The following is a 472,398-nucleotide window of genomic DNA, read 5'->3' as shown; positions in this document are numbered from 1 at the left end:
TCTGAACAAGTGCCGGATTGTGGTGACTATGGGAATTTCACAGTAACTTAATTGCAGTATTAATGTAAGCCTTACTTGCGACTAATAAATAAACTTTACCTTTAACTTTACCTTATCATCCCAGACAGATTGGAAACAAATGGTTAAAGTCCCGTGAATGTTATATTACATCCGGAGTAAAGCTGGGCTTCGGGAATGTTATATTACACCGGGAATAAAGCTGGGCTTTGGGAATGTTATATTACACTGGGAGTAAAACTGGGCTTTGGGAATGTTATGTTACACCGGGAATAAAACTGGGCTTTGGGAATGTTATATTACACCGGGAGTAAAGCTGGGCTTTGGGAATGTTATATTACACCGGGAGTAAAGCTGGGCTTTGGGAATGTTATATTACACGGGGAGTAAAACTGGGCTTTGGGAATGTTATATTACACCGGGAGTAAAGCTGGGCTTTGGGAATGTTATATTACACTAGGAGTAAAGCTGGGCTTTGGGAATGTTATATTACACCGGGAGTAATGTTGAGATTTGGGAATGTTATATTACACCGGGAGTAAAGCTGTTACTTTGGGAATGTTATATTACACCACGAGTAAAGCTGGGCTTTGGGAATGTTATATTACACCGGGAGTAAAACTGGGCTTTGGGAATGTTATATTACACCGGGAGTAAAACTGGGCTTTGGGAATGTTATATTACACCGGGAGTAAAGCAGTTACTTTGGGAATGTTACATTACACCGGGAGTAATGTTGGGATTTGGGAATGTTATATTACACCGGGAGTAAAGCTGTTACTTTGGGAATGTTATATTACACCGGGAGTAAAGCAGTTACTTTGGGAATGTTGTATTACACCGGGAGTAAAGCTGGGTTTTGGGAATGTTATATTACACCGGGAGTAAAGCTGGGCTTTGGGAATGTTATATTACACCGGGAGTAATGTTGGGATTTGGGAATGTTATATTACACTGGGAATAAAGCTGGGCTTTGGGAATGTTATATTACACCGGGAATAAAGCTGGGCTTTGGGAATGTTATATTACACTGGGATTAAAGCTCGGTTTGGGAATTATATATTAGACCGGGAATAAAGCTGGGCTTTGGGAATGTTATATTACACCCGGAGTAAAGCTGGGCTTTGGTAATGTTATATTACACCAGGAGTAAAGCTCGGTTTGGGAATGTCATATTAGACCGGGAGTGAAGCTGGACTTTGGGAATGTTATATTACACTGGGAGTAAAGCTCGGTTTGGGAATTATATATTAGACCGGGAATAAAGCTGGGCTTTGGGAATGTTATATTACACCGGGAGTAAAACTGGGCTTTGGGAATGTTATATTACACGGGAGTAAAGCTGGGCTTTGGGAATGTTATATTACACCGGGAGTAATACTGGGATTTGGGAATGTTATATTACACTGGGAGCAAAGCTGGGCTTTGGGAATGTTATATTACACCGGCAGTAATGTTGGGATTTGGGAATGTTATATTACACCGGGAGTAATACTGGGATTTGGGAATGTTATATTACACTGGGAGCAAAGCTGGGCTTTGGGAATGTTATATTACACCGGGAGTAAAGCTGGGCTTTGGGAATGTTATATTACACCGGGAGTAAAGCTGGGCTTTGGGAATGTTATATTACACCGGGAGTGAAGCTGGGCTTTGGGAATGTTATATTATACTGGGAGAAAAACTGGGCTTTGGGAATGTTATATTATACTGGGAGAAAAACTGGGCTTTGGGAATGTTATGTTACACTGGGAGTAAAGCTCGGTTTGGGAATGTTATATTACACCGGGAATAAAACTGGGCTTTGGGAATGTTATATTACATCGGGAGTAAAGCTGGGCTTTGGGAATGTTATATTTCATCGGGAGTAAAGCTGGGCTTTGGGAATGTTATATTACACCGGGAGTAAAGCTCGGTTTGGGAGTGTTATATTACACCGGGAATAAAACTGGGCTTTGGGAATGTTATATTACATCGGGAGTAAAGCTGGGCTTTGGGAATGTTATATTACACCAGGAGAGAAGCTGGGCTTTGGGAATGTTATATTACACCGGGAGTAAAGCTGGGCTTTGGGAATGTTATATTTCATCGGGAGTAAAGCTGGGCTTTGGGAATGTTATATTACACCGGGAGTAAAGCTGGGCTTTGGGAATGTTATATTACACTGGGAGTAAAGCTGGGCTTTGGGAATGTTATATTTCATCGGGAGTAAAGCTGGGCTTTGGGAATGTTATATTACACCGGGAGTAAAGCTGGGCTTTGGGAATGTTATATTACACCAGGAGTAAAGCTGGGCTTTGGGAATGTTATATTACACCGGGAGTAAAGCTGGGCTTTGGGAATGTTATATTACACCAGGAATACTGTTTGCCAAGAATGAAGCACCCATTGGTTCAGCATCACTGAAATCTGTGCTTGTTCTGCTCTTTCTGGTTCTTCAGTGTGATTCTCAATTTGAATTCACAGATTGGAATTGTATTCGCTGTTAAAATAACGATCCCTCCCTTTCTAAATGTTGCTTCAGTTCGATTTAAATTTTCAACTAAATAAATGTTCAGAGATCACATTAGCGGTGTTGGAGAAGGTGTTTAAACTCCATATGGAACGAGAAAGAGCTCTGGTCCATTCATTAGCGCTGTCGGAAGTTTCCTCCTGTTCTTCTTCGGGATAAATGTTTAATGGAATGAGTCCAGAATCGCCTGTTGTCATGTTGGGAAGGGCGGTAGGGGAGCATCATTCTGCCAGCGGTTAGACACAAGCTCTGATGGACAGTGTGTGTGAGAGAGATAGCTTCAAGCATTGAATCCTCACAATATCCCTCAATCCCACACAGTGATGGGAATCAGCAGAGCGGCAGAATCAAAACACTGATGAAGCTGAAGTATTTCCCAAACTCCAAAAGCCATGTTTCTCCTCAGCCGCGGGCAGCTGTTTCTTTATAAACTGTTAACCCTGAAGACTTGATTCAGCACAACCTGGTGTTAACATCGCTAAGTATTTGAACTAATGTTGTGTCTTCAATATAAAGAGTGATGTTAACCTGAAACTGGAGGCTGGATTAAACAAACTGATTTGACAATGCAGTTTGGAATGATTTTCCAATGTCTGGATCAGTTTATTCGGTATGTGGGATTTCACTCCAATTGTCCAATTGTTTACTGATCCTCTTAGAATCTTTATTCCTGGCAATTTGTGCTAATCGCCCTTTTGGACATGAATCAACATTGCCCATATTCCCACACAAGGTATGTTGAAACAGATGCTCTGCAGTGCTGTCAGGGAGAGGGAAGCGGATGAGACTCTCTCTGCTCCGCTCCCAGTTTCCCAGCGAGGAACGGCGCTGGGAGGAGAGCTGGGGACGCGCTTCCCCCCACCTGCTACCTACCACCTGTTCAAGCCCAGCCCGGGGCTATAAAACAGCGGCAGTCTGACAGCCTCCTCCCCACACTCACCCCGGCAGCAAAGCAGCCAGAACAACAGGAGCTGCTGCTGAAACCTGCTCCCCCTCAGCAAGCAAGACAGGAGCCTGCCCCTCTCCCAACGTCCCCAGGCAGGTGAAGAGGTGAGGAAGGTGCTGACTGGGTACAGCCTGTTCGGCAGCGTTCTGCAAGAAACTGCGGGTTCTGCAGACAGGCACACTGCACAGGAGTCTGTCCAGGGGTCTGCCCAGGAGTGTCCCCATTCTGACCAGGGGTCTGTCCAGGAGTGTCCCCATTCTGTCCAGGGGTCTGTCCAGGAGTGTCCCCATTCTGTCCAGGGGTCTGTCCAGGAGTGTCCCCATTCTGTCCAGGATTTGGATTCAGACCCGCAGCATTTTCCACTCTCTGGGAATTGTTCAACATTGACTGTTCCTGTTTTGTCAGAACTTTGTCGGATGAGATATGTCCAGCAGCTGCTGAGAATCCAACACTACACTGTGGCCAGGTGTAAAGGAGGCAGGTTGAAGGAGAAAGACTTTTGCCCTCCAGACTGATCTCCCAAAGCAGCAACAGGAAAGCTGCCTCAGCATCAGGAGCAATGAAATCCAGTCTAGCCACTTCCAGTTCGGGAGCAGAGCTGCTTTCTGGAGCTGGCTCGGGTTCAGATGCCAAGGTGTGCCCTGTGGAGAGGGTGCAGAGCTGTGCCCGCAGGAGAATGGCAGCCAATGCCCGGGAGAGGAGACGGATGCAGGGACTCAACACCGCCTTTGACCGCCTGCGCAAAGTGGTACCGCAGTGGGGCCAGGACAAGAAGCTTTCCAAGTATGAGACTTTGCAGATGGCCCTGAGCTATATCATGGCTCTGACCCGCATCCTGACTGAAGCTGATGGCTATCATACTGACAGGCGCTGGATTCACATCCAGTGCGGACACATCCAGAGCAGCGACAACATCCAGGCATACCTGGGACAGGCAGGGGGCAAAGAGGAATGTTACACAGACACAATCTTCCCCTTCAACCAGGAGCGCTGCCAAATCATCACTTAAATAACACACCGCCTTTCAACCAATTGCCAGCTTTCAAAACACTCTGCAAACCTTATTCACCACAAAACTGACTCTCAAATCCGTTATCCTTCCGACTGAACGTTCCAGGATAATTTTATCCACTTAACTGAAAACAGTTTTGCTAGAATTGAATTTTCTGGAACCCACCATAAGGCTGAAGTAAATAGGAATCATTGTTAAACTGATCTTTATGACGCTTACCATACTGATGTTCCAGTAATATTTCAATTTCAGATGTAGATAGATGGATTCTGCCGAATTAAACATCCTGTAAAGTTAGAAAAAATTTATTATTTGCATGTAGATAACGCATGTTTAGTGTACAAATGTTAAAAATATTCTATGTTTTTTAAAGTTCTGGTTCTTTTATTTAAAAATGATCTGTGTGGAATGAGTTTTAAAATCCCACCTCAGAAACGTGTTCATTCCAATCCCTGTTGCTAATTTTTTGGATGTAATTAAATCCTTTACCTACGTTTATGCTTATGTTTCTGGAGTCTAGTCAGTACCTCACTACACTAACTAGTTACAGAGACTGGAGTCTAGTCAGTACCTCACTACACTAACTAGTTACAGAGACTGGGAATAGTGAATATCTTACTGCACTAACTAGTTACAGTAATTCCACCACTCACTTGCACCCAAAGAGCACAGACATGTGTGTATTTAGCAGACAGCTGTATTCCCAGTCAGATGTGGTTGGACTGTGTTAACACAATGAGATCCTGTCCTCTGAGAACCTGCTCACTGCTCCAGGGACATTCTGGATATTAAACCTTCTCTTCACCACCAACCATCTCCATATAAAGCTCTTCCCCCACTGCACCATCCCCCTTCACTACAACCAAGACTGAGGTGCTCCCGTTCATTGTCTTTAAGATTGAGACTTTTCACTCAGATGCCTCTGCCAGTTACCTCCCTTCCCCATCTACACTTTGTACTGTTTTCATTTAGATCTCTTGGTGCTCTAAGGTCATCTTGTCTACAGCCTTATTCCACCACTCTGCTAATCACTACCTCCCCACTCTGCCCCCTCCCCCCCGCCCCCCACCCCCCAATCCCCATCCTCGGGTTTGAATAGCTCCCTCTCTTCTTTTACAATGCCTCCTCCATTAAAACCTGCCATCACCCTGTCCCCCATAACCCACCCTCCTCCCAATACCCACCCTGCCCCCATACCCCACCCTGCCTCAATACTCCACCTGGCCCCAATACCCCACCCTGTCCCCTATAACCCACCTTCCTCCCAATACCCACCCTACCCCCATACCCCACCCTGCCTCAATACTCCACCCTGCCCAATACCCCACCCTGCCCCCAATACCTCACCCTGCCTCAATGTCCCACCCTATTCCCCATGGCTCACCCTCCCCAATACCCCTCTCTGCCCCACAATACCTCCCCTCCCCCAATAACCGATCATGCCCCCAATATCCCACCCTGCCCCAATAACCCACCATGCCCCCAATACACTACTCTGCCCCCAATACACCACCCTACCCAATACACCATTCTATCTCCATAACCCATCCTCCCCCAATAACCCACCCTACCCCCAGTAGCCCACCTTCCCTCCAATAATCCACCCTCCCCCAATAACCCACCCTGATCCCAATATGCCACCTTCCCCCCATAGCCCACCCCAATAACCCACCCTCCCCAATACGCCATCCTCCCCCAATATGCCATCCTCCCCCAATATGCCATCCTCTCCCCAAAATTTACCCTCCCCCAATAATCCACCCTACTCCCAATAACCCACCCTCCCCCAATAACCCATTCTCCCCCCAATAACCCACCCTGTGTCCTTGCAGACCCTGCTGCGTCATTTCCAACACACCTTTCCTTTCCATTCATAGAATGTCAATCATAGAATCTCTACAGTGCAGAAGGAGGCCATTCCACTCATCGAGTTTGCACCGACCACAATCCCACCCAGGCCCTATCCCCCTAACTCCACATATATACTTTGCTAATCCCCCTGACACTGAGAGTTAATTTAGCATGGCCAATCCACCTGACCTGCACATCTTTGGAATGTGGAAGGAAACCCATGCAGACACGGGGAGAACGTGCAAACTCCACACAGACAGTGACCCGAGGCTGGAATTGAACCCGGGTCCCTGGTGCTGTGGGGCAACAGTGCTAACCACTGTGCCACCATGCCGCCCAAGGCCATCGTTTCTAGGATTCTCTGTTATAAATCCTATTCCTGCAGATGACACCCTATGTGATTGTGACCATGGGAAATTAAGCCTCCTTATCTTTTCCAACCTGACTAGCTGAGTGGAACATTCCCCTCCATCAGCCCTCAGTTGTCCAGGTGAGTGGGACCACCCTCTCATGGTTCCATTCTTATCCCCCCCGGTCAGAACTCTGGATTCTCCTGCAATGCCTTCTTTCCCACTCCTGCACTCTCCCATCCCGAATTCCCCAAGGCTCGTCATCATGCTTCTCCCAGCAACTTCATCTCAAACCATTATGTTAGATTTCACATGGAACTAATGACGTTCACCATCTGTACCTCACCACCACATTCCTGAGCCTTCTAATCTTTATAATTTGTCATTATGCTTGTCCAATATCCAGTATTGGCTGAGTAGGAATCTCCTCCCATTGGATATTGAATCATAGAATCCTTACAGAGCAGAAGGAGGCCACTTGGCCCATTGAGTCTGCACCGACTACAATCCTATCCAGGTCCTATCCCCATAACCCCACATATTTACCCTGCTAATCCCCCTGACATTAAGGAGCAATTTATCATGGTCAATAAACCTAACCCACACATCTTTGGACTGTGGGAGGAAACTGGAGCACCCGGAGGAAACCCACGCAGACACAGGGAGAACATGCAAACTCCGCACAGACAGTCACCCGAGGCCAGAATCGAACCCGGGTCCCTGGCGCTGTGATGCAGCAGTGCTAACCACTGTGTCACTGTGCCACCCTCCACTGTGGGAAGATCAGAGCCATTGGGTTTGATACTTGTTTGTTATCTCCAGATTTGATTTCTTCAACTTCCCCCTTGGCCAAACTTTCTTCTTTCACCCTTTATAAACTTGCTCTGCTGCTCCAATCCTAACTTACACCGAGTCCTCTTCATGTGTTACCCTGTGCTCAATGACCTGTGTTTGCTTCCATTGGACCAACAATGCCTCAAATTTAAAACCTTCATCCTTTTCCTCAAATCCCTCCATGGCCTTTGTCTTCCAATCCTATTATCCTCCAAGAACTCAGGGCGGGATTTTCCAGATGCACTCGCCCCAAGGCTGGAAAATTCCACTCAAGGTCAACAGATCTTTGTGTGGTCTGCGTGCTACCCATTACGCTTCCCGTGGTGGGTGGGATGGGAAAGTTCCCTCTGTGTTCCTCTAGTCCCGGTACTGTGTATCCCCATTTACTGTTACTCAACCATTGGGTGGCTGTGCCTCCCCTTGTCTGTGCTCGGGAATATCTTCCCTAAAGCTCCCCATCTTTCTCTCTTCCTTTAAGATTCACCTTAAAACCTACCACTTTGATCAAGCTGATCATAGAATCCATTGAATCCCTACAGTGTGGGAGGAGGCCATTCAGCCCATCGAGTCTGTGCCAAATCTCCAAAAAGAGCATCTTACTCAGGCCCACTCCTCTACCCTATCCCTTTAAGCCCGCACATTTACTCTGGCTAATCCACCTAACCAGTACATTGCTGGACACTAAGGGACAGTTTAGCATGGCCATTTCACCTAACCTGTATGTCTTTTGGACTTTGGGGGGAAATCGGAACACCCGGAGGAAACCCACGCAAACACAGGGAGAATGTCAGCTACGACTCTCACCAACTTTTACAGATGCACCATTCTTTCAACCATTCTTTCTGGTTGTATCACAGCTTGGTATGGTTCCTGCTCTGCCCAAGACCGCAAGGAACTACAAAAGGTCATGAATGTAGCCCAATCCATCACGTAAACCAGCCTCCCATCCATTGATTCTGTCTACACTTCCCGCTGCCTCGGCAAAGCAGCCAGCATAATTAAGGACACCACGCACTCTGGACATTCTCTCTTCCACCTTCTTCCTTCGGGAAAAAGATACAAAAGTCTGAGGTCACGTACCAACCGACTCAAGAACAGCTTCTTCCCTGCTGCTGTCAGACTTTTGAATGGACCTACCTTGCATTAAGTTGATCTTTCTCTACACCCTAGCTATGACTGTAACACTGCATTCTGCACTCTCTCCTTTCCTTCTCTATGAACGGTATGCTTTGTATAGCACGCAAGAAACAATACTTTTCACTCTATGTTAATACGTGACAATAATAAATCAAATCAAATCAAATCAATGTGCAGACTCCACACAGACAGTGACCCAAGCCGGGAATCGAACCCGCGTCCCTGGTGCTGTGAGGCAGCAGTGCTAACCAATGTGCCACCATGCCACCCATAGATTAGTCACCTGTCCTAAAATCTCTTTTATGTGACTTTGTGTCACATATGCCGGAATTTTAGCGCCTTGCCCACCCGAAGCTAGTGAGATCCCGCCCGAGGCTAACGGAGAATGCTGTTCTGCAAGCCTCGCCCGCCCTGATTCTGGAGCGGACATGCCGGTAAAATTCCGGCCCATATGGTGTCTGATATTACACCTGCAGAGCATCTTGCAATGTTTTACTATGTTAAAGACAATACATAAATGCAGTTTGTTACATGCTATGGTATGTGTATCCTATTAACATGATTGAATGAAGAATGGGGGGATTTAACCATCACAAATCTGTTTCCATCGCGAGTGTAATTTTTGTTATTAATGTCGGGGATGTTAGGGAGGATTCAGCCACCTCTCTATAGGGAGTTGAGCTAAAATGTGGGCTATTTAACTACAGTAGAACAAATCCCTGCAGCCCAACAATTCGTTGACAGAGAGTGTCAGCTGGTGGTTAATTTCCTCATTTGTTGGACTGAATATGCTTAACTTGTGTTTTTCCTGAAGGAATGAGTTGTCCCAGTTCCTTGGAGTTTTTGGCATGACTAACAATGTCAACACTTACTGTACATTTGTTGTGTTTGTAAATAGAAATAGCCAGCACAAAATAAATTCAGGGTGACACTTCCTTCCAACACAGTATATCTTTCTTTTCCCGAAGGACAGAGCTAGCTAACTGTTCAGCAGCATCTTTTAAAATCTTTACAGAGATTGATTCCTTGTAAATAGAAGAATATTTGCTGCAGAATTATATTGCTGGAGTGTGAGATAGGAAACAGGGTTTCCTTGCCCATCAGCACAAGTTTAAAAAAAATTTTTTATACAAATGATCTTTCTTTCAATCTTTCATCTTTCTCTACTCCCTAGCTGTGACTGTAACACTACATTCTGCACTCTCTCCTTTCCTTCTCTATGAACGGTATGCTTTGTATAGCGTGCAAAAAACAATATTTTTCACTGAATGTTAATACATGTGACAATAATGAATCAAATCAAATCAAATCAATGAATGCCACAAACCTACATGAAGTCAGGATTTAGGTTTCAAACTGAGTCTTTGAAACTCTTCCTGAAAAGGCAGGGGAAGCAGAACCTCAGAATATTTTTATAGCAGAGCTGGATCGATTCTTGGTAAGCAAAGGGGTGATTGGTTATTGGGTATAGGCGGAATGTAGATTTGAGATTACTATCTGATCAACCATGATCTTATTAAATGGCGGAGTGGGTTCAAGTGGCCGCATTGGCCTATTCCCGATCCTTATTTTTATGTTTGTAAATGAATATAGTTACCAAAGTGTGAATTCTGAAGTCTGAATCCCCCGCTATCAACATCCTGGTGGGGAGGACTTCTATTGACCAGAAACTTAACTGGACCAGCCACAATAATAACACGATGCCACAGGAATAGGTCAGATGGTGGGAATTCTGCAGTGAGTAACTCACCTCCTGACTCCCAGTTAGAGTGTGATGTTGGAACATAGAACATAGAAAAACCACAACACAAACAGGCCCTTCGGCCCACAAGTTGTGCCGAACACATCCCTACCTTCTAGACCTACCTACAACCCTCCATCCTATTAAGCTCCATGTACTCATCCAGGAGTCTCTTAAAAGACCCTATTGAGTTCACCTCCACCACCCCTGACAGCAGCCGATTCCACTCGCCCACCACCCTCTGTGTGAAAAACTTACCCCTAACATCTCCCCTGTACCTACCCCCCAGCACCTTAAACCTGTGTCCTCTTGTAGCAGACATTTCCACCCTGGGAAAAAGCCTCTGAGAGTCCACCCGATCTATGCCTCTCAACATCTTATACACCTCTATTAGGTCTCCTCTCATCCTTCGTCTCTCCAAGGAGAAAAGACGAGCTCCCTCAGCCTATCCTCATAAGGCACGTCACTCAATCCAGGCAACATCCTTGTAAATCTCCTCTGCACCCTTTCAATCTTTTCCACATCCTTCCTATAGTGAGGCGACCAGAACTGAGCACAGTACTCCAAGTGGGGTCTGACAAGGGTCTTATATAGCTGCATCATTATCCCCAGACTCCTAAACTCAATCCCTCGATTGATAAAGGCCAGCACACCATACGCCTTCTTAACCACCTCCTCCACCTGCGGGGCCGATTTCAGAGTCCTATGGACCCGGACCCCAAGGTCCTTCTGATCCTCTACCGTACTAAGAGTCTTTCCCTTTATATTGTACTCCTTCATCCCATTTGTCCTACCAAAATGGACCACTATGCATTTATCTGGGTTGAAGTCCATCTGCCACTTGTCCGCCCAGTCTTGCATCCTATCTATGTCCCTCTGTAACTTCTGACATCCCTCCAGACTATCCACAATCCCACCAACCTTCGTGTCGTCGGCAAACTTCCCAACCCATCCCTCCGCTTCCTCATCCAGGTCATTTATGAAAATGACAAACAGCAAGGGTCCCAGAACAAATCCCTGGGGCACACCACTGGTGACCGACCTCCATTTAGAAAAAGACCCATCTATACACACTCTCTGCCTCCTTTGGGCAAGCCAGTTCTGGATCCACTGGGCAGCAGCCCCTTGGATCTCATGCCCTCTCACTTTTTCTAGAAGCCTTGCATGGGGGACCTTATCGAACGCCTTGCTAAAATCCATATAAACCACATCTACCGCCTTCCCTTCATCAATGTGTTTAGTCACATTTTCGAAGAACTCCACCAGACTCGTAAGGCACGATCTGCCCTTGACAAAGCCATGCTGAGTATTCTTGAGCATATTAAACCTCTCTAAATGCTCATATATCCTGTCCCTCAGGATCTTCTCCATCAGCTTACCAACCACTGAGGTTAGACTCACTGGTCGGTAATTACCTGGGCTATCCCTATTCCCCTTCTTGAAAATAGGAACCACATCCGCAATCCTCCAATCCTCCGGCACCTCTCCCGTCTCCATCGACGATGCAAAGATCATCGCCAGAGGCTCTGCAATCTCCTCCCTCGCCTCCCACAGTAACCTGGGGTACATCCCATCCAGACCCGGTGACTTATCTATCTTGATGCCATTCAAAGATTCCAGCACAACCTCTTTGTTAAAGTCCACATACTCAATCTTTCAGTCCACCGCACGCCCGCAGTACATCCACCCAGGTCCTCCTCTGTGAAAACCGAGGCAAAATACTCATTGAACACCTCTGCCATTTCTATTGGTTCCGTACAGACTTTCCCGCCTTCACCTTTTATAGGCCCTATTCCTTCACGTCTCATCCTTTTACTCTTCACATATTTATAGAACGCCTTAGGGTTCTCCTTAATCCTACCTGCCAGGGCCTTCTCGTGACCCCTTCTGGCTCTCCTAATTTCCTTCTTTAGTCCCTTCCTACAAGCCGTATACTCATCTAGATCCCTATCTTCGCCAAGCTCTCTGAGCCTTTTGTACACTTTCTTTTTCTTCTCGACTAGGTCCCGCACAGCTTTCGTGCATCACGGTTCCTTTAACCGACCAACACCTCCCTGTCTGCTCGGAACGTTGTCCTGTAGAACTCTAGACAGATATTCCTTGAAAAACTGCCACCTCTCTTCAGTACATTTCCCCAAGAATACCTCCTTCCAATTTACTCCTGTAATTTGCTGTCTAATGTCTTCATATTTCCCCTTACTCCATATAAACGCTTTCCTAGCTTGCCTGATCCTCTCTTTTTCCAATGCAAGCCTAAAGGAGATAGAGTTATGATCGCTATCCCCAAGATGCTCTCCCACTGAGAGATCTGACACCTGTCCAGGTTCATTGGTCATTGGTTATCTTCTCCCCTGGATGAGTGCAGCTCCGGTGAAACTCAAGAAGCTCGGCACCATCGAGGACAAAGCTGTCCACTTCGTTGACAGCCCATCCACATTTAAACATTCACTCCCTTCACCACATTGGCAGCAGTGTGTACAAGCTACAAGATGCACTGCAGAAACTCACCAAGGCTTCTTCGACAGCACCTTCCAAACTCGTCACCTCTACCATTTAGAAGGACAAGGGCAGATACATGGGTACACCACCACCTGAAAGTTTCACTTCAAGTAACATATCTCCATTCCTTCACTTTCGCTGGGTCAAAATCCTGGAATGCCCTCCCTAACAGCACTGTGGGAGTACCTACACCTCATAGACTGCAACAGTTCAAAACATGGCAGATGACCACCTTCTAAAGGGCAATAAATGCTGACCCAGCCAGTAATGCCTGCATCCCACCATCAAATAACAAAGACAACATTACAAACAGAATATTCACAATTCTAGACTCGATTAACTTATCAGATTTCAGACACAATTACTAATTTCATATTTCCAAGGCCCTGATTGTGTTTCTCGCAAACGGTTCACAGATACAGGATTCAGCTCAATTCAATTCCTTCCTTTCCCGCATTTGTTTGTGATTTGATGGGGGAGGGGGTGTTGTTGGGAAGTGGGTGTTGTTGGGGAGGGGGTGTTGTTGGGGGAGGGGGTGTTGTTGGGGAGGTGTTGTTGGGGGAGGGGGTGTTGTTGGGGAGGGGGTGTTGTTCGGGAGGGGGTGTTGTTGGGGAGGGGGTGTTGTTCGGGAGGGGGTGCTGTTCGGGAGGGGGTGTTGTTGGGGAGGGGGTGTTGTTCGGGAGGGGGTGTTGTTCGGGAGGGGGTGTTGTTGGGGAGGGGGTGTTGTTGGGGAGGGTGTTGTTGGGGAGGTGTTGTTGGGGAGGGGATGTTGTTGGGGAGGGGGTGCTGTTGGGGAGAGGGTGTTGTTGGGGAAGGGGTGTTGTTCGGGAGGGGGTGTTGTTAGGGAGGGGGTGTTGTTGGGGAGGGGATGTTGTTGGGGGAGGGGATGTTGTTGGGGAGGGGGTTGTTGGGGAGGTGTTGTTGGGGGAGGGGGTGTTGTTGGGGAGGGGGTGTTGTTGGGGAGGGGGTGTTGTTCAGGAGGGGGTGTTGTTCGGGAGGGGGTGTTGTTCGGGAGGGGGTGTTGTTGGGGAAGGGGTGTTGTTCGGGAGGGGGTGTTGTTCGGGAGGGGGTGTTGTTGGGGAGGGGGTGTTGTTGGGGAGGGATGTTGTTGTTGGGGAGAGGGTGTTGCTGGGGAGGGGGTGTTGTTGGGGAGGGATGTTGTTGTTGGGGAGGGGTGTTGTTGGGGAGGGGGTGTTGTTGGGGAGGGTGTGTTGTTGGGGAGGGGGTGTTGTTGGAGAGGTGTTGTTGGGGAGGGAATGTTGTTGGGGAGGGGATGTTGTTGTTGAGGAGGGGGTGTTGTTGGGGAGGGGGTGTTGTTGGGGAGGGTGTGTTGTTGGGGAGGGGGTGTTGTTGTTGGGGAGGGGGTGTTGTTGGGGAGGGGGTGTTGTTGGGGAGGGGGTGTTGTTGTTGTGGAGGGGGTGTTGTTGGGGAGGGGGTGTTGTTGGGGAGGGGATGTTGTTGTTGGGGAGGGGGTGTTGTTGGGGAGGGGGTGTTGTTGTTGGGGAGGGGGTGCTATTGGGGAGGGGTGTTGTTGGGGAGGGGGCGCTGTTGGGGAGGGGTGTTGTTGGGGAGGGGTGTTGTTGGGAGGGGGTGTTGTTGGGGAGGGTGTTGTTGGGGAGGGGGTGTTGTTGTTGGGGAGGGGGTGTTGTTGGGGAGGGGTGTTGTTGCGGAGGGGGTGTTGTTGTTGGGGAGGGGGTGTTGTTGTTGGGGAGGGGGTGTTGTTGGGGAGGGGGTGCTGTTGGGGAGGGGTGTTGTTGGGGAGGGGGTGTTGTTGGGGAGGGGGTGTTGTTGTTGGGGAGGGGGTGTTGTTGGGGAGGGGGTGCTGTTGGGGAGGGGTGTTGTTGGGGAGGGGGTGTTGTTGGGGAGGGGATGTTGTTGTTGGGGAGGGGGTGTTGTTGGGGAGGGGGTGTTGTTGGGGAGGGGGTTTTGTTGTTGGGGAGGGGGTGTTGTTGGGGAGGGGTGCTGTTGGGGAGGGGTGTTGTTGGGGAGGGGGTGTTGTTGGGGAGGGGCTGTTGTTGTTGGGGAGGGGTGCTGTTGGGGAGGGGTGTTGTTGGGGAGGGGGTGCTGTTGGGGAGGGGTGTTGTTGGGGAGGGGTGTTGTTGGGGAGGGGGTGTTGTTGGGGAGGGTGTTGTTGGGGAGGGGGTGTTGTTGGGGGAGGGGGTGTTGTTGGGGGAGGGTGTGTTGTTGGGGCAGGGGATGTTGTTGGGGAGGGGATGTTGTTGTTGGGGAGGGATGTTGTTGTTGGGGAGGGGTGTTGTTGTTGGGGAGGGGTGTTGTTGGGGAGGGTGTTGTTGGGGAGGTGTTGTTGGGGTAGGGGGTGTTGTTGGGGAGGGTGTTGTTGGGGAGGGGATGTTGTTGGGGAGGGGATGTTGTTGTTGGGGAGGGATGTTGTTGTTGGGGAGGGGTGTTGTTGTTGGGGAGGGGTGTTGTTGTTGGGGAGGGGGTGTTGTTGGGGAGGGGGTGTTGTTGGGGAGGGTGTTGTTGGGGAGGGTGTTGTTGGGGTGGGAGTGTTACAGGGGGTGATGTCGGTGGGGGTGTTGTTGGGAAAGTTGTTTGGGAGGGGGTGTTGTTGGGGAAGGGGTGTTGTCGGTGGGTGTGTTGTAGGGGGTGTTGTCGGTGGGGGTGTTGTAGGGGGTGTTGTCGGTGGGGGTGTTGTAGGGGGTGTTGTCGATGGGGGTGTTGTAGGGGTTGTTGTAGGGGGTGTTGTCGGTGGGGGTGTTGTAAGCGTGTTGTCGGTGGGTGTTGTAGGGGGTGTTCTCGGTGGGGGTGTTGTAGGGGGTGTTGTCGGTGGGGGTGTTGTAGGAGGTGATGTCGGTGGGGGTGTTGTCGGTGGGGGTATTGTAGGGGGTGATGTCGGTGGGGGTGTTGTCGGTGGGGGTATTGTAGGGGGTGATGTCGGTGGAGGTGTTGTCGGTGGGAGTGTTGTTGGGGGTGTTGTCGGTGGGGGTGTTGTCGGTGGGGGTGTTGTCGGGGGTGTTGTTGTCGGTGGGGGTGTTGTCGGGGGTGTTGTTGTCGGTGGGGGTGTTGTTGGGCGTGTTGTCGGGGTTGTTGTCGGTGGGGGTGTTGTCGGTGTGGGTGTTGTCGGTGGGGGTGTTGTCGGGCGTGTTGTCGGGGTTGTTGTCGGTGGGGGTGTTGTCGGTGAGGTGTTGTCGGGCGTGTTGTCGGGGTGTCAGTGAGGGTAGTGATTGTGTTGCTGCCTGGGGTTGGCGACAGGGTTGAATGTGCTGTTTGACACCAGGTGAACCATGCTGACATTGCGGCTGCCCTGGCAACGCAACTCCCAAATTTATTCTCCTCTTCCTCCTGTGCAATATTCTGCTCAACCTCCTCCGGGTGCTCCGGTTTCCTCCCACAGTCCAAAGATGTGTGGGTTAGGCGGATTGGCCATGCTAAATTGCCCCTTCGGGTCAGGGGGACGAACTAGGGTCAATATGTGGGATTACGTAATAGGGCCTGGGTGGGATTGTGGTCAGTGCAGACTGGATGGGCCAAATAGCCTCCTTCTGCACTGTCAGATTCCATGATCTATGATCTGGAGCTCAGTGATTAAACCCCTGTGTCCTTTTCCACATTTAAACCTTCTTGTCGTTCCCAGTCCTGTGTTGATGTTGATCCTTCAGTGTGAAGGCCTTTGTGCTGTCAATCACATCTCCATTGCTGATCTACCAGTCCAAAGTCCTCAAATATCAGAATGCTGCATTAGGAGCAGTTTGCACAGCCAGGCGTTTCCCAGAAAGATCTGAGGCAGCAGTTATAATAAGTGACATTTTATTCAGGGAGGACAAGGACGTGTTTAAACACCCCCTGATCCATTGCTCAAACTCACATCTCTATCCCTGGTCAGCTATATAAACAAGACCAACCGCAACATCAAACCAGCAGACAAAGGAGGGGCCATCATCAAACTGAACAGAACGGATTACTGCAAAGAAGTGTACCAACAACTGAACAACGAGGAACACTACAGACAGTTACCCGCAGATCCGACCAAAGAATACACCCGTGAACTCAACAGACTGATCACTGATCCGGACCTTCAGAGCACCCTCTGTGCTCTCATCCCGCGTTGGAGATCTCTCCTGCCTCCCGAAGATACACAAGGCAAACACACCCGGCCATCCCATTGAATTGGGCAATGGGACCCTGTGCAAGAACCTCTCCGGTAACGTCGAGGGCCTCCTGAAACCCATTGTACAAAGAACCCCCAGCTTTTGTCGCGACACTACGGACTTCCTACAGAAACTCAGCACACATGGAGCAGTTGAACCAGGAGCACTCCTCGTCACAATGGATGTCTCGGCACTCTACACCAGCATCCCCCACGATGATGGCATTGCTGCAACTGCCTCAGTACTCAACGCCAACAACTGCCAGTTTCCAGATGCAATTTTACAACTCATCCGCTTCATCCTGGACCACAATGTCTTCACCTTCAACAACCAGTTCTTCATCCAGACACACGGAACAGCCATGGGGACCAAATTTGCACCTCAATATGCCAACATCTTCATGCACAGGTTCGAACAAGACCTCTTCACCGCACAGGACCTTCAACCGATGCTATACACTAGATATATCGATGACATTTTCTTCCTTTGGACTCATGGCGAACAATCACTGAAACAACTATATGATGACATCAACAAGTTCCATCCCACCATCAGACTCACCATGGACTACTTTCCGGAATCGGTTGCATTCTTGGATACACGCATCTCCATTAAGGACGGTCACCTCAGCTCTTCACTGTACCGCAAACCCACGGATAACCTCACAATGCTCCACTTCTCCAGCTTCCACCCTAAACACGTTAAAGAAGCCATCCCCTACGGACAAGCCCTCCGTATACACAGGATCTGCTCAGATGAGGAGGATCGCAACAGACACCTCCAGACGCTGAAAGATGCCCTCATAAGAACAGGATATGGCACTCGACTCATCGATCGACAGTTCCGATGTGCCACAGCGAAAAACCGCACCGACCTCCTCAGAAGACAAACACGGGACACAGTGGACAGAGTGCCCTTCGTCGTCCAGTACTTCCCCGGAGCGGAGAAGCTATGACATCTTCTCCGGAGCCTTCAGCATGTCATTGATGAAGACGAACATCTCGCCGAGGCCATCCCCACACCCCCACTTTTTGCCTTCAAACAACCGCACAACCTCAAACAGATGATTGTCCACAGCAAACTACCCAGCCTTCAGGAGAACAGTGACCACGACACCACACAACCCTGCCACAGCAACCTCTGCAAGACATGCCGGATCATCGACACGGGTGCCATCATCTCACATGAGAACACCATCCACCAGGTACACGATACATACTCTTGCAACTCGGCCAACGTTGTCTACCTGATACGCTGCAGGAAAGGATGTCCCGAGGCATGGTACATTGGGGAGACAATGCAGACGCTACGACAACGGATGAATGAGCACCACTCGACAATCACCAGGCAAGACTGTTCTCTTCCTGTCGGGGAACACTTCAGCAGTCACGGGCATTCAGCCTCTGATCTTCGGGTAAGCGTTCTCCAAGGCGGCCTTCACGACACACGACAATGCAGAGTCGCTGAGCAGAAACTGATAGCCAAGTTCCGCACACATGAGGATGGTTTCAACCGGGATCTTGGGTTCATGTCACACTATCCGTAACCCCCACGACTTGCCTGGGCTTGCAAAATCTCACTAACTGTCCTGTCTGGAGACTATACACACCTCTTTAACCTGTGCTCAATGCTCTCTCCACTCACATTGTCTGTACCTTTAAGTCTTGATTACCTGTAAAGACTCGCATTCCAACCATTATTCTGTAAATTGAGTTTGTGTCTTTATATGCCCTGTTTGTGAACAGAACTCCCACTCACCTGACGAAGGGGCAGCGCTCTGAAAGCTTGTGTGGCTTTTGCTACCAAATAAACCTGTTGGACTTTAACCTGGTGTTGTGAGACTTCTTACAGCTATATAAACCAAGGCTAATCCTTTCTGCTGAAATAACATTCACAGTCAAATTGAAAGCAATTTAAAAATGTCTCATGCTGTCCCCTTAGAGTGTTAATAACTAAACATTAGTCGCCTGTATCCAACCTGACTTTGGTGAGCAGCCAAATGCACTGCTGCTAAAACTCAAAGTGGATACCTGGGAGACAGATTGTGCTCAAACTCTGAAAATCCATCAGTTGTATCCCACACCCCCTGTGTTCAAATGCCCAGACCAGGAAACATCAGAATATTGAACTCATTTTCACATCATGCAGAAACTGGGAAAAACAGAACGAAGGAAGATAGGAAACGATGGGATTAAGAGGGAGTTAAGAGACAGAAAGAAAAGGAGAAAATAGATTTAAAAAAATAATGATTGAAATCTGAAGAAATGTGACTCCCTGCTTCTCAAAGTTAATTTTCAGTGCCAGAGAGATTGTTCAGCAGTAATTAGCACTTAATGCGCCTTCTAAATTCACTAACACTTGAATCAATAACTTTCAATTTCTCTGGTTAGAGTATGTGGTATTCAATGGGGAAGTGCCGTATCCTCAAGCCCTTCGAGTTCTTTGAGGTCTCTGGGTGAGTTTAAAGTTTATTTATTAGTGTCACAAGTAGGCTTACATTAACACTGCAATGAAGTTACTGTGAAAATCCCCTAGTCGCCACACTCCAGTGCCTGTTCGGGTTACACTGAGGGAGAATTTAGCATGGCCAATGCACCTAACCAGCACGTCTTTTGGACTGTGGAGGAAACTGGAGCACCTGGAGGAAACCCATGCAGACATGGGGAGAACATGCTGACTCCGCACAGACAGTGACCCAAGCCAGGAATGGAACCCAGGTCCCTGATGCTGTGAGGCAGCAGTGCTAACCACTGTGCCACCCTTCGGTACCAGTGTAATGCAGTCTCTGGAGAAGCAACGTAAGTCAGAGAGCAACTTCCTGAGTTCCATGTTTACCTATGGTTTGCAGAAAAATTTGATGGGAAATTATGAGAGGATGGAATAGGCTTAACAGAAAATTATTTTTTCCAGTAGGTGAGGGGTAGAGACTGAGGGACCATAGACACAGGATTCTATGCCAGTGTTGTGCCTTTCTGACAGGTCACCCTTTGTAAACCTATAATAAAAACGGTACTAATATTTCTGGAGCACATTGGAAAATATCTCCCAGTGTTTCAGGGAGGCTGTGTAGAACTTATCCTCATGTTTCAGAGAGTTGTTAAACAATTGAATCAAGTGCATTAAATGTCAAATACACATAGCCTTTGAATTACACACACAGACAATTCATGTTACTGTGGGTGTTAACACAGGAGATGTCTGTCATCTCACATATTTAGGATGTGCTACAACTGCAGGGAATGAAGGTAAAGAAAACAACAAAATGTGCCAAAGTACAAAGGGCAAACCTTGCCCTTCTCCTTTTCAATGTTGGAATATACTGCTGAATTGTAAAGTTAGATGATGATTGAGATGTTTTGTGATTGTTCCTTCCCCTACACCAAGCAGAAGTTAAAATCTCACCCAGAAACTGAGTGACAGTGAGCCAGAGTGAGAGGTATAACCAGCAGGGGGCGATACCAGCCGTTTGCTTCATTGTGACTGATAACAAGCTTCAATATCTCTGATTCTGACAGTACTGATGCAGATGAGGCATCGCATGATCAAATTCCCTTTGTCTCTGATAGCTCCTGTACATCCAGGTATTTTATTCTCGACAATTTCTCCACCTATAACCATGAATACAAAGCTAATGTACACAAACAGTCAAACTAATTTCTAACTTTCATACAATCCTTACAGTGCAGAAGGAGGCCATTCGGCCCATTGAGTCTGCACCAATCACAATCCCACCCAGGTCCTATCCCTGTAGCCCCATGCATTTACCCTAGCTAGTCTCCCGGGACACTAAGGGTCAATTTATCATGGCCAATCCACCTAACCTGCACATCTTTGGACTCTGGGAGGAAACCAGAGCACCCGAAGGAAACCCATGCAGACATGGGAAGAATGTGCAGATTCCACACAGTGACCCAGGCGAGGAATCGAACCTGGATGCCCGACACTGCAAGACAGCAGTGTTAACCACAGTGTCACGGTACTGAACTTTATTTTTATCTGGAGCTGGCATGTCACCCTTATCTTTCCAAGAGATGCTTGGATCCTTACTGGATATGGGCCACAAGCCCATCTCTCCATCTCCACAGGATCTGTACCAATCCACCCCTGCCAACTGGGCTGCCGCACCTCAAAGCATTTCAAGTGAGGCCGGCCCCTTCACTTAAATCTCAGCACATAATGTTCACCATTCGACGTGGTGCTGCGATTGGAGATGTGTTAAACAATCCTGAATGTGTTAAGAATTACACTGACAACAAATTTAAGATTATCAGTCAGGATCACCGTGTGGCTCACCTCTGCTTGTTAGACATCACAAATATTCACGTACAGAGACCTGTCCTCTGCAGACAAAAGGCAATGCACCTTTATTTGGATTAAACAATTGTTCTCTGGTGCATTCTCCATGGCAAAGCCTTGGCCAACTGAAGTCAACCTTCCAACTAATCAGCACCATGTTGAAAGTTATTTTCATGGGATGTGAGTGCCACTGACCTGGCCGGCATTTCATGTTGATCCCTAACTGCCCTTGAGAAGGTGGAGGTGGGTCTTGCACTGTTACTGTCCCCCTGGCTATTGCACATTTACAGTGCCGTCAAGAAGAGAGTTCCAGGATTTATGCAATAATAAATGAACAACATCAGGGTGCCCCGATCTCATTTGCCAGTGAGGAGGGAGAATTTGGCGCTCAGCCAAACCCCATTCACTGCAGCGGGACTGGAGAATCCCAACCATGAGCAAGATCAGGGAATTTCAGAGCTGATGTTGCTCCCGTCTCTGCTCCTGTTCCTCACTCTCTTCAAAAAACAACAACTTGCAACTATATAGCGCCTTTAACTTGGTAAAACATCCCAAAGCATTTCATAGAAATGTTACCAAACAAAATGTGGCACTGTGCCACTGGGGAGGTGTTAGGGCAGGTGGTCAAAAGCTTGTCCAAAAGGTAGGCTTTAAGTAGCAGGAGGATAGAAAGGTGAAGAGGTTCAGGTTGGGAATTCCAGAGCTTAGAGTTTTCAGCTCATCCAGTACTGGATGGCAGATGAAGAGTCAGAATTCGGGACAGTGGGGGGAGTCGAGGGAGGTGATGATGAGGTGGAGCTGGGTGCTTCAGTGTACATGAGAAAACTAATGTCATGTTTTCTGATGATGTCATTGGTGCAGCTTGTGGATGAGAAACAGGAGGGACAGTGGATAGAGCAGGGACGAGCAGAGACCATTGCAGCCGATTATCTGGCTACAATTGGAAAGATATTGGAACCAGATGAGGAAAGTGCCACTCAGTGGACAAGAGATGGGGTGCTGGAGGAGGAGAATCTGTTCAATCACGTCCAAGGCTGCAGAGAGTAGAGAAAATGAGGAGAGATATTTTGCCACCATCACTGTCAGATAGAATGTCATTTGTGACTTTGATAAGGGTGATTCTGTTGCAGGAAAGGAAACCTGATCGGAGAAGATCAAACATGAGGTGACATCACTGCCTAAGACTCTGGAGAGAAAAGGGAGGTTGGAGATGGAGCATCATTTGCACCAACAGAGGGATCAAGGTTTGGCTCTTTGGGCAGTGGAGTGATGCTGGTAGATTGAATGAGAGGGGGACAGACCATGAGCAGAAGGACCAGATAATAATATCAGCTAACATGGCCACCAGGAAGGAAAGTTGTGTGGTCAGCAGTTTGGTGGGAATAGGTTTGAAGGAGCAGATGGGGGCTCCTGAGCGAGATGAGATGAGAGAACATGAGGGGAGATGTGAGAGAAGTCGGAGGAAGATGCATGTTGAAGGCTAGGGCAGGGGGAAAGCATGGGGCAGTTTGGTTTGGTGGTCTAGGACTGGAGGCCAGCAGCAGAGACAGCTCAGTGATTGGTCTCAATCTTAGTGGCAGAGAGGTTTATGGTGCTCCTCACACTGTGACAGTGGCAACTCCCATAATTAACTTATCCCTTGACAACTTTAGAATCTTCACATCACGAGCTGAAGCCAAGGACTGCTGTCAGGCATTGGTCCACAAGATTACAGCAGCTTTCATGTGGAAAATTACAAATCTCAATAAAAATGAGAACCAGAGAATCCCTGCGGTGTAGACGGAGGGCATCCGGCCTATCAAGCCTGCACCAACTCTCTGAAAGAGCACCCTGCCCTCTCCCTCGAACCCTGTGCATTTACCATGGGCTAATCCACCTAACTTACAAATCACTACGGCTCAAATTTGGCATGGCCAACCAGCTAACATCTTTGGAGTGTGGGAGGAAACCGGAGCCCCGGAGGAAACCCACATAGACACGGGGAGAATGTGTCAAACTCCACACAGAGTCACCCGGGTCCCTGGTGCTGAGGCAGCAGTGTTAACCACTGCGCCACCATGCTGCCATTCTGAATATTCTGCCACATCCATTGCTGGTATCTTGGCAATCTGTGACAAACCCTTGCTGCACATAAAATTCATTTTATGGTACATGTGGTGACACAAAATAGAATCTGCTAGCTTCAGTGAAAATTGCTTCAGGTCAAATTATTTTAACGCCATACTGACCCTTTGCTTCCTGTTGAAGGTTAATATAGAGGCCATAGTCTTTGGTGATTGACCTCAGAAAGGGGGATTGATGACCTTGAGATAGAATGCAGAATATTAGGTGCTCTTCCTCCTGTTCAGCATCTAGTGAAGTGAAAGTGGACGTGTGGAAAATAGATGTGAACACGATCTTGCACCGCCGTGATGTTCCCAAGGTGGACGATCATGCAAAGAGTTGTGGTGACCTATGGCCCAGAAGCAGTAACAGTGTCGAAAATTTGTAATTTCTTGGGGGAATTGTAATTGTTTTAACAAATGTTTGAAATGGCTTTGAAGAGTTTTGCATCAATTGTAAAGGGATCAACTGCAACCTTTTTGGATAATAAGAAATACTCATCAAGATGACCTGCTCACTTTGACCTGCAAGTAGCACCAAAGGAAGGTTCTCCCCGGGTGGGATTCTATGATTGGTTGAGCACTACAATGAGGGAGTTAACATAGAACAGTACATAGAACATAGAACAGTGCAGCACAGAACAAGCCCTTCGGCCCACGATGTTGTGCCCAGCTTTATCTGAAACCAAGATCAAGCTATCCCACTCCCTATCATCCTGGTGTGCTCCATGTGCCTATCCAATAACCGCTTAAATGTTCCTAAAGTGTCTGACTCCACTATCACTGCAGGCAGTCCATTCCACACCCCAACCACTCTCTGCGTAAAGAACCTACCTCTGATATCCTTCCTATATCTCCCACCATGAACCCTATAGTTATGCCCCCTTGTAATAGCTCCGTCCACCCGAGGAAATAGTCTTTGAACGTTCACTCTATCTATCCCCTTCATCATTTTATAAACCTCTATTAAGTCTCCCCTCAGCCTCCTGCGCTCCGCTTAAAATGTGTTATCATACGTTACCCATCTGATTTGCTGCTTCATGAATATGAAGTCTGAGCCAAATTGCCCAGTAAGTAACGAGCCGGAAGTGCCTGTCAGCAAGCAGTGGTTTATAAGAATGGTTCCGGGAATGAGAGTCTTCAGTTATGAGGGTGGATTGGAGAGGTTGGGACTGTTCTTCTTGGAGAGGAGGAGTCTAAGAGGAGATTTGAGAGAGATGTTCAAAATCATGAGGGGGCTGGACAGAGTCGATAGGGAGAAACTGTTTCCGCTCGGAAAAGGATCAAGAACGAGAAGGCACAGATTTAAAGTGATTTGCGAAAGAAGCAAATGTGATGTGAAAAAAATGTTTTTCATAAAACAAAAGTTGGGGTCTGGAATGCATTGCCTGGAAGTGTGGTGGAGGCAGGTTCAATTGAGGCATTCAAGAGGGCATTAGATGATTATTTGAATAGAAACAATGGGCAGGGCTACGGGGGAAAAGGCAGGGGAATGGCACTAAGTCATGTTGTTTGTTTGGAGAGCCGGTGCAGACACGATGGGCTGAATGGCCTCCTTCTGAACTGTAACAATTCTGTGATACTGAATAGGCTCAAGTACTTTATGGCAACTCTGCTTCATTATTACCTCACTGGCAGATATCCCCCAAGCAAGTTCACAACTTGAACATTTATTGGAATAAATAAAACTTTATTCACAAGATAAACAATCCATTATTTCTTTACAAGTGCAAGTTTATATTAAAACACTTGGCTTAAGCTACCTGGCACTTCATGTAATATTGCAGCCTGTATACACTGAATTAGGAAAGGTACTGTAAACTGCTAAACAACCTGAAGCAGCTTTCCAAAAATCTAAAAGGCTATTTCACATGAATTAGTTGTCAAAAATATCTGTAAAATGAAAATAAATAGCTAAATATTGTGGAGCAGTTCCTATATTTTTCAATGGATATATAGTTAGATATGTGTGGCATTTTAACAAGTAACTTGTTAGCTAGCATGATAGGTAAAAAAAACGTATACAGGTGAGTATTTATTGACTGATTTATTAAAAGCTCCACTCTGTCTGCATCCAGAACATTGGTGCAATTGTCCTGCGTTTACTTCGAAAGGAGAAAGGGTAAAGTTCCAGCCATCATACACAGTAGTCATGGGGTCAACTTATTACCAACCAGATGGAGTTACTGGCTCAGGTTTTGCAGGCAGGGAGATGGTGGCATTATGATAATCTCAGTAGACTAGTCCTCCAGAGGCCCAGGTTAATGCTCTGCGGCATGGGTTCAAATCAAAATTCAACTAATAAACTGGAATCATAAAATTAGTCTCAGTAATAGTGGCCAGGAGAACTATTATTGTTGGAAAAACCCATTTGGTTCACTCATGTCCTTTAGGGAAGGAAATCTGCCGTCCCTACCCGGACTGGCCTACATGTGACTCCAGACCCATCTCAATGGAGTTGACTCTTATCCAGCTCCTGAAATGGCCCAGCAGGGCAATCAGGGATGGGCAACCATGCCCACATTCCACAAAAGAATGAAATAAAAACTTGCTACCGACCTCAGTGAAGGCTGTGCACAAAAGATCTGGCAAATGCTGGGCTGTGTATTTCACCAGGCTCCTGAAGTTAATATCATTCTGGCATCAACTGAAGGGGATCTCCGGCAATATAGCAATGTTAAAGCCATCAAGCAAGCTCAACAGCCAATCACATTGAAGAATTCTCACAGGGAGAAAACCAGGAAGTAATGAGCATGTTTCATCATTCACTTTGTTTTTGTAACTTTACAGAAAGCAAAATAAAGATTGTGACATACACGTGGGATTAGTGTAGAAGCTGATACATCATAAACTTTATTCAAGATTTATGTTTTTGAAAGCCTACAAAACAGAGAAATGACACTACCTTGATCCTGGGTTCGATTGGGGGAGACAGGAAGGTTGTTGACCTGCAGTAATTGCGAACACCCTTCAATTAGTGTACTGTTAAAATCCAACTCCAAGACCAATTGTGTAGAAAGTGGAAGTCTATCGAGTTTCTTTTCCAAGGATTTTAACAGTACAAACTGTGGACCACAGGGAATTATCAGTAGCAGCTTCTGAATTTCCACATTTAACTGAACATTTGAGCCCTTTAGAAGTAGGTGGATTGACTATGCTAAATTGCCCCAGGGGAACTAGCTAGGGTAAAAGCATGCGGTTATGGGGATAGGGCCTGGGTGGGACTGTTGTCAATGCAGACTCGATGGGCCGAATGGCCTCCTTCTGCACTGTAGGACTTAATGAATCTGTTTCAGTTTCACAGGAGAACGGCAGTAAACATTGGCAGTTTTCTCAGTTTCAAAGCTGTAACATGCTGGCCACTGTAAGTATGAAGTCGATTTAGGAACCCTCTCATTGAGTTATCTGATTGCGATTAGCTGCTTCATGCTTAACAGTGTAAACTGCTGACAAAGTAGTTCTGAGGGTAAGAACATTAACCACTTTAATAAACAATCAAAAGATTCACTTGTATTGTTATAAATAAGCACAGAAACGCTTGAGTAACAAATGTCCACCGCAGTCAATGGATTTAACTGGTACAAACTGCATGAGACCAGTTAGGATTATAATAAACACAGGTTATTCAATATACTAAGATTTTGCAGAGTATATCTGAGCTGTTGCAAGCTACATTCGAGTGAAAAAACATCCTTTTGCAGACAAGAATCAAATGCTTCATATTGTGCTAATGACCACCTTCCTTTTCCCGATGCTTTCGAAAACCTCCACAAACACAGAAATAACAGACATTCAAATAAACAAGATATTCTTTGGTGATTTGCCATGATTATTAGACAGTTGTCATCTTATTCTAACTGGGCATTGCTGACATCTATATTCATTAATTTGAATTTTCCAATCGTATTAACGAGACGATACATAAATCATCATATTGCTTCTATATAGTATCTGCACTCCGTTTCAAATCACCATTTCAACTGTGTCGCTTGCAACATTCAAAAAGCACCAAGGTCATAGAAACAAACAACTTCATGTAAACCTTGAATCACTTGGCCTCTCTTATCTTCACAGTTCTAAGTCCTGCAAAAGCAAACATAATGAAATAACTTCACAGTTCATCGCTCTCCATCACTTGGTGTTTGGCTGGGAATTGCGAGTTGTCTATTGATGGGAAGGCAGCTTTAAAGTCAAGTCCTTGTCCAGTCAGAGCTGCGTATCGACTGCTCGAAGGCCGCACTTTTTTTATTGGCTGTGTGATGTGCTGGTGCCACTGCGCTGTAACAACAAAGCAGGCCAATCAGAGGCTCGATGTTGCAATGGACAACTTTACGATAAGACGGCCTTCTAAATGGTGCTTGTTTACAACATGAGAGCTATGTTTTCATTCGCCATCAACACTGCTTAATGCAGAAATGAACAGAATATATTTGTGCAGTAACTTGTACCATTCAATTAAGTGCATCATTTGGCAGTAATTATAATAGGACTTCAATTATATTATTCTCCAGGTAGCTCCTAAGAAATTACTACAGTCAAATAATGCAATATTAGTCTCATCTCAGCTCCAGAAACAGTGTGATTTAATGCAATTGTATTTACTAGATAAGGAAAATCATGCCTCAATTTCACCATAGATGTGGCTCTCAGGAGAAGCACCCTGGCGGGCAGTCATAGAATGGGTCCAGTAATTTGGACATTATTCTGTGAGCTGTAGGGATAATAAGATTTGGAAGGAATGCATCTGGCTGCTGAAGGGTTTGTGAGAAACACTGAAACACTCCATTTTGATGGAGTCAAGTTTTCCAGGAGCAAGATGTCCAGGATTTCCAGGAGCAGATGCAAGATGTTTTACATATTGTGGCAGATCTCCAACAATTAATCACAATGAGTTTATAATGAGAATGGCACTATGTCATCTAGTTCACAATGTATTACTCTGAAGTGGAAGCTTTCTTCAATGTGCCTTTTCACTCCAAGGACCCAAAACCTGATATTGCTGAAGATAAGGATTTCCTGTGGTCTACTGTAAATCTGTGATCAGCTGGTGTTCCTGGTTGTAGATCAGGAGAAATTAGAATCTGTATCTTTAAAAGATGTTTCCACATTTTGCATTGTTAATATCTAAGATAGGGTAAATTCGAGTTTTATTTGTGTAGATATTGATAGTGAACCTCAGGGGAATGCTCAAGAATGAAAGTGTCGACATGATTTAAATAGATAAGTGATCACAACTCAATGCGAGTAGATGAACATTTGTTCTAACTGTTTATCGATCTGGATAGTGAGTCACCAGCCCAATTTAATATTTTTCTCCATTTATAATTGTATTGAAAATGAGACACACTTTCAATGTCTTGCAATGTGCAGTCAACAGCGAAGCGATGTGATCACTGCTGACTTCAAGGAATACAGCAGCAAGAATGTTGAAGGCAGGGTTTCCAAAACCATGGGTTGCAAAGGGTTAACTGTTTGGGGTCATGAGCAGCAATGGCAATTGTCGAGTGGAGACTTCAGGTGGGACGTGACATGTTTTCCCAACGGTTCGTCAATGGTACAGCTTTCCGCTGCTCTGATTGGTTGTTCTTTCAGTACCCTAACTGGCTATTAAGTTCCGCACTCCAATTGGCTGCACTGTGGTTGCACCAATTATCAAGCATAAAAATGTGGTCACAGTGGGGAAAACGTTTGGGAAGTACTGGTTTAAGGTATCGCAAAAGCGAATCCCAACATACAAATATTTTGGTGTAGATACTCCAGTGGATTCCCTCCCCCCTCCCATTACGCCCTCACTAAAATGAGCACATCAATGGTGAGTGTGGATAAAAAGTGGTTCAAGATCATTCAGTGCTGATTTTCCAGCCACAGATCGATCCAGCAATCTTTCTGCAGACCTGGGACCAGTTTTGTGAAACGGGGGTCTGCTAAAAACAAAAGGAAGAAGATAGAGAGGTTTACAGCATGGAAACAGACCCTTTGGCCCAACTTGTCCATGCCGCCCCTTTTTTTAACCCCTAAGCTAATCCCAATTGCCCGCGTTTGGCCCACATCCCTCTATACCCATCTTACCCATGTAACTGTCTGAACGCTTTTTAAAAGACAAACTTGTACCCGCCCCTACTACTACCTCTGGCAGCTTATTCCAGACACTCAACACCCTCTGTGTGAAAAAATTGCCCCTTTGGACCCTTTTGTTTCTCTCCCCTCTCACCTTAAACCTATGCCCTCTAGTTTTAGACTCCCCTACCTTTGGGAAAAGATATTGACTATCTAGCTGATCTATGCCCCTCATTATTTTATAGACCTCTATAAGATCATCCTTAAGCCTCCTATGCTCCACAGAAAAAAGTCCTTGTCTATCCATCCTCTCCTTAAAACTCAAACCATCAAGCCCCAGTAGCATCCTAGTAAATCTTTTCTGCACTCTTTCTAGTTTAATAATATCCTTTCTATAATAGGGTGACCAGAATTGCACACAGTATTCCAAGTGTGGCTTTACCAATGTCTTGTACAACTTCAACAAGACGTCCCAACTCCTTATTCCATGTTCTGACCAATGAAACCAAGCATGCCGAATGCCTTCTTCACCACTCTGTCCAACTGTGACTCCACTTTCGAGGAGCTATGAACATGTACCCCTAGATCTCTTTGTTCTGTAACTCTCCCCAACGCTCTACCATTAACTGAGTAAGTCCTGCTCTGGTTCAATCTACCAAAATGCATCACCTCACATTTCTCTAAATTAAACTCTATTCATCAGCCCACGGGCCCAATTGATCAAGATCCCTTCTTCATTGTCCACTATGCCACCAATCTTGGTGTCATCTACGAACTTATTAACCATGCCTCTTAAATTCCCATCCAAATCATTAATATAAATGACAAATAACAGTGGATCCAGCACCAATCCCTGAGGCATACCACTGGTCACAGGCCTCCAGTTTGAAAAACAATTCTCTACAATCATTCTCTGGCTTCTGTCATCAAGCCAATTTTGTATCCATTTAGCTACCTCACCCTGGATCCGGTGAGATTTAAAAGTGAGGGAGGGATGATAGGGTGCTGTCATCCATCCTATTTTTAATTATCTTGCTTCTTTGCAAATGGAAGGGCCTGTTGAAATGGGAGCTGGCCTCGTTTCTCAGGGTTTAATTTTAAGTTTCAGTTTGACACTGCAAATTTAAATATCTGTTTAAGTGAGGCGCTGGGTGGATTTTATTCTAAGAAGAGGATTTCTTTGAGCACATATTATATTGCTGTTTTTATTGTTTAAGGTGTTCCATGCTGAGGTTCAATACAACTGCAGGTTGAAGCTTTGACTTAATGGTGGGCTGCTTTCAAATAGATTCTGCAGCATTTCTAAAAGGGAAACTCCCCTTGGAGAGCCAGAGCTCATAACATAACCTCTGGGTACCCCTGTACATTTGGCTTTCCTTGATGAGGAGAAGAAATGCCACAGCACTGCTGCCTCACAGCACCAGGCACCCTGGTTCAATTCCGGCCTTGGGTGATTGTCTATGTGGAGTTTGCATGTTCTGCCCGTGTCTGCATGGGTTTCTTCCGGGTGCTCTGGTTTCCTCTCACAGTCCAAAGATGTGCAGGCTAGCTGGATTGGCCATGCTAAATTGTCCCTTGGTGCCACAGGATAGATACGTGGGGTTATGGGGATAGGTTCTGGGTGAGACTGTTGTCGGAGCAGGCTCGATGGGCTGAATGACCTCCTTCTGCACTGTAGGGATTCTGTGAAGACTTTGCACAGGTAAAGGTCCCACATTATATGCACTATGAGCCTTTCAGTCTAGCACAGAGATCTGTATAATTACTTTAATATCTTGCAATCAGCAGTTAACCATTACAGCAAGTAGGTGACCAATGCACTGTTGACTAGAGGGTGGCAGTTCATTTAATTTTCCAAACCTACAAAATGAGGATCTGGGATTCTTTCAGATTGGTAATTTTCTCAAGGGTGTAATGGGCTGTGCGTTACACTCATGGTCATTAAAGTATTGGCAGAATGAGCAGGGGTTTCAACTGATAAAAACAGACAACATTTCTTAAAGATGCAGCTGCAACTTCTGAGCAATGTTTCAGCAGCAGCGTGCTCTTGTTCTGTGTTAAACACCACTCATGCATGGCTACACAAGACAATCTATAGATACTGTGCATTGGAGAAGCTACTGTGCACAACAACATTTTAAGGGGAACATTGAATCATAGAAACCCTACAGTGCAGAAAGAGGCCATTTGGCCCATCGAGTCTGTACCGACCACAATCCCACCCAGGTCCTACCCCCATATTCCTCCATATTTACCCACTAATCCCTCTAACCTGTGCATCTCAGGACACTAAGGGGCAATTTTAGCACAGCCAATCAACCTAACCCGCACATCTTTGGACTGTGGGAGGAAACCGGAGCACCCGGAGGAAACCCACGCAGACACGAGGAGAATGTGCAAACTCCACACAGACAGTGACCCAAGCCGGGAATCGAACCCAGGTCCCTGGAGCTGTGAAGCAGCAGTGCTAACCACTGTGCTACCGTGCCGCCCCAACTTCTGACCAACAACAACAATTTGTAATGAACCACCTCAGGCACTTCCTGGGGCCATTCTAAAATAAAGAGTGACACTGGACCACATAAGAACACATTCACTCAGATGGAGATTTTAAAGAATATCTTAAAGGAGGAAAGTGAGATATACAGGCAGAGAGATGTCCCAGAGTTCAGGCAGCTGAAGCCACGGCCACCAATACCGGAATGAAGAAAAATGACCAGAATTAGAGTACGCATATCTCAGAGGCTTGTGGGGTAGAAGGAGATAGTGAGGGATGACCCTGTGGAATTCTTTGCTGCATAAAGCTGTCGAAGCTGGGTTGTTAAGTATGTTCAAAGACAGATTTTTAATCAGAAAGGGAATCAATGGTTATGGCGATAAGGTGGGAATGTGGAGTTGAGGATTATATCAGATCAGTCATGGTCTCATTGAATGGCAAAGCAGATTTGATGGGCTGAATGGCTTATTCATTTATTCAGGGCAACACGGTGGCACAGTGGTTAGCACTGCTGCCTCACAGCGCGAGGGACCTGGATTTGATTCCCGGCTTGGGTCACTGTCTGTGCAGAGTCTGCACGTTCTCCCCATGTCTGCGTGGGTTTCCTCTGGGTGATCTTGTTTCCTCCCACAGTCTGAAAGATGTGCTGGTTTGGTGCATCGGCCACGCTAAATTCTCCCTCAGTGTACCCGAACAGGTGCTAGAGTGTGACGACTAGGGGATTTTCACAGTAACTTCATGTAAACCTACTTGTGACACTAATATTTAAATGTAAAGGCATTGGCAGCATTCTGCAAACAAGCCAATCACTCACCCTCTTAACAGTAGCATGTTTATCGTAGGACCTCATTTTGTCATGAGGTGGAGATGCCGGCGTTGGACTGGGGTGGGCACAGTAAGAAGCCTCACAACACCAGGTTAATGTCCAACAGGTTTATTTGGAATCACGAGTTTTCAGAGCACTGCTCCTTCATTAGGTGAGTGATAAAGGAGCAGTGCTCCGAAAGCTCATGATTCCAAATAAACCTGTTGGACTTTAACCTTCTGACTGTGCCCATTTTATCAATGGAAGATGAAGGAGTGATCTAATTCAGGCGATTCAAAGATTGGATGGCAGGTATAGAGAAGAACTATTTCTTCCGATGGGGGATCCAGAATAAGGGGCATAACCTTCAAATCAGAGCTTGGCTATTCAGCAAGAAAACACTTATTAGCATAAAGTTTGTGGAAACCTGAAACCCTCGCCCTTAAAAAAAAGCAGAGATCTGGGAGGGTCAAATGAAATTTTTAAACCCGAGATTGGGTTTTATTGGGTAAGGACATTTAAGATTACTAAGCTGAAGAAGGACAGGGGTGATGGTGGAGTTAAGGTACAGATAAGCTTTGATCTAATTGAATGGTGAAACAGGCTGAAGAGGTTGAATGGCTTCTTCCTGCTCCTACATTCCTATGTATATTAAAGGTTTCTACTGCCTGATTCTGGTGGTCCTGTGGTAAGTCCTGCTGAGGTTTGTATTGATGGATAAGGTGCAGGTTGGTAAAGTATGCCCGTCATTTTAGGGCATTATTGCCCTGCCTGCACCATTGGCAATGCCAAATAAAACCTACTCCAATAATTGTTAAGCAGGGAACATTCAAATACACACTAACCATATAAATCGAGTCTGGCTGTACAAGACACTATTCCGGCTTCATTCTTGGCAGACACGGTATACCAACCAGCATCTTCCTTCTTCGTTGGCTGAATCAGGAGACAGACATATCCTGTGGTATCTTGATGCATGCTAGGGAAGATAATGCCATAAATTCCGTTAAAAACACACACAGACTGGAAGTCTAATTGGTTATCCATATTATTATACTGGAGCATCTACTACAGAATAAACAACACAAGTCATCACTTAAGTAGGTAATTTAAGTTTCTTTTAACTTATATTGTAACTTCAAATTTATTGTATTTTAGAAAAATAATCAAACGAAAAGTCAATTAAGCTCATACTTAATGGGACTTTGCAACTAGTTTTACCAAGACTGAATTAGAATGTTTTCCGGTGAAACAAGGCAGTGTAACTAACTAATACAACAATTGAAATAAAGTGATATCCAAAAACAGGACACTGCCTCAAACATATTCCAGTTAGAAAGACATTTTCAGATATAATTTAGCTTAGGGTGATACAAGAACATCCTGCCTATAATTATAGTGCAGTGTGAAAATCCAAATGATTTTTACAGTCTTCAAATAGATTTACGCTGTAAAATTAGTATTGCAGTTCACTTGGCTCCTCCACGATCATCCTCAATACCAGTGCTCCACAAGGCTGTCTTCCCAGCCCCTTACTATACTCCTCATACACCTATGACTGTGCGGCCAAATTCCCCTCCATCTCAATTTTCAAGTTTGCCGATGACACCACTGTAGTGGGTCGGATCTCAAACAATGATCAGACAGAGTACAGAAATGGGATAGAGAATCTGGGAAACTGGAGCGGCGACAATAATCTCTCCCTCAATGTCAACAAAATGAAGGAGATTGTCATTGACTTCAGGAAGCGTAGAGGAGAACATGCCCCTGTCTACATCAATGGGGACACACGTTTTTATGTGTGCAGATCACCAACAGCCTGTCCTGGTACCCCCATGCTGACACTATAGTTAAGAAAGCCCACCAATGTCTCGACTTTCTCAGAAGACTAAGTTAATTTGGCATGTCACCTACGACTCTCACCAACTTTTACAGATACACCACAGAAAACATTCTTTCTGGTTGTATCACAACTTGGTATGGCTTCTGCTCTGCCCAAGACTGCAAGAAACTACAAAAGGTCGTGAATGTAGCCCAATCCATCACACAATCCAGCCTCCCATCCATTGACTCTGTCTACACATCCCGCTGCCTCGGAAAAGCAGCCAGCATAATTAAGGACCCCACGCACCCCGGACATTCTCTCTTCCACCTTCTTCCATTGAGAAAATGATACAAAAATCTGAGGTTATGTACCAACCGACTCAAGAACAGCTTCTTCCCTGCTGCCATCAGACTTTTGAATGGACCTACCTCGCATTGAATTGATCTTTCTCTACACCCTAACTATAACTGTAACACTACATTCTGCACCCTCTCCTTTCCTTCTCTATGTACGGTATGCTTTGTCTGTATAGAGTGCAAGAAACAATACTTTTCACTGTATACTAATACATGTGACAATAATAAATCAAATCAAATCGCAAAGAAAGTCCTGGAGGGGAAAAGCTCCCACTCCTTCAGATTGTATTCAGAATGTATTGAGCATACAACCATGAGATCCAAACTGCCAGGGGCTCCTTTGAATCTCCCTGGACACTATTAAAAACCATCTTACCTACATTTGGAGATTTAATGGCAGGGACATGCCCCAGTTGCATTCTCTAGCCATTTCACTTTCTGTTTGGAGATTGCTCTGTCTGAGCTTCCAGGCAGATGTGAGCCAAGCATTTTAAGTAAGGTTCTGTTTGCTTTTACCCTGAACTGCAGCTACCCAGTTTCAGATTGGCTCCTTAGCCAGGTGCAATAGCGATAAAGTGCTGAATTCAGCCACCTAATGGCAAACCTTGCCCACTGGGAGCTCATCAGAAATTCAGGTGCGACCAAAGTAGTCATGAAATCATGTGCTACTTATGCCCAAATTTCCAAAATACAGTCCCGTCAGATATGGTTCGTCATGGGAGCAGGAAGTCATTTTTTTTTAAACCAGCAGCTATAGTCACACTATGCACTGAAGCCTGGACACACCTTATCCTATCTCTGTTGGGAGAGACCGTCTCATTGTCTTTCTTCCAGAAGATCATGGGAGGAGGCATGCCTACCACTCTGCACTCTATTCTGACCGGGTGGCCCTCTGGCACCCCTGTGTTCCGCAGCTTCTCAATAAAGAAAGGTGCCTTTGTAATTTCCTTTGCTACAAAACAAACAAATGGAAAGAGAAGAAGAAAACAAACATTTTAGAACATTAGCTTTGACATTTCTGTAAGTTTTATATTTGCTGACTTTACTGTACAGACACTCATTTCTATTGCAGTGATTCTTCCTCTAATGGAGTAATGCTGTGAATTTTCAGTGGTGTTACACTAATGGAAAGGGATTCAGCACTGCACAACAGAAGGAATGCATGGGGACAGGGGTGACAAGCTACCAACCTTCTGAAATGGAAAATAATCATAGAATGTTTCAAGGGACACCCTAAAAGCCAACTGGGAGCAGGCGATGTGTGAATACACATGGCAAAAACTTTTACATTTGCAGAATCTGACTGATTTAGTGATTGACCCATGAGATTTTCTGTAGCTGGGAAGGAAATGGATATATTGCATTGCGATGCAAAACGCTAATCAACATAGACATATTCTAAACTCCAGAATTTTGTGCCGTGATTTGTTTTCATGAAGTGGGGGATGCATCGAACTAATAAATTTAAAGGTTATTCAGAAGTAGGTTTATGTTAACACTGCAATGAAGTTACTGTGAAAATCTCCAAGTCGCCACACTATATAAAGTAATATTAAATATATCATATAACACATATAAACCTATATTAGATGTAGAGGCCTTGATTTTCTGGCTGCACTGCTCCCGGTGCAGATTTTCAAAACATAATGATTTGCAAAAGAGAAAGTGAAACCACAGGCTGTCAATCAGGTTTACACTCTGTCAACATTGTGGTTAGGATCAACTGAGATCCATTCAACTGTGAAGGGAAATTAAAATAAACACAGGTGGCTAGAGGAGGATAGAAATCTATTGAACTGTCAATGGAAGCCTCTTTCAAAACACTGCACGTTGAAATTGAAAGGGATCAAAGGCGCCCATTGGAATGGAGAGGGTTTCAAAGAATTCAACTTGCTAGGAAGCCGTAAAGACTTCAAATCAAAACTGTGTGCATACATTGGGACTGAGTGCACAGCTAGGCAAAATGGAAACCTCCCCCCCTCACCCATCCACCAGATGATATTGACACTTCCTCTCTGTCAGAGGACTTCACACCTGCAGCTTTTGACAGGGAGAAAGGGAAATCTCTGCTGCAGAATGGAGTGCTGCAGTGATTTAAAAGCCTGCCAGGTGACTGGGGTGTTGGTGGGGGGTGGGGCGCATGGAGATTAAAGTGACCTGGCCACTTCAGAATTTGACAGGGCAGGAAAGCAGATATTGATCACAGGGCTGTCTGAAATCACCATGTCAGGGGTGATCTTCAGGTCTGCCAGGGCTAGTAGGGGCAGTCCAGCCAAAAAACCCCCATCCTGATGAAGGGTCAGAGAGTTTTAGAGGTTTACAGCATGGAAACAGGTCCTTCAGCCCAACTTGTCCATGCCGCCCCTTTATTTTTCAAACAACTAAGCTAGACCAAATTCTTAGAAAGAAATCTTAGAAACCCTACAGCACAGAAAGAGGCCATTCGGCCCATCAAGTCTGCACCGACCACAATCCCACCCAGGCCCTATCCCCATATCCTGACATATTTACCCACTAATCCCTCTAACCTACGCATCCCAGGACACCAAGGGCAATTTTAGCATGGCCAATCAACCTAACCCGCACATCTTTGGACTGTGGGAGGAAACCGGAGCACCCGGAGGAAACCCACGCAGACACGAGGAGAATGTGCAAACTCCACACAGACAGTGACCCAAGCTGAGAATCGATCCCTGGCGCTGTGAAGCAGCAGTGCTAACCACTATGCTACCGTGCCCGCGATTGGCCCATATCCCTCTATACCAATCTTACCCATGTAACTGTCTCAATGCTTTTTAAAAGACAAAATTGTACCCGCCTCTACTACTACTTCTGGCAGGTCGTTCCAGACACTCACCACCCTCTGAGTGAAAGAATTGCCCCTCTGGATCCTTTTGTATCTTTCCCCTCTTACCTTAGACATATGCCCTCTAGTTTTAAATTCCCCTACCTTTGGGAAAAGATGTTGACTATCTAGCTGATCTATGCCCCTCATTATTTTGTCGACTTCTATAAGATCACCCCTAAGTCTCCCACACTCCAGGGAAAAAAGTCCCAGCTTATCCAGCCTCTCCTTATAACACAAACCATCAAAAGTGGCAAGGTCAACCCTTCTACGCAGCCCAAGTCCACCCAACCCCAGGGCTTTTGAGGGACCCATCCTCCACTGCCTGGCAGCAGCAGAGGGGCAAATGGCCACTGGAGCTAGTTCCTGGAGCTCCGCCGGGACCCAAGGTGCCAGGCCAGGATATCAATGCCGGAGTTGGAACACTGTTGACACTGCCAAAGCCTATGGCCTGAAGGGAAGATAAGAGAGGGGTCTGAGGGGGAAGGAGGGTGTTATGTGAGGGGTATTGAGGGTTATGGGGACTGTGTGGAGGTCTAAGGAGGAAGGGGGGCTATGTGGGGAGTCTGAGGGGGGAAGAGGGCCGAGTGGGCGATCGGGTCAGATAAACCTGATATCTGCTTGCTGTGGGGTTGGAAGGGGAGGGTGCCTCTCATTGCAGAGGGGTTGGTGGCGTTCCTCCAACCCTCGGGGTCCAACACACCAGGTCCTCGCTTGTGAGGACCTGTGCAAAAGCCCGCTCGGTGCGACCCCATTGAGAAGGTGCGTGAATAGTGGGAGTTATTTGAATTGGGCTTCAATCCTGCTAATTATATTATATGCATTACAAATGTGTAGTAGAGGCAGTAAACTTCTGAAACATGCAGCGCATGGTTATCCATCAGAAATACCATGATCTATGGGGCTATTGCCAAGGGCTGAAGAATGAATCCCTTTCAGCCAGCAGACATCTGATGGGCTGATTGGCCATCTCCTCTGCTACTATATTCTATAGATCTATAGCCAATCTCCTAGCACTGCTGCCTCACAGCACCAGGTTCGATTCCCGGCTTGGGTCACTGTCTGTGTGGAGTCTGCACGTTCTCCCTGTGTCTGTGTGGGTTTCCTCTGGGTGCTCCGGTTTCCTCCCACAGTCTGAAGGACGTGCTGGTTAGGTGCATTGGCCGTGCTAAATTCTCCCTCAGTGTAACCCGAACAGGCGCCGGAGTGTGGCGACTAGGGGATTTTCACAGTAACTTCATTGCAGTGTTAATGTAAGCCTACTTGGGACACTAACAAATAAACTAAACTTTTCGCTCCATCCAACGTGAACCTTAGAAGAATGATTCATATCAGTTAAATAAGGCATCAAAATAATTCTGCCATTGACATATGAGATGAGGATGCAGAATCTTGTCCTTTTGATCACTGGTTCGTAAAAGTTTCACAAGTCTGACTTTTGTTGTGGCTCCCTTGGATTTGAGATTGACCTTAGAGTTATGACAATACCACACTTAACTAGCATGTCAGATCCTACATGTGAGAACTGTGAAGGAAAGTACCAGAAACTGGTTGAATCCCACCTCAGTAGCGCTCCCAGTGCCAAAGGGAAACACATCAATTTTCCTCCTGGCAGCAGCACTTAGAATCGCAGCCCAAATTGCACCACTGAAAAAAACGCCCTCAAATTTGCTAGGATACACCACGCTCGATGAAATCTTCAATTGATGCAGAGCAGAGCTGGGCTGAGCTACATCAAGGGTTCACATTCAATGCAAAACCATATCTAAACTTAAATATTACCAGAATTCTGAAAGGATAGGTGTAGGGCATTATGGGTAAATTAACCTTCTAAATACAGAGGGCACATTTTTTGGCATAAAGCTCTCTGTCCAATAGAAAGTAATTGAGTTATACTCCATTGAAATTATTACTGTATGAGCAAGTGAGAGCTAACTATCCACTAACATTAACACTGTACCAATCTGAGCGAGGGATTGAAGAGAGCAATTTGTTTCTGAAACATGGTTGTCGCAATAATTTTATTGACTTTGAAGAAGTGTTTGTGAGGGGGGGGTGATGGTGCCTTGTCTACAGGGTAGCACCAAGTTATAAGTTGTAAGCACAAAACCGATTTCTCCCACAATCTACCAGTACTCTCGCTGTTACTTGCTGCTGAAATGATGCAGCCTACAGTGCCAGGGACCTGAGTTTTATTCCGACCTCGGGTGACTATCTGTGTGGAGTGTGCGCATTCTCCCATATCTGTGTGAGTTTCCTCCGGGTGCTCTGATTTCCTCCCACACTCCAAGAGATGTGCAGGTTAAGTAGATTGGCCATGGTAGATTGCCCCTTAGTGTCCAGATGTGTAGATTAGGGGGATTAATGGGATAAATACATTGGGGTAGGGAGAAAGGGTTGGAGGGGGGAGGTAGATGCCTAGGTAGATGCTCTGTTGGAGAGTTGGTGTAGACTGGATGGGTTAAATGGTCTCCTTCTGCACGGTGGGAATTCTATGATACATCTGGGAGGTTTCTAGCTGCTCGAGGCTGCCCTCAAAAGAGGCCTTCCACCACCCATGTTGTTGTCACTGGGGAAGTTCAGTTTCCATCTGATCGTCATTAAGTAATTGCTTGCAGGAACATCTTTGCATGAATTACAGATAAACTTTCCTTTTGGTATGAACTATACTTTACCTACAACAGACAGCTCCAAACTAAAGGAACTTTGTCCTGCTTTGTTTGTTGCAATACATGTGTAAGTTCCCATGTCCTTGGCTGTTAGGTGATCAATCAGGAGGGAATGAATTCCATTTTCACGCACGAGCATCTTGTGGGTAACATCTGGTAAAATAGGTTTTCCATTCAGTAGCCAGAAAAGATCAGGGTTTGGTAGCCCACTCACCTGAAGAAAATGGGAATATGTTTATTTGAATGATGAAGTGTCTTTTTGTTATTCATTCATGCAATTCATTCATTCATTCATTCATTCATTCATGGGCATCACTGGCTGGGCCAGCACTTATTGCCCATTCCTGAGCGCATTTAAGAGTCAACCACATTACTGTGGCTCTGGAGTCACATGTAGGCCAGACCAGGTAAGGATGGCAGATTTCCTTCCCTGAAGGAACAGTCAACAATAGTTTCATGGTCATCATTAGACCTTTAATTCCACACTTTTATTGAACCCAAGTCCTAGAGCATTACCCTGCATCTCTGGATTATTGGTCCAGCGATATTACCACTATGTAAATACCTTCCTCTGATATTGTGTCTGTATAATGTGCAGTGAAAACTCTTCCCAATTTTCTGACAAACTGCAGCTTTCCAAATTGATATCTTTGTGATACACAATTGAACTCTGCGAATGTACATTAGGAGCTCATGTTCCCTCAGTGGAATCAGCTAAAACACATTACCATCTTTGAGAATTTCAATGTTAAGTCCCTGAGAATCTATGTCCGTCAATAGGGTTTGGATTTTCGCAAATGGAGAGCACACTCACTTTGTAGGGACACAGTCCACTTACTCATGTCATCTCTACCCTCTTAAATTCAAGAGACACAGACTTAGGGCCCGGTTTTACCATTTTGAGTCTAAGTGCCGAATCTGGGCGTAATACAGATCCGAGCCTGGAATCCGCTTTCCAGCGCGCCCATACGCTTTTTGCCGGCTCCAGTCCGATCCGCGCAGTGGGCGGGGCTTAGCGCTGCCAGAACGATCGGAGATCTGAACTGCGCATGCGCAGTTCGAAAAAAATCTGAAAAAGCGCGCCCGTGTCAGGTCGCAGATCTGAGGAGTAGAAATGATGCCTTGACTTAAGATCATACCTGCGAGTAAATTTCTCACTCAGAATGACAATTATTTGTTAGTTTAAAAATATAACCTGTTCCTGTGCAAACCACTGAGAAGCAATAAACGCAGCTGCATGTATTTAACTGGATAGAGCAGGGGCAGGAATGGATGCTGCAGGTCCCGGGGTTCAAATGTTTTAGTCGAAGTAGGGAAGGAGGTAGAAGAGGGGGAGGGGTAGCATTATTGGTCAGAGATTGTATCACAGTGTCAGAGAGGAGGTTTGATGAGGACTTATCTGTTGAGGTAGTATGGGCGGAGATTAGAAATAGGAGAGGAGAGGTCACCCTGTTGGGAGTCTTTTATAGACCTCCTAAAAGTTCTAGAGAGGTTGAGGAAAGGATTGCGGAGTCAATCCTGCTTAGGAGTGAAAGTAATAGGGCAATTGTTATGGGGGATTTTAACTTGACTAATATTGACTGGAATTGTTATAGCTCTAGCTCGTTAGAGGGGTCAGTTTTTGTTCAAAGCGTGCAGGAAGGTTTTTTGACTCAGTATGTAGACAGGCCAACTAGAGGTGAGGCTATATTGGATCTGGTGCTGGGAAATGAGCCAGACCAGGTGCTAGACTTGGAAGTTGGTGTGCATTTTGGTGATAGTGACCACAATTCGGTTACGTTCACCTTAGTGATGGAAAGGGATAGGCATGAACCTCGGGCCAGTGGTTTTAGCTGGGGGAAGGGTAATTATGAGGCTATTAGGAGAGAATTAGGAAATATAGGTTGGACTAGGAGATTACAGGGACTGGGAACGTCCGACATGTGGAGTTTTTTCAAGGAGCAGCTACTGCGAGTCTGTGATAGGTATGTCCCTGTCAGGCAAGGAGGAATTGGTAGGGCTAGGGAACCGTGGTGCACCAAAAAAGTTTCTTTGTTGGTTAAAAAGAAAAAGGAGGCTTATGTTCGGATGAGACGTAAGCACTCGGGTAGTGCACTAGAAAGCTTTAGATTGGCTAAGAGGGAGTTGAAGAGCGAGCTTAGAAGGGCTAAAAGGGGACATGAGAAGACTTTGGCGGATAGGGTTAAAGTGAATCCTAAGGCGTTCTATAGGTATGTCAAGAACAGAAGGTTGGTTAGGGCAAGTTTAGGGCCAGTTATAGATGGCAGAGGGAAGTTATGTGTGGAACCGGAGGAGATTGGTGAAGCATTGAACCAATATTTCTCTTCGGTGTTCACGCAAGGGGACATGAATATAGCTGAGGAGGACACTGGGTTGCAAGGGAGTAGAATAGACAGTATTACAGTTGATAAGGAGGATGTGCAGGATATTCTGGAGGGTCTGAAAATAGATAAATCCCCTGGTCCGGATGGGATTTATCCAAGGATTCTCTGGGAGGCAAGAGAAGTGATTGCAGAGCCTCTGGCTCTGATCTTCAGGTCGTCGTTGGCCTCTGGTATAGTACCAGAAGATTGGAGGTTAGCGAATGTTGTCCCATTGTTTAAGAAGGGGAACAGAGACTTCCCCGGGAATTATAGACCGGTGAGTCTCACTTCTGTTGTCGGCAAGATGTTGGAAAAAATTATAAGGGATAGGATTTATAGTTATTTGGAGAGTAATGAATTGATAGGTGATAGTCAGCATGGTTTTGTGGCAGGTAGGTCGTGCCTTACTAACCTTATTGAGTTTTTTGAGAAAGTGACCAAGGAGGTGGATGGGGGCAAGGCAGTGGACGTGGTATATATGGATTTTAGTAAGGCGTTTGATAAGGTTCACCATGGTAGGCTTCTGCAGAAAATGCAGATGTATGGGATTGGGGGTGATCTAGGAAATTGGATCAGGAATTGGCTAGCGGATAGGAAACAGAGGGTGGTGGTTGATAGTAAATATTCATCATGGAGTGCGGTTACAAGTGGTGTACCTCAGGGATCTGTTTTGGGGCCACTGCTGTTTGTAATATTTATTAATGATCTGGATGAGGGTATAGTTGGGTGGATTAGCAAATTTGCTGATGACACCAAAGTCGGTGGTGTGGTAGACAGTGAGGAAGGGTGTCGTAGTTTGCAGGAAGACTTAGACAGGTTGCAAAGTTGGGCCGAGAGGTGGCGGATGGAGTTTAATGCGGAGAAGTGTGAGGTAATTCACTTTGGTAGGAATAACAGATGTGTTGAGTATAGGGCTAACGGGAGGACTTTGAATAGTGTGGAGGAGCAGAGGGATCTAGGTGTATGTGTGCATAGATCCCTGAAAGTTGGGAATCAAGTAGATAAGGTTGTTAAGAAGGCATATGGTGTCTTGGCGTTTATTGGTAGGGGGATTGAATTTAGGAGTCGTAGCGTTATGTTGCAACTGTACACAACTCTGGTGCGGCCGCACTTGGAGTACTGTGTGCAGTTCTGGTCCCCACATTACAGGAAGGATGTGGAGGCTTTGGAGAGGGTGCAGAGGAGGTTTACCAGGATGTTGCCTGGTATGGAGGGGAGATCCTATGAGGAGAGGCTGAGGGATTTGGGATTGTTTTCGCTGGAAAGGCGGCGGCTAAGAGGGGATCTTATTGAAACATATAAGATGATTAGAGGTTTAGATAGGGTGGATAGTGATAGCCTTTTTCCTCTGATGGAGAAATCCAGCACGAGGGGGCATGGCTTTAAATTGAGGGGGGGTAGTTATAGAACCGATGTCAGGGGTAGGTTCTTTACCCAGAGGGTGGTGAGGGATTGGAATGCCCTGCCAGCATCAGTAGTAAATGCGCCTAGTTTGGGGGCGTTTAAGAGATCCGTAGATAGGTTCATGGACGAAAAGAAATTGGTTTAGGTTGGAGGGTCACAGTTTTTTTTTAACTGGTCGGTGCAACATCGTGGGCCGAAGGGCCTGTTCTGCGCTGTAATGTTCTATGTTCTATGTTCTAACTACATTTGCAATTTGCATCATTCTTGCTGATCAGAAGTAACTGTTAAAATTTCCATGATGCCACAAATCTGTGTTGTTAAACACAGATAATGAGTGGGTGCCGAAAGATTTCCATGGACTAGTCTGTCAGTCAGTGCTCCCACTGATCCATCCTGTACCAATATCTCTGTCCAGCTGCCTGGAAATCGCCGAGTCTCATCTGGAACAACTGAATTTGGTCAATAAATTATCTTTTTTCCCTTTGATGCTGAAATAAAAATCTCACCATTCACCGGACTCTGAAATGTCTTGCTGCACTTTACACTGGAGGCTGTCAGCTCTCTTCCAACTGGTCCTATGTTGGCCACTCCAGTCATTACTGCAGTTGAAGAAAAGTCTACGGTGACTGTATATTTCATCTAAAAGAATGCTGGCTTTTCACGCTGTGATATATGTGCGTTCAGTCTTTTGAGTTATGCCCCCTATTCCAGACATTAGATAAACATCCCTTCTGTTGTTTTTGTGGAGAAGCAAGGTCACATGACCCAGGACACCTACCTTTTGGCCAGTTTAATAATACAGACCCCCCCTGGGAGGCAGGCCCCCCCTCGGCAGACGCCCCCCCCCCCCCTCAACCAGAGATCCATCTGAGCCCCCAACCCCCCCAACCAGAGATCCATCTGAGCCCCCTCCTCACCCCCCCCAACCAGAGATCCATCTGAGCCCCCTCCTCCCCTCCCCAACCAGAGATCCATCTGAGCCTCCTCCTCCCCCCTCAACCAGAGATCCATCTGAGCCCCCTCCTCCCCTCCCCAACCAGAGATCCATCTGAGCCTCCTCCTCCCCCCTCAACCAGAGATCCATCTGAGCCCCCTCCTCCCCCCTCAACCCGAGATCCATCTGAGCCCCCTCCTCCCCCCCCAACCAGAGATCCATCTAAGCCCCCTCCTCCCCTCCCCAACCAGAGATCCATCTGAGCCTCCTCCTCCCCCCTCAACCAGAGATCCATCTGAGCCCCCACCCCCCCCAACCAGAGATCCATCTGAGCCCCCTCCTCCCCCCCGCAACCAGAGATCCATCTGAGCCCGCCCCCCTCCTCCCCCCCAACCAGAGATCCATCTGAGCCCGCCCCCCACCTCCCCCCCCAACCAGAGATCCATCTGAGCCCGCCCCCTCCTCCCCCCCACAACCAGAGATCCATCTGAGCCCGCCCCCCTCCTCCCCCCCCAACCAGAGATCCATCTGAGCCCGTCCCCCTCCTCCCCCCCCAACCAGAGATCCATCTGAGCCCGTCCCCCTCCTCCCCCCCCAACCAGAGATCCATCTGAGCCGCCCCCCTCCTCCGGCGGACGCCAGCGGAACGGTGTGAAGCCTGGTCACTTTAGCCGTGGCTCCAAGTCTGTGGCCAGGAAGGTGCTGCAGGCTCTCGAAGGACTGAAGATGGTCGAGAAGGATGGAGGAGGGAGACCAGCGATCGAGGCAGGTTGGGGGTGTGGTCTGCCGAGGGGAGCCTGCCTCCCAGGGGGGTCTGATCCCGGGGGGGGGGGGGGGGGTGTGGGTCAGCAGGGGGTGGGGTGCTCTGCCGGGGGGGGGGGGGTCTGCCTCCCGTCGGGGGGAACTGCCTCCAGGGGAGGGGGGTTGGTCTGCCGGGGTGGTTAGTGGGGGGGTCTGCTAGGGTGAGGGGGTGGAGGGATTGCCACTGCTGGGGGGCGCGGGCTGGATATCGGGGCGCTCTGAGAAGGATGGTCGAGAAGGATGGTGGCCGCAGACTGACTTCACAAGGGCAGCGAGAGCTTCAGAGGTTCCCCTGCAGAATAGAAATCCGCTTTGCATTTTTATTTTGCAGGTCGCTTACAGCGCGGATCCAGAACAGACCAGAAGACGGTAAAGTGGGATTTGATGGTAGAGTTGGGCGCACGGTTCATTAAATTGATTTAAATGCATGCAAATGCATTTAAATCGTTGGGCTGCCCGATTCGGGCGCGGACCGGATCCGCACCCGAATCGGGTGTTGGTAAAGTCGCGATCTGCTCGGATTCAGGTCCAGATCGCATTAAAGGCCCGACGCCCGAATTTACCGCGATTTTACGCCCGGAAATGGGCGCAAATTGTTGGTAAAATCGGGCCCTTAGAGTCATAAAAGTTTACAGCATTGAAAGAGACCCTTCGGCCCAACTTATCCATAACGCCCTTTTTTTTCAAACCGCTAAGCTAATCCCAATTGCCCGCATTTGGCCCATATCCCTCTACACCCATCTTACCCATGTAACTATCTAAATGCTTTTTAAAAGACAACATTGTAGCCACCTCTACTACTACCTCTGGCAGCTTGTTCCAGACACTCACCACCCTCTGTGTGAAAATATTGCCCCTCTGGACACTTTTGTATCTCTCCCCTCTCACCTTAAACATATGCCCTCCAGTTTTAGACTCCCCTACTTTTGGGAAAGGATATTGACTATCTAGCTGATCTGTGCCCCTCATTATTTTATAGACCTCTATAAGATCACCCCTCAGCCTCCAATGCTCCAGAGAAAAAAGTCCCAGTCTATCCAGCCTCTCCTTATAACCCAAACCATCAAGTCTCGGTAGCATCCAAGTAAATCTTTTCTGCACTCTTTCTAGTTTAATAATATCCTTTCTATAATAGGGTGACCAGAATTGCACACAGTATTCCAAGTGTGGCCTTACCAATGTCTTGTACAATTCAACAAGACGTCCCAACTCCTGTATTCAATGTTCTGACCGATGAAACCAAGCATGCCGAATGCCTTCTTCACCACTCTGTCCACCTGTGACTCCACTTTCAAGGAGCTATGAATATGTACCCCAGATCTCTTTGTTCTGTAACTCTCCCCAGTGCCCTACCATTAACTGAGTAAATCCTGCCCTGGTTCAATCTACCAAAATGCATCACCTCGCATTTGTCTAAATTAAACTCCATCTGCCATTTGTCAGCCCACTGGCCCAATTGATCAAGATCCCGTTGCAATCGATGATAACTTTCTTCACTGTCCACTATGCATCAATCTTGGTGTCATCTGCAACCTTACTAACCATGCCTCCTATATTCTCATCCAAATCATTAATATAAATGACAAATAACAGTGGACCCAGCACCGATCCCTGAGGCACAACGCTGGTCACAGGCCTCCAGTTTGAAAAACAACCCTCTACAACCACCCTCTGGCTTCTGGCAAGAAGCCAATTATCCCGTGAGATTTAACCTTATGCAACAACCTACCATGCGGTACCTTGTCAAAGGCCTTGCTAAAGTCCATGTGGACAACATCAACTGCACTGCCCTCATCTACCTTCTTGGTTACCCCTTCAAAAAACTCAATCAAATTTGTGAAACATGATTTTCCACTCACAAGGCCATGCTGACTGTCCCTAATCAGTCCTTGCATCTCTAAATGCCTATAGATCCTGTCTCTCAAAATACCTTCCAACAACTTACCCAACACAGCTGTGAGGCTCACTGGCCTGTAGTTCCCAGGCTTTTCCCTGCAGCCCTTTTTAAACAAAGGCACAACATTTGCCACTCTCCAATCTTCAGGCACCTCACCCGTGACTATCGATGACTCAAATATCTCGGCTATCCCTAGCCTCCCACAATGTCCTGGATACACTTCATCAGGTCCTGGGGATTTATCTACCTTGATGTGCTTTAAGACTTCCAGCAACTCCTTCTCTGTAATATGTACACTCCTCAAGACATCACTATTTATTTCCCCAAGTTCCCTAACATCCATGCTTTTCCCAAAAGTAAATACTGATGAGAAATATTCATTTAGGATCTCACTCATTTCTTGTGGATCCGCATATAGATGACCTTGTTGATCCTTAAGAGGCCCTACTCTCTCCCTTGTTACTCTTTTGCCCTTTATGTGTTTGTAGAAGCTCTTTGGATTCTCCTTTGCCTTATCTGCCAAAACAATCTTGTGTCCCCTTTTTGCCCTCCTGATTTCTCTCTTAACTCTACTCCTACACTCCCTATACTCTTCAAGGGATTCACTTGATCCCAGCTGCCTATGCATGTCATGTGCTTCTTTCTTCTTCTTGACCAGGGCCTCAATATCCCGAGTCATCCAGGGTTCCCTACTTCTGCCAGCCTTGCCCTTCACTCGAAGAGGAATGTGTTTACCCTGAACCCTGGTTAACACACTTTTGAAAGCCTGCCACTTACCAGACGTCCCTTTGCCTTCCCACAGACTCCCCCAATTAACTTTTGAAAGTTCCTGCCTGATACCATCAAAATTGGCCTTGCCCCAATTTAGAATTTTAACTTTTGGGCCAGACCTATCGTTCTCCATAGCTATCTTAAAACTAATAGAATTATGGTCACTGGTTCCAAAGTGATCCCTCACTAACACTTCTGTCACCTGCCCTTCCTTATTTCCCAAGAGGAGGTCAAGTTTTGCCCCCTCTCTAGTCGGGCCATCCACATACTGAATGAGAAATTCCTCCTGAATACACTCAACAAATTTCTCTCCATCCAACCCTCTAATACTATGGCTGTCCCAGTCAATGTTGGGAAAGTTAAAATCTCCGACTATTACCACGCTATTTTTCTTGGAGCTGTCTGTAATCTCCTTACATATTTGCTCCTCAATTTCCCGCCAACTATTTGGGGGCCTATAGTCCAACCCTATCAAAGTGATTTCCCCCTTCTTATTTCTCAGTTCTACCCGTATAGACTCAGTGGCCGAACGCTCGGATATATCCCCTCTCAGTACGGCCATGATGTGTTCCCTAATCAAAAGTGCAACTCCCCCTCCTCTCTTACCTCCTGTTCTATCTTTCTTATAGCATCTGTACCCTGGAACATTGAGCTGCCAGTCCTGCCCCTCCTTTAGCCATGTTTCAGTAATTGCTATCATATCCCAGTCCCACGTACTCATCCATGCCCTGAGTTCATCTGCCTTGCCCGTCAGGCCTCTTGCATTGAAATAAATGCAGTTTAATCTGGACTTCCCTTGCTCTCTGAATCATAGAAACTCTACAATGTAGAAGGAGGCCATTCGGCCCATCAAGTCTACACCGACCACAATCCCACCCAGGCCCTACCCCCACATCCCTACATATTTACCCGCTAATCCCTCTAACCTATCCATCTCAAGACACTAAGGGGCAATTTTAGCACGGCCAATCAACCTAACCCGCACATCTTTGGACTCTGCTTTTGCCTGATCAGCCTGGTACTAGGATTACTGACACTGCCTTTACTACTTAATGTGCTCTCTTTAACTTCTGTGCCGTTCTCAAACTTCTCTTCTGTTTCCCTACTGCTTTGGATCCCACCCCCCTGCCAAGCTAGTTTAAACCCTCCCGAGTGGCTCGAGCAAATCTCCCTGCCAGGATGTTAGTCCCCCTCCAGTTCAGGTGTAACCCGTCCCTCTTGAACAGGTCACCCCTTCCCCAGAAAAGATCCCGATGATCCAAAAAGCTAAATCCCTGCCCCCTGCACCAGCTCTCAAGCCATGCATTCATCTGCCTAATCTTCCTATTCCTACTCTCACTAGCACGTGGCACCGGTACTAGTCCAGAAATTACTACCTTCGAGGTCCTGCACTTTGGCCTTCTGCCTAACTCTCTATATTCACTCTTCAGGACCTCATCCTTTTCCCTACCTATGTCGTTGGTACCAATATGTACAATGACCTCTGGCTGCTCACCCTCTCCCTGAAGAATGTCCTGCAATCTCTCAGAGGCGCCCTTGACCCCAGCACCAGGGAGGCAACACACCATCCTGGAGTCTCGATTGCGGCCACAGAAATGCCTGTCTGTGCCTCTAACTAGCGAGTCACCTATTACTACTGCTCGCTTGCTCTTTGCCCGACCCTGTCCCACAGCAGAACCAGATGCGGTGCCACAGGCCTGGCTGCTGCTGGTATCTCCCCCTGACAGGCTATCCCCCTCAACAGTATCCAAAACGGTATACCTGTTTGAAAGGGGAATAGCCGCAGGAGACTTCCGCACTACCTGCCTGTCTCTCTTGGCGGTCACCCATCTACCTGTCTGAACCTGTGGTGTGACAACCTCCCTGTAACTAGTGTCTATCACACTCTCTGCCTGAAAGGATATGGTGGCCAACTGGTTTAGCCATTCAATGCCCGGTCTGACTGGACACCGGCTCTTTTCTGCTACAACTGTTCACTATTCCAGGATCATCCTGGAATGCGAAGATAACCCCTGACTTCTATTCACTACTGCGACCCGTCTTCATAAACTGCTCACCTCTGTCTCCTCCATCCTCACCTTCAGCAATAAAGTTGAGGATCACATGGACCCTCTTTGTCAGAGATCGAGTTGAGTCTAGTAGCTGACCTTATTTCTTCCTTCTCTTCCACTAGCCAAACGGGCCAAGCTTCCTCTAAAGTTCACACCTGACCTTGCCTTATGTCCGATATCTTTTTCTTCTTTCTCTCCTATCTTCGCTCATGCCCTCTGCAAGCTCATTTTATCCACAAGATCCAGATTCTTCAGATTCCACTCTATTTCCATGTTAGCTGATATTGTTAACACTTATCTCTCATTAGCTGCTATCCTGCTCTCCTTAGCAGCTATCCCTCTCTCCATTTAATCTGACCAATCAGACACTGTGGCCTCCATCTGACCAATCAGGCACTGTGGCCTCCCATCTGACCAATCAGACACTATGGCCTCAATCTGATCCATTTTTAATCTCTTATAGGAGCTGCTTTCTCACAAGTGGAAGAGGCAGATGATTGGATGACTAAGAATCCCTAGAACCACAGAAAATTACAGTTCAGAAACAGGCCTTTTGGCCCTTCTTGTCTGTGCCGAACCATTTTATGCCTAGTCCCACTGACCTGCACTTGGACCATATCCCTCTACACCCCTCTCATCCATGAACCCATCCAAGTTTGTCTTAAATGTTAAAAGTGACCCCGCATTTACCACTTTATCCGGCAGCACATTCCACACTCCCACCACTGTCCGCGTGAAGAAGCCCCCCCTAATATTCCCTTTAAACTTTTCTCCTTTCACCCTTAACCCATGCCCTCTGGTTTTTTTCTCCCCTAGCCTCAGCGGAAAAAGCCTGCTTGCATTCACTCTATCTATACCCATCAAAATCTTATGCACAAATCTTATACCCTCTAGCTATTAAAGAGATAAAAAGTTAAAAAACTACTAATGTCAGTAGTTTGAAATGTCAGAAAATTTAGTACCTAAAAAGAGAATAGGGCCTGTAGCCAGATCATGTATTAACAATTTCTCTTCTCATATTTTATAAGGAGTTGCTTTGACATATAGCGCCCTATTTTATCATTTTGATTCTAAGTGCTGGACGGACTTGAAACTGGGAGTGTTTCAGATCCAACTTTTAGAGCCGTTCTCAGGCGCCCACATATGCACTCTGCTTCCAAAAATATCAGACATCCAAATCATGCTGCTGAAGCCTGTATGTGGAGCTTAACGTGCCCGAAATCCTGCAACTCCGATCAGCGCTGAAAGAAAATGATAGAATGGCTGCTCCCGTGCCACATCCCTCCCAGGCTAGATAATGCCTCCTCCTGGCCCCCACAGACATTGCTTCACTCCTACACCATTACTGACCCGCTAATCCCCCCACCCCCTCTGCCACCCAGACCGATCACTGGCCCCTCCCCCTACCCCCCACTGATCACAGGCATAGTGGTAGTGGACCCCCCCTTACTCCTCACTGATCTCAGGCAGAGTGCCAGCGGACTCACCGACCCTCCCCCCCGCTTCCTCCCCACCGCCTCTCCCACCCCCCCGCCACCAATTGATCTCAAGCAGAGAGCCGTCAGATGCTCGGCACTTACCTCCTCACTAACCTTCACTGATGGAGCGCCCGAATCGGACTTATATGGAGCATGTCTGTTTCACGCCGATTCCGGATGGGCGAACGTGATGGTAAAGGGGAAAGTGCTGGTAAAGTTGGCCTTGCAGTCCATTAAGTCAATTTAAATGCATGCAAATGTGGTCCCAATTGCAGCCATTTTCGGGCCTTGGTAAAGGGGGAGGCGGCGCAGAGGCGGGTGCAGATCGTGCTACTCGCCTCACGCTCGACTTTGCCAAGTTTGTGCACCCGAAAACGGGCACAACACAATGGTAAAATCGGGCCCATAATGTCTATAAAAATCTTTTACAATTTCCTCAAAGCCCTCAACCTCAGCAGCCTTATATCTGGGATGATCTCCTTTCCAGAACAATCACTATTCATCACCAGAAAATGTTACCTGCTCTACAATTCTCAGCATACCGCAGTTATCAGTATTCACATCACTGAGAATCTCTCAGGGTGATTCTCTCAAACAGTCACGCACTCAAGCAACTACAGAACAACTCAAAGGATAGCTTTCCTTAGGTATAAGTAGTAAATTTTACCAAATAATCTCAGAACAAGTTAGAGCATAAACTGCAGAAACTCTAATTGAGGTTTCGGAACTATGAAAAGAGAAATTGTTAATTCATCATCTGTCTATAGGCTCTTTGCCAGAATATTTTTTCTCTTTTTAGATGCTAAGTATGACCATGATTGTCTATCGTTAATTCAAATTCTAACTTTAGAAGTTTTTAGAAACATTTTATTTCTATGATAGCGGTGTATTGATGTGCACAGTGATGTAATAGGATACATTTCCCATTTCTAACACACAACCTCACTATCAAAAAAGAACATTATTAGTGAAATAACTCCTCAGAGGCCGGTGCCACCAGATTCCCTTTATTTACAAACATTATTCCACTCCTAGAGTGTTTCAGGTATAGAGTCAGAATCAGGAGTCCCAGTAGACCTGACACTTCCATATTTACCGACAGGTGAGATTCCCTGATTGGGCAAGCAATTATGACCTCAATCAGGGAGCTCATACTCCAAGAGGCCAGCCTCATGGGCCCTCACTGAATCATTACAATCAGTAAATATTGCACAAAGAGCAACTAATGATTGATCTGCTCTTAAAATCAAAGTTCACCTGCACACAGACAAAGGACAAAGTAATGTGAGAAAACTGATCAGCAGTTTCATAGTAACTCAGTGTGATTTCTTCACAGTATGAACCAATGGTCTTCCACAATTCGGCATCAAGGACTGGAAAGCGTGCCCAATAATAAATGGTTAAGTGTTCCGATTGTGAAATGTCAGCAATCCAGTTTCTAACTCATAATAAATCTCAGATGATTGTCAATGATTACAGCTTTAATGCCTTCTGTTCTGCTGTTTCGTCCTCTTCAGGATCTGGGACCACGTTGAGCCCCAGAGTATACCTTTGCTTCTTTAATATTTCGGTGGTCATGAGCCTTGTTACTATATTTTGGTTTCTACTTGAATCACACAATAGGTTGTGCAGTACCAACACTCTGCTTGAGTTGATACTGAGGACTGCTGCAGTAAAATGCAATGCATATATTGGGTTGATTTTTATGGAGTGTGCCAGAGTGGGATAGAAAGTTTGGGGATGTCGGGGGGGAGAATTCAGGAGGAAAGATGTGGTGTTGGGGGCATGAACTATCAGATGTCATCCCGTCACCTCGATATTCTGCTCAAAGGCCAACTGAGTCACTTAAGCGGTCAATTAAGGGGCATTTGCAGCCACCCCTGGCATTTTGCCAGTAGCAGGTAAAATCCCCGTGTATGGGATTACCACATGGAGAACCCTGCTGGCCTCCCTCTGGGCTTGTGGGGGAGAGGAACCCTTCTAATAGGGCACTTTGTGGACAATGGAGAGCCCCCACCCCTCTGGCAGCAATGGCTGCCCTGTGACAACACCCAACCTGCCCTCACCAACCCTATCCCCCACCTTAGCTAGGCCCTGACTGGCCCTGGTGAGACCTGACCCCCACTTACCAAGCAGTGACTGTCAGCAGCTCTTGTGGGCAAGTTCTCAGCCTCAAATTTACAGGAACCCTGGCAGTAGCTCAATGGCTGCAAGATAGGAATGAAATCCAGCCAGAGGTGCCCAAACTGAGGGCAGAGGCTGCATTGTCCCCTGGTTTTCCGGCCTACCTTCAGACTCACTGCTGCACTGACACAATCGAGCTCTTCGACTTTCTCTACTTTTTAACATCAATCTTTCAATCTCAGACGAGCTCCTAAATTTTATAAGATGACTGAGAAATAGTTTTCCAAAAATAAGGAGCAAAACAAATTTAAGTATGTGTCCATTAAACATGAAGAAAGCTGCTAATAACAAGTACAAAACCTCTAAGATACTTGTGTTGTGCTTTTTTTCTTGCGAACAATAAACATTGGTTATTTATTCAAAACTGGGCTTTTTTTCCCCCTCAATTAACTGGGGTTTGTAACTTCTTACTTGCTGTGACAGGGAAGGAAATCAAAACCACAATACATTGTCGATAACAATTCTCCGGGTTTGTCACACTGTTCACTATGAACATAAGAACTAGGAGCAGGAGTAGGCCATCTGGCCCCTCGCGCCTGCTCCGCCATTCAATAAGATCATGGCTAATCTGTTCGTGGACTCAGCTCCACTTACCCGCCCGCTCACCATAACCCTTAATTCCTTTACTGTTCAAAAACATATCTATCTTTGCCTTAAAAACATTCAATGAGGTAGCCTCAACTGCTTCACTGGGCAGGGAATTCCACAGATTCACAACCATTTGGCTTCTATCTTATTATTCCCTTCAGAATCTTATATGTTTCTATAAGATCGCCCCTCATTCTTCTAAATTCCAATGAGTATAGTCCAAGTCTCTCCTCATAAGCCAACCCTCTCAACTCCGGAATCAACCTAGTGAATCGCCTCTGCACCCCCTCCAGTGCCAGTATATCCTTTCTCAAGTAACCAGCACCTTATACAGCTGCAACCTAACCTCCCTGTTTAAAAACAGGGAGGTTTTAAATCTCTCTAGCAATGAAGGACAAAATTCCACTTGTCTTCTTAATTACCTGCTGCAGCTGCAAACCAACTTTTTGTGATTCATGCACAAGGATGCCCAGGTCCCTCTGCACAGCAGCATGCTGCAATTTCTTTACCATTTCAATAATAGTTGTTCCTACCCAAATGGATGACCTCACATTTACTAACATTGTACTCCATCTGCCAGACCCTCGCCCACTCACTTAAACTATCTATATCCAACTGCAGACTTTCAATGTCTTCTGCACACTCATTTTAGTGTCATCTGCGAATTTTGACACACTACACTTGGTCCCCAACTCCAAATCATCTCTGTAAATCGTAAACAATTGTGGCCCCAACACTGATCCCTGAGGCACACCACTAGTCACTGATCACCAACCAGAAAAACACCCATTTATCCCTGTGGTTGGAGCTGTAATTTGTAGTTCTTACCTTACAATCCAATCGGCAAATTTGTCCTTCATGAGCAATCATGTCACCAGGAGCCTGGAGAAAATGAGGGCAGAAAAATCGCTCCTGTACAGGTTCTTCACCTTGTAACACCCGAGACCGTGTCCTGTTATTTAATACATGGCAAATTGTATTATTGTGGACAAGTAGACATTATTCCTTTGATTTCTTTCTCAATAAAATGCAGGCAATGAAATGTGCTGTCAAATTCAATAAGAACAATGGTCTATGAGCGATATTCCCTGGTCTTGTCTGTGCTGGAACCCGTCACAATGAGAATTTGGCGTTCCAGCCAAAACTTCATTCACTTGCAGCGGCACCAGAGAATTTCAGCTGCCAAAGAGGACAGAAGATTTCGGTCGATATCTAAGAATTATAGTTATAAATTGTGATTTTAGAATTGCTAGGCCAGTGTAAAATGTATTCAGTAACAAAAATTATCAGAGGAGTTACCTATTTTTACTTGCTATGTAGAGGACATCACCTCTGATTCCTTTCCTGAATTATGTATTGCAGGTTCTAATTCTAGCCAGCTCTCCATTTTCTTTCTCAGCACTGTCTTCCAGTTTTTTTTTTCCTTTTTACTTCTCATCAAGGTAATTGCCCATATTCCAATGGCAAAGAAGTTTCATTGAGATAAATAGTCAAAAGTAGAATCATAGAATGGTTACAGCAGAGCAAGAGGCCATTCAACTCATCATGTTCTCTGCAAGAACAATTCACCCAATACATTCCCCTGAAATTTCTTTTCCTCTTCAAATAATGATCCAATTCTCTTTTGAAAGCCAGAACTAAATCTGCCTTCATCACACTCTTAGGCAGCGCATGCCAGATCCTAACCACTCTGTGTAAAATATAGTTTTCCTCATGTTGTTGTTGCTTCTTTTGTCAATCACCTTAAATATGTGTCCTCTGATTCTTGATTCTTTGTCCAATGGGAACAAAAAATTATTAAATATTTGAGACTGAAGATAAAGGATTTATATTTTGACCAAGCCTTATATTCACATATAAGGTTCAGCATATTGACCAAGTGAAAGCATTTTCAACTGATATAAGACAGGATAGATTGTTACCATATTATTCCCACTTGTGTGTGATTAATTACACTTGAGGATGGTAGGGAACAAAGTCAATTGATGCTATTTGTCTGATCTGTATGATATAGGACAGATACTTGCAGTTCTATCAGAACTGGGTAAATATGTGGGGATAGGGCCTGGGTGGGATTGTGGTCGGTGCAGACTCGATGGGCTGAATGGCCTCCTTCTGCACTGTAGGGTTTCTATGAAAAAAAAGAATTCTATGAAACAGCTTTTGAAACCAAGTGGACACACTTACTTGGCCCAAAATATTCACTCTTTACCCTCATGGTAATTAGCCAGACTCAATAACAAAAATAATAAAGATCTTATTGTGACCTTTAGTGCAGAAAGTATAGAAGTTCGCACAGGCCTCAGTGTTTAGGCCAAGGTAAGGTCTTTTAAGTGAAACAGCAGACTTTCCTTCAGGCAAACTATCCCTACCGGAAAATGTTCACATTTGCACTCAGCAGGCATCATATGTGCCTGTTTGCAAATATCCACGCTCAAACATCATCATTTAGCTATCATTTGACATCCCAAGTTATCAAATAGTGATCAGCTGACATAATTAGCTATCAACTGAAATCACACAGTGCTCACAACATTTAAACCTTCAGAAGCTTTTAACTGACATCACTGCTGATCAGCTAACATCAAATGAAATCATACTGCGTGCAAGCAACATCATTTGTGATCATTTAGCATCCTTTAATTGCCTTCAAAGCACTCAGAAGTATTCAGCTGACATCAAATATGATCACAATATATTTATAAGAACAAAGACCAAGTTTTTGTGATCACTACAAAATTTGACTAAGCTTCAGCCACCAGATGACATCAACCATATCATGCCCTGGATATTTCCCAAGTCCCAGATGATGCAGTATGTTACGCATTCATTGTGTAGGCTGCCAGAGCCCACTGACACATTGCAACTTCCAGAGGGAGTGGCAGCTTTCGCACATTCGGGTAAGGTGACAAAATCTAGATAGGGGAGAGGGTGGAGATAAAAGAGGTATGAGTGATTGAGTGTAGGTTGACTGAGTGAATATGGTTGAGTGGGATGGGAAGAATGGTGCAAGTGAATGGGGGTTGTGTGGGAAAGGATGGTGTGAATGAGTAGAGATTATGTGGGGAGAGGTAGTGTGAGTGAGTAGGGATTGTATGGGGGGGGGTGGTTAGTGTGAATGAGTGGGGGTTGTATGGGAGGGATGGTGTGACTGAGTAGGGATTGTATTGGGGGGTGGTGTGAGTGAGTGGGGGTGTGGGGAGGGATGGTGTCAGTGAGTGGGGTTGTATGGGGGATGGTGTGAGTGAGTAGGGATTGTCTGGGGAGGGATGGTGTGAGTGAGTGGGGGTTGTGTGGGGAGGGGTGATGTGAATGAGTGAGGATTGAGGGAAGGCGTGAGTGAGTGGGGCTGAATGAGGATGGATGGAAGGTGTGAGTGGGAAAAGGGTGCAGGCTATATGAGCACTTTTGATGTCAAATGATGTTCCTAAGAATTTTGAGTGCAGTGCATTTGAACACAAATGATATCTAAAATTTCAGTTAGGGATGGCCAGAGTTCTCCACCTTTATTTATGTATCTTCTATTCATTGGACTGCTATAAAAGGATGATACAAAGAACAAAGAAAATTACAGCACAGGAACGGGCCCTTCGGCCCTCCAAGCCTGCACCGACCATGCTGCCCGACTCAACTAAAACCGTCTACTCTTCTGGGGACCATATCTCTCCATTCCCACCCTGTTCATGTATTTGTCCAGACGCCCCTTAAAACTCACTATGGTATCCGCTTCCACTACCTTCCCCGATAGCGACTCTTTGCGTAAAAAATCTGCCTCGTACATCTCCTTTAAACATTGCCCCTTGCACCTTAAACCTGTGCCCCCCAATAATTGATTCTTCCACCCTGGAAAAAAGCCTCTGGCTATCCATTCTGTCCATGCCTCTCATAATCTTGTAGACTTCTATCAGGTTGCCCCTCAACCTCCGTCGTTCCAGTGGGAACAAACCAAGTTTCTCCAACCTCTCCTCATTGCTAATGCCCTCCATACCAGGCAACATCCTGGTAAATCTTTTCTGTATCCTCTCCAAAACCTCCACATCCTTCTGGTAGTGTGGCGACCAGAATTGAACACTATATTCCAAGTGCGGCCTAACTAAGATTCTATAAAGCTGCAGCATGACTTGACAATTTTTTAACTCAGTGCCCCGGTCGATGAAGGCAAGCATGTCGTATGCCTTCTTGACTACCTTCTCCACCTGTGTTGCCACTTTCAGTGACCTGTGTACCGTACACCCAGATCCCTGATGACTGACATGATGACAAAAAAAGAATTTGTCATATTATCTGATCAGTTTGCTTAGTTATGTGGAATGTTTGAAATCAAAGCTACTGGACCCATCAGTAGCTTTGACAAGTCACTAACACCTGCGGTTAACAAAAGTTAAATTCGCAGGTTGTGTAGAACAAACGTATATTCTCTTGAATACCTGTATAGAAGATTAATGTGTGATCTAATTGAGGTGTTTAAGATGATTGAAGGATTTGATAGGGTAGTTAGCGAGAAATGATTTTCTCTGACTGCGAAAGTCCAGAACAACTCCTTTCAATTAAAACTAAGTCAATCGAGGTGATGACAGGAAGAATGTTTTTTTATATAGAATGTTTTGGAACTCTCTCCCACAAAACCTGTTGAAACTGAGTCAATCGAAGATTTCAAAAGTAAGATTTTTGTTTTGTAAGGGTAATCAATGTTGCAAACATCGAGTTCATAATTCATAGGTTTTAGAATGTAACTTTTAACTTTAGCAATTAAAGTTTTAACTGTAGAAAATAGGAACATTAGGTTAAGAAACTGATGAGCAGCCTTGAAGTAAATACAATTTAATCAAGCTTGGGATTAAAACATCGGGGGCGTTTCGACTTAGGAAATTAACAGCTAGAAAGGTAAAGTTATAAAATGGCATTTTGGTCTCCTTATTTGAAATAAGATAAAATTGGATTCGAAGCAGTTCAGAGAAGGTTCACTCAACCCATTCCTGGGGTTAAGGGCTTATTTTATGAAGAAAGGTTGAACATGTTGGGCCTGTAGCCATTGGAGTTCTGGGAGTAATCAGCTTATTATTGTTTTAATCCATTAGAGCGGGTTATTGGAAACCAAGAGTATTTTCTGATGTTTTAACTCACAGCGTAAGAACCACAGGGAGGCCGGTACTGGATCCGTGGAATCCCGAGTGGTGAGGTTGCTAAAGGAATCGCCAGGTCACTTAGCCAAAAGCTAATGGAGGGACCGCAATTAAATCTTGTAGCTTGGCAAACAGCTGGAACACTGAAGATAAATCAGACTGCATTCCAGAGAGCTGTGATATACTTTTAGTTTGATTCCAGAGAAGAAAAGTGAATTAACCATTCAAAAATTTGTAAGATAACTTCATGGGGAGGAAGTGAAGTGTAGAACTGAGTTTGTAGCATAAGTCTTTATGAGTTTGTAAGTTAGTGGTGCTTGCTTAATTCCTTTTCTTTTTTGGTATACAATAAAATTGTTTTTGTTAAAAAAAAAGCACGAAATATTGTGCTGTAGTTCTATCAGCTAATTACTGGGTGTTTGCATTTCTACTCTAAATGTTAACGGTCCAAAGAGGATTGTAACATGAAGGATTTGGAACAATGCAAGTGGATGTGTTTAAGATACAAATCAACCATGAAAAGTATAGCGGAACAGGCTCAAGGAGGTTGAATGGCCTCACCTTGCCTCCTTGAGCCTTTTCCTATGTTTCAACACGTGTGTCTGTATTTATGCATCAAACTGTAGAGCGGCTGAAGTTAACTAGATCCACCTACATGGAAATTTATTGCACACTAGTCGACCCATACTGAAAGCTGTGGGGCAGTATCCGCACTGACTGAATTTGTCATTGCATGTAGCTTTCAGAATCCAGATGTTGGTGGATTATTGACAAGTTACTAACACACAAAATGTCTCCTACTTTATGTGTCAGAAAATATACACTCCAAAGAATGGAAAATAATAGGCTTTTTGACATGACTCCAAGGTAAACCTACCTTTGGCTCTGAACTGATGGTACTGCACGGCCACGTAATGGAGTACTCTGTACCATGAGATGACCAGAGGAACTGTTTCTTCCCTATGTAAAATAGAGCATGTTAATACACTCAAAATAATATCCTCATATTATTTGACTTACGGACTTACTGCAGTATGACTGTAAATTTCCTGTGCCTTCCCACTGTAACATTGCTGGTAACCTTGGAGAAATAGCCCAGATAGCTGATCTGAGTCATTTTTCAGTGGGGTTCAACAAATCTCCACTGGAGGAACCACAGAGAGGTTTTGGGCTCACATGTCATTTGTCATGGGCTGTTATCTCACTCTTGGGAACAAAGGAACAGGAGTAGGCCATTTAGCCCCTCAAAATGACAGATGTGGCAAGGTACAAGATACTATGTACATGTTAAGGCATTTGCAGCTAATATGGTTATCTTCACAGTTAGGCATCTCCAGGTTGACTCTCAGGCTATTGCAAAGTCACATTTGTGAATGGAAGGCAATGGAGCAGCTCCTGGGCCTCACACCAGCTGGGGATTTCACAAAATGACCCCGCAATGCTGGACCTCCAGGAGATTATTGGGTCATTTGAATACATTTCTTCTAATGCTAAAAAACAGGAGAGTATTTTAGAAAATAGATGTACTCTCAAACATTTACACCCCTTTGAAACTTACTCCAGAAGCTAAAGGGGAAAAGTATAGGTAAGCCTGCCTGCTACTGTTGAGGCAATGTCTAAATGATTTATCCACTCTCCTTAGTATTTGGAAATGCCTTGAAGACTTATGGAGAGGAGTTTCACCTCAGCAACAAATTGTTGGCAAATGTTTGATATATTAAGAAGTGAGAGAGGGAAAATGGAAATGAAAGATTAACCCAAGATATTAGCAAATGTCGGGCAATATGGAGCTAGGCTGCAGATTAGTCACAATCTCACTGAATGCCAGAACAGTCTTGGGAAACTAAATGGCCGCAGAGTATAACGATATAATGGCCGGAATTATTCATCCCCTACCCCCTTGGTGGAGGCTGTTCTCAATTGGCTGCCGATGGGAACTTCCGGTCCCGCCGAGGTCTGTAGTGTTTTATGTGGCTCACCTGCCCTGCCGCAGGGGAATAACCATGGGGGAGGAGGCTCCTTCATCGGAATTGAAAGATCCTGCCGGTGTAAAGATCTGGAAAATCCTGCCCAATATGTTCATGATGATGAGGGAAGAGAAAAATAGGACAGCCTTCCCTCACATGGGGTTTACTATTTGATCAATCAAAACAAAATGTGCATTGTACAATTCTGGAAGATCCGGATCGCAATACAAAGAGAAGATAGAACATAGAACAGTACAGCACAGAACAGGCCCTTCGGCCCACGTTGTTGTGCCGAGCTTTGTCTGAAACCAAGATCAAGCTATTTCCTCCCTATCATCCCAAAGTACTCCATGTGCCTATCCAATAGCTTCTTAAATGTTCCTAAAGCTTCTGACTCCACTATCACTGCAGGCAGTCCATTCCACACCCCAACCACTCTCTGAGTAAAAAACCTACCTCGGACATCCTTCCTATATCTCCCACCATGAACCCTATAGTTATGCCCCCTAGTTACCACTCCATTCACCCGAGGAAATAGTCTTTGAACGTTCACTCTATCTATCCCCCTCATCATCTTATAAACCTCTATCAAGTCTCCTCTCAACTTCCTCCGCTCCAAAGCGAAAAGCCCAAGTTCCCTCAACCTTTCCTCATAAGACCTACCCTCCAAACCAGGCAGCATCCTGGTAAATCTCCTTTGCACTCTTTCCAGTGTCTCCTCATCCTTCTTATAGTGAGGTGACCAGAACTGCACACAATATTCCAAATGTGGTCTCACCAAGGTCCTGTACAGTTGCAGCATAACCCCATGGCTCTTAAACTCAAACCCCCTGTTAATGAACGCCAACACACTACAGGCCTTCTTCACGGCTCTATCCACTTGAGTGGCAACCTTCAGAGATCTATGGATATGAACCCCAAGATCTCTCTGTTCCTCCACATTCTTCAGAACCCTACCTTTGACCCTGTAATCCACATTTAAATTTGTCCTACCAAAATGAATCACCTCGCATTTGTCAGGGTTAAACTCCATTTGCCATTTTTCAGCCCAACTCTGCATCCTATCTATATCTCTTTGCAGCCTACAACAGCCCTCCACCTCATCCACTACTCCACCAATCTTGGTGTCATCAGCAAATTTACTGATCCACCCTTCAGCCCCCTCCTCCAAGTCATTTATAAAAATGACAAATAGCAGAGGACCAAGCACTGATCCCTGTGGCACTCCGCTGGTAACCGGTTTCCAGTGCGAAAATTTTCCATCCACCACCACCCTCTGTCTTCTGTTAGATAGCCAGTTACCTATCCAATCGGCCAAACTTCCCTCTATCCCACACATCCTTACTTTCTTCATAAGCCGATCATGGGGGACTTTATCAAACGCCTTACTAAAATCCATGTATATGACATCAACTGCACGACCTTCATCTACATACTTAGTTACCTCCTCAAAAAATTCTATCAAATTTGTGAGGCAAGACTTGCCCTTCACAAATCCGTGCTGACTATCCCGGATTAAGCTGCATCTTTCTAAATGGTCGTAAATCCTATCCCCGAGGACCTTTTCCATCAACTTACCGACCACCGAAGTAAGACTAACCGGCCTATAATTACCAGGGTCATTTCTATTCCCTTTCTTAAACAGAGGAACCACATTCGCCACTCTCCAGTCCTCTGGCACCACCCCCGTGGACAGTGAGGACGCAAAGATCAATGCCAAAGGCTCTGCTATCTCATCCCTTGCCTCCCAAAGACTCCTCGGATATATTTCATCAGGCCCAGGGGACTTATCAACTTTCAGTTTATTCAAAATTGCTAGTACATCTTCCCTTCGAACATCTACTTCCTCCAGCCTATCAGCCTGTGACACCCTCTCTTCCTCAAAAACATGGCCCCTCTCCTTGGTGAACACCGAAGAAAAGTATTCATTCATCACCTCTCCTATCTCTTCTGACTCCATGCACAAATTCCCACTGCCGTCCTTGACCGGCCCCAACCTCACCCTGGTCATTCTTTTATTCCTCACATAAGAGTAAAAAGCCTTGGGGTTTTCCTTGATCCGACCCGCCAAGGACTTCTCATGCCCCCTCCTAGCTCTCCTAAGCCCCTTTTTCAGCTCATTTCTTGCTAACTTGTAACCCTCCATCGAGCCAACTGAACCTTGTTTTCTCAACCTTACATATGCTTCCTTCTTCCTCTTGACAAGACATTCCACCTCTTTTGTGAACCATGGTTCCCTCACTCGGCCATTTCCTCTCTGCCTGACAGGGACATACCTATCAAGGACACGCAGTATTTGTTCCTTGAAAAAGTTCCACTTATCATTAGTGCCTTTCCCTGACAATTTTTGTTCCCATCCTATGCTTCCTAATTCCTGCCTGATTGCATCATAATTACCTCTCCCCCAATTGTAAACCTTGCCCTGCCGCATGGCCCTCTCTCTCTCCATTGCAATAACAAAAGACACCGAATTGTGGTCACTATCTCCAAAGTGCTCTCCCACAACCAAATCCAACACTTGGCCCGGTTCATTTCCCATTACCAAATCAATGTGGCCCCACCTCTTGTCGGCTTATCCACATATTGTGTCAGGAACCCCTCCTGCACACACTACACAAAAACTGCCCCATCCGAACTATTCGACCTATAAAGGCTCCAATCAATATTTGGAAAGTTAAAGTCCCCCATGACAACTACCCTGTGATCCCCACACCTATCCATAATCTGCTTAGCAAATTCTTGCTCCACATCTCTATTACTATTTGGGGGCCTATAGTAAACTCCTAACAACGTGACCGCTCCTTTCCTATTCCTAACCTCAGCCCATATTACCTCTGTAGGCAGATCCCCTTCGAAATGCCTTTCTGCAGCCGTTACACTCTCCTTGATTAAGAAGGAGAGTGTAAGAGTGTAACAAGAAGATGAGCTAAGAAATCACACATTCCAGTTAAAGACTCACCTGGGGATTTACTGCCATAACTGTGTAGTTTCCGTCATCATCATTAGTGGCTGATTCAATATACAATGAACATACACCATCACCATCGCGCTTCATCTTAAAATGTTCATTCTTCTTGGAGATCTGTTCACTATCTTTAAACCAGTATACCTTGGGTTGTGAAGTACGAGAACTGGTTACTTTACATTGATGCGATTGGCTGTTTTGCAGCAAGTACACATAGAATAAATGACATATTTCGATAATAATAATTAACTACAGCAGGCATTGTGGAGAAGGATCCCACAATAGTGTTGGTAAATTTTAATATCACTGATAGCACAAAGCTTACTTTTGGCACCGGTATCCCCACAAGTTTGCAGCTCATTGTTACTGGTGATCCTTCAACCACTCGGAAATGTTTGAGTTTTGTGTCAAAGATTGGAGCGATGCACTTCCCTGTAGGAATATCCTCGTGTTGTATTTCATCATCAGATTCATCCACAGGAGTTCTCTCCAAGCGAAATTCAATTTCATTCAGAAGTCTTTGTTCAAAGCTGGACACCTTGTATTCCTAGAAGCAGAGATGTCCCATACACATTAACATCCTAAAACACTTATCTTATACATGGTTGTAGTTGAGGTAGAAGGCAGAATTTTTGAAAGGAAGAACGGCAGTAAAGTCCAGGCTGTTGAGAGAAAAGCAACAAGATTTATAGCTGAGACACCAGAGCCAAGTTGCATGCTAAGTGCTGAGGAGGCAACAGGGTAATAAACTAACCACCACTTCAAAGGTGTAGGATGGGACTATAAGCAACAGAGAGCCCAGAATAGCTGCTAGAGCAGAAATCATTTCCCAAAACACAACTGCTTTCGCAGACCTGACCACTCCAGATATATGTTATCTGTCAAAAGTGTATGAATGATTAAACAATTCATTAGTTCTTGATTTATTTAAGGTCAGTGATCATGTATCTTGCAGTTTTGCATTTTCAGTTATATGTAAAAAATGAAATAAGACATTGGCATTAACTGGCAAACTGAGTTTAGAATTGCCATGGATCTTGGTTGGTTGCTCTATCTTTTTATGTTACATATAAAAGGATTGAAATTGAGAAGACCAAGGCACTGAATGAACAACAGACAACAAAACTCCCATCAAACTGGAGATAATGAAACTTAAAGCCCGGTGTGTATATTGTATCATCTCTGTCAAGATGTTTACAAAGAAGCATAAACTATTGACTGAAATGGATTGACTCTGTTATCCTTTGCCAAAACCATAAACCTGGCGATTTGAAGTCATGTGTCTGACTTTAATGGGTTCATATATGCTGGACAACTTGGCGAAATTAGTTTTAGTGTTTGAATAGAAACATTTGGAAACTAGCCATTATAAAGAACCGTGTCACCATGCCTCTTCTCTGTGTAGGAGGTCTGAGGTTAAGTTACATCATTTCAGGTACTACCCTCAGTTAATATTAAAGAGTTGAATCTTAAAATAAGTTCATAAATCGGCTTACATGGCAAATGCAAATATACCTTTCTTTCAAGTTTACAGCAGTTTACAATTACAGTTCTTTTCCCTGAAGTATTTTCTTTTTTCCTGCAGCACTATGAGCTTACTGCAAATCAATGTTAAGGATTTCTGTAAGGAAAACAGATCCCCAAATCTTACTCTCAAACAGGTCAGGAGAATACATTAGTGAAAATATTATTCACTCTTTGCTCATCCTACCTCAATGTCATAGGATCAGGGAGATGATGGATTCGAGTGTGGGTGGAGGGTTTAAATGGTTAAAAGGTGCCAGTGAGTCAAAAATCTGACATGATCCTATCCACTTCCAGGTTTTGTCTGAGCACATTCCCAGGTGAGTGGAAAATTCCTATTTAAATATGGGGGAGGCAGTGGCATTGTCGCTGCACTCATAATCCAGAGACCCAGGGTAATGCACTGGCTACCAGTATTTGAAAGATGGTGAAACGTGAATTCAATAAAAATCTGGAATTAAAAGTTTAATGATGACCATGAAACTGTTGTCGTGAAAACCCGTCTGGTTCACTAACGTCCATTATCTGGTCTGATCTACATGTGACTCCAGATCACAAAAGCCATTAGGGATGGACAATGAACGTTGGCCCACATCCCATGAATTAAAAAAAATGCAAGCAAGCAAAATTAAGTGCCTTTAGTTCAGGATTCTGCTGTTAACAGCCAGCAGGCAGGTTTCTACCTGTGTAGAGGTCACTACAATTAACAAGGCAAAGATACAATAGTTGGATGAGATTACACTCCCTCAATGTTCAGCAGGTGTGTGACCACCAGAGGGTTAACAAGCGATGCCTGCGCAAGATATGCTGGAAGCTGCCATCATTTCATCATTCTATGATAGTCAGGCCACCCACAAAGTGAGTGAGTGGCTTCTTGGAGACTCCTTTGAGATGGAGTGATGACAGCTGTGAGGAACCCTAACAATGATGCAGCTTAGTGACCACAAGGACAAGATATGATGCACGTCCCTCAACAAACCTGAAGACATCCTTCAATGGTCTTATAACGATCCCCTGTGCCTGCATAACAACACGTGCCAGAGAGGAATAGAGCTGTAGGATTAACGCAGCTTTAATGGTAGTTATTGTTATGCAGACTCGGTGAGCCGAAAAGCCTTTTCTGCACGGTTCGACTCTATGATGCTACGAAGAAGGTGCAGACCAATTGAGATCCTCCTACTTCAAAGAGCTGGATATGGCCAGGGTGCCTCCAGCCATTCACCGAGCTGAAATCAGAAATCCTGTGCCCCAACCCCCTCAGTCAGAAATCCAACAATTCTATTCACCTCAAACTCTTGGAGGTGTTCAGAGATGAGAAGTGGGAGTGCCATGAGAACAATGCCCACTTCATATCCTATTTCCATCTTCCACCTGGGACCCACTCCCACTGTAGCCGCTTTTCTCACGGAGGTGGAAATCAATGTAAATACTTGAGACATCATGGGACACTCAAAGCAGAAATGGACCCCTCCCCCATCTCTCTCCATGCTCTCTGGAAATACTAACATACTACTCCCAAACAGAACTACTTACAAGCCAAACGGCAAAAACAGCAAGTGATAGACAGAGCCAAGCGAGCCCACAACCAATGTATCAGATCTAAGCTCTGCAGTCCTTCCATATTCAGTCGAGAATGGTGGTGGACAATTAAACAACTCACTGGAGGAGGAGGCTTCACAAATATCCCCATCCCCAATGATGGAGGAGCCCAGCACATCAGTGCAAAAGATAAGGCTGAAGCACTCGCAACAATCTTCAGCTAGAAGTGCCGAATGGATGATCCATCTCGGCCTCCTCCAGTGGTCCCCAGCATCTCAGATGGCAGTTTCCAGCCAATTCGATTCACTCCACGTGATATCAAGAAACGGCTGGAGGCACTGGATACTGCAAAAGCAATGGGACTTGATAACATTCCGGCAATAGTACTGAAGACTTCTGCTCCAGAACTTTCCGCTCCCCAAGCCAAGCTGTTCCAGTACAGTTACAACACTGGCATCTACCCAACAATGTGGAAAATTGCCCAGGTATGTCCTGTCCACGAAATGTGGAGATTTCGCATTCCAACCATTATCTTGTAAATTGAGTTTGTATCTATATATGCCCTGTTTATGAACAGAACTCCCACTCACCTGATGAAGGGGCAGTGCTTCGAAAGCTTGTGGCTTGTGCTACCAAATAAACCTTTTGGACTTTAACCTGGTGTTGTGAGACTCCTTACTGTGCTGTCCACAAAAAGCAGGACAAATCCAATCTGGCCAATTACCGCCCAATCAGTCTACTCTCGATCATCAGTAAAGTGATGGAAGCGGTCATCAACAGTGCTATCAAGCAGCACCTGCTCTGTGATGCCCAGTTTGGGTTTCGCCTGGTCACTCAGCTCCTGACCTAATTCCAGCCTTGGTTCAAACATGAACAAAAGAGCTGAATTCCAGAGGTGAGGTGGGAGTGACAGCCCTTGACATCAAGACTGCATTTGACCGAGTGAGGCATCAAGGAGCCTTCGTGAAACTGGAATCAATGGGTATTGGGGGCAAACTCTCCGCTGGTTGGAGTCAGACCTGGTACATAGGAAGATGGTTGTGGTTGTGGAGGGTCAGTCAACTCAGCTCCAGGACATCTCTGCAGGAGTCCCTCAGGGTAGTGTCCCAGGCCCAACCATCTTCAGCTGCTTCATCAATGACCTTCCCTCCATCATAAGGTCAGAGGTGGGAATGTTCGCCGATGATTGCACAATGTTCAGCACCATTCACTACTCCCCAGATACTGAAGCAGTCCATCTTCAAATGCAACAAGATCTGGACAGTATCCAGGCTTGGGCTGACAAGTGGCAAGTAACATTCGTGCCACACAAACGCCAAGCAACAACCATCACCAATAAGAGACAATCTAACCACCACCCCTTGACATTCAATGGTGTAACCATCACTGAATCCCCCACTGTCAACATCCTGGGGTTACCAGTGACCAGAAACTCAACTGGACTCACCACATTAACACAGTGGATACAACAGCAGGTCAGAGGCTCGGAATACTGTGGCAAGTAACTCGTCTCCTGACTCCCCAAAGTCTATTCACCATCTACAAGGCACAAATCAGGAGTGTGATGGAATACTCCCCACTTGCCTGGATGGGTGCAGCTCCAACAACACTCAAGAAGCTAGACATGATCCAGGATAAAGCAGCCCCACTTGATTGGCACCACATCTACAAACATCCACTCCCTCCACCATCGATGCTCAGTAGCAGCAGTGTGAGCTACCTACAAGATGCACTGCAGCAATTCACCAAAGATCCTTAGACCGCACCTTCCAAACCACGACCACTTCCATCTAGAAGGACAAGGGCGGCAGATAAATGGGTGGACCACCATCTGCAAGTTCCCCTCCAAGCCACTCACGATCCTGACTTGAAAATATATCGCTGTTCCTTTGCAGTCGCTGGAATTCCCTCCCTAACGGCACTGTGGGTCAACCCACAGCACGTGGACTGCAGCGATTCAAGACGGCAGCTCACCACCACCTTCTCAGATGTGGAATGTCTTCCGCCCTCCTTAGGGATTTTGTATGGATGTCTCCGGCATCTGCTCCTGCTCACATGTACATCTCAACATGACACAGGTGAGCTATCTCTCCTGCAGTCACCACTGAGATGTATGTGTCCGTGCTGGTGGAAGATGTGCAGGAGTCGGGTGATGGCGCACCTCAGAGTGCTCGCCCTCCTCTGAGGACTCCTCAGTCTCCTCCCACTGCTGTTCCTATTGCCCTTGAAGGACCTGTGGGAGATGAAAGACATGATTCCTTCCTAACATGGAGAAAGAGGTCAAACTCTACATGATAACATTTCAGTTAATGGTAACATCAGTTCAGTAAAAGTGACCGTTATATCCTAGTGGCAGTGTGATAGTTAATACTATCACATCAGATATGTGGGAGATGACCAGCTCTCCATGGCCTTGCCCATGGACCTGGCCATCCTGCTGATGCGTAAAGCCTGTTCATCCACAGTATGGTCAGTACAATATGACAAGTGGTCAATGTGGCTGCATTGTAAGTTTTCGCTACCTGGAGTTGTGTGCTCTATTCTCATCAATGAGAAAAAACAGAGTTAGGAGTGTGTTGAAGTGGAAAGTGAGAAGCGGACCGAACTGAACATTTGTGAGGGATGGCGGAAGATATCAGTAAGATGAAGCTGAATGTGAGGGTCAGCTGATCAGATGTGACTGTGAAGAGATGGCTGGATGGAAGAAGAATGGGTAGAACAACATTTTTTTGATTTGATTGTGATTTGATTTATTATTGTCACGTGTATTAGTTTACAGTGAAAAGTATTGTTTCTTGCGCGCTATACACAAAGCATACCATTCATAGAGAAGGAAACAAGATAGTGCAGAATGTAGTGTTACAGTCATTGCTAGGGTGTAGAGAAAGATCAACTTAATGCCAGGTAGGTTCATTCAAAAGTCTTTTGGCAGCAGGGAAGAAGCTGTTCTTGAGTCGGTTGGTACGTGTCCTCAGACTTTTGTATCTTTTTCCCGACGGAAGAAGATGGAAGAGAGAATGTCCGGGATGCGTGGGGTCCTTAATTATGCTGGCTGCTTTTCCGAGGCAGCAGGAAGTGTAGACAGAGTCAATGGATGGGAGGCTGGTTTGCGTGATGGATTAGGCTACATTCACAACCTTTTGTAGATTCTTGTGGTCTTGGGTAGAGTAGGAGACATACCGAGCTGTGATACAACCAGAAAGAATGCTTTTTATGGTGCATTTATAAAAGTTGGTGAGAGTCGTAGCTGACATGTCAAATTTCCTTAGTCTTCTGAGAAAGTAGAGGTGTTGGAGGGCTTTCTTAACTATAGTGTCAGCATGGGGGGGACCAGGACAGGTTATTGGTGATCTGGACATCTAAAAACTTGAAGCTCTTCATCATTTCTACTTCATCCCCAGTGATGTAGACAGGGGCATGTTCTCCTTTACGCTTCCTGAAGTCGATGACAATCTCCTTTGTTTTGTTGACATTGAGGGAGAGATTATTGTTGCCGCACCAGTTCACCAGATTCTCCATCTCATTCCTGTTGTTCTGAAAAGGCTGGGGAGGTCAGTGTACAATTGGTGGGCTATGCACTTATCTTTTCTGCCCTGATGAGTGCAAAACAAAAAGTTTTGAGAGCACGTCACTTTTTTCAGTAACTTCAAAGATGCTCTGAAACTCTCTTTGAAGTGTGGTGGCATTTACCTTAATAACTGGAAGTAGCTTGCTATCAGAATGGCAACAATTGTCCATCAATCTACATCGTACTTGGAATCCTAACACCTTAATGATGAGGCAGAGTAGCAGCAGAGAAGGTGAGCAAAGGAAACAAGTCCCACACTTCAGGTCCCACCTTGTGAGGTGTCCTATCCCATGTGCCTAAGGAACTGTGGGTTGGCCTGCTCAGTTACATGAAGATCCATGGCAGAAACCCGCAACCCCACGTAGGCATCATGCTTGAATCGAAGGACAGACAACAAGGTATATTCCACATGGGGAAAAGGGAGAGAAACCAAAGTCAGATCTCCGTGTGTGCTGAAAGAGTTTCTACTGTTTAACACAGTAATCGATAGTATCATGCTGATTGATGCAAATTTGAACATATGAAAACATACAGTAAGAAATGATCATTTTCTGCTTCTGGCCCATTCTCTGTCCACCATATCTTGGAGTCCACCTCACTCATTTAATCTACTGAAGGAAAGTTCTGTGCATTGATAAACAAGTAAAATCACAAAATATATTTGCCTTACCACATTTTCACTATTCAACCAAAAAGAATCTTGTTTCGGAAAGAAAGTAATACAAGAAAATGCATGTTCTTTGGAATAGAACATCTCAAACATTGTCCTTTTCTCCACATCTGTTTATTCTTCTTTCTTTCCCAACCATTCTAAAGGGTTTACTTGTCTTTCAGTTTTCAGTTCTGACAACAGGACTTACTTAAACAACAATCTGTCTTTTCCCTTTGGATATCTGTTGTGCTTTTTCTCTCCAGAGATTCCAATCCTGTTCTCAGACAGATAGTTATCCAGCTCCACTTTTGAAGGGATTAAAATATAGTTTATCCATTGACTGTTCTATGTGTAAGGTATTCCACATAGCCCAATAATCTCATTCCACAATCTAATCTAAGATCTTGCTCTGCTTGTTAAACTTCAGCAGTATACTCAAGTTGCCCAAGGTACTTTGTAAAGCAATGGGGGGCAATCTGTGGCTGGGAGTCCACATGTGGTCTATCTGGGTTCTCAGTGCGGCACCCGAGAAATGTAGTTGACTGTTGCCCACATGCAGGTTTGCCACAATCGTCTGATTTCCATTCACGTAGGGGAAGTCCTGGTCCCTTCATTTCTCTAACTCTGGTGCAGTTAGAAAATGAAGGGACTGGGATGGGATAAAAGTCTGTAGGAAGTATTGGAGGTAGGGTGGCGCAGGACTATGGAGGGATTCGTAAATAAAGATGAAGATTTTGAAAATGCTGCTTTCGCTGGATAGAGATCAAATGTAGACAAGAAGAGCTTGAGATAGGAGTGATAGCTAACTACTGTACAGAGTTGCTGCACTTGAGAATGTTGTAGTTAGGTTTAAACTTCCAAGCCTCAGCTTGAACCAAAAGATTTTTTTCAAAAAAATGTTCAAGAGATAGCCATCTTAATTTAGCAGTGGCAAAGAAAAGAAACAGCAAGACGGGCATGCAACATTTGCCTACTGAATGATGAAGGAGCTCAGGCCAAGCAATGCTGCAATCTCAGGGTTGAAGGTTTTCCAAAGAATTCATGTCTTAAAGGCTGATTTACTATGAACAGATGCTTTATAGAGCTGGCACATTGACTCCTCATGCAGTTGACTACAATATGCTCGAGTAGCACATCTAGTATTGTGAAACTGAAAAGAATGATAAGAAATGGCTCTGAAGTAAAGAAGAAATAGTAAAACATTGCTTTCGACTTAACCTGTTGCTGACCCAGGCTGTTGCGAGTTGATTCTATCAGATATTTAAAGTCCTGTAGGCATAAAAAAAATTTAATAAACATCTGCTTCTAAATGGTATCGCTGTAAGTTGCCAACTCTTGGATAATGGGGAACCTTCATTGGTAATCTGTAGGTGAGAAAGATAGAGGGATGGAAAGATGTAAGGGATGATGGTAGATGGATGGATTGGATTGAGTTGACAAATCAATAAATGGATTAAGTAGATAAATGGTTAAATGAATGTATTGGTGCATGCATGCAAGGATAGATGGCTGGATAGCTGGATGGACTAATTAGATGGTTACACTGGTAGATGAGATAGAATTGGTGGGTAAATAGATTATTGGATGACTTGGATTCATGCATGGATTGCATGGATGTATTAGATAGAAATATGGATTACATAGTGGTTAGCACTGCTGCCTCACAGCGCCAGGGACCTGGGTTCGATTCCAGCCTTGGGTCACTGTCCGTGTGGAGTTTGCACATTCTCTCTGTGTCTGGGTGGGTTTCCTCCGGGTGCTCTCACACTCCAAAGATGTGCAGTCACAGTTGATTGGCCATGTTAAATTGCCCCTTAGGATCATGGGGACGAGCAGGGTAAATGTGTGGAGTTATGGGGATAGGGCCTGGGTGGGATTATTGTCGTAGCAGGCTTACTGGGCTGAATGGCCTCCTTCTGCACTGTAGGGATTCTATGATATGGAGAGATGGATGGAAGGAGAGAAGGTGGGAGGGACGGATTGATGGATCAAATTCATGGAGGGCAGGCATGGAAGGATGAATTAGCATGATGGATTGGATGGACAGATTGGACAGAATAATGGATGGATAGCATGCACAGTTAGGTGACTGGATGGACTGGATTGATGAACTGAATGGATGGATCAATGCACTCCTTGGGTGAATGGATAGATTAAACAGATCAAAGGATTAATGGTGTTTTAAATAGGTAGACTGGTCAATGGAGCTGAAGGACAGATTTTGGATGGAAGGATTATTTCGGTATCTTGAACAGCTGAATTAATTTATTGAATTAATAAATGAACAGATGGCCATCATTTCATAACATCCTATCATTCTGTTTTGTTCCAGATTAATAACCAAAATTGAAACATTAAACTCAATCTGTTTTACAAATAGATTCCAACATTGCACAAGCAGCTTTCTGTGAATTTGGCAATGCACTGATGCCTGATGGTTTCATACAAGCAGCAAGTAGTATTTTGCAATCTCTGAGCACACCACATGGTGAGTACAATGCATTAATGGCGCTTAATTTCATATGGGGAAGATTAGGTCTGTATGCAATGAAGCGATGTTAAATATTTTAATAAACATATGCACAGGTAATGAATTCAATATTTTGCTGATGAATTGTTAAATGTTAATTGAGTAGTTTCAAATAGGATTGATTCAAATGGTATTGATCAGCACAGAGAACTGAAGAAAGATGATCTTGTACCTGTGGTGGTGCAATTTCCTCTACCTCATCACAATTAAATTTTGAAAGAGAATTTGGTCCAAGAAATCTGCGGGCCATTTTATCCTCATTAATTATCCTCTATTGAAGGGAAGCAGGTGATTAGACAATAGTGCTATAGCAATACACAGATGGCAGAATATTTCAACAGAATAAATGGGATGTGGGCATCACTGGCTGGGCCAACATTTACTGCCCATCTCTAATTGGCCTTGAGAAGGTGGTGGTGAGTCGCCTTTTTGAATCACTGCAGTCCATGTGGTGTAGGTACACCCATGGTGTTGTTAGGGAGGAATTTAATGGATTTTGGTCTCATGATGATCCTCTTAAGTGACAACCACAAACAGGGGAAGCAACAAAATCCTCGGTTGTAACTATTAGCTCCTGGCATTGGGCCTGTAATATTACTCTTGCACTACTTCCTAATCCTTTGGGATAAATTCAGTGATGCTGAATTTCTCAACTAGACTCATTTGGGGTGGGCTTCAGGATGCAGAATGGGTCACATAATGGGGCTCACACTGCCACGGAGCAAGATTTTGTACCAGGAATGTCATATTGCTGAATTTATCCATCTTTTAAAATCAAAAAGGCGCTCCACTATGTTCATGTTTTAGGATACAAACAGGGAGGGAAAAGATTTACATTTGTCAATATTCTTGGATAACTTTGAAGGGAACATTTGACAAATATTGCTGAGATTGGAATTTAAAATATATTTTCAGTGGAAATGTAGCAAGAATATTCTTTGATTTCCGCTGTGTCAAAAGCTCTTACCTGTTGTCGAGGTTGGAAAGCCTCATCTTTGAAACGCAACTTTCTGTCTAAGTCATATATCACAGCGCCCTTGCTCTCACGTATTTCATCATCGGAGAATGCTTGAGGGAATTTGAACACTTTCTTCATGATACCTTGTGGAGGGCTGTATTATTAAATAAAATGTTTCACTTTATAGCAAATGTACACAGCTAATAAATTATGTTGTTTAATTTATAAAATACTTAAATATAATATATTCCAAGATAAATCACTAATCTGGCACTAGTTGGCTAACATGTTGCCTTTGGATCAACTGTTAGAACTCATGTAAAATGAGTTTGGGTGACTTTTAAGTGGTTCCCAGTGTATGCTGCCCCACTTTAGAAAACTGCCCACAATCAGCAAAGATTAACAATCTTACTCAAAGTCCATAGGTGATGTTTGGCATTGGATGCAGAAAAAGTCAACACAGGCCCAGTAGGTGCTACTTCCTTTCAGTTGAGACACAGTGGCTCAGATTATCCAATCTCTGGATAGTCAGAGATCAGATATACCCTGGTGAGTTCAGCTCTTTAGTCCATGTTTGGACAAAGGCTGTAATGAGGTCAGGAGCTGGGTGGCCCTGGTGAAATTCAAACTGAGCGTCAGTGAGATTCTGTTGCTTGACAGCACAGTCGATGAAACCTTCAGTCACAACCTGCCTTTTTAACTGTCTTCAGTCGTTTCTTGATATCACGTGGAGTGAATCAAATTGGCTGAAGACTGGCATCTGTGATGCAGGGGGGAGGTTGAGATGGATCATCCACTCCACACTTCTGACTGAAACACTTCAGCCTTATCTTTTGAACTGATGTCGAGCTTCTTCCTCCTGTTGGTTGTTTAACTGTCCATCACCATCCACAACTGAATGTGGAAAGACTGCAGAGCTTTGATTAGATCCACTGTTTGTGGCATTGCTTCACTCTGTTTATTACATGCTGCTTTCGCTCTTTGGCACGTAAGTAATCCTGAGGTGTAACTTCACCATGTTGACACTTCATTTTCAGATAAGCTTGGTGCTGCTTCTGACATGAACCAGGGTTTAACCCATTGTTTGATGGTAGAGTGGGATATATGTCCACAGCATCTCATGGTTGCTAAGTTTTGAGTTGCTAGATCTGTTCTCAATCTATTCCATTTCATGGACACACAACACAATGGAGAGTATCCTCAGTGTTAAGATTGGACATTGTCTTTACAAGGATGGGGAGGGGGGAACGGTGTTGGTCACTCCTAACAATCTGGCCATGGGCAGATGCTTCTGGGACAGGTAAATCAATGAGGATGATGTCAAGTACGTTTTGCTTCCTGTTGGTTATCATACCAACTCCTGCAGGCCCAGTCTTGCAACAATGTTCTTCAGGACTTGGCCAGCTGGTTCAGTAGTGGTTTTATTGACCTACCCTGGGTGATGGACATTGGAAATCCCCCACAGGGTACACTATGTGCCCTTAGTGCTTTTTCCACATAGTGTTCAACATGGAGGAATACTGATTTGTCAGTTAAGGACGGGCAGTGGGTGGTAATCAGCAGGTTTCCTTGATCATGGTTGACCTGATACCATGAGACTTCATTATGTCCAGAGTTAATGTTTAGGACTCTCAGGACCATACTGTGTGGAGTTTGCGCATTCTCCCCGTGTCTGCGTGAGTTTCTTCCAGGTGCTCCGATTTCCTCCCACAGTCCAAAGATATGCAGGTTGGGTGAATTGGCCATGCTAAATTGTCCCTTAGGATGTGTAGGTTTGGGGGATTATCAGCGTAAATATGTGGGGTTAGGGATGGGCTTGGGTGGAATGCTCTGTGGAAGAGTTGGTGCAGACCCGATGGGCCGAATGGCCCCCTTTTGCACCTTATAGATTCTATTCTATACTCATCCAACTGTATACCATTGTGCCACCCCTTCAGGTGAGTCTGTCATGTGGTGGGATAGAGATTGTGATAGACAAACAATCGCTGCAAGGCATGATTCTGCAAATATGACGATGTCAGGTTGTTGCTTGACTAGTCTGTGCATCAGCACTCCCAGTGGCACAAGTCTCCAGATGTTAGTGAGGAGGACTTTGCTGGTTCTCCTATAAGGAGTGTGTTCCTTTGTAATTACCACATCTAGTCCAATGCCAGCATGGTCCATCCAGTTTTACTCTTGTTATGACTTTTCTTCAGCAGTTGGTAACAGTTGAGTGACTAACTTTGCCATTTCAGAGAGCAGTAAAGAGTCAATCACATTGCTTTGGGTCTGCAGCCAGACTGGGTAAGGATGGCAGATTTCCTTCACTGAATGCCATTAGTAAACTAGATGTATTTTTAACAACAACCAATTGTTTTGTGATTCACTTTTTAATCTCGGCATTCATCTGGGTGTCTGGATTACTAGTCCAGTAACATTACCACTGTGCTACCGGGAAAATAGAACACTCTTCTCATTTCACACTGTCAGGTCAGGTATAGCTTGACCAAGTGCTGAGTAATTGTCTTTTCTGTCCTAAACTGGCTATTAAGCATCATCCAACTAAAGCCACTCCGACTGCACGAATATTCCACACCTGTAGTCACTCCAACAATAACTGCCAATTAAAGCTAGTTCAGTGACAATTTGATTCAATTGAAAAGGCTTAAAATTATTTAACACTGGAAACTGCAGAGTCAGCAGAAGCCAAGCCCATCCCATCAGTCTGGGCTGGGTTTGAACGTAGAAGTGAAGGATTATGCTGGATTTTGCAATGGGTTCACCTTTGTTGGGTTAGAATGTATCTTTGACTCTGGTTATTGTGACTGGGGTCATTTAATTACAGGAGATTACAATGAGTCCACTTGGCAACAAATCAGCACCATTTTCTCATAGAATATAGGGTTGCTGTTTCCCCTGATATTGGTATTCTTGCAATTGTCCTGTTGAATACAAGATGAAAAGCTTTGGCAAAATGTCTTTTTCAGTCATGCTCAGGTTCTGTACTATCAAACAACTATAGGGAGAAATTGTTCCCATTGGCAGAAGGACTGAAAAACAGAGGGCACAGATTTAAGGTGTTTAGCAAAAGAACCAGAGGCAATATTGTGAAACACTTTTTAATGCGGGAGTATGTTCTGCAATGTACTCCTTGAAAGTGTGGCTTTCGAAAGGGAATTGGATAATGATCTGAAGATAAATAAATTTGCAGGGCCATGGGGAAATGGCAGGGAGGAGGAATGGTTGGTAGCTCTTACAAAGAGCTGGCATAGATACGACAGGCCAAATGGCCTCCTCCTGCGCTGTTACTCACCTGCTGAGATAGGCTGGTACACAAGAGAAAAACTTAGCACATCCTCAACCAAATAATTTCCACATCTCGTCCTGCCCAAATCCACAAAACTAATCAGGGTGATGGATGGAGAATCTAGCCTCAAGTGTGTAACCCATTGTGCCACCCAGTTCACTGACATACTATATTAGAGCATCAAGCTTTACTGACCGATGTCAAAAACTCCCCATACCTACTAGCACAGTACTGATCCATTTTTTGTACCTGACACTTACACTGCTGGAGCACTCTTGGGCAGACCCATGGCATTGGTAGAGGGTGCAGAAGGCAATGATGGCAATACAGAGCTGAGGAACGCCACTGGGTTCTGAACTGGACTAGGGCAGTTAGCAGCATTAATGGAGGTTGGTGATATGATCCGAGGTTGAGAGCTTAGCAGAGGAGGAACAGGGGAAGAAGTTGCTTGCCCGGCTCCGCGTGAGAATGGGGAAGGCAAACTTGTACTGGGATATATAACAGGATCCTGAAACACTGGTGTGAGTGGAAATCCAAAATAATTTTCTTCATACTGCTTCTCGGTCTTTCCAGATCCTGTGTTCAGCAGAGGAGAAAGTGAGGGGGAATAACTCCGGACAGCTGCTGGCATTGTATTCTGAGTAGTTATAAACTGCTTTGGCCGGGCGTAATTAAATGCCTGAGACAGGGTGGTTTTTGGTGTTGGTGGCCTGGTGGACGGGGGTGGTTGCATAGATGGAAGAGGAGTAGAATTGACAGTATTCATGGTGGACAGAAACGCAGCTGGAAGTGAGGAGGATGATGCTGAGGACTGCGACGGCTGATGTACGGTGGCTTCTTGCTGCTGTTCAAGGAGAACCTGGTTGTGTAGTTGTTGTAACTGGACAGGATCTCTGCACATAAAAAAGAGAAAAGACAAGCCAGTGAGTTAAATCAAAACTCAAACAGCTGCCATAGATGTAGATGTGTAGACAAATGCAAATCTTTCAAAATTTTGATCAAATTGACTTACTGGATGTAACATGAACACCTTGTGCCAGAGCCACATGTCGAACATGTGACCCTTTTGAGAGCCATAATGTGGAGATGCCGGCATTGGACTGGGGTGGGCACAGTAAGAAGTCTCACAACACCAAGTTATAGTCCAACAGGCTTATTTGGAATCACGAGCTTTCGGAGCGCTGCTCCTTCATCAGGTGAGTCCTTAACTTTAACCTTGGACTTTAACCAGGTGTTGTGAGACTTCTTACTGTGCCTTTTGAGAGATTATTGCTATATTACAACAACAATGCAATTTCAAATACTTTATTGGCGTCACAGGTCACAGCTCACAAATCAGGTCATGGCTTGGGACATCTTGAGTTCTTGAAAAAGTTGCTATACAAAAGGGTGGAATTTTCCAGCCCTTCCTGCTGGTGGGATCTTCCAGTCCCGCTGAAGGCAAACTCCCATGGTGAGATGGGTGAGCCATACAAAATGCCATAGACATGGGCGGGACCTTAGGATCCTTCCGGCAGCCAATGACGAGCCACTTTCGTGCTAGAATACATGCCGCGGGGGGAAGTGGAAAACCTAACCTAATTCTTTCTTTCTTGCTAAAAGATAAATCAAACAGCAACCTCCCAGGATTAATTATACTTCCAACAAGCCTCATTAGCTCCCCCATAAACCACCTTTACATCACCTAAAAACAAACTTCAAATCCAGGTACTCCTGCTGGCATCAATCCTGTGATTCTGGAGTGGTTCAGGAATGTACTAAGCAGAGCTCGTATATAGAACAGAAACAGATGCTCTCACGTCATACAGAGGATCCAGATGTAACTCCAGTGATCCACCGAGCAGGGTGAGCCATTTGTCCAACTGAACCTATGATCTTTAAAGGATTCTTCATCCCTCTGCTTCGAAATTGTTCTAAAAGAAGCGCTCCCACTGATTTCAGTGTGGCTAAGACCAGTACCAATCCTTCATCCAACCCAAAATAGTATTGTAGCCAAATGGTCAACAGCAACAACAGCAATATTATATTTGAATCATCGACAGCCACAGGTGTGAGGTGCCTGAAGATTGGAGGATGGGAAATGTTGTGCCTTTGTTTAAGAAGGGCTGCAGGGAAAAGTCTGGGACCTACAGGCCGGTGAGCCTCACATCTGTGGCGGGTAAGTTGATGGAAGGTATTTTGAGAGACAGGATCTACAGGCATTTAGAGAGGCAAGGACTGATTAGGGCTTTGTGAGTGGAAAATCATGTCTCACAAATTTGATTGAGTTTTTTGAAGGGGTAACCAAGAAGGTAGTTGATGTTGTCTACATGGACTTTAGCAAGGCCTTTGACAAGGTACCGCATGGTAGGTTGTTGCATAAGGTTAAATCTCACAGGATCCAGGATGAGGTAGCAAATTGGATACAAAATTGGCATGATGACAGAAGACAGAGGATGGTTGTAGAGGGTTGTTTTTTCAAACTGGGAGGTCTGTGACCAGTGGTGTGCCTCAGGTATTGGTGCTGGGTTATTTGTCATTTATATTAATGATTTGGACGAGAATATAGGAGGCACGGTTAGTAAGTTTGCAGATGACACTAAGAATGGTGGCATAGTGGACAGTGAAGATTATCTAGGATTGTAACGCGATCTTGGTCAATTCGGCCAGTGGGCTGACGAATGGCAAATGGAGTCTAATTTAGACAAATGCGAGGTGATGCATTTTGTTAGATCGAACCAAGGCAGGACTTACTCAGTTAACGGTAGGGCATTGGGGAGAGTTACAGAACAAAGAGATCTAGTGGTACATGTTCATAGCTCCTTGAAAGTGGAGTCACAGGTGGACAGGGTGGTGAAGAAGGCATTTGACATGTTTGGTTTCTTTGGTCAGAACATTGAATACAGGAGTTGGGACGTCTTGTTGAAGTTGTACAAGACATTGATAAGGCCACACTTGGAATACTGTGTTCCGTTCTGGTCACCCAGAACTTTATATTGATCACATCAAATGAAAGGACAATCCCAGAATCATTTCTTCAATCAATTACATCAACTGTATAGCAACATGATGGCAAGAATCTTACCACTGTTCATGCCAATGGGATTTTCCCATCCTATCGCAGTGGGAGTGTGGCGTGAACGGCAGGTGAGATCGTGCCTTATGACTGCACACAGCCTCAAAATGAAGCAGGTATTTTCAACTGGAATTCAGTCCAAATATCCTGGAGCGTACAATCTGCACTGAAATCTTACAATCAGTTATTTCATTTTTAGGTCAACTTCCAAAAAATTGTTTTTCGAGTTACTGTACTTTATCTTTTGAACTTAATTATTTTATTCTTCAACATATATTTAATTACGCCTTAGGAGATAGAAGAAAGCAAAAACATAAGTTCCCCTAAACCACCTGTGAAGCAACAGCAGAAGTCAATATCAACTCGTATCAATGTGGTTGTGTAGAAATTCACCCAGTGCAGGGTGAGACCTGAGAAGCTCCTGATATTGGGCTTTTGGTCCTATTTCAATGGAGCCAGTGAGATGCACACAGTGAGATACAAATCATTAAGATTGGCCACTGCTTATGGCAAAGGAGGTGGGTGAGGGTGAGGAGAAGATGCTAGATCTCAGGCCAGGGGCAGGGGGGGCGGGGTCACTGTTTCATGTGTGGAAGGAGGTAGAATTGGTGGGAAAGATTGAGTGTTCATTGGCCGACAGGGAGGGTTAACCACTGACAGGAGTGAAGTCGATGTGGGTAAGAAAGGTAGTGGTGAGTGAAGTGGAATAGCTGGGAGAGGTAGCGGTGGCTGGAGTGGGAGAATGAGGGTGAGGAGGTAAAGTATAACAGTGGAAGAGTGAAACTACGAATGGGAGACATAGTGTTGCGTAGACAAGGGCAAGTAGTGATGGTTAAGTTGGGGGTAGGGTAAGAAAGGTAGCAATAGGGCTGGGTTTCTGTGCATGGAGGGTAAAGTTAAACTGGGCTTGGGGAGAGGGTAAGAGGGAGGTAAGCATAGGGGTCTTTATTGATCTGACTAAAGCCTTTGACAATGTTAGTTGTGATGGGCTATGGAAGATCATGGCTGTCCAGAAAAATTCATCCTAACTGTACAGCAACTCCATGACTGCACAATGGCTTGTGTTCTGGATGATAGAGGGCTTTCTTTCTATTCACAAACAGATTGAAGCAAGGTGCTACCTTTATCAGCGTGATGTTCTCAAACATGCTTTCTGAAGCATTATGTTGGCAAAACTTAGATTCACATCAGATATTGAACAGAAGACAAAGTCTTCAATTTGAGAAGACTACACATTGAAACCAATGTGTATGAAGCTATGGTTCCTGGCTTTATTTTCACTGATGACTGTGCCCTAGTTGCCTGCTCAGAACACACCATGGACCGTTTCTTATCTGCATTTGAGAACTTTGCTCTCACGATCTGCACCAAGGAGACTGAAGTCATGTACCAATCTGCCCCACAAAAACAGTATGCGAAGCCAAATATTACAGTCAACAGTCAAAAGCTTGAAGTAGTCGACAAATTCCCCAATCTCAGCAGCGCTGTCTCAGGAGGAGCTCACACCGACATTGAAGTCAACGCAGGAATAGCTAAGGCCAGCACTGCCTTTGACAAGTTACGAACAACTGTCTGCGAGTAAAGAGGAATTAGTCTCTCAACAAACGTGTAGCTTCAGAAGGTGGTTGCCCTTCTTATTCTCTTCTATGCCTGTGAGTTGTGGACCATTTACTCCAGATACACAAATAAGATGCAATATTTTCACATGGCTACTCGAGATTATTTGGCAAGGCAAGATTCCTAAAATTGAGATTCTCTCTCTGACCAATGTGCCAGCATTCACACTGTGCTGCAAGAGATGGGAGGGACAGGTTGCCTGAGAACCTGATGAGCATTTGCCAAAAACGTGAGCTTACTGAGGGGAAATGTTCACATTGAGGCCTAAAGAAGCATTTCAAGGACACCCTGAAGGTCTCACTGCAGAGTTTCAACATCACTCCAGGACACAGGAGGAGCCTCACATAGGATCAACCCATATGGTGCAGTCTCATCAGCAAAGTCTTCACCTCCTATAAACAGAGGAGTCATATTGGCCAACAGACATCTCTTCCATACCATGTGTCTAATATGCAACAGATCTTCTCACACTGACATTGGACTGATCAGTCATCTTCGAACATGTCACATGTTGAAACTTAACTCAATGAATTCTAAATTGATGTCCTGACCATCTTCGAATCTGAAGTGTGAGCACAAGTTTGGGTACCTTCCTGCCAGTTAGCATCATGTTGTGTTAGGAAAGTGCAGCACGTGACGAGTGCTGAAGTATTGAAAAGTTGAAAAAGTTGTTTTCTGGAAATAAGGAATGGGGACAAATTGTCAAACTTCAAATATGAGGCAGTCAGTCTGATACCTGGTGAGTGCACAGAAAATAGGCATGTGCAGTCAAATTTACCAGATCGTGATTTTAAGGTAGAAAAGAATTACAACTAGGGGGGTTTTCCCACCCCTTTGTGACGTGTTTTGCAGTAGCGGAGGCGGCCAACCATTGGCTGGCGCAGGGTAAGATGTATCTGTGAAAAATCAAGCAAAGATAAACAAAGGTGTGGGCAAGGATCAGCATTTGTAGACAAGCACATAGCTGCTGTTTAAAGGCAGGTAAAGTGGAGCTTGATCTGCAACAAGTGGGTACAAGAGGATCATCCTGTTCTGCATTACCGGACACTTTCTCACAGGACAGCTGGTCCGGCTCAAAGCTCAGAACACTATCTGAAGACCCAAGCACAGATGCAAGATTAGGTTGTTAGCGGGTTAGGTTGATTGGCCAGGTTAAAAATTGCCCCTTCGAGTCCTGGGATGCGTAGGTTAGAGGGATTAGCGGGTAAATATGTGGGGGTAGGGCCTGGGTGGGATTGTGGTCGGTGCAGACTCGATGGGCCAAATGGCCTCCTTCTGCACTGTAGGGATTCTATGATTCTAAGATAGAGTAAAATATGATTTAACAGTTGATGGCACATGTTTGAGGGCCACAAAATGCTTCCTGCTCCATATTTAATAAGGTCCTTATGTTGAGTCGTCACATAAATTCACCAATCTTTCATCGTTTCTATTGAATGTTACTGCAACAGGACACAAATTCAAGTTGCAATTCACAACTGAACATTTTTGTTGATAGTGGTTGCATGGCTATTTCTAGCCCACAAGAAATGCTGCATGTTAGACACATGTCTTACTGTGCATGCACTCCTTCAACCTGCAACACCTAAAGACTGCTCTGCCTGCACAAGGCCATATCATTAATTTTAGCAGATTGGAGATCGCTGGCTGCCTATCCACATTGCCGAAAGAATCCCCTCTTGGAATATCAGATTGTGTCATTACCTCTATAATCCACTGAAACTGTTAACGACTCAGGTTTAATAAGGTCCGGATTCCCATCATGATATCAACAATAACCTGAATTTATATAGCCCCTTCAGGAACTTCCCAAGGGCATTGTCAAACAAAATTTGACACCAGGCCAGCATAATGATATATTAGAGCAGGTGGCCTGGTCAAAGAAGTAGTTATTAGCAAATGCAGAGGCTTTATGGAAGATCTTTCCAGAGCTTTGGGCCCAGGCAGCTGAAGGGACAGCTACCATCCATTATGGATGGGTTAAAATTGGGGATGTGCTAAAGGAGAATTAGAGGAACAATGAGATTGTGGATAGTTATGGCACTGGAATCTTATTCAAAAACACAAAGTGAATAGGAAATGTTCAGTTCCATGTCTTCCCTAAGCTAACATTTGCCAATTATTATGTCTGCTTCACCGTGCAGCCATTGAAACTCCACACACAATTAGCATTTTGAGGAGCAAGCTCTGTTTAAAGGTGTAATTTGGAGTCATTGTAGGCCTATCAACAGTACCATAGACCCAGAACAAGGCAACACTCCCAACCCTCCTCATATATTTTGGCATCGTTTTTGCTTTCCTATGTACCCAATGCTCTCAATTACAATTGAAATGCAGTTGATATCAAATTTGATAACATTCTCAAAGCTATCCAGCACACTCAAAGTTATCAAATATGCTCAGCAACTGCATTAAAAAATACAAGGAAATTACTTACTTAAATAATATCTGATTTATTCATTTTTTCATTTAGTCTAAATCAATGGTTTTACTATACAGTACATACTTGAGAGCACGCCCTGATCCACATCAATTCTTAATTCATTCTAGTCTCAGGGTCTACACTTTCCACCCACCCATTCTGCAAAGTGGGGGAGGGGCAGAGGGAATGGAGGGGGAGGGAGAAGGGAGAGAGAGGTTGGGTGGGTGCATGTATGGGGATGGTGTGAGCCTACTCAGTGCAACAGCAGAATGGTATTCAACCACAATCTGTAACTCCCATGGCTTGGCACATTCCCCATTCTACCGTAACCATCAAGCCAGGGGATCAACACTGGTTCAATGAGTGCGGAAGTGCATGCCAGGAGCCACACAAGATGTAACTGAAAATAAGGTGTCAACCTGGTGAAGCTACTACATAGGACTACATGCATGCCAAACAGCAGCAGCAACATGCTATAGAAAATGCTAAGCAATCCCACAACGAAGGATCAGATCAAAGATCTGAAGTCCTGCCCCGTCTGGTCATGACTAGTGATGGACAATTAAACAACACACACTCGACATTCACACATACACAAAGATAATACAGAGTTGGGGGGGTGATTAAGTAATTTAGATCCAATAACATTAAAGAGTATATGGCTCTTGTCCACATAGACAAGGAGACTTGGGGGCTGGTGGCTTGGCTGGCTTCAGATGAAACTCGATGGTTCTGCTGTTTTTGAGAGGTTTATTGATGTATGTGGATAATTCATCTGTTCTTCTGGAGACAACAAGACTGGGTTAAGATCTTTTTAAATCTCTGGCATCTGTATAGCCAGAATCAGCAAACAGGGTTCAACTTGCAAGCTGGCTGAAGAGACAAAGAGAGAGAGAGACAGGGAGAGAGAGAGACAGACAGACAGAGAGAGAGAGACAAACAGAGAGAGAGAGAAGGGGGGAGGGCAAAAACAGAAAATGCTGGAAAATTTCAGCAGGTCTGACAGCATATGTGGGGAGAGAATAGAGTCTGGATGACCTTGATCAGAGCTGACAGCAAAGAGAATCAGCAGAGATTAATACTATGAGGCTGAGGGTGGGAATGGGGGGGGTTTAATCATAGGATCGTAGCATCCTATAGTGCAGAAGGTGGCCATTCGGCCCATCGGGGTCTGCACTGACCACAATCCCATCGAGGCCCTATCCCCATAACCCTATGCATTTACCCTAGCTAATCCCCCTGACACTAAGGGGCAATTTAGCATGGCCAATCCACCTAACCCGCATATCTTTTGGACTGTGGGAGGAAACCGGAGCACCCGGAGGAAACCCACGCAGTCACGGGGAGAATGTGCAAACTCCACACAGACAGTGACGCAAGCCGGGAATTGAACCTGGGTCCCTGGCACGGTGAGGCAGCAGTGTTAACCACTGTGTCACCGTATTTCCATGTGAATGGGACAAAGGGAATGTGAATGAGGATACAGAAGACTGAGAAGGTGCTAAAAAAGTGTCCATTAAGTGGTCAGACTGTGTGAATGGTAGAACAGAGGCACAGATTATTAAAGGTCTGCCTGCATTACCATCATCAAAATTCACACCAACAACACCCTGTGGGTTATCATTCGCCAGAAACTTCCAAAGATGTGTGGGTTAGGCTGATTCGCCATGATAAACTGCCCGTAGTGTCCCGGGATGTGCATGTTAGAGGCATTAGTGGGGTAAGTGTGTGGGGTTGTGGGGATAGGACCTGGGCTGGGATTGTTGTCGGTGCAGACTCGATGGGCCAAATGGCCTCCTTTGCACTGCAGGGTTTCTATGATTTCTATGATGTCACTAGACCAGTTCCATAAATGCTGTGGCTACAAGAGCAGGTCAGAGATTGGGTATTCAGTGGCGAGTGACTAATCTCTTGATTCCCAAAGCCCTTTACACCACACACAAGGCACAAGTTAGGATGTGTGATGGAATATTTTCTGTTTGTCTGGATGAGTGCAATTCCAATACTACTTCAAAAACTAGAAGAATCCAAGGAATCTTTTAGTCAAGGATTCATCCTCGGTATCTGCTTATCTTTCTGAGATGTTCATACTTCTGTGCACTTCAAGAAATACATAGTTGGGAGATGCTTTCAAAACATTATTAATTTTAACTTGATTCGCCAGCTCATATGTCGATGCCTTGTCACTCACTTAGTTCTTAAGAAAGATTACATGTGAGAATCCAGGGCATTGCTGAGGGTTTCCAACCAGTGATCAGCCATTTTGTTCAACATCACCAGACATGGAGACTGGAAAAGCAGAAGTAAAATACATTTCCATCAATGTCTTCAGAAGCCCCTTAGTGTTAGGAAGCAATGCAACCGTAGGCCACTGGTTAGCAAAGAGAAGGGAGAAAAGTCATCAGCCCTTTATTCATTCTTATGAGAGTGCAGTATTCGACATGGATCTTGAGTCCATTAACATTTGTAATTTATTTCCTAACTGCAAATGATCGGTTAAGTCCAAGAATCAATAAATGTAGGAGAACTTGCATCAAATTGAATCGTTGGGGGTGGGAAAGCCGGGTTTATCAGCAGCAAGAGGTGGCCTGCCATTGGGGTCCTCTGCTCCTGCCACTATCAATGGGAATTCCCACTGAAACCGCCCACGCTATCGGGAAACCCATGGCAGGGGTGCTTCATTGGTGGGACCAAAATATCCCACCTGTGTGAACAGCTGGAAGATCTTGTCTGTTAACTCTGCTTCTCCCTCCATGGATACTGTCAGACCTGCTGAGTTTTTCCAACATTTCCTTTTTTTTAAACTTCAGATGTCCTGCATCCTCGGTATTTTGCTATTCCTGAATGATTAAGATTGGTGGGGGTCTGGCAAATGAGAATGAGGAATGATTAGTACTGAACGGGCTTATTAATAAGATTTAAGAATGATAAGTGGTGCCTGGTAAATGAGATTGAGGAATAGTGGAGGTGGCTGTTTGGGGGCGGCTAGAGTAACGATGGAAGAACATCAGAATCCTTCAGTTAACAAATTCCAGTCTGATTTCCCCACAACCAGGTGATTTCAGGAATCAAAAGTAACGATAGGTCACTTTAAAAAAAAACTTTTTTAATACGATTCATAAAATCACAGTGTAAATTTTGAAAATTTATGATTCCAGTTTGCGCTGTTCCTCCCAAGGGTATGTGTGAATGAAATCATGGGACAATTTCCCAAAATCTTTTGTCCAAATCTCAAAAATCATCCTGAGAATGTCCCATTGACTGATCAGTTATCTGTGTCTAAAATGTTTGATTAAACATTCTAAGTGATAAAACAGTCAATTTTCTTATCTTTCCAGCTTCTCCATTAAATAATTCAACAATGAGCTGAGAGAGCCAGCCATTCATTATCTAAAGGGAAACTAAATAACATCTGTGTTTGATGTTGCCTGTGGAAACACTGCCCCTCATGATGCTATTTGCTTGAGTTCAATAAAAGGAATGCTAATATTTACCTGTGGATAACAGTTTAATTGTGTGCTGATCAATCTCCGAGAGTGGTGTAGTTCTGTTTGGCTGTACACTTCAATTATTAATATCAACCTACAGAACAGCACTGATGCAGGTTTGGATTTGCCAACCAGCATTATGTTAATATCAGCATAACTGAGTTATTGCTCGAATTAAAGTAACCCCACACATTTAGCATGGCCAATCCACCTAACCTACACATCTTTGGACACCAAGGGGCAATTTAGCATGGCCAATCCACCTAACCTACACATCTTTGGACACCAAGGGGCAATTTAGCATGGCCAATCCACCTAACCTACACATCTATGGACTGTGGGAGGAAACCAGAGCACCCGGAGGAAACCCACGCCGACATGGGGAGAATGTGCAAACTCCACACAGGTAGTCACCCAAGCCAGAATTTAACCTGGGTCACTGGCACTGTGAGGCAGCAGTGCTAACCACTCTGCCACCGATAGCCAGTTACACCATTGGTGGGAATGACTGGATCTCCAACAAAAGAATGGATGGTGCAGCTCCAACAACACTCAAAAAGCTCAACACCACCCAGGACAAAGCAGCCCATATGATCGGTACCCCACCCCCCACCTTAAACATCTATTCTCTGCACCACTGATGCATAGTGGCAGCCGTGTGTACCCTCTACAAGATGCACTGCAGCAATTCATCAAAGCTGCTTCAACAGCAGCTCCCAAACCAATGGCCTCTGCCAAAGAAAGGCAAGGGCAAGAAGAGGATGGAAATCACCACCATATCCAAGATTCTCCTCCCCTACCGCCTCAAATCACACACACCATCCTGACTTGGAACTAAATCCATTACTCTATTGTCACTGAGTCAAAATCCGAGCACCAACTCCCTAATAAAACTGTGCATGCATTTCCAGTTGATGCACTACTGCAGGTCAAGAAGGTGATTCACCAGCATCTTTGCAAAGGCAATTAGGGATGGGTAATAAATGCTGGCCTAACCAACAACTGCCACATCCTAAGAAAGAATAAAATAAAAATTGAAATCAACAATTGGACAAAGCTTTCTGAAACTCTGAAAACACGATAGCAAGCTTCCTTGATGAAAATTGTATGTTATATTCCTATTAAGACTATTTCTAACTACTACAGAGTCCAGCTTGTCAAAAGTCTTTCAGTCTGCAATAAGTCAGCGAAAAGGCCTGCATCTTTTAAGTTGTCCTATTTACCACTCTATTTTGACACTATTACAGCTTCAGATGAGTTGTTGACCTGTGTGTGCAACTGAAATCTCTTTGAGCCTCTTTGAGAAACACTGCGTTGTATCAATCCATTAAGTGCACTTTTAAGTACAAACAAAAATATTCCTTCTTTAAACAAACTGGCCACAAACTGACACTGCAATTCTGCAAGCACAAGGATGAATGATATTGTTATACCTGCAGACAAACTGGATTGAATTCTGGAAATCTGAAATAAAAACTGACAATGTTGGATAAACTCAGCAGGTCTGGCAGCATCTGTGGAGGGAGAAACAGAGTTAACGTTTTGAGTCTGTATGATTCTTCAACAGAATTATTTTGAGATAAATTCAGTCCATTTTCACAAGGGGGCAACAGTTTTCAATACTTATTTGCGAAGAATTTCTGCAAGGAATTTCATGGCAAGATTAATATTTTGTTCCCCACCTTTTAGCTTGTATAGTTTTTGCTTTTAGATTTGCTAGAAGGATGCGTTGATAACAGCGTGATGAAGGCAACGGGGCATCTGGGACCATGATGCGAGACAGGACCAATAGTCTACTTCCTTAACTAATGAGATTTAAGGATTGCGAAAGAAACAATGGAGGAACAAATGAGAAGGAAATCCTGTTCAATTCCGACCTTGGGTTACTGTCTGTGTGAAGTTTGCACGTTCTCCCTGTGTCTGCGTGGGTTGCCTCAAGGTGCTCTGGTTTCCTCCCACAGATGTGGAGATGTCGGCGTTGGACTGGGGTAAACACAGTAAGAAGTTTAACAACACCAGGTTAAAGTCCAACAGGTTTATTTGGTAGCAAAAGCCACACAAGCTTTCGGAGCTGTCTTGTCTGGAGACAATACACATCTTTTTAGCCTGTCTTGATGCTCTCTCCACTCGCATTGTTTTGTTTCTTAAAGACTTGATTAGTTGTAAGTATTCGCATTCCAACCATTATTCATGTAAATTGAGTTTGTGTCTTTATATGCTCTGTTTGTGAACAGAATTCCCACTCACCTGAAGAAGGGGCTTGCAGCTCCGAAAGCTTGTGTGGCTTTTGCTACCAAATAAACCTGTTGGACTTTAACCTGGTGTTGTTAAACTTCTTACTGTGTTCCTCCCACAGTCCAAAGATGTGCAGGTTAGATGGATTGGTCTTGCTAAATTGCCTCTTAGTGTCCCAAGATATGTAGGTTAGGGGGATTAGTCATGGTAAGTGTGTGGGGTTACGGGGATAGGGTGGAGGGAAGTGGGCCTGGGTAAGATGCTCTTTCAGAGAGTCAGTGCAGATTCGATGGACCAAATGGCCTCCTTCTGCACTGTAAGGATTCTATGGATATGGTTGAATTTAAATCAAATCAGGTTCAAACAGAAAATTAAAGAAAGAGAAAGAAAAATTGGGTTAAGAAAGGAAGAAAAGTAAAAAGAAGAAAAAGTTTAAATAATTTAAATTGTGAAAAGTTTACGGAACAATGTATCACTAGATTATCACCTGCAGGATTGGGACTCCAGAGTTTCTGTTGTTCTCTTTATGGACGGAGTGATTGAGTGGCATTGCAGCAACATAAATCTTGTAATTAGAAGTATCCTTATGTCATTAAGTGTCAGCCCAGTCTTCCTGAGACTAGTTTAAATTGTTTCAACACTGATTTCTTGAAACTCAGAGAAGCTGACAGTGAGATCCGGTTTTTGCGGGGATAACAATGGAGAGGTGCAAATTTTCAAACAATTTGTGGCAATTTGCAACTCACAATATATCTCTTCCTCACCACAAATTACTGTGTGAGTTACACACTAACAATGCCGTACACATTAAACTTGCCAGTTTTTCCCCCCAAACGTTTGGGGAAAATAGACACCTCGTGATATAACTGAACATCAACACTTCTACTACTTTTACTCTGGGCACAGAAAAGATTCTCCAATATGTTTACACATACGAATTAAAATAAAGTCAAGTCAAGACAACAGATCATCAGGTACTTTGCAAGGACAATGACTTAAAGAGTGAAGATTATGGAGGCTAATCAATGTGATAGTTAGAACCGAACCCTTTGAGGAGAGATTTTTACCCAGTCATATTTTGCAAACAATTCTTGGAAATGCATCTGCACTAGAATGTGTCTTCAGTCAGCTGCAGTCCTTCATAACTAGCATTAATATAGTTCCCTAACGCAGGCGATTTTTCCCTGTTGTCACTGTGATGTGCTTACAGATGTTTACATATGTTAAAGGTTTTACTTGGTTGAAATATGTTGCCATAGGAACGCAGCAAACTCCAGACACACATGCTGTGTCCGTTGGGTGCTTCATTGTGTAAATAGCCCCGAGCTTCAGAACCAGTTGTCGTGTATGGCGATGATAAAGGCAGCATATGGTGGTACTATCAGAATAAGGCAGTGAGTTTTAGCAATGTCAGTACAGGGAGCCAATCTGTTGCAGTTACTCCTTGTGGACCTCCATTTAAAATCGAAGTCAACATGGCTATTGAGACATGGTGCAGTCCAAATACAAAACTGCATAGGTCACAATGCTGCACTAGTGTAACATATCCTTAAGACCATAAAAAGTCTTAGTCATTCAACTCATCCTTCTCAAATACAACATTTTCATTGCTGTCATTGTCTAACTCTCTGATTGGACTTAATCCCTCCAGCACCCAAATTTTCTCATTAAATTTTATCCTTTTTTAAAAAAAGAATCTTTTCATAGAATGTGGGTGTTGCTGCCAAAACCACCATTTGTCGTCCATCCCTAATTGCCCTTGAACTGAATAACTTGCTCGGCCATTTCAGAGGACTGTTAAGAGTCAACCACATTGCTGTGGCTCTGGAGTCACATGTAGGCCAGACCAGGTAAGGACGGCAGATTTCCTTCCCTAAAGGACATTAGTGACCTTGGTGATCTCTCTTGATTTCCAGATGTTGGCGAGTGATGATTGCTGCTGTAGCCTTCCTAATTCTGATCTTTTCATGCTTGTCTGTCCCACCATTTGTACTTACAACACTACCCAGATAGGTAAAAGACATTACTTCATCCAGCTCGGTGTTCCTTATCTTAATGGAGTTGTTCCTGGTGTTTTCTCTATCTTGATGTTAAAGGCAACATTGGCTGATATTTGCATCAAGTGACAGGTTTTATCTTGCATCGGTATATGATTGTCTGATAATAAATCATAGAAATCATAGAAACCCTACAGTACAGAAAGAGGCCATTCGGCCCATCGAGTCTGCACCGACCACAATCTCACCTAGGCCCTACCCCCATGTCCCTTCATATTTTACCCGCTAATCCCTCTAATCTACGCATCCCAGGACACTAAGGGGCAATTTTAGCATGGCCAATTGACCTAACCCGCACATCTTTGGACTGTGGGAGGAAACCGGAGCACCCGGAGGAAACCCACACAGACACGAGGAGAATGTGCAAACTCCACACAGACAGTGACCCAAGCCGGGAATCGAACCCAGGTCCCTGGAGCTGTGAAGCAGCAGTGCTAACCACTGTGCTACCATGCCGCCATCTGCAAAGCCAAGCCATCTGCAAAGTCTGGCAGTGTCAAGGGGGTGGGACCTGAAGGGACATGGACTGAAGGGGCAGGGACTGAAGTGGGACCCATTGGGAAGATTCTGATGCCCTGATGCCAGCGATCTACATTGGAAGACAGGAGAAACATACCAATGGGGGAGGGGGTGTCCCAAAATCCACTGGGGGAGGGAGGGGGGTCTTCAATTGCAATTTAAGATCGGGGCGCCCTTTCTAATCTCTGTTAAGCCAAGTTTGTCGGCATGTTTAGGTCCCGCCTCGCTCCTCTACTAACAGATGCCTCAGAAGGATCCTGAGGACTCACTGGCCAAATAACATCAAAAATATTAGGCTATGTGAGGAGACAAAACAAAACCCAATGATCCTCCAAATCAAAAGGCAAAAGTGGAATTGGATAGACTATTCTTTGAGGAAGCTGCAGAATAACATTACACGGCTAGCTCTCACATTGAACCCGCTTGGAAAGAGAAAGCAAGAGATACACATGGAGGTGAGATACAGAAAAGGAGATGAGAGCCAAGAGCCAGACGTGGCAACAACTAGGAAGTTTGGCCCAAAACAGGATTAGATGAAAAGGATTTGTCCATAGCCTATGCTCCGTCAAGGAGTGAAATGGCTAAGAAGCAGAAGAAAGGACATTAGTGAACCGGATAGAGTTTTACAACAACCGATGACAGTTTCCCAGCCTCATTACTGAGATTAGCTTTCAATCCCAGATTTTTATTCATTATTCAGCTGCCATAGTGGGATTTGAACCCACGTCCCCAGGATATTAGCTTGTGCTTTTGGATCTGGCCAAGTGACATTACCACTATGCCATTAGCTGCCCTTAAATCCTCTCGTGTAACTTTCCCAATGAACCCCAACCCTCTGCAATGAGACTTGCATTTATGTAGAGCCCTTCAAGACATCCTAAAGCTCTTCATAGCCAATAAGGTTCTTTTGAAGTGAATCAGCCAAGTTGCAGACAGCAAGATTCCACAAACAACAATGTGATCTTGATCAGATAATCCATTAGTGGTGTTGACTGACAGATAAACACAGAGAACACCCCTGCCCATCTTCCACATAGTTCCATGGATTCTTTAACATCCACTCAAGGCAGCAGGCAGGATTCCGGTTTGACATCGCATCTGAAAGACTGCGCCTTCAACAGTGCACTGGAGCGTCATCCTAGATTTGTGCACTGAAGTCTTTGCAGTGTGATTTGGGCCCAAAACCCTCAGAGTCAAAGTGACATCAACTGACCCAAACCTCCCACTGAATCGCATTCTTTCAATACCCAAACTTTCCATCAAACCTAATCTCTTTAGCACCTTAATGTTCCTATCCAACCTCATTCATCTTGTACCCTAACTGCCCACGTCAGCTTCTAACTGTATCCGAGCTGACCTCAACATTTTCTTCCTTCTGTCCCTGTTGAGTGGCTTTATTGAGTTAATATTCTGAGGTTATGTTTTCTCTGCTATTTAACATTGCCTATGTTTCGGAGACATACTCTCCTAACTGCATTCTTTCTGAACTTGTGCATGTGCTTCGCTAATGTTTCCTAACAGTTCACCCCTTTACCCTCGAGATAATTTTGTTGCTCTTTCCCAGTGCTTTCTGTATTGCTGAACCCTGACACAGCTTATTATTCTCAATTGCAATCTTCCTCAAATCTAATTCTTCAGAATAGTTTTACTTGTTATGCATTTTAGACTAATAGGCTGCAATTACCCGACTTTGATTCATCAGCCTTTAAAAAAATATAGCAACTATGACTGTTTGTTTCAAGTCCTGTAGAACTTAACTGAGTCACACATTGTGCCGAGGTCTCCCACTACCAAAAACATCACAGAATGATGTCACACAGCAGGGTACTGTGGCTGTATGAAATAGTCTACACACCTTGTCAACATCTCTATATGCTTGACTAGAAATATTGCCCTCTTAAAATATTCCAAAATGCACTAATTATGCTCATTCCTGTAATGCATTAATTCACTCACATGGTAGCATGTGTGGCACTATAAAACTATGCAACTATAAAAATCCTAGACTGCCAGTTACTGTCTAGACACACAAAACATTCTCTTACTTCCAATGGCCAATACTTGTCAATGACCCCAAATGTACTCACCTTCTGGAACTCATTACCCAACATTATGTTTTGCCCTTCATCAGTTCAAAGCCAAAAATGTCATTCTTTGGTTTCTTGGTCTGGGAATGTACAGTATTCACTTTGTGCATTATTATGGCCAGTTGACTACTTTACAGGAGTTGGCTACTTGACAGAACATCAAATAAATATTAAAGGCAGGTACCTTTAATTCAAGAATGAGTTTTCAATTGAAAATCTAGACCTCTCCTCACATGTCCCAAGCAAAGGAAAGGCTCGTAATGACCGACAACTCTCACATAATGCTCAATAAAAAGCAACGTATTAAAACAGCTCTTAACTACTCACCTTTCTTTTTAACAGCCCTTATAAACGAGCCTCCAGCTACTGCGAAGTGGTGTCCAGCTATTTCCTAACCTGATGCTCAGTAAATAGGACCAAAGAATGAAAAGAGAAACACTGTGAAGCATTAAAAAAGCTGCTGAACTGAACGCAGCTTCTAAACTGTTCCTGCCCAGCTCCTGGACTGTGTGTGTTCAGCACCAAGCCTGGGGGCTGAGCAGTGACTTCAAAATAAAAGTCCAAATTAGGAACTCTTATTTTCCTTCATTGCGGTTTTCATTACTCAATGCAAGCAAACATGAATCCATCAGAAACAACTTCTACCATTAAAGGAATGTACTTGTTGATAACATTTGTAGATATTTGAATTATTCAAACATTTGGCGGCACGGTAGCACAGTGGTTAACACTGCTGCCTCATAGCGCCAGGGACCTGGGTTCAATTCCGGCCTTGGGTCACTGTCTGTATGAAGTTTGCACATTCTCCCCGTGTCTGCATGGGTTTTCTCTGGGTGCTCCGGTTTCCCCCCACGTGCAGGTTAGGTGGGTTGGTAAATGAATGGGGTTCCAGGGATAGGGTGGGGGAGAGGCCTAGGTAACACACACTGTCAGAGAGTTAGTGCAGACTCGATGGACTGAATGGCCTTCTGCACTGTAGGGATTCTAAAATTTAATGGTTGCTTCTAAAGGAGTGTTTTGCTTTTCGATAGGGTCCAACTTGCTGCCAATACTATCTAATGTTTTCAATTTGAAAATATCTACGAGAATAAATTTAGCTGACAATGAATGGAGTCAAAAATCAAAGCACAGAAAAAGGTCGATTCAGCATGTGTCCTTGCTAGCTTTTGAACTCTGCTATTTCCTTTAAATAAGAAGTTTAACAACACCAGGTTAAAGTCCAACAGGTTTATTTGGTAGCAAAAGCCACACAAGCTTTTTTGCTACCAAATAAACCTGTTGGACTTTAACCTGGTGTTGTTAAACTTCTTACTGTGTTTACCCCAGTCCAACGCCGGCATCTCCACATCATTTCCTTTAAGTCCATTTCCATAATGTTTTCCTGATATCTTCCCAAATACGTATCCCATTCCCCTCGAAACAAGTCGCGATTTCTGCTTCAGTATCACGTTGTGCCACCACAGGTGCTACTTCAGTAGCAGACTGGCAGCTGCATTATATTCATCCATTTCTGGGGCAGATCGTCTTGTTGGGGGCATTAGTGTGGGCATTACATACTTGTGTGGCACACTTTCAAAAGTGTGTTAACCAGGGTTCAGGGTAAACACATTCCTCTTAGTGACCAGCGGTGTGCCTCAGGGATCAGTGCTGGGTCCACTGTTATTTGTCATTTATATTAATGATTTGGATGAGAATATAGGAGGCATGGTTAGTAAGTTTGCAGATGACACTAAGATTGGTGGCATAGTGGACAGTGAAGAAAGTTATCTCCAATTGCAACGGGATCTTGATCAATTGGGCCAGTGGGCTGAAGAATGGCAAATGGAGTTTAATTTAGACAAATGCAAGGTGATGCATTTTGGTAGATTGAACCAGGGTAGGACTTACTCAGTTAATGGTAGGGCATTGGGGAGAGTTACAGAACAAAGAGATCTAGGGATACATGTTCATAGCTCCTTGAAAGTGGAATCACAGGTGGACAGAGTGGTGAAGAGGCATTCGGCATGCTTGGTTTCATCGGTCAGAACACTGAATACAGGAGTTGGAATGTCTTGTTGAAGTTGTACAAGACATTGGCAAGGTCACACTTGGAATACTGTGTGCAATTCTGGTCACCCTATTATAGAAAGGATATTATTAAACTAGAAAGAATGCAGAAAAGATTTACTAGGATGGTACCGGGACTTGATGGATTGAGTTATAAGGAGAGGCTGGATAGACTGAGACTTTATTCTCTGGAGGAGGCTGAGGGGTGATCTTATAGAGGTCTATAAAATAATGAGGGGCACAGATCAGCTAGATAGTCAATATCTTTTCCCAAAGGTAGGGGAGTCTAAAACTAGAGGGCATAGGTTTAAGATGAGAGGTGAGAGATACAAAAGTGTCCAGAGGGGCAACTTTTTCACACAGAGGGTGGTGAGTGTCTGGAACAAGCTGCGAGAGGGTAGTAGTAGAGGCGGGTACAATTTTGTCTTTTAAAAAGCATTTAGATAGTTACATGGGCAAGATGGGTATAGAGGGATATGGGCCAAATGCAGGCAATTGGGATTAGTTTACGGGTTTTAAAAAAAAGAGCGGCATGGACAAGTTGGGCCGAAGGGCCTGTTTCCATGCTGTAAACCTCTATGACTCTATGTGTGCACCAAAAGAATGTAGAGTAAGCAGGTTGAGACATTGGTGAGTGGCTAAAGGCGATCTGATGCCAAATGGACAAGATGGGACTTCCTTGCTCTAGTTAATGGCTCTTTTAAACATGCACAGCTGAATATGCATTTAACAGCACAAAGGACCAGCCAGCAGCACTATTTATAGGGATCATCAACAACTTGCAAGTTTGTTATTAAAGACATTTACAAATCCTGTTTGGATTTGTGGGAGTGCCTGGTATTTGGAGGGGTTGGTAGAGTCTGCACATGAGAAAGACATTGTGACTGCAAGAGACTGTGAGCACATCACTTGCTCCCAGTCATGGGGACTATAGTTGCGCATGAGGGACATTGAACAGAGGCAGCAAACAAGGCGGCTCACACAGGAAGGGGGAGGAGGAAGAGAAGAGCTGTGAGCCTAATTCACCTTCTAGAAGCACTTCTCCCAGCCTTATGTCAGAAGCAGTGTGTTTGGCATCTATGATTCACAAAACAGGTGGTCATTAAACCCTGCCATCTCTTAGAACCTGATCTCCAGCCCCAGAGGAGGGTTAGGATGGCACTGCCAATGACTGTGAGGATGATTGTGATCCTCAATTCCTTCACAGCTTGGTCCTTCTGGGCTGGAAAAAGTGACAAAGCTCACCTTCCCCAGTTCATCACTGCTGCATCTGATTGGTGGCAGATGGTGTATAGAGCAGGCAAGGGGACTTCATTGTGGTCTCTATTAACAGAAAAACATCGAAAATAGGAGCAGGAGGAGGCCATTCAGCCCTGTGAGCCTGCTCCACTATTCATTATGATCATGGTTGATCATCCAACTCAACAGCCTAAACCAGCCTTCCCCCCCAGATCCTTTGATCCCCTTCGCCCCAAGAACCAAAGCTAGCTGCTTCTTGGAAACATTCCATTTTCTGGCCTCGACTGCTTTCTGTGGTAGTGAATTCCACAGGCTGACCACTCTCTGGGTGAGGAAACTTCTCATCTCAGTCCTAAAAGCTTTACCCCGTATCCCTAGACTGTGACCTCTGGTTCTGGACAACCCCACCATCAGGAACATCCTTTCTGCATCTTGTCAGGTCCTGTTAGGATTTTATAGATTTCTATGAGATCTTCCCACCCCCTCCTTCTTCTGAACTCCAGGGAATAAATATGGCGTAAGGTGTTACTGATCTCGGCCATTGGTGAGGGTTTTTTGGCACATTATCCAGGTCCTTGGGCTTAGGCTGCTTGCATTGACTGCAATGACTACTTGCTCCCCTGCCTTTTCAGTGTCTGTCTTGAGGTCCTCCTGCCCCCATAAGGGAAGAGGCTGTCTCTCTTCTTGTGCACTTTCTGCACTTAAATCTCCAACAGGGTATCCAAGAACTGGGTAACATACTCTCTCCTGCTGTGTTACTTTTGTAGTCACTTACTGATCTTCAACTCTGCTGTAACCAGCTCCACTATAAGTGAGCTGTCTGAAAGCTGTGGGCTTTAATTACATGAACAGTGGGTAGATCTTGTCTTTGAGAACATAAGAACATAAGAAATAGGAGCAGGAGTAGGCCATCTAGCCCCTCGAGCCTGCCCCGCCATTCAATAAGATCATGGCTGATCTGAAGTGAATCAGTTCCACTTACCCGCCTGCTCCCCACAACCCTTAATTCCCCTACCGATCAGAAATCCATCTATCCGTGACTTAAACATATTCAACAAGGTAGCCTCCACCACTTCAGTGGGCAGAGAAACCGTCCTTTGGTTCAAATATGATGGAAACAACTGAATGACAAAGTAAATGCATCAACCTTATATTAAGTTGATCTTTCTCTACACCCTAGCTATGACTGTAACACTACCTTCTGCACCCTCTCCTTTCCTTCTCCCCTATGTACTCTATAAACGGTATGTTTCATCTGTATAGCGTGCAGGAAACAATACTTTTCACTGTATACCAATACATGTGACGATAATAAATCAATAATATAATAATAAATAATAATAATAAAAAATAAATATGACTACACGATAGTGGGAATTCACCAATGTGATGGCCACATTCATCAATGAGTGGCCACAGACCAACTACACGTACAGGGGGTGGAATCTTTTTCAGTACATCCCCACATTGAGATGTGAAACCCACAGAGCCACCTGTCTGCAAACCATGGCTCTCTGCTTGGCAATCTTGTTACCACGGCAAAGCCACATGCTCGCTCTTCCTGCTTCTCTGTGGTTAGGAAGGAGGCAACTAAGTTCTCTCTTCTTCTGTACAAGCCCTCTATCAACTCTCCAATGCAATGATGAATAGTGAACTGAGAACTATTGGTGATGTTGCCAGCTGCAATATGGCAGAATCTATCAACATAGAAATTGAGGGCTGCAGTGACCATGGCAGACACTGGCAGTGCCACACTTGCCTTGTTCTACAGTTGTAAGTCTAGATGGAAGAGGTGGAACGGTTCAGTGTACATTTCCTTGGTGAAGCCACCCCCAAATGCTGCTTCAGGCTGAGATGAATGTAAGAGAGGTGCTCTCTGAATATCCCAGGCAGAAATGTTAATCGTCCTCCTCCCCACTGCAAACAGCTTCCCCTCTCTGTTAACATGCTGCATCCCTAGAGAGACTCCAACTCCATCCTCCGTGACTGGCAGCAGGCTTATTGCTCAGAGAACTTTCAAATCCACTCCTTCCAAAGGTGCAGCATGATTCCTCTCTGATTGAAAAACCTTCTGTCAACTCCTTCGATAAACACAAGACACAGGATTTTCACTGATGTTACAGCAGGAAAATAAAGTCAAAAGCACTTTACCTGAAAGTTGCTTTGTGATCCCCTTACATAGCCTAGCTGGGGTCTCTTGCATGCAGCTCAATACATGTCTGGCAGTGTGTGTATTTCCCAGTCCAATGCCGGCATCTCCACATCATGTGTGTATTTAACAGGACTTCTGAGCAGAGGTGGACTTACAATGAAACACACAGCGCTGAGGCGCGAGGCCCTGAACAATGGGGGATCTCATACTGAGAGGTGGCTATGGGAGCACCAATCAGAGCCTGGGAACTCTGAATTTGTGTGGTTTTTAGGGAGCAGCGGGGCGACTTGACCAGAGGCCAGGGCTGAGAGAGAGAGGGCTGGGCAACTGGACCGGCGAGAGAGAGGGCAGAGGCAGGGCTGAGAGAGAGAGGGCTGGGCAACTGGACCGGCGAGAGAGAGAGCAGAGGCAGGGCTGAGAGAGAGAGGGCTGGGCAACTGGACCGGCGAGAGAGAGAGCAGAGGCCAGGGCTGAGAGAGAGAGGGCTGGGCAACTGAACCAGCGAGAGAGAGAGCAGAGGCAGGGCTGAGAGAGAGAGGGCTGGCCAACTGGACCGGCGAGAGAGAGAGCAGAGGCAGGGCTGAGAGAGAGAGAGAGAGAGAGACGGCTAGGTGCAACCAGACTGGTGAGAGTGAGAACCCAGGCCAGGGCTGAGAGAGAAAGGGCTGGGCAACTGGACCAGGTCCAGGCGAGAGTGAGCGCAGATGCCAGGAATGAGAGAGAGGGCTGGGCAACTGGACCAGTGAGACCGACAGCAGATGCCAGAGCTGAAAGTGAGAAGGCTGAGCAACTGGACCGGGTTCAGGCGAGAGCAGAGGCCAGGCCAGGTAGCCAGCAGCAGCAGACAGGTAGCCAGCGAGCCACCGATACACCTGTAAGCTTGATGAAGCTTAGGTCATTAAGGGGATCAGATGCAAGGGTGACTCAATCCCAGACCAGTGCTGGGCAGACGAGGGCGTTGGGTGAGGCCCACACTGGGCCAGCTGCCATGTCACCAGGGGGCAGGGAGTGACATCATTGGGAGGGGGTCCTGCTGTAGTAGACAGCGCAGGGCCTCCTGAAGCGCAAGTTCACCTCTGCAGACAAAGTCCAAAATGTCAGTCCGTGCACCATATCAGCATGGGACATTAACTGAGTGATCTGCCCACTCTACATCCTTCTAACTCACACACAATGGCCGGAATCTTACAGCCATTCACGCCGGCCGGACTTTCCCATCCCGCTGCAATGAACGGAGAATTGGCTGGGCGCCAAATCATCTGTCCTCGCTCGAGCGGCAGCGGTGTGTGAATGGCCGGTAAAGATCGTGCCCGATGTCTGGGTACAGATCTGAATATTGCAGTCTTAATATTTTCAGAGTTTGCTTTATGAATATGTGTAAATTTCTGCCTTTGGCACAGACATGAATTCCTAAGAGCTAATTAATGCCATTAAAATAGCTCAGATGTGAATGATACAAATACGGGGATCCCAGGATCCACTGGTGCCTGCAGCAATGTTCCTGTGAGTGTTGTAACATGCTGGAGGCACTGGTTTACACAATCACTCTGATCTTTAAATATGTTGCTGCTTGTACTAACAGCAAGTTTCATCTGAACAATGTTTCACATTTTGAGGCTCCTGCTAACGCCCGGGTTTATTAGCTGAAAAAACAAGAGCTTCCATCTCTCTGAGGAGGCTTCAGGCCAATCCGCGTCCCAACAATCTGCTCTGAAAACTCTGCTCACATCTTGACAGCTGTGGCAAATTGCACCACAGCAGCTGGGACAATCCACAACGTTTCAAAACAATCAACATCATTCCAAATCAAACAACCTACAACATTTTCAATTCACTTCATTTCCCAATGTTAATGATCCTTTAAAAAAAAAGGATCAGGGTCCAGATCTAAGCCTGGATCTTCGCCAAAAACAAATCAGTTCTTCCTTGGAGCATGCTGTGTATCAGGCTGAGTTGAAATCTGTCCGTCTGGAGATGTATTATTTGCTAACAGTCAGTCAACAGTCAGGGGTGAAAACATTGGTCGGGATTCTCCGACCTCATCCATGGCTGGGATTCTCCAGTCCCGCTGCTGCGAATGGAGATTTGGCTCAGTGCCAAATTCACCATTCTCACTGGCAGTGATGGTACAACATCGGCGAATTCCAGCCATTATCTCTACTACTGAGGGTGCCACACACAAACATACCAAATGTAGATTTATTTTAGATGTCACTCATTTCAGCCTATTTTCATCATGCACTAACCAAGGGAGTGAGCAGGCTAACCTCTCCTCGGCCATCGCGCCTTCACAGCTCTGCAGATTTTAGAAAGTATAGGAGGGGTTAACTTGCATTCAGTGTCTGCTCAGTATCTCCACTGTTTTAGACTGGGGACTCACCACATAAGCAATCACTATCACCATGGATCACTGAAGGACACATAAACTGTAGCAAAATAACCAAACAGATTCAGCAGAAAACACATTCACTATGTCACATCTGTTGCCTTTATTTGGCCACCTTTCATTGTGTCAGATATTTGGCAAAACTATGTTTGGATCGTTTTGTGAAGCCATGTATGGCTTCACGCAAACCATTCCACCTTACTATGCTATACATGGTGAAATCTGTTAAACAAACTCTCTTGGAGATGGAACAGATCTTTCAAGGCTAACTTTTACTCAGTGAAAGCCCGCTGCCTTCTGAGGCAGAAGGTTGTGAGTTTACTTCCTGCTGTAGGAACACAGTCTTGGCCAACACTTCAGTGCAATTCTGCGGAAAGCCTGGACTGTTAGCAGTGCCATCTTTCAGATGGGACAATTAAATCAATGCTCTCACAGATGGACATTAAAGAGCCCATGACAGGTTTAGAAGAAAAGCAGAAGAGTTCTCACATAAACAGGAGGAGCCCATTCGGCCCCTTAGCCTGCTCCACCTTTCAAAGAAGGGTGGAGGGCAGTTAATACAGAGGGCAAATTGGTAAATTAAATTCAGTACAGGGGCGGCATGGTGTCACAGTGGTTAGCACTGCTGCCTCACAGCGCCATGGTCCCAGGTTCAATTCCGGCCTCAGGTGACTGTGTGGAGTTTGCAAATTCTCCCAGTGTCTGCTGGGTTTCCTCCAGCTGCTCCGGTTTCCTCCCACAGTCCAAATATGTGCGGGTTAGATTGATTAGCCATGATAAATTGCCCTTTAATTTCAGGGGGATTAGGAGGGTAAATATGTGGGGTTACGACAGGACCTAGGTGGGATTGTTGTCGGTGCAGGCTTGATGGGCCAAATGGCCTCCTTCTGCACTGTAGATTCTATGATTCTACAGATAAGTGACATTTGCACTTTCACATTGTCTTGTGACACATTGGGTAGTATCTCTGAGCCAGAGGTTCCAGGTTTAAGTTCCATTCCAGGACTTGATGGCCATAAAATGGTGAAACAGGTTGAGAATCTAGCTGCAAATCCTTCACCTATGATGGGCAGTAAGAGTGGAGGAGATTGCTGGCTAGCTATTTGAAGGATAGAAATTAGAGCCAGTGTCATTTAAATTCATACCTCTGTACTAAACAGACATGTAAAAAGCCATGCATGTTGCCATAGCAACTAAGACTCCTTTTTGGTGGTGGGGGCAGGGGCGGGGTGGTGGGTTGGCTGGACATTTAAGATGAAGCTGGATAAATACACAAGGGAGAAAAGAATAGGAGAATGTGCAGAGACTATCTAGGATGTTGCTTGGTAGAAGGAAATATGGATATGAAGACAGGTTTAATTGGGGATGGTTTTTATTGGAACAGAGGAAGGTAAAGGGTGTTTGAGTGCAGTGAATGAATGAGAAGGGTAGATACAAATGGTGTTTCCCAGTGACTGACAATCTAGAACAATAAGACATAACTGGGATTTTTCACTTCCACCCTCCTCCGGGATCTTCCAGTCCCACTCAATGGATTACTGGCTGGTCCGCCATATCCCCCACAGTGGGTCCCGCCACGGTGGGCCAGAAAATCACAGTCATAGTTTTAAGATTAAACACTAAGAGGTTCAGGACCAAGAGCAAGAAAAATGTTTTTACACAGGGAGTTATGAAGCTGAACAATGAATTATCCCAGCAGCACATTTCATCATTGAAGGAAATGAAGTTAAAAGGATATGTGGACATGGTAAGCACATGGGATTAGGAGACTGGAAAGTGGAACACCAAGATGAACTCAGCGAGGCAGTGACATATGGTATCAGTGTTTAAGACAGAGATAGATAGGTTTTTGATTGGTAAGGTAATGGTTATGGGAAAAAGGAGGGAAAATGGAGTTGAGAAACATATCAGCCATGACCGAATGGTGGAGCAGACTTGATGGGTCGAATGGTTTAATTCGCTCCTATATCTTAAGGTCACTGGACGAGTAATCCAGAGATGCAGGGTTATGCTCTGGGGACCCGGGTTCAAATCACACCACGGCAGATGGTGAAATTTGAATTCAATAAAAATCTGGAATTACAAGTCCAATGATGACCATGCAACCATTGTCTGGTTCACTCATGCCTTTTAGGGAAGAAAATCTGCCATCTAAACCTGGCCTACATGTGACTGCAGACCCACAGCAATGTGGTTGACTCGTAAATGCCCTCAAGGATGGTCAATAAATACTGGCCCAGCCAGCGGTGCCCACATCCCATGAACAAATTTTTAAAAAGCCTGCTTCTGTCTTGTAATTTCAAGATAATTGTCAGATATTTCAAAATGCTGGAAAATTCTCTTATATCTGAAGTAAAATCTAACATATAATAAATGAAAGTGAACTAGGAACGAAGTCATCATTAATCACAGCAACATCACAATTGTGTCTAGCAGGAAGGCAATCAAGTTCAGTACAATAGTCTTGTCTTTGAGCTTTGTACAGACCATTGGAAACATTTTGGTGCACATCAATTTTAGTATCACCGTGAATTGGTGTTCACCATGCTGTAATACTGAAGTTGATGAATCAGTAAACGGTGCGGCATGGTGGTACAGTGGTTAGCACTGCTGCCTCACAGCTCCAGGGACCTGGGTTCGATTCCCGGCTTTGGTTACTGTCAGTGCAGAGTTTGCACGTTCTCCCCGTGTCTGCGTGGGTTTCCTCCGGTCTCCTCCCACAGTCCACAGAGTGCGGGTTAGGTAGATTGGCCATGATAAATTGTCCATTAAAGTCAGGAGGATTAGCAGAGTAAATACATGAGGTTACAGGGATAGGGCCTGGGCTGGATTGTTGTCGGTGCAGGCTCCATGGGCTGAATGTCCTCCTTCTGCACTGTAGGAATTCTATGAATTTCATATTCAGTTGGAGAGTGAGAAATGTTGGTCTAAAGTCAGGGATCTGGGTTCAATTCCGGCCTCAGGTCACTATCAATGTGGAGTTTGCACATTCTCACAGTGTCTGCGTGGGTTTCCTCCGGGTGCTCCGGTTTCCTCCCACAGTCCAAAGATGTGCGGGTTAGGTTGATTGGCCATGCGAAATTGATCTTAGTGTCAGGGGGATTAGCAGGGTAAATATGTGGGGTTACGGGAATAGGGCCTGGGTGGGATTGTGCAGACTTGATGGCCGAATGGCCTCCTTCTGCACTGTAGGGATTCTATGATTCTAAAGATAGAGTTTATTGAAGTTCACTAGACCTACTCATGCAACCTACAGGGGCTGGACTACAGTGTAAACATGTTTTAAGAGGAATGAGAGTAAAGCTGTAACTTTGCCAGCAATGTTGATGATTTGGGAAATTCACTGTACAAGCAGGAGCCTCACCGAATGGGGAAATAATTTGCAGTATCTGTGTTTCAATTCAGCCCACACTCACGCTGTGAGACATTGCCCAGAGCCAGGGCTCTCAAATCTAAGGGAGCAATCATTCAGTGTAAATACATCCTTCAGTAAATCCAAGTTATACGAAAGGACTAGAGTATAGCCTAAACAAAAAAATGAATTAGAAAAATCAAATAAGCATTTGCCCAGAATATAACAAGACAAAGCAGAGGAAAGTGAAACCAACATAAATTTGATTTTTGGCAGTGAGCCAGGGAAGGAAGTCAAACGCAGGGAGACCCATACACACATTAAACCAAGCACCACAAATCACCTCCAGACAAACCAAACTCCTGGAGGAATATGCTTTGCTGAGTTCTGTACAGGAGCTAATTGTTGCTCGGTACATTTTAATACTGTTCAGGTGGGCTGTTGCAGCATTTTTTTAAACTTCACTTCCTGAAGTTTGTTGGGTTAATTTTGTTTTGAAGATTCAGAAGCCACAACTTGAAATTTTAAGAACTTTAAGTAATCAAAATGAATTCTGGGAGCACAATTTCAAAATAAGGGGTCTCCTATTTAAGATGGAGAGAAGGAGGAATTTCTTCTCTGAGATGGATATTAGTGTTTGAATTTATTCTGCAGAAAGCAGTGGAGGCTGGGTCACTGAATATATCAAGGCTGAGTTAGACAGGTCTTTGGGGAAGGTGAGGGGATAGTCAGGAGCAGGGGGTTCAAGCAGTCTGGGGGGATGTGCAGTTCGAGCGGGGTAGGGGGAGGTATTGGGCAGTCCAGGCGGTGGAGTTTGGGGAGGGGGGATGGTCAGGAGTGGGGGGGGGGGGGGCGGGGATGGTCACACAGTCTGGGAGGGATGTGCAGTTCGCGGGGGGGGGGGGGGGGGGGGGGGGGGGAGCGGGGGGGGGGGGGGGTTGGGCAGTCCAGGCGGTGGAGTTTGGTGAGGGGTGGGGGGAGGTACACCTCCAGATACACTGTCCTGGAACTCCGAAGTTATGGACCATTGTTACGATCCCAGCTGGCAAGTTAGGTCCCAGGGTGGAACTATGTCTGATAGATTCTAACTTTTTTTTCTGTAGACATGCGGAGAGCAGCGACTGAACAGAGTCACAGAGTCTACTAATGTACTTTTAACAAACAAAATATATATTGAACAAGAAAAGATTAACTATATTACGCTACTTCTTCACCCACAACTATACTTTTATAGATATATACAGATTCAAATTACAACTTATACTCTAATGTTCACAGAAAGTACACAGTCCAGTAATCCAATAGGTGGTCGGACACACCGCACTCTGAAACCAAGTGACATCCCAAACAGATGTTTTGTATCTCGAACCAACTCCCCCTCCGACATATGTCACACTGTGAACCAACTGGTCTCACTAGAATTCTGTCTTTCACACAAGGGTTTCCAATCTCAAAACTCAGAGTAATCGCTTTGAATCTTTTCCCGAACAATCTTTTCTCTCTGACACCTTCCACAAGGGTCCAACTCCAGGATTTTGATCTCTCCTTCTGATGTTTCCCTGTTCTGGATCGCCACATGCATTCGAGCTTCATCTTTCACACACACACTCAGTTATTCAGCTATACCAATACAACACCACCACTTCACAGGCCCATAGTAAGGATTACAGACCTTTGGCTCCTTATATCTCTGGCTCCTCACAGGCCTAATCTGCTGTAAATCTGCTTCCTGAAGCTTTCTCACTTTAGACTTGGAGCCTTCCTCTGCTCTTCATCCTTAACTTTACTGAGCAGAATCTGTTGCACATTTCCTGTCCTCACCACTTGACTTAAAGGTCTTCATGGAACCTTTCTCCTTTTCTTTTAGGTCCTGCTCCCTGCAGTTCCCTCTCCCAGTAGACTGATAATTTTGCATCTCCCTTGAGGTCCAGACCTCACTTGCCATTCACTGCTACTTTAATTTCAGGGGAACACATCAAAGATTCTTAGACTTATTTTCCTCAGCAACTTGCTGGTATGTCTGTCCACCTAGAAAGGTTTAAATTACTCCCTTCACCTGAGAGCATAATCATCAACTGAGCTAAAAACTACTGTTCTGTTTATCCATAAACCAGGAAGAAAAATATCAGCCCAAGAAAAAATATCATCCCCAATGTTCTTCTCCACTGTGAAATTGAGGATCTGATCAAAAAGAAAAGAGAGGCGTACGTTAGGTCCAGACAACTCAAAACAGATGGAGCTCTGGAGGAATACAGAGAGAGTAGGAAAGAACTCAAATGGGGAGTTAGAAGGGCAAAAAGAGGTCACGAAATGTTCTTGGCAGACAGGATTAAGGAGAACCCTAAGGCATTTTATTCATATGTTAGGAACAAAAGAGTTGTCAGGGAAAAAGTCAGACCTCTCAGGGACAAAGGAGGGGAATTATTCTGAGAACCCAAGGGAATAGGGGAGATCCTAAATGAATACTTTGCATCCGTATTCACAAAGGAGAGGGACTTGTTGACTGGGAGTGTCTCAGAGGGAGGTGTTGACCCGTTAGAGAGAATCTCTATTACAAGGGAGGAAGTGTTAGGTTTTTTAGGTAACATTAAAACTGACAAATCCCCAGGGCCTGATGGCATCTATCCTCGACTGCTCAGGGAGACAAGAGATGTAATTGCTGGGCCTCTGACGGAAATCTTTGTCTCTTCGTTGGACACAGGTGAAGTCCCTGAGGATTAGAGGATAGCGAATGTGGTACCGTTATTTAAGAAGGGTAGCAGGGATAACCCGGGAAATTATAGGCCGGTGAGCTTGACGTCCGTGGTAGGGAAGTTGTTGGAGAGGATTCTTAGAGACAGGATGTATGCGCATTTAGAACGGAACAATCTCATTAGTGACAGACAGCATGGTTTTGCAAGAGGGAGGTCGTGCCTTACAAATTTGGTGGAGTTTTTTGAGGAAATGACAAAAACGGTTGACGAAGGAAGGGCCGTGGATGTTGTCTATATGGATTTCAGTAAGGCATTTGACAAAGTCCCTCATGGCAGGTTGGTTAAGAAGGTTAAGGCGCATGGGATACAAGGAGAGGTGGCTAGATGGGTAGAAAACTGGCTTGGCCACAGGTGACAGAGGGTTGCAGTCAATGGGTCTTTTTCCGGCTGGAGGTCTGTGACCAGTGGTGTTCTGCAGGGCTCTGTACTGGGATCTCTGCTATTTGTGATATATATAAATGATTTGGAAGAAGGTGTAACTGGTGTTATCAGCAAGTTTGCGGATGACACAAAGATGGCTGGACTTGTGGATAGCGATGAACATTGTCGGACAATACAGCAGGATATAGATAGGCTGGAAAATTGGGCGGAGAAATGGCAGATGGAATTTAATCCGGATAAATGCGAAGTGATGCAATTTGGAAGAACTAATGTAGGGGGGAGTTATACAATAAATGGCAGAGCCATCAAGAGTATAGAAACACAGAGGGACCTAGGTGTGCAAGTCCACAAATCCTTGAAGGTGGCAGCACAGGTGGAGAAGGTGGTGAAGAAGGCATATGGTATGCTTGCCTTTATAGGATGGGGTATAGAGTATAAAAGCTGGAGTCTGATGTTGCAGCTGTATAGAACGCTGGTTAGGCCACATTTGGAGTACTGCGTCCAGTTCTGGTCGCCGCACTACCAGAAGGACGTGGAGGCTTTAGAGAGAGTGCAGAGAAGGTTTACCAGGATGTTGCCTGGTATGGAGGGTCTTAGCTATGAGGAGAGATTGGGTAAACTGGGCTTGTTCACCCTGGAAAGACGGAGAATGAGGGGAGACCTAATAGAGGTGTACAAAATTATGAAGGGTATAGATAGGGTGAACAGTGGGAAGCTTTTTCCCAGGTCGGAGGTGACGATCACGAGGGGTCACGGGCTCAAGGTGAGAGGGGCGAGGTATAACTCAGATATCAGAGGACGTTTTTTACACAGAGAGTGGTGGGGGCCTGGAATGCGCTGCCAAGTAGGGTGGTGGAAGCAGACACGCTGGCATCGTTTAAGACTTATCTGGATAGTCACATGAGCAGTCTGGGAATGGAGGGATACAAACGAATGGTCTAGTTGGACCAAGGAGCGGCACAGGCTTGGAGGGCCGAAGGGCCTGTTTCTGTGCTGTACTGTTCTTTGTTCTTTGTGCCTGGGAATGCTCAGTTCTGAAATTGAGGATGCGGATAAAGGGGTATAGATGTACCCATTACTCCAATCTCTGCCTCTTTTACATGGCCCTTTGGGACTTTTGGGACTTCACAAGAACGCAAGAAATAGGAGTAGACTATTTGGCCCATCAAGCCCGCTCCGTCATTCGATATGATCATCGCTGATCTTGGGCATCCACCCACTTTCCTGTCCCTTCCCCATTACCTTTGATTCTCTGAGACCAAAATGTAGCAGCGCAATCGTCCCTGCCGCCCACCATTGACATAACGAGACTCCCACCCAGGTAGGTCAGGAGCCTCATTTAAATACCTGATTAGTGGGCTTTTCCGCCATCCCCCCACATTTGGATTTAGCCCTCACCAGCGTGTCATCATGTCAACGAGGTTTACAACAGGTTTTTCAAAATGGGAAGCAGGTGGGGGGGGATCCGCTGGTGGCGCACAGATAAGTATAGCCCTTGGGGGGGGAAAGGGCCATACCTGGGCAGTACTCAGGCACTGCCTCCTGGCACCATGGCACTGCCCCCTGGCACCATGGCACTGCCCCCTGGCCATTCTGGCACTGCCCACTGTGGCAGCAGCAGTGTTAGGCTGCTGGGGATGATTCCTTTGGGGATCTCCATGGGGGAGGCTCCCCATGTACATTGCGGAGGTTTGCTGTATATGTGTTGGGTGGGCTGGCGTGTCCCAGTGTGCATGTGCGGGGGGTGGGGGGTTCTTGTTTGTTTTTAATCAAAGCCCTTTAAAAAGGGCTACCCGATCTCTGGAAAGCTGACATTGCTGGCTCTTTGAACCTACTCCGCCGGTGTGACAATGTGGGCACGCGTCCAGGATTTGTAAAGTCTGTGTCATCTCATTGCAGTAGATATCATCGATTGAGGAGTCTAAAATCAGTTATGCTGATGTTTGCCAGTAAAACAAATGTCTTTATGATCTGAGTGTTGTGGGAACGTTTGAAGAAAAACTGAAAGAGAATACGCGCCGGGAAGAAGCACTCTAATTGGAATCGCTGTCTATAGTCTTTGCTCACAAGGTTATCATTGAATGTACTCTTCAGCAAGGTTACAAATTAGATCATCAATCCTGTTTGCAAGTTCTGGAGGTCTACAGACAGCTGGCTTACATTAATGAGAACATAGTCTTTTGAAACAGTTGGAATGGTCTGGCATTGACTGAATTATTCCTTCAGCAATAAACAAATAAAAAACAATTGTCACTTTTAATTGTTGTATGAAAGTACATAATTAATCCGGGGTTTTGGCTCAGCAGATGTCAAAGGTTTTAATTCAAATACAGCAACAAGATCCGCAACGTAAACCTATTCATTCTAAACGAAACAGGACAAATCCAAAGGAATAGAAACTGTACAACAACAAAATAGCGTGTCAACTTGCATCACTAATGAAAATGATATTGGCAGATGCAGCTATAAAGGGGTTTCTACTTCAGATAACAAGATGGTTTCTGTTGGTTAATCAATTGGTAACAAGGGAGCTCAGACTCAGCATTATTAACAGAGCAAAGGGCAATTAGACTTTTTTCCACATAACGTTGAGACCCCAAGATGCTTTACCACAGTGGTGGGTGACCTGTAGCCCATCTGGGTTCTGAGTGTGGCCCACAAAACATTTTGTTGACCATTCCTCCCTGCAGGGTTGCCCTATTCCACTAATTCCCACCTGCGTATTTTTTTTCCTACCAGTATGACAGATATGAAATGCATGTAAAGCAAGGGCAAGTGAAGTGAGGTGCGTGCTGATTGCTCACAACACTGACTGTGAGCCGTGTTCTGAGTAAAAGTGTAAATATCTCTTTTGATTTTACCATTTGAAGTTCATAGTTCTATTAATATATAAATGATTAGGCATTTTCTATAACTCGTTATGAAATATTCAGCGTATAGTAAATGTATTTAATTTTATTCATGAGGTTATGGTTAGTGATTTCAATCTTGAGGCCCTCTGAGACGAAGGAGGGCCACTCATGTGGCCCACTCACTAGCCTAGGTTGCCTATCACTGCTTTATCATGAGCCTCAATTGGTAGCAGTCTTGTTGCTGATTCAGAGGTTGTGGATTCATAGGTCCACTCCAGAGAGTGGAGCATTAAAAGCAAAACTGAAGTTCCAGTGCAGTGCCGGGTGTCTGCTGGGATGTCATGAGTGCTGTCTTTCTGATGAGAAGCTAAACTTACGACCTGCCTGCCCTCTTGGGTGAATGTTAGAGTTCTCTCAGCTCTATTCAAAGTAGCGCAGTGGCGTTCTCCCTGGTTTCCTGGCCAATATTTATCCTTTAATTGACAACACTAAACATTTCTATTGGCCGTCACCTCTACAACAGTGAATTTATATCAAAAATAACTTAATTAGATGATAGGCTGGACCTCCATTTCTTAGCTCACCTTGCAACAGCACCTCAAACAGTGTAGCACCCCGTCAATACTGTACTAGAGTTTCAACCAACATTGAGTGGGGCTCTGACTCTGGTGAGAATGCTGCCACTGAAACACAGTGTAGCCCCTCTCTTCATCCTACCATTGCTAGCATAGCTGTTAATCACCCTACCCCCGCTGATTCCTTTCCTGAACCACCCTGCCTTCAACACACTTATAAAAAGCCTCCTGGAAACTCATCTCTTTGACCCAGCTTCTGGCCATCACTTCTAACATCTCCCTTTCTGACATTGATCAACTTCCTTGTGCCTATATGAGAGAGACTTTGGAGGACCTTTATGCTAAAAGAATGCAAGTTGCTACTGCTAAAAAGGGAAAATGGATGGATATATGCAAAGAAAGTGTATAAAACAACATAGGGAAATGATATTAACTGGAACTACAGTTGAGGGTGGCATGATGGCACAGTGGTTAGCACTGCTGCCTCACAGCTGCCAGGGATCCAGGTTCAATTCCAGCCTCGGGTGACTGTGTGGAGTTTGCATGTTCTTCCCGCGTCTCGTGGGTTTTCTCCGGGTGCTCTGGTTTCATCCCACACTCCAAAGATGTGCGGGTTAGGTGGACTGGCCATGCTAAATTGCCCCTTAGTGTCAGGGAGACTAGCGGGGTAAATATTGGGGTTATGGGCATAGGACCTGGGTGGGATTGTTGTTGGTGCAGGCCTGATGGGCCGAATGGCCTCCTTCTGCACTGTAGGAATTCTATGATTCTATGAACTAGCGCCAGTTCAGACACTGGGCTGAATGATGCTTTTTCGTGCAAATATTTCGGTGACATAATGCGCCCCAGGTGGGTTTGGAGGTGAGCGGATGTGCTGTGTGATTGGGGAGAAGATTGCAAGTGGAGATCCATCACCTTCCCTTCTCCCCTCTGATTAAAATGAGCAGGGCAGTAAGGCCCTGCAGGCTGTCTTCCGCCCGAAGACCACTTCAGAGCCTTATCCTGTGGCTGCTGGCATTCAACCAGCTGCGGGTAGAGGCTCACCATCTGGGAAGTCCACCCATCGAACCCCATTATCACTCTTCTCCCCACAACTATCATTGCACCAACACTCACTTCTATCTAGGGATCTACTTGCTGCTCCCTTCTGCAGTGCCCACTAACACTGGCAGCAGCCAGCACTCACGATGGCAGTGCAGAGCTGCCAGCCTCTGATTGACCAACAGATCTCGGGGGTCAGATTTCCACCCTACTGGGGGCTTAATCAGAGGGAGACCTGGGCTGCCCAGGTAAGCGCCTGAGTGAAATTAAATTGCATTAGGCCCCCAGGAGAAAAGTGATGTGGGACTCCATGTCAAGATAAGGCCCCCTTCACCCACATTCATTCCTGGCCAATATAACTGCCATTTCACAGGACTGGATACTCTTAATCTCTGTTCTTGGAAATTAGAGGAAATAGATGTCAAAACATGTCAAAGAATTCCTCAAATCCCTGAGGCCTCCAGACCAAGAAAAGACAGTTAAACCATTTAGAAATGGTTCTGCATATTTTGAATGGGATATTTTGGTACAAAATGGTCTACAGATATTATTGTTTCCTCTCACAGTCCTGATTTTTTAAATTCATTATCTGTCCTACAGAATTTTATAAAGAAATTGTGTTACACAAAAAATGGAGCCTTATATCAAGCAAAGCAGTTGAGCTGTCCTATCTGTTATGAAGAATCACTCCCATGGTAGGTATAAACACAGATATACATGTGCAACCTTATAATCCAGTTTAACCATTTAAAACAACTGGTCCAGTTTCCTTCATGATACTTCAATCAACCTGTGAAGATTTAATCAATATTTCAAAGAATATTTTCCTATGCTTCAACTAGGTTAGAAGAATAAAGTTTAAAAAGTGCTAATTATCTAACACATAATTGAATTTTATCCCTTTGTGGGGAACCAGGCTAGATGTGAGTGCGGATTGCTAGATCAGGGTTAGAGAGAAACTTGAGTTTATATCATGCCCTTCATATTTCAGGGTAATCCGAAGAATCTTGCAGCTCATGAATACTTTTAGAAGTGTAGTCACTGTTATAATCCAGGAATTGGGGCAATAAAGTTGTAGCTTGGTTCAGTTTGAACCAGTCACTAAGGAAGGGAATGCAGTCAGTAGCTGGTGGACAGAGTTTGGTGGGGGCTGATGAGAATGATTACATTCGGGGGTCTGGTGGAGGGTTAGGTGGTGCTCTCAGTTGTTAACAGTCTGCATCAGCAGTTCCAATATATCAACAGAGGAGTGAGGAGCAGCCTGTTTAACCCACTGGAAACAGTGACGTCAAGAAAGCCAGACAGGGTCAAAGATAAATCCACAGGATCAATTCAGGCAAGGCCTGGGGAACAGCTGTCAGGAGGTAAGGTCCACACAAAATTGGGAGCAGCAACAAGTGCTCAGTAAGCTGGCACAACATAATGCAGTAAAGGGTGAAGGCTGAGCTTTGAAGGAGAAGTGAAGCAGAGCAAAGTCAGCATGGTGTCAAGATGCTTGTTCGCCAGGTTAAGGAAAATGCAACTTGTTTATTTACAGGTTAAAACTATACAGAGGCTTGCACCCTCGTGGCTGCAGCCAGCTCCCAAGATGACTCTGAAGTGCAGAAGCCCACGCTTACTAGGGTGATTCCCCCACCCTGCTCACTGATTAGTTCCCTGGGTCATGTGACCCTTACTTTACAGATTGAACCTTAAAGGGACAATCACCGCTCATGAGAAGCAAAAGTATAACACCAAAGCAGAAACTATTCAGCAACTTGGGGGGAGGGAGTGGCGGGGGAAATCGGGAACCAGCAGTTCTTGCCACTGGCAGAGCCATCTCTGTCCTCAATCTTGCCTAAGGCCTGTCTTCTTTGTCAAAGACTGTGAAGGTCTCTCCTCATAAGACATGTCGGTTTAGGTGAGGATGGATGCTAAGGCTGCCTCACTTGTCTTGTGATCCTTTTTCTCCTTTAAAACAAAAAAACAAGCAGCCATGCACAACAAGATACCCATGTTCAAAACTGTTGTTGCGACAACTTAATTTGTAACTGAAAAGCCACGGATGAAATATAAGGGTCTGCAATCCAATCCAAAAAATGGAAAAACTTAGACCATAACAGAAAGCAGCTGCAAATGTCAAATGAACAATGCACTACAGCAAAACAATGTTTGACTGTGAATAGTGACATTCCCAAAGACTGCAATAGTCAAAATGGCTGCAGACCATTGAAATAAATCAACACTTAACCATTCAGGCTCATCTGGATGTGGACCATGAAGAAGGCACTATATTTAAAGTCCTTCTAAAGGAGAATGCATGAGAAGAGCAATCACACTTGGCAATGGAAAGTCAGCCTGGCTGCTGGATGACGGCCTGTGAATTGGATAAGGAACAAATCCTGAGGAATGCTCACCCAACTTTGCAACTTTGCCAACTCACTCAAAATCAGCTGGCAAAATCATGCCAAACCCCATAATTAGTCTTCAAACTCCACAGCAATGGCAACTTTCAGATCCTTTGTTGCTTCAAATGCAAAGTGAAACTGAATTGCAAAGGGAATACTCTTCAGTACTGTGGAGGTTTATTCAGAACCCGGCACTACTGGGAGCTGAACTTTACAGGACAGGACAGAGAGCGAGATTACAATACTACTCTGATTCATGCTGCCATCCAGCTATTCAAACTGGATCTATCAATACTAATCTCATTACCTGGCCCTCTCCTTTTTATATGGCCCTCCAAAGAGGAATCTGTTATCAAGTTTTGGTTAAATGTAGCCCTCTTACAAAGGAGGTACTTTTTTCCTTGGGGAGGTGGGACATTGCGGACGTACTATCCCCTACTAAGAGTAGACAGCCAGTTTTCCAGCCTCTGGGAGAATCCAGATGAGATGTGCACACTATCTGACTTGTCTCTCACTGCCACATACTTCAACAGAGACAGTAGCAGAGACCACTGGTGGTTGCTATTCTGCTGGAAGTTCTGGATTCATTTAGTCCGGGTCCCAGGGTCCAAATTCTGGAACCGAGCCTGACTATAAAGTGGAATTCACTGTTAGCAGTCTTGGAAGGTCTATATATTTTTGTTTTAAAACAGGCAATTAGCCATTAGGTTGAAAACTCAGGATGCTAATAGATATTGGAGAAAGGAGAGGAGTCAGATTGGATGGGGTGAATGCTCTATTTCTGTGCTTTCCTTCTATGGCCCGAATCTTTCAGAAACCCTCGGAACTCCTCCTGCTGAGACCACAAGCGTTCCTGAGCCCAGGCGGACACTGGGATGTCAGGAAGGATTTTACAGGTGGCAGCCAATTAGGAAGAGCCGGGGCCTGGACTGCCATTCAGGGGAAAGGTGGCCCCAGCGTTCAAAGCTGCCTGTCCAATCAGAGGGTTGAATTTTATTAGTGGAACAAAACATTACTTCCTCCAAGACCTCTTCAGATTGCAGCATGAATCTATCATGGGGTTTATCATTTTAAAATGTGCATCTCAATCTTTGTACATTGTCCAGTGCCACAAGTCTGTTTTGATGGCAGAAGAATATTAAACATTCAAAACTGAAGCAACCAATAGAACTGCCAGCAACAACTATCCAAATGCTAGCATCATGGTACGAATACATCAATCAGGAAACGTTCTGCTCTCAAACTCTCAATGCTTCAGATGACCATAAATAGCATATTAAATACTCACAGTTTTGGTTTGGCAGATACTGGTGGTGGCTCCTTAGTGGGTGAGATTAGCCCTGATGCCCAAGTATTTTGTCCATTCGTTGCGCCATGTTCCCTCCCAAATGAAGGCTCACTTCCAGTGTCATCTTCAGGCAATTTGAAATGCACTCGCAGCCTAGCTTTCGGTTTGTGATCGTGATGGTTCACAAGAACGCCCTCCAGTTTGGGTTTTAAGTGGGTAGTGGGACGCAGCAATGTTTTGTTTGGCTGGACTGGCACTCGAGCCTCAGTGGCCTCGACTGTTACAGAGCTTGAAGCATTCATACTAACAGCATTACTGTCTTCGGTTCCTGCAAAGAGGGTTATCAAACAGGGTGAGAGTTGCACTCGTTTACCACAAAATAAATGTTAATGCAGCGGTTTCTCTACAGTCCAGAGCCAGATTTAAGAAATGTCACTCCTAGCCATGAGCCTCATCCACAGGAACACATTGCAGGGGATTATGGACAGGTTCCAAGAAGTTCCCATTCTCGAGTAAGCCACCATGAATGGGATTTTATAAAACCTGCCCTCAGGTATCGAATTTTTAAACAATTTAGGGAAGGTTACATTTTAAAAAAGTGTTAGCAATAGAACATTGCAGCCACTGTTTCCAGCACATCTTGTGAGGCAAGAAGACCATGAATATTCCCCAGTCCTCAAGCAAACTTTCAACCTCCCTTCTGACAATCGTGGCTCCTCCCTCACTGACATGATCAACAACCCTGCCACACATCCATCCAGCCTCAGTCTTGGAGCCCATTGAAGCCCCTGGGTAATCGGGGCATGACCAGGCACTGCCCACCTGGCACCCTGGCAGTGCCAAAGGGGTGGGGTCTGAGTGGGGTGGAGCCTGAGTGAGGGCTATGGGGGGTGGTTGGGGTGGCCTGTGACAGGGGAGCCTATGATGGGGGGGTCATTCAGGTGGTAATCTGCCTTCTTGTTTTTGCTTCCAAAGTGAATAACCTCACGTTTATCCAAATTATACTGCATCTGCCATTGATTTGCCCACTCACCTAACCTGTCCAGATCATTCTGAAATGATCACACTTCACTCTCCCACCCAACTTGGTATCATCTGCAAACTTTGAGATGTTACATTTTGTTCCCTCATCCAAATCATTAATATATATTGTGAATAGCTGATGAGGAAGACACAAGAGACAGATTTGCACTTGACCCTGCATTCCTTAAATAACTGACAGGCTCCAGGAAGAGAAAGCTAAGTGAGGTCATCTGACATATCTCCCACAGCCCTTCATTCCATCATCTCACAGGATAGTTGAACCATCACAGAGAAAAAGAGAAAAGGCTGGAAAATCTCAGCAGGTCTGTCAGCATCTGTGGAGAGGGAATAGGGTTAACACCTGACAAAGGGTCATCCTGACTTGAAACTTTGGCTCCATCCTCACTCCACAGATGCTGTCAGACCAGCAGAGATTTTCCAGCATTTCCTGTTTTTGTTTCAGATTCCAGCATCCACAGTAATTCGCTTTCACATCACTGAGAGTACGATTTCTTCATTCACATTTGTGCATTCTGAACTCATGACTCGTTTGGACAAGATCTTAGCTTTGGTCAGTGGTGATCAGCTAATGCGCTCACTCTGTCAACTTAAAGTCCACTGAGGAACACCAGTGATGTGAGACAAGGCTTGACGTTTCCAACACTATTCAATGATGCTAACACTGCTGCGAATGAGATGCGATTGGCCTCATGATCTCATCCTGACACTGAAGAGTCCCAGATGTTGCTCGAGCATCGTTGCGGATGAGGAGCCTCAACCTTTGTTGTCCCTTGAGGAATAAGGGTGGCCTGAGTGCAGCAACCGGGGTGTCCAGCTGAGGGTAATCCTCCCTGTGGGTAGGCCCCGGCCAGACTCCGACAGGATATGGGACATCTGGAGGAGGTCACAACTTTCCTATCGTACAGTCCTTATAAAGAGTTAAACACATCTCCCTGACAACACACAAGGATAAGGCTGACATCATCTGACTGTTCATCTTACAATGAAACATGGTCACATGAGTGGCAAACCTCGAGATGAGAGGATTCAAAGTACAAAATCAAACCTCTGTCAGTTAACCAGAACGTTCACATACCCATCCTAGGAAGGTCAGTAAGTGCAATTTGCACTGATAGCACACCCATGAACCAGAGGCGATGTCAAAATGTTTTAACTTTCCTAACCCCACCACCAGGATGCAGCCCTAACATCTGCAGTAGCAGGGTGGAGGCAGCCTGCTGACTGCTACACCCTGATGCCTGTGGTGACCTTGGCATATGTCCTTTGGTGTCCTGAGGCCTGGAAAGTCCTGGCCTGATAGAGGGGCGGAAGCACCCTCTATGGCTTGCGCTGCTGGGATTGTTGTGGACACAGGCAGAGGGGACTCTGAGCAGCTGCACATCCTTGGAGTGTCCTGAGTGCCCGGGGTGTCTGGCTGACGCTCATCTTCCCTGTGGGTACCAGAGGGCCTCGGCCTGACTGCTGCAGCAGATGGGGAACCTGGGGAAGGGGAGTTCAAGTTACTTGTCCCCGAGTGGCTTACAGTGTCAGTGTGCATGGCCAAGTGCAAATCCGTCAAGACTTACTGGACCAAGGTCTCCATGTTGGTCTTCAACCTTCCCACGGTGACTTTGAAGCACTCACATGTCAGAGCCACGACATCAGACAGAATGTGGACAGACTCTTCCATTGTTCACTCTAGTCTGCTGAGTGCCTCCCAAATCTCTGCCCAATGTTCCACTGCCTGCCGTTACATCTCCACCAGTGAGCTGACAGCTGCTTCCAGAGGTTCGCCATCTGACTGGGCCTGAGTGGGTGGCTGAACTCCAATGGCCCTCCCAAGGGCCAGAGACTGGACTGTCCCTATTTCGGATTGCTGCAGGGACGTGTCAGTGAGGTGTTCTTCAGAAAGAGACCCCGAGTCTAATCTATGTCCCACCAAAGTGTCTGTGCTGGTGGAGGGTGTGTGTGAGCACTGTGACAGATCTTTGTGAGTCCCATCGTGCTGGGAAGTGCTTTGGGGATTGGGCTGCTGCTCAGCTGCCTGGCTGGCCACTGTCTGCTGGTGCCTGTACTATAGAAAGAAGAGTTTTAGTGGATGAGCTTCAGTATCAGAGTACATTTGATTCACTGTGACTATCAGGATCTGATTAAATATTGGGGCTGAGATCCGCACTCAGTTATTCATAGAATCATAGAAACCCTACAGTGCAGAAGGAGGCCATTTGGCCCATCGAGTCTGCATCGACCACAATCCCACCCAGGTCCTACCCCCTTATCCCTACATATTTACCCGCTAATCCCTCTAACCTACACATCTCAGGACACTAAGGGGCAACTTTAGCATGGCCAATCAACCTAACTCGCACATATTAGGAGAGACCAATCTCCTCTTCCCCACAGCAATGATCCCTGTCATCCCAACAAGCTCAGTTATAACCTCCTCAAGTTCAGTGATGGCAAGGATCTCTGCTGTCCCTCCCCATGTCTGGGTTCACCCTCTCGCTGTGTACCAGCCTGGTGTGTATGAAGATAAAAGAAAGGCATGTTGATCAGAGGGGATGGGGCAGAGGTTGGGTGAGGTGCGTGTCCCCCGTGTGTGGTGAGCCCTCCTTAGAAGGGACAGAGGATGGAGTGTGAGCAACAAGACGGATGGGATGGTGATAATGTGAAAATTTCTGAGAGAGAATGAGTGTTGATAGGTGCTGGAGATCTGTATAAAGAGTAGCTTTTTCAGTACACGATGCCATGCTGAGAGTTTGGAGGGGGCTGAGAGAGGACTTGCCCTGGTGGAGTAGAAGAGTAAGAAGTCTCACAACATCAGGTTAAAGTCCAACAGGTTTATTTGGTAGCACAAGCCACAAGCTTTCGGAGCACTGCCCCTTCATCAGGTGAGTGGGAGTTGTGTTCACAAACAGGGCATATAAAGACACAAACTCAATTTACAAAATAATGGTTGGAATGCAAATCTTTACAGGTAATCAAGTCTTAAAGGTACAGACAATGTGAGTGGAGAGAGGGTTAAGCACAGGTTAAAGAGATGTGTATTGTCTCCAGCCAGGACAGTTAGTGAGATTTTGTAAGCCCAGGCAAGTCGTGGGGGTTACAGATAGTGTGACATGAACCCAAGATCCCGGTTGAGGCCATCCTCATGTGTGCGGAACTTGGCTATCAGTCTCTGCTCAGCGATTCTGCGTTGTCGTGTGTCATCTCCAAGGCAGCCTTCATGACACACGACTGTCCTGGCTGGAGACAATACACATCTCTTTAACCTGTGCTTAACCCTCTCTCCACTCACATTGTCTGTACCTTTAAGACTTGATTACCTGTAAAGACTCGCATTCCAACCATTAGCTTGTAAATTGAGTTTGTGTCTATATATGCTCTGTTTGTGAACACAACTCCCACTGACCTGATGAAGGGCAGCGCTCCGAAAGCTTGTGGCTTGTGCTACCAAATAAACCTGTTGGACTTTAACCTGGTTTTATGAGACTTCTTACTGTGCTTACCTCAGTCCAACGCCGGCATCTCCACATCAGGAGTAGAAGAGGTCATTCATCGCTTCCTGTACTGGACAGAGCTTCCGGCGTGGCTGTCAGCCAGGCTGACCTCCTGGGTAATGGCCTCCGAGGCCAGATAGGTGACTTTGGGGTATTTCTTAGAGCCATGCCGTGGGTACAGGACATGCCTCTGCACCCGGACTGCACAGATCAAGGTGTCGAGGGGCTGGTGGCTGACTTTAAGTTCTGTCTTCTTCTGCAGGGAGGTAGCTTTTTACTTCTGGCTTCCAGGCATCCTGAACAGTCTCCTCAGGACAGGTGAGCTGGAGAGAGTGATATGAGCGTGTTGTACCGGCGTTTAAATATGGCACTAGGACCTTTGAACACGCTAGCTGGTGGGGAGCAGACAAAACAGCTCCCTACCCACTAGGTGGTTCTGAGAGATATTCGCTTGTAAATTATTAATGTGAGTCCAAGTGTGGATTCAGGTGCGAGTTCTTACCATTCCAGCCAGCAGGAACAGCGCTGCTAGAGAAGATAATGGAGAATTCCACCCAATCCCTCTCTTTATGAGGCCCAAGCTCTCATAATGCTTAGCTAACCACTCTCTCAATGTGTCCTGTCATCCTCAAAGATCTGTGCAGATGGCAACCCGGGTCTCGCTGTCCCTAAAGACTCTTTAGTAATGTGCCAATAAGTCTACAGTATCTCTCCCTATTAATTCCATCAAAATGCATCACCTCACACTTCCTGGTTTTAAATTCTATCTGTCACATGTCTGCCCATTGCGCTAGTCTAGCTATCTCCTGTTGCAGTCGATTGGCATCATCCTCAACGTTTGCCGCCGCTCCAAGTTAGGAATCAGAACATTTTGAAATATTGCTCTGTATTTCAAAATACAAGTTATTTCTAGATATCAAAGAAAGTGGTAGACGGAGCTGTGCCCTTGGGGAACTCCACTGTCTACATATCCTCCAGATTGAAAAATAATCATTTACTACAACTCGCTGCTGCCTGTCTTTTAGCCATTATTTTATCCAAGCTGACACTGACCCTCCTATTGCATGGGGTTCAATTTTGTTAACTAGCATTTTATGTTGTACTTTGTCAGTCACCTTTTTAAAAATCCATTTAGACAACTTCTTCATCAACCTTCTTTATTATGGCATCAAAAAATTCAATTGGATTAGTTAAGGATGATCTTCCTTTTACAAATCCACGCTGGGTGCTTATTAATTAATTTCTTTGCTATATTTTCTCCTTGATTATTGTTTCTAAAACTTTACCCACCACTGATGCTAAACTAACCAGCCTGTAGTTACCAGAAACATTCTTATGTCCTTTCTTGAATATGGGGCATCACCTTTGCTACTCAGCAATCCTCAGGCACCTCCCCCGTATCCAGGGAGACTGGACAATTATGAGAAGCCCTTCCGCTATCTCCATCCCTTCCCTTTGCATCCTGGGATACAAACCTAAGAGCAATAGGGGTTGGAGACGTAATAGTGAGAGATGCAGACAGGCAGTTCTACAGCAGGATACTCAAATAAGAAATTAGGAGAGTGAAGAGGGGGCATGAAAATACACTGGCGGGCAAAATAAAGGAAAATCCCAAGGTGCTTATGAGTATATTAAGGACAAGAAGGTAACCAGGGAAAGGATAGGCTCCATTAGGGACCAAAGTGGTAATCTGTCTGTGGAGCTGAAAGACGTAGGTGAGATATTAAATGAGTATTTTGCATCTGTGTTCACTGTGGAGAAGAACGAGGTAGGTAGGGGGAGATCATGTCGAACAAATCAGTTGTTGGCAAAATTCTAGAATCCATCGTTAAGGATGAGATTTCTAAATTCTTGGAAGTGCAGGGTCGGATTAAGACAAGTCAGCATGGATTTAGTAAGGGGAGGTCGTGCCTGACAAACCTGTTAGAGTTCTTTGAAGAGATAACAAATAGGTTAGACCAAGGAGAGCCAATGGATGTTATCTATCTTGACTTCCAAAAGGCCTTTGACAAGGTGCCTCACGGGAGACTGCTGAGTAAAATAAGGGCCCATGGTATTCGAGGCAAGGTACTAACATGGATTGACGATTGGCTGTCAGACAGAAGGCAGAGAGTTGGGATAAAAGGTTCTTTCTCAGAATGGCAACCGGTGACAAGTGGTGTCCCGCAGGGTTCAGTGTTGGGGCCACAGCTGTTCTCTTTATATATTAACGATCTAGATGACGGGACTGGGAGCATTCTGGCCAAGTTTGCCGATGATACAAAGATAGGTGGAGGGGCAGGTAGTATTGAGGAGGTGGGGAGGCTGCAGAAAGATTTAGACAGTTTAGGAGAGTGGTCCAAGAAGTGGCTGATGAAATTCAACGTGGGCAAGTGCGAGGTTGTACACTTTGGAAAAAAGAATAGAGGCATGGACTATTTTCTAAACGGTGACAAAATTCATAATGCTAAAGTGCAAAGGGACTTGGGAGTCCTAGTCCAGGATTCTCTAAAGGTAAACTTGCAGGTTGAGTCCGTAATTAAGAAAGCAAATGTAATGTTGTCATTTATCTCAAGAGGCTTGGAATACAAAAGCAGGGATGTACTTCTGAGGCTTTATAAAGCACTGGTTAGGCCCCATTTGGAGTACTGTGAGCAATTTTGGGCCCCACACCTCAGGAAGGACATACTGGCACTGGAGCGGGTCCAGCGGAGATTCACACGGATGATCCCAGGAATGGTAGGCCTGACATACGATGAACGTCTGAGGATCGTGGGATTATATTCATTGGAGTTTAGGAGGTTGAGGGGAGATCTGATAGAAACTTACAAGATAATGAACGGCTTAGATAGGATGGACGTAGGGAAGTTGTTTCCATTAACAGGGGAGACTAGGACGCGGGGGCACAGCCTTAGAATAAAAGGGAGTCACTTTAGAACAGAGATGAGGAGAAATTTCTTCAGCCAGAGAGTGGTGGGTCTGTGGAATTCATTGCCACAGAGGGCTGTGGAGGCCGAGACGTTGAGCGTCTTCAAGACAGAAATTGATAAATTCTTGATTTCTCGAGGAATTAAGGGCTATGGGGAGAGAGCGGGTAAATGGAGTTGAAATCAACCATGATTGAATGGTGGAGTGGACTCGATGGGCCGAATGGCCTTACTTCCGCTCCTATGTCTTATGGTCTTATGGTCTTAGGAAGGGGGACATGTTATAATTGAACAGATTAGTATTGAGAGGGAGGAGGTTTTAGCGGGCTTAAAAATGGATAAATCCCCAGGCTCAGACTGGATGTATCCCAGGTTACTGTGTGAGGCAAGAGTGGAGATTACAGGGGCTCCGAAGCTAATTTTCAAATCCTCTCTGGCCACAGGTGAGGGATCAGAGGCCGGGAGGAGAGCTAGTGTGAGTAGGGGAAAAACAGGTAAATACAGGCCAGTGAGTCTAACATCACTGGTTGGGAAATTATTGTAAAAAATTCTGAGGTACAGAATTAACCACCACTTGGAAAGGCAAAGATTAATCAAGGATAGTCAGCATGGTTTTGTCAGGGGGAGATCATGTCGAACAAATCTGATTGAATTTTGAGGAGGTGACTGGGTGTGTAGATGCAGGCAGTGCAGTTGATGTAACCTACATGGAATTTAGTAAGGCTTTTTACAAGGTCCCACATGGGAGACTGATCCTGAAGGTAAGAGTCCATGGGATCCAGGGCAACTTGGCAAATTGGATCCAGAAGTGGCTTTGTGACAGGAGGCAGAGGGTGTTGGTTGAAGATTGTTTTCATGACTGGAAGCCTGTGTCCAGTGGTGTACCACAGGGTTCAGTGCTGGGTCCCTTGATGGTTGTAGTGTATATTAATGATCTGATGTGAATATGGGTGGCATGATCAGTAAGTTCACAGATGACACGAAAATTGGTGGTGTGATAAATAGTGAGGAGGAAAGTGTTAGGTTGCAGGATGATATAGACGGATTTGGTCAGATGGGCAGAACAGTGGAAAATAGAATTTAACCCTGAAAAATGTGAGGTGATGCATTTTGGGAGGGTTAACAAGGCAAGGGAATGAACGATAGGACGCTAGGAAGTACAGAGGATCAGAGGGACCTTGGGGTGCATGTTCAAAATTCCTGAAGGTAACAGGAAAGGTAGATAAGGTGGTTAAGAAGGCATATGGGATACTTCCCTTTATTAGCCGAGACGTAGAATATAAGAGCAGCGAGGTTATGACGGAGCTGTATAAAACACTCGTTAGGCCACAGCTAGAGTAATGCAGTTCTGGTCACCACAGTACAAGAAGGATGTGATTGCACTGGAAAGGCTGCAGAGGAGATTCACCAGGATGTTGCCTGGGCTGGAGAGTTTCAGCTATGAAGAGAGGCAGGTTAGACTGGATTGTTTGCCTTGGAGAAGAGAAGGTTGAGGGGGGACCTGGTTGAGGTGTGCAAAATTATGAGGGATATAGATAGAGTAGATTGGATGGAACTTTTCCTTAGTAGAGGGGTTAATAACCAGGCAGCATAGGTTTAAGATATGGGGCAGGAGACTTAGATGGGATTTAGGAAAAACTCTTTCACCCAGATGGTGGTGGAAATCTGGAATTCACTGCCTGAAAGGATGGTCGAGGCAGGAACCCTCACAACATTTAAGGAGCATTTAGATGAGCACTTGAAACACCACAGCATACAAGGCTATGGACCAAGTTCTAGAAAATGGGAATAGAATAGATAGGTGCTGCATGGCCAGCATGGATACGATGGGCCAAAGGGCCTCTTGTTATGCTGTAAAACTGAATCTAAGCCACCTGGACCAGGCAATTTATCCTTGAAGCATCACCAGCCTATTCAGTACATCCTTCCTATCAATTCTTACCTCTCTCAGCATCTTTACCACTTTTGATTCCATCGATATTTTGTCAGCATTGTCTTCCTTAGTAAACTTGATACCAAGTATTCATTAAGTATCCTAGTCTTTCCCTGCTCCCCTAAGCACACATCACCCTCTTTGTCCCAAATAGGCTACACCCTGCCTTTTATTACCCACTTACTATTTATGTTTGGCTGAAAGATTTTTGAGTTCCCTTTCGTGTTAGCTGCCAACCTATTCTCATATTCTTACTTTGCCAGTCTTATTTCCTCTTCACTTCCCCTCTGAATTTGGACTGGCACTCCATTGCAGAGTTCATTTGCACCATCATATGATTGATCTCCCATCTTTCAAAGAGACCCAGATTTCATTTCTCTGCCTTTTGCCCTTGTTGGAATCTACCTAGTCCATACCTGAAAACATCTCCTGTTAAAGATTATTCATTCTTCCGTTACCATTTTTGCTGTCAATGTTTGGCACCTTTTTATCCTGACTGGATTCCTTCTCATCCCATTGAAGTTAGCCCTCTTCCAATTCAGAAGTTTTACTTTCGGCTGTTCCTGCTCTTCTCAACCCTGAGAGACTGTTGCTTAACCTGAGATTGCTGTCTCATCCCAGCGAGTGGCTGTCTACTCCTGTAAAACGGATGTTTAACCCCGAGTACTGCTACCTTATCCCGTGAGACTGCTGCCCGATCCCATGGGTTTTGTTTGTATAATTAGAATAATGCACTGCTTCTTCTGGAGAAATGGATCTTTTAAATTTCTATTTGAAGCACCATGCTTTTAATGTAGGATTGCAACATTAAAGAAATGGTGGTGACCTACCGTGTACAGTGAGGTGAGAAGTGCTCGACATGGTGCCGTACTTGTTGCTAGCTGTACAAGTAAACGTCCCAGAGTCTTCAGGGAAAGCTTCAGCAATTACCAGGGTACAGATCTCCTCTAAAAATATTAAAACATATTAATGATACCTTATAGCCAATCCTCAAGTATTATTCATATGTCAACACGTCACAGTGAATTTACCACTTACAACTTGGTTTGCCCTTATCCCAGTAATTATACCAGGATTAACAATGCCTATTTTTACACTATGAAATATGAACATCTAAACAAGCCATTGTCAGTGCTGTCAGTTCAGCTCAAGTCCCGTCACATTCTAGATAACTAACTTTGAGACTCTTGTATTTGAGTAATGGATGAATGGGAATATTTTCTAAAATAGTGAGAAACCATAAGTTATGGGTGCAAAGAAACCTTGGAATCCATTTAATCATTGGAAGCGAATGGAAATGTACAAAGAGAAGTCAAAATTGCTAATGTAATGTTGGCATTTATCTCAGGAGGTTTGGAATACAATAGAAAAGGTTATATTTATATTTTGCAGTGCTGTTGTCAAATCTCATCTTGAGGACTGTGTTTAGTTCTGGGCATTAAACCTCAGGAAAGATAATTCGAAAAGCAAAATACTGTGGATGATAGAAATCTGAAATAAAAGATAGCCAGACTATGGTAGGTATAGAGTTAATGTTTCAGGTCTGTGACCTTTCTGAAGATCTCAGACAGTCATAAGATAGTTTTATAAATTCTGTGATCTGCATGGACAATAATCACAATTGCAGCAGTCCTCCCTGTTTCATGTTCACACAGAGCAGAGCTTCTCAGTGAGAGGTCTTTATTGGACTGACCTGAAATGGCAGCTGACAGTGAGCTTGCCTCACGCAAAGTCACATGACTAAAACAGCCAGATAGGACAGCCAGTATTGCTACATTTCAAAACCCAAACATCCTCCTTTTCCTAGCGAACAAATAACACATTTGTAAGTATGATCACATGTAACTGTGAATTATCCAAGTTACCCATTATTCACCCACTGTTCCCATGTATTAAACAAGTCAGTTTCTGCCCCTGCATTGCACACATAGTCCTTAAAGTGTGTAGGTCTGTTAATTGTCCGTGTACATGTTGCATTGGCTGTTTGTCTGGGTATTATTCCTTTTCAGAGGGTGTCTTTCCATGGCACTTGTTGCTGTGGTAACTTGTTATTCCATTGCAGTTATTGGGAGACATGTGGACCTCTGGGATTAATATTAGTGCTCTACTCAGTACAGCCGGTGAGATCCTGTTTTCCAGATCGGCCGATTGCTGTGAAGGAATAGCTTTGCTGGTTGTGCACTTGAGCTAGTATATTTCATTGTTCATTTTCACCACATACAGCATACAGTCGAGGTGTCAAATACTCTACACACATCCTGAGTTGCCACATGGGCTGACTCCTGTTGAGAGCATGAAGGTTTGTAACCTGACTGGTTCTCCAATGCTCAGCTCTGCTCACATGGTTCAATAGTCTGGCAGTCTTGTCAAAATGAAATTTGTCTTTCTGCCATTTTACTTTGATCTTTTTCACTCACGCCTGCTATTACTTCTGGCTTCAGCAGTTGTTTTTTGCTATAAGAAGAGTAGGTTGGGTGTGGCATGGCATTAGTCTTTGTACTGGGCTACTTTCCATGCCTTTGATTGGTGTGTTTCACCACTCGAGGATTGCCTTGTGTCCATTGGTGTTGGACTTGCTCGATTTCTTGATGATTCCTCTGGCAATTTTCACTCCCACCTCAGCCTTCCCATTTGGCTGCGGATCATGTGGGGAAGAAGTGTAGTGTTGAATTTCCCAACCCTTTCTGAATCAGCTGGATTCTTCACTTGTGAATTGAGGACCATTGTCACTCATCACAAAGTCTGGAATGCCAGAACAAATGAAGTGTGTTTTCAGGCATTCTATCATTTCTCCTGATGGCATTGAAGTCAGCTGGTCTTAGTCCCAGTAGTCAGAATAGTAGTCTACAGTGACAAGACAATCAGTTCCTGCTATAGTGAAGAAGTCTATCCCCAGCTTCGTCCGTGGTCTGTCATGCGTCATCCATGGCTCTCTAGCTTGTTTACCTTGCTACTTGTTACAAGCACCCCACTGGCCAATCAGGTCTTTCATTTCATTGTTTATGTTTGGCCAGTAGAGCACATCTCTTACCTTCCTCAGACTCAATTCAATTCCTTGATGGTTTGCATAGATGAACTTCAGCGTCTTTCCTCTCATTTCCTTAGGGATGATGACTCTATTTGCTTTGTACAAGATGCCATCTTGGGCTGTCAATTCATCTCAGTATGCCCAATATGCTCTTGTGACCACATCCGTTCATCACTACTGGTAATGCTCGGAGAGTTGCATCCTGTTGGGTAGCTTGTTTGACTTGAGTCAGATGCATTGTCAGAATCAATGCCTCTGTTGGGTTAATGGCTTCCAATCCATTTTGAGATGTTGCCTCATGTTGAATCTGGAAGATTTAGAAATCATAGAAATCATAGAAACCCTCCAGTGCAGAAGGAGGCCATTCGGCCCATCGAGTCTGCACCGACCACAATCCCACCCAGTCCCTACCCCCACATATTTACCCACTAATCCCTCTAACCTACGCATCTCAGGACTCTAAGGGGCAATTTTTAACCTGGCCAATCAACCTAACCCGCACATCTTTGGACTGTGGGAGGAAACCGGAGCACCCGGAGGAAACCCACACAGACACGAGGAGAATGTGCAAACTCCACACAGACAGTGACCCGAGCCGGGAATCGAACCCGGGACCCTGGAGCTGTGAAGCAGCAGTGCTAACCACTGTGCTACCGTGCCACGTCATGTCCAGATGATATGAAGAAAGTAACATGCTTTGCAAATGCTTTGAAACAGAGAGTAGTGGTTTTGAGAAAAAGTGATTGGTGGTCAGAATCCATTGTTACTTAGTCTCTCCCAAGCAGCAACTGATGAAAATGTTCACAAGCAAGAATAATAGCCAGGCACTCTTTCTCAATCTGAGCGTAGTGCCGTCCAGTTGTATTTGCCTCCATTAGTCTGGATAGTCTTTTTAGGTGTAGACCCAAAATGAATTCCCACTGTTCTCTTCCTGTTGGGGAGGACTTCAGCGGTCACGGGCATTCGGCCTCTGATATTCGGGTAAGCGTTCTCCAAGGCGGCCTTCGCGACACACGACAGCGCAGAGTCACTGAGCAGAAACTGATAGCCAAGTTCCGCACACACGAGGACGGCCTCAACCGGGATATTGGGTTCATGTCACACTATTTGTAACTCCCACAGTTGCCTGGACCTGCAGAGTTTCACTGGCTGTCTTGTCTGGCGGCACGGTAGCACAGTGGTTAGCACTGCTGCTTCACAGCTCCAGGGTCCCGGGTTCGATTCCCGGCTCGGGTCACTGTCTGTGTGGAGTTTGCACATTCTCCTCGTGTCTGCGTGGGTTTCCTCCGGGTGCTCCGGTTTCCTCCCACAGTCCAAAGATGTGCGGGTTAGGTTGATTGGCCGGGTTAAAAATTGCCCCTTAGAGTCCTGGGATGCATAGGTTAGAGGGATTAGCGGGTAAATATGTGGGGGTAGGGCCTGGGTGGGATTGTGGTCGGTGCAGACTCGATGGGCCGAATGGCCTCCTTCTGCACTGTAGGGTTTCTATGTTTCTATGTAATACACATCTTTTTAGCCTGTCTTGATGCTCTCTCCACTCACATTGTTTTGTTTCTTAAAGACTTGATTAGTTGTAAGTATTCGCATTCCAACTATTATTCATGTAAATTGAGTCTGTGTCTTTATAAGCTCTGTTTGTGAACAGAATTCCCACTCACCTGAAGAAGGGGCTTAGAGCTCTGAAAGCTTTTGTGGCTTTTGCTACCAAATAAACCTGGTGGACTTTAACCTGGTGTTGTTAAACTTCTTACTGTAGTCTTTTTAGGACATGTTATGTCAAGACTTTCAGCATTGTGCCTTGTCAGCCAGCTGGGATTGGTGAGGCTTGGAGCGTGCATCTAACTGCTGTCCCGGAGCCATGCCCCTTCAATGGTTTAACTTCCATCCCGTTTTACACGCCTCTGTCAGGAACAGAGGGCCAATCACACCTGTGCAAATTAGACCCAAAATGAATTCCCACAGAAATGTGCCCCACTGGTCATGGAGCAATGCCCCCTCAATGGGCAACTGACCCTCAAACACGGTCTGCATGCAAATCCAACTGGTTGTCCTTGCTGCATTGAGGTTGCTCCAAGACCTGTTTCTCTGGCGTCACACTGCAAGGTGGTTTCATCGTTGATGCTATAGTATTTCAGTACTGGCGTTGCCACCACTCATTGTTGGAGTTTCGTGAACACAGCGTCTTGTTCTGTGCCCCAATACCACTGCACCTACTTGGCACTGAGCTTTGTGTAATGCCTCACACACCGATGACAAAGTGGGCAAAGATTTTGTGAAATAGTTCACAAATCCAGCAAATCACTGCACTGCTTTTGTGTCTGTTGGTCGCTGCACCGTTGCTATAGATCTCACCTGTTTTGGGCAGGGGAAGGACTCACTAGGCAGTGATGATCTCACACAGAATTGAGAGCAGGGCCTGGTCCGTCACCTACAGTATTTTGTCCTGGAGACACTGGGACACAGAGGGCACAGTCACATTCAGGGGAGGTATTTGCAACAGGTGCAGTGGCAATTCTAACATCATGTGGGGGTATTGGATGGTCTGATGGGGTGGGGGTCTCGAAAGGTAAGGATGTAGGTGACCTTGAGAAACAGAGGAGTCAGATTAACGAGGGGCATGGGGATGTCAACATTGAAGGGAATGGACAGATTAGGCAACAGGTAGAGGAGAATAGGTGGGTGACAAGGGGAGTTAGAAGGTGCTAATGCACTCACATTTGTTCCTAAGGTTCTGCTATTTACAGTATAATTCACACCTAAATTTGATCCTCCAAAATGCATCATCCCGCATTTACCCAGCTTAAACTACATCTGCCATTTCTGTGCCCAAGTCTCCAATCTATCTATATCTTGTTGTAGCCTCTGATAATCCCCGGCACCATCAGCAACTCCACCAATCTTCGTGTCATCCACAAACTTACTAATCAGATCACCCATACTTTCCTCCAGATCAATTGTATATACTACAAATAACAGAGGTTCCTGCACTGATCCCTGCACAACACCACTAGCTACAAATCTCTATTCTGAAAAACACCCTTCCACCACTACTCTCCGTCTTCTATGACCAGGCCAATTATATATCCTTCTAGTCAGCCCACCTCGAACCCCATGTGATTTTAGTTTTTGTACCAGTCTGCCATGTGGGACCTTGTCAAATGTCAAACACCTTGTCAAATGTCCATATAAACTACATACACAGCCCTTCCCTCATCAATCATCTTTGTCATCTCCCTCAATATCAACAAGTCAAAGGAGATAGTCATCACCTTCAGGAAGTGTAGTGGAGAACATGTTCCTGCCTACATCAATGGGGACAAAGTAGAAATAGTCGAGAGCTTCAAGTTTTTAGGTGTGCAGATCACCAACAACCTGTTCGCAGCAAACTACCCAGCCTTCAGGAGAACAGCGACCACGACACCACACAACCCTGCCACAGCAACCTCTGCAAGACATGCTGGATCATTGACATAGATACCACCATCACACGTGAGAACACTACCCACCAGGTACATGGTACCTACTCATGCAACTTGGCCAACGTTGTCTACCTGATACGCTGCAGGAAAGGATGTCCCGAGGTGTGGTACATCGGCGAGACCATGCTGACGCTACGACAACGATGAACAGACACCACGTGACAATCACCAGGCAGGAATGTTCTCTTCCTGTCGGGGAACACTTCAGCAATCAAGGTCATTCAGCCTCTGATCTTCGGGTAAGCGTTCTCCAAGGTGGCCTTCAAGATATACGACAACGCAGAATCGCCGAGCAGAAACTGATAGTCAAGTTCTGCTTGCATGAGTACGGCCTCAACTGGAATCTTGTCACACTGCATGTAACCCCCACCATTTGGCCTGAGCTTGCAAAATCCTACTAACTGTCCTGGTTTGAGACAATTCACATCTCTTTAACCTGTGATTAAACCTCTCTCCATTCGCACTGTCTGTATCTGTAAAGACTTGATTACCTGAAAACACTCGCATTCCAATCATTATCTTGCAATTTGTCTATATATGCTGAGTTTGTGAAATCTACCTCTCCACTCATCTGATGAAGGAAAGCTTGTGATTCCAAACAAACCTGTTGGACTTTAACCTGGTGTGTGAGACTTCTTACAGTGCCCACCCCAGTCCAACACCGGCATGTCCACATGTGACGATAATAAATCAAATCAAAATCTTCAAAAAAACTCAATCAAGTTGGTGAGACATGACCTTTCCCATACAAAACCATGCTGCCTGTCACTAACAAGTCCATTTTCTTCCAAATGTGCATATATCCTGTCCCTCAGTATCTTCTCCAAAAGCTTCCCCACCAAAGATGTCAGGCTCACAGGCCTAAAATTTCCTGGATTATCCCTGCATCCTTTCTTAAACAAGGGAACAACATTAGCTGTTCTCCAGTCCTCTGGAACTTCGCATTAGATTGTGCTTACAGGTCGAAAGAAATTGGGGACCATAGGCTGTTGCAGGACGAAACTAGCAATCTTACATACAACTGTAGAAATATCTATTTGCAATTGAATCTCAGCGATACGTTGATGGAATAGAAGACTTTGCGATGATGCCCTGCACTTGTGAGAAGCCTGCCAACTGGTAACTCATTTTGACATTTGCATCATTGCAAACAACGTTCACATAATTGACAGCCCTGGCAAGTAACCTATCAGTAAGTAATCTACTGACTCCAGCATTTACCATGCACAAGTCATGACTGTGACGGAAAAGTCTCCACTTTCCTGGATTAATATACCCCAATGAAATTCAAGAAGCTCAATGCTATGCAGGTCTAAGCCAAGCATTCATCACCTCCATCACTGGTATAACGTGCCCACAGTTTGCATGATCTACCAGATGCACTGTAGCAAACCTGCCAAGGTTCCTTTGAAAGTGGCTTCCAAACACATGGCCTCTACCACCTCGAAGGTCTCAGCTAATGTTAATCTCTCAACCAACATTACTAAATTGATAGATGATTGACCAATTATCTCATTGGCATTTGTGAAACTTTACAATTTTCCTGCATTACCACAGTGACGGGAACAGACTTCATTAACTGGAACCTACTGGGGCTGGGAAAGGCAATATGTTAAGTGCAAGTTCATTTTTCCCTTGTGTAACTGGACACAAACAAGAGTAATAGAGAGCTGCTCAGGGGGTTCGAATGAACCAAATAGCACTATCCCATTTTTTTAAACTGAGCTTTCAACCGCCCTTCGGTAGAATGCGCACTCTACTGAATGTCCACAATTTATTCAAGATGACAGATCATGGGTCAATCTTCCATAACATAGGAACCACTCCATTTGTTTACAACAATAGTGTGCCACCTCCCAGAGCGATAACACTGGAAGTGAATGTCAGGAATCTGGGGCTGGATCTCAGTGCATCCAAAATAAGTTCACATGGTTTTATTAAACATTTATTAACTGCAATGGAATTCACAAATCTTGTGTACTGATCCATATTAGAATTGAAATATTAATTCAGATTCTCTCTCAATTGATACTGCCAGACTGGCTGAGATTTTCCAGCACTCTGTTTCTATTTCAGATCCACAGTATTTAGCTTTTATTTTAATGGCCAATGGCATTGCATGATTTAATGGTATTAAATTGAATGCTAATCCCAGGAACACAAGAGTTAGTGTAGGTGATAAGTGCGCAGCCACCATGTTTTAATCATTGCTCCTGTGTGTGACTCTTTCTTTTTGGCAGGAGCAGCATCTGAAATTTTGCCTGTTTCTGATATTCAACAGAAATTGAAACACAAAACAAATCGTTAATTGCTGAACCTGTGAATATCTCCCGGCCAATAGGAAATTTATGATTTCTACCTGTTTCACTAACATTGAAGAGAGTTGCCAATTCTTCCAGAATCACCTCATGGGTACTGGTGAGAAATACTTTGGGGCATTGAAAACAACGTGTTAAAAGCAATATACTGTGGATGCTGGAATCTGAAACCAAAAGAGAAAACGCTGGAAAATTTGGAAGGGCTTTTACAAAGGGTCATCTGGACTCAACGTCAGCTCTTATCTCACCTTACAGATGCTGACAGACCTGCTGAGATTTTCCAGCATTTTTGCTTTTGGAAAAAAATCCGTTTTTACATTTGCTTTAAACACTTTCCTTCCAATATCTCAAACCGGGCATTCATTAGGTACGGTGTGCCATCAGCAGCATCAGAATTGTATTGCACCATAAGGTGCGGCATGGTGGCACAGTGGTTAGCACCGCTGCCTCACAGCTCCAGGGACCCGGGTTCAATTCCAGCCTTGGGTCACTGTCTGTGTGGAGTCTGCACGTTCTCCCCGTGTCTGCATGGGTTTCCTCCGGGTGCTCCGGTTTCCCCCAACAGTCCAAAGATAGGTGGACTGGCCATGCTAAATTCTCCCTTAGTGTTTCAAGATGTATAGGTTAAATGGATTAGCCGTGGGAAATGTGTGGGGTTATGGGAATAGGGTGGGGGAAGAGGACCTGGGTAAGATACTCTGCCAGAGAGTCGGTGCAGGCTCAATTGGCCAAATGGCCTTTTCTGCACTGTAGGGATTCTGTGATAAGCTGTAAACATGTGGCTTGGCATATCCCTCACATCAAGCCAGGGGATTGACTCCAGTTGAATGAGCATGGCGTTAAGCAGCACCAGGTAGATCTAAAAACAAGGCACCAACCTGGTGAAACTACAACACAAGATTTCCACATGCATGCTAAACAGAGGACACAACATGCTATAGATAAGCTAAGCATTCTCACACTCAACAGATCAAGTCTGCAGTCCTGCCACATCCAGTCGTGAACAATAATGGCTGGAGGCTAAAAATATCAACCCAGTGCACTGCCACATGTAGTCATGTCCTCAGTCCAATCAACCTCATCTGCTTCACTAATGACCTTTCCTTCGTCAAAAAATCAAATGCGGCAATGCTTGCGAGTGATTTCATAATGTTAACTTCTTAAATGGCTCTTGCCAACCAATCAGCACCCTTTTTTTCCTGTGATGTGAATTGTTGTGGTCCTTTGAAATTTGGCATTCTTGCATTTGTCCTCACAAAACTTTGGCAACCTGTTCTTCTTTTCAGCAATATTCAAATTCTGTACGGCCAAATGACAATGTTCAGTGCTATTTTCAATTCCCCAGATAATAAAGCAGTCCTCGGCCATATGCAACAAATTCATTTTTTATTCATTTATGGGAAGTGGGTGTCACTGGTTAAGTTAGCATTTATTGTCCATCCCTAATTACCCTTAAGAAGGTGGTGATAAGCTGACTTTTTGAACCGCTGCAGTCCCTGTGGTGTAGGTATACCCAAAAAGTGCTGTTAGGGAGGGAGTTCCAGGATTTTGATCCAGTGACAGTGAAGGAACGGCGATATAATTCCAAATCAGGATGATGAGTGAGTTGGAGGGGAACCTCCAGGTGGTGGTGTTCCCAGGTATCTGCTGCTCTTGTCCTTCTAGATGGTAGTGGTCACATGTTTGGAAGGTTCTGCCCAAGGAGCCTTGGTGAGTGTCTGCAGAGCATTTTGTAGATGGTACACAAGGCTGCCATTGTTCGTTGGTGGTGGAGGGTGTGAATGTTTGTGGAAGGAGAAGCAATCAAATCAGCTTTGTCCTGGATGGTGCCAAGCTTCTTCTTGTAGATGAGCAGGGAGACACCAGGGAGATCTTAGTGACCATATACACAAATCCTTAACGGTGGCAGGGCAGGTTGGGAAGATGGTTTAAAAGGTATATTGGGCTACTTTAGTTTTGAATAGAATATAAAGAGAGATCATACTAGTAATAGAATATAATAAGAGATCATGCTGGCATTCTATAAATCATTGGTTAGACCTGGACTATTGTAGAGAATTCTAGGCACCATGCTTCAGGGAATATGTAAAGGCCTTAGGACATAGACAAGGTTTACCAGGATGTTTACCAGGGATGAGGGACTTCAGTTATAAGGAGATCGGAAAAGTTAGAATTGTTCTCCAAGGAGCAAAGTAGTTTAAATGACAGCCCAATAGAGGTTTCAGGTGATGAAATGTTTTGAAAGGATAGATAGAGTAAAACTTTTCTCTCTGACAAGAGGGTCAATGCCCAAAGGCAGAGAGAAATTAGGAGAATGCCTCCACTCGGAGAGTAATCAAGATCTGGAAAGATCTGACTGAAAATGTGGTGGAAGCTGGCTGTATAAGTAATTTTAACAGGGAATTGGAGAGATATTGGAGGATAAAGAATGGGCAGAATTATCAATAACAAGGCGGGAATATGAGGCTATAACGTGGCTGCACTTTAAAGAGCAAGCATGGGCCGATGGATCAAATGGCCTCCCTCTGTGCTAGTCCTTGCATTGGGATGTGAATGTAATCCAAAGTCAACGGAACACTGGAATCCATGCAGAGGTGAAAACAACTGCCCATTCATTCTGCTGTTGTCAACCCTTAAGAAATTAACCTGCTTGCCTCGTACATTTGTGTGCAGGCGACCGAGGGGCCTCAGCTCTGACAGAAGCCAGAGGCAAAGATATTGGGGGCAGTGATTCCCTTCACATTGAATGCTTTCTTTGGTGTTCCCTAACACTCCCTCTGACAGCTACACTGAAAAGTGAACAACGATATCACCTTCAAGTCTAAGCTTCCTCTGCTGGAAGCGTATGTAATGACATAATTAAATTTGACAAAACTGTGTTCCCTACACATACAAAGAGGATGCATGTTGAAATTCGGATTGTAAATCTACTGCCCAACAACCCCATCAATTCTTATATCTATGCTCAAGTGAGGCTTTCTTGCCCCACTTCTTAAGGGTACAAGTTTTCCCATAATGTAGGAAGTCTTGCTCCATATACTTAACTGTAAACTTAGACAGTTGGATTTAGACTGCATTTGCAATGTAATTGCAATATTGCTGTGCGCTGTACACCTATCACCACCTCACAAATTATATCTTGAAAACCACCTTGACTTGCCTGAAGGACCATAATCTTCCTGCATTTCTGGAAATGCTGTCTGGGAGACCCTGTTTCTATCTGTTTCTCATTCTACCCTGTGATTATACAAGTGAATTCACAAGAAAGAGGGGCACAGTTTACACTGACATTTCCCCTCCCTGTGAACCCTGCCATTTACAGCTCGCTTTGCTGAAGTGCCTACTCAATAAAAATGACTGTGAACCCCCAAAAGGTGCAGCCACTTACCTGAATCACTCATTGACCGTGGCTCTAGATAAAGAAAGAGACAAGAGAAAATCAGTTCATTTGGAATTTTCTCATTTGGACATTTTTCAAAAGAAGGTTTTAATAATAGTTAAGATTTTCAAACTAAAAATGTGGCCTTTGCAACTTTAAATTCAGTTGAATCTGCCACAGTGCTGTGAGGAAGAGTGTTCCAGGATTTTGACCTAGTGACAGTAAAGGAATGGCGATATATTTCCAAATCAGGATTGGAGGGGAACGTCCAGTTGGTGGTGTTCCCATGTATCTGCTGCCCTTGTCCTTCTAGATGGTAGTGGTCGTAGTATTGGAAGGTGCTGCCTAAGAAGCCTTGGTGAATTCCTGCAGTGCATCTTGTAGATGGTACACACGGCTGCCATTTGTGTCAGTCCTTGAGGGATTGAATGTTTGTGGAAGGGGTACCAATCAAGCAGGCTGCTTTGTCTTGGATGGTGTCAAGATTCTTGTTTAGCCAACTCTGTCTTCATGCCCTTGTGATTACTTTTATTTAAGTTTAAGACATTGATTTTAGACCAACATTTCTCACTCTCCAACTGAATATGAAATGCTATCATGTTATGACCACTCTAACCTAGAGGAGTCTCTATTATGAGGTGAATTAATTTTGTCTCATCACACACTACCAAAGTCTAAAGTACCCTGTTCTCTGATTCATTCCAGAACTTATTGTTCTGATAAACTGTCCTGTATACACTCTATGGACTCATCCTCCTTTGCCAATTTGATTTGTCCAATCCATATGAACATGAACATCACTCATGGCTATCTTACACACTTCAGTTAGTTGGTGACTTTTACTCTGTTCTATCGTATAGCTATTGTTAGTCACACCCATCAGTGACTTTGCTATTTCTTATCTCCACCCAAACTGATTCTACATCTGGACCTTCTGAAGCAATATAATTTCTCACACTGCACTGATCGCATCTTTTATTAACAGAGCTACTCCTTTCTTCCCATCCTTCTAAAATGCCAAATAACCTTGAATATTCAGGTCTCAGAATTGGTCACCTTGCAGCCACATCTCTGTAATGTCTATCATTTCAAGCTGAAGGCATTAGAGAGAGTACAAAGGTGATGTACAGCAGTGAAACCAGAGTGAGAGCTATGCGGAGGGCTAAAATAGTGGTGCTTTTCTCCTTAAAGCAGAGACGGTTTGGGAAGGTTTTACTGAATTGTTCAAAAGTATGGAAATGTTTGATACAGGAAGTACAGAAACAATATTGACTGGAGGGTCAATAAACAGATGACACTAATTTAAGATAATTAGAATCAGATCCAAAGCTGAAATGAGGATAACCTTTTTTTAAACACAATGAGTTGTTACGATTTGGAATGGACTGCCTTAAAGGATGGTGGAAACAGATTCAATATTAACCTTCAGATGGGAATTAGAAAAATATTTGAATACAAGTTGCAAGACTGAGGGGAAAGGGCAGGGATTGGAATTATTTAATAATGCTAATCCTGCTAAAGAATTGGCAGAGGCAAGACTGGATGAAAGGTCTCTTTCTATGCTGTTTCATTCCACTGTAAGTATTGTAATAGGATATATATACAAAGAAACGGAAAATAACATGAAGGTAAATAACTCCAGCTGAACAATGGCCCACTGCTTTGATGGAACTTCTGTGAATTTCCAGAAATATGAAACTCAAAATAATGTGAACTAAAGGGATTGATAATATTCTCAATAACTTTTATAGAATTATGGATGAAGGTCATTCTGCAAATCGTGCCTGATCCAGCTCTGTGAAAGAGTTGCCTAATCAGTCCCACCCCTGAATCTTTTCTCTGGAACTCTGCAAATATGTCCCCCAGCAAGTATTTAGCCAATTTCCATTTAAAGTCATTGTTGAATCTGTTTCCATCAAACTTTCAGGTGTGCATTCCACATTGCAACAACTCATTGCATAAAATACTCATCACGGTTCTGTGTTTTTACTAATTATCTGAAATCTATGCCCTCTGGTTACTGCCTCTCCTGACACTGTAACAGTTTCTCTTTCTTCGCGCTGTTTCACAAAATCTTTCATGATTTTGATCACTTCTATTAAACATTTCATAGAACCCCAACAGTGCAGAAGGAGGCCATTTGGCCCACTGAGTCTACACTGTCTCTCTAAAAGAGCATCTTACCCATGGTTGACTGATGGTTAGCCACCTGATCAGTCAACTTCAATGGCTACATTGAATTCAATGGAATCCCATTACAATTACTTGGTTGAGTTCCAAATCCTACTATCGGATTTAGCCCAGCAAGCATTGATGATATAGTTGTCTCGGAGACTGTGAGCTTTGGCAGTTTTATGACCATTTAACAGGATTATATTTCTTTGAAGCTGTTTTTGAATGGCTGTTTGTAAATTTTTTTCAAGCGGATTTTGTTTTTTTTATTTTGATGGTTTCATGAGCATTTCAAAGACTTCCCAGTTGCAAAGGGGCATAACGCATAGGGGATATTGGGGGGGCGGGGGGGCATGAGGAGTATGGAGAGGGCAAGGGAGATATGAGGGGGCATGCGAGGGATGGAGAAGACAATGGGAGCATAGAGGGTGCATGGGGGATATGAGGGGTAGGAGTATGGAGGGGGCATAGGGGGATTGACAGAAAATGAAGGGTATGGAGGAAACATGGAAATTATGGAGTAGATATAGGGGCATGAAGAAGAATGGAGATTATGAAGAGGGCATGGTGTGAGGTGAAAGGGAGGTGGTGAAGTGTGAGAGATGGGGGACTAATAGTCATGAATAGAACTGGGCCAGTGTCCCAACAGATGAAAGCTGGCCTTTTAATCTGTTCGCTGGGGCATCTACCCACCTCCATTCCCACCTACATCAAAGGGCAGCAACTCCTGCCTGACGCCAACTCCCTGGGGTGGTGTGGGGGGAGGGGGGGTGGCAGCAGGGAGGATAACATATGCCTGCGGTTTATACAGGAGTTGGGAATGCAATGGCAGGAAATGGACTGACTCATGATTCCCGACTGTAACATAAAAATCCAGTTCAATGCCTCTATTTAGAAAGCCAAGCGATCCTGTACACTTCAACAGCGTCTCACTTGTCCTGCAACCTTCAAGGAATTGTGTGCATACTCTTCCATGATTCTTTCTTTCTGCCCTCCCTTTAAAATTGTCCCATCCGTTTTGTTTTGTGTCTCCTTATTCGTGGGGCGGCACAGTAGCACAGTGGTTAGCACTGCTGCTTCACAGCTCCAGGGACCTGGGTTCGAATCTCAGCTCGGGTCGCTGTCTGTGTGGAGTTTGCACATTCTCCCTGTGTCTGCGTGGGTTTCCTCCGGGTGCTCCGGTTTCCTCCCACAGTCCAAAAATGTGCGGGCTAGGTTGATTGGCCATTCTAAATTGCCCCTTAGTGTCCTGGGATGCATAGGTTAGGGGGGTTAGTGGGTAAGTATGCAGGGATATGTGGATAGGGGCTGGGTGGGATTGTGGTTGGTGCAGACTCGATGGGCCGAATGGCCTCTTTCTGCATGGTAGGATTCTATGATTCATAGCAAAATGAATCACTTTCTCTGTTCAATTGCATCTGATAGAACCATAGCATTCCCACAGTGCAGAAGGAAGCCATTCGGCGCATCGCATCTGCACAAACTCTCGACATAGCATCTTACCCAGGCGCACACCGTACCCCGAAACCCCGCATCTGTCCATTTCACCACTCTATTTCCTCCTGAAGTCCATTACTATCCTTGTCAATGTTTACTACAGTTTTGCATTGTGTATCTCTTTAAACTTTAAAAAGTTGCACTGCATATCTAAAACTAGGTGATAGAGATTAAAAGAACAATGGTTGTAATACAGACTCCTGTGGGACATTACTGTATACTTCCCTCTGATCTGGAAAACCACAAATCACCAACATTTTCTGCTTTTTTTATCTCTAAGTCAATTTCATACCAGGCAGCACTGATCCTTCAATCCTGAGGTACTTTATTATTCTCCTTTTGAAAAACCAGATCTACCACTCTTCCTCAAAGACGTATATCACAAAAACCCAGAGGTAGGAGCAGGAGTGGCCACATGACCTGTCGAGCTTGCTCTGCCAAGCAACCGCTCATGGCTTCAACTTCATTTTCCTGCCCTCTCTCCACATCCCTTGATACCCCGAGACACCAAAAACTTGCCTATCCCAACCTTAAATCAATTCGACGATGGAGCATCGACAACCCTCTGGGATAGAGAATTCCAAAGACTCACAAACCTTTTGAGTGAGGGAATTTCTACTCACCTCAATCCTAAATTATCAGTCTCTCTTAACAGGCATGTTCTAGATTCCCCAGCCAGGGCAATCAACCTCTCAGTGTCAACCCTGTCAAGCCCCTTCAGAATTCTGCATGCTTCAGTGAGCTGACCTCTCATTCTCCTAAATGATAGAGAATATCAGCCCTATTTACTCAGCCTCTCATCAAAGATCAACCCTCTCCTCCCAGGAACCAATCCAGTGAACCATCGCTATACCGCCTCCAATGCAAGTATATCCTTCCTTCGATTTGGAGATGTGATCTCACCAAAACCCTGTATAATTTTAACAAGATTTTTTTATTTTTGTACACCAATCCTCTTGCATTAAAGGCCAACACTCCATTTGTCTCCCTAACTGCTTGCTGCACCAGCATGTTAACTTTATGTGTTCCTTGTACCAGCACATTCAAGTGTCCCTGAAAATCAATAGCTACAAGTTTCACGCCTTTTAAAAAATATTCTGCTTTTCCATTCTTAAGAGCAAAATGAATAATCTCCCCACATTATATGACATCTGTCATCTTGTTGCCCACTCACTTAACCTGTCTATAATTCTTTGCATCTTCTCTGTGTCCTCCTCACAACTATCCTTTCCACCTAGTTTTGTCCCAACATTGATTCTTGTGGTATCCCTCTACCAACTTGAGAATGCCCCATTTATGCCTACTCTTTGCTTATTGTGTTTTAAGCAATCCTCTAACCAAGCAGGTGGCCTTCTGCTGGTTTCTAAGACAGTCTCAATCCTCAGGCTTGCTACTATTCTTTGCAAAATTGTAAGCCTCTTCTTTTAATCTAATGCGATCCTTAACTTCCCGAGTAAGCCGCTGATGGATCTTTCTTGCTGAGCTTTGGTTTTTAATGGAATGTATTTTTGTTGAATAGTTTAAATTGTTTCCCACTGTTCATTTATCACCAGACCATTTAGTCTATTTACTCAATCAACTTCATCTGTTCTCCCCTATCTAGCTTTGTTTAAGTTTAAGATTCTTCTCTGTGATTGGAATGTGTGATTTTCAAACTTAACACGGAATTCAAATGTATTATGATCACTATCTCCCAGCAGATCTTTCACTCTTAGATTACTAATTAACCCTAAAGGGTCTAAAATAGCTTTATCCCCTGTTGGTTCCACAAGGGGTGGGATTTTCTGGCCCTTGCCACCAGTGGGATCTTTTGGTCCTGCTGAAAATGGCCAAACAAGGTGGGTTCCCTGGCAGCCGGATGGACAAGCCACGCAAAACGCCATAGACATCGTAAGTGTTATACACTTAAGTAATTGCATGATTGCTTTAAGAACTGATCACAGGATTTGATGGTGATGTCATTAGGGTTTTTCACAGGCTGATGTTTATTTTCAGTTTGTATCTGTGAAGAGAACATCTCTTTCAATTAACCTGTTATGAGTTAGTTTGAATCTATGTGTGCAAACTACGTCTTTTTCTTTTTGTTTAAAACCCACAACCCCTAACATAGTTAAGACATTACAGCGGGACTGGAAGATCCTGCCAGTGTGCAATGGCAAGCCACCTTCACAGCCAAACACACACTGCCTTTGGGCTGGAAAATCCCACCCAAAGTATTGCTCCAGGAAATGGTCACAAAAACATTCTACAAATTAATTTTCATTTGATTGGTCCAGTCTATATGGCGAAGTTCCCATAATTATTATATTGTCTTTGTTATGAACTCCAATAATTTCCCTTTTAATACTTTAAACAACAGTATAACTATTGTTCAGGGCTTATAAACTACTCCCACCAGTGTTTTCTGCTATTCCTTAATCTCCAACCCATACTCATTCTACTTCATGATCTTCTGAGCCAAGATCCTTTCTCACTAATGTCCTCTTGTCAATCTTTACTACCTCTCATCTTTTGCCATTCTCTTTGTTTTTTCAAAATATTGTACCCTGGATTATATATTTCCTCACCTTAGTCACCATGTAAGCAGTCTCTGCAATGACAATTAGATTAAAACCATTTATCTCTATTTGTACTACTGGGGTTCACCTATTTTATTGCAAATGTTTCACACATTCAGATAAAGAACCTTTAATTTCATTTGTTACTACTACTCCCAGAATGGCCTTTACTTGCATATGCAAAATTACTGTTAAACTTTCTGTCCTTTCCTGTTCCACTCTGCTCGTTTTTACCCACATCGTTACACTGTGTTGTTGTCTTAACTTTTCTCGTCAGAAGATTTGTCTTTAATTAATGTGTGCTGGTCGTCATTTATTTGCCCATTTCTTTCCAAGTCATAATTAATTTGGTCTTGAATCATTGCCTCTAAAAGCTCCCCCACAGCCGACATTAGGTTGAATGGCCACTGATGCCAGATTTATCCCTCTCTCCTTTATTGAGTGTATATTTACAATCCTGCTATCCTTTGGCATGCGGAGGTGGTGGTGTAGTGGTTTTGTCACTGGATTAGCAATCTAGAGACCCTGGGGAATACTCTGGAGACCCAGGTTCAAATCCCACCACAGCATGAAATCATTGCTATTGTCGTAAAAACCTATCTGGTTCATTAATGCCCTTTAGGGAAGGAAATCTGCCGTCCTTACCTGGTCTGGCCTGCATGTGACTCCAGAGCCGCAGCAATGTGGTTGACTCTTAACTGTCCCTCAGTTCAAGGGCAATTAGGGGTGGGCAACAATTGAAAGAATAAAGTAAAAAACAGTCCCATAAACCAGTCTAAGAATGAATGAAAGATTGCGGTCAGAGTCTTTAATATCTACACCCTTACTTCCCTCAGTAATCTAGGATGCTGCCAACCTTTTAAGTATTTTTATCCCATCCAATTTCTAGACTACCTTACATATTAAAAAGAGCCTTAAAGTCAGATGTTACATACATTTTATTGTAGATGATTCCATTTTGATTCTACTTAAAATTAGCTGTTCCAAGCCAATTGTGTCTGTATTAAACGTGCAGAATTACTTGTGGCTGAATAAAAACTAACCAACCAAACTTTCCAGGTTTGTTACCTAGAATACATTACCAATTGGACTTATAAACTTGCAACAACATAACCATAACCACAGATTCCCCAGTGCAGAAGGCGGCCATGCGGCCCATTGAGTCTGCACCGACTCACTGAAAGAGCACCTTACCCAGGCCCATACCCCCTACCCTCTCTCCGTAACCCGGTGCATTTACAATGGCTAATCCACCTAAACTACACAACTTTGGACATTAAGGAGCAATTTAGCACGGCCAATCCACCTAACCTGCATCTCTTTGGAATGTGGGAGGAAACCGGAGCACCCAGAGGAAACCCACGCAGACATGAGAAGAATGTGCAAACTCCACACAGTCACCCAAGAATGGAATTGAACCTGGGTCCCTGACGCTGTGAGGCAGCTGTGCTAACTCTTAAATTCTTTGTAAATTTATCCCTATAGAGCCTTCCAATGAATACAACATGATTCCCGGATGGACAATTACAGTTGATTTACTGTGTTAATTAATCACCACTATAATAAACAATACTTACTTTTCTGTAGGATTCGAAAATCAGGAGAATCTTCTATTAATGTTTCCTCTCGGTACCATTCCATTTTGGGGAAAGGCACTCCTTTAATACGGCATTCCAACACGACCAGCTGTCCTTCTTTAGCTGTCACATCCTGGAGTGGCTGCAAATCACACACATGTTAATTTATCAGCCTGGCTGGGAACTTACATTCCTGCTTTACAAAAGAGGATAAATGTCTCCCAGGTGCCCCTTTTGTATTTTAGTTCGTAAGATATCTTTTTGAATTATTGTAACTATAAACAGCTCTTATTGCCACAACACACTGATATATGGGAGAGACGATAACAGATAAAGAAATCCAATTTCTGTTTAAATAAACATATGGATCGGATGAATGAAAGGATAGATGGATGATAGTAGGATAGTTAGATTAGAGGTAATTGAGAAGGAGATAAATACAATAATAAATAGCTATGTCCTTGTATTTTAAGATTTTTACTGGATTGACTTGGTTGGGATATTTGTTCAAGTTACAATTTGTTTCTGGTAGAACGTCAGTTTCATGATGCAAAGAATTAATTCCGGCATTCATTTCTGACCGGATGGCAAGAGGTCAAAGCTGCTGAAACAAAAGTGTGGCTTGAAATTTAGCCATTGAACTCCCAAAGGCCCGGTGGAATTGTTACATCAAACCAATCCCAAACACTGGGAAGGTTGTTAGCACATTTCAGAATTTACAAATGAATTTTTTGCATGTGTAATGTTGGATTGGTTTCATTCACTGAATTCAGAAGGCGTCTTAACTGAAAATGCAAAGTAGATGTCAAGAAGGATGCAGGTTTATTTGACAATACAATGTCAGTCCATGGGGAAGGCGAGAGATTAACTTTTCCTTCTCCCTCCCTCTTTTTCGAGTTGAGAATGGCAAGAAAAGGAGAAAAAAATAGAATAGGAAAGGAAACCAGTCAGGAATATAAAAACAGATTGAAAGAGCTTCTATAAGTTTATAAAAAGGAAGAGAGTAGCTAAGGTAAACATTGTTCTCTTAGAAGCAGAGTCAGGAGAAATTAGCACGGGGAATGAGGAAACTAATATCATCAGAGCAATGTACAGCAGGTCTCACTTAAAGCTGTGTTCCGGATATCACAACTCCAAGTGAAACATGAGTTCCTATTCGGAATTAATATTAAAATCGGAGTTAGATTCCTTTGGACACTTCATAGAAATCATAGAAACCCTACAGTACAGAAAGAGGCCATTCGGCCCATCGAGTCTGCACCAACCACAATCCCACCCAGACCCTACCTCCATCCCACCCAGACCCTACCTCCATATCCCTACATATTTTACCCAATAATCCCTCTAACCTACACATTTCAGGACACTAAGGGGCAATTTTAGCATGGCCAATCAACCTAACCTGCACATCTTTGGACTGTGGGAGGAAACCGGAGCACCCGGAAGAAACCCACGCAGACACAGGGAGAATGTGCAAACTCCACACAGTGACCCAAGCCGGGAATCGAACTCAGGTCCCTGGAGCTGTGAAGCAGCAGTGCTAACCACTGTGCTACCGTGCCGCCTAACTTGTCAGCCTAACAAGGCTTTGTACAAGTTAAAATACTATATTGAACATGGAAGTATACTTGCAAAATAAAGTACATCATTAAATATAAAAGAAATACTGTAAAATGCAGTATCCAATTTTTAAAAAATGCACTCATCATACTTTTAGCTTGATCAGGCTCCATCTAGTGGCAGAAGTTGATTGGAGCAGTTAGCTGCCAAAGTCCCAGAACTATCTGCACTGACCACATTCTGTCACAAGGTAGAGCCCAGCATGGGCGAAGCGAACAACGAGGGTAGGAGCGGAGTGAGCAGCAAGGGGAGGAAGAACAGACCTCAGGACATATGGTAAGAACAGAAGGTGGGAGGCAAGGCCCAGGAGCCAGGACACGAAGCAATGCCGGAAGACAAGTGTGGAAGCAGAGAAAAGAAGTGCCAGGGCAGGAGCAGAGTGCTGAGGGAAAAGTTTTGAATAGGCAGGCTGCAGAAGAGAAAGCTTATGACAAACAATATTAAAATGAAACTGATAATGTTAAATGGATACACTGACACTATCTTATTAAGGGCATTAAAGTGAAACAATGTTAAGTGAGACAATGTGAAGAGAGAACTTACTGTATTAGAGAGGCTTAATGAACTAAAATGTGACCAATCCCCAGGACCTGCTGTTTTACACCCTAGGGTTCTAAAGGAGGTAGCTGCAGAGATAGTGGATGTGTTGGCTACTACTTTATAAAATCCCTTAGATTCAGGAACGGTCCAATTAGATTGCAAGTTTGCAAATGTTACATTGCTACTCAAGAAAGAAGGGAAAGAGAAAATGGCCAGTTAGCCGAACATCCGTTGTTGGAAAATTGTTGGAATCTATTATTAAGGAAGTCATATCAATGCACCTACAAAAGTGTAGTATAATTTAAAAAAAACAACAGTTTTACAAAACAGAAATCCTGTTTCACAAATTTCTTAGAGTTTTTTGCGAATGTTATGAGTGAAGTTTAAGTTTATTTATTAGTGTCACAAGTAGGCTTACATTAACACTGCAATAAAGTTACTGTGAAAAACCCCTAGTGGCCACACTCCGGCGCCTGTTCGGGTACACTGAGGGAGAATTTAGCACGGCCAATTCACCTAATCAGCATGTCTTTCGAACTCTGGGAGGAAACCGGAGCACTCGGAGGAAACCCACGCAGATACGGGGAGAATGTGCAGACTCCGCACAGTCACCCAAGGCTGGAATTGAACCTGGGTCCCTGGTGCTGTGAGGCAGCACCACTAACCACTGTGCCACCCTAAAGGGTAGATAAAGGGGAACCAGATACCCGGATTTCCAAAAGACATACGACAAGCTGCTGCAGAAAGGTTAATAGTCAAGATAAGCACCCATGGAATTGGGGGTAATATTTTAGCATGGATGAAGGTTGGTTAACAGAAAGCTGGGAATAGGTATAATGGGGAGATTTTTCAAGTTAGCAGGCAGGGACTAGTGCTGTGCCATAAGGGGCATCAGCTGTTTACAATCCATATCAATGACTTAGAGGAAGAGACAGAGTGTAGTGTATCAACGTTTGCTGATGATACAAAGCTAGATGGGAAGGTTAGCTGTGAGGTGGACACAGAGAGGCTACAAAGACATACAGACAGATAATGTGAGTAGATAACAAAATGGCAGATGGAATATAGTGTAGGGAAGTGTGAGATTATTCACTTAGATTGTAAGAGTCGAAAAAACAGAATATTTTTAATAGGTGTGAGACTTGTAAGTGTTGATGTTCAAAGAGAATTGAGTGTGCTGATACAAGGAACACAGTAAGTTAGCATGCAGGTGCAGCAAACATTTAGGAAGGCAAATGACATGTTGGCCTTTATTGCAAGGGAATTGGAGTATGAGAATGAACAGATCTTGCTACATTTGTACAGGGTTTTAGTGGGACCACATCTGAAATATTGTGTGCAGTTTTGGTTTCTACAATTGATAAAGGATATAATTGCATTGGAAGGTGTACAGCGGAGGTTCACTAGATTGGTCCCTGGGATGAGGGGTTTGTCCTATGATGGGAGGCTGAGTATATTGGGCTTATAATTCTCTGAAGTTAGAAAAATGAGAGGTGATTTCATTGAAACCTGCAAAATTCTAAAAGGGGTTTGAGAGGGGGAATGCTGAGAGATTGTTTCCACTGGTTGGGGAATCTAAGTAACAGATTTAACAACACCAGGTTAAAGTCCAACAGGTTTATTTGGTAGCAAATACCATTAGCTTTCGGAGCGCTGCTCCTTCGTCAGATGGAGTGGAAATCTGCTCTCAAACAGGAGCAGATTTCCACTCCATCTGACGAAGGAGCAGGGCTCTGAAAGCTAATGGTATTTGCTACCAAATAAACCTGTTGGACTTTAACCTGGTGTTGTTAAATCTGTTACTGTGTTTACCCCAGTCCAACGCCGGCATCTCCACATCATGGGGAACCTAACACAGGGGTGCAGTCTCAGGATAAGGGTTGATCATTTTGGACTGAAATGAGGAGAAATTTCTTCACTCAAAAGGTTGTGAATCTTTGGAATTCTCTACCCCAGAACTCTGACATCCATCATTATGAAATGCTTCGAAAGGCTATTCATGTCACAAAACAATTCCAGCCTCCCGGACTGCCTGGATCCACTACAGTTCGCCTACCACCACAACAGGTCCACAACAGACGCCATCTCCCTGGCCCTGCAGTCAGCCCTGGAACACCTCGATAACAAGGACACCTATGTCAGACTCCTATTTATTGACTACAGCTCAGCCTTCAACACCATTATTTCTACAAAACTCATCTCCAAACTCCGTGGCCTGGCCTCGGCTCCTCACTCTGCGACTAGATCCTGAACTTCCTAACCCACAGACCACAATCAGTAAGGATAGGCAACAACACCTCCTCCACAATCATCCTCAGTACCAGTGCCCCACAAGGCTGTGTTCTCAGCCCCCTACTATACTCCTTATAAACCTATGACTGTGTGGCCAAATTCCCCTCCAACTCAATACAGGAATGAGATAGAGGATCTGGTGAACTGGCGTGGCGACAATAATCTCTCCCTCAATATTAACAAAACAAAGGAGATTGTCATCGATTTCAGGAAGTGTAAAGGAGAACGTGCCCCTGTCTACATCAATTGGGATGAAGTAGAAAGGGTCGAGAGCATCAGGTTTTTAACCTGATGCTCTCATAGCAGTCTGTATAGCGCGCAGGAAACAATACTTTTCACTGTGTACAACCTGTCCTGGTCCCCCCATGCTGATACTATAGTTAAGAAACCCCACCAACGCCTCTACTTTCTCAGAAAACTAAGGAAATTTGGCATGTCAGCTATGACTCTCATCAACTTTTACAAATGCACCATAGAAAGCATTCTTTCTGGTTGTATCACAGCTTGGTATGGCTCCTGATCTGCCCAAGACCGCAAGAAACTACAAAAGGTTGTGAATGTAGCCCAATCCATCACGCAAACCAGCCTCCCATCCATTGACTCTGTCTACACTTCCCGCTGCCTCAGCAAAGCAGTCAGCATAATTTAGGACCCTACTCACCTCAGACATTCTCTCTTCCAACTTCTTCCGTTGGGAAAAAGATACAAAAGTCTGAGGTCACATACCAATTGACTCAAGAACAGCTTCTTCCCTGCTGCCAACAGACTTTTGAATGGATCTACCTCGCATTAAGTTGATCTTTCTCTACACCCTAGCTATGACTGTAACACTACATTCTGCACTCTCTTGTTTCCTTCTCTATGAACAGTATGCTTTGTCTGTATAGCACGTAAGAAACAATACTTTTCACTGTGTACTAATATATGTGACAATAATAAATCAAATCAAATCAAATGCCAGAGGGTTATGGATGCTCCATCAGTGAATATATTTAATGTTAGGTTAGATAGATTTTCAGTCTCTCTGGGAATTAAGAGATTATGGGAAGTGGATGGGAAAATGAAATCAAAGCTCAAGATCAGCCATGATCGTATTCAATGGTGGAACAGGCTCGATGGGCCGAATAGTCTACTCCTACTCTTATTTCTTGCATTAAATGACTAACCCATTCTGTGAGTGGATTGGCTTCCTATCCTACGCCCATTAAACCGTTAAGTGGAAGAATTGGAGTTGAATTAGGGTTGGATCTAAGATTTTAAAAGCCTTCATATCTCCTGACCTAAATCCATCCATATTGTGGAGAGGGGGCTGGGTTTAAAATGATTTCCCCACCCCCAGCCCCAGTGTTTCATGCACCTCCGTTCAAAATCCCATGTTCTTTGGTTCCTTTCCCTGTGTTCCTAGTCAGGGGTGATGGATTACCTTGCTCTTTAGAAATCAGTTCAACAGAAAATATGTTAATAACATCAGTGACCTTGGGGTGTAAATGCTAGAGACTTCCACAAAATGAATCGATCTCATCCTGGTCAATAAATAAGTTTTAAAGAGATAAATGGTTCTCCTCGGATCTGTTTTGGATGTACTGAGTTGTGATGAAGCATAAAAATAGCCCGTGTGGATTTAATATCTTCAATTCCTTTGGTTTGAGGGGCTTTATTTTAATCTGCGTGAATTTGGGGTTTTAAAACAATATATCAACACAACTCAATTCCAAAATCTTTTCTCCCAATATGATCTTTTGTGAAAAATAATAAACCTGACAGTTGTTGGATTTGTGAGAGCAAAATCCAAATATTTTCTTAATGGTGAGAGATTGGAATCTGTGGATGAGCAAAATTGTTTTAGGTAAAAGTAATCAAAATGCTAATGGAAGCTTGGCTTCTATCTGTTACTAACAACAAGCAATTGTGGTGTAAGAATCAATCCAGACCGGTCTTTAGGTTCAAGCTGGTTTATTGTAAGACACTTCCTCAGTGCTACTAACCTACAAGAAGCTCTCCACTCAAAGTGTTGTGTCTACTTATAGGACAATCAATGTCATATATTTCACTAGCAATTCCCTTAACAAGGTAATTACCACACACACTGATTAATAGTATATTGACTATCTTGAAGGGACCAAAAGACAGGAGTGAGGAGCCTCAGTCAGACAGTCTTGGTCAGATATACCTCCACCTGGAGGACTGTACTCAGTTCTCTAAAACAGTACCTCAGTAAAAATATATTCAGCTTGGAGGGAATACAGAAGAGATCCACCAAAACAATATAGAGCTTAAAGGGTAAAATTATGAAACAGGTTACATAAATGTTGCTGGTTTTCTCTTGAGTTTAGAAGATTGAGGAGAGATCTGATTTGGGTATTTAAAATGATTAAGAGATTCACGAGGATAGATATAGATAAGTTATTTCCTCTGGTGTGATCATCCAAAGCAATGAATTACTTAAAATTAGAACTTGGTCATTTAGGAGAGAAATCAAGAAGCAATATTTGATATAAAAGGTAGCGAAAATCTGATTTTTGTTTGATAAAGGACCAAGGATTATGGAGCAAAGATGAGTAAATGAGGTGGAGAGCAACCATCTAATTGGATGACAGCTTCCTCTTGATCATATGTCCCATTTTGGAAATGATATTAAATAGATTGCAATTGTTTGAAAATTGTATTCATATATCACACACAAAATAAACCACCATGTTTGTTTAATTTAACCACATAGAATCATAGAATCTAATAGATTCTATAGAATCTAATAGAATCATAGAATCTAATAGATCACCTAATAGAATCATACAGTGCAGAAGGAGGCCATTCAGCCCATCGAGTCCACACCAACCACAATCCCATCCAGGCCCTATCCCCATAACCCCACACATTTACCCTAGCTAGTCCCCCTGACACCAAGGGCAATTTAGCATAGGCAATCCACCTAACCAGCACATCTTTCAGACTGTGGGAGGAAACCGGAGTACCCGGAGGAAACCCACGCAGACACGGGGAGAATGTGCAAACTCCACACAGTGACCCAAGCTGGGTCCCTGGCGCTGTGAGGCAGCAGTGCTAACCACCGTGCCGCCAGTTAGAAGAAATTAATGAGGTGGATGTAAAAATCACAGCACATAAAATTAGGCTTTCTTTCAATTTCCAAACCTCAGTAAGAGGATCAACAGCCACAATCTGGCTGGTCAAGGGAAGGGTCCTCTCACTCAAGGGACTGAAGGTGATTGGGGTGCGGGAGGGGTTAATTGGATAACAGCCAGAATAAAAGAAATCCTCACTTTGATTTTCACATGTTGGAGAGAAATTCAATCCAGACACAAGAGCAAGACAAGGGGCAAAGGAGATAGCCAGAGAAAGAGGGAGGAGGAGAGAAAGAGGGAGGAGGAGAAGAGAGAGAGAGAGGAAGAGGAGAGAAAGAGGGAGGAGGAGAGAAAGAGGGAGGAGGAGAAGAGAGAGAGAGAGGAAGAGGAGAGAAAGAGGGAGGAGGAGAGAAAGAGGGAGGAGGAGAAGAGAGAGAGAGAGGAAGAGGAGAGAAAGAGGGAGGAGGAGAGAAAGAGGGAGGAGGAGAAGAGAGAGAGAGAGGAAGAGGAGAGAAAGAGGGAGGAGGAGAGAAAGAGGGAGGAGGAGGAAAGAGGGAGGAGGAGAGAAAGAGGGAGGAGGAGGAAAGAGGGAAGAGGAGGAGAGAAAGAGGGAGGAGGAGGAAAGAGGGAAGAGGAGGAGAGAAAGAGGGAGGAGGAGGAAAGAGGGAAGAGGAGGAGAGAAAGAGGGAGGAGGAGGAAAGAGGGAAGAGGAGGAGAGAAAGCGGGCAGAGGAAAGAGAGGGAGGAGGAGAGAAAGAGTGAGAGGAGAGAAAGGGGTGGGAGGAAGAGAGAAAGAGGGAGGAAGAGAGAAAGAGGGAGGAAGAGAGAAAGAGGGAGGAAGAGAGAAAGAGGGTGGAAGAGAGAAAGAGGGTGGAAGAGAGAAAGAGGGAGGAAGAGAGAAAGAGGGAGGAAGAGAGAAAGAGGGTGGAAGAGAGAAAGAGGGAGGAAGAGAGAAAGAGGGTGGAAGAGAGAAAGAGGGTGGAAGAGAGAAAGAGGGAGGAGGAGAAAAAGAGGGAAGAAGAAAGGCTCAAAGGGCAAAAGTCCAAAAGGTTTAGAAAAACTGTTTTGTGTGTCCTATCGTCTGGATCTTGACATGAGAGTAAATTCTGCGTTAAACTGTAAATCACTGCCAAAGTTTGTTGATGCAACTTATCTGAGAACTTAATAAACTTGGCCTGACTTTCTCTCAAAGCCAATTCACAACAAAGCTTTGTCGCTAAGTCTGTTTCTGCCTTAAGGGTGTAAAGACACAAAAAATCTTACTAAAGGAACTTCCAATCTTTTCATTTGCTGCAACTTATTGCAATAGCAAGCAAAAAAACTGGGATAAAAAATCTTAACATGAAGGGTGACCTCCATAGCAAAAACAAATAGAGAAAAATACACTAATAGCACTAATAGCAATAATGGTTTTTAACTAAAAGCACAAATTCATCATTGTTTTTTCCAATAAAAGCTTATCTTCAAGTATCTAATTTTGGCTGGACAGGCCCAAGGATTTGCATAGGGAGGATTTTTTAATAGTTTCACCTGATGTCAGAGTCGCTGACAAAGCCAGCATTTGTTTTCCATCCCTAAATTATCTTGAGAAGGTGGCCTTGAGCCGCTTTCTTGAACAGTCCATCTAGTTTAGGCGCGAGAGATAAATGCTGTTAAGAAGGAAGTTGCAGGAATTTGGCCCAGCAACAGCGATGGTTAGACGATGTAGTTCCAAGTCAGGATGGTGTGTGGCTTGGAGAGGAATTTCAGATGACGATGTTACCAGTGGTGTAGTGCTATCAGAACATACTAGAACACTGCTATGCCAGTAACCCCACGTATTTACCACATTAATTCCCCCAACTTATCTTTTGATACTAAGGGGCAGTTTAGCATAGCCAATCCACCCAACCTGCATATATTTGACTGTGGAAGGAAACTAGAGTACCCGGAAGACACCCATGCAGACATGGGGAGAACGTGCAAAATCCACACAGTCACCCATGGCTGGAATCAAACCTGAATCCTCGGCACTGTGAGGCAGCATTGCTAACCACTGTGCCACCGTGCCGCCCTCTCTGAGGTCTTTTGTGCATGTGTCGGCTGGGAACAGACCAGCATATGCGTGTTTTGTCTTCTTTTGTTTCTTTATCTTGGGAAAGGTCTTACCTACATACTCAGAAAAAAAGATCTTAAAGGACCCTACCCCCAGCCAAACAGTGCAAATCCACAGGTAAGGTGACCTGACCAGGAGCGCCATTACAGAGCAGGTGATTCAATGAGCAAGACACTGCAGGGGGGAGCGGGGGGGCAAATGAAAGGTCCGAGAACTCCCAGAAGTTAAAGGGCAAGATTCTCCAGGGCCACTAGCTGCGGGCGGGATTCCTGATGGTCCATTGTATCGGGTGTGAGGGCCATAATGGGATTCTTGCCGGATATCAAACCTGTTGCGAGTCTCCTGGCCTGTTCCACTTGTCCTGCTTCTTGTGTACAGACATACCTGAGCAATTTTCCACATTGCCGGGTAGATGCCAGTGTTACAGCTGTACTGGAACAGCTGGCAGACCAGCCTTCAGACTGTAGCCAGGATGTTGTCAGGGCCCATATCATGTGGAATGAATCGGATTGGCTGAAGACTGACATTTGTGATGTTGGGGGCCTCAGGAACAGGCCAAGATGGATAATCCACTCGGCAACTTCTCGTTCAATAATTTGTTAAGGAAGTGTTGATGAGGGTAATGCATTTGATGTGGTCTATATGGACTTTAGAAAGGCTTTTGGTAAGATCCCTCATAGAAGATTATCAAGAAAGTAAGGTCCCATGGGATCCAAGGCAAAGTGGCACATTGGATCCAACATTGGCTGAGAGATAGGAAGGAGATGGTGATGATAGAGGGATGTTTGTGTGACTGGAAATCTGTTTCCAATGAGGTTCCGCAGGGCTTGGTGCTGGAGCCCTTGTTATTTGTGGTGTACATTCATGATTTTGACTTAAATATCGGTAGGATGGTAAAATTGGTGGGATGGTAAATAGCGAGGAGGACAGCCGTGGATTGCAGGATTATATCAATGGACTGGTTAGGTGGGCAGAGCAGTGGCAAATTGAATTTAACCAGGAAAGTGTGAGGTGATGCATTTGGGGAGGGCTGACAAGACAAAGGATTACACTATGAATGGTAGGACCCTGGAAAGTACTGACGATCAGATCAGAGGGACCTTGGGGCATATGTCCACAGATTCCTGAAGGCGGCAGGACAGATGGATAAAGTGGTTAAGGAGGCAGATGGGATACTTGCCTTTATTAGCCGGGGCATAGAATAGAAAAGCAGGGAGGTCATGCTGGAACTGTATAAAGTACTCATTCGGCCTCAACTGGAGTATTGTGTGCAGTTCTGGTCACCACACTTTAGGAAGGATGTGATTGCACTGCAGAGGATGCAGAGGAGGTTTACCAGGATTCTGCCTGGGCTGCAGGGTCTGAGCTCTGAGGAGAGATTGGATCGGCTGGGGCTGGTTTCACTGGGGCAGCGAAGGTTGAGAGGGGACCTGGTAGAGGTGGATAAGATTATGAGGGTCATAGCTGGGTGGATAGTGAGGCACATTTTCCATTGGTAGAGGGGTCAATAAGCAGGGGCAGAGATTTAAGACAAGAAGTAGAAAGGTAAGAGAGGAGTTGAGGAGAAGTCTTTTCACTCAGAGGGTGGTGGGAGACTGGAACTCACTGCCTGAAAGGATGGTTGAGTTAGAAGCTCTCATAACATTTAAGTAGTATTATTGCATGCCATAACCTCTAGGGCTATGGGCCAAACAACAGAAAATAGGATTAGTGTAGTCAGATCTTTGTTGACTGGTGTGGACATGATGGGCAGAATGGCCTCTTCCTGTGCTGCAAATGTCTGTGAATCTATATCTATGAAAGTGGTTGCAAATGCCTCAGCCTTGTCCTTTGTACTGGCCTCCCCATCACTGATGGGAATATTTGTCAAGCTTCCTCCTCCAGTCAGTTGTTCAATTGTCCACCACCATTCACTGCTGTGCCAGGGCAGCACAGATTGGATCGGATCTATTAATTGTGGGATTGCATGCTGCTTCTGCAGTTTAGCGTGCATGTAATACCGTAGCTTCACCAAGTTGACACTTCTTATGTCTGGTGCTGCTCCTGGCATGGTGTCCTGAACCAGGGTTGACCCCCTGGCTTGGTGGTAATGGTAGAGTTGGGGGGTACGCCGGGCCAAGGTTGTGCTTGTATACAATTCTGCTGCTGCTGATGGCCCACAGTGCCACATCGATACCCAATTTTAAGCTGCCTGATCTGTTTTGAATCTATCCATTTAGCAGTAGTGCCACGCAGTATGAGGGGGTGAGCTGGCAAAAAATATCTGCACCTGAATTCTCCGGCCGTTCATGCCCTGGCACCCGCTGCCAGCGAGGACGGTGAGTTTGGTGTTGAGCCAAATCTCCATTCACTGCAGTGGGAACAGAGAATCCTGCATGGCATGAACAGCCATCCTTGCAATCTGGTGTAGGACCAGTTAACAAAATTCCTGAGGCTATACGTAAGCTCAGGCTGGCAGCGGGCCAGTGTCCTAAAATAATTGGATGTTGCAAAAGTTGCCACTTGGCTTCCACAGCCCGACCCATTGGAAGCCTCTCGCGGGGCTGATAGATCAGTTTATCAATCAAACAAATCATTTATTTCAAGTTCCAATACCTTTGTAAAAACCGGAGCAGCCATGAGGGGTAGACCATCCAATCCCTGCAGCAGGTTTGTGGGGCTTTGTATCTGGTGGAATAATAAACAGTTTTACCCAATTTCAGACAAAAAGCATTGGTAGGGGTCAGAACAAAAATAAAGTACATCCTGGAGAAGCATGGCAGATAAAACTGCACCTGAGAAGAGAACAGGTAGGTTATCATTTCAGGTGTAAGGGCAAACTGACAAATCCCATGGCCCCCAACTCTCAAGGGGAGCCTGTGAAAAAAGTGAGCTATAAGGTTGCAGTCCCATTCCTCTGATTCACAGCTCTGCTGAATGTGGCTCCCCTCAAAGGTGTTGGCTCAATTGGTGGACCCTCTGGAATTGTGAAACATCAAGATGTCCTCACTTTTTACAGATGCTGACAGACCTTGTATCTGCTTGCAACAATTTCTGTTTTATTTAACACAAATTTTTGTTTCGTTTCAGAAGATGTCATTGCTAACACTACAGGAACAGGAAACATCCCATTTACTCAATAAATTAACTCAGTAGTCAGAAAGAAACATTGTGAACTTGTTAATCACAAACCTGGGGGAAAACGCCCTCTACACCTGCCATAATATGTCACTATACCATTGGGGAATTGGCTCTTTAAGACAAAACTTTATGCTTCATTCCTATGGGTGAGGCTGTGAGCTAAATGGTTGGTACCAGCAAGTTAGATAACAAGCCCATTGCAAAACCCAGTAATATAAGTTCATTTTAATTCAGAAAGGATTACAATTAATTGAAGTCAGCAATTGTTAAATTACCAAAATTCAAACAGTCAATAATTCTCAAACCTGTATTTATAACAAATATAATGTAAAATTAAAAACATGAATGGAAAGGTTTCTGGACTTAGTCGCTGCCAGAACAGTGGGACCATTTTCAAGTCCGATGCTTGATTTACTAATAGACGAGATTAACTATGGCTCAACCATGACATCCACGTGTATCTTCCAAGTTGCTCAAACAATTAGGGAGAATGAGGGTGGGGGTGGGATTGGAATGGAGTGTCTATTCTGTCAAAGGAAGGATTTCTAACTGAAGGAAACATGGCATGGCTTACAAGGGATCACCAGGATTCGGAATTTTGAGGCTGCAGAGACGACAGAAATGACAAGGAGACCAGAGAAAGCTACTCACTAGTTCTCTCTTTATTATCTGGAGGTCCTGCTTTGTGATCTGAGGGATGGCAGTGAGATGAGATTTCCCAAGGAGGGGAGGAATAAGACAACCTCTCAAATCAAGTAGGTGTCGGTGGAAACGCCCAAGGACGTGAGCAGCGGGAGCTTCCAAACTGGGTGTGATGTATCCAGACGATACAGAATGTCAGGAAGGCAAGAAAGGGGATAACACTTCCAGGTGCCAAGCCCCATTCTCTGTCTTTTCAAACCTTGACCCAGTGCACAGCATGCTTCATGACTGGTCACCTTGTAGCTTCACTCCTTTACTTTGGGCGGCACGGTAGCACAGTGGTTAGCATTGCTGCTTCACAGCTCCAGGGTCCCAGGTTCGATTCCCGGCTCGGGTCACTGTCTGTGTGGAGTTTGCACGTTCTCCTCGTGTCTGCGTGGGGGTGCTCCGGTTTCCTCCCACAGTCCAAAGATGTGCGGGTTAGGTTGATTGGCCAGGTTAAAAATTGCCCCTTAGAGTCCTGGGATGCGTAGGTTAGAGGGATTAGTGGGTAAACATGTGGGGGTAGGGCCTGGGTGGGATTGTGGTCGGTGCAGACTCGATGGGCCGAATGGCCTCCTTCTGCACTGTAGGGTTTCTATGATTTCTATGATTTACTTCACAGGCACCTCACATCCCCATCTAAGCAACCAACACTAACACTCACCCTCATGCTATGCCCTCTCACAGCCATGTCTCACCATCACCCTCCACAAATGTTGTCCTTTCCTCCTCCCCACACAAACCAACAAACAGAACAGCTCTCTGTTTTCCCTCCTTGCAGGAGGAGAGAGTGCAAAGCTGGCAGCAGCAGATGCCCAGTGTGCAGGATGGGTGTGGTTGGCTAGGGATGGCCCTACAGTCACAAGCATCTTATTGACCATTGGCAGTGGGCGCCCATCTGCTCCTCTGCGAAGGAGGTCTTGTTTCAGAAGGCTACATATGTCAGCAGCAATCTGCCATGGGAGCCTGAGCTTCTCAAGGGCTTGAATCCTGCCTTTCAGAAACCTGAAAGGTGACGGGATGAGGTAAGGATCCTAACCTGACCTCAGTTTTGGGGAATTGACTCTCCACATGCACTCAAACCACTGTCACACCCACCCCTCGACTGGGAACATTTCCACCCGAATTTTCAAAAGAATTCGACATGTATTTCAGAATGAGAACATTGAAAGTGAAACATTGTCATAGTTACACAGCTTCAGTTGGCACCCCAGAAGGGAAAAACAGTTTGGACCAGTATTCTATTGTCCCCCTTTTACTGTTTTTTTCTCCTTTGGGACAGATGTGATGACCCAAATGGCCTTATTCTGTGCTTTAATCTCTATAACTCTAGGTAAATACTGAAAAGAACACAGAACTTTGAATCAATAATACCTGATGTACTGGTCGCACTGGAGATGAATCAACTGTGGAGTGAAACTCTGAATGAACAGTTGTAGGATTGGAGGGAGGGGATGGAGCAGCAACATCAATGTGAATCTTATCCTGAACCCTATATATAAAACACAATATCGGTTAGACCCAATACCTGATCACCTTTTGGCCTTCAAATATTTTCAATCTTCTATAATCTGAACATTAAAAATTATTCACTTCAAAATAAAATACACAAGGATTTCACCCACCACATATAAATAACTGGGATTGCTTAGTTCAACCTATCGGATGCTGCTTCCGCTGTTTGGCACTCAAGTAGTTCTGTGTTGTAGCTTCACCAGTGACACCTCATTTTTAGATATGCCTGGTGCTGCTCCTGGCATGCCCTCCTACACTCTTCATTGAACCAGGGTTGATCCCTTGGCTTGGTGGTAAAGGTAGAATGGGAGTTATGTCGGGCCATGAGGTTACAGATTGTGATTGAATACAATTCTGCTGCTGCCAATGGCTTACAATGCCTCATGGATGCCCAGTCTTGAGTTGCTAGGTCTGTTCGAAGTCTATCCTATTTAGCACAGTGGTAGTGCCACATGACATAATGGAGGGTATCGTCAACATAAGACGGGGCTTCCTGGTTCAATGAAGAGAATAGGGGATCCTACATGTGGTTTATGCTTGCTCAGTTAACAAACAGCAGTGGTAGGAACTACACCAATAAGATCAACATCAACTACTCCCGAGGTAGGTATAACAGGATAAATATGGAATACACACAGATTACAGAATAAAAACATCTTTACTGGAATTTTACCACCTCGCCCACCCGAGGCTCGTCGGATCCCACCCTAGGCCAACGGAAAATGTCAGTCTGTGAGCCTCAATCGCCCCGGAATCGAGGCGGGCGTGCTGGTAAAATTCCGGCCCTTTACTCTGACCTAACTTTTTACTTGTCGCCCCACTGCAGAGAACATTTTGAGGTCCAACATTGTAAGTACTTCCAGTCTTCTGACAATCAACAAATTGTGTCAGATACTGCAGTGTGTGACTGGTCTTCATTGTACTTACTGAGTCATGTCTTCTTTTACAGAGTCTTGCTCAGATTCAGAGGAAGAGAGTCCTGTGCAACATGGAGAAAGGTTAACATGTCTGCTTTTAATAAACTGCCATACATTTTCTAATAACAGGTTTACTTATTCCATAGAAACAACATAATTTAATGTGAAACAGATAAGAGCTGCTAGCTGCTGAGAGGTGGAAGCAGTAGAAAGTCATTAGCATCTCGAGGCTAGCATGAATTGGTTGAGGGGAGTGATCTTCATGTCTATAAGGTAGGCCCCAAGTCTGATCAATAGTGATCCTCTGTCTTCATTTTTAAAAATTCCCTGAGCAGTGCCATTCACTATGTGCCCCAGAAGCTCTGCCTGCAAAGTGGTGATGGATGGCAGGCAGCTCCCACAGTTGGGTACTGGGGAATGAAAGAGAAAGAGAGGAGGATGATGCTTAGAAATCATAGAAATCATAGAAACCCTACAGTGCAGAAGGAGGCCATTCGGCCCATCGAGTCTGCACCGACCACAATCCCACCCAGGCCCTACCCCCACATATTTTACCCACTAATCCCACTAATTTACGCATCTCAGGACTCTAAGGGGCAATTTTTAACCTGGCCAATCAACCTAACCCGCACATCTTTGGACTGTGGGAGGAAACCGGAGCACCCGGAGGAAACCCACGCAGACACGAGGAGAATGTGCAAACTCCACACAGACAGTGACCCGAGCTGGGAATCAAACCTGGGACCCTGGAGCTGTGAAGCAGCAGTGCTAACCACTGTGCTACCGTGCCGCCCCGACTGGGATTGGGACTGGGATTGACTTTGGACTGGGATTGACCTTCAGGTACACAGGGAGGAATGCTCCTGTATTCAGGCATGATGTTCAATTTCTCCCCAACTTCCTTTACGTTCAAGGACAAATTCAATGTGGCTACAGTACAAAAGGCAGACTTGTATTTTAATTCATTCAAGTGATGTGGGTTGTTGGTTAGGCCAGCATTTATTGCCCATCCCTAACTGCCCTTGAGAAGGTGGCAGTGAGCTGCCTTCTTGAGCCCCTGGAGTCCATGTGGTGTAGGTACATCCACAGTGCTGTTAGGGTGGAAGTTGCAGGATTTTGACCCAGCGACAGTGAAGGAACACCGATATTTTTCCAAGTCAGCCTTGGAGGGGAACCTCCAGGTGGTTATGTTCCCAACTTGTGTCCTTTCAGAAAGATGAACAAGTTGGATAAAAGCAAGAATACATTTAAGATAAAAAGAAAAATGCTGGGAATGCACAATAGGTCAGTTAACACCCGTATATTGAACAAGGTTTTAGGTGTGGAACTCTGAACTTATCCATTAAAATTGTACCTAAAAATTCCTCGTTGTAGGTTTGGAACGTGCTGTCTAAGAGGGTTTGTTGAATTCCTGCGATGCATCAGTGGAGGAGGAATTGAATGTTTGTGGATGAGGTACCCAATCAAGTGGGCTGCTTTGTCCTGGATGGTGTCAAGCTTCAAGTGTTTTTGGAATGACACACATCCAGGCAAGTGGAGAGTATTCCATTACACTCGGACTTGTGCCTTGTAGATGGTTTGGGTAGTCAGAAAGTGAATTCCTCGTGCAGGATTCCTAGCTTTTGATTTACTCTGGTAACCACAGTATTTATACAGCTAGTCCAGTTCAATTTCTGATCAATGGTAACCCCCAGGATGTTAATAGTGGGTTTCATTTGTGTCGAGGGAAGGTAAGACATGACAATCCCAATTCTCAGACCTTTATTCACTGACAAGAATGAAGCATCTCTAAACTTACCCACTAACACTATCTAAAAATGATCACATCTAAAACCTTGTTCAATATACAGACATTAACTGACACAGTGTGCATTCCTAGCATTTTTCATTTTATCTTGAATGTATTCTTGCTTATTGTCCAACATGTTAATCTTTCTGACATTCCTTTTTTAACTCTTACAATAAATTACATTTATTTATGTCCAGCTGTTTTTCCAAATGTTTCCAAAAGCAGTCAAACTGTTAACCCCAAAGACCACCAGGTTTGTAGAAATCTTGTTCTGCCGGTTTTGGTCTTTGCTGCATTTATTTCTATGGGATTTAGATTTTGTTTCAGAGGGCTATCAATTCAGCAAATCTGTCTGGGTTTCAAATTGAGTCGATTAAAAAAGTTGAAGCCTTAAGTAAACAAACTGAGTCAGCAAGACTTAGAGGCCTTAACAGTGAAGGTGCAAAAGGTTTGGTAACATTGCATGACCCGTCCTTTGGAAATTCTCACCAAAATGCAAAGGTTCTGACAATATAATCTTCCATTTCACTTGACTCGCCGATTGGTAAGAGTTGAGTCAATCATCAAATGACTATATTATCAAAATGACAAGGGATGTTGGGGTAAATTTTCCAGTCTGGACAGGAGGTGTAGAGAAAGGAACAGAATGAACTTCATGTCCATCAACTTGGTCCAGGGTAGTGCAAATTCAGACTTTTGTATCCTGACTCATCATTAAGCTCGCAATGTTTGCAATGTACATATTTTGATATCATGAATACATATCCACAAGTTTCTGCATTTTACTGGCTTTAGCTCCTCTTCAAAGTTTGAGTTCAAAATCTAGATGGAGATATTGAGGGAGTGCTGCAGTGTTCTCTGGATGAGATATTAAAGCAAATTCTTGAATGTGCATTCTGTGCTTCAAATGGTCTTAAAGACACTAAGGCATGAATTGCATACAACTTAACCAACACCACTTACATAGATTAACTGGTCATGCATCTCAACATTTTAAATTTAGTCCAGCCATATCATATCAGAGAGCCTCAGTCAAAACTGACTAGATTTAGGACAGATGACATCATCCATTTTAAGCCTATTAGTTGCACAGCAACTCATGGTAGAGAGAGGAGATCATAGAAGAATTATAGAATCATAGAATCCCTACAGTGCAGAAGGAGGCCGTTCGACCCATCAAGCTTGCACCAATGACAATGCCACCCAGGCCCTATCCCCATAACCCCTGCAAATCCCTCTGACACTAAGGGTCAATTTCTAATCTGCCTCACCTGCACATCTTTGGACAGTGGGAGGAAATCAGAGCAGCCAGAGGAAACCCACATAGACATGGGGAGAATGTGCAATCTCCACACAGACAGTCACCCGGGGCTGAAATCAAACCCGACAGGTCCTTTCCACACAGTCGCATTTCAGCTGTCCATCTCATCACCACTTCAAGAAGGCCTCGCCTGGAGATACACATTCTGAATTGGTTTGGCAGAGAAAGTACAGGGAGAGTCACTTCTCCTTGGTGGAGGTGGGGCAGTACTGGTGGTTGCTGCTGCTGTTATGTGGAGATCCAGAGTCTGCGGAATCCTGATTCTGGGCAGACAGGACTGCTTGAAGCAGTATAATGAACATGTTGAGTGGTGTCATGCAGCAGCACTTGTCTGTGCCACAGATTTTCATTCAGCAATGTGAACCATCAGTGATGTATGCACGTTAGAGCTGGTGTGAAAGCATTTCTTATGATGATGCCAAGATCCAAAATCCAAGATTTGACGATGGCTGCTTTTGCCACTCTTTCCAGGGAACCATGTAGTCATGTGATGTTCAGCATTAACTAGAACTGTGCTGTGTGGCTGAAGCAGGACCCAGCCTTCACAAAGAGTATATGGAGAGGACATGGGGTTAGGGTGCTGTTTCTCAAGTCATTGCCAACCTCTTGCCTGCAGGTTCCTCTGATTAAGTGAGAAAAGAAGCCAATAAGCCAGAACAGGGCACGCTGCTTTTTATACAGGAACAGGACTAATTTAAAAGAAAAATACAGCAAATGATGGAAATCTGAAATAACATAAGCGTTGGAAAATCTCAGCAGGTCTGGCAGCCACTGGGGAGAGAGAAACAGTGTCAATGTTTTGAGTTCAAATGAAGAAGAGTCATATGGGCTTGAAACGTAGGCTGAAATTTTCCCACCTTGTCTTACTGGTGGGATCTTTCGGTCCTACTAGTGGTGCCACCACACCCAACTCCCCCCCCTCCCCCCCCCCCCACGCCCATGCCACATTTCCCGGCTTCAGGGTGTGGGGCATGCAAAACCCCGTTGATATCGGTGGGACTGGACAATCCTGCCACTGGCCAATGGTGTGCTGCTTCTGCTACCAGGAAAGAAACTGTGGGGCGTCTGGAAAATGTTGCCCATTAACTCTGTTTCTCTCTAACAGATACTGCCAGACCTGCTGGGTTTATCCAGCTGATGCGCTATCAATAAGGCGAAAGACTACCGATATGCCAATATAAGTGTAGGCTTTTATTCACAACAGAATCAGGAGCAGATCCCAACAAATAACCGACCTGGACTGAACAAGGGGGAGGAGACAGCCACCTTTATACTAGGTGCTGAGGGGAGGACCCAAACTGGAAGGGGATGTGTCCAGGTATGACAAGCACACACAACGGTGGTCCATATAGGACAAAGGCACAACTGAGGTCCACCACACCAGCATTTTCTGTTATTATTTTGGTACTACTTTGATTGGCCACACATTCACTTTCAAAATTAATGATTTCCACACAGTTGGAAAACGATGGTTTAAAAGGATTCTAACTCAAGTTAAAGATAGATATCAAGGAAACATGATCGATTCAATCAGAATGTATATTCTTCCTGTACCAGGTACCTCATCATTAGCCTATGCCTCCGCCTCCTGTTCCAGAATGGTTCTTCCTGCAAAACTATGCCTCCTTAGATGATTATCACACCACTATCATTCTGAAAGTTCTCTCTGGGAATATTGTGCAATAATGCACAGAGAGAGCTTTAGCTTTGGACAATTGTTTCTATCAAAAGAAAATCACCAATGGGAAAAGTTGTCATCCTGTAAGATTGTTAAGGGCTAGTGGCCAGATCAAGGACATCTCAAGCAAAGGGAGGCGGTAAGACAGTGAGAAGTAAGACATGGTCGTGCTATTCAATCAGATGGAGCCACTAAAGAGTGCAGAGCTGAACGGGGACTCAATCATTGACACAAATACTTGCCATTGAGTGAGCAGAGTTAGTGAGCTTGTGGTCTGTGCATGTTCAGTCAATTGAGATTTTGCGCCTCCAGTGATCATGGGGCCAATAAAGGGGGGGGCGGGGGGTACAGTCACCATAAACAGTGAGCACCGTAAACAAGCTCACAGTTAGACTTGGGTTTGCATGCTCCAGCACTCTGTCTGTGAGAACACCTCCATTAAACATATAACTCTGAATAGTTCCATTCTTCAGGATAATGCATGCTAAACATCACTCCTGTGGTCTCAGTGATCCTGTTCCTGACCATGGCTTCCCTTCACCATTTCCCAGTTTTGGCTGGGATATCCCCATTTCCCAGTTTTGACTGGAATATCCCTCATTTCCCAGTTTTGGCTTCTCTCATGGCGGATCTTAGCGGAATTCCGGTGGTGGTGGGAGGAGCTCCGGGACTGCCACAGTTATAGAATGAAAGCTCACACGCTAGGATCATGGCTGAACATCTCCAATGTAATTAATATATAAAAGTTCATACAGTCACAAAGTGAGCCACTCAATGTAATAACTGACCTGGTGACCTTTATTCTTAACCAGCAGTGCTCCCCTTGATGGGCAGGGAGCCTGGTCATGTGTGTCTGCTTGCTCTTGAGATGCCCGCGGCAGTTGTCTTCACCGTGGAGATGCCAATGGCAATGGGGGCACCTCTGGAGGCTGCTGTAGCACTGGTGTTAATGCAGGGGAAGCCTCGGTCTCAGAGTCCTACTACATTGTCTCTCAGTCAGAGAGACAAGGAGGCTGATGAAAATGGTGATGATGCCCCGTGTGGAGTGGCATCTTCATCCTCCTCAGTGATTGCCTCTGTCCTTTGGCGCTCTGGATTGCTGGAGGCAACCAATAGCTGGGGCCCAACTAGCACTCACCCGATTCAACTTTGTGCCACCAATGTCACTGAGCAGTCGATGCTCCAGAGCGTTGAATGCGCACTGTGCAGTCATTCTGAGTGCTGTAGTTTCTGCTTCTCCATAAGCATAAGCACTCACTCAGTGGAGAAACTCATGTATTCAGAACTCTGAGCCATGCTGGTACAGATGAGCTGAATGGGCTCCTCCAGTCTCAGTCCATGACTCTGCTCTACCTTAGGAAACTCAGACATGTGGAAACACATCTGTTTCTGCTGGTCTAAGTGCAGCTGCTTTGCTTGTACCTCCCGAGAGCCTGCACCTGTACAACTGAGCAGGAATCTTCCAAGAATTCGTCCAGCAGCCTCAGCCTCTTTCACCTCCTCCTGCTGCTCAATGCTGAGGAGCTCTTCACCCGGTGCCAGGGTGAGTACCCTGAGTACCCAGCGGTAAGAGTGTATCTGCACTGGTGAAGAGTGCGTTTGAATGATATGATGCTACTGGATCTGTGGCTTTCCTCTCTCCAAGGGCTGTGGGAATGTTGCAGTGACAGTGGCCTGCCTGATTCCCCCTCCACACAACTGTTGCTGTGGGAGATAAGAGAAAATCAGGAGAACTCGCCTGTGACAGCAGGTGTCTTCTGCCGAGTTGAGGCTTCCCAATGCTGCTGTTGTTTTGACAGCTGTCGCACGGGGAGGAGTGCACTCCATCCCTTCATCTGCAGAATTCAATACCAGTTCACCCTCTCCTCCTAATTCTCCATTGCCCACTTCCTTATTCTACCCCACCCTCACAATATAAAATGCTGCCACCTGCAGGACCGTTAGGATGGGATGGTGAGCTGGGGCATCTCTCTTCCTGTACGTACTCTCTCCCTTGCATTTTGCAGCCTCTTCTTCTGCAAGGATGAGAGAGAGATAGAAGGAGGGATGGCAATGCTGGTGTCTCGAGCTCATCAATACAAGCAGCTCCTTTCAGGAAGTTGCTATATTCACCTGTGCTGCAACCCCTCGATAGTGCTCAGGATTGGAGCCTTGCTGATGGGCCAGTGATTACTCTGGGCACACATCTCTCCCAGGTTCAGGAGCACCCTTGGGTAGCTTTGAGGGCCTTATACCGGACATCCAAATTCCTTTACCCCCAGTGCTGATCCCAACTGGATCGATGGGAGTATCCTAAGGAAACTCATACTTTACCGAAGGTATACAAATATCATCATGTTTGTTGTGTATTTCTGATTTTTTACCAGCAGCATTGAAGCAGAACAAAGCCCTTTAAGATAATGCAGGCATGACATCACAGGTAACTGTGCAGAGTAACAGGCAGCACAGTGGTTAGCACTGCTGCCTCACAGTGCCAGGGATCCGGGTTCGATTCCCAGCTTGGGTCACTGTCTGTGTGGAGTTTGCACGTTCTCCCCATGTCTGTGTGGGTTTCCTCCAGGTGCTCCAATTTCCTCCCACAGTCCAAACATGTGTTGGTTAGATCGATTGGCCATGATAAATTGCCCTTTAATGTCCCAAAATGTTACGGTTAGGTGAATTGGCCATGGTAATTGCGTGGGGTTTCGGGATAGGGTGGTGGAGGGTGGGCCTGTGTAAGATGCTCTTTCAGAGAGTTGGTGCAGATTCGGTGGGCTGAATGGCCTCCTTCTGCACGGTGGAGTTTCTGTGGAGTCGGTTAGCAGCCTGTACTGAACACATCTCCTTAGTAAAGTTCCTTAGTTTGTTGAACCTCTGTGGTCTCCTAGGATCAATCCTGCAAACACTACAAGGATGGAGGGCAAGAAGCCTCAATTTAGAAAAGACTTCCTTCTGTGCCCTCTCCTATCTCATCTTACCCAGGCTAGTCAGGATCTGAATGTTTACACCTGCCAGGAATTATGCTTGAATGATTTAGGAAGGAATTACTCCTTTTCCCACCAACAATATACCTTCCAAGAGAAACATGTGTATAAATCTCTGTCAGACTGGAATAGGACACAACATAGTTGCCAAATCTTAATGTATTACATCCAGCACCATGTTCATTGCCATAGCTGCCACAACCTTCAGAATTTCTCTAATGCCTTTACCTTCGATATAAAGTTCTGCAGATGTTGTGTCTGATCCATACAGATTTGAAGCTAAGCAAGTGTAGCGTCCTGTATCCTCCACAAAAGCCTCGGAAATGGTCAATGAGTAATGATTATCATCAGAGCCAATCTGAATATCGGGTGAATTCTTGAGCTCCTTTCCTTCACAGTACCACCTGTAAAGAAATATTAAATTCCACTTTTAAAAACAGCTCCAAGACAAAACCTAAAGAAAAATCAGATTGTTAAACACTCAAAACGACACCTTAGGCAAAGTACATTCAACCCAAATAGAAACTCTAACCGTTACTGCCTTTAGGATAGAATTTGGGTTTATGATTACAGTTATGATGTGCTCCATGACATTAAAGACAGGGTATGTCTGCCCTGATATGTCTGACACCAATCCAAACTTGTTAGGTGTTTTGCAAAAGTGTCATTGCATGCATCTGAATCATGTTTTAGTTCAAGAGTTGTGCTCAGCGTAGGTATATGAAAGGACGGATAAGGTGATATATTACTTGGCCAAATTTCAATGCAGGATCGGCAAACAATGTCGGCACATTCAGCAAGATATAGTATTCTTGAGACAAGATGGAGTACTTCAGAGACACTCGAAAAAAACTCGGATCTTTGTGTAGCAACTTGAGAGTTTACTCAGAATACTGTGGAAGGTTAGATTTGTATATGTCACACGTAACAAGGTACATGATACCCCTTTCCTGATAGGTTCATGTAAATTACAGAGAAACTGAAGAACTAAGACCTGTGTGAGCAAGTTGTGTTCAAAGGTCATGTATTAAAATGTTGGCATAACATTAAACCGGAGATGAGGCTGTTTTTAGTTAGGGCACATGTGAAATATAAGGGGTGGCATCCCCACCACCTTCACGTCCAAGATCTCCCCCATAATACAATAGGTGGGTGGGTGCCAAAATCGTCAGCCTGTCTATCTTTTTAAAATAAATAATTAAAGGGCAATTAAGCTTGTTACCAAGTCAATAGACCCAAATAATACACTGTCCACACAATAATACGGTAGACTAGGGCAAGCGGGTGGGAGTGGGCAAGCATTTTTCTTAAGAAAGGTGTTTAAAAGACAGAAAGGAAATGGGAATACAACCTTTTTGGGGGGTTGGCCTGTGCACACAGGGGGCAGCACCCAATCCAGTGATATCCCCTGCTTTGTTCTTCACTGCCCAACCTCCAAACTCACCCTCAGCACTCCTCCCCCTGCCCGTGTTATAGCGTGCTTCTGCGTGTTATAGTGTGTCATCTGTTGTCTGACATTTCTTCTAGGGGCCACACAATATGCTCACACCCACCCCAATCCCCCAACCCACCTGTAATATCCAACACATAATCAGGGACAGGTTTTCCAGTAGGCCCTTTCACAGCATGCACTGCAAGATGTACTGGTTGCTCTCACACTGCATAAAGAATGATTACAGGCATTGAGCAATGTTAATAACACAGTCAATATGTGAACATACAAAAACACAGACAGGAAAGACTGTTTGGCCTACACTTGTCCAAAAAACCCGCCACTTTACAGCCTTATTCATCACAAGACTCAACGGACTCCCCTGTCCCCATTTCCTTTCTTCGTACAATCACTGCTCCGAACTTCAACTATATCACCGCCTCCTCATACTCACCACTTTACAACCATCACTTTCCCACAACCCACCTCTTACACACTGCCAATCAGCCAGTCCATCAAGACAAGTACGTTCTGAAGACACAAGACACCACTGTCTCTTATGAAGAGATAAGATGTGAAGAAATGCCAAACAAACAAACTCAGTTGAAACTGGAAGTGGGAAGGTTCATGTTGGATTGCATTCCTGTTTCAGATTTCTTTGAATTTTACTCTGACAATTCCAACTCATCACTTTTGGAAGTTAAAATTCAGCTTTGTTTCTGAGTAAGGTTGAAGCTGGATAACTGCACTCTGAATATTTCCGTTGACGCAGTTTCCTTCTCCCTTTCCCTCCTCACTCCCCTGGAAGCTACTCCTGCTCTCTGTGGATCCCCTGTCCTCCAGACCTGAAGGCAGCCCAATAGACCAGTCTTGACTTCAGCCAAACTATCTGTGATACAGTCAACAAACATGCAACAGCAACAAAATATTCCTCTGCATAGACCAGCATAGACTGCAAGAAACTACAAACGTTTGTGAATGTAGCCCAATCTATCACGCAATCCAGCCTCCCATCCATTGACTCTGTCTACACTTCCTGCTGCCTCGGCAAAGCAGTCAGCATAATTATGGACCCATGCACCCCGGACATTCTCTCTTCCACCTTCTTCCATCGGGAAAAAGATACAAAAATCTGAGGTCACATACCAACCGATTCAAGAACAGCTTCTTCCCTGCTGCCATCAGACTTTTGAATGGACCTGCCTTGCATTAAGCTGATCTTTTTCTACACCCTAGCTATGACTGTAACACTACATTTTGCACCCTCTCCTTTCCTTCTCTATGAACGGTATGCTTTGTCTGTATAGCGCGCAAACTCAATGGGCTGAATGGTCTCCTTCTTCATTGTAGGGATTCTATGGACTCTATAAAGGTGCAGTGTTACAGCAAGATGAAAGAATGATAGAGTAAAGATAATGGGGGCTTCAATTATCTTCATGTAAACTGGATGGTAACAGAGTAAAGGGTAACAAGCGGTTGAATTCCTGAAATGTGTACAATAGAACTAATTGCGATAAACCAAGCATAACTTGAATACATAATAAAAGCATCAATTTGGACAAAGAATAATATTAGCTCAGTATTAATGGTATTTTCATGGGATTGGAATAATCAATTTATGATGGGATTAAATAAATAGCTATTTAGACACCAGTTGTTTCCTGTGCTGTACTGTTCTTTGTTCTTTGTTCAGTTTCAAGGGCAATGGATCAAGTGGCCTCCTTCTGTAAAATTCTTGGATTCGGTGAGAATTTCTCAAATGAATTACACTGTGATACCTTTTTCACTGGGCAGCAGTTTAACATCTGTAATGCCCTCATTTCACATTGAGCATGCGTTTGTTCACAGGAATAACCAATGACTGTGCACTCACGCTTGTACAAGACATCACGTTCAACTCATTCATGACTCTTCACTGAATGTTCCGGCTATTTTTGTAATGTGTCACTAGATAAGTGCTATTTACAGTACTATTCATATACCGAATGTAATCCAGTTCACAGCAATGTAATTTTCCAGAACTGCCATTCCTACTTTCCTTTTAAGCTGAGGTATACTGTACGTTAACATAGCTGAAAACATTAGAATTGATTCGGACCTTCTTTCACCCATCACTTATCTTCAAGACTATCTGCTTTCAATCCTGCATTTTGATTATAAAAAGACATCCCTATATATCAAAGAATTGATTAGAATATTTGTTAAGTCAACAACTAACAATAAATTGATTCGAATATTTGTTAAGTCAACAACTAACAATAAATTACATTTAGATGGACCTTTAATATGGTATATATCCTAAGGCGTTTACAGTGGCGTTTGCTACCAAATAAACCTGTTGGACTTTAACCTGGTGTTGTTAGACTCCTTACTGTGTTTACCCCAGTCCAACGCCGGCATCTCCACATCATATATCCTAAGGTACAGCACAGAAACATTCTCAGATAAAATCTGATGCAAAACCACAGAATATGGAAATATAGGGATAGGTGACCAAAAGCTTAGATACAGGGATATGTCTTAAGGAATACCTTCAACAAGGGGAACTTAAGGTGGGAATTCTAGAGTTTAAAGTCTAAACAGTTGAAATATAAGGCAATACGTTGTGCCCCTCCTAATGACAGGTTTGGTGGTGAGGGGCATTTAATAGAGTGGGGCATCTGCTAGCTCCCTAATTAGGGCCCTGGCGGGAAGGCCTGTGGGCAGCTTTCCTGCCACATTCCCAACTGAGGCCCTTAAGTGGGCAATTAATGCCCAATTGCTTCATTCTGCCACCGCTTGCATTAACCCAGTGGGGTAATTAATGCCCACATAAGAGCCTCATCCTGCCACTGATATTAACCTAATGGCAAATAGGGTGTTCACAATGGCCGGGGGCGCGGGGGGGGGGGGGGGGGGGGCTGGTGGGTGCGTACCCTGCAAGCAAGCTCTGGAATGTTTCCTTGCGGTCTCCCGGGGGGGGGGGTTCTTTGGTCAAAGACACTCAGTGCCTGATCAAGAGGCCTGGCTGCTGAAAACCCACCCCTGCTCTTGCTGCTGATCCCCCTCCACCACGACTCCCACTGTGCCATCCTCGCTTGTATCTAGGTCCCCCCTTCAATCCAAGACCTTGGCTGTATGTCATACAAGCTGCTGCCAGCACCTCCCCAGTGGCACTGTGAGTACTGAAGAGCTTCCGGCCTCTGATTGGCCAGCAGCTCTCAACAGGCGGGTCTTCCATTCACGCCTGGGTTCATGATCTATTCTGGCGAAAGACACACTGCTCGCCAGCTAAGCGCCTGGGTGGCATGAGATTCAGTGAGACTTCTTGAGAAGAAATGACAGGGCTGGCAGCTCTCCAGCTGACAGCCAAGATGCCAATTGTCTCCACAAGATTCCACCCATAGAGTTGTAGGGCTGGAGGAAATTACAAAGATAGCAACAAAAAGAGATAAGGAGGGTCAAAGCCATTGAGAGATTTGAACACAAGGACGAGAATTTTAAATTTGAAATGTTGTTAGAAAGAGTGTAATTGTGTTAGTGCTTCCAGTGGGAAAATTCATCTGCCAGCAGTGAACATCAGAAATCCAGCCACACAGGTTTCTGATATGTGCTCCCTGGGAGCAAGGGTTCGTGTCGAGAGCAAACAATATTGGCAAATTACATCTATTATGTCATGTAGTTAAGTTGTGTTTACCACTCATCTACACTGGAGGTGGAATATTGTCTTACAAAGCAACACATAATATTTTCTGATACTCTAAGTAAACGGCAAAACACAGTTGGGGCTAAAATGGATAGCTGGGGTCCGAACGCACCTGAAGTTTGAAATGCAGGCAGCTCACTTTTGTGCTGTTTACTGACAGACTGGATTTATCCAAAACTGGAACTTCCTGTGACTGCCCTTGACATCATGGCAGCATTTGGCCAAGGGTGGAAACAAGGACCACAGCAAAATTGAAGTCAGTAGGAATCAGGGGAAATTCCACTGGTTGGAGTCAGTTGGTTTAATGTGGCACAGAGGATAGCTCGATGGTGTACAGCTTCTACAGAATGCTTAACTCAGGGATTTGGTGAGTGTGGAAATTTGAAGTGTTTTAAGGGTTGATCTATTTCTAAGATCTACTCAGGCTTTGCATTTTACCTTGCACTTCCAAGCATTCTGAAATCTCACCCTTAATAATGGACACTAAAATCTTACCAACAATTGAGGTCAGGCAAACCAGCCTGTAATTTCCCGTCTTGCCCCTTTGTTACATGCCTAGTGGCAGGGTTAAGAATATTTCCTCAGAGTTTCCTCAGCCGAGGGTTGTAAACTCCTGTACCAAGTTTCTCTTGATCAATAAATACCCTTTCTTCCCAACAAAGTCTGAAATCTCTTAACTACAGAACAAGTTCGTCGATTATGTTGTGAAAGGTACACAAGTGGTGGGCATTGTTTGGTTAAGGACAGAGAACACTTAATTATTTTGTTGTTCTATTGAAAAGTGTATAAAGCAGGATGGGGTAGTCATTGAGTTAGAAGTTTGGAGGCAGAGATCTGCAATGCTGCATCTTGTGAATAAACCTACTATCAATGAAAAGACCTGTCTTTTGCTTCGTGCTTCACCATCTAGCTTGGATCTATTTAACAACATTTTCAGCAGGATGTAGGTGAAGTGCAGCTTTAGTTACTGTTTCTGATCTGTTTAGGTCATTATAGAGACGACACTGAATCCAGGAGAGTGACACAATACTCATCCTGTTAGGCCACCTCCAGCTACACCTTTAATGGAGCAACAGCAGGTTTCTTCCTCCTGCTTTTGGGAAGCAGTTCCCTATAATCCCTGGCAGTGCACCTGGGGAAGAACCAGTGAAGCGGGATGCAGCCTTTGAGTCTCCTAAATCTATTGTTAAACCTTGAATTCTTTTGTTTGCAACTCCAAACTCCTCCAAATTTAATCTTTGGATTGGCCGTTTAAATACTGGAGTTGAGATACATTGTGCAGGTCTACATCCTTTATTCTTTCATTGACCGTCGCTGAGAAGGCCAGCATTTGGCAGCACAGTGGTTAGCTCTGCTGCCTCACAGCGCCAGGGACCTGGGTTCGATTTCCGGCCTTGTGTGACTGTCTGTGTGGAGTTTGCACATTCTCCCCATGTCTGCGTGGGTTTCCTCCGGGTGCTCCGGTTTCCTCCCACACTCCAAAGATGAGCAGGTTAGGTGGATTGGCCATGATAAAAAAAATGCCCCTTAGTATCGGGGAATTAGCTAGGGTAAATGCATGGGGTTATTGGGATAGGGCCTGGGTGGTATTGTGGTCGGTGCAGACTCGATGGGCTGAATGGCCTGCTTCTGCACTGTAGGGATTCTATGACCCCTAATTGCCCTTGAACTGAGTGGCTTGCTAGGCCATTTCAGAAGGCAGTTAAGAGTCAACAACATTAATGTGGGTCTGGAATCACATGTAGGCCAGACCAGGTAAGGATCATTAGAATCATAGAACATAGAACAGTACAGCACAGAACAGGCCCTTCGGCCCACGATGTTGTGCCGAGCTTTATCTGAAACCAAGATGAAGCTATCCCACTCCCTATCATCCTGGTGTGCTCCATGTGCCTATCCAATAACCGCTTAAATGTTCCTAAAGTGTCTGACTCCACTATCACTGCAGGCAGTCCATTCCACACCCCAACCACTCTCTGCATAAAGAACCTACCTCGGACATCCTTCCTATATCTCCCACCACGAACCCTATAGTTATGCCCCCTTGTAATAGCTCCATCCACCCGAGGAAATAGTCTTTGAACGTTCACTCTATCTATCCCCTTCATCATTTTATAAACCTCTATTAAGTCTCCCCTCAGCCTCCTCCGCTCTAAAGAGAACACCCCTAGCTCCCTCAACCTTTCCTCATAAGACCTACCCTCCAAACCAGGCAGCATCCTGGTAAATTTCCTCTGCACTCTTTCCAGCGCTTCCACATCCTTCTTATAGTGAGGTGACCAGAACTGCACACAATATTCCAAATGTGGTCTCACCAAGGTCCTGTACAGTTGCAGCATAACCCCACAGCTCTTAAACTCCAACCCCCTGTTAATAAAAGCTAACACACTATAGGCCTTCTTCACAGCTCTATCCACTTGAGTGGCAACCTTTAGAGATCTGTGGATATGGACCCCAAGATCTCTCTGTTCCTCCACAGTCTTCAGAACCCTACCTTTGACCCTGTAATCCACATTTAAATTAGTCCTACCAAAATGAATCACCTCACATTTATCAGGGTTAAACTCCATTTGCCATTTTTCAGCCCAGCTTTGCATCCTATCTATGTCTCTTTGCAGCCTACAACAGCCCTCCACCTCATCCACTACTCCACCAATCTTGGTGTCATCAGCAAATTTACTGATCCACCCTTCAGCCCCCTCCTCTAAGTCATTAATAAAAATCACAAAGAGCAGAGGACCAAGCACTGATCCCTGTGGCACTCCGCTAGCAACCTGCCTCCAATCCGAAAATTTTCCATCCACCACCACCCTCTGTCTTCAATCAGACATGATGTGGAGATGCCGGCGTTGGACTGGGGTAAACACAGTAAGAAGTTTAACAACACCAGGTTAAAGTCCAACAGGTTTATTTGGTAGCAAAAGCCACACAAGCTTTCAAAGCTCTAAGCCCCTTCTTCAGGTGAGTGGGAATTCTGTTCACAAACAGAGCTTATAAAGACACAGACTCAATTTACATGAATAATGGTTGGAATGCGAATACTTACAACTAATCAAGTCTTTAAGAAACAAAACAATGGGAGTGGAGAGAGCATCAAGACAGGCTAAAAAGATGTGTATTGTCTCCAGACAAGACAGCCAGTGAAACTCTGCAGGTCCACGCAACTGTGGGAGTTACAAATAGTGTGACATGAACCCAATATCCCGGTTGAGGCCGTCCTCGTGTGTGCGGAACTTGGCTATCAGTTTCTGCTCAGCGACTCTGCGCTGTCGTGTGTCGCGAAGGCCGCCTTGGAGAACGCTTACCCGAATATCAGAGGCCGAATGCCCGTGACCGCTGAAGTGCTCCCCAACAGGAAGAGAACAGTCTTGCCTCTTGCCTGTCTTTATAAGCTCTGTTTGTGAACAGAATTCCCACTCACCTGAAGAAGGGGCTTAGAGCTTCGAAAGCTTGTGTGGCTTTTGCTACCAAATAAACCTGTTGGACTTTAACCTGGTGTTGTTAAACTTCAATCAGACAGCCAGTTACCTATCCAATCGGCCAACTTTCCCTCTATCCCACACCTCCTCACTTTCATCATAAGCCGACCATGGGGGACCTTATCAAACGCCTTACTAAAATCCATGTATATGACATCAACTGCCCGACCTTCATCAACACACTTAGTTACCTCCTCAAAAAATTCTATCAAATTTGTGAGGCACGAACTGCCCTTCACGAATCCGTGCTGACTATCCCGGATGAATCCGCATCTTTCTAAATGGTCGTAAATCCCATCCCTAAGGACCTTTTCCATCAATTTACCAACCACCGAAGTAAGACTAACCGGTCATTTCTATTCCCTTTCTTAAACAGAGGAACAACATTCGCCATTCTCCAGTCCTCTGGCACCATCCCTGTGGACAGCGAGGACCCAAAGATCAAAGCCAAAGGCTCTGCAATCTCATCCCTTGCCTCCCAAAGAATCCTAGGATATATTTCATCAGGCCCAGGGGACTTATCGACCTTCAGTTTATTCAAAACTGCCAGGACATCCTCCCTCCGAACATCTATTTCCTCCAGCCTATTAGTCTGTAACACCTTCTCTTCCTCAAAAACATGGCCCCTCTCCTTGGTGAACACTAAAGAAAAGTATTCATTCATCACCTCGCCTATCTCTACTGACTCCATACACAAGTTCCCACTACTGTCCTTGACCGGCCCTAACCTCACCCTGGTCATTCTTTTATTCCTCACATAGGAGTAAAAAGCCTTGGGGTTTTCCTTGATCCGACCCGCCAAAGACTTCTCATGTCCCCTCCTAGCTCTCCTAAGCCCCTTTTTCAGCTCATTCCTTGCTAACTTGTAACCCTCAATTGAGCCATCTGAACCTTGTTTCCTCATCCCTACATAAGCTTCCCTCTTCCTTTTCACAAGACATTCCACCTCTTTCGTGAACCATGGTTCCCTCACTCGGCCATTTCCTCCCTGCCTGACAGGGACATACCTATCAAGGACACCCAGTATTTGTTCCTTGAAAAAGTTCCACTTTTCATTAGTGCCTTTCCCTGACAGTTTCTGTTCCCAACTTATGCCCCCTAATTCTTGCCTAATCGCATCATAATTACCTCTCCCCCAATTGTAAACCTTGCCCTGCCGTACGGCCCTATCCCTCTCCATTGCAATAACAAAAGACACCAAATTGTGGTCACTATCTCCAAAGTGCTCTCCCACAACCAAATCTAACACTTGGCCCGGTTCATTTCCCAGTACCAAATCCAATGTGGCCTCACCTCTTGTCGGCCTATCCACATATTGTGTCAGGAAACCCTCCTGCACACACTGCACAAAAACTGCCCCATCCGAACTATTTGACCTACAAAGGTTCCAATCAATATTTGGAAAGTTAAAGTCCCCCATGACAACTACCCTGTGACCCCCACACATATCCATAATCTGCTTAGCAATTTCTTCCTCCACATCTCTATTACTATTTGGGGGCCTATAGTAAACTCCTAACAACGTGACCGCTCCTTTCCTATTTCTAACCTCAGCCCATATTACCTCGGTGTGCAGATCCCCCTCGAAGTGCCTTTCCGCAGCCGTTAAACTATCCTTGATTAACAATGCTACTCCACCACCTCTTTTACCAGCTTTCCTACACTTACTGAAACATCTATACCCCGGAACGTCCAACAACCATTCCTGTCCTTGTTCTACCCACGTCTCCGTAATGGCCACAATATCGTAGTCCCAAGTACCAATCCACGCCCCAAGTTCATCTACCTTTTTCCGGATGCTCCTTGCATTGAAGTAGACACACTTCAACCCACCTTCCTGTCTACCGGTACCCACCCTTGACCCTGATACCTTCCCCAATACCTCACCACCCTCAACACTGACTTCTGGACTACAACTCCTTTTCCCACTTCCCTGACAAATTAGTTTAAACCCCCCTGAAGAGCCGTATCAAATTTCCCTCCCAGGATATTGGTGCCCCTCTGGTTCAGGTGCACCCCGTCCTGCTGGTACAGGTCCCACCTTCCCCAGAATGTGTTCCAATTATCCACGTATCTGAAACCCTCCCTCCTACACCACCCCTGCAACCACATGTTTAACTGCACTCTCTCCCTGTTCCTCAACTCGCTATCACGTGGCACCGGCAACGTACCAGAGATGACCACATGTTTTGTCTTGGCTATCAGGTTCCAGCCCAGCTCCCGAAATTCCTGTTTTAAATCACCGTCCCTTCTCTTACCTATGTTGTTGGTACCAATGTGTACCACGACTTGTGACTGTTCCCCCTCCCCCTTAAGAATCCGGAAAACACGGTCCGAGACGTCACGGACCTTGGCATCCGGTAGGCAACATACCATCTGTGAGTCTCTTTTGCTGCCACAGAACCTCCTATCTATCCCTCTAACTAACGAGTCCCCAATAACTATTGCCCTCCCGCTCTGCCCCTTACCCTCCCAAGCCACAGAGACGGACACAGTGCTGGAGATCCTCTCACTGCGGCTCACCATTAGTATGTCGTCCCCCTCAACCGTATCCAAAGCGGAATACTTGCTGCTAAGGGGAACGACCACAGGGGATCCCTGCACGGACTGCTTCCTCCCAGCCCCTCTCACCATCACCCATCTGTTTTCATTCCTCGGAGTAACTGTATCCCTAAAGCTTCTGTCTATGGTCACCTCTGCATCCCTAATGATCCTAAGTTCATCCAACTCCAGCTCCAGTTCCCTAACACGGTTTTGGAGGAGCTGCAGATGGGTGCACTTCCCATAGATGTAATCAGCAGGGACACTGACGGAGTCCCTCACCTCAAACATACTGCAAGAGGAACATTGCACTGCCTGCACACCCATCCCATCTCGATACCTTGCCAGTACCAGGTAGAAACAGCAAAAATGAATTAAACTCACCCCTGCTCGCCCTATCTGCCTAAGCCCTGTGAGTCAAAGCCCTTATAGCTCACACTCTGCTTCCCACACACTATGCTGCCCGTTCCCGACGCTGCCCGCTGTATACTGCAGCCTACCTTTTATACTTCGCGCGCTTAAAAAACCCTTCCCAGACTCCTTAGCAGCCCACTTCCGGTTTTCACTTTAAACTCAAGAAAAATACTACTACAAAAGTAAAGGCCAAAAAAAACACACACTAACTGACTCATTAAATCAATAAATTTTATAAGAACTCGAAACAGGAGGCTATTTCTATCCTTTTAGCAATAAATGCTAAGATTCTTTTTACTTTCCTGATTACCTGCTGTACCTGCAGAATGTGATTCATGCACGAGGTCATTCAAATCCCTCTGCATCAAAGCACTCTGAAGTTTCTATCCATTTAGCTAATAATTTGCCTTTGCATTTTTCCTACCAAAATGGATAACATCACACTTATCCACATTAAACTCCATCTACCAAATTTTCCTCCATTCACTTAATCTATCCATATCCATTTGTCAATGTCTTATTTCATTATTGCAACTTAATATCCCATCTATTTTAGTGTCATCTGCAAATTTGGCTAAAGTACCTTCTATCCCTGCATCCAAGCCATTAATATAGATTGTAAATAGTTGGGACCCGAGGGCTGAACCACGTGGCACCCCCACTAGTTACATTTTGCCAACCTGAGAAAGACCCATTTATCCCAACACTCTGCTTCCTGTTTGTTAGCCAATACTCTGTCCAAGTTAATAAATTACCCCTAACCCCATGTGATCTTATCTTGTGTATTAACCTTCTGTGTAACATCTTATTAAATATCTTCTGGAATTCCAGATATGCTACATCTACAGGATCCCCATTATCCACTTTGCTTGTTGCATCTTCGAAGAACTCTAGCAAATTAGACAAATACGAATTACCCTTCATAAAAGATGTGTGGGTTAGGTTGATTGGCCATGCTTAAATTGCCCCTTAGTGTCCTGAGATGTGTAGGTTAGAGGGATTAGTGGGTAACATATGTAGGTATATGGGGGTAGGGCCTGGGTGGGATTGTGGTCGGTGCAGACTCGATGGGCCGAATGGCCTCTTTCTGTACTGTAGGGTTTCTATGATTTCTATGAAAACCATGCTGACTCGGATGGGTTGCATTTGACTTTCTAAATGTTTAACAATAAATGTTAAATTAATTGGCTATAGTTTCCTACATGTTGCCTCCCTCCCTTTTTGAATAAGGGCATTATATTAGCATTTTTCAATCCACCGGAACCTTTCCTGCATTCAGGAATATTATGACCAATGGATCCACTATCTCCACTGCCTCTCCCTTTAAGACCCATCAGGACCTGAGGACTTGTCTGCCTTCAATCCCAATAATTTGTTCAGTACTTTTTCCCTATTGACGATAGTTCTAAGTTCCTCCCTTTCTATAATCTCTGCACTCTCTGTTACTATTGGGATAATACTCCGGTTAATGGCCAATGGCAAATTTCCTTCCCTCCAGGGCACTGTTGAACCAGATGGGTTTTTGCAACGTTCGATGCTAGTTTCATGGTCAGCCTTACTGAGACTTTCTTTTAATTCCGGATTGTATTAATTGAATTTAAATTCCATCCGCTGCCATAGTAGGATTTGAAGTCATGTCTCCAGAGCATTAGCCTGGGCCTCTAGATTACTAGCCCCGTGACATTACCTGAGCCACCATCTCCCCTTGTTGTACATAATCAACACCAACACCTGAAGTAAAATGATAACGGAATGGCTGCATTAAAATCCCACAGATAGATGAACTGATTTCCCTACATGGGTTAAGGGTGAAAGGAGAAAAGTGTAACATAGAAACATAGAAAAACTACAGCACAAACAGGCCCTTCGGCCCACAAGTTGCGCCGAACACATCCCTACCTTCTCGACCTACCTATAACCCTCCATCCTATTAAGCTCCATGTACTCATCCAGGAGTCTCTTAAAAGACCCTATTGAGTTCGCCTCCACCACCCCTGACGACAGCCGATTCCACTCGCCCACCACCCTCTGTGTGAAAAACTTACCCCTAACATCTCCCCTGTACCTACCCCCCAGCACCCTAAACCTGTGTCCTCTCGTAGCAGACATTTCCACCCTGGGAAAAAGCCTCTGAGAGTCCACCCGATCTATGCCTCTCAACATCTTATACACCTCTATTAGGTCTCCTCTCATCCTTCGTCTCTCCAAGGAGAAAAGACCGAGCTCCCTCAGCCTATCCTCATAAGGCATGCCACTCTATCCAGGCAACATCCTTGTAAATCTCCTCTGCACCCTTTCAATCTTTTCCACATCTTTCCTATAGTGAGGTGACCAGAACTGAGCACAGTACTCCAAGTGGGGTCTGACGAGGGTAAAGGGAATATTAGGGGGGGTTTCTTCACGCAGAGAGTGGTGGGCGTGTGGAATGAGCTGCCGGATAAAGTGGTAAATGCGGGGTCACTTTTAACATTTAAGAAAAACTTGGACGGGTTCATGGATGAGAGGGGTGTGGAGGGATATGGTCCAAGTGCAGGTCAGTGGGACTAGGCAAAAAATGGTTCGGCACAGACAAGAAGAGCCAAAAGGCCTGTTTATGAGCTGTAATTTTCTATGGTTCTAACCATTCCAAAGTGGCACTGCGTGACTGGAGCACTTGCTGCAGAGAGGTTTGCTTGTTTTTCTTTGAGTTACTTAATTATTTTCCTATCACCAAAATATTTCTCGTTTCTACCTAGTATTGAAATACATCTACCAGCAAACTTAGCCTATGTGCCATGGGCTATGTTTTAACGGGAAGATGGTGGAATAGTAGTATTGCTCTAGGAACCGGGGTTCAAATCCCACCATGGCAAATGTTGAAATATGAACTCTATAAAAATCTGTAATTCAAAGTCGAATGATGACCATGAAACCATTGTCGATTGTCATAAAAACCCATGTGGTTCACTGATGTCCTTTAGGGAAGGAAATCTGCCGTCCTTACCTGGTCTGACCTACAATAATATTGTTGACTCTTAACTGCCTTCTGAAATGGTCTAGAGAGCCACTCAGTTCAAGAGCAATTTGGGATGGGTAACAAATGCTGGTCTTGCTATTGACATCCACATCCCGTGAAAGAAAGTGGTATCATTTCATTCAGGGACATTATACCATTCAAATCACAATTCACGTTGCTTGGTCAAAAAGACACTTGAGAGCTTCCAGACCCCAGTGGATAGGCTCTCATCTGAGGACACAAACATTGACTGACAGCTCAAAGGCAAGTTTCCAATTCAGTCTGTCCGAAGCCAATCTTATTCTCAGTTTCAGACAGTCTGTGATTTTGGCAGCCAGCAGGTTGGGGAAATGGTGCTCGATGCCCTGTTCCCCAATTGTGATGGGACTGCCTTTTTGCCATCCAGTCATCTTTTTCATGATCCTCTCACAGCTGATGCGTAGACCTACCTTGGCACCGCTACTCTCAAGACTGGTGAAGCACGCGCGACTCTTTGGCTCGCAAGGCGATGTCAACTGTAAAATTCAGGATGTTTTGTCACAGGATGCCAAAGCCTACACTCACCACTGCCTTCCTCATTGTGAAATCAATAACCAAGAGCCAAAGGAATATGGAGTGTGTGCAATGCTTCTCAAGAGTCCATGGTGCCTGTGCGGCCCTTGATGCAGCAGCTGGAGTCACGGTATAAGTCTATTATCACTTCGGGATGCATTATTTGCTGAAACTTTCCGGCCGTTTATGCCAGCGGAATCATTTGGTCCCTCTGACGGCGCACCCCTGCCACGGGTTTCCCAACGGAGTGGGGTGGAATCAATGGGAAATCTCATTGACAGCAGCAGGGCCAGAAGATCCCACCACCAGCCAACAGACCATCTTCCCCCCAAAGAAACACGCTGCATTGTCGAAACACACTGCAGGAGGCCAGAGAATCTTGCCTTGTGACACACCAGAGTAACTGCGATGGATGCTAATGAAAGTCTTCTTGAACTCAATGAAGTTAATAACAAGCTTGGAATCATTACTCCCTGTCTCGCCTTCTACATTGTAAATGGCCCCAGCACTGATCCATGTGATGCTCTACTAGTCACAGCTTCCCAACTTGAAAATGTTTCATTTATTCCTATTCTCTCCTTCCTGTCTGTTAACCAGTCCTCTATCCATTCTAATATATCACAGCCAACTCCTTGAATCTTTATCTTGTGTATTAACGTTTTGTGTGGAACCTTATCAAATGCCTTTTGTAAATCCAAGTATACCACATTGATTGGCTCCCTTTTATCGACCCTATGTTCAGGATAGGGGCGACATGATCGGATGGGACCCCCATTTCTCCAGCTCGCGACTGACTGAAGACAGATTTTTTAAAGTTTTTAAACCATAGCTTCTGTGGATGTTAGGAATAGACGACAGGTTTCCTCATAAGTAAGAAAGGATAAACGTATATTACTCAGCACCCAAAATACACTCACAACAACACCCATTTAAACAGCACCCACTCACTACAGCACCCATTCACAAGACACATGCACCCACACGCAAGAAAAGTCTAAAACTCCACTATCATGCTTTATCAGGAGATGAATGGACACACATCCTTATAAATTAGGAGCAGGAGTAGGTCATTCGGCCCATTCAAGACTGCTCCGTCATTCAATAAAGTCATGGCTGATCTGATTGTAACTTCAACCCCACATTCTCTCCTGCATCCTGATAACCTTTCACTCCCTTGTTAATCAAAAATCTATCTACCTCTGCCTTTAAAATATCCATTGACCATTCCTCCTCCGCTCTCTGGGGAAGAAAGTTCCAAAAATTCACAACCCTCTGTGAGAACAATTTTCACCTTATCTCGGTCTTAACCGAGAGATCCCTTATTTTTAAACAGCAAAGCAACGTTGTCCCCTCGTTCTAGTCTCTCCTGTAAGGGCCAATATCCTTGCAGCATTCACCTCATCAATAAGACCGCCTCTCATTCTTCTAAACTCTAATGGGTACAGTCCCTGCATGTTCGACCTTCCTTCGTAAGATACATTCTCTCACCTACACCCCAACTCAAGTATCAATCAAATGAACCTTTTGTGAACTGCTGCCAACACATTTATATCCTTCCTGAAATAAGGTGACCAGACCTGTACACAGTACTCCAGATGTGATCTCACTAATACCCCATACAACTGGAGCAAAACATCTCGACTTTTACATTCCATTCCCCTTGCAATAAACTGCAATGTTCCATTTGCCTCCCTAAGGCTTGAAGTGTTGCAGGCCTGTGATTCCTTTTGGTTCAATAAAGAAATAGAGGTTGGTGGTTTATGAAGATGGATTTGCTTACTCAGGTTTCCCTGACTTCACTCCAGTCATGGTGCAGTCAAAGCCTTACAGCTAAATCCTGGATTGGATCTTCAGATAGTTAGGGCTGAATTCTCTGCCCCCTAATGGATGTTAGGCAGGGTGCTGTTCCTTTGCTGGCCTGGAGCTCTTCTTCATTTCTTCACAGATTTGTCTTATATAATGTCCCTTATTAGAGACCTGGTTTCTGTCATGTGACCATCCCATTTAATGCACCCCTTGTCGTCGGGAAACCCCATGGCAGGGGCGCACCGTCGGCAGAACCGGATTATCCCTCCGGCGTGAATAACCGGAAAATTCCAGCCATTGAGTCTGACACTGGATCTGCACATGAGCAGCAGGTGCTTCCTTCTTTCCTTCCTTATGTCGCGACATAAATAAACACACCCTTACTGAAGTGTAGTCACTATTGTCATGTAGGAAACATGGAATCCAATTTTGCACATAAGAAACAGCAATATGATAATAGACCAGACAATATGTTTTTGGTGATGTTGTTTAAGGGATAAATATTGGTCAGGGCACCAGGAATATCTCCCCAACTGATCTTTGAAATAGTGCTTGGGGATGTTTTATGCCTACCTGAGAGAGCTGGGAATTCAGCCAAAAGACATTAGCTCTAAGAATGCAGCACTGCTTCACTACAGTACTCGACTGATGGACCAGGGTTTTGTGCCCATGTTTCTGGATTGGGACTTGAACCCACTAAGAAGGGAATGTATCATCAACTGCGAGTTTACAAGATTGTACGGCTGACACTATACAATAAACAAGTGAATAATCTAACAGATATAAAAGTTATAGTTCATGATCAAGGGATATGGGGGGAAGGGGGGGGATCAGGATAATAAATTTGATGATCAGCCATGATCCAAATGAATGGTGGAGCAGCTCAAACGGCTGAATACTCCTGTTTCTAGTTTCTATGTTCCTATTGAGTAGTTTCCGCCTTGGGCACAATGTCCTGATCACACACAAAATGCACTCTAATTTGCACTGGAAAGTTCAGGTTTCTGATAAAAATTATTTGCATAATCACAAATCTAAGATTTTTCATTAAAACAGCATCATTTCACAGGATAATTGAACACAATTATTTATTCATTTTCTTTCCAGTAAGTATTCCTTAATTATAGCTTGGCTCACTTTTATCAATACAGATGAAAATGGGATCATCAAAAAAAAATCAGATTTAATAAGTGAATCTGCCCCTCCCCCATTGAGTAAGTTGATGGCAAATTACTAAAAATTACTTTTAAAAAATTGCAGAAGAAAAGAGACTTTTTTGTCAAAGCTTTTATTCTTGCACTCATCATCTTGCACTGCCAGTCACTGGTGCATTCTCCATGGCAACACCTCTACCAATCAGAGTCTACTTGTCAACCAATCAGTACTCTCTTCTCAAACAGTATAAATTGTTGTTCCCTCACATTGGTATTCCTGCAAAGTGATCTGATGAGTGCAAGATGAAAAACTTCGACAGATATTCAAGTTCTGCCATCAAATGATGATTAAAAAAATACTAAAACATTACTTCCATTGGTGTAGTCAAAGAAGGTTTCTTAGCGAACTAAATATTTTTGATATGGAGAAAAAAGTTGACTAGTGCATGTGCGGTTAAGGAGTGACTCAGCGGGGCTGAACCAGCCTTGCAATATAGAACATAGAACAGTACAGCACAGAACAGGCCCTTCGGCCCATGATGTTGTGCCGAGCTTTATCTGAAACCAAGATCAAGCTATCCCACTCCCTATCATCCTGGTGTGCTCCATGTCCTGGTCCGGATGGGATTTATCCAAGGATTCTCTGGGAGGCAAGAGAAGTGATTGCAGAGCCTCTGGCTCTGATCTTCAGGTCGTCGTTGGCCTCTGGTATAGTACCAGAAGATTGGAGGTTAGCGAATGTTGTCCCATTGTTTAAGAAGGGGAACAGAGACTTCCCCGGGAATTATAGACCGGTGAGTCTCACTTCTGTTGTCGGCAAGATGTTGGAAAAAATTATAAGGGATAGGATTTATAGTTATTTGGAGAGTAATGAATTGATAGGTGATAGTCAGCATGGTTTTGTGGCAGGTAGGTCGTGCCTTACTAACCTTATTGAGTTTTTTGAGAAAGTGACCAAGGAGGTGGATGGGGGCAAGGCAGTGGACGTGGTATATATGGATTTTAGTAAGGCGTTTGATAAGGTTCACCATGGTAGGCTTCTGCAGAAAATGCAGATGTATGGGATTGGGGGTGATCTAGGAAATTGGATCAGGAATTGGCTAGCGGATAGGAAACAGAGGGTGGTGGTTGATAGTAAATATTCATCATGGAGTGCGGTTACAAGTGGTGTACCTCAGGGATCTGTTTTGGGGCCACTGCTGTTTGTAATATTTATTAATGATCTGGATGAGGGTATAGTTGGGTGGATTAGCAAATTTGCTGATGACACCAAAGTCGGTGGTGTGGTAGACAGTGAGGAAGGGTGTCGTAGTTTGCAGGAAGACTTAGACAGGTTGCAAAGTTGGGCCGAGAGGTGGCGGATGGAGTTTAATGCGGAGAAGTGTGAGGTAATTCACTTTGGTAGGAATAACAGATGTGTTGAGTATAGGGCTAACGGGAGGACTTTGAATAGTGTGGAGGAGCAGAGGGATCTAGGTGTATGTGTGCATAGATCCCTGAAAGTTGGGAATCAAGTAGATAAGGTTGTTAAGAAGGCATATGGTGTCTTGGCGTTTATTGGTAGGGGGATTGAATTTAGGAGTCGTAGCGTTATGTTGCAACTGTACACAACTCTGGTGCGGCCGCACTTGGAGTACTGTGTGCAGTTCTGGTCCCCACATTACAGGAAGGATGTGGAGGCTTTGGAGAGGGTGCAGAGGAGGTTTACCAGGATGTTGCCTGGTATGGAGGGGAGATCCTATGAGGAGAGGCTGAGGGATTTGGGATTGTTTTCGCTGGAAAGGCGGCGGCTAAGAGGGGATCTTATTGAAACATATAAGATGATTAGAGGTTTAGATAGGGTGGATAGTGATAGCCTTTTTCCTCTGATGGAGAAATCCAGCACGAGGGGGCATGGCTTTAAATTGAGGGGGCGTAGTTATAGAACCGATGTCAGGGGTAGGTTCTTTACCCAGAGGGTGGTGAGGGATTGGAATGCCCTGCCAGCATCAGTTGTAAATGCGCCTAGTTTGGGGGCGTTTAAGAGATCCGTAGATAGGTTCATGGACGAAAAGAAATTGGTTTAGGTTGGAGGGTCACAGTTTTTTTTTTTAACTGGTCGGTGCAACATCGTGGGCCGAAGGGCCTGTTCTGCGCTGTAATGTTCTATGTTCTATGTTCTATGTGCCTATCCAATAACCGCTTAAATGTTCCAAAAGTGTCTGACTCCACTATCACTGCAGGCAGTCCATTCCACATCCCAACCACTCTCTGAGTAAAGAACCTACCTCTGATATCCTTCCTATATCTCCCACCATGAACCCTATAGTTGTGCCCCCTTGTAATAGCTCCATCCACCCGAGGAAATAGTCTTTGAACATTCACTCTATCTATCCCCTTCATCATTTTATAAACCTCTATTAAGTCTCCCCTCAGCCTCCTCCAAATAATAATGTCCAAATAAGGTTCAGAGACCCTAATGGCTGCCTTTCTTTAACTGCTGATGTACAGTGACTGGGGACAAAGAGACAACCATTAACTACAACTCGTCTTAAATAATTCTTGTTGCAACACACAAATCGCTTTGAAATTCAGAAATGAGTACTGGTGCGTTGTCAATACCAAACTATTTAATTGTAAATTGCGGTCAATTCTTTTACATGTTCAACTGGGTCCCTTGCCTAATAAATGGATCAAAGTCCAACAGCTACATTTAAAAAATCCAACAGCAAAGATGTCCTTGGCCCCACACAAGAAACTTAGAAACACCTAGACATAATTAGAAGAGAAAGGAGGAATGAGCTTGGTCAATTAAGTCACCACCTCTCAGCTACACATGAAGTAAAATCATCTATGGTGGTTTCAGCTGATATTTCTAACTATCCAATCGACATTCCAGTCATACAGTGATCTTACCAATTAAAGGGCTGCAGCTGTCCAACTCTTCAGAGTCTCATTAGTCTCTGTCACATTTTTCAAAACGTTAACAATTAATATTGAAAAAGTGATGTTCAGGAACTCAGAATGGAAGACTCAAACATACACGGTTTTGCTCGCTGGAACTTTTACGGAGAGATTCAAACGATTGGCATTTGAAAACTCGTTGAACGTACAGTACTGCCCGCCTCACCACAGCTCCAACTGATGTTACTGTTGGAATCTCCCCTGAGACCAGGCGTAGACTGCTAATGAGCTCATGCTGAAGGTCAGATTCCCTGGCTACTCCAACTTTATTTCAGCTTCACAGATTCATAGTTCTCTGACATTCGCTCTTCAAAAGTAAGCTAAAAAAGGTATTTCAACTGGTGTGGGCTAGCAAGATCGAGCTCGGGGACTGCATAACTCCCCTGAAAATATAATTCATTTTGGAGAGCAATGATTTAATTTCAGCTAATTTTATTATTTTCCCCTCACCGCTTGCTTCCACCCTCCGTTGCTTGAAAGTGGTGCCATTCACTTCAGCTTCCGTCTCGTACTTGCCTGGAGTATGGTCCAATGGGTACTCTTTCGTACTTTCATAGAATCATAGAGGTTTACAGCACAGAAGGAGGCCATTCGGCCAATCATGTCCATGCTAGCTGACAGGTAGACACAAACAGCTATGCAGAAGGAAGTTGACTCTTTATGTAATATTGAATTCATTTCTGTCTAAACTTCATGAGTTGCAAAATCAGTTAACCAAGCAGAGAGGAACATTTTCAGCTTAATGCCAGGCCATAAACAGGCTTTGTGGAACGGTCGCCCATTACAGGCACTGCTTGATTTTCATTTTGGGTGATTTCTGTGATCTCAAATGTCAGTTTTAAAGCTGAATGATAAGCTGACAATTTATCGCAGGATCTTTGTAACATTTTTAAATGAGAAAGACTCCAAATAATTAATAAAAACCTCCTATTTGAAAAGACATTGACCATACCCAAAACCACCTCCTCTTGTTCTGTTACAGCTTGACCTGCCAATCTTGGATTGCATTTGCAAAAACAAATACTTTAGGTGCTGGAAATCTGAAATAATAACAAAGAATGAAGAGGGCCCTTGCTCCCCATCTGATCTTTCTGTCTGCTACAGTGTTCCAATGAGGCTTGAGGAACAACAACTCATCCTTTGCCTTGGCACTCTACGGCCTTCTGAACTCGATATTGAGTAAACAACTTCAGATCAAAATCTCGGCCTCCATCTTGTCCTATGTGTTTTATTTGTTTTTTTTGTTATATCCTGCTTGCTTGTTTCTTTCTTTATCCCTTCATGTTACATTCAGATGGCTGTTATAGCCATTCTCACCTCATCTGGAAACAATCATTATCTCGTTACGACACCCATTATGACTCTGGTTTTTGCATTATGAAATCTTACGTTAGTTGCTCTCTCCCATCCGATCACTTCCGTGATTATTCTTCCATGCACCCACACCCCCCCGCCCGCCCCCCCACTTCAGCTGGGTTAAAAACTCTCACATTTCTATCTTTCTTTAATGATCATTGATCTGAAACATTTACACTGTTTCTCTCCACAGATGCTGCCTGACCTGCTGAGTATTTGCAGCATTTCTTTGCTTGATACTAACTTTACCTGGGCCAGATCTGCTCTCAGCCACTGAACTTGGCCTTTCCCCGAAATACTTCTTTTTACTTTGGCTTGCTCCTGGCCCTTTTCCATAACCTAAGATCATTGTTTCTCAAACACTTTCCTTCTGACATGTAACCCACATGATCCACCTCATTGCTTAGAATGTTTCCTTCCTCATTGTGCCACAAACATACATGCCGGAACTTACCGGCTATGCCTGCTGCTGGGATCTTCCAGTCCTGCCGACGGCGAACCCACACCACGGGTTTCCCAGCGGCAGGGATGCATACAATGGGAATCTCCATTGACAGCGGTGGGACTAAAAGATCCTGCCACTGGCCGATGGCGGGCTGCCTTCACTGCCACTGATCTAGAAAATTCTCTTGAACCTACTTCATAAACTCTTGCTCACTCTGCACTCTACATTAACGATCCTAATATAAACTGGAGTCGTAATGAAGTCCCCCAGTATAACTGCTCCATAATCCTTGCACTTCTATCGAATTTTCATACAAACTTGAGCCTCTATAAGTTTCCCACTCATTGTTGTCCTACATAATACACCCAGCACTAACCACATAGAATTCTCCTTGACCCCTCCAGGGCATCCGTCTCTTTAACACAGTATAGTTCTTACTCAGGACTGCCACCCTCCCACTCTCTTTTCTTCTCTCTTTTTCTGAACACCTTGTATCCAGGAATATTCAGTACCCAATCCTGCCCCTTTTTTGTGCCAAGTCCCCGTTATCACTGCAACATCATATTTCCATGTGGTTATTTCTGTCTGCAGCTCACCAACCTTATGCACTCTGCATATTATATACACAGTAAACCTAATTTAGATCTTATTATATTCCCTCTGACCCCTTCTAATGCCTTACTATTTCTACTGTGGTGCTGTCTGCCTCTCCCAGTTTCTCTGTGCACCTTGTTTTTCCTCTTTAATAATACCTTCTTGTTCCCACACCCTTGCCAAGTTAATTTAAATCCTCTTCAACAGCAGTAGTAAATTGCCTCACAAGATGTGACCCGTCCAACCTGTGCAGGTCCCACTTTCCCAGAAGCAGTCCCAATGTCCCAGACATGTGAAGTTCTTCCTCCTGCGTCATCTCACCAGCCACACATCCATCTCCTCTATCTTCTAGGTTTATACTCACTAACATGTGGCACTGGGAGTAATCCAGATGTTCTGCCTGTTTGTTTCTGTTCTATTTACCTAAAATCTGCTTGCAGCTCTTCATCCCTCTTTCTGCCCAAGTCATTGGACTCTGACTACTGGCTGTTCACCCTTCCCTCTCCGAGTACCCTGGCACCAGGAAGGCAATATGGATTCAAATCCTTTGCCCAGAAATGCCTGTTTCTCTAATTATTGAATTCCTGATCACTATTGTTTTCCCAATCCTCTTCCTGCCCCTGCTGTAGAACTAAGCCATGGACTTGGCTCTGGCTGCATTCCCAAGTGGAAACATCACTCTCACCAGTAATCAGAACTGAAACCGGTTAGAGAGTGAGATGGACTTGGGGTCTCCTGCATTGGGTGATCCTTCTTGACTGTCAGGTGACACCCAGTTCCTCTCTGCCTGCATTCCCTTAAACTATATGGTGACCATATCCATAAATGAGCTATCCATGAGCTAGTCATGCATCTTCCTTTGTGGACAGGTATTGCTCCAACCAATGGAGAGTTTTCCTCCTGATTTCTAGTGACTCCAGTTTTGCTAGGACTCCTTGATGACACACTCCATCAAATGCTGCCTTAATGTCAAGGGCAGTCACTCTCACCTCACCTCTTCAGTTCATCTCTTTTGTCCATGTAAGGACCAAGGCTGTAATGAGGCCAAGAGCTGACTGACTCTGGTGAAACCTAAGCAAAGCATCAGTGAGCACCAAACATCTGTTTGATAGCACTGTCAACAACAGCTTCCACCACTTTGCTGATGATTGAGAATAGATTGATGGGATGGTAATTGCCGGGGTTAGATTTGACCTGCTTTTTATGGGCAGGATACACCTGGGTAATTTTCCTCATTATCAGCTAGATATCAGAGTTGTAGCTATATTGGGACAGCTTGGTTAGCGGTGCTCATAGTTCTGGGCTTAATCCTTCATTACTACAGATGGGTTGTGGCAGGGCCCATAACCATTGCTCTATTCAGTCGCTTCAGCCATTTATCGATATCATGTGGAATGAATTGAATTAACTGAAGACTGCCATCCATGATGATGGCAATCTCACAAGAAGGCCAAAGTGGACCATCCACTAAGCACTTCTGGATGAAGATGGACATGCTGCAGCTTTATCCTTTACACTGCACTCTAACATTACCAAGGATCACGATTTTTGTGTAGCTTCCTCCTCCAGTCAGTTATATAATTATCCACCAGCATTCAGGACTTGGTGTGATAGGATTGCAGAGCTTTGATCTGATCTGTTGGTTGTGGGATTGCTTAGCTCTGTCTATAACATGCTACCTCCAGTGTTTAGTATGTGTATAATCATGTCCTGTAGTTCACCAGGTTGGCTTCTCATGTTTAGACAGACTTGGCATAGCATCCCACACTCCTCAGTGAACCCAGTTTGATTCTCTGGTTTGATGGTAATGGTGGAGTGATGGATATGCTGGGTCATGAGGTTATAGATTGTAGTTGAATACAATTCTGCTGCTGCTAATGGCCCATAGTTTTGAGCTGCTAGATTTGTTTTGAATCTATCCCAATTAGCACACATTATGTTTAAAGTTTGTTTATTAGTGTCACAAGTAGGCTTACATTAACACTGCAAAGAAGTTACGGTGCCTATTCTGAAATAGGGTATCCCCATTATAAAGATGAGACTGTCTCCATAAGGACTGTGCAGTCATCATTCCTACCAACATTGTGATGGACAGATGCATTCAGGTCATTGAATTTTACAAGACAGATGGAGGCCATTCAGCCCATCTATGGGCAAATCTGTGCCAACTCTGAAAGTAGTAACTATCTAGCATCTGTTCCCAAATCATTTTTAAAATCCTTTATAAATGTTTGAACCTTTTAAAAACTATTACAGATTCTGCTTCCATACCATTCTCTAGTAGGATAGCCACATCTTTAAAAAAAAATCTCCTAACTTCTCCTTTAGCTCTTTTGAACTTAACTTGATAGCTTCTAGTTACTAACTCATTGACAAACCAAAATAAATAATCTCTATTTATCTTATCCAAAGCCCTTATAATTTTGAACACTTAGACCATAAGACATAGGAGCAGAATTAGGCCACTCGGCCCATCGAGTCTGATGTTTTTCTCATCCCCATTCTCCTGTCTTTTCCCCATAACCCCTGATCCCTTTATTAATCAAGTGTCTTAAAGACACTGGCCTCTACAGCCTTCTGTCGCAAAGAGTTCCACAGATTCACCACTCTCTGGCTGAAGAAATTCCTCCTCATCTTTGTCTTAAAGGATCGTCTCTTTAGCCTGAGGTTGTCCCCTCTGGGTCTAGTTTTTCCTACTAGTGGAAACATCCTCTCCACACCCACTCTATCCAGGCCTTGCAGTATCCTGTAAATTTCAATAAGATTCCCCCTCATCCTTCTAAACTCCAACGAGTACAGACCTAGAGTCCTCAACCGTTCCTCATACGACAAGCTCTTCATTCCAGGGAACATTCTTGTGAACCTCCTCTGGATCATTTCCAAGGCCAGCACATCCTTCCTTAGATACGGGGCCCAAAACTGCTCACAATATTCCAAATGGGGTCTGACCAGAACCTTATCAGAAGTACATCCCTGCTCTTGTATTCTCGCCCTCTTGACATGAATGCTAACATTGCATTTGCATTCCTCACAGCGTCAGGGACCCGGGTTCAATTCCGGCCTCGGGTGACTGTGTGGAGTTTGCACGTCCTCCCTGTGTCTGTGTGGATTTCCTCCAGGTGCTCCGGTTAGGTTGATTGGCCATGCTAACTTGCCCCTTAGTGTCAGAGGGATTAGCAGAGTAAATACATGAAGTTATGGGGATAGGTCCTGCGTGGGATTATTGCTGGTGCAGGGTCGATGGGCCGAATGACCTCCTTCTGCACTGTAGGGATTCTATGATTCAATGAACTCTTAAGCGTGTGTACACTTCTAATCCTTTTTAAAGGCTTTATTAAACTCTTTGATCTTCTCAAAATGTGTCACCACCCATTATGTTGGATTAAATTTGATCTAACACCCATCATCCGAAAGAACTAACATTATGTCCTTTTGATTCACCGGTAGTATTCAGCTGCCCACCATGGGAGTGATGAAAATGCAATCCCTCACTTATTTCTAACATTTGCCTCTATTTGGTGAGTTTGTTAAGTTAATGTTGATGAAGATATTTGCAGACTAGGTAGTCTTTTAGAACCATAGAATCCCTACAGTGCAGAAGGATGCCATTAGGCCCATCAAGTCTTCACTGAATCCCCAAAAGAGCATCTTACCCAACCCTCCTCCCCTTATCTACATATCTTTGGACACTAAGAGACAATTTAGCATGGCCAGTTCACCTAACCTACACATCTTTGGACTGTGGGAGGAAACCGGGGCACCCGGAGGAAACCCACACAGACACGGAGCAAATGTGCAAACTCCACACAGAAAATCACCCAAGGCTGAAATTGAACCTGGGCCCCTGGCTTGCGAGGCAGCAGTGCTAACCACTGTGCCACCGTTCCACCCTAAAGATAGAAAGCACTATATATATATTATATATATATATGTGTGTGTGGGGAGGCAGATTCGTAGCATCTCAGAGATTTGCTCTTCATGTCACCCGCTATCCATGTTTATTTGTTGGATTATTTTTCTTACACTCGCTATAGTAGCTTCTATTCATACATCATCTGAATTGAACTTGAGACCAGGAAGGAGATTGGAAGAATTTTACAGTAACGTACATGAAGGATGTTTCAGGAAATAAGAGAGTCGGGGAAAGAATTAAATGAGCACTCGCATTCATGCCTGCTCAGCTTTGTGCATTTTATGGATAGTGCTTCTCTCACTTACCCTTCCCTCTACCAGCTAGGGAAGATGTTGGATCCTATTCCCCAGTTATTTTCAACACATTGCTTTTTGAACTAGAACTGATTATTCATCATACTGAGCAGAATGGATGAATTGTGTTAATATGCTATAAATTTTCTTCTTTTCCCTCGGGTTTTCTAGTACTCCAGCTTCAAGGGAAAATGCTAAATATTCCTGCAGTATTTTGTTGAATTCAGTTGTTATTGCAATCAGTTATTTAAGGAGACAAACCGTATGACATTAGCCAGAGTACTGAAATCAAAAACTCAAATCACAGAATGACAGAATTGTTGCAGTGCAAAAAGAGGCCATTCAGCCCATCATGTCTGCACTGGCTTTCCAAACAAGTATCATGACTTTGTGCCATTCCCCTGCCCTATCCCCGTACCTCTGCATTGTTTCTATTCACATAATCATTGAATGCCTCGGTTGAACCTGCCTACACCACATTTCCAGGCAGTGCATTCCAGACCCCAACTACTCGCTGTGTGAAAAAAGTTCCTCTCACATCACATTTGCTACTTTTGCAAATCACTTTAAATCTGTGCCCTCTTATTCTTGATCCTTTTCCAAGCGGAACGTATCTGTGCATCCCCCTCATGATTTTGAACATCTCTATCAAATCTCCTCTTAACCTTCTTCTCTCCAAGGAGAACAGTCCCAACCTCGCCAATCTATCCTCATCACTGAAGTTTCTCATTCCTGGAACCATTCTTGTAAACCTCTTCTGCGCTCTCTCCAATGCGTTCACATCCTTCCTATGGTGTGGCTCTCAGAACCGTACACAATATTCCAGCTGAGGTCTAACTAATATTTTGTATAAGTTCAGCATAACTTCCTCGCTCTTGTCGGGGTAATTTTATGGTCCCACTCACCACAGGAATCGTCGTGGGCAGGACAGAAAACTTGATGGACTGTTTAAAGGTCCATTGACCTCAGGCATGAATTTCCGTTGTCAGGGAGGGCTCGACTGAAAATCCCGCCTGTACTTTGTGCCCCTATCAATAAAGCCCAGGATACTGTATGCTTTTTAACTGCCCTCTCCAACTATCCTGCCACGTTCAATGATCTATGCATGTACACACCCAGGTCCCTCTGCTCCTGCACCCCCTGAAGAATGTCCCCACTGTTGCAAGATACGAGATCAGACAATCCTACCCTTACACACCTTGATCCATTGGGGATTTACTACAAGACGCACTATAACATAGACTCACATGAGGACAGCTTACAGTGGGCCATCAACCCAAGTTGTGACAAACCCAATGTGGCTTACTGATGTTCCTGAGTCATTTCATGGGTAATTTAGAGATTTTTCTTTACATTTATCGGCTTCTTGGAGGGGGTCTTCGCAGTGGGCCCAAAGCCGTGGGCAACCCTGCCTCATCCATTTGCAGGATCCCTGGCCACATTTTACAGGAGGCAGGTAACTGATTAGTTGTTGTCCTTTAGAGGACAGCCTCTCACCTGCAGGTACTGCTGGCCAATCAGGGGTCTGGTAGCCTAACAGTTTGCGCAGTGGTGGCCACAGCTGGGGCTGTACCTGGAAGAAAAGGAAAGCCATGGAAGCATGGCACCTTCCTGACCAGGCAGGCAGGGTTTAGAGACATTGGGGCCAGTCAGCCAGCAATGGCAAGGGAGGGAGTGTGTTGTTGAGGGCAGATGGTGCCTTTGTCATGTGAGCCCTTGCATGAAGAGTGCCTGAATAGAAGGGCCTTGGCCCTCAAGCCCACTGGAAACCCTCATGGTCTTGCCACGCACCAGCGATTGGTAAAATGCCACTGGAGATGGGAAGAAACTCTTAATTGACCACATTTAAGTCGCTGAATTGGTCTCTATGCATGAGACCACCTTCCCCATCGCTGGCTGAATGGCATGAAGGTAGAAAAATGTCAGTGACTCCATACCCAGCCTTCCCTTGCTAACCTATGCTTTCCCACCACCCCCACCCCTTTCCCTGTCTCAGAGAGCTGGGAAAATCCAGGCCATAGAATCTTACAGCAAAAAAAGGCCATTTTATCCATCATAACTGCATCAGCTGTTTGAGACAAAGGTTAATCCCCTTTACCTCACTTCTTAATTGGGAAAAGTGTTTGGGAAGGTGTTAACTGTTCTACATTAACGTTTAGAGGCTCAATAATATAAAGACCTGACACTCACTTTAAGTGAATAATTAACAAGTTATTTTATTCAACCAACCAGGAACTTTAACTAAACCAGCAACATTTTAATTAAAGGATGGTTCGACTGAAATGCTGTTCAAATAAAGACAAGAAACATTCAGTACCAAAACAGTAATAACAGAATCTTAGTCACTCTCAAAACAACTATATACAACCAGGTTTGATAGCTTGGAAAAGATTTGGAGTTTTGTTCTGGTGACTTCTTTGTCTGTAAGGTCTTTCCGACTTGATATCCTGGTTTAAATAGATGGAGAATTCTCTTCAGAAATAGTTCTTTTAGCTGGCAGGGTGGAGAACCACTCCAGAGATGGCCTTCTCTGTTGAACTCAACTGAACTCACTAACTGAACTGGAGTCACCAAAAACAGGCAGTTGAATTCCTATATTTATATTCCTGATGACCTATGCATTTTCTTAGAACCATAGAAACCATAGAAAATTACAGCTCAGAAACAGGCCTTTTGGCCCTTCTTGTCTGTGCCGAACCATTTTTTGCCTAATCCCACTGGCCTGCACTTGGACCATATCCCTCCACACCCCTCTCATCCATGAACCCGTCCAGGTTTTTCTTAAATGTTATTTAAGAACTTTACCACTTTATCTGGCAGTTCATTCCACACTCCCACCACTCTCTGCGTGAAGAAGCCCCCCCTAATATTCCCTTTAAACTTTTCTCCTTTCACCCTTAACCCATGCCCTCTGGTTTTTTTCTCCCCTAGCCTCAGCGGAAAAAGCCTGCTTGCATTCACTCTATCTATACCCATCAAAATCTTATACACCTCTATCAAATCTCCCCTCAATCTTCTACGCTCCAGGGAATAAAGTCCCAACCTATTCAATCTCTCTCTGTAACTCGGCTTCTCAAGTCCCGGCAACATCTTTGTGAACCTTCTCTGCACTCTTTCAACCTTATTTACATCCTTCCTGTAACTAGGCGACCAAAACTGTACACAATACTCCAAATTTGGCCTCACCAATGCCTTATATAACCTTACCATAACACTCCAACTTTTATACTCGATACTCCGATTTATAAAGGCCAATGTACCAAAGGCACTCTTTACGACCCTATCCACTTGTGACGTCACTTTTAGGGAATTCTGTACCTGTATTCCCAGATCCCTCTGTTCAACTGCATTCTTCAGAGTCCTACCATTTACCCTGTACGTTCTACTTTGGTTTGTCCTTCCAATGTGCAATATCTCACACTTGTCTGCATTAAATTCCATTTGCCATTTTTCAGGATTGGTTTGATGTGACAACAATAGCAAATCAAATCTGATAAGTTCCCGTTAGCTGAGTGTCTTCTTTAAACTCATAAGGTTAACAAAATACAAAAATCTGCAGAGCTTGTTACCAAGGCTGATGCTTGGTCCTAGTTAAAATTGTTGCAACCTATGTAACCTGTATTTTAAACATTCAAGCCCTGAATATTAAACTAGCTTTTAAAAGGACCACACACTGTTCTCTTTCGCGTATTTTACATTCTTTACAAACCTCCTTTACATCTTTACAAACTCAACTTCACAACACAGTAAATTACTAGTGTTTCCAAAATCCTCTCAGGAAGTGTACTTCTGTTTACAACACCTTATTTCATATATTAAAATAATCTATTCATCTCCCCTCTGGTTATTTTGCTGACTTACTTAAATCCACGTCTTACTTGATTGGCCCTCCTGCCAGTGAGATCAGCTTCACTTACTCTATCAAAATCCTTAATAATTTTCAACATTTCTATTAAATCACCCCCTAGTTTTCTCTGTTGGAGAACAAACTAACTGGTCATTGTGTAGAACTTTAAATTCTTCATCCCTGGTACCATCCTACTAAACCTCTGCATTCTCTGAGACCTTGACAACCTTCCTAAACGTGGTGAATGTGCATAAAAAATAACACAAAACATTCCAGCCTAACTTGTGATTCGTTATTGGGTTAGTATAACTTCCTTGCATTTGTACTTTCTGCTTCCACTTGTAAAGGTCCTTGTGCATGAATCACAAAAACTCAGTTTGCCGGTGCAGCAGGTGATCAAGAAGGCAAATGGAATGTTGGCCTTTATCGCGAGAGGGATGGAGTATAAAAGCAGGGAGGTCATGCTGCAACTGTACAGGGTACTGGTGAGGCTGCACCTAGAGTACTGTGTACAATTTTGGTCCCCTTATTTAAGAAAGGATATATTAGCTTTGGAGGGGGTACAGAGAAGGTTCACCAGGTTGATTCCGGAGATGAGGGGGTTAGCTTATGAGGAGAGATTGAGTAGACTGGGCCTGTACTCATTGGAGTTTAGAAGGTTGAGGAGAGATCTTATAGAGGCAGATAAGATAATGAAGGGGCTAGACAGGGTAGAAGCAGCGAGGTTATTTCCACTTACAATGGAAACAAGAACTAGGGGGCATAGCCTCAAATTACGAAGGAATCAGTTTAGAACAGAGTTGAGGAGGAACGTCTTCTCCCAGAGGATAGTGAATCTTTGGAATTCTCTGCCCAATGAAGCAGTAGAGGCTACCTCGTTAAGTGTGTTTAAGTCACAGATAGATAGATTTTTAACCATGAAGGGAATTAAGGGTTATGGGGAGCGGGCGGGTAAGTGGAACTGAACCCACTATCAGATCAGCCATGATCTTATTGAATGGCGGAGCAGGCTTGAGGGGCTAGATGGCCTACTCCTGCTCCTATTGCTTATGTTCTTATGTTCTTAAAGCCTGGAATCCTGTACATTTATTTTAATATTCAGATCAACTTATCCGGTAACTTTCAAAAATATATGAATTCCCAAGTCTCTCTGTCCATTTCTTCACTCCAAATCATTCTCACTATATTTGGTCTTACAGTATTGCATTATAGTATTGCAGTCGGTGTAGACTCGATAGGCCAAATGGCCTCTTTCTGCACTATAGGGATTCTACGGTTCTATTATTGGCTGGAACGTTCCGGCTGTACACGCTGGCGGGATCTTCTGGTCCCACCAATGGCACATCCCCACCATGGGTTTCCTGGCAGCATGGGGTGGTGTCAATGGGATTTTCCATCGACAACAGTGGGACCAGACGATCCCGCCACTGGTGAATGGTGCACCACCTCTCACTGCCGAAGTAGATGCCATGGGGAAGCCAGAGAACTCTGCCCATTGTAATCAAACACCTTGAACATTTAGAATCCATAGAATCCCTACAGTGCAGAAGGAGGCCGTTCAGCCCATCGAGTCTGCACTGACCTTTCCCACGTAACCTGATCATTTTTGGAGAGAGAGAGAAAACCAGAGCACCCAGCGGAAACCCACACAGACACAGAGAGAATATGCAAACTCCACATAGACAGTCATCCCTGGCACTGTGAAGTAGCAATGCTAATCACTGTGCCACCATGCACAGTGGTTAGCACTGCTGCCTCACAGCACCAGGGACCCAGGTTCGATTCCTGGCTAGGGTTACCGTCTGTAGAGTCTACACATTCTCCCCGTGTCTGTGTGGGTTGCCTCTGGTTGCTCCGGTTTCCTCCCACAGTCCAAAAGACATGCTGGTTAAGTGCATTGGTCATGCTAAATTCTCCCTCAGTGTACCCGAACAGGTGCCAGAGTGTGGCGACTAGGGGATTTTCACAATAACTTCATTGCAGTGTTAAGGTAAGCCTACTTGTGACACTAATAAATTTAAACTGTGCTGTCCATTTGCAGTACACAAACAGATTACACTAAAATTCTGCTTCAACTCATATTTCCTGTCTTGGATATTTAAACTTTCTTCCTTAAGGGACAATTAATAGTATTCTAGAGACTAATTTACACCGATCAGTACCTTTATATGTTGCCATTCCAGATTAAACATGTCCCAGAAAGAAAGCAGGTCATTTCACTCAATCTTAAACACAATGCAATGGACTGAAATTATCTAATCACATGCGGAATTTATCAATTACTCAAGTAAGAGGTGTCACAAATTTTAATCACTTGAGTTCAGGAGCTGCCATAAGTCTTTTTGAGCATGGGGAGAAAAATGCAGAATAGAACCTTGCTATTCACAACACAAGTGTGGAACATGATATCGACTGCGGCAACAGATGGAACCATGACCTTAAAGTCAGCAATATTAATCACGTTTTTTTTGCCAATAATGTCATACCCTGTTCTGTTCTGAAAGATTTGTATGTCATCAGTTCTTTCAGCAGATTTGAGCTAACCCTCATCTCACTGAAGCAATAAAAGATGGATTAGATGTCCCACTTAACTCTACGGCTAGTGCACAAAACTGGCTCCAATGAAGGTGGGCTGGAAATAGAGATCTATACTGTTACAACTATAAAATTACCTTGGGTAAGAATGAAGACTGGAGCTCAGAAGGAGAGAATATAGAAAATGGAATAGCCTTGGTTTGCAGAAAGACCATGGGGCAATTTAAAGCTTGTCCATACTTCAGGAAACTGACCAGATGGAATGTTGATTTTATAACTCGCCCAATGTCATCTCCACTGATACGGTTGAGGCGCGAATTTGGTCCCCATGGTGCGTCATTGGTGCGTCAATGCCAGACTCATCAGCCGCATTCACAAGACAGCCCCAAACATCACCCAAGCACAACGCAACGCCATCTGTGCTCTCAAGACCAACCGCAACATTGTCATCAAACCAGCAGACAAAGGAGGGGCCACCGTCATACTGAACAGAACGGATTACTGCAAAGAAGTGTATCGACAACTGAACAACGAGGAACACTACAGACAGTTACCCGCAGATCCAACCAAAGAACACACCCGTCAACTCAACGGACTGATCAAGACCTTTGATCCGGACCTTCAGAGCACCCTCCGTGCTCTCATCCCACGTACTCCCCGCGTTGGAGATCTCTACTGCCTCCCGAAGATACACAATGCAAACACACCCAGCCGTCCCATCTTATCAGGCAATGGGACCCTGTGCGAGAACCTCTCCGGCTACATCGAGGGCATCTTGAAACCCATTGTACAAAGAACCCCCAGCTTTTGTTGCGACACTACGGACTTCCTACAGAAACTCAGCACACATGGAGCAGTTGAACCAGGAGCACTCCTCGTCACAATGGATGTCTCGGCACTCTACACCAGCAGCCCCCACGACGATGGCTTTGCTGCAACTACCTCAGTACTCAACACCGACAACTGCCAATCTACAGATGCAATTTTACAACTCATCCGCTTCATCCTGGACCACAATGTCTTCACCTTCAACAACCAGTTCTTCATCCAGACACACGGAACAGCCATGGGGACCAAATTCGCACCTCAATATGCCAACATCTTCATGCACAGGTTCGAACAAGACCTCTTCACCTCACGGGACCTTCAACCGATGCTGTACACTAGATACATTGATGACATTTTCTCCCTTTGGACTCATGGTGAACAATCACTGAAACAACTATATGATGACATCAACAAGTTCCATCCCACCATCAGACTCACCATGGACTACTCTCCGGAATCGGTTGCATTCTTGGACACACGCATCTCCATCAAGGACGGTCACCTCAGCACTTCACTGTACCACAAGCCCACGGATAACCTCACGATCCTCACTTCTCTAGCTTCTACCCTAAACACGTTAAAGAAGCCACCCCAATGGACTAGCCCTCCGTACCAACAGGATCTGCTCAGATGAGGAGGATCGCAACAGACACCTCCAGACGCTGAAAGATGTCCTCATAAGAACAGGATATGGCATTTGACTCATCGATCGACAGTTCCGACACGCCACAGTGAAAAACTGCACCGACCTCCTCAGAAGACAAACACGGGACAAGACAGACAGAGTACCCTTCGTCGTCCAGTACTTCCCCGGAGCGGAGAAGCTATGACATCTTCTCCGGAGCCTTCAACATGTGTGGTGAACCATAGATGGTTACCACTATGGGTACTTGTACATATGTTACTCTTGTTACTGCTGGGGTTAGGGTTGGGGTGTTCCACCTGTTGGTATTGTTCTGTGGTACACTCCGGTTGGCTCCGCCTTCCTATAGGAGTATAAAGGTCACTGCACTTCCTAGTGACCCTTTAGTCTGGGATTGTATTGTTAAGCAGTATGCTCCATTCTTATTGCTAATAAAAGCCTTTATTTCCCGGGTACGATCCAGCCTCCCGAGTGAATTAATCGCGCATCAACATGTCATCGATAAAGACGAACATCTCACCAAAGTCATCCCCACACCCCCATTTCTTGCCTTCAAACAACCGCACAACCTCAAACAGACCATTGTCCGCAGCAAACTACCCAGCCTTCAGGAGAACAGTGACCACGACACCACACAACCCTGCCACAGAAACCTCTGCAAGACATGCCAGATCATCGACACGGATGCCATCATCTCACATGAGAACACCATCCACCAGATACACGGTACATACTCTTGCAACTCGGCCAACGTTGTCTACCTGATACGCTGCAGGAAAGGATGTCCCGAGGCATGGTACATTGGGGAAACCATGCAGACGCTACGACAACGGATGAATGAACACCGCTGGACAATCACCAGGCAAGAGTGTTCTCTTCCTGTTGGGGAATACTTCAGCAGTCACGGGCATTCAGCCTCTGATCCTCGGGTAAGCATTCTCCAAGGCGGCCTTCACGACACATGACAATGCAGAATCGCTGAGCAGAAACTGATAGCCAAGTTCCGCACACATGAGGACGGCCTCAACCGGGATCTTGGGTTCATGTCGCACTATCTGTAACCCCCACGACTTGTCTGGGCTTGCAAAATCTCACTAACTGTCCTGGTTGGAGACAATACACATCTCTTTAACCTGTGCTTAACCTTCTCTCCACTCACATTGTCTGTACCTTTAAGACTTGATTACCTGTAAAATCTCACATACCAACCATTATTTTGTAAATGAGTTTGTGTCTATATTTGCCCTGTTTGTGAACAGAACTCCCACTCACCTGATGAAGGAGCAGTGCTCTGAAAGCTTGTGGCTTGTGCTACCAAATAAACCTGTTGGACTTTAACCTGGTGTTGTGAGACTTCTTACTGTGCTTACCCCAGTCCAACACCGGCATCTCCACATCATGATCTCCATTGATACCAACCCAGAGTGAAAACCAGTGGGGTGTAAACTAGTATTGTACCCAAATCTCTTCAAGTTCCTGACAAGCCCCCTGGTGTGCTCCTTTCGAAGTGTTTCAACTGAAGACTGCAGAGAGGTAATGCTTGAGGTGTTAAGTGCAGGACATGTTTTTCAGACCAGATTACAAGTGCTGGAACTGGACAGACTGAATCGTATTGCGCTGTGGAGTTAACCCGAGCAGGATACTAGTGACAGCAACATGGTCGCTATTTCAGTCATTTATTTTAGGCATGTTCATCTGGTGGCTCTGACATTCACCATTATGAAGTGCTTCGAAAGGTTAGTCATGGCACGAATCAATTCCGGCCTCCCAGATTGCCTGGATCCACTATAGTTCGCCTATCACCACAACAGGTCCACAGCAGACGCCATCTCAACTTTGGAACAGCTGGATAGTAAAGACACCTATTTGCCAACTACAGCTCAGCCTTCAACACCATTATTCCTACAAAACTCATCTCCAAACTTCGTGGCCTGGAGCTTGGCACCTCCCTCTGCGACTGAATCCTGAACTTCCCAATGCACAGAGCGCAATCAGTAAGGATAGGCAACAACACCTCCTCCATGATCATCCTCAACACCAGTGCCCCACAAGGCTGTGTCCTAAGCCCCCTACTATACTCCTTATACACCTAGTTTCCCTCCAACTCAATAGTCAAGTTTGCTGATGACACCATCATAGTGGGTCAGATCTCATACAATGATGAGAGAGTGTACAGGAAAGCAATAGAGAATCTGGTGAACTGATGCAATGACAATAATCTCTCCCTCAATGTCAGCAAAATGAAGTAGGAAGCATAGTGGAGAACATCCCCCTATCTACACATCAATGTGGATGAAGTGGAAATGATCGAGAGCTTCAGGTTCCTAGGTGTCCAGATCACCAACAACCTATCCTGGTCCCTCCATGCCAATGCTATAATTAAGAAAGCCCACCAATGCCTCTCCTTTCTCAGAAGGCAATGGAAATTTGGCATGCTTACTACGACTCTTACCAACTTTTACAGATGCACCATAGAAAACATACTTTCTGATTGTATCACAGCTTGGTATGGCTCCTGCTCTGCCCAAGACAGCAAGGAACTCCATAGGGTTGTTAATGAAGCCCAGTCTATCATGCAAACCAGCCTCCCATCCATTGACTAGACTTCCCACTGCCTCAGAAAAGCAGCCAGCATAATTAAGGACCTCATATACCCCCGACATTTTCTCTTCCATCTTCTCCTGTCGGGAAAAAGATACAAAAGTCTGAGGTCACGTACCAAGCGACTCAAGAACAGCTTTTTCCCTGCCGCTATTGCACTTTTGAATGAACCTACCATATACTAAGTTGGTCTTTCTCTACACCTTGGCTATGACTGTCACACTACATTCTGAAACCTATCCTTTTCTTCGTACGGTATGCTTTGTCTGTATGGTGCCCAAGAAACAATACTTATCACTGTATCCCAATACATGTGACATTAATAAATCAAATCAAGTTCGCTTGAGACCAATCAGCAGCACAGATGTCTCTCACACTCTGCCAATTAATGACAAAATGAAGCTGCATTTTAATAAATGCAATCGCAAACTATTTCTCTTGTCTTTGTATGTTAGAAGGCTGAAGCAAACACAAATCCTGACTAGAGTATAGGCTCGAGCTTGAAAGCATTGTCCACTTCTATGCACATTACTCTATGGACAGAACATTATGACGCAAGATTGATTGCTCCTTAGATATGTACAATACAGTGAACAGCTACCTTGAATGGTTGCTTCACTGGAGACATTCTTATGGTCTCAGAATTAGCAAATTGCATGAGAGACTTGAAAGAAAAATAGAAAATGCTGGATAAACTCAGCAGGTCTGGCAGCATCTGTGGAGAGAGAAACAGAGTTAATGTTCCGAGTCCAATATGACTCTTCTTTGAAACTCCTTTTCCATTGGAACAATATAGCAGGTCAAGGACAGAAATGTGATCACAAGAGCAAGATGCTGAATTAAAATGGCAAGTGACCAGAAGGTTGAGGTCATGCTTGTGGACTGAGCGGAGGTGTTCTCCAAAGCGGTCATCAAGTCTGGAGCGAAGTTCTGAAGAAGACTCATATTGACTCTGTTTCTCCATAGATACTGCCAGACCTGCTAACATTTTCCAGCATTTTGTTTTTATTTCAGATTTCCAGCATCCGCAGTATTTCGCTTTTATCCAATGAGAGACCTCTTTTGGTATAAAGATGTTGAAATTGCTTTTCCCACCCACTCAGCCTTGTTATATTCCAGCAAGACAGAACTCCATGAATACACAACTTGTCTGTTTAAATAAAGAGTTCATCACAAGAGTTCAACAAACTGAGAATTGAAAATTATATATTACGTTGATTTCCGAAAATCATTTAACTTATCTGAAACAGTTAGGTTCTGTTGTATCTCTACATTTATTCTTACACGTCCATCTGTTAAGAACATAAGAAGAACATAAGAAATAGGAGCAGGAGTAGGCCATCTAGCCCCTCGAGCCTGCCCCGCCATTCAATAAGATCATGGCTGATCTGACGTGGATCAGTACCACTTACCCGCCTGATCCCCATAACCCTTAATTCCCTTACCGATCAGGAATCCATCCATCCGCGCTTTAAACATATTCAGCGAGGTAGCCTCCACCACCTCAGTGGGCAGAGAATTCCAGAGATTCACCACCCTCTGGGAGAAGAAGTTCCTCCTCAACTCTGTCTTAAACCGACCCCCCTTTATTTTGAGGCTGTGTCCTCTAGTTTTAACTTCCTTACTAAGTGGAAAGAATCTCTCCGCCTCCACCCTATCCAGCCCCCGCATTATCTTATAAGTCTCCATAAGATCCCCCCTCATCCTTCTAAACTCCAACGAGTACAAACCCAATCTCCTCAGCCTCTCCTCATAATCCAAACCCCTCATCTCCGGTATCAACCTGGTGAACCTTCTCTGCACTCCCTCCAATGCCAATATATCCTTCCTCATATAAGGGGACCAATACTGCACACAGTATTCCAGCTGCGGCCTCACCAATGCCCTGTACAGGTGCATCAAGACATCCCTGCTTTTATATTCTATCCCCTTCGCAATATAGGCCAACATCCCATTTGCCTTCTTGATCACCTGTTGTACCTGCAGACTGGGCTTTTGCGTCTCATGCACAAGGACCCCCAGGTCCCTTTGCACGGTAGCATGTTTTAATTTGTTTCCATTGAGATAGTAATCCCATTTGTTATTATTTCCTCCAAAGTGTATAACCTCGCATTTCTCAACGTTATACTCCATTTGCCATATCCTCGCCCACTCACTCAGCCTGTCCAAATCTCTCTGCAGATCTTCTCCGTCCTCCACACGATTCACTTTTCCACTTATCTTTGTGTCGTCTGCAAACTTCGTTACCCTACACTCCGTCCCCTCCTCCAGATCATCTATATAAATGGTAAATAGTTGCGGCCCGAGTACCGATCCCTGCGGCACGCCACTAGTTACCTTCCTCCAACCGGAAAAACAGCCATTTATTCCGACTCTTTGCTTCCTGTCGGATAGCCAGTCCCCAATCCACTTTAACACACTACCCCCAACTCCGTGTGCCCTAATCTTCTTCAGTAGCCTTTTATGGGGCACCTTATCAAACGCCTTTTGGAAATCCAAAAACACCACATCCACCGGTTCTCCTCCATCAACCGCCCTAGTCACATCTTCATAAAAATCCAACATGTTCGTCAAGCACGACTTTCCCCTCATGAATCCATGCTGCGTCTGATTGATCGAACCATTTCTATCCAGATGCCCTGCTATCTCCTCTTTAATAATGGATTCCAGCATTTTCCCTACTACAGACGTTAAGCTGACCGGCCTATAGTTACCCGCCTTTTGTCTCCTTCCTTTTTTAAACAGCGGCATAACATTAGCCGTTTTCCAATCAACCGGCACTACCCCAGAATGCAACGAGTTTTGATAAATAATCACTAACGCATCCACTATTACCTCTGACATTTCTTTCAATACCCTGGGATGCATTCCATCCGGACCCGGGGACTTATCCACCTTCAGTCCCATTAGTCTACCCAGCACTGCCTCTCTGGTAACATTAATTGTATTAAGTATTTCTCCTGCTGCCAACCCTCTATCGTTAATATTTGGCAAACTATTTGTGTCCTCCACCGTGAAGACCGACACAAAAAACTTATTTAAAGACTCAGCCATATCCTCATTTCCCACTATTAACTCCCCCCTCTCGTCCTCCAAGGGTCCAACATTCACTCTAGCCACTCTATTCCTTTTTATATATTTATAAAAACTTTTACTATCATTTTTTATATTAATTGCTAGCCTAGCTTCATAGTCTATCCTTCCTTTCTTTATCGCTTTCTTAGTCTCTCTTTGTTGTTTCTTAAATTTTTCCCAATCACTTGTTTCTCCACTATTTTTGGCCACTCTGTACGCAGCTGTTTTTATTTTAATACTCTCCTTTATTTCCTTCGTTATCCACGGCTGGTTCTCCCTTTTCTTACAATCCTTGTTTTTTGCTGGAATATATTTTTGCTGAGAACTGAAAAGGATCTCCTTAAAAATCCTCCACTGTTCCTCAGCTATCCTACCTGCCAGCCTGCTCTCCCAGTCTACCTTAGCCAATTCATCCCTCATCCTATCATATTTCCCTCTGTTCAAACAGAGGACACTGGTTTGGGACCAAACTTTCTCCTCTTCCATCTGAATCAGAAATTCGACCATATTGTGGTCACTAGACCCAAGAGGGTCCTTCACAATAAGATCCTTAATTCTACCTACCTCGTTACACAATACCAGATCCAAAATAGCTCGTTCCCTCGTCGGTTCCGTAACATGCTGTTCAAGGAAACTATCCCGACAGCATTCTAAGAACTCTTCCTCCATTCCACCCTTACCGACTTGAGTCTGCCAGTCAATGTGCATGTTGAAGTCCCCCATGATTATTGCCGTTTCGTTTTTACACGCATCCCTTATCTGCTTGTTTATAGCCCTCCCTACCTCAACATTATTATTTGGGGGCCTATATACCACACCTACTAGTGTCTTTCTCCCTCTACTATTCCTCATCTCTACCCATAATGATTCCACGTTTTGTTCCTCAGAGCCTATGTCATCCCTCAGTACTACCCTGATATTATCTCTTATTAATAGCGCGACCCCACCACCTTTTCCTTCCTGTCTATTCTTCCTAAACGCCTGATACCCCTGGATATTCATCTCCCAGTCCTGGTCACCTTTCAGCCACGTTTCTGTAATGGCCACTAGATCGTACCCACTCGTGCTGATTTGCACCATCAACTCATTTACCTTGTTCCGAATGCTTCGTGCATTCAGGCAAAGTGTCCTTATTCCAGCTTTTATCTGGACCCGCTTTGATGAGTCGCGAACACCCTCTCCCTCTACTCCCTTATCTAAATTACCGCCTTCATTCACTTGCACCCTCTCCTCTACCATTAATTTTGTAATTCCCCTTACCCCTGCATCCTCCACCCCATCAATTAGTTCCTTGATCCTAGTCAACTCTTCTAGCTCCCCTCCCCCCAACCTATCTAGTTTAAATTCTCCCCAGTAACCTTAGCCAACCTACCGGCCAGGATATTGGTCCCCGTGTGATTCAAGTTCCACCCGTTTTTTGTATACAGATCACCCCTGCCCCTAAAGAGGTCCCAATGGTCCAGGAACCTGAATCCCTGCCCCCTGCACCAGTCCCTCAGCCACACATTCATCTTCCACCTCACTCCATTCCTGCCCTCACCTTCCCGTGGCACAGGCAGTAATCCTGAGATTACTACCTTTGCTTTCCTCTTTCTCAGCTGTCTCCCTAATTCCCTGTACTCCCTTTTCATGACCCCTTCTCCCTTCCTACCCACATCAGCGGTACCAATATGTACCGCTACCTCAGGCTCCTCTCCCTCCCACCTCAGGATTTCCGGGACGCGACTAGCGACATCCTGGATCCCGGCCCCAGGGAGGCAGACCACCATGCGAGAATCCCGCCTACCTCCGCAGAAACGCCTGTCTGTCCCCTTCACCATCGAGTCCCCGATTAATACCGCCTTCCTCCTCTTTTCCTTAGCCCTCTGAGTTACAGGGCTGGACTCCACTGCGGAGACACGGCCACTGCTGCTTCCCCCAGGCGGGCTGTCCCCCCCAGCAGTACTCAAGCAGGAGTACTTGTTGTGCAGGGGCAAATCCACTGGGGTGCTCTCAACCACCCTAGCCTTACCCTTCCTGGCCATCACCCACTTGGCCTCCTCCCGTTGCCCTGGTGTGACCACCTGATGATAGCTCTTGTCTATCACCTCCTCATTCTCCCTCATCAGCCTAAGATCCTCGAGCTGCAGTTCCAGCTCCCTAACACGGTCCCTCAGGAACCGCAGCTCGACACACCCCTCACAGATGTGGATGATGTCCGGGAGGCCAGATGCCTCCAGGACCTCCCACATCCTACACTGGGAACAACACACTGGTTTCACACTCATACTGGACACTTTATGTCAAGTAAGACAGTGAAAAGTTAATAAGAGTGTAAGGAAACAAAAAAATAAATAATTAATTAAAGTCAGAAAACCCACTCTCTTACCCTCAGCCTGCTCCTGGGAACAAATCCCTGATATTAACAACTGAGATTAAACCCAAACAACTGATATTAAACCCAAACAACTGAGATTAAACCCAGAACAACTGATATTAAACCCAAACAACTGATATTAAACCCAAACAACTGATATTAAATCCAAACAACTGATATTAAATCCAAACAACTGATATTAAATCCAAACAACTGAGATTAAACCCAAACAACTGAGATTAAACCCAAACAACTGAGATTAAACCCAAACAACTGAGATTAAATCCAAACAACTGAGATTAAATCCACAACAACTGAGATTAAACCCAAATAACTGAGATTAAATCCAAACAACTGAGATTAAATCCAAACAACTGAGATTAAATCCACAACAACTGAGATTAAACCCAAATAACTGAGATTAAACCCAAACAACTGATACTGAATCCAAACAACTGAGATTAAACCCAAACAACTGAGATTAAACCCAAACAACTGAGATTAAACCCAAACAACTGATATTAAACCCAGAACAACTGAGATTAAACCCAGAACAACTGAGATTAAACCCAAACAACTGAGATTAAACCCAAACAACTGAGATTAAACCCAAACAACTGAGATTAAATCCAAACAACTGATATTAAACCCAAACAACTGAGATTAAATCCAAACAACTGATATTAAACCCAAACAACTGAGATTAAATCCAAACAACTGATATTAAATCCAAACAACTGAGATTAAATCCAAAGAACTGAGATTAAACCCAAATAACGGAGAGTAAACCCAAACAACTGAGATTAAATCCAAACAACTGAGATTAAATCCAAACAACTGATATTAAATCCAAACAACTGATATTAAACCCAAACAACTGATATTAAACCCAAACAACTGAGATTAAACCCAAACAACTGAGATTAAACCCAAACAACTGAGATTAAACCCAAACAACTGAGATTAAACCCAAACAACTGAGATTAAACCCAAACAACTGAGATTAAATCCAAACAACTGAGATTAAATCCAAACAACTGATATTAAACCCAAACCACTGAGATTAAACCCAAATAACGGAGAGTAAACCCAAACAACTGAGATTAAATCCAAACAACTGAGATTAAACCCACAACAACTGGGTTTAAACCCAAACAACTGAGATTAAATCCAAACAACTGAGATTTGTTATGTCTGATAGTTTTAAATTAATCATGTTAGCTTGAATTAAGTTACCATTTTTAAAACCTCCTTTTTCAAGGAGTAATATTCTCAGTGTGAAAACTTTCGTATCTCTTGTAAACATGGAAAAATACTAACTTGCGGAAAATATGTAGCAGGGTCAGTAGTGTACCTAAAGGGAAAAGACAGGTTCAAGCATTGCAGATTCCTCTTCACATCTGAAAACAGATATAAATAACCATTTGGAAAAGAAGATAAAGAACGCGACAAAGAGACCACACAAAAACAAATCTCTGAGACGAGGTTAATGGAAACAATGACCTACAAACTGCTTAATAAAGAAATAGGAACTGTGTTGCAAGCTTCTCTCTGATTCACCAGGGTGTGGGTTCAAACTGGAACAGTGGCATGGTGGTAATGTTCCTGAACTGAAAATCCAGAGAGCATGAGTTCAAATCCCACCATAGCAGCTGTGGAAATTAAATTCAATGATTAAAAAAATTTGGAATTATAAAGATAGTCTCAAAGGTGACCATGAAACCGCCCATTGAACCACAGAAATCCTCCAATGCAGAAGAGGTCATTCAGCCCATCAAGTCTGTACTGACTCTCTGAAAGAGCATCCAAAGCCCGCCTCTCCCCTCCACCCTATCCCCAGAATCCCGCACATTTACCTTGGCTAATCTGCCCAACCTACACATCTTGGGACACAAAGGGACAATCCAGCGTGGCCAATCCACTTAACCTGCACATCCTTGGATTGCGGAAGGAAACTGGAGCACCGGAGGAAACCCACTCAAACATGGGGAGAACATGTAAACCCATCCAAGCCGGGAATCAAACCTGGGTCTCTGGCGTTGAGAGGCAGCAGTGCTAACCACTGTGCCACCCCAAAATTGTCTTAAAAATCTATCTGGATCACTGATGTCCTTTACAGGAAAAATTCTGCCATCCTTACCTGGTCTGACCTTCATGTGGCTCCAGACCCACAGCACTGTGGTTGACTCTTAAATGTCCTCTCTGGAATGGTCTACCAAGCTACTCAGTTGTATACAATTGCGACAGAAAGTTGAATAAGAATAAAACTAGATATTTTGTCCAGCATTGACCTAGTCACCGGAAGCAACACAGTCCATTATGTCCAGTCAACACTGCAAAGTCCACCACACTAACATCTGGGGCCAATAGTGGAAGATGTGCAAGCACCAGTGTCTCAGGATACTCAGTACAGGTTGCTGCTGAGACCTGCATCTTCCTGATACAAGACCACCTTCCCAATGGACACACAATGCCAGGGAATGACAAGGTACATGTCACTGGAGTCCCAACCTACTGCCTCCCACAAACCCATATGTCTGACTCTTGCCAACTTGTGTGCTCTCATCAGCAAAAGGGGAGAGCTGGGAGGTGCAAGTGTTAGGAGAAAAGGAGTGTCAACGTACATCCAATGTTGTGGATTAAGGCTGGTAAATGAGAGCAAAATTAATCTAGTTTAAAAATTTTCATGAAAACCATGCTGAACCCAGTCTAATGCCCAATTTTGCAAAAGGTGATGACAGATGGACTTTTGCAATGCTTGACTTTTTGACAATCTACTAAGTGAAACAAAGACGTTTGGGCAGAACAACTTGTGCTGTCATGTACTGGTAAAACGCTCGGTATTTTTAATGTCTGAATGTAATAAACAGTGCACACTATCATTTTGTAAAGTGTGCTATTCTTACTCTTCGTCAGCCTACACTCAGTAGGAACATTCTTGCCTCTCAGGAAGAATGTTATGGATTCAAGTTCCACTCCAGAGACTTGCGCACGTAATCTAGGCTGACACTTCAGCGCAGTGCTGGGATCACTGAATTGTTGGAGGTGTCACTTCTATATTGAGATATGAAACTAAGACTTGGTCTGCCACCTTAGGTAGACACAAAACAGCCCATGGCATTATCTGAGGAAGAGAATGGGAGAACTCCATGGTGTCCTAGCCAATATTTATCCCTCAGTCATCTTCATTACAAATTAAGATAAAAGCAAAATATTGTGGATGCTGACAAAGGGTCATCTAGACTCAAAACGTTGGCTCTATTCTCTCCCCACAGATGCTGTCAGACCTGCTGAGATTTTCCAGCATTTTCTGTTTTTGTTTCAATACAAACTATTTGGTTATTGTCGCATTGCCTTTTGTGGGTCCTTGCTATGTTTTCAGTGGCTTCTATGTTTCTTACGGTATCACAATGGCCACAATTCAAAAATTACCTAAGTGGCTGTAAAGTGCTTTAGGAGTCCTGAGGTCCTGCAAAGCACATGCTCTGTTTTTCATAGAAATCTTATCATAGAAACCCTACAGTAGGGTTTTTATTAGGCCTTAATGTCTGAAAGATACAAGCAATGATTTAGTGAGCTATTGAAAACCCCATGTGGGACTTGGAGAATTAATTATACAGCTCTAGGATATCAGAAAATTGGAGCTGGATGGATAAAAGGAAACTGATTACGAGAGCATATGCTAATTATAGCTAAAGAATCAGTTTCCAGAAGCAATTAAGTTCATTTGAGAATTTGGTTGCTTGTACAAGATACTCGAGCAGTTAGGTGAACACACTGTTCATTGTGTGGACTCAATTGTGTGGTCTGAGATTCATTGTGTCTTATATGTGCCAGCTTATGGGGAATAACTGAGTAGAAAATTTTACAATGACCAATCTGACGAGATTCCTGCTAAAATACAGTTTGAGATCTGAAAAATATCAAGAGCTCCATAGTTATGTTTAAATAAAGAATGTAGAAAAATCCTCCCACACAGGACTTCAATGCAGACTCCATCTGGACAAATGAATGGGAATTATTGGACAAGACAAATAAGCACCTGGTCTCAAACCCAACCCAGCTGCCTGGTTTCAATCTTTTGAGGAAAGAATGTCCGCCCTCAACAGGTTCAGGAGCGGCCATGGAGCCTGCTTGGCCAACCTCCACAGATGGGGTATTAGTGCCCCCTGTGTGCCGGTGGGAGACAGCAAACTATGCACCACATCACAGAACAATGTCCAATTCACAGACTCAGCGGAGGCCTACCCACACTCAACACAGCAGGACCCGAAGAAACTGTTTGACTTAGGGACTTTGCAATCAATAAATGAAGAATGAGTGTATGACACATACTGCTCTTCACAATGATATATAATGGACATCGGTGGGTGATACGTACTGAGATGCATGTGGTGGGTAGGACATTAGGTGATCAATCCTTATCTTCTTTTTGCACTGGTCTTTTTCAATAAATCCCATGATTGTGAGCTTTTTGGACAGACATAATTGGACAATGTCTGAAGGGATGCTTAGGAAGACAAATTGCCAAATGGCAGTACTCCATACCTGCTTCAATAGCCAACAGACTGTACACCATTCTTTCTGTGGCATTACACAACAGAAGACAAGGCAAGGTGAGTGTAAAAGATAGCCAAGTCTTAGAAGCCACCAATCTGCCACATGTCAATATAATTCCCCCAGGGGCGAGGCACATGAACAGGCAGGGCCTTGGCAATGTCCTCTGGCACTGCTGCCGACACAAGTTGGCACTACCTGGAACCTGGCAACGCCATCCTATGCCGGGGCAGACCCGAGGGGGCGCCTCATTGGGGGGAGCTCATCTTCATGTGGGGGGGGGGGGGGGGGGAGCAGGCACTGAAGTGGGAAGCAAATGCCGGTGGTGGTATTGTAGGGGTGCCAGTGATGATCGCTATGGGGAATGGGGGGATGGGGATGTCAGCGAAGGCAACATGGTTGGGGACAGGTATGGGGCTGATGGTGATGCTGGCGATGATCGTGAGAGGAGTGGCGGGAGGGGGGGAGTAAACTGTGTTCTGATCAGACATCCTTTAAAGATGGCACCCCAATCTCAGTGCAGCCAATCTTGCCGAATCCAAGAATCCCGCCTCACCAGAGTAATGGTGTAAACCACATCCACTCTTTTTCTTTCAGACGAAGAGGTTCAAAGTCTGGAGAGAAAACTGGTCAGTGGAGCTGGAGAGACTTGGCCAATTTCTGGTTAAATCGCCCCCGGTGTCTTTTGAGCCACAGGCCATAATGACTGTTGTCCCCCTGTTCAGCCACTTTGTTGTAAGTTTCACCTCAATGCAATGTCTGAGTATTATCCACTGGGATATCTTGTGGAGGTGGTGTTAGAGTTCACGCAAGCCATTTGAGTTGCTGTGGCAACCTACTTTTATACATGGGAGATAGTCTGCAGCTCTGGATGGCGATGGTGGAGGCTCCAACATCTTTCCTTCACATGGCTGACCAGGAATCTCTCCTACTCTTAGTGCCTGCCATTGGTGCGAGTTAGAAGTATTTGCAGCTTGATACTCAGTCTGTTTTGCTGTGTTATAAACACTTCTTCCTCGGCCATCATGTCCTGGAGTGGGACTTGAATCCGGAGCTTCTGACTCTGAGGCAGGGATATTACCCACTGCACCACATGACCTCCATACTGGGCTATCTACCTCCTTGCACATGTCCTGCCCCCAGGAAACTGAGTGATATTAGTGCATTACCTACCATTCCGACAAGAATTTCACCAGTTCCCAACTAGTCAGAACTAAATAGCACCAATAATTGAAAACCAACCCTTCAGAGTCTCTCTGAAAGGAGTGAGGGGACTGATCTAGCTGGATGCAATGATAAACAGCAGGAAGTCAACAGTAAAGAGAATGTAGAGAGACACCTCAGAGGTAAGCTTTCCTGCTGCCATATGTAAATGAGGTCACAAAACCTATTTACAACTAAACTTTTGAATTTTGTGGCATATAGCACAGAGAAGAAATTATGTCAAAAGAATTCCATACTCTAAAGGTTCAAAAGTAGGCTTACTGATTAACAAGATACGAAAGATAAAGATATGAAAATGTTCTTCCCAATTTTAACATCACATAATTGTGACACAGGGGACTCTAAGTCAGTTGTAGATTAAGTCTGCACATATCTCTTTAGCTGAAATTGAAGCTGGACTCCAGATGTTTGATACATTCTATTTTTCCCATCATTATCAGAGCTATAGAGACACTTAGTGGATAAAAGTGTTAAATGCACATCACGGAAGCTACTGGAAGATATTGTAATTTTATACCCGTTTACAGAAGCTGAAGACATTTATGAAAGATTAAAGACTGACCATAAGCCTCTAAATTGTGCTCCACATTGAAGAAAGCTGATTTTGCGCTTTGTCTCACCTTTACAGGAAGTTAACTGAGACTTTTGGGGTGAAAGAGGTCTGTTCAGAAACACTGAGGGTAAGACCATGAACAGAACAGAGTCTCCTCACTTACTGATGCCTCACAGCGCCAGGGACCCGGGTTCGATTCCCGGCTTGGGTCACTGTGCAGAGTTTGCACATTCTCCCCGTGTCTGTGTGGATTTCCTCTGGAAACTGCGGCTTCCTCCCACAGTCCAAAAAGACGTGCTGGTTAGGTGCATTGGCCATGCTAAATTCTCCCTCAGTGTACCTGAAGAGGCGCCGGAGTGTGGTGACCTTGGATTTTCACAGTAACTTCACTGTAGTGTTAATGTAAGCCTGCTTGTGACACTCATAAATAAACTTAAACTTAAGGATGACAGTAAATTGAGTTTTAAATCCAATGACAGAGAAACTCATAAGCAGCCCACACGTTTTGAAGGTGGTGTGGAGGGGGGTTGAGGCAGGAGAGAGGGTGTATGGAGATAGTTTGTAGCGCAGAAAAGAAGCCAAAATTTATCATTGTTCCCCAGGATAATCTTTTCGTAATCCACAAGTATTTAATTGCTTTTCCTTAACTTTGGGCACAGCTAGACTGTCATAAAATTGGATCCACAGTTCCAACCATTCCATCCATCTCCCAGCCTCTTTCACTCCCTGGTCTGCTCGCTGGTCTTCCCAGATTCTAGCCATACCCTCCACTACCCTCTCCTCCAGTAATATTAAGTCCCAGATTGACTATTGTGCCTAGAAACATTAGTATAACTCTTATCCATGCTCATCAGCCAGAACCCGAACTCAAACTCTCAGTCTCCATAATCACACTTGTTTACTCAGTTACAGGATGTTTTACAACTCATCTGATAGCCATACAATGTCCTACAGCAGAAAGAAGAGCGAGGGTACAGAGGGAGAAAACATTACAACAAAGGTGAATACCTATGGGAATGATACCCCTTGCATTATCGGGACATTACACTGCAGTGTAATTGGTAAGAATTGGATTTTGTACACGATGCTCAAAGTAATAACAAAAGGTTTAAGAATAATGTATACTTACTGACATTATTCTAGTGATGAAGTAACAAACACCAGTAAATTCAATTTACATTTTATTCTTCTGTCAAATTTTAAATGTCATTCCCCAATCAGATGCTCTTGGCAAGAGGCAGCACTCATCAGGATAATTCATCAGGAAACTGCAGGACCACTGAGGCTGATTTTTACCCAGTTTATAGTGCACTGTTATGTCGGCTATTTCTTTCAGATCTGAATCTATCCTCAGTATGATCTTGTTCCAAGATCCTGGGCATCAATCTTAGTTTGCACATCAACATTGCCTTTGCAGCAAAGTCATTTCCAGATCACTGCAAGGCAGTTTATGAAATTTTTAATCCAGATTGCCTCTGATACATCCTTCAGATTTCATTTATTCACAGAAATCTACAAAATTGCAACATCTAGTTGGGCTATGCAAAAAAAATAATGCTTGCAAAGACTCAAATTGCTGCCATCCTAGAAGATGCATCAATAAGTGAGTTAATCCAGGGGAAAATACATTGGTTCATAATAAATGGATCCAAATTAAAATTCTCTAATATTTTACCTTGGCCTGGCTTACTACAAGCAAGATTGCAACCTCGATAAAAGCAAAATACTGTGGATGCTGGAGATCTGAAATAGATACAGGAAACGTTGAATAAACTCAGCAGGTCTGGAGAGAAACAGAGTTAACATTTCGAATCCATATGATTCTTCTATTTTTTTTTAAATTGGAGGAGATGCAAGTGAAAAGCTGCTTCACCTGAGAGTTTGGGACCTTGGACAGCGAGGAGGGAGGAGGTAAAGGGGCAAGTGCTGCACCTTCAGCGATTGAGAGGGAAGGTGTAGTGGGAAGGGGATGAAAGGTTGGGCGATGGAGGAGTGGACCAGGATGTTGTGGAGGGAATGACCCTGTGGAATGCTGCCATGGGCGGGTGAGGAGAAAACGTGTTTGGTGGTGGCATCATGCTGGAGTTGGTGAAAATGGCGGAGAATGATCCTTTGAATGCGGAGGCTGGTGGCAAAAAGTGGGAAGAAGAGGGACCCTATCATGGTTCTGGGAGTGAGAGGAAGGGGTGAGAGTAGAGATTTGGGAATGGGTCGGACAGGGTTGAGAGCCCTGTCAACCACAGTTGGGAAAAATCTTTGGTTGAGGGAAAAGACAGACATGTCATAAGTGCTGTTTCTGAAGGAGGCTTCATCAGTACAGATACAACAGGGATGATAGAGAAACTGGGGGAATGGGATGGAGTCCTTACTGGGGACAGGGCATGAGCAGCTGTGGGAGTTGATGGGTTTGTAATGAACATTGACGGTCAGTCTATCACCGGAAATGGAGACAGAGAGGTCAAAGAAGGGAAGTATCGTGGATGGACTATCTGAAGGTGAGAGAAGGTGGAAATTGGGAGCTGAATAGATAAAATTTATCCAGGTCCAGATGAGAGCATGAAGCAGCACCAATACAGTTATTGATCTAACAGAGAAAGATTCAGAGAGGGCTGGGCAAGACTGGAACGACGAATGTTCCACATACTCCGCAAAAAAGACAGGCATAGAAGGGTCATATGGACTTGAAACATTAACTCTGTTTCTCTCTCCACAGATGTTGTCACACCTGCTAAGTTTATCCAGCATTTTCTGTTTTTATTTCAGATTCCAACCTATGTTGGATTTGACTGCAAGTACAGTGTGCAAGAAGTTGTATTTCAACACGTAAACAAGACAGGTGTAATTCAATTCTGATTTGGCTCTGGAGTGAGCTCAGTCAGATTGTTTGTAAATATAATTTGCAAGTAAACAAGCCCGAAGCCAAACTGGAATAGAAAACCTCACAAAAATAGATTCTGTGTGGCAGGCGAAATACTGAAATGAATGAAAATCACAAAGTTGATCTTTTCTTTCACATATTTCAAGTTTTATAACGAATGCTGAATTCTATCCAGTACGAATCTTTTTTTTAGGTATATGGTACATGGTCATGATAAGATGGTGTTGAATTATTTCCACTATTCGTCACTGTAACAAGAGGGCCCAGAATTAAGCTAAGCACCAAAAGAGGTTCTATACAATCTTTGCACAGAGGGTGATTCAAACCCAAAACCTTCTGCCACATTACCACCGAAATTATATTAAAATGGAATTAGATAATTATTGTGAAACAGGACTACTGAAGGAGATTTTTAAAGTTAGACCTCACATATCACCTTTCATATCTGCACAATACTCCGCCAATTAATTACTTCTGAACTGTAGTCACTGAGGGCAAGCACAGCACAGTTTACACACAGAAAGTCCCACAAATAGCAGTGACACAAATATTTGGATAATTTACTTTGTTGAGCTCAGTGCAGAACAATGTTAACCAGGAGAATTCCAGTGCTTTTCTTCAAATACTGGCTTCGCATCTACCTGAACAGTGCCTCAACAGAATGCCTCAATTGAAAGACAGCATGTCCAACAATGCAGCACTCCCTCCATACTGCACCAGTTAGGCAAGATCAGGACCTGAAATTCTATCGTGGAACTTGAACCCATAGACTAATGACTCAGAATCAGAAAACAAGAAGATAAACAGTGGTGCAGATTATGCTGGAACATTCTATGGTGTTCAGGCTAGTCTCTTCCTTTAAAAATAAAACCAATGGCCTACATGTGACTCCTGACCCACACCATATGGCTGACTCTTAACCTCCTCTGAAATGGCCTCGCGAGCCACTCAGTTATACTGAAGTTATTACAGAAGACTAAAACAGGATGAAACCGGATGGACCAAGGCATCGGCAACAACATCCAGACAACTTCCCATGTCAACCCTGCAAAGTCCTCCTCACTAACCTCTGGCCAAAATTGGGAGATCTGTCTCACGGACGAATCAAATAACAGCCTGGCATAAAAGCAAATTACTGTGGATGCTGGAATCTGAAACCAAAAGAGAAAATGCTGGAAAATCTCAGCAGGTCTGGCAGCATCTGTAAGGAGAGAAAAGAGCTGACGTTTCAAGTCCAGATGACCCTTTGTCAAAGCTAAAAGGCACAGAAATTGGGAGATATTTATACTGCAGGGTGAGGGAATGGAAGATGAGTCATAGCCACAGAAACCCGGGGAAAAGGCAGCTAATAGCTGTCCATAGAGAGAATAAAGGGTGTGAATGGCCAAAAGGCAGAGAAGCTGAAATCAGAGGGTAAGCTGTAACAGATGAAGATGTGGGGGAAGGGGGAGATGAGTGGGAGAGAGGTAAAATTTAGAAAAAGGGGAAGAGGGGAAGCAAAGGGGGAGAAAAGGTAAGGAAAGGGGAGATAAAATAAGGGGAAGGATTGGGGGGAAGGAAAATGAAGAAAGACAATTAAGAAATAAAATGTAGAGAACAGTAAAAAATTAAATAAAATGATATGAGGACACCTCGGAGGACTCATACAGAAAGGCAATATTTGTAGAGCTCAGGAATAAGAAGGGTGTAGTCACAATGTTGGGAGTTTACTATAGGCTGCCCAACTGCCAGCAGGAGATAGAGGAACAGATATGTAGGCAGATTTTGGCAAGGTGTAAAAGTAACAAGGTTGTTGTGAAGGGAGATTTTAACTTCCCCGATATTGACTGGGACTCACTTAGTGCTAGGGGCCTGGATGGGGCAGAGTTTGTAAGGAGCATCCAGGAAGGCTTCTTGAAACAGTATGTAGATAGTCCAACTAGGGAAGGGGCCATACTGGACCTGGTATTGGGGAATGAGTCCGGCCAGGTGATCGATGTTTCAGTAGGGGAGCAGTTCGGGAACAGTGACCACAATTCAGTAAGCTTTAAGGTACTGATGGATAAAGATAAGTGTAGTCCTCAAGTTAAGGTCTAAATTGGGGGAAGGCTAATTACAACAATATTAGGCAGGAACTGAAGAATGTAGATTTGAGGCAGATGTTTGAGGGCAAATCAACATCTGGCATGTGGGAGGCTTTCAAGTATAAGCTGATAGGGATTCAGGACTGGCACATTCCTGTAAGGATGAAGGATAAGTATGGCAAGTTTTGGGAACCATGGATAACGAGAGATATTGTGAGCTTAGTCAAAGAGAAAAAGGAAGCATTTGACAAGGCTAAGAGGCTGGGAACACACGAAGCAAGTGTGGAATATAAGGAAAGTAGAAAGAAACTTAAGCAAGGAATAAGGAGGGCTAAAAGGGGTCACGAGAAAACATTGGCCAGCAGGATTAAGGAAAATCCCAAGGCTTTTTATAAATATATAAAGAGCAAGATGATAGCCAGGGAGAGGGTTGGCCCAATCAAGGAGAGGGGAGGGAATCTATGCGTGGAGCCAGAGGAAATGAGTGAGGTATTAAATGAGTATTTTGCGTCAGTGTTCACCAAAGAGAAGGACTTGGTGGATGATGAGTCTGAGGAAGGGTGTGTAGATTATTTGAGTCATGTTGAGGTCAAAAAGGAGGAGGTTTTGGGGTTCTTGAGAAACATTAAGGTAGACAAGTCCCCAGGGCCTGATGGGATATATCCCAGAATACTGGGAGAGACAAGGGAGGAAATTGCTGGGGCCTTGAGAGAAATCTTTGTATCTTCACTGGCTACAGGGGAGGTACAGTAAGAAGTCTCACAACACCAGGTTAAAGTCCAACAGGTTTATTTGGTAGCAAATACCATAAGCTTTCGGAGCAATGCTCCTTCGTCAGATGGAGTGGTCTCTGTTCTCAAACAGGGCACAGACACAGAAATCAAATTACAGAATACTGATTAGAATGCAAATCTCTACAGCCAGCCAGGTCTTAAATGCACAGACAATGTGGGTGGAGGGAGCATTCAACACAGGTTAAAGAGATGTGTATTGTCTCCAGACAGTACAGCTTGTGAAATTGTGCAAGTCCAGGAGTCAAGCTGTGGGGGTTACTGATAATGTGACATAAATCCAACATCCCGGTTTAGACCGTCCTCATGTGTGCGAAACTTGGCTATCACTTTCTGCTCAGTGACTCTGCGCTGTCGTGTGTCGTGAAGGCCGTCTTGGAGAACGCTTACCTGAAGATCGAAGGCTGAATGTCTGTGACTGCTGAAGTGCTCCCCCACAGGAAGAGAACAGTCTTGCCTGGTGATTGTCGAGCGGTGTTCATTCATCCATTGTCGTAGCGTCTGCATGGTTTCCCCAATGTACCATGCCTCGGGACATCCTTTCTTGCAGCGTATCAGGTAGACAACGTTGGCCGAGTTGCAAGAGTAGGTACCATGTACCTGGTAGATGGTGTTCTCACGTGAGATGATGGCATCCGTGTTGATGATCCGGCACGTCTTGCAGAGGTTGCTGTGGCAGGGTTGTGTGGTGTCGTGGTCACTGTTCTCCTGAAGGCTGGGTAGTTTGCTGCGGACAATGGTCTGTTTGAGGTTGCGTGGTTGTTTGAAGGCAAGAAGTGGGGGTGTGGGATGGCCTTGGCGAGATGTTCGTCTTCATCAATGACATGTTGAAGGCTCCGGAGGAGATGCCGTAGCTTCTCCGCTCCGGGGAAGTACTGGACGACGAAGGGCACTCTGTCCACCGTGTCCCGTGTTTGTCTTCTGAGGAGGTCGGTGCGGTTTTTTGCTGTGGCACGTCGGAACTGTTGATCGATGAGTCGAGCGCCATATCCTGTTCTTATGAGGGCATCTTTCAGCGTCTGGAGGTGTCTGTTGCGATCCTCCTCATCCGAGCAGATCCTATGTATTCGGAGGGCTTGTCCGTAGGGGATGGCTTCTTTTACGTGTTTAGGGTGGAAGCTGGAGAAGTGGAGCATCATGACCTTTGGACTCATGGTGAACAATCACTGAAACAACTATATGATGACATCAACAAGTTCCATCCCACCATCAGACTCACCATGGACTACTCTCCGGAATCGGTTGCATTCTTGGACACACGCATCTCCATTAAGGACGGTCACCTCAGCACCTCACTGTACCGCAAGACCACGGATAACCTCATGATGCTCCACTTCTCCAGCTTCCACCCTAAACACGTAAAAGAAGCCATCCCCTACGGACAAGCCCTCCGAATACATAGGATCTGCTCGGATGAGGAGGATCGCAACAGACACCTCCAGACGCTGAAAGATGCCCTCATAAGAACAGGATATGGCGCTCGACTCATCGATCAACAGTTCCGACGTGCCACAGCAAAAAACCGCACCGACCTCCTCAGAGGACAAACACGGGACACGGTGGACAGAGTACCCTTCGTCGTCCAGTACTTCCCCGGAGCGGAGAAGCTACGGCATCTCCTCCGGAGCCTTCAACATGTCATTGATGAAGACGAACATCTCGCCAAGGCCATCCCCACACCCCCACTTCTTGCCTTCAAACAACCACGCAACCTCAAACAGACCATTGTCCGCAGCAAACTACCCAGCCTTCAGGAGAACAGTGACCACGACACCACACAACCCTGCCACAGCAACCTCTGCAATACGTGCCGGATCATCAACACGGATGCCATCATCTCACGTGAGAACACCATCTACCAGGTACATGGTACCTACTCTTGCAACTCGGCCAACGTTGTCTACCTGATACGCTGCAAGAAAGGATGTCCCGAGGCATGGTACATTGGGGAAACCATGCAGACGCTACGACAACGGATGAATGAACACCGCTCGACAATCACCAGGCAAGACTGTTCTCTTCCTGTGGGGGAGCACTTCAGCAGTCACGGGCATTCAGCCGTGGATCTTCAGGTAAGCGTTCTCCAAGGCGGCCTTCACGACACACGACAGCGCAGAGTCACTGAGCAGAAAGTGATAGCCAAGTTTCGCACACATGAGGACGGTCTAAACCGGGATGTTGGATTTATGTCACATTATCAGTAACCCCCACAGCTTGACTCCTGGACTTGCACAATTTCACAAGCTGTACTGTCTGGAGACAATACACATCTCTTTAACCTGTGTTGAATGCTCCCTCCACCCACATTGTCTGTGCATTTAAGACCTGGCTGGCTGTAGAGATTTGCATTCTAATCAGTATTCTGTAATTTGATTTCTGTGTCTGTGCCCTGTTTGAGAACAGAGACCACTCCATCTGACGAAGGAGCACTGCTCCGAAAGCTTATGGTATTTGCTACCAAATAAACCTGTTGGACTTTAACCTGGTGTTGTGAGACTTCTTACTGTGCTTACCCCAGTCCAACGCCGGCATCTCCACATCATGACTACAGGGGAGGTCCCAGAGGATTGGAGAATAGCCAATGTTGTTCCTTTGTTTAAGAAGGGTAGCAAGAATAATCCAGGTAATTACAGGCCAGTGAGCCTTACGTCAGTGGTAGACAAATTATTGGAGAGGATTCCTCGAGACAGGATTTACTCCCACTTGGAAATAAGTGGACGTATTAGCGAGAACAACATGGTTTTGTGAAGGGGAAGTCGTGTCTAACTAACTTGATCGAGTTTTTTAAGGAAGTGACGAAGATGATTGATGAGGGTCGGGCAGTGGACGTTATCTACATGGACTTCAGTAAGGCCTTTGACAAGGTCCCTCATGGCAGACTGGTGCAGAAGGTGAAGTCGCATGGGATCAGAGGTGAGCTGGCAAGGTGGATACAGAACTGGTTCGGTCAAAGAAGACAGAGGGTAGCAGCGGAAGGGTGCATTTCTGAATGAAGTGGCGTTCTTCAGGGATCTGTGCTGTTTGTAATATATATAAATGATTTGGATGAAAATGTAACTGGTTTGATGAGTAAGTTTGCAGACGACACAAAGGTTGGTGGATTTGCGGATAGCGATGAGGACCATCAGAGGATACAGCAAGATATAGATCGGTTGGAGGCTTGGGCGGAGAGATGGCAGATGGAGTTTAATCTGGACAAATGTGAGGTAATGCATTTTGGAAGGTCTAATACAGATAGGAAATGTACCGTAAATGGCAGAACCCTTAAGAGTATCGATAGGCAGAGGGATCTGGGTGTACAGGTACATAGGTCACTGAAAGTGGCAACACAGGTAGAGAAGGTAGTCAAGAAGGCATAGGGCATGATTGCCTTCATCGGCTGGGGCATTGAGTTTAAAAATTGGCAAGTCATGTTGCAGTTTTATAGAACCTTAGTTTGGCCACACTTGGAATATAGTGTTCAATCTGGTCGCCACACTACCAGAAGGATGTGGAGGCTTTGGGGAGGGTACAGAAAAGATTTACCAGGATTTACCTGGTATGGAGGGCATTAGCTATGAGGAGAGGTTGGAGAAACTTGGTTTGTTCTCATTGGAACGATGGAGGTTGAGGGGCGACCTGATAGAAGTCTATAAGATTATGAGGGGCATGGACAGAGTGGATAGTCAGAAGCTTTTTCCCAGGGTTGAAGAGCTAATTACTAGGGGGCATAGGTTTAAGGTGAGATGGGCAAGATTTAAAGGAGATGTACGAGGCAAGTTTTTTTACCCAGAGGGTGGTGGGTGCCTGGAACTCGCTGCTGGGGGAGGTAGTGGAAGCAGATACGATAGTTACTTTTAAGGGGTGTCTTGACAAATACATGAATAGGATGGGAATGGAGGGATATGGTCCCCGGAAGGTTAGGGGCTTTTCGTTCAGTCGGGCAGCATGGTCGGTGCAGGCTTAGAGGGCCGAAGGGCCTGTTCTGTGCTGTAATTTTCTTTGTTCTTTTCTTTGTTCGGGTTCTTTGAAAACAAAGGGGTTGAGGTGGGGTAGAGCTAATCATGCGTAGTTGTTGAATTCGATGTTGAGGCCGGAAGGCTATAAAGTGCCTAGCTGGAAGATGTTCCTACAGTTTGCGATGAGCTTCACTGGAACATTGCAACAAGCCAAGGACAGACATGTGGGCATGGGAGCAGGATCGTGTGTTAAAATGTCAAGCAACGGGAGGTCAGGGTCCTGATTGCGCACAGACCGAAGGTGCTCTGCAACAGCCTGGCGTAGTCGTACTCACGGAATCAAAACTTACAGATCATAACTTACAGGGGGGAGGTGATGGCCTGGTGGTATTATCGCTAGACTATCAATCCAGAAACTCACCTAACGTTCTGGGGACCCGGGTTCGAATCCCACCACAGCGGAAGGTGGAGTTTGAATTTAATTTAAAAATCTGGAATTAAGAATCTACTGATGACCATGAAACCATTGTCGATTGTCGGAAAAACCCATCTGATTCACTAATGTCCTTTAGGGAAGGAAATATGCCATCCTTACTTGGTCTGGCCTACATGTGACTCCAGAGCCACAGCAATGTGGTTGACTCTCAACTGCCCTACAAGGGCAAATAAGGATGGACAATAAATGCTGGCCAGCCAGCGACGCCCATGTCCAATGAATGAGTAAAATAAAATGTCCCAGGCGCCACCATCACCATTCCCATTGGCAGACCAGACCTACCAGAGACTGCAGGACAGTGGTACACAGTTGGGAGTTGCCCTGGAAGTCCTCAACATTTATTTCAGAACCCATGCAATGATGAATCAGTACTCCTGTATCTTGAATAACACTTGGAAGAGTACTAGGGGTAGCAGGTGCAAAGAATGTACCCTGGATGGGGGGACATCAATGCCCATCACCAAGAATGGCTCAGTAGGACCATTATCGATTGAACTGACCACATCCTGAAGAACATATCGGCCAAAATGCCAATGGTGAGGGAAACAACAAAAGGGAAAAATATACTTGAACTCATCAATCTATGTGTCGCAGATGCATCAGCCATGACAGAATTGGTAGGAATGACCTTGTGGAGACAAAATCCCATCTTCACAATGAAGAGGCCCTCCATTGTGTTGAGTGGCACTATTACTGTGCTAATTGGGACAGATTAACAGATCCGGCAGTTCAACTTGGCATCTATGAAGCACTGTGGGCCATTAGCGGCAGCAGGATTGTATAGAACTGCAATCTGTAAATTCATGGCATTGCATAGCCCTCACTCTACGTTACACTCTTCTATTCAATGTAAACACTCCAATCATACAACAAGAATTGGCAAAACAATAATTCACCTTTATTTAAAGAAAAAAATTATATATACACAATGTTAAGTAATTGTTGACCTAGAGCACTGCTGCTGTGGACGGAGTACATGTCATGGGGTTACACATCACATGGCGGCACGGTGGCAGTGGGTAGCACTGCTGCCAAACAGCGCTGGGGACTCAGGTTCAATTCCGGCCTTGGGTGACTGCATGGAGTTTGCCCGTTCTCCCTGTGTCTGCGTGGGTTTCCTCTGGGTGCTCCGGTTTCCTCCCACAGTCCAAAGATGGCAGGCTAGGTTGATTGGTGATGCAAAATTGCCCCTTAGTGTCGGGGGATTAGCAGGGTAAATATGTAGGGTTACAGGGATAGGGTCTGAGTGGGATTGTTGTTGGTGCAGACTCAATGGGCCGAATGGCTTCCTTCTGCTCTGTGGGGATTCTATGATGTGGAGATGCCGGCGTTGGACTGAGGTAAACACAGTAACAGTTTTAACAACACCAGGACAGCGCAGAGTCGCTGAGCAGAAACTGATAGCCAAGTTCCGCACACATGAGGACGGCCTAAACCGGGATCTTGGGTTTATGTCACACTGGGTCATAGAATCCCAGTAAGAGTTTTAACACCAGGTTAAAGTCCAACAGGTTTGTTTGGTAGCAAATGCCATTAGCTTTCGGAGTGTGTTTATGTTACACTATCAGTAACCCCCACAGCTTGCCTCCTGGACTTGCAGAATCTCACTGGCTGTCCTGTCTGGAGACAATACACATCTCTTTAACCCGTGCTTAATGCTCCCTCCACTCACATTGTCTGTATCTTTAAGACCTGGTTGGCTTTAGAGATTCGCATTCTAATCAGTATTCTGTAACTTGATTTTGTGTCTCTGTTTGAGAGCTGATTTCCACTCCATCTGACGAAGGAGCAGCACTCCGAAAGCTAATGGCATTTGCTACCAAACAAACCTGTTGGACTTTAACCTGGTGTTGTTAAAACTCTTACTGGGATTCTATGACCCAGTCTAGAGGTGAGAAATGATTGACAGCAGTCTAAGAAATGTTTCCTTAAAGGTACATTTCATCATATTACAACATTTATCCTTTTTCTAAACTGGAGGTTTACCCATAAAGAATCAAACCATTTGCAGTAAAGTGAGAGAATGTAACATTGTGTATGCATATACCACTGCACAAAGTAATAGGTTTACAAGTCTCTGAAACATATTGGCAGTTTGTTTATCTGTCCATGGCTGGAGGCTGCTGTATGTTTTCAGAATGCTGGTTCAGAGTGCTTTGGTTTAGTTATTTCTTAGATCACGTTCTATTTGCAAAAGGATTATTTGGTGTTTCTGATCGCAGTATTAATTAGTAATGGGTAATAAATTCTGGCCTAGCTAGCGAAGCCGAATTTCCAAACATGGATAAAAAAAAGGTGGTAGTGAGCTGCCTTCTTCATCCATTGTGGTCCATGTGGTGTAGATACACCCATACTGTAGAGGATCAGAAGGACCTTGGGGTCCGGGTCCATAGGACTCTAAAATCGGCCCCGCAGGTGGAGGAGGTGGTTAAGAAGGCGTATGGTGTGCTGGCCTTTATCAATCGAGGGATTGAGTTTAGGAGTCCGGGGATAATGATGCAGCTATATAAGACCCTCGTCAGACCCCACTTGGAGTACTGTGCTCAGTTCTGGTTGCCTCATTACAGGAAGGATGTGGAAAAGATTGAAAGGGTGCAGAGGAGATTTACAAGGATGTTGCCTGGATTGAGTGGCATACCTTATGAGGATAGGTTGAGGGAGCTCGGTCTTTTCTCCTTGAAGAGACGTAGAATGAGAGGAGACCTAATAGAGGTGTATAAGATGTTGAGAGGCATAGATAGGGTGGACTCTCAGAGGCTTTTTCCCAGGGTGGAAATGGCTGCTACGAGAGGACACAGGTTTAAGGTGCTGGGGGGTAGGTACAGAGGGTGGTGGGCGAGTGGAATCGGCTGCCGTCAGTGGTGGTGGAGGCAAACTCAATAGGGTCTTTTAAGAGACTCCTGGATGAGTACATGGGACTTAATAGGATGGAGGGTTATAGGTAGGCCTAAAAGATAGGGATATGTTCGGCACAACTTGTGGGGCCGAAGGGCCTGTTTTGTGCTGTAGTTTTCTATGTTTCTATGTTCCTATAGTACTGTTAGGGAAGGAGTTCCAGGATTTTGACAGTGAGGGAATGGTGATATATTTCCAAGTCAGAATGGTGAGTGACTTGGAGGGAACTTGGGTGTTCCCAGGTATCTGCTGCCCTTGCCTCACAGTGCCAGGGATCCTTGCCCTTGTGTTAGAGCTCATGGGTTTGGAAGATGCTGTCGAAGGAGCCTTGGTGAATTGCTGCAGTGCATCTTGTAGATGGTACATATTGTTGCCATTGCGCTTCGGTGGTGGAGGGAGTTTATATTGAAAGTGGTGGAGGGGGTGCCAATCCAGCAGGGTTGCTTTGTCTTGGATGGCATCAAGCTCCTTGAGTGTTGTTGGAGCTGCACTCATCCAGGCAAGTGGAGAGTATTCCATCACACTTGTAGATGGTGGTTAGGCTTTAGGGAGTCAGAAGGTGAGTTACTCACTGCAGAATTCCCAGCCTCTGGCTAGCTACTCTTTGAAGTGGTTTGCAAAAGAGAAAGTTAAACTGTCTGTCAATCAGGCTGTCAATCAGGCTTAGCCTCTATCAACTTTGCAGTCAGGATCGTTGGGGTACGTGAGGTACATTCAACCGTGAAGGCAAATGAAAATAAACACAGGTGGCTGGAGGATGTTAGAAATTAATTAAGCTAACAGCTGAATCTTTTACCAGGCTCTGTATTTGAACTTATTACAGATCAAAAGCTTCAAGTCCAATAGAGAGGATTTCAATTATTTCAGCCTGCTGGGAAGCCACAGATTTCAAATCAAAGCGGTGTGCATATATTGGGGCTGTGTACATATCTGGGCAGGCTGGAACCCTCCTTCTCACTACCCCCTCGCCTCCCCCACCCCACTCCCTCATAGGTGATATTGACATCTCCTCTCTGTCAGAGGACTTCAAAGGAATCTGCTCTTATCTGCAGCTTCTGACAGGGAGAAAGGGAAATCTCTGCTGCAGAATGGAGTGATTAAAAATCCAATCAGGTGACCGGGGGAGGCAATTGGTGACAATTGGTGTTGGAATGGATAAGGTGGTAAAAGTGGGTGATCCGGTCAGTGAGTAGTGGGTCAAGCTGAGCGACAGAGAATGTGGATGGACAGGAACACGGCGATGGGCAAGGTCAGTAAACAGGACTATGGTGCGAGGTCAGGGTTCAGGACTAGTGGAGAGGTCAATAATTCATTTCACTGCCAGGAGCCCAGTGGAGATGTTTTACCCTACCGATCGCAGGACCACCTCCTACTCATTATGGGTTGGATTGGTAAGGCAGAAGTTAACAGTGAGGCAGGGTGTCAGTGAGGACATCAGTTTCTTTTAGATGCAGATGTCGTGGTGTGGGAGAAGAGGTCAAACATCCATGGAGTTGCAATCCAGGATAACGCTGACAGTGTAAGAGGCCTCCATACTTCCCATAGCTGTGCTTGACCTAGCACCATCATATTTGGAACAGGAATGTGAAGCCGCAACACAGATGTCATCCTCATCAAGTGATGATAGGTCTTGGCAGCATCAAGAAGGGGAGCTAACATTTCATTGGAGAGTATCTCCTACATTTTCCGTCATCACTTAGAAACCATAAATCTCTAAATTCTGCAACTTTAAAAAAATTCTTTCATGGGATGTGAGCATCAGTTGGAAGACCTACATTTGTTGCCCATTCCTAGTTGCCCTTGAAAAGGAGGTGGTGAGCTCCTTTCCTGAACCGCTGCAGTTCCTGTGGTGTAAGTAAGCCACAGTGCTGTTAGGGAGGAAGTTCCAAGATTTTGACCCAGCGACTGTGAAGGAATGGTGATATATTTCCAAGTCAGGATAATATAGGGGCAGCACGGTGGCACTGCTGCCTCACAGTGCCAGGGATCCGGGTTCAATTCCGGCCTTGGGTCACTGTCTGCGTGGAGTTTGCATTCTCCCCGTGTCTGCATGGGTTTCCTCCGGGTGCTCTGGTTTCCTCCCAAAGATGTGCAAGTTAGGTGAATTTCCCATGCTAAATTGCCCCTTCATAACCAGGGATATGTAGGTTAGGTGGATTAACCGTGGTAAATGTGTGGGGTAAGGCCTGAAGAGTTGGTACAGACTCGGATGGGCCAAATAGCCACCTTCTGCATGGTAGAGATTCTATGATTTCCGCATTCAGGGGAAAGGATTCAGCCCTATGTGCCCTGCATGAGCAAAAATGGGTCTACTCAAATAGTGCGATTACTTGAAACTGAAGATCAATGGTGGCTGGATGGCTGGAGATGTGAAGAAGTGCAGGGAATGAGATGGATGGGTGAGTTGGTATGAGAGTTGAGGTGTTGGAGTAGGTTTGGAAAGACAGAGTGAGGGGTTAGTGTGATCCACATCAGGGTGTGGTTGGATGTGCTGCTGGACTCACCTTTCCAGCTCTAAGTAGATCATTACATCACTTTCAGCAATTAATCCACTTGGTGATTAACTCATCACAAGTGAGCAATATTAGTGATTCTGTCCTAGTTTAAAATGAAACCAAAATAATGGAGTTTGTCTGATGTCAACAAGGCCAATGAGCTGGATTTGAAGCTCTTGATTTGCTCTGAGGGGGGAATAAGTGGGGAAGCTGGAATTAACTGCAGCATAACCCGGCGACTGTATATCTTATTATTTCTGGGATTCCGAGCCAATTAGATTAAATAGATGTGATGACAGAATAATTTTCAATCTCACTATCTAAATGAGGATTGCAAACATGAAACTTGATGGATTCAGAAGTCAGGAAAACAGAATTAACTGACAGAATGGAGCGTCATAAAGAACAAAGAACAGTACAGCACAGGAAACAGGCCCTTCGGCCCTCCAAGCCTGTGCCACTCCTTGGTCCAACTAGACCAATCGTTTGTATCCTTCCATTCCCAGGCTGCTCATGTGACTATCTAGGTAAGTCTTAAACGATGTCAGCGTGCCTGCCTCCACCACCCTACTTGGCAGTGCATTCCAGGCCCCCACCACCCTCTGTGTAAAAAACGTCCCTCTGATATCTGAGTTATACTTCGCCCCTCTCACCTTGAGCCCGTGACCCCTCGTGATCGTCACCTCCGACCTGGGACAAAGCTTCCCACTGTTCACCCTATCTATACCCTTCATAATCTTGTACACCTCTATTAGATCTCCCCTCATTCTCCGTCTTTCCAAGGAGAACAACCCCAGTCTACCCAATCTCTCCTCATAGCTAAGACCCTCCATACCAGGCAACATCCTGGTAAACCTTCTCTGCACTCTCTCTAACGCCTCCATGTCCTTCTGGTAGTGCGGCGACCAGAACTGGACGCAGTACTCCAAATGTGGCCTAACCAGCGTTCTATACAGCTGCATCATCAGACTCTAGTTTTCATACTCTATACCCCGTCCTATAAAGGCAAGCATACCATATGCCTTCTTCACCACCTTCTCCACCTGTGTTGCCACCTTCAAGGATTTGTGGACTGGCACACCTAGGTCCCTCTGTGTTTCTATACTCCTGATGACTCTGCTATTTATTGTATAACTCCTCCCTACATTATTTCTTCCAAAATGCATCACTTTGCATTTATCCAGATTAAACTCCATCTGCCACCTCTCCGCCCAATTTTCCAGCCTATCTATATCCTGCTGTATTGCCCGACAATGCTCTTCGCTATCCGCAAGTCCAGCCATCTTCGTGTCATCCGCAAACTTGCTGATTACACCAGTTACACCTTCTTCCAAATCATTTATATATATCACAAATAGCAGAGGCCCCAGTACAGAGCCCTGCGGAACACCACTGGTCACAGACCTCCAGCCGGAAAAAGACCCTTCGACCACTACCCTCTGTCTCCTATGGCCAAGCCAGTTCTCCACCCATCTAGCCACTTCTCCTTGTATCCCATGAGCCTTAACCTTCTTAACCAACCTGCCATGTGGGACTTTGTCAAATGCCTTACTGAAATCCATATAGACGACATCCATGGCCCTTCCTTCATCAACCGTTTTTGTCACTTCCTCAAAAAACTCCACCAAATTTGTAAGGCACGATCTCCCTCTTACAAAACCATGCTGTCTGTCACTAATGAGATTGTTCCGTTCTAAATGCACATACATCCTGTCTCTAAGAATCTTCTCCAACAACTTCCCTACCACGGCCGTCAAGCTCACCGACCTATAATTTCCTGGGTTATCCCTGCTACCCTTCTTAAACAACGGGACCACATTTGCTATCCTCCAATCCTCAGGGGCCTCACCCGTGTCCAAAGAAGCGACAAAGATTTCCGTCAGAGGCCCAACAATTTCATCTCTCGTCTCCCTGAGCAGTCGAGGATAGATGCCATCAGGCCCTGGGGCTTTGTCAGTTTTAATGTTCCCTAAAAAACCTAACACTTCCTCTCTTGTAATGGAGATTTTCTCTAACGGGTCAACACCTCCCTCCGAGACACTCCCGGTTAACACGCCCCTCTCCTTCGTGAATACCGATGCAAAGTATTCATTTAGGATCTCCCCTATTCCCTTGGGTTCTAAGCATAATTCCCCTCCTTTGTCCCTGAGAGGTCCGATTTTCTCCCTGACAACTCTTTTGTTCCTAACGTATGAATAGAATGCCTTAGGATTCTCCTTAATCCTGCCTGCCAAGAACATCTCGTGACCTCTTTTTGCCCTTCTAACTCCCCGTTTGAGTTCTTTCCTACTCTCTCTGTATTCCTCCAGAGCTCCATCTGTTTTCAGTTGCCTGGACTTAACGTACGCCTCCCTTTTAATTTTAATCAGATCCTCAATTTCCCTGGTTATCCACGGCTCTCGAATCCTACCTTTCCTATCTTTCCTTTTTACAGGCACATGCCTATCCTGCAGCCTTATCAATAGTTCCTTAAAAGACTCCCACATGCCAGACGCGGACTTACCCTCGAACATCCTCTCCCAATCAACATCCACCAATTCCTGCCTAATCCGGCTATAGTTAGCCTTCCCCCAATTTAGCACCCTGCCCGTAGGACAGCACTCATCCTTGTCCATTACTATCCTAAAGTTAACAGAGTTGTGGTCACTATTTGCCACATGCTCCCCTACCGAAACTTTGACGACCTGACCGGGCTCATTTCCCAGAACTAGGTCCAGTATCGCCCCCTCTCTAGTCGGGCTATCTACATACTGTTCCAAAGAACCTTCCAGTACGCATTTTACAAATTCCTCCCCGTCCGGACCCCCAGCTCTAAGCACTTTCCAGTCTGTGCCAGGGAAATTAAAGTCCCCCACTACAACAACCCTATTTTTTCTGCACCTATCCAGAATCTCCTGACATATCCTTTCCTTTCCTCCACTTCCCGTCATGTTCAAAAAAGTAAAATAGAGTAAAATAAAAAGGTTTGTGTTTATATAGCGCCTTTCACAACAAAAGACAGTACCGGACCAAGCTAGAATCCCAGGCTAGCCACACGGACTCCCGCTGACAAGTATGGCAAGGTCTGCAAGACATAAGAGGCTACAAGATGAAGGCAAGTAAAATCGCCGGCTCCGACACACCCCTCCCTGATGAGCTCAATGCATTCTATGCCAGCTTTGAGCAAGAGGTCAGTGAGAGCTCGCCCTCCACCCCGGAAGCCTCAGATGAACCTGTATCCGAGGTCACCATTGCAAACGTCAGATCAGCCTTCGCACAGTCAACCTACGGAAAGCGACTGGCCAGGATGGGGCACTCGGACAAGCGCTCAGATCCTGCGCAGACCAGCTGGTGGAGATATTTGCAGACATCTTCAACCACTCTTCACAACAATCTGAGTTGTGCAGAATGTAATGTTACAGTCATAGCTAGGGTGTAGAGAAAGATCAACTTAATGCAAGGTAAGTCCATTCAAAAGTCTGATGGCAGCAGGGAAGAAGCTGTTCTTGAGTCAGTTGGTATGTGACCTCACACTTTTGTATCTTTTTCCTGAAGGAAGAAGGTGGAGAAGAGAATGTCCAGGGTTCGTGGAGTCCTTAATTATGCTGGCTGCTTTGCCAAGGCAGCGGAACGTGTAGACAGAGTCAATGGTTGGGAGGCTGGTTTGCGTGATGGATTGGGCTACATTCATGACCTCTTGTAGTTTCTTGATGTCTTGGGCAGAGCAGGAGCCATACCAAACTGCGATACAACCAGAAAGAATGCTTTCTATGGTGCATCTATAAAAGTTGGTGAGAGTCGTAGCTGACATGCCAAATGTCCTTAGTCTTCTGAGAAAGTAGAGAGGCATTGGTGGGCTTTCTTAACTATAGTGTCGGCATGGGGGACCAGAACAGGTTGTGGTGATCTGGACACCTAAAAACTTGAAGCTCTCGACCCTTTCTACTTCATCCCGTTGATGTAGACAGGGGCATGTTCTCCTTTACGCTTCCTGAAGTCAATGACAATCTCCTTCGTTTTGTTGACATTGAGGGAGAGATTATTGTTGCCACACCAGTTCACCAGATTCTCTATCTCATTCCTGTACTCTGTCCCGTCATTGTTTGAGATCTGACCCACTACGGTGGTGTCATCAGCAAGCTTGAAAATCGGGTTTCTTGAAGAAAGTACAGACCACGAGGGAGAAACCGAGAGCTGGAGGTAGGCCAACAGCTATCTCACATTTGGCAGCCACAGAAGCGAAGATGCTCAATATTGGCAGAGTCTTTGTGTGCTAGGCTGTTGGAGATGGGCCCCTCTTGGTGACAGAATTAAATATCAGACAGCCACATGGTATAGAATACTTATTCATGTTGGCTTGATGTCAGCAGTCAATGAAATGTAATCAGGAGTATAAAGATCATATGAATGTTCTTACATTTACTGTTCTGATTCATGTTTCTAATATCAAGTGTTCCACAGCAGGATAGTGACTCCTCAGAGGAGATCAGTCACTTTGGGGGTACACCGTCACAGGGCTCATTCAGATCATGCAGCAGCTCAATAGTCTTACTCTGGTGGGACTGACAAGAAGGATAGTTGGGTTTTTCACTTGGTGACTAACCCATCACAAGTGAGCAAGAACAGTTGATTGCGACAAGGACAGCAGCGGGGAATCTGCATTGAAGGCTGCAGGATTTTCCATGCTTTGCTCAGCTGCTTGTAGATTCTGAATCTTGGGAGGTTGTTGATGAAGAGGGTTACATCTGGAGTCGCAGCAAAGAATGTGTGATTTACCGGTAAGCGCACTGTGCGTGCTAGAAGAGACCAACTCAAGCATGAGTCGCATGATGACACAGCCCTTTGCAATAATGTCATCCTCCATGGAGAGACTGATCCCACCTGCATAAAGCATCAATGCAGTGCATGCAGCCAAGTGTTCTCAAGCTCGTTGCACACGAGAAGCGATGAGGGTGGTTGTACTGCTGGTTTGCGGTGGACAGAAAGGATCGAGCATGTGGACATAAAGAAAGAGGATGTGTTGGAACTATTGAATGGCATCAAGGTTGGTAAGTCGCCGGGACCGGATGGGATGTACCCCAGGTTACTGTGGGAGGCGAGGGAGGAGATTGCGGAGCCTTTGGCGATGATCTTTGCATCGTCGATGGAGACGGGAGAGGTTCCGGAGGATTGGAGGATTGCAGATGTGGTCCCTATATTCAAGAAAGGGAACAGGGACAGCCCGGGAAATTACCGACCGGTGAGTCTAACCTCAGTGGTTGGTAAGTTGATGGAGAGGATCCTGAGAGACAGGATTTATGATCATCTAGAGAAGTTTAGTATGATCAAAAGTAGTCAGCACGGCTTTGTCAAGGGCAGGTCGTGCCTTACGAGCCTGGTTGAGTTCTTTGAAAATGTGACCAAACACATTGACGAAGGAAGAGCGGTGGATGTGGTCTATATGGACTTCAGCAAGGCGTTCGATAAGGTCCCCCATGCAAGACTTCTTGAGAAAGTGAGAGGGCATGGGATCCAAGGGGCTGTTGCCTTGTGGATCCAGAACTGGCTTGCCTGCAGAAGGCAGAGAGTGGCTGTGAAGGGGTCTTTCTCTGCATGGAGGTCAGTGACCAGTGGAGTGCCCCAGGGATCTGTTCTGGGACCCTTGCTGTTTGTCATTTTCATAAATGACCTGGATGAGGAAGTGGAGGGATGGGTTGGTAAGTTTGCTGACGACACCAAGGTAGGTGGTGTTGTGGATAGTTTGGAGGGATGTCAGAAGTTGCAGCGAGACATAGATAGAATGCAAGACTGGGCGGAGAAGTGGCAGATGGACTTCAACCCGGATAAGTGTGTAGTGATCCATTTTGGCAGATCCAATGGGATGAAGCAGCAGTATAATATGAAGGGTACCATTCTTAGCAGTGTAGAGGATCAGAAGGACCTTGGGGTCCGGGTCCATAGGACTCTTAAATCGGCCTCGCAGGTGGAGGATGCGGTCAAGAAGGCGTACGGCGTACTGGCCTTCATTAATCGAGGGATTGAGTTTAGGAGTCGGGAGATAATGCTGCAGCTTTATAGGACCCTGGTTAGACCCCACTTGGAGTACTGCGCGCAGTTCTGGTCACCTCATTACAGGAAAGATGTTGAAGCCATTGAAAGGGTGCAGAGGAGATTTACAAGGATGTTGCCTGGATTGGGGGGCATGCCTTATGAGGATAGGTTGAGGGAGCTTGGTCTCTTCTCCCTGGAGAGACGAAGGATGAGAGGTGACCTGATAGAGGTTTACAAGATGTTGAGAGGTCTGGATAGGGTAGACTCTCAGAGGCTATTTCCAAGGGCTGAAATGGTTGCTACGAGAGGACACAGGTTTAAGGTGCTGGGGGGTAGGTACAGAGAAGATGTCAGGGGTAAGTTTTTCACTCAGAGGGTGGTGGGTGAGTGGAATCGGCTGACGTCGGTGGTGGTGGAGGCAAACTCGTTGGGGTCTTTTAAGAGACTTCTGGATGAGTACATGGGATTTAATGGGATTGAGGGCTATAGATAGGCCTAGAGGTGGGGATGTGATCGGCGCAACTTGTGGGCCGAAGGGCCTGTTTGTGCTGTGGCTTTCTATGTTCTATGTTCTATGAAGGCGGATATGGAAGTGGGGATTCACCTTAAAGTGTTTCTGCTTCTCACCTATTGTCACCCTGCCAATGCTACCTAATTGCCCTGCTAGCCCGAATCTGCCCCTGGGCAGGTGCAGATGAAATAGTTTTAGGCAGCCTCCAAGGGCTCCAGGGGATGTCAATGCAAAGTATCTCTGCATTGAGAGCAGGGATCTCAGCAGTCTGCCCCTACCTCTGATCAAGCCACAGGGGTTGCTCTGCTAGAAAGAGGAAGAGTCATGTCAGGAAAACTGTTGGGTGTGTAGTGTTAGGATATCTGTTGGGTGTGTTTTGGTCTTATGGCTCTTCAAGGCTGGTGGAGGTACTCGAGCAAGAGCAAGTTGAAACGTCCGTAGAGATGTGAGTACACCTGGAATACTGTGAACAGTTTTAGTCTGCTTATCTAAGGAAATACAATACTGGCACTGGAGGCAGTCCAGAGAAGGTTCACTCGGCTGATCTTGGGAGTATTTTATGAGGAGAGGTTAAATAGGTTGGGCCTGTGCTTATTGGAGTTTAGAAGAATGAGAGGTGACCTCATTACAACATATAGGATTCTCAGGGGGTTTGACAGGGTAGATGCTGAGACCTTGTATCCCCTAGTGGGATAGTCTAAGACCAAAGGGCACAATCTCAAATGGTAGTGAATCTGTGGAATTCTTTACCACAGAGGGTTGTAGAGGCTGGGTCATTAAGTATGTTCATGGCTGAGATAGACAGATTTTTAATCAACAGACAGAAAAATGGCAGAGAGAGCTGATTTGTAGAGATAGCTCAGAACTCAATAAATCATTATGAACAGAGTTAGAATATAACATAAGAAAATAGGATCAGGAAATGACCATTCGGTCCATCAAGCTGGCTTGACAATCAACATGATCATGGGTGATCTTCTGCTTCAACTCCATTTACTGTCCACTCCCCATTTCCCCTGATTCCTCAAGTCATCAAAAACCTATCTACCTCAGCTTTAAATATACTGAACAATGTAATTCAAAAATTCACAACCCTTTCTTCTCACCTCAGTCCTAAATGATTGATCATTTATCCCGAGGCTTTGCCCCATGATCTAGATTCCCCAAGCAAAGAAAGCAACCTCTGTGTCTACCATATGAAACACCATCTGGTCTGATTCAATGAAATCACCACTTATTCTTTTAACCTCCAGAGTACTTTTTTAATTCTAACATGGGATATGGGTGTCCTGGCCATTTATTGCCCATCCCGAATTACCCTTGGCATCAGTCGTTTGCTGGGCCATTTCAGAGGGCAGTTAAGAGTCAACCACATTACTGTTGGCCTGGAATCACATGTAGGCCAGACCACATAAGACTTGCAGATTTCATTCCTTAATGGGCACTAACAAACTTTTTACGCCAATGGTTTCATTCGACTTCTAATTCCAGATTTCACCATCTGCCGTGGTGAGATTCGAACCCGGATCCCCAGAGCATTACCCTGGGTCTCTGGATTATTAGCCCAGTGACAATCCCACTACACGACTGCCTCCCCAATTTACACAGCCTCTCAGCATCATCACTGAGCACAGCTGTGGTCTCACCAAAGCACTTGTGCAATTATAGCAGGACTTCCTTTGTTCTTGTACTCCAGATCCTTTGCAATAAAGGACAATGTGCAGTATGTTTTCCTAATTGTTTGCTGTTCCTTGTTTGAACATCAACAATTAAAAGCTTCAGGTATTTTTAAAAACATTGTGCTTTTCTGTTCTTACAACTGAAGTGAATAACCTCACACTTCCTGGCATCATGCTCCATAGCATCTTTTTGCCCATTCACTTGACCTCTCTCTATCTCTTTGCAATACCAACAGGGCACACCAATAGTGCCCTCTTCACAGACTAGATTTATATTGTCAGCAAACCTGATTACATTACATTACTTTCAGTTATTAATAGAGATTGTAAATAACTGAGGCCCCAGTACTGATCCTGATTGCTGTGATAGTTACATTGACCGAACTTCCTCCAGCAAGGCACTGCCTGAATTCTTCATTTTCAAATTGGTTACCAGTCGTTTATATATGAGTAGAGATGGTATCTTGCTGCATCATCTTAAAAATGTAAATGGAGTACAATCTAGCCCAGCTTCAGGGATGCATGTCCTGTACTCCAAGATCACCTAAGAACATCCTTCTTGAAAATGTAAACCTTTTTTATTGGAATCAGGTGATATTAACTACTTTCAAAATGCTGCAAATTGAATATTTAATAGAATCTGAAAGCCAATACTAGAAAATCTAACTGCAGCTCTTACTTTGTACAACAGTATAAACACTACAGTCTGAATTGTAACTCCCGATCCAGATCAGTCAATAATCTACACAAGGACAACTTCAACAACCTGGAACTATTTTTTACTGCAAAACTAAATTTGGCTTTGCATTAATTTGGAAGCATTTGTCTCGTCAGTGATCTGTTATTACTTTTACAAGTGCTTTCATCTGCATACTCTGACACATGCTCTACAGCTTGATATAAATATTCAAAATTGCTCAGCCACAAAAATCTCTACTTTTACTATTTTCTTCTTAGTTCTTCTGTATTTTTATATTTGTGATAACATCATCGGACCTTATTAGCACATTCGGAGTCATTTGGCCAATCATAGTCGTACAGCTGCATTGTGGTCATATTAGTGGACTAATAATCCAGGTATCTGGGTTAATAATGTGGAGAACTGATCTCAAACCTTAATAAGACAGTTATAGAATTTAATTAACTTATTTGGAATCAAAAGCTAGTATCAGTGATGGTGATCATGAAACTACCTCAATGTCATAAAAACCCATCTGGTTCACTAATGCCCATTAGAAAAGGAAAGCTCTTATTCTTACAGTCTTTTTCTTTCATTCAAGGAATCTGGGTGTCACTGGCTAGGCCAGTATTTATTGCTTATCCTTAACTGGTCTTGAGAAGGTGGTGGTGAGCTGCCTTCTCGAACCGCTGCAGTCCATGTGGTGTGGGCACACCAACAGTGCTGTACCCAGCAACTTTGAAGGAATGGCGATATATTTCCAAGTCAGGATGGTGAGTGGCTTGGTGGGGAACTTACAGGTGGGGAAGTGTGTAATGATTCAATTTAGGAGGACTATAATGGAAAGACTATCAATTTGAAAAGTGCAATTGAGCAGAGAGACCTTGGTGTCCTTATATTGTTACAAATCCTCCAAGGTGACAAGGCAAGGTAGTTCTTGGAACATCTTGCTCAATAGCTGTTGGCTGGAGACCATGAGCAAATATACTCAACGACAGGGAACCCTTTATATGAGAGATGAATAACATTTGTATTTATCAGATGATTAGATGATTAGATGTTATGTCATCAGACATCATAGTCAGACAGTATGTAGTCAGAATGTGATTAACACTTCAATAATGCCTCCAAGCAGTATTAGACACCCTAACCAAAACTCACATCGTTCAGCCCCAGATTGGATATCGAATTCAGGGTCTGAATAGAAACCCTGTAAGATCCTGTGAATGGAGCTGGTAGATGAGACAAGGGTGGCAGCCCTGGGCTTGTTGGTGGGTTTGTTGCAATGAGAGAGGTGTCAAGGAGAGGTCTGCACCTTGTTGCTATTGCACACTGCTCCCATTCTCAGTCAGTCTGGAGTGAACTGTGACGGTAGGAGATGGCGGTATGAAATCTTGTTCTATTCTACACATTCAGTGATAATCTTCTGGCACCATTCCGTTTTTTCCCCATTCACCCACCAGTAGAAACAGTATTTCATTATTTACCTGGAATCAAATCCTTAACATTCATTCCCCGTTTAGTGGTTGCGCCTCTCAGTGTGCCAGTCACAATTGCTATTTTGTCACAGATTATGAGGGCAATCTTGAGCCTGCGCTCACCGTCCCTGCGAATGGCAGTGGGTGCTCAAGATACGGAAGTCGCAGTTCTCACCGGCAAGATCGCAATTTTGGATCTTCCGCGCCCCTCGCCGGTGACGCAATCAGGTTCACATCCATAACAGGCATGAAGCTGCTTTACATGCATTTGAATAGATTTTAATATAATTAATCTGCCACCTCACCGGATATTCACACCCTGCCCAATATTGACGCCACTCCGATGTGACGTCGGTGGTGAACTTGCGGGTGGAGGTGATCCTACGTATCTGCTGCCCTTGTCCTTCTAGATGGTAGTGGTTGTGGGTTTGGAAGGTACTGTCGAGAGAGCCTTTGGTGAGTTCCTGCAGTGCATCTTGGAAATGGTAAACGCTGCTGTCACTGTGCGTTAGTGGTAGAGGGAGTGAATGTTTGTGGCTGGGGTTCCAGTCAAGAGGTCACTTTTTCCTGAATGACATCAAGTTTCTTGAGTGTCATTGAAGCTGCACTCATCCAGGAAAGTGGAGACTATTCTATCACACTCTGGACTTGTGCCTTGTAGATTTTGGATAGGCTTTGGGGAGCCAGGAGATGAGTTACTCTTTGCAGAATTCCCAGCTGTTGACCTGCTTTTGTCGTCACAGTATTTATTTGGCTAGTCCAGTTCAGTTTCTGGTCAATGATTATCCCCAGAATGTTGATAGTGTGGGATTTAGCAATGGTCATTGAATGGACATACCTGGCCATCAGCAATAAAATCAGAAATCAACTCTGCTAAATATTGGTATCTGCTGGTGAAAAGAAAAACGTCTCTCTTTTACTTGTAATATTTATATTAGAAAATAATAGCAAATCATTAAAAGAATTACAGTGCAATCGAAAATAAATATGCTGTGAATTTAAAGTCCAATGTCAGAACAAAGGACTTTAAAGAGAAAAGGCAATTAAGAACAATATTTTAGTCGGCTCACTCTCAGTTGCAGGATGTAGCTCAATATCTACACTAATATTTCAAATAAGATTTAATTATTCCCTCAGCAACATGTAAGGAAGTTTCTTGAAAACCTATTTTAGTAAATGTTCAAAACAAGCAACTGCTGATTTGAATAAACGGGATTAAATAATTTCTGCTGAAGTTTCCCCCAGACAGTGCTGATGAATTACACCAATTATTTAAACAGTAGCTTACAACCATACAGGTGTATAGTCGTATTGTTCGTTAGCCAATGTTGTTCTACCAGTATTTTCACCTTGTTTTGTTAGGAAAGTCATTTTTAGTAAAAGCAGATTTTGTTGCCTTTGTTCATTCTGAGCACTGTTTTTGAAAGAGTGCAGAAGAAAATATAAACAAGTAGGTACATTCGTTTCGTTCATATCAAGGGTCTTTTTAAAATAATGTTGTGAACTTGTCATTGGGCACGGCCAAATAGAACGTTTCCCATTTCAGCACCAAGTGTCATCATCAATCAATACTTGTTTGTGCATAATATTTGCTAAAGATTCCTATTCTCTTCCCCCACAGAGGTATAACACCTGGTGGAGCACTCAGTACAGTACACATGATCTGAAGAGCTTTGTTGCGGTATATTATGCGTGACCCAGGCACACCATGAGAAATTTAAATTCTGTACTGGCTCCTGATGGTCAAGGAGAAAGTAGGGCCAAATTGCTGATGGCTAAGTATGGCTGTGGCAATTTGCAAAGAGTAACAGGGAGTTCGCCCAGTATTTTCCATTAACAGACCATCAAATTTAAAAATGGCATAAATGAGCAGTCATTTATTTAATTTGTTTGCAGGTGTTTATAAGCAGGATGATTTTGAGCCCGTACTCTCCGTCTGCGGGAATGGCGGCATGTGCTCAAAATCTGGGAAGCACAATTCGCACCAGTGAATTTCCAAGTTCCGATCTTACTGGTCCCTCACCAGTGGAGTAGCATGAAACACGCTGTGGGACCTCAGGAAGCTCATTTTAATCATTATCATGTCATTAGCGAGCACACCCTCTGGGGTTTACCCCCCTCACCGGATATTCAGCAGGCACTGGCGTGATGTCGCGCCAGCACCATTTACAACAGGTTCATCTAGGCGCGAACCTGTTCTGGTGGTCTCCCCGGGATCGTAAGGGTAATTTAACCCCAGGGAAGAGGGACATGGCAGGCAGTGGCCTGGCAATGACCCCGGGACTTCCTCTTGGCAGAGGTTGGCACCACCAGGTTGTCCCAGTTGGAGCCTCATGGGCGGGGGCGGGGGGGGGGTGGATTCATTTAGAAGTGGTGGTGGCCAGGACTGGATGGAGGAACGGGGGATGCTGTTGGGGGAGATGGGAGAAGGGATGGCGGTGGAGGTGGGTGCCGGCTCAGACTGTGGGGGGGGGATGGGAGGAGAAGGTGGGAAGGTGCCGATGATCGGGGGAGAATAGGGGAGAAGGAACTGATGATCAGGGGGAGGGGAATGCAAGAAGGGGTTGCCTTCAGATTTGCAGACCAACAAACCAGCAGTGACCTGCTGTTTGGTTAGAGTCCTTGGATGTCTTAGAAACTTCATCAGCCAACTTTTCAACAGATAGCCTTTGTCCCCAAGTAACCAGCCATCTATCCATGCTGGTGAGATGAACAGCCTTGGCATCTAGGAGGCCCCAGGATATAAGGATCATGGCAGCTTCCTGGATACCTGGCACAAACCTGCAGCAGCTGACTCTTGTGGTCACACACAATCTGGATATTTAGAGAGTAGCAGCCTTTTAGAATCATAGAAATCATAGAAACCCTACAGTACAGAAAGAGGCCATTCGGCCCATCGAGTCTGCACCGACCACAATCCCACCCAGGCCCTACCCCCATATCCACCCACTAATCCCTCTAACCTACACATCTCAGGACACTAAGGGCAATTTTTAGCATGGCCAATCAACCTAACCCGCACATCTTTGGACTGTGGGAGGAAACCGGAGCACCCGGAGGAAACCCACGCAGACACGAGGAGAATGTGCAAACTCCACACAGACAGTGACCCAAGCCGGGAATCGAACCCAGGTCCCTGGAGCTGTGAAGCAGCAGTGCTAACCACTGTGCTACCGTGCCGCCCCTATTGACATAGGCATCCAGCTCTCCCCCCAGCATCTTTATGGTGCGTCCAATTGGTAGTTAGCTGAATTCAGGAAAATCCTGCAATTGCAGTGAATCTTCTGGCTCACTGCCTGGCTGGCCTCATCAGTCCTGGAGTGAATGAAGATGTCAACCCTTCACAACAGGGAATCTGTAACCAACTTGATGCAGCAGTGGATTATAACACTCCACAGAGATCTCCCACTGACCCCTGGAACAAATCTGAGGTCAGGGCCACTGCCACCTTCAGCCAATGGCATAGGGTAGCCACCTATCCAATTGCCTTGAGCTTGCCTCCAATCATGTCACAGATAGAGGTGGCAGTGTCCCTGGAGAGGCGGAGTTTTTTTTGGCACTGAACCTCTGTCATGTCCAGCTAGCATGATCGCTGTCTGTACACTCTATTTGGACATTGGTGCCTTCTCCCTTGCAAATCCTGCTGGCCCACAACCTCTTCTGGCTGAGCCCTGGGTCCAGGAGAAAGACTGTGGAATGTGCCTGTGGGCAACTGGCCTCCTCTGCCTTCTGGCCCTCCCCATCTCTTCTGAGGAGCTCCCTCCAGTGGAATACACAATCTCAATGTTCGTCTGATTTTCGGAACAGGTTTCTGCACTGAAGGAGCCTTTCTACAGGAAACCTCTGCAAAGGCTTTGCAATCCAAATCGACAAAAAAAATGTCAGTAACAATCTCTAATCTAACTACAAGCAACTCACAGCAAAACTCCGAATTCTTCACCTTACCAACATCTACTGGGCCTTTTATCCCACCCTGGATGTTGAACGAAAGAAAAGTGTGAAGGCCACCTGACCAATTGGCCGATACACTGAGTGTAAATAGAGCATGGGCCACTCAAAACTCCGCCAACTGCCCTTTAAATGGACTTAATCTTTACTGGTGGGTGCACTTCCAATTTCCATTCATGCCTGCTGACCGGAATATCGTGAGACAGTGCAATTACATCGGGACACCCTCCCTACATCATCATGCCGCAATTTGCCAAGAGTCAGACTTACCTTTCACCCACATAGCAATCACAATGTTCTGGCCATGGTTTTACACACAAATTGACTTGGAAATACAGTTTGAATAATTGGTCCTGTAGGCCTTTATGTTTCTCAGTAGGCCACAATCAACAGAATAATCAGCTTTCAGAGGCATGTGCTCCACCACCTGATCGGATGTCATCAGACATTCCTACTTGTCCCATCCAAAAGACAGGAAGGAAAACAAAATACATATATGTACCTCAACCTGGCTACTTTATAAAATTATTATTTATTTAAGAAATAGACAAAGGCTTTCCTCTGACATTCCTGGCTAATCATGATTCATACCAGAAGAATCTCTAACCTTCAGAAAATCAGCACGGACCTCGTTATCTTTAAAGAGGCTTTAATGCCCCCTGTGAGTGCAGAAAATAAAATTCCAAAGAAATACACCAACACCCTTTACATTTCTAAGGCTGAGCTCTGGCCATGGGGATGGTCTGTCTGCAAAGGCAAAAGAGACCCTGACTCCTCTATTAAACCTCTCAAGATTCGAGACTTGGAAAAAAACATCCTTTGCACAAAATTCAGGAGAAGTGGAGGTATGTCCCATGACCCCCAAGCTGCTAGAATCTATAATATTGCCCTGTGGAACTGACCTCTGGCAGTTTATCATTTTACCACATAACAGGTAGCAGCAGAAAGAGTTCTGTACAGGTACACTGCCTGGCTCTCATCTACACTGTGTAGTACTGGGACATCGGAACTCCTGTATCGGTGCCTGTAAGATTCATTAATCTCAACGTGCTTCTTCCATCATGGAAAGTCATCATTTCTGAAAAGATGAATCATCCTGCAGCATTTTCAGCTTGCTGACCTCTGTCAGAAAACACCATTAAACTTTTGATTCTGGACGCTGGATTCATGTAAAACCATAATTCTTATTTCTATTGTGGTCTGAACCCCTTTCTTTCTCTTAGCCTTCTATTGTATAAGTGCAAAAAGATGTTGGGAAACTCTTTCCTGCATTTTGTGTCTGTGTGGAATAAACCAACCTTTTAAAAAAATCTTATCTCAGGTTTGCTGTGGGGTTATTAATAGAGGATCAGATCACTCCAAATTGAAGGGTTGGGAAAATATAGTTAGGGTCCTGAACCAGAACCCCAAGGTATATTATGAAGCCAGACTAGACCCCAACAGTTTTTCTATTTTGGTACAAATGTGAGGAAATGATATTTCCTTCCAGGAATGATTCCACTGACAAATTAGGGATCTTTTATAGCAAAGCAAACTTTATTTAATAACCTAGTTTAAATATGACTCTAACAAATGAAGCAGCTTAACTATCAACATTTGAACAATACTTAAAAATTAAAAGGAAACAACTTTAATTTCTAATTTATCACTGTTTCAGTTCCAATTAAGCAGCGTTCTTCTTTCATGCCACTTAAATACATTTAGCAACCATAAATATACTTGCTATAATGAGTGTGGGCAGTCATGAAGCTTTCAGAGAGAGATAGAGTTCCAGAAGCCTGCAAAATCCTTCTAACGTCAACCAGGCTCCAGCTGCAAACTAAACAGCTTTCTGCAAAAGCTTTTTCTCTCTGCTACAGACCTAGGATTGCACATAAACCACATCATCACATGACCCTGTCAATCTAATCAGAAATCCCAGGTAACGTAAGTAAACAAAGGTCCAATAACTCTAGTTGAAATAAGCAGTTGCAAGGTTGAAATGAATAATTATCCTACTCTCCAAAATCTAAGCTGCATTTCATCTAGTCATACCCACTGCCTGTAGCATAAAGCTGAAGTTTTAGACATTCCCCTCAAACAAAAAAATATATAGATATATCCATATCAATTGCACTGCTATCACCACATATAAAGGGGGAAATTGAAGTTCAAAAACATCTTTCTGTTTACAGATGGGTAGAGAGAGGATAAATCAGGTTTGTTTAAATTAATCCTCCTCCAGTCTGTAACGCACTTCATTAAGCCACCAAGAAAAATGGTTTATATATATATATTTATAATCTCTCTGTCTATAAAGAAAAAGTGTATCTTGTTAAACTATCCTTCAAAGCTATATTTTTATAAAAACCTGCCTTCCATTCTGCCTGGAGGAAGAGCAAGGGATATTGAAAAATGTTTAACAAAGGTGACAGGGAGAAAAAACAGCCAGTTGGAATTGGGCTTTGTGGGAATTTTTCACTTAGGTGAGAGACTCGGACTCAATATTCTTTGGGTTTATGCAGAACCTTTGAGAAGAAAATTCTTCTCCACTTTTTCCAGATATAACCAAGGAGGGGTTTCTACCAGTTTTTTAAATTCATTCGTGGGACATAGGTGTCACTGGCTGGTCAGCGTTTATTGCCCATTCCTAATTGCCTTTGTTCAGAGGGCAGTTGAGAGTCAAGCACATTGCTGTGGTTTTGGAGTCACATACAGGCCAGACCAGGCAAGGACGGCAGATTTCCTTCCCTAAGGGACATTAGTGAATCAGATGGGTTTTTCCAAAAATCGACAATGGTTTCGTGGTCATCAATAGATTCTTAATTCCAGACTTTTTTAAAATTCAAATTCTGCTTGGGTTTTGAATCCAGGTCCCCAGAACATTAGCTGAATTTCTGGATTAATAGACTAGTGATAAAACTACTAGCCATCTTACCTTATTCTACCAGGATTTCCCATACCTGAGTATACTTTGGTCTCAAACTTTATACTGGGCATTCATATGTAAGCATATGTAATTAATATGTTGCATTTTCTACTGCGAGTTCTGTGAAGCTAATAACAAGATAGCAATCTCCCTGCTGATGATGTAATGATGAAATGTCTGATCAGACATTGTCAATCTAAATGTGCATTCAGGGAACATTGAAAAATCACTGACTGTAACATATAATTTAAATGTCATAAATCATGACCAGTTTAGCAAAACAAAGAGCAACGTGAATTTCATCTGAGCAAGACCAACCAAACGTGACTGTTTTAGGTCATCTTAAGGAACAACAAACAGCTGAAATATAACAAGTCCACTTCAAGGCCCAATGAGCTACATACACTTTCTTGGCAATCTAGGTGAAATCAGGGAAGGTGATCCACAAAACATCACTAAAAGTCCAAGCTTTCTACAATATAAAATGGACTTGGTCACCCTGACAAAATGTGCTCTGTAAACGATATCTCTTGAATCAAAGTTATCAAAAGGAGTCCCAATGGCACTAGCCTTGGACTACATGCAGTTAATCTATATCAATAAGAGCCTCCAAATTATTATCACAAGTGTTCACACAAAGTCAATCTCCTGCTTTCCCCAAATTTTACTGAACCGTTTTTGTTGCTATTATGCTCCCTCATGCTTTGTAAATCCAGAGTAAAGTTCACTCCAAATCACATTTATTACAATAAATAAGAATATCTTTATTACTTAAAATCAATCAATTCTTGCAGCCAGAAGCTGAACAAATTAATGACAATAAACTTAGAATAAAACTAAATACAAAATAAGAGATACTTAGCAGAATTTTACAAAAATATACAAATATTTCACAGGCCATAAAGGTGAACTCATTTTCCTTGTGTAACAAAGTCTATGGAGTAATTTCCGACATACCTAAAAAACAAAAAGGACTCATTTTTCAATATTACGTTGCTAGTGCAGAATGTCTTTGCCTGTAGTTCAGGCATAACTACACACAGTTTTCAAAATATTTAAAATCATGATCAGAAAATCACCCGCAGCACTCACCTGGCTTTTTTCATATGCAATAGTAGCTCGCAACACTGAATGCTGACCAGGTGAAGCCCAGAAGTTAATCCCAAGTCTGTTTAATGATCTCAAACCAGGTTTTCAAATCTTAAACACTAAAGTACGAGGCACTTACCTTACATCTGGTGTTGGTAATCCCGTCACAACGCATTCGAGCTGGACCCTGCTTCCCTCTGCCGCTTCCCTGCTCATTAGCCGCTGGGTGAAACGTGGTGGATTCCCTTCCGTCCCCTTGATGTTAAAAGGTTCTGACTGGTCTTCAGTTGTTTGAGCTTCTGCTGTTAATGGCTCAGTGCTTGCTGATAGAACCGGAGACTGTGTTACTTCTTCACATTCCTCCTTTGGTACATTTTCTTCATATGCCTGAGCAGAAAATGGTACGTGTGCCCTCTCCCTCTCGTCAACAGACCAAGATGAGTATTGAGCTTGTGATTGGGATTTAGTCTGCGTCCTACTTCGGGTGTTTTTACAGGTTCGAGGCTTAACCCGTTTTGTACTTGTTGTTTTAAAGAGTGAAGATAACTCCTCGATAAAATCCGCAGCTTTAGTTAAGTAATCTTTTTTCGCTTCTGCTTCAGTAGAGTAAGGGCTGTTCTTTGGCTGCTTCCTGAGTTCTCTGTGTGTTTCCTTTGAGTTGCTGGGAGTTCTGGTGAAATTCTCACAGTGGTGTGATTGATTGTTCACTTGCTCTGGGAAACCTGAGGAACTTGCAGATTCAAAAACGTTTCTCTTCCCAGCGGGTTTCAAACTGCCATTCAAATCTTTGGTGGAGCAACCTACATTGATCTGCTTTTCATCCCTCTTCACTTCATGAGAACACTGGGCAATGGCTTGCTGAGCTAAATTTACACTTTTGTCCAATTCTTCCTGATTCAAAAATGCAGACAAGTCAGGAGATTCATCCTGACCATCTAAGTCCTGGGAAACCCCAGTTTTACTGCCATAATAGAAATGCTGTGAGGTAGCTTCTGACCTGCTTTTCTCCCCGTGCTCCTGATGTATTTGGACTTCAGCTAAATAGCTCTCCCTCAGAAGCTGGGAAATGGATGTAGAAGCTTCAAAGTTGTCCTCTTGCATTCTGTCATGAATAAAAACAAATTCCAAGTTACAACTTCAGTTGAATATCACAAACCAAACCAAAAATCCATTCATTCAGCTTTATGTTGTATATGGTGCTACCACCGTGCCAAATGGGATAGACTTCTAACAGTTCAAGCAACTCAGGACTGGGCATCCATGAGACACTGTGGGCCATCAGTAACAGCGGAATTGTACTCAATCACAATCTGTAACCTCATGGCCCAGCATATCCCCCATTCTACCATTACCATCAAGCCAGGGAATCAACCCTGGTTTAATGGAGAGTTCAGGAGGGCATGGCAGGAGTATCACCAAGCATATCTAAAAATGAGGTATTAACTTGGTGAAGCTACAAAACTATTTTGACCTGCATACTTGCATGCCAAACAGCATAGGCAGCAAGGAATAGACAGAGCTAAGTGATTCCACAACTAATAGTTCAGACCTAAGCTCTGCAGTCCTGCCACATCCAGCCTTGAATGGTGGTGGACAATTAAACAACTCACTGGAGGAGGAGGCTCCACAAATATCCCCATCCTCAATAATGGAGGAACACAGCACATCAGTGCAAAAGACACGGCTGAAGCATTCACAACAATTTTCAGCCAAAAGTGTCGATTGGATGATTCATCTCGGCCTCCCAGAAGTCTCAGCATCAGAGATGTCAATCAACAGCCAATTCGATTCACTCTATGTGATATCAAGAAATAGCTGAAGGCACTGGATACAGAAAAGGGCCCTGATAATATTCCAACAATAGTACTGAAGACCTGTGCTCCAGAACTTACCAGGCCCCTAACCAAGCTGTTCCAGTACAGCTACAACACTGGGATCTACCCGGCAATGTGGAAATTTGCCCAGGTATGTCCTGTAAGCAAGAAACAGGACAAATCCAACCCAGCCAATTACTGCCCCATCAAGTGATGGAAGGGGTCACCAACAGTGGCACTTCCTCAGCAATAACCTATTCACTGACACTCCGTTTGGGTCCACAAGGGTCACTCGGTTCCTGACATCATCACAGCCGTGGTTCAAACATAGACAAAAGGGCTGAATGCCAGAGGTGAGATGAGAGTGACAGCACTTGGCATCAAAACAGCATTTGACTGAATATGGCATCATGGAGCCCTAGAAAAATTGGAGTCAGTGGGAATCGGGGGAAAACCCTTCTGCTGGTTAGAGTCATACCTAGTACAAAGGAAAACGGTTGTGATGGTTGGAGGTCAATGATTGCACAATGTTCGCGACTCCTCAGATACTGAAGCAGTCCATTTCTAAATACAGCAAGACCTGGACAATATCCAGGCTTGGGCTGATAAGTGGCAAGTAACGTTTGCGTCAAAAAACTGCCAGGCAGTGACCATCTCCAACAAGAGAGAGTCTAACCATCACCCCTGGACATTCAATTGCATTACCATCACTGAATCCCCCACTATCAAAATCCTGTGGCAAATACTCACCTGCTGATTCCCCTAAGCTTATCCATCATCTACAAGGCACATGTCAGGAGTGTGATGGAATACTCTCCACTTTCCTAGTTGAGTGCAGCTCAAACAACACTCAAGAAGCTCAACAACATCAAGGGCAAAACAGCCCACTTGATTGGCACCCCTTCCACAAACATTCACTCCCTCCAACAACCGATGCACAGTGCCAGCCATGTGTACCATTACAAGATGCACTGCAGGAACTCACCAATGTTTCTTAAACAGCACCTTCCATGCCTCTGACCACTACCATCTAGAAGAACAAAGACAGCAGATACATGGAAACACCACCACCTGGAAGTTCCCCTCCAAGTCATTCACCATCCTGACTTGGGGAGGTGGTGCCGTAGTGAAATTGTCACTGGACTAGTAATCCAGAGACCCAGGGTAAAATCTGGGTGACCTGGGTTCAAATCCCAACACTGCTGAAGGTGAAATTCAAATTCAAAAAAACATCTGGGATTAAAAGTCTAATGATGACCATGAAACCATTGTCAATTATCATTGAAATCCATCTGATTCACTGATGTCCTTTAGGGAAGGAAATCTACCCGGTCTGGTCTACATGTGATCCATAGCAAAGCAGTTGATTCTTAAATGCCTCTGAAATAGCCAAACAAGCCACTTGAGGGCAATTAGAGATGGGCAATAAATGCTGTCCCAGCAAGCAACACCTACATCCTATTAATGAATTTTTAAAAACTTGGAAATATATCGTCATTCCTTCACTGTCATTGGGTCAGAATCCTGGAATTCCCTCCCTAGCAGCACTGTAGATATGACTACACCTCAAAGACTGCAGCAGTTCTAGAAGGCAGCTCACCACCACCTTCTGAAGGGCAATTAGGGATGAGTAATTAATGCTGGCCTAGCCAGCGATGTTCCATATGTCACTCTCTAATCTCAATGTTGTGCTTGCAAGTGATTGTTGGTATGTTTTCAGAAGGAACCTCCTCCAAGAAAGAATCCCCTTCCTTGAGGTTTCTTCTTTGCAAGGCTGCAACTACTTAGAAAGACCATCAGGAACAAAGCAACACGTGTTGGAATTGTAGTGAGAGGTCCAACAGAAACAGGTTGTACAGGGCAGCAAGATAGCACAATGGTTAGTACTGCTGCCTTACAGCGCCAGCACCCTGGTTCAATTCTGGCCTCAGGTGTCTCAGGATATGTGGATTAGTGGGGTAAATGCATGGGGTTATGGGAATAGGGCCAGGATAAGATGCTCTGTCAGAGAGCTGGTGCAGACTCGATGGGCTAAATGGCCTCCTTCTGCACTGTAGGGATTCTATGAATCAAACTCCATGACTATGTTTTTCTCAAAGGCACAAAAATAGTTGCGAGTAATAGTCACAAGCCCCATGCCTCAACATTTGCAATCCTGACAGTGAGCTTGTTGCTCCAGCTTTGACAGTGATATTGGATGACCTCTCCTTGATCTTAGTCTGTTCTCTGGTGTTGAGTGTTGTCTTGCCCTGCAGCAAAGGAGTTCAAGTGTTTGTGAGTCTCTCATACAGTGGGTAGGAGGAGCAGGAGTGATCCTTCAGGTCCCACTTTGAAATGATGGGTCTCTCTTGCCCAGGCTTCTCCATTTCCCCAATCAATCTACCTCAGTGCTAGCTGTGTTTCTGCAGTTCCTCAGCACTGGCCTCCTGATATATGACATCCAGCTTCCCCCACAGCTTAATATGTTCAGCTGGGCGGCTGACAAACTACATTAATTGTGACCAAGCGTAAAAATCACGCAGGCCTCATACCAAGGATGGCATGCAGGTCCATTGCTGAATTTAGGCCCCCACTCATCCCACTCCAAATTAAAATCAACCCCTAAAACTCACCTGCTGAAAACTGGTTTGGAATTAAAAGTGAGGCTGATCTCTCAGCTGCTGAGCTCAATTGTGGCCTTACAAGGGGGCACTGAGTGGCTTTTCTAGGACAGTCTGATCATTTCCGCATTTGGGACTCACTGACATGTGGAATGAAATTAGCAATTATTAATCGAGGTACAAGTCCAATGTAGCCCAGTTCCACAGCAAATGTTGTGCTCCTGAGGACAGTACACTTCCCTTCTCCACATGATGGAAGACTGTGCGGACCCTGGGGATGATTCTCCCAGCCCGCTGAATTGCTTTTGTAGCGCAGCGAGCTGGGAGACTCATGCGGAGGCCGTTTCGCTGGGCACCACGGCGTCCAGGCGTCTCCGGTAGCCGGATTTCTGGTGCCACCAGCTCCGCGCCAGAAATCGGCGCAGAACTGAATAATTTATGTAAAATCAAATTACAGTACATTTTAAATAGCATTAGCGAGTCCGGGACTGAAATCTCCAGGCCCGCTAGCTCCTACCCCCCCCCGCCAGGGGTGGTTCACACCAGTGGGGTTTACAATAGCTCCCAACTTGTGGGGAGCTGGCGGCCTGACCCTACTAGAGTGCAGGCGGGAGGGCCATCGAGGCCCCCCCAGAGGGTCAGAGATTAAGGGGCGTTGCCCCCTGGGCATTGTCAGCTTCGCAGTGCCAGCCTGGCTCCCCGGCACTGCTCAAGGGACAATGTGCCAATGTCCAGGAGACACCTTGGCACTGCCCACTGCACATAGGGCAGTACCAAAGGGGCGAGGCCTAATGGTGGGTCAGGGCCTGATGGAGGAGGCGGGGCCTCTGGAGGGTGATTGGTGGGGCTGGGGGTGCTGCTGCCGCTCTGCACTTGGGCTGAGTGACAGAGGGAGGGAGGCCAGTGATTGGAGCTGTGGGAGGGAGGGGGAGGGGGAAAATCAGGACTGCGGGAAGGGCGGTGGCCTGGGCTGCTGGCGGGGCAGGGGGGGAATCGCCCCTGTATTGTTCATCTAATTCCAACTCACACTCCCTTCAAACAAAACTACCTCACTGGAAGGATCATTCTCACTGTTCCTGCCATCTCTGATGAGGATGTCCATTTGAAAAATCATTTCTGTTTTCTGTACATTTCAGTTTTGTTTAACTGCTTTTAAATTTACAAATTTCCAGCCTTCAACACTATTATTCCTAGGAAACCCATCTCCAAACTCCATGGCCTGGGGCTCAGCACCTTCCTCTGCGACTGGATCCTGAACTTCCTAACCCAAAGACTGCAATCAGTAAGGATAGACAACATCACCTCCACGATCATCCTCAACACCAGTGCCCCACAAGGCTGTGTCCTCAGCCCCTTTCTATACTCCTTATACACCTATGACTGTTTGGCCAAATTCCCCTCCATCTCGATTTTCAAGTTTGCCGATGACATCACCGTAGTGGGTCAGATCTTAAACAACGACGAGATGGGGTACAGAAATGAGATAGAGAATCTGGAGAACTGGTGCGGCAACAATAATCTCTCCCTCAATGTCAACAAAACGAAGGAGATTGTCATCGACTTCAGGAAGTGTAAAGGAGAACATGCCTGTGGTAAACCACTGCTATATGTCATCTGTAGTGGTTAACCACCGGAGTTAGTATTTCTCAGTACCTGTATATGTGGCACATCCCTGTCGGTCCCGCCCAAGTCTCCTCCCCCTGGTCCGGGTATAAAGGCGGTGGCTCCTCCCCCTTGCTCTCAGTTCAGACCAGATCACCGACAGGGATGGCTCCAAGTTCTTGCTAATAAAAGCCTGTTTGTCTTGCTCACAACTAGTCTCGGTTCGATTGATAGTGCATCAATTTTATTAGCAAGTTTATTTTGAAGAATGGAGCAGTTACTGAAACCCGAAAGGCTGAATCTGGACCCGCAAGCTGCTGGAGCCTCTAACACGTTTGACCACTGGCTGCAATGCTTCGAGGATTACATCGAAGCCTCCACTGCCATCAGTACAGATGCTGACAAACTATGGGTGCTCCGCGGCCGGGTAAGTGACGTAGTATACGCTACGATCCGAGACGCAGAAAATTATACGACCGCTATCGAACTGTTAAAAGGCCTGTCTAATAAACGGCCTAATGAAGTCTACGCGAGACACCTCCTCGCTACGCGCAGACGGCAGCCAGGTGAATCAGTCGACCAGTTCCTGCGCGCGTTGCGTCTGCTTGCCCGGGACTGTAACTGTAGGTCTGTGACTGCCACCCAATATACAGAAAACTTAATCAGGGATGCCTTTGTCACGGGCATCAGAACTCTTTATACCTGGCAACGGCTGCTGGAACAGGGTGCGCTGGACTTAAAGAAAACGGTGCAACTGGCTGAATCCCTAGAAGTGACCTCACAATACCTCGAATCCTACTCACCTGACCACGTGGGCGCATCGTGGACACCGCGGCCGTCGCTACCGGGAGGACCACAGCCCTACACCGCCCCACGCCTCTCCGGTGACCTGACCACTGCTGCGACCTCTGGAGGCCCGAAATGCTATTTCTGCGGCCAGGGTAAGCACTCCCGACAACGCTGCCCGGCGAGGGAGTCATTCTGCTCCGCATGCGGGAAGAAGGGGCACTACGCCAAGGCCTACCGTAAGTCTGCTCCCAAATCCACGAGCGCCACGTGTGACCCGCGGGGGCCGCCATCTTGGACGTCCCCGGCTGCGTGTGACCCGCGGGGGCCGCCATCTTGTACGCTCCCGGCCACGTGCGATCTGCGGGGGGGCGCCATCTTGGATGACGTCATCGGCCGTCAGAGACCCGCGGGGCCGTCATCTTGGCTGACAACTACCGCGAGTGACCAGCAGGGGCCGCCATCTCCTACCTCATCAGCCCCCTACAGCTATCTGCAGGATTCAACGGTGGCGTCGGTTCCCCTGGACCAGACCAAGCCTCATCGTCTCGCCGAGTCCATGATGGACATTGAGGTAAATGGGCACAGGGAGCATTGTTTGTTTGACAGTGGGAGTACGAAGAGCTTCATTCACCCCGATACGGTGCGCCGATACGCCTTTTCCGTGCGGCCCGTCCAGCAGACGATCTCCATGGTGTCACAATCCCGCTCTGTAAATGGCCTCGGCTGCTGCGTGGTGACCCTGAAGGTGCGGGGCACAGTATACAATAACTTCAGGCTCCTCGTGCTGCCACACCTCTGCGCTTCCGTACTCCTGGGGCTAGATTTCATGACCCATCTGAAGAGTGTCACTATACAGTATAATGGATCTTTTCCCCCGCTCTCCGTCTGCAATCAGCAGCGTCTAAATTGCCCACCGCGCACCACCTGCAGTCTCTCGACCCTTAAGATCGCCCCTCCCTCCTTGTTTGCGAATCTCACTCCCGACTGCAAGCCCATCGCCACCAAGATCAGGCGGTATAGTGCTGGCGACAGGGCCTTTATTAGGTCCAAAGTCCAGCGGCTCCTCAGAGAAGGGATCATTGAGACTAGTACCAGCCCCTGGAGAGCACAAGTGGTAGTCGTTAAGTCCGGGGAGAAACACAGAATGGTCATTGACTACAGTCAGACCACTAACCGATACACGCAGCTGGATGCGTACCCCCTTCCCCGCATATCTGACATGGTCAATCAGATTGCACAATATCGGGTATTCTCCACCATCGACTTGAAGTCGGCGTACCACCAGCTCCCTATCGCCCGGAGGACCGCCAATATACGGCATTCAAGGCGGATGGTCACCTTTACCACTTCTTCAGGGTCCCCTTTGGCGTCACCAACGGGGTCTCGGTCATCCAGCGCGAAATGGACCGAATGGTAGACCAGAACGGGCTGCGGGCTACCTTCCCGTACCTGGATAACGTCACCATCTGCGGCCATGATCAGCAGGACCACGATGCCAACCTCCACAGATTCCTGCACACGGCTTAACCTGACTTACAATAAGGAGAAGTGTGTATTCAGTACACACCGCCTCGCCATCCTCGGGTACGTAATGGAGAATGGGGTCCTCGGCCCCGATCCCGACCGTATACGTCCCCTCCTGGAACTTCCCCTCCCCACTAGCCTCAAAGCACTGAGAAGATGCCTGGGCTTCTTCTCATACTATGCACAGTGGGTCCCCAACTATGCGGATAAAGCCCATCCACTCATAAAATCCACCCTTTTTCCCTTGACGGCGGAGGCCCGTCTGGCCTTCAACCGCATCAAAGCTGACATCGCGAAGGCCACGATGCACGCTATAGACAAATCCATCCCGTTCCACGTGGAGAGCGATGCATCTGATTTCACCCTAGCCGCCACCCTTAACCAGGCGGGCAGACCCGTGGCCTTCTTTTCACGAATCTGCCAGGGCCCCGAAACTCGACACTCCTCTGTCGAGAAAGAGGCCCAAGTCACGGTAAGCACAGTGGTTAGCACTGCTGCTTCACAGCTCCAGGGACCTGGGTTCGATTCCCGGCTTGGGTCACTGTCTGTGTGGAGTTTGCACATTCTCCTCGTGTCTGCGTGGGTTTCCTCCGGGTGCGCCGGTTTCCTCCCACCGTCCAAAGATGTGCAGGTTAGGTTGATTGGCCATGCTAAAATTGCCCCTTCGAGTCCTGAGATGTCTAGGTTAGAGGGATTAGTGGATGGGATGTGGGGATAGGGCCTGGGTGGGATTGTGGTCGGTGCAGACTCGATGGGCCGAAGGGCCTCTTTCTGTACTGTAGGGTATCTATCTATCTATCAATAGTGGAAGCTGTACGGCACTGGCGCCACTATTTAGCTGGTAAACGGTTCACCTTACTCACGGACCAACGATCCGTTGCCTTCATGTTCAACAACACGCAGCGGGGCAAGATCAAGGTCGACAAGATATTACGGTGGAGGATCGAACTCTCCACCTACAATTACGATATCTTGTATCGGCCCGGGAAGCTCAATGAGCCACCTGACGCCCTGTCCCATGGAACATTCGCCAGTGCACAGGTGGACCGGTTACAGGCTCTCCACAACGACCTCTGCCATCCGGGGGTCACCAGGTTTTTCCACTTTATTAGAGCCCGAAACCTGCCCTACTCAGTTGAGGATGTCAGATCCGTAACTCAGAATTGCCAGGTCTGTGCGGAATGCAAGCCGCACTTCTACCGACCAGACAGGGCACACCCGCCCCTTTGAACGCCTCAGCATCGACTTCAAAGGCCCCCTCCCCTCATCTGATCGCAACATATACTTCCTCAATTTCATTGACGAGTACTCACGTTTCCCCGTTGCGATTCCCTGCCCAGATATGTCCTTGGCCACAGTCATTAGGGCCCTGCACGGCCTCTTCGCTCTGTTTGGTTACCCCAGCTATATCCATAGCGACCGGGAATCCTCCTTCATGGGTGAGGAACTGCGACAGTACCTGCTCTCTAAAGGCATAGCCTCAAGTAGGACTACCAGTTACAACCCCCGGGGTAACGGACAGGTGGAGAGAGAGAACGCCACTGTCTGGAAGACCGTTTTACTAGCACTACGGTCTAAAGGCCTTCCAGTCACCTGCTGGCAAGAGGTCCTACTGGAGGCACTACACTCCATTAGGTCCCTCCTTTGCACAGCGACCAATGCCACCCCCCACGAACGGATGTTCGTGTTCCCCAGGAAGTCTTCCTCAGGGACTTCACTACCGTCGTGGCTGGCATACCCGGGCCCTGTCCTGCTTCGGAAGCATGCCAGGACCCGTAAGTCTGACCCCCTGGTCGAGAGGGTACAACTCCTCCACACCAACCCCCAGTACGCCTATGTTCTGTACCCCGACGGGCGGGAGGACACGGTATCTATCTGTGACCTAACGCCCGCAGGTGACTCAGGGATCCCTATAGCCCCCAACCCCTCACCCCCAACTTTGTCCCTACCATGTCAGAATCACTACTCACTCCTCTCGCCCCATGTACAGCTCGCCTGAGCCCCAGGAGTAGTCACCACGCACCCGATGGGCAGATGAAAACACGGATGACAGCTACGTTCCGGCGCCCGAAACGACACTGCGACCTGAAACCACGTCGGAACCGGCACTACAGAGATCGCAGCAGCGGAGCAAGCCCCCGGATAGACTCAATCTGTAAATATTGTAACTATTGTTCACTCTGCCTCACCCCCGACGGACTTTCTTTTAAACAGGGGGTGAATGTGGTAAACCACTGTTATATGTCATCTGTAGTGGTTAACCACCGTAGTTAGTATTTCTCAGTACCTGTATATGTGGCACATCCCTGTCGGTTCCGCCCAAGTCTCCTCCCCCTGGTCCGGGTATAAAGGCGGTGGCTCCTCCCCCTTGCTCTCAGTTCAGACCAGATCACCGACAGGGATGGCTCCAAGTTCTTGCTAATAAAAGCCTATTTGTCTTGCTCACAACTAGTCTCGGCTCGATTGATAGTGCATCAATGCCCCTGTCTACATCATTGGGGACGAAGTAGAAAGGGTAGAGAGCTTCAAGTTTTTAGGTGTCCAGATCACCAACAACCTGTCCTGGTCCCCCCATGCCGACACTATAGCTAAGAAAGCCCACCAATGCCTCTATTTTCTCAGAAGACTAAGGAAATTTGGCATATCAGCTACGACTCTCACCAACCTTTACAGATGCACCATAGAAAGCATTCTTTCTGGTTGTATCACAGCTTGGTATGGTTCCTGCTCTGCCCAAGACCACAAGAAATGACAAAGGGTCAACAATGAAGCCCAGTCCATCACTCAAACCGGTTTCCCATCCATTGACTCCGTCTACACTTCCTGCTGCCTCGGAAAAGGAGGCAAGGGTAGTTAAGGACCCCACCCCGGACATTCTCTCTCTTCCACCTTCCTCCATTGGGAAAAAGATACAAAAGTCTGAGGTCACGTACCAACCATCTCAAGAACAGTTTCATCCCTGCTGCCGTCAGACTTTTGAATGGACCGACCTCGCATTAAGTTGATCTTTCTCAACACCCTAGCTATGACTGTAACACTACATTCTGCACTCCTTTTCTTCTCTATGAACGGTATGCGTTGTCTGTATAGCATGCAAGAAACAATACTTTTCACTATGTACTCATGCATGTGACAATAATAAATCAAATCAAAAAAATGATTCATTCATAAAGTGGTATTTCACTGAGGTCAGTTTAGCTCAATTGCCTGGATAGCTTGTTAGTGATGCAGAGCGACGCCAACAACGTGGGTTCAATTCCTGTACAGGCTGAGGTTATTCATGAAGGCTCAACATTGCTCCTTGCCTGTAGTGTGGTGATCCTCAGGTTAAATCACCAGTGAGCTCTCCCTCTCAACGGGAGAGCAGCTTATGGTCATCTGAAACTATGGTGACCTTATCTTTTTTGGTATTTACTTTTAAAAGATACATGTCCACCCCGAATCAAACATTTTTCCTGGAGCTCCCTCGCTGTCAGGGTTGTGGATGTACCTAGCCCACACAGACTGCAGCAGGTTGTGAAGGCAGCTCCCCACCACATTCTCAAGGACAAGTAGGGGTGGTGAATAAAATATTGGTCTTGCCAGTGACACCCTCATCCTATGAATAAGTGAAAAAAAATCTGTCTGCTTAAAATGCTAATAGCTTCTGTCTGCTGATTTAGCTTAGTGTATATCCAGTGCCTTTGAAGGAAATTTTTGTGAAGGCTATCTCAGTGCCGTTTCTTCCCCCAGAAGGAAAGAAACAGTTTGGACCAGCATTCTTATTTGCCCATTTTACTGTGTTTTCCCCTTCTGGTGAATGCCAATGGGGATGAAACTTGGTGATACTGAATCTGTTATTAGACTACCAGTCAATATTACTGATGCATTGATCGCTCTGAGCTGACCACATGTTACTGACACTCAAACAGCAGAAAACAGCAGAGGAAACATTGCCCTTCCAGAAGAACTCTTTCTGCAGCTGTTGTGTACGTTAATTCTAGGAGCAGCTTCTCTCGAAGCAATAATCTAATTATAGGCTGTGATATCATTTTACTATAGAAAAATCAAAGCAGGCCCTGAGTCATCTGAAATTTGTTTCAAACTGTGAATCTACTTTGTAGTGATACTGAATTTTAGAAATGGACCTCAGAATGGAGAGGGGGGGGGGAGGAGGGGGGGAGGGTGCGGGGCGGAGGTGGCAGAGGTCATTCTATAAGAAGTAATGACGTCAGCGAAATATCTAAGGCATGTGTGGCAGAACACAAAGCAGCATTAGCTTCAGTCGCTTAATAAGATAAAAATACACCATCCAACAAGTCCTGAACTTGAGCTCAAACGAAACCCAATGACAACGTTTAAATAAGATTCTCAGCACTGGAATCCAGTGCTTGTATCTGTTGAACAGAAGCACAGAGGCTTGGCAAGTGTTTATTCTGTATGTGAGTAATGATTCAAAGAGCATGCTACTTTCAATTCTATATTCATCTCTATGAACTATTCAATACATTAACACTGCAGAACACTAATAAAACAATACCTTTAGACTGGCCCAGTGGATGGTGTGATGTGAGAATCTAGCAGTGGCAGTTACCCAGTAGAAGTAGAGAGATGAAAGTTGGGACGGCTCTGCAATCCTGCAGACCCTTGGGACAAGAGCAACTCACAGCCCGGGGGTTGGTTGAGAGTTAACCTTGACGTTGGTGAGGTAGTGGTAATAAGCAATGGGCAACCTGTCACCACGGTGCAAGTCGCATTTGTCAGCATGCTGGGTCCGAAGTTATTTTCGGCAGACGAGAGAGACCATGTGCCTAGAACATGTGCACCTCATTGGATGGCAGGCTGTGAGCAATGTATAGCAGCACCTAAGACACAGACTCAAAGCTTAGCCTATAACATTTCTCCAATGGATATGCTAGAAATCTACAATGATAGATCAGCACTAACCGAATAGTGAGTGGGACAATTACCCAGAGCACTGCTTTTATATTATTTCAAGACACATTACATTCCTGTAATGTCCAAAGATTAGACTTACAAAGTGTCATTTCAGAATAAAAATATGGATAAACTACTCTGAAGCATTTTTCATTCTATTCCCCAGTGACTGTTCAACAGGTGGGTGCTCCTAAAATTAGCTACTACATGTCAGTTGCCTTTGTTGCAAAGACCCATATGCTGATTTACTGTTCAAAGAAACCCATTTGCACTAGCTTATAACATTTGTTAAAAAGAATGTCATGACATATACATTTTAAATATAAGAAAGCAGAATGAATATTTGTGTTTTGCACTTATGTTCCAAAATTGAAGCACTTATAAAGTTCAATTCCATTTGTTTCTTAATCCTACTACAATCAAACTATTGACCATCCAACCTCTCAGGACCCATGTTAACTGATATTATTAACGGTTCTCTCTCCTCAGGTACTGTTTATCCACCCACTCCCTTTAAATCTATCAATTTAGAGGGAAGGTGGTATAGTGACATTGTCACTGGACTAGTAATCCAGAGATCCAGGGTAATGCTTTGGGGACCTGGGTTCATGTCCCGCTATGGCAGATGGTGAAATTTGAACTCAATAAAAATCTAGAATTAGAAATCTAATGATGACCATGAAACCATTCTTGTAAAAACCCACTGGGGACACTCAGCTCTTTCTCCCTGTACCCCGCCACTAACTCTGTATTGTCACACATCCAATATTGTCTGACATCCAATATTGGATGAGCAGAAATTTCCTTCAACTAAATATAGGAAAGACTGAAGCTGCTGTAAGCTCTGGCAATTGTCTCCATCCTTGGCAACTCTCCGAAGCTGAGCCAGACCATCCCCAACCTTGCTGTTGGGCTTGACCCCAAAATGAGTTTCAATGAAACATCAGCCCATCGCTAAGGCTGCCTGCTTACTTTCTATCCCGTAACATTGCTCAAGTCCAATCTTGCCTCAGCTCGCCTGCTGGTGAACCCTTCATTCCGTGCCTTTGACAATTCCAACGTTCTCCTCTTCTACTCTACCAATATTCATGATCATTCAAAACTCTTGTCACCTGTACCTTAACTTGCTCCAAGTCTCATTCACCCATCACCCCTGCCTTCTGAACTGCACTGGCACCTGGTCCATAATGCCTCAAGTTTGGTATAATCAACCTTGCTTTCAAATCCTCCCGTGGCTTCACCCCTCTTGTGGCTGAATAATATGCCCAGTCACAGTGGACGGGACTCACACCTGGAAGCGGGCAACATTCCGACTCCCCCGTCTGCCGTCCAACCATGCCGTATAAAAGGGCAATTATAAAATTCGCAGCCTGAGGGCAGGTTTCCAGTTGTAAGACAGAGTGTATTTCCAGAGCCCGCCCAATTGGTGCTGCAGGACGGGATGTTTGGCATCTGAAGCTGTTGGCCGTGACCCAGAAGGAGGTCACGACCGCTCATTCAAAGGGCTAGCTGGCACAGGGTAGTGTCAGGTTACCCACCAAGTGGGTGCTTTCCCCTTGCATCTATCGAGTTTATTCAGAGGAGATAATATCAGGCTTGGTTGCAGGTAAGTGTGGATGTGTTTACTGAAATGTGCACATTCTAAGCTGTTTCTTGCCACTCACCACAGATGGTATTCAATTTGACCATGAACATGTTTTCAAGATCTGAACATAAGAGGAGCTGCTATCGTTCCACTCGTCTTCCTCCATGGATGGCCAAGAAATGTGAGTGAGGGGAGAGGCAGGAAAGAAAGGCAAGAATAGTCCCAATGTTCAATGACAAATCCCTACGAGCCCTCCTCCAAGCTGTGCCTACCAGATGTGAAGACCTTATGCCAGCAGTTGACAAGAGGAAACCTCCCTCAGTGACATGGACAACCTGGTGGAGGTTAGCAGTGTAGGCATAGTGCCTCACATATGGACGCAGTGCTAAAAGAGGCTGAATGATCTCCTGAAACTGGCCAGGGTGAGTAACTCTTCATTATGTCTATTCTTCAGCTGTAGGGAAGGCTGGAGAATGCTGAGGTCCAAGGCGGCAATATACAGGGCATTGCTCTTAGCGCACATGCCTCTGTGGATTTCTCATGGTGATTCTATAGGAGTGTACACATGAGGAAGGTGCACCCCTGGAGCGGGTTCTAATACCAACTAATGGCCTTTCGGCTGTGCTTTCTGCACAGGTGAAGCCTCTCCTGTGGTATACGACAGAGATACTGGACTGACAATTCCCTCCAGGGATGAGGAAGAACCCTTGCTGAATGTAGAGTCATCAGCATCTGCGTATCAGCGCAGATACTGGCACCTCGATTTAGTGGATCACGACAAGGGCAGGCACAATCTGGTGAGGGCGCTTCACAGTCTTAAGTGCTGCTGCCAAAGTGTGTGGTGGAGTAGGCTTCGGGCAGTGGGAGGTGTGTCCAAGGTGATCCAGGAACTGATTCCGAGTCGGATGATGAGCCTCTGGAACTATCTGTTAGGTAGAAGGTGGTGGAGATTCATTGTGAGCTGTGTGGAGATTTGGTGTGTATACCAGAGGAATTGTGTGCTCTGGCTCAGACTGTGGAAGTGTCCATAGAGGCCACGTGCACTGTGATCACCCACCGGAGCACCACACTTCCCCTGTGGACATACTGGCGACTGTGCTGGAGGGGTAAACTGAGCATCAGTCTGACATAGTTGTAGATATGCACTCCACTCTGCACACCATCATTCTGGCTCTGAGCCCAGGAGCTCAGAATGGAATGGAATTACCTACCCTGTTAAACATTGCATCTGTGAAAACCTTGATATAGTGGGTGTGTAATGCCACTGAGGTCTCCACATGCTGCCTGAAAGGATCCTCTTGCACAATAGCTACCTTTACAGCTACAGGCTTTGGGTAACCACCAAAACAATTAGAAGAGACCTCCCTTACCAACATGTCATAAAGGACTGTTGTTCTTAAGAGCCTGAGTTTCCTCTGGCATTGTGTCTCAGTCATCTGAAGGTAGCTGAATCTCTGCCTATATACTCGAGGGACAGCAGAGGTCCTTCATCACCTCTGTCGATGCATCTTGAAGTATCTTGGTCTGGCATAGCTCTGCCACTCCTATGCAGCACCAGTGCATCCTGGACCTCTCGATCTGCCCTCCTGCCTCTCGGGATGTGTCTCCCACATAGAGAACCATTCTGACATTTTCCCTAAGTAAGTAGATGGAGGTGTTGGTGAGGGTCCAAATTCACCTCTCAGCAGGAAGGATAAGACCTCGAAATGAGAGAAGTATTGAATGGAAACTCCTCTCTACATCTAGACAGCACTGCCAGCAGTCCTTAATTCCCTCGCTAAACATTTCTGCCTCTCTTTCCTCTTTTAAGATGCAAGTTTCTGCCGTTATTTGAAAAGGCTGTTAGTTCGAGCACCTACAGGGGCCTAAGGTGTATGATCTTGGTGAATCTTGTGGAGAATTGAAGGGGTATGGCACTGTGAGAAGGGGCTCAGAGCCTCGAAAGCTTGTGTGGCTTTTGCTACCAAATAAACCTGTTGGACTTTAACCTGGTGTTGTTAAACTTCTTACTGTGTTTACCCCAGTCCAACGCCGGCATCTCCACATCATGACTGTGAGAAGTGCCACTCTTTGGATAGGATGCTGAATAGCAGTCAGATAATAGTCATTTTCATGTAATTTGCCAAGAAGAAAATTGGCTTCAATAATCAGTCAAATTGAGTAGGTTTAAAACCAGCATACAATCAATTTCCCAGTGGGCAGGTTAGGTTAACATTACTCCCTCAAAGACAATAAAAGGAGCTGGTATTCTGAGAAATTGAGAATAAATGGGCTGAAGCATGTCCTTCATCTGAACTGTTAATATAATTTTGTTACTAAAATGAGAGATTTGCAAAATTATTTCCAGTTGACTTTTTCAGTGCAAGTTCACACACTTCATTAAACAATGAAAAGAGAATGAATCACAGGACAATTACAGATATTTGGTTTGTGTCTCCTGTTCAGCATAAACAGGACAGCGGAGCCATGACAATGGTAGGGTGGCTTTCCCATCAGAGTGACCCAATTTGAGGTGCCACACTGCACCCACCCCCGCAATCCCTTCCACCTCCCCCACCCCAAGTTAGGCAATAAACCAATATAAAATGCAAAATAGGGTTTCATCTGAGCTGCCGTATAACTGTGCTGCACATTGTCCAGCATTCCAGAGTAGGACAATACTCTCCAAGTGCAGTGCATCCAAACAGCCCAGATTCTGTTCTGCCGTCGTAATCCCCTCATTATGTCACATAACAGCACCACCCTCAGCCCACACTGGTACAGACAGCCGGTTCACACTTGGGCTAACTGGAAACAGGATGGGTTGTTAAAGGGAACTGCGAGAGAACGTGGACACAAATACAAAGTTGGAATTGGCTGAGCTGAATTAGAATGTGCACCGAAACTTGGGGGCAGCTAATTTGGGGTCGGAGATCGGAATTTGGGAGTGGCAAGAATAAAAGTCCGCATATTGGTACTGGGGAAGAGATGATGAGCAGAAGTGGGACTTGCCTGGGGGCTGCAGAGTGGACTTGGGAATGAAGTGCAATGATGTGAGAGAGGTACCCAAAAAATGTCAGTGTGTTGTTTCTGGCAAGAAAATCGACGTGTTTCTCTCTAGACACTGCCAAAAAATTGAGGGGACGTATTTCACATGGTCAATAAGGGTGCGGGGCCTCAACCCAGCTGTACAGAGATCAGGATGCCATCTTTAAAGGGCACCCCAATCAGAATCTGAGTAAACCTCCTCCCCCCCCACCCCCAGCCCACCACAGAGATCTCAGGGGCTCTGCTCCCCACAACCGATCGGAGTCGGCACTCACTAGCGATCATCAGCCCCTTCTCCCTTACCCTACCTAGTTTGAACTGGCACCGACTTCCAACCTTCTCCCGACCCACCCCCCACCCTCCAAAGGCCTTCACGGGCATCCACAGCTCCTCCATCCACTTCCAGCCACCAGCATATCAAAGAGAATCCCACCACCAATGAGGCTCCCGCTGGGACCTGCCCCTTGGAACAGGTTGGCACTGCCAGGTTGGCATGGGCAGGGTGCCATCCTGGCAGTGTCAATCTGTGCCAAGGGATAGTGCTAGGGGGCATTGCCAGAGCACTGCCTGACCACGTCCCTTGCCACCAGGGGGTAAACATACCTTTATGCCTCTAGGGCAGACCGCCATGACAGGTTCACATCTAAGTGAACCTGTTGTAAACTATGCCGCTGTGACGTCATGTCAGAATGGTCTCAATATACGGTGGAGTATGAATATCCGGCGAGGTGGCAGATTAATTATATTAAAATCTATTCAAATGAATGTAAAGCAGGTTCATGCCCGTTGCAGGTGTGAACCTGATTGTGTCACCGGCGAGGGGCGCGGAAGATCCGAAATTGCGATCTTGCCGGTGAGAACTGCAACTTCCGGATATTGAGCACCCACTGCCATTCGCACAGACGGTGAGCGCAGGCTCAAGATTGTCCTCATTATCTGCAACAAATTCAGACCGGTCACAAAATGGTAATCGTGACTGGCCCAGAGAGAGCACAACCACTAAACAGGGAATGAATGCTAAGGATTTGATTCCAGGTAAACAATGAAATACTGGGCCCGATTGGCCCATCCTGAAGCGCGTGTTTTTGGCGTGTCAGGTTGGGATATGCGCGTGTCTGCCATTTTGCGGGATTCGCACATTCGTTCCCGTGCATGCGTGTCTCCCACAGCCGGAGAGTAGGTGCAATCGGGACCATGCTGGAAACCAACGGGAAGAAAGGTCAGTGATTTAAATCTGTTTTTAATCTTATTTTGTTATTATCGGGCACGGGACTGAATTCTCCGAGCCCGATAGCATCTCCCACCCCGCCAGGAATATTTCATTCCGGCGGGGTTTAGAGAAGCTTCCCACTTGCGGGGACCTAGCGGGAGACCCCGCTGGAGTGAAGGGGGGGCAATCAGGGCCCCGGGGGACAGGCGGCTGGGGGGGGTGGTGCCCCCGGGCATGGGCATCCTGGCAGTGCCAACCTGTGCCCCCGGCACTGCCCAAGATTGCGGTGCTCCAGGACAGGGCTGGTGGGGGTGTCGGAGCTGGCCTGCGAATGGATGGGGGGGGGGGGGGTGCCGCGATCGGGCCGTGGGGGTGTTGTGAGGGGCAGCGGTGTGGGATCCCGGTCTGGCCAGCGATTGAGCCAGCCAGCAAGCTGCAGTCTGACAATTCGGGGCCACTGCGCACGCACAGAGTTCCGGAACTGTCAGACTCTGGCGTGAATAGGCCCCACCTCCCCCCCCCCACCCGACCCCCGAGCTTTTAATGATATTCACGATTGTGACCTCTGCAGTGCACAGAGTGTGGGAGATTCAAGTCTGAACTCCTACTGAAACAATTGTGATTTACACCAGTTTTCCCACCAATTCAGTACTTAGAATTTTGTTGGGAGAATCGGGCCCACTGTTTCTACTGGTGGGTGAATGGGGCAAAAAGGGAATGGTGCCAGAAGATTATCGCTGATCATATAGAATAGATGTGGAGATGCCGGCGTTGGACTGGGGTAAACACAGTAAGAAGTTTAACAACACCAGGTTAAAGTCCAACAGGTTTATTTGGTAGCAAAAGCCACACAAGCTTTCGAGGCTCTAAGCACATTAGAGCCTCGAAAGCTTGTGTGGCTTTTGCTACCAAATAAACCTGTTGGACTTTAACCTGGTGTTGTTAAACTTCTTACCATATAGAATAGAACAGGGGGGGGGGGGGGGGGGATTCTCACAAAAGTACTGAATTGGCGGGAAAACTGTCCTAAATTCTGACTGTTTTGTCAGTTCAGCTTCTCACCTGAATTTCCCCACTCTGTGTACCACTCACCTGATTTAGGGACTTGAGACTCCGAAAGCTAGTGCTGCCAAATAAACCTGTTGGACTGGTGTTGTGAGACTTCTTACTGTGCTTACCCCAGTCCAGCACCGGCATCTCCACATTACTGCAGAGGTCCCAGTCGTGAATATCATTAAAAACCCAGGGGGGCGGGGCCTATTCACAGTTCTGGAACTCCACGCATGCGCAGTGGCTCCGATCTGTCAGATTCCCCGTTTGCTGGCCAGCCCGGGATCACCGCAGTGCTGCCCCTCCAGCCCTCTCACACGGCCCGATCGTGGCCCCCACAACAATTCCCGGGCCAGCCCTGACCCCCCCATCCTGTCCCGGAGTGCCTCGATGCACAGCAGCCCCCCCCCCCCCACCCTCCCCAGCAGTGGTGATCCCCCCACCCCCCTCACCCGGGCAAACCCCCCCCTGCTGACCCCCCCAGGAGACAGGGCCCCCTTGCAGACCGCCCCCCCAGCCCGCCCCAATCGCTGCCCTCCCTCCATCCCAGACCGATCCCAATTCAGTGGCAGCGGGACCCCCCACCCCACCGATTGCCCCTAGGCCTCCGCCCAGGCGCATGAGCACTTTGTCCCTTGGGCAGTACCAGGGGGCACAGGCTGGCACTGCCAGGGTGCCCATGCCCAGGGGGCACCACCCACCCCGCCGCCTGACCCCTAGGGGGCTTAGATTGCCCCCCCCCTTCATTCCGGCGTGGTCTCCCGCTAGTTCTCCGAATGTGGGGAGCTAGTCTGAACCCCGCGAGAATGAAGTACTCCTGGCGGGGTGGGAGATTCAATCGGGACCTGAAAGTTCCCGATAATGAATCGCTAAAACATATTAAAACATATTTTAAAAAGATTCAAATTACCTACCTGCCTTCCCGCTGTAAAGGCGGGTACAATTTTGTCTTTTAAAAAGCATTTAGATAGTTATATGGGTAAGATGGGTATAGAGGGATATGGGCCAAATGTGGGCAATTGGGACTAGCTTGGTAGTTTTTAAAAAAAAGGACGGCATGGACAAGTTGGGCCGAAGGGCCTGTTTCCATGCTGTAAACCTCTATGACTATGGTTTCCAGCGTGGTCTGACCGGTGACTGTTCACCGGCTCTGGGAGATGCGCATGCGATCCTGTCACATGCGCAAATCCCGGTACAAGGCCGGCGGCGCACATCTCCCACCGCAACTCGCCAGAAAGGTTGCGGGTCGCGATGGGAAAATCACGGCCAAGATTTCAAACCGCCATCTCCTACCGCCACTGTTCACTCCAGGCTGACTGAGAATGGGAGCAGTGTGCAATAGCAACAAGGTGCAGACCTGCTCCTTGACACCTCTCTCATTGCAACAAACCCACAAACAAGGGCAGGGCTGCCATCCTTGTCTCATCTACCAGCTCCATTCACAGGGTGTTGCAGTTCAAATCCTGAATTCGATATCCAATCTGGGGCTGACCCATGTGAGTTTTGGTTAGGGTGTCCAACACTGCTTGGAGTCAGGCATTCTGACTACATACTGTCTGACTATATGATGCCTGATGACATAACATCTAATCATCTGATAAATACAAACGTTATTCATCTCTCATATAAAGGGTTCCCTGTCGTTGAGTATATTTGCTCATGGTCTCCAGCCAACAGCTATTGAGCAAGATGTTCCAAGAACTACCTTGCTTTGTCACCTTGGAGGATTTGTAACAATATAAGGACACCAAGGTCTCTCTGCTCAACAGCACTTTTCAAATTTATAGTCTTTCCATTATAGTCCTCCCAAATTGAATCATTACACACCTCCCCACCTGCAAGTTCCCCACCAAGCCACTCACCATCCTGACTTGGAAATATATCAGTGTTCCTCCAGTGTTACTGGGTCAAAATCCTGAAAATCCTTGTGGGTATTCCTACAAGTCATGATGTGGAGATGCCGGCGTTGGACTGGGGTAAACACAGTAAGAAGTTTAACACCAGGTTAAAGTCCAACAGGTTTATTTGGTAGCAAAAGCCACTAGCTTTCGGAGCCTTAAGCCCCTTCTTCAGGTTTTAGCATCCTGGGCCTTATCACCTGAAGAAGGGGTTAAGGCTCCGAACTTCCTAGTGTCCTACCATTGATTGAATACTTCCTTGTCAAATTACTCCTTCCAAAGGTATCACCTCATCCTTTTCAGGGTTAAATTCCATCTGCCACTTATCTGCCCATTTGACCATTCCATCTATATCTTCCTACTGGAATCTTTGTGTCAGCTGCAAATTACTAATCCTACCCCCCTCATAGTCATCTATGTTGCTTATATAAATGACGAACAATTGGGGATCCAGCACAGATCCCTGTGGTACATCACTGGACACTAGCTTCCAGTCACCAAAGCAGCCTTCTGACATCACCTTCTGTCTCCTACAACTAAGCAAATTTTGAATCCACTTTATCAAATTACCCTGTATCCCATGTGCATTTACCTTCTTTATAAATCTCTATGTGGAACCTTGTCAAAGGCACTGCTGAAATCCATATAAACTACATCAACTGCGCCACCCTCGTCTACACATTTGATCACCTCCTCAAAAAATTCAATCAAATTTGTTAGGCATGACCTCCTTCTGACAAAGCCATGCTGACTATTCTGACAAAGCAATGCTGACTATTCCTGATCAAGCCTTGCCTCTCCAAGTGGAGATAGATCTCTCCTTCAGAATTTTCTCAACAGTTTCCCTACCATTGACGTGAGACTCACTGGTCTGTAGTTCCCTGTCTCATGCCAAAGATGTGGGGGGTTAGGTGGATTGGCCATGCTAAATTGCCACTTAGTGTCAGGGGGACTAGCTAGGATAAATGCATGGGTTTATGGGGATAGGGCCTCGGTAGGATTGTGGTTGGTGCAGACTCAATGAGCCAAATGGCCTCCTTCTGCACTGTAGGATTCTATAAAAATTCTATAAACATTATCTCTATAACTCTTCTTAAATAGCGGAACCACATTAGCAGTTCTCCAGTCCTCTGGCACCTCCCCATGAGGTGGAGATGCCGGTGTTGGACTGGGGTAAGCACAGTAAGAAGTCTTACGACACCAGGTTAAAGTCCAACAGGTTTATTTGGTAGCACAAGCCACAAGCTTTCGGAGCACTGCCCCTTCATCAGGTCAGTGGGAGTTGTGTTCACAAACAGAGCATATATAGACACAAACTCAATTCACAAAATAATGGTTGGAATGCGAGTCTTTACAGGTAATCAAGTCTTAAAGGTACAGACAATGTGAGTGGAGAGAGGGTTAAGTACAGGTTAAAGAGATGTGTATTGTCTCCAGTTAGTGAGATTTTGCAAGCCCAGGCAAGTCATGGGGGTTACAGCTAGTGTGACATGAACCCAAGATCCCGGTTGAGGCCGTCCTCATGTGTGCGGAACTTGGCTGTCAGTTTCTGCTCAGCGACTCTGTGTTGTCGTGTGTCGTGAAGGCCGCCTTGGAGAACACTTACCCAAAGATCAGAGGCTGAATGCCCGTGACTGCTGAAGTGTTCCCGAACAAGAAGAGAACACGCCTGCCTGGTGATTGTCGAGCGGTGTTCATTCATCCGTTGTCATAGCGTCTGCATGGTCTCCCCAATGTACCATGCCTCGGGACATCCTTTCCTGCAGTGTATCAGGTAGACAACGTTGGCTGAGTTACAAGAGTATGTACCGTGTATCTGGTGGATGGTGTTCTCACGTGAGATGATGGCATCCGTGTCGATGATCCAGCACGTCTTGCAGAGGTTGCTGTGGCAGGGTTGTGTGGTGTCGTGGTCACTGTTCTCCTGAAGGCTGGGTAGTTTGCTGCGGACAATGGTCTGTTTGAGGTTGTGCGGTTGTTTGAAGGCAAGAAGTCGGGGTGTGGGGATGGCCTTGGCGAGATGTTCGTCTTCATCGATGACATGTTGAAGGCTCTGGAGAAGATGTCGTGGCTTCTCCGCTCCGGGTACAGGGTACATACTCGGCCAACGTTGTCTACCTGATACGCTGCAGGAAAGGATGTCCCGAGGCATGGTACATTGTGGAGACCATGCAGACGCTACGACAACGGATGAATGAACACCGCTCGACAATCACCAGGCAGAAGTGTTCTCTTCCTGTTGGGGAACACTTCAGCAGTCACGGGCATTCAGCCTCTGATCTTCGGGTAAGCATTCTCCAAGGCGGCCTTCATGACACATGACAATGCAGAGTCGCTGAGCAGAAATAATAGCCAAGTTCCACACACATGAGAATGGCCTCAACCAGGATCTGTAACCCCCATGACTTGCCTGGGCTTGCAAAATCTCACTAACTGTCCTGGCTGGAGACAATACACATCTCTTTAACCTGTGCTTAACCCTCTCTCCACTCACATTGTCTGTACCTTTAAGACTTGATTACCTGTAAAGACTCGCATTCCAACCATTATCTTGTAAATTGAGTTTGTGTCTATATATGTCCTGTTTGTGAACACAACTCCCACTGACCTGATGAAGGGCCAGTGCGCCGAAAGCTTGTGGCTTGTGCTACCAAATAAACCTGTTGGACTTTAACCTGGTGTTGTGAGACTTCTTACTGTACCTCCCCCATGGCCAGAGAGCAATTAAAAATTTGGGTCAGAACCGCTGCAATCTCCTCCCTTGCCTCCAACCGCAGCCTGGGACACATTTCATCCAGACCTGGAGATTTGTCCATTTTTAAACCAAACAACACCTCCAATACTGTCTCATTCCCTATGTCAATTTGCTCAAGAACCTCTCAAGTTCCACAGCTTCATCCTCATTCTCTTGGGTGAAGACAGATGTGAAGTATTCATGAAACACTCTACCAATGTCCTCTGGCTCCATCCACACCCTTGGTCCCTAATGGGACCGAATTTCTTTCCCTGGTTATCCTCTTCTCATTGATATACTTATAGAATATCTTGGGAATTTTCTCTACTTCTACTAGCCAGAGCTTTCTCATATCCCCTCTTTACTTTTCTAATTGCTTTCTCAAGCTCCACACTGCCCTTTTAGTACTTCACTAATGCCTCCACTGATTTGCTCCCCCTGTAACCTGCTGAAAGCCTTTTTTTTTCCTCCTCATCTTATCCTGATTATCTCTGGTCATCAATAGATCTCTGGGCTTGTTATTCCTGCCTATCACCGGAGAGTGAACGTGCTGCGCTTGTACCCTTCCCATTTCCTTTTTGAACTCCCCCACACCCCACCACACTGCTCTTCTGTACCCCACTAGTACCTGTTCCCAGTCTATCTTGGCCAGATCCTTATTTTATTAAACTCCACTCTCTCCCAATCCATAACATTTTTTTGCAACTTGTCTATTTCTTTGTCCATAACAAGCTTAAATTGTACCATTTTGTGATCGCTATCACTAAAATGCCCCCCCACCACCACCTCAATCACCGGTCCAGCTTCATTCCCCAGAATTAGGTCCAGCACAGCTCCTTCCCTTATTGGATACTCTGCATATTGGCCTATAAAGTTCTCCTGTGCACATTTCAAGACATCCACTCCAATCAAACACTTGACACTATGTCTACATCAGTTAATGTTGGGAAAGTTGAAATCACCTACTATAATTACCCTATTGTTATTATTTTTACACACCTTCGCGAATTGAGCATATATTTGCTCCTCAATTTCTCGCTGACTATCTGGGGATCTTAAATAAACACTTAGCAATGCGGCTGCCCCTTTTATATTACTAAACTCTACCCATAAAGCTTCATTTGATGCCTCCTCCAAGATATCATCGCTCTTTACTGCAAACTGACTCTTTAACTAATAATGCAATGCCTCCTCCTCTTTTACCCCCTCTGTCTTGCCTGAAGTTTCTATATCCCAGGATGTTGAGTTACCAATCCTGCCCCTCCTTCAATCATGTCTCTGCGATGGCTACTATATCACAATTCCATGTGTCTAGCACATCCCCCCACCCCCCTTAACTCATCTGTTTTACCTGCAATACTCCTGGCATTAAAGTAGCGGTCATCCTGACTTGCTTTACTCCCTTGAAACTGATTTTTCCTCTGACTTGTTTGTTTTACTGTATGATGCGGCATCCTTATTCTGCTAACAGTCTGTGTCCCCTCCTCCTGCCAAATTTGTTTAAGCTCCTCCCAACAGCACAAGCAAACCCATCCACAAGGATGCTAGTCCCGCTCTGGTTCGGATGTAGACCGTCCTGCTTGTACTGGTCCCACCTTCACCAGAAATGGTGCCAGTGATCCAGGAATCTAAAATCCTCCTGCCTGCACCAACTCTTGAGGCACACATTCATTTGCACTATCCTCTTATTTCTGTGCTCGCTGGCACGTGGGAGTAATCCAGAGATTATTACTCAAGAGGTTCTGCTCTTTAGCCTACTGCCTAGCTCCCTAAATTCTTGATATAAGTCCTCATCCCTCTTTCTACCTATGTCATTGGTACCGACATGTACGATGACCTCTGCCTTATCACCTCTTCAGGATGCCCCGCTGAAAGCATCCAAGGGTTATATAGATAGATTGGAGAAGTTGGAATGGAGAGAAGTTAAGATTGAGGGAAGATTTGTTAGTGGTATTCACAGAATCACAGAAGTGTTACAGCACAGAAGGAGGCCATTTAGCCCATCGCATCTGCACCAGCTCTCCAAACGAGCATCATGAATTTGTGTCATTGTCAGGGAAATGTGTTTTTTTTGTTTCTAGTACCTTGTCATATTCTCATATACAGGAAACAAGCTTGTGGGGGTGTGATTGGTTTAACTGGAAAAGTGACCAAAAGACTGGAAATGTCAAACATCAGTAACAAAGGTGTGATGGTAGCTGGTTTATTGGGGTGATGAATAGAGGAAACCAAAAGAACTTCAACAAGTATTTACAAATGACAAATCAAGAAGTGGTTTGAAGTTTCAAAGGGGAACATATACAATTGGAGGATTATAAATAGATGAAGCAAAGATAGAGTAAGTTTACTTTTAAAATAAAAGGGATGATCAATTCTGGGAAAAGGGAACGTCTAGAGGGTTGTTGGAAACAATAGATGCGAAGATCTAAGGGGAAAATACATTTAGGAAAACGGTACGGTAGCACAGTGGTTAGCACTGCTGCTTCACAGCTCCAGGGTCCCGGGTTCGATTCCCGGCTCGGGTCACTGTCTGTGTGGAGTTCGCACATTCTCCTCGTGTCTGCGTGGGTTTCCTCCGGGTGCTCCGGTTTCCTCCCACAGTCCAAAGATGTGCGGGTTAGGTTGATTGGCCAGGTTAAAAATTGCCCCTTAGAGTCCTGTGATGCGTAGGTTAGAGGGATTAGCGGGTAAATATGTGGGGATAGGGCCTGGGTGGGATTGTGGGCCGAATGGCCTCCTTCTGCACTGTAGGGTTTCTATGATGATTTCTATGAAAACATTAACAATTGTGTGGAGGTGATGGCTGATAAGATCTCAAAGCAAACAGAGTGTGGATGAAGCAAGATCTGTGAGAACCAGTTTGCTGTCACTTTCAGAGAAACCCTGGAGCAACAGCGCATTGTGTGATAAAATTATTGGAATTTTATAGATTAGAAAATCTATAAGTACTGTTGCCATCAAAAGGGCTTTGGCTCTAAGGGCTTAGGCGGAAAGGGCGAGACGGGGTAAGTTTAATTCTTAAGTACGTTTCTCTGTGTTCCTTGAAATAAGAAGGGAAATTATGAGTGTGAGGCCAGTCTGTTGTTCCCAATGTAGGATGTGGCCTCCCGGACGTCCATATCTGTGATGGGTGTGTCGAGCTGCGGTTCTTAAGGGACCATGTTAGAGAACTAGAACTGCAGCTCGAGGATCTTCGTCTGGTTAGGGAAAATGAGGAGGTGATAGACAGGAGCTATCAGCAGGTGGTCACACCGGGGCCATGGGAGGCAGACAAGAGGGTAACGTCCAGGAAGGGGAAAGCTCGGGTGATTGAGAGCACCCCGGTGGATGTGGTCCTTCACAATAAGTACTCCCTGAATACTGCTGGGGGGAACAGCCCACCTGGGGGGGACAGCCCACCTGGGGGAAGCAGCAGTGGCCGTGTCTCTGGAGCAGAGTCTGGCCCTGTAACTCAGAGGGCTAAGGAAAGGAGGAGGAAGGCAGTATTAATCGGGGACTCAACAGTAAGGGGGTCGGACAGGTGTTTTTGGGGAGGCAGACGGGAGTCTCGGATGGTGGTCTGCCTCCCTGGTGCCGGGATCTGGGATGTCTCTGATCGCGTCCCAGATATCCTGAGGTGGGAGGGACAGGAGCCAGAGGTCGTGGTATATATTAGTACCGTTGACATAGGTAGGAAGAGGGAAGGGGTCATGAAAAGAGAATATAGGGAGTTAGGTAGACAGTTGGGAAGGAGGAACGCAAAGGTAGTAATCTCAGGATTGCTGCCTGTGCCACGGGAAAGTGAGAGCAGGAATGGAATGAGGTGGAGGATGAATGCGTGGCTGAGGGACTGGAGCAGGGGGCAGGGATTCAGGTTCCTGGATCATTGGGACCTCTTTAGGGGAAGGTGTGACCTGTACCAAAAAGACGGGTGGCACTTGAATCCCAGGGGGACCAATATCCTGGCAGGAAGGTTGGCTAAGGCTACTGGGGAGACTTTAAACTAGAAAGGTTGGGGGGAGAGAATCGTGATGAGGTGACTGAGAGCGAGGAGGTTAGCCCGCAATTAGAGAAGGATTGTACACAGTGTAAGAGGGAGAATAGACGGGTGATGGAGAAGGGGAGAGCTCAGACCAAAGGTTTGAGATGTGTCTATTTTAACACCAGGAGTGTAGTGAATAAAGTGGATGAGCTTAGAGTGTGGATCGATGCTTGGAAGTGTGATGTGGTGGCCATTACGGAGACTTGGGGACAGGGACAGGACTGGATACTTCCGGTGCCGGGTTTCAGATCTTTCAGAAAGGACAGAGAGGGAGACAAAAGAGGGGGGAGAGTGGCACTGCTGATCAGGGATAGTGTCACAAGCTGTAGAGAAGGTGGAAGCCGTGGAGGGATTGTCTACAGAGTCTCTGCGGGTGGAAGTTCGGAGTGGGAAGGGGTCGATAACTTTGCTGGGTGTTTTCTACAGGCCGCCCAATAGTAACAGGGATGTTGAGGAGCAGACAGGGAAACAGATCCTGGAGAGATGTAGTAATAACAGGGTTGTCGTGATGGGAGACTTTAATTTCCCAAACATCGATTGGAATAACCCTCGGGTAAGGGGTTTAGATGGGGAGGAGTTTGTTAGGTGTGTTCAGGAGAGTTTCCTGACACAGCATGTGGATAAGCCTACAAGAGGAGAGGCTGTACTCAATCTGGTACTGGCTAATGAGCCTGGACAGGTGTCGGATCTCTCAGTGGGGGAGCATCTTGGGGATAGTGATCATAACTCTATCTCCCTTATACTAGCATTGGAAAGAGATAGGATCAGGCAAGCTAGGAAAGTGTTTATCTGGAGTAAGGGGAAATAAATTGGAAGGAGGTATTCTCGAGGAAAAGTACCGAAGTAAGGTGGCAGATTTTCAAGGAATGTTTGTCTGGAGTTCTGCATGACAACGTTCCGATGAGACAGGGAGGTTTTGGTAGGTTACGGGAACCGTGGTGCACGAAAGCTGTGCTGAACCTAGTCAAAAAGAAAAGGAAAGCGTACGAAAGGTTCAGAGAGCTTGAGGCTTCAGAGGCAATGATAGGGATCTAGATGAGTATATAGCTTGTAGGAAGGGACTTAAGAAAGAAATTAGAAGAACCAGACGGCCTTGGCAGGTAAGATTAAGGAGAACCCTAAGGCGTTCTATAAATATGTGAAGAGTAAAAGGATGAGATGTGAAGGAAGAGGACCTATAAAATGTGAAGGTGAGAAAGTCTGTACAGAACCGGAAGAAATAGAAGAGGTGCTTAATGAATATTTTACCTCGGTATTCACGGTGGAAAAAGACCTGGGTGGTTGTACTACAGGATTGAGGTGGACTGAAAAGATTGAGTATGTGGACATTAAGAAAGAGGATGTGTTGGAAATTTTGAATCGCATCAAGATAGATAAGTCGCTGGGACCGGATGGGATGTACCCCAGGTTACTGTGGGAGGCGAGAGAAGAGATTGCAGAGCCTCTGGTGATGATCTTTGCATCGTCGATGGAGACGGGAGAGGTTCCGGAGGACTGGAGGATTGCGGATGTGGTTCCTATATTCAAGAAAGGGAATAGGGATAACCCAGGAAATTACTGACCGGTGAGTCTAACCTCAGTGGTTGGTAAGTTGATGGAGAAGATCCTGAGGGACCAGATTTATGAACATTTAGAGAAGTTTAGTATGCTCAAAAGTAGTCAGCACAGCTTTGTCAAAGGCAAATCATGCCTTACAAGCCTGGTGGAGTTCTTTGAAAATGTGACTAAACACATTGACAAAGGAAAAGCGGTAGATGTGGTTTACATGGACTTCAGCAAGGCGTTCGATAAGGTCCCCCATGCAAGACTTCTCGAGAAAGTGAGAGGGCATGGAATCCAAGGGGCTGTTGCCTTGTGGATCCAGAACTGGCTTGCCTGCAGAAGGCAGAGAGTGGTTGTAGATGGGTCTTTTTCTGAATGGAGGTCAGTCACCAGTGGAGTGCCCCAGGGATCTGTTCTGGGACCCTTGCTGTTTGTCATTTTCATAAATGACCTGGATGAGGAAGTGGAGGGATGAGTTGGTAAGTTTGCCGACGACACAAAGGTTGGTGGTGTTGTGGATAGTTCGGAGGGATGTCAGAAGCTGCAGCGTGACATAGATAGGATGCAAGACTGGGCGGAGAAGTGGCAGATGGACTTCAACCCAGATAAATGGGTAGTGGTCCATTTTGGCAGGTCAAATGGGATGAAGGAGAATAATATCAAGGGTAAGACTCTTCGCAGTGTAGAGGATCAGAAGGACCTTGGGGTCCGGGTCCATAGGTCTCTTAAATCGGCCTCACAGGTAGAGGAGGTGGTTAAGAAGGCATATGGTGTGCTGGCCTTCATCAATCGAGGGATTGAGTTTAGGAGTCGGGAGATGATGATGCAGCTTTATAAGACCCTCGTCAGACCCCACGTAAAGTACTGTGCTCAGTTCTGGTCGCCTCATTACAGGAGGGATGTGGAAATGATTGAAAGGGTGCAGAGAAGATTTACAAGGATGTTGCCTGGATTGGTTGGCATGCCTTGTGAGGATAGGTTGAGGGAGCTCGGTCTTTTCTCCTTGGAGAGACGAAGGATGAGAGGTGACCTGATAGAGGTGTACAAGATGTTGAGAGGTATAGATCGGGTGGATTCTCGGAGGCTTTTTCCCAGGGCTGAAATGGCTGCTACGAGAGGACACAGGTTTAAGGTGCTGCGGAGTAGGTATAGAGAAGATGTCAGGGGTAAGGTTTTCACTCAGAGGGTGGTGGGTGAGTGGAATCAGCTGCCGTCAGTGGTGGTGGAGGCAAACTCGATAGGGTCTTTCAAGAGACTTCTGGATGAGTACATGGAACTTAATAGGATTGAGGGTTATAGGTAGCCTAGGTAGGTGGGGACATGATCGGCACAACTTGTGGGCCGAAGGGCCTGTTTGTGCTGTATTTTTTCTATGTTCTGTGTTCTAAAAGGGAGATTTAGTTCTGAGTTATTTTTAAGCCGAGAGTTTTTTGGAAATGTTTAGAAAGTACTGTTAACTATGTAAAGATATCCTAGTGTTTAAAGTGTTTTTTTTACTTTATTTTTAATAAATACTTAACTTTAATATAAAATCATGTGATGTTAGTGTGCCTTTAAGAAATGTATTTTTTTTCAAAACCATGTTTTCTGCAGTTTGTAAACAGACCTTTTGGTTTCATTGTGGCACCGGCTACCTGCTAAAAGTCCTTTTATTTCTGTTTCAATGACTAAAATGAGGTTTTGTTTATTTTTACTCTGGGCCTCAGAGATTTCTGGACTTTTTTTATGACCTTGTATTGTTAGGGGGAAGAATGATTGACAGATCAGGTGACAAGAGCTCTTTCATTTTCAGTTTGGAGCTGCTGTTTTAGTTTAGAAGGTGTTTGGATATCAGACTGAAAAGCAGTGTTTTTCTCTCTCTCTCCCCCTGGTACTGTAAATCCTGCTGGCTAGCTGGAAGCAGGTTTCCTGGCCTTCCTGGAGTGAAAATTCTGCTGTGTGTGGTTTGCTAGCTCGTATCTAGTCTCTCTCTCTCGCTGGTATTTTGGAAAGCTGTTCTGACTTCAAGCTTGTCTGTGTTTATCAAGAGAACTGCAGCATTCAACCAAAGTTCCAGCATCAGGTGAGCACTTGTATTTTCTGTGCTAAACCTGTAGCAAGGGTTTTGTTTATGGGATTTGTTTGTTTGGAATGGTATTTAGCTGTTAATGTATATATAATATCATGGTTGTTTATTTTTCTTATTTGTAATTGGTAATGGTTATTGCTAATTTTCTTTCTATACGTGTTAACTGTATTCTGGAATAAACCTTATTTGATAAAACTGCCTAGTAGGTCATTTGGATCGTACCTGAAGTGAAACATCTCATGCTTACCTTCGCCAAATTCAAACGGCAAAACTTATGATCCAGGCGGACTTCATAAAACACTTTGGTATTTCTGACCTGAATTATAACAATCATCACAATTAGACTGAGAGTCAAACCTCCACACAATACACAAATTACAAAACCATTCTGGCAGCTGTTTCAAGTTTCCCTTTGGGATTACAGCAGCTCAACGCATACCATCTGCTGTGCCTTAACAGCATTCTCCTGTCTTTTCCCCATACCCATTGCATAGTTCCTATTCAAGTAGTTATCTAATGCCCTCTTGAATGTCTCGATTCAATCTGCCTCCACCACTCTTCCAGGCAGTGCATTCCAGAACCAAACCACCGTTGTGTAAAAAGTATTTTCTCACATCAAATTTACTTCTTTTGCAAATTACTTTAAATCTGTGCCATCTCATTATTGATCCCTTTCTGAGGGGGAACAGTTTCTCAGTATCTACTTTATCCAGCCCCCTGATAATTTTGAGCATCTCTATCAAATCTCCTCTTAGCCTTCTTCTCTCCAAGGAGAACAGTCCCATCCTCTCCAACCTACCCTCATAACTGAAGTTTCTCATCGCTGTAACCATTTTTGTGAACCTCTTCTGCACTCTCCCCAATGCGTTCACATCTTTTCTATCGTGTGGCACCCAGAACTGTGCACAATATTCCAGCTGAGGTCTAACTAGTGTATTGTATAAGTTCATTATAACTTCCTTGCTCTTGTACTCTATGCCTCTATTAATAAAGCCTATTTGCTTTATTAACTGCTCTCCACCTGTCCTGCCACCTTAAATGACATGTGCATTTACACCCAGGTCTCTCTGCTCCTGCACCCCTTTAAGAATTTTACCCCTTATTTTATTGTCTCTCCATGTTCTTCCTGCTAAAATGCATCACCTCACACTTCTCCAAATTGAACTTCATCTGCCACCTATCTGCCCACTCCACCAAGATGTCTATGTCCTTTTGAAGTTCTACACTGTCCTCCTCACATTTTGTATCATCCGCAAACTTTGAACCTGTCCCCTGCACACCAAGATCTAGATCTTTAATATATATCAGGAAAAGCAAAGGTCCCAATACCGACCCTGGGAACTCCACTACAAACCTTCCTCCAACCTTAAAAATATCCACTGACCATTACTGTTTCCTATTATTCAACCAATTTTGCATCCACATTGGTACTGCCCCTTTTATCCCATAAGCTATAACTTTTCTCACAAGTCAGTTCTGTGGCACTGTATTGAATGCAGTCTCTTCTGGGGAGCCATTGTTCCCATTGGTGGAAGGATTGGGAACAGAGGGCACCTATTTAAGATGATTGGCAAAGGAAGCAATGGCAACTTGAGGGGAAAAGTTTTAACACAGCAAATGATTAGGATCTGAAATGCACTGCTTGAGAGTGTGGTGGGAGCAGGTTCAAGAATTAGATCATTATCTGAAAAGGAAGAATGTGCGGGGTTATGGGAGGAAAGTGGAGGAAATGATTCTCGGTGAATTGCTCCTTCAGAGAGAAAACAGAGACACATTGCCAGGTTTTGTATCATCTGCAAACTTTATAATCCTGTTTCATACATTAGGGCCTAGTGGGCCCGATTTTACCATTTTCATTCTAAGTGTGTGAAAATCTGGGCGCAATTCAGATCCGAGTTGGAAAACTGTTCTCAGGCACCCCCATACGCACTTAGCCTGAAAAAGAAATCGTGGGTCTGAATCACGCTGTGGGCGGGGCTTATTGTGCTGCTCCGATCAGAGCTTTGAACTGCGTGTGCGCAGTGAAAAAACATTGAAAAATGCGGCCCTGTCACATCGCTCCTGGGCCGCAAAAAGCGGATAAAGCGTCCCAGGAGCGAAAAGCAGGAGTGATGGCCCCCACAGACATCGCCCCCCCTCCACAACATAACTGTCCCCCTTATCCACCCCCCTGCCCCCCCATTACCCAGACCAATCGCGACCCTCTGCCCCCCCCTTTCCCCCCCACTGATCACCCGCAGAGTGGCAGCGGTCCCCCCTTTCCCCCATCAGTCACCGCAGAGTGGCTGCGGTCCCCCCCTGCCCATGCCCCCTCCCGACCAAGAATTATCTGGCCTCCATCCTCCCTGCGCCCCCACCAGAGAATGATCTGTCCTCCTCCTCCCTCCCCCCCACCAGAGAATGATCGAGCCTCCCTCCTCTCCCCCCACCCACCAGAGAATGATCTGGCCTCCTCCTCCCTCCCCCACCAGAGAATGATCGGGCCTCCCCAACCCACCCCACCACCACCAGAGATACATCTGACTCACCTCCCTCCCCCCACCAGAGAATGATCGGGCCTCCCTCCTCCCCCCCGCTCACCAGAGAATGATCTGGCCCGCCTCCCCTCCTTCCTCCCCCCTCCCCTCCCCCCTCCACCACCGATCTGAGTTAGTTGGAAGCTCTGAACTTACCTCTTCAGAAGCTGGAGTTCCGCAACAGACCTTTGCCGAGCATGTCTGTTTCGTGCCGAATCTGGGCGGGCGAACGCAATGGTAAAGGGGGAAATGTTGGTAAAGTTGGGTGGGAAGCCAATTAATTCAATTTAAATGCATGAAAATGCATTTAAATCGCTGTTGCGCCCATTTCGGGTGCGGTTCAGATCGTGGCCATTTTCGGGCCTTGGTAAAGAGAGCATCTGCGCGGACGCAGATCGTGCTAATTACCTCACGCCCGACTTTACCATGTTTTCGTGCAATGGTAAAAGTGGGCCCAGTTTTGTTTACAAATTTCATTTTGATAGAATGGTTAGAGAAAGAATGTTTCATCTTGTGGGGAAGAAAATAACCAGAAGCCATCAATATAACACAGTCACACCAAAGATTATTGTGGAAAATAAAAGCTCATGGTGTAGGGAGTAACATATTGACATGGGTCGAAGATTGGCTAGTTAACAGGAAGCAGAGAGTGGACATAAATGGGTTATTTACTGGTTGGCAGGTTGTAATGAGTGGAGTGCCACAGTAATCAGTGCTGGGGCCTCAACTTTTTACAATTTATATAAAGGAGTTGGATGAAGGTATGGTTGCTCCACAGAATGTTGCTGAAGCAAGTGGTATAACTGTATTTAAGGGGAAGCTAGACAATGATATGAGTGACAAGGGAATAGATGGTTACCACATTTGATTTAGATAAGAAAAGATAAGAGTGGAGCGTAAACACTGGCATGGACTCTTGGACTCAAGATGGCCTATTTCTGTGCTTGATATCCTATCAGAATTATGCAGAATTCTATGCAGAATTAAAAAGAGCTATGGACCGAAATGCAATTATTGGGGATAATCAATATAACGATCTCCCAATCTGAAAAACATTCACCCACCACCAGCGTCTGCTTCCTGTCACTGAGCCAATTCCATATTCCTACTTTACCTTTGTCTCTGTGAGCTCACAATTTCTTAATCAGCCTCTTGTGCAACTCTTTGTCAAATGCCTTCCAAAAGGCCAAATATACAACGTCTACTGCAGCATCTTGATCAACCTTCTGTTATCTCATCAAAGAGTTCAGTCAAGTTAAGCCTTTAACCAATCCATGCCTAATCTACTTGATTAAATCTTGAGTACTTCCAGCATTTACTGACTGGAGATCACATGGCTGGCTTTATAATTCCATGGTACCCGTTAAAGCTGATATGGTGCTAAAATCATGGTGAAAGCAACATCTAAATACCCATGACATTTCTTACGGGTTCAACAACAACAAATTATATCTGTTCACTGCCTTGGATGTAATATATTATCCCAAGTTAGAGTAGTTTGCAGTAAAACTGAAAGCGACGCTATTTAACTAGCAGGAATTTCAACTCCAAAAACTAAGCAACTATTTTAAAATGGATTTTTATTTTTCTAGTCACTCCAATTAACCAGTTACATTAGTAACAATTATTGATATTTGTCAATTGCCTTGCATTCTCTCAATAAACTTCAAGGGCGAGAAGCGAAAAATTGGGTCCTTTGTGGGGTGGGGGGGTTTGTGGTGAGGGTGGCGTCTGCGTGTTGGGGGGTGGGGGAGTGGGGCGACAGATCTCTCAGTGTGCTGTGTACACGTTGTACACAGTATACTGGGAGATCGGGGCACCTGCACAATGGCGCCCCTAGAGCTCAGCAGCCGACTTCCCAGCGAGCTGAGATTCCAACCCTCCCAACACTGGCAAGATTCATAGAGCGCTGTAAATTACCATCACCTACCTCACTGAAGAAGTGGGCGAGAAAACCTCCCATTTTGTCGACCATTTTACACTTAGAATGTTTTTGAAAAAATTCCGTCCCGGAACTTTGCAGTAGCTCATATACTTGGGTTAAATATCTTTTCAATAATGCCAAGTACTAAACTGAATGACAAGGGATCCCTCATTTAAATAAAAGATTATTTGCTCTGCTTATGTAATTAAAATGGTTCCAGCACAGTCTGGTAAGATTTCATCATTATAAATTGGCCAAGCCATACCAATTCCCTTACTTTAGCACCCCTCTCGCAGATAAGCCATTGGACATTATCATACTGAAATCACATTGCGAGAGTAAATAAAATCAAATATTATGACACTCACCTGTCACATTGTGAAGCACCCTAGCTCCGTTGCAATAATTAACTATCCTGTTTCTATTCATCCCTCAATAATTGCTCCAAATGTACATGATACAAAGCTCACATATTCAAAAGAACACAGTTTTATGTTTTGAAGGACAGTATCAGCTGGGTTCCTTCCGTGACTCTTGTCTTCGGTTAAGAATACCAAAAATAAAATCGACCAACCTCAGTACATAAAGACATGGGAGATATGTCAGTGAGCAGAAGTTATAGCTCGTACAAAAAAAAATGATTAAATCCCAATATTCAAATACTACAGCACCGCAAACAGGAAATGTTGCTAACAGTTTTTCAATTTCTGCAAACAGCTTATTAACATTTTTACAACTAATTCATGATCCATATGCAAACATCAGTCAAAATAATGTTCAAAGGGCATTCTATTTCAAACTAAATCTAAATCTAAAACATTATCTAAAGGTTATCTCCAACTGATTCATCAAATCACGATAGGAATACTACACCATTCAGCCAGGTTATTTGGTTCATAGATTAAGTCGGAAGGAATTGATAAAAGACAGAATCTGACTATGAAATGGTGGTTTAACTTTACTGTTCCCTAAATTCCAACCAATCCAAATGCAATGTGAATCAAGTACGGTATGACAGAGAGCTGAACTAATTTCTTTATATGCTATAAAAGAAACATGAAAAACAGTCCAGAAATGTACGCATTTACCATGAAAACTTGTCAAATGAAGAAGGAGAGAACATTGTCAAGTGACACCCAGAAGTGCAATACTCGATTTAATTTCAATTTCATTGAACAAGCTTTTCTTTGGTGCTCTAAGCGAACTGACACTGTAATCAGTAAATTCTGGTAAATCAGAGAAAAGCTTACCATAAAGAAGTACAAATCGCTGGTTAAAGCAACATACTCCTTTCAGTCATCCTGTTTCTTTTTCTATGGACGTACCATTCAGATTGGGTCTTTTATTGCTATCATTGCAAAGCAGCAAGAAAGCTAATTTTAGGTAGCATCATCATCAGGCAGTAGAAGGCTAATGTCAGACCTTGTAATAGAGCACCACTTGGAGCTGCAATGTCCTGACAACTGTTGCTTATCGTACACAAATGGACTGCAAACAAAGAGGCCAATAAGCGGGCAGCATAAAGCAGGTGTGAAATGTGTGAAGTCATGATTTAAAAGCATGAAATCACTCATTTGGACAAGTATGGATAGCAGAGTGGCTGCTTTGCTGCTTCCATATGTTTTTTATGCTTGTTTTACAGAAAACTGAGATAAAAGTTTTACAAATACTTTCTTCATAGAATCATAAAATCCGTACGGTGCAGAAGAGGCCATTCAACCTATCAATTCTGTGCCAACTCTCTGACAGAGCATCTCACCCAGGGCCTCTCCCCAACCCTTACCAAGTAACATCACACATTTACCATGATTAATTCCCCTAACCTACACATCTTGGGAGTGTGGGAGGAAACCAGAGCACCCACACAGGCACGGGGAGAATGTGCAGACTCCACACAGACAGTGACCCAAGGCTGAAATTGAACCTGGGTCCCTGGAGCTGTGAGGCAACTGTGCTACCCTGCCGCCTGCAGGGATTTCCGGCTGGAATTTGGCTGGAATTTTCCCTTCCCATATTCAAAGAACAAAGAACAGTACAGCACAGGAAACAGGCCCTTCGGCCCTCCAAGCCTGTGCCGCTCCTTGGTCCAACTAGACCAATCGTTTGTATCCCTCCATTCCCAGGCTGCTCATGTGACAATCCACGTAAGTCTTAAACGATGTCAGCGTGTCTGCCTCCACCACCCTACTTGGCAGCACATTCCAGGCCCCCACCACCCTCTGTGTAAAAAACATCCCTCTGATATCTGAGTTATACCTCGCCCCTCTCACCTTGAGCCCGTGACCCCTCGTGATGGGAACAGAAAATCTTATGAGAAGTCCCAAATCGACCTCTCAGGGGAGCTCATGTGAGTGCAGCACTCAGGGAGGGAAAAGATTGCACCTGGGCAGTACCAAGGAGGGAGGTGCAGAGGGGAAGCAGGTGGGGGGAAGGAGGGAGGGGGTGGGGAGTGTGGGGGGTGATTCCAGGTGAACTCCTTCGTGCTGGGGCAACCTTTAATAAGGGCACCTCGATCTTTGAAGGACTAAATGTTGCTGGCAGAGTGGGCGAATCAGGGGTTGCCCCGCCAGTGTTACATCGCGGACCTGCCACTTTCTTTAAGTCTTTTACTCTAAGTGTGGGACCACATGACGGAAAAAGCTGCCATTGCTGTCAGCGGCTTCAACGCCACTTTTCCCACCCTACATCAGCCTTTGCCGATTTCTGGGAAAGTTCCGCTCTATGCTTCCAATGTGGTTTAAATAATTATTAATATTTTGAATAAATATTCAGTCATAATATTTTCCAGCTTATAATCTCTTAATGTTCAAATTTTCACAGACGTATGGGGGAATTATAACCCCTCAGGAAGGCCAGGTGATAAGAAAGGATTAAAAATTAAAAATAAGAACCCCCAGTCGATCTCTCAATGATTCTCCCTCCCCCGCCACACCCATCCGATCTCACCCTTCCCCCCTTTACACTCCCCAGCCTCAGCCTTGGCCTCCGAGCCTCCGCCTCTGACGACCGCTCTCTCTAGTTGGCTGCTGGCCAGGATATGGGGAGTCTAACATTTTACACCATGTCCTGCTATTAAATTTGACACGACCTCCAGGAACCCTTTCCTCTCAGATATCCCAGACTCTATACCCCCTTCCTGCTCCCACCCTATAAATACCAGCGTCATGATATCTGACAGAATTGTTTGCTTTATAGCTCTATGCCTATTTTAAAAAACTGTAACTAGCAATCAACCAGCAATGCTCAACTGAACACATTTTAAAAAGCAGTGAACATCAAATAAGCCTTCCAGTCTATTAAATGTGTTCCCTCCACCATTAAGAATTGTACAGATCTATCATGGACTCAATCCCACTGATCTAAGAGACCAAATGGCTAGGGCTGATAGTATGTCACAGTAGATAGTGTATGATCTGCAGAGAACTTGGGCACGATCGTCATTTATTCTTGTACTCATTTATATTCTGAAATTATGATTTAAATTAAAGAACTTTTTAAAAACTATTCAAAAATGGGATGTGGGCAACCCTGGAAACGCCAAAACTTATAGTCTAGTCCGAGTTGCCCTTGAGACGATTTTCTGGGCCATTTTGGAGGACAGTTAATATCAAGCAGGTTTTGAGGTGCAGTGGGTAATGCCCCTGTTTCTGAGTCAGAAGCTCTGGCTGGAGATTTCTGGCCGTTCACGCCGATGGGATGTTCCAGTCTCGCTGACGGCAGACCCCTCCCCACCACAGGTTTCAAAGCAGTGAGGAGTGCATTGAACAGGAAACCCCATTAACAACAGCAGGACCAAATATCCCGCAACTGGTGAATGGCAGGCCGCCTTCCAAGTTATGTCATTTTTTTGCTGTTGAACTAATTTGTCTTCTACTCTCACCGTACAAACCTGCTGGCTCATGAGAAATTATGGTTTGAGACCATCAGACATTGTTCATTTGATTTGTTTATCATGGCAAGTGATTGAGGAAGGGGTTCGATGATAACCTTCAGTTTTGCTTCGAATTCCTTCTCACTTTGCAGAAGTCCTTTGTTCTATAGGTCACCTGTTACGATGTGAATCGGTTTTAGTGGACTTGCCTCAGCAGCTTCAATATTCTCAGTGTATATGTTGTTCAATGGAGTTCCTCACAACTATCCCATAACCATATACCACTCCGAAGGACTAAACAACGGCCGGGTGCCTTGCCGCCACTGAGAACGGACAATCTGGCGCTCAGCTAAATCTGCATTCACTGCAGCGGGACCAGAAAATCCCAGCTGCAGGTGAGGTCAGAGAATCCGGCTCAACGAGTCTGATGAGGCACTAACTGGTTATGAACAAAATGGATGGGAGATTTTACAAATGTTTGTTTTATAACAATCACTCGCAAGTAGGGTTTATAAAATTGAATTGTGTTTCAATGATGAGTAGTTATGTTACTGCACGAGTAATACTGAGGCCTGCATTAGTAAAAGTTGGATTGACACGAAAACCCAACTGGCTCACTAATGTCCTTTGGGAAGGAAATCTGCCTTTCTCACCTGGTCTGGCCTCTCCGTGACTCAGACTCCTGACCAATGCAGTTGATTCTTAACTGTTTAAGAACATAAGAAAGAGAAGCAGGTGGAGGCCATTTGGCCCCTCGAGCCTGCTCCACTATTCAATAAGATCTGATTGTGTCCTTTCTTGCCTGTGCTCCCATTATCTTTGATTCGATCCTTTGTCTATCAAAAATCAGTTTAACTCAGCCTTGAACATATCCACAGACACAGAGCTGGGTTTTATGTGCCCCTGCTGGGGTGTTTACATTGTGTGTGGGAGTGGGGGTTATGTATTTAAATTAGAGCGGATGCCCAGCCCACCATCTTCCTGCCCGCCCCTGAGTTTGCCCTCATAAAACATTAGGTGAGCGAGGGCCAAAATCGGCAGCCTGCTGCCATATGTAAATGAATAATCAAGGCTCAATTGAGCTTGGCCCCAAAGGGAAAGAAGTGATGCCTCACCCAGGCCATGGAGACCTGCCATGATGTCCTCTCTCCCTGTTCTGATCTCAGGAAGGGCAACAATATATTGAATCTGGCTTGGGAGCCGGTGGCAGCAGCGGTGGCTGCCAACACTGTCCAGAAGATATCAGCCTCCTGGTGCAAAAAGAGGATGAATGATCTCATCTGTTCTGCCAGGGTAAGTCAATCCACCTCCGCACTCTCGACTCACACACTGATAAGCCTATCACTGGAATCTTACTCACTCCCATTTCAATGGACATCGCCACTCACTCTCTCACACACACCCTCACACCGCCAACTGGCTCCATCCCCTCAACACATCTCATTTCATTCTGTCCATGGCTCCAATAACTACTCACAAGTGCCAGCCTTCCTTCTCATCTGCCCTGCCACGTGTCTTGCTTTCGCCCTCTCCACTGATCAATATAGAATCCCTACAGTGCAGAAGGAGACCATTTGGCCCATCGAGCCTGTACCAACGACAATCTCACCCAGGTCCCATCCCTGTAACCCCACATATTTACAGTCCTAATCCCCCTGACACTAAGGGGCAATTTATCATGTCCAATCAACCTAACCCGCACATCTTTGGACTGTGGGAGGAAACCGGAGCACCCGGAGGAAACCCACACAGACATGGGGAGAATGTGCAAACTCCACACAGACAGTGACCCAAGGTCGAAATTGGACCCAGGTCCTTGGCACTGTGAGGCAATAGTGCTAACCACTGTGCCACCGTGCCGCTAAGGACAAGATCATGCACTATAAAAGGAAGAGGTCCCAGGCCTGGGATGGTGTGGCGGACCTCAAAGGCCTGAGTGATTTTGAAAACAGAGCCGTCATGCTGGCCAGTGTGATGTTGATCATTCCTGCGGTGATGGTGAGGTTGGTAGCAAGCACCCACATAAGGATCCAGCACCAGATATCCATCTGTTAACACTACTCTGAGTATATACAGTTGCATGTGTTACTCAATTGCCATGTACTAATAATCTCCACTTTCTCACCCATGTCATCTGCCATACGCCCGCCATCCTCAGGGCGAACTGGACCCCGGCTCCAGTGTCAAGACCACCTTGGATGAGGACCCTGAGGACAGCACCATAGAAGAGTCATCGCGGTGCTCACACCCCACATCCTCCATGAGGGCAGCGACAACCAGTTAGATGTAGAGCAGGCCCAGGATCACAATCTGGTGAGCAAAGCACACATTCAGATCCACAGCTGGCAGAGGCAGGGATATCCAAGGTCGCCAGCACTCGGTGGACTGCTGGAGGCAAGGAATCTGCTGAGTCTGAGTCAGATGAAGAGCCTCTGGATGCAGTCCGAAATCAGTTGGTTGAACTACAGCAACAATCACGGGAATGTCAGGAAGGGTGTTCACAAGATGTATATAATGTACACAACTGTAAATAGACTATCACCCATTCCACATCTCCTCCAGTATTTGCCTCCTTTTTATTAGGATCTGTGTTGCAGTCACTCAGGTAACATACCATGGTCCTTCTTTCCACTTAATATGGATTTCAGGATCATTTGTTTGTTGTAACCTGGTTACATATCAGCCAGAAGTGTCGAGTGGATGATCCACCTCGGCCTCCTCCTGTGCTCCCCAGCATCTCAGATGCCAGTCTCCAGCCAATTTGATTTGCCCCACGTGATATCAAGAAACAGTTGGAGGCACTGGATACTGCAAAGGCAATGGGCCCTGATAACATTCCGGCAATAGTACTGAAGACTTGTGCTCCAGAACTTGCTGCTCCCCTAGCCGAGCTCTTCAAGCACAGATACAACACTGGCATCTGCTCAACAATGTGGAAAATTGCCCAGATATGTCCAGTACACAAAAAGCAGGACAAATCCAACCCGGCCAATTACTGCCCCGTCAGTCTACTCTCGATCATCAGTAAAGTGATGGAAGGGGTCATCGACAGCGCTGTCAAGCAGCACCTGCTCAGCAATAACCTGCTCACTGACACCCAGTTTGAGTTCGCCAGGGTCACTCAGCTCCTGACCTCATTACAACCTTGGTTCAAACATGGGACAAAAGAGTTGAATTCCAGAGGTGAGGTGAGAGTGACAGCCATTGACATCAAGGCCATATTCGACTGAGTGTGACATCAAGGAGCCCTAGCAAAACTGGAATCAATGAGTATCATGGAGGAAACTGTCCGCTGGTTGGCACATAGGAAGATGGTTGTGGTTGTGGAGGGTCAGTCATCTCAGCTCCAGGACATCTCTGCAGAACTCCCTCAGGGTAATGTCCGAGGCCCAACTTCAGCTGCTTCATCAATGACCTCCCCTCCGTCATAGATTAGAAGTGGGGATGTTCGCTGATGATTGCACAATGTTCAGCACCATTTGCGACTCATCAGATACTGAAGCAGTCCATTTTCAAATGCAACAAGATCTGGACAATATCCAGGTTTGGGCTGACAAGTGGCAAGTGACATTCGTGCCACACAAATGCCAGGCAATGACCATCACCAATAAGAGACACTCTATCCACCGCCCCTGGACATTCAATGGTGTTACCATCACTGAATCCCCCACTGTCAACATCCTTGGGGTTACCATTGACCAGAAACTCAACTGGACTCACCACATAAACACAATGGCTACAGGAGCAGGTCAGAGGCTCGGAATACTGCGGCAAGTAACTCGTCTCCTGACTCCCCAAAGTCCATCCACTCTCTACAAGGCACAAGTCAGGAGTGTGATGGAATATTCCCCACTTGCCTGGATGGGTGCAGCTTCAACAACACTCGAGGAGCTAGACACCATCCAGGACAAAGCAGCTGCTTGACTGGCACCACATCTACAAAACATTCAATCCCTCCATCACTGACGCTCAGTAGCAGCAGTGTGTACTATCTACAAAATGCACTGCAGCAATTCACCAAAGATCCTTAGACAGCACCTTCCAAACCCACGACCACTTCCATCTAGAAGGACAGGGGCAGCAGATAAATGGGAACAACACCACCTGCATGTTCCCCTCCAAGCCACTCACCATTCTGACTTGGAAATATATCGCTGTTCCTTCGCAGTTGCTGGGTCAAAATCCTGGAACTTCCTCCCTAACGGCATTGTGGGTCAGCCCACAGAACATGGACTGCAGCGATTCAAGGAGGCAGCTCACCACCACCTTCTCAAGGGCAACTAGAGATGGGCAATAAATGCTGGCCAGCCAGCGATGCCCATGTCCCACGAATGAATAAAAAAAGTGCTTGGTCATTTTCACCTCATTTCCAACATCAGTAATGTGGTGCCCATCATGTTACCTTGTAGAAGGCATGTTGTTCAAATGAGTTTTGGGATATCTACTTTTCAGTGTTGTCTGTGTGACACAGTGACAGAGATGTTCTCCCATGTTGGAGGCATGATTAAAATGTGAAGTTGAGTGTGGAAGGACAGAAGTGTTATCACATGGAGAAGGGTGATATGTCCTGGAACTCAGTGCACTCTGTCATCTGCCAGGGTTTCCATGCAATGACCCCCTACTGTGAGGGACCGGGCAATCCTGTCTGGCAACCGCACTTGTGACTTCCTGGTTACATCTAAAAAGCTGAACAATTAGTGTGAACATTTTTCCAACTTAAGTGTATTGGATTCTGGCCCTCTCAGCCAAACTGGTGTCCTTGCACTCCAACCTACAGATTGATTGAGGCTGTGACTTTCACAACCACCAGCAAAGAATTCAGTTAATTCTTTGAAGATGTAACTAGTAGAGTTGACAAGGGGGAGCCAGTAGATGTGGTATATTTGGACTTTCAGAAAGTGTTTGACAAAGTCCTGCACAAGAGGTTACTGTGCAAGCTTAAAGCGCATGGGATTGGAGGAAGTGTATTGAGATGGATAGAAAACTGGTTGGCAGAGAGGAAACAAAGAGTAGGAATTAATGGGTGCTTTTCAAATTGGCAGGCAGTAACTAGTGGGGTGCCACAGGGATCGGTGCTGGGACAACAGCTATTCACAATATATATTAATGATTTGGATGAGGGAACAAAATGTATCATCTCAAAGTTTGCAGATGAAACCAAGTTGGGTGGGAGGGTGAACTGTGACGCGGATGCAGAGATCCTTCAGAATGATCTGGACAGGCTTGGTGAGTCGGCAAGTCAATGTCAGATGCAGTATAATTTGGATAAGTATGAGGTTATTCACTTTGGAAGCAAAAACAAGAAGACAGATTACTATCTGAATGGCTGTGAATTGGGAGAGGGGAGTGTGCAGTGGGATCTGGGTGTCCTTGTGCACCAGTCACTGAAGGTAAGCATGCAGGTGCAGCAGGCAGTAAAGAAGGCAAATGGCATGTGTTGGCCTTCATTGCGAGAGATTTCGAGTACAGGAGCAGAGATGTGTTGTTGCAACTATACAGGGCCTTGGTGAGGCCACATCTAGAATATTGTGTGCAGTTTTGGTCTCCTTTTCTCAGGAAGGATGTTCTTGCTCTCGAGGGGGTGCAGCGAAGGTTTACCAGGCTGATTCCAAGGATGGCAGAATTGATGTATGAGGAGAGATTGACTAGGTTAGGATTGTTTTCACTGGAGTTCAGACGAATGAGAGGGGAATCTCATAGAGACTTATAAAATTCTATTAGGGCTAGACAGGATAGGTGCAGGGAGGATATTCCTGATGGTGGGGGAGTCCAGAACCAGGGGTCACAGTCTGAGGATTCAGGGTAGACCATTTAGGATGGAGGTGAGGAGACATTTCTTCAGCCAAAGAATGGTGAGCTTGTGGAATTCATTACCACAGGAAGTAGTTGATGCCAAAACATTGAATGCATTCAAGAGGCGGCTGGATATAGCACATGGGGCAAATAGGATCAAAGGTTATGGGGAAAAAGCAGGATTAGGCTATTGAGTTGGATGATCAGCCATGATTTTAATGAATGGCGGAGCAGGCTCGAAGGGCCAAATAGCCTCCTCCTGCTCCTATCTTCTATGTTTTTATGTTTCTATGAATGTCCTTCGAGTCCACATGCAAAATGTGGCAAATGTGAGTTGCCAGATACTCCTATTATGCAGACAGCAATCCATGTTATCTTGATCTACTTGGTACCCTCTCTCTTCAGTATAAATGAGCAACAGACAGGAGTCAGAACTCATCTACAACACTAATCTTTCTGTCATTGACTTGTGAGCAACTGTGAGTTAATGACCCAGGTTCGTGTGACCAAATGCTCACCACATAAACAATCTACACTGCGGGGTGCATGCCCAAATGACCTTCCCTCCCCATCCCAAATTATGAGCTACTGAGATGAGGCTGCTTTGGCCAGACGTCTGATGTGCTGCTTTCAGCCCAGACGCTGGCACCTTCAAACACAGCGCTGTGAGACTACAGTCCGTGGAATATACAGGAGTGTCAGTTTCTACACTGGCTCGGCAAGATGTTGAGGATGGCCTGAGTCATACCTTCTTGGTCCTGTCCAGTGCCACTAATACAACAGGCCTCAAAAGCTTATCTGGATGCTAAATCACATTGAACTTCATCATTGCTATGTGGAGATGCTGCAAGGAAGGGGTTAAACTCAGAAGACCAATTAGTGCCAGTTTTCACAATTAGTGCCACATGAATGCACATGGTTACTGTAGTTTGGTGATTTCCATTGTGGTGTCTACTTGGAGCTGGCGTACTAGGTCACTGCCTTTGTCCCTTCCACCATGATGTACTTGGCCAGTTCCCCGGGCAGCAGCAGCCGCATGGTGGTCTGGATCTCCCGGGAGTTGATGGTGCTGCACTTGTCGTAATGGGCCAGGCAGGAAGCCTCACCCGTGATGCGCTCGAACCATTGAGAGAGCACTACCATCTCCCAGCTGTGACTGTCTGCTCTTCTGAGAATGCACGGTTCAGCTGGGTGGCCCTTTAATCACCCGGGGCCACTTTCCTCCTTCGCCAAACCAGTCCTCACCCTGCAGCCATTGAAAAAACACCTCCACCTTACCACTGGTCTGGTGGGATCAGACTTTCGAAATAGCCCTCCTGAAACCAATGTGGCACTGATATCAAAGCCTGACACTAAATCACACGAGCGCTGCCCAAGACAAGGTAGGTGAATGGTCCTTGAATGGTTGTCAGGTGCACATCGCTCATGTACCAGTGTGAATGTACAGCAATGTGGCCTCATGGTCCGCGGGATGCTGTTCTAGCGAGCAGGGATTATAATTAGCTACAAATAAATGGAAGCGACAATCCTGACATTCAGGATCAGGAAACGCCAACGGCAGGGGGGCGGGGGGGTGGGTGGTGGGGGGGGGGGGGCGAGGGGGTGGGGGGCGCGGGGGGCGGGGGGGTGGCGGGAGGGGGCGGGGGGGTGGTGGGGGCGGGGGGGCGGGGGGGAGGTGGGGGGGGTGGGGGGGAGGGCGGTGGGGGGAGAGAACAATCACAAACTGTTTTTATAATAATGTAAAACAAACCTTGTGAGATTTTCCATTCCCGCCCGCCATGCAGTGCGCTGCAGACAGGACTGGAAAGTCCTGGCCTCCAAATAATGTCATTGAACACAAACATTCAGAAAATCAAGAACGATTTATAACATTACAGTTATGATTACAGTTTCAATTTTGATCAAAATCTTTCAAATTTTAAGCCAAAGAATTTCCACTCAGAAAAATAAATAAATTACAGAATCTACGCAGATCACCCCTGGTGTGGTAAGATAAGCAAAAAAAAATGCTCTACCAGATGATTTTAGAAAACAAACACAGCAGATTCTCTAATTTAGTCACGGGTTGATAGCTCTGTGGAAGGTTGGTCTGTTCTCAGCATTGGTCCTACATTATACTGTTCATCTCTTTAGTTCAAGATGTTCCAAGTACTGCATTCTAATGCAATGTTTAAATATTACTGTTCATGTTAAAAAAAATCAACAATAGCTTTCCAAAAGGATATACTAATGTGCCATATTTCTGTCCCAAGTCACTGTGACTACTTCAAACTTATTACATAGTTACACAGTTAGACTATTGACCACATATAATGTCTCCATGTTGAGCGTTATAACTGTCAGAAATTATATGTACAGAGTACACAATATTATGTGGTTTTATTACATTTTACACTCAGTATGTCAATATACTTTTCACAAACCACTTGGGAAGATCAATAGTCTCAGAATTTAACATTACCTGGAATGCAAAATTCAAGAAACAGACCATACCGATTACAGATTTCGCAAGACATAAAGGTCTCTTTTTAATTCTGTGATATTAGAAGCAGGGGTGGAAGTTCCAATAGCTCACAGGAAAGTCAGCCACCACATTATTCATTTTATTTCCAGGTTTCCTGTCTAACTAGTGGCAAGAGCGTTGTGTGGAGCTGAATGGCACAATCTCAACTCCAATATTTGCAGGGACATTCCAAACATTTAGGTCAAAGGCGGCAAAAGACATTAGGGACAAAAAAGCTGCAAATGATAGACTGGAGTCCAGAGTGGCAAAGGTAATTTCACTGACACCTCCCTGTGTGTGCTGCATGGGGGCTGAGAAGAGTCAAAGTCTTTACCACCAACACGAGGAAAAAACAGACCATGAAGACATACATTGCCCTGTCAGCACTGTGGGTGTACCTACAACACATGGTCTGCAGAGGTTCACGAAAACAGCTCACCAGGACTTCTCAAGGGCAATTAGGGATGGGTAACAAATGCTGGCCTAGCCAGAGATGCTCACATCCTAGCAGTAAATAAAACAATCGTTCCTCATTCTCACGTCTCTCAGTTTCCATCTCTCTCCATGTGCTTTCTCACACCACCACAGCTCCCACTCACCTTTATTGTGACCTTTATTATCACCCGAACCAAACATACTGCATCAATCAGGTGAACGTGTGCCATTGTAAACACTCACGCATCTCTTTGTTCCCACTTTGAAGAAGAAGAGAGCACAGACCACCAGGGAAAACAAGAGGACCAGAGGTGGCCTACAAACATCTGACAGCTGGCAAATACAGAGGAGGAGACATTACAGGGGAGTTTGGTATCTCAGGCTGTTGGACTTGGAGGAAGGGTAGCTCCCGGCTACCTGGTGGCACAATTAAATTCAATCACTTGCATGTCATACAACACTCATGTTGACTTGATTTTCAACATCAAGCGAAATATAATCATCTTCATAATGATAACTGGCAACATATTCTGAGTTCATCACAACTAATTCTTAGCATTCATCACCATGTAGCCTTCACATGCAGGATGTAGTAAAAGCAATTTGCTTTGACAAAGGGTCATCTGGACTTGAAATGTCAGCTTTTTTCTCTCCTTGCGGATGCTGCCAGACCTGCTAAGATTTTCTCTTTTGGTAGTAAATGCAATAATTGGTGACCACCAGAGCTAACAAACAAAACAAAGTTCCGCACGTGGACTGGGTCACCAGTTTTGAACTTTCTTTCATTTCTTCCAAAATCATGGTTCTTCTTCTGGTTCTCTTGCTAGGACTCCACCCTCCCCGCTAGTTTTGGGAACAGTAAGCTTAATCTTATCCAAAATCTCCATCCCATTAATAATGTGTAATTCCATAAGTATCAGACGCCACCCTGGATGAGGGAGAACTACATGGGAGATCCAGAGGATGATGCCATCCCAACTCTGAGCTCTTCTTCCTTCGTCAAAGTATTGTTTAATTTCATCTGATGGCTGTCCTCTTAATCCCCCATTTAATATTATATGTTTTAATTTTGACAGGACTGGGTCCTTTTGTGTCCAGGCCTGATTTTGTGTCCAGGCCTTGCAGACACCTGAAAGGTGTCCAAACAATTGAAGGTCATAACGACCTCTTCCTCAGCGGGTGGTGAAGTCTGGCTTATTGGCAATGGCAGATGGCTCAGTGCATCAGCATTAGCTATCCAAGCCCCAGGATTGTCCTCTAGGAGGTATTCATAAGCCACCAGTAAAAAAGCCCAACGTTGTATCTGGCTGCAGGCAATGGGTGGGGATGGGGGGGGGCGGGGGTGGGGGGGGGAGCGTATTGCCTTGTGTTCTTTAAAAAGTCCCAGCAATGGTTTATGATCAGTTAATATGATGAAGCGACTCCTGTAGACGTAGTGATGAAACTTTTTAACACTGAAGACAATTGCCAACCCCTCTTTCTCGATCTGAGAATACCTTCGCTCAGCTTCCAAAAGGGTCATCGATACAAAATAGGCTTCTCTGTTCCAGTACTATAAAGTTCCAGTACTTCTCTGTTCCAGTACTGTCCAAATAAGACCCTTTTTGGGGTCAAAATGGGCCAATAAATTAGATGACAAAGGTTTCTGTTTAACACTGTTGAAAGCGGGCAGCATGGTGGCACAGTGGTTAGCACTGCTGCCTCACAGCACCAGGGACCCGGGCTCTATTCCAGCCTTGGGTCACTGTCTGTGTGGTTCGCACTTTATCCCCGTTTCTGCGTGGGTTTCCTCCGGTTGCTCCGGTTTCCTCCCACAGTCTAAAGATGTGCAGGTTAGTGGACCGGCCGCGCTAAATTGCCCTTTAGTGTCCAAAGATGTGTAGGTTAGGGGGATTAGTGTGATAAATGTGTGGGGTTACGGGTATAGGGCAGGAAATAGGCCTGGGTGAGATGCTCTGTTGGAGGGTCGGTGCAGACTTGATGAGCTGAATGGCCTCCTTCTGCACTGTAGGAATTCTATGATTCTACGACAGTCTCCTGCTCTGCCCCCCCACCCCGCAAACGCCCGCAAAGATGGTTCCGTAGTAAAGAAACCAAATCGGGAAAAAACATCCCATAACAATTCACCAACTCCAGGAAGGATTTCAATTCTGTTGCAGTTGGCGCCTCCTTAATAGCCTTCACCTTGTCCTCCAACAGATGAATCTTATCCACCCAATAGCCCAAATGGGTCACGGTATTTGCTTGCAAGACAGACTTTTCCCTTTTCAGGCGTACCCCAACCTCTGAGAATCATCGCAGTACTGTAGCAGGGCTCATGCTTACCAATCACCCATCCAGATAGTCACGCTTCAGTGGGCCAGACAGTTGGTTTTCCCCTGATGACTTGCATTTCACAAATGAACAACAGTGGCAGGGTTAGCAGCGGAGCATCAGTGTCGGTGTTGGACAGCACAGCTCTCTTCAGGCCTTGCTTAGCTGGACACAGATGATGAATCGGAGGGTGGGGGGGTGGGGAGGGCATCACTGAAGAGGAGAATCACTGAGTAGCAGCAAGCAACGTAAGATGCACTGACATGTCTTCAAAGTGGAATCAACACAAATGCAGAGAGATTGGAGAAATCTACCTCAAGCATGAAGGGAGGTGATGTCCGAGATCACTGAGATGATGTGTTCTATTAATAGAGTTGCCTGCACCATGTACCATCATGCACTCTGGTTACTTTCCCATTGTGGATCATAAACTAAAATTATCAAATTTACTGAATCACTCCCAAATGAAGAAATTACCAATGGCTACTTTTTCTAACTTTTGGTTTAACACAAATCAGGATCAACATAAATTAATAGGTGATTCACATTTGGGTACAGACTATAAATTACATATGAGATGGCAGATATATCAGACACTATCACACTAAGTTAGTAGGCAACTCACTCCACCTGTAGTGAGTGAAATATCATCATTTCAGCTACATAGATCTTCACATTCAGATTCTAGTCCATTTGCTTTCAGGTGTTAGCTGATTCTCCACAGGCAGAAAGTTTGGTGTAAAAAGGGATCATTTCCTTCTGGATCTTCTCAATCCCTCTCCAGCTCTTCTGCTTCATTTTCTGTCTGTAACTGTGTGCTGATTGCCTTCTGCCTTCAGCTCTTCTGTGTCTGCTGACCACACAATTTCCAGACCTTAACTTCCTTCCCATTGGCACTGCTTCCAGGTTAAGGGTCACCAGGTCACGTGGACTCGTATATTTTATTATCCAGGAAAATTACAACTGATCCACTTACAATTGATGCAACCTCTTAAAAGTTATTTTCAAACTTTATTAAAAACAATTACAGATTCCCCAAACATTTGAAAGTAAATACAAATTTTCCTCACTGTTACTGCTTCAGGGCCAAATGGCGTCACACTAATCAAATGTGCCCACGCACACCTTCAACACCAATATGCAAATTCTGCATGCCAACCTAACTGCCAGCTTAAACAGTCTGAGAATTACCTTAACCTTGGTGTTACACAGCCACACTGTTCTACACCAATGTCCTTCAGCACTGCTGTTACAGTGAAGTGCATTTGGGCCTCAAGATACATGATGCCTAAAGGGGACATCAGCTCTTGGGTCAAAGCTTTTGACTTCTCACCCAAAGCCTGACTCTCAGTCAGTACCTCACATGCTGCCTCATGTCCTGATGATCAAATCTGTTCCTGCACAGGTGCAGGTGGAACCATCCTTGGTAGGACCTTTACATACTCCAACACCCAAAGGCCATAGGCCAAGAGTACCTCAGCAGTCAGAGCTGGAGCCTGAGCAGCTTGGCTCTAACGGTGCTCACGTCACTTAGATGTAGGAGAAACATAGAAAATAGAAGCAGGAGCAAACCATTCGGCCCTCCGAGCCTACTCCACCATTCACCTTGATCATGGCTGATCATCGAATTCAATATCCTGATACCCCTCTTCCCCCCGTATCCCTTGATCCCTTTAGCTCCTCGAGCTATATCTAATTTCTTTTTGAAATCAGACAGCGTTTTGGCCTCAACCACATTCTGTGGTAGTGAATTCCACACATTCACCACCCTCTGGGTGAAGAAATTTCTCCTCACCTCAGTTCTAAAAGGTTTACCCCGTATCCTCAAACTATGACCCCTAGTTCTGGACTCCCCCACCATCACGAACATTCTTTCTGAATCTACTCTGTCTAACCCTGTTAGAATTTTATAAGTTTCTATGAGATCCCCTGGAGAAGGGGATTCTGGGTTAATGAACAGAACCATAGACAGATTCTTAGGTTTAGCAACAGCTGGGGAGAAAGAGTTAAAGTGACTCATATGTAAAAAGATTTGTTGACGGTTTATTCATATGTGAATACATTAACAAGAGTGATATGAATGTAATATGATTTGAAGTATTAAGTATCTTTACATCGAAATACTAAATGATGTATTTTAACACATTAAAAAGTATTTTTAATATATTTGCTTGCCTCAGTCAAAATGCAAATGTTGCAGAAATAGTGATATAAGTTCAGAAGTTTATAGCTGAGTCAGCAGAAATACAATAGTTTCAGGTTTTGGGGACAGATGATGAAACATAATTATGTTCAAACAATGAGGCTCCTATTGTCCAGGCATGGAAATGTATCAGCCTTAGGGCCCAAGACTGATGCTATCTTTGTCTTGGCAATATGCCGCTGGGAAAGTAGTTGGGTGGTGGCGTCTTTAGACTCATAGAAAGAATCATAGAAACCCTACAGTACAGAAAGAGGCCATTCGGCCCATCGAGTCTGCACCGACCACAATCCTACCCAGGCCCTACCCCCATATCCCTACATATTTTACCCGCTAATCCCTCTAATCTACGCATCCCAGGACACTAAGGGCCAATTTTAGCATGGCCAATCAACCTAATCCGCACATCTTTGGACTCATAGCAACAAGGAAATGGATCATGCCAGAGGGCAGAGTTCAGGCATTAGAAATGGGCAAATAGAATATCATTATGTCAGACAGCGTATCACAATTGGCTGAGGTAGTCTGTCATGGTTTGGACTGACATATTAATATGAAATGAAATCGAATTAAGCTAATTAGTAGGAGAATCTGAGATACAGAAATACTCTCGCTACGAAGGCCAACATACAATTTGCCTTCTTTACTGCCTCCTGTACCTGCGCGCTTACTTTCATCAACTGAAGCATGAGGACTCCAAGGTCTCATTGAGTATCCACCTCTCCCAATTTACACCCATTCAAGTAATAATCTGTCTTCCTATTATTGCTACCAAATGGATAACCTCACATTTTTCCATATTATACTGCATCTGCCATGCAGATGCCCACACACTCAGCCTGTCCAAATCACGCTGAAGCATCTCTGCATCCTCCTCACACCTCACCCTCCCACCCAACTTTGTAGCATCTGCAAATTTGGAGATAATACATTCAGTTCCCTCTTCCAAATCATTAATAGATAATGTGAACAGTTGGGGTCCTAGCACAAATCACAGAATCATAGAATCCCTACAGTCTAGAAGGAGGCCATTTGGTCCATCGAGTCTGCACCGACCACAATCCAACCCAGGTCCTATTCCCGTAACCCCACATATTTACGCTGCTAATCCCCAACACTAGGGCTAACTTAGCATGGCCAATTCACCTAACCCGCACATCCTTGGCCTATGGGGAAACTAGAGTACCCAGAGGAAACCCACACAGACATGGGAAGAACGTGCAAACTCCCCACACAGACAGTGACCCAAAGCCGGAATTTATCTCGGATCCCTGGCGCTGTGAGGCAGCAGTGCTAATCACTCTGCCACTGTGTCGACCCTGCGCAATGTGCCACTGAGCTGCCCCTGCCACACAGTGACTGCCAATCAGGAAAAGGGGAATTAGCGGGGTAAATATGTGGGGTTACGGGGATCGGGCCTGGGTAAGATACTCAGAACTATATAGGATTAGAAGATCAAAAAGTAAAACTGTAGTTCATAAGGGCGTACATTGAGGAAACATTGCGCTGACAAATTTCTTCTGTTTAATTAGGGGGTTAACTATTATTCTTTTTGACCACTTTCTTATTTTGTCCATATTTTTGGGTGCAGTATGGAAGTAGCCATCTAAAATCCTGTCCTAAACATCTAAATTACGCAGTGAATAACTTTCAAAGGCATTTATTATCCATCAATACATTAAAGATCTTCTGTCACTATATGTACATTCCTGAATAAACTTCATTTTCTGTTGTCATTATTGCCATACTTTTGTGGTAGCATTTAATTCTTGAATAATCATTTATAATAAATATTCCTATTTAAAAGGATTTTAATCTTCATTATCAACATTTATTCTACATTATTTTCCCCAGTAACATAAATTTATAGATCTCAAATTTACTTTGAGAATAATTGTGAAGTACAGAGCATGTACCCTGGTAATGGAGTAAATTGACAGGGACTTCCCGCATCCAGATCGATGCTGTAAAATGTGAAAATCCAGAGTTGCTGTCTGGCATTCCCTGCTTCTCACATGCTGTGCTGTACCAATACCTCGCTGGGAAACTGCACTGAGATCAAAGTAAGGATGTGAGGTTGCTATACCACAAACTCTAGTTACCACAAAATACTTCAGAAAAAGTTAGAATCATAGAATCTCTACAGTGTGCAGAAGGAGGATATTTGGCCCATCGAGTCTGCACCAACTCTCTGAAAGAGCATCTTACTCAGGCCCTATCCCCGTAACCCCACATATTTACCCCACTAATTCCCCTAACCTAAACATCTTGGGACATTAAGGAACAATTTAGCATGGCCAATCCACCTAACCTCCACATCTTTGGAGTGTGGGAGGAAACCCATGCAGACACAGGGAGAACGTGCAAACTCCACACAGTCACCCAAGGCTGGAATCGAACCCGGGTCCCTAGTGCTGTGAGACAGCAGTGCTAACGGCCACCGTGCCACCTTCAGTTAGGGTGATGCATTCAGGTATAATTGAAATGTTCATGTTATAATCAGCAAATAACCTCACTGGCCTTAAAATAAAAACATTTTGCAAGTTTTGAGTATCATTCCTCCAGAACTTAATTAGATATTTAAAAATTCTTATTTTCCTTCTCTCTCTTTTCTTCCTCTTTATCCTTTCTTTTGTTCTCTTTATTTCACCATCTGTACATGATTTAAATCTAATTTAAACTTCCTGGTTTAGAAACCCGGTGAGGATTTTTTCAGTCTGAATGGGTGAACAATAATGCTGTTGTTTGACATGTTAAGACATGCCACAGAGGGTGGTGCATTGGATTCATTGCTCAGTTGTAGTGTTTCAAAGCCTCACTTTATATCAAAAGTGACTTCATCTATTCACAGGCAGAAAACCCCTGACTGAATTTAAAATAAATAGACATAATATTCCAGTGACTTGAAACTAGTTTCAAAGATGGCTGAACATTTGCATCACTGTAGGTGACAAATTCAAAAGCCATTAAGTGGAACCAGTGTCTAGGAAAACCTTATCAGATACAATTATCCTGAAGCAGTGTAAATGAACCACATCTCCAGAGCCATTTGCAGAACAGCCAGGCTCAAGTGGGTGGGAACAAGCGTTAGACTTAATCAATTCAGACAAAGGACTTTGACTGAGAAAGGTATTCACCCAGCCATAATCAAATCAAGTTGAAAACATGCATTTTTAATCCATTAGCCATTACCATATTTGGGTGATTGGGCAGTTGGTGAAAGAGAATCATTTGGCTAGCCACCTAACCCTCTTTTGTGATTTAAGATGCTGTTTTTTGAGATCTGATGGAAGCAGAAAAGATGCCGCATTGGCAAGACCCCTGTGTGGGCTTTCCCCCCTCTCTCTCTCTCTCTCCCCATCCAACTTGCAACTTTGAGCCCTGCCTCGTGTTTGACTGTTGATGTGCCGCAGGGAGAAATTTCCAAAACATTAACCCTGATGCTGCTGTCTCTGGAAGAAAAGATAAATCAATTGCCAGAATTTTTAAGCCACCTCAATGCTGAACTCTGGAGGCACCACCAATCTCAGCCTGGATTCCCAAATGTCATCAACATCCACGATCCATATAACTTTAATCTTTATTGAATTTTAAAATATCACTTCATTTATTCTCCACTTTGCAATTATTTTTTGTGTGTGAATCTGAGTGCGTCTGTGTTTGAAAGTTGCAACGATTTTCACTATTTTAATTAAGCTGGGACAATACATATAATTCTCTCTTCTGTTTAAAAACTGAAGGGAACCTGTCTCTTACAGGATCTTTTACAGTTACAGCAGACAAGCACTGAATTGGCAAGCATATCCTTTTAAAAACATTGTTGTGATCATCCCAGTAGAAAATAAGGGTAGCTATTCAACCCTCCTCAATAGAACATAAAAATAGTAAATTCCTGCTTAAAAGCCTTTGAAAAGTCTGTGGGCAGCTGTCAGCGTAGTTACTTGACAGCAATGTTCCTTAACCATGGATTGCAAAATCAAGGCAATTATGTTCAAAATAAGGTTGAAAATCAAATTGTTTCTAAAATAAAGAAGATAAATATTTCAGAATAATGTTGTTAAATCTGCACATTGAATTACCATTTTCAGTCTTGTAATCTTTTAATTAAAGTTTTTCATTCAAAATCTCGGCCTTTCTCAACTGTCTGAACTTGGTATTATCCCTCACAGCTTTAAACCACAGTGCAGCACACTAAGCATGTACAGTCTGCACAAGGAAGGAATGGGGCTAACATTAATCCCAAATGATGTGGAGTTGCCAGCGTTGGACTGGGGTGGGCACAGTAAGTAGTCTAACAACACCAGGTTAAAGTCCAACAGGTTTATTTGGTAGCACGAGCTTTCGGAGTGTTGCCCCTCACCTGATGAAGGAGCAGCGCTCCGAAAGCTCGTGCTACCAAATAAACCTGTTCGACTTTAACCTGGTGTTGTGAGACTACTTACTGTGATTGATCCCAAAGACAGTGTACACTCAAATCTCTGACATTTTAAATCTGAATGAAGTGAAAAATTAATTGAATTTGCATCATCATTACACCTCGATGTGAAGTCGCTGAAAATTGGATGGACCTTTACAACCTGTGTACATTCTCATTATTGTTCTTGTTATGAAGTTAGTGTTTGTAAAATTATAAAACAATTGTAAAAATGCTAAGAGCAGAAAGCATTGCATTGTCTGTTTAAAAAAGGTAGTTTGTTTGCTATGCTTAGAGAGTTAAAAGAGATGTAGGTGTACAGTACACAGAGAGCATAGAATGAAACATTGTATCGCGAGGCTAGGCAGTAGTGCTGCCAAGGCAACAGGTTGTTTTTGAATTTTAACCAATCAATTTGAAATAGGCATTTGAATAGCAGCAGCCTATCAGATTTGAATTCGATGTTTTGATAACATGCAAATCAATCCTACTGTGGGGGTTTTGGTATGTCATCAGGGGTATAACAGCCAGCTCCCAGCTCCAAACTGCCAGACAGCACCTGCCGAGTAACAGCTTAGTTCAGCTCTGAGAGAGAGACAGACAGTTAACTGTCTGCCAGTGTAACAGCCATATTTATGTCTTAAAAGAATGCCTAATCTCGATCGTAAAAGTACCAACAGAAGATAGCGAAGGCAGAAGAAATCAGCAAAGAAAAAAGAATATTCCGGAAGATGACAAACCTGATGGAAATTTGAGAGAGACGACAAAAATTCTATTTTTTTTAATAAGTGGGAATTGTAATGATCTAAACAGCATTCCATTAGAATAGTGTTTGATACAGTTTATTAATAATTTAGTTAACCTGTTTATTTGATTCATTATTGTCACATGTATTAGTATACAGTGAAAAGTATTGTTTCGTACGCACTATACAGACAAAGCATACCATTCATAGAGAAGGAAAGCAGAGTGCAAAATATAGTGTTACAGTCCTAGGTAGGGTGTAGAGAAAGATCAACTTAGTGTGAGACAGGTTCATTCAAAAGTCTGATGACAGCAAGGAAGAAGCTGTTCTTGAGTCAGTTGGTACGTGACCTCAGACTTTTGTATCTTTCTCCCAATGGACGAAGGTGGAAGAGAGAATGTCAGGGGTGTGTGGGGTCCTTAATTATGCTGGCTGCTTTTCTGAGGCAGCGGAAAGTGTAGGCAGAGTCAATGAATGGGAGGCTGATTTGCGTGATGGACTGGGCTACATTCATGACCTATTGTAGTTTCTTGCAGTCTTGGGCAGAGCAGGAGCCATATTAAGCTGTGATAAAACCAGAAAGAATGCTTTCTATGGTGCATCTGTAAAAGTTGGTGAGAGTTGTAGCTGACATGCCAAATTTCCTTAGTCTTCTGAGAAATTAGAGGCATTGGTGGGGCTTTCTTAACTATAGTGTCAGCATGGGGGGACCAGGACAGGTTGTTTTACTTTTTGCTTCACAGAGAGGGCCCTATTTTACCATTTTGATTCTAAGTGCTGGGTGGACTTGAAACTGGGAGTGTTTCAGATCGACTTTTAGACCCGTTCTCAGGCTGGTCCCTATATGCACTCTGCCCGAAAAAATATCAGCGATTCCGAATCACGCTGCAGAAGCTGTGGGCGGGGTTTAACTCACCCAAAATCCTGCAGCTCCGATCAGCGCCTCCAACTGCGCATGAGCAGAAAAAATATATACAATGCGGCTCCCCCGTCACATCACTCCCGGGCCGGATAATGCCTCCCCCTGGCCCCCACAACATTACTGACCCCCTTATCCCCCCCCCACCCCATCCGCCATCCAGGCCGATCATGGGCCCCTCCCCTTCCCCCACTGATCTCAGGCAGAGTGGCAGTGGACCCCCTTCCCCTCCACTGATCTCAGGCAGAGTGGCAGTGGACCCCCCTTCCTTCCTCATTGATCACAGGCAGAATGGCAGCGGACCCCCTTCCCCATCACTGATCTCAGACAGAGTGGCAGTGGACCCCCCTTCTCCCTCACTGATCTCAGGCAGAGTGGCAGCGGACCCCCCCCATACCCCTCATTGATCTCAGGCAGAGTGGCAGCGGACCCCGCTTCCCCCTCACTGATCACAGGGATGATGTGGAGTTGCCGGCGATGGACTGGGGTGGGCACTGTAAGTAGTCTTGCAACACCAGGTTAACGTTCAACAGGTTTATTTGGTAGCACGAGCTTTCAGAGCGTTGCCCCCTTACCTGATGAAGGGGCAACCCTCCGAAAGCTCGTGCTACCAAATAAACCTGTTGGACTTTAACCTGGTGTTGTGAGACTGATCACAGGCAGGGTGGCAGTGGACCTCCCTTCCCTCCCACTGATCTCAGGCAGAGTGGCAGCGGACCGCCCTTTCCCCTCACTGATCACAAGCAGAGTGGCAGCGGACCCCCCTTTCCCCTCACTGATCACAAGCAGAGTGGCAGCGGACCCCCCTTCCCCCCCACTGATCTCAAGCAGAAAGCCATCGGGACCCACCTTCCACCCCCCCACCGATCTCAAGCAGAGAGCCATCAGAACCAACTCCCCTTCCCCCCCCCCACCGATTTCAAGCAGAGAGCCGTCGGACGCTCAGCACTTACCTCCTCACTAACTGGAGCGCCCGAAGCAGACTTTTGTGGAGCATGTTTGTTTCGCGTCGATTCTGGATGGGTGAACATGGTGGTAAAGGGGGGAAGTGCTGGTAAGGTTGGGCCTGCAGCCCATTAAGTCAATTTAAATGCATGCAAATGCATTTAGATGGCCGTCCCGCCTGTTTTGGGCGCAGTCCTGATCAAAGCCATTTTTGGGCCTTGTTAAAGGGGGAACCGGCGCGGAGGCGGGCACAGATCGCGCTACTCGCCTCACGCCTTACTTTACCAAGCAACGCGATAGTAAAATCGGGCCCAGAGAGTCTCAGGTAGTTATTTTGATTTGACCAAAAGTTGCTGAAGTGTAGATATTACCCACTGAAGTGTAGCTATTATCCCTTCTCACACTCACTTTAACAGATTATGAAGAGAGGTACTTTTCTTTGAATGGTTAAGTGTTAGTTCTCAGAGAGGAGATCAACTTCTCCTTCATAACAATGTATATGATAGCTTGGCAGTAATCCATCTTGAAAGTTAATGGTGTAGGTGCCAAATCAGTTCAGTTACTTTGCCAAGTTGCAACATCAGGAGTGGTTGAAGGGTGATACTTTTTGAACGCTACCACAGAATGATGTGTTTGCCACAAGATCAGATAATGAAAGCCATGCAGTATTATGCAAGTCCTGATACACTTTTTTCTATACTTGCTTCAATTTCAGCCCTCTCAACTACCCCTCTTTTTAGCTTTCTTGGTTGTAAGATGTAGCACCGTCCTCCAGTTGGTCAGCTGTTAGACACATCTGAGCCTGCGGCATCCATGTTGAAAGATCCTTCCGCAAAGGGGACTCAGGATAGATGACGAAGGCTTGATCAAAGATATTGCTTTAAGGAGCATCTTAAAGGAGAGAGAGCTAGTGAGGCAGACAAGTTTATGGAGGAATTTCAGAGTTTAGGGCCAAAGTATCTGAAAGTGCTGTTGTTAATGTAATAGAAATTAAAATCAGGACTGTATAAGCTGGCAAAATTGGAGAAGCACAAAGTTCTCAAAGACTTGCATGGCTGGAGGCTAGAGAGATAGAGACGCACGTGTTCATGAAGGAATTTGGAAACAAGAATGAGGAGTTTAAAATTGAGGTGATATTTGACAGAGAAGATCAGCACACAGGGGTGATGGGCAAATGAGATTTGGAGTGAATTAATAGAGAGGCAGTGAGGAGATCCTGTGGTGCAATGGGTCGTGGCCTCTGAGTCAGCTCTGGGTTCAAGTCCCACTCCCGGATTTGATGGCCAAGGAAGGTGCATCCATAACATGGTCAAACAGATTATCAACATGCAAATCCACCCAATGCACCTTTGGCAGGCAGTAAGGGTGGGGGAGTCTCCTGGTCAGTCAAACTTGACGCAGAGTGGCATCCATCAAGCTTTAGCCTCTGATGAGAGGCTTGTGACCTTTTCCAGGAAAAAAATAATTATGGAAACAGACATAAGCACACACTTTCTTTGCTTCACCAGGAATGGGAAAAGCAGAATATACAGGAAGCAGAGTTTTGGTTGAGTAAGAGTTCACATAATGTGGAAAATGAGAGGTTGGTGAGGAGAACATTGGGATAGTGAAACCAAGAGGTAACAAATGTTCATATCTAATAGATTCTTTTGATGGATGTGAAATAACTAGTAACTTAATATAATAAGATGATGTTACGATCCCAGTTCATGTTATAACTGCACCTGCACAGTGGCACAGTGGTTAGCACTACTGCCTCACAGCATCAGGGACCCGGGTTCAATTCCGGCTTAGTCACTGTCTGTGCGGAGTTTGTACATTCTTCCCGTGTCTGTGTGGATTTGCTCTGGTTTCCTCCCACAGTCCAAAGATGTGCAGGTTAGGTTGATTGGCTGTGCTAAATTGACCCTAGTGTCAGGGGATTAGCAGAGTAAATACGTGGAGTTGTGGGAATAGGGCCTGGGTGGGATTGTGGTCGGTGTAGACTCATTGGGCCAAATGGCCTCCTTCTGCACTGTAGGATTCTATGATTCTAGTACTTGCCTTTAAATATTAGACTGTGCTGGGATAACAGGGATTGGCTCTTGAGTTTAGCTGGAGTTAGTTTCAAAGAGATGCTCTTGGGACCAAATGTCCAAAGCCTTCAAAACATTTCTGGCAAAGCATTCATTTCCAGCCACTTTTATGGCATAAATGGGTCCTTCAGCAGTGACAACAAAGACAGATGATACAATGCTAGCAGCGTTTCGAGACCATTCGAATATGGGGCCCAAATGTCTATGTGAAAGATGAACTACAAACAAAAAGTATGAGGACAGAGACCCTTTTGGGAGTTGGGTAATTATGGAATGAGGATGAACCCCAGGAATAGTCAAGGCATGGACAATAAATGCTTCAGATGAAACTCAAAAGTATATTATACGTTGAATTACCCAAAAATGAAAAGCAGGGTTTTTGGGACAACACATGACCTGGAAGGTATGAAAGGTGAGGAGGATGATACTGACCAATCAAAAGGAATAGTACTGGTCACCAGCAGCTTCAGTCCACTAATGAGTATCCGAGTCGGCACGGTAGCACAGTGGATAGCACTGCTGCTTCACAGCTCCAGGGACCTGGGTTCAAATCCCGGCTCGGGCCACTGTCTGTGTGGAGTCTGCACGTTCTCCCCGTGTCTGTGTGGGTTTCCTCCAGGTGCTCGGGTTTCCTCCCACAGTCCAAAGATGTGCGGGCTAGGTTGATTGGCCATTCTAAATTGCCCCTTAGTGTCCCGGGATGCATAGGTTAGAGGGATTAGTGGGTAAATATGTAGGGATATGGGGATAGGGCCTGGGTGGGATTGTGGTGGTGCAGACTCGATGGGCTGAATGGCCTCTTTCTGCACTGTAGGATTCTATGAGTCACAGATTTGTTCAATTTTGAGGTTCTAGATAGTGGATGTACATCCATGGTATGTGGAGTGGATTAGCTAAACTGTTACGTGGATTCTTTAAGTAAGGAAGAGCAAAGTAAAGTGAAAAAATATAACAGTTCTATTTTGTTTCAAGGTCGTTGATGGTAATATGTTGAAAACACTAAAATTAAATAGTAATTCCATGTAAAATAGCAAAATAGCACTTTATCAAGACTGCATTGAGTGGAATGGCTTCACTGTTAAGTAAATCTTCAATGAAATAGGCCCAAATGAAGTTAGACATGGAGCATGATAAATAAATCATCTTTGGAAGATCTGTAGATTTGAAATTGTATTCCCTTATGGGCTATCATCCCTAGATACAATATCAAAGCAGTACTAATGGCAGCTTTATATTTAAAAGAAACAAATTATTACAAAACTACATGAACAAGTTACACATCCCTCTGGCCACAGTTGAGGATTCTGTTAAAGAATGCAAGGGTACTGGATGAGAAATACACTGGACTTGTTGCGAATATTAGTGAAAAATTTGACATTTGTAAAAAGTACAGGGAAATACCATCATAGCCGGTACTAAGTCTTCTTTTGGCAAGAGACTTTAACGAAATCTTGGCATTGGACCTCAAAGTATGGAATAAAGACAGAAATATCTTTCTTCTACATCTTGTAGACGTAGCCATTAGATTTAGTATGTTAATGGTAATTTATAGTAAAGACAAAAGAGAGTTATCAATAAGGTAATAGAAAGATGGATAGGAATAGGGTTGGGAGCACCAATGAAATTCTGAATGAACAATGGGAGGAGAATTTGCAATGATCGGTTCAGGGGTAGGAAAGAAAGTTTGAATATTGTAGCAATGCAGCAGAAAGTGCTTTTAGCAACGGGGTATGTGAGAGAAATCACACCATGATTGACAAAATGTGCCAAAGATGTTGCTAACCAACTGAATTGTAAATTGACAACTGCTCTAACATCTGCAAAAAACATGATTTAGATAGTTGGGGGCTAAAGTCCTAGCAAGTGGTTCATGGCAGGAATCTGAAGGTACCTTCAATAATGTGGGACCATCCCATGATTTTGGAGGGGACTATCAGTGGTTTCATTTTTGCAGAACATTCATGCGTGCAGGGAGGAGAGTATTTCGTAAAAGGAGGTTTCAGGAAAAACTCAGGGAAGCTTTGAGGTATTGAATCAGGCTGTCAGAAATGAATTTTAAGCCCAGGAACCTGGCATATTGGAAAAGAGGAAGAGAGAGAATGGAGAGGCCGGGAAAAGTCATCGGCACTGATGGAAAAACGATAATCTTGTAACTTGGTAACCAGATTGTTAGAGTGAATCCCACACAGCTTACTGGCATTGACAGAACTTGATTGAAGCTGCTGGTACACCGTACACTTCACATATATGCCGGTCCTGTACAAACATCAGATTGTGGCACACAATGGGCTAACTTCATGGTTGCCCAGTTATTCCTCAAATCCCCAAGTTACAACTCTGGCTTTAGCTTTAGACGTACCATTGGGAGCGTGAAGATCAGCATAAAACCATTTGTCACAAGGTCAACTACCAAAAGTTGGAACTGCAGTGTCATATATGCCAGAAGTGGCTAGTCAGTGGAAGGAAGTCACCATAGCAGGAAGGGCAGGAGAGACCACAGGGAAATGCAAAGATTGGCTAATTGTCCAAGACAAAGGGCGGAATATCAGATCCATGGATTGACAGAAGGAAGTAAAAGTGTGGAAATCCAGGAAATGTAGAGTAAGTTCAGACTGTGGGTCGAATGGTGATCGCAGCCCAAGGGAAAGATCAAGAACTTGTGAAGAAAGCCTAGCCACAGGAGAGACAGGTCGAGGAGCAGAGTCCAGATAGGGACAGGAGATCTAGTAGGGGGTGTAGTTTAACAAGAGCAAGGACCAAAGAACAGGTGAGGACACCTAGAATAGAGAAGCTGTGGTGTTACTAACAAGCTAGATGGCAAAACAAAAGGAACTTGACACTTGAAGAGAGCTTGGCACTTACACAGAGGTACCAGTTAAAAGACAGCCAGTGTTGTGTCATAGATGGAGAAAGGAGCTCCCAATGGTACGTCTAAAGCTAAAGCCAGAGTTGTAACTTGGGGATTTGAGGAATAACTGGGCAACCATGAAGTTAGAGTAGGCTCCCCAACAGCAGGGAAAATAAACTGGAGGATTTTCCCAGCACTTTTAGCCACATTCGGGGGAATGTAAACTTGTTGATGTCAAAGCAGCATTTTTGCATGGGGAGCAATTCCAAAGAGGTATATTCTTAACACCTCCAAAAACTGGAAATATAGAGGAGAAATTATGGAGGCTGAATAACCTTTTTTTTTACAGAATAAACAATAACTCCAGCACCTGGTATTTTTCAGTTAGGTCCATCTTACTAAAAGCTGGCCACCTTCAGCTAGAGTAAGAAATCTCACAACACCAGGTTAAAGTCCAACAGGTTTATTTGGCAGCACGAGCTTTCGGAGTGCTGCTCCTTCATCAGGTGAGTGGAGAGTTGGGTTCGCAAACACAGCATATAAAGACACAGATTCAATTGCAAGATAATGGTTGGAATGTGAGTCTTTACAGGTAACCAAGTCTTTACAGGTGCAGACAGTGCAAGTGGAGAGAGGGATAATAGGACCTAACAGATAAGGAACCCCTCGGCGTGGGGCTGCATGAGTCACCTAGAAACTAGAAGCAGGAGTAGGCCATTTGGCCATTCAAACCTGCTCCGCCATTCATCTTGATCATGGCTGATCATCGAATTCAAGTCAAGTCACTCATCTGATGAAGGAGCAGCACTCCGAAAGCTCGTGATACCACACAAACCTGTTGGACTTCAAGCTGGCGCCACGAGACTTCACACCGTGCCCACCCCAATCCAACATCAGCATCTCCACATCATCTCTAAACACCATGCCACCCATTCCTCCATCCACTGACTCTGTCTACACTTCCTGCTACCTCGGAAAAGCAGTTAGCGGCCGGAATTTGTGATAGATAAAATTATTAAGGAATCCAAAATTGGAAGTTGGGCTACTGGAGTTTTTAAGTATACAGGGTTGGGCATTAGGCAGACTAAATTGGGAATAGCCCAAACTCAACAGTCTTATCTAGAGAATGTAAACAGGATCCTGATAAATCAGGCCAAGCAGCAGGAATCATTATATTTTTAGTGGGAAGAAATGGTAATGTTTTTCATCAGCCCAGGAATCAAAGAAAACAAACAAGAATAATTAAAAGCACTTCAGCTATGGAAACACTTATTCTGATAGAAGTGACTGATATGGCTATCGAGTATTTTAAAGAAACAAGGGGGAAAATGGGCCTATCAAATGCTACAAGGTAATTGTTCACTTTGGGACAATGTCCTTTCGACAAAGAGTGTCCATTTGGAAAATAGGATTGATCTCGGAGTTGAAAATAAATAATGCAAAAGAAGGGGATTACAAAGATCAACCTGTTAAAAGTGTGTGAGGAGAGAGAGCCAGCCACTGCTCTCTGCCACAGCTCATTTATGTCTTAAAAGAACGCCTCATCTCGATACTGAAGGTAGCAAAGAGGAAAGAAGACAGAATATTCTAAAAGACGACAAACCTGGTTGTCATTTATAGTGACTAAAAATTCTATTTTTTTTGTTAATAAGTGTGAACTGGATTTATCTAAACAGCATTCCATTAGAACAGTTTAATTTGGTTTGTTAATAGTTTAGTTAACCTGTTCACTGTTAGATAAATACATTGTAACTTGTTGATTTTACAGAGGGTCTCAGGTAGTTATTTTGATTTAACCACTAAAAGTTGCTGAAGAGCAGATTGTACTATTTCTCACACACGTTTAACAGATTATGAGGCGAGGTACTCCTCTTTGAATGGTTAAATGTCAGTTCTCAGAGAGGAAATCAACATCCCCCTTATAACATTTTCTTATGAGTAGTTTCTGTATGCGTACCAATTGATTTAGGGAAAAGGGGGGAATCTATTTAGTATCTAAAAGGAATCTATTTAGTATCTAAAAGTATCTAAAAGATGTTAATTCCCAATAGTTTAAGGCAATAATGTGCACAAGAGTAGAGTGTTGACTCATTAATTATGCTCAGATGTATATATATATATATATAGTTATCCAGTACTGTGGATTGTGTCAGAGTGGAGAGGTTCTGTGGCAAGCAATAAACCATAGAATCCCAGCAGTGCAGAAAGAGGCCATTCGGCCCATTGAGTCTGCATCAACTCTCCGAAAGAGCATTCCACCCAGGCCCTCCCCTCCACTCTATCCCCGTAACCCCGTGCATTTCGCCCAGCTAATCCACCTAACCTGCACATCTTTGGACCTTGGGAGTAAATCAGGGAATGTGCAAACTCCATAAAGTCACCCAGAGCTGGAATTGAAATTGGATCTCTCATGTTGTGAGGCAGCAGTGATAACCACTGTGCCACCATGCCAGTCTCTAATAAAGCATCCTTGTCTCAATGTCTTCTTCATAACCAGGCTTTGTAGTTTGTTTTGACTATAACAGCATATTGAGGGTTTCAGCAGCAGATGAGCTGAGGTATGGTCAGAGTTGAGCAATGAAACTCGGCAATCTTGGTCGGAGATGCAGATACATGGTCAGGAATTTATCTTCGGATCAAAGACAACAACAAAGTTCCAAATGGTCGGATTCAGCTTAAGATAGCTACCAGATGAAAACAATGACCAGGCAACAGAGTCTGTGGTGGGAATCAGACAATTGCTTCAGTCTTCCTAATATTTAATTGGAAAAAATTTCTGACATTCAGACAAGCAGTGTGACAAATCAGAAACAGTGCAAGGATACAGAGAGGTGGTGGTGAGATTGCGCTGAATGTTATCAGAGCACATGTGGGACCTGATTTTGTATTTTTGAATGAAATTATTGAGGAGTGGCATATTAATGAGAATTAGGCAGGAGCTAAGAATAGATTCTTGGGGAAGCTATTAGATAACTGTATTGGGGTAGTAAGGGAAGCCATTACAGGTGACTCTTGCCATGTTTAGAAAGATAAGAATGGAGCAAGTTAGGACAGTTTCACCACACTGAAAGACAAAGTTGGGGCATTATCATAGGATGGTGTGGTCAACTGTGTCAAAGGTTGCAGACAGGTTGAGAAAGATAAGATTCAATTGTTTATCACAGTCAGCTACAGATAATGTGACTTGATACTTTAATAAATATTATTTTAGTGCTGTGGCTCGTACCTGATTGCAGGGATTCAAACTTTGAATTGGTTAGATTATCTTTTGTTGGAGATGGTCATTGCCTGGTACTTGCATGGCAAGAATGTTATTTGCCATTTAGCAGCTAAATTTTGTCCATGTCTTGCAGAATATGGACATATCTGTCCTCAGCAGCTGAGGAGTCACGAATGGTGCTGAATTTTGTTCAATCATCCCACTTCTGACCTGACTATGAGGATGGTCATTATTGAGGCCGCTGAATGTGATTGGGCCGAGGACACTACCCTGAGGAATTGCTGCTGTGATATCCTGAAGCTGATATGTTTGGCCTCCAACAACCACAACCATCTTCCATTGTGCCAGGTATGACTCCAACTAGAAGAGAGTTCCCCCTATTTCCACTGACTTCAATTTTGGCAGGGCTCGTTGATACCATTAAAATAAAAGCAAAATACTGTGGATGTTGGAAATCTGAAATAAAACCAAAGATTGGTAGTCAGACCGAGGTGTTGTTTATAGATCAGGGCTGCAATCCCAACACAACACTCTGAATGTCAAATTCAGCGACGGTAAAACATGGAGGCACGCATGCTCACTGAGTACGGAGTGCGCAGCGGCCACGCATGCTCAGTGGGCTCGGCATGCAGCGCGGGTTCGGCGGGCGCGCATGCTCAGTGGGCTCGGGGGCCGCGCATGTTCAGTGGGCTCGGCGGGAGGCCGCCCTGGCGCGCCACAATCTTGACCCGGTCCCGGTCCTGACCCGGTCGGATTGTGGCGTCACTTCCGGCGGGTTGTCGCGGCGGGAGAAGCTGCTTCCGAGTGTTCTGGAAAAGTTGTTGGATCAGGTGACAGGAGCGGCCCCGACCCCGATTTCCTTCCTCACCCCCGGGATGATCTGTGGGAGCGGCTTCAGGGCGGGTAGATGTCAGCGAATGGAGTGGCTTGTGCTTTCCGTGCGGTGCTCGGCCCATCCGACCTCCACACCACAGCTCACCCCTCCAACAACAACCCCCACCCCCCCAACTCCCCGCCCCCCCCCACCCCAACTCCCGACCCCCCCAACATCTCTCCCCCGCCAACATCTCCCCCCCACCCAACATCTCCCCCCCCCACCCAACATCTCCCCCCCCGCCCAACATCTCCCCCCCCACCCAACATCTCCCCCCCCCACCCAACATCTCCCCCCCCCACCCAACATCTCCCCCCCCCCCCACCCAACATCTCCCCCCCCCACCCAACATCTCCCCCCCCACCCAACATCTCCCCCCCCCACCCAACATCTCCCCCCCCCACCCAACATCTCCCCCCCCCACCCAACATCTCCCCCCCCCACCCAACATCTCCCCCCCCCACCCAACATCTCCCCCCCCCACCACCCAACATCTCCCCCCCCCACCCAACATCTCCCCCCCCACCCAACATCTCCCCCCCCACCCAACATCTCCCCCTCCCCCCAACATCTCCCCCTCCCCCCAACATCTCCCCCTCCCCCCAACATCTCCCCCTCCCCCCAACATCTCCCCCTCCCCCCAACATCTCCCCCTCCCCCCAACATCTCCCCCTCCCCCCAACATCTCCCCCTCCCCCCAACATCTCCCCCTCCCCCCAACATCTCCCCCTCCCCCCAACATCTCCCCCTCCCCCCAACATCTCCCCCTCCCCCCAACATCTCCCCCTCCCCCCAACATCTCCCCCTCCCCCCAACATCTCCCCCCCCCCAACATCTCCCCCCCCCAACATCTCCCACCACCAACGCCACCCCCCAACGCCCCCCCACCCCCAACGCCCCCCCACCCCCCAACGCCCCCCCACCCCCCAACGCCCCCCCACCCCCCAACGCCCCCCACCCCCCAACGCCCCCCAACGCCCCCCCACCCCCCAACGCCCCCCCACCCCCAACGCCCCCCCACCCCCCAACGCCCCCCACCCCCCAACGCCCCCCCACCCCCCAACGCCCCCCCACCCCCCAACGCCCCCCCACCCCCAACGCCCCCCACCCCCCAACGCCCCCCCACCCCCAACGCCCCCCCACCCCCCAACGCCCCCCACCCCCCAACGCCCCCCCACCCCCCAACGCCCCCCCACCCCCCAACGCCCCCCCACCCCCCAACGCCCCCCCACCCCCCAACGCCCCCCCACCCCCCAACGCCCCCCCTCCCCCCAACGCCCCCCACCCCCCAACGCCCCCCCACCCCCCAACGCCCCCCACCCCCCAACGCCCCCCACCCCCCAACGCCCCCCCGCCCCCCAACGCCCCCCCGCCCCCCAACGCCCCCCCGCCCCCCAACGCCCCCCCGCCCCCCAACGCCCCCCCGCCCCCCAACGCCCCCCAACGCCCCACGCCCCCCCACCCCCCAACGCCCCCCCACCCCCCAACGCCCCCCCCACCCCCAACGCCAGCCCCCCAGAGATCCCCCTCCGCACGTCGCCCCAGAGATCCCCCTCCGCACGTCGCCCCAGAGATCCCCCTCCGCACGTCTCCCCAGAGATCCCCCTCCGCACGTCGCCCCAGAGATCCCCCTCCGCACGTCGCCCCAGAGATCCCCCTCCGCACGTCGCCCCAGAGATCCCCCTCCGCACGTCGCCCCAGAGATCCCCCTCCGCACGTCGCCCCAGAGATCCCCCTCCGCACGTCGCCCCAGAGATCCCCCTCCGCACGTCGCCCCAGAGATCCCCCTCCGCACGTCGCCCCAGAGATCCCCCTCCGCACGTCGCCCCAGAGATCCCCCTCCGCACGTCGCCCCAGAGATCCCCCTCCGCACGTCGCCCCAGAGATCCCCCTCCGCACGTCGCCCCAGAGATCCCCCTCCGCACGTCGCCCCAGAGATCCCCCTCCGCACGTCGCCCCAGAGATCCCCCTCCGCACGTCGCCCCAGAGATCCCCCTCCGCACGTCGCCCCAGAGATCCCCCTCCGCACGTCGCCCCAGAGATCCCCCTCCGCACGTCGCCCCAGAGATCCCCCTCCGCACGTCGCCCCAGAGATCCCCCTCCGCACGTCGCCCCAGAGATCCCCCTCCGCACGTCGCCCCAGAGATCCCCTCCGCACGTCGCCCCAGAGATCCCCCTCCGCACGTCGCCCCAGAGATCCCCCTCCGCACGTCGCCCCAGAGATCCCCCTCCGCACGTCGCCCCAGAGATCCCCCTCCGCACGTCGCCCCAGAGATCCCCCTCCGCACGTCGCCCCAGAGATCCCCCTCCGCACGTCGCCCCAGAGATCCCCCTCCGCACGTCGCCCCAGAGATCCCCCTCCGCACGTCGCCCCAGAGATCCCCCTCCGCACGTCGCCCCAGAGATCCCCCTCCGCACGTCGCCCCAGAGATCCCCCTCCGCACGTCGCCCCAGAGATCCCCCTCCGCACGTCGCCCCAGAGATCCCCCTCCCCACGTCGCCCCAGAGATCCCCCTCCCCACGCCCCCCCAGTGATCCCATGCCCCCCCCAGAGATCCCCACCCCCCCAGAGATCCCCCTCCCCACCCCCCCAGAGATCCCCCTCCGCACGTCGCCCCAGAGATCCCCCTCCCCAGAGATCCCCCTCCCCACCCCCCCAGAGATCCCCCTCCCCACCCACCCAGAGATCCCCCTCCCCACCCCCCAGAGATCCCCTCCCCACCCCCCCAGAGATCCCCTCCCCACCCCCCCAGAGATCCCCCTCCCCACCCCCCCAGAGATCCCCCTCCCCACCCCCCCAGAGATCCCCCTCCCCACACCCCCAGAGATCCCACACCCCCAGAGATCCCCCTCCCCACACCCCCAGAGATCCCCCTCCCCAACCCCCCAGAGATCCCCCTCCCCAACCCCCCAGAGATCCCCCTCCCCAACCCCCCAGAGATCCCCCTCCCCACCCCCCAGAGATCCCCCTTCCCACCCCCCCGAGATCCCCCTCCCCACACCCCCGAGATCCCCCTCCCCACCCCCCCGAGATCCCCCTCCCCACCCCCCCGAGATCCCCCTCCCCACCCCCCCGAGATCCCCCTCCCCACCCCCCCGAGATCCCCCTCCCCACCCCCCCGAGATCCCCCTCCCCACCCCCCCGAGATCCCCCTCCCCACCCCCCCAGAGATCCCCCTCCCCACCCCCCCAGAGATCCCCCTCCCCACCCCCCCAGAGATCCCCCTCCCCACCCCCCCAGAGATCCCCCTCCCCACCCCCCCAGAGATCCCCCTCCCCACCCCCCCAGAGATCCTCCTCCCCACCCCCCCAGAGATCCTCCTCCCCACCCCCCCAGAGATCCCCCTCCCCACCCCCCCAGAGATCCCCCTCCCCACCGCCCCAGAGATCCCCCTCCCCACCCCCCCAGAGATCCCCCTCCCCACCCCCCCAGAGATCCCCCTCCCCACCCCCCCAGAGATCCCCCTCCCCACCCCCCCAGAGATCCCCCTCCCCACCCCCCCAGAGATCCCCCTCCCCACCCCCCCAGAGATCCCCCTCCCCACCCCCCCAGAGATCCCCCTCCCCACCCCCCCAGAGATCCCCCTCCCCACCCCCCCAGAGATCCCCCTCCCCACCCCCCCAGAGATCCCCCTCCCCACCCCCCCAGAGATCCCCCTCCCCACCCCCCCAGAGATCCCCCTCCCCACCCCCCCAGAGATCCCCCTCCCCACCCCCCCAGAGATCCCCCTCCCCACCCCCCCAGAGATCCCCCTCCCCACCCCCCCAGAGATCCCCCTCCCCACCCCCCCAGAGATCCCCCTCCCCACCCCCCCACAGATCCCCCTCCCCACCCCCCCACAGATCCCCCTCCCCACCCCCCCACAGATCCCCCTCCCCACCCCCCCACAGATCCCCCTCCCCACCCCCCCACAGATCCCCCTCCCCACCCCCCCACAGATCCCCCTCCCCACCCCCCCACAGATCCCCCTCCCCACCCCCCCACAGATCCCCCTCCCCACCCCCCCACAGATCCCCCTCCCCACCCCCCCACAGATCCCCCTCCCCACCCCCCCACAGATCCCCCTCCCCACCCCCCCACAGATCCCCCTCCCCACCCCCCCACAGATCCCCCTCCCCACCCCCCCACAGATCCCCCTCCCCACCCCCCCACAGATCCCCCTCCCCACCCCCCCACAGATCCCCCTCCCCACCCCCCCACAGATCCCCCTCCCCACCCCCCCACAGATCCCCCCTCCCCACCCCCCCACAGATCCCCCTCCCCACCCCCCCACAGATCCCCCTCCCCACCCCCCCACAGATCCCCCTCCCCACCCCCCCACAGATCCCCCTCCCCACCCCCCCACAGATCCCCCTCCCCACCCCCCCACAGATCCCCCTCCCCACCCCCCCACAGATCCCCCTCCCCACGCGCCGCCCCCACAGATCCCCCTCCCCACGCGCCGCCCCCACAGATCCCCCTCCCCACGCGCCGCCCCCACAGATCCCCCTCCCCACGCGCCGCCCCCACAGATCCCCCTCCCCACGCGCCGCCCCCAGAGATCCCCCTCCCCACGCGCCACCCCGAGTTCCCCCTCCCCACCCCCCCAGAGATCCCCCTCGCCACGCTCTCCCCAGAGATCCTCCTCCCTCCACCCCCCCTCCAGTTATCCCCCTCCCCACGCACCCCTCCCCACGCACCCCTCCCCATGCCCTTCCATAGGTAGATCCCCCTCCCCACCTTCCCACAGATATCTCCCTCCGCATGCCAAGGTGTGGTGGCCAAGTAGGTGGAACCAGCTGGAGAGAGAGTGTCTTTGCAGGGCTGAAATTCAGTGGTTCACTGGAGCTGTTGTGTTGTACACTCTCATTAACCTGTCTATTCGTTTTACTTTCAACTTAATACAGGGATCTGTCTGACCAAGACAGATCGATTAAGGCTGCAGAGATCGAAGCTGTACAGAATTAGCCATGTTGTGTTGGGGTAATGCATCGTTTGGACAGCTCGGACTTGGTGGCATTGACGAGGAGGTTGTTTTAGAACCAAGGACCTGCGAGTTTTTCCAAAATAAAAAGATTCGCGATGTGGGTTGTGGCCGCCTACATACTGTTTTTGTTCTCGATGATGGGACTGTTTACACCTGTGGGTGCAATGACCTGGGTCAACTGGGACATGAGAAAGGAAGAAAGAGACCAGGTAAGCCTTCGTTCTGCAAAGATGGGATCTTGGCTACTATTTGGTTTGTTTTCTATTCTATGAGCCTATTTGGAAAGCTAATTGTTTAAAGTGCAAACAGAAAAAGCTGAAGATCTTTTTTATTTCCTTTTATTTCACATAGTCATCTCATTTCCTTCTGAAAGTGTAAGTGATTTGCCACAACCACTTCCTGTTGTATCAGACTGCAGAAATAAATTTGTTTTCCAGTCATCATTGTTAATGCTTTAATGTTCCACACAGTTCTGCTTAAATGTTAGTGCTTGACAAGAGGTGGAAGACGAAACTGAAAATGTTCAGGCGATAGGTGTGCAGTAATATCTGTGCAGAGGAGAAAATATCTTTGGATGTAGACTATTAAATATTTCACCTGTAAAGCCAACTGCTGCTCAGTCAAAATGAATGGGTTACCAAATGAATAGGAAGTGAATTCTTTCAGGTTATCTCTTTTAAGAAGAAACTAATAAAACAAATGCTTGGCTTGAACATTTTTGTTAGCAACTCTGAGATTGACTTTTATTTGTTCATGGGCTGTGAACTTTGCTGCCTAAGACAGCATTTATTGCCCATCCTTAACTGCCCTTGAGAAGGTGGTGCTCAGCTACCACCCTCAACTGCTGCAAGCCATGAGGTGTAGGTACACCCACGGTGCTGTTAGGGAGGGAGTTCCAGGATTTTGACCCAGCAACAGTGAAGGAATGGCGATATATTTCCAAATCAGGATGATAAGTGGCTTGGAGGAGATCATCCAGGTGGTGGGGTTCCCAGGTATCTGCTGCTCTTGTCCTTCTAGATGATGAGGATTGTACGTTTGGAAGGTGCCTTGTTGAGTTCATAAAATCATTTTGATTTGATTTATTGTCACATGAATTGGTATACAGTGAAAAGTATTGTTTCTTGCACATTATACAGACAAAGCATACCATTCATAGAGAAAGAAAGGAGAAAGTGCAGAATGTAGTGTTGCAGTCATAGCTAAGATATAGAAAAAGATCAACTTAATGAAAGTTTAAAAGAGTTAGAATGAAGTTTTAGAAGCATAGAATGAGAGTAAAAGGTAGAATTAGAAGGTATGCTGGGGCCAGCTTACAAGAAGTCACTTTGCTCCGGCACCATCTTGGGGGGAAAAAAATAGAATCCCTACAGTGCAGAAGGAGGCCATTTAGCCCATCGAGCCTGCACTGGTTTGTATTCCTACCCAGGCCCTATCTCCGTAATCCCACATACTCACTCTGCTAATCCCCCGACACTAAAGGACAATTTAGCATGGCCAATCCACCTATTAGAATGCGGGTGGAAACCAGAGCACCTAGAGGAAACCCACGCAGACAAGGGGTGAATGTGCAAACTCCATACACGCAAGGCGTGAATGTGCAAACTCCATACAGACAGTGACCCCGGCTGGGAATTGAACCCGGGTACTGCTGTGAGGCAGTATTGCTAACCACTGCACCACCGTTCCGCCCCCTTGCAGTTGCTGCAGTGCATCTTGCTGTCATTGTCTATTGGTGATTCTAGATTGGGAAGTAAATGTGTTAAATGCCAAGGATCATTTTATTTTGAGGACTTTCCTTGAGATCTTGAAGGCTACTTTTTGATTTTCTTGGGCTACTTAAGGTGTTCCTTTTTCATTCTCACTAACCCTTTATGAATTGGTGTAGTTATTGGTATTTGATGAAGGTATCATTGTTGTGTTATCTTCTGTATTTGTGACATTTTTAGGATATCTATTAATCTTTTAACTTAAATTAAAACATATTTCATTTACATTATTAGAAATAAGTTGCCCAAGGGAATGAGTCTCCCATCTCCAACTCCCTTTTTAAAAAAATAATTGCAAGCAGTTATCACACTCGCACTCATTGGTTTTGTTCTGCCAATTTCAGGTTTCTCTCCCCTCAATATTTCTATTTAAAGTGAGTGCTGACAAACACGTTAGGATGCACATAGATTTAGCACAGGAGCACCCACAAGAGCACCCACTAACCACAAGTTAGTGGTTAATACACTATTACAGCAGAGTGAGTTTGTTCTATATTTGAATTTACATGTGATAGAAATTCTCAAGAAACAAAATGAAAAAGGATTTGCAACACTCCCTCCACTTTTATTTTTGGTCTTTATTTTTTATTACTAATAGTGACCATTTTTTTCCAAACAATCATTATCTTTTTCTGCGTATACAAAGAGAAAACTGTTCATGTGCAAGCTTCAGAAATGATACCACTGCTAAACAGCAATAAAAATCCATCAAGGTTCAGTTCGACAAGAAATACTCAGCCGATCCGGTTGTTACACAACTGTTTAGTTTTTTAAATTGATTTTCCTTAAAATTCAAGGCCTGCTGAAAATAAAAATGGGTTCAGCTTATCAAAGTTGAATGGAAGAATTATCCTAACTTCTCAGTAACTTGAAATATTATTGGATTGAAGTTACTTCCACAATTTGAGCCCAGGAACACTCTGGATTTATAAATAAGAGATTCAAATCTAGTTGTCATAGTTATCAGCTCTGAATTTTCTATCTATTTCCATAGCGGCCATTTTTGGCACTGGGTTACTGGTTGCACGTTGAATGGATCGGATTAACTTTAAGAAAGAGTGGTAACACCAAAGCCTCAGTCAGTACAGCTCCTGAAAATTTGTCATGAAGGTTAAGAGCTGTGTACATTCACACAAAATCTTGACCTTTAAAATGCTCAAGGTTTGAACAACGGAACATAGAAACTAGAAGCAGGAGTAGGCCATTCGGCCCTCCGAGCCTGCTCCGCCATTCATTTTGATCCTGGCTGATCATCGAATTCAATGTCCTGATCTCCCCTTCCTCTCATATCCCTTAACCCCTTTAGCCCCAAGAGCTATATCTAATTTATTCTTGAAATCAGACAACATTTTGGCCTCAACTACATTCTGTGGTAGTGAATTCCACACATTCACCACCCTCTGGGTGAAGAAATTTCTCCCCACCTCAGTTCTAAAAGATTTACCCCTTATCCTCAAACTGTGGCCCTTAGTTCTGGACTCCCCCACCACTGGGAACATTCTTTCTGAATCTACCCTGTCTAACCCTGTTAGAATTTTGTAAGTTTCTATGAGATTCCTCCTCACTCTTCTAAACTCTAGTGAATATAATCCTAACCAACTTAGTCTCTCCTCATATGACAGACCTGCCATCCCAGGAATCAGCTTGGTAAACCTTTGCTGTACTCCCTCTATAGCAAGAACATCCTTCCTCAGATAAGGACGCCAAAACTGCACATAATACTCCAGGTGTGGCCTCACCAACGCCCTATACAATTGTAGAAAAAACATCGCTATCCCAATACTCAAACCTTCTCCCTATGAAAGCCAACATACCATTTGCCTTCTTTACTGCCTGCTGTACCTGTGCACTTACTTTCAGCAAGTGATGCACGAGGACTCCAAGGTCTCATTGAGTATCCACCTCTCTCAATTTGCACTCATTCAAGTAATAATCTGTCTTCCTATTATTGCTACCAAGGTGGATACCCTCACATTTATCCACATTATACTGCATCTGCCATGCAGATGCCCACACACTCAGCCTGTCCAAGTCACGCTGAAGCATCTCTGCATCCTCCTAACAGCTCACCCACCCAACTTTGTATCATCTGCAAATTTGGAGATAATACATTCAGTTCCCTCTTCCAAATCATTAATATATAATGTGAACAGTTGGGGTCCCAGCACAGATCCCTGCGGAACCTCACTAGTCACTGACTGCCAATCAGAGAAAGACCCATTTATGCCAACTCTTTGCTTCCTATCTGCTAACCAGCTTTCTATCCATCACAATGCATTACCTGCAATCCCATGTGCTTTAACTTTACATGATAGTCTGTTAGGTGAAACCTTGTCGAAAGCCTTCTGAAAGTCTAAATAAACCACATCCGTTGGTTCTCCTCAGTCAACTCTACCATTTACATCTTCAAAACATTCCAATAGATTTGTCAAAAATCTATTTTTATTTATCAAAACTCGTTGCATTCTGGGGTAGTGCCGGTTGATTGGAAAACGGCTAATGTTACGCCGCTGTTTAAAAAAGGAAAGAGACAAAAGGCGGGTAACTATAGGCCGGTCAGCTTAACGTCTGTAGTAGGGAAAATGCTGGAATCCATTATTAAAGAGGAGATAGCAGGGCATCTGGATAGAAATGGTTCGATCAATCAGACGCAGCATGGATTCATGAGGGGAAAGTCGTGCTTGACGAACATGTTGGATTTTTATGAAGATGTGACTAGGGCGGTTGATGGAGGAGAACCGGTGGATGCGGTGTTTTTGGATTTCCAAAAGGCGTTTGATAAGGTGCCCCATAAAAGGCTGCTGAAGAAGATTAGGGCACATGGAGTTGGGGGTAGTGTGTTAAAGTGGATTGGGGACTGGCTATCCGACAGGAAGCAAAGAGTCGGAATAAATGGGTGTTTTTCCGGTTGGAGGAAGGTAACTAGTGGCGTGCCGCAGGGATCGGTACTCGGGCCGCAACTGTTTACCATTTATATAGATGATCTGGAGGAGGGGACGGAGTGTAGGGTAACGAAGTTTGCAGACGACACAAAGATAAGTGGAAAAGTGAATCGTGTGGAGGACGGAGAAGATCTGCAGAGAGATTTGGACAGGCTGAGTGAGTGGGCGAGGATATGGCAAATGGAGTATAACGTTGAGAAATGCGAGGTTATACACTTTGGAGGAAATAATAACAAATGGGATTACTATCTCAATGGAAACAAATTAAAACATGCTACCGTGCAAAGGGACCTGGGGGTCCTTGTGCATGAGACGCAAAAGCCCAGTCTGCAGGTACAACAGGTGATCAAGAAGGCAAATGGGATGTTGGCCTATATTGCGAGGGGGATAGAATATAAAAGCAGGGATGTCTTGATGCACCTGTACAGGGCATTGGTGAGGCCGCAGCTGGAATACTGTGTGCAGTATTGGTCCCCTTATATGAGGAAGGATATATTGGCATTGGAGGGAGTGCAGAGAAGGTTCACCAGGTTGATACCGGAGATGAGGGGTTTGGATTATGAGGAGAGGCTGAGGAGATTGGGTTTGTACTCGTTGGAGTTTAGAAGGATGAGGGGGGATCTTATGGAGACTTATAAGATAATGCGGGGGCTGGATAGGGTGGAGGCGGAGAGATTCTTTCCACTTAGTAAGGAAGTTAAAACTAGAGGACACAGCCTCAAAATAAAGGGGGGTCGGTTTAAGACAGAGTTGAGGAGGAACTTCTTCTCCCAGAGGGTGGTGAATCTCTGGAATTCTCTGCCCACTGAGGTGGTGGAGGCTACCTCGCTGAATATGTTTAAAGCGCGGATGGATGGATTCCTGATCGGTAAGGGAATTAAGGGTTATGGGGATCAGGCGGGTAAGTGGTACTGATCCACGTCAGATCAGCCATGATCTTATTGAATGGCGGGGCAGGCTCGAGGGGCTAGATGGCCTACTCCTGCTCCTATTTCTTATGTTCTTATGTCAAGCATGATTTCTCTTTTGTAAATCCATGCTGACTTTGTCTGATTATACCACTGCCTTCCAAATGCCGAGTTATGAAATCCTTGATAATAGACTCTAGCAAGTTCCCCAGTACCGACATCAAGCTTGTTCTGACTTGTTCTGATTCATGGATTGAAACATGAAAAACAGGAAGCGAACTAACCATTGATTATTACAGAGCTTGTGATTGGCCACGCTATATTTTCTGCTTAACTTCGTAAATTAAACTAGTTTGCGTGGTACAGTGGTCAGCACTCTTGCCTCACAGTGCCAGGGACCTGGGTTTGATTCCGGCCTTGGGTGACTGTGTGGAGTTTGCACGTTCACCCCAAGTCTGCGTGGATTTCCTCTGGGTGCTCCGTTTTCCTCCAACAGTCCAAAGATGTGCAGGTTAGCTTTATTGGTCTTGTTAAATTTCCCCTTAGTCCCAAGATGTACAGGTTAGGATGATTTGCCTTGCTAAATTATCCCTTAGAGTCCCAAGATGTGTAGGTTAGGGGCATTAATGGGGTAAATACTAGGACTACAGGGATAGTGCCTGGGTGGGATGCTCTGTTAGAGAGTTGGTGCAGACGCGATAGGCCGAATGGTCTATTTCTGCACTGTAGGAATTCTGATTCTATAACTTGATGTCATAAACTCTGCGGTTCACTCTTGTCTCTTCAAAACGCGGAAGGATCAAGTTACAGTTAAAATCCACACTGTAGGATATAATCATGGACTGGATTTTACGTTCCTCTGAATGTGGAGATGCTGGCGTTGGACTGGGGTAAGCACAGTAAGAAGTCTCACAACACCAGGTTAAAGTCCAACAGGTTTATTTGGTAGCAAATACCATAAGCTTTCGGAGCGCTGCCCCTTCGTCAGATGGAGTGGATATCTGTTCTCCAACAGTGCAGAGAGACACAGAAATCAAGTTACAGAATACTAATTAGAATGCAAATCTCTACAGCCAGCCAGGTCTTAAAGGTACAGATAATGTGGGTGGAGGGAACATTAAACACAGGTTAAAGAGATGTGTATTGTCTCCAGACAGAACAGCTAGTAAGATCCTGCAAGATCAGGGGGAAAGCTGTGGGGGTTACTGATAATGTGACATAAATCCAACATCCCGGTTTAGGCCGTCCTCATGTGTGCGGAACTTGGCTATCAGTTTCTGCTCAGCGACTCTGCGCTGTCGTGTGTCGTGAAGGCCGCCTTGGAGAACGCTTACCTGAAGATCCAAGGCTGAATGCCCGTGACAGACGCTATGACAACGGATGAATGAACACCGCTCGACAATCACCAGGCAAGACTGTTCTCTTCCTGTGGGGGAGCACTCCAGCAGTCACGGGCATTCAGCCTTGGATCTTCAGGTAAGCGTTCTCCAAGGCGGCCTTCACGACACACGACAGCGCAGAGTCACTGAGCAGAAACTGATAGCCAAGTTCCGCACACATGAGGACAGCCTAAACCGGGATGTTGGATTTATGTCACATTATCAGTAACCCCCACAGCTTTCCCCCTGATCTTGCAGAATCTTACTAGCTGTTCTGTCTGGAGACAATACACATCTCTTTAACCTGTGTTTAATGCTCCCTCCACCCACATTATCTGTACCTTTAAGACCTGGCTGGCTGTAGAGATTTGCATTCTAATTAGTATTCTGTAACTTGATTTCTGTGTCTCTCTGCACTGTTGGAGAACAGATATCCACTCCATCTGACGAAGGGGCAGCGCTCCGAAAGCTTATGGTATTTGCTACCAAATAAACCTGTTGGACTTTAACCTGGTGTTGTGAGACTTCTTACAATGAGTCTGAAGACAGAGGCTCATAAAATCCACCACGTGGCCTTCCCACCAGCTACAAGCCTTCTCCCGACCTGTCTTCAATTTTGTGGGGGGAAGATAGTGAAGGTGTGACACAATGCTGCGAGCCTTGCCCCAGCAATAAACCAGACTTCCCTGAAGCCCGACTTCCGTAACCATTTCTTCAGGGACTGCCTATAAACCTGGCACTGCTGAGACAACAGAGTTCTCTGGCAGGAGTTTGTTTCTATATAGGAGAGGCAGTCTCAATTGAGCCAGTTAACACCCCACCGAGCTTTAGATGCCTGTGGGGCAGCTGGCTTTATCATGGATGGGCTCCAGACTGACTTTTTAGTTGGGGGAGGGAGTGCAGGGAGCATGGCACCTTGTAAAATTCAGCCCTATGTCTTCAGACATCTGAACCATTCATTTTTGATTGTAGAACTGCAAAAATACTCCAGCTAAAAGAAAGCCACCCGGTGGCTCAGCATTAACTGCCATCTCCCACTATGATTTTGTACATCTCAACTACTGCCATCAGCCACTTTTAAATAGCTTCAGACCACCTTGTTTTAGGGAGATTAACTGCTCCAGATCTTTCAGTCTCAGGTTCCTTCCCTCTCTCCCAACCTTGCTGTTTCTCCACTCGTAGATACTCTTTCTGGAAGAGCAGTAGGAGTGGGAGAAAGTGGGAACCTGTGGTTGAAAGAGCTGGAACAGTGAACATGGGAGATACAGAATCTATGATTGGAGGAGCAGTTACTCACTGGTTCTGTCTCTTCCACATACATTGGGGGACTTTTCTTGCATTGGTCGCCATATCATTGATTCGTTTTGGACTTGTTGGGGGTCTTCACGGGCAAATTTGCCCCTGTGTATTTTGAACCCTGTGCAATCAAGTTGTTCTGGGTGGTGATGAGTGAAAAGAAATTGTGGTCCATATTGGACTGATTCTGGGCAAGGTACAGCCTGTTGTTATGGACAGGGTCAGGTGGAAGCTTGAATCAGATGGATTCCCATTGCGTAATTCCCTTGCGTAATCGGTATGTATGTTTTTGGAAGAGAAGGCTGTATGTTTCTCAACCACTGTGGGGTCAATTTTTAAACAATCAGCAATAAGCTTTTGTGGGTTTAAATAAAGAGAATTATTTATTCAGGCATTCATCTTGATCGTCAAAGATTTACGTCACTTGTGTGCATACTCACAAAGATACAGTTCAAAAGAATTTTACGTTTTTACACGTTATAAGCAAAAGTGTAGTTCACCTGTTTGGCTCATTGTAGTGATGAAGACACTGTTTTCACTCTGTGTAATTGAGTTGCGTTAGTAGCTGGAGCTGTATATTAGGATTATTGCAGAGTTCCCTCAAGGAAATGGATCTCGGGTTATGAAGTGAGTCACTTTTAATTTTGTTACCAAAGGTTCATGTGTTCTACTAGACTTTGAGAAAGGAACTGGCTGGTGAGACATTTAAGATCTATAGTCCCCAGGTTTTTAAAAAGGCAAGAATCTTAACGGCCTTTGGCTGCTGCTGGTCTTTGCAATCAGTGTTCTTGCTTACGCTGACTAGCTTCTCCCTGCAATAAGAGATGTGTTACCTGCAGTCAGTTTTGGACATATGATGGTAAATGTCAGTGCCTTCCACTGTCCTTTTTTAAAAATTTTGAAGTGGGGGAAGTTCCCTTCCATGAAATAAGTTATTCTGGCATTCTCCCCTGTATCTTCATTAGAAGCACTGATAACCACAACTGTTGTGCTGCCTGGTTTATCCTCATTAATGCTGACTATAATGTGAGCGCTGGAATGTAGACCTGAACTGTGTCCAACTGAGTTCCATCTGATGCAGTAATTGTGAGAACGCACTGCCTTTCCTGTTTGTAATCTAGGGGCAAAGCTAAAGTGATCAGCCCATCACCACTTTGGCTGGTTAGTGAAAATTGATTTCTTGTGTTGCCACTTGAAATCTGATATGAAGCCGCACTGTTAGTTAACATCCCTGTCAATCACGAGTATTAAAGTAGGGAAATGCTGATACAACTGTATAGGGCATTGGTGAGCCGCAGCTGGAGTACTGAGTTTGGTCCCCTTACTTGAGGAAGGATGTAGATGCATTAGAGGTGGTTCAGAGAAGGTTCACTCGATTGATTCCAGGGATGAAGGGCTTGTCTTATGAGGAGAGATTGAGCAGCTTAGGCCTTTTCTCACTGGAGTTTAGAAGAATGAGAAGGGATCTAATTGAGGCATATGAGATGCTCAATGGGAGTGAGAGGGTAGAGGTAGAGCGGATGTTGGACGTTCTGGAATGAGAGCCCATAGTTTTAGGCTAGGGGCTGGCAGATTTAAAACAGAAATGAGGAGGAGTTGCTTCACCCAAGGAATTGTGAATCTGTAGAATTCTGTACCCTAGAGTGCAGTGGATGCCAGAACACTCAGCAAATTGAATAAGGAGGTAGGTTTTTAATGAGTAGCGGGATGAAGGGTTATGGGAAGGGAAGGTGGAGATGAGGCTGAGATGAGATCAGCCATGATTGTATTGAATGGCGGAGCAGGCTCGTGGGGCTGAATTGCCTACTCCTGCTCCTAGTTCTTAAAGTTTAAATTTTATTCATTAGTGTCACAAGTAGGCTTACATTAACACTGCAATGAAGTTACTGTAAAAATCCCCTAGTCGCCACAATGGGGGTGTTTGGATACACTGAGGGAGAATTTAGCATTGCCAGTGCACCTAACCAGCACGTCTTTTCGACTGTGGGAGGAAACCCATGCAGACATGGGGGGAACGTGCAGACTCTGCACAGACAGTGACCAAAGCCAGGAATCGAACCCTGGTTGCGAGCGCTGTCAGGCAGTTGTGCGAACCGCTGTGCCATCATGCCGCTCCATGTTCTTATTATGTCCACATAATGGTTTGGAGCTAGGGTGACTGATACACAATGGGGGAAATGATTGATAACCCATCAACATACCAGCTAGGATTAGCTCACTAGCAGGCTTCATTGATTCACAAAATAAAAGCACATAGGATAGGAGGTAATATACTGGCATGGATTAAAGATTGGCTTACAGGCAGAAAAATAGCGAGTTGGAATAAACGGGTCATTCTCACTTTGGCAGGCTGTTACTAGTGGTGTATCGCAAGGATCAGTCCTTGTGCCCAAGCTATTCACAATATATATTAATGATTTTAATGGGGGGGACCAGATGTAATATTTCCAAGTTCGTGGGTGATACAAAACGAGGTGGGAATGTGTGTTAGGAGGATTTGGACAAACTTGGTGAGTGGGCAAGTACATGGCAGATGGTATGTAATGTGGAGAAATGTGAGGGAATCCACTTTGAAAGAAGGAACAGATGTGTAGAGTATTTCATAAATGATGAGAAATTAGAAAGTATAGATGTACAAAGGGATCTGGTTGTCCTTGTCCATAAACCATTGAAGGCTAACATGCAGGTGCAGCAAGCTACTCGGGAGGCTAGTGGAATGTTAGCCTTTATCGCAAGAAGATTTGAGTACAGGAGTACTCTAGGGTTATCTGTCTGTGGAGTTTGCACATTCTCCTCGTGTCTGCGTGGGTTTCCTCCGGGTGCTCCGGTTTCCTCCCACAGTCCAAAGATGTGCGGGTTAGGTTGATTGGCCAGGTTAAAAATTGCCCCTTAGAGTCCTGAGATGCGTAGGTTAGCGGGATTAGCGGGTAAAATATGTGGGGGTAGGGCCTGGGTGGGATTGTGGTTGGTGCAGACTCAATGGGCCGAATGGCCTCCTTCTGCACTGTAGGGTTTCTATGATTTCTATGAGTAAAGATGTCTTGCTTCAATTGTGCAGGAGCTTGGTTAGACTTGTTCCGGGGATGGCGGGACTGTCTTATGAAGAGAGATTGGGCAATCTGGGTCTGTGTTCTCCAGAATGAGAGCTGATCTCATTGAAAGCTAAAGAAATTATAGAATTTTACAGCACAGAAGGAGATGCAAGCAAGATGTTTTCTTTGGTTGGGGAGCCTAGAACCAGGGGACACGATTTCAAAATAAGAGTGATGCCACTTGACCAAGGTGAGGAGAAATGTCTTTACGGGGAACTTTGCGAAACTTTGGAATTCCCTACCCAAGAGGGCTGTGGAAGGTCAGTCATTAGATATGCTTAAAGCAAAGATTGATAGACTTCTGATTGACACTAACGTAGAGGGTATGGAGACAGTGTGTGTAAAAGACATTGAAGTGTCCGATCAGCCATGATTGTATTGAATCATGGACAGGCTGACCAGCCTACTCCGGTTCCTATGTTTTAACCTACATTTCAGATCGTGATCCCTGACCCCTTTTGACATTTTTTTCTGCTAACTGTAGGTCTGAATCTTGTTTTTTATGTTTGTGCTTTCAGACAGAGCTGTTCATTATTTAGTATTTAAACACATTGGACAAATGCTTTGTCTGTTGTTGCAACCATTACCACTCCCTTTGCCTTTTGTTCCTCTTTGTCATGTAATCTCTCCTGCCCTCTACCCTTTGCCTGAACTTCTCTTTTGTTCTCCTTTCCCCTCCCCCTTTCAATGGCATAAAACCTCATCACATTTATACCTTCCTTAAATTTTGAACAGGAATCATTGAAGCATTAATGCTGTTTCCCTCTCTCCACAGCTGCTGCCCAGACCTGCTGCGTATTTCCAGCAGTCTTTTTAATTTCAGATTTTCAGTATTAGAGTTCTTATCGCAAATTTAGAACCCTGGGGCACCAAAGAGCGTACAAAGTAGAATAAGGTCAAAAAAGGAGAAACTTGCATATGATATTGAGTGCTCAATACTGCAGAAAGCCTGGAGGAATATAGAAAGTGCAGGGGTGAAATTAAAAAGGAAAAGCAAAGAGAGGGCATGAATAAATCTTGGCAAGTAAAATCACCGAAAGCTCAAAGAACTTCCTATAAATTCATAAAACTGAGAGGATAACTAAGGAATAAATAGGGCTAATTAGAGACCAGAAAGGTAATTTGTGCGTGAAAGTGGAAAACATAGGCATAGTGCACGAATACTTTGTGCCTGGGCAAATAATTGACAAACAATTCTGAGGAAAAGGATCAGTTGGCATTTGGAAAGGAATGGATTAACCAAGGGCAATTAGCATGGTTTTGTTAAAGAACAAATGTTTCTAACTAGCTTGCATCTTTTTGAGGTGATAACAAACAGGATTGATGGAGGAAGTGTTTTTGGTGAAGTCTGTATGGATTTTAGCAAGGCTTTTGACAAGCGGCGTGTGGCAGACTAATCGGAAGTGCAATAGCCCACGGGAGCCAAGGGCAAATGGGAAGTTTTTATTTATTCTTTTGCAGAAAGTGGGTGTTGCTGATGCTAGGCCAGCATTTGTTGCCCTCCCCAGTTATCCTTGAGAAAGTGATAGTGAGCCATCTTTTTGAACCGTGAAGAAGTACAGTGGAGCCCCGTTGTAACGCGCCCCGATTTAGCGCGAAATCGGATATGACGCGATGAATCATTGGACCCTTTTTTTAACTATTTCCGGTTTAGTGATTTAGCGCGACCCCGATTTAACGCGACCCCGATAACATTCATGATAACATTTTGTGGACTCCAACCATCGTGTTACAACGGGGCTCCACTGTACTCAGGAAGTTTAATAATGGTAATCAGAAGGATGTTTTCTTGCCTAATGCCATGAGACTTCCTAGGTCCAGACCCAATCTTGAGGGCTCCCAGAACCACTCATTCCAAACTGTATATCAATGTGCTGGCAGCTCAGGATCTACACAGGGATGGTGAGAGTGGGATCTGGGACTGTCACTGATGGGTATGATTCTGCGAGTATGACCATGTCAAGCTGTTGCTTGACTAGTCTGAGAGAATATTCTACCCAATTTTGGCACAAGTCAGTGGCCGGATGTTAATGAAAAGTTAGGAGTCACGGTTTCTGGAGGGCTGATAGGAAAGTTGAGTTGAGATCACAATCAGATCAGCCATGATCTTATTGAATGGAGGAACAGTCGTGAAGGGCTGAATGGCCTCCTCCTGCATGAAATCCTAAGTTCCTGAAAGGAATTTATAGGATCGACTGGGCTATTTGTGCCTTTATCGTATCCAGTGCCTGGATCAATGCCAGATTATCAGTCTGGTTTTATTCTTAGCCCCCTTGTGGTACATTTCCACAGACGCTTGTTTTTATCCTTATTACATGTATGGCCATTGTTAATGCCTGAGCCATGATGGAGTGCTGGTAACCTATTCAAGCACTGACTAGTCTGATATTTCCACAGTCAGCATGTATAAAAATTGTAGTTAACTCACTTTCTCCTCTTCTGAAAGTCCACCTGTTGAATCCCAAATTAACTGAGTACAGAGTGTTGGGGAGCGAACCTCCGATCTTGTGTCTCACCTACTTAGTAAATACACATGCTACGTGCCATTGCAGAGCCTGAAAATACCAATTAGATTACTGTCAACAGAGGAGTGAATGAAACTTAGCTCCAGGATCCTCATCCCAGCAAATGTTTGATAACCAGGGCGGCACGGTAGCACAGTGGTTAGCACTGTTGCTTCACAGCTCCAGGGACCTGGGTTCGATTCCCGGCTTGGGTCACTGTCTGTGTGGAGTTTGCACATTCTCCTCGTGTCTGCGTGAGTTTCCTCCGGGTGCTCTGGTTTCCTCCCACAGTCCAAAGATGTGCGGGTTAGGTCGATTGGCCATGCTAAAATTGCCCCTTAGTGTCCTGAGATGTGTAGGTTAGGGGGATTAACGGGTAAAATATGTAGGGATATGGGGGTAGGGGCTGGGTGGGATTGTGGTTGGTGCAGACTCGATGGGCCGAATGGCCTCCTTCTGCACTGTAGGGTTTCTATGATGATTTCTATGATTTCTCTATTGAATGGAAAGTATGTGCAATTTTGTCCCAGTTAAACAAGGATGTGTGGTGAACAATTTATGATGAACATTCGGCACTGCAAACCAGACAGAGTAATTGGAGTCCAACCAATATCTGTATCTAAAGTGTGTTATAGGCAAATATTGGAGGGGGGCAATTAAAATATTGTCATGTCTACTGTTGAGGAAGGATATCAGCGCTCATTTCAAAAAGAGAGAAAACAGTCTTGTGCAAACTGGCACTAGTTTTCAAAATATTAGGGAAAAGCATTAAAATTAATAAAGATTAATAAGAGATCACAAACTGATAAGCTACTGCAAAATTGTGATGCATGTGCATTGCGCCTCATGTTTCTAATGGTATCAGCATTCACGTGACACTGGTGGCATCAGGACTACTGTTAACACATTGCTACTGTCTTAGTTGACACAAAGTACCTCTTTCAGTATCGCATGGTGGATCATCTAAATATTGCTATTGCTGAACAATTTTCTTTCTGGCAAGGTGCAGGTGGGGTCCATGGCCAACTCATTGGTGAAGCTAGTTTTGCCTGTCAGGAACATTCGAGCTGGCAGGAAAGAACCCTGCTTGGAACTGGGGAATGTCAGCATTGCTAGTCTGAAAACTTAGTTAGGGATTGCACAGACCTGCAGGCTGAAGGCAGATGATGGAGTAAAATGGCTTAGTCTTCCCAAGCTGAATTGGACAACATCTGTGATTATTCAGTTTGCCTATTCCCTGACCCCTACTGATGCCACTGCCTACTCATACGTGGCAGAAATTAGCTTTTCAAATTTCCTTAAACATTTACCTTCCATGACCTCGTTCTCCTTTTAAGAACAAAGAAAATTACAGCACAGGAACAGGCCCTTTGGCCCTCCAAGTCTGCACCGACCATGCTGCTCGACATAACTAAAACCCCCTACCCTTCCGGGGACCATATCCCTCTATTCCCATCTCATTCATGTACTTGTCAAGGCGCCCCTTAAAAGTCACTACCGTATCCCCTTCCACTACCTCCCCCGGCAACGAGTTCCAGGCACCCACTAATCTCTGTGTAAAAAATCTGCCTCGTACATCTTTAAATCTTGCTCCTCACACCTTAAACCTATGCCCCCTAGTAATTGACTCTTCCACCCTGGGAAAAAGCTTCTGACTATTCACTCTGTCCATGCCTCTCATAATCTTGTGGACTTCTATCAGGTCGCCCCTCAACCTCCGTCGCTGCAGTGAGAACAAACCAAGTTTCTCCAACCACTCCTCATAGCTAATGCCCCTCCATACCAGGCAACATCCTGGTAAATCTTTTCTGTACCCTCTCCAAAGTCTCCACATCCTTCTGGTAGTGTGGCGACCAGAATTGAACACTATATTCCAAGTGCAGCCTCACTAAGGTTCCATAAAGCGTCAACATGACTTGCCAATTTTTAAACTCAGTGCCCCGGCCGATGAAGGCAAGCATGCCGTATGCCTTCTTGACTACCTTCTCCACCTGCATTGCCACTTTCAGTGACCTGTGTCCCTGTACACCCAGATCCCTTTGCCTATCAATACTCCTAAGGGTTCTGCCATTTAAGATGAAACATAACTTCCACTTCCTTGTATTCTAATCCTCTAGGTGTAAAAAAACAGCATTCTGTTAGCCTTTTTGATTTTTCCGTGCCCGTCGAGGCATTTTAATGATCCATGTACTTGGACCCTCATGTCTTTTTGTGTCTGCACCATCTCTAGCTTTTCACCATTTAGAAACTAACCTGTTCTGTCCCTTTTTAGGTCACAAGTGATGGGCTGACATTGAATCATAGAATCCCTACAGTGCAGAAGGAGGCCATTCGGCCCATCGAGTCTGCACCGACCACAATCCCACCCAGGCCCTACCCCCACATATTTACCCGCTAATCCCTCCAACCTACACATCCCAGGACTCTAAGGGGCAATTTTTAACCTGGCCAATCAACCTAACCCGCACATCTTTGGATTGAAATCCATTTGCCACAGCTTTGCCTGTTCCCTTAGCCTTTCCGTATCTGTTTGTAATGTTATGCTGCTGGTTTTGTCTCATTGACTAATTTAGAAATGTGGCTTTCTATCCCATCTTCAATTGTTAATTAATGCAGAGTGTCCCCAACACAGGCACTTGCAGGACCAGAGATAAGAAATTTCAGCCATTTGGTGGAATTTCAACTTTTGGACCATGGAATTCTGTGACAAGGTATATCCAGGGATGGTGGTGTCTGGGACATCATCTGTAAAGTATGATTCTGCAACTATGACTATGTCAGGCAATTGCACGTCTAATCTGCAACAGCTCGTCCCAATTTTAGCCCTAGCCCCCAAATGTTAGTGAGGAGAACTTTGCAGGTCAACAAGGCTGGATTTGCTGTTATTGTTTCCGGTGCCTAGGATGAATCCCAGTGATCTGTATGATTTCATTCCTTTTCGTAGACTTGGTAGTGGTTTAATATTACTGAGTGGCTTGCAAGGATACGTCAGAGGGCTGTTAAGAGTCAAGAGAGTGGCAAATTTCCTTCCCTAAAGGACATTAGTTAATCGTTAGTGAATCAATAGATTCTACTCAACGATATAGTGTCAACTGAGTTCCCAGTCTTGATTATTATCCATTGTTGACTTCCAGGTCTAGCCTGCCCTGGGCAAACTTTTTTTTTCCCCCAGACTTCCTGAGGCAATGATTGGTGAGAGCTCCCTTTCAGACTGTTGTGCACCTTGGCCTGAAGGCGCCCCTCTCTCTTGGACCAGTATGAATTTAAGGGACAGTTTTACTGAACTATGTGCCAAATATGTTTTCTTGGTTATGAAACCTTTCTTCTACCAGTGCCCTAATCTCTCTAAAACAGCTTAGCTTTATTGACCAGCAAGGAAAGTTCAAAACTACTGCATCTTTGAAGGCAGTGTTCAATTTGTAATTTTATTTAAGCAAACATTGCGAAGAGAGATAAAAATATGAATTTTAGAAATGTAGCCTAAATTAGTTCGGAGATTGTGGCTGTCACATTATGTTTGAAAAAATTGGTTACAATGATTTAAAGTTCTGATTTATATAACAGCAATTTGTATTTATAAAGGAACTTTTATGTAATGTTCTAAGATATTTCCTGTCTTGTTCTTGTAGCTACTGCTACCAGGAGATCTGCTGTCATGTGGAGATGTGCTTAACCAGCAACCAGTACAAGTCTGGGAACTTAGAGATAGGTGAACAGGGCTTGGTGTGATTAAGGATGCATCCAACAGAGTTTTGGACATACTCCAATTTAGAGACTGAGAATGTGGGAGGCTGGCCAGGAATTTGTTGGAATAGATCTAGAACTAACAAAGACAGCAGCAGATGAACTGAGGCAGCGATGGAAATGTGCAGTGTTAAAGAGGTGGAACTAGGCAAACTGAGTGGCACACATGTGGTTAGAAACTCACTGTGGGGCCAGAACAGTCTGACTCAACCTCAGAGAGGAATTAAATTGGTAACCAGGGAACAGAGTTCATCATGGGAACCAAAGACCGTGGCATCATTCTTCCCAATATTTAATTGCAAGAAATTTCTGCTTGGGTGATGAAAAAGCGGAAACAGTGGAGGGGTTGAGTGAGATGGTGGTGAGGTAGAGCTCAGTGTACATGCGGAAACTGACATATAATACATTGCAATTGATGTAAAATGTCATTTAAACTTGGAATTTACAGCATCTGCCTTCAGCTGCAGGATATCCAACTGTCTAAGCTGAGCTCCAAAGTAAACTAAACATTTGTATCAAATCACCAAAGTGACCTCAATATTTCATGCAGTTAGTAGGATAGGATGAAGTAAATATTAGCCATGATGTGGAGATGCAATTCCCACTCACCTGAGGAAGGGGCTTAAGGTTCCGAAAGCTTGTGTGGCTTTTGCTACCAAATAAACCTGTTGGACTTTAACCTGGTGTTGTTAATCTTCTTACTGTAAATATTAGCACCAGGAAATGAACTATTCTCATCTGTCCAACTTGATTATGAATAATGGTGGCCTGGAGTTTCCTCCATGAACACAATTGGGAAGTTCAAATCAAATGTGCTCTCGCTGTTGGTGCCTACTTTGCCAATGTCAAGTTATTCCTAAATATCTTCATCTGATTAGACTGCATCAAAATTTAAAATTAGTGTAAATCATGTTAAACAATCTGAGCCCAAGGAACGCACAACTCCACACCATATATTGAATTCTGAAGTTTCAATTCTTTTAATCATCATTCATGCTCAAGTTGAACAGATGAAAACAGTTCATGTCCTGGTGCTAATATTTACTTTATCCTAACCTCCTAACTGCATGAAATGCTGAGGTCACTTTGATTTTCATACAACTGTTTTTGTCCATAGTCCTAATCATAGAATCCCTACAGCACAGAAAGAGGCCATTCGGCCCATCGAGTCTGCACTGACCACAATCCCACCCAGGCCCTACCCCATACCCCTACATATTTTACCCACTAATCCCTCTAACCTATGCATCTCAGGACACTAAGGGCAATTTTTAGCATGGCCAATCAACCTAACCCGCACATCTTTGGACTGTGGGAGTCACATATATTACCATGGTAATGGACCATTACCATGGTAATGGACAGTAAACAAAGGAAAAATAATAATCTCTTTATCCACTTGGAAGTCTAATAATTCCACCCATTTAAAGTTCTAAACTTTTTAAAGTTTATTTTTATTAGTGTCACAAGTAGGCTTACATTAACACTGCAATGAAGTTACTGTGAAAATCCCCTAGTTGCCACACTCCGGCGCTTGTTCAGGTACAGTGAAGGAGAATTTAGCATGGCCAATGCACCTAACCAGCACACCTTTCGGACTGTGGGAGGAAACCGGAGCACCCAGAAGCAACCCACGCAGACACGGGGAGAACATGCAGACTCCACACAGACAGTGATCCAAGCCGGGAATCAAACCCACGTCCCTGGCCCTGTGAGGCAGCAGTATCTAACCACTGTGCCACCATGCCGCCCCGTTTGAAGTTGTCTGGAAGCATTTGCCTGTACTACAAATCATCAAGTGCTATAATGACATAATTCCATTTCACAGGACATTTTCAGACCATTTTATCTTCCACAACTCTCAGCACTGTGGTTGGGGTGACTCAGCGATGATTATGTTAATAAATGTCATGGGGGAGGGAGGTGGTTATGTGCTGGCTTGTTGCGTGGTCTGCTTGACACTTGTATGATGTAATTCTTTTTTAATCATTCATGGTGTGCAGCATCTGGCAAGGCCAGCATTTTTGTCAATTTCATGTGACTGGAATGTTGCTTCACACCATTCTAAACATTCGCTGAAGAATTGGAAATTGAGCTGAATGTTCTATCAGTACCAACAATCTTCTGATCTTATGATGGGTGGGCGATTACTTATGAAATAGTTGAAGGTAATTAGGTTTGGGATGCTACCCTGAGAAATTGATGTATTGAAGTTCTGCGACTATGATAATTAGCCTCCAATGGCCAAAATTCTCTTCCTTTGCGATACATGATTCCAGTCACTGGCGAGTCCATCCCTTAATACCCACTGACTTCAGTTTTACAGAAGTTTTTGATTTGATTTGATGTCTTATTGTCACATGTATTAGCATAAAGTGAAAAGTATTGTTTCTTGCGCACTATACAGGCAAAGCATACCATTCATAGAGAAGGAATCGAGAGTGCAGAATGTAGTGTTACAGACATAGCTAGGGTGTAGAGAAAGATTAACTTAATGCGAGGTAGGTCCATTCAAATGACAGCAGCAGGGTAGAAGCTGTTCTTGAGTCGGTTGGTACGTGACCTCAGACTTTTGTATCTTTTTCCCAACGGAAGAAGGTGGAAGAGAGAATGTCCGGGGTGCGTGGGGTCTTTAATTATGCTGGTAGCTTTGCTGAGGCAGCGGGAAGGGTAGACAGAGTCAATGGATGGGAGGCTGGTTTGCGTGATGGATTGGGCAACATTCACGACCTTTTGTAGTTTCTTGCGGTCTTGGGCAGAGCAGGAGCCATACCAAGCTGTGATACAACCAGAAAGAATGCTTTCTATGGTGCATCTATAAAAGTTGGTGAGAGTCGCAGCTGACATGCCAAATTTCGGGTGTTGGTGGGCTTTCTTAACTATAGTGTTGGCAAGTTCCTTGCTACTATCCAGTGAAATGCTCGTTTGATGTCAAGGGAAGCACTTTTGTCCTACCTCTAGAAATGAGTTCTTGTGTGAATATCTGAAACTAAGTCTTTGAGGAACCCAAACTAAGAAATCTTAGAAACCCTATAGCACAGAAAGAGGCCATTCGGCCCATCGAGTCTGCACCGCCCACAATCCCACCCAGGCCCTATCCCCATATCCTTATATATTTACCCACTAATCCCTCTAACCTACGCATCCCAGGACACTAAGGGCAATTTTTTAGCATGGCCAATCAACCTAACCCGCACATCTTTGGACTGCGGGAGGAAACCGGAGTACCCGGAGGAAACCCACGCAGACACGAGGAGAATGTGCAAACTCCACTCCGGGAATCGAACCCAGGTCCCTGGAGCTGTGAAGCAGCAGTGCTAACCACTGTGCTACCGTGCCGCCCCAAGCATCAGGTTATTGATGAGTATGAACCTGTAGACAACACCTCCCATTATTTTGGGCGTAGGCTCAATTAGTGGTAATTGACAGAGTTGGATTTGTTCTGCTTTAATGGACAAGACCAAGCTTGGTAATTTTTCGCATTGTTATATAGATACCAGTATTGTAAACTATATTGAGAAAACTCAACGAGTCTTCAAGATTCTTAACAGAATCGGGGTATTGTAAAGATCCAAAATTGTTTCCTCTGTCCATTGCACTCAGGCCCTTAATGTTACAGGGAGTAAATTGAGTTGGCTGATTGACATTTGGCCACCTGAAGAGGGAACTAATCATTTACTTGGTACTGTCTGACTAAAGATGATATTGAATGATTCAGCCTCGTCTTTCACACTTGTGTTCGGCTCTGCATCATTGAGGATGGAATTATTGGATGTTTTCATCAATTTTTGCTTACTTGTTCACTAACATTTGCAACTGGATATAGTAATTGCAGAGCTTTGGCCTGATTCATTGAGATTTCTCAGCTCTTATATAGAATCTAGTTTCTGTTGTTCAGCATGCACTAAGTCCTCTGTTGCACTTTCATCAGGCTGTCTTCTCATTAGGTTTGACAAAGTCCCTCATGGTAGGCTGGTGAAAAAGGTTGGATCTTATGGGATAAAGGGGGAGGTGGCTAGATGGGTGGAGAACTGGCTTGGTCACAGAAGACAGAGGGTGGTAGTGGAAGGGTCTTTTTCCGGCTGGAGGCCTGTGACTAGTGGTGTTCCGCAGGGCTCTGTATTGGGACCTCTGCTGTTTGTGATTTATATAAATGATCTGGAAGAAGGTGTAACTGGGGTGATCAGTAAGTTTGCGGACGACACAAAATTGGCAGGACTTGCAGATAGTGATGAGCAGTGTCAGAAGCTACAGAAGGATATAGATAGGCTGGAAATTTGGGCATAGAAATGGCAGATGGAGTTCAATCCTGATAAATGCGAAGTGATGCATTTTGGTAGAAATAATGTAGGGAGGAGCTATATGATAAATGGCAGAACCATAAAGGGTGTAGATACGCAGAGGGACCTGGGTGTGCAAGTCCACAGATCCTTGAAAGTGACGTCACAGGTGGAGGTGGTGGTGAAGAAGGCATATGGCATGCTTGCCTTTATAGGACGGGGCATAGAGTATAAAAGTTGGGGTCTGATGTTGCAGATGTATAGAACGTTGGTTCGGCCGCATCTGGAATACTGCGTCCAGTTCTGGTCGCCACACTACCAGAAGGAGAGAGTACAGAGGAGGTTTACCAGGATGTTACCTGGTATGGAGGGGCTTAGTTATGAGGAGAGATTGGGTAAACTGGGGTTGTTCTCCCTGGAAAGACGGAGGATGAGGGGAGACTTAATAGAGGTGTATAAAATTATGAAAGGCATAGATAGGGTGAACGGTGGGAAGCTTTTCCCCAGGTCGGTGGTGACGTTCACGAGGGGTCATAGGTTCAAGGTGATGGGGGGGAGGTTTAACACAGATATCAGACGGACATATTTTACACAGAGGGTGGTGGGGGCCTGGAATGCGCTGCCAGGCAAGGTGGTGGAGGCGGACGCACTGGGAACGTTTAAGACTTATCTAGACAGCCATATGAACGGAGTGGGAATGGAGGGATACAAAAGAATGGTCTAGTTTGGAGCAGGGAGCGGCGCGGGCTTGGAGGGCCGAAGGGCCTGTTCCTGTGCTGTTTTGTTCTTTGTAGGTATACTTGGTGCTACCCTTGGTATGCTGTGCTACTCTTTCTTGAACCAGGGGTGGTCACCTAACTGGATACTTTTTAAGTGCGTTGGTGAGATGTGGGCATTGGAGATAAGGCCAGCTTGCAAGGGTAGTGTTTCCAGGTGGAGGAGTAAGGAATATGCTGGACTGTGAGGTTAGAGATAAGGAAACACACTGCAAACAGTAGCCATAAAAATTTGATGTGAAGATAAAATAACATGAAAGAGAAAAAATATGCACTACCTAAGATTTTAAACTTAAGTAGGATTGACTTTGAGGGAGCAAACTAAGTTGGAGACTTTAAATTAGACTGGGCTGTTAATATGCAATCCTGTAGAAAAACAGTGGGAGGTATTCAGAGAAGTATTTAGTACAATACATAACCTGAAGGATTAAAAATTCTATTTGTCCGGTCATTGTCAACTATTGTCAACATAAGACAGGGTGAAACTATAAGAAGTGACACAAATGTCAAGAAAAGTGCTAACCCAGAGTGTTAGAAAATCTATCGAAAACAACAGAAGAATATAGAAAATATTAAGAATTGCAAAAATAGAATATGAATAAAATCGTGTAGGTAAAGGCTAATAGTTTTTGTAAATGTATTACATGTATGGTTGAGCGATGTGGACCCAGTAAGTACGTTAATAGTATGGTTTTCGATAAGATAGCTGCAGATTTATTAAATGGGTACATTATATCTGTGTTCATTAGAAAGTAAGAGTTTTAACAACACCAGGTTAAAGTCCAACAGGTTTATTTGGTAGCAAATGCCATTAGCTTTCGGACCACTGCACCTTTGTCAGATGGAGTGGAAATCTGCTCTCAAACAGGGCACAGAGACACAAAATCAAGTTACAGAATACTGATTAGAATGCGAATCTCTACAACCAACCAAGTCTTAAAGATACAGACAATGTGAGTGGAGGGAGCATTAAGCACAGGTTAAAGAGATGTGTATTATCTCCAGACAGGACAGCCAGTGAGATTCTGCAAGTCCAGGTGGCAAGCTGTGGGGGTTACTGATACTGTGACATGAACCCAAGATCCCAGTTTAGGCTGTCCTCATGTGTGCGGAACTTGGCTATCAGTTTCTGCTCAGCGACTCTGCGCTGTTGTGTGTCGTGAAGGCTGCCTTGGAGAATGCTTACCCGAAGATCAGAGGCTCAATGCCCGTGACCGCTGAAGTGCTCCCCCACAGGAAGAGAACAGTCTTGCCTGGTGATTGTCGAGCGGTGTTCATTCATCCGTTGTCGTAGCGTCTGCATGGTTTCCCCAATGGACCATGCCTCGGGACATCCTTTCCTGCAGCGTATCAGGTAGACAACGTTGGCCGAGTTGCAAGAGTAGGTACCGTGTACCTGGTAGATGGTGTTCTCACGTGAGATGATGGCATCCGTGTTGATGATCCGGCACGTCTTGCAGAGGTTGCTGTGGCAGGGTTGTGTGGTGTCGTGGTCACTGTTCTCCTGAAGGCTGGGTAGTTTGCTGCGGACAATGGTCTGTTTGAGGTTGTGCGGTTGTTTGAAGGCAAGAAGTGGGGGTGTGGGGATGGCCTTGGCAAGATGTTCGTCTTCATCAATGACATGTTGAAGGCTCTGGAGGAGATGCCGTAGCTTCTCCGCTCCGGGGAAGTACTGGACGACGAAGGGTACTCTGTCCACCGTGTCCTGTGTTTGTCTTCTGAGGAGGTCGGTGTGGTTTTTTGCTGTGGCGCGTTGGAACTGTCGAACTGTCAACCAACGTTGTCTACCTGATACGCTGCAGGAAAGGATGTCCCGAGGCATGGTACATTGGGGAAGCCATGCAGATGCTACGACAACAGATGAATGAACACCGCTCGACAATCGCCAGGCAAGACTGTTCTCTTCCTGTGGGGGAGCACTTCAACAGTCACGCGCATTCAGCCTTTGATCTTTGGGTAAGTGTTCTCCAAGGCGGCCTTCATGACACACGACAGCGCAGAGTCGCTGAGCAGAAACTGATAGCCAAGTTCCGCACACATGAGGACGGCCTAAACCAGGAGGTTGGCTTTATGTCACACTATCAGTAACCCCCACAGCTTGCCTCCTGGACTTGCAGAATCTCACTGGCTGTCCTGTCTGGAGACAATACACATCTCTTTAACCTGTGCTTAATGCTCCCTCCACTCACATTTTCTGTATCTTTAAGACCTGGTTGGCTGTAGAGATTCGCATTCTAATCAGTATTCTGTAACTTGATTTTGTGTCTCTGTGCCCTGTTTGAGAGCAGATTTCCACTCCATCTGACAAAGGTGCAGCGCTCCGAAAGCTAATGGCATTTGCTACCAAATAAACCTGTTGGACTTTAACCTGGTGTTGTTAAAACTCTTACTGTGTTTACCCCAGTCCAAAGTCGGCATCTCCACTTCATTAGAAAGACCATAAATATCAGTAATAGAATGGAAACTTAAAAATAAACCAAGGGAAGGCACTTATTGTATTTAAAATTAGAAAAAAAATACTGTTATAGGAAAATAATGGGACTGGACCCAAGAAAGTAGGTGAGGAAATTGTAGAATTGTTAGTTATATTTTTTCTCTTGATTCTGGAATTGCGCCATTCAGCTAGAAAATGGCTGATGTCACACCATTATTGTAAGATTGGAGCAAGAAACCAATTATCGGCTGGTGCAGTAGTTTAACATCAATGTGAGGAAGGAGCTAGAATCAGACATTACAGATTGAGTAACTAAACACTTGGAACAAATATGAATTGATCAGAGATTGCCACCTTGGCTTTGTTACGACTTAGTTCTGTTTGACTACTCTAGTTGATTATTTTAAGGACATCACTAACTCATAAGATTGAGAAGGGGCTGTCTATGGAGCAAAACAGAAAATGCTGGGAGCTTTCAGGCCGGGCAACATCTTTGGGGAGAGAAAAGTTAATATTTAGGTTGATGGCCTTTAATCACAGATGGAGAGGAAAAAGTTGGAAATCTGACAGGCAAAAAGCTTCTGTGGCCAGGGATGTGGAAGAAGAAGGCAGGTAGATTCCATGGGTATGCACCAGCTCACACTACCTGCTGTTGGCAACCTCTGCTGTCTGACAGAATCAGAGTACTGCCAAAGATCTAAAGTTGTTGAACTTATTGTTAAAGACTAGAAAGCTGTAAAGTACCAAATAGAAAGAGCAGCTTCTGTTCCTTGAGCTAGCATTATCCTTCATTGGAACAGTTGAAGTAAAGTGCAGATCAGCCAAGATCCAACTGTAGAAGCTCAACTCCCGAGCGATTGTGGTGGTATTCCATTCTGCTGCTGTTGCTGATAGGCTGTGGCGTTTCATGTGTACCCAGTTTTGGGCATCTAGATTTGTCCCAGAGGTAAAGAGCCGCTCACTTACTCCAGAATGTTTTTGATAGAAGGTTCTATAGCTCAAACTTTAAACTGATTTTCCCACTTACCCATAATCTGTCGAAGTCTGATTTTAAAAAAGTTATCTATCCCAGTAGTTATATTTCTATGAATCTATTTTAAATGAGAATATGAATTAGAAGGAGTAACCACTCCGCCACTGTGAGCCTACTTTGCCATTCATGAAGATCATGGCTGATCTAACTGTAACCTCAACTCCACATTCCTGCCTACCCATGATAACCTTTCAACCCCTTGCTTACCAAAAATCTAGCTACCCCTGCCTTAAACATATTCAAAGACATTGCTTCCATTGCCTTTTGAGGAAGAGAGTTCCAAAGACTCGGGAAGCTCAGAGAAAAAGATTCTCCTCATCTCTGTCCTAAGTGGGCAGCACCTTATTCTTAGACCCCTAGTTGTCGATTCGCCCACAAGAGGAAATATCCTCTCTACATCCACCCTCTCAAGACCCCTCAGGATCATATGTTTCAATAAAGTCACCTCTTAGTCTTCTAAACTGCAGTGGATACAAGCCTAAACTGTCAGTCCGTTCCTCATAAAGCAACCATATGTTGAAAACATGTTGATAACTCTTTGTTGAAAATTGACCAAAGTGAGTATTGCCAAAATCATAGTTATGAACAGCTGAATCAAATTGATGCTGATCCTTAATTAAAAACAATGTTTATTGAGATGTTTCTGGGCATTAGATGACATTGTCTCTTGGTCAATAGACATGTCCTAGGATATTTGGCAATAAATTGCAATTGCGCATGTCAGAAAGGCAATTTTGATATCTCATAGGGCAAATATATGTATAAATCTTGGTAGTTCTGTTTTGCTTTGATTGTCAAAATCTAACCTGAACTGAGTCACTTTGGTATGCATTAATTTTGCTACAGTGGCCTTTTGATGCAAAGTGCAGTCGAAAGGGGTTAGTCTTAGAGGGACAGAATTGAGTAGTAAAGAAAATTACACTAAACTTGTCTGAAACTTTGGTTACCATGATGTGGAGTTGCCGACGTTGGACTGGGGTAGGCACAGTAAGTAGTCTCACAACACCAGGTTAAAGTCCAACAGTGCTCTATGACAAGTGCCACCAAATAAACCTGTTGGACTTTAACCTGGTGTTGTGAGACTACTTACTGTGAAACCTGGGTTAGACCACACCTTGAATACTGCAACTTTGATCACCATCTTCTTAAAAAAAAACCGAGGCAGCAAAGTGGGTGCAAAAGCAATTTACAAGGATGATACCAAAAATGTAGAAGTATACCTATAAGGAAAAGATAAACAGCATGATCCTATTCTCTTTTTTAAAAGAGAAGGCTGAGGGGATGACCTAACACAGGTCTTTGAAAGTTTAAAGGTTTTGTTGGAATAAACAGTAAATATTTCCACTTGTGGGAAAGAGCACAGATAGGATCCATCAGTATAATATAGTCACCAAATCAAATAAAGGTAAAGTTTATTTATTAGTCACAAGTAGGCTGCAATTAGTCACAAGTTCACACTGCAATGAAATTACTGTGAAAATCCCCTAGTCGCCACACTCCGGCGCCTGTTCGGTTACACTGAGGGAGAATTTAGCATTGCCAAATAGGAAATTCAGGAGAAAATATTCTTTACTCAAAATGTGCTGAGAATATGGAACTCCCATCCATAGTACCTGGTCCAACAATACAGATCAACTAAGAATAAGCTAGATAAACATACAAGAGAAGGGTATAGTGGACTAAACTGATAAGTTACAAAGGAAAAGACTGATGAGGAGGCTCAAATGGAGATGAATGCCAGCAAGGACACTTTGCATGGAATAGCCTGTGTTGGTGTTGTATTTGCTATGCCATACATTTGTAAAGGGATCAATCTAAATCTACTTTTATTTTATTTTTGTGTATAGAGCAAGTTGGCGCTTTGGATGCTCAGAACATCAGTGCAGTTTCATGTGGAGAGATGCACACACTTGCACTAAATGATAATGGTCAAGTGTTTGCTTGGGGACTTGCCAAAGATGGTCAGTTGGGTTTGGGTGCCACAGAAGAAAGTGTCCGAGTTCCCAGGTAAGCATTTTGACGTAGTTCTATTTAATGTAATGGATGGTTTTATTTGAAATATTGCATGGTAAAGAGAAGAAAATTTGAATTAATGTTTTCACTGCATGGCTTTCTTAAGTAGTTTTAAAAGGCGATTTTTAAAATAACTGTTTGATGCAATGTAATGTAACTTCCTGCTCACATTTGCACAATTTATTTTGTCACCTGGTGTCACTAATAAATTTGGATATGCAATTTCTATTCCTTCATTTATCTCATTGATAACTATCAGCCAAAACTGAGGCTCCAGTGCAGATCCCTGGGGAACACAGATCCTTTGGGCGGCACGGTGGCACAGTGGTTAGCACTGCTGCCTCACAGTGCCAGGGACCCACGTTTAATTCCAGACTTGGGTGACTATCTGTGTGGAGTTTGCACGTCCTCTCCGTGTCTGCGTGTGTTTCCTCCGGGTGCTCCGGTTTCCTCCTATGGCCCAAAGATGTGCGAGTTAGGTTGATTGGCCATGCTAAATTGACTCTGAGTATCTGGGGGAGAACAGGGTAAATACATAAGGTTACGGGGATAGGGCCTGGGTGGGATTGTTGTCAGTGCAGACTCAATGGGCCGAATAGCCTCCTGCACTATAGGGATTCTATGATTCTAACACCACTTGTCACAATCAATCGTTTACATTTTCATTAACATTATACTCTGTCTCCTACCTCCCAACCAATTTCCAATCCATGGCACACGTTGCTTCTATATCTATTCACTCTAATTTTTGATAATCTCTTCTAGTGGGAATTTGTTAAATGCCTTCTGGAAGCCCACATACACGACTTTCAGAAGCATTTCCTTGTCAACCATGTTAGTGGCCTTATTTACTTCAGCAATATTAGTCAGATGTGACCTATCCTTCTCAGATCCCTTGATCAGCTATTATTAGCATAAACTTTAGTGTTAGCTTTGATTATCTCTCGCACGTTTAAGTCATATTCCTGGTTGTATCTCAAAGTCCCAACTAACTACTCTTTGGTAATACTTTCACCACATCTTTTACCAAGCTGCACCAGATAGAGAATCTGGTGAACTGGTGCGGCAACAATAATCTCTCCCTCAATGTCAACAAAATGAAGGAGATTGCCATCAACTTCAGGAAGTGTAAAGGAGAACATGCCCCTGTCTACATCAATGGGGATGAAGTAGGAAGGGTCGAGAGCTTCAAGTTTCAAGGTGTCCAGATCACCAACAACCTGTCCTGGTCCCCCCATGCCAACACAATAGTTAAAGCTCACCAATGCCTCTACTTTCTCAGAAGACTAAGGAAATTTGGCATGTCAGCTACGACTCTCTCCAACTTTTACAGATGCATCATAGAAAGAATCCTTTCTGGTTGTATCACAGCTTAGTATGGCTCCTGCTCTGCCCAGGACCACAAGGAACTACAAAAGGCCGTGAATGTAGCCCAATCCATCATGCAAACCAGCCTCCCATCCATTGACTCTGTCTACACGTCCCGCTGCCTCGGCAAAGCAGCCAGCATAATTGAGGACCCCACATACCCCAGACATTCTCTCTTCCACCTTCTTCCGTTGGGAAAAAGGTACAAAAGTGAGGTCACATACCAACCGACTCAAGAACAGCTTCTTCCCTGCTGCTGTCAGACTTTTGAATGGACTTTCCTTGCATTACGTTGATTTTTCTCTACACCCTAGCTATGACTGCAACACTACATTCTGCATTCTCTCGTTTCCTTCTCTATGAATGGTATATTTTGTCTGTATAGCGCGCGAGAAACAATACTGTTTACTATGTTAATACATGTGACAATAAATCAAATTTTTAAAAAAGCACACCCTCACCTCAACCTGGGATTAAAAAAATGATCTGATAGTCATTGCCAATATGTGGTTGTGTTTAGGGAACTAAATTTTCCGGGTAGTTGATGTTTAGAAAAGGCAGACAAAATGGAAAAGGAGGATGCTGAATATAAAGGCTAGTAGTGGAAAAGTTAGTAGGGTAGTAGTGAAGAAGCATCTTGGCTTGGGAAAGAAGGAAGCATCATTATGGATTGTGATGAGAATTAACAAAGATCAGAAAATGCTGCTGGGAGTAGTTTATAGGGCCCTTAACAATAGCTGTACTGTTTAACAGAATATTAACCAGGCACTTTGGCATGGCCAATCCTCCTAACCTGCACATCTTTGAACACTAAAGGGTAATATAGCTTGGCCAGTCCACCTATCGTTTGGCTGTGGAAGGAAACCAGAGCGAATGGAAGGAAACCCACGCAGACACTGGGAGAACGTGCAAACTCCACACCGACTGTCACCCAAGGTTGGAATTGAACCTGGGTCCCTGGTGCTGTGAGGCAACAGTAATCTTACCTCTTGCTGTATAATCAGAGTACCTCTGACTTTCCACTCTCTGACTTTGAACAATCTGTCCATACCCTCACTTGATCTTTTCATTGAGAACTGCTGAGGGGGCATCACCTTTCTCAATTTCTCTGCTACCTCATTCAGTCCAACCTGATTCTCTGACCCTTCTTCCTACCTCCTCCTGGACCATGACCTCCGCATCAAACCTTCGTCTCCAGCACTGTCACTGACTTCATCACTGGCGATGTTTTTCTTCCCCTCCAGTCTCATAATCCCCTGACCCTGAACAGTCCACTTCCACCTCTTTCCCAAGATCCACAAACAGTACATTGTGAACTCTGCACTTATTGACCTATTGTTTCAGCCTGTTCCTTCTCCCAGTGAACTCATTTCTTCCAATCTCGACTCTTATTTGTTTTTATCCAGTCTTTTCCTACCTGCGTCTGTGAATCTTCTGATGCCCGACATCCTTTCAGCAGTTTCCAATTTCCTGACCCATCTTCACCATGGATGTCTCTCTACACCTCTGTTCCTGACCATGACAGTATCTCCTCTTCTCCCTGGAATGGAGGCCCAGTCAGCCACTCTCCAACACCAATCTCCTCTACACAGCTGAACTTGTTCTCACATTGAACAACAACTCCTGTAACGCCAAAGTTAAAGTAAAGTTTATTTATTAATCACAAATAAGGCTTACATTAACACTGCAATGAAGTTACTGTGAAATTCCCCTGGCGCCTGTCCGAGTCAATGCACCCTAACCAGCATGCCTTTCAGAATGTGGGAGAAAATCGGAGCACCCGGAGGAAACCCACGCAGACACGGGGAGAACGTGCAAACTCCACACAGACAGTGACCCAAGCCGGGAATTGAACCCGGGTCCCTGGCGCTGTGAGGCAGTAGTGCTAACCACTGTGCCATCATGCCACCATCATACTCAACTCACATCTCCAAATAATAGATATTGCTCCCTCTGTCTCTGGAACTGGAAAATTTCATCAACTTGGTTTCTAGTTTCTAGCCTACTCCCACCTTCACGTGGCCCAATCTTGGATGGATCTACCTCGTATTAAGTTGATCATTCTCTACACCCTAGCTATGACTATAACACTGCATTCTGCACTCTCTCCTTTCCTTCTCTGTGAACGGTACGCTTTGTCTGTATACTGTGCAAGAAACAATACTTTTCATTGTATACTAATACATGTGACAATAATAAATCAAATCAAAATCAATCTCTGACTCTGTCCTTCCCTTCCTCAATTTCTCTGTGCCCGTTTCTGGAGATATGTATCAAACAATATTCACTGAGTCCACTGGCTCCCACAGCCACCTTTACCGCACACCCTGCTTCCTGTAAAGAAAACATTCCATTCTTCCAGTTTCTCATTCTTCATATGTTCTGATGATGCAATGTCCATTCCTTGCATCTGATGAGTCTTTTTCCTCAGTGGAAGATTCCCCCCCCCACCCACCCCTCCTTGTTTAAGTGTCCTGTTGATCCTACACCAACAACTGTCTTATCTGCCGGTCTATCATTGGCTTCCTATTTGTACTTTGTACTTTTTCTCTCTCCCTACCCCACTTCACTTAAAACCTATTGCGTTTCTACTTCTCCCAGTTCTAATCCTAGGTCATCAACCTGAAGTGTAAATGTTTCTGTTCCACAGATGCTGTCTGACCTGCTGAGTGTTTCCAGCATTTTCTATTTCAGGGAAGAGTCTACTTTAGATCTTGTTTTGTACAATGGAAAGTGTTTATTAATTCTTAATCTTATAGTAAGGGATCTTATGGAAAAGAGTGATTATTATATGTTTCACATTGAGTTTGAATTGTACAAGTCTGAAACTAAACTATTGAACATAAAGCCAATTACCTAGGTATAAGGGGTGAGCTGGGTAAAGCATGAGGGTAAATATCAATGGTGAACATTAAAGGAAATATTTCATAATTGTCAACAACCCCATGGGAAAGATGATCAACCAGTGGCAGGGTATTTAAATAAAAGATTGGGAAATGATGTACACTGAAAGCAAGCGTGCAGGTACAGCAAGCAGTTAGGAAAGCAAATGGCCATTGTTGCAAGAGGACCTCAGTGCAGGAGCAAGGATGTCTTACTGCAGCTGTACAGGGCCTTGGTGAGACCACACCTGGGGTATTGCGCACAGTTTTGGTCTCCTTATCTAAGAAAGGATAGACTTGCTATAGAGTGAGTACACCAAACTCATTCCTGGGTTGACAGGATTGTCATATGAGGAGAGATTGGGTCAACTGGGCCTATTTTCACTGGAACTTAAAAGAATGAGAGGAGATCCAATGGAAGCATATATAATTCTGACAGGGCTGGATGCAGGGATGTTGTTTCCTCTAGCTGGGGTGTCTGGAACAAGGGATCACTGTCCCAAAGTAACGGGGCCAGCCATTTAGGACTGAGATGAAGAGAAATTTCTTCACTGTGGGTGCTGAACCTATGGAATTCTCTGCCACAGAAGGCTGTGGATGCTAAATCACTCAATACATTTCAGAAGGAAATAGATTTCTAGACTCGAAAGGTGTCAAGGAGCATAGGGAGAACATGGGAGTATGGTGTTGAGATAGAGGATCAGCCATGATCATATTGAATGGTGAAGCAGATTCGAAGGGTCGAATAGCCTACTATCATAGAATCCCTACAGCACAGAAAGAGGCCATTCGGCCCATCGAGTCTGCACTGACCACAATCCCACCCAGGCCCTACCCCCATACCCCTACATATTTTACCCACTAATCCCTCTAACCTACGCATCGCAGGACACTAAGGGCAATTTTTAGCATGGCCAATCAACCTAACCCGCACATCTTTGGACTGTGGGAGGAAACTGGAGCGCCCGGAGGAAACCCACGCAGACATGAGGAGAATGTGCAAACTCCACACAGACAGTGACCCAAGCTGGGAATCGAACCCAGGTCCCTGGAGCTGTGAAGCAGCAGTGCTAACCACTGTGCTACCGTGCCGCCCATTTTCTATTTTCTGTGTTTCTCTGTTCAACGAGATTCAGAATAGTAAAGATGAAAAGAAATAGCTTATAACGTGAAAAAGAGTAGCAAGTCTGAGGAGTAGGAGAGTTTGGGATATCAGTAAAGGATGACCAAAATAATGATAGAAGTCAACACAGAATATGAAAGTAAACGAGCCAGAAATATAAAAGTGTGTTGTAAGAGCTTGTCCAAAAATGTAAAAAGGAAGAATGAAGCAAAAGTAAATGGGTCCCTTAAAGACTGAGACCAGATAAATAATGGGGAATAAGGAAATGGCAGTGGTTTTTAATTAATATTTAGCATCTGGCTTCAAAGACACAAAATACATTCCAGAAATAGTAGGGAATCAAGGCTCTAATGAGAGTGAGGAACCTAAAATAATTAATATTACTAAAGAGCAAGTAGTGGAGCAAGTGGAACTGAAAGCTGACAAATGCCTTGAAGCTGACAACCTACATCATATTCTGAAACAAGTGACTGCAGGGATAATTTTCCAAAATTCCCTAAATTTTGTACCTACAAATAATTTCTTTGAATACTTCATTGTAGGTTTACTCATGAATAGTTCAGACTGGTTTACTATGGTCAGTTTATTTCCCACTTCTTCAAAGTTTATATTTTAAAAACTGATATATTTTGGTGTGGTTATAGTCACTGCATAGAAACATAGAAAAACTACAGCACAAACAGGCCCTTCGGCCCCACAAGTTGTGCCGAACATATCCCTACCTTCTAGGCCTACCTATAACCCTCCATCCTATTAAGTCCCATGTACTCGTCCAGGAGTCTCTTAAAAGACCCTATTGAGTTTGCCTCCACCACCACTGACGGCAGCCGATTCCACTCGCCCACCACCCTCTGTGTGAAAAACTTCCCCCTAACATCTCCCCTGTACCTACCCCCCAGCACCTTAAACCTGTGTCCTTTCGTAGCAGCCATTTCCACCCTGGGAAAAAGCCCCTGAGAGTCCACCCGATCTATGCCTCTCAACATCTTATATACCTCTATTAGGTCTCCTCTCATCCTACGTCTCTCCAAGTAGAAAAGACCGAGCTCCCCCAGCCTTTCCTCATAAGGCATGCCACTCCATCCAGGCAACATCCTTGTAAATCTCCTCTGCACCCTTTCAATCATTTCCACATCCTTCCTGTAATGAGGCGTTCTTTTGCAGTCAGATCATTAACTTCTGGTTCGTCACTCATATGGTAAATTTAATAAGGTATCATCCTTTGTCAGTTCTAAAACGTATTGTTCCAGAAAACAGCCCAGAATAAATATATATTCATTTGCCTTTACTATTTGATCTCTTCTGGTTCTTTCTGTCTGAGAAAATTAAAATTTTCCATTGTAACTGCTCCATGTTTTCCTGAAGTCTGCATTTTTACATTCCCTACACTCACTGTCACTAAATCTCTAGACAATTCCCCAATCTTTTACCTTTATTTAGTTCTTTGCACTGCTTCAATTGTCCTTTATCATTATTGCTGCTGCTACTTAATTGTGCTGTTCATTCTAAAGGTCCTGTAACTTGGAATATTTAACACTGTATAAAAGCAAATTACTGCGGATGCTGGAATCTGAAACCAAAAGAGAAAATGCTGGAAAATCTCAGCAGGTCTGGCAGCATCTGTAAGGAGAGAAAAGAGCTGACGTTTCGAGTCCCGACAACCCTTTGTCAAAGCACCGATTTCTCTTTTGGTTTGGAATATTTAACTTCCAGCTACACCCAGCTTGTAGCCAGCTGTTTGTAATGGCTACTATATCATAGCCTTTCAATTGAATTTGTGCTTTTGATTCACTTGTTGCACTATATGCATTGGTGAACCTTGCCTTAGTTGGATAACTGCTCATGTGTCTTAATAAATACTCTTAAAATTTGGGTGTTTGGAATAAACTGACATGTCTTATTTATACTTTTTCAGGAATATAAAATCTTTAGTAGAAGTACAGATAACGCAGGTGGCCTGTGGTTATTATCATTCTCTTGCTTTGTCAAAAGGTAAGGAAAGATTTTGGCAATAGTTCATGTTCAACATCCTAATGCTTGTCAAAATTTTATTTGCTGTTTAGTACCTATCCCTATCTCTTTCTGTATCTTCGGGCTGGGTGCCACTGTTGCTAGGCTTGCACCAAAGCTGATCTGAATTTACTAGGGTCCGTGCAAGATTGAATTCATGATTCATAAGTTAATTTATCCCTTCTTAACATTGTTGTCTAGATTTTCTTGCATTTTGGAACTTTGGATATAGCTCTAAAACATGAGCAAAATATTGGAAAATAAAAGCAGAACATTCCGGAAATCAGGCCTGTTGGCGAGGGAGTGAGAGAAAGAAAGCTATAATGACCTGGATATGTGGGGTTACAGGAATAGGGCCTGGGTGGGGTTGTGGTCGGTGCAGACTTGATGGACCGAATCAAGCCTCCTTCTGCACCGTAGGGATTCTATGATATTAACAGGGTTGCATAGAGGGTGGGGATGAGGAGGCAGAGTTTCAGACAGGAAAATTGGGAAGTTCGAGGATTCCTGCGTGCTGTGGAGTTTTTGACTTTTGTTAGGTTTTGTTCAAAGCAGTTCCTTGAAATTGCGCACACAACAGTATTAAAACTCTATTTTTATAATTAAAATTAACTTGTCAACTAAAAATTTTGTTTCTCATTTATCATCCATTTAGTAAAATTGGTTGTTATTTGATCAATTTAATCATACAGCAGTTTTTCAAATTAAGAACATAAGAACTGGGAGTAAATCCTTCAGTCTCTGAGCCTGCTGTGCCATTCAATGCAATCACAGTTGACCATTACCTCAATTCTACGTTCCTGCAATATACCCATATTCTTTAGATTTTGAATACTGAAGAAAATATCAATTGCAGCTTTGAATTTATTTGTACTTTCATGGGGGGTGGGGACTTATTAGCAAGGCCAGCATTTATTGTCTGTCCTTACTTCACCTTGAGAAAGTGAATATCAGATTCCTGATAAAAGTTCACAGACCTGAAACGTTCGTTTCTCTCTCCACAAATACTGCTGGATCTGTTGAATGTTAGTAGCGTTTTCTGTTTCTGATTTTTAGCACCTGCAGTATTTTGTTGTTGAATCTCTGCACTGTCAGGTTTTTCTTACGTATTCCAGCGTGAGATGCGATGGTTGGATAATGCTGTAAAATGTTTGGGATTTTAAAAATACATGTAGCCTTGCTTAACTGAAGTGTATGCTTCAGGAGAGAAGTATTATTGTGCGTCATATTTTCTCAGATAATTTGATTCTTGTCTTGATTTTTTTTTACAAACTGTCTTTCAGCAAGTCAAGTTTTCTCATGGGGACAGAATAAGAATGGGCAACTGGGATTAGGTCGAGATATCGGAAACCAGCCATCACCGCAAGCTGTTAGATCTTTAAACGGTGTTCCTTTTGTTCAGATTGTAGCAGGTGGAGCACACAGTTTTGCACTCTCACTCTCAGGGGCTGTGTTTGGTTGGGGATGCAACAAATTTGGCCAACTTGGCTTGAATGATGAACAAGGTGAGTAGTCAGAAACCTGCAATACCTCGACAAAAATAAAGCATTGAATTGCCGGAAGGATATTTTAATGGATTATTTGTTGAAATATGACTGGTGAAGCGAGTGCGCTGATGAACTGTCTGTTACATTTTTGTATTCCTTTCTGCCCCTTATTTTAGATTTTTTGCTTTTGCAGTTTGATTGTCCTTGCTAGTGAGTGCAAATTCATCATGACCTCGTGGGCATCTTCACTTAGCCTAATATGTTTTTATTACGTGTCTAGGATAGCAAATATAATTCTGATCTTTCTGCTGGAATCCATCTAAAGGAAGCCTCAATGTTGCAGCACAAGATCTTGCTTTATGCTTTAATTGTCCATTAATATTATTACTCAGTAGATTGATATTAATGAGAAAAATGTGTATTTTGTTAACAGCGTAAATGCTGGACAAATCTAACTACTCAGAAGGAAAATCAATTTTCAAAGTCTGTACTAGATTGTATTTATACTGTCTGTATTTTGTTTTAATTTAACACTACTTGGGTGGCACGGTAGTACAGTGATTAGCACTGCTGCCTCACAGGACCAGGGACCGGTGTTTGATTCCCGGCTTGGGTCACTGTCTGTGCGGAGTTTGCAGGTTCTCCCCATGTCTGTGTGGGTTCCCTGGGGGTGCTCCAGTTTCCTCCCACATTCTGAAAGACGTGCTGGTTAGGTGCATTGACCCAAACAGGCGCCGAAATGTGGTGACCAGGGGATCTTCACAGTAACTTCATTGCATTGTTAATGCAAGCCTACTTGTGACATTAATAAATAAAAAAAACTACTTCATTCAGTTGGCTGACTTGCTGTAGTCTCTGAAAGTTTTGGACTCACTCTGATTCAAACAATTCAGGGTAATAATTATTGGGGATGTAACTGTGACAAACTGACTATCAAGTTGAAGTGAACTGACAAGCGGGCAAAGGACCAACAAATCACAGAACAACTTTGTGCTTCAATTATATGGCTTAGACTTTTTCTCAAGCCAATAGCTTAAAGACATCCAAACATCAGACCTTGCAGCATTTGTATTGAGTTAAGCAGGGATATGATTTGATTGTATCCATATTTAAGCTAAAAATTAGGATGCTCAGAAAATAAAGACCAGCTACATTTTGCTTGAAAAACTGTATAGCTTATGTTCTAGTCTGTGTAAAATTTTACAGTTTTTATGTACAATCAGATTTTTAATTTATTTGAAATCTTACTGGCCGACACCTGAACTCTTCTATTTTGTTCAAAGCTTCTTATTTAACATTAATTTTGATCCCAGACAGATATGTTCCTGCCCTGTTGAAATCTCTACGAACACAGAAGATTGTCTATGTGTCCTGCGGTGAAGATCACACTGCCGCTCTTACAAAGGTAGTGATCAGGCTTTTTTAACTCTGTGGTGCAATTGAAAGGGATTGCATATGTTTCAACAGATTTGTATTTTTTAAATGTAAATTGCCTGCTTCAAAGCCGAGCTATCAAACTTGTTACTGACTTCGATAGAGGTATCAAAATGTTTGAGTAGATTTGCTATTTTTCAATGGTCGGGGCAACAATTATTGGCAAACCAATGAATAGTAATGGAATTTGTTGATCAAAAAGTTATTCAGACTAATTAAGATTTTAATTTCTGTCATCAGAGTTGAAGCATTGTTCCCAATATGTTTGTCTCCATTGATAATAGCTTTTATTGCCTGTTTAAAAAAAAAACATTTTCCCATCTAGATTTCCAACCAGGTTACTTAAAAGACTTCCTTACCATTTTTCAATACGGCAGAATTGGCTCATTTGTTTACTGCTAAAGCTATCTCATGGGTATCTGTAAAGTATGCTGTTGACAGAGCTAAACAATCCCACAATCAATGGATCAGATCAGCTCTCTGCAGTCCTACCACAGGACAATTAAACACTGGGTGAGAAGATGTCACAAATTTTCCATCCTTGATGATGGCAGAGTCCAGCATGTGAATGCCAAAGATGAGGCTGAAGTGGTCGCCACTATCTTCATCTAAAGGTGCCAAATAAATGATCCATCTCTGCTTCCCCTTCAGGTTCTCATTATCACAAATGTCAGTGCTCAGCAAGTTCTACTTCCAATATTAAAAGCTCCATCAGCATTACAGCTGTAGTGCTGAAGACTTGTGCCCCAGAATTAGCTACCAGCTAGGCTGTTCCAGTATGGCTATAACATTGGCACCTAGCCAAGTGGAAGATTGCCTAGGTGCAAGTTGTCCATGAAAAGTAGGAGAAAATGAAATCAGCCAATTCCATCAGCCTGTGCTCAAAAAGCGATAGGAGGTGTTGTTGACAGCTATCAAGCTGCTCATACATTCCAATAATTAGTGATGAGACACCAGTTTGAGCTCTGCTAAGATCAGTTGGCTCCAGATCTCATTATAGCCCCAGTGCAAACATAGTTGAAGCAACTGATTTGATTTATTATTGTCATATATATTAGTATACAGTGAAAAGTATTGTTTCTTGCGTGCTATACGGACAAAGCGTACCGTTCATAGAGAAGTAAACGAGAGAGTGCAGAATGTAGTGTTACAGTCATAGCTAGGGTGCAGAGAAAGATCAACTTCATGCGAGTTAGGTCCATTCAAAAGTCTGACAGCAGCAGGGAAGAAGCTGTTCTTGTGTCGGTTGGTACGTGACCTCACTTTTGTACCTTTTTCCCAACGGAAGAAGGTGGAAGAGAGAATGTCGGGGGTACGTGGGGTCCTTAATTATGCTGGCTGCTTTGCCGAGGCAGCGGGAAGTGTAGACAGAGTCAATGGATGGGAGGCTGGTTTGCATGATGGATTGGGCTACATTCACGGCCTTTTGTAGTTCCTTGCAGTCTTGGGCAGAGCAGGAGCCATACCAAGCTGTGATACAACCAGAAAGAATGTTTTCTATGATGCTTCTGTAAAAGTTGTTGAGAGTCGTGGTTGACATGCCAAATTTCCTTAGTCTTCTGAGAAAGGAGAGGCATTGGTGGGCTTTCTTAATTTTCGTGTCGGCATGGGGGGGAACCAGGAAAGGTTTTTTGTAATCTGGACACCTAAAAACTTGAAGCTCTCGACCATTTCTACTTTGTCTCTATTGATGTAGACAGGGGCATATTCTCCACTACGTTTCCTGAAGTCGACAATCTCCTTCATTTTGTTGACATTGAGGGAGAGATAGTTGTCGCCACACCAGTTCACCAGATTTTCTGTTTCATTCCTATAGTCTGTCTTGTCATTGTTTGAGATCCGACCCACTATGGTGGTGAGTCAGCAAACTTGAAAATCGAATTGGAGAGGAATTTGGCCACACAGTCACAGGTGTATATGGAGTATAGTAGGAGATTGAGAACACAGCCTTGTGGGTTGTGCCTAGCGTTCCTCAGGCCTGAAGAACTCTAGGCACAACCCACAAGGCTGTGTTCTCAATCTCCTACTATACTCCATATACACCTGTGACTGTGTGGCCAAATTCCTCTCCAATTCGATTTTCAAGTTTGCTGACTCACCACCATAGTGGGTCGGATCTCAAACAATGACAAGACAGACTATAGGAATGAAACAGAAAATCTGGTGAACTGGTGTGGCGACAACTATCTCTCCCTCAATGTCAACAAAATGAAGGAGATTGTCGACTTCAGGAAACGTAGTGGAGAATATGCCCCTGTCTACATCAAGGGCGGCACGGTAGCACAGTGGTTAGCACTGCTGCTTCACAGCTCCAGGGACCTGGGTTCAATTCCCGGCTTGGGTCACTGTCTGTGTGGAGTTTCACATTCTCCTCATGTCTGCATGGGTTTCCTCCGGGTGCTCCGGTTTCCTCCCACAGTCTAAAGATGTGCGGGTTAGGTGGATTGGCCATGCTAAAATTGCCCCTTAGTGTCCTGAGATGCGTAGGTTAGAGGGATTAGCGGGTAAATGTGTAGGGATATGGGGGTAGGGCCTGGGTGGGATTGTGGTCGGTGCAGACTCGATGGGCCGAATGGTCTCTTTCTGCACTGTAGGGTTTCTATGATTCTATGAATGGAGACGAAGTAGAAATGGTCGAGAGCTTCAAGTTTTTAGGTGCCCAGATTACAAAAAACCTTTCCTGGTTCCCCCCCATGCCGACACGAAAATTAAGGCAGCATTAGATCAAATGTAGTACCAAGGAACCAACCTACATTACAACAGTGACCACATTTCAAAAGTACTTTATTGGCTGTAAAGTACTGTGGGATATCCTGAGGTCATGAAAGGTGTTATATAAATGTAATTTTATCAGTCAGGTCAACCCCAACATATTGCTGAAGGCATTCCTGGCGGCAGTATCCTGGATTCAATAATCTTCAGGTGATACATCAGTGACCTTCCAACCATTATAAGGTCAGGAGTGGAGATGGTCACTGATTGCAGAACATTTAGTTACATTTGTAATTCCTCAGAAAATAAGGTAGTCTTTGCCCATGTGTAGCAAGACCTGGACATTATTCAGTCCTGGGCTGATTTATGCCACTCAGGTGCTAGGCAGTGATCGATCGCCAACAAATGACCATCTAACCAACTCCTTTGAGATTTAATGACATTAACCTCATTGAGATCCCACCATCAACATCGTGGGATTGCTATTGACCAGAAACTTAACTGGATGGGCAGTATAAATACTATTGTTGGGGCCTGGACCCGAAACCCAAGTTATATTAGGAAGCCAGACTTGACCCCAACATTTTTTCTCTATTTTGGCATAAATGTGAGGATAAGATGCTTCACTCAGGAGTAATTCTGCTGACAAATTAGGAATCTTTTATAGTAAAACAAACTTTATTTAATAACATAGTTGAAGCATAATTCTAACGAAATGAAGCAGCTTATCCCATTGAACAACATGCGTTGTAAGCAGTACAGAGGAAAGTATAAAATTAGAGATATGAATAGATGAAGTAAGTAGACAAAACTATATCATAGAATCCCTACAGTGCAGGAGGAGGCCATTCGGCCCATTGAATCTGCACCGACAACAATCCCACCTAGGCCATATCCACCGTAACCCCACATATTTACCCCACTAATCCCTCTAACCTACGCATCCTGGGACACTAAAGGGGGAATTTAGCATGGCCAATCAACCTAGCCCGCACATCTTTGGGCTGAGAGAGGAAACCGGAGTACCCGGAGGAAACCCACGCAGACACAGTGAGAATGTGCAAACTCCACACAGACAGTGACCCAAGCCGGGAATCGAACCCAGGTCCCTGGCGCTGAGGCAGCAGTGCTAACCACTGTGCCACCATGACGCCCACCCAATATTGCCCAGTGTAAGGTTGTCCACTAAATGTTCTGCAATCAGTGACCATGGGCGACATGGTGGCACAGTGGTTAGCACTGCTGCCTCACAGCACCAGTTACCTGGGTTCGATTCCCGGCTTTGGTCACTGTCTGTGCGGAGCCTGCATGTTCTCCCAGTGTCTGCGTGGGTTTCCTCCCACAGTCCGAAAAATGTGCTGGTTAGGTGCATTGGCCATGTCAGAATCTCCCTCGGTGCACCTGAACAGGCGCCGGAGTGTGGCGACTAGGGGATTTTCACTGTAACTTCATTGCAGTGTTAATGTAAGCCTACATGTGACAATACTAAATAAACTTAAATATCTCCACTCCTGCCCTCATAATGGTTGGAAGGTCACTGATGTATCACCTGAAGATTGTTGAATCCAGGACTGGTTAACCAAAACTGAGAGATGGTTGGGCCGTAATTTAATTGAATGGTGAAATAGGCTCAAGGGACTAAGTCCCTGTTCCTACGTTCCAGTTCACTGACACTTTTTCCTCAGAGTTGAGATTCTTGGTTTTTGGGTGCTCAGTTGTTTAGTATATTCAAGACTTGAAATCACTAGATGTTTGGAGATTGAGGGATTTGAGGATAGGCAGGTAACTAGAATCTGAAGTTGATGATCATCCGTGTAGTAGATTCGTGGGGTCATTTCTCCTGCTTTTATTTCTTGTGCTTGATTACCACTGCGTAAATGTAATTGTAATTCAAATATTTCTTTTCATCAGGAAGGTGGAGTGTTTACGTTTGGTGCTGGAGGCTATGGCCAATTGGGACATAACAGCACAAACCATGAAATCAATCCAAGAAAAGTCTTTGAATTAATGGGCTATGTAATCACACAGATTGCTTGTGGAAGGTTGGTATCCTGTTTTTTGGTAAGAAGGCAAAGGGGTATAGAACTTTGAAATGATTTTGCTAGCTTTTTCATTGCCTTTCTATGGTACAGATGCTAGCGTTATGTCATTCGGTACAGTAATGTCGAACGTTTTTGACTTTGTTCCGTCGCCTCCCTTTCTAGGTTATGTTTTTTTCCTGCCTGGTCTCAATCTGAAGTAATAGTACTGGTTTGCAATTTCCAACAGAAAAACTAATGGAACTTTGCTGGACAGGCCTGCAGTTTGCCCTGTGCTGAAATTTCCCAAATTTCTCATCAAGATCAAATATTTTTGTCTTGTGTTGTGCATGCAGTCATGTGTCACTTTCTTACCACTCACAGTTATGATCAAATTATTAAATATAACATGCTTGGACCATTGAGCTGAGACTGGCTGTTTAACCTGCTGTCATCATGGTGAAAAATTTCTAACTATTCAGTTTTGGCTATTCATTTATAAAATTATTCTGCCTACTTCCCCATTTTGATTTACTGGAATATTCAATTCTTAATTTGTACTTTGTGTGGATTACTAGGAGATTGAGTCTTGAGGGTACCTTTCACACTCTCACTGCCTGGGCAGTAATCTAGTCAAGGGATCATCCATCCATCGTTTGATCCACTTGATGCCCATTGTGGGTGGAAAATTGGACAGGTTATCATAGAATCCTACAGTGCAGAAGGAGGCCATTTGGCCCATTGAGCCTGCACCAGCCACAATCCCACTCAGGCCCTATCCCCATAATCCCATGCATTTACCCCAGCTAGTCCCCCTGACATAAGGGGCGATATAGCATGGCCAATCCGCCTAACCCGCACATCTTTCGGACTATGGGAGGAAACCGGAGCACCCGGAGGAAACCAATGCAGACACGGGGAGAATGTGCAAACTCCACACCGACAGTGACCCAAACCGGGAATTGAACCCAGGTCCCTGGTTCTGTGAGACCGCAGTGCTAACCACTGTGCCACCGTGTCGCCCGTAAGTTGTACAAAGGATGGACAACCTGATCATAGCCCAGACAAGATGAAAAGAACCACCCCAATCTCTCATGGAATTTATCATTGTATCAAAATGTTCCTAAAACAGTGTGCTTTTGAAATGAATGTTTGTGTTTATTTTTAAAGTGTATTGATGGAATTTATGTTCAGATCACCGGTTAAAAAATCCTGAAGTTCTAAGTAATAAAATGTTTTTGTAAATCAATGGCTCTGATAAGGATCTGTAGTTTTACATATTATGGTCAAAATAAAAAAGAATTGACTTCAATGTTTATTTTTGTAAAGGCAGCACACATTAGCTTTTGTTACATCATCTGGAAAAGTGTATTCATTTGGCCTCGGAGGAAATGGCCAACTAGGAACTGGGTCTACAAATAACAGAAAAAGTCCCTGCACGGTGAAAGGAGTATGGGTTCCTCATGGTGGACATTATTCACCAATTATCAGTAGGTGTCAGTATATGTATACTTATACAAAAGCTTCTTGTAAGTTCTCCCATGTGAATTTCAGTAAATCTTCCTGACTCAAATTTTTTGAATCACCCACTTTGATTTATCTAATTGGCAGTCTGGACTCTGAGTTATTACAATTATGCCCATTTTTCTTGTACCGGCTGGTTATTTGTGTTACTTCATGGTTTGAGCAGAAAATCATGAATTTTTTTCAATAATAAGAAAACCTGGTCTTGTGATTTGCTATGCTCTTGAATATAGTACGAAGAGAGGATGTAAATATGTGCAACTTAAACTAGATTTTATAACAAAGGATACATTCTGATTACTGTTTTCATTATTGTAGATGCCAAAAACAATTATTGTGTTAAAAGAATTTTCTCTGGAGGTGATCAGAGTTTTGCACATTATTACAACCTACAGGTAAAGCTAGCATTTTATATTCGATGCTTTTTGTAATGAAATTCTGTGATCAGAGTAGTTTTCCTTACTTTATTTTCTGAAGTGAAGCTGAATAAGCTTTCTTTCTGAATAATGGGGTGTAGGCAATGGCAACTGTTACTAATACACCAGGTTTTCAGCAGTTTGCAGAATAATGGGCTGGGAATTCACACCTGCTAAAAGTGTAGAAGTGAATGCAATGCAACCCACAGGGGTATGCAGTGGGTGAGGGGAGGCAGCCGCAGAAGAAAAATTATACTTTCTTAAGATTAAATATTTAATAAGAGTATCTAACTTAAATGAGGACTAAATGTGATTTTTTTATACAGACATAACCAGTTTCAATTTTTCCTTTTTCCCCCTTTCCCATATACCCTGTTTCATCTGATGGCTATTTCTTACTTTTTATGTGCAATTAAATGATATAGAAATGTTTGCTAATGCCAATCGCTCAAATAGTAGATTTCCAGGAAGAATATATTAAAATAGGCCACAAAGCGCTGGGAGTAGTGGCAGATAAGAGACATTTATATTAAACAAAATATAAATGCTAAGCAAAAGAGAACAAAATGATGCTATCGGTGTGCTTCGAAGCCTGGCAAAAATTGATCCACAGTGTCAGGAGGCGTCTGAGCACCTGAGAATGGTGCTTTGACTACTTAGCACTTTCTGAACCCTAGTTTGTATCCAGATTACCACAGCACAACATTGTGTATTGGCAATTGATTTGCTGGAAGCTTTCTATGGGCACGGACACTTTTACAAAAATCAAAACTACCATATAATGTTTAGTGGCTGGAATCACTTGTTTTGTTTTCATAGAATCATAGAAACCCTACAGTACAGAAAGAGGCCATTCGGCCCATCGAGTCTGCACCGACCACAATCCCACCCAGGCCCTACCCCCATATTCCTACATATTTTACCCACTAATCCCTCTAATCTACGCATCCCAGGACACTAAGGGGCAATTTTTAGCATGGCCAATCAACCTAACCCGCACATCTTTGGAGTGTGGAAGGAAATGGGAGCACCCGGAGGAAACCCACGCAGACACGAGGAGAATGTGCAAACTCCACACAGACAGTGACCCAAGCCGGGAATCGAACCCAGGTCCCTGGAGCGGTGAAGCAGCAGTGCTAACCACTGTGCTACCGTGCCACCCATTTTATGGGTGTATTCCTCCAAGAGATTACTTTATGCATTTTTGCAGATTTACCCACTTGCATATTTACATCAGTGACTTTGGGTTTACCTAATATTTCTGTATTGTTCCAATAAAAACTGGAATCCCATCTGCAGCTTTGACTTTATCACTATTGGAAGGAAAAATATACCAATTTATCAAGGATGAACAATTTAAGTTCCCAAGAACAAATTGGGGTGGTGGGGGAGGGTGGGAGGAAATTGATGAAAAGTAAATGGTAAGCACATTTATTTCCATTGGTAATTAATTCCCAGTTGTGGGAACATAATCTGGATAACACTAGAATGCAAAGTTGGTGGGGGATATAGAAACTTGCGTTGAATTATTGGAATGCTTTGTAACATCACGCTGAAAAATTACTGCACTTTTGTAGAAGGAATATAAGATGAGAAGGGTGCAGGAAATAAAAATGCATAAAGTAATCTCTTCCAGCTTAAATTTAAATAACAAGGCATTCATCAGTGTTAAAAATACTGTTTGTTCAAATACTAATTCCACCAGTTCGATTGATAGCATTTTATGAGTAACAGCTATATCAATTTTTTACAGAACTATTTCTGTGGAACCTTGTCCAAATATTATTTTTTCTACACAATATTTTGCTTTTCCTTTCAAGAATTCCGCAACACCAGATGACTTCAGATCACCCAATCCATCAAAACACATACTCACATTAAATGATGCAATCATCCAGAAGTGGATAAGTTATCCTCCTGGAAGGATTCCTTCAGAGGCAACTAAGTAAGTAATGGGTTGCTCTGACCGCCCAGCAGCCATTTTCCAAATTCTTGTCAAGCCAATGCAATTTGAGTTGTATGAGTGGGAAGGCTTTGTTCAATGCTCTTAGAGTTTGGGTGCTGTGAATTAGAAGTATTAATTTTCTTTGCAAAAGTGGGGGAGTTGCACTACTGATTAAGGAGAATATCACAGCTGTACTCCGGGAGGACACCTCGGAGGGCTCATACAGCGAGGCAACATGGGTAGAGCTCAGGTGTAGCCACAATGTTGGGGGTTTACTATAGGCCACCCAACTGCCAGCGAGATATAGAGGAACAGATATATAGGCAGATTTTGGCAAGGTGTAAATGTAACAGGGTTGTTGTGAAGGGAGATTTTAACTTCCCCTATATTGACTGGGACTCGCTTAGTGCTAGGGGCATGGATGGGGCAGAGTTTGTAAGGAGCATCCAGGAGGGCTTCTTGAAACAGTATGTAGATAGTCCAACTAGGGAAGGGGCCATACCGGACCTGGTTTTGGGGAATGAGCCCGGCCAGGTAATCGATGTTTCAGTAGGGGGCAGTTCGGGAACAGTGACCACAATTCAGTAAGCTTTAAGGTACTGATGGATAAAGAAAAGTGTAGTCCTCAAGTTAAGGTGCTAAATTGGGGGATGGCTAATTACAACAATATTAGGCAGGACTTTCCTTGTATTCTACACTTGCTTCGTGTGTTCCCAGCCTCCTTTTTCTCTTTGACTAGGCTTACAATATCTCTCGTTATCCAAGGTTGCCAAAACTTGCCAGACTTATCCTTCATCCTTGCAGGAATGTGCTGGTCCTGAATCCCTATCGACTTACACTTGAAAGCCTCCCACATGCCAGATGTTGATTTGTCCTCAAACATCTGCCCCCAATCTACATTCTTCAGTTCATAGAACCATAGAATGCTATGATTCTAGGCCACACTTGGAATATAGTGTTCAATTCTGGTCGCCACACTGCCAAAAGGATGTGGAGGCTTTGGAGAGGGTACAGAAAAGATTTACCAGGATGTTGCCTGGTATGGAGGGCATTAGCTATGAGGAGAGGTTGGAGAAACTTGGTTTGTTCTCACTGGAACGACGGAGATTGAGGGGAGACCTGATAAAAGTCTGCAAGATTATGAGAGGCATGGACAGAGTGGATAGTCAGAAGCTTTTTCCCAGGGTGGTAGAGTCAACTACTAGGGGACGCAGGTTTGAGGGGCAAGGGGCAAGGTTTAAAGGAGATGTACAAGGCAGATTTTTTACACAGAGGGTGGTGGGTGCCTGGAACTCGTTGCCAGAGGAGGTAGTGGAAGGGGATACGGTAGTGACTTTTAAGGGGCGTCTTGTCAAATACATGAATAGGATGGGAATAGAGGGATATGGTCCCCGGAAGGGTAGGGGGTTTTAGTTAAATTGGGCAGCATGGTCGGTGCAGGCTTGGAGGGCAGAAGGGCCTGTTCCTGTGCTGTAGTTTTCTTTGTTCTTTGTGTGCTTTGATTTGTTGTGATATCTTTCCTTGAAAATGGACATCAAAATGCCAATTCTTGCCAATGTTTATTGACTCAATAACAACAATCATCACTTCATAGTTCACACTTCTCTTTAATATTCAGAGTAAATACCATCCCTGCATGGGGATTTGTTTGTTTTGAATCTTTTTATCTATCTACAAATTTCACCTCATTTTATGCTGAAGTCATTAACTCTACTTAAGTTATTACTATTTAGGAAGACATTCTGCTTATAGATAGCTTCTCTAGTGAATACTTAAAGTAAATAAGCATTTAATATGCAACAAATTTTCAAGCTCATCAGTTTTAATCTGTTAAGACCCTTCAGGGTTCTCATTTCTTCTTGGTGTCCTCACACTGTTTAGTAGTACTTAAAAAGCACAGCTGGTATTAAATGCTAAGGCATTCTGAAACCCAGAAAGGAATATTAGAATGCCTGCTCTGAACCATATTTTTGCAATTTGGTATAACGTGAGGAAAGATGTTGTAATGCCCTACCTATGTTAGGGGTTGTGGGTTTTACACAGAAGGAAAATACTTGGTTTGCATACGTATATTCAGACTAGCACAAAACGGGTTTTGTTGAAGAGATGTTCTCTGTTCTGCACAGAATACAAAACTGAAAGCAAAACCTCTACAAAACACCCTAATGACAACACTATTTAATCATACGATTAGCTCTTAAGCAACATGCAATCCTTTTAAACATATAACATCCCTCCCCCTTTACTTCTGTGGTCATGACAACAAATTACTACAATGTTATACATAGGATCAATAGCACTCTAGACACAGAACGATGCATCATTAATCATTATACACAGTCAATAAGAAAGGTGATCAGGAGGACGCCTATTCCTCTTTGGCTGTAATGATTTGGAACCTCAGTAGATATTTCTTTTGAAATGAATTCTGTACCATGTTTTCTACTTTTACAACAATGACTGCACTTCAAACAGTACTTCATTCGAGCACTTTGGGACGTCCAATAGTCATGAAGAAAAATTTCTCTTTTTATATATCCTGGTAGTAAATGGGGTAGAGGAGAGACAATAAGAGGGTGTGCAGAGTTTAAATCCCAGGCCCCATGGTTAGATAAAATTGACATAGGTGGGATGGAGCTGACATGGAACATCAACAAACTTTAATCCAGGTGCAGAGACAGGTGTGAAGGACAAGTGCAGTGCAGAAACTGTATTCAGGATAGAGTATTGGTGGATGCACTGATAAAGTGTGTATGCAGGTTTAAAAATCCAGATAGTGTGTGTAGTCGATTGGTTTTCTGCCCCTCAATGTTGAGGCCACAGACATGCTAACCTCATTGTTGCATAAAACAAGGGACAAACTCTTTAAAAATCATGAGATTTAGTTTACAGAACATTAGTGCCAAACATAGGTCGTCCTAGTTTGACCGTTGCAATCTCATTGCTGGCTTATCTCAATCGCAGCAGGTGAAAGCTCTTTGCACAAACTATATAGCTGCATCTGAAAATGTTCCATAAAAAAACTAACAGTCATATGTACTGTCTTAAGTCAGTCATGTTTCTCAGCCTAGTAATTCTGGTTAATGGAGCTGCTGAATGCCTTGTCTACATGTATATTGATGCAGCATGTTGGTTTGCTGAGCTTGAAGCTGCCTAGCAATCTGCCTTGCCTGGGGCCTGAAGCTACTTGCTGTCTGCCTTGCCTATAACCTGAATTACAGTTTTGCAATTATAGGAAGCTATGGATCATTAAAGCAGCAATTAATCCACAACTTAAGCCCAAAGGTTGATGTCTAGCAATGCTATTACAAATTGCTATTGAGGTTAACAATTAAAGCAGCAACCTGCAACACAACAAATCACTATTGAGGTTAACCAGGAAACAAAGCACAGTCAAATGTGCCATGATGCAAGCATCAAGCAACTTCAGAAACCAGTGCAACTCCATCAAATTCAGCCCAAGACCTGGGTAGCAAGGCAACTTCAGGTTCCAGGTACAGGAAGGCCAGGTGCTTTGGCAGCCTCCTCTACTCCTGGTTCCCTATCCAGTTAGCTGTCTGAAATGTAGGCACTTGTTCAGGTGTGCATAGGCAGAGGATTGTTAAAAAGCAACTTTCAGAATCCGCTTAATTGCAGGTGAAACTGAAGTAGATTGGGAAATTGCATCTCTTGTGATCAGTTTGCTCAAGTCAACAGAAATGTGCTTTGGCCCAGAAACATGAAACACTCACAGCAAGTCACAGCAGTGATGGAGGAACGGCTATAATTTAATTGGTTATTTTGGAATTTAAGCAACTAAATAACAGATCATTGACGTAGCAGCTTAGTTTTGTCGTATAAATAGAAGCCTCATCTTTATGTCCAGAGAAGTCCGAAAATTTGGAAAACGTTGCAGTGCTCTCGAACAGTGGCCGTAGTCGGGGAATGTGCATTGCCAATTTAAACTATGTTAACATGTTATCCCTACTATTTGAGCCAGGGAACTTAAAACTGGAAGAGAGGCAATTTGGGAAAGAAAAGAGCTAAGGTTGGCAACAGATGGCATGGTAGCACAGTGGTTAGCACTGCTGCTTCACAGCTCCAGGGACCTGGGTTCGATTCCCGGCTTGGGTCACTGGCTGTGTGGAGTTTGCACATTCTCCTCGTGTCTGCGTGGGTTTCCTCCGGTTTCCTCCCACAGTCCAAAGATGTGCGGGTTAGGTTGATTGGCCGTGCTAAAAATTGCCCTTAGTGTCCTGAGATGCGTAGGTTGCAGGGATTAGTGGGTAGATATGGGGGTAGGGCCTGGGTGGGATTGTGGTCGGTGCAGACTCGATGGGCCGAATGGCCTCTTTCTGTACTGTAGGGTTTCTATGATTTCTATGAAAGGATAGAGGCGCACAGCACCGACTCACCACTCTTTGGATGAAGAAATGTCTCCTCATCTCTGTCCTAAATGATTTCCCTGAATCCTTAGACTGTGACCCCTGGTTCTGGACTCCCCCACCATCAGGAACATCCTCCCTGCATCTATCCTGTCTCCTCCTGTTAGAATTTTATAAGTCTGTATGAGATTAATTAATTAATGGCTGTAATTAAGAGGGCGTATGGAATACTGGTCCTCATCAATAGAGGAATTGAGTTTGGAAATCGGGAGATAATGCTGCAGTGTATAGGACCCTGGTCAGACCCCACCTGGAATACTGTGACCAGTTCTGGTCGCTTCATTACAGAAAGGATGTGGAAGCCATAGAAAGGGTGCAGAGGAGATTTTCAAGGATGTTGCCTGGATTAGATGGCATGCTTATGAGGATAGGTTGAGAGAGCTAGGTCTTTTCTCCTTGGAGAGGCCAAGGATGAGAGGTGACCTGATTGAGGTGTATAAGAAGTTGAGAGGTATTGATAGAGTGAATTCTCAGAGGCTTTTACCCAGGGCTAGAATGGTTGCCACAAGAGGTCACAGGTTTAGGGTGCTGGGGAGTAGGTACAGAGGAGGTAAGTTAGGGGTAAGTTTTTCACTCAGGGGGTGGTGGGTGTGTGGAATCGGCTGCCAGTAGTGGTGGTGGAGGCAGATTCGATAGGGTCTTTTAAGAGACTTTTGGATAAGTTCATGGAAGTTAGTAAGATAGAGGGTTATAGGTAAGTCTAGTAGGTCGGGACATGTTCGGCACAACTTGTGGGCCGAAGGGCCTGTTTGTGCTGTAGCTTTTCTATGTTCTAAAACTGGTCCACATTCAGCCCAGCAGGTCATTGCTGTGTTTGTGCTGCACTCCAACCTCCACTCACATCACTTAATTTAGCCCTATTATAACCTTTCCTTTTATCCCTCCTTTATCTAGGTTCTGTTTAGATTGTTAACCTACTTGGTTGTGCTTATTTAATCTGTACTTCTGTTTGCTCATAATGTTAATCGTTCTTCAAGGATATTTTTGGCCTTAACAGAAGCATAATTGAACCATTCCCCCATAATCATTTCCTCAAACCCCTCCCCTCCTTGATGTAAACCTTTTAAAATTGTGCCATTGGTTGCCATTTCATAAATTTTGAATGCCAAGTTATATTAAACTTGATCATTCTGTGCTTGCTAGCTGTCAAAGATGTCAGAATTTCCACTTTTTGTGTCTTGTTGGGGTTACTTGCTCTTACCAAGTCGAGATGTACACCTCTTCTTCACTAGATCCTGACATTTACTAACCGAAACACTGACATTTTCAATTATTTTTGATTAATCAAAGTTCCTTATGAAACCAACCACAATATTTCTCATTTTTATCCCTTCACTGAAATTATTGCCTGTCTTTCTTATTTGGTTGATGGTATCAAATGCATATTCACTGGTTTTCCCATTTTCATGTTAAAGATGCCTAATCAAAGCAGTTGATTATTTAATTTTCCATCCTTCATTAAATCAATATTTACCTGCTGGTGTCAACGGGCTACTTCCTTTTAGAACCATAGAACCATAGAAAATTACAGCTCAGAAACAGGCCTTTTGGCCCTTCTTGTCTGTACCGAACCATTTTATGCCTAGTCCCACTGACCTGCACTTGGACCATATCCCTCCACACCCCTCTCATCCATGAACCCGTCCAAGTTTTTCTTAAATGTTAAAAGTGAGCCCACATTTACCACTTTATCCGGCAGCTCATTCCACACTCCCACCACTCTCTGCGTGAAGAAGCCCCCCCTAATATTCCCTTTAAACTTTTCTCCTTTCACCCTTAACCCATGCCCTCTGGTTTTTTTTCTCCCCTAGCCTCAGCGGAAAAAGCCTGCTTGCATTCACTCTATCTATACCCATCAAAATCTTATACACCTCTATCAAATCTCCCCTCAATCTTCTACGCTCCAGGGAATAAAGTCCCAACCTATTCAATCTCTCTCTGTAACTCAGCTTCTCAAGTCCCGGCAACATCCTTGTGAACCTTCTCTGCACTCTTTCAATCTTATTTACATCCTTCCTGTAACTAGGTGACCAAAACTGTACACAATACTCCAAATTCGGCCTCACCAATGCCTTATATAACCTTACTTTTCTGTCTATTTCTTGTATATTCTATGTCCTTGTACGTTGCATCCATTAACATGCTCTGGGGTCAGTGTTTTGTAGGCAAACAGAACAAAGTGATTTTTGTATTCAGCAGTGACAGAATTCATCTTGACAAGTGGAATCAGTTCATTCAGAGACTGGTTGGGTTTTCAAATAACATAACTATCTAAATCATGGTCACTTTTTGGAGCAGAGAACTGAGCACCATTTTAGATTTGCCTTTTTAATCCCTTGCAAGTGATCAGTCAGGTCTCCATTTTTCAAAGTACTGATGCTTGATTAGATTTAGAAGGAGGGGATGCTGTCATCCGGGAACCTACCTTTGAAGTGAAGCCACTACTGAGAACTATGCAGACAAACAGCAAATTCCCAGAAACAAAATGAAATAAATGAATTGTTATTCTAGGTGTTTTCATTTGGGATAGTGGAGAGATAAATATTAGTTGGATCAGCAGGAGCACTCCCTGCTGCTGTACGAAAAGTGCCATGGGAGCAAACTTTGGTTTGGTGTTTCATCTGCAAGACAAACATCTGCACAAGAGATATGGATGCCAATTGGAAGTATTTTTTTAAAGACATTCCTTGATCAGTCTATGGGTTTCTCCAGTCAGTAGGACTTGCTGCATAGTCAGTTCTTTGCTTTATTATGGGTTCACTTGCTAGTTCTTTCGACATATGTCTTAATCTGGGTGGAGCAGTAGATCAATGCTTGTGATGTTTCAAATCCTGAATGGAGTTTGGAAAGATTTGTTCCTATTCTTTGGAATGTCCTTCCTGAGATCTTAATTTATTATTTTCAGTAATCTGAGCCGCCTTGCATGTTCTTTGTGACCTTTGAAGTATTGTTCTGTTTGTGGTCGAGTACTTATTATCTTGGATGTATGACAAAGAACAAGTCCTAGACTCAAGCAGGGTCAATTGTTCAGGCTAATTTAGAGTTTCACTTAACTCTGATAGTCAGAGAATTACAATACTTTACTGAAGGAAGTTTTTTATTCTCTGAGCATGGGTTATTGATATTTTACTTGTGTGGATGGTTTTGATTAATCTATGTAGTCCGTGTGTTTCAGACTAGACTAGACTAGACTAGAGTTATCCGACTAGGAGAGTATTTTTTCCCCATGGTCCACGAATTCACCAGGGAAAAGTGAAGATTAATTTTGCCCATACAGTGACCAGCGAAAGTAGTTTGTAAAGGTGTTTATTTGACAGCAATCCAGAGTAGAATTGTGCTTCAGATTTCTTTGTAACTCACTTTTAAACATGTGGTGTGGCAACGCTGAAAAATAGCTCTAAAACAGCTGCTTAGGCCATCTACAAAATGTTTCACCACTTTAGCATGTCTCTACTATACGTAGAAGTTGATGGAATGACTATCTGCGCTCCAGGCATTTTCAGTAATATTTGCGATAGAACAATAACAAGATATCGGCCTCACTAGCTCTCAAAGATCCTGGGCACTCTTTCCATTTTGAGAAACCGGTGAGAAGTCAGACTGACTGCAGGGGGCTGTATTTTTACAGCAAGGGAAAGTCAGTCATTTAACCACAAAAGGAAAAGGCTGCTTGATGTGCTTTATGTTCTGGAGCAATTTCATCCCTACAGATATCTGGCAGTATGCCACTGTGTGAAAGCTAAAATTCAGCTGAAGTACGAAACAAACTTAGCAAAGATAGGTATGAGTAAATCAGAAAACCTTGCAAATTAATTTGTTTAATGTGGTGTCTGTTTTTCTCCTAGTGAAATTGACACGGTGTTCTCATCAGCAGGCTGCTTAAACGGAAGCTTTCTTGCCTTGAGGTATAGTTTATAACTTTAAAAATTTTGAGATTGCAATCTTGTATTTTTTCATATTCTAGAGCAATAAAAATGATGAAAAATAATATTTACTGTTGACTGATCCAGTGACACAGTTTTTACACCAGAAACAATTTTCCCGAATCATAAGAGGCACTGCCTGGATATATTATTTGTATTTGTTGCAAATGTGAAGTGTTTTTTCTTAAACAGTAAGAAACCTATGATGTAAATGGAACCTCATTTTAATATCTCTGATGTACAGTTTAGTCCCTTCAATTTCAGAAATGGGTAGCATCTCAATTCCAGTAAATTGCTCTTTAGTGTCTCAGCCATAGAAATTTCATTCCACCAGGAAGTCCAGCAGTACCTGATTTTGTTTAGGTCTTTCATCATGTAAAATAATAATTAAGTGGAACTCCAAAGAGGCTTGATGCCCAAAGACGATTCAAAAGTAAATAAATCAGAGTAATTTTGTTCTTGCATCTCCAGCAGACTCTCCTTCAGTTTGTAGCCCAGTAGGAAAACAACGGGTGTTTCAAGCTGTGTGACTACTAGCAAGAAAAACTCTGATATGTTTTATAACATTGTTGTGATCTCATTGCTTGCCATATTCAGAACTCGTATCTGAAAGTCTAATTTACCATTGGGTGTTGATTTGAGCATGTCCTTTCATATATGTGAGCAGTTAATTTTAATCTCATGGCTGTGTGGCCATGGGAATACATATTTGCACTTGTACTTTTGACATTTCTTTCAGAGTCACCAGTCACATGCCAGAATGTCTTTTTAATCTCTGCAAATATTTAGTACAAAAGCACTAATGTAACGAGTCGATAGGAAGTCACCATAATAGCACTTTATTTACTTTTTGAGTGTTAAGTCCATATTTCCAAGTTAGAAGTGCTGTTGTAGGTTTCCAATGCTTTTTTAAAAAAATAAAATGAATACTGATATACACCATTTCAGCTGCTCTATCGTGTTGCATTGGAGGTACACTGCAAATTATATGTTCATATGGTTTTGGGGCATTATGTAAAACATCACCCTGCCAGCTGCTTATAGTTTATATTATTACCGGGATGATAAAAAGGGAGCTATTGTTAGATTGTTAGTTCCTGCTGGCTATAGCTTTATATATGCAACTCTGGTATAATGTTCATGATATTAGTGATGTTATGGTCAGCTGCTGGCAACAGGCAAGGAATTTTTCAGTCCTTGTAGTATTTTCTACTGGCTGCAACGTCTTTATCACCCGGCTGTGTTCAACAACTTGCGTTCTCCATCTCAGACATTTATACTTTGTTTAGGAGATTGCTGCATGTGTGTCACTATTGACTGCCAATAGAGAGATGAAATACTGACCGTGCCAAGCAGGGAATGCAAATGTGTCAAAGCAGATTTGCAGTATGTCATCATTAGTATTTCCTGGTTTTACTTTCAAGTTTTCAGAGAGTAAATATCAGATTAGATGATGTTTTACCCTAAAATCAGAAGCCTTAATTCTAACTTCCAGTTACTGATAAAACTACCCCTCGGGTTATAAGCAAATCATACGACCTTCCATCCTCCTCTTCTCAAAGGCATTTGATTCTTCAAACAGTCCAACTTACAATATATGTTTTTCATGGTCAGAACACATTTTTTGGCACATATTAAACATTTTTCCAGGTCATATTTAGCTGATCACAGAATAGCTACAGCACAGAAGGGGGGGCCATTTGGTCCATTGTGTCTGTGGTGACCCTCTGAAAGAGCGTTTCATCTTGTGCTTTTCTTCCACCTTTTCCCAGTAACCCTGCCCATTCTTTCTTTTTCAGATTATGATCCAATTCCCTCTTGAATGGCTCGACTGAACTTCCTCCTCCACCACCCTCTCAGGCATTGCATTCTAGATCCTAACTACTCACTATATAAAGTTTAAATCTGTGCCCCCTCTTTCTTGACTCTTTAAGGATAGGGAACAGTTTCTCCCTATCTACTGCATCCAGGCCCTCATGATTTTGAATACCTCTATCAAATCTCTTCTCAGCCCCTTCTCTTTTCCAAGGAGAATAGCCCCAGCTTCTCCATGTAACTGAAGTTCCTCATCCCTGGAACCATCCCCATGAATCTTTTCTGTGCTCTAATGCTTCCACATCTTTCCTGGGAGGAGGTGAGGAGGAATGATTAATGGATTCCTCATCAAATTTGGTCAGCAAATTTTGAAATTGTATCCTATATACCAAGGTCTAAGTAATTAATATATATCAGGAGAGGAGGGTCTCTAAACTGACTCCTGCGTAACTCCACTTTCAACCTTCTTCCAGTCTGAATAGCATCACTTAATCACTACTGTCTTTCTGTCACTCAGCCAATTTACCTTTCATGTTGCTGCTGTTTTTATTCCAGACCTCTGACTTAACTCTCAAGTACATGTATGCACTTCAATGTTGCCTTCATCAAAAAACAGCTTCCCTCAATATCCTCAAAGTGAACATATTTTAAAATTATGTTTGAATTATTTCAAATGTTTTCTCTTCATCCCTGTCAGAATTTCTGACCCTGAAGTGGGCATTTGTGGCAGTGCATGTTTGAACAGAGTGTCTGTTTCTCTCCTTGCAAATCAAACATTTGGTGTCAAATTGACAGTATCAAGAAAGGTTTTCCTTTTGTTTTTAAGCCTTCTCTTCTTTTTAGCGACCATGTCTTAGATTATTCTCCGAGGTAAAAACAGAGAGCATCTTCACCCCTTGGTGGCTAGGTCAGTATCCAGTAACACGCGCATGAAAATGAGTGTAACAACCTTCACATAATTGTTTCAGCAACTGAAAATCACCCCATTGAGTTTCCCTTCTGTCTTCAATACACACTAGAGCATGTCAAAACCACACCTCATTTTAGGTTAAGGCCAATAAGCAAGTTTATTTCACAGAAAAATGAACAAGTGAATGAATTCTAGGTATATTTTCAGTCACAATTCTTCAATCCAATTCTAGGCAAAAATATAAAAAAATATTACTTTCGTTAATATGTTTTGTACGTTCAGAGGTTCTTGCATTTCTTATCACTGGGTGCTGCGCAAGACTGAATTATGTCTCCTAAGAAGTATTAAAATGACTCTGATTTAAGCATTTGCAGCTTCTCTAAGGATCATGAACATGGTTATTGGAACTTTCCTATATTTGGATAACTGTCAATCATATTTAAAATTAACTGCCTGGTGTGAATATATCAGTTTCTCTGTGCTGTTGGGAGTATCTTGGCTTCTATCTCTGCCTTTGCAAACAGTGGACTTGGTAGGGGGGAGTGGAGGTGAGGCAGATGGTCATCTGTCAGTGTTGATGGCCTTGCATGAAAATCTTTAAGGTGTAGTTTGTTATTCAGTACTCTGCCAAAGTCTATGCTGTGCCCTACCTCCAAGTCAGCAGTCACTGAAATCAGTGAACATTTTAACTTTTCCTGTTCCCACCTCACATTTAAAAAACCCCATAAAATGTTACACCCTGTTCGGTTCTAACTGGAGGAGGGGGTTCCACAAATATCCCCATCCTCAATGATGGAGGAGCCCAGCACATCAGTGCAAAAGACAAGGCTGAAGTATTTGCAGCAATTCTCAGCTAGAAGTGCCGAGTGGATGATCCCTCTCGGCTTCCTCCAGAAGTCCCCAGCATCACAGATGCCAGTCTTCAGCCAATTCAGTTCACTCCATATGATACCAAAAAACGGCTGAAGGTACTGGATACTATAAATGCCACTGACCCTGTTTTCTCTTTCACAAAGAATCTTGCATACTGAAATTATTTCTGGAAGGGCAAATATTTGGTTTAACATTAGTTCAACCCCAGTAATTTGCGAATTTCATACATTAGGTTAATTACAATAACGTATAGCATGTCAGTTTGTGGTCAAGTGAGTTAATGAGCAATAAATTATGATTTGATATATAATGTCAGAGCTGTTTTTTAAGTATTTGTGTCATAACACTCTGACGAATTTATACTAATTGATAGCATTTTCGTTTCAGTAATGATGATCACTATAAAACCAGTTCCAAATTCTCCGGGATTGATATGAATGCAGCTAGATTGTTATTTCACAGACTAATACAGTCTGACCATCCTCGGATTTCGGAACAGGTATTGTCTACTTGGGTGTCTGCATTTAATAGAATATAACCTCATATTCTGGCAGTTTAGCTGAGATCCTCCCTTAAGAAAGTTAGAGTATTCTTTTCCCCATCAGTCTTGACTTGACATTTGAAATTGATTGACAATGCATTTCATCATGTTTGGGTATGGTGTACTCCTCAGCAGAGGTGCATTTAACATGAAGTGAGAGTGGAACAACTGTTTTTCGTGCTTTAATAAATGTGTACCTTAGATGGTTGTTTGGAACACTTTGTAGCACTGTTGAATCCTGAGGGCAACTATTCTGTTCTCCTGGTTGAAAGAGGTAGAAAGGGAGAGCTGCTTAAGCAGAAGTACAGGACATTAAGTTTGGATTTGCATTTAATTTCTTGTTTTTATACTGAATCTATCAGTTTTATATTGAACATTTTCCCTCATGGTCTTAGCAAATGGTTGGTTTGTTTCCCGTAATACTGTACTAATCTGATTTGTACTAATTCAAAGATTATGCATTTGTGCAACCCTGGGAGTGGGGTTGGGGAGGGCAGGGGGGGCTGATGAGAGTCATGCAGTGGTTGTTGTGTACATTGACTTTCAAAAGGTGTTTGTCAAGTACCACATAATAGGCTTATTAAAAAATTTGAAGTCCATATGATTGAAGGACCAGTGGCAGCATGGATATAATATTGGTTAAGGGACAGAAAGCAGAGAGTATTGCATGATTAGTTGTCTTTAAGACTGGAGGAAAGTGTGCAGTGGTACCATCAGGGGTTGGTATTGATTTGGGTATAAATGGCACCATTCAGAAACATTGCAAAAGGAGATAAGATGGTGACAGGCTGAGAGGAAATATACTGATGCAATCCACTTGGTGGATGAAATATGATGGGATTTCATATCAAGTTTGATCATGATGTGGTTAAGTCAGAAACTAAATTCCTAAATTTAAGCAAAGCCAATTAAGCAGGTATGAAGGGCAAGTTGGCTATGGTAGATTGGGCATCTCATCCAGTCCCAGTGCCTCGTCAACTTTTAGTACTGACAATCTATTCAACACTTCCTCCTTATCAATTTTGAACCCTTGTAGTGACAAAGTTTCCTCATCAGCCACCATGGCCTGGGTAGCATCTACCTCATTGGTAGAGACAGAAGCAAAGTATTAATTTAATACTTCAACCGTACCCCCAGACTCCATGTGTAAATTCCCATTTTAGGTCCCTAATTGGCCCCACTCCTCAATTTACCACCCATTTACTATTTATCTGCCTGTAGAAGAGTTTGGGATTCCCCTTTATGTTGGCTGCCAGTCTTTTTTCATAATCCCTCTTCACTTCTCAAGTCTGCTTTTCACCTTCCCTCTGAACCTCCTGTATCCCTCTTGGTTCTCACATATTTTCTACCTGACATCTGTCATAAGCACACTTTTTCTTATTTTAACTTCTATCTCCTTTTCCATCCAGGGACCTCTGAATTTGTTTGCCCTACCTTTCCCTTTTAAGGGAATATACCTTGACTGTGTCCGGACCATTTCTGTTTTAACAGTTCTTCATTATTTAGCTACAATTCTTCCCATCAGCCTTTCATTCTAGTCTAACCGGCTGTATTCCGTTTCTACCCAATTGAAGTCAACTCTCCCCCGTTAATTATTTTTAATCTGGATTGCCAATTTTCCTTTCCTAGCATCATCTTAATCCTTACAAACAAATCTGCAAGGCCTATTGTTCTGTATGCTAAGATTCTAAAACGAGGTGGCTGCTGAGATGGTGGAAGTGTTGGTTACAAGTTTCCAAAATTCCCTAAATTCTGGCATTGTCCCAGTAAATTGGAAGTCAGCAAATGTGATGTAGTTTTTTAAGGAGGGGCAGAAAACAGAACTTTAGGCCAGTTAATCTGCCATCGATCATCATAAAATGCTGGAATCTATTTATAAGAGGTTCTTAGTGTACTTAGAAAATCGTAGTACAGTCAGACAAGGTCGTCATGGAGAGTTTTTTCAAGGATGCAAGTTCTAGGATAGATGAACCAGTATAGATGCAATAAGTCATTTGCGAGATGCCATCAACAAGTTGATAGGCAAGTTAAAGGATAATGGAGTTTGAGGTAATATGAATAGATGATTGTTTAATAGACAGGATAGCGATAAACAGGATATTTTCAGGTTGGCAAGCATGCCACATGGATCAGTGCTGGGGCGTTAAGTTAATTACAATCTATAGTCATAATGCACAGTTTATTCCTGTATGCACTTTTCTGATTGGATTAATTCAGTGGGCAGAACCTGGCATACATGGGGAGGCATGTAGGACTAGTGTATTAACACTGATGTTAGCACCAGTGCTTAGCATTGCTGCCTCAGCACCAGGGACCTGGGTTAATTCCAGCCTCGGATCACTGTGTGGAATTTGCACATTCTCCCCGTGTCTGCGTGAGTTTCCTCTGGGTGCTCTGGTTTCTTCCCACAGTCCAAAGATGTGCAAGTTAGGTGGATTGGCCGTGCTAAATTGACCCTTAGTGTTAGGGGATTAGAAGGGTAAATATGTGGGGTTACAAGAATAGGGCCTGGATGGATTGTGGTTGGTGCAGACTCGATGGGCTGAATGGCCTCCTTCTGCATTGTAGGGATTCTATGATTCTAATTTGAGGGGTCACAGAGCAACTATATTCAGACTTTGTAAAATGCCCCTCTTGTTATCTTTTTGATTATTCACCCCCCCCCCCCCCCCCTCGTCCCTCTTCCTTGCCCTAGCAGGTGGGAGACATTTCAGTTTCTTCCAATGTATGTAGACCGGGTGACCAGAAAGTATGTGGAACAGGGATTGAAATTGGCTGCACGCATGACACCACCCCCTCAAAAAAGAGCCTCACTTTTCAGGGAGCTTTAGTTAGCAGGTGCTACTTTCTGGCGGGGTGCTCTGTCGCTGCCTGACCTGCTGCCTTTTTCCAGAATTTCTTTTTGTTTTTAATTATTAAAAAATTCAACTGTTTTTATTCTGAGTAAAACATTATTTTTAGATGTTAGAGATTTTAACAACTGAGGAGCAAAAGTCATGTTTTTTTTTAAGAGGTTACTTGAGTGAATTGTTTAACCAAATGAATGGTGAAATTTAATGTAGAAAAAATGAAAGGAAATGGGGAACTGGAACGTGCAATGGGAAAAGTTGGTACAAAAATGTGTTTGAAATATCATGACAAATAACGTTTTATAGGCAAGAGCCAGCAGTTTCCGTTTTGGGTTCAATCTGAGATCGGGATGCAAATTGCATTAACAAAGAACAATACAGCACAGGAACAGGCCCTTCGGCCCTCCAAGCCTGCGCCGCTCCCCGGTCCAGGATTGAATCCTGAATCCAGGATCCCCGCCCAATTTTCCAGCCTATCTACATCCTAATATCCTATCCACCGAGCTGTCCCTCACAGCTACGATGCTTTGTTCATCACAACCTATTAACTCACCCCCCCCCCCCCCCCTCTCCCCCCCCCCTCCCCCCCCCCCCCCCCCCCCCCCCATTCCAGACCATGTGATCTCCAGGGAGAGGCGAAAACCCAGAGTGAAAACCCCAGGGCCAATATGGGGGAAAAAAAATCTGGGAAATTCCTCTCCGACCCCCTGAGGCGATCGAAACGAGTCCAGGAGATCACACTGGCCCTGATCGGAAAATGCTTCCCAACCCTATTCATTTCCACTTCCACGAACACCATATGAATTCCCTGTTCCCAACTATCCGCAGTCTCGCTCTGTACTGGCACCAGCAAGATGATCATAGAATGAAGCCTTGAAACGAGAAACAAAGAACAATTAGCCCGTGCCGCTCCCTGGTCCAAACTAGACCACTCTTTTGTATCCCTCCATTCCCACTCCGTTCATATAGCTGTCTAGATAAGTCTTAAACGTTCCCAGTGTGTCCGCCTCCACCACCTTGCCCGGCAACACATTCCAGGTCCCCACGACCCTCTGTGTAAAATATGTCCTTCTGATTAGTAAGAAGTATGTATTCTCCCCGCCAAAGTTTCTGCTCAAACCTGTTAGAATATTGGTGTATATAAAATCTTCCATGAACCAGCTTTTTAGAACATACTTTTTAAACAAAACACTGCAGTAAAAATGTTTCTTGATATATTTTACAGATGGTAACTGATGCACCTTTATTAATCTTTTACCTTGGGTTGGCCAATTTCAGGCAAAATGAACTCAAATAAACAGCGTAACCTACAAAAACTCCAGGCAAAGATTTTTAATAAGTCACTTTCTAATAGCATTAGTGGAGTCTAGACATGGTGAATTCTTCAAGTAAGACAGATAGGGAATTATTGGATTAGGGATGCATTTTTAATTCCTGAATGTAATTTACTTGTATGTTATTAAAGTGAATTTCTATTATTTATATTTATCATAGGGACCGTCTATGTAAACTTGTTGATGCCTTAAATATCCCTCCTGCCAATCAGTGTTGCAGAGTCTTCACTAGTCTGGGTGGGTTGGGGGAAGAGGGTATAATATCCTGAAGTGTCACATAGGTAGAAAGGAAAATGCGGTCCTGCAAAATGAGTTCAGGGAGTTAGGAAGGCAGCTGAAATGCAAGATCTCCAGGATTATATTCTCAGGAATACTCCCTGTGCCACGTGGTAGTGAGGCAAGAAACAGGAAGATAGTGCAGCTTAATAAGTGGCTTGAGAGTTGGTGCAGGACGGTGGGCTTCAGATTTTTAGATCACTGGGATCTCTCCCATGGCAGACAGGAACTGTACAAAAGGGACGGGTTACATCTTAACTGGAAGGGCACTGACATCCCAGCGGGGAGATTTGATTGTGCAGTTTGGGTGGATTTAAACTAATAAGGCAGGGGGATGGGATCCACAGCAGTAGGTCAGAGAGTACAGAGACTGTGCAGAACTCAGTGAATGGGTCCAGTAAGACTAAGAGAAATAAAAACAGGGAGAGTGTACAAAACATGACAGGACAGATGTTCTGAGGTGTGTTTGCTTTAACGCAAGAAGTATGACAGGTAAGGCGGATGAACTTAAAGCTTGGATTACTACATGGAATTACGATGTTGAGGCAATTACGGAGACTTGGATGAAAGACGACTGGACTGGCAGCTTAGCATTCCAGGATTTAGATGCTTCAGGCGAGATAGAGAGGGTGACAAACGAGGTAGGGTGTTGCTTTACTGATTAGGGAGAATGTCACAGCTATACATAGGGAGGACACCTTGGTGGGATCATGCAGTGAGGCCATATGGGTAGAACTCAGGAACAGGAGCGGTGCAGTCACACTGTTGGGATTGTACTACAGATCTCCCAACAGCCAGTGTGAAGTGGAGGAATTGATAGGTCAGCAGATTATGGGAAGATGTAAAAACAACAGGGTTGTGGTGATAGGCGATTTTAACTTCTCCAATATAGACTGGGATTCCTTTAGTGCCATAGGCTTGAACAGGACAGAGTTTGTTCAGTGTGTCCAAGAGTGTTTCTTGAGGCAATATGTAGATAGTCCAGATCAGGAAGGGGCTACCTTCGACCTGGTTCTGGGAAATGAGCCTGGATAGGTGATTGATGTCTCAGTGGAGACCATTTTGGGGACAGTGATCACATACTATAAGTTTCAAGATACTTGTAGAAAAGGATAGAAGTAGTCCCAGAGTGAAAATACTAAACGGGGAAGGCTAACTACGACAGGAGCTAGGGAATGTAGACTGGCGGTAGCTGTTTGAGGGTAAATCCACATCCGATATATGGAAGTCTCTTAAAAGTCAGTTGTTAACAATTCAGGACAAGTGTGTCCCTGTAAAAATGAAGGATAAAGGTGGCAAGATTCAAGAACCCTGGATGACGAGAGATTGTGAGCTTAGTGAAAAAGAAGAAGGCATACATGCAATTCAGGAAATTGAAAACGAATAAGGCTCTTGAGAAGTACAAAGATAACAGGAAAGAGCTTAAACAGGGACAAGGCCATGAAATGTCCTTGGCAGACAGGATTAAGGAGAATCCCAAGGCTTTTTATGCCTATATAAGGAGGAAGAGGGTAGCTAAGGTAAGGGTTGGTGCACTCCAGGACAGTGGAGGGAATTTGTGTTTGGAGCCAGATGAGGTGTTTAACTCGTATTTTGCATCAGTATTCACAAAGGAGAAGGATGTGATGGATGGTGAGTATAGAAAGGAGGATGTTGACATTCTAGGACATGTTGAGATAAAAGGAGGTGGTATTGGAGGTTTTGAAAAACATTAAAGTGGACAAGTCCCCAGGGCCAGAGAGTGTCTATCCCAGAATACTAAGAGACGAAGGAAGAAATTGTTGAGGCCTTGGCCGAAATCTTTGTATCCTCTTTAGCGACGGGTGAGGTACCAGAGGATTGGGGAGTAGCTAACATTGTTCCTCTGTTTAAGAAGGGCAGAAGAGACAATCTGGGAAATTACAGGCCTGTGAGCCTTGCATCAATGGTGGGGAAATTATTGGAGAAGATTCTTAGGGACAGGATGTACTCACATCTGGAAGAGAATAAGCCTATTAGCGATTGTGAAGGGGAGATTGTGTCTCACAAACTTGATTGAGTTCTTTGAGGAAGTGACAAAAAAAACTTGACCAGAGCAGTGAATTGTATATATGGGGGCAATTCTCCCATTCCACTGCGCTAATGTGGATGCAGATAAGAGTTTCAATATATTAGCATCAGTCTTTGCACAGAGTGTGACCAAAAACATTGGGGAGGGCGGGACGAGAAAAGTGGGGAGGGACTGGAATAGACCACTAAACTAACTCAACAAAGCAGGCAGTAGGTGGTTCTGAGCCAAGAAAAGGCTGGATGACAGTGCAGACCGGCCATTTCTGTGTGGAAGATGGAAAGGAAGTCCAATATCTGAGAGCCAGAGGGGGCTTAGAAATTCAGTGTGAGTAGGTAGTTTGGTGTTTACAAGCAGTTCTTGCCAATAGTTAACTTGCAATGTTCTCCAAGGAGGCTGACAGTGGCTATTGTGGGAGTGGCAATATGTTCCAAACTGCCCCAAGAATATTAGCAATGTATAAGCTGTCCGGACCAACATTGTCCTGTTAACCTTCGGCCTGCTCTCGGATATCAGATTCTTAATTGGATATCAATGGGTATATAAATCTATAATCTTTTGTCTTTGGGCGGCATGGTGGCACAGTGGTTAGCACTGCTGCCTCACAGTGCCAGGGACCCAGGTTAAATTTCCGGCTTTGGGTCACTGTGTGGAGTTTGCATGTTCTCCCCAAGTCTGCGTGGGTTTCCTCCGGGTGCTCCGGTTTCCTCCCACAGTCTGAAAAATGTGCGGGTTAGATGCTTTGGCCATGCTAAATTCTCTCCATGTACCCTCTGTGATGGGATTTTCACAGTAACTTCGTTGCAGTGGAAATGTAAGCCTACTTGTGACACTAATAGATAAACTTTAAACTTAATCTCAATCTAATTGGCGTTTGCTGGCAAAGCTTTTAATATTCTGGCTTTTGTGAGAGGTCACTTGAAGGGAAATGGAGTGGAACAGAGATTCTCCTGATGAACGTTTAACTGGGTTAATGAAATTCCACCATTATAAGAATTGCTGTTCTAGGCTAATGAAGCAAAAGCATTTTGTTAAATAGTAATCATCTTTGGTCAGAATAAATGTTTGCAGCATCTTTTTGTATTTAGTCTTTGCTGGAGTGGTTCTCTTGTTAATCTGACTGATTTCTGTGAACTTTTAAATGAAGAATTCAAATAAAGATTTATAATCAAGTCTTTGTGTTCTCACAAGTGGAGGTTGTTGCTGCTTCTGACTGTTAACCAATATCTCTTGGTTTATCTCTAGATAGCAGCTAGTGTGGAAAAAAATCTGATCCCAAAACTTTCCAATTCCCCACCTGATGTAGAGGCCTTGAGGATCTATGTTACTCTGCCAGAGTGCCCACCCATGAATGATGTCAACAACTATGCAACATTAGCCATTCCATTTGGAATGGCTATTGTGAAACTTGAAAAAATGCCACTGAAAGTACTCGGTAAATATATTTTGTAAAGCATTGATACTTTAAAAACATTAATTAAATATCTAGGACAAGAATTACATGAGTTATCGTGGAAATGTTTGCTTCATCTTTAAATAAAGGGTCTAGTTTTGTTGTTGGTCACGTAGAAATACGGATGTCATTGCTACTGAACAAGTATTTGTACTAGTATGGCACTGTCATGGCCTTTTCTAAAAGTTATGTTTTATTTAACCATGATAGTGGATAAATGGATGTATATCTAATCAAAAGTAATTGAAAGTGCAGGTTTGAGAATTCCAAAACCCTTACCTCTCAAATGTGAAGCAACAGCTTTCTAAGCTGTTTCTAAGACCTAATGGTGTACACTCGTTGCACCCTGTCCACTAGTTCTGTTCACTTCATTCTAGTATATTTCTGGCCTAAACTGTTGCATAATATGCCTTTAGATAACATAAAAAAATGGTAGCAGCATTCTTTCAAAATGAATGTGACTGGGAGCTTGAAAATTAGTACTTTCGAACTTAAATAGCTGGTACAGCATACATTTTACTTCGTATTGCAAAATCATTTACAAATCCTGAATCATTAACCATAGAAAATTGGTGGGCTACGTTTGAACCTGCGTTCTTTCAGAAGATTGTGGAACTTTATAAGGATGTTGTAGTATTCCTTCTGAAACTAACCAAGGTTGGAATGGCGAACTCTGAGCGAAGGACATGGAATAATTTTCTGAAAACTGCCCTGGAGGTTTTGGCAATTCTGCATAGGGTGAGTTTGTGTCAAACTGCAAATGCAAATTCTTGACATTTGATTCTGTGCATGCAGTAATGGCTGTCTAAACTCATTTTAAAATCAGTGTTCTTTGAATTTCTATTTCCGCATGGTTACAATTTATTACTGTAGGTAAATGAGAAAGCTGGACAGATAATTCAGTATGACAAATTCTACATCCATGAAGTACAAGATCTCATAGACATCAGGAGTGACTATGTAAATTGGATTCAACATCAAGTATATGGAGTTGTAAGTAAATGTTTCTAATGGCTATATTTAATGAACTCTGAAAAATTGCAGTTGATTGGGCTTTCTGTGATTTGCAACATCCCTTTGCTGGGGCAGTAATTCTGCGGTCCTGCACCGGCCATGGCCATCCTCTTAGGAAGCTCAGATCGGAGGTGGGGCTACCAAATGAATTACCCCTTATATTTTTGTGGGACCTGTAGTTAAAAAGCCTAATTGGAAGTGGAACATTACAAATGTATAGCTACCTAACTATACAACCCTATAGCAGTATCAGTAAGTGTCTCTTTATATGTTCATCCCCTGTATATACACTGTATATAATCTTTATTTTTACAATTAATACACTGACTATCGGGGTTTTGTGCATTTGTGACCATGGCTCCATGCCTGTCGCACTTTTTAATCTTCTGCCTCACCATCAGTGACAGAACCTTTAGCTGTCCCATTCCTACTCTTTTAGACTGGTTCTCCCCACATGACCTAACATATGTTTCCATTCATAATGGAGAAGTTTTACTTTCAATGCAAGGTAGTTTCTGATGTGGTAAGCATAGGAGAATTATAGAACTTTAGGCACTTGCTGCTTTTTAATCACTTCATACCATTCTAAAGTGCTTCACAGCCAATAAAGTGCTTTTGAAGTGTAGTCACTGGGATAATGTAGGGAAATAACAGTTAGTTTGCATACCATAAGTTCCACAAACTAGGACGAGTTATGTGACCGAATACTTGGATTTTGTAGTGATCAATAAATGAATGTTGACAAGGGCACTGCCCTACTCTTCAAATAATACTATAGGATCTTTTGGATCTTTTAATATCTCTTGGGAAAGGTGGCATCTTTGGAACTACGGCAATCCATTGCTACCAAAGCAACTAGATGCTCATTTATTTTGTATGTGCGTCTTTAAAGGAGAATGGGAATTCTGGTAAATATTGATCCTTCAGCAAACGCAATAATGGAACAAATGATCAAGCTTGGCACTTCCTGCCTGTTGTCCATGTTCAGTACATTTATTTGCGGATCTCAAATCTACCTTTTAGACTCCATTTCAACTTGTGTTTGATTAACATTTAAGAATGGAAATGTCTTCACTCGATGTGATGCAAACTTTTTTTTAAAATTATTTTTAGATGCCAGATATGCCGATTACAATTTGTACGTATCCGTTTGTATTTGATGCCCAAGCAAAAACAACACTCTTACAGACAGATGCCATCTTACAAATGCAGGTGAGAACATTTCCTGTTGATTTGACACAGTTCATCAAAACCATTAATATGGTAATAGGTCAGAAATTTTTTTAAAAGCCCTTTTTTGATAGCTTTTAATTTATTCAAAAACAAAAGACTGCAGAAACCTGAAACAAAAGTACTGGGAATAATTGGCAAATTGGCGCAGCGTCTGTGGAAAGAAGCAGTTAACTTTCTATTGCTGACTTTTCATCTGAATTTCCTATTTAATTTTGTGTTATCAGTTTTTGTTAGTTTTAAGCCAGCAATAGCTTATTTTAAATACAATGACAACAACATGCAAGGAAACCTTTAACTAAATATTGATTTTAAAAAATGAAACATGTTGCAAATTTAAAATATCAGGTTGCTGTTTCGCTGGTATCATCAGCTTTCTTTGAAAAGCATCTATACCCTCCACCAATCTGAGTTTAAAATAATTGACTGAAGAAGAGTCATATTAGACTCAAAATGTTAACTCTGTTTCTCTCTGCACAAATACTGCCTGATAGGGAGAATTTTTCTAGCATTTTCAGATTTCCAGCATCAGCAGCATTTTGCTTTTTTTACAATATGCAGACCTTGCTTTAGACTTTTCTCGAGGCCTTAATACATCGGAAAGTAGAAGAGTGAACTCTATTCTTAGTGCAGGAGGCCCTTACCAAATGGTCAAGTTGCAGAAATATTTGCCTGAACCAAGTATGACAGTGAATTGATCAGTAACATTGACAAAAATAATTCCCTAAACATTGTTTGAATCAAATTCTTTGTTGGTCGCCTGTCGAGAAGACCTTGAAATTCCGTTCACATATTGCTAATATTGGTGACAAGCAAGTCCAGATATCCGATGACCCGTCCAGTCAGAGAATTAACCCTTTATTACAGCAACAGATCCAGTTGCCTCAATAACTGATATAAGAGTTGAAAATATCGTCAAGCTAGTTATTCATGATTATGAAATGCAAGTATTGCCCTCGGTATTCTATACACGCATTGGCTTGATTTATTTTTGTTACATACAAGCACAGAAATGTATTGTAGCGGAGACTAATGTTGAAGCATTTTTAAAACAGTGAATTTTCTATGATCTTCATTCTCTTTTGCAGAATACAGTTAATTTACCTTGGCTCTGAGATTAATAGTAATGGACTTCTATTCACATGTGCCAAATGGATAACTAGTTCCATCAATCTTGCATAAGATTTTGGTTTCACTGGTGAAATTAAACTGAAATTTTATTTACTTTGTGCATTCATTAAAAGGAAGTATCAGATATTTGATGTGTGTAGGTCTTGCCACCTTTTATGCAGCAAGGACTGAAAATTGTTAGCTTAGATATTTGTCTGTTTGGACTCAAGACTTTAAACAAATATTAGTGAACTTGTGAGCTGTTGAGTGCCTATATTCTTTGCTCACGATGGCATCAAACTGCTAGGAGCAATTCCAGCTTCAACTTAATGTTCAGTGACATTACCATTGCTGAATCCCCTGACATCAACATCCTGGGGCTATCGTTGACCAGACATTGAACTGGACCAGCCATATAAATACTGTGGCTGCAAGAGCAGGTCAGAAACTGGGAATTCTGTGATCTGTCACCTCTAACTCCCAAGCATGTCCACTACGTATTAGTCACAAATGAGTGTGATGGAACACTTGCCACTTGCCTTACAACAGCAGTTGAGTAGTTCGACACCATTCGGGGAAAAAGCAGCCTGCTTGATTGGCACCCCATCCACCTTAAAATTCATTCTCTCCACCAACTACGCACAATGGCAGCAGTGTATACCATCTACAAGATGTACTGCAACAGCTGACCAAGCATCCTTTAACAGCACCTTCCAAACCCCCAACCAGAATGACAAGGCAGCAGGCACATGGGAATGCCACCATCTGCAAGTTCTCCAAGTTATTTACCATCCTGTCGCCAGATCAAAATCTGGAATTCCAGGATGTGTGCAGACCTTCACCGTACAGACTGCAGTGGTTCAAGAACGGTCTCTTGTGGCAGCATGACTCTTAACAAGTCAGCTCACCACCAACACCTGAGGGACAATTGGAGATGGGCAGTAAATGCTGGCTTTGCCAGTGGCATTTGCATCTGAGTTTCATAGCACAGAAAGGGCCTCTCTGGCCCATCATGTCTATGCCAGCCATGGCAAAGATAGACAGATTTTTGGTCAGTAAAGAAACTAAGGGTTATGGTGAGCGGGCCGGCAAGTGGAGCTGAGTCCACGAAAAGATCAGCCATGATCTTACTGAGTGGCGGAGCAGGCTCGAGGGGCCAATTGGCCTTCTCCTGCTCTTAGTTCTTATGTTCTTCTGCAACACCTATCTATTCTAATCCCATTTTCCAGCACTTGATCTGTAGCATTGTATGCTGTGGTGTTTTAAGTGCTCATTTAAAGGCTTCTTATATGTTGAGAGATGTCCTTTCAGGCAGAGAGTTCCAGATTCCCACCACCCTCTGGGTGAAAAGGTTTTTCCTCAATTCCCCTCAAAATCTCCTGCCCCTTAGCTTAAACCTATGCCCCCTGGTTATTGACCCCTCTATTCAGGGGAAAGGTTCCTTCCCATCTGTATCCCTCATAAATTTGTATACCTCGATCAGGTCTCCCCTTAGCCTCCTCTTTAAGGAAACTACCCAGTCTATCCAGCCTCTCTTCATAGGTGAAACTCTCCAGCCCAGGCAACATCCTGGTGAATCTCCTCTGCACCCTCTCTAGTGCAATCAGAGCCTTACATCATGAATAAGTTTAAAAATGAAGGGATCTGAGATACTGTGTTTAGGTATTTTTAAAAATTCATTCAGTGGATGTGGGCATCGCTGGCATTTAATTACCTTGAAAAGGCATTGGCGAGCTGCCGCCTTGGATACAACTGAGTGGCCTGCTATGCCATTTTAGAGGGAAGTTTAGAGGCAACCACATGAACACTATGTGTTTTTATTCGTTTATAAGTTGCTGGCTCAGCCAGCACATCTTGTCGTTGAGAAGGTTTTGCAGGGACATCTACAGTGGTTGCTTATACTTAAAATGAGAAAGAAAATCTGTCTACCCAAAAATGGAATTTCTTAAGGATGAAGTGGCCTAGGTGAGTTTATCTTTGGATTGTCAAGTATATTCTATCTGTATGTGAGGTAGATTTTACTCCGGACCATATCTAAAGGCAGGTAAGCTGTACAAAAATGTTAAAGGTTATTTAGCACTCAGTTGTTTAATTAATTGCTAAAAATGCAATGTTCAGTGTTGACAGTGGAAAATAGGAACTGTGTTATGAAATTGTCTCTTGTTGCCATGAAATAAGTATTTAATCTTCTGGTGCATTTAAATTTCAAGAATGCACCATCTTTTTCATAGTATTATTCTTGATTTTTCTGGTAAATCTTCCACCTTTAACTTATGCTAATGTTTTAAAAATACCATGAAGATACTGACCACTAACTTTTCCTGTTTTCCAGTTGGCAATGGACCAGGCACACAGACAAAACTTTTCATCCTTTTTCATGCCTGTGGTTGATACAGTTAACCCTTGCCTTGTGCTGATTGTACGAAGGGGGCACATTGTTGAAGACACTGTGGAAGTATTGAGGAAAAGCAAGAATGTAGACTTCAAGAAACCATTGAAGGTAGTTTTGTCTGTAAATAGTAATCTAAATGGGCCCTATAAACAATCTTTTTAAATGTATTAGGTTCCTGTGTTTAAACATGTTTGTAATATTCCCTAACTTTCCATATCCAAATTATCCTTGCTTGTCCTGAAGAATTTGTGTTCCAATGAATATATCAGTGTCATTCTTCATTGACCCTTCAATAAAAGTTGAGTGAGTCCTTTCCCTGCTTGACAGTATAGCCCAGATTATCAAGCCAACAGTCTCTCGGGAAAGACCATATTCAAACAAGCCAGGATTTGGAATTTAATCTCTTAATTTTAGAGCTGTACTACTTTATCTGAATGCAACAGAGACTACTGTGCTCAAGTGGGGCTCCTGAGCTACACCAGGTGTGCCTTAAAACATAGACCACCACGACGCAAACCATTGTCTGACAAGATGGAAGACAGGCGGCCAACGATGTTTTGATCTGGAATGCACTACCTGAAAGGGTAGTGGAAGCGGATATCATGTCTTACAAAAGGGAATATTTGTAGTTTTATTGTGATGGAGCAGGACATTGGGACTAATTGGATAACTCTTTCTAAGAGCAAACTGGCTTAGTAACAGGACACAAAGTGTGGTGGTAGAAGGCTGTCTGACTGGAGGCTGGTGTCCAGTGGCATATCACAAGGTTCAATGCAGGTTCTCTTATTGTTTGTTATATACATAAATTATATAGATGATAATGTGGGGGGAATGATAAATAAGTTTGCAGATGACATCAAGATTGGTAGGGTGGTTAATAGTGAAGAAAAAGGTCGTGAGTTACAGGAAGATATAGATGGATTGGCCAGGTGGGCAGAGCAGTGGCAGATAGTATTTAACCATGATAAGTGTGAGGTGACGCACTTTGGAAGTAGTAACAAGACAAGGGAGTATTTAATGAATGGCAGGACACTAGGAAGCTCAAAGGAACATATGGATATTGTGGTACTCATTCACAGACCCCTGAAGGCGGCAGAGCAAGTGAATAGGGTAGTTATGGTAGGGTAGTTAGGGTAGGCATATGGGACACTTGCTTTTATCAGTCATGGCATAGAATATAAGAGCAAGGAGGTCATGTTGGAGCTGTATACAGCATTAGTTAGGCCACAACTGGGAGTACTGTGTGTGGTTCTGATCACATTATAGGAAGGATGTGATTGCACTAGAGGAGGTACAGATGAGATTCACCACGATGTTGCCTGGGGTGGAGCATTTGAGCTATAAGGAGAGACTGGATAGGCTTAGATTGTTTTCTCCCGGGCAGAGGGGGGACATGATTGAGGTGTATAAGATTGAGGGGTATAGGCTGAATCAATATTAAGCAGCTCTTAGCTGAATGTCCCACACCCAAAGACAGCAGGTGCATGGGCATACCATCACCTGCACATCATACACCATCCTGACATGAATATATATTGGCATTTTGTTGCTGGATCGATATCCTAAACTTCCTTAACAATCAGGATTGTTGGAGTACTTACACCACATGACAGCAGCAGTTCAATCAGGCAGTGTGCCACCACCCCAACCTTCTGGTGCTGGACTAACTGTTCCTCACTGCTCATAGATCTCAATCCACTAACTGTTCCTCACTGCTCATAGTTCTCAAGAATCCACTAAAGAGCTAAAGTCCTCATAGGTCACTGCCTTCAACACAAATTTTGTAAAACCTAGGGCACCCCTCCTCATTGATGCCAAAATCTCAGAAACACCCTACTCCTCACTCAGAATGCCAGTGCAACTAGACCCATTCTCTTGCATTGCTGTCCAAGTACACACTACTTTTTAGTGCATCTTGCATATCATTGTTATGTATGCATAACCTTAAATGATAAAGAATACAAACTCGATACATGTATCAAGTACACTCATGATTTTTGTATAGCATTGGAAAGAAATAAAGAGCTTAATCTTTAAAGCGTTGGTAAAGTTCCCAGGATGCCATGTATGAACATTGGAATTTGATTGCTATAACTCAGTAGCCTGGTATCTTGTCCTCCATAATATAACACCTTTATAAAAGTGGATTCTCTAGACCTCAGGAGATGTGCTATATTTATTTGTATACATATACATGAATTACTGCTGAGTCTGAAGGGAAGTTTGGTGATAACCAGGAGTTTTAAGTGACAACAAATGTCCTGAGTACAGAAGTAGTTGAAAAACATTCCATTGCTGGAGAGAAATGTATTTTTTTTATAATGGAGATATTTTTCCATTTTGATAATATTGCCACATGTCTACCATCAAGTGATAACTTCTGAAGTATTTTCAGAGATTCTGGATAAGATATGCTGCATCTTTTCACACTTAGGTCATTTTTGTTGGAGAAGAAGCTGTGGATGCTGGTGGTGTTCGGAAGGAGTTTTTCCTCTTGATTATGAGAGACTTATTAGATCCTAAATATGGCATGTTTCGGTACTATGAGGAATCTAGACTCATCTGGTTTTCATTTCAGGTATGGAAGTTAAAATCAATTGTGGTGTAATACCTTTACCCCTCACTCCAAATGGGTTCCACACACTTAACCATTTGGTTAAGAATCTCCAAGACACCTATGCTAATTTCCATCAGCTCAGAATGCAACAACTTTGCAGTACATAAACTGTAAACTTAACAGATGTCAGTTAGTGACTACACTAAGATTATATAGCTACACACACTCATGTCTTAAAAGGCTATAGGCAGCCAGTCCCCTGATTAGAATTGGAAAGTCTCCAGACAATTAATATTGAAATAGTAGAAGCATTATTGGCATATCTATTTCTGTTCATCCCATCACTCTGGGGGGAAAAAGTCTACATGGTTCTACAAACTTGTTAGCCCATCCTGCTTTATTACATGTGAAAGACCCACCACCCCCTCATTCTTTTCATAATTTCAGGTGGTTACTGTCACCTCCATCCATTAGTCCGGTCGGTCTGTGTGTTGATCACTCTTGTAGAACAATTTCCTAACAAATCCTAAATAGATCCTCTTACAGAATGAACCATTTTTCTATCACAATTTTCATTGCCATTTACTATCTTGTCTAACTCTAAGATCACTTATTGCTTCCTTTCAAGGCTAAAAAGCCCAAGTTCCTCCAGTCTTTATTTCTCTCACCTCTGAATTGGATACAGTACAGTCTGACAGGAACAGTGACATTCTGAGGATGATTTCCTCTGACTTGTATTCTACTGTTTTCGCAATATAGTTCAACCTTCTCTTTGCTTTTTTATTGCTATGAAGCAGTTGGCCATGGTGAGTATTGAGTGCTAAAGAGCCCTAGATCTCTTTCATCATCATCCTGACTGCATTTGCCCCATCATTATCTATAATACTCTACACTAATCTATACTAAATCTATTGTACCATTGTTCTCCCCAATTACATTAATTACTGAGTGTTAGCTATATCTCGCTATTAACACACTGATCTTGTCAGAAATCATGGGTACAGACCCACTGCGGAGACTTGAGCAAATACTCTCAGCTGACACTTGAGGGAGTGCTGCACTGTTGGAAGTGTCATCTTTTGAATGAGGTGGATATAAAAGATCTCAGCACTTTTCAGAGAAGAACTAGGGAGTTATCACAGTGCCCTGGGCAACAAAAAAGTCCCGCAATCAGCATCATTGAAATAGATTATTTGATCATTATCTCACCCCTGACTGAAATCTTGCTGAGTGCAAATTGGCTGCTATTACCCTACATTAGAAAGCAACAGCGCTTCAAGAGAACTTCATTAGTTGCAACAAGCTTTGGGAGAGCACAAGATTGTGAAACCTGTTATATGAGTAAAGGTGTTTTCTTACATATAGAGTCATAGAGGTTTACAGCATGGAAACAGGCCCTTTGGCCCAATTTGTCCATGCTGCCCTTTTTTTTAAACCCCTAAGCTAATCCCAATTTGGCCCATATCCCTCTATACCCATCGTACCCATGTAACTATCTAAATGCTTTTTAAAAGACAAAATTGTACCCGCCTCTACTACTACCTCTGGCAGCTTGTTCCAGACACTCACCACCCTCTGTGTGGAAAAAATTGCCCCTCTGGACACTTTTGTATCTCTCCCCTCTCACCTTAAACCTATGCCCTCTAGTTTTAGACTCCCCTATCTTTGGGAAAAGATATTGACTATCTAGCTGATATGTGCCCCTCATTATTTTATAGACCTCTATAAGATCACCCCTCAGCCTCCTACGCTCCAGAGAAAAAAGTCCCAGTCTATTCAGCCTCTCCTTATAACTCAATCCATCAAGTCCCGGTAGCATCCTAGTAAATCTTTTCTGCACTCTTTCTAGTTTAATAATATCCTTTCTATAATAGGGTGACCAGAATTGCACACAGTATTCCAAGTGTGGCCGTACCAATGTCTTGTACAACTTCAACAAGATGTCCCAACTCCTGTATTCAACCTTTTCCAATTCAGTTTATTTTCTGAGCTTCCTTTCTTCTCTACAAAGTCCCTGTTCTGATGTTCCCACTCTAAGAACATAAGAACATAAGAAATAGGAGCAGGAGTAGGCCATCTAGCCCCTCGAGCCTGCCCCGCCATTCAATAAGATCATGGCTGATCTGACGTGGATCAGTACCACTTACCCGCCTGATCCCCATAACCCTTAATTCCCTTACCGATCAGGAATCCATCCATCCGCGCTTTAAACATATTCAGCGAGGTAGCCTCCACCACCTCAGTGGGCAGAGAATTCCAGAGATTCACCACCCTCTGGGAGAAGAAGTTCCTCCTCAACTCTGTCTTAAACCGACCCCCCTTTATTTTGAGGCTGTGTCCTCTAGTTTTAACTTCCTTACTAAGTGGAAAGAATCTCTCCGCCTCCACCCTATCCAGCCCCCGCATTATCTTATAAGTCTCCATAAGATCCCCCCTCATCCTTCTAAACTTCAACGAGTACAAACCCAATCTCCTCAGCCTCTCCTCATAATCCAAACCCCTCATCTCCGGTATCAACCTGGTGAACCTTCTCTGCACTCCCTCCAATGCCAATATATCCTTCCTCATATAAGGGGACCAATACTGCACACAGTATTCCAGCTGCGGCCTCACCAATGCCCTGTACAGGTGCATCAAGACATCCCTGCTTTTATATTCTATCCCCTTCGCAATATAGGCCAACATCCCATTTGCCTTCTTGATCACCTGTTGTACCTGCAGACTGGGCTTTTGCGTCTCATGCACAAGGACCCCCAGGTCCCTTTGCACGGTAGCATGTTTTAATTTGTTTCCATTGAGATAGTAATCCCATTTGTTATTATTTCCTCCAAAGTGTATAACCTCGCATTTCTCAACGTTATACTCCATTTGCCATATCCTCGCCCACTCACTCAGCCTGTCCAAATCTCTCTGCAGATCTTCTCCGTCCTCCACACGATTCACTTTTCCACTTATCTTTGTGTCGTCTGCAAACTTCGTTACCCTACACTCCGTCCCCTCCTCCAGATCATCTATATAAATGGTAAATAGTTGCGGCCCGAGTACCGATCCCTGCGGCACGCCACTAGTTACCTTCCTCCAACCGGAAAAACACCCATTTATTCCGACTCTTTGCTTCCTGTCGGATAGCCAGTCCCCAATCCACTTTAACACACTACCCCCAACTCCGTGTGCCCTAATCTTCTTCAGTAGCCTTTTATGGGGCACCTTATCAAACGCCTTTTGGAAATCCAAAAACACCGCATCCACCGGTTCTCCTCCATCAACCGCCCTAGTCACATCTTCATAAAAATCCAACATGTTCGTCAAGCACGACTTTCCCCTCATGAATCCATGCTGCGTCTGATTGATCGAACCATTTCTATCCAGATGCCCTGCTATCTCCTCTTTAATAATGGATTCCAGCATTTTCCCTACTACAGACGTTAAGCTGACCGGCCTATAGTTACCCGCCTTTTGTCTCCTTCCTTTTTTAAACAGCGGCGTAACATTAGCCGTTTTCCAATCAACCGGCACTACCCCAGAATGCAACGAGTTTTGATAAATAATCACTAACGCATCCACTATTACCTCTGACATTTCTTTCAATACCCTGGGATGCATTCCATCCGGACCCGGGGACTTATCCACCTTCAGTCCCATTAGTCTACCCAGCACTGCCTCTCTGGTAACATTAATGGTATTAAGTATTTCTCCTGCTGCCAACCCTCTATCGTTAATATTTGGCAAACTATTTGTGTCCTCCACCGTGAAGACCGACACAAAAAACTTATTTAAAGACTCAGCCATATCCTCATTTCCCACTATTAACTCCCCCCTCTCGTCCTCCAAGGGTCCAACATTCACTCTAGCCACTCTATTCCTTTTTATATATTTATAAAAACTTTTACTATCATTTTTTATATTAATTGCTAGCCGAGCTTCATAGTCTATCCTTCCTTTCTTTATCGCTTTCTTAGTCTCTCTTTGTTGTTTCTTAAATTTTTCCCAATCACTTGTTTCTCCACTATTTTTGGCCACTCTGTACGCAGCTGTTTTTATTTTAATACTCTCCTTTATTTCCTTCGTTATCCACGGCTGGTTCTCCCTTTTCTTACAATCCTTGTTTTTTGCTGGAATATATTTTTGCTGAGAACTGAAAAGGATCTCCTTAAAAATCCTCCACTGTTCCTCAGCTATCCTACCTGCCAGCCTGCTCTCCCAGTCTACCTTAGCCAATTCATCCCTCATCCTATCATATTTCCCTCTGTTCAAACAGAGGACACTGGTTTGGGACCAAACTTTCTCCTCTTCCATCTGAATCAGAAATTCGACCATATTGTGGTCACTAGACCCAAGAGGGTCCTTCACAATAAAAATTATCTTATAAGTCTCCATAAGATCCCCCCTCATCCTTCTAAACTCCAACGAGTACAAACCCAATCTCCTCAGCCTCTCCTCATAATCCAAACCCCTCATCTCCGGTATCAACCTGGTGAACCTTCTCTGCACTCTATTACACACTACTATTCCTTTAATGTCCCTGACTAGGGATGCTGGAAATTGTGAGAAGGGGTTAACGTAGATACGGTGATTCGCGAATGAAACACACTGCTATGTTGGGCCAATACTGATTGTTATTTGACTGATTTGTTATTTCCAGTCTTGGTTACTTAATAGAGTATCTCCCTGGTATTGCTTAAGTACTGCCCCATTCCTCTAAAGTCTTGGAGGTATCACTTGAAGTAGATGTTGAAATGAAGTTGCAACAAATAATTGGAGAATACAGTTCTCTTGCAAGTACCATCTCTTTGGTGAACTATCATATGTTAGTTTGCTGCATTTAATTTCTTTATGAATTTAAAATGTTAAGAATCTCTGAGCATAGTGGCATTATGTGAAGGTATTGTTCGATAAAACAAGCATTACAATGAATGTTTCTGTTTATCTTGTTTAGACCTTTGAAGAGATTGATTTATTTCATTTGATTGGTGTCGTCTGTGGTCTTGCCATCTACAACTTTACCATTGTTGACCTGCATTTTCCATTAGCTTTGTATAAGAAACTGCTAAAACAGAAACCAATCTTGGATGACCTGAAAGAATTGATGCCCATCGTTGGCAGGTTAGTTAATGCGACTGCTTTTTTAAAATGTTTATGTTCATTTAAATTTCCTTCACACAGAGAATATGTCTTAAACTAAATTGGTTCTGAGAAAATCACAGGGCTAGGCACATCTCTGAAGCTTTCATCATGGGGAATCATACTGGCTCTCATATAAAAACCTCGGGATCAACTGTTTCTACCTACCTTTCCCCCATCACAGCAGTTCTGAGAAGATTACACGTTTCTGGTATTAATTTTTCCAAATTTTGAGACAAGCTCAGTAACTTTATATTCTCTTAAGTAGAATAATTATAAGTTCAGTGCTTGTTTATATATTCCAGCAGCATTTAGCTGTTTAATCTGTAATGTTTTGGGTCTTAAACTTCTTGCCTCTCAGTGGGGGTAATTTCTCTTTTACTATGTTTTGAGGAAGCCCCAAAGCAAATTCTTCTGCATATTCAGGGTATCAGTATTTCCCTCAAAATACTAAATACAAATGCTAAGTCCTCATGCTATAAGCAGGTTTAGAAAGCACGGGCTTTTCTGAGGGCTGTAAATGTAAATTCAGGGGATGTCAGTGGAGTGTTTTTCAACATCAGAAAATTAGTTCCAAAATGTAATTCTTTAAAACAAAGCGTGCAAAATTAATTGGAACAGTAATAGATTGTGATTAGTCTCCATCAACTCCTTTTGTCTGGATGTTGCCCTGTCCAGATGCTTCTGCACAGGGGAGATGATGGGGTTTTGGTAATGTCACTGTACTAGTAATTAATTGGCCAGGTTAATGCCCTGGGAACATGGGTTCACCACCGCTGGTGGATCTTGAAGTCAATAAATCTGGAATTGAAAACTAATCTCTGTAATGGTGGTCATGAAATGATCATCGATTGTCATAACTCAACTGGTTCACTGTTGTCCTTACCCAGTCTGGTTTACATTTGATTCCACACCCACAGCAATCTGGTTGACTTTTAAATGCCCTCTGAAATGGCCTAGCAAGCCACTCTGTTGGAGGCCAATTAGTGATGGGCAACAAATGCTGGGCCTAGCCAGCAATGCCCACATGAAAGAATAAATAAATAAAATTCCATTCTAGCCCTTACTCCAGATCAGCTCAGAATCTTTAAGTTGCCTTTTCTAGGACTTGTGCGTGTCAGGTGGAACTCTTCTACAGAAATGCACAAGACATTTTTTTAAAAACATCTTATGACCATATTGATTTGGCAGTGTATTTTGATACTTTCAGATTCAAGATCTACCCTTGGGTTAGAACAAATGCATGTGGACACTGATTCAGAATTCCCTTGGATCAGGACTCTATGCCAAATGCCACAGTAACCCATATCATCCTGATATAGAGTATTCACTGCCAGAGTGCTGGAGACAAAACTAGAGAAACTCAAAAGAAAGAAAACTTAGGCAGCCAAATTGCTGATGACTAGAATTAAAATTACCCTGCTGAATCCTCCAGCCAAGTGGAGAGACAGAACATAGATCTGACAACAATAAATCTTGAGGACAAGATCCAGAAATTCTCATTTGTCATGTTTTAAGAAAGATGTTACTACCGACATTTAATTTGAAATTTTGTGATTAATTCCTGAATGTGTGTTTCTTTTGACCTTTGCCTATCTCATTTTTAGAAATGTTAAACATTTCAATTATCAGCAAAACACATAACTAAAACTTCCTGTTTGCTTTCAAAATTCAGCTTTTTTAATTTGGGAGAAGAATTCAGTTTAAGATGAAAGAGGTCAATGTTTCCATCTCTGACAATTATAAAATGTAGACTTTGATTATTTATATCGACAAAACAGCTTCACTAATAACTAGTTCCTACTCCTGCACCGTTACTTCTGGTGTCCCTCAGAGGTCGATTCTGTCCCCCTTCTCATCTACATGCTGCCCCCCAGACACATCATCTGAAAACATTGCATTAGTTTTCACATGAACTCTGACAACACCCAACTCTATCTCACCACCCTGTCTTGATGGTAAATTATCCGATTGCTTTTCCAACATCCAGTACTGGTAACAGAAATTTCCTCCTATTAAGTATTGCGAACACCAAAGTCGTTGCCTTCAGCCTCGGTTCCAAACTACATTTCCTAGCTATTGACTCCATTCCTTTCTCCTTGCTGGCTGTGTGAGGCTGAATCAAACTGTTACAACTGGGGCCATATTTGTCTACATGAGTTTTCAATCACATATCTATCGCATCCGTTAGACCACCTGTTCCTAATGTCGTTGGTGACTCCATCCTTATTTCAGCTCATCTGCTGCTGAAACCTTCATGCCTTTGTTACCATCGGATGCAACTGTTCCCTGCCAGCCTCTCTCAGTCTATCCCTGTAAGCTTAAAAGTCGAAAAACAATGCTGCCCAATTCTTTACTCGCACAAAATCTAGTTCACCCTTCACCCCTGTGCTCACTAACATACATTGACTCCTGATCAAGCAACACTTTGATTTAAAAATTCTCGTCCATGGTTCCAAATCTCTGTGACCTGCCTCCTCCCTATCTCTAATCTCCTGCAGCCCAACAACCCTCCCCAAGATATCTGTGCTCTCACTTGCCTCCCAGTTTTTATTTGGAAAAGATGTGCTTGCAGCCAAGATATTGGATCGTGTAGAAGTGCAAATTTTGCTCTTCTCTATGTGCTCATATCATAATTCTTTACACCAGCAAATCAGTTAGCTTTATATCAATCGGTACTTTTGTACAGGAGTATGCAGCAATTGTTGGATTACCCAGAGGAGGCTGTGGAAGAGATCTTCTCCCTCAACTTCACAGTAAGTCATTATTTAAATCCAGATGTTTGTTTTACACCACTTTCAAACGCATTTCTTGCTCTGGGTGTCAAAATCCTAAAGGAGGGAATAAAGCTGTAGCAGACCAGCAGGAAGTTTAGCCTCAATCAGAATTTAGTATTGTTGAGAAGCTGAGCACGAGTTTTTTTCCCTAATAGCAATATTTGTGTCAAGTGATTAAGCAAAATTTGATTCTTTGCAGCATGATGCTAATGCTGTCTGCGTTTTTAAACTAGCGGCCGTAATATAGAGGAAGCAAGAAATATCACAAATTCGATGAGAAAATCAGAAAAAAAGGAAAACGGGTCAGTGTTGCAACAAGAAATTGCAGTCAGGATTGAATTATATGTATCTGAATTTACAAAGTAATGAAAGCAATATTGGACAGTTAGAAACTATGGAGGGATGTGATATACTGGAAACATGGTTTGTTCTTGAACATGACCTAGACCTTAATTTCCAGAAATGATAACTGGGTGGGTGGTAAGGGATTCTGTAACAATGCAATCCCCGGGGCATCCTTCCATTACAGCACAGAGAGTTGATGTGGATGTAACTTAGAAATGGGAAGGGAAGTGGTAAAGTTTCAAGTTGCCAGAGAATGGGAGATCTGTGCAGTTCAAAGATATGCAAGAACGTGTAGGGTCATTCTGAGTGATTTTAAATGTTGCAGGAAAGACTGGAATAAAGTTAATGCATGTGGGCAAATTAAAGAATACTTTTCAGAATACACCCCTAAGTGCTTTTTACATCAGTATGTTTCTAGTGTGCTTGACTTAGTTTTAGGAGTGGGTCAGCAAAGTGATGAGAACAGGAGAGCAGTTGGAAAATACTGACCATAAAATAATTAGATTCAGTGAAAGAATAGAAAAGCACAATTAAGAGCCACGGATATGGATTGTTTGGAAAAGACAAGTTCTGTTCAATAAGAAAAAATCTGACCAACTAAACGGAGCAGTAAAGGTAGCCGCCGGGTCAATAAATCGGGAGTGGGAAATCTGCAATAAATAAATTGTCTTAAAGTAAAAGTAGAGTTCTGTGTAAAAATAGGAAGTGTGAAATGAAACAAACTTGAAAAGTAGGGTTGAAAACATTCAGAATTGTCAGGGGTAAGATGATAATAGCTGGTCTGTCGAGCCTGTCCAGAAAGAATGATGGAAAGGAGATTTGAAAGGCAAAAGGGAACATGCAAAAAGTAGCAAAAAATACAAAGAGAATTTGGTTTTTATAAATATTGGAAACATAACATAAAAGCTAGGGGATAGAAACACCCAAGAAACTAAACATGTAAGTCTAATTGGAGAAAGAAGGAATGTAGAGATACTAAATATTTTACAATGAATTTTAGAAATGTGGAAGTAGATATACTAGAGAGAATATAGAAAAGGTATCGTGAAAAATGAACCAGGTGCAAAAGGAAAGCAGAATACGTCATGAGTGTTAGAATTCTGGTGGAGTGCACTATTGGAAGAAGTCAGTGAGGTGATGACACAGTCACTGGCAACAAGCTTTCAAACCTTTTTGAACATGCATGTTGTGCTTTTAGGCTGGAGATTAGTCAATGAATTGGCTCAAGAGTGCAAAGGCTAAACAGATTCCAGCATTTTCTGTTTTATTTCAAATTTTCTCCAACTGCTGTATTTTGCGTTTGTCTTAACATCAATCGTAGTGAAAAACTATTAGAATCTAAGTCTGTTTGAAATTAGTCAAAATTTGGCAATGTGTGACAAATGAAATGTTTTTCTTTGATTAGTTTGGAGAGGTAAAGGAATGCTATAAATGTCAAAGAATCGTTACAGCACAGAATGTGTCTATGCTGGCTGTCCTAAGGAACAGTTCACAGTGCTGCCAGAATTTGCAGGGTTTTTACCAGTAACCTTGTCAGCGTTCACCATCACTCCTTCGGTTTTGAATCTAACAACAGCTTCAGTATTTGGCACAAGCGCTGATGAATCCAGAAATCCTGAAGTTGCGGTCTGCCACCCATTGCTCCACTCTGGGCCTTCATTGGGGACTTCTCCACCGAGTCAGCGAAATCAATTTATTTGTCAAGAACTTCCCCCTTTCCACACTCAGATCGCTGTTCAAAACCTCATGAAAGATTATCTCTCACTTCAATGAGGTGTAACTGGGGTTTTAATGATCTGAATAAGAACAACCAATCTGGAATGAGAAGAAATCACTTCATTTTCTTGGAATGTTTTGCCTCTGCAAAATCCAGGTCATCGTGTACAGAATTCTCAGAAGGCAATTGATGGAGGTGTGTTGGTGAATTCCGCCCATGGTGCAATAAAAATATAGTTAGGTGGATAGAATGTTGGTCAACAGGAAGCCATTGGAATAAATAGGTCATAGAAACCCTACAGTACAGAAAGAAGCCATTCGGCCCATCGAGTCTGCACTGACCACAATCCCACCCAGGCCCTACCCCCATATCCTACCTGCTAATCCCTCTAATCTACACATCCCAGGACACTAAGGGGCAATTTTAGCATGGCCAATCAACCTAACCCGCACATCTTTGGACTGTGGGAGGAAACCGGAGCACCCGGAGGAAACCCACGCAGACACGAGAATGTGCAAACTCCACACAGACAGTGACCCAAGCGGGAATCGAACCCAGGTCCTTGGAGCTGTGAAGCAGCAGTGCTAACCACTGTGCTACCGTGCCGCCCTGCCGTGATGGTCAAACAGGAGAATTGTTGGAAGTTTTGGCTGCACTCTGTATAATATATAACTCATTTGGATTTGAAATCTTGAAATTTGCTGTTAATGCGGAAATAGGGGTTCAGTGAACAGTGACGAGCCCTGTAGACATCCTCAGTAAGGTTCACTTAAGAGACAGATATCAGCTGCGGTTTAATGTACAGAGAGAGGTATGAGGAAATAGGCATTATGAGTACATATTAAATGGAGAGATTCTGAATGTGGATCAACAGAAATTTAAGGGTTCAATTCTCTGAAAGTGTGTGTGGAGATAGATAAAGCCTTAAGAACCAACATAATTTGGTATTGTATAAATAGGGATCATAGGACAGAAAAATAAATAAATCATGCTAACTTTGTCAAATATATTGGTTTGGGTACCACTTGGTTGGGTTGATTGGCCATGCTAAATTGCTGCTTGGTGTCAGGGGAATTAGCAGGGATAGGCCTGGGTGGGATTGTCAGTGCAGGATCATAGAATCCCTACAGTACAGAAAGAGGCCATTTGGCCCATCGAGTCTGCACTGACCACAATCCCACCCAGGCCCTACCCCCCTATCCCTACATATTTACCCACTAATCCCTCTAACCTACACATCTCAGGACACTAAGGGCAATTTTTAGCATGGCCAATCAACCTAACCCGCACATCTTTGGACCGTGGGAGGTAACCGGAGCACCCGGAGGAAACCCACGCAGACACGAGGAGAATGTGCAAACTCCACACAGACAGTGACCCAAGCCGGGAATCGAACCCAGGTCACTGGAGTTGTGAAGCAGCAGTGCTAACCACTGTACTACCGTGCCGCCACTTCAATGGACCAAATGGCCTCTCCTTCTGCACTGTGGGGATCCTATAATAATGTTTGGGTACCATTACATTTCGAGAGTCAGCCGAAAGTGGTAGCCAATGAGTATATCAAGCTGTGCATTAGGAGAGAGATTGTCTGTTACTGTGCACCCAAAATAGCAGAATTGGTAACCACTTCCAACAGGTTGTTATTTAGTGTGAAGATGTGACTTCCTTTCATATGAGCATAGTTTTCTTAATGTTTATAGTCAGGGCAAATGAGTTACAGGCGTGGGAGAGACAATCCATGAATCTTCGAAGCTAAGTTTGTGTGGGCAGCTAATGCGGTGTAGAAGAGTTCTGTGATCAAGACACGCTGTATGTTTTCCTTCACTTTCAGTCTGGATAGTTTGTAGAGCTTATTGTCTGAGCTCCTTCTATATGTGCAGGGAAGGTAAAGGTCAAGAGCATCAATGAGATAATACCAAACAAAGCGGAGGCAAGGATACAGTCCTGTTTTACTCCACTCTGTACACTGAAGCTATTGGATATGGTGCTGTCAAACTGTTCAGTGGATGAGACTCAGGAGATTTGGCGGACAGCCAGTTTTCTCCGAAACCATTTGAATCCTGCCCTGCTGGCAGTGTTAATTAGACCTACAGAAGTAAGGCAAATAGGCATGGAATAATATCAAACTGACTCTGAGGACTTGGATCCAGGTTTGTGAGGTCTCTGTTTCAGCAGCTTGAGTGACTGAAGCTTGAACGACTTGCAGCTACCAAGAAAGGAAGTTCAACAAATGTCTTCTTGGCTGCTGGCGGGTGTTCAGGATGTACCATGGAAGGACAAAATTATGAATGTGGCAGGCCTCTCAATTGCAAAGCTCCCAAGCATGTTGGCACTCATTGAACCGAGGTTTCTTTGCTGGATAGTGCACATTCACGGATGGGAGACCTAATGTAAGGATGTAAGTATTTTTCTGTAAGGCGAAGTAGCTGGAGTGTCTCAAGCCGTCGGACACACAGCTCCACTTTAAGGATGCTTTCTACATAACAAAAGAAGTTATACAAAGGAAAATGTGAACATCACCTGTGGGCTTGAGTGCATCACCACAGCGGTCAGTGGCTACTGCGCCTTGGCAACAACTTTAAACCTAAAAAGCATGAGATTGATGGAAGTTAAATTTTAATAGTGCTGCTGCTTTTTACATTGCATATTTCCAGTGTAATTTGTAATTCCTTTCCTGCGTGCGATCACCATGGTGTTTGGAACTCAAGATTTCAGTCCGTTACTACATTTTCCCTGTGACATGTTCAGTTTTCCAAATGTTTATCCTTGAACTATTTAGCTGAACTGCAGTTTTGAGAAATTGGTCATTTCAGGGGATTGACATTCACCGAAAAAGGTACATTTCCGATGCATACAATCCCTACAGTGCAGAAGGAGGCCATTCGGCCCATCTAGTCTGCACCGACCACAATCCCACCCAAGCCCTATCTCCGCAACCCCATGCATTTACCCTAGCTAGTCCCCCTGACACTAAGGAGCAATTTAGCATGGCCGATCCATCTAACCTGCACATCTTTGTTCTGGGGGGAAACTGGAGCAACCGGAGGAAACCCATGCAGACACAGGGAGAATGTGCAAACTCCACACAGACAGTGACCCAAGCCAGGAATCGAACCCAGGTCCCTGGCACTGTGATGCAACAGTGCTAACCACTGTGCTACCGTGCCACATCATGAGGTAAATCCCACATTGTTGCGTTGGTGGCTTATTAAATACTGAAAACAGTGCTATTTTGTTAAAATACTGATTAAAAGGGGAAAAGCTGGAAATCAAATTAAAACCAAAGTGTGTAAAAATAGAAGCCAGCACAATCAGTAATACTGGGAGACCCTTGCAAGAAGCCTTGGAAATCCCTTGCTTTGGCATGTTCTAATGTTGTACAGGGTAGAGTTAGTGTGTTCTCTAAGAACATCTTTGCGCAATGGTTTAGTTTAAAGGTTTGCAGTTGGCTGCTCATTTTTTTTTCAATCTTTCAATTTTCTGTCTATTTAAACAGATTGCAGTAGAAAAGTTTGGTTTAACGGAAGTTAAAGAGTTGATTCCAAATGGCACCAATATTCCTGTCACTAAATATAACAGGTGAGAGAACATGTTTAGATACACTGCACAAAACTGTTAGTTAAAAGTCTTAAAGTGCATTTTTGTAAAACCTTCATCCTGTTCACAAATGATCAATTAATTACAATAATATTAAGTCACAGTTGGAAGTCTATGCAGTCGCTGAACATTATCTTGATGCATAAAAATGTTTACTTTTACGATTTTAAGGAAGTCATTACCTGTAAATGAAATAACAGTGAAAGATCAGTGATAAAGTCAGTTATCTGCAATTTCACTTGTCCGTGAGTTTAGCACAAGTCGGAAAACTCGTGAACTGTTTTGTGGGTAGGATTGAGAGAGAGAAAGAGAGAAGTGTCCTCAATCTGGTCTAAGGGGAGTATAACCAATTACAGAGAGCACGTGTTCCCTGAAGAGCTCGTCAAGGCCTTACTCATTACTTTTGCCCTTTTTTCTTCTCAATAATCTCAAATCATACAAAATATATTTGCTGAGTTTTTAAACAATTAATTTTTGTTTAAAGCAAAATACTTTTCACTTGATGGAATTAGACTCTAAGGGTAGCCATTCACAAGGCCCAGCTCTTCTTCTGAGTGTCTGATTTTGTTGCAGCTTCGAGTTCTCAAAACACCTTAGTAAATTGCCTGAAAGTATTTCCTTTGTGTGTGCTAGCTCATTCTGGTCTTTGATGTGGTGTAGCTACACCTAGAGTGCTGTGAGGGAGGAAGTTCCAGGATTTTGATCCAGTGGCAATGAAAGAGCACTGATATTGTTCCAAGTCAGGACGGTGTGGGGCTTGGAGGGGAACCGGCAGGTGGGGTGTTCCCATGTATCTGCTGCCTTTGCCCTTCTTAGAATCATGGGATCCCTGCAGTGCAAAATAAGGCCATTCAGCCCATTTGACTGTGCCAATTCTTTGACAGAGCAGTTCACCCCACCCTATCCCCATAGCCCTGCAGGTTTACCTCACTGATCCCCCTAACCTACACATCTTTGGACACTAAGGAACAATTTAGCATGGCCAATGCACATATCTTCTTGGTGATAGAAGCCCCAGGTTTGGAAGGTGCTGTTGAAAGAGCCTTGGCGAGTTGCTGCTGTGCATCTTGTAGTTGGTGCGCACTGCCACTACTGTGTGTCAGTGGTGGAGAAAGTGAATGTGGGGGTGGTGGATGTGGTACCAATCAAGCAGCTGCTTTGTTGATGGTAATGACATCTCAAGTACTGTTGGAGCGGCACTCATCCTGGTAAGTGGAGAGTATTCCATCACACTCCAGACTTGTGTCCAATAGATGATGGGGAGATTTGGGGAGTCAGGATGCGAGTTACTCACTGCAGAATTCACAGCCTCTGACCTGCTCTGGCAGCCATAGTATTTATATGGCTGGTCCAGTTCAGTTTCTTGTCAATGGTAACCCCCAGGATGCTGATAGTGGGGGTTCAGTGACAGTAATGCCATTGAATGTCATGGGGAGATGGTTAGATTTTCACTTATTAGAGATGAGATTCTCACTTATTAGAGAATGAAGATGCACTTATTAGAGAAGGACGTCATGGTGGCACAGTGGTTAACACTGCTGCCTCACAGTGCCAGGGACCTGGGCTCAATTCCAGCCTCGGCTGACTGTGTGGAGTTTGCACGTTCACCCCGTGTCTGCGTGGGTTTCTTCCGGGTGCTCTGGTTTCCTCCCACAAGTCCAAAGATGTGCGGATTAGGTTGATTGACTATACTCAATTGCCCCTGAGGGGGATAGGGGCTGGGGGGGATTGTTGTTGGTGCAGGCTCAATGGGCCCATTGGCCGCCTTCTACACTGTAGGGATTCTATGATGATCATTGCCAGGCATTTGTGTGGCATGGATGTTACTCATATTACTCGCCTGTTATCAGTCTAAGCCTGGATATTGTCTAGGTGTTGCTACATTTGGACATGGACTGCTTCAGCATCTGAGGAGTTGTGAATGGTGCTGAACATTGTGCAATCATCGGCGAACATCCCCACTTCCGACCTTATGATGGAGGGAACGTCATTGATGAAGCAGCTGAAGATGGTCGGGCTGAGGACACTACCCTGAGAAACATCTGTAGTGATATCCTGCAGCTGAGATGATTGACCTCCAAGAACTTCAGCCATCCTACTTTGTGCTGGATATGTCTCCAACCAGTAGAGAGTTTTCTCCTGATTCTCATTGACTCCAGTTTTGCTAGGGCTCCTTGATAGAATCATAGAATTCTACAGTGCAGAAGGAAGCCATTTGGCCCAATGAGTCTGCACCAACCCCACCCAGGCCCTATCCCCATACCCCATGTATTTACCCTGCTAGTCCCCCTGACACTAAGGGGCAATTTTACCATGGTCAAACAACCTAACCCGCACATCTTTGGACTGTGGGAGGAAACTGGAGCACCCGGAGGAAACCCACGCAGACACGGAGAACGTGCAAACTCCAGACTGTGACCCAAGCCGGAAATCGAACCCAGGTCCTTGGCATGTGAGGCAACAATGCTAACCACTGTGCCACCGTGCCGCCCTGATGTGATGGCACATTCGGTCAGATGCTGCCTTGATGTTGAGGGCGGTCACTGTCACCTCACCTCAGGTATTCATCTCTTCCGTCTATGTTTGAATCAAGGCTCTAATCAGGTCAGGGGTTTAGTGACCCTGGCGAAACCCAAACCGAGCATCAGTGAGCAGGTATTTCTGAGCAAGCTTGATAGCTTTGTCGACAATCCCTTCCATCACCTTGCTGATGATCGAGAGTAGACTGATGCGCTGGTAATTGGCCAGGTTGGACTTGTCCTGCTTTTTGTTGACAGTTATATGCAGTTATAGAAATGTGGTGATTTACTTAGAACTGATAGATGACCCTTCTGAATGAATTATCTACAAATGGCAGGCAAGCCTCACAATTAGATGCGTGGTCACTTTTATCAAAACAAATGTTCCCCAATCCTTTTGTCTTTGATCACTAGTGTTTATAAAGATAAACGTGGGTAATTTTGTTAACGTTAAACTGGATTTGAAATTTTGTTCATTAAGCATCCTATCATTGATCAAAATGCTTCTGTTGAAAGAATGAAGATGTTGCAAGCTACTAATCTATCATTTACATTGTCAGGTGCCTGTTGTACCCTATCGGGCACTAGACGTCGGATGTTAATGCAGCATATTCTTTCCCAGCGCAAACATGTGGCGTATTTTTGTTTTAGAAAGGCAATCACTATTGCTGTCACTGGCACTAACCAGCTCTGAGATTTTAAAGAAAATCTGTTTACACAAATTTCATCTGCTATTGGTCAGCGAAACTTTGGCAGCTAGAAACTTGAGTTTGCGGTTACAAAGCTTTCTGTTTTCCCTGTTGCTGCAGTGCTGCAGCCAGTCTTTCTTACTCTTGGAAAAAGTTCCAGCCCAATACTATATTGTGGAGTATAACTGAGGTATGAGAAATGTCCACTGGATTCAAAATTGTGATTTTTTTTTTTAATATGATCTTTTGGAAAACTTCAGAAAAAGGAATGCTCTGTTTATACAGTTACATTCCTAGTCCAGTGTCGGCATTTGTGCATAAGTGACTTAAGAAATGTTGTCTATGTTTTTTTCCAGACATGAATTTGTGGAAGCATATGTGGATTATGTATTCAACAAATCAATTGCTCCACTATTTGATAGTTTCTATGAAGGCTTCCACAAAGTGTGCGGTGGAAAGGTTCTTCAGCTCTTCCAGCCTAATGAATTACAGGCAATGGTGATTGGAAGCGCAAATTATGATTGGAATGAATGGGAAAAGGTTAGTCTGACCACATCAGATGGCGTAGTATGTTAATTTTCAAAATGAAGAATGTCTGAGGAATGTAACAGATTTTATTCAGTGCCGTGCTAATAAGATTCTGATGTTTTGAATAGTCACCGTACTCCCAACTACCATTGCAGGCTTCTTGCTCAAACTTTTTATACTAAATGTGCAACACACAGACATTGCTGACATCCACAATATGTGTTTGAAATATGCCTCAGCAAGTTTTGGTTTAAAAAAAAGTCTTGTTAAATTTAACAGGAGTTTCAACCTATACTGAACGCAGAATCTATTCTGCTGACAATGATATCTACTGAAGAAATCCAGCCCACATTCATGCAGCTAGATAGAGACTGATGGCTATGGTCATTGATCAATGCTAATTGATGCTGTGGTGCATCTGACTTGCAACATCATCTGTCACTTCCATTAATATTTCCACTGGCCCCATTTGGGGCTTCATTATCTTAAGCGAGGAGCTGAATGGCCTAATCCTGTTGCTAATTCTATCAACAAAACCATCTTTAACAGCAACAGCTTACTGAATATATAATGCCTCAAGTGCCTTTAATTTAGCAAAATTTCACAAGGCATTAAAGAGTGTTATAAATAAAAACATTTTTGGTGCACAGAGTGATATATCAGGATGCATGAACAAAAGCTTGATTTTTTAAAAATGCAGCATTTTGAAGAAGTAGAACCTCAACGATGCCCAAGCCAAGAACAAATTAGTATAGGGTAAATAAGGTTAAGTCTTAAATGCGTGGATCAATAATTGATGAGGGAGGAATGAGTTTCACTTCAAAGGACACTGGCACCAGTACTGGGAGCTATACTGTTCTTCACCTAAACCATCCTGGACCAGTATTCTGGCGAATCGTATAACTAGGGTGTTAGAAAGGGTTTTAAAATTAAATAGTGGGCTCGAGGGATCAATTGTGGGAAGATGTGATTTTAAAAGGAGAAGATGAGCCAAGAGAACAAGGTAGGAATAAGAGAATGATACATGGCTTGAATAGACAAAGTGTACAGACTTGTCTGTGCACATTAAAAAGTCTCTCAAAACCAGGTTAAAGTCCAACAGGTTTATTTGGAATCACAAGTTTTCGGAGCGCTGCTGCTTCATCAGGTGAGTGATGAAGGAGCAGCCCTCAGAAAGCTCGTGATTCCAAATAAACCTGTTAGACTCTAGCCTGGTGTTGTGAGACTTCTTACTGTGCCCACCCCAGTCCAACACTGGCATCTCCACACCAAACTTGAGTGTGCCAACAGATAAGGTGACTAAAGGACAGAACTAAAAACCAAATGTACATAGAATTCATAACAAAACAAATGAATTAAGAGCTCAAATAAAAATGAACATGTATGAGCTGACAACTATTACAGAGGCATGGTTACAAAATGATAATATCTGGGACCTGAATATTCAAGGATACATGACATTTCAGAAGGACAGGAAATTAGAAAGAGGGGTAGCTCTGCTAATTAAGGATCACAGTATATTAGAGAGGGATGACCTTAGTTCTAAAGATCAAGGTGTAGAATCAGCTTGGATAGAGATATGAAGTAGTAAAGGTAGGAAGTTATTTGTGGGAGTCTTTAGGCTCCCTAACAATAACCACACTCTAGGACAGAGTACATAGGAGGAAATAATGGGGCTTGTGGCAAAGATGCAGCGATTATCATGTATGATTCTAAACTACATATAAATTGGATATATCCAATTGTCAAAGATATCTTGGAAGTCTATAATTATGTTTTCAGAATAGTTTCTTAGTGTAGCACATTCTACAGCCAACCAGAGAGCAGGCTATTCTAGATCTGGTAATGTGCAATGAGGCAGGATTAATTAATGACCTAATATTAAAGGAGCCCCAAGACAGCAGTAATCATAACATGATTAAATTTTCCATTCAGTTTGAGGGAGAGAAGAGTGGGTCGGAGACTAATGTTTTAAAACTCGGGGAAATTGTGGGTCTGAAGATAGAGCTGGCTAAAGTGAACTGGGGAATTGAGTTAAGGAATATGTCAGTAGAGATGCAGTGGCAGATATTTAAGGAGATACTTCACAACAAAGATGCAGCCCATTGAGAAAGACAGACACTCTAAGGGAATGATGCTTCATCGTGGCTAACTAAGAAAGTTAAAGATCAAATTGAAAGACAAAGCATACAGTTCTGTGAAGACTAGTGCAAGTCAGAAAATTGGACAGAATATTAAAAATAACAGCAAAGAATGACTGAGAGAAAGCTAGCTTGAAATACAAAACAGATGATAAAAGTTTCCATAGGTATTTAAAAAGGAAGAGAGTACCTAACGTGAATATAGGTCATCTTGAGAGTGTGTGGGGATTTAACAGAAAAGAAGGAAATCTCAGCAGATATTTCACATCTGTCTTCACTGTCGAGGATACAAATAATATTCCAGAAATAATTGTGAATCACTGGGTGGGACGTTCTGTTGGAGAACTGCTTCCAATGCAATTACAACCTTTTTTTAAAAATAAGGCGACTAAAATTATACACAGTACTCCAGATGTGGTCTCATCAATGTCCTATATAACTGTGGCAAAACCTATTTTATATTCCAGTTCCCTTTGAAATAAACAACAAAATCCCACTTGCCTTCCATATCATTTGCTGTACCTGCCTACTAACATTTTGTGATTCATGTATCAGAACACCTAGATCCCTCTGTACCTCAGAATTCTGCAATCTCTCTCCATTTAGATAATATACTGCTTTCCTATCCTTCCTGCCAAGGTGGACAAGTTCAAATGTGCCTATATGATACTCCATCTACTAAATTTCTGCCCAATCACTTAAAACTATCTATCTCTTTGCAGACTCCTTATGTTGTCTTCATAATTTACTTTTTAACCCATCCTTATGTCATCAGCAAATTTAGCTATATATTTGGTCCCTTCATCCAAATCATTGATACAGATTGTAAATAGTTGAGATCCCAGCACTGATCTATGGCACTCACTCATTACATCATACCAACCATAAAAATGACTAATTTATGTCTAACGTTTCATGTTAGCCAACCAATCCACTATCCATGTTAATGTGTTACCCCCTATACCATGAGCTCCTTTTGCGTAGTAATCTTTGACATGGCGTCTTGTTAAATGCCTTCTCAACCTAAGTACAGCACATCCACAGGTTTCTCCTTTATCCACGTTGCCTGTTACTTCCTCAAAGGACTTTAAATTAGTCAAACATGATTTCTTTTTCACAAAAACTACGTTGACGTTGCCTGTGTCCTGCTATGACTTCCTTATTAATTGATTCCAATCTTTTCCCCCATGATGGATGCTAAAGTTTCCTGCTTTCTGCCTCCCTCCTTTCTTGAATAGAAGAGTTACGTTTGCTATTTTCCAATTTTGGGGCTCCAGAGTCTAAGGAATTTTGGAAAATCAAAACTAATACATCTACCATCGCGGCAGCCAAATTTTTTAGGACCCTAAGATGAAGGCCATCAAGGCCTGAGAACTTCATAGTTTTTGGTTCCATTAATTTGCTCAGTATCCTTTTCTTGGTGATTGCAATTATTTTAAACTTCTCCCTCCCTACCACCTCTTATAGAAATATTAAATCATTGAATCCCTACAGTGCAGAAGTAGGCCATTCGGCCCATCGAGTCTGCATCGACTCTCCACCAACTCTCCAAAAAAGCATCTTGCCTATTCCCATAACCACACACATTTACCCCACTAATCCACCTAACCTAACATTCTGGGACACTAAGGGACAATTTATCATGGCCAATCTACCTAACCTGCACATCTTTGGACTGTGGAAGGAAACTGGAGCACTCAGAGGAAACCCATGCAGACACAGGGAGAATGTGCAAACTCCACATAGACAGTCACCCAAGGCTGGAATTGAACCCGGGTCCCTGGCACTGTGAGGCAGCAGTGCTAACCAGTATACCACCATGCCACCCTTATTGGCTACTACACAAAAATCCTACAAATCTAAGATAGCTCAAAAAATACCCAAGTAAAAAATGGCAAACATCTGGAATTTCACTGGCAATGGATTTCTGTTCTGATATATCTCAGTACGAGATTATCAATCTCTCCATGTTCCAGCCAATCAACGTAACACCGGCTTCAATATCTAACTATTTCTCATCTTTAAGCTCTTGATTTTGCCAATAAGCTTTGTTTTTTGTTGGACAGAATACTGAATATAAAGGAGAATACTGGGCAGATCATCCAACCATCAAACTATTCTGGGAGGTGTTCCATGAACTATCCTTGGAAAAGAAAAAGCGCTTTCTGTGTAAGTCTTTAATGGAATTACTATGCTGCTTAACTGTTCATAATTTTATCTGTTTTAAATCTCAGTGCACTGGTTGGATCGGAGAATAATTATCTTTTCTTGTAATTATTTTGCAGTGTTTCTAACGGGCAGCGACAGGATCCCAATTCTTGGGATGAAAAGCCTAAAATTTATCATTCAGCCCACTGGTGGGGGCGATAATTACCTTCCTGTGGCACACACCTGCTTTAATCTTCTGGATCTGCCAAAATACACAGACAAAGAAACCCTTAGGACCAAGCTAGTTAAAGCCATAGACAATTATGAAGGCTTCAGTTTGGTGTAAACAGGCAAAACTCTTTACACTACACTACGCAGCTTTTGCTTTTTGAGTTGAGTAAAAAGCAGAATCCTTGAAAATTACACATTTAGCAAGAAATGCTGTATCGTGAGAAATTGAACTGAACAAATACAGTGAAGAGCTTACAATGTGTTAATTTTAGCGATTTGTATAAAATCATGTACACTGTTAATGTTACATATTAAAATTATATTTACAAATTATGGGTGAAAATGATCTACATTGATAACATCAGAAGAGGCGCTAATACATAGCCTTGTAGTTAGAACGTCCCTGGAGTCTGGGGAGACTCAGAGACTGGGAGAGTACAGCTGCATGAAAAATTCACCTATAATTTTTTTCATTACTTGTTGCAAGTGTAAATTAAGTTGTCTGCAAGATTACATTGTACTTTACCGACTAGTTGATATCCATAAATAATAAGATTTTTGTAATTAAATCACTTTTTGGTAAGTAGGAAAAGCATTGAGCAAATATGCACATGGCAGCACTGGCATGCTGTACGTTAGAGCTCGTGTTCACAAGATCTACTTCTAAACCCCACCTTCACCCCCTTTTTCAGTGCGATAAATCTATTTGATTATGGACTTGCATATTCTACTCAGTTCATTCGCTAAGAGGATCTTAGCAAAAGCTTTGATTCAGTCTGAGTCAGGATGTAGGAATAAGTAACATAGATGAGTACAGTCCCATAAACTTTCCCAAAGCTATTAGTGGGATCAAAAGCTAAAATTGAAGTTTAAAGGGACCCTCCGGTCTTGCTCTCTAAAATTAACTTGCATTGCAGTTTTGAACCTTAAAACTATTTTTCTAGGACTCCATCTCAATAAAGGGGTAACTTTGGGAGAAGGCAGGGCTGTAATTGTTGGGTGAGAAAATAGCTTTAAATTATTTTTGTAATAGATGCAAGCAAAAGTTAGACGAATTTTGGATTTAAACATTCTAAGCCGGCGCTCCAATGTCTTGGATATCACCTGACCCTGTAGTGCTTAGTTCCATGCACTATTCCAATAGCCATTGCTATCTTGTAGGTTTACAGGATAAAATATTTTTACCGTATGAAAATGCGATGTATTTGCTCATCAGGTGTTTCGGCTTGATTTTGAAAATGTCAATATTCTATAACTTATTTTCTAGTAAATTTTGGAGAATTGTTGAATTTTATCTTGCTCCATGAAAGATATGTTACAACTTTGAATTAAAGATTTCATTTTTGAGTAAAGATATTTAAATTGCCTTAATAATTAAACTTGCTTGTATTTCTCTGAAGATAATTATATAATCATATTTACTGCTGTAATGCTGTGATATTAGTAAAAATGTGGCATCAAGAGCTCAAAGTGGGCCTTTACATAAAATATATGTATTTATCATAAATGGCTGTGAACTTAAAGCTAGTTGTATTTTAGAGAATTGTAGTCAAAGCATGTTTGAAAATGTTCTCCGATTTAAAATAATCAGATAATAAAATTGTGTTTAAGGTCAAAAAGAAAATACTGGAAGACAGCACAAAATATATATAACTATATCCTAGTTATGGAAATTCCCAATTTGGGGGCTTCACTTTTGCCAAAATGTGCTTCACACTGTGTTTCATATCAGAGAAATTGCATCCCTTCAGTCAAGTATGAGGTGTGGGGAATGCTAAATAGTTTGGCTGAGAACTTGCAGCTTAATGTACATTGGCGAGTCAATTAATTCCCCAGGACTTGTACAGTAACTTATGAAAACCCCTTTCCTTTATTTAGTATTTTTGCTACAATAACTACCAAAATAGAATACCAATTTTATTAGTTTATACCAGATTTCTCAGTACCTCTGACAAGTTTGATGTTCGTTTACCATTCTATTTTGTAGCACTTGGGTATCAATAAAGGGGTTGCTGTGTTTTTATGGTGTCATTTTTTTAAGCTAAGGGTTAATTAAAAACAAACTGTCATTGGAGTTGGACCATGCCACTCAATCATGTCTTTTGTGGCGGTGCATCTCCACACCTTTCTTTCCGAGATTGTGAACACAATTTAATGATGAATGAGCATGCCAGGTCTCTGAGGAGGGACTTGAGTACGAGAGCAGCCTGGAGAAATCTGGCTTCCCATTTACTCCCTCACCTTGGACTTTCAACTCAGACAAAGTGAGACGGCTTCAGCAAATTTCCTTTGCATCTTCCACTCATTAATGCACGTGCTTGGCTTTCCATAGCATCACACAAAAATACATTGCAGGTACTCTCGACTCTAGATTTTTCTTTGTTTATGCCAAAATGGTTTTCAGCCCATTGAGTCTGTACCAGCTCTCCGAAAGAGCATTTTATTCTGCACTATCCCCATAACCCCACACATTTACCATGGTTAATCCATCTAACCTACACATTCTTGAACAATGGGAGGAAACCGGAATACCTGCAGAAAACCAACGCTGACACGGAGAATGCGCAGACACTAACCCAAGCCAGGAATCGAACCTGGGTCCCTGGGGCTGTGAGGCAGTGGTGCTAACCACTGATGCCCATTAATGATGGATTTTAAGTGAGACTCAAAGCTTGCTATTGCACCTGGTTATCTCATTAGCATTGTTTCTGGTGTGGATCTGGTTGAAGCTGTGAGCACACTGGTATTTAAAGCAGATAATTGTACAAATTGTAGAGGGATGGGGCCACTAAAGAGTAATGGCACAACAGCCAAAACTTCTGAAAACCTTTGGACAGTCTCAAAAAAAATTTACCCGTTAACTGCTGTTGTTGGGAAATTAGCAAAGCTGACTGACGAGAGGGACAGGAACAAAGAGCATCATCTGCTGAAGCAAATGCAGGGGCTGCAGGAGCTTCTTGTAGAAAGTGCAGACTGTCAGGTTATGAGACCTTCCCATTTGCCAATATTGCCAGATGCTTTCAAGGGGATGAAGAGAGATATTTAAACCCAGCACTGCTAATTCAATTTGTCTGGAAGGACCACTTCCAGGGATGTTCACTTGCAAGTAGCTTTCAGCCTCCATTTAAGACAGTTTTGCCACCTGGATCTCATGTTCAGAAATGTTGAGTTTGAGCATATCCAATAGACCGAGATATCCGGGACTTCCCATGTTGTTGAGAGGCTTCAGCTTTTCACCTTCAACTCCCTGTTCACACTCTAAACCAAGCTGTTTATCTTAAGTTTATAAAGTCAAATACACCTTAACTCCTTAGGAATTAATTGGATATTCACCTGTTGAATTTGCACGTTTTTTGGTTAAAATAAGTATTCTTTTCTCAATATACCAATAGTCTGGAGCCAAGTTTGTTATTTTGGGGGTAATTAGTAAACAAAAGTGCAGTTGTTATACGTGTAATTTAAGCATTTTGTTGTGAGATTATGAGAATCCAGGCATCTCTTTTCCTATCTTGGGTGGGTCATGGCCTTGTGGTAATATCACTGGACCATCCAGAGGCCAAGACTCCATGGCCTGGGAACTGGGTTCACGTCCCATCACAGCGGCTAGTTAAATTTAAATTCAATTGATTATTTTTAGTCTGAATTGAAAATCCAACTGGTTCACTAATGTCCTTTAGGGAAGGAAAACTGCTGTCCTTACCTGGTCTGACCCATGTGTGACTCAAAACCAGTAAGAAGTCTAACAACACCAGGTTAAAGTCCAACAGGTTTATTTGGTAGCAAAAGCCACTAACCCACAGGAAATGTGGTTGAATCTTAACTGCTTAGGCAAAAAATGCTGACCTCCAGAGACAGCTACACCCATTGTCAATTTTTTTAAAACGTCAGTCATGATCACTCCAGGTGATGGAATTTCAGCGGCAGTAGAAAGCCAGCTAGCTACAGGTGGTAAATGGTAAGTTGTGCCTTTATTGTTTTTCAATTCCACAAAGCTTAGGAAAATAGTTCTCTGTACTGTTCCTTTATGTTAAATAAACCATTTGTTGCTTTGGCCATTCTGTCTTGTCTCAGTATTGAGTGCTTTTAAGTTTTCACTTCAGGCATACAGAGCAATGATCTTCCATTAGAAACCCCCCAGGTTATGCTGTAATTTAACTGCATACTGAGGAATTTGGGAACTCTATTTCTGCTTACAGGAGTTATGGTAATGCTGATCTTGAGGGAATAGTTAAAAAAAAACGATGATGGCCTTGTGGTGATATAAACAGTGCCTAGTTTTAAGGCTGATAAAATTGGATATCCTAAATTAAAGAATTGGGCATATTGAAATCACACAGTCAAACCTCAGGCAGGCCAATTGTACAATACACAATGTGTCTGGGCCTGACCCATCAACCACCCATCAAAGGTCGTTACACTCTACTTGAGACTTAGCAGGAGATCATTCTCAGGCGGCACGGTAGCACAGTGGTTAGCACTGTTGCTTCACAACTCCAGGGACCTGGGTTCGATTCCCGGCTTGGGTCACTGTCTGTGTGGAGTTTGCACATTCTCCTCGTGTCTGCGTGGGTTTCCTCCAGGTGCTCTGGTTTCCTCCCACAGTCCAAAGATGTGTGGGTTAGGTCGATTGGCCATGCTAAAATTGCTCCTTAGTGTCCTGAGATGTGTAGGTTAGAAGGATTAGTGGGTAAATATGTAGGGATATAGGGGTAGGGCCTGGGTGGGATTGTGGTCGGTGCAGACTCGATGGGCCGAAAGGCCTCCTTTTGCACTGTATGGTTTCTATGATCATGGCACCTCATTGAAATGCGTCGGCCTATTGTTAGAAGCGCAGATCGAGCCAGACTTTCTGTCACCAAGAGTTCCTGTAGATACTTTATTTGATAACAAGTTCAACAACATGGAGATGGACACTTGGGGGCGGACCCTGATGTCCTGCCAGGCAGATATCAAGAAACCCACTGGGTATTGGAACCCCGTCCTGGGACCTGATTGGCTGGAAGCCAGAGAAGTTTCTGGAAAGGCAAGCAGGCTGGGAGATAAAGGGACACACTTCGAGTCACACAGGAGCAAAGACTCGACAGGGGAGACGGCGGTGACCATTCGGAAGACTGACCAGAGAAGGAAGGAAGGAAGGAAGAAGCGGCCATCGAGACTCACCTTCGTGACGACGGACCAGAGGGACTCAGAGAATCGGACCTGCAGTTCAACCAAACCATCTTTATGGGTAGTGTACTTGAATCTGCTGGGGTATCCTCTTGTTTTATGTGGGTAATTTAAGAGTTAATAGTGTTATTATTAATAAACTTGTTGAACCTTTACTTGTGTTTGTCCTTTGTCCATCTTGCAAATAAGAGCACTGGGGTAAAACCTTGAAGTAAGTAAACTGGTTGAAAGTATCTGAGAATTAACAGGTACAACAGCCTCAAATGTAAGAGGCCAACTGTACCTCAAAGTCTGACTTCTGAGCCCGATCGAGGTAGGTCTGGGTGGTAGATTTTAGTGGGATTTGACCATTCTTAAATTAATTTCACATTTTATTCATTGTAATACGCCAATGAGGTCAAAACACTTTGTGCTAACACGGAGATAAACCATGTTGAAATCTACGTCTATAATCAGTCTTATTAAGCAAGGATAATTACATAATTAGGAACCAGCCAAAGAGAGATGACTCACCAAATTATGTAATTTAACTTGTAATTGAAGAAATAGTAATTAACCAAGTAGTGTTGAGGCTGGGTTTAAAAATGTGTACATTTAAAGTTTTTTTTAAAATTAGTGTCACAAGTAGTGACACTGCAATGAAGTTACTGTGAAAATCCCCTAGTTGCCACACTCTGGTGCCTGTTCAGATACACTGAGGGAGAATTTAGCATAGCCAGTGCATCTAACCTTATCTAACCTCATCTAACCTGGTCGGCTTATGATGAAAGTAAGGAGGTGTGGGATAGAGGGAAAGTTGGCCGATTGGATAGGTAACTGGCTATCTGATCGAAGACAGAGGGTGGTGGTGGATGGAAAATTTTCGGACTGGAGGCAGTTTGCTAGCGGAGTGCCACAGGGATCAGTGCTTGGTCCTCTGCTCTTTGTGATTTTTATTAATGACTTAGAGGAGGGGGCTGAAGGGTGGATCAGTAAATTTGCTGATGACACCAAGATTGGTGGAGTAGTGGATGAGGTGGAGGGCTGTTGTAGGCTGCAAAGAGACATAGATAGGATGCAAAGCTGGGCTGAAAAATGGCAAATGGAGTTTAACCCTGATAAATGTGAGGTGATTCATTTTGGTAGGACAAATTTAAATGTGGATTACAGGGTCAAAGGTAGGGTTCTGAAGACTGTGGAGGAACAGAGAGATCTTGGGGTCCATATCCACAGATCTCTGAAGGTTGCCACTCAAGTGGATAGAGCTGTGAAGAAGGCCTATAGTGTGTTAGCTTTTATTAACAGGGGGTTGGAGTTTAAGAGCCGTGGGGTTATGCTGCAACTGTACAGGACCTTGGTGAGACCACATTTGGAATATTGTGTGCAGTTCTGGTCACCTCACTATAAGAAGGATATGGAAGCGCTGGAAAGAGTGCAGAGGAGATTTACCAGGATGCTGCCTGGTTTGGAGGGTAGGTCTTATGAGGAAAGGTTGAGGGAGCTAGGGCTGTTCTCTCTGGAGCGGAGGAGGCTGAGGGGAGACTTAATAGAGGTTTATAAAATGATGAAGGGGATAGATAGAGTGAACGTTTAAAGACTATTTCCTCGGGTGGATGGAGTTATGGTTCATGGTGGGAGATATAGGAAGGATATCAGAGGTAGGTTGTTTACGCAGAGAGTGGTTGGGGTGTGGAATGGACTGCCTGCAGTGATAGTGGAGTCAGACACTTTAGGAACATTTAAGCGGTTATTGGATAGGCACATGAAGCACACCAGGATGATAGGGAGTGGGATAGCTTGATCTTGGTTTCAGATAAAGCTCGGCACAACATCGTGGGCCAATGGGCCTGTTCTGTACTGTACTGTTCTATGTTCTATGTTCTATATTCTAACCAGCACATCTTTCAGACTTCTGCTATTGAACAGCCAGAACTAAATAAGTTTTAAGATGAAATCAAAATATAACCAAATAAATAAAATTCTGGTTATCTTCAGCAGCCAAGCTGTGGAGGTTACTGATAGTGTGACATAAACCCAACATCCCGGTTCAGGCCGTCCTCATGTGTGCAGAACTTGGCTATCAGTTTCTGCTCAGCAACTCTGCGCCGTCGTGTATCATGAAGGCCGCCTTGGAGAACGCTTACCCGAAGATCAGAGGCTGAATGCCCGTGACCACTGAAGTGCTCCCCCACAGGAAGAGAACAGTCTTGCCTGGTGACTGTCGAGCAGTGTTCATTCATCCACACAGCTTGCCTCCTGGACTTGCAGAATCTCACTGGCTGTCCTGTCTGGAGACAATACACATCTCTTTAACCTGTGCTTAATGCTCCCTCCACTCACATTGTCTGTATCTTTAAGACTTGGTTGGTTGTAGAGATTCGCATTCTAATCAGTATTCTGTAACTTGATTTTGTGTCTCTGTGCCCTGTTTGAGAGCAGATTTCCACTCCATCTGACGAAGGAGCAGCGCTCCGAAAGCTAATGGCATTTGCTACCAAATAAACCTGTTGGACTTTAACCTGGTGTTGTTAAAACTTTTACAGTGTTTCCACAGAAAGTCAGTGAGTACTTTGATGTGTGCGATGGGCACATTAAGCTGTGAAACCCTGGCTTGAAGAGTTCAGCTCACAGTGTTTACGATGATCATGCTGTCAAACCACAAAACACACACAAAAATTCATCATTTTCCTGTTTGTAGCTGACTCAGCCTCACTTTTAACTTTTGAGGCATTGGATTCTTCAGCAGCTCAGTAGCGTGTTTCTGAGATCACTTGTCTGCTAATGGATTTCTTTTACACTTTCTACTCTACACTCCCACCTAGTGTCTGGCAATGGCTTGAAGTTAGAGAGGGAGCATTCGCTCTTAATACTTTTTTAATATTCATTTGTGGGACATGGGCGTCACTGGCTAGGCCAGCATTTATTGCCCATCCCTAGTTGCCCCGAGGGCAGTTGAGAGTCAACCACATTGCTGTGGCTCTGGAGCCACATGCAGGCCAGGCTGGGTAAGGACGGCAGATTTCCTTCCCTAAAGGACATTAGTGAACCGGATGGGTTTTTCCAACAATTGACAATGGTTCATGGTCATCAGTAAATTCTTAATTCCAGATTATTTTTATTGAATTCAAATTCCACCATCTGCCATGGCAGGATTCGAACCCGTGTCATAGAATCTTAAAATCATAGAATCCTACAGTGCAGAAGGAGGCCATTCGGCCAATTGAGTCTGCACCGACCACAATCCCACCCAGGCCCTATCCCCATGACCCCGTGCATTTACCCTATTAACCTCCCGACACTAAGGGGCAATTTAGCACGGCCAATCTCCCTAACCCGCACACCTTTGGAGTGTGGGAGGAAACCGGAGCACCCGGAGGAAACCCACGCAGACAGGGGGGAGAACGTGCAAACTCCACACAGACAGTGACCCAAGCCAGGAATCGAACCTGGAACCCTGGCGCTGTGAGGCAGCAGTGCTAACCACTGTGCCACTGTGCCACCCAGTGCATTAGCTGAGGTTCAGGATTAATAGTCTAGTGAAACCAGTCCAATACCACTAGGCCATCACCTTCCTATTAGTTAAAGTTGCAAATATATTTAAATTCTCTGTGCAACTCCAAACAATGTCATGGCTTTAGACTTTGTTATATGTCCCAGTACCAGGTTTGAGTTGTGGCAGCCACATGGAGTGAAAAAGGTTTGGCAATTGGAGGATGCACACTTGTATGTCTCTTGTTTCTGGCTCTCCATATTTGCCCAATATTCCTGCCCCTGACAGTCTTTAATATGGAGGCCAAGTCTATGCAGCCCAGCTATGAGAGAATCTGACAATCCTTGTCCACTTTCATCTTGAACCGGAAGACAGTCAATAAAATTCTCCCTTACTACCAATCCTTCAGAAGTCCTGTTGAGATGATGAGGCACAAGGAGCATCTGCCCTTGGTGACTCAGACCAGGAGTACAGACAAGAATAACTGCAGAATCTAACTAATTAAAATAGGGATGCAGGGCCAGGAGATGTTGTGGCCATGTGACAAATAGCACTAGGCCCGACACAGAATTGGACAATCTAAATTAAACAGCAGTCAACAGCCTCCGCAGCTAGGCCTGATGGGAATTCAGACAGGCCAAGTTCAAAACATGAGCACAGGACGGATGTGGGCAGGGGCAAGTCTGGGCTTGCCCTGGAAACTGGAACCAGAGGTGCTCACCCCTGACCAAATAAGGACAGTGTTTATGTACAAAAGTGCAACAGTTTCCACCAGACTCTCAGATTCCTGCTGTTACCTTATATGGAAAGGGGCTACATGCACCCCCTGCACATGAACATGGACAACTAGGGGGCCCTGGCGTGCTCCATATTGGAATCAGTAACCCCATTGGATGCTGTGACCGCTGCTCGGTGACCTCATTGGCTGAAAACCAGAGAACCTTCCAGAAGGGTGTGAAGAGGGGAATAAGAAGAGATGCCTGGAGGACATCCCCAGCAATGACTTGGCCTACAGTGAAGGCTAGATGGAGACACAGTGATGATGGAGTCGGACACGTGAGACCAACCACCGCAAAGAAGGCCCTGAGTTCGAGAGATGGCTGAGCTTAGCAAACCGGACCCGACAGCTCGATCCAGTTCATCGGCATGGCTAGTATCAGAAATCTTAGACAGATAGCAGAAAGTGTTGTTATTGTGGGAATTGAGAGTTGTTTTCATATAGAGTTTGTATGATATGGATTTGTTAATAAAATTGGGCTAAATTGTGAATCGACTCTTATCCTTTGTCCATCTCATGAGTAAGAGCACCTGGGTAAAGGAGTTGAAGTGTCTGAAGTTATAGGCAACAATGTGTTTCAATTGCAGCATGTGGGAGCTGGTGGACCCCATTGTGGTTCATAGTGATCACATCTGTGGCAAATATTGGTTACTCGAGGAACTTCAGCTCAGCATTAATGAGCTGGGTCCTAGTTTCAGACACTGCGACACATCAGGGAGGGGGAGAGTTACCTGGACGCTGTGTTTCAGGAGGCAGTTACACCCCTTAGATTAACGATGTTGAATTCAGCCAGTGATCAGGGACAGGAGGCTGTGACTGTGAGTGAGGCAAGTAGAGGGATCCAGGAGGTAGGCTTATAAGAACATAAGAATTAGGAGCAGGAGTAGGCCATCTGGCCCCTCGAGCCTGCTCCGCCATTCAATAAGATCATGGCTGATCTTTTTGTGGACTCAGCTCCACTTACCCGCCCGCTCACCATAACCCTTAATTCCTTTACTTTCAAAATTTATCTATCCTTGCCTTAAAAATATTCAATGAGGTAGCCTCAACTGCTTCGCTGGGCAGGGAATTCCACAGATTCACAACCCTTTGTGTGAAGAAATTCCTCCTCAACTCAGTCCTAAATCTGCTTCCCCTTATTTTGAGGCTATGCCCCCTATTTCTAGTTTCACCCGTCAGTGGAAACAACCTCCCTGCTTCCATTTTATCTATTCCCTTCATAATCTTATATGTTTCTATAAGATCTCCCCTCATTCTTCCGAATTCCAATGAGTATAGCCCCAATCTACTCAGTCTCTCCTCAAAAGCCAAACCTCTCAACTCCGGAATCAACCTAGTGAATCTCCTCTGCACCCCCTCCAGTGCCAGTATATCCTTTCTCAAGTAAGGAGACCAAAACTGTACACAGTACTCCAGGTGTGGCCTCACCAGCACCTTATACAGTTGCAACATAACCTCACTTTTTAAACTCCATCCCTCTAGCAATGAAGGACAAAATTCCATTTGCCTTCTTAATTACCTGCTGCACCTGCAAACCAACTCCTTGTGATTCTTGCACAAGGACACCCAGGTCCCTCTGCACAGCAGCATGCTGCAATTTTTTACCATTTAAATAATAGTCCATTTTGCTGTTATTCCTACCAAAATGGATGACCTCACATTTACCAACATTGTACTCCATCTGCCAGACCCTCGCCCACTCACTTAGACTATCTATATCCCTTTGCAGACTTTCAGCATCCTCTGCACACTTTGCTCTGCCACCCATCTTAGTGTCATCTGCGAATTTTGACACACTGCACTTGGTCCCCAACTCCAAATCATCTATGTAAATCATAAACAATTGCGGTCCCAACACTGATCCCTGAGGCACACCACTAGTCACTGATCGCCAACCAGAAAAACACCCATTTACCCCCACTCTTTGCTTTCTGTCAGTTAACCAATCCTCTATCCATACTAATACATCATCCGTAACACTGTGCACCTTTATCTTATGTAGCAGTCTTTGGTGCGGCACCTTGTCAAATGCCTTCTGGAAATCCAGATACACCACATCCACAGGTTCCCCATTGTCCACTGCACATGTAATGTTCTCAAAGAATTCCACCAAATTAGTCAAACTTGACCTGCCCTTCATGAACCCATGCTGCGTCTTACCAATGGGACAATTTATATCCAGATGTCTCGCTATTTCTTCCTTGATGATAGATTCAAGCATTTTCCCTACTACAGAAGTTAAGCTAACCGGCCTATAGTTACCTTACAGAAGCCTCAGCCCTTGTCCTTGTCCAATAGGTTCCAGACACTTGCTCCCTGCGTGGATGAGGATAGGGGCTGTAGGGGGGATGAGTGAACTAACCACAGCACTGTGGTAGAGGGAGCCATTCAAGTGTGTGGAGAGAGATGAAGCTGCAATAGGGAATTGTATAGTTCGGGGTATAGACACTGTTCTCTGTCGCCAGGTTCAAGATTCCTGAAGGCTATGTTGCCAACCTGGTGCCAGGGTTAAGGATATATCTCATCTAGGCTGCAGAGGAACTTGGAATGGGAGTGGATAGGTTCAGTTGTTGTGGTCCATGTAGGTACCAACGATATAGGTAGAACAACGATGGAAGTTCAGCTGCCGGAATATGAGCAGCTAGGGGCTAAATTAAAAAGCAGAACTAAAAAGATAATGATCTCTGGATTATTACGTGAGCCACAAGCTAATTGGGACAGGGTCACTAAGATTAAAGAGGTAAATGCCTTGCTCATAGATTGGTGTGGAAGAAATGGGTTAGAATTCTTGGGAAATTGGCATCAGTACTAGGGAAGGAGGGAGCTCTTCCGATAGAACGGACTCCACCTGAGTCATGTTGGGACCAGATCCTGGCAAATCGAATAACTAGGGCTGTAGATATGGCTTTAAACTAAATAACAGGGAGGTTCAGTTGCTTGGAAAATTTTAAAAATCAAAGTGAAAGGAGACGATAGGAGTGCAGGTTAGTGAAGAGGCTGATTGCTACCTGAAAAAAAAGGAAGGGATAAAACATGTGAACATCATATTACACCAATGAATCGTGTAACAATAGGGAAATTTGATAATAGAAAACATTTAATGGCTTTGTATCTGAATGCATGAAACATTTGAAATAAAATGAATGAGTTAACAGCATAAATGCAGAGAAATGGGTATGATTTGGTGGCAATTACTGAGATATGTTTGCAGGAAAACCAGGCTTGGGAATTGGAATATCCAAAGGTACTCAGTATTTTGAAATGATCGACAGAAAGGAAAAAGAATTGGTGTGGCTTCTTAGTGAAGAAAGAGATCAGTGCTGAAGTAAGAAATTATATAGGCACTGGAGATCATAGAATCATAGAATCATAGAATCCCTACAGTGCAAAAAGAGGCCATTTGGCCCATCGAGTCTGCACCGACCACAATCCCACCCAGGCCCTACCCCCATATCCCTACATATTTACCCACTAATCCCTCTAACCTACGCATCTCAGGACACGAAGGGGCAATTTTAGCATGGCCAATCAACCTAACCCGCACATCTTTGGACTGTGGGAGGAAACCGGAGTACCCGGAGGAAACCCACGCAGACATGAGGAGAATGTGCAAACTCCACACAGACAGTAACCCAAGCCGGGAATCGAACCCAGGTCCCTGGAGCTGTGAAGCAGCAGTGCTAACCACTGTGCTACCGTACTGTATCGTACCGTGCCGAGATCAAGGTGTAGAACCAGTTTGTGTAGAAATAAGAAATAGCAAGGGAGTAATATATAGCTCCCCAAACTGTAGTTCCACTGTATAAATGAGGAAATATTGGGGTCTTGTAAGAAAAGTACGGCATTAATCATGGGTGATTTTGATATGCATATAAACTGGAACACTCAAATTGGCAAGAGTAATCTCGAGGGAGAGTTCATTGAATATATTAGGGATTGTTTTTTGGAGCGATATGTTGTGTAACCAACCAGGGAACAGGCTATGCTGGATTTGGTTTTGTGTAATGAGGAGTGATTAATCGATGGTCTCATAGTTAAGGATCTTCCAAGAAAGAGTGATCGTAGCATGCTGGAATTTCAACTTTGGTTTGAGGGCAAGAAACTGGAGTCTCGCCATTTCCTCCATGGGTCTTGGTCTCTGTGAGCGTTAGACACGGTATTCAAAATAATAATTTCTTTGCATTAACTAAACCGATTCCAGAGGGTCAGCCCAGTGCAGGGCCCAGGACAGTGGCCCATATTCACCATACTCTAGGGACAGCTCTGAATGAGGATTTCAGCAGCTGAGAAGCTGAGATGCGGGTGAAATTGAACGATGTTACAGAGGGGGAAACTGGCCGTCTTAGATATGGAATGAACGTGGGGTCAGAAGCTCACCTCCTGATCACATCTAACACCGAATGTGAACAAACTGGCTCAATCTCAGCCGTGGGGACGTTAGACATTTGTGAAAAACTAGCACCATACCTTGGGTGCTGTGAGGGAATCCACTTTGGCAGAAGGAACAGATGTGTAGAGTATTTCCAAAATGGTAAGAAATTAGAAAGTGCAGATGTACAAAGGGATTTGGGTGTCCTTGCCCATAAGTCACTGACCGCTGGCATGCAGGTGCAGCAAGCTATTTGGGAGGCTAATGGAATGGTTAGCCTTTATCGCAAGAGGATTTGAGTACAAGAGTAGTGAGATCTTGCTTCACTTGTATAGGGGCTTGGTTAGACTGCACCTAGAGTACTGTTTGATTCCCTTACCTCAGAAAGGATGTTATTCACTGGGCATGTGACACTGCGCGAACAAGACAGTTTGAACCACAACCGAGTCAGGATTAAAAGTGTGGCAGGGTGGCTTGCTGGAGTTGTTGGGGAGGGAGATGGGAAACCTGAGCTGAGGTTCAGAAGAAGGAGAAGCAAAGCTGAAAATGGAAAGGAGAAGATTAGTGAGCAAATGTGGAAAGCAGAAAAAGCAAAGGCCAGAAAACAAAGGAATTGTTCAGTGATTGTGACAAATACTTCAGTGCGAGGAGTCCACTGTATGCAGCAGAAGAGTTGAGATGCTGGGATCCCATAGCTATTACTGAAAATGACTTGGAAGGGCAGGCATGGCAGCTTAACACCCACTGATTTTCAGATAGGATAGCGAGGGGATTTCATTGCAGCGGGAGTCACCATATTGGTTAAAGGAACAATCACAGCTGTGAGGAGGGATGATAAGCAGAAGAATCATCAAATGAAGCCACAAGGATTGAACTGAAGAACAAAAAGGGGCGGTCTCACTGCTTGGGAATTATTATCGACCCCTCACCACCCCCCTCCCCATCCTCTCCTCCACCCCCCTTCCCCAAACACTCAGAGAGAAAAGAAATGGAGACAATTTGCTGAGAAATGCAGAAAGCATAGGGCTGTGGTAGTCAGGATTTCAATTAACATTTTATTAACTGCGATAGGATCAGTGTAATAGAAACAGAGGGTGTAGAATTCTTCAAATGTGTTCAGGGAAGTGTGTAGCAAGCTCAATAAGAGATGGGCAGTTCTGGACTTTGTCTTAGAAAAGAAAGCTGGCAAGAGGAAGGGCTATCGATGGGAGCGATCACAATACAACCAGATGTAGTGTTGTCACAGAATAGGCCGAATGTAACAGTTTGAAGTTGGGGAAAGGTCAGTTTTACTGTGAGCACCCTTTGACAAAAATGGCTGGCTAATGGGAAGCATTCAAGGAGATTGGAAGGATTCAGAACAAATATGTTTCCAAAGGGAGAAAATGGGACTCCCAAATCTAGAATAAAGAAATACCAAGTGCTGCTGGAAGAAGGTAGAAATTCGATAGATTCTGGAATGGTTCCTGAAGATTGGAAGGTAACAAATGTCACCCCGCCGTTTAATAAGAGAGGGAGAAAAACAGGGAACTATAGACCTGTTAGCCTTACGTCAGTAGTAGGGAAAATTCTAGAATCTATTATAGAGGATGTGATAAATGGGACAGTTGGACAATCTGGCTGGGTTTTGTCAGCATGGATATATGAATGGGAAATCACATTTGACGAACTCGTTGGAATTTTTGAGAATGTTACTAACAAAATTAACAAAGGAGAGTTAATTGATGTAATATGTTGGAGTTGCACTTATCCAGGCAAGGAGTTAACCAAGTTAACCAAGGTTGGAAGGTTCTGGCTTGTGCCTTGTAGACTGTGGACAGGATTTGGGGAGTCAAGAAGTGAGTTACCCGGCACGGGACTCCTGACCTCTGACCTGCTCTTGTAGCCACAGTATTTATATGGCCAGTCTAGCAATAACCTCACCCCCCTTGTGCACGCTGCTCCATTTATTTTGGAAAGACACTTCCTCAATCACTCAGAAGTTGAAAAAAAATGGGGGAAAGAACAGTTTACTGCAGGGGTGGGTGCTGCAGGAAATTACTCAAAATGAGATTAGCCTTGTGCAAGCTCATTCCACAGTGTCAGCAGGAACAGTGGTATTCTCCCAATATTCTGACATTGATTCAAAGTAAGAAGTTTAACAACACCAGGTTAAAGTCCAACAGGTTTATTTGGTAGCAAAAGCCACACAAGCTTTCGGAGCTGCAAGCCCCTTCTTCAGGTGAGTGGGAACAGATGTGATTACAACTTTATCTTCGTAATACCTGATGCATTACTTGTTGCTGGTGTTTACAGCTGCATTTTTGCGTTGAAACACTTTAAAGCACTATTGCTAGCAGCTGCTGCTTCATTAGCACCACCACAGTGCTCAATCCCTTTGACATTTCAATGGCAATGATGGATTTGGAGGAAAAGTTCATGTGAACGGAAAAGAACAGATGTGATTAATTCCACCCCCATTGATGTCCAGGCTGACTTACAAGAGTCAAGTCTTCAGAACTAAGCACACCTGCTTAGAGCCCCAATCAGCAATCCAATTTTACTCATATGTTTCTTTGAAAATCAACCAAGTCTGGTGAGTCTCCTGTCCCTTAGTGCGAGTGTCATGATATTGCTGCAGCAAATAGTAAGATGGACAAGTGACTGTGACCCATAAGAACAAAATACTTGTGAATGTGTGATACTCTGGCAGCACACATCCACAATGCTTCACGCTGAAAAAAAAAGAGGACCGGATGGTTGGCCACTAGCAATATTCATTGTAAAACTGGATGAGCACACAGCATGAATCTATCGAGAAATCCTTGAACAGAACATACGAACAAGGAGCAGGAGTGCACCATTCAGCCCCTTGAGCCTGCTCCGACATTTATCATAGTTCATCTGATAACTTCAAATCTGCACTCTGCCTACTATTGATGACCTTTCATCCCCTTGCTTACCAATAATCTATCCGCCTCAAAAAATATTCAAAGATACTCTTCCCAAACGTTTGATGACACCAAGATTGGTGGAGTAGTGGATGAGGTGGAGGGCTGTTGTAGGCTGCAAAGAGACATAGATAGGATGCAGAGCTGGGCTGAAAAATGGCAGATGGAGTTTAACCCTGATAAATGTGAGGTGATTCATTTTGGTAGGACTAATTTAAATGTGGATTACAGGGTCAAAGGTAGGGTTCTGAAGACTGGAGGAACAGAGAGATCTTGGGGTCCGTAGCCACAGATCTCTGAAGGTTGCCACTCAAGTGGATAGAGCTGTGAAGAAGGCCTATGGTGTGTTAGCTTTTATTAACAAGGGGTTGGAGTTTAAGAGCCGTGGGGTTATGCTGCAACTGTACAGGACCTTGGTGAGACCACATTTGGAATATTGTGTGCAGTTCTGGTCACCTCACTATAAGAAGGATGTGGAAGCGCTGGAAAGAGTGCAGAGGAGATTTACCAGGATGCTGCCTGGTTTGGAGTGTAGGTCTTGAGGAAAGGTTGAGGGAGCTAGGGCTGTTCTCCCTGGAGCGGAGGAGGTTGAGGGGAGACTTAATAGAAGTTTATAAAATGATGAAGGGGATAGATAGAGTGAACGTTCAAAGACTATTTCCTCGGGTGGATGGAGCTATTCCAAGGGGGCATAACTATAGGGTTCATGGTGGGAGATATAGGAAGGATGTCCGAGGTAGGTTCTTTACTCAGAGAGTGGTTGGGGTGTGGAATGGACTGCCTGCAGTGATAGTGGAGTCAGACACTTTAGGAACATTTAAGCGGTTATTGGATAGGCACATGGAGCACACCAGGATGATAGGGAGTGGGATAGCTTGATCTTGGTTTCAGATAAAGCTCGGCACAACATCGTGGGCCGAAGGGCCTGTTCTGTGCTGTACTGTTCTATGTTCTATATATGTTTGGATTAGAATTACAGGAGATTGTTAGCAAAATAAAAGCACATGGGATAGGAGGTAATATACTGTCATGGATTGAGGATTGGCTGACAAAAATATAAATAGGCCCATCAGCCGAACATCTACTGTTGGAAAAATATTGGAATCAATTATTAAGGAAGTAATGGCAGCACATTTGGAAAATCATAATCGAATCAAGCATGGATTCATGAAAAGAAAATCATGTCTACTTTATTAGAGTTTACATAGAAACATAGAAACTAGAAGCAGGAGGAGGCTATTCAGCCCTTCAAGCCTGCTCCACCATTCACTTTGATCATGGCTGATCATCAAATTCAATATCCTGATCCCACCTTCCCCTCCATATTCCTTTATCCCACGGCTATATCTAATTTCTTCTTGAAATCACACAACATTTTGGCCTCAACTACTTTCTGTGGTACTTTCTGGGTGAAGAAATTTCTCCTCGCCTCAGTCCTAAAAGGTTTACCCTTTATCCTCAGACTATGACCCCTAGTTCTGGACTCCCCCCACCATTGGGAACATTTTTCCTGACTCTACCCTGTCTAACCCTGTTAGAATTTTATAAGTTTCTATGAGATCCCCTTTCAATCTTCTAAACTCCAGTGAATGTAATCCTAACCATCTTGGTCTCTCCTCAGTCACAACCAGAATGGACAGAGGGGAACCAGTATGAGTGTTCTATCTGGCGTTTGATAAGGTACGTCACAAAAGGTTAAGTTGATAAGGTACCTCACAAAAGGTTTAGTTGATTATGAGGAGAGACTAAGCAGATTGGGTTTGTACTCGTTGGAATTTCGAAGATTGAGGGGGGATCTTATAGAGAACTATAAGATAATGAAGGGGCTGGATAGGGTAGAGGTGGAGAGATTCTTTCCACTTAGAAAGGAAGCTAGAACTAGAGGGCACAGCCTCAAAATAAAGGGGGGTCAGTTTAGGACAGAGTTGAGGAGGAACTTCTTCTCTCAGAGGGTGGTGAATCTCTGGAATTCTCTGCCCACTGAAGTGGTGGAGGCTACCTCGTTGAATATGTTTAAATCACGGATAGATGGATTCCTGATCGGTAAGGGAATTAGGGCTTATAGGGATCAGGTGGGTAAGTGGAACTGATCCACTTCAGATCAGCCATGATCTTATTGAATGGCGGGGCAGGCTCGAGGGGCTAGATGGCCTACTCCTGCTCCTATTTTTTATGTTCTTATGTTCTTAAATCATAAGATAAGAGCCCATGGTGTTGGAGGTAGTATATTGGCATGGATCGAGAATTGGCGAATGGGCAGGAGACAGCGAGTGGGGATAAGGGGTACTTTTTCAGGTTGGTGGCCTGTAACCAGTGGGGTTCCACAGGGATCAGTGCTGGGACCACAACTGTTTCCAATATATATGAATGACTCAGAGGAAGGAAGCGAATGTACTATAGCCAAATTTGCAGATGACACAAAAATAGATGGAAAGGCAAGTTGCAAGAGGAATACACAGGGTTATAAAGAGATATTAACAGGTTAACTAAGTGGGCAAAAAGATGACAAATGGAGTATAATGTGGGAAAATGGGGAGTTGTTCATTTTGGAAGGGAGAACAAAAGAACAGTGTTATTCAAATGGAGAAAAACTGCAGAAAGCTGCAACACAAAGGGAGTTGGGGGAACTTGTGCACGGAACACAGAAAGCTGTCACATTGGTGCAACAGGTAATCAGAAAGGCTAATGGAATGTTGGCCCTTATTTCAAGGGGGTTGGAGTATAAGAGTCGGGAAGTCTTGCTGCAACTGTACAAAGTACAGATGAGACCACATCTGGAGAACTGTGAGCAATTTGATTTGATTTATTACTGTCATATGTATTAGTTTACAGTGAAAGGTATTGTTTCTTGCGCGCTATATAGACAAAACATACCGCTCATAGAGTATATAGGGGAGAAGGAAAGGAGAGAGTGAGAATGAAGTGTTACAGTCATAGCTAGGGTGTAGAGAAAGATCAACTTAATATATGGTAGGTCCATTCAAACGTCTGATGGCAGCAGGGAAGGAGCTGTTCTTGAGTCGGTTGGTACACGACCTCAGACTTTTGTATCTTTTTCCCCTTATTTGAGGAAAGATATTATTTCATGGGAAGCAGTTCAGAAAAGGATAATCCCCAGTATGGAGGGATTGTTTTATGAGGAAAGGTTAAACAGGTTGGGACTCTATTCATTGAAACTTAGAAGAATGAGGGGAGATCTCATTGAAACATACAGGATTCTTAAGGGGCTGGAATGGGTAAATGCTGAGAGGATGTTTCCCCTCGTGGGAGAATCTAGGACCAGAGGGCACAGTCTCAGAATAAAGGGGCACCAATTTATCATAGAAATCATAGAATCCCTACAATGCAGAAAGAGGCCATTTGGCCCATCGAGTCTGCACCGACCACAATCCCACCCAGGCCCTACCCCCACATATTTACCCACTAATCCACGCATCCCAGGATTCTAAGGGGACATTTGTAGCATGGCCGATCAACCTAACCCGCACATCTTTGGACTGTGGGAGGAAACCGGAGCACCCGGAGGAAACCCACGCAGACACGAGGAGAATGTGCAAACTCCACACAGACAGTGACCCGAGCTGGGAATCGAACCCGGGACCCTGGAGCTGTGAAGCAGCAGTGCTAACCACTATGCTACCGTGCCGCCCATGACTGAGAGGAGGAGGCATTTCTTCTCTCAGAGGGTTGTGAGTCTTTGGAACTCCTTGCCACAGGGAGCAGAGTGCTTGTATTTAAGGCTGAGATTGATAGATTTTTGATCAATAAGGGAATCAAGGGTTACAGGGAAAGGACAGAAAAGTGGATGTGAGGAATGTCGGACCAGCCATGGTCCTTTGAAAAGCAGATCAGACTCGATGGGCTGAATGGCCTACTCCTGTTCCTTTTTCTTATGGTCTTATGTTCTTATTAAAATAGAGAGTAGATATAGGTCATTCTCCATCATTGGCTGCTGTGGCTAGTGGGGTATCGCAAGTACTTGTGCTGCAGCCATTCAATTGTATAAGAGCTTGGTTAGACCTTTCCTGGAGTACTGTGTGCTGTCCTGGTCCCCTTACCTAATAGGATATTACTGCTATAGAGGAGTGCAACGAAGGTTTACCAGACTTGTTCTGGGGATGACAGGACTGTCTTATGAAGAGAGGTTGGGAAAACTGTGCCTGTATTCTCTGGAATGAGAGGTGATCTCTGAAACCTATGAAATATTTAAGAGAATGGATAGGAGAGATGCAAGCAGATGTTTCCCTTGATTGGGGAGTCTTGAGCCAGGGGGTACAATTTAATAAGAAGGGTATGCCACTTGGACTGAGATGATATTTCGTTACGTGGAGGTGCGTGAATCTTTGGAATTCTCTATTCCAGAGGGCTGTGGAACTCTGTCATTGGGTATGTTTAAAGCAGAGATTGATAGAATTCTGATTAAATGGGGACAGTGGGTGTAAAAGACATTGAAATGTTCAGTCAGCCATATTCATATTGAATAGCAGAGCAGGCTCGATGGGCTGAATAGCCTTCTCCTGTTCCTATGTTGCCAAACATCAGGATTAACATTTTATTTAGAGCTCAAAGTGAAGGAAATATGAAAAATACAAAATTAATGCATAGGAAAATCTCACAAATGTTAAATATTATGTCGGCAGCAATTATGTTTTGGAAATGTAATAAATTAGATACGAAGAACAAAGAAAATTACAGCACAGGAACAGGCCCTTCGGCCCTCCAAGCCTGCACTGACCATGCTGCCCGACTGAACTAAAACCCCCTACCCTTCTGGGAACCATATCCCTCTATTCCCATCCTATTCATGTATTTGTCAAGATGCCCCTTAAAACTCACTATCGTATCTGCTTCCACTACCTCCCCCAGCAACGAGTTCCAGGCATCCACCACTCTCTGTGTAAAACATCTGCCTCGTACATCTCCTTTAAACCTTGCCCCTCGCACCTTAAACCTGTGCCCCCTAGTAATTGACTCTTCCACCCTGGGAAAAAGCTTCTGACTATCCACTCTGTCCATGCCTTTCATAACCTTGTAGACTTCTATCAGGTCGCCCCTCAACCTCCGTCATCCCAGTGAGAACAAACCAAGTTTCTCCAACCTCTCCTCATAGCTAATGCCCTCCATACAAGGCAACATCCTGGTAAATCTTTTCTGTACCCTCTCCAAAGCCTCCACATCCTTCTGGTAGTGTGGCGACCAGAATTGAACACTATATCCCAAGTGCAGCCTAACTAATGTTCTATAAAGCTGCAACATGATTTGCCAATTTTTAAACTCAATACCCGGCTGATGAAGGCAAGCATGCCGTATGCCTTCTTGACTACCTTCTCCACCTGCATTACCACTTTCAGTGACCTGTGTCCCTGAACACCCAGATCCTTTTGCCTATCAATACTCTTAAGGATTCTGCCATTTACTGTATATTTTGTTTCTGTATTAGACCTTCCAAAATGCATTACCTCACATTTGTCCAGATTAAATTCCATCTGCCATCTCTCCGCCCAAGCCTCCACCTATCTATATCCTGCTGTATCCTCTGATGGTCCTCATCGCTATCCGCAAATCCACCAAACTTTGTGTCGTCCACAAACTTAATAATCAAACCAGTTACATTTTCCTCCAAATCATTTATATATATTACAAACAGCAAAGGTCCCAGCACTGATCCCTGAGGAACGCCACTTGTCATAGCCCTCCATTCAGAAGCACACCCTTCCACTGCTACCCTCTGTCTTCTTTGTCCGAGTAAGAAGTCTCACAACACCAGGTTAAAGTCCAACAGGTTTATTTGGTAGCAAATACCATAAGCTTTCGGAGCAATGCTCCTTCGTCAGATGGAGTGGTCTCTGTTCTCAAACAGGGCACAGACACAGAAATCAAATTACAGAATACTGATTAGAATGCAAATCTCTACAGCCAGCCAGGTCTTAAATGCACAGACAATGTGGGTGGAGGGAGCATTCAACACAGGTTAAAGAGATGTGTATTGTCTCCAGACAGTACAGCTTGTGAAATTGTGCAAGTCCAGGAGTCAAGCTGTGGGGGTTACTGATAATGTGACATAAATCCAACATCCCGGTTTAGACCGTCCTCATGTGTGCGAACCTTGGCTATCAGTTTCTGCTCAGTGACTCTGCGCTGTCGTGTGTCGTGAAGGCCTTGGAGAACGCTTACCTGAAGAATATTCTTTGTCCGAGCCAGTTCTGTATCCACCTTGCCAGCTCACCTCTGATCCCATGCGACTTCACCTTCTGCACCAGTCTGCCAAGAGGGACGTTGTCAAAAGCCTTACTGAAGTCCATGTAAACAACATCCACTGCCCTACCCTCATCAATCATCTTCGTCACTTCCTCGCAAAACTCGATCAAGTTAATGAGATATGACCTCCCCTTCACAAAACCATGTTGTTTCTCACTAAGACATCCACTTATTTCCAAGTGGGAGTAAATCCTGTCTCGAAGAATCCTCTCCAATAATTTCCCTACCACTGACGTAAGGCTCACCAGCCTGTAATTACCTGGATTATTCTTGCTACCCTTCTTAAACAAAGGAACAACATTGGCTATTCTCCAATCCTCTGGGACCTCCCCTGTACAGTAAGAAGTCTCACAACACATTTTTAAAAAGCATTTAGATAGTTACATGGGTACGATGGGTATAGAGGCATATGGGCCAAATGCAGGCAATTGGGATTAGCTTAGGGGTTTTTAAAAAAAGGACAGCATGGACAAGTTGGGCCAGAGGGCCTGTTTCCATGCTGTAAACCTCTATGACTCTATGATTCTGTGACTCTATAACACCAGGTTAAAGTCCAACAGGTTTATTTGGCAAAATATTTGATTTAACCTGGTGTTGTCAAACTTCTTACTGTGCCTACCCCAGTCCAACGCCGGCACCTCCACATCACGACCTCCCCTGTAGCCAGTGAGGATACAAAGATTTCTCTCAAGGCCCCAGCAATTTCCTCCCTTGCCGCTCTCAGTATTCTGGGATATATCCCATCAGGCCCTGGGGACTTGTCTACCTTAATGTTTCTCAAGAACCCCAATACCTCCTCCTTTTTGACCTCACATGACTCAAACTATCTACACATCCTTTCCCAGACTCATCATCCACCAAGTCCTTCTCTTTGGTGAATACTGACACAAAGTACTCATTTAATACCTCGCCCATTTCCTCTGGCTCCACGCATAGATTCCCTCCCGTCCTTTAGTGGGCCAACCCTCTCCCCAGCTACCCTCTTGCTCTTTATATATGTATAAAAAGATTTGGAATTTTCCTTAATCCTGCTGGCCAATTTTTTGTGACTCCTTGTAGCCCTCCTCACTCCTTGCTTAAGTTTCTTTCTACTTTCCTTGTATTCCACACTTGCTTCGTGTGTTCCCAGCCTCCAAGCCTTGACAACTGCTTCCTTTTTCTCTTTGACTAGGCTCACAATATCCCTTGTTATCCAAGGTTCCCAAAACTTGCCATACTTATCCTTCATCCTTACAGGAATGTGCTGGTCCTGAATCCCTATCAACTTACACTTTAAAGCCTCCCACGTGCCAGATGTTGATCCGCCCTCGAACATCTGCCCCCAATCTACATTCTTCAGTTCCTGTCTAATATTGTTGTAATTAGCCTTAAGTTAGCACCTTAACTTGAAGACTACACTTTTCTTTATCCATCAGTACCTTAAAGCTTACTGAATTGTGGTCACTGTTCCCGAATTGCTCCCCTACTGAAACGTCGACTACCTGGCCAGGCTCATTCCCCAATACCAGGTCCAGTATGGCCCCTTCCCTAGTTGGATTTATACATACTGTTTCAAGAAGCCCTCCTGGATGTTCCTTACAAACTCTGCCCCATCCATGCCCCGAGCACTAAGTGAGTCCCAGTCAATATGGGGGGAAGTTAAAATCTCCCACAACAACCCTGTTACTTTTACACCTTGCCAAAATCTGCCTACATATCTGTTCCTCTATCTCCCGCTGGCAGTTGGGCGGCCTATAGTTAAACCCCCAACATTGTGAGCTCTACTCATATTGCCTCGCTGTATGAGCCCTCCGAGGTGTCCTCCCGGAGTACAGCTGTGATATTCTCCTTAACCAGTAGTGTAACTCCCCCCTCCCCTTTTACATCCCCCTCTATCCCACCTGAAACATCTGTATCCTGGAATGTTAAGCTGCCCTGTCCTTCCCTTAACCAAGTCTCTGTAATAGCAACATCATAGTTCCAAGTACTAATCTATAACTCTCATCAATTTTTACAGATGCAGCATAGAAAGCTTTCTTTCTGGTTGTAACTGCTTGGAATGGCTCCTGCTCTGCCCAAGACTGCAAGAAAATACAAATGGTCGTGAACGAAGCTCGGCCCATCATTCAAACCAGCCTCCCATCCATTGACACTGTCTGCACTTCCCACTGCCTCCACGGACCCCGCACACCCTGGACATTCTCTCTTCCACCTTCTTCCATCCGAAAAAAGATACAAAAGTTTGAGGACATGTACCAACTGATTCAAGAACAGCTTCTTCCCTGCTGCTATCAGACTTTTGAATGGACTTACTCTGCATTAAGTTGATCTTTCTCTACACCCTAGCTATGCTGTAACACTACATTCTGCACTCTCTCTTTTCCTTCTCTATGAACGGTATGCTTTGTCTGTATAGCGCACAAGAAACAATACTTTTCACTGTATATTAATACATGTGACAATAATAAATCCAATCAGATATCCAATGCTACATGGCATGCTTCCTTCACCATGCTCATAGTGACAGGCATCCACTTGCTTCATTGGAATGTTAAAGAAACAACCACAATGTAATCATCTTTGGATTCCTACCTGAGGCACGAGTATATGGTGAAGGGGAAAGAAGATGAGTGTTAAACGTGTGGGAGAAATAGGTTTTGATTCATGAGCACCAGTCGTGGGTAATGTGGGAGCTGTACCGTTGGGACAGTCTGCACCTGAACTGTGCTGGGACCAACCTTCTGATGAGTTGTATAACTAGGGCGGTAGAGGGAGCTTTGAACTAAGTGTGTGTGCGAGTGCGTGCGTGTGTGTATATAGGGTGTGTGGGGTGAGCATGAGAGAGATCTGGTAAATTATTCATTTTAAATTAACAGGAAAGGACTATGTAATAGTGTAGGGGGTAATGATAATCAGAGTGTGGCAGAAAGGGACAGAGCAGATAAATTAAGTGTGGCAGCAGTTAAGACCAGAGTTTGCAAACAATAGCACAAATATAAGAGTTAAAGGCTCTGTATCTAAAAATGTGCAGCATTTAAAACAAAATGGATGAGTTGCCAGCTCAAGTAGAAATAGGTATAGCCCAATAGCCATCACAGAGGCAGGACTACAAGGTGGCCAAAGCTGTGACCTGAATATTCAGGTGCAGGACATGACATTTCAAGGTGGGAAGCTAGGAAAAGGGTGACATCAAACAAGGGAGAGATGACATTCATTCTGAAGGGCAGAATGTGGAATCAGTTTGGGTAGACAGGAAATTGCAAAGGTCAGTCACCTGAGAGTATTGAAAAACAGGGATGGTTTGCTCCATTGTACAGGTTGAGACCACGTCTGGAGCACAGCATGCAGTTTTGGTCTGTTACTTAATAAGGATAGAAATGCAGCGGTTCAGAGAAAGTTCACAACTGATTCCTGGGGATGAGGGGGTTATCCAATGTGAAAAGATTATACAGGGTTGCCCTGTATTCATTGGAGTTTTGAAGTAATCTTACTGAAACAAGACTGAGGACACTGGACAGGGTGGATGCTGAAAGGATGCTTTCCCCCTGGTTCTAGTCTCTCTGGTGGACAGCAGTTAAAAATGGAGACCCCTACCTATTTTACTCCCCTCGTGTGACAGTTCCTTGAAATTTTCATCCCTAGAAAGCATTGGAGGCTGCGTCATTGACAAGAGTCAGAGTATAGGGAAAGATAGGAAAATACAGTGAAAGTAGAGTCCATTATCAGATCAGCCATGATTGTATTAAATAGCAGAGCAGGCTTGGGGGACCAAAAGGGTCTCTCCTGCTCCTAATTTGTATTTAAATACAAGATGCTGCTTTGCACCCAGAGGTAACTTACACTAGGATGTCAAACCTACAGGACATATTGTACATATCTGCAAGTACTGTGCATTGTGACACTAACATCACATCATTTAAACTGCAGCTTGCTGAGGGGGATACAGTATAGTCAAACCAATCAGGAAATTAGTCAAGCACTTCTGCATTCAGCATACATTCATATATTAAACCGCATTCATGGATTAACAGATGTATATAAACATTTAGACATTGTGGGATCCCAGATGTTTTGTCCCATTTTCCTCTTTTAATGAGTTGAAAGTAGTGTTTTAAACAGCTGTGTTTCCAGATGTAAGTGAGGTTATTCTCCACTTGCTTATGTATCGTCTGAGAAGTTAGTTTGTGCTGAATGTTTTTCACAGATAGCACCGGAATGTGCATGGACCCTCCACGTACTCAAACTCACTTTCTGCTATTAGGAAATACCCGTTTCCAAACACAATGCAAGCTGGCATCTTTGCCCAGGGATTGTTTGCTTCCCATTCTGAGAGGTGCAGAGGGAAAAGAATAACTGGCAGTGAGGGCTCAATAACATTTTCTTAATCCTCTCCCTCATGCAAGTAGTGAGACTCAAATGCTACCTTCCTGGACGTTCCATCAGATCGTGCAGTAACAGGGACCCTGCTTAAACACCAGCTGAAAGTCAATAACTTTGTCTTTGAATACTGCCTCAATTTATAATACAAATGCACAAAGTATTCAGTAATGACAGGCAAGTAATTATAGGTGTTTATTCTGTAAAGTGCACATCTTAATTGGAAACAAAAATAGTAGATCAATATATTTATATGATTTGCAGTAAATTATGTTTGAGACACAATAGTGACTGTCCCAGAGCTAGTGAGGAAGCTCATGATGCTCCAGCTTATAGTGAGATCCACAGGATGGGCATCTCTGGGGATTCCCTGAATGAAGCCAGAACCAAACAATCGCAGTGTTATCCTCTTCACCTGTAATTAAAACAAAGAGGAAATCAAACCTCTACTAATACTTAAGGCATTTGTTTGATAATCAGCTAAATGGAAGAAATATTAAATAAGTTTTTAAAAATGCATTTTCATTCTCTCCCCCCCCACACACAAACAGCCTGGGGTCTGAGGAGGCAGCTATAACTCAAGAGCCATGGGCTGAATGGCCACCTGAGCAGTCAGCTCAATGGCCCTGCAAACTGTTGGCAGTTATTCTGGGGATGCAGGTAACTATTTACTGAGCTCTGACAAAGGATCATCCAAACTCGAAACGTTAGCACTCTCTCCACAGATGCCGTCAGACCTGCTGAGATTCTCCAGCACTCTGATTTTGTTTCAGATTCCAGCCTCCGCAGTATTTTGCCTTTATCTATTTACTGTCCTGTCCCAGGGGCAGCAACAAGCAACGCGTTCATGACTGGTGTGACATATAGGACAAGGGTGGTAGGAGTTTCCCCTTGCTGTTAGGGAATTAGCCTGTGGCTGAATAGTCTGCAGAGATTTAACTTTCAATATGCTGAAAGATTTTCAATCAAGCAAACCTGATTTCAGGCCAAAGTTGTTTTGTTTTAAGCATGCTGGGATTTCCTGTGGCCAAGTCAGCCTGAAACCGATCAAAGGGCACAAGGTATTAACCACGTCACAGCTTGTTCCCAACCAAAGAGCTGAAGAGCCAGTGTTTCCTTATGTGAGCATTGGAATGTGGGCTGTGTAGTAAGGCATAAACCTGATGGGATCTGGAGGGTCCAGAGCCTCTGCTGGCTCCACCTGATGATCAATTCATTGGCCAGTTGTCAACAACTATTAGGGTATAAGAATGCCAACACAAAGAGCTTGTGTTCAGTGAAAACCCAGGACCAACATTCACAGAAAATGACAACATCTGGAAGACGACTGACAGCCATGTGGCAAAACCCTAACCAGGTTTTGTATACATGGAAATCAGCCTCAAGTTCACTAACGGATAGTGAGTATTTAGTTTATTCACTGCAGGTGTTGACTATTTTCTAAGTAGCTACAAAATAAAGAAAATTGCGTCTAAACATTTAAAGTCGACAGTGTCATTATTCGCTATTAGTGGTTAAAACACAATAGAATCATAGAATCCTACAGTTCAGAAGGAGGCCAATCAGCCCATCGAGTCTGCACTGGCCACAATCCCGCCCAGTCTCTATCCCCATAACACCATGTATTTACCCTGCTAATCCCCCTGACATAAAGTGGCATTTAGCAAGGCAAATCCACCTAACCCACACATCTTTGGAGTGTGGGAGGAATCCAGAGCACCCGGAGAAAATCACACAGACACGGGGAGAACGTACAAACTCCACACAGTCACTCAAGGACAAAATCAAACCCAAGTCCCTGGCGCTGTGAGGCAGCAGTGCTAACCACTGTGCTGCCCAGATTTGCACAACATGCCCCATTTCCCCTGTCTGACACAGTAATTTGGGTGGTAATTCACAAGTTACTGCATGTGTTGGTATCAATTCTATAAATTTCCACAGCAGCATTTGAACTTGCTCATTGAGTCACTGGTCCAGTACACTAGGCTGCTGTAGAGTGAAAGGACATTGCATCAGCTATACTCTAACTTACAAATGCAGCCAATAAGCCTCTTGTCGGTGATTGAAGGAACAACATGAGGATCCTCCTTGGTACCCGCATACTCTTTGGGTTTGAAGATACTGTAGGGATCCTGTGGAAAAATGTAATATGAAAGATACTTTAAAAAGTGAAGGGCAAATAAAAGCAATTGGAGCAACAAAAATGATCTTTATTGTTATGAAGTTACATAATAGACATGTCACAACACCAGGTTAAAGTCCAACAGCTTTGTTTGGTGATGAAGGAGCAGCGCTCCAAAAGCTCGTGATTCCAGATAAACCTGTTGGACTTTAACCTGTAGTTGTGAGACTTCTTACTGTGCCTACCCCAGCATCTCCACGTCATTACATAACAGAGATAGAGATTGGAGTTATGGCCCATTTTCCATTCTACCTTGTCATAGGGTCCCAACTCTCTCAAAGAGTGTCCATCATAAGCTTGAAATCCAGGCAAGCTTTCAGCAGCTGCTGTTATCCTATGCCTTCATGAGGCTTCACTGCAAACTCAGAACAGTTACAGCATCATCAGCTCCTACTTACCCCAGGGGAAATGTATCATTACATGCTGAGCCAATCACACTACATTGCTTAAGCTGGAGTTCTCCGCCTTAGGTGGGTGTCACATTGTCAATGTACGCTTAATGTAAGAATGCAAAGTGCAGAGGCTTGAATTTCCTTTGGGGATCCTGGCTATTGTAATCATGATGTTAAAATCTACAGGAATAGTATAAACAACTTGCTATTTTTTGTCACCAGCAAGCTGAGAAAGCCCGGACAGTAAAACGATAGCATAGTGCGATTGTCTCAAACTTACACAATACTTGGTAAATACTAGACTGGTCACACCGATCAAAGGGCTCTACTTGCAATCTCCTAGTCCACTGTCACACTGAAAACAGGGCTTTCACTCACATGTTACTAGATTATCAAGGAATTTTACACTAATCCTTTCACTGGTAGGACCTCAGCTGGAGGACTGAACCCCACACTTCAGGAAGGCTGTCTGAGGTTGAAAAAGGGGTTTGCTAGAATGTTCCAGGGATGCAGGATTTCAATTACACGGATAGACTAGGCAGTTGGAGCCGTTCTCCTTCGGACAGAGAAAATTTAACTGAGGCGTTCACAATTCTGACCTGCTTCCTTCAGCAGAAGAGTCGGTAACAGGAAGGACAGACTTAAGCCGTTGGTTATCATTATGTTAAAAAAAAAATGCCTGTGTGCAAGCAGTGATTGGGAATGAAAGGGTGGTGGAAGCAAATTCAACTTTCAAAGGGAACTGGAAAAGTATCTGAAAAGGAGAAGAATTGCAGCACTCGGAGGAAGGAACAGGACTAACTGCACATTTCGCTTAGCAATTGGCACAGACAGTGAGACTATGGCAAGGTCTGCAAGACATAACAGGCTACAAGATGAAGGCGTGTAAAATTGCCGGCTCCAACGCACCCCTCCCTGATGAGCTCAATGCATTCTACGTCCGTTTTGAGCAAGAGCAAGAGTGAGAGCATGCCCTCCGCCCTGGATGAACCTGTATCTGGGATCACCATTGCAGATGTCAGAGCAGCCTTCTCAAAAGTCAACCCACAGAAAGCGACTGACCCGGATGAGGTACCTGGATGAGCAGTCAAATCCTACGTGAACCAGCTGGCTGGGGTGATCGCAGGCATCTTCAACCTCTCTTTACAACAATCTGAGGTCCCTATCTGCTTCAAGAAGATGACCATCATCCCGGTACCAAAGAAAAGCCAGGCAGCGTGCCTTAATGACTATCGTCTGGTGGCTCTGACATCCATCATTATGAAGTGCTTCGAAAGGTTAGTCATGGCACAAATCGATTCCAGCCTCCCGGATGCCTGGATCCCCTACAATTCGCCTACTGTCTCAACAGATACACAGCAGACACCATCTCCCTGGCCCTGCACTCAACCCTGGAACACTTAGATAACAAAGACACCTATGACAAACTCCTATTCATAAACTACAGCTCAGCCTTCAACATCATTATTTGATGGCCTGGGGCTTGGCTCCATCCTCTGCAACTGGTCCTGGACTTCCTAACCTACAGGCTGCAGTCAGTAAGAATAGGCAACACCACCTCTTGCATGATCATCTTTAACACCGGTGCCCCACAAGGCTGTGTCCTCAGCCCTCTACTATACTCCTTATACACCACTGACTATGACCAAATTCCCCTCCAAGTCAATTTTCAAGTTTGCTGATGACACCACCATTGTGGGTCGGATCTCAAATAATGAGTCAGAGCACAGGAAAAAGCTAGAGAATCTGGTGAACTGGTGTGATGACAATAATCTCTCCCCCAATGTCAGCAAAGCAAAGGAGATAGTCATCGACTTCAGGAAGCGTAGGGGAAATGTTGCATTTGCAAAAATTATTTAGTTCATGTTTTAATAGTCAAAATGTCACAAGTAAGTTTTTAAAATTGAAGTCATACAGGTGTAGTGTCATCCTATTTGTTTTAATATCCAAGTAAACATACCATCCCTTTCTTCATAGCTTGCAATGTCTTGCGCTCGAGTCCAGTTGACTGCTCTTCATCTGTTGGAATACCTGAGGTAGAGAAACAAACGTAATTTGTTGTATATTTACAAAGCTACTGTGAAACAATATGAAATAGGAAGACCTTCGCTGTTTTTCAGCTCACACAACCCTTTATCAATTAGCCTCCAACTCTGGGCCATCGCTACTTTCTTACTTAACTCCCGTTGTTCTTTAATGCAGCTTTCTATTAATCAGCTTCTGTTTACTCCTGAACACACAACAGCTGGAGTTTTTAAAATTCACACTCGTGCCAAAAGGCTCCAGACAGCCACACCTCCCACAAACTCAAACTTCACTATTGAAGAAACTACTTGGAAATGTTTGAGTTCATTATCTATCGTTGTAACAGTGAGCTACATACCAGAGGGATTGCCAAGAAACGCATTAACTGATCACATTTTCGTAGTTTAGTCTACTATATCTTTTTAAAAAGCAAACTTTTAAAAATTCATTTATGGGAGGTGAGTGTCGCTGGCTCGGACAGCATTTGTTGTCCAGCCCTAATTGTCCTTTTTCAGAGCGTAGTGAAGAGTCAACCACATTGCTGTGGCAGGTAAGGATGGCAGATTTCCTTCCCGAGAGGACATTAATGAACAAGGCAGGTTTTTATAATAATCGACAATAGTTTCATGGTCATCATTAGACTTTTAATTCCTGATTTTTTTTTAATTAAAATTTCCCCATCTGCCATGGTGGGATTTGAACCGTGGGTCCCCAGAGCATTACCCTGGGTCTCTGGATTACTAGTCGAGTGACAACACCACTGCGCCGCCACCTTCCCAAACTGAAGTGAAAGGCAGAAGCTGTTGGAGAATACCAGTGTTTAATTTTGGTGAACACTTTTCAAAATGCCAACTTTATTTGTCACTCATTTTGGTTTCTGCGCAGTTCAGAGCCCTTAAAACAACTCGATTATTCTCTCTGGGGTACAACAGACATCCGTCAAGTTTCATTTCATTGCAGTGACCACAAAAGATAGAACATAACAGTGCAGTACAGGCCCTTCGGCCCTCGACGTTGCGCCGACCAGTGGAACCAATCTAAAGCCCATCTAATCTACACTATTCCAATATCACCCATATGATTATCCAATAACCATTTGAAACAAGTAATTGAAACAAGAATAAGCCTTCCTCATTTCTTTAGGAAGATTCTTTGAGAAGAACCCTACCATGATGAAAGCAAGCATTAACCTCAAAACAAATAGGACTCGGTTTACAATTACAATTTCAGCACTTTAAAAAGGGCATGACTGAATTGAAGCCTTGTTTTCTGGCAAATTATTTCTTTTAAGATTACTTTGGACATCAAATACTGTACTTTCCCAACTGAATGGATGCAAGATTAGATCTGGATGCAAACCTTGAACTAAATGTCATTGCAAAAATAGTTTTAAACAGTCAATGGTATCAGATTGGCTCAATGTTTGGATCATGGCGGCTTGTCTCATCTTGCACTGCACTGGTGCAGTGGATCAAGCCACATAACCCAATGTGTCTCATTCTGTAATGGTCCATTGTGGACTACGGATAGCTAATTACTGACTACAGCCCACTGCAAACCAATGGGTCAGGAAACTACAGGCCAGTTAGTCTATCTTCAGTTATTGGAAAAATATTAAAATTGATTTTTAGGATAGAATAGCAGTGCATTTGGAAAATCATAATCTGATCAAGCAGAGTTAGCATGATTTCATGAAGTGGAATTCACGTCTGATAAATTTATTAGAGCTCTTTGAGGAGGTACCAGCCAGAGTAGATAGAGGAGAACCAGTTGATGTTGTATATTTAGATTTTCAAAAGATATTTGATAAGGTGCCACACCAAAGACTACTCTGCAAGATAGGAGCTCGTGTTGGAGGTAATATTCTGGCACGGATAGAGGATTGGCTAACTATCAGGAAGTAGCGAGTAGTGATAAAGGGTTCTTTCAGGTTACAGGGCCGGAACCAATGGATTGTCACAGGGATCACTGCTGGGACCACAGCTCTTCACAATATATATTCATGATTTGGAGGAAAGAACAGAGTGTGCTGTGGCCAAATTGGCAGATGATAGAAAGGTGGAAGGGAAGACAGGTTGTAAGAAGGTTGGAAAAAATTTACAGAAGGATATTGACAGGTTGTTAGTGGGTAGAAAATTGGCAAATGGAATTCAGTAGAGAAAAATGAGAGATTGTTCATTTTGGAAGAACGAAAAGGTGGATAATTATTTAAATGGAGAGAGACTGCAGAAAGCTGTAGCACAAAGGGACTTGGGGATCCTTGTTCATGAAACCCAGAAAAGTAGCATACAGGTTCAGAATGAAATAGGGAAGACAAATAGAATGCTTTTATTTTAAGGGGGCTAGAGTATAAAAAGAGAGGCATGGCTACAACTGTACACTGCCAGTGAGGCCAGATTTAAAATACTGTGTAGAGTTTTGTCCCCCTTATGCAATTATAGATATTTTTTGAAGTACAGAGGAGGTTTAATAGGATGATCCCAGGTATGGAGGGACTGCCACATGAGGAAAAATTAAACCAGGTAGGGTCGGTACTCCTTTGAGGCGATAGGATTGAAAGATTATAAGATCCTTACGGGGGTTAGACAGGGTAAACATTAGGAGGATGTTTTCACTCGGAGCGTGTAGCACCAGAGGACATGGTCGCAGAATAAGGGAGTGCTCATTTCTGTTGAATCCTTACAGTGCAGAAGGTCGTCACTTAGCCCATTGAGTCTGCACCAACTCTCCAACAAAACATCTTACCAATGCCCACCTCACTCTATCCCCGCAACCCCACATACTTAGCTCTTGACCTACACATTTTTGGGACACTAAGGGGCAACTTAGCATGGCCAATCAACCTAAGGCTCACATTTTTGAAGTGTAGAAGGAAACCTGAGCACGCGGAGGAAACCCACGCAGACACGGGGAGAACGTGTGGACTCCACACAGACAGTAACCCAAAGCTGGTAATCGAACCCGGGTCCCTGGTGCTGTGAAGCAGCAGTGCCAAGACTGTCCCAAAGCCAGATTTGGGGAATCTCGGGAATTCTTTATCCCAGGAAGCTGTGGAGGTCGAGTCCTTGATATTTTTCTAGGCTGAGATTGATAGGTTTTTAAATCAATCAGGGAATTAAGGGTTCTGGAGAGAAGGCAAAAAAGTGGATTTAGTGAATGTTAGATCAACCTTGATCGTAAACAGCAGAGCAGGTTGAAGGGCTGAATGGCCTCCTCCTGTAGCTATTTCTTATGGTATACTGTTTGGCACAGCTCAGTCTGATAACATTGTTTGTACAGCAACAAGACTGCAGAGAGAAAAGCACCTTGTAATGTGGTAACTATTTCAGACTGAAATATGCTGCAGCTGCTGAGCCCACTCCCCTCCCCCACACTGAGCCCGGGGAGGGGGGAGGGGCCCTGCACCCCGCTCCCCCCCTCTACCCCCAGCCCCGCTCTCCCCCCAATCCCCCCGGGCCCTGCATCCTCCGGGCTGCACTGACCTCCCCCCCCCCGGAATCATCCCGGGCTGTCCCGGCAAGGTCACCCAGGGGACACGGCCAGACTCGGCCCCGGGCTCGCCCTCCCGCCGCCGATTCTTCTCCCACCCTACCTGTGGATGCCATGGGCCTGGTCATGACCCTAGCCGCGGGCATCCTGGGTGCCGCTAGGCGGTTGAGGCCCCGAAACAGCCACCTCCATCTGACAACCGCCGCCATTCCAGCACCGACTGAGCCGCGCCGCCCCCCGCGCAGCCGCTCTTATAGATAGGCGGGCTCCACCAATCAGAGAGGGAAAGAGGGTGATTGATGGACAGGATCGACCAATCAGAGGGGAAGGCCGTTGATTGATAGGTTGATCAACCAATCAGAATGTAAAGCGGATGATTGGCAGGGGATTGCAACCAATCACGGAAGGAACGGAGGATGATTGACAGGGACGGTTGACAAATCACAAGTGGAAGGGCGGGGAAATGATAGGGAGATCCAACCAATCCGAAGTCAAAAGCAGATGATTGACGGGGAGACCCAAGCAATCAGAGGGCGATTGGGCGGGACCGGCACCTCCTCGCTATAAAACCTTGCAGAGGCTGAAAATCAGAGCTGAAACTTGTTGACCCTGTGAAGTCCTCCTTACTGACATCTGGGGGCTAGTGCCAGAATGGGGAGAGCTGCCTCTCTGACTGGTCACTCAGCCTGGCACATTCTCACTGAATCATACCTTACAGACAACACCCCAGACACCACCATTACCATCCCTGGATCTGTCCTGTCCCACCAGCAGGACTGACCCAGCAGAGGTGGTGGCACAGTGACATACAATTAGGAGGGAGTCGCCCTGGGAGTCCTTAACATCAATTCCAGACTCCATGAAGTCTTCAGCTTAAACATGGGCAAGAAAACTGGTTACCACGTACCGTCCTCCTTCGGCTGATGAACAACACTTGGAAGAAGCACTGAGGGTGACAAGGGCACAAAATGTACTCTGAATGGGGGATTTCAATGTCCAGCACCAAGACTGGCTCAGCAGCAGCGCGACTGATCGAGCTGGTCGGGTCCTAAAGGATATAACTGCTAGACTGGGTCTGCAGCAGGTGGTGAAGGAACCAACAAGAGGAAATAACATACTTGACCTCATCCTTACCAGTCTGCCGGCTGCAGATACATCTGTCCATGGCAGTATCGGTAAGAGTGACCACCGCACAGTCCTTGTGGAGACGAAGTCCCGCCTTCACATTGAGAATAACCTCCATCGTGTTGTATGGCACTCCAATTCGATTTTCAAGTTTGTTGACGACACCACCATAGTGGGTCGGATCCCAAACAATGATGAGACAGAGTACAAGAATGAGATAGAGAATCTGGTGAACTGGTAGGTCAACAATAATCTCTCCCTCAATGTCAACAAAATGAAGGAGATTGTCATCGACTTCAGGAAGCGTAAAGGAGAACATGCCCCTGTCTACATCAATGGGGATGAAGTAGAAAGGGTCAAGAGCTTCAGGTTTTTAGGTGTCCAGATCACCAACAACCTGTCCTGGTCCCTCCATGCTGACATTATAGTTAAGAAAGCCCACCAATGCCTCTACTTTCTCAGGAGACTAAGGAAATTTGGCATGTCAGCTACGACTCTCACCAACTTTTACAGATGCACCATAGAAAGCATTCTTTCTGGTTGTATCACAGCTTGGTATGGTTCCTGCTCTGCCTAAGACCGCAAGGAACTACAAGAGGACATGAATGTAGCCCAATCAATCATGCAATCCAGCCTCCCATCCATTGACTCTGTCTACACTTCTCGCTGCCTCAGCAAAGCAGCCGGCATAATTAAGGACTCCACATACATAGAATCATAGAATCATAGAAACCCTACAGTGCGGAAGGAGGCCATTCGGCCCATCGAGTCTGCACCGACCACAATCCCACCCAGGCCCTATCCCCACATATTTACTTGCTAATCCCTCTAACCTACGCATCCCAGGACTCTAAGGGGCAATTTTTAACCTGTCCAATCAACCTAACCCGCACATCTTTTGACTGTGGGAGGAAACCGGAGCACCCGGAGGAAACCCCGGACATTCTCTCTTCCACCCTCTTCCTTCGGGAAAAAGATACAAAAGTCTGAGGTCACATACCAACCAACTCAAGAATAGCTTCTTCCCTGCTACTGTCAGATTTTTGATGGATTTACCTTGCATTAAGTTGATCTTTCTCTACACCCTAGCTATGACTGTAACACTACATTCTGCACTCTCTTGTTTCCTTCTGTATGAATGGTATGTTTTGTCTGTATAGTGCGCAAGAAACAATACTTTTCACTGTACTTTAATACATGTGACAATAATAAATCAAATCAAACTATCACAGTGCTAAATGGGACAGATTTCAAACAGATCTAACAACTCAAGACTGGGTATCCACGAGGCACTGGGCAATCAAAAGCAGCAGAGCTAGCAGAATCTGCAACCTCATGGCCCAGCATATCCCCTACTCAACCATTACCATCAAGCCAGGGGATTAACCCTGGTTCAATGGAGAGTGCAGGAGGGCAGGAGCAGCACCAGGCATACCTAAAAATGAGGTGTCAACCTGGTGAAGCTACCAAACAGGACCATGTGCATGCCAAACGTCAAAAACAGCAAATGATAGACAGAGCTAAGCAATCCCACCAACGGATTAGATCTAACCTGCAGTCCTTCCACATTCAGTCGTGCATGGTGGTGGACAATTAAACAACTCACTGGAGGAGGAGGCTCCACAAATATCCCCATTCTCAGAGAGGGAGGAGCCCAGCACATCAGTGCAAAGGATAAGGCTGAACTATTCACAGCAACCTTCAGTCAGAAGGGCCGAGTGGATGCTCCATCTCCGCCTCCTCCAGTGGTCCCCAGTATCTCAGATGCCAGTCTCCAGCCAATTTGATTCACTCCATATGATATCAAGGAACGGTTGGAGGCACTGGATACTGAAAAGGCAATGGGCCCTGATAACATTCTAGCAATAGTACTGAAGACTTGTGCTCCCCTAGCCATGCTCTTCCAGTACAGTTACAACATTGACATTTACCCAACAACATGGAAAATTGCCCAGGTATGTCCTGTCCACATAAAGCAGGACAAATCCAATCTGGCCAATTACTGCCCAATCAGTCTACTCTCGATCATCAGTAAAGTGATGGAAGGGGTCATCAACAGTGCTATCAAGCAGCACCTGCTCAGCAATAACCTGCTCAGTGACGCCCAGTTTGGGTTTCACCAGGGTCACTCAGCTCCTGACCTCATTCCAGCCTCGGTTCAAACATGGACAAAAGAGCTGAATTCTAGGGGTGAGGTAAGAGTGACAGCCCTTGACATCAAGGCCGCATTCGACTGAGTGAGGCATCAAGGAACCCTAGCAAAACTGAAATAAATTGGTATCAGGAGGCAAACTCTCCACTGGTTGGAGTCATACCTGGCACAGAGGAAGATGGTTGTAGTTGTGGAAGGTCAGCCATCTCAGCTCCAGGACATCTCTGCAGGAGTCCCCCAGGGTAGTGTCCTAGGTCCAACCACCTTCAGCTGCTTTATCAATGACCTTCCCTCCATCATAAGGTCAGAGGTGGGGATGTTCGCCGATGATTGCACAATGTTCAGCACCATTCGTGGACTCCTTAGATATTGAAGCAGTCCATGTTCAAATGCAACAAGATCTGGACAATATCCAGGCTTGAGCTGACAAGTGGCAAGTAACATTCACGCCACACAAATGCCAGGCAATGACCATCACCAATAAGAGACACTCTAACCCCCGCCCCTTGACATTCAATGGTGTAACCATCACTGAATCCCCCGCTGTCAACATCCTTGGGGTTACCATTCACCAGAAACTCAACTGGACTCACCACATAAACACAGTGGCGACAAGAGCAGGTCAGAGGCTCGGAATACTGTGGCGAGTAACTCACCTCCTGACTCCCCAAAGCCTACCCACCATCTACAAGGTGCAAGTCAGACCTATGTCAGACTCCTATTTATTGACTACAACTCAGCCTTCAACACTGTTATTCCCATGAAATTCATCTTCAAACTCCATGGCCTGGGCCTGGGCACCTCCCTCTGCGACTGGATCCTGAACTTCCTAACTCACAGACCACAATCAGTAAGGATAGGCAACAACACCTCCTCCTCATCCTCAACACCGGTGCCCCACAAGGCTGTGTTCTCAGCCCTCTACTATATTCCTTATACACCTATGACTGTGTGGCTAAATTCCCCTCCAATTCGATTTTCAAGTTTGCTGATGACACCACCATAGTGGGTCGGATCTCAAATAATGATGAGACAGCGCACAGGGATGAGATAGAGAATCTGGTGAACTGATGCGGCAACAATAATCTCTCCCTCAATGTCAACAAAATGAAGGAGATTCTCATCGACTTCAGGAAGCATAAAGAAAAGAACAAAGAACAAAGAACAATACAGCACAGGAACAGGCCCTTCGGCCCTCCAAGCCCGCGCCGCTCCCCGGTCCAGGATTGAATCCTGAATCCAGGATCCCCGCCCAAATAAAGGTGAACATGCCTCTGTCTACATCAACGGGGACAAAGTAGAAAGGGTCAAGAGCTTCAAGTTTTTAGGTGTCCAGATTACAAAAAAACCTGTCCTGGTCCCCCCCATGCCGACACTATAGTTAAGAAAGCCCACCAACACCTCTACTTTCTCAGAAGACTAAGAAAATTTGGCATTTCAACCACGACTCTCACCAACTTTTACAGATGCACCATAGAAAGCATTCTTTCTGGTTGTATCACAGCTTGGTATGGCTCCTGCTCTGCCCAAGACCACAAGAAACTACAAAGGGTCATGAATGTAGCCCAATCCATCAAGTAAACCAGCCTCCCATCCATTGACTGTCTACACTTGCCGCTGCCTCGGCAAAGCAGCCAGCATAATTAAGGACTCCACATACCCCGGACATTCTCTCTTCCACCTTCTTCCTTCGGGAAAAAGATACAAAAGTCTGAGGTCACATACCAACCAAGAATAGCTTCTTCCCTGCTGCTGTCAGATTTTTGATGGATTTACCTTGCATTAAGTTGATCTTTCTCTACACCCTAGCTATGACTAACACTACATTCTGCACTCTCTCGTTTCCTTCTCTATGAACGGTATGTTTTGTCAGTATAGCGCACAAGAAACAATACTTTTCACTATGTTAATATATGTGACAATAACAAATCAAATGAAATGAAATCAAAGGAGTGTGATGGAATATTCCCCTCTTGCCTGGATGGGTAAAGCTCCAACAACACCCAAGAAGCTTGACACCATTCAGGACAACGTAACCCACTTGTTTGGCAGCTCATCTACAGACATCCACTCCCTCCACCACCTTACGATCAGTAGCAGCAGTGTGAGCTATCAACAAGATGTACTGCAGCAATTCACCAAAGTTCCTTAGTCAGCACCTTCCAAACCCACGACCACTTCCATCTAGAAGGACAAGGGCAGCAGATACATGGGAACACCACCACCTGCAAGTTCCAATCTCCATCTTGACTTGGAAATATGTCGCTGGGTCAAAATCCTGGAATTCCCTCCCTAACAGCATTGTGGATCAACCCACAGAACATGGACTGCAGCGATTCAAGTAGGCAGTTCACCACCACCTTCTCAAGGGCAACTAGGGATGGGCAGTAAATGCTGGTCAGCCAATGACACCCATGGCCCATGAAAGTGCCTGGGAAATGTTAAATGTTTCCCAGGCACTTTGACTTTGGAATTCAGCCCAGCTCAATCAAGATCCGGAGTCCAGTGATGCCCAGAAGAACCAAATGCAGCATCAGAGAAATCCTGTGAAATATCTCCCCTACAGCAACAGTGTGTTGTGCTGAGTGATATTACTGAAATGTTTATAGATTAATTGTCTATAAGGATTGTTGCCTAAACCCAGTAAGAATCTTTTGGGGGGAGGTTCTGTCAGAGTAAAATTAACTGTGTAAATGTAAGCTCGTGTGTTAACAGTTGTCTTAATAAATGTTTTAAAATATCAGTGTTGCTGAAATTTGTGACTGCTGACTTAAGTACACATTTTCTTGTGAGAAAATATAAATATAAAATAATTGTGATCGCGTGTCAAGTTTCCCTTTCTGGGATTTGGTTTGTACTGCACTTGACAATCATGATGTGGAGATGCCGGCGTTGGACTGGGGTCAACACACTGCAAGAGTTCCTCAGGTCAGTGGCCGAGGCCCAACTAACTTAGCTGCTTTCATGATGACTTTCTCATTAAAGTCGGAGGGACGGCTACTCACCGATGACTAGCCACCCTGCTTGGCGCAGGCCTGTAGCTCGACAGGAGAAAGGGCCATGACACTCACAGGAGCTTCTATGCCTTTGAATCAGCCTTTACACTGGTTCTAAATTTGCAGCAAAGGCTGCAGCATTTTGAGATTGACACAGTGCCTATCAATCTGATAGTTGATATGACTTTGCTCTGGGATTTATGCATCTACCTGTCAATGTTATTGAGAAAACCTGAATTTACACATTGCCCTTCATTAAAAGTACTTAACTAGCTGTAAAAGACCTTGAGACGTGCAGTGAAAGGCAATGTTCTAATGTAGGAAACAGGGCACTCAATATGTGCTCAGCAAGATCCCACAAAAAACAGTGTGATGATAAACTGCTAATCTTTTGTGACTACCTGCCAGGACACCAGGATAACTCTCCCGCTGTTTTTGGAAATAGTGCTATGGGATTTTTACCGTTCATTTGAGAGGGTAGGTCGGGCCTCAGTTTAACATCTCCTCAGAGACAGCACCTCAGAAAGTACAGCACTCCCTCAACATTGCACTGGAGCCAAGGCTAGATTCTTGGGCTCAGATCTGGATTTGGGATTTGAACCCACAACCTTCTAACTGAGGTGTGTGCTAGCAACTGAATCATTGCTGATATTCAAACAATAAGTTTCTGTTGCTCTGTTTGACTTAGATTGGAAAGGTGCCTCAACATTGGGATGCACATAGAACTAGCTACCTCTGCTGCCTCTTCACTCTGGAATATACTGGCTACAGTGCTGTAGACTTGTTGTCCAGTTAACTGTGTCCCAAACCATTCAATTACCATACAGCACCTTCTCCTGAGAGTTTGAGGTTTATTGAATATCTCACCTGTTATGTACTTGCCCTGAAAGGGTTTGATGGGTGGTGTAGAGGGAGTGTTGTATGGTAATACCAGTCACCAGAGAGGGGATTGGAGGCACATTGATGCCATCATTAAATCTCTACTCATTGAACTTATGAACTCAGCAACACTCACAGTTGAGCTCAGATTCAATGACATCATGCATACCCAAATAGATGGTGTTACCATGGGATCCTCTCTAGGACCAGTTCCCGCCAACATCTTTGTTAGCTTTGGCCAGAAAGGCGGCCCCAATGGAATGACTCCTAAACTCCCACCTGTTGCATCTTTTCAATATGTGGATGGTACATTTGCTTTATTTGAATCAGCAGCTGCATGTAAGAACTGGTTTTTTTAACGCACCTTAACGGGCTCAATCCTGTGCTTAAATTCATTTTTGAAATGCAGCAGTCAGATGTGCCTGATGTGCGAGTTGAGAAATCTGCCAATGGGTTCTCTACTACTGCCTATAGTAAGCCCACTTTCACTGGTCAATATAGACGTTGGGATTCCTTCAGTTCCACATGCTTTAAGATTGGCCCTATCTGTAATTTTGTAAATAGGGTCCATGCCATTTGATCACCATGCAAGCTTAATGCTGAAATAGGGCACATCATAAGGGATAAATAATGGCTACCCTGATCAGAACATTTCTTGCTGTATATCAGGTAGACTCACAGGCTCCCACTATTGGTCCTGAGAAGTGCCCAGTCTACCTCAGAGTACCCTGGAAGCACAAGGTGTGTCAAAAGTTGAGCAACAGTGAAAGCTAGCCGTTAACACTGCTGCTAAACGCCTAGCTTTCACTGTTGCTCAACTTTTGTAAGGAAAATTAGGGATGGGCAATAAATGCTGGCCTTATTGTGAATAAACGTCTTTCGACCCGTGACTTACAAAGCGGCAGCTAAAATAAGAAAGCACATTACAAAGATAGTAATATCAGCAACGAGAACAGAGCCAGTGGCAAAACAACTTTTACTGAGATTCAGAAAGTCAATAAAGTTAAAGTTTATTTATTCATCATAAGTAGGCTTACATTCACACTGCAATGAAGTTACTGTGAAAGTCCCCTAGTCGCCACACTGGCACCTGTACAGGTACACTGAGGGAGAATTTAGCATAGCCAATGCACCCTAACCTAATAAGACTATGGCCGATTTGACTGTTAAACTCCACTTTCTCATAAGCTCGACTCCTGTTGATAAATTGAGCCTTGAATATATTGAATGACCCAGCCTCCACTACTCCCTGGGGAAGAGTTCCAAAGATTAACGATCCTCTGACAGAGAAGAAATTCCTTCTCATCTCCATCTTTAATGGATGACCCTTTCATTTGAAACAGTGCAGCCTAGTTCTAGATTACCCTCTGAGGGGGGAACACCCTCTCAGCATCAACCCTGTCAAGCCCTCTCAACAGACTTGGCAAAATCACCATAATTGGTGTCCTTACTGTTATGACCCTCCAAAGGCAGCTTCACTGCTTTTGACCATTATCTTTTCTGGAACAAGTCATCTACCATCATCTTTACCAGGGAAGGCATGCAAGGCACGGAAACCTTTTCAGTTTGCAGTCATTGAACGCATCATAATGGAAAAATAGC

At 44.6% G+C, this 472,398-nt stretch overlaps 3 protein-coding genes across 13 annotated transcripts; 1 reads left to right on the top strand and 2 right to left on the bottom strand.

The window, feature by feature from the left end:
* Positions 1–25,076: 25,076 nt before the first annotated feature.
* On the bottom strand, positions 25,077–293,872 carry mypn (myopalladin). 11 transcript variants are annotated; one of them, XM_078223667.1, is made up of 22 exons: positions 293,709–293,872; positions 288,266–288,334; positions 255,777–256,739; positions 172,188–172,363; positions 164,219–164,270; positions 163,151–163,268; positions 160,568–160,639; positions 148,347–148,488; positions 140,552–140,575; positions 129,169–129,285; positions 118,977–119,304; positions 79,305–79,937; positions 75,768–75,912; positions 74,973–75,071; positions 65,313–65,534; positions 64,982–65,131; positions 60,933–61,015; positions 55,761–55,884; positions 40,468–40,675; positions 35,734–35,899; positions 33,612–33,745; positions 25,077–27,685 (listed from the first exon to the last, which is right to left on the bottom strand). In XM_078223667.1, the coding sequence occupies exons 3-22, from the start codon at positions 256,736–256,738 to the stop codon at positions 27,519–27,521; spliced, it is 4,122 nt and encodes a 1,373-aa protein (XP_078079793.1). In that variant the 5' UTR covers position 256,739; positions 288,266–288,334; positions 293,709–293,872; the 3' UTR covers positions 25,077–27,518. The 11 variants fall into 11 exon arrangements, with proteins under 11 accessions (XP_078079793.1, XP_078079794.1, XP_078079791.1 ...); XM_078223668.1 differs by having other exon boundaries at positions 293,784–293,802; XM_078223665.1 differs by lacking the exon at positions 288,266–288,334.
* A 31,551-nt stretch (positions 293,873–325,423) lies between these two features.
* herc4 (HECT and RLD domain containing E3 ubiquitin protein ligase 4) lies at positions 325,424–432,282 on the top strand. The gene is made up of 24 exons (XM_078223650.1): positions 325,424–325,569; positions 330,501–330,789; positions 358,585–358,744; positions 366,039–366,115; positions 367,417–367,638; positions 368,934–369,025; positions 373,678–373,808; positions 375,114–375,274; positions 375,627–375,703; positions 377,545–377,669; positions 385,939–385,998; positions 390,002–390,113; positions 397,907–398,096; positions 398,680–398,852; positions 398,988–399,107; positions 400,242–400,340; positions 403,801–403,968; positions 406,295–406,438; positions 411,354–411,520; positions 414,228–414,294; positions 419,874–419,956; positions 423,539–423,722; positions 427,918–428,020; positions 428,137–432,282. Exons 2-24 carry the CDS (start codon positions 330,564–330,566, stop codon positions 428,343–428,345), a joined length of 3,150 nt encoding a protein of 1,049 aa, XP_078079776.1. The 5' UTR covers positions 325,424–325,569; positions 330,501–330,563; the 3' UTR covers positions 428,346–432,282.
* Positions 432,283–455,727: 23,445 nt separating this feature from the next.
* Positions 455,728–463,900, bottom strand: cox5b2 (cytochrome c oxidase subunit 5B2). The gene is made up of 4 exons (XM_078223649.1): positions 463,748–463,900; positions 460,091–460,161; positions 457,589–457,688; positions 455,728–455,971 (listed from the first exon to the last, which is right to left on the bottom strand). Exons 1-4 carry the CDS (start codon positions 463,851–463,853, stop codon positions 455,859–455,861), a joined length of 390 nt encoding a protein of 129 aa, XP_078079775.1. The 5' UTR covers positions 463,854–463,900; the 3' UTR covers positions 455,728–455,858.
* Between the last annotated feature and the right edge of the window lie 8,498 nt (positions 463,901–472,398).

Source organism: Mustelus asterias, chromosome 11 (genome assembly GCF_964213995.1).
Source record: "Mustelus asterias chromosome 11, sMusAst1.hap1.1, whole genome shotgun sequence".
Taxonomy (NCBI): Eukaryota; Metazoa; Chordata; class Chondrichthyes; order Carcharhiniformes; family Triakidae; genus Mustelus; species Mustelus asterias.
Note: the sequence above shows the minus strand (reverse complement) of the source record. Positions and strands in the feature narration are given on the sequence as shown.

Excerpts from the sequence above, each read along its gene's own strand:
- mypn (XM_078223667.1), bottom strand. The coding sequence starts at position 256,738 with ATGCAAGAGGACAACTTTGAAGCTTCTACATCCATTTCCCAGCTTCTG. Across the intron at positions 164,271-172,187 it reads TGCAGAACTTTATATCGAAG|GACTCTCTTCCTCTGAATCT; the intron begins GTAAAGGCATTA and ends CATGTTGCACAG. Across the intron at positions 75,913-79,304 it reads CCCAAGAGTGCTCCAGCAGT|CCCTCCACAAGGTATCATGA; the intron begins GTAAGTGTCAGG and ends TTAATAATACAG.
- herc4 (XM_078223650.1), top strand. The coding sequence starts at position 330,564 with ATGTTGTGTTGGGGTAATGCATCGTTTGGACAGCTCGGACTTGGTGGC. Across the intron at positions 330,790-358,584 it reads GAAAGGAAGAAAGAGACCAG|AGCAAGTTGGCGCTTTGGAT; the intron begins GTAAGCCTTCGT and ends TTTTGTGTATAG. Across the intron at positions 403,969-406,294 it reads ACTTCAAGAAACCATTGAAG|GTCATTTTTGTTGGAGAAGA; the intron begins GTAGTTTTGTCT and ends TTTCACACTTAG.
- cox5b2 (XM_078223649.1), bottom strand. The coding sequence starts at position 463,853 with ATGGCGGCGGTTGTCAGATGGAGGTGGCTGTTTCGGGGCCTCAACCGC. Across the intron at positions 460,162-463,747 it reads CAGGCCCATGGCATCCACAG|GTATTCCAACAGATGAAGAG; the intron begins GTAGGGTGGGAG and ends TCTCTACCTCAG. Across the intron at positions 455,972-457,588 it reads GAGGCTTATTGGCTGCATTT|GTGAAGAGGATAACACTGCG; the intron begins GTAAGTTAGAGT and ends TTTTAATTACAG.